This window comes from Schistocerca cancellata, chromosome 1 (genome assembly GCF_023864275.1).
Source record: "Schistocerca cancellata isolate TAMUIC-IGC-003103 chromosome 1, iqSchCanc2.1, whole genome shotgun sequence".
Taxonomy (NCBI): Eukaryota; Metazoa; Arthropoda; class Insecta; order Orthoptera; family Acrididae; genus Schistocerca; species Schistocerca cancellata.
The window spans coordinates 771630520-772182920 of record NC_064626.1 but is presented as its reverse complement, the minus strand read 5'-3'; the positions used below and the strand labels follow the sequence as shown (position 1 = coordinate 772182920).

Sequence of the window (552401 nt, the reverse complement as noted above, 5' to 3'; positions counted from 1 at the left end):
TCCGGCCAGTTAACAATGTGTATAGGCTGGTATTGCCTGTGGACACCGTCTCCTGCCTCGTCAAAACCAACTACCATTGTTTTATCTAGTGACATACATGTCAAAGTTTTGCTTTCGCAGTTAATCACTGCACGGTACTTTAATAGCCAATCTAACCCAATAATTACTTCCGTAGTTAAGTCTGGCACGACGACAAACTCTTGTTCAAATTGTGCCCCACAAATCTCGAAGTGGACAAAAATCTGTTTTGTGACCGGTTTACTGGCCTTCCCAGTAGCACCGATAATTTTCACTCCTGTTACTGGCATAACTACGATGCCAGGTCTGTCTTTCAGTAACTGAAATATTTTTGCAGATACAGCACTCAATTCTGCACCGGTGTCAATCAATACGTTTAGTTGTAGGCCGTGCATATTAACAGACACTACTATCTGTCTACACTTGTCCTCGACAGTTTCTTTATTTTCCCACAGTAAATCCTCGTCTATATCCAGGTCATTCCAGAAAAAACCATCCGGCTTTGATCCTAAATCCGGCTTATCTGGCGGCTTTTTCAGCCTCTGTTCACATACAGTTTTAATTTCAACACGTTTGTCCTGAGGCTTAGTCTGTAGCTTCGCCTCCAATACCGAAACCTTTTCCTGTAACTCGTCAACTGGTGGGTGTTGCTTTGCTATCAATTCACTAATTGTCACCTTCGTTGATTCCACTTTGGTCAGATTGATCTCATCTGCCAATCTACCTGGAGGAATGTGCCCAGTAGTATCTGCAATTACTTCCTCTAGATCTGCACAACCCGCACTGCTATCGTCTGACCGTATAATGTCAGCTCTAACCTCATACACGCTGTAATCTATGTGTTTTTCTACCAATCGTGTCCGGCTATCACTAAAATTTTCGTAATCTTTCTCCTTAATACTCTCGCAATGTTTAAACTGGAGGTTTGCGTCAGATGGGTCGGCTACTTCTACCACTACGACTTCCGGTAAGGTCTGCCGGTTAGGGCCAGAACTTTCCGTTACTACTTCAACATCTAACTCCTGCGGGACGAAACACGACGAATCTTGCTCGTGCTCCCCATTAACATCAACTGTTTCTGGTAAAGTCTGCCGGTTAGGGCCAGAACTTTCTATCATTTCATAAACACTATCTTCCTGCGGGACGAGACGCGGAAAATCCTGCACGCGCTCCCCAAACACTTCTCCCGTACAGGCCCCTATAATCTCTTAGTTCGTCGTATAAGCGACCGAACAGCCTTAACCAGACCTCATCCCTCTCTGCATCCCCTCGCTCGATGACGGACGTTTTATCCGACATCTGATCTTCTCTCAACACTTGCGAATCATTCTTAAACTCAATCTCCAGTTCCGCTGTGGGTATTACAGCTGTCACTTTATAATCGATTTCCGGAACACTACTTAAATTGTTCTCACTGACAGTGAATGTATTTTTTACTGCCGTGTATACAGCTGATCTACTACTTGTGGGCGCACTCCTTTCTCTTAACACTGTCACACTCTCCCGCCGTTGATTATTCCATACGGAATTTTCATAACGACGACACCTGGGTTTTCTCTTGTTATTGGGCCTCCAAAATTTCTCCACGCCCGGTCGGCCCCTCACCGGCCTCGCTAAACGTTTCCCTGTCTCGTCCCAGCAGATACGGTCCCCGGATGCTGCTGAGGCGGCTGATCACACCCTCTGGCGTTATTACTATTCTGCGAAGCCCGTATCACGCTAGTATGATACTGGTTTCCGTCATTCCTGTTATTATTTGCATTGTACCGATTGTCTTTACGGCCCGAACTACTATTGTTATTGCTGCCATGGTTGCGGTATGCATTATTCCCGTGGTTATCGTTGTTGTGGTTCCCGTTGTTGTTACCACGCTCTCTTCTACTGTCGCGATTATTGCGCCAATTGTCCTCGTCCTCAATTCTTTTCAGGAAATCATTGGTTGTCCTGTAATTGCTTCCTATGTAGCATTTTGTATCATCTGGAAGCTTCTTGTAGAGTTCCCAGACTATTTCGGATTCCGTGCGGCGATCACGCAAATATTCCAACTTGCGGATCCAGCCCTCACAAAACTCCTTCATCGAGCCGCGCGAATTCGCATCGAGAGGCCACGATACGACAAATTCGCGCCAGACACTTTGCTGTTTTTGCTCTGATCAGTATTCAGCCAGAAACAAATTTTTAAACTCGTCAAAAGTCAGGTTGGTAATGTTGAGGTTTAAGCCCAAACGCTTGGCATCACCAGCCAACACATCAATAACCGCATTAATTTTTCTCTCATTAGTCCATGATCTGGGTAAAACTCTTTCTCAATTTTTAATGAAATCCGTCGCGTGTGTACCGCCTTTTTTCAAGGGGTCGAACCGCTCCTCTTTCGTCAACAATTCCGAACTATGTGCACAGATTGGCACATATCTCTGTTTTTCGTCAAGTTTCTTTTCTAATTCCGACACTCTCGTAATTACTTAGCAAGTGGTTGTCGTAAGCGTTTCTACTTCCCTTTTTTTCTCTTCGCAGGTATTAGCCTGCTTCGTCACTTTAGCATCAACCTCGGACACTAAAGCCTTTAAAGTTTCCACCTTCTGTTGATCCTCTTTTTTCACTAATTGAATTTTTTCCGTCACCTTATACTCGATGATCGGAGCAACTGCTTCTGCTACACTTTTCTCGATTCTGCTAATTTCGGAATTAAAACGAGTATTTACGCTCGCAATTTCCGCCTGAACGCTTACCATTTCCTGTTTAAGATTACCGATTTCGGTATTAATTACAACAATATCTTCTTTCATTTTATCAACTTTTGTGTTAACAACTCCAACATTGTTGTTAACAACATTAATAGCTTTGTTCTGATTGTCTAGCTTCCGTTCAATTTTTTCAGCCTGATCTTCTTGCTTGGCAATCTGAGTTTTAATTTCTGCCGATTGACTCTTGATTTCATTAATCAAAACATTCAATAAATCAGTTAAATTACCGGAAACTACCGGTTTTACTTCCGTAGCGGCTTCCTCTTTAATTGTCCTCCCCGTATTCAATGGATTCAGATTTGATTTTCACTTCCGATCCCGAAACATTTTCTAAAGTTTGGAATTCCATTTCTGCTCTTTGTTGCGTTTCGGCGGTCGCGTCTTTCATGCTAGCCGCCTGCCCCTGAACAATGGGTACCGCGGTGCGCGTTTCCCACTGTTCGACCGATTGTTCCTTATCCAAGTCTACCAAATTTTGGTAATTGTTGCCTTCACTCATTTTAATAATTTTCAATATAAATGCCAAATCTCAAATCTAATTAGGATTCCTCACACTAATATTCTCGCTGACGTATCGACTATTTCGTAACCAGTACTTTGTTACGAGATTTGCACAATGCAAAATTCGTGTCCAGAACAACCTCAAATTTGAAGATTGTCCTGTCACCAGGTCGCCACGTGTAACCTCCCCCTCACTTATCGACCTTAATGACAGTGAAAAATTAAACCGCATGTACCTAATGGAAATTTGGGAAAAGCAATCGTCACCGAAGTTAATTTGTCCGTAAAGAGGGAGGAAAGGGTTACATCTAAATGAAAGGAAAAATGCTAATAAAACTGGTGAAAAGTAATTTTGAAAAGGGGTAAAGTTAATAAAGAAAGTAAATGTGCGGCCATTACGTTAACAATTAACTAGCGGCAATTAGATATTTGAGATTTGGGGGAAATTACGGTCGCCAGTCCTAAGGACAATTACTATAGTAACTGAAAAAGAAAGGTTATTACACATATAATTAGCACTAGAAGCGTGGCAACTGAAGGTTGACATGTGTAGTGTGAAAACTGAAAGTTTGTCAGAAGTAATAAATTTCGCTACACTCTGACTTAATTTAGCAAAAGTATTAATAAAACCGGAAAATCGAAAGTTAATTTAGTGACTGAAGTTAATAGTGAGCTTTCTTTCTGAAGCACATCGAAATTCAGTAAAATATGGTTAGTCTTGGACTACCTCAACAATCATTTCAAAAGCTACTTGAATCTACGCAATTTAGAAATAAGAGATTTAACTTTGAACTTGAATTAAATGATTCTGAACAATTAACAATAGTAAAATTTAGTACGTACCAAGCTGAGCTGCAGTCACAGGTAAGCTAAAATACGGTAACAAAACTCGCACTCTTAATTTGTGCTTGTGTAATCTAAATATTGTAGCCAGCTATGAATGCCTTAACTGAAATTTGAAATTAAAGCAGTGAAATCGGATTATATTACTTTAATGCTGGCGTCTGAATTTCAACGACACTCGGGTTCATTTCGGAAAAGGAAGGAAACCTGTTTGGCAATGCAAATGGGACAGTGAGCAAAACAAAGGTCTGCCATACAGTTCTAAAACTTTACGTGCTTCCAGTCTTCCTTGTTGGTTGATTGAAGGTTTGAAGCCGTCGATCGAGGAGGTGGCGACAGTCACTCATTGTCGGCCGTCGCTGTTGCAGAAGCTGGATGTTGGCGCGCCTTCTTCTCGACACGGTCTCCAGCCGAAACGAGCTCTTGATGTGTGACAGCTAACGCCTTCCATCCGCGACACCATGTCAGAAACTAACATAGCAAGTCGAGCGCAATTACATGCTGCCAAACCCCGAAAGCGCGGCAACTCGCGGGAGCGTCACACAACACACCTACTCCACTGCACTACTCCAGCCAGACTGTCCCTGCCCGCACTCCACGCGACAGCGTTAACACTACCAAAGATCCTAAACACTCTTGTTCTCCACACGACCTATCGACGTATTCGTTCGATAGCACAGTTTTCCCTAGGCAAGACCCAGCGTAAAAATACAAATAATATTTACAAAACAACCAATTATACATCGGCATAAATGCATAAATATATATATACAAACAGTAAAACAATTACAATATATAAAGAGACAGAAATGTCATATCTAGAGGTAACAAAACAAGGAAAAAAATTATAGTACAATAGATGGAAATAGGAGGATATGCATTTCCGGCGTTACACGTGCCCCACATTGTCTGAGGATGTTCGTGTAACGTAAACAGACTCAGAAAATGTCCCAAAAAGAAACAGCGGAAATGCATATGCTCAAAACATCAACAAAGTTTAGCATTCGTCTAATTAACCATAAATCAATTTTTAGACCATAATAATTGAGTGGAGACACTCCTAATCTTATTCCACTCTGTCATCTTGCACAAAATAAAACAGGTTGACAACATATTAAAATTCATAGAAAATATAGAAAATGGTTTAGCTATTCCATAATCGTCAAAATTCGTAAACTATCAAGAAATGGAATACTATTTACAAAATTAATCAGAGTACATGGTCTTAAAAACAGGTCGATCAAAATACGCAAATTAATTATTAATTACATATTATACACATTTTTATGTAACCTTTTCATATTTAATATTCTCGTCATGAGAGTCCAATTAACGCTAAACAAGAAAATAATATTCAGCAGATCGAAAAAACTATAAATATTGACAGCAGAATTCTTTCAGCTATCCGGGAAGAAAAACAATTCCGCCTTCCGTACTCGCAAGTGCAAAGAATGCCGACAGCGGCACAAGAGCCGACAGCGGCTCCGCCTCGCCAGTATTGTTGCGCCCGCCTGTGCGGCATGCTTGATCTCACTCGCCTGTGTAATGGCATTTACAGAACGTCCGTTTCACCGAATTCTTTCGGAAAAACTCACTCCCGAGTAATCTCAATGAGTCCATTAACACTATCACAGTGGATAACTCAACACTGTCCATCATCACACATGTACAAGCCTGAAACCTAAAACATTGTCTAAGTACATCGGCAATGACTAGTAAAACACATATTCATGAATTCTTACAGCTTGTTACAAAATCATATTTCCATTCCTTAATCTACTGTGACTCAGCTGAAAACTTAAACTAGCAGCTTGTATTTTTCAGTAGATTAATAATCAGTTTCTCTTAAATCATTTAGTAAAAATTAATTACTTATTAATTACAACTTCTTTAATGTCCTCTTGGTCAGGCAAAAGCATGGCAATCTAGCAAATCGTTTAAATCTTACACTCTATATTTACATACTGTACAAATTACCCATTCTGTGCTATTAATCAATCCTAGGTTGGTACAATTTCAAGTCTACAATGTTCCGTATACCTAATACTTTTTCAGAGCTTGGATACTCTAAGCAATAGGCATATATACAAACAGTAAAACAATTACAATATATAAAGAGACAGAAATGTCATATCTAGAGGTAACAAAACAAGGAAAAAAATTTGCAGTGCAATAGATGGAAATAGGAGGTTACGCATTTCCGGCGTTACAGGCAGACTCAAGAAAGGCTGACCTATAATGTGTGGGCAGGGGCACCAAGCAGGGGATTGACCTGTACCATAGTATATTAGGAATTTCTTTAAAGGGGCGTACCTACAAAAACGAAAGGAGGAAGTGCTTTCATAGTATCAACCTGTATGTAAGGTACAGGTACTGTGCCTAAAGGAAAAGGGCTGTATCGTGACAAAAGTTACACATTTAAGTAGAGATTTTTCTGGTAAGTTTGAATTCTCGTTTCCGTTTGCATTGTTATGTTTGTGTGAAGTTATATGCATTGAAAAGAACACCTTTATTTACCCAGAGTTCCTCCAGATTGTAAAATGTTTTGAATAAATCAATACTTATAAAAAGTAGTACGTGAAGTAAGGGCAAATAACAGAATACACTTTCGTAATGCACATGGAGTTTACGATTGGAAAGAGAACAGAAAGATTCTTGTCCTTACAAAGTTTACGTTGATGAAAAGGTCCATGATTATAACGGTATTCATATGGAAAGGAAAGAGAGCTATATATGAAGTACTCGATGGCTTAAAAAAAAGTTACATAAATTGATGGAAACGTAAAGTAATATTATATGAATACAATATTGATGTACATAATGAACATGTACAAAATATCGCATGTTCGAGCTAAAGGGATGGATATGTAGTGCTTCGAGAATTTCGAGGTAAATTATAGAGAACCTCATATTTCCACCATCTCGAACACACGTTATTTTAGAGATGAGTGTGGTAAAGCAGAACTGTGTCTACTGCACCACAATTATGTGTGTGCAGGACAGACGTGTATCAGACGCATGATCAGAGCGGGCAGGTAGTCGTCGAGCCTGCCTAAGAGGTTACACGTCCAGCTCAAGGAATAAACGCGCTGTACTCCGTGCGACATTAAATATTTTTGTGTGGACATTTGAATGTTCTTGAAAGAAGAGAAGAGACAATTACTTATTCATTCATTCTCTTACTTTCATAAGGTCCGGACAGTTGTCTTGTTAACCTTGGAGAGATTTGTAGACTGTATTTATGGAACATTGAATGTGAAAGTTTCTAACGGACCAGAAGCTGTCAAGCTTACGAAAAATGTTTTAGTTGTATGAAAACTGTTATGTGTGATGAAAATACAGTGAGATTGAGTTCAAAGTATTCTCGAGTATACGGAGTTATTTTAAAAATATAAAAAATTCCTCCAAAGTAGCATCATATCTTCAGAGAAGAAGTTGAGCAGGACATTGCAGCTGGCTACCCTGAAAAGGAGATCGGCAATGCAGCTACAAGTAAATTCGATAGCCCAGGGGGAGTGTCAGTCTTGAACACCAGTACCACTCTCCCACCCTTAATCACCAGAAACCACCAGACTGAAGTACATAGTACACAATACATGTACTCTATAACAGAGTAAAAACAGTGGTGCATCACATTTGTTCCATGTGGCTTATGAAATAATTACGCCGGCAGGAGTGGCCGTGCGGTTCTAGGTGCTACAGTCCGGAAACGGGCGGCCGCTATGGTCGCAGGTTCGAATCCTGCCTTGGGCATGGATGTGTGTGATGTCCTTAGGTTAGTTAGGTTTAATTAGTTCTAAGTTCTAGGCGACTGATGAACTCAGAAGTTAAGTTGCATAGTGCTTAGAGCCACTTGAACCACTTGAAACGATTATGAATCATCACATGTGCAAGTAAATGATGAAACAGCTTAATTTCCAACTTCAGAGCTCCTGTCTGGTGAATCTGCTAGTAATAACTGTAGAATGTCTTTGATTCTTGTGTTTTTTTATGGATACCACAATTATTTTGCATTGTGGCAGCACTACCCCCGACACCACTTTCAAGAAATTTCAACATTGCAGAAATATTGGGCAAGGTAACCATATTTCTAGTTTTCTAAACAGAAGCCTTCAAGATATTCTATTTTTTCCAGATAGTATTGTAATAGCTCTATTTTCTATTTTGAAAGTATTTATCACTGCTGGTGAGCTTTCCCAGAAGCTGGATCCATATGCCAGTTGACTATGGAACCATACATAGAACACACCTTTTACAGTAATCTTTTTTCTTTAGGGTTCTTAATGTGTAGCATGTTTTGTTCAGTTTTGAATTTCTGAATTTAATGTGTTTATTTCATTTTGGATCCACATACCCAAGAGATTACTCTCTTAGAAGTCCTCAATATTTTGCTGATTGATGCTGAGATTAGGATTAAACATATTCATATTAAGTGAATGACAGAACTTTTGTTACTGTCAATTGGCAGTTGGTTGCTATAAACCAGGCTACTTAGTTGATTTACAACAATATTAATATTTACTGATTATTGCAATTATCCCAGTTTTTACCCTTGATTGTTACTGTTGTGTCGACTGTGGTCACTATTATTTTAAATGCTGCTGTATTCGTATCTAGATCATGTATGTATACAGGGTGTTACAAAAAGGTACAGCCAAACTTTCAGGAAACATTCCTCACACACAAATAAAGAAAAGATGTTATGTGGACATGTGTCCGGAAACGCTTAATTTCCATGTTAGAGCTCATTTTAGTTTTGTCAACCTGTGCTGCTAGAACATGTGCCTTTACAAGTACGACACAACATGTGGTTCATGCACGATGGAGCTCCTGCACATTTCAGTAGAAGCGTTCGTACGCTTCTCAACAACAGATTCGGTGACCGATGGATTGGTAGTGGCGGACCAATTCCATGGCCTCCACGCTCTCCTAACCTCAACCCTCTTGACTTTCATTTATGGGGGCATTTGAAAGCTCTTGTCTACGTAACCCTGGTACCAAATGTAGAGACTCTTGGCGCTCGTATTGTGGACAGCTGTGATACAATACGCCGTTCTCCAGGGCTGCATCAACGCATCAGGGATTCCATGCGACGGAGGGTGGATGCATGTATCCTCGCTAATGGAGGACATTTTGAACATTTCCTGTAACAAAGTGTTTGAAGTCATGCTGGTACGTTTTGTTGCTGTGTGTTTCCGTTCCATGATCAATGTGATTTGAAGAGAAGTAATAAAATGAACTCTAACATGGAAAGTAAGCATTTCTGGACACATGTCCACATAACATATTTTCTTTCTTTGTGTGTGAGGAATGTTTCCTGAAAGTTTGGCCGTACCTTTTTGTAACACCCTGTATAAGAAAGGTTACAGGTTCTGATACAGAAGCATGAGGGACACAGTACCTTACTGAACTTCCTTCAGACGGATTTTCCATCATTATTTTTCATGCCTTAACAGTGAATCTCCAGAAATCGCCCTATCTCTGATTACTCAAGGGAGGACTGACCCTTTCCTTAAGTATTTCTCATATATCACAGTTTTCCAGATTAATCAAAAACCTTTGTGATTCACTATGTAAAATGTCTTACTGACGGCCATTAATATTCCCATTATAGCGTTGTTTATTGTCTAATAGTTTTAAGAAATTGTTTAAGCATTAGTAAACAGCAGTCTATGTCAATGTTTGGCTTCTAACATTGTCTTGAGAGACGCTTAATAGATTATTCTTACCGAAAAAATTATTAACCTGTCATACATAATTTTTTTAATACTTTCGATAGGATGGATGTTACTGAAATGGGACAGTAGTTCTTAATTTTACCCCTCAAAGCTGTTTTGTGTGCTGGTATTACTTCAACAATTTTTGGTATGCCTGGAAAGTTCTATAATCTAGAGAGCAGTTACAAAGGTGCTTACCAGTTCAACACTAGTCTGGAGACGTCTATCGCTGTTGATTGCGTATTTCTCAGTTCAGCTGTTGTAATTTTTCAGTTGTAACACTCTAATGAATGTGGATTTATTTGTCACAAATATTGAATTTGTCTTTTACACTCAGAGTGTTGGTTTGCAATATTGTTATCCCATATCCCTAGTTACTCTAGTGAAAGGTTTACATGTTTGGTGTTTCTTTTGAATCTGTAACAGTTCTGCTGTTTTATGTCAAAATGATATTATTACACTTTGGCTCATTCTGGCCAGTTTCCTTCTTTATCAAATTTCACACTGCTTTTTGGTGATTTATCTATATATCTGTCATTACCCATTCTTTTTGCTAGCTTGAAACATTCGTCCCTCCATAAATCATGGATCTTACTGAGATGGGGCGACTTGGATGCTTTAGTAATACAGACAGCCATACCATAAGTGCAGCTACCATGTAACTGTATCTGTGGAGAGGCTAGACAAACCTGTGTTATCCAGAAGATGGACAATACCATTTTCATTAATTGCTGGGGCTACATTCTGGATGATTGACTGATCTTTCCTCGCAACATTGACTAACATGGCCTTGCTGTGCTGGTACTGTGAATGGCTAAAAGCAAGGGCAAAATGTAGGCATTACTTTTTTAACTGGAGGGCATGCAGTTGTACTGTATGGCCTATTGACGATGGAATCCTCTTGGGTAAAAAATTCTAGAGATAAAATAGACCCCTATTTGGATATCTGGGCACAGATTACTCAGAAAACCTTGGCATGGACTGTTAGAGCCCTTAATTGGCTAGACAGATTGTAAAATTTAAAAAGGGCAATGGACAGATTGACATTAGATATAGTGGAATTAGTGAAGTGTTGAGAAAGAGGCATAAGACATTTGAGTACAGGATTACCAACAAAATATCAAATAGGGCTAATGTAGGAGTAGGCCCAATAATGAATAGGAAAATATAAATATGCCTAAGCTATTATAAATAGAAAAGTAAATGTAATGTCTCATATTGCAAATGCACATTTTTTTGTCACCTTCACTTACTGATTCAGCATCTGGAAATATGTTTCATGTCCAAGCAAATGTGAAAAAACTGCTTGTAAAATTTTTCATATATATGTATGTCATACTTGTGTTGTAGATGCCATAAATTGAAGATGCAGCATACCATTGTTCAATATCTGCCGCGGTGCACTACAGCCTGTCACAGTGGAGTCGAGAGATGTTACTGTCTACCCTTGGGGCTGGCTGTTGAGAATGCAGCTGACAGCTTTCATCAACAATATCCAAAAAGTTAAAAAGATTAGTGGCACTATACATTTGTCCAAATTAATGTGTCCATTCAGTTATAACATGGTCAGGTAGACAGTACTATCTCAACCAAACTAGTACTCTGATTAAGGCTAGAAATGAAATAGTCTTGGTAACGATCATTGTTGGGAGTGAGCTATTGGCTGTGATAGGTCATAAAAGAAAGAGACTACCGATGGTACTTAAAGCTTCACATGTCCTTGCAAGATAAACTTTTGGAGGAGCAGGTTTCTACTTTCGTGGTTGACAAAGTTAGAATCCACCTTATGATTCCTTTGGTAAAGGGAGATTTTATGTAACTAGTTATGTTTAATGTATCTGAGTACTTATTTAAGGTTATAATAGTATGTTTAAGAGCTATAAGGAACAAGTGTTAATGATTTTAACTGTGAGTTGTTGATTTGTGATAACAAACTCGTATTCATATTCTTCCATGTGATATTGCTAGAGATTCTGATAACACATTTTAACTTGTTACTATTTAGTGCTCGTGTTTGGATGGAATTTTGGCCTCGGATCAAGGCAATGTCTCAAGTGCACTGTATTTAAGGTGACAGACCCAAGTACTGGGCAGTGGATACTTTGAGAATATCTGCCCCACTCTAACTAAAGAGAGCTCACACGTTTGAGGCACCATTATTAAAGGCATTTGTACAGCTAGACTGTTATTTCTGATTTACCGATGTCAAGTGACCTTCTCAGTTAGGATTTTATAGTAAGTTGCATTTCATCAAAACGTGAAGAGGACTGAATTTTTTTCAAATTGCTCCATTTCATGGGTCAATGTGGTTGTGGCACATAGGATTTTTGTTTGTTGTTATTTGTTATTACAGTCTGTTAGTGGGGACTAAGAGAAACTGCTGGCACTGATACACTTGTAATGTACTGGCTGAATCCAATATTAAAAATAAAAGAAAAACGTTAAAGCTTCAGTACTTGAAGAAAAGTATTGGCTTCCCGACTTATAATTAAAATAAATTACCCTTACTGTCTTCTACCAGTCCAAGACTAACGGTAAACGAGAAATGATAGTTCAAAAGGATTTTAAATGAAAATAAAGATTCTTAATATTCTATAGGTAATTATAATGCAAAGAGCTATTAGCTACATTACGACAATCTACCTTAAAAAAATATGTTTATACTGGTGGAAAAAAATCGCAACATCAGGAATGCGTGTTTCTACATAGAAAGATGGTATATATTCAAATTTCGTATCAGTAGCATAAGAACGGCTCTAGTAGCGCCACAGTGAGGGTAAAAATCAGGTTCGCTTTAAATACACCCTTGTAACATAGCAGATTATTAACTGCATCGAAAACATAGCTTGGCATCGAGCCAGTAGGAGAATGGATTCTGGTTCACACACTCGCACATCTGACGCCAGTTACTGGGACAGCAAGGAGTGTAGCTGCCTAACACTGCATGCAATATGTTACATACATTGTCTATGAATCTGAAGAAGTACTATTAAATATTAATTGGTCTTTTCATACTTAGTGTATCAAATTCTGTGGATAACACAAAATATCAAATCAATAACTTCCAATGTTTTTGGAGATATAAATTTTTACCTACTACATAATAAGTGTGCTGGCACTGCGAAACAAGTAGGGAGTATAATGTATTCATTTATAGTATCGATTGAAACTACAGTCAAGAGAATAGGTTCATATAATCTAATTTTCTGGACTTTTCTGCAGTTTGCCACATATTTCTTATGTAATTAACAGTAAATTGAAAAATTATTATTTCATTGTGTTTTGGAGAGACTGAGAGAGTGAATGGAGGACATATGTAAAGTGAGAATGTGATATTTTATCAAAACTATGTAAATGTAAGTGTGAGAAAGTTATTGTGTAATAGGGGAATTTGTGATGTATGCCCAAGTGAGCTTGATTCTGTAAAGGGCAGCGGCCAGCCAGAAGGGGCGTTGAGTATTAAATTTATTAGTATTCTATTTTGGGGAAAGGAATCTTATTTTGGTTTCATTAAATTTTGTCTAGTTTCGGAATTACGAGATTTCTAGTCTAAATTACATGTGCTAATCTGATTGGCTGACATTGTAAATGATGCGAGTACAGAAGTGCTCGAGATAATTTGATTTGCTGCTTAACATATTAGCTGATTGGAATTCAGCATTTCCTGCACATCAAGTAGGGCTTTGTGTCTCACGTCTATGACCCGATATAGTTGCTCAGGAGCTGTGTTCTCGTAAAGTCATATGTTAAATCGTGCCGATCGAACTTGTACAAATACGTATATTTAATAATGAATTGACAGCCATTGTCTGTGTTTCAAAGACAATAAACTACCTTACAGGAAATTTTAGACATTTTTGAAACGACTCATGCAAGAATCCCGAACGCCCAATAGTTTAACTAACTTTCAGATGCTGCCCATGGACTGGAGTTATGTGGCCTTTGCATGTTAGGTATTTAGTTGATTTTCCGTCAATGCTACTTTTATCGACTAAACCAGTATCTACCATTACAGACTGAAATGGCAGACAAGTTGAAACCTATCCAGGTAGGTGGACTGATTGTTTAAAGGAGAGAGGGAGACCGACTCACCCCGCCTCACGCTGTAACAGTCATGCTCGTTAGTTACCTTGGATTTGGTGAGATAAGTCAAAAATGTCTTTAAAGCGACAAAGACACCATTATCAGCTCTTCACTGAGTTTGAATGAGGCTGTGTAAAAGGGCCACAAGAAGCTGAATGTTACGTCTGCGATATCGCCGGAAGACTTGGTAGGAATTTGGCCACTGTACATTATTGCAGGCAGCGGTTGTCACTAGCATGTACAATCTCAAGGAGACTGGGCTCCGGACAGCCCCGTGACACTACCAAGAGGGAAGACCATCGTATATGGTTCACTGTACTGCGTCTGCAGGAAACGGCCTTGCCGCAGTGGGTACACCGGTTCCCGTGAGATCACCGGAGTTAAGCGCTGTCGGGCGTGGCCTGCACTTGGATGGGTGACCATCCAGCCGCCATGCGCTGTTGCCATTTTTCGGGGTGCACTCAGCCTCGTGATGCCAATTGAGGAGCTACTCGACCCAATAGTAGCGGCTCTGGTCAAAGAAAACCATCATAACGACCGGGAGAGTGGTGTGCTGACCACACGCCCCTCCTATCCGCATCCTCAACTGAGGATGACACGGCGGTCGGATGGTCCCGATGGGCCACTTGTGGCCTGAAGACGGAGTGCTAGTGCTGCTGATACTGCGTCTGCAATATCAATTTGAGTTGCAGTTGGCATCACAATCACATAAAGAATGGTACCACAATCACATAACTAACTGTTACAAACCTGTTACGTCAAGGACAGCTCTGAGCCAGACCCCCTGTTGTGGGCACTCCACTGACCCTGAACCACCGCCATTTGCAACTTCATTGGTGTCAAGCAAGAGGTAACTGGAGGATAGGGTAGAAGTCTTTTGTGTTTTCTGATGAAAGCTGTTTCTGCCTTAGTGTTAGAGATGGCAGAGTGTTGCTTAGAAAGTGGCCAGTTGAGGGCCTGCAATCATCCTGTCGGCTTGCTACACACATTAGACCTACGTGTGGAGTTACAATCTGGCATGTGATTTCGTATGACAGCAGGAGCATTCTCGTGGTTATTCTACTCATCCTGAATGCAATTTTTTTATGTTAGTCTGGTGATTCGACCTGTTGTGCTGCCATTCGTGAACAGTATTCGAGGTTGTCTTTCCTAACAGGATAAAACTCTCTCACATACTGCTGTAGTACTCAACATGCTTTAGAAACTGTCGACATATTGCCTTAGCCTGTTCGATAACGAGATCGGTCTCCATCATCAAACATCAACTCCAGCGTTATCCACAAACAGCATTAACCTTTCCTACATTGAGCCCCAAGATGCAACAGCTCTGAGCCAGACCCCCTGTTGTGGGCACTCCACTGACCCTGAACCACCGCCATTTGCAACTTCATTGGTGTCAAGCAAGAGGTAACTGGAGGATAGGGTAGAAGTCTTTTGTGTTTTCTGATGAAAGCTGTTTCTGCCTTAGTGTTAGAGATGGCAGAGTGTTGCTTAGAAAGTGGCCAGTTGAGGGCCTGCAATCATCCTGTCGGCTTGCTACACACATTAGACCTACGTGTGGAGTTACAATCTGGCATGTGATTTCGTATGACAGCAGGAGCATTCTCGTGGTTATTCTACTCATCCTGAATGCAATTTTTTTATGTTAGTCTGGTGATTCGACCTGTTGTGCTGCCATTCGTGAACTACATACCAAAAACTGATATCTGGCATTTGTACAACACAATGCATGCACATTTGCATGCCTGCATTCAACATTCTGGCAGCTACACTGATTATTAATGAACCTGTATTTCACATTTATGATGGCTTTTCTCATGCTTACATAAACTACACTCCTGGAAATTGAAATAAGAACACCGTGAATTCATTGTCCCAGGAAGGGGAAACTTTATTGACACATTGCTGGGGTCAGATACATCACATGATCACACTGACAGAACCACAGGCACATAGACACAGGCAACAGAGCATGCACAATGTCGGCACTAGTACAGTGTATATCCACCTTTCGCAGCAATGCAGGCTGCTATTCTCCCATGGAGACGATCGTAGAGATTCTGGATGTAGTCCTGTGGAACGGCTTGCCATGCCATTTCCACCTGGCGCCTCAGTTGGACCAGCGTTCGTGCTGGACGTGCAGACCGCGTGAGACGACGCTTCATCCAGTCCCAAACATGCTCAATGGGGGACAGATCCGGAGATCTTGCTGCCCAGGGTAGTTGACTTACACCTTCTAGAGCACGTTGGGTGGCACGGGATACATGCGGACGTGCACTGTCCTGTTGGAACAGCAAGTTCCCTTGCCGGTCTAGGAATGGTAGAACGATGGGTTCGATGACGGTTTGGATGTACCGTGCACTATTCAGTGTCCCCTCGACGATCACCAGTGGTGTACGGCCAGTGTAGGAGATCGCTCCCCACACCATGATGCCGGGTGTTGGCCCTGTGTGCCTCGGTCGTATGCAGTCCTGATTGTGGCGCTCACCTGCACGGCGCCAAACACGCATACGACCATCATTGGCACCAAGGCAGAAGCGACTCTCATCGCTGAAGACGACACGTCTCCATTCGTCCCTCCATTCACGCCTGTCGCGACACCACTGGAGGCGGGCTGCACGATGTTGGGGCGTGAGCGGAAGACGGCCTAACGGTGTGCGGGACCGTAGCCCAGCTTCATGGAGACGGTTGCGAATGGTCCTCGCCGATACCCCAGGAGCAACAGTGTCCCTAATTTGCTGGGAAGTGGCGGTGCGGTCCCCTACGGCACTGCGTAGGATCCTACGGTCTTGGCGTGCATCCGTGCGTCGCTGCGGTCCGGTCCCAGGTCGACGGGCACGTGCACCTTCCGCCGACCACTGGCGACAACATCGATGTACTGTGGAGACCTCACGCCCCCACGTGTTGAGCAATTCGGCGGTACGTCCACCCGGCCTCCCACATGCCCACTATACGCCCTCGCTCAAAGTCCGTCAACTGCACATACGGTTCACGTCCACGCTGTCGCGGCATGCTACCAGTGTTAAAGACTGCGATGGAGCTCCGTATTCCACGGCAAACTGGCTGACACTGACGGCGGCGGTGCACAAATGCTGCGCAGCTAGCGCCATTCGACGGCCAACACCGCGGTTCCTGGTGTGTCCGCTGTGCCGTGCGTGTGATCATTGCTTGTACAGCCCTCTCGCAGTGTCTGGAGCAAGTATGGTGGGTCTGACACACCGGTGTCAATGTGTTCTTTTTTCCATTTCCAGGAGTGTATGATCTTGCAATGATAATCACTTAAATATGACATCTAGACAAATGTATTCCCGAAATCTCATTACTCTACATTAATCATTTTTTGGTGTTGCGACTTTTTCCATCACTCTATATATCTATATGAGATTTACTTGATATTCAAAGATATATTCTGATGAAATTATAAATAATATGTAACACGAAGGTAATTGCATTTTGCAAGATCACTGACTTAGCTCATAGCTTAATCTTTGTGTGATGCCAATAAATTTTATTGAACGAAAGAAAGTAATTTTCCCTTGACGGAAATATTCTTTATAAAATCTTATGTAAGAAGTTTTCACTACAACTATTGATTTAACATCACTGAGAGAAAAGTATTGCTATTAATATTCCTCGTTTTAAAATTTTGAACAGATGTAGTCAGAGCACATTATTCAGTTTTAAACTCTTACACTGTGTGAGAAGTTTAAAAGCGTTTGGTTAACTTTTCACAGCAAAAGCAAACTAGACAGACCTGTGAAAGAAGTTGTATGCAGATAATTTCTTTTAACTGTATTTACCTGAAGAGATAGTTGAATGTGCATATTATCGAATGCCACCAACAAACGGCAGGTTGCAGCACCAGCAGTGAAGGGAACATTAAGTGAATTGGGGGATGCAGAAAAAAGTGCAGTCATTATCGTAATGCAGAAACGGAGTGATTTATCTAATGTCCATAAGGGCATCATCATTTTGGGAAAAGAGTGGAAGTATCTCCAAAATAACTAAGTTTGTAAACTGTTCACGTTCTGCCATGGTTAAAGTATACTGTGCATTGCAAAATAGTGCTATCCCAAATTGGCACAGACGCAGCTGTGATGCACCATGGGCTATAGATGCCAGGGATAAAAGATTGCTACAGAGGTGCATCAGGGCGAATAGATGTGCAACTGTTGAGCAGCTTCCTGCCTAGGGCTACCAACAGTGTCCCTTCAATGACTGTTCAGCAAAAGTTGCTGCTTATGGGTCTCTACAGCAGGCTCCCAGTTCATACTCCTTTGCTGTCTGCTGTTCATCAGCGATGAAGGCTGGAATTTGTATGGCAATACCGCAACTGGACGTCCACTAAGTGGCGACAGGTGGCCTTTTCAGATGAATCATTTTTTATGCACTATCAGACAGCTACCTGTTGGCAAGTACAGCGTGAAATATCAGTTCCCATTGTGTGCTGAGTTCAAATGCATTTAAGTAACCTTTCACAGTAAAAGAAACCTAGATAGGTCTGCAATAAAATTTATAGATATATGATTTCTTTCAACAGTATTTACATAAAAAGAGAGTTTATTGTGTTTATTACTGAATACTATCATCACTTTCAGAGGGTTCACTAATGTGTGTAAGCTATCGAACTGAGGAATGTCCATTAGAGTGCAATAAATCAGATGTGCTGAAACTATAATTGCTTGTAATTATTCTAATAATATTGTGCTGGAAAGCTATATGCAAGTGCTAACACAAAAGGGGCCAATTCTTCTATAGGATAAGGCTAACAGACACGTAAAGAGTCGACCATGTAGTGACATAGTGACAATCAGACTAATCGTGCTTGCATATACAGTGACACAGTGCAAAATAAATTGTCGACCCTGTACGTCAAGAATGTGTTATGTCACCATGAATTGCCCTCTCTGTTTATTGATTGGATAGCCACTGAATTGCTATTTGTTTATTTAATGGGATAATAATAATTATTAAAAGGTGGCAATTTCATTTAAGCACTGTTTTTACTCTTTCGATTGTTGCGAGTTAGCGATAGTGCAATGCTGCTCGCTTTGGAGAATACACATTTTATAAGAATCATTTGGTCCAGGAAACACTTTTGCGATCACGGTTGTGATTTAGACGTTATTCGCGTGTGGCCGAGCGGTTCTAGGCACTACAGTCTGGATCCGCGCAACCGCTACGGTCGCAGGTTCTAATCCTGCCTCGGGTATGGATGCTTGTGATGTCCTTATGTTAGTTAGGTTTAAGTAGTTCTAAGTTCTAGGGGACTGATGACCTCAGCAGTTAAGTCCCATAGTGCTCAGAACCATCTGAACGATCATCTACTGACCAGTACGAGAACTTAATTCAGACTCAACAAGATATCTTACATCGAATTATTACATGCTTAACCCTTAACAATCATATATAGTTTCGTAGTACAAACAATGCTAATATATTCCATGCACTAGAAACTTTTTGATACACTGAGCACAAAAATGAAAATAATAAAATTATAACTACATTTATAATATCATGAATACTTCTTTAAATCACGAAAATAAGGTTTGACATCGTCGAAATATTAATTTTCATCGTTGTAGCACTACATTGCCCCCTTTGGATGTACAGTCACATTTGTTTGACTGGACATCCAAGCAGGCTTATTTTCCTTATCTGTTCTGTTTAAAGTTCACTGTGTTCTTTCACTTGGAAGCATGTGCTTTGTTTACTTTTAAGTCTCAGGGATTTTGAGTTACGCACCCCCATTCGGGCAAAGGCCAATGGGAAAAACCCCGGAAAAAACCACAGCGGAGCGAGCACATCTTCCATACCCTCTTTTTTAATTTTCAACATTTGAATATTCGCTTCGTATGACATTTAATAATGGTAAAATTTCGTGATAGTGCTGCTGATGATGACAGCTGGCGACTTGGTGTACTGCAATACCGATGTCTCGCCCGATCAGGTAAGTCTGCGATGGACTGCGATGACGTGGCAGGGTGCGGCAAGGGATGATGGATGATGGCGCTGCAGTATGCTGCCCTCACCGACACGTGTGCTCAGCATCCCAGCATACAGTCACATGAAATTCAAACAGCAGTATCAGTTCCTTAAATTAACATCTAAATTACATCATATTTCACGCACTCTTTCACTCAACAAGAAGAATGTGTTTTTTTGTGAGGTGTTCGACTGTTTGTGAGTTTCTTTATCATGATGCAAGTCCATTCGTCCTTCCGACGTAACTGACTATCTGCAATTAAACGTTCATGTAATTACGTTCCAACATTGATACAGTTCTGCAACGGGTTTAATGATATAGTCAGTAGCAGTTCCCAATACTGTTACGACTCACCACTGTTGCTGATTGATCGATAAAAACACTTTCTCTTGAGTTTTAGTTTGCCTGGAATGTTACGTCCACGCATGTGGTCCCAATAACACTCTGAATACTTGGCATTACTAAACACTCGTAACACAAAATTTGAAAACGAAATGATGGTAACACAACGCACTCATTGAGCGTCCACGTTTGTGTTAAATTCCACTCTTTCGCCAATGAAATAAAGTTCGTACATGCAGAGGATAATTTTCACAGGAAGTCTTTGTTCATAGGTCATCTGTGACATGTTCACTCCACCACGTAGTCACTTGATCACAGTTATCAAGTCTGACAAGGTAAAGTCCTTGTGCTACCCATAAGAATGTCTTTACACAGTCTAGTTACATAATGATAAATAACTGAATGATTGTACATATCAAATGAAGTACATAATTGTAGTCATTTACAATATAAAAGCAAATCCTAAGTCATACATTTTCTCGAAAAGGTGCTCCTGCACTTACAAAGAATTGTGCAATGATAAACACAAGTCTGTATATGTTTGTCTGTGTAATGAGCTGTTCAGTCATGGACAACGTCTTGTTCGACCTGGTTTGTAGCTCATGCAATTCCGAGCACTAACTTGCAGTGGAAAATTTGTTAAACCTATACATAACTCGCGTAAACTTTACATGTTGTAAGTGTATCCTGTACACAGTCTGAAAGAAAAAAAAACATAACCTGCTCACCCTAGTGAGTTCAAAATAGTTAACAATCAACAAAATGAAACTTTTATTTTCTAAAGTCACTATACGCTACTGTCGTGTGAAATATGCAGTTCTGTTCACTGTTTGTAGTTTCACATGCGTAAGTTCCTGAAAGTTTACTAAATCTCAACAAGTTTGTATTATGTTTGATTAAGTGCCTTAGGGTGGAATCATCTTCAAGCAATTCTTCTTCTCCTTGCTGCAGCTCGGCGTCCTCTTTTCCATCGAACTGGAGCTGAAATTTTCTTACAACTAATTGGTATTCTGAGAGTCTCTTCCTCTTTGAGGCATTGTCAGAGAGTAATGTTTCTGGCGTTCCGAAATGAGGTATGTAATCGTTTTCCAATCGGTTTATTATCGTTCTCGTGGCTGTTGTTTTTGTAGCAAATAGCTTTACAAACTTAGTAAAGTTATCTAGCACTGCTACGAGGTATTCGACACCTCCTCTGGCAGTTGGCAGAGGTCCAGCGATGTCAGTACTTAAAAGTTGGCGTGAAGCAGTTGGAACAACTGACTGCATTAATGTCTGCTATGATAAAGCACACGGCTTTACGCGCTGGCAAATGTCACATGCTCGCGTCATCCGTAGGATCTTTCTATACATGTTATTAAAATGACAATACATTCTTAGTTTTGCCAGGCACTTCCTTGAACCGAAATTACCCCAAACTTTATGTGTATATATTATTAACTTTTGCTCACATTGCTGTGGAATACATACTAGCCAGTTTCGTGAATCCTCATGTCTTCTAAAGAATAACACATCCTGATGTAACATGTAATATTTATGCAATTTCGAAGTAGGATCCGTCCTCAGCTGATCCTTGATCTTGTGCCAAATATTATCTATATCCTGTTTTTGTGCCATATTTTTACACATGTCTAGAAAATATTTACGATTAACATTGTCCACTATTAGTAACACTTTAAATTCTGATGCTTGCTCTGTGAGTTCACTAAATTGAGGTAAACCTTGGGGTAGCCTAGACAAAGCATCTGCCACAATTTTATTACTTCCTTTGATGTAAATAATCTGGAAATCATACGCCTGCAATGCTAATGTCCATCTTGCCAAACGTGCAGGGAGAAGTTTACAAGTCAGCAGGAAACTCATAGCCTGATGATCACAGTACACCTGAACATGTCTACCATAAACATAATAATGAAATTTGCGAAACGCCCATACCACTGCCAATGCTTCAAGCTCTGTAGTGGAATATGCGCGTTCGCATTCCGATAATACACGACTTGCGAAAGATATTATTTTTATTTGCTCGTGTCTGTCTACTGTTTCTGTTTGAAATAAACACGCACCTAACCCAGTACATGAAGCATCTGAGGTTATGCAAAAATCCTTACTGAGATCTGGATGGTGCAAGATTTCAGCATTTAACAAGCAATGCTTGATCGTGTCGAAATCATGTGCACACTGGTCAGTCCACACCCACGGCGCATTCTTTTTCAGAAGCCCCAATAGATGTTCGCTGTTAAGCCATTGATTAGGCACGAACTTTCGGAAAAAGGATACAAGACCCATATATGCCTTTAATTGTCTTTTGTTGGCCGGATATGGATAATTTCTGATAGCCTCGAGTTTCGTACTATCCGGGAAGATTCCTTCTGATGATACTATATGTCGTAGAAACTTTATCTCCGTCTTTCCAAACTTGGACTTCTTAAGGTTAACCGTAACACCTGCAAGTTCAAATCTGTGTAACACCAAGTTAATTAGTTTGATATGCTCGTCCCACGTTGGTGAAACAATCAATAAATCGTGCACATAGACAGTAACTTGCTCTATCAAATCCGGGCCTAGGACAGTGTCAAGCACATTAATGAAGACTCCGGCACTGACATTCAATCCGAATGGCAATACTCTGAACTGATAGCTTCTTCCTCTATAAATAAATGCTGTATATTTCCTAGATCTTGGCGTTAAGACCACCTGCCAGTATGATGCGCGGAGGTCGAGGCTTGATAGATACTTTATCCCATGGAACTTCTGTAATAGTTCTTCTAGATTCTCAGGCCGCGTCCTGACAGGCATAATAATTTGATTAATCCGGTGAGCGTCGAGAACCAACCTTACGCTTCCATCAGATTTCATTACTGGTAAAAGTGGGTTACTATATGGTGATAACGAGGTCTCAATAATTCCCCATTCCAGCATTCGTCTAATTTCTTTTGTTACTGCTTCCCTTTTCGCGCTGGGTATTGAGTATGTTTGATGACAGTAAATTTCATGGGGAAACACTTGCATGTCATACACGTAACCTTTAATTAGTCCAGGTTTTTTCAAAAATACTTTACGATAGTTAGTAACTGTGTCTAATAATTGCTTTTGTTGCAGACTGTCAAGATCAGAGGATTGTTGTACTTTTTCTATTATTTCAGAGAGGTGGATATTCTCCTCGTCCTTCACATCTTCCATGACCGGGAATATACTGCAATTGAAACTATCTTGAAGCCGCCATAAATGTGCGAGAATCGGTTCTATCTTTAAAATTTGACAATATTTGCCATGCAATTCTTTGGTCTTTACCAAGTCTAACCTGACTCTCGTGTCACCGAAACACATGCTGCATTCACCCTTTGCGAGATCGATTATAGTTTCCGTCTCTCGCAAAATATCTAATCCGCGGAGACAGTTCACGGCTAAATTCCTTACAATAAGGAAGGTGCACTCTTTGGCTCCCATTCCAAAATTAATACAAATCCGTGTCTGTTCCCGAACTAGTTGGGCTTTCTGACTAATGGCTCCTGTAATTCGACAATTAGTGACTGGAAAAATCGGAATCTTTCTAATCTTCTTTAAGTGAAGAAAGAACGATTCATTCAGCACAGAAACAGATGCTCCAGTATCTAAAATCACCGTAGTTTGAATACCATAAATATCACAAACTATAGCTGCTTGTACAACTTCCCGTTCAAACAAATTACACTTCTTCCGAAAATCTTGACATAATTCGTCTCTTATATCGACTCCGTCATTATATCTTAACATCTGCACAGTTGAACTACGTTGCTGAGCAACGTCAACAGAAATATTCCTACACACTGCATCTTTTGCGTCGTTCGAACCGATCGCTGCTGATTCTATGCGACACACATTCTCATTGTTACTACAGCTGGTTGTCTGCACGCTTGGTTGCTCGTTATTACTAACATCATTCATGCAAGTGCCCCCTAGACACCCTGCAACTGACACACGGGAGCAGAATGTCGTCGCATCTAATTTGACTGACTGGTACTGGTTGATGGTTGCGGTTCACTTACCTCAATGATCTTCATATTTTGATCCGGTGGTTGCCATGGCTGCGCATTCATATGCTGCTGCATGTTATTTGACATATTTGTATTGTATGGGGGTTGTACATGATTGTTGTTGTGATATTGCGGTGGCCTAGGCTGCTGCCATTGCAGTTGTGCATAATTCTGTGTTGACCAGTTATGTGGTGGTTGCATGTTTTGCTGATTATTTGAAAAATTACCGTTATTGTAATTGGCATTAGCTCTAAAATCTCGTTTCCGTTTTTTTGAAAATTTTCCGTTATTGTTTTGTCCACTATTGTTCTGTGGATGATAATTGTGATTCGGTGCATTACCGTACTGTCTATTTGTGTTCATATTGTGGTTCTCCCATCCTGAATGATTCTGACTATTCCAATGATTTTGATTTCCATAGTAGGTGTTTCTATTACTATTGTTCTTGTGGTTTCGCCTGTTGTCATTACCATTACCATTATTCGACGAATTATTCCCATAATGGTGTCTGTCCTCTTCGATAACCAAATCTAAAGAGTCCAGTACAGATAGAAAATGTTCCACGTTGTCTTCAGGAATGTGAAACAATTTCTCCTTTAGATCATGCGGTAACTTCTCCTTTAATATCTTTAAAACATTACACTCAGGAATTGGTGTGGATAAATATTTCACTTTGTCCAGATACTTTTCGAAATATTTCCGCAAAGTTCCGCCTTTTCTATAAAATGGCTCAGGACTATAAACTTATTTTCTTAATCGTTCTTGTACCCCACGCGACCAATACTTGTTTAGAAAAGTTTGTTCAAATTCATCGAAGGAGCTGCATTGTTCAGCTTTCTGTGTCGCGAACAACGCTGGCTCACCTTGAATATGGGTAACGGTAAAGACAATTTTCTCCCTTTCGTTCCAACTTTTTGGCATTATTCCGCGGATGCCTTTGATAAACACAATTGGATGGGGTCCATTCTTATCATTGGTAAACTTCTGAAACTGTTAATTCTTCACTAAAGCATCCTGAGTCACCAATGATTGTGCATGGCCTTGATAAACGGATGTTACTCCACGTGTTGGAGTGAAATTATTGCCCGTCTGCCCCTACTTTCAGTTAAAGGCGTTTCATAATGACCAGGGTGTGTTTCTGTGATACTAACACACTTCAGTGAACTGTTATGAGATGTTTGCATACGTGTTTCACTAAGCACTTTCTTCACGTTTTGTAATTCAGTCTGGGGTTCATGAATCTTTGTGTTGTTTTCATGTATCAGTTGTGTTCCTGCTCGTTGTAACATCACAGGAAGTTCCTTCTGTATAACAGTACTAATTTCTTTGTCTTTGTCATTTAGCCATGTGTTGAATGTGGTCACAACGCGTTCTTCTTGTTCTTTGCATTTTTGTTCTATTACGTTTTGATTATCAACCGTAAGGTTTTCTATACGTGTACTTACGTTGCGTATTTCTGCTTCCAAAGAAGTGTGTGTTTGTTGTAATTTTTCCACATCCTGGGTTACTTGCTTTACATTCTGTGGAAAGTCGTGGTATGTTTGTTGCATACTTGAAATGTTGTTCTGTATAGCAGACAATTGGGCATCTATTTGCTGTCGCAGCTGGCGATCATGTTCTTTTAACCGGTTTTCAAGCTTTTGATCTATCTCTTTTGAGAACTGTGAAAAGCTTAACTGCGTACGCTCGTCTAATTGACTGATGTGTTCATCCAAGGTCCTAATCCGTTCATCTACTCTGCTAATACGTTTATCTAAATTATTATTAATCTCAGTTGCAAGCTGTTTAGCAGTTTCTTGTTCACGCTGTATCTGTGATTGTTCCTGTATTTTAAACATTCGTTCCATTTTCATCATTAAGAGAGAAAATGGATCCATTACTGTTTGTGTTGTCTCTACCGGTGGTAAATCGACTGTAACTGGTGTTTCTTGTGGTTCTGCTTCAGTATGCACTTGAACAACCGTCTGTATTCTGCCTGAGTGTTCTACAGCAGATGGATCACTGACTTTAATATTAGTGTCCTGTTCTATATCCTCTGTCTGATCTGAAAAAAATATTATCAATTTCTACATCACTAGTTATTCCTTCCTCCTCTGAATGTTCTACAGTTACTTCCTGCTGTGTAGCTTTTCTTACACGTCGCACTGTTTTCACCATGTTTGCAAATGTTTGGGTGCAAGTCCAATCGGGAAAACGTCTCACGCAACACATCAATTATTCCGTCACACAAAACATAAAATAATTACTACACTGCACCAGACTGGAAGCAGTACTATAAATGTTCACTTTCGTTTGATTACAATTCAGTTCCAATCTCGTTCAGTTAACCTCTACTGAAAACACTTGATGCTGTATTTTACTGATGCTTCTCGCAGTTACTTAAATATAATTGACTCTTATAGCTTCCTAAGAGGACACACTCACAAAATGTAAATTTTTTTTGTTCCTTTTTTTATTCTTTTAGTAAGATACAGCACCAAGTTGAAGAAGTTGTTGTGCCTACCTTATGTAATGCTTCGTTCTGCTGCCGCTGGGATGGAATGGTACAACAAAAATATCGTGCTTAGGGTCTTCGTAGATTTCCGCTCATTACAGCAGGAAACAAATAGAAAAAACACACATTACCACACACATTTAAGCTAGTCCTGTCAATAGGTTGCCACTGAATTGCCCTCTCTGTTTATTGATTGGATAGCCACTGAATTGCTATTTATTTATTTAATCGGACAATAATAATTATTAAAAGATGGCAATTTTATTTAAGTACTGTTTTTACTCTTTCGATTGTTGCGAGTCAGCAATAGTGCAATGCTGCTCGCTTTGGAGAATACACATTTTATAAGAATTATTTGGTCCAGGAAACACTTTTGTGATCACGGTTGCAATTTAGATGGTATTCGCGTAATTGTACTGATTAAAAGTTATTGTTTCCGAAAGACGCAGGTTCAATTAAAGCTGTGTGCACTTTTGCGCGTAAAATGAAAATTTTCATAACACGTCGCGTAACAAAAAGAAACATGCGAATCACAACCGTGATCAAACGAAGAAAATATATGATAACATAAACGTTCTTTGCTGTTATTCAGGACAGGCTCAGATTAGACCTTGCAATTTTTAGTTATAGGAAATCACAAGACGTTACATTTTAGAGATATTTGTTTTGAATAACTTGTATTTACCTTCTCCCTCTCTCCTTTTTACAGCCTTTATAGCTTCACATCGATTAAGGAACTTTTCCTTCTCTATCAACCAGTACGAGAACAAAATTCAGACTCAACAAAATGTCTTACATCGAATTATTTCTTAACAATCATATATAGTTTCGTAGTACAAACAATGCTAATTTATTACGTGCACTAGAAAGTTTTTGATACACTGAGCACAAAAATGAAAATAATAAAATTATAATTACATTTTTAATATCATGAATACTTCTTTAAATCATGAAAATAAGGTTTGACATCGCCGTAATATTAATTTTCATCGTTGTAGCACTACAACCAGACAATAACTTACTGACACATTGGTTCTAGGAAGTTTGAAAAACGTCACATTCTGAGAAGTGAACTTTGAATATTAAGGGATACATAGTTGAGAAATTTATTTAATTGTTAATTTAGTCACTCACACTGTGGTTGCACATACTGTGTATGTCTGCCAATATTACTGTCAGTCCTAGGCAGTGGTTGACTTCTTAAGCAGGGGGACCTGGGTCCTGAGTGAGCTGATTTACAAACCAATATAAAGTCAAGCTATGGTCGCAACAGTCGAGATAACAAACTGAAGGAGGCAGCTGATGAAAGACTCAAGAACATATAATACTATTTTGTGTTAGGTGCTGTTATAGAAATTTAACTGTCTGAGGCAGTATGAAATTGTGATTATTAAGTAACTGAATTTCTTATGTTGTTTGATGAAGTTGATTGTGATTACTGATAGTTGGTGTTAAGACTAATTAAAGTGCTTAATACCAAGTTATGAGATTTTATTGTAATTTAGAATACATATGACGAACTTAAAGCTTACACAGAACAGATTATCAAAAAGGGACAGGAATATGAGATGAAAGAAACAGAAAACACAGAGAAAGATAAAGAAAATGCAAAGAAGAAGAGAGAAAAATGCAAAAAATGGGCAGAAACTTAAAAGTGTATGGAAGCAGTAAAGGAAAATGCCATAGAATTGAAAAGCTAAAAATGAAATAATACAATCTTGCTAAACATTTTTGGAATACAGTGATCAATAGATTATTACATTTTAACTAAAGTTCAGTCTTGATCACAACACTTATGTCTCACTAACATAGGTGACCGGTTTTGGTTATATTTATGTAACCATCTTCAGAACCATGGCTTCCTTGGAGGATGGTAGGCGAAGCTCTCCTCAGCTGCTACGAAGTCAACTGGGCAGGAACTTAAAAGTGCATGGAACCAGTAAAGAAAAATGCCATAGAATTGAAAAGCTAAAAAATGATATAATAGAATTAAAACTAAAATGTAACAAAGTATGATGAAGTTAATACGAAGGCAATAGATGCAGAAAAATCATTATATTAACTATTGACACTTCCTGATGAACTAGGAAAAGGTAAGGTGACCAAGGAAATATCAATCAGTCTTTTACTGCAGGTGTAACAGACCAGACAAGTGAAAATAACAATCGACTAAAAAGGAGATTCAGGGTTTAAGTAACCTGTATATTATAAAATAGGTAAAACACAGAAAGGGGTATTGGAGAATGTACCTGTGTCAGAAGTAAGTTATTAGAAGGGGAATGTAGAGCTGCACGTGAGCCCGGATAATGTAACATCAACTCCATCTAACAGAAATGTTAGTAGGTCAAATGACAGTAGCCTCAAGAATTGAATAGTCCCTAGGTCATTGAACTCTAATGTAGGCCCTAAATAATGAGTACAGGTGCATGTTTGGTTATAATAGATGGGATTTAGTAGATGTTTTAAAATTAGGTGTAAGGAATAGTAGCAGTCACATCCCACAGTTTAAGTCTTGAGGGTACATGTACCAGTAATTTGTCTGAAATGATTCCAGGGAGACTCACAGCCATCCTGGTGGAGTCAAAAGAGTATCAGATTTATTGTTGGTTATTGAGACACGTTACAATGGACACTGTTAAATCTGAGCCGATTTGCCACAGTTTATGATTTTTCTGGTGCACTTAAAGTGCAGTATTGGTCAGGTTGCACAGAAATGAAAATCAGATTAGAGTTATTTGGGCCTCCAAGGCCCAATAATAATTGGGGTGTATACAGGAACTTTGTTGAAAACCATCTAAATCAGCCTTTGTATCTGCATGAACCCATATATGAAGTACATTTAATAGAAGTACTAGTCACTTGATGCCAGACAAAAGAAGGGAAATATTAGTTGGGGAAAGATTGGCCGAAAGCTCAACCATTTTTAGAATTGTTAGATCAGTTAGAATACTTGAATAAAGTAAAAGACAAACCAGAAACAAAAATGCCAAAAGTTGGTTGGTGTTAGTGACAACCAAACTGGGTTAATTAGTAGTGAAGATACATTCTGAGGGGATAACAGGAACATTCATAATGATTGTGGGAGTAATTATAACCACAGTAATCCAAAATGCAGTAACAGAGATAGAAGGAACTATTGGGGATGGAATGATTAGAATACATGTAATACACATCTGCAGAATAACAGTAATTAGTAATTTCGGTGATAAAGCAAACATTTCGAAAAGAGAAAACGATAGTAATCATGTCCAAACTATCAATGGTACTAGTCAAAAGCGCAATTCGGAAGTAATACAGTTGTAATACAGGAAGTTACCAGCAATAATCAGGGACTTCACTTGCCTAGTTGCTCACGCTATAAAAGTCAAGAATATAAAAAATGGTCAGCAACCTTTGAATGAAGAGTTATTGTTAGAAACAGAGGAACATAAGAAGAGTGTGTCAACTTTGATAAAACAGAGAGTAATTGAAATCAGGCAGTCGTTTTTATGTTAGACACAGGAAGTCAAGTTTATCTATTATCCAAAGAAATTTGGAAAAGAAACAATTGTAGATGGAATCGTGCATACATACCTGCAATCAATGGAAAACTAGTCGGTTTATCTGGTGCAAAAGGTAAAATGATGGAAGAAGATGTGTTGTTAATGTTTACAATTTTGTCATAATATTGCAACAGTCTATGGAAATAGCTGATATTAATTCATCAGTGCTATTGGGTATGAATTGGCTGCCGAACATCGAGTATTTTTAGATTTTCCAAATGAAATAATGAGAACAAATATATAAAATCGCCAGCAGTAGGTTAAATTGAACAAAAGTAATTTACCAAATGATCGCGAGAGGAATTTCAATAGTTGGAGTATTAAATTAGACAAAGGAATATAAGTAAAGAAAGAGGAAGATTTAATGAGAAAGGACAGTAGCATTGTCGATAACGACTGGGAAAGGCATGTCACAGAGAAGTGCTTAGCGCCATCTGGGCTGACACTGAAAGAAAAGAGCCAATTAGAAAAGTTATTGGTTAGGAATCATTTAGCATTCAGCGACAAACCAAGAGCTATTCAGGGATATGAATGCAAAGAGAAAATAAAAGAACATATACCATTTTTCATATCATCCTATCCCATTGCCTGGAGTATATGTAAAGGAGTTAAAGTGAAATAAATGGGATGGTCAGCTGGGATATAATGGAAAGATCAAAAAGCACGTACAATAATCCGATTTCTGCTGTCAAGAAATCTAATGGAGATATTCAATTTGTATTGAACGCTAGAACAGTGAATAAAATAACAGAAATTAAGAGAGATAGGCCACCTCCTATGCAAGAAATTTTAGTTTGTTTTCGCAAAGCAAAATGCTTAAGTTCAGTCGATTTGACCACTTGTTAGTGGCAGGTTTGAAGAATCTAGAAAATATTCCACTTTTCTGTTTAGGCAATTACAATGAAATGAACACCCTTAGATGCTTACAGCCGTTGACATATTTCTATTTAGGTCTTACTAATTTAAAGTTCCGCTATTTGTCAACATATCTGTAGCTAAATTGGTCCAAGTTCTTGATCTAGCTTTAGCAATTATTTGTTAGATAAGATTTTTGAATGTATGGACAATGTATTAATGGTTTCCAAAACATAAGAGGAACACTTTACATTGATAAAATTAGGGTTACAAAGATTAAGTAAGAAAGACGTAACTGTTAAGTGTGCTAAGGCTCACACGGAATGTAGTGAGATAAAATTATTTAGGCATCTAGTAAGTAAATAGGTTGTTCGAACTGATCCAAAGAAATCAAAGGCTGTAAGAGACTGTTCTCTACCCACAAACAAGAAACAACTTAAATCTTGCCATGGACTCAGAGTTAACTTAAATGTCTTGTTGAAACTTAAATCTCAGGGATAGCGGAGTGGTAATGCGAGGCTGAACAGGAAGTTATACGAAAGAAATCATGTAATGAACAGATAATAGGACATCCTGATCTGAATAGAGACTTTTTGTGGCAGTTGATGCTTCAGAATATGTTACTGGGAATCAGGTGTTTCTGGAATATTGTGATAATGGAGTCAAACACCATGTATTACTTGCTTTCACTAGCAGAGTGCTTACTGCTAGTGAAAGAAATTATTCTACGTAAGTTATGCTTAAAAAAGTGGATTCTGGTAGAGGTAGGGAAGTATCATTTAAATGGCTAAGGTACCTTATATTGAAACTTGTTGCCAGAAAGTGGGTTATTCTAAGAATGATAGTGGTGCTATAGATAGTGTGGGATTTGAAACAATTTTTTCAATATCAGAGGCTGGTTTATCCTATGAAAGAAACGTAATGGTGCAGTGTTTGGAAAAGGGGCAAGAAATAAATGAAGGACTACCCTCCATAATAATTGAGGAGTTAAACCAAATTATGATAGAGATAGCTTTTTACTTGTGCTCCAGGCAACCAAATAGACAGAAAGTATTTCATAGTCTGAAATATAAGAACAAGAAGAGTAGGACAAGAGGTTTAAGAAAACAACAAAGATATTTCAGTCATATTTGTGTAAAGAGAGCAAAACGATAGAAATGAGATGAATCTGAAATTGAAGGCAGGAGGCCTACAGCCTATCAAAAGAGTTAGATTGGATGATGTTTCAAAGGCTGTAGAGTACACTTATTGTAGCCACATGGTACACGAAAAATAATAGTGTTCACCCTAGTTTTGATGTTCTTTGGTGTGTTAATAGATGCTATAATAAAACTGTGATGGAATGAGTTTTGTTGTCTTGTAGTTACATAAGTGGTTTGTTTAATACAGTTTTAGTTGGTAAGAAATAATTCAATGTTATCTGGTTAAGTTAAATGAAGCATGAATTTGAACACACATTAAATTAGAATTCAGAGAGGAACTCTTATTTTGTCACACTATAGTTTATGAATTTTAATTGAAAAATAGAAAAACAAATTAAAGTGAAAAAGGTTATGTATATATAAGAGGTGTAGCATTTAATAATTCATAGTTATATCTTAAAAGGATGTTCATTCAATGCTTCCAATAAGTTGACCTGAGGAGTCGAGTTACAACAAATGAAAGTTTCTTTTTTTTTGTTGGTCAGCTTCACTAACTGATTGAGCACCTGATCTGGAAACATGAAAAGAAACGTGAAAAAATACTAGTAAAAGTTTTCATATATACATGTTATACTTGTGTCGTAGGTGCCGTAAATTCGAGATACAGAATACTAATGTTTGAGAATTTGGAGGAATAGGTTTCTATTTTTATGGTTAACCAAGTTAGGATGCACCTTAGGATTCGAGTAGTAAAGGGAGATTTTTATGTAACAAGTTACTGTTTAATGTATCTGAGTAATTATTTAAGATTATAATAGTATGTTTAAGGCCTATAAGGAACAGTTGTTAGTCATTGTAATTGTGAGTTGTTGATTTGAGGTAGCAGACTGGTATCTGTATTCTTCCATGCGATTTTGCTAGAGGTTCTGGTAGCACATTCTAACTTGTTACTATTTAGTGGTTGTGTATAGATGGAATTTTGGCCATTGTTGAGGTATGGCTCAAGTGCAATATATTTAAGGTGACAGTCTGTAGCACTGGATAGTGGAAATTTATCTTCCACTTGCAGTGAAAATTCGCCTGCAAGCCTGAGAATATCAGTCCCACTATAGTTAAGAAGAGTTCACACTTTTAAGGTGCCATATTTATGACCTACCAATGTCGAGTGACCTTTTCATATAGGATTCTTTAGCTAATCGCGTTTTGTCAACGCCTGAAAAGGACTGAAATTTTTTTAAATTGTTTAATTTCTGAGGTCAAAGTGGTTGTGGCATATAGGATTTTTGTTTGTTGTTATTTGTTATTACACTTTGTTAGTGGGGGCTAAGAGAAAGGCCAAGCAGAGTGGCCAGGCAGTTTGAGGCGCCATGTCAAGGATTGCGCCCCCCCCCCCCCCCCTGCTGTAGGTTCGAGTCCTCCCTCAGGTATGGGTGTGTGTGTGTGTGTAGTTCTTAGCGTAAGTTGGTTTAAATGGTGTGTAAGCCTAGGGACCGATGACCTCAGCGGTGTGGTCCCTTAGGAACTCACACACATTTGAACATTTTTGCCTAAGAGAAACTACTGGGACTAATACACTTGTGATGTATTGGCTGAAGCCAACATGAGATACAATAGAAAAACGTTAAAGCTTTGGTACCTACAAAAAATATTGGCTTCCCGACTTATAATTAAAATAAATTTCCCTTCATTGACTTCTGTCAATCCATGAGTAAAGATAAATGAGAAATAATAGTTCAAAAGATTTTTAAATGAAAGTAAAGATTCTTTTTATGCTGTAGGTAGTCATAATCACATTAAATATAATGTTAATTCTTAGTTACATTAAAACTATCTAGTTTAAAGTTACTTAAAATTTTGCAAGAGATATAAGTCCAATGTTAATCAGATATTCTTATACAAGAAAAAGAAAATAAAGCTTTTGTAGGTAGTAAAATATATATAATAATGGATTTCGAAAACATCGTTCATGTAAAATCCAACTAGCACTTTTCTCCCATTAAATACTGAAAGCTTTAGATCGAGGCAGTGAGGCAGATGGTGTATTTCTTGATTTCCAAAAAATATTTGACTCTGTACTACACCTATACTTATTGCCAAAAGTACAATCATATGGGATATCAAGTGAAATTTAAGAATGAATCGACGACTTTTTGGTAGGGAGGATGCAGCATGTTATTTTAGATGGAGAGTCATCTTTGGATGCAGAAGTAACTTTGGGTGTGCCCCAGGAAAGTGTGTTGGGGGCTTTGCTGTTCATGTTGCATATTAATGACCGTACAGACAATATTAATAGTAAAAATCAGGCTTTTTGCAGATGATGCAGTCGTTTATAATGAAGTACTATATGAAAGAAGCTGCATAAGTACTCAGTCAGATCTTGATAAGATTTCAAAGTGGTGCAGAGACTGGCATCTTACTTTAAATGTTCAGAAATGTAAAATTTTGCACTTCACAAAACGAAAAAAATGTGGTATCCTACGACTATAATATCGATAAGTCACTGCTGGAATCGGCCGATTCATACAAATATTTGACTGTAACGCTTTGTAGGGATGTGAAATGGAATGATCACATAGATTCAGTTGTGGGTAAAGGAGGTGGTAAACTTCCGACAATGGAGATTGTTTACAAATCACTTGTGCGAACGGTTCTAGAATACTGCTCAAGTGTGGGGCCCCATACCAGACAGGATTAACATCGGATATTGAACATATACAGAGAAGGACAGCATGAATGGTCACAGGTTTCTTTAATCTGTGGGAGAGAGTCACAGAGATATTGAAGGAACTGAACTGGAAGCCTCTGGAAGATAGACGTAAAATATCCCCAGAAAGTCTCTTAAGAATGTTTCAAGAACCAGCTTTAATGATTACTCTGAGAATATATTACAACCCCATACGTTTGCTCAAATAGGGATCATGAGAATACGATCAGAATAATCACTGCATTCAACCAACCATTCTTCCCGCACTGCATACGTGTATGGAACAGGAATAAGCCCTAATAACTGATACAATGGGTTGTTCCCTCTGCCATGCACCTCACGATGGTTTGCAGAGTACAGACATAGATGTAGATATCGCTGACTTGGCTTGTAGCTTAATCTCTGTGAGGCAGTGATTAATTATACTGCTCAAAAGAAAGTAATTTTAGCTTAATGGAAATATTGTTGATAAATTCTTATGTAAGTAATTTTCTCTATTGGTACTGATTCAGTATCATTGAGAGGCAGGTTGTTCTCTGATATTCAGTTTTTAAAATTGTGAACAGGTGTAGTTGTGCAGGTTTTTCGATGATAAACCACTACAAGTCTGTGATATGTAGGTTACACAGAGCGATAAGTAGCATTTGGTTAACTTTTCACAGCAAAAGAAATCTAGACAGACCTATGAAAGATAAGTAGCATTTCACATCAAAAGAAACCTAGACAGACCTATGAAAGAATTTGTATGCAGATATTTTCTGTTAACTGTTTTTACGTAATGAGAGAGTTGACTGTGGTTATTACTGAATACTACATAGTCCAGTCACATAAATGTGACCACCGCCTATGTTCATCAACGTGCAATAACTACTCACAGACGGCAGGTGGTAGTATTAGCAGTGGAGGGTACGTAAAGTGTGTAAGGGAATGCGGAAAACAGTGCAGTCGTCGTCATAAAGAGGAAATTGAGTGATTTATCTGACATCCAAAAGCCCATGATCATTGGGTTTTGTACCAAGGGCGGAAGCATTTGTGAAACAGTTAAGTCTGTAAACAGTTCTTGTGCCGCGATGTTGAAGTATACCATGGTTAGCGAAATGATACTGTCCAAACCCGACCCCATGGCATCTGTGGTGCAACATAGGCCCTAGATGGAAAAATGGAAATGAGCCTTTTGCGTCATTGGCCGGGAGGCCCCTTATGGGGGGCAGGTCCGGCCGCCTAGGTGCAGGTGTTATTACATTCGACGCCACATTGGGCGACCTGTGGGCCAGATGGGGATGAAATGACGATGAAGACAGCACAACACCCAGACCCTGAGCGAAGAAAGTCCCTGACCCAGCTGGGAATCTAACCTGGGACTGTAGGACGGCAATCCATCACGCTGACCACTCAGCTATTGGAGCGGACGGCCCTAGATGACGGGTGAATGAGGCTGCAGAGACATATGAGGCGAATCGACGTGCACTGTTGAACAGTATACAGCCCAGATGAATCAAGGGGCTACCAACAGCGTCTCCTCGACGACCATTAATTGAACATTGCTGCCTATGGGCGACCACAGCAGGTGCCTGTTACATGAACCCATGCTGACTGCTGTTCATCGGCGACGAAGGCTGGAATTTGCACGCCAATACCGCAGTTGGACGTCCACTGAGTCGCGACAGGTGGGCTTTCCGGATGAACCACGTTTTATCCGCCATAGGACAGACGGCTGTTGGCGAGTACGATGTGAAACACCTCAATGCAAGCACCCTACAACAATCGTCGACTGGAGGAGGGAGGTTATGGTCTGGGAATATTTTAGTGTATTCCCTCGGTGATCTAGTCACTCTGGAAGGCACCCTGGACCACCACACGTAGATTGCAAGCTGTGGAACACGCTGCACGTCCTGTTGATAGAAGCTATCATGCCGAGCAAAAACAAACTGCATGTAAGGGTGCACATTGTCGCCAAAGATAGATAGCCATTTCATGTGCTGTTTTTTACAGAGTTGTATTATCAGTATGATATATTACGTATAATGAGCGTAAAACAATGTATACATAAGTAACAAATATGCATAAAAATTTCAATGTAATTCAGTTGTTTCAGCTTTCATGGGTAGTCGATGCTCACAGTAGTTAGGTTTCAACCCCTTGATTATTTGGCAGTACACAACCTTAGTTCTGCCTCGTGATATGTGACGTACGGCAACTGTTTTCTTCTTTGCATACTTTCATACTACTTCATTCATACATATTATAAACTTTCAACTATATTTACTTGCGATGCGCATCATTCCCTGGACGAAAAAACTTAATACTAACTTAAAATTAAATCTTCGTAGATAAGCTATAGTGGAACGATGGCCACCAATACTTCCTTCATATATTCAACTATGCATTCATTCAGTTCAGTGTGCAATCGTATCATAAAACTTATTTCATGTCACATGTGCATCTCTACTTACCTTATAAATCTGAAAGATAAAGTGCATTAAAGATGTGAAGCGACCTCTTATTCAGTTTGCCACTTATACTGCACTCCCTTGTTTACCTTCAGCCAGATTTTTTTTCATCTATCAAATATGATTAATGCGTGCACTTTCAATACTTAAATTTGTAAATATTGAGAATATATAGATATAATGTATATGGTAGCATAGCTTAAGTAAATATCTCGTAGTTTAGCGTCCCTTTACTGTGTATATAATTCTTTAGCTTATCTTTGTGTGTGTGTGTATTGTGTAGATAATCATAGTTGTAGTACAGACTCTCTCTTAATTTTCTCTGTCTCTGTTTATTCGATAGGCTTTACAAATGCTAGTGCAGGCTGTAGCTCATCAAGTTTGTTTGTTTTGGGCGCTCCAACACTTCTATCTGTGCATGTCTGGCGCGCAAGCGCCTGTGTGGTTTGTTGACTAGCTGCCCCCCCCCCCCCCCCCAGTGCACATGCGCTGTGTCGCTCTGATACCACTTGTGTCACGGCGAGTTGTGTATTGCATTGCACACAACCGTTCGTTTCACAACTTCATTTATTTGTTTACAACTAGGCTATGCACAAGGCAGAGCACTGTATTTAGAGTATCGTCGTCTCTAGACACATAAAAATAAAATTCCACTTCTTACAACCACTCATCTTATCGTTTACACATTTGCTCTATAAGGAAAAATACAAACAAAATTTTCCTTAGCAATTAACAACATAAATTCTGGAATGCGACTTTCCAACAGCCTAAATCTAATATTATTATACATATACACAACTTAGAGGGTATACAGCCCTTCTTTCACTATGTAAATTTTTTCAAGTCTTTGTGTGGGTAAAGGTACTTGTCATTACCCATGTTCATGTGTAGTAATCTGTATGCTCCCAGGTAGGGGATTTTAGTAATTATGTATGGTCCAGTGTATAGTAGTTGCCACTTATGGCTCAGTTTTCCAATTTTTCTGGATTTAGGATGTATTCTAAATAATACCTTTTGTCCTATATAAAATTGTACTGTACGTTTCAACTTTCTGTTCAGTGATAATTCCTGTATCAGTATCTTGGGCAAAGGTTTCTCCCACTCGTCTACTTGTTTACAATTGAATATCAGCTCATCTGGTGTAAATCCAGTTGATGTATGGGGAAGCCTGTTAACAACTTGCAAGAAGTAAGTGACATATTCAATCCACATAGTATGTTTACGAGGTATATAGGTCCTTACAAACCTGATGAATCCCTTATACACCCTTTCTATGGGGGATGCTTTGGGATGAAATTTGGATACTAAAATGTGTTTCATTTGGTTAAAATCTACAGTCTCTTTCCATTTACATCCAACAAAATATGAGGCATTATCTATTAATATGACTTCTGGTTTTCCTACTCTTGTAAAATAATCCTCTTTGATTTGTCTTATAATTGAACTGGCTGTAGCGTTCTGTACAGTGTACAATTTTATGTATTTGGTGAAAATATCATACAGACCTACCATACACTTGACGTCACCCTTACCTCTGGAATAGGGTCCAGCAACATCCAAACATACCTTCTCTAGAGGTTTTTTAGCCACCGTGGGATGTAGTTCAATTTGTTTGGAGACGTTAGAATGTTTTGTTTTCTGGCAGACAATGCACTTTCTTACCACCTGTAGTACTCTTCATCTAAGGTTGGGGAAATAAGAATGTTTACCTATTTTTTCAGTGCCATAATGGCGCCAAGTATTGTGTGTATACAAGATGAAATCATCCACGCATTCCTCTGGCAAACACACGTGCCCTTGTTCTTGTTTGGGATGGTTCCTATGGAACAAAACACCTTTGTGAGTGATGAAACACATTTTTCACTTTTCAGCAGCGTTTTGCATAAGTTTCGCTCTTATCTTACTCCAGCATGCGTCTTCCTGCTGTAATTGCTCCATGTGTTTACACATGTGGACACAGTATGGGCAGAGTGTTTTGTCTTTCACCGACATAGCACTTATTTCACCTTCCTGCTCTAAAATATCGATAAATTTCTCTAAGCTTTGTGGTAATCGAGAAAGAACATCAGCCGTTATGTTCTGGTTTCTTTTATGTACACTATTTCAAAATAGAATTCTTGAAGGTGTATACACCACCTGGCTATCCGTTGGTGTAGCAATTTACAAGTTAACATAAACGGTAGGGACTGATGATCACAGTATACTTTTGTGTGTTTAACCCAAAGGAAATATTCAAACTTTTTAAAATATGTACTCCAACTCCGTAACTGAATATGAACTTTCAGCTTCAGATAAGGTGCAGCTGGCGAAGCTAATTACTTTAGGGATGAGTTTTCCCTCTTCTTCTACCATTTGAAAAAGGCGTGCACCCAAACCTTGAGAAGATGTGTCGGTGCATAAGCAAAAGTCCTTCTTCATGTCTGGTTGAGATAAAATATTAGCATTTAATAAGGCTTGCTTGATGTTCCCGAAATCGGTTTGACATTGCTTGTCCCATAACGAAGGACCGTTTTTCTGGAGAAGATTGAGTAAAATATCACTATTCATAATTTGGTTAGGGATGAATTTCCTGAAAAATGAGACTAGGTCTAAGATTGGCTTTAATTGGCCTTCGTTTTGAGAAACAGGACGGTTTCTAATGACATATAGTTTTTTTAGTTTTCTGAAGAGATTATGTGTCCTAAATTGTCCGAAATTAGATTTCTTGAAACCTGCTGTTACTCCACATTCAGAAAAGCGGTTCAATACTTGCGCTATTAATCTTAAGTGTTCTACCCAGATGGGTGTGGCGACTAAAATGTTGTCCACGTATAATGTTACCTTATTCAAAAATTTGGATCCTAGCACTTTGTCCAGAGATAAATACACCTGCACTTACATTCAATCCAAGTGGTAATACTTGAAATTCGTAGCTCCTGCCCCCACATACAAAGCCGGTATACATCCGACTTTCTTCATGTAGCTATATTTGCCAATAAGAGGACTGGATATCGATTATAGTAAGAAATTTAGCATTGTGGAATTTCATAAGCTCTTCCTCTAAATTTGGATACTAAAATGTGTTTCATTTGGTTAAAATCTACAATCTCTTTCCATTTACATCCAACAAAATATGAGGCATTATCTATTAATATGACTTCTGGTTTTCCTACTCTTGTAAAATAATCCTCTTTGATTTGTCTTATAATTGAACTGTCTGTAGCCTTCTGTACAGTGTACAATTTTATGTATTTGGTGAAAATATCATACAGACCTACCATATACTTGACGTCATCCTTACCTCTGGAATAGGGTCCAGCAACATCCAAACATACCTTCTCTAGAGGTTTTTTAGCCACAGTGGGATGTAGTTCAATTTGTTTGGAGATGTTAGAATGTTTTGTTTTCTGGCAGACAATGCACTTTCTTACCACCTGTAGTACTCTTCATCTAAGGTTGGGGAAATAAGAATGTTTACCTATTTTTTCAGTGCCATAATGGCGCCAAGTATTGTGTGTATACAAGATGAAATCATCCACGCATTCCTCTGGCAGACACACGTGCCCTTGTTCTTGTTTGGGATGGTTCCTATGGAACAAAACACCTTTGTGAATGATGAAACACATTTTTCACTTTTCAGCAGCGTTTTGCATAAGTTTCGCTCTTATCTTACTCCAGCATGCGTCTTCCTGCTGTAATTGCTCCATGTGTTTACACATGTGGACACAGTATGGGCAGAGTGTTTTGTCTTTCACCGACATAGCACTTATTTCACCTTCCTGCTCTAAAATATCGATAAATTTCTCTAAGCTTTGTGGTAATCGAGAAAGAACATCAGCCGTTATGTTCTGGTTTCTTTTATGTACACTATTTCAAAATAGAATTCTTGAAGGTGTATACACCACCTGGCTATCCGTTGGTGTAGCAATTTACAAGTTAACATAAACGGTAGGGACTGATGATCACAGTATACTTTTGTGTGTTTAACCCAAAGGAAATATTCAAACTTTTTAAAATATGTACTCCAACTCCGTAACTGAATATGAACTTTCAGCTTCAGATAAGGTGCAGCTGGCGAAGCTAATTACTTTAGGGATGAGTTTTCCCTCTTCTTCTACCATTTGAAAAAGGCGTGCACCCAAACCTTGAGAAGATGTGTCGGTGCATAAGCAAAAGTCCTTCTTCATGTCTGGTTGAGATAAAATATTAGCATTTAATAAGGCTTGCTTGATGTTCCCGAAATCGGTTTGACATTGCTTGTCCCATAACGAAGGACCGTTTTTCTGGAGAAGATTGAGTAAAATATCACTATTCATAATTAGGTTAGGGATGAATTTCCTGAAAAATGAGACTAGGTCTAAGATTGGCTTTAATTGGCCCTCGTTTTGAGAAACAGGACGGTTTCTAATGACATATAGTTTTTTTTAGTTTTCTGAAGAGATTATGTGTCCTAAATTGTCCGAAATTAGATTTCTTGAAACCTGCTGTTACTCCACATTCAGAAAAGCGGTTCAATACTTGCACTATTAATCTTAAGTGTTCTACCCAGATGGGTGTGGCGACTAAAATGTTGTCCACGTATAATGTTACCTTATTCAAAAATTTGGGTCCTAGCACTTTGTCCAGAGCAGGGGTAAATACACCTGCACTTACATTCAATCCAAGTGGTAATACTTGAAATTCGTAGCTCCTGCCCCCACATACAAAGCCGGTATACATCCGACTTTCTTCATGTAGCTTTATTTGCCAATAAGAGGACTGGATATCGATTATAGTAAGAAATTTAGCATTGTGGAATTTCATAAGCTCTTCCTCTAAATTGTCTGGACCTGGTCATACTGGTACAATGATCTTGTTAATGTTACTTGCCTCGAGGAACAAGCACACCTTGCCATCTGGCCTACTCATGCCCAAAATTGGACTACAATAAGGGGAAAATGATGGTTGTATTATGTCCCATTGAAGCATCCTGTTAATCTCTTTTCTTACTGCTTCCCTCTTTGTCCAGGATACAGGGTATGAAGTAGAACAAAAAGTTTTGGGAGGATATATTCCCATTTTGTACAAAAAATCCTTAATGATACCTGGTCTTTTTTCAAATACATGAGTATAAGCAAGTATCAGTTCCATAAGTTCCGCTTGCTGTTCTTGTTGCAAGCACTTTGATTCACTTACCTTCGTGTTTATTGTGTCGACTGTTAGTTGTTGTATGTGTTGATAAGCATAACTATGGGATTTACCAATTGAACCTAAAAGTCGTGAGTAACTTCAGTTTTACGTCCATCATTACTTCCCCTGATTGAAATGGCATTGGCCCTTGCCTACATCCATTTGTACTGGTATGTCTTAAATGTATCCATACCGATAAACAGTCTACTGTTAATTTCTCTACTATCAAATAATTGCATTTTACAGAAAACTGTCCTAATTGGATGGGAATTAAAGGTTGTATTTTGACTCCTTTCGATTTCTGATCAGTCTCAGTTTTTACCTTGCAGTTTTGCATGGGCAGTGTGGGTATATACGGCTATTGCCCCGTGCTAATCCATACATCAAACGGGCATCTGCCAACTCCGCATTTGTAAACATTGCACCGACTGCAAAACCACGTTCGTGATGAACACTAACCTGTTGATGCTACGTACTGATGTACTTGATGCTAGTACTGTAGAGCAATGAGTCGCATGTCAACACAAGCACCGAAGTCAACATTACCTTCCTTCAATTGGGCCAACTGGCGGTGAATCGAGGAAGTACAGTACATACTGACGAAACTAAAATGAGCTCTAACATGGAAATTAAGCGTTTCCGGACACATGTCCACATAACATCTTTTCTATATTTGTGTGTGAGGAATGTTTCCTGAAAGTTTGGCCGTACCTTTTTGTAACACCCTGTATAACTTCTCTAAAAGCATGGGTTCGTTTTCTGTCAAACGTTGTTCTGGAATGGCAGTAATTTTAGCGATACTGCCTCGTAACCTTTCCTCTGCTTCCTTTAAACCTGGATCTTATTTAACTAGGAATTGAGTTTCTTTCTCTTTTAGAGCTTCTTCTACTGTATCTACATACACATTGCCCTCTGATACTATCATTTCAGTAAGGTTGCTGTCCTTATACATCATCCCGGCTTCAGCTTTTACAGTTATTTCCTTTAAATCTGCACGTATCTTATCTCTGTCTTTTGGCAAATTTTGACTCTAAACTTAACTGGTCCACTCTTAGACTTAACTTTTGTACTTCTGTAGGAAAGTTTTTGCACAAGTCTTGCAGCTCACTGACTGTGTCCGTCACATTTTTTACCGACGCATCCACTTGGGATTGCATGCCTTGAATTTGAGAATGTGCTTCACTAAGGTTTCGTAGCTCACCTGCAAGTTGTTACTGTTTATCGTCTACGGATGATGCTATTTCCGTTAAGTATTTATATTGCGGGATACGTCGTAATTACAGGGTTATTACAAATGATTGAAGCGATTTCACAGCTCTACAATAACTTTATTATTTGAGATATTTTCACAATGCTTTGCACACACATACAAAAACTCAAAAAGTTTTTTTAGGCATTCACAAATGTTCGATATGTGCTCCTTTAGTGATTCGGCAGACATCAAGCCGATAATCAACTTCCTCACACACTTGGCGCAGCATGTCCCCATCAATGAGTTCGAAAGCTTCGTTGATGCGAGCTCGCAGTTCTGGCACGTTTCTTGGTAGAGGAGGTTTAAACACTGAATCTTTCACATAACCCCACAGAAAGAAATCGCATGGGGTTAAGTCGGGAGAGCATGGAGGCCACGACATGAATTGCTGATCATGATCTCCACCACGACCGATCCATCGGTTTTCCCATCTCCCATTTAGGAAATGCCGAACATCATAATGAAAGTGCGGTGCAGCACCGTCCTGTTGAAAGATGAAGTCGGCGCTGTCGGTCTCCAGTTGTGGCATGAGCCAATTTTCCGCGGGCTACGCGTGAAACTTTCCCGCACGCGTTCAAACGTTTCTTCACTCACTGCAGGCCGACCCGTTGATTTCCCCTTACAGAGGCATCCAGAAGCTTTAAACTGTGCATACCATCGCTGAATGGAGTTAGCAGTTGGTGGATCTTTGTTGAACTTCATCCTGAAGTGTCGTTGCACTGTTATGACTGACTGATGTGAGTGCATTTCAACACGACATACGCTTTCTCGGCTCCTGTCGCCATTTTGTCTCACTGCGCTCTCGAGCGCTCTGGCGGCAGAAACCTGAAGTGCGGCTTCAGTCGAACAAAACTTTATGAGTGTTTCTACGTATCTGTAGTGTGTCGTGACCATATGTCAATGAATGGAGCTACAGTGAATTTATGAAATCGCCTCAATCATTTGTAATAGCCCTGTATTTCTTGTTTTAGTTGTGTACGTAGCTCTTGTCAACTTCCCGCATAGTTCTTCAGATAACTCAGTGCGTATAGTTTTGCTCATCTCACTGAACTGTTGACTATTACTATTCTTGAATTCGATAAATGCCTGATCTTGCTGTGTTGTCCTATATTTTCCTGATGTTTTGTGAGCAGCTGTGTCATACCCTTAAGTTGTGTTACATTTTCCTGAAATTTCTGTTGTTTTGTCAACTGTTGTGTTATTCATTGCATGAGTTGTGTCAAAGTGTGTGTCTCACTAGTATTTACATTGTTTTTAAGAACTGTTCCCTGTGCTTGCGTTCGCGATGCCGTGAGCAAGTAATCAAAGGAATATTCCCTGTCCCGCCCATCAGTTTCACTATTTGAAAAAATGTTTGCTGGTGAGAGCTGAGAAATTGCTTCATCGATCGTCATAAAAGTGACATCATGATTAGTTATATTACTATCATTTATTGATAGTGGTATGCCAACCTCGTTGTTTTGGTTGCCGTTGACCAGTTCACGAGTTGGCGCGTTACCTTCCAACTGTTGTCAAGCTCGGATTTCCATCTTGGCATATTGCACTTTGTAATAAATTTTCAAGAATGGCCATTCCCTTTTACTCCATTGTGAATATTTTTTAACATAATTATGGATAAAATTTTTCAAAAATTAATTTTTGTCTGTATCGGTACTTTTCAATCAAAGTAGGTTTACTGCGTATTCACTAATGAACCTGGTTATTATCTGACAGTCTTATGGAATTTAAATGACTTATCTTGCACTTTAATGATGACTTTGAACAAATTTTCGTTTTTTCTGTAGAAATGCACTTTCCGTAAAGGATATTAATTGGAAGGCAGATTGTCTACTACCAGAGAGACGGCGCTAAGTGCGGCCATATAAGCATAACAGCGTAGCAGCTTCCTACCATTACCGCTGAAATCAGCATTCCCGGCTCTGCTCGTTTGTTGGCAAAATTTAATTTTAATTTGCTTCTTCAATTGTTTTATCATTCCCATGCATCCTCGTGGACATGTAACAAATACAATGAAAGTTTCATTAGTTCCTTGTAAGAATAATATGAATCATTTATCTAAAAAATTTTTACCTCAACAATTGAAAGGTCTGTTCATGTTTCGCTCGGCGCCGTCCTTTAAACGGTCGCCAATGAGTGGGGACGTGGAAACGGATTAATAATTGTTTGGATGATTGTAAAAATTGATTGGGAAGAACAATTGAGAAAATTTTGAAGGTAATTAATGGATCTGTGCACAATCTTGGGTGGACTTTAACTGATATCAATGTCAACATACCTCGAATATCATTACATTCAAGGCCAATAAACATAATTTGATTACGTACTGCTGCTTCCAAAAGTGTGCGGTACCAAATAATCACTGCAACCACTGAAATTGTTGATCTGTCTACGAGTTCTTAAACACACGAAACACAATATTTTTAGTATAAGTAAACCAAGTTCAATAGGTGCCTATCAAGTCTGATTCATTACCTTCACATTAATTCCATTGTGTTTAGTCTTGAATGTGACAATGCCAATGCAGGAACAGTCCTCCATCTACGGCGTTAATTATTCTAGTCTACACCGAACCTCTTGATGCAGGATATCGGGGGCGAGTGAAATGATGAACAGATAGGAGCTGAACTTATGACCGTGCGAATAAATATTCCTTCTCTAATAACTTTTTATAATACTTGTAATGAACGTTTGAAATACACAATGCTGGTGCGACAGATCCAAGCATACGTCCGTACGCTACCACTTCACGAAACAAAAGGGTGAAGATACGTGAATTAACAAATTACAGAGCATATTTCTTATTTTGTTTCATACAGATGTTTAACGGTGTATGAAAACATTATGCTTGCCACAAAATAACTCGTTAATGTACTTTTTAGCTGCATCTTTGGTTTATAGCTCATTTGATTTACATACAGCTTGTATACCGGGTGTTCAAAAAGTCTCTCCGCAGTGCCGTATGATTGTTAGCCGCGCGTGCCGTATGATTATTCGCCAGCCTGGGTTTTTCAACGAAACAATAAACGCACAACGATACTGCAGTGATATTCTGTACCCATTCATAGGAGAACTTGTGTTAAGTGAAATACTGAACGGTTATTTTCTACGAGATGGCTTAGTTCAAATGGCTCTGAGCACTATTGGACTTAACTTCTAAGGTCATCAGTCCCTTAGAAATTAGAACTACTTAAACCTAAGGACATCACACACATCTATGCCCGAGGCAGGATTCGAACCTGCGACCGTAGCGGTCGCCTTCGACGAGATGGTGCAACCGCGCATAGAACTGACGTTTTTGGTGATCGTATAATTTCACAGGGACTTTGGCCTCCACGATCGCCTGACCTAACACCACCTGACTTTTTCTTCTGGGGTGCAGTGAAAGCAACCGTCTATAAAAACCGTCCAAGATCCATCGATGAATTGAAAACTGCAATATCCACTTTCACTGCTTCTGTTACAGAAGAAGTGTTACAGCTTAGTCGAATTGAATCGTGTATTCAACAACGGGGGTCACACTTTCAACATTTAATGTGAAAATTTGCAAGTGAAAATGAATATTCAATAAATTAATAACTTGTATTTCACTGAGTTTCATTTCGGTATTCACTGCGGCATACGACACGCGTGGTTAACAATCATACGGCACTGCGGAGAGACTTTTCGAACACCCCGTATAATGAAAAAAAGAAAAGAATGAAAAATAATATGATTCAATACACTGAAAGAAGGTTGTATATATTGTAGAGACCTGGAGATACCGGGAGGTATCACATTGATTATAGAGGGTGAACATTAATAAAACCGCCAAACTGCAAGGACGGAGCCCTGACTTGAAATGGGAGGACAAAATGTCCTACGAACATGTCTCCAGAAATGGACGGAATGTGTGCACCGACAACACATCGTCCCAGAACACAGAACAGAGCTGCATCCCATCCATATCACAACAGATACTCAAAGTTGCCTCCATGGGATTGCAGGGAATAGGGACAGTAGCGGTTGTCATGCAGGATACACAAATCGCACTCTGGCTTGCACCATGTTGGTGGGCCACTTGCATGGAGTTTGTACTAGGGTTCCTGTGGAAATTCGTCCTCCAAATCTGGTGTACGCATAATCCGCCGCCTACCTGCACGTCCGTCCGTCTGAAAGGACACATGAACGCCCAAACGTCCAAAAAGAACTTGAAATGTTGTGTGACATGGTTGGTGTCTGTGAGAGTACTCATTTTGGTGTAGCTGTGCTGCCTATCGACCGTTTCCATCTGCTTGGTCGTACACAAACACCATCTCGGCATTTTCCCCACATGAACGCCGGACCATTCTGCTGCTTACAAAAAAAATCAGATGGCTCTGAACACTATGGGATTTAACATCTGAGGTCATCAGTCCCCTAGAACTACTTAAACCTAACTAACATAAGGACATCACACACATCCATGCCCGAGGCAGGATTCGAACCTGCGACCGTAGCGGTCACGCAGTTCCAGACTGAAGAGCCTAGAACCGCTCGGCCACTCCGGCCGGCTGCTGCTTACAGCGCGCTGTGTCAGTCACACAGGCAGCAACACACAAGGAACACACGCACGTGATGCGAGGAACTGTCACTCGTGAGCTGCAGCTACTGTGGCAACGATGCATTTCCGGACACACATTCATAGGACGACTTTTCCTCCATTTCCAGTCGGGAATCCGTCCCTGCAGATTGTCGGTTTTATTAATGTTAACACTGACAATAGTAAAACACAAATTTCGAAAGGAGGTTTGTGACTGTAAGACATTTCTAGGGGTGTACGTAGACTCTGATTGTTATTGGACTTGTTATGAACTGCAGACAAATTGTAGAAACTGGAAAAATGTAGGAAAATAAGACTAAGATAAATTGAAGTAATCAGGTACGGAGATTTCAGAGAGGGCATAAGGCAGCAATGGTCTGAAACAAGGGAAAGGAATGCAATAGAAGATTAATGGGTAGCAACTTAGGTCTGGCCTGTGACGTGCAACTACGAGTAGTAGGGCAGCAAGGACACCACCCGCCATTGGGTTGCTGCCAAATTTATTTAATACAGGGAATCCAAGGTGGCGGCCATAGGTATGGCAATGTCACAGCGACTTCATGGCAGAAGGTACAAATTTTGGCGGGAAAATAGGTCAATTGGGCTACCTCAAATATCCTAATGCCCCTCCCCTTCACTCTCCCCTCCTCTCATCTGAAAATTGGTGGGGAAAGGTGCTGAGCTGCTGGAAAGGACGAATGTAAGTCTTTATTTTGCATGCATTGCTTCCCTCCCCTTGTCTCCCCCAATCTGGAAATTGATGGGAAAAGCACTCCGTCGGTGCTGGGCTGCTGGATAGGGCAGACATAAGTCTTTATTTTGTATGTAGCTCCATCCAGCGTCCACCATGAGCTCCGGAGCCCAACTGACCTAGTTCATAACACCACCAGCAGAGGGCGCTATCGGCCCTCCCTCTTTCCCTCCTGTGACGTAATACAAGATGGCGGTCTGGGGGAAAAATGGCGGGAAAAGGACTCTGTGTCTAGCTGTTGCACTGGAAGGATGGATGTAATTCTTTACTGTATTCAACGGATGAGATGTCCGTGCAGGAGAATGTATTAGGTGTAACTATGCAGCTGAGGACTGTGAGAAGACGAAGACAAATACGCTTCATGAAATAATGGAGATGCAGCAGGATACAGCTTAGTTATGCTTCGCAGCTCATATTGATAAATGTGTGTTCTGTAACTTTAAGTCATTCGATAGAAGTCCAGTCAGTCTTCCAAAGTGCAAGACGCAAGTCGTTCACTCCAGTGATCACACTGCCTGCCCCAAGAGGCCACGACCTGGCTTATGGTACGGCCACGCAGTAGCCGCAGGAGATGCCACGTACTTCCCGCCGCGCTGGGAATACCCGTGGTCTTCCTCCTCCTACCCATCCCTGGCGCACAGATACTCTTTGTCATTGAGCACGAACTGCTTCGGGAGTTATTACATCTGGCGTTAGAAAATATTGTCACATACATAACTTGAAGATGTCAAAGGAACTAAATGTACCACTGCACAAAGAGAGAGAGAGAGAGAGAGAGAGAGAGAGAGAGAGAGAGACAGCTTCGAGGACGACGCGGAAATGTTTAGACAATTACACGTTTTATTCCCAGGAATACCACAACAGACTCTAATAGAAACCATCCCACAGATACTTCGTGCGCGTTTGTGCGAAATACCCTTGTCTTTGAGCACAAGCTGCTTCAGGAGTTAGTAAATTCAATTGGATATGTCACTAAATGCACGTTCAAAAAGATCGCTGCACATTAGTTCGCTTCAGTTTTGCGATGTATACCGCCACACATGAACATGGACTCTAAAAAATGATCGCAGCACACTTGCAAAACCTCTCAGCCTTCCCCCACTATTCTGGAACATTTGCGTGCATAAACAATTAGGTAACGTGTTTAACGTCCCAATACATTTGCAGATGTTGCTTTAAACAACTTGTTTCAAATACTCTCGCACACAAAACACTGGTGTACGTCGAACAGAAATACATTATAGCAAAATAGACTTGAAACAAATACATTGCTAAATTAATGAGCGCAAATACACCGTGTCGAAACTCTGAAGACGATCCTACATGACGTAAGAAACTGTTAAATACACTATTACAGTAGTTAGCTACACGAGGCACAGTTGTAACTGGGGAACTCACAAAGTGGCGGCGCCCCGTCAGCGGCCGCTGCTCCCCACAGACTGTAATGCAGATCGGAAGCGGGGATTTTCCGGCTGTATCCACGACAGCGCGAAAACCGTAGCCGTCCAGACCAGCACAATCTGCGAGCTCAGACCAGCATTCATCAGCAGATGGGGTAGAATGCCACACTCCTATTGGTTACTGAAAACACTGTTCAGGACTTCCTATCAACCACTCTTCCTGATTGGTTCCCGCCAAGTCGGTGAGTCTATGTAAACCCTCCCCTTCCACTCCCGGTCTCACTCAGCCATCATCAGTTCATCTGTATAGTTGTGTGTCTGTGTGTACGTCTCTCTGTCTCTAATCAATCAATCATGAAGCGCAGCAGCAGAGCCACCACCACCACCACCAGCGTCAGCGGCAGTAGCAAGCGTTGTGGAATGGCTTAAGAAGAAGAAGAGGGAGAAGATGAACTACCACACGTAAGTGAGTAACTTACATATATGGTTATGGTATTTAAACCGGGAAAAAATTTAGTGTGCTAAAAAGTTCCCGCCGGTAATTCAGTTTCTTTTCCTTGTTTAACAGCGCAGCTCCAGGACTTTATCCTGGATTACGAGGGTAAATGGGAGGCGGAGGGGGACGAGGGTGGGCTGCAGCAAGTTCCTTCTCATGTGGAAAGCCAGCGTGTAGGACTGCCACGTGAGGATAAAATAAATGTATTAGTAGTGTTAGTAGCGTGATTAGCTTTTTCGTGCATCGATCCTTCATTTCTTGTTCTTGTTGTACACTGAAGAGCTAAAGAAATTGGTACACGCACCTAATATCGTGCACAGCCCGCGCGAGCACGCAGAAGTGCTGCAACACGACAGGGCATGATCTCGACTAGTGTCTGAAATAGTGCTGGAGGGAACGGACACCATGAATCCTGCAGGGCTGTCCACAAATCCGTAAGAGTACTCTCTTCCGAACAGCACTTTGCAAGGCATTCCAGATATTCTCAATAATGTTCATGTCTGCGGAGTTTGGTGGCCAGCGGAAGTGTATAAACTCAGAAGACTGTTCCTGGAGCCACTCTGTAGCACTTCTGGACGTGTGGGGTGTCGCACTGTCCTGTTGGAATTGTCCAAGTCCGTCGGGATGCACAATGGACATGAATGGATGCAGGTGATCAGACAGGATGCTTACGAATGTGTCACCTGTCAGAGTCGTATCTAGACGTATTAGAGGTCTCATATCACTCCAACTGCACATGCCCCACACCATTACAGAGCCTCCGCCAACCTGAACAGTTCCTCGCTAAGATGAAAGGTCCATGGATTCAGGAGGTTGTCTCCATACCCATACACGTCCGTCTGCTCGATACAATTTGAAACGAGACTCGTCCGACCAGGCAACATGTTTCCAGTCATCAACAGCCCAATGACGGTGTTGACGGACACAAGCGAGAGATAAAGCTTTGTGTCGTGCAGTCATCAAGGTTCCATGAGTGGGCCTTCGGCTCAGAAAGCCCGTATCGATTATGTTTCGTTGAATGGTTCGCACGCTGACACTTGTTGACGGCCCAGTATTGAAATCTGCAGCAATTTGTGGAAGGGTTGCACTTCTGTAACGTTGAACGATTCTCTTCAGTCGTCATTGGTCCCGTTCTTGCAAGATATTTTTCCGGCGGCAGGGATGTCGGAGATTTGATGTTTTTCCGGATTCCTAACATTCACGCTAAACTCGTGAAGAGGTCGTGCGGGAAACTCCCCACTTCATCACTATCTCGGAGATGCTGTGTTCCATCACTCGTGCTCCGACTATAACAGCACGTTCAAACTAAGTTAAATCTTGACAACCGTCCATTGTAACAGCAGTAACCGATCTAACAACTGCGCCAGACACTTGTTGTCTTACATAGGCGTTGCCGACAGCAGCACCGTATTCTGCCACTTAACATATTTCTGTATTTGAATACGCATGGCTATATCCGTTTCTTTGTCGCTTCAGTGTATATAGCTCACATTCTGGAAACCCAGAAGGATTTGGAGACGCTGCTGGTGGCTGGACAAATACATCAGCCACATGCCTCCGGCAGCAGCGGATACACGGCGCCACTAACCGTGTAAGTTTTTAGAAAAAGAGGGAGATATCTATGCAGTAGTAGTAGGAACAGTAGTATATATATATATTTTCGTCTTGTTACGGCGACAGTTCTAGAAGTGCTAGAGGGCGTAGGTAGGCAGCTGGAGGCAATTTGGCATTTGCAACAGTCTCCAGCGCGTAATGAGACGGCAGAGCAGCCCAGTAAGTGTAAGTTTTTTTGTATGTGTCTGTAGTAGTACAGGATTTTTTCTCTAAAAAGTATGTGTATCTATATATATGTCTTATTGTTGTTGTAGGTGAGATGGATCTGCAGCATATCGATTGTGACGAGGATGAAATTCCTGGTTGGGTCAGGGAAATGGCCGTAGACGAAGGCAGTGTGCCCTGGCCCTTTTTGAGGAGCATGACTTCTCTGAATGGGTGGTAAAAATACCGAACAACGTTGATGAGTTGCTCACGCCGTGGACCCAGCTTATAACCAGGTGATCGTCTATATTCTTTCTTTCCTTGTTGCTTTCCTTACAGCAAACGTCGTACTTAATCTTTTTCCTTTCTTCTTCTTCTACAGCGGATGCGTCTCCGCAGCCGCAGCACAGCGTGGGACGCATGCCGGTGGTGTCCAAACCTTCTTCCTCACCAAAGCGGTGTCCGGTAAGGCACTCATCGCCTATAGGAGGAGGAGGAGATTAGTGTTTAACGTCCCGTCGACAACGAGGTCATTAGAGACGGAGCGCAAGCTCGGGTGAGGGAAGGAAATCGGCCGTGCCCTTTCAAAGGAACCATCCCGGCATTTGCCTGTAGTCATCGCCTATAAGGGTGCCACTATACGTGACGGGAGAGAGCGCTGTGGCGTTCGCTGTGTTATTCAGTGGTTTGGTATTTAACTAATTTGTAAATGAAAATGATAATCTTATTTTATTACATTGAGTAATTACTAAATAATTTTTCTTCCGGTTAAAGATTTGGTCAAGTTGCTGAAGAACTCCAAGTTAACGTCGTGTTAAAGTGTTGTCTGTAAGTTGTGTAAGTGTCACTAAATCACAGTTCATACAACAGATTCTATACAACTATTGATTATGATGGAAATAGTTATCTTCAGCAAAATTATCATTAAAACCACCGAATATCAGCCGCGCACAACACTGACGTATGTTACCTGAAACAATATTTTTCGCAACTCGTGCGTAATTAATTTCGGCTCCATACATCAGCTAGAAAAGTTTGTTATAAGGATCGTGCTATGAGCACTGCTTTCAAAGAACCAATCTCATTCGAATCATTTTCATTAAAATGAGTTCGGGATCACCGGTGCACATTGATTTTTACACATTTGTACTACGTTCGGCATTTTTGTCTGCAGAGTTGCGTAATTTGAATTTGCCGTTGAGATAATTGTTAAGATGGCGGCAGACAATTGATAGAGAGTTTCTATTGTTAGAGCAAATAAGATAAGTATTTGAAATGCTTATTAAACTTTACTTTCGTATTGTGCACTATTTAGACTTCACCAAGCAAAAATTTGATTTTTTTCTAAGGGAAACGCAGACAAAAACGCGATACAAATCGCTATCATCAATGGCTGCGCTCCTTGAGCGGAAAGAAAAAATTAACACAGATAATGCTTACTGAGAGAGGAATTAAAGTTACAAATAATTATTCACTCATATTTATAATAATAATGAACTCTATTCTCAAGTAATAATTAACAAATAATTACAATTTCTTAACAGACTTCAGTTTGATATGCGTCTTGCGTCCTGAACCTACAAAAGCTAACCAACAAAAGGTAAAAACAAAGGAAGACAAACGCAAATCATAAAGGGAATTTACAATTATCATTGTCTTTGTATAATACACATCGATATGTCCAATTACATCATAGAATATTATATAAATAATTAATATTTATAATCGATTTCACTATTTTTTCATATGTCGAATAGATAATGTTTATAACTGTTAGAGGCATAATTTCCTCTCGTCGCACTGTAGCTAAAATTGATCTCGTGGATGTTACAGCGCCATCGCCGCTGCCGCTGTCCCAGCACCGCCGCTCTGGCGTCCGTGGGCCGAGCAACGAGCTACCGCCCTTCAGAATACCGGGTCGGGCTTGCAGCAGCAACAACGGCAGCAACAGCTCATTCTTGTCCTCGTCAGAATCGCCGCTCGAGAAAGGTATGCCTGCCACGGCGGGTACTACTCACCACCTCACCGACACCGTCATTGACGGGATGGACATCACCCTGTAGTAGTAGTAGTAGTAGTAGTAGTAGTAGTACTAACAGAGATGGTCCTGTGGCTAGCGGCAGTTCCCTCTCCCGTTCTTTTAGTAAAGGACACCATGTCAGTGACACCATACTGCAGTTAGAATACTCGGTGATTGCAGACGCCTTTAAGTAACGAATCTCGTTCACGAGGATCGAGAACCCGGCAGGAGGATACCACGATCCTGTTGGTTTTCTAAGGGCTTGCCTCCTTGTCGAGGAAAAGGAGTTCCTCTAGGTAGTCAATGATCCGCGTTATCCCGCCATCAAATGCAGTGCAGAACTCTGCGTCGAACTATCGCGACCCCCCCTCCCCTCCCGCCCAAAGCCCAAAGTTGATTCTGGCACTGAAACGACACATCTGGGGGCAAAATGGAGTGATAAGTGATAACGCGGAGCACGTCAATCGTCGAGTGGTTGCGTAAATCCACCTTGAGTGCTATACTGGCCCGGTTTTCCGAGATGGAAGAGACAGGGTCAGCTAAAGCACTCAGCCGAATACTACAGCTGGACATTCATATACCTGTCTATGATCCGGTAAGTGGTGTGTCTAGCTATATCAAGCTCCCTAAGGATGTAACTAATAAGCAGGCATGCATTAATGTTCAAAATAGAAAGGAACAGTCTTGTTTTGCACGGTCAATCCTAGCTTGCGAGAGAAATTACAATTACAGAAATCATCCTGAGCCTCCCGATACTTACCATATAGGTGACAGTATTAGTTGGTGTTATAACTTTGATGGTATCGAGTTCCTCGTGAAGATCAAGGACATACCTAAATTTGAGACGTAGAATACTGGAATATCAGTTAATGTTTATGGCCTGGAGCAGAAAAGCTGTTCAGATGAGCAGGATAAGCATATTGTCATCGGCCTCTCCATTTCTCAGAATCTGCCGGTGAGCGAAAGACGCGTATAACCATACTATCCTTCTCCGAAGGTGATAATTATCATTACATTTGGATCAGTGACATCTCCCGTCTCCTATTCTCTCATCTGAACAACGTCAGGTGTAAAAAGCATGTTTTCTTAATGTGCCTCAAATGTTTTCCTCAGACAAGCTATTAGCAGCGCATCTAGTAGATTGTGCTTCCAAGCACCCGGTATGTGTTATTATGCCTACCGATGAAAACAAATTCGTTAAGTTTCAAAATGCTCACCACCAGGTGCCGTGCCCGTTTGCAGTGTATGCTGACTCTGAATGCCTCCTCGCTCCTGTGACCCGCTGTGAAGGTGACCCCGCGGCCTCACATACCACCTTTACAGAAAAACGTGTACCACATACGGCAGCATACCAAATTGTATCGTCCTGTACTTCGAGTCTTAACCGTTACAAATCTTATGTCATGTCGGGGATAATTCTGCGGTTTGGCTGCTCACTGAGCTCGAAAAACTTTCATGGGAGGTTGATAAGCTTTACAGCGCCAACGTTCGCATGACCAAATCGAAGGAGAATGAAGATTTGTACAATAACGCAGTTTACTGTCGTATTTGTGGGCTGCTTTTACATAGAAAATCGGAAACTCCTCCTAGGGACCACTGTCATCTTACGGAGAAGTTCCGTGGCGCAGCTCACAGTACGTGCAATTTGACATACCAGCTACCAAGGTACATACCTGTTTTCTTCCGTAATTTAAGCGGGTATGACGCTTACTTCTAGTTGAGCACTTGGCTGATTTCAGTTGGGAGAAGAATCAGGTCAGTGTCCTATCGGAGAGTGTCGAGAAATACATTTTAACTCGAAGCGAATAACGCGAAGAATTACTCTCCGCTTTTTTGACACGCCGTAAGTAGCCTGTTTGTATGTTGGCAGCGCTATAGACTGTTTTAATATCGCTGACAGCGCTCTGAGCCTTCGGCAAGAGATTCCGTGTTTGGACGGACTAGTAGTTAGCGAGAGGATAGGAAAGAGTATGGACATGATATTTTCAGTGGAGACTCTGTGTTGGCAGGACATGCATTGTAAAGTGGGTGGAAGCATGTGTTTATAAGAAAATTGGTTGATAATATCTGGGCAGTGGAATTATTGACAACTATATAATTTTTGGAACTGGATGTCACATGAATAAGGTAAAATTTCTAAATACATTGTTTACTCTTCAACAAAATCTTTCTTTCGCAAACCATATGCCTCCTAGTAGTTAGAATCTTTGTATTTAGCTGGTTGTAGTTGCTACTTGCTGTAATTGCTGTAGTTCGTGTTATGAAGATTTTCTGTGAGGTAAGTGACTTATGAAAAAGAATGGGGTTTGCACTGTTGGGATTCGTGATTGAAATGAGTTTAGGCAATTAACAGAGTTGGAGGTAGTTTCATATTTATTTAATTTCATATTTTTTGGATTTGTATTATTGTTAGGATTTCATGCAATTCAGTGTCATTCTTTTGTATTAATTATTGGAAGTCATGTTGCCAATGTATAGCAGTCAGATTGCGTTGGGCTTGTATATTGTGGATGATAAAAGAATAGGTTAATACATTGTTTGCTCTTCAACAAAATCTTTCTTTCGCTAACCATATGCCTCCTAGTAGTTAGAATCTTTGTATTTAGCTGGTTGTAGTTGCTACTTGCTGTAGTTGCTGTAGTCAATGTATAGCAATCAGATTGCGTTGGGCTTGTATATTGTGGGTAATAAAAGAATAGTTTAAGTTTGAGTTTTCATTGTCAGGGAAAATTCTGTAGGTCAGTATTTAATAAAAAAAATAATTAAAGAGGTAATTTCAACACTATGTTTTATGCAGACGCCACTCCATAAACTTTTTGAAACTCTACGTTAGGGAGGGGGGGGGGGGGGGGAGGGTATATGCGTATCACTCAAACTGGATTTCCTGGCTACGAAAAGTTTCAAATTGTGACTAGCAAGGGGCTTTCACATAAGTGTATGTAGATAGTATTGCAAAACTCAATGAAACAGGCTACCTGACATAACTGCATTCTTCAGCAACCTCAGAGGCGACGCCATAACAGATGCAATGCAGAGTATGAGCATACCGTGAATGTCTCATGGGAATTCAACATCTCCACTTTAGGACAGTATGCATGGTTATTCATGGACACAGACGTGCATTTGCTTGCGGACGTTTTCGAGAAATTCCCGAATCTGTGCATGACCACGTATTCTCTGGATCCTGTATTTTATTACACCGCACATGAGATGTCTTCAGAACGCAATGCTCAAGTTAACAAAGTGCAGCATCGAATTATTGACCGATGCTGACATGCTTCTTTTCTTTGAGCGAGGTATCCGTGGGGGACTTGGCCAAAATTTGCCGGTGAGCGAAAGATGCATGTAACAATGCTACCTTTCTCTGAAGGTGGTAATTATCATTAAATTTGCATCAATGACATCTCCCATCTCCTATTCTTTCATCTGAACAATGACAGGTGTAAGAAGCACCCACAACGGGTGGGTGACAGGTTCAGCGGATCCCTTGATTCGAGTTACATAATGGACCTGGATGTAAATAACTTAACACGAGCACATCATGCAGCAATAACTGCCGATTGGTGAGTTTCGATGGGTGCCGAAGATGAATGCAAGGAATTAGGTGGACAAATCATGTGGGTATGGCAGCTGATTCTGATGTAGGGTATGTGGTGGAGGCAGAGCTCATGTGCCCTATTAGTTTGCATGATGCACACGCCGATTTGCTGCTGTGTCTGGAGCAACTAGTTCTGCGAGGTGGCTCCACTCCAAAACTGATGATAACGCTGCGGAATAAGCGGAGATACATTATTCATTATCGTAATCTCCAGCAGTGTCTCAGCTTGTGTGTGGAGCTGTTTAGAGCCACCTGAGCTATCTCCTTCAAGTAGTCCCCCGCGTTGAAGGAGTATATTGATTTGAGTATGAGACAGAGAGGCTCCGCAACATGTGACTTTGAGAAAGATTTTTACAATTTAACTAATAATTCAATTTTCGGTAAAACAATGGAGAATTTGAGGGAACGACGTAAAATTTTGATTAGAACCGAGTGGGATGGGCGTTATGGCATAAGAAAAAGCAATGCTAGAGCAAATTTTAAGCGGGCCACCATATTCAATAATAACTTTGTTGCTGTGGGAATGGCAAAGACTGCAGTAGAGTTTATGAAACCTATTTATGTGGGGATGTGCATACTAGATCTATCCAAATTCCACATATACCGCTTTCTTTATGAGTTTGCGAAAACTCATTTTGCAGATCCTAACTTACTTTATATTGGATTAAGAAGTGTGATCCATATGAAGTAATGAGGTACCACAGTAATCAATTCGACACGTCCTCATGCAAGGCAGATAATCGTTACAGTATTGTCCCATAGAACAGAAAGGAAATGGATTGCCAATTGTGGAGTTTGTAGGCCTGCGATCAAAAATGAACGTGTATCGCACATTGTAAGATGCCACCCAGGGGCGGGCTAAGGATGTGCGTTGTATGGCATCGAGAATTCTCTCTATCGAAGACTATTTGCAGTTCCTATACAGTTGTGTAAGCGGTGCTACACTGCAGCCGCCCCGCATATGGTATGGCAGACTAATATTCAATTGAGAGGACATGAGGTGAACACTGTGCTGCAGTCTAAAATCGGTCTGTCAGCTAATAACAATAAATGGATCATTTGTGATGACGGGATTGAAACTCGCCTGTATTCACACTGGTCACTTGTAGTGAGAGAAGGGGTTGGGGACTCTGAGTAGGAGGGAGAGAATGAGTGAGGGGGGGGGGGAGAGTGAGAGAGAGAGTGTGTGAGAGAGAGAGAGAGTCTGCAGAGTAGTAGTATGACCCTTTTATCATAGTGTAAGTCATTTGTGTGTGTGTGTGTGTGTGTGTGTGTGTGTGTGTGTACATGTGCTGTAAGTATTTATGTGTACTACATACAGGTGTGTATTAACACACATAGACCATGAGTAATATATATATATATATATATATATATATATATATATATATATATATATATATATGTGTGTGTGTGTGTGTGTGTGTGTGTGTGTGTGTGTAAGAAAAAAGTTAAAAAAGCATAAACAAAACATATATTTATTAAAAAAACCACAAATAAAAAATATTTGCATATTTACTTATCTGTACATAACTTGCGTGTGCCCTGTGCGTCTTGTAAATAGAATAGTTTTTAAGTTTTCACCTGCCAGTAGCCATAAATTACATTATTATGAAGTGTATATAGATATATAGCTCGTAGTCCATCAGAATTATTATTATTGAGGTAACCTTTGCTGTTGGGGCTGTGGAAATTACACTCTAAAGTGTGCATAGCCCATCAAAATTGTAGAAGCTATGTTACTGGTACTGTGGAATTTAGTTGCAGTGAAAGTGTCTCTGTATTAGTCTTTAGCATAGATTTATACATCTGGAAAAATTGTAAACATTCTCATCCAGCGCTACAGGAAATAAAAAAAATTAAGAATTTTTCTGAACCAGTACTACTGCTGCAGTATGCCATTTAAAAGTATCTCTGCATTGGAATATTGGAGTTAAGTGTTACCTCAAGAACTATAGGCTACTATAATTTCAAGAACTGAACTGTAATCTCAAGAACTGAATTTTATCTGTTTGAATTGAATAAACGAAAAAATTCGTTACCATACGTCTTTGTTGTTAGTTATTATACAGGGTGGTCCATTGATCGTGACCGGGCCAAATATCTCACGAAATAAGCGTCAAACGAAAAAACCACAAAGAACGCAACTTGTCTAGCTTGAGGGGGGAAACCAGATGGCGCTATGGTTGGCCTGCTAGATGGCGCTGCCATAGGTCAAACGGATATCAACTGCGTTTTTTTAAAGTAGGAAGCCCCCATTTTATTACACAGTCGTGTAGTACGTACAGAAATACGAATGTTTTAGTTGGACCACTTTGTTTGCTTTGTGATAGATATTCTCCTCTTGAGTTCCTTGAATGTATCATAATGAGTTCCTGTTTAGCATTTATAATAATCTACCTCATGTACTCAAAGTAACCCATAGGAATTTTTACAGGTATGCATGCAGTAAATCGCTTGTACTGTGCAAATGCTGTATCCGCTGGATCGTCTATGAACCATCCCGCATTTTCTAAATAATTCAGATCTGTGGTTGATGCAGAGACGTATGTTTTAAGATTGGTGTTATGCCGACATTGCGTGTACAGTCGATCTCAGATCCACTGAGTTCATAGCATATCTCTTGAAATAGGGATGCTAAAGCGAGACGTGAAAGCTTGGATCCCGCTATAGCACTGCCGTCGGTTTTTTCGAATAATCCCTCCAAGTATACGAAACTCTTGCGTGGGAGCGTCAGCATGTTTTGGTGTTGGATGACAGTCCTAATTTCAACGTTCTTTTTAAATGTTGTTGAAACATAAGTTTATGTGAGAAGTATTCCTGACATATAATTCTCTCATCATCCTCTACTGGACTGGTTATATTGAGTGAGGCCGTCATTGCGAGGTTTCAAGCCAACTGATTTAAGAAACTCTTAGTTCGTACATGTTATCACTTTGCGGTTCGGCAGCGAAGTGACGTGTGGATTGTGTGCACTTGATTTATACCGTACGCCCATCCTGCCTAAAATGTAATCGTACAATGCGTTCCTCACCATAATAGTCAACAACTTCATTATTATGGTTCACAATACCCAACTACAAATAGTCAAATGTCTAACCTGTCACCGGAAGGTATATTGCACTGGTGGGAGTCTCAACAACATTATACTCTGCAATTGAGGGGAAAAATACGTCTGTAAATAGTATGAATCAGACAGTCATTCGTTGCAGTGTTACACACAACTCGGATTGTGCTGACAGGCAATACGCCACAGTCTGGTCTGACTTGTAAAAATTATTAGGATCGTTCTTCGAATTTTTTTTGTTGTGAAATCCAGTAGGTTTCCTATTGGACCCTTCTAGTTAACGTCAATCGTTGCATTCAAAGTCCTTATTTCAGATTTAAGTGTATTGATGTTTGCATGTAGCTCAATACATTTTCCAGATTGTTTTAAGAATTCGTTTAGATCGTCGATATCGTATGCACAAGGTTTCCACCATTAATCTTCAGATGCAATCTGATATTAGCCTCGGTGATATTTAGGATGCTGTTGTACGTCTCCAGTCCAGTTAATGCAGTACCAGTGCTCAAATCAATTGGTGGGAAGTCATTTGCACGTAATACAGATAGTTGTTCTTTTAAAGTCACAGTGTATGACATTCCATCTGAACCTCAACTGATGAAAGAATGCTAGAGCTCTTCCTTACATATTGCTCCCCTTCTTTTTTGTAAACATCGAGAGAAACATGAAGCATAAATGTCCACAGAGGTGTGTATTAAAGTCCTGAAAGCGCCGAAAATTGTAGAACACACGTCTTCTGCGAGTGACATCGTTGTAATTCTTCTGACGGTCACAGGTCACCAAATGAGTCGAAACAGTAGACGGAATTTGCATTTTTCATAACATGTGACACCTAGTGGGTGCCGGGACCTCCAGCAACATTTAAATTCACAATACCACGCTCAACAATTTTCCATGTAGTCTTCGGTAATGTATCATGCATAAACACACAGCGGAATCTTGGAATATTGAATTTTTTTCTAACAGACTTAAGAAGACCAGTATTTGTGAGTGGCTATCTGGTACTGCTAATGGTTTTTTTAATTAATAGACCATCCCCTTTCCTGAACGGTTTCAAGTATAGTCCTTTGCCGGTGGCTGTGGCCTCCATAATGCAGTTCTGTCTTCTTGCTTCTTCTAATTGCGCTTAGGAGTTTAGCGCGTTCTTGATTGTTCGAGCAATAGTTGCAACACCACCAACGAGGAACCCTACCGCCGAGAGAGTGAAGAGGGCTGGGATGAGGGGAGGAACGGAAGAAAAACCACCAGACGTCTTGGGCACTGATAGAACTTGAGATGCTTTAACCGCATCTCTTCTTCTTCTCGCACCCTTCTGCTTCAGAGTCTTTTTAGCAGCATACATCACTGTCAGGATACAGCTCTTGAAACAGCTCTGCTTCCCACCCTTCTTCTTCTTGGTTAGTGCACAACGTGCAGCATTCATAGCTCGCTTGAAATTCATCACTCCTAAACCCAACTTAATTTTTCCTCGTACGGTTTTATCAACTGCTAATGCTCAGCCCTATCAGCTAAAATCCTATCTGCAATGTGACGACTTGGTAGACCTTTATTTGCGGTGTATGCAATGTCATGTTCCATACACGCTTCCTGGAGCAGATTAAATCCCTTATCACCTCGTGCCAAGAGTTCCTGAAGCTTTGTTCCTGGTCCACAGTAGTTATATCCTGGAATGTGTAATTCCGCTGGCAGTTTGGCTATACCACCACCTCCTCTAATGCATCTCCTAGCATGCATGTTATGCTACTGTGGTGTTTGTGAACTGCGCACCCCATTATATAGCAAATGGTTTGCATCAATCCAACTGTTTTGTGCTGCAGGAAAGCCAAGCCATTTAATTAGAGTTCTATTTCCCCAAGGTCTTATGGCTCTCTCCACGAGAAACACATCTGGTTCAGAGATCTGCATTTCCTCGATGTAGAAGCAACCTGCAGTTTCTTCACCTTTACTATCCTTCACGACATAAGTTCTAGGATTCGTTCTTTGCACTTTGAAACTGTAAATATCTCTGTTGACCAGTTCGGTAGGTATGATTTCTCAAATGCTGTCTTGTTCTTTGAGATATGTACCAAATCAACTACATTAAATTTCTGTTTCTTGGATTTTAATGTGGTAGTACACTCTATCCATGGGTCGATTATCACGAACATCGATTGGTCTCATTTTTATTATGCTATGTTTGGTTCGAATATACTGAGTAATTATTTCTGCATTTGTATGAGCCACGGAGATTAAAATGCATCCACATTTGACCTTTTATTGTTCTGTTCAAATGCTCCACGATACTTGCCTTCAGGTGGGTGGATGTCGAGTAGTGATGTACTCCATACCGCTGCAGCACTGTCTTGAGATTCCTATTGTAAAACTCTCCACCGTGATCGGTTTGGAGGTTGTCTGGGCATCGATTCGTCCCTGTCTGTAGCAAAACCCTCAAACACATCCGTGACATTTCTACTCGTTTTTGTTTTGGAGTATGTACTAATAACCATTAAAATATACTTGAATCCATTATTCTCTTGTGAATATTTTCTCATATCTACAGGATCAGTCTGCCATAAGTCATCCAAACATCCTAACTCGTAACATGCCTACGACAGTATGTTTTGTGTGTGGGTTTGTGCAGTTCTCGAAATACTGTCTCCATACTTATTTGATGATCATAATTATTCGATGATACCTCTCTCTCTAAGCTCAGAGATTATTGCAATGGCCTCATTCGAATGAGCTGCATTACATGCAGCATCTGATGCCATGATCAGCCGTAGTTGATCTATTAGCTCGTTGGGGTCTTCATAATATAGATGCTGCGGGATTCGATCGTTCACTGCATTATGCTCAACGTCAACACCATCGCCACTGCTGCTGTTGTTCTTGTTGTTTTCACCATCAAGTGTTGGTTTTATAATGGATTTATATTTCTTGTTGCTCAGACTTTTTGGGATATTACGTACATCAGTCAAATCCAATATTTCATGGTACATTACCCTATCATAACTGAATAATTTATGATATTTTTCGTGGGTCTTAGGAAAATAAGATTCATTAAGCCAGGTGTTCTCTCAAACCGCCTATCACCAATCTGCATTGCGTCATCAGTTACATTTATAGGCCGCGTACCCAACATGTATGGTCTTCCCCTGGTTATGCCGAATGTCCTGGCTATCTGGCCAGGGGAGTGACGGATAATAAATTCGCGAATGGCGGCTCCATCGTTGTCGTGCAGTTTTGTTCTTGTTGAGAGCTTCCTGAGAGATTTACTAACTGGCTTATAGGTCTCTCTTAGTATTTGCTGTCGATTCATATGCCCTAATCTTAGTAGCTCTAATTTCTCTTGAACGGCTTTCCACGCCTGAATGACTTTCTGCTTTGTTGACAACTTGGTATATACCAAACAGACGCCTATGCAACGTGAGGCTTTATATATCCACTCTTCTTCCTCTTATTGTGTGCCTGCAGCCCCTTCTCAACAGCAAGGGCCTCTACATCTATTTTCCCCTCAACAGCCTCGACCATTTCAATTAAGTTTGTTACTTTTTTACCGATTTCATTAACTACCTCATTTAATGCATTGCTCATTCTCGGAAGAGTCTGGTAATACGTCTCTAACTCCCTGCACATGCCTCCAACTTGATGCATGACAGCCTGAATTTTCGCATCCATGTACAAGCGAATGTTCTGTCTATGTACACCCATTCTCTCGGCTTCAGAGCTAGATATACTCTCAGATTTGTCTATGGTGTAGCGTATTCTCACCTCTCTTACCGGGATATATATGTAAAAACCCTTGGAAGTTTCACCTGTACCTACTATCATTCAATTTTCTTGTTTTGTCAATAACGAGAAACCCATACTGTGAATGATTCCAACAATCGTCACATACATTTAAAAAATTATTGAACGACATGTCAGTTCCGACATGTGCCTGGTAAATGTGTTTTAAATTCAGATTATCTTGTTTGAAGGCTATAATGAGGTTTGCAATATACCTAACTAACTGTTTCGGGATTCTGGAATATGTTTGGCTCAGATAAAATTCATCAGCACCCTTACGACGACCGAAACAGAAATATTTTCGAATTTGGTCTTGCTTTTCCACAGCAACGTCGTCAAATATGAAGGGGAGGGATATCAGGTGGAGGGATATCAGCACTTTCACTGAATGTTGTGAATGTAACACCATCTACACCGCGCAATATCTCCTGCAATAACTGATACTTGGGAGTCTCCTCACAATTAGATAGACCTACAATAATTGCTCGTATATTATCAGGAAGGAGAATTCCATTCTTCTTCTTCTTCAGGTCTTCTTTTGGATCTTCACAGGACCAGTTACTAACAACAAAGTCCTTGTGTTTCACCCACCCCGCAATGATACTAACTACGCCAGGTACTGACAAGTAGTTGGCATATATAGAAAGATACACTTGAAGGGACAGTAATAGTATGTGTAGCCACTACAGCTCCATCACTTATCTGACTGAATTATATTGGCCACACAGAGAAATCAGCTATATATTTTACCCATGAAGAGTAACTTCATCATTTATTTTGTCAGTGACTGGTGAGGAGATGTTTGAGGCAATTGTCTGCTGCTGCATGATTATAGGTGCAGCACTGAAAATAATGAAATTAATAAGTATAATACTTGTACTGTAATGAGAGAGGTATGAAATAAAACATGAACACAGTTTGAGATTGTATATATACACATTATCTATTTAAATATCATACATTGGGTGCAGTATTTAAAAAATCACCAGACTCTTTCTTTATCTTCTTCTTCACACCTGTACAGTATTTCCCAAACAAAGCTTTCTGATATACCATAAAGTCCATGTGTATATCGTTCAAACTAATTACTACCTCTCAATACTCGGGTTTTTCACATGCACATTTAACCTGTTTCTCTTTTGGTTCTATGTTCATGTGCAAACAATGGTACTGCTCCAAATCATCAACATGTACACTATATACATGTAGAAAGTTTACAGCATCATTGTATGCAGAGTCTACGCTCGGCAACCAACAACTCAGTCTCTGCAATGCAAGGCATAGCGCAGTATCCACATCACATAAGTCCATAACCTTGGTATGCCATAGTAAAAACGCTTGTCACCCGATTTCACACATAGTGCAGAGTCATCATACACTTGTAATAGATAGTGTCACACCAGTAAAGTGAATGTGTGGAGGGTACAAGTTGGATAATACTCTGCAGTAATCTGCTGATTGATGTAGCGTTCTATACTGCATATTTTAATCCCACTCGAACTCAGAAATAGGCACTTTAACACATTTCGATGTATTTGAAATTTCTATTCTCACATTCAAGTGCCAGTTATGTTGTGCTTCTATACCCACATTTACAAGCTTTGTTCCACTAGAAGTTAAATTGTATGTAGAACTGCAAAGTATGGGTACACTTGATACCTTCTTATCCACAGCATCTGCAATCTGTGCCTGCACTAGCCCAGGGATGTTCTACTCGGATGCATTGTATGTCAGTGACCAGTACTGTCCCCATTTTGCTGTTGTTTAGCACCACCAACAGTGTTCGATGCATTGGAAGCAGACCACATGTCCCCGTCACACAAATTGATAAGTGGGACATACATTAACAGCTCCATGTCCTGCTCCAGTAAGTGGGCAATGTACACTACAGGATCCCACGTAGTCGCTACAGATTCACACATGCTGGAGGTCATTGCTGCTGCAGGTCCAGAGGAGCAGGTTGTAACCTCCCAACAGTTTATTTCCATAACCTCGCAATAATAACGAGACTAACCTCCCAATAAAAAAAATGTGACTCATACATAACCTTTTAATAATTAACTGACTGTGAATCTAAACTGGTAAATTTGGACGTCAGCAGTGCTGTGTCATGGCCCTGAAAGATCATTCTGAATAAACTGAAAATTCTTTCCTCAATGAAGTCGCCAGATAAGACGTATATATCTCCTCCTATAAGAGATTTTTCTGGCACAGCCCAGTGCAATGCTGGCTGCTAGAGGATGATCGTGAGGATGGAGAGGACATACAGATATCGCAGTAATTGCTGGTAATTAGGTGAGAAGGTGATGGATATACTAAGTCTTATGCTAGTCATCATTCAGAACTACACTAGTATATCATCCAATTTGAATAATTATTGTCGCTCATTGGCCAGTTACAAAGCATTTATGTAGTAATATAGAATATTATTCAGAAGTCATCTCATTACAGTAATTATTGGCATCATAAGTCATCTCATTACAGTTATTAGCACTCATTGGCTAGTTACAAACCATTTGTGTAGTGTTATAAAACATTACTCATAAGTCATCTCATTACATTAATTGTTGGCACTCATTGGCTAGTTACAAAGCATTTGTGTAGTATTATAAATCATTACTCATAAGACATCTCATTACAGTAATTATTGGCATCATAAGTCATCTCACTATAGTAATTATTGGCACTTGTTGGCCAGTTACAAAGCATTTATTATTCATTATTCAGAAGTCATCATTCAAAACAGGAGATATTGTGTGTAGCATCAAGCTGATAGTGATTATATATGATATCATGCAAGTGATGTAAGACATATTTAAAGTTTAAGACATTGGAACTAGTATTCAAGGTGTTTAGTCCAATATTACATAGACATAATGGAATGAATACATCAGAAACATTCACATTATATTTAGGACTTGAAATATACTTTAAATTGGTAACATTGTTTAGTTGTATACTGTGTAACGTTGTTGCTTAATTTGCTATGAAAGCGGAGCTGATAGAAAATAAAAGTGGGTTAAAAGCTGTGAGCTGTCTGGGGAGGTTAACCTTGCATTACTGCACAACTGTTTCACCAGGTATCCAGTCTAGCTTACCAAATTCCCAACCAGACCAACATTAATTATAATCTTTTAATAGTCAGACGACAACCGGTGATATATATATATATATATATATATATATATATATATATATATATAAAAGAGAATTTAAATAAAAAGAAATAAATCAGTTTATATTTGGAAATTTATTTTAACATTGATCATTGAAATTTCAGCATATTAAACGTGAGTCATAACTAAGCTGGTGCCTTATTTAGGACTGTGAAAATGTGAGTTTGTAATCTTACGGTGAGAGGCACCCACATGCCTTGCTCATACTGTGGCATCAAGCAGTCAGGCTCGACTCTGAGTTTAACCTTATCCTTGTCCACCAGTACAAATACCTGCTGCTGAGCTAGTAAGTCCATCAACTTTGATCAATACACGCAGTAAATAGTTTAGCAATAAGTGCTTGAATCCACCAGTAGCTCTCGTATCATACTCTACTGCTCATTTCTCTGTTGTTACACATTTAGACGACAAGAACTTGCATTTCGACTAGCCTTCGTTACACTTTAATGTGAAATATCACCACTGCGATAATGCAATTAAGTGGCTTCAGTCAACACACCAACAAGATCATTACTGTCCACGACATCAAAATGCATCAGTTAATTCTGATATTTGTTGTGCAATGCAAACTCTCGTCCCCTGTGACAACCTTATTGACCAATGCAACAAGAGCCGCTACATTAGTATTACGCCACTGGCTAATAATTAAAGCATCATTGTACCAAATATTCTAATAGACATGCTACGTGAACTTGATAACCCAGAACAAACAAAAAAAACACTAACTATTACAAACACAAATGTTAATGAAATACAATTACACTTGCTGTCCCTTCAGGAATGAAACATAAAAAAAACAATTTACACAATTACAAGTACAAATACATTATTCCCTATCTTGCGAGTCACACGGAATCATTTCATTCTGTGATTTTCTTGGGGCCAAAAAAATTGCTGACAGGTTCCCTAGAAACACTGTCTCGGTGTCAAAGCTCTCCCATGGTTACCCGGACGAAAGTCTTTAAGTCACTCAAATCGGCATTTTGAACATGCACTGAACAGTAAACTGTATCTCACATTAAACACAAATGTCATAGTCACTCTCAGCGTACCATCCACACGAATCTGGTCGTCCAGAAATGGCCCTACAACTACTATTACCCACGGTTCTGTCCTTTCAGTTCATGGTGTAATTAAAAGTCGTAAGTTCCAACAAATAGCACTTATTCCCGCACCAATTAAAGAAATGTCTCCTACTACTAAAGCAAGTGTCAATGTCCCACTCTAGTTTCTTGCGTTCATACAATAATTAGTCACCAAACGACAACTGTCCTCTTTAAGTATACCAAGCGTCCCACATGCAATTCACAAAGCACACTTGACAAGTCACTGCCAAAAGTTTATGGATCCCACCGTTCAGTGGTCAAGACAAAACAAAACAATCGTCCTGTCTGCTAAAGACAAAATCAACTCCACCACTCACAACGTGGTAACACCAGTCCTTCACCTTCCACCTTATGGAGACATACGAGCAGTCATCTTGTTTCACAGCTCCACAGTCCAGTACTTGTTAAAAGTTGCTGTTAAAAAATGCCCGCCGGACTCTGCCGCGCGTCGTTCATTCTGCCGTGGCGCCGCCGCGCGAGCCGTTGAGCAGAAGAAACCACCCGCTGTTGCCTCTGCGGGATACTTTCCCCAGTCATAAGGGTGGTGCAACTTACGAATGGCAACCAGTGATAGGTGCGTGTCGCCCCAGGCCGTTGACCTGTTGTAGCGGGCGCGTGGAGTGTACCCCGAGCAACAGTGGAGTGGGGAGCGCAGCGGCTTTGTCACCTCTCCCATGGCGACGCGACGTCAGCTTGGCCTCCCACTAGCGGTATGGGCGCGTTCTGTATAGCAGCTCAGTGCTACTAACCCAGTCAGTCAGATCCTTCCGTGCATCTCGCAACATTACAGACAAAAGGATATTCTTACAGTATTTAAATACTCATTGATTACATGTATGATCTATTAGATACATTGGTAATAAGAATCTTTGTTCTAAAAAACATAAAGTCATACACCCTAGTTTTCTACACATACAACATTAACATTTATCCCTTTTCCATATACAGCTCACACTTGTGCTATTGATTGTACCTGTCGTCCCTCATACAAAACATGAAAGTGTAAAAAAAAAAAAAAAGGAATAAGAAACCATCTATACACCTTATAATTACAATATCAAATAGTAGACTACTCTAACATCCTATCACAGTGAAAATATTAGAAACTGTTTATTCTAAACCTACAATATGCAGTGAACCTTTGAGCTTGTGACAGACTGAAATTAATACCCCTTGAAAGTGTTCTAACAAAAAAATAAGAAATAATCTACACAGCTCACAATTACCCACCGCATGTTATTAAATAGTAAACTACTTTAACATCCTAACACAATAAACATTTTAGAAACTGATGACTCTAAATCTACAACATACAATGCACCTTTGTGCTTGTGACAGACTGAAATTAGTATCTCTTTATATATTTTACCTTACATGTATGATCTATTAGATACATTGGTAATAAAAGAATCTTTGTTCTAAAAAACATAAAATCATACACCCTAGTTTTCTACACATACAACATCAACATTTATCCCTTTTCTATATACAGCCCACACTTGTGCTATTGATTGTACCTGTCGTCCCTCATACAAAACATGAAAGTGTAAAAAAAAAAAACAAAAAACAAAAGGAATAAGAAACCATCTATACAGCTCATAATTACAATATCAAATAGTAGACTACTCTAACATCCTATCACAGTGAAAATATTAGAAACTGTTTATTCTAAAACTACAATATACAGTGAACCTTTGTGCATGTGACAGACTGAAATTAATACCCCTTGAAAGTGTTCTAACAAAAAAATAAGAAATAATCTACACAGCTCACAATTACCCACCACATGTTATTAAATAGTAAACTACTTTAACATCCTAACACCATAAACATTTTAGAAACTGATGACTCTAAATCTAGAACATACAATGCACCTTTGTGCTTGTGACAGACTGAAATTAGTATCTCTTTATATATTTTACATTTTATTATATCTAACAACATTTCTAGGACACGTGTGTGCCATCCACATGTCAGATCCTGACCTGCCATCGAGGTTCATCCCAATCAAACAATAAAACACAATAATGTTTTAGTTATGGATCGATAGAGTCCCCTTTACAGGAGTGTGCGCATTGATCACACTACTCTACGACTCTCACTCACCAGACATCACATTTTCCTTCTCATTCAACCCATTAATACACTAACAGAATAGGTCTAGAAGTCAGCTAACCTTAACACCACCACACTCACGACAACATACTATACCTTTGCTCCCTTATACTCAACCACATAACACATGAAGCTGTTTCGGAGATAGATTTCCAGCCTCCGAATTCGTCCTTTCACTCTGGCACCTCTCTCCATCGGCTTACCTCTGCATTCACTTTACCGATTATTCATCCTGCTAAATATCAACTTGGAATTGCGACATTTCATCTAAGAACAAAAAATACACAAATTATTCATCCTGCAAAATAACTGTACACATTCTTGGTACCGTTTTGATTAGTTATACTGGTACCAGGCTTCAAGAACAACAACAACAAAAATTATTTTTTATATAGCAAATGTTATGGTAAGAATTAGATTTACACTTATATTACATCTTACGTCAGTATTCCACAACGTTCACCATCTGGATCTCATACTCCCTTTATGTCCTTTCACGTTGTGCAGTTGTCCTCATCTCTTCATTCGTATTTCGGCTCTCCGTCCGTCGATTACTCCATCATTTCCTGGTCTTCCTTCGCCATTCGCATCAATCTCGATTGCAGCATACACAGGCCTCTCTGTAACATACCTCTAAGACATCTCCACATTATTAGTTTTACTCACCTTTATTTACCACTGTTTCATCACGTCGAATCTCTCTTTATTAATCACACTGCTTCACGTCGCTTCTCTCCTTAAATATCACCTTTATCCAGTACTATTTATCATGTCGCTTCTCTATCTACCATCTTTATCCACTCATTAATCATCACGTCGTTTCTGCTTGATCCTTATTCATATGACAAAAAAAAAAAAAAAATACGTACATACACCACTCTGTCGACTCCTGTTCATGACTCATTCGACCAGTCTATATCGTCATACTTCCTGACATCCCACCTGAAAATTCTTATGTTCGATTTGACCCTGCACAACGTTACACACCACAAATAAATACACTGACTATCTACCATAAATTGCCTACTTTCGATCTATCCTTAACTTTTCCATAACTTGATGTTAGAAATGTGATGAAGCCCACACGGTTGTTTTCCCTTGATTGTCTCAATCAGTACAGCATTTTCATGGACAATCCGCCTCACTCTGAATGGTCCACTATACACAGTAAAGAATTTGCTAGTTAGGAATCTAAGCTCACATGAAAATTAAATGTGTGCAGAGAATACAAGCTGGGAGAAATGGGCAGCCAAAGTGTTCGAAACTTTGGTGCTAGTGGCCTCTTTCCCTAACACCAGATTCCGAACAACCATACGCAGCTTCTCATTATAACTGTCACTATGACAATGACATACTACCGATCAGATGGCAGCTAATCTAAAAACTTCGATCACAATGTTGACTTTTTACATTACGTGTTAAGTACCTGCAATAGTCAAACTGCACTAATTAAACTGGACTCATTGGCATTATTACATAACATTTTTTTAGCAACTGGTTTGTTTTGAGGAAACAGTCCTTTTACTTTAGTGTTCGAAATAAAAATTTGCAAATTTTGCTCTGAGAGACCAGCCTAACAGATTCCATTACTGGTGTTTTATTCTCTTATCAGAAGTATGGTATTTGCACTCCTACATATCAGTAGAGTATGTCTGCTACATAGACAATTTTCAGTGCCAGCGGCATGTGTTTTAAGGCAAGATGCTAAGGGCTGATATGTTGGATTAGTTTCTCCTATCCATCAATCTATTACGACAAGAAAGAAATGCCAGGATTCCATGCTCTCCTGTCATTCTGATAGTTTCTGCCATTCCTATCCTCGACACTGTCTGACCTATGAGTCGTGTCTCCGTTCACGATGTTGCTCTCATTACCCAGTTTCTGTAACATGTGCTGATATGACGCCGAATCGTCTAAGCCTCTGCCTGCTATCACTCTATCTCTGCGCAATCTCACTGGCGACTTCGTTATACAGATCCTAATGAGCTCCCCAGTTTCGTATGGCACATCCAAATACCTATTTCGTCTCAGCATTTCCTGATAGCACGCCTCTGGATCCCTTATACCATCTTCGTTACAATTTGGCATCATCAATATGCTTTGCGTAACCTGGTCCTGCTTACTTTTCGTCCAGAATTCATTTAAATAGCTACTACAGTCTTTAATAACTTCCTGCATTTTCGCTCTAGCCTCGTCCCTCAAATGGTTACACACAAACTTCATTTTGAGGAGCAGTCCCCACGATGAAGGTAATGAATCGTGAAATTGAGACAGCCTTGGACTATACCCAGTTGGGTTTGCCACCTGTTTTATCCGACACAACCGTTCTTCTAACTCTCTGAGTTCGTCTTCCTCTTTCTGCCTATTTTCGTTTTTTGAATTTTTCTCACTCTCCCTCTGCAATCTACCTGGTGGTGTGTCACCTTCGCTACTGCACGCTAATTGCAACTGTGCTAGTTCTTCCCTATGTTTCCTACTTATTTCTAATTGCGCCTCTTTAAGCTGTAATAGTGATTGTATCTCCCCCTGGTTGGCATAAACCTCTCGCTGCATACTGTCAGAGCCTGTCTCGCCTCTTATACTGATCTTTTCTACATCTGCACTAATCGTATTCATTCTGACCACTACCTCTTTGATTCGCTCATCCGGCAACACGTTCCTATGTTCTGTAGTATCACTCTCTATTGCAAATATTCATACCTCCAAATTATTGGCTTTTTCTTTCACGGTGTCACATACTTGCTTCAACGCACCCAGATTCTTCTCCCCCTCATCTAACCGATTATTAACTACGGGCAGACGCTCATCGATAACTGTATGTAGCTTCCACATTGCCTCTTTATTTACCTTATCCAATGCCTCCATACTTTCCTTACTATCTTTATCCATCGCATCCAATATTTCCTTAATCTCCCTATCTCTCTCCTTATTACCTCTATTCATCGCTTCCAATCTTTCCTTATTATCTTTATCCATCGCCGCCAATCTTTCCTTATTATCTTTATCCATCCTCTGTAAAAACTGCAGTAGCACATTGTCATTTGCTACTTTCGACGCGCTCACCTCGTTCGCCTGAGAAGCAATAGCTTCGCTAAGGGTAGCTACACTTTCACTGCGTACCTGACCTAGTCCCGGCTCGCCCGCGTCGTCGGGAAAAGCCCCCGGTTGCGGACGAAGCCCGCCGCATAAAGGAATACCTAGCTGTGGTCCACTGAACAATTCAGCCCCTTCCGAGTGTTTGCCGTTCTCGCTCATTAGCCCATGGTCGACACCTACTTCCTGCTGCACTGCTATGTTCACCCCAGAATCACTATTCTCCATGGTGACTACACTTTTCGACTGCGACCTAGTTACTACGGACATTACACAAAAAAAATTATGCAGCAATCTTCCAGCCTTGGACGATATAGCAATTAATTACATAAAAAGAATAAAAGATCCTCACCAATCCAGTAAGAAATTGCAAACAAAAAAAATTTTACTTCTTAGCGCTATCACAATATATTCCATCAAAAAAAAAATCTTAACAGCAAACCCTAACAGCAAAACATCCTGGCGAAATACCCTGGCAAAATATACCATGGCAAAATTATCCTGGCAAAAAATATATCCTAGCAGGGTCGAAATTATGAGAGGCACCCACATGCCTTGCTCATACTGGGCATCAAGCAGTCAGGCCTGCAAGATGAGTGGTCTGCCAAGCGAGTGGATTTATTCTTATTTATCGAGTAACATGAACTCTCGTACTCACAACTAAGTTAAAAATTATCCTCCCATTTGAATAATACGCAACGGAAACGCACATCTGACTACCAGTAATTTACAATACTCTGACTGTTCACTACGCACTGGCAATACCACATTTTCTTTTCTTTTTTTTTGTTTAACCGCTTTTATCAACACGCGCCCATCGCACTGAATATGAATGACGCACACATTATAAATTCTGGATATCATGACAACATACAATTCGAAGGAAAAGGCCACCAATCTTTTTCTTTTCACTATCTTATTTATTCCGATAAATTCTATAACCTAAACACACAAATTCTATAACCTACAACAATAACACATGAGAAATTCCGCCCAGTGGGCATGGCTTTACATTGGAGATTCTCTACCTTATGGTCTCGTAATTATTTAACGCTACAGTGCACCTTCTGGATAGGATGGTGGATCTTTTATTATACCTCACACTTCGACTCTCACAATCATCATCACGAAACTTTCCTCCAGACCGAGCGGTACCGAAGGAACAAGCATAACCCACTAATCTTTTGAAACTACCTTGCTACACTCCTATGCAAACCACACATAACCAAATTACATGACACACACCACACTACAATATGAAATACTACACAGGGAATAGTCACAACATTATCACTTTCAGCTTTCCCACTTCAATTAATATTTATCCCAGTTTCACACGACACTGCCCCACTTCGTAATTCTACTTTCCTACTATGAACTCCGTAGATATATGCACGTCTTCCTGCGCAATGCAAGCCAAGTGGCGTTGCTGGATAGACGGCCGACTCACCTTGCTTCTCTCTTAGAGTTTGAATCTTGCGTCACACGGAATCATATCATGCAAAGTAATATTAAGAACATATTCATCACACACGCGAGTCCTCACCTGATACCATGGACGAGTACTTCTCTTTATCCTTTGTCTCATACACAGATTGAGACTCACACAGTACTCACCACGTGGAAGTACTCATCTCTAATTTCAAGTCCTGCACACGTCATTTCTTAAATATTTCAACTTATGGTACACACGCTATTTCTTAAATATTTCAACTTATTGTACACACGCTAGTAATTCACCTTAACTTAAGCACACGGAAGTATTTCAACTTAATGCTACACGTGGTTTCATTGTGACCATTGGTCACTTCCGAAGATTACTACCATCCCATTAATATTACCTGCCTGACATTTAATTCTCCCCACAAAAGTTCCTGAAATAGAGAAATTATTATTTCAAACTACTCTTAAATATTCCACATGCATTCCATGTCTCCACTCTTTTGTCTTTACGGAGCACAACTAAGACAGGTCTTAACAACACAAGATCCAGCAGCAGAGTGCTGAAACATGGCCGTTCTCTAGGTCATCTCGCACCTCTGTCGAGATGGGGGAAGGACCATGCTACCGTATTGGTCAGCCACATTTCAGGTGCTCAAAGCTCCGATAAGTTTCATCGCTTTGGTTCCACCAAAGGTGGCCAAAGGATCGTCTCAAAGATGATCATATATTGACATTCACTATCTGCGGTTAGCAGACGACCATACATTCATTCATTTCACAGATCTCACCAAACTGAACGTAGGGATTTACGTATTTTGTGGGAGTGCACATGTGATCAATTAAATAAATAAAATGTCATTCTTTCCTACACTGGTATCCGGCTTCGCTGTATTAATTGAAATTGAGTTATTTTACAAAAAAATGTGTTGTTCTGAGAAAAATAATGCAGTATGTTGTACCTATTTTCAATGTCGGGCGGTACTGTACCCTTTCAACGGAACACATCAAATATGGAGCCAAGATTGGGAGACTGCATACAACACTGCATTCATAAAATAACACACGAAGAACGTTGAAACATATGCAAGAGGAAATTAACCACAACCAACCTATTCAATTTTCACCCAAAGAAGTTACGTTTGTAGCACAATCCTGTCCGTCATGTAATTACCACACACTGGTATACTAAATTCATACTAACTCTCTGTAAAATCTTCACGAAAAGAATAGCTGAGGGCTACTTTGATGAATACACCACATGCTTCACGTGGTCAACTTGGTTTAGCAAAGAGTGTAACTCCACAATAATTTTGATAATTAAAATAAATTAGATCGAAAAGCAATTTACAAAAGTAAAACCTCGAACTGGTTACTATCGTCTTACTATTAACCTGATGGGTCTAACCATTGTATGAGCACGTGGTACTGGTCTCACAAAGTACACCCCACGTGGGTTGAACATTAAGAAAAGTTGCTATATTGAAAAATCTTGTCAAGACGAGATGTTATAATCTCACGCACATTTGCATTTAAGATTGATGATCTTAGTTAGAGTTACTGATCAACACGTGGTTCCACTTTACTCACAAAGTAGTGACAAAGCAACTTCCAGAATATATTCTGAACTTCACACTCGACTTACACTGCACTGCAATTTAAGATAACATTAGATATTTTAGAGCTAAACCTGAAATAAAGGTGATTAAATTTTCAGTTAGGCTGAATTTAAGAAATCCATTGTCCTACGGACTTAGAAGACACGTGCTTAGGTGGAGATCTTACCACTTCAGACGCTCGCCGCGGACAGACTGGCATGGTTCCTTCCTGAGGGTGGCTCACAAATACAAACGGAAGTGGCCAGAGGGGCACCTTCCTATACCAATATGACAAGGGACAGACAGGACCATACTAAGGATAGAAACCTCTTTGCTTTTAGAAAGCTTAGCTACCTGTTCCGATGTTGGTTCTACTGTTCTCTAGCAGACAGGCTTGTCTGCTACCCTCAAGCATGCAACTAGAAATACATTTGATCATTCATCCTCTCACACAGAAGGGAATGGGGATGACAGTATCTTATCGTATACAGTATATAAAAGAAAGCGGATGTAGGTTCCGTATGAGACTGTGTGACATGAATTACACTCCTGGAAATGGAAAAAAGAACACATTGACACCGGTGTGTCAGACCCACCATACTTGCTCCGGACACTGCGAGAGGGCTGTACAAGCAATGATCACACGCACGGCACAGTGGACACACCAGGAACCGCGGTGTTGGCCGTCGAATGGCGCTAGCTGCGCAGCATTTGTGCACCGCCGCCGTCAGTGTCAGCCAGTTTGCCGTGGCATACGGAGCTCCATCGCAGTCTTTAACACTGGTAGCATGCCGCGACAGCGTGGACGTGAACCGTATGTGCAGTTGACGGACTTTGAGCGAGGGCGTATAGTGGGCATGCGGGAGGCCGGGTGGACGTACCGCCGAATTGCTCAACACGTGGGGCGTGAGGTCTCCACAGTACATCGATGTTGTCGCCAGTGGTCGGCGAAAGGTGCACGTGCCCGTCGACCTGGGACGGGACCGCAGCGACGCACGGATGCACGCCAAGACCGTAGGATCCTACGCAGTGCCGTAGGGGACCGCACCGCCCCTTCCCAGCAAATTAGGGACACTGTTGCTCCTGGGGTATCGGCGAGGACCATTCGCAACCGTCTCCATGAAGCTGGGCTACGGTCCCGCACACCGTTAGGCCGTCTTCCGCTCACGCCCCAACATCGTGCAGCCCGCCTCCAGTGGTGTCGCGACAGGCGTGAATGGAGGGACGAATGGAGACGTGTCGTCTTCAGCGATGAGAGTCGCTTCTGCCTTGGTGCCAATGATGGTCGTATGCGTGTTTGGCGCCGTGCAGGTGAGCGCCACAATCAGGACTGCATACGACCGAGGCACACAGGGCCAACACCCGGCATCATGGTGTGGGGAGCGATCTCCTACACTGGCCGTACACCACTAGTGATCGTCGAGGGGACACTGAATAGTGCATGGTACATCCAAACCGTCATCGAACCCATCGTTCTACCATTCCTAGACCGGCAAGGGAACTTGCTGTTCCAACAGGACAATGCACGTCCGCATGTATCCCGTGCCACCCAACGTGCTCTAGAAGGTGTAAGTCAACTACCCTGGCCAGCAAGATCTCCGGATCTGTCCCCCATTGAGCATGTTTGGGACTGGATGAAGCGTCGTCTCACGCGGTCTGCACGTCCAGCACGAACGCTGGTCCAACTGAGGCGCCAGGTGGAAATGGCATGGCAAGCCATTCCACAGGACTACATCCAGCATCTCTACGATCGTCTCCATGGGAGAATAGCAGCCTGCATTGCTGCGAAAGGTGGATATACACTGTACTAGTGCCGACATTGTCCATGCTCTGTTGCCTGTGTCTATGTGCCTGTGGTTCTTTCAGTGTGATCATGTGATGTATCTGACCCCAGGAATGTGTCAATAAAGTTTCCCCTTCCTGGGACAATGAATTCACGGTGTTCTTATTTCAATTTCCAGGAGTGTACATGTAAACTGTGTTTTAAAGTGTAGTAGTGTGACATCATTCTTGTTTATGTGTAAAAGTAACACGTTCCACTACTCAGTCTCCTCCCAGATAGTCAGAAACGCCACAGTAAATTTAGAAGAGGAATTTATGCCGTAAATGACAACAGATTTAAGAAATGAACATGAAAGGAATCCAACAGAGACCTTTCGACTGGTAATAGTTGGGACTGGTAATAAATTTTTTTTGTGCTGGCAGTGCATTGCGTTGGGATCGATAGTCAATTGCTGGGGCATGAAAACATTTGCTTTTGACTTATTGCTGCAAATAACGTTTAATAACCTCTTTCGTCATGAGTCAGCTGTAGCAAGGTTATGAAACAAGTAGAGTATATGTGATCACATTCATGAATGCAAGTACTAGAACAGGTTTAATAACTAAGTGCTTGTAGCGTATTAATATCACGAAAAGCTTCACCTGGAAAAAATACAAAGTGGATTATTGAGCTGGAAGAACAAATGTATATTATGCTGAATAGTAGTAAACTTCGAATTAACAGGTAATGAAACGTGTACTTAATATATATGTACTCTAGCTGTCTTTCCCAAAACATTCAATCATTATACTATGTGACATATGACATACTGTCAAAAAGAACTGCACCAAATACTTAAATAACTACATAGCATCTCTTAACTACTGGAAAATATATAAACTTCATCATTATCGTCATCTGTAAAGAAAAACTTCATTATTCATATTACTATATTCTTCATATAACTATTCATCATCATTTATTATCATCTACAAAAAATAGACACTTCATTATTCATATTACCATTTTCTTCATACAAATATCCATTACCATTCATTATTTCATATATTATGGAGTTTCTTACTTCTAGCATATTTCATCACTAAAATTAACATGTGTAGTTTTTGTATGGCAGCCTGCCACAATCGTCTCGTATTCTGAAAGACAAATAATTTGTCAAGACTGCTATCATACATTGTTTATAGTATGTTAATTCTGATCCATTTGCTCTTCATGACAAGGTATTGCATTTTCTTTTGTTCATTCCAATTGTGAAATTTCCATTTCATAGTAAACCACTGTGGTTGTTTAATTTATTTCTTTCACATGGTATTGCTTTCTGAAAATGATGAATATGGATTAATATCCTGCATTTAAATCATATACTCATTAAATTAAAACTTGTTTCTAGTGATATAGCTAAGCATACAGCATAGCATGACAGAAAACGTATTAGGTCAAAACCATTGATAATTTTCAAGTGCAATAATGTTCACACAATATCACAATGTATTAGCAAAAAATGTAGAATAGTCAAGATAATGAGATTTCATAAGACAAAAATGTCCAAATCAACTGGTGTTTGTTACATCTTAAAGATTTCATAGGGCATACAGAGAAAATCCTACTTTCGATAGGAAAACTGTCTTATGTACATAAAAATGAAAAATGTGCACGGTCTGATATATAACGACAAGAAAAGCGACCTGCTAACCTTACCTTGCTGGGCTCTTGCCAAGAAAAAATATGATCATCATCAGTAAGTAGTCACATAGATATAAATGCATAAGTGGTCACATGGTATGTAAGTTTACCTGGAAAAACGTGCATGGTCTGACATATAACGACAAGAAAACAGACCTGCTAACCTTACCTTGCCAGGCACTTGCCAAGAAAAAGTATGATCATCATCAGTAAGTGTTCATATAAATATCTGCAAATGTCATTACTGTGTGACAAGTCATAAAGTATGTTTATTCAATAATGGGTTTAATATTGGAAATATGGTGATTGCCCTAGGTTTTTCTGGTTCTCAAAGTTTCGACGTGTACTACATTGGGGTGAGGAATGCTGCGAATTCTATATGGACCAGCATGTAGAAGCTCAAATTTACTGCATCTACTCTTTCCTCTGTTGGATAAATAGTGTGTGCGTACTAATATCTTATGCCCTATGTGGAAGTCACGGCGTGTACAAACCTGTTTTTGCTGTCTTCTCCGGCGCTCTGCGGCACGTTTGATGTTGTTGAGCGCAATGTCAATTATTTCATGGTGGCGTAGTCGACGAGATGTAGGAAAATATACAAATTCTTTAATTTTGTTGGGTAGTTCTCATTTTTCGATATAACAATCGGAGATAGCATAATAGATTCATTTGGTATGGAGTTATCTACATCCTAGAATGAGAGTATGTATGTGTCCCAATCAATATGTCTTTTTTGGCAGTATATTCTTCATAGTTTACCAATTTCTTTCATCAATCGTTCAGAAGGGTTCGAAGAAGCGTGATACCTGAATATATAGATAGGCGAAATGTTTCTACCTCGTAACATACGTGTCCATATCGCAGATCGAAATTGTGGTCCATGGTCGGAAATAATTACTTTCAGTACATGCCCTACATGAAATAGAAAATGTTTTACAAATGCTTTCGAAATAGATTTAGCAGTAGCTTTGCGTAACGGTGTGAAGGTAACAAATTTCGAAGTGAGTTCAACAGCGACAAAGATGTAGCAAAAACCTCTATTAGTTCTGGGAATCGGTCCAAAAGTGTCTACAGCGGCCATATGTCTCAATTTAATGGGTACAAAGGGATGTAACGGAGGAATATGTGAAGTCGTGTCTGATTTAGCTTTCTGGCAGATTTTACATGATGCTAAAACTCGTCGAATACGTTTCTCCATGTTGTCAAAATAACAGTTCTGTCTCAGTATAAGAAAATTTTTTCTGGCTCCATAATGTGCGTAACTTAAATGAGTATACCAAATTAATTTGTTAACAAGCTCGTCAGGAATACAAAAACAACCAGTTGCTGCTGTCAGGGTGAGAGTGGCGAAATAGAATGTTGTTGCGTACATTATAATGGTTTCTAATGGTAACGTTATTCCTATCTTGCCAAAGGTGTTTAATTTCTTTCCATACATTGTCTTTGCTCTGCTCTTTTGCTGTGTCTCGTAATGAAATTTACAAATGCAACTCATTGAATATACCTGAGGCTAAAAATTTGCTTGGCAGAAGTTGGTTGCGATGTCTAGCTGATTATTGCTGAGAGAACGGGATAGTGCGTCTGCTACAATATTTTGTGTACCGGGAGTGTGAACAATTGTAAAATTAAATTCCTGTAAATAAAGCTTCCATCTGCTTAACCTGTCATGCGTAAATTTAGCGGAAAGTAAAAACTGTATCGCTCTATGATCTGTATAAACGGTAGTATGTCTTCTATAAAGAAAATGCCTAAATCTGGTAAATTCTCATACAACACATAATGTTTCAAGCTCTGTAACAGAATAATTGCGTTCTTAGAATTGTCGGTGGCAATGGAAGAATTTCTGGTAGGATCTGGGTGTGATAAATGTGGTGCGTTCAACAAGGCATGTTTCAAATTAACTAACTGAGACTGTGCTTGGCTATCCCAGGACCAAATAGCGTTTTTACCCGTCAATTGGCATAATCTAGGGGTGTCTAAAGCAGAGTAATGAATAAATTTAAAGAAAAAGTTAATTAATCCCAGAAAGCTGCGTAGTTGTTTCTTCGTCGTCGGAACAGTAATGTCACGTAAATCTTGAAGTTTTTCCGGTCTTCTGCTGAAATTACATATCCAAGAAATTTTATGGAAGTTTTGGCAAAGTGCGATTTGCTAAGATTAAGTGTGAGTCCTTGTGCACGACAAGTTTCCAACAGTTGTTCAAGAATCAAATTGTGTTCAGACCAGTCAGCTTCTGCGATAAGGATGTCTTATACATACGTTGTGATTCTGTCTTTAAGATCTGTCGGAAGTATAATATTCAAACCGCGAATAAATGCTGCTGAAGAAATTATTAAACCGAATGGTAATTTGCAAAATTGATAACAATCACCAAAACAGAGATATGCTGTGTACTTTCTGCAGTTCGCATGGAGCTGAATTTGCCAAAATCCCGATTTTAAATCTAATGTGGAATAAATAGCAGTAGCATGAAATTTCTGAAGTTCTTCTAGTGTCTGTGGACGATCTGTTTCATTGATAATAATCTTGACATGACGCGAATCAAGTACGAGGCGAAATGATCCATCCTTTTTCTTAACAATATGGACCTGGCTTATGCACGGAATAACTTACGGTTCAATAATTCCTTGGTCAAGCATAGCTTGCGATTCTTTCTTGACTTGTTCTCTGTGGATATAAGGAATCGGATAATGTTTGGCTTTAAATGTGTCATGCTGTTTAACTTGAAATTCATACATAAAACTGGACATACTACCAGGGATATTGTCAAAAACTGGAGCTTGCTGTAAAATAATTTTGCGTAGTTGAGTACGTTCGTCATCTGCATTTGCGTTGCTCTGTTTTACTTTATCAGAAATCATTTGCAAAACGTCATAGTCGGCTTCGTCTGGTGTATCGTAGTAGTGTACATACGTATCTGTGAACAATGTCGAATGACAGTCTATGTTACGTGATGTAGAAATGACCTCTGTCCGATTAATTGCTTGTTCTTCTGCAGATAAAGCGTGCTGAAATTCTAAAAATGTACCTTTTCATCCTTTGGCATTAAACAGGAATTCTGAAAGTCAATAATTGTGTCATGTTGTACCAAAAAAAATCTTACCTAGAATAACGTCTGTTGACAATAAGGGAACAATCCAAACATTTGAGTGGAACATATGACCTGCAATACAAAATGATAAGTGTGTCTGTAATTTAACAATTACTCCTCACCAGATACTGCTTCTTTTACTTTAGTTTTGCCTAATGGTAAAGTAGGATAGGCGTACTCTTTGTTACATTTGTTGAAAGTTTCTTCCTGTATAACTGACATAGGTGATCCAGAATCGGTTACTGCTGAAAATGTGGATCATCCAATCTTTATTTCAGTAACAGGGTAGAAAATGTTTTTTGTATAACTGGTTTTTCATGCAAAAGTGTGTCTCAGATATCGTCAAAAGTAATAACATTATCGTGAACAAGATTTTGTGTGTCAAAGGTGTTGCTTACGTTGCTGGAAGATGCAACCTGTACTGTATCTAGTCAAATTCTTTCTGAAGTGCTGTTATTTGCAGGAGGATGCTGTGGCATTTCGACTGTTTCTACTGTTATGTTACTTCGTCCTGACGTATTAGGTCCGGGATGATATCGATTGTCTGGTTCATTCAAGATAAACTGTTGTGGGTGACTCTGCTGCTGATAAGACCGACTGTTATTAAATGCACGCTGAAAACTGTGCTCATTACTTTCATGTCTGTCATGATAGCCATTACTATAGGGCGCGTTGCTATAGGAATTGAAATGATGTGTCTTCTTTACGTAGTGATTTCCTTGTTGCTGTGCGTTTTGACAGAGCCGACGCTATACGTGTAGGCGGCGAAGCATTAAAGCTTGGTTCACTTTGCACATTATATTGTTGGTTAGGTATGCTAACTAGAGATGGGGGATCCGCTCTTGAACTAATTCATAGAGTTCAATCTTTCAAAGGAGTGAACAATCAGTGATTCAGAAAAAAAGAACGGTAGCTCCAAACGTTTCCCACGGCAGAGAGAGAGAGAGAGAGAGAGAGAGAGAGAGAGAGAGAGAGACGGAGCATATCAGCAGCGCCTCTGCTGGTCACAGCACAGTGCACGTCACACAACACAGCCAGCGCCGGCCTCTGCCCTGCTTCTACCTTGGCTGCCTGCATTGTGCAGTGCCCCATTGGATTTAGTGTTTCACATATGCTGTGGCGTCTCTGTGCGTCGTCTGCCGCGCAGTGTCTGGCGCAGCGTAACTTCGCATCGCACTCTGTCGGCGATCGTTTCAGTCGCACGTCCTGCCCTCTGGGCAGTTGATGCGAGCAACAGGACAGAGAGCCACCTAGCGGATAACATAGGAACTACTCGCAAGGGAACGAACTATTTGTCTCGGAGCGGGTGAGTTCACCGCTACCCCCTCCCTCGGAACTCGCCCGCTCAACGCTCGCCCCACCGTCTCGACTCTAGCCAGAGCGTCCAGCAAAGCGACTCAGGTGTCACTCTGGTCTCTGCGGTCTCAGCTCACGCAGTAATACAGCTCGCGGCTCGACCTGCTCAACTCAGCGCCTCTGCATCGGAGTTCGTCCCCACTGGATATTGTTCTTCGTAGTAATGCCGCTATGTATATTACATTATTATGTTATGTATACATCAGTTGTTTTTATTTTATTTTTAATTGTTTAAACTGATTAGATTAGGTTCCTGATGACTCCTCTTACTATAGGATTTTTATTATAGACACTCGAATTTACGCTTTAATTACGAGCGAACCGATAAACGTATCGCAAAATGTGATACACCAATATTTTCCTTGTTTTATTCTGCGTAAGGCTATATGCAGCACTTTCGTTTTACAGTCAAATTTATATTTTTTTTTCTTATTCTGGTACGGATTTTGCGATTTTAGGCGTCTTCGAAAGGAAACGTTCACTTTAAAAATATATGGCTTGCGATGTATTTGTATGAGGTTAATGAAATTTTAATACGTTATAGCCAAATATATTGTTAATGTAAATCTCAAGTTACAACATTTTCCGATCACCCAAAAAACCACGATAGTGCAAAATAAATCAATAATCAAAAACTTTGTCATATCGTGGAAATTTCAATAAACAACACAAAATTCTTACTCATTATCTGTGTTACTTCAAAATAGGATCAAATAAGATCAAAATACAGGTATAGTACTGGAATAAACCAAGTTTAAAGGGCAATGTGCCTTCCATTTATTTTATATTGTAAATGAGTGGTGAGTCATGAAAAAGAGCTAATTCATTTCAGGGAGTGAACAGTTCTGATCCAATCTCTGAAAAGAACAGTTTTGCCCATCTCTAATGCTAACCGGCTGGTTTTGTTGCTGTAGTGGGGAAAAGCCTCTATTGCTGCCAAAATGTGTTTGCTGTTGCTGATAATTTTGATGATACTGATAATTAAAATTTTGTCTGGTATTAAAGTTGTGGTAGTTGTCATTTCTGGAGCGTCTAATGAAAACTGTCACTTTCAGGTAAAACTTGTCATATCAGGTTTTCTTTACCCATTCATAACCCTAGATAGATCGATAGTTGAAGAGTTGATTTGATAGATATAAAGGATAGTAAAACTAAAGAAGAAATAGCACTACTATGGCTCGGGGCTCTGTGCACACTACGGCACATATTCATCGAAGTGTAATGAATACCCTGAGGTCTCTTACGCGCCGCAAAAAAAAAAAAAAAATTATTTTCTGCTTTACAGGCCATGCCTGTGGAAATGCAAAAGTAAATTGTTGTATCCAATTCAAGGGATGAATCTGTGTTCTATCATTTTAAATACCTTAAATTTCCTAATGGATAGAAAGTGTTTGTAAACAAAATTATCGCCTCTGAATGTCTGAGCAGGTTCAGGATTGTATGACAATCTGTCTGTGTCTTTTCGGAATCTAAGTCACGTACTCTCTGTAAATTACTTAAGTTATACTGGCTGTGTGAGTGTGACAAATGTTCAGAATGTGGCATATGCGTGTTAGAAGCTGAAACATTTTTCATGTCTGTCACTTCTTGCTGTAAAGATGACAATTTTCTACGCAATATATTGTTGGACGAATGTATCTCACTGATTGTCTGCTGTAAATTTTGGAATTCGGGTGTTTGATTGAACGAAATTGGTGACGTATCGTCTGATTTGGTGTCATTGTTATTTTAGATAACGTCAATACGACTTGCCAATTCATCATATTTTTCAGTCAGTGCTTTTACCTGATCGTCATTTTTAGTGTCACAAGCATTAATTTGCTTTCGCATTTTACCGTACGTATGGTTTTGTTCAATTTCTTAACGCCTGCTTTAATGGCATCAGGATCCTGTAGTAATTCCAATTGTTCAAGTCTGCTGGTCACTGTCTGAAAGTCTATTGTGTATTTATTTTCCCAAGTCTGAATATTAGTGTCTGTTTTTCTTTTTAGATCGTGTATTTCTCCATGCAGTTCAGTGTTCAACTGTTTGATAGTACTAATTTCGTCTGATACTGTCGCAATGTTGGTGTCTACGTATGTTTTTGCTTTCGTAAAGCAACTTAGGCTTGTCTTCCTGTCTCTGTGCAGTAATTGTTTCCATGACTTGTTTCTTTACTTTGTTCTGTTCCTGTATGAATTTACGGTAGCGCGTTTCACTGTTTTGTAGGTGGTGATTAAAACTTTCGTCAATCTCGCTGTTTTGTTACTCAAATTTCTTGTCGACTTTCGCGTCCAGTGAAAGTACTGCTGACATTAATTTAAACTCGTCGCATAACTGTGTTGCGTTTTCAGAACATTGTTTAGCGACTGCACTAATTTGATCTCTAAGTAATTTCGTTGTGGCTGCAGGTGTATTACGTAATTCTTCTGCAACATATCTAATTTCTTCACTACTGTTCCTAGCACAAGCCTTAATTTCCTCATGTAATTGTTCTTTAGTATCATGACATTGCACGGCAACGGCTGTAATCTGTTCACTAAGTTGTTTGTTCTGTTCACTAAGTTGTTTGTTCGATTCATTAAGTTGTCTATGATTGTTGTCTTGTTTTTCACTAAGGTGTAGCAATAATGCCAAAATTAGCGACTCTATTCTCTGTGCTGTGTCATGGTGTATCTGCATTTGTCACATTTCCTGTAACCCTTTGGTCATCGTCTGATTCATGAAATGGTTTGCCAATTAGATGAGCACTGTTGGTCACTACATCGGAATCAAATAAATCTGAAATATTTTGAGTACATTGTTCATCTTTGTTAGAAACATTTATCTGTTCACTATGTAAATTTTGCAACTCAGGTGTGTCAAACTGGGCAGCATTCATTGTATTGGAACGAGCCGCGTCATCAATTTTCGTTAAATTTACTGTGTACATAATTGAATTTGTTTGCTCATCATTTGGATTAAAATCAATACTGGTGGTCGATACACACTAATTATCTGTAATTGGAGGATTATAATTATGATACTGAGTGTCGCTAGTATTATCAGTCAAATTATTCAAGTCGGCTTTCTCACTCATCACTCATCGTGATGTACTGTTAGCAGTTTTTCGCGGCATTTTCACAAGTCAAAGGTTGGCACAAATGAAAGACAACGCAAAAATGGAAAAAATACAATAACAACAAAGAGCAATAAATTGCCGATGATCTGTGAAAGAATGAGTGACAAATTAGTAAATGCGTTGCGCCAGATACAAACTACATTTAATATTGGTAAATAAGAGCAGATATATAACTGACTACTTTTGAAAAATTCACCAAAAAAAAAAAAAATACTATCCTGGCCGGCTGTCGCCAAGTGTAACCTCCCAATAATTTATTTCCGTAACCTCGCAATAATAACGTGACTAACCTCCCAATAAAAAAATGTGACTCATACATAACCTTTCAATAAGTAACTGACTGTGAATCTAAACTGGTAAATTTGGACGTCAGCAGTGCTGTGTTATGGCCCTGAAAGATCATTCTGAATAAATTGAAAATTCTTACCTGAATGAAGACGCTGGATAACGCGTATATATCTGCTCCTATAAAAGACTTTTCTGGCACAGACCAGTGCAATGCTGGCCGCTAGATTAGTCATATATAAAAAGAAACAACTGATTTTTCTTTACGATAATCGGGATGACCATGGATTGCAGAAATTAGTAAATACACTCCTGGAAATGGAAAAAAGAACACATTGACACCAGTGTGTCAGACCCACCATACTTGCTCCGGACACTGCGAGAGGGCTGTACAAGCAATGATCACACGCACGGCACAGCGGACACACCAGGAACCGCGGTGTTGGCCGTCGAATGGCGCTAGCTGCGCAGCATTTGTGCACCGCCGCCGTCAGTGTCAGCCAGTTTGCCGTGGCATACGGAGCTCCATCGCAGTCTTAACACTGGTAGCATGCCGCGACAGCGTGGACGTGAACCGTATGTGCAGTTGACGGACTTTGAGCGAGGGCGTACAGTGGGCATGCGGGAGGCCGGGTGGACGTACCGCCGAATTGCTCAACACGTGGGGCGTGAGGTCTCCACAGTACATCGATTTGTCGCCAGTGGTCGGCGGAAGGTGCACGTGCCCGTCGACCTGGGACCGGACCGCAGCGACGCACGGATGCACGCCAAGACCGTAGGATCCTACGCAGTGCCGTAGGGGACCGCACCGCCCCTTCCCAGCAAATTAGGGACACTGTTGCTCCTGGGGTATCGGCGAGGACCATTCGCAACCGTCTCCATGAAGCTGGGCTACGGTCCCGCACACCGTTAGGCCGTCTTCCGCTCACGCCCCAACATCGTGCAGCCCGCCTCCAGTGGTGTCGCGACAGGCGTGAATGGAGGGACGAATGGAGACGTGTCGTCTTCAGCGATGAGAGTCGCTTCTGCCTTGGTGCCAATGATGGTCGTATGCGTGTTTGGCGCCGTGCAGGGGAGCGCCACAATCAGGACTGCATACGACCGAGGCACACAGGGCCAACACCCGGCATCATGGTGTGGGGAGCGATCTCCTACACTGGCCGTACACCACTGGTGATCGTCGAGGGGACACTGAATAGTGCACGGTACATCCAAACCGTCATCGAACCCATCGTTCTACCATTCCTAGACCGGCAAGGGAACTTGCTGTTCCAACAGGACAATGCACGTCCGCATGTATCCCGTGCCACCCAACGTGCTCTAGAAGGTGTAAGTCAACTACCCTGGCCAGCAAGATCTCCGGATCTGTCTCTCATTGAGCATGTTTGGGACTGGATGAAGCGTCGTCTCACGCGGTCTGCACGTCCAGCACGAACGCTGGTCCAACTGAGGCGCCAGGTGGAAATGGCATGGCAAGCCGTTCCACAGGACTACATCCAGCATCTCTACGATCGTCTCCATGGGAGAATAGCAGCCTGCATTGCTGCGAAAGGTGGATATACACTGTACTAGTGCCGACATTGTGCATGCTCTGTTGCCTGTGTCTATGTGCCTGTGGTTCTTTCAGTGTGATCATGTGATGTATCTGACCCCAGGAATGTGTCAATAAAGTTTCCCCTTCCTGGGACAATGAATTCACGGTGTTCTTATTTCAATTTCCAGGAGTGTAGTTTAAATTCAGATGAAAGATTGTCAAAAAGTTAATTTTATAAAAAAGATTATTATTAAAAGATTTAAAAAAACTTTTACATGGGACTTGATATAACAATAGTACCAATTTAGTTGTAACAATTAGATATGTAGGCGACTGTTTTAACCTTATACTACTTCACTCAGGCACGATCGGCCTAGCTGCCCGACTGCGAGCTACCACCACTACTGCCGACACTGCTCCTACTGCAGCCAACACTGCTCTCTGGTCTGCGATTCTATTATAGCTTACATATCGCAGGCAGCACATGAGCAATCCATCGAAATTGCATCTGCTTGAGTGCGCTAGAAATAAATTCCTTAGTCATGGACCTCCTACAAGGTCTCGACAATATGGCGGCTGCGGTTGCTGCAGGTCTTGATGCAGCAGAGGTCGACATGTTGGCGTTCGCATCTGTAGGCTTGGGCATGTCGAAGGCTACCACTGAACAAGGAGGAGGAAGCTTTACATACGGACCAGGATACAAAAAAAATCAATAACAATAATAACAATGCTAACTGCAGACAGAGATGTGATATGGGACATTTAGTTTTCTGTTTCTTCCTGTTCTGCAGGACTGTGCTGCATCACGACTGCTGTTGACACTTCATGGTCCTTCTTCTTCTTCTCCTTCTGCTCCTGATGTTGATGGCTGACTGAGTGAGATTGAGGCACCAGAGATGCTGAGCCTGCCATATATCCCTCTCATGACATCACCAGATACTGCCATCCTGTTCACCGAAGCCTATCACTTGACTGGATTCAGTGTTGCTATTGGTTCCTGCCGTTTTTTTCTGGACTGCCATCTTGGACTACATCATGTTAGGGAAGTGGTGAAGGGCCGACATTGCATTCTGGTGGTGATGTTGTGGACTAGGCCAGTTGGTTTCTAAACCTCAAGGTGAAGACCTATGGATCATTGTGGAACTGGGTGAAGTTGATGTTGGGTGTTGGGGAATTTAAAAAAATGCACGCAGTTCCAGCAGAAGCATCTATCTGCCTAAGTACTGAAATGCATGGTAATGCCATCCCAGTGAATGCCATTATTTGTCGAAAAGTATTTGCCACACACTCGTCCATCATATTTTCTTTCCACTCATTGTGTAGGACGCTATTGATACAGACCTCAGCTGTGTGACTGCATGTAGTGCACTTATTTAATTCACCTCTTCTCATCACCAGCATTTCCTCAATTGTACAGATGGTTACTAACGCTGGAGTGGGTGAACATCTTGCCTCTTGTGGAGTGTGGGAAGGGAGGGGGTTAGGTTAGTGGACATAGCCCAATTGACCTATTTTCTCTCCAAAATTTGAACTTCACACCATGATGTCACTGTGACATTGCCATCTATGGCGCCATCTTGGATCCGCCATCTTCAATAAATTTGGCAATAATGCAATATGGGGTAGCGCCCTCTTTACCCTGCTATTACTACTGCTCCAGGCTTATGAAACAAACGAAGCTTAGGCATGAAATAGGAATTTCAGAAATTTTTATGTGGCATGTAACATGAAGTCAGTTTGATCTTATAGCTAGCAAATACACTATATTGACTTTGAAAGTATTTGCAAACAAACTGAAATTGAACATATTTCCAAAAGGAGTGTGTTTTATTGTACAAATTTTGTTACACTCTTGTTCTCGACTGGTGACAAGAGCTGATTCCAAAATTGTGCTGTACAGAGTTGCTTATTTTTACTTATCACTTACACTTTACGTGCTTAGGATCTTTTTATTGTTTTAATTGTGAGAGTAACAGAAAAGACAGCTTTTCAGATACAGAAAGAAACAGTACTATGCCACAGAGACAGTGCATAAATTCAAGTTGTTCAAAAGTAATAACTTATCTATTTGGCATCAGACTTCACTCTGTATTATGCAGTTTGGCTTTACTTTGCTTTGAGTCAATTTTTTTACATGTATTTGTCCTCTGTACCAACACCTTATAACTGTTTGATGAACAATATACCCTTTCACTGGTTCTTCCATCTCTGAAAGTCAAATGTTGTAAAAGATTCAGTTAAACCTAGTGCACACATTTGAGGCAATATTGTACCTGTTACAGTCCTCAGTTCATCAATAAACGTTGATGGGACCTGTTGATATGATGTGTTTGATATAAACGAAGCACAAGAAAAATCTCCTCTCTTGCTGTCATGTGTTTCATCGAAGTAAATATAGTTGCTGCAATATTTCTTCAGCTAAAAGTTGGCGACAGAAAGGGCGTCTGGCCACTCTCTAACATTAACAATGCAAAATAAAATAATAACCATGCCAACCCCTTGTACGTACAGGATAAAGGCAAAAGGAAAAGACTAGTGTCATTCTCAGATGCACATGTTTTTTTTTCATTGTACATTAAATTACAATCCTGTTTAAGTTGTTGGCCACATAAGTTACACAAGAATTTGTGAAACATGTACACCCTTAGCTGTAGAACTTTGCTGTGAGACAGCAAGTCTTTGGCGTGAAGTAATCTTAACTGGACACTAGCGTCACCCTGAGGCAGTGACGAGAAGCACAGTCGATACTGGCTGGGCAGTGAGCTTCATCAAGCAGTGTGAGATGGATGGAAGGGCCTTCTAGAAAGGGATTGTCCGTTGGTTGTAGGATGGACCTGAGCATGCCAGCTGAGTGGAACTCGTTCGAGTTCTGCTAAATATTACTACATCTAATGCAGTTTGCCTTAGTCTCTGGCGTAAGGTACATGTAACTTATATGCACATATTTTATCCTGTGATGCCTATTACAATTTTGTGTTGACAAGGGCCTCTATCTGTGGGCATTTTACTACTGAATATTCAGTCTGATGTACAATATGTGTATCTAAAGCCATGGTTTGCAATAATTCTTGTTTTATCAATTTTGTTTACGACAAGAACCGCTCGGCGTCACCTAATCTATTGTGCCATCGTATATATATATATATATATATATATATATATATATATATATATATATATATCAAAATTTTAAACATGGCTGAGAAACAACAAATGTGATAATTGGAAACGAAACCTTGCCTTGATTAGGAATTGAATTCACTTAAAAAGAATGGGTAAATCAGTTGGGATCACTGGTATACAGAGTGTGAAAGACACCTCTCCAGCTGCTGGGTTTGTGAGGACAGTAGTTTCAATGACAGTAATTCGCATACCTTTAACTTTTGAATGGGTAGAGTGGTGCTGTTCTCTCTCGGCTCGATGGTGATGGGTGTCCCAGCCGAGATGACGTCGGACGGCGTCCGTCGATCACTGTAAGGCCAATCTGTAACTATTAGGGAAAAAAAACAAAGTACTCGCGTGGTTTGGTCATTTTCAGATACTGTATCTCGAAAGTGATATCACTGTCTCGATGGAGCTGCACGCCGGAGTGTGTGCGCCGCCCTTGGCTGCAATGAAAGAAATTGTGTTCGTTGTCTGTCGATCTTCTTCACTCATAAATGTAGCGACTGCACCACTCGATAAGGCGATGCCTCCATTGACCTGAAATAACCAAAAGTCCCTTGCGCGTTCGCGACAGACCCTTCAGTTTACGCGAACTTGCTGACTACAGTCTTATGCCTGGTTTGAGAATGGTTATTCAAACATTAAAAAATAGTCTCTTGAATCATCATTCCATTACCCAAGCCGAGGCCACATTATGAATTTTGCGAGGATATTAATTTTTTAATTATTATTCCGTCGTCAAGGCGTTGCTACGTCGCATATTCAACAACTACACGACGCAATTCCAGAGATAACATACCCGTGAGGAATGTGGTCATTATGGGTTCTATATTTGGGGTGTTACAGAAGAATTCTAGGGAAAGGAAATTTAATGAGAGTGTACCAGCTAAGAGTACTGGGAAATGAGGAAGATGTGGTCTGGGAGAAGGATCTGCAAGGGTGGAGAGTATGTACAGGGAGAATGCTAATCATTTTTTATTGTATTAGTGTATATATATATATATATATATATATAGAGTTTCTTTTCCTCTATTTTAACGAAAAATTAAATAGACATCGAACATAGCTATGACACGAGAGAGTATGAAGAGAGTGTGACAATGGGAAAATTAAAGTAGACAGTATTAAATAACTTTGCCAACAATGATAATAGATTTGTTCAAACAGAAGCCATCTTTGGTGTTATGAATAACGAATGTACACAAATTGAATCTATATTAGATATGGTGGAATCCATAACAGGTCAGGAAAACACCTCAATAATTTCTTTCACTTGCCAGCTGGATAAATTAGAAATAAAAACCATGGGATTAGGTTTTAAACAGATACACAACTTAGATGTCCATTTAAATTCTAATGAAGGAATATTACATAGCAATCTTGAAAGTTTAGACTCTGTCATGTCAGTAAAGGATTTTCCAGTGAATAAAAATCAAATATTAAGAACAAAATTGATAGAAACAGAAAGAACTTCAGAACAGATTGTCATTAAGAATTCAAAAGCATTTACATTATTTACAAAAGTAATGAAACCACAATTGAAGAAAGTAGAAGCTAATGTGGAATACTCTGACAGTGGAGCAACTAATGATAATAGAGATTTATTGGCTAATATGTTAATATCTTCTGTTACTTCTAAAAATTTACAATCATCTGTAACCACTGATTCATCAGCAATGTTTGATACTATTAATAACTTACTACCTGCTGTCACTACTGATAGCTTAATACCGTACATTACTGCTACACAAGTTGTGGTAGAAACCTCACTGCATAATGATGAAGATAAGAGTCTTTTTATGGCATTCACATAGTAATACATACTTACACTTTGAATACATCAGACATGAGATAAGCATACACTTAAAGGATTTATATTTTAGTCCAAAAATCGTGTGTCATGTACATGAAGAAATGTTATTACTTTAAGATTATCTTTAGTAATGTAAGTGATAACCTACAGCATATGTCATAAGTTGAAAACAGTTATTTCTGATATTACTCTATGTAAAATATATACACCTGAAGCTTTTTGAGATTTTCTGGCTGTGAGCCACATTGGTTCCCAGCCTAGGCGTGGGGTGGGGGGGGGGGAGGAAAATGACATATATTCTTGTCGTGTTCACATAGTAATACAAACTTACACTTTGAATATGTCAGATATGAGATAAGCATACACTTAAAGGATTTATATTTTAGTCCAAAGTCGTGTGTCATGTACATGAAGAAATGTTATTACTTTAGGATTATCTTTAGTAATGTAAGGAAAATAGTGATAACCTACAGCATATGTCATAAGTTGAAAACAGTTATTTCTGATATTACTCTATGTAAAATATATACACCTGAAGCTTTTTGAGATTTTCTGGCTGTGAGCCACATTGGTTCCCTGCCTAGACATGGGGTGGGGGGGGGGGGAGGAAAAATGACATATATTCTTGTTGTGTTCGAATGCTGTTTGGAGCTAGTAACATTATATTCAATGAAGAAAGCTACAAGCTGGTGATATCTAAACTAAGACACCACTATTTTGACAATATAGGGGAGCCCAGAAAATTTCTGTTTGGTAATGGAGAAAAAATTACTTCCAGAAAATTCAAGGAATTCCTAGCATGAGAAAATGTTACTCATATTTTAATATCCCAGTACCATCTGCAAGCTAATCCCGCAGGTATAACTATAACTGAACTAGGCAGATTATGCAGAATGTACTGCAATAGTAGACATTCAAGATGGATTGAGAGGTTCAAGGATTTTGAAGTAATTTTAAAAGAGTTCCCACATTTAGTTAATAAGATGTCACCTATCAGAGTAATAGACAATAAATTAGAAAGAGAAGCCAAAGGAGAACATGTTGAAACAGGAAGTAAAAACTAGTATTAAGGAATTATTAACTAAGGAAGAAGACAAAAAAAGGAGACAGCAAATAGGAACACCAGTACATTTCAATGTAGGAGACATAGTGTTGTTAAGAAGTCATAAACAAAGTTTAAAAAGTGATAAAGTAACAAAGGAGTTCTATCCTTTATATGAGAGACCATTTGTTGTCAAAAGTATGCCTGATCATAAGGTGGCAGTGCTCACCAATGAAAGTTTGCAGAAGGAACAAGGTATGGACACTATACAGGATATGAATTTGTAAATTAAAGTTCAGTTTGATCAACAAACTTCAAATTTTACAGTACCGGAAATATAAACTGAAACTTTTGAAGACATACTGGATATTTTGAGGGATAACATATAGGTCTTTTTGTTGCTGTAAGAGGTAGGAACGATGCATATATGACAGTTTTGGAGATTATGAAACAAGTGCTGTGTAGTGCTTCGAGAATTTCTGCGTAAATTCTAGAACCACTCGTCCTTCTACCATCTCGAACACACGATATTTTAAAAAATAAGTGTGAGAGAACATACATACTGTGCAACACAAGTTTGTGTGTGCAGGCTGGAAAGGAGTCACAAGCACAAGGTAGACGCGATGGTTGATCAGCATCGACAAGTGTTTGCCACTCGTGCCTCGCAAGTCGTATTGGAAGAACAAGGAGTGTATATGCAAGTCATATTGGAAGAACAAGGAGTGTTTATGCAAGTCATATTGGAAGAACCAGGAGTGTTTATGTTTCTTATGGTGTTTTATATCGTTGATTTATTGTAATGAGAAAAAAGAAGAACAGTTGATACACTGTTAATTAAAATTCATGTTTTGGACTTGATAGAAGTAGGACATGTGCATAACTGTTGGTGCTTATTAAGCCAACTATATTGTGAATGTATTCTAATCGGATCTGACCTGAGATGAATAGGTTGACTTGCACGAGTTTGAATATTTATATGTGGGAAATATTGAATTTGTTCTCTGTGGAAGTTGAAATATACTATGACTGAGTTAAAAGTATTCTTCGAGTACTAAATTATTTAAAAAATAGGGAGAGGGTCTTATAAATTCCCATGACTAACACTATTCTTCGGTAAAGAAGGTTTTGGAGATCGATGGAGCTGGGAATCCAGAGAAGAAGATCGACTGTGCAGATCAAGTAAGCCAACCAATGTGAGAGACGTGTGAATTCTGCTAGCAATCCAACGTCATACCATTTCTTATCATCCACATCATTAGAACTAATATACATTTATGCATAGTGGGGGAGTATTGCACTTAATTTTGTAATGCAGTTGTATGTTGTTGGTAGGAGAATGTTGTTTATGTCCCCTGGCTAAGGGTCAGCAGTAGTAGTGATATTGCATGACGTATGTCGGTGATGAGGTTCAAGTTTAACCTTAACATGCTATTTTTCCTCTTAATAGAATCTAGCTCCGATGAAAGTGTTTCATAGTTTGTATACAGAAGTCACAGCTCTAAGAGAGAGATTGTTCGCATTCTGGAGATCGCTGCATCCATTAGTACTTGCGCCAGGTATTAGAAAGTATCCTTTATGGTAAGAAGTTTTTTTCATGGATAATAAATCGGACAGCTGGTGCTATTGGGACAGTTATTATTGTTGTCAATGATAAGATGCAAAGAAGCATAAATCCTTTCCAGGTTTCTCTCCTATGCAAGCCACGTCCTGAAGCAACAATGTCCTACTCTAACATGATGTTGTGAATTCAGGTACCGATAGCGAACTAAAATTGGTGTACAACTTTAAGTTTTGAAGTCCACTACGACAAGTTTTCTAGGAGAACATTTGCTTGAATATCTACATCTGGAAGGGTGGCTATAGTAAGTATAGTTATATGTAAGTTTTCTAGTGTCATATGTACATAGATGACTTCCAGTCTATTTAGTGAATATCGAATGTATTAATGTAGTGTTACTATTCTCTCTGTGTAAAAGGAAAAGGACAAAAGTAGCAGCAAAATTACTCAAGCTCATTAATGAAGATGATGCCTGCGGAATGTTAGTGCATAATGCAATCACAATCTCTTGAACCTTTTTGCAGACAAATTTTCAACGATACTAAGTAGTTGTCACGTTATTGGAAGACACTGGATGTTCGAGTCAATAATTCCTCCTTACACTGCCCTCCTTAGAGGTTAATTGTAATAACTGCCCTGTGCCTTTTGACGAAGATTTCATTAACGTTATCATACAATAAATTTAACTTATCAGTGAGACATTACATGGATTCTCTTATGACGAACATGAAGTTGCACTTTAATTATAATTATCAAAAATAAAAGAGTACAATTTTACGCTAAGGTCACACTGACAGGGGATTCTTTGATCTTCTTTAAACAGATTGTGGATCTAGCAAATTAAATGTTACATGTATAAAAGAAATGTATCATAAATGCAATAATTTATATAGTTTTATAAATATAGAAATTAGTTACATTCACTCGTTCACAGGGGCAGCAGATGAAAGGATGCAGAAATTTAGAGACTTATACTTGAAATACATGTGAATGTGTCATGCTAAAATTTCTACTCCTCGATGACATCTATGAATGAGAGAATGCTTATATTTATAGCGTTATTTTGCTATTCTTTCTTGCCGTATGATATTACTCTGCGATCTCATGTTTCAATTATGTGATGTTGATATTTGTCTCTGTTTGGTTTTGTGCACATTCTATTTGAGGTATTTGTTGGGCTATAGGTGGTGTTGGGGCGCAGAAGCTGATGTACTGACATGAGTGCAAAGAGACCTCATCGCCAAGGAATACGCCAGACAAACGATTGCTTGAACCCTAACGAACAATGCTGAAGAAGTGGATGTCGAGCTTGGATGTATATTTTAAGCAGTTTTTTGTCTAAAGTCTCCAGATGGACTCTCTTATGATAGCATCACAACAGTCATCGTATGTTGTGTGACTGAGTGCGAAAATAAAGTATTTTGTTAACGAGAACTCTAGTTTACCGATTTAAGTAGAATGTGTAAATAAATGTTTTGTTTGGTGTATTATGGTTCTAAAACTCTACACGAGTCACAGTTTGATGCTGTATCACTAACACAAAGCAGTGCAGCAATCCTGATGGCATCACAAGACATTAATACGAAATTCTTTGCAGATGAGCGTATTTTGGGCATCTAAATTAGATGTAATTAGTGTGCCATTTGGTTGTGAGAACGCAGTACCCTGAAGCATATTTTATACTGACTAAGCAGAACAGATTATGCTGTTATGTAAATGAGCCAGTTACTGCTTGCACGAAAGAATATTAAAAAAATTGTTTGGTCAACCTGACTTTAATGTACACACATAATTAATTGCGTTTTTAAAATTTATAACTTATTCTCTAAGAATGTTAACTCAAATTGCGTTTTCGAAATTTAATTTCAGAGATATTTTTAAACAGTAAATTGTTCAAAGTGTCTCTCTGCACTCCTTGCATACAAACCCTGCTCCACGCCACCCAGTGATACTCTCCAATTTTCTGGATATGAATATAAACCGGTTTTTCCTTAAATGATTGTTACAATGAGAGCTTTTTCCGTGCTCTGAACATGAAGCATCAAGCCACTGAACAACACTTTTTTTGTGTTTGGCTCTTCCCATGAGAGATTCGGTCTGTGGTGGCACATGATGCACATCAGGAGATAGATATAAGACAAGGCCTAGCAGATATCTTTGGACAGTTCAGGAGATATTGAATTTAATTGACGAAATGAGCGAAAAACAACAACAACAACAAAAAAAGAATTCAGCAAATGAGGCAGTCGAAATGGAACATAGATATCTAAGATTGAGAATGAATGAAAATGTAAAATGGCTAAGCAGGAATGGTTAGATGACAAATGCAAGGCTTTAGGAGTATGCACAGCTAGGGATAAGGTAGACGGAGCCATTAGGGAAATTATAGGGATATTTGGAGCAAAGAAAAGTAGATGTGTGAATATCAAGAGCACAGGTGGGATATCGTAGCAAACTAAGAACGAAAAGCTGAAAGGTGGAAGGAATATATAGAATATCTATATCAGGGAAATAAACTTAAGGACAATATTATAGAAAGAGAAGTTGAAGCAGGTGTAGATAAGACGGGTGGTACGATATTGCAAAAAGAATTTGACTTAAGATGGACAGACGTAAGTGGAAACAAGGCCACTGGCATAGATGACGTTCTGTCTGTATTATTGAGATGCTTGGAAAAACCAACCGTGACAAATTATTCCACTTGGTCTGCAAGATATATGAGGCAGCCGAAATATCACCAGACTTCAGCTAGAATGTAATAATTTCAGGTTACAAGAGGGCAGGTGTGAATAGTACCGAGCCGTCAGCCATCCAGAACGTAAATGCTGACTTACCTGCTTTATCAGAATGGGCACATAACATTGGTTTGAAACTTAACCCATCTAAATCATGAGCAGTCTTACTCGCTCATAAAAGACTAAGTTCAGGAAATCTCTTCCACCCTCAATCCTAAAGAGCACAGAAATCACACTTTATTCTTGTGTAAAGAATTTGGGGATAATTCTGGTCATAGGTTTGAAACTTAACCCATCTAAATTACGAGCAGTCTTACTCGCTCATGAAAGACTCAGTTCAGGAAATCTCTTCCGCCCTCAATCCTAAACAGCACAGAAATCACGCTTTATTCTTGTGCAAAGAATTTGGGGATAACTCTGGACCATCACCTAGACTGGACTGAAAATACAACTGCAGTCTGTAAGAAGGTGTTAGCATCACTTCATTCTTTACAGAAATATAAAAAAAGTAATTGCTCTCTAGCTTAAAAAGAAACTCGTAGAGTCACTAATATGCCCAAACCTTGATTACGGTGATACTGTTCTTCAAGGAGTTTCGTATGATGAGCTTTACGGTGATACTGTTCTTCAAGGAGTTTCGTATGATGAGCTTACATTGGCAGAAACCGGCAATTAATGCTTATGTGCAATGCCTTTGTGATTATGCTATTTCGACTATATCACTCCAGCTTATAAAACATTATCATAGCTATGTGCTGATGAGCTTAGAGATTAACATACCCTGTGTTTCCTGCATTGTCCTCTCGATTATTGAACTACTTCCCCTTTATCTTCAGTCCTTACGCTACTATCTGAACAGCACAGCAGAAATACTCGTTCTCAACAAAGTAAAGTTCTCTCTGTACCAATACATAACACTGCCATGTTCTCTAAATCATTTTCTGTACCAGGAATCCGAGTTTGAAGCAATCCTTCACAAAATATTAGAAAAATTTAAATCCTTTCAAACCTCAAAAGTCAGGTAACAAACCACTTTCTATCACAATAGCTATCTCGTCTTGCAGCTCACTCTCATCAACCTTTCCTCCCTGACCACTTTCCCTCCCCTTGCCTATAGAGATCTCTTTTGAAATTCTGTTCTTTCCTAGCAGCCATTGTCACTTTCATTTCAATCCTTACCTCTTTCATTATCCCTCCAACGTCTTCTAATACCAAACAAAGCTTCAAAAGTGCTAGACTGATCACTATCATTCTTAATGTCTCGATTATTTTATTATTAATTTTAATATTATTATTATTATTGCAAATTATTACTTCTTGTTAATAATACATATTATTATTGAGTTTGTTATGTAATGACTGATTGATGTCAGTCTTAATTCCTCCATTATTTTATCATCATTATTAGTGTTACTATTATTACTATTTCTTGGATCCTGGTCAGATGTAAGAGGGAGCCAAAAGGCCCTAATCTTTTTAGGCTAAATAAAAATTGGGTTCTGGAGGAATGTAGGGAGACACAAGGCAATACTGACGTGAAAACTTACCCTGAAAAATGGACTGATGAAAGTTAAACCAGTGTTTATAGCATTTATAAATGGAGAGAAAGCTTTTTAAATGTTGACTGGACTACACTCTCGGAAATTGTGAAGGTAGTACGGATACAGAGAGCGAAAGATTATTTAAACGTGTGCCGAAACCAGACTTCAGCTTTAAGAGTCGAAGGACATGAAAAAAACCGATGCTGTTCAATCTGTACGTTGAACAAGTAGCAAAGGAAACCAGAGAGAAATTTTGAAAGCGAATTAAAGTTCAAGGAGAAGAAATAAATTCTGTGTGTGCAGTTCGGTACCGTATCATAGATTTTTCGTAAAAACGTCGGGATAAAATAGTGACAAGTATTTCGTATAAATATGTTACATAATTATCAATCTCTTTAATACAGCGGTTACACGGAGTAGTATAACGGATACAGAATAGATAAATCCCAAGTTTGGACTGTCACAAAGTGCTGCACGCTCGACGGGCCAGCTACGTTATGGCTTTGTCTCCTTTTTTCCCTTTCCTTTTCGACACTCACATTCGCCCGGCACTGGGTTTTTGGTTATTTCTGATTCGTTCGATGCAGACTTTCCCCTGACTTGCGTTTTCCATCAGTCCGAGCAAATTCACGAGTCATATGAAATGTCTTCTTTCATTATTTTATAATTTTCAGTTTGATACCAATTTTCACTCGTATTCCGGCGAATATGCATTTTCTCACTTCGTGTCCAAGAAGTGCTCTGCAAGCTCTTCACAAAGACACGTGAATCAAACTCTGAGCTAAATCCGTTTGCACGGTATACCAATTTATGACTTCGCACAAAGCTAATTCGTAATAATTGCGCGCATGCACCTGGTTTGGTATGCTATGCAACAGGCACACAAAGACACGACCTATCCGTCGCAGGCGCAACCATAGTTTACGCATTATTAGTCTCGTATTTATTAACGGTTCAGTTCTGACGGTATTCTGTCACAAAGGAAGTTCGATCGACGAGTGAATAGACGTTTTTACGTTAAAAACTTAGAGGTCTGCATATGACATTGTGATTCTGTCAAAGACACCAAAGCAAGGTTATTTAAAAGGGAGGTTTGGCCCGAAGCTAAATCGACTGTGATTGGCTGGCGCAGTGACGTTACTGTAGGAGCAAAGCGAGGCAGCGGCTAGAGCAGCAAGCGACTCTTACTAAGGACAAGCAACTACTTTTAACACCAATAAGTTCTCAGGAAATTATTTAAACAGTTGATTTACCTGTTTAGATGTTTGCAGTCGAAGAAGAATGCCACTGTTTTGATTTCCGCTTCTGTGCTGCTGCTGCTTTCTGCATTTTATGCTTCGGATTGAGGAGCCGCATACGAATGAAAAGTCGTGTTCTGACATACAGTTTTATAACGTGTGACGAAAATTCCGGATATTTAGTTTGGACAGCAGTGCATATTGTTTTCACTATATTTTTTTCCTTGGAAATACTATCCAATCCATTAAATTCATTAAAAATTAGTTCAAACTGAGACACCTTATGTAGCCACTCATCTGTTGGAACTGTAAGCCCACCGCGAGATAGAAATTCAATCCAACCATAATTTTCATTTTTTGGAGGACTTAAAATATCAGCAGACGGCGTTCCCAGTGTCTTGTCACAGTTCTTTGCACGATATGCAATGTAGCCAGCCAGGTCACGGAATCCTTCTGCAGAGCAGTCACATCCCTCTTTGACAGCAGATTCTTCTGGTGCAGGTTGAACAGGAAGTTAATATCTCGTAGCTCTTTTTCACCATCTATCATTTGCAATGCTTCGCTCATGTCAGGCAAAATTCCTGTGAACAGATGTGACGTCAAAAATCCGTCACACGCATCTGCCTCTACTGATGTGTCACTTGACAGAGGAATGTCATGAGCATCGTGTCCCAGCAGTAACAGCCGTAATCGATATTTTACTTCTGTTGGAGAAGGGTTCAAATGGAAATGACCAATTCCTCTGATCTGTGAGAAAAAAATTTCCAATGCATCCTGGTTCAATCTTGCAGTTAAAATATATGTTGTTTGTAGTGGCTGAGGATCTGAAAACAGTCCAAATAAGTTGTCATAATGCCTTTCTGGAATGGGAGCAAGTGATTTGCTTTGCCTACGCGCATTTTTTCAGCACACGTATACAGTTCTCTCAATATTCTTTCTTGAACATCCTTATGTATCCCATAACCACATGATAACACATTCCTATTGTGCTTCCGAGCATTCAGAATGTCAAATGCGTCGTTTGCTAACTGAAAAAAATTTGCTGCTTCCTCTTCTTCAGGCATTAGATACTTTATGGCTTTAGCTGTGGTACTCGAAAAAAGTTGCATTGCCAAATAAACCCTTTGACGCTCTCTCCCCTTGACACTGAGATGAAGCTGTGATAGTTTAGGACACAACTTCATTTCACTCCTATCTAATGCGAGCAGTCTTTCTACAATAGATTTATTAACAATTTTCCCACTTGGAAGCTTCAGTCCGTCATCCAGAAAGTGGTTCCTCATTAATTTAAACAAATGCGGAACATCAGAAAACACCCAGATTCGTTTATTTTCATACTGCGGATTGGAAAAGAAGGAATTTGTTCCTGTCACATTAAAATCTTTCCACACATATCGATTTTTTGTTCCAAGGTCGCACACTACCGCAACAACATCGTAACCAACATCTTGTGCAGAGCAGATAATACTGTTTAACCGATCAGCTGTTATTTGTGTGTCAAAATCATTGTAAATGGGTTGCTTCCATCCAGAAAACAAACCACGTACCATAAAAAATAGCACGTTACTGTGTGGCCCTACAACACGATCTTCAACAGGATCATAAATAATATTGCTGTCTACATTCATTTCGTCGAATGATAGCACACACACACGTTCAGTTTTTGTCAATACAGATGAGTGGGCTTTCATTAGTTGCAAAACGTCTGTCAGCACACCAGGAAAGCATCTGAAAGAGCGTGACGTCCATCTCTTAAGTGTTGACAGTCCTGGAAGTAGGAAACCGACCTGACTTCTTAAAAACAAATAACACTTCCTAGACACAGCACGAAGTGTAACCGCTTTACAAATATCCTCCCTTTGCCATTTTGCTCGTTTCTTTCCAGTCAACAAGCAGTTTATCTGTGTTTTTGAAAACAATTTGCCTAAATATTTGAGTCACTTTCTCCTGCACTTGCTTCTTCTGACACTTTTGTTGATATTTTATTTTCTCACCACAAGCATTCACTTTGAGTTTCAAACGCTTCTCACTACACCTGAGATTTTCACACATAGCTGTCAGTCTGCGGTTCCTGTTTTCTAATTCTTCTATACGTTTACAGAGTTCGCTGGTCTGTTTACTATCAGTGTCATAGTCATCTGTCGCTGTTGACTGGTCTATTTTTCTTTTTTTCGGAGACACACTAACCAGGTGCTCAATTGCATTTTTCATTGTCTTTCTTGCCTGCAACCTGTCTGCCCTATTCGGAGAAACTGTGTCATCAGGGCCTGAATTTCCACTAACACTGGGAACACTTCCTGGTATATTCACACTCGGTACTGCGTCTGGTTTAAGTGTTTTCTTCGGCGGTAGATTGAGAAGTTCAGCTCGCAAGTCACGTAGATAATCATCAGATGTGAAATGCAACGAACAAACAGTTGACGTCACAACATTGAAACGATCTTTTCGGTGGCACTTCATAATCCAGGCCTTCTGCACTTTAACGTCTTTTGGGAACGAATGATAAATTATATCTGTGCCTTTTGTCTTTCGGCTGTACGACAGACACCCTGTTACAGCACACCCAGGCATTTTAACGCAACACTTTTACAAACCACCGCAACAACACCACAAACTAAAGGAAAACAACAACACCGGTAAAACAGCTCTTTTCGCGCCTCGACACAACGTGTTCCTATACTGACGTCATGCGCAGAACGACGAAATATTCGCCGATCTGCGCAGGCCATTTGCCCCCCCCCCCCCCCCTGCACCAAAGGATTTTGAACAGTTGAACGGAGTGCATAGCGTCTTTAAAAGAGATTATAGGATAAACATCCACAAATGTAAAACAAGGGCAAAGGAATCTAATCGAATGAAATCAGGTGATGCTGAGGGAATTTTAGGAAACCAAAAGTAGTAGACGAGTTTTACTAGTTGGGCAGTAAAATAACTTCTTATGGCCGAAGTAGAGAAAATATAAAATTCAGACTGGCAATAGCAACAAAACCATTCCGGAAATAAATGTATCTGTTAACATCTAACATCAGTTTAAGTGAACGAAGTCTTTTATGAAGGTGTTTGTTTGGAGTGTAGCCTTGTACAGAGATAAAACGTGGATGATAAGCAGTTCAGACAAGAAGAGAGCAGAAGCTTTTGAAATTTGGTGATACGGAAGGATGCTGAATATTAGATATGTAGATCGAGTAACAGATGAGAAGTTACTGAATCAAACTGGGGAGAAAAGAAATTTATGGCACAATTCGACTAAAATTAGGGATCATTTGACAGTACACACCTTCGGAGACCAAGAAATTGTCAGTCTGGTAAACTCTGTAAAGGGAGACCAATGTTTGAATGCGGTAAATAGGTTAAAATGAATCTAGGTTGTGGTGGTTACGCAGAGATAAAGAGGCTTGCTCAGGGTAGACTATTGGAGAGCTGCATCAAACCAGTCTTCAAACTAAATACCACAACAATAGCAACAATGATTATAACAACTACTGCAACAACAACTTTCCTCTAGTATGAGTGACCATTAACTAATGTCATTAACCATAGGAGTTACACTATGACTTTGCAGTCTCAATACATCTGCAGAAATCTTGTCAATAGTGGTTTTGCTGGCTCCTATATCTCTTGCTGCAAATTATGTAGGAGGGCTAGATTATATGAAATGGCATGGGACTGGAGCATAGCTGTGGAAAGTACATGCTGTTAAAATATTACATTAAAATCTCCTTTTATTTAAATCTATTCTGCTTGAAAGTCAAGAAGTTTAACTATACCTCAAGTTCTTTCATGAATAAATCAAAATTACCACGTGGCACCTTGTGCACCGTGGTTGCTATCATTAACTGTACATCAGACTGCTTCGGCGGCACAGGCTTCAAAATGCCATTCACTGCAAAATATATGGAGAGCCTTCAATTAAAATAACTTTGTGATTGACCGATGTCAGTGGTGTACGCAACACGCCACACGCTCATGTTATCGATGGTTGCACATCCACTAAAAGAAAAATATTTACCAACTGTCGTCCTCAGTAGTGAGGAGGGCAATGGTGATGGGCGCAGCTACGGCGATACATAAAGTACTACAATCACACAGTTTAAGGTGAAGAACAGCAGTAATATCAATGTTTCGTCACACATATGTCGAAAAGTAAAAAATTATTTCGCTGAAAACTAGAAAATGTGCTAAATATGAGACTGGGATCTGCCAGCACAATTTTGTTCCAGGATACCTTGGGTATGATTATAAGAAAGTGAAGATGTAACTACAATTCTCAGGCCAGATTCAGCCTAATATTTAGGGTATTTCTTACTTTTGCTCGAATAACTTTTCTGGAAATATTGCTTTACGACTTTACTCATGTTCTCGTGAGGTATTGAATGCAATTAAAAACTGTCGTGGATCCGTGGTTCTACCGAAAAGAACTTTATTGTTTCTTTGGCTCTGAAATAAAAAAGTTTCGGGTGTCAATCAAATAGTAAAATAACACTTTTTATTATGCAGAAAATTCCTTTCAGTAGCTGATAATCATCATCATACTACTCTGGGATAAAATGTATTTTCCTTTGATATCTATAAGAACGAATCACAAATTTGAATTCCGTATTCTTTTACCCAAGACAAATCTCCATTTCATTTTTACACTTAGATCTAGTACTAAAACTAAGCAATAATTAGTCATATAAACTCTCAGTTTTTTTCTCTAAGAGACCCAAAAGTCTCTGGCTAATGCGGAGTGGAGAATCTTCCGACGGTGAAAGGGAAGACAGTACATTCTAGACTAATGTACGTGTCGTATGTATGTAAAGTTGCTCTTCTGATTAAAGTTATATTACGTAAATGGCACCGTTTATGTCTGCAAGTATTTTCTACTGTACCGTGGCCTACTCTTCCTGCAATGATGATCCTGTGTCTGGCGCGAAACGCGTAATAAATTCGTTACTTCGCTTAATCTGGAGTGGTGTATTATGCCGCAAAAACATGGCCGTTACACAATGTATCTCCAATCACGCTGCATCTGAATTATAGCGCCAATAGGATTGTAGTGCAGAGAGTGCAGTGCCATAATTGTGCAAATACAACAGTGAATCGACATTTCGCACCTCGTACCCACAGAAAAAATCGGGCTAACTACGTCCCTACGATGGCGACCACCAACGAATATGCTCTTGGACTTTGAGGGCAATGCTACCAAAGACATCGTTTTTACCCAACAAAGCTTGGAACATGACTGTAATGCCATCTTAACGTCTACAACGCCTCCCGTGTCATGAATTGGATATAAGCTATTGCTTACCGCATTGTCGCAACCAGTTGTGAACCATGAACAATCAGCAGCCATGTTGTCTCCTGTGTCGAGCAATACTCTGCTTACCTTTTCAACTTCAGCCCTGAGGTTCAGCTCTTACCTCGAACTACCAGATCTCGACCCCACACACCCGGCTTTGTGGTTCGCGACACTGGACTGTATTTTCGAAGCAACAGCAATTTTAGATGACGATTCAAAATACGTTAACTTACTCTGCCATCTTGCGAGACAGTCTGAACTCGTGAGCAACCTTATCCTGCCGTCGCACAGCACGACGAAGACTGGTCTCTTGCAGAGACTTTCTCACGCTTCGGAACAATAGCTGCAAGAGGTTATTTACTAACAGCATCTCCATGACAACACGCCCTCACAACTTTGGCGTCGTCTCCGCACGCCTATTGATCGCACTCTCATGCCATATTCAACCTTAAGGACACTATGGATCGTCAAGTTACCGATCGAGAGGCAACTGGCAATGATCATACACGAATCCGAAATTCTAGAAAAACGATCGCGCTGGCAGCCCACATGACCACAGCGATATGCCACCAGCGTCTATTAAACAGGTAGATGGATACTGTCCCGTGCGGCGATACACCGACATCTCAAGCACCATCCGTTCTCAGCTGAGCCACTTTGACACAGCACAAGAGTGGCGTCGCACCTCCCTAGCAGCCGACAGCGCACCATCACACAACACGCTCACCCCCTCTGCATCAGAGAGCAACGACGCACCTTCTGCTACAGCTGGCCCATCTGCTAGTTCCATAGTCAATCCAGACAAGTCGTTCGCAAATCTCATGCTCCGTGCGAGTTCCCAAACGACATCAGCGGACCGAAATAGTAACTTAAGCCAACGCCAATAAGCTAAGTCAGCTACCTCATAATCACATGGCGCAAACTCATGTAGCCTCCACGACGACCTGACAGGTCGCCTCTTCATGCCTGATGTCGCTATTCGAACGTACTTTTTAGTTGATGTGGCCTCTGACCACACAAGACATCAACCTTCGAACCAACATCATCACTCTTGCTTCACTCACCGAACAACTCACAGACACCAATCTAAGCATTATTACGTGCACCGTTCACCTGTGGAAGGATCTTCAGTGCACCTGGACTTTCTACATAACAGATGTTAGCAAATCAAGCATTGCCGTGTGCTTTCTACAATTCTCCCAGCCGTTGTCCAAGATTAGTGTGATGCACTGTGCTACTGGGAATCGCATTGAGGTACTTTTTCCTCCACCGAGCCTACTGGGCCCCATGTGCCTAAATACCTCAACACTAACAACTCCTCTTCCAAAACATTATGCGAGTGCACTCAGTCGTTACATGATATTCTCAGTACCCACTCATATTTTCCAGCATCCACAATGAACATTGGTGTCATCTGTAACAAGTTCTAGTTGTACTGTGACAACCTGGTGTTGTAATTAACAAAACAAAGTTGCAACTTGACAAAAGGTGAGGACGTTTTTAGGCCAAAAGCTCAATGCGTCAGGTATCAAACCAAATTTGGAATGCATGTACATGGTGACAAACCACCAACTTCCAGAAGCTTTTCATGATCTGTGTTGATTCCTTGGAAACTTTAACTTCTATTGCTGACACTTTTCCCATGCAGCCACATGGCAGTCCCCTTTCACGAATGCCTTGCCTGGCAAAGGTAAGCACAGGAAAAAGAAAGTAGAGTAGACTGCGGAAATGACTGAAACATTGCATCAGATGAACAGCTGTTTAGCACAAGTTGTCACTTTGACACACCCTCACCCCGAAGCACAAGTTACCTTCATGACTGATGTGAGGAACACTGCAGTAGGGGGCAGTGATTCAGCAGATGGTAGACAAGGTGTCCTAACCACTTCGGTTCTACTTCAAGAAACTATCTTCTTCACAATTTAAAGATCAGCTTTTGATCGAGAGCTCCTTTGCGGTATACGTGGCACTCAAATATGTCTGCAAGGACACTGAGAGCCCCCAAGTGACCATGTACACAGATCACAAACCACTAATGGATACAATCAACAACCCTTTTCAGGACGTCAGTCCGCGCCTATTCAGAAAAATGGTTCAAATGGCTCTAAGCACTATGGTACTTAACATCTGAGGTCTTCAGTCCCATAGACACAGAACTACTTAAACCTAACTAACCTAAGGACATCATACACATCCATGCCTGAGGCAGGATTCGAACCTGCGACCGTAGCAGCTGCGCGGTTCCGAACTGTAGCGCCTAGAACCGCTCGGCCTATTCTGACATCTAGATCTTACTGCACGATACGTCACCAGTGTACGTTACATCCAGGGCACAGACAATATCGTTGCAAATTTCCTTTCAAGAATCAATATTATTTCTCTCCAGTACAAATACAGGCATGCGGCGAATGAGCAAAGGAATGAGCCGAGTTTTGCAGACCTCCTTAACAACTGAGATAAAAACCTTTGCATTAAACGGTGGTCTCTCCCTGTATCTTAAGCAACACTGGTCTGCGACGTTTCTTGGAACAGGCTATGACTGTTCGTGCCTCTTACGATGCGCCAAGAAATATTCAGGTAGTTATATAACCTGAGTCACCCCGGCGTCAGGGCAACAGTTCGCTGGACAGATTCGTCTGGGCCAGAGTCAAGTGGGACTATCATCGCTGGGAGGAAAGCCATCTTGAATGCCAGTGCCGGCCGGGGTGGCCGAGCGGTTCTAGGCGCTACAGTCTGGAACCGCGGGACCGCGGTGGACGTACTGAAAGGGATGACACCGTGTTCTAGACTAATGTTCAAGTCGGACATATGTATAGTTGCTCTCATGAATGATGTTATGTTACATAAATCACGCCATTTCGTTTGCAAGTAGTTCCATGGCCGACTCTGCCTACACATTCATTCGTGTAGAAATAAAATAACGGTCGGGGCACACATTTTCAACATGTCCCCAATGAAGTACATCAACGCCTGTTTGCAGCTAGGGTGTCCATTCAATTATCATTTCATTAATAATGTAAAATTTAGTTTAAGTTACGGCGATGCAATCAGTCGGACACGTAATTGAAAGTGTGGATTATCTTTGGGCCTATGTGATGGATGATCTATCAGCGTCTTTGCTTGTTTTTAACAACTTTGTTTGAGTTATCTCTCTGATTTTCTCCTGAGATTTTTGTTGCTTGATTTTTGCATCGATTGCATTATTAAAGTGTATAGTACTTGCACCGCCTTTATTCAGTTGTGGATCATGGTACCCACTAGTGGTTATCCCGACCATGGCAGACTATAACCATATTAAGAGCAAGATCGCTTCACCTACTAATAAGGGCAATACATCTCCAAGACAACTATCAGGTGTTTCAAAAGATTTTCAGGCTGTTTCACAACCAGTGTTAGCTCCTGTGCAGTACCAGGCACTTCGCGTTTTATGCAGCTCTCGGACAATTCGCCAACAAAATGCGTGCACCTCAAGCATCATGTGGTAAATTCATCAAACCATCGAACATGCCGCAACAGCCTGATCTTTCTGGCTCCCTGCACTTTTTTCAAAGCCAGTGACATCTCAGATGATAACGGGCGATTTGTCCTCAATACTGAAGCAATGGGCTTGCAGACTATGTTGTTATTACGGGATGTTGCGCATAACACGTCTCCTGGCGGTAAATACTCACACATCAAGAACAGTGCACTTCGCCGAGAGCGCAAACCTATGGCGTCCGCTTTGAACAAGTGCTGCAAGGTGAAACTATTGGTGACAAGGCCCCTTCCGTTTACTGGAATCACATGTGATCACTGGTTTCCGCCACTGAAGCTTCCGACAATGCACTCAAACAGTTTTGTATGAGCCAGTTACACTTAGCTATGAAAAGTGCAGGGAACTGCAGTACTTCCACACCTTTCACTTCGTAATTACTGATCGCAGATCAACTTTATCATGTTCTGTCACTCAATGATGAACGTGGGGCCCCACAGACTGGGTTTGTGTACGGACGCTATTCTTCTGTTGCACCACATTTCGAAAGCTTCTTCCCTAAACTGTTTATCGTCCATGTTCCACTTCCATACACAGCTAAACTCCATACAAATACTTTCAGGAAAGACTTCCTGACACTTAAATCTATATTCGATGTTAACAAATTTCTCTTCTTCAAAAACACTTTCCTTACCATAGACAGTCTACATCTTATATCCTCTCTACTTCGGACATCATCAGCTGATACCCTCAGCATCACCTGATTTAATTCGACTACATTCCATTATCTTCGTTTTGCTTATATTGATGTTCATCTTATGTCCTTGTTTCAAGACACTGTCCATTCCGTTCAGCTGCTCTTCCAGCTCCTTTGCTGTCTCTGACAGAATTACAATGTCGTCGGCAGACCTCAATGTTTTTATTTCTTCCAAATGGATTTTAATTCCTACTCCAAATTTTTCTTTTTTTTTTCCTTTACTGCTTGCTCAATATACAGATTTCACGCCCCTCGACTCTTATAACTGCCATCTGATCTCTGTACAAATTGTAACTATAATTCGTAAAATCATGGCTCACATCAGCAAACAATTTGAGAATCCCTACGCTCGGTCACGGAGATGCAGTTGTGAATTTAATATTATCATATAATTCTATGTCAGCGACATCAGAGATTTTCTCCACTGTTACGACATAACTGTGTCCATATGGAAGGTTACTCTTCACATGAACAGTGAAGTTGTACTTGGTCGTACTGTAACTCTACAAGACACTTCCTGGTGGCAAAAATCACATGCCTACATGAAAGGGCTTCAATGTGATCAGCAGTAGGCGTAGAAACACCGCTGTTAAAGAAGCTCCTTATCTTGGTGTCCAATGATAGTGATCTAATTTCAAAAGTCACGGTGGTAGAAGAACGCAAAATACACACCCCACATTGAAGACAGTGCCGTCGCACTTGGTACGGCTCAAGACGTGGACTCTGCAAAAGGCCAGCCTGCAGCACAGTTTCAATTGCAACATAACATTACACATCATACTCCCATTACAACATGGCTGTCAATTGCTTACAAGGTCCGTTGGTTGGTTCCTGATAAGTATGCTGCTGCAAAGAAAGTGTTTGAAGAACTGCTGGCTGTGGGGTTTATCAGACATTCTGACAGTCCTTGGACGTCTCTCCTACATCTGGTTCAAAAGAAAGACATTTCATGGCGTCCGCGCCGTAAATGTGTGCACGACATCGTATTGCTGTCCTATCCCCCACTTACATGATTTTACGGCCACTTTAAGAGTCTCCCAAATGCGGTACTTGGTGTTATTGACATACAAGTGGCTAATCATCAGTTTCCAGTAGGACCAGAGACCAAAGACAGCAGTAATCACGCCTTTTGGCCTCTTTGACTGCGTAGAGATGCCATTCAGTCTTAAGAACGCCACACAAATATGACCATGTTTTGTCGATGTTTCCACAGCCCGAATTTCTGCTTTGCGTACTTCTACGACGTGTTAATTTTTTTCCGGATCTGCTACTGAGCGCGTAATTCGCCCATGGACTATTTTTGAAAGACTACTGATTACCGATTGAAGATAAAGAGTGACAAATATACACCTTCGAAACAGGCAGTGGACTTTTTGCTGAAATCGAATGATTCCAGAAGGTATTAAGCCCTTACAATCTAAGGTGGACTTGCTTCAGTCGGTCCCTCTTTTTGAAACATATCAGTGACTGCGCGCTTCTTGGGCATGGCTAATTTCTACAGGTGCCAGCTGTCACGTGCAGCGGCAGTCCATGCACCAGTCACAGCAGATCTCTCCGGCATCACTTCACGGGGACAACACTCTGTTGTACGAATACTCGGAATGTTGTCAGCTTTTCACAAAGTCAAATCCTCCTTACGAGAACCAGTACTTCTTGCTCAGCCTTTGCCTTCAGCGCCACTGGCTGTGGCCGTTGACGCTAGCCAGGCTACTGTAAGGGCGGAGCTGCAACAGAAAGTAAAAGGTTCAGTGCTGCCACTCTATATTTTTTCCTGTGAGTTTTCTGACGCACAGACTAAATGGAGTGCCTTCGACTGCGACTGTGAACTGTTAGTGGTCTATGGAGCAATTACATGTTTCCGGCCACACGTTGAGGCATGCCACTTTGCTGTCTTTGCAGATCATAAATCTGTTACTTATGTGTTGGGGCATTGTCGTGGGGTAAAAACACCTCTTTGGACAGCTTCCCGCACGCTTGACAGCCACCCCTAACGCTGGGTAGTACAGGAGCTGGACGAAAATATGGAAACACCACGAGAAATGCACGTCTGAACATAAATGCGGATGTAACCATGGCTGCCGGTTGCTCGACCAGTACCTGTACAATGTCCTCAATACGTGGTCGTGGACGGAACAGTGTTCTGTGTAGTTGTGGATGCGTTATGTCGAAGCTAAGTGAATTCGAATATGGGCACATTGTTGGTTCTCGTATGGTGGCTGCTTTCACAACCAAGGTAGCCGAAGTGCTTCGTGTTTCAAGAGAAGATTTATACCACATACATCACCGCTGAGTCACAACGGGGACGACAGTGTATGTTGAGTGATCGTGATAGACGGTTTTTGAAGAGAATTGTGACAAAAAAATAAGAGTACGAAAGTTGCAAAAGTCATTGCAGAAGTGAATGTCGCACTCGTGAATCATGTCAGTATCAAAACAAAACGGAGAGATTTCCATAGGGCGGGAATTTCAGGGCTAGCTGGAATACCAGAACCACTCATTAGTGATGCAAGTACCTATAACAGGAACACGTGGTGTCGAATCCGTAAAAGTGGGCAATATAACAATGAAAGAAAATCGTTTGGTCGGATGAGGCTTGTTCCACACTGTTTTCAACTTCCGGCCGAGTTTACGTCGTAAATGTGGAACATGGCGGTGCTCCGCTGATGATTTGGGCAGTCTTATCGTGGTATTTCATGGGCCCTGTGGTTACTCTGCAAGGGTGCATTACTGCCATGGATCATGTGACCATTTTGTCTGATCAGGCCCATTCCATGGTACAATGTTTCTTCCTATGGTACAATGTTTCTTCCTAGACGACAGACCCCTGTTCACACAGATTGTCTAGGACTGGCTTTGTGAGCACGAGGATGAATTCTCGCATCTCTCCTGGTCTCAATATTATTAAGCTTTCGTGATCTACTTTGGAGAGAAGGGTGCGTGATCGCTAGCCACCTCCTTCAACGTTACCTGAACTTGCCACTGTTTTGCAGGAAGAATGGTATGAGATTCCCTTCAAAACCATCCAAGACATGTATTAATCCATCCCCAGACGATTGGAAGCTGTTTTGAAAGCCACCGTGTTTCCGACAGCGTATTAGGCTTGGTAATGTGTTGTGTTTTTGCATTCTCCAAATTTTTCTAGAACCCCTGTGCGGTCCTGTGGCAGTTTGCGCGTTATAGAGGTAAGGTGTCAGCTTCACACTATGGCAGCCCCAAAATACAAATGGTTCAAATGGCTCTGAGCACTATGGGACTTAATATGTGAGTTCATCGGTCCCCTAGAACTTAGAACTACTTAAACCTAACTGACTTAAGGACATCACACACATCCATGCCCGAGGCACGATTCGAACCTGCGACTGTAGCAGTCGTGCGGTTTCGAACTGAAGCGCCTAGAACCGCTCGGCCACCGCGGCACCCAAAATACACTCACTACTACCTTGTGCAAGAACTGATTCGTCTTTGCCTTTATCGGCGGTGGCGAATCCACATGTTTGCTCATTGCTTTGCTCATTTGTATCATCGTATTGGTAATGACCCAGGACTCGTCCATAGTGTTAGGTAGCTAAAGAATTCATCTGCATTGCCCTAATACAGCTGCAAAATTTCCGCTGCTGCATCGTTTCAAATGTGGTTCAAATGGCTCTGAGCACTATGGGACAACTTCTGAGGTCATCAGTCCCCTACAACTTAGAACTACTTAAACCTAACTAACCTAAGGACATCACACACATCCATGCCCGAGGCAGAATTCGAACCTGCGACCGTAGCGGTCGCGCGGTTCCAGACTGAAGCGCCTAGAACCGCTCGGCCACCCCGGCCGGCAAACATCCGTACTTCTGCGTGGTTAAGACACTACTAGAGACAAAACTGTGATAATAAAACGTGGTCACCACCAGCCTTAGCATTTCCTAAGTATTAAGAATGAGTGAACTGGACATCAGTTAAATAACTAATTCAGTGGGAAATATTTATTTCATTTAAAGTAATTGGGACCATTGATAAACGTAATTGATATGACAGTGGCTCGAAATATTACTCATTCCTCTTTAGCCGAACATACTGGTCTCATGAATTTATATAGCTACAGCCCTTCTCAGGGAACATTTAAGACGAGCATAAAATCACAATTTTTAAACATGGGAAGGGCACTCAAACAATTGAAAAAGAGCGAACAGGACACAGAAGGTTAAGCTTCATGAATTACGTTTGTTCATTGAAAGAACACGAAAATGGGGGGGGGGGGGGTGAGAGGGGATGTGTGTAGGGATATTCAGTTAACATTCTAACCTGGCCCCTGAACACTAAAGCCTTAAGATAAAACAATAAGGTAAAACTTGAATGAGGGAGCCAGACGATAAACTGCGGGAAACATTTACTCATACACTCAAACGACAGAACAGATCAAGGCACAGTTTATCGCCACTAAATGCATGCACGAACCCGTAAAGAGGTCTAACCCCTTTAGAATAGTTTACAAAAGTAATATCAAAGCATAATGAATCTTACCCGACAACCGAGAGACGACGTCTTCAGATGGCAAGGAACCATACCTATTTAAACGAACTGAAACGTTTCCAGGAAAACAGAAACACGAAGAATACCGGGAAGTTAACTAAAACCACGACGAGATTAAATGATCGCGAGCTGCACGTGAGCGAAATAACTTTGTAAAAATGGATACTGAGAACGGCTTCACAGTGAGCGAAATAACTTTGTAAAAATGGATACTGAGAACGGCTTCACAGTATACGTGGCTCTGCACGGAACAAGGTAGCTCTCACGTATTCGCATAAAACACTCAAATCTGAAAGTTCGAATAATCTACCGACACAATTTACATTTTAATCGAATCAAGAAACACGATTACAAACTACGAGCAGCACACATGGCTCGTCGCCTAACGTACATGAAGTTCAAACACGAATATGGACCAGACATAGAAATCATACAGAAATATACGGAGACTCAGAAAAATAAAAGCACATAGGCATGTAGATCCAATCACATCACAATCACACGATATTCTAAGTTACTGACTCACATTAAACATCCCAAATTCCGAAACAAGCATATTCCACTCCAAAATCTAAAACCGAGCTGAAAAGTAAATACAGCGCTTCAACTATCTTGGAGGAACTTAGATATTTTCAACGATTCCTTTAGTAACTACAAACGCGCTTAACACCATCTAGCTCAGCAAAAAGCTTACTTAATCCTATGACCATACTTACCGGCGACCAGACGAACAGTGCCGTTCTGAAGATAGCTCCCAGCTATCCCGTATTAAAGACAGAACTGACCAGAGAGGCCGTTTCTGCCACCAACTTAATAACAAGCAACCTAATTGCATAAGGGGTAGACCTCTGTTTTCAGGTAGGAGTGGCTCGAGGTTGGTCATCCTGTATACACAGCAGAGGGTAAGCAACTTCTCTTCTGATCAGAGAGAAGACACTCCACGCAATTATTTCCAATTAACAGACCCCTAACTATTTTTAAAAATACTCATTCGCTCACATTCAGACGCACATACAGTAAAATAAAGGGAGGAAATGATAGGCGCATGTTCGGATTCAGGTTTGAACATAAAATATGGAGCATAATCAGTTGAATTGCTGATACAAACAGACACAGGTTGCTTGTGTTTATGTCTTGCTGGCATAAAATTTGTCTGATATCAACTGCTCAGTGCTCCGAGGATAGTTCAAGAACTAATCAACAAACATGCCTTGTGCAAAAAGTAGGTGATACGAGGTCACAGGAGTCAACAGCCTTATGGAACGGTTGTACTGAGACGTTTCACTATTTTTAACGCGTTCACCCCGTTTTCCACATTAAAATGTTTACTGTGAGATAATCTCTCGCACTGTATTTGCCGCACAGTACCATACTGTCATGGCACTTGTTCCATTTTGCCCTAGTTTACTTCGAATGGCAAGTGTACACCTTGAAAACCATCTTCAGACCTAACCCTCCATTAGAAAGGTCAACTTTTGCTACTCGTATTTCACCAATCGGTAACTAATAATCTTCAGTGTCAATTTTGTACTGCATAATTCTGAAACACGTTCCTTAATCCTCCAGTTTAGAATATTCGTGTAGGCACCTGTTCAAAGAGTTAGGTATTTTAACTGCACCATCAGAGTACATATATTCGCTAGTGAAATTCGTTACAAGTAATCCATCTCATTTTGCGAAGAACAGTGATGTTCATACGTACAACACTAGAGGAAAAAATGACTTTTCTATCCGCTATTGAAGCTGTCAGTTGCTCAAAATGGAGTACATTATTCAGCAACAAAAATCTTTGATCATTTGCCCAACAACAAAGTGTCTGGCAGGTAGCAGATCAAGTTTTAAATCTAGCTTAAAATCATTTCTTTTGGACAACTCCTTCTACTCCATGGACGAGTTGTTGTTTCAGAAATGGCAAAAAAATGTACCTCTAAATTTAGTTGCATGTGTAGAACAAAAAATTTCAGAAATATTAATATTAGCACTATTCACGTGTGTTTATATATCTTGTAATCTGACTTGTTCCACATCATATCGATAAAGTAATCGAAAAAATGATCTACGGAACATGACATAAGTAAAACTAAACTAAACTACGAGAGCTATTCGGAAAGTAAGGTCCAACCGTTCTCCAAATGGAAACCACGATGAAAATCCGATGAAGCTTTGTATAGACGTGTCAGTCGCGTCACGTCTCTCTTTATCAGTTCTGCGCGCATAGTGAGCATGTAAAAGTGCCTAGCATGAGTGCCTGCGGGAGATTTCGCCTGATTACATGCAGCCCACACAATGTAACTGTCATGCATTTCCTTCTTCATGACAATAATCTCGACCGCACACTGAAGGGGCGTAAGGACATTCCTGAAGCGTTTCCGATGGGATGTGTTCGATCACCATACAGCCAGGATTTTCATCTCGCTCACATCAACCACTGGCTATGAAAACATTTTGTCACAGACAACAAGCTGCAGATCAGCCTAGAGGTCAGAAGTGCCTTCTGTGATGAAAGTATCGGAAAGTTGGTACAATACTACGGCAGATGTCTAGCTGGAAGGTGTAGCTAACAGTTGCAAATAAAACATTTTTGATTTTCACTGTGGTTTCCATTTCGGGACCGATCGGACTTTACTTTCTGAATAGATCTCATAGTTTGTTGCTGGGTCATGTATAGTCTTAATACGCCTCTTACTAGTAATGCAATTCTTTCATGTAACCAAGAATCAATCTATGCTACTTTTTGTCTCTGACTTCTAAATGAGAAACAAAATCTCAGTGAAGTCTTTCTCGCTGGCTGTTCCATGGCGCTGCTAGCAAGTCTACTTACAGTCTCTTCGCTAAACGCCTCCTGCTCATCTCGAGTTTTTTACACCTGCCGAACCAAGCCCCGCGGCGCACATGTCCATCTCCTACGAAACTGAGACACTCTATATGGAGAAAGCGAAATGACTGAGCAAGACTTATTGAGAGGAGATGATCAAGAAGGGAAAGTGAGAGGCAGTCACTGTGTCATATAAGAACAATTTTATTGGATACAGATCGCTAAACCAGAGCCTTATTACCAACTTATGACGAACATATGAAGGGAAATGGCGATATCGTGATGTTTCACCAGTCAAGAAAAAAATAAAAGCCTGCAGAGTATTCGTAGTGCTATTGCGCATATGTCCTTGGCTCGTTCAGTTCTCCCAGGTGCTGCATTGTTATTTTTATGTATTTTATTTACTGTACTGCTGTCTACATGTTTTCACAACAAGCCCTGCAACTATTTTTTTGTCGTAGTGATGAGGGATGGGAGGAAGGTGTGGGATTACTGTTTTAGTTACACAAATAAAATCGTGGAATATTCTATGAAATGAGATCAGGAGCCAACAAAACTGATTACTGAATTTCAGTTTCTGAGTATCTGAAGATTAACATTAATTATGTTCCGGAGAATTCAGGGTAAATGATTTTGTACTAAACATAATATGAAAGCCGGAAATAACGATTGCAAAAATAATCCAAGTCAAAAACTAGGCATCCTCTGCAAGGTTCGCAGGAGAGTTTCTGTAAAGTTTGAAAGATGAGGTATTGGCAGAAGTAAAGCTGTGAGGACGGGGCGTGAGTCGTGCTTGGGTAGCTCAATTGGTAGAGCACTTGCCCGCGAAAGGCAAAGGTCCCGAGTTCGAGTCTCGGTCCGGCACACAGTTTTAATCTGCCAGGAAGTTTCATTAGGCATCCCCTGCTAGTAATCAGGCTGGTTGATTGGTGCCATGGTACCAAACAGCGAGATCATCGATCCCATCGGGCCGGCCGGAGTGGCTGAGTGGTTCTAGGCGCTACAGTCTGGAACCGCGCGACCGCTACGGTCGCAGGTTCGAATCCTGCCTCAGGCATGGATGTGTGTGATGTCCTTAGGTTAGTTAGGTTTAAGTAGTTCTAAGTTCTAGGGAACTGATGACCTCAGAAGTTAAGTCCCATAGTGCTCAGAGTCATTTTATCCCGTCGGATTAGGAAACAAAGTCGGTCGTGCCCTTGCATAGAAACCATCCCGGCACTTGCTGGAAGCGATTTCGGAAAATCACAGAAAAACCTAGATTAGAATGACCGGTTATGGGTTTGAAACAGCATCCTCCCGAATGCGAGTCCAGTGTGCTAACCACTGCGCCACCTCGCTCAGTAGCAACCAATGCCACGGATTCCGCTTCAAGTACCCCATCAGCCTGCTTGTGATAAGGTCCGACTAGTTCAACGAAATATTGCAGACGGGAAACATCAGTGAATCTTGAACGCAGGCATGGACAGCCTTTGGTGATCTGCGGTCCTGATTCACGTGACCCGATAACAGCGTTTCTGGTGCAGCGTCCGTGACATTAACGCTTGTGGGGAAATGCACCAGAACGAGTGGCACCCCTTTCCTGACAAAAAATGGCTCTAAGCACTATGGGACCAGTCTGCCCCGCTCTCCCCACGTGCTTCGCGCACAGATCGAAAGCGTGTTTCTCCGTCTTCAAATGCAATGGCGGCGAAATGGCATGCGCGGAGTAATCAAAACTTAAGCTGGTCTGCGTCATGAGCTGCAAACTCGAGATAAACCGAACAAGGGCGGAAATATCCGAAAATGCGTCCCGGGAGGAGCACACAAAGCGAGCGCCTCTCCCCTTCTCCCCCCGAATTTCTTCCGTGGGCCGCATTGAAATCAGTAACGGATTCGGATGCTGTCCGCGGGCCGCCGATTGCCCACCAGTCGTCTAACCAACCAGTGGGAAAACAAACCTAATATAGAAGGACACAGCGAAAGGGAGAATCCCAATTACAGACCTATAACTTGTCTGTTTACTAAAAACGGGATGGTCCAATCCGACATGTCGAAACCATACTAAATTTTTTCACGCAGTTAGAATACACAGAAAGAAATGCACTGTCAAAATTTTAGCTGCTAAGGTGCACTGCAAGTTTTTTATGTTAACGTTACTCATTTTTGCCGCACGAAGAACCGCTTATAACAGCGGTTTGTACAGCCCTTCCTACCCAGAAATCGAATCGGTGAATAAGTAGACGTAGCAGTGACAAGAGGACCTACTGTCCGTTTTCTCTTCGGGGCTTGGTAGCGTCGCGTAACGCGAAGTCCAAAATGCGCACACTTGAATTTTAAGCACTTAAAACATACCGGAAATGTCTCACGTCATACATTTTTTGAATAAATTTCAATTCAGATCGATAGCTAAACTGTTATTTTACAGAAGGTTTCCTGCAATCCGGACTTCAATTTGTTCACATTACATATTTTATAACATTTCATGTAGCACAGTTCTTCTGATAATTTTTGAATAATATCTACAGTATTTTCCAACAATGAAACAATTTATTCGTTGTAGTCGCCACAAATATGCGAAGTGTCTACTGGATGACGAAAATAAACATTTTGCTAAAGCCAGGCTCACCCGATAAGAGAAATATTAATGTATTCGGGAAATTCATAGTAATTTCTAACTTGGACAGAACTGAAGTGGAATAAGAAATGGTCGTGGCCTTTGTGCTGCATGTCGTGCTGCGTACCAGGCATGCTTGATCAAATTCGTAAAATATGGTGATGCAAACTGAAGATGCAGAAATGACTGAAGATTAACAGTACTGTTTCGTTGCCACACCTGAAATCGCAAAAAAGCTATCGGAACTACAGTCAGTAGCGAGCCAGTGGATGTGTTGGACCTTCCATCGAGCTATAGACCTCCTTGAAGATGTCCTCCGCAGACGGGGACGAAACGTTGGGAATTGACACAGAATTCATCAACCGACCACGGCATAACAGCCGGGATAATTATAATGGGCATGACATTTCCGGCCGTGAGAGTCTACATTTTAGTATCAGTCTTTCGTTGTCATCGTATCTCCATGTCCAGGCCAATAGCCCAAGAAAAGCATGCAGATGGTAAGAAGTCATTTCGGAAGTAAAACTGAAAATTATTCTCTCTCATGTTTCCAGGTACTGCTACGTTGATTACAAGAATTTTGCAAGTAAATAGACTTTTTTTCAGTTTTTGGTCCCAGTTTGCCTTGATATTCCGGAAGACAGAAGTAAAATTTCTGAAACAGTAATCCACTGACACGTATCGCTGGCATTGTTGTATACGAATAGCATTTATCGACTGCACAAGCGACTCTGTGGTTTTTTCGCTCAAAATGATGAAGTGTGGTTTGCACGAAACCTGACTGACTGGGTTAATACGCACCTTTAAGCTTCGCCTTCACGTCAGCTACGATTTTCTCTTTAATATTATCTATTGACATCTCCACCGTACTTTCACTTGAGGTACACTTCGTAATTTTGCGACTTCCTTTCCCGTGTAATTTCCTGAATCTGTTTAACCAGGTCGAAGAAGCCCGGAAACCAGTAATGTCCTCCTCATTCGCAATTCAGAGGGCCCAGCCTCGTAGTTCTCGCTTGGTAACGGTACACTGATTCTCACGAGTAGTTCTAAATCATTCGTATAGTTTTTCCTTCACACTTATGAGAATTTCATTTTGGTGCATGTTTCGTTTATCGTGTGAATCTTTCTTCCATTTACACAATTCACGTTCAGATCTTACGAAACGTAACCAGCTTTCCACAGTGCTTAAGTATACGTTCAACCAAAAAGTTTACAGCTTTTTATTTGTCACTGAAAGCTATTACTGTACATGTTTTCTTTTGGCTTGAAAGGTACTCTGTTTTGTTTTGGACTTTTATAGGCACAACAATCGTCGGTCGAACTTTAATTCACGCAAATGTTCGAGTTCCTTTCCTGTTTCTTCTAATGTTACCAGCACTTCTAACAAAATGGTGACATCATTGGAATGTGTGTCCAAGAAGTTAACCAATAAATAACACATAAGTGGGTCTGCAGGAGAACCAGGTGATTTCCACTGCGTACCACGTTCTTTATATTTTATCTTTGGGTGATTGAAAACATTAACTACATTCCACATTACTGTGAAACTCGGGAACCTGCACAAAGACAGATGCTATTAGTAAGCATAAGCCAAGAAATCACAAAAAAATATTTTATTTCAGTTTTATCTTGATTGTTAATACTTAGTGATAAATCAATGGGAAATGCTAATTGCTATGGCTACTGAAGTATTGCGAATTTGAGCGAAAAGTAACTCGGTCGCAGGTTCGAATCCTGCCTCGGGCATGGATGTGTGTGATGTCCTTAGGTTAGTCAGGTTTAAGTAGTTCTAAGTTCTAGGGGACTGATGAAGTCAGATGTTAAGTCCCATAGTGCTCAGAGCCATTTGAACCATTTTTGAAAAGTAACTGCGAACAACTATATCAGAGAAACTATCGGCGGAAACTGAAATTCGCTTTACTAGTTACGATCGCGTTGGCCATCTTATCTGTTTACCGATGTGCCGTCGACCAAGGTTTTGTGCCCGCCTTCTTGGGCGTGCACTGACTGCTATAGCTACTTCTTCAGCCGCCTGGAGAGATATGAACATTAAAAAAAAATACTTGCCGTTTATCTTAGGAGCTAAAAATCTGACAGTGAGTTTCGTTCGGTATGATCTTCCTTCATTTAAAAAAATTCAGGGCAGATTTCGACTTGTCTGATTGGACTGTTCCCTTGTAAGTTCCAATTACTAACAGACGTTGCAACATGATTCAGGATCGAAGAAAATAAAATCCTGTCAGTGAGGCGAAAAGGGAATAGACAGAGAGAGACAGATACTCGAAGGACCAGCTCCTGATTGACAAAATGATAGCGTGTGAAGTCCGAAAACCAATCTGCGTACTACGAGTATCGACTACAGAATATAATCTTCAACACTAACATAACCGTAGAATTTGGCCTGGAATAAATGCGCCACTATGGCACCGAAGAAAGTAAGGATTTAGAAAAGGAAGTAAACTGCCACCCTTAACAGTTGAGGAGGTAAGGGATGTTAATTACCACTGACGCTGAGTGAGAAAAATATACAGTATTTCAAGTTCTGACTATAGTTGGAAAGTGGTAATAGTGAATCCTTACTCATACCATCGGAGCAACTTAATAATTTGGGCTTCCACTAGTACGAAGACGGGCGAAAATAAAAAAAATTCAGTCACAGTTACTGAAGGTTTACATAATAATTTAGTTGCTCCATACGACGAGATACTCAACTTTGATGTCCTCGTGGGTTGTTGCTTCAGAAAGCCCTCGATGCAGCTTCCGAAAGACGAAAATGCAGACAGACGGACCTCATGGCTCATGCGCCACTTTCTTTTATATAAAAAACAATCGAATACATCATTGAATTGAGATTTACAAAACAACTATTAAAAGTGAAACTTCCTCGCAGATTAAAACTGTGTGCCCGACCGAGACTCGAACTCGGGACCTTTGCCTTTCGCGGGCAAGTGCTCTACCATCTGAGCTACCGAAGCTCGACTCACGCTCAGATGGTAGAGCACTTGCCCGCGAAAGGCAAAGGTACCGAGTTCGAGTCTCGGTCGGGCACACAGTTTTAATCTGCCAGGAAGTTTCATATCAGCGTACACTCCGCTGCAGAGTGAAAATCTCATTCTGGAAACATCCCCCAGGCGGTGGCTAAGCTATGTCTCCGCAGTATCCTTTCTTTCAGGAGTGCTAGTTCTGCATGATTCGCAGGAGAGCTTCTGTAAAGTTTGGAAGGTAGGAGACGAGATACTGGCAGAAGTAAAGCTGTGAGGACCTGCCGTGAGTCGTGCTTCGGTAGCTCAGATGGTAGAGCACTTGCCCGCGAAAGGTAAAGGTCCCGAGTTCGAGTCTCGGTCCGGCACACAGTTTTAATCTGCCAGGAAGTTTCATATCAGCGCACACTCCGCTGCAGAGAGAAAATCTCATTCTGGAAACAATTAAAAGTCATGTAACTTTGTTACATGTATCAAAAAATAGGCCAATGTGTTATGATATATAATTACGAAAAGTTTACAAAAGTAGGTCAATGAGTTCTGATATATAATTACGAAAAGTTTACATAGTTCCAAGAGTAATTCCAAAGAATACGTAGTACAGTAACATGAATTATATTTTAACTAACTACAACCCAATTATTTTGAATAAAATATTACTACTTTGGTTTGCTCTCAAGTAATGCTATCATTTTAGATGATCATAATGAATAAACATCGTAGCTTTTCAGAAATAGGGGAGAGGTAAATGTTCAAGAATATGTGGTGCAACATGATTGCACAGTTCATATCACGAAATTCCAAAGTTGGGTTATTAAGAAATGGCTTATTTTCGTCAGTTGCTAATATAAACCGGGTAGTACGTTAATGTGAAATTTAATCTGAGATCATAAACTCATTTGTACTATTTTTTTAAAGGACAGTTTACTGCTGGTACGATGTTGACATGAGGAAGGAATTTCAGACGGGTATAGGAGGGAACTCCCATTTCAGAAGGCATAGAAGGCCAAATGAATAAGCTACTAAGTGCCACCAGCCTGAAACCTATAAGTATCCTGAAAATACAACTTGACTGTCTCATGCATAGGTTCGAGAAAATGCGGTCAGCGAGGACTACGCTTAGAGGGTCAGAAAAATTTTGAAAAGCAATCTGATTGATGGCTGTACTGTCACGTGCATCGCTGAATCTGTGAACTGGACACAGAGGAAGCTGGACAATTTGGACAGGAAAAGTAGAAAATTCATGACGATTCATCATGTGATTCAACCTCGCAGTGATGGTGGACAGGTTCTGTTTAACAAGAAAATCAACTGGCAGAGAACTTATGCAAGTTAGGTAGACGGTGAAGAAGAAAAATGCCCTTGCAGACTATGTGTAAGAAAGTGTGGAAGTCAACGTCTGGAAGCTGCTTAAATTGCAACAAACGAACAATCAGTGCCGGAAAATGTCTATACATTTTCGGATGAACATATGATACAGTAAAGCGCTCCATGGACAATTTTTGGGCTGTAGCGGAAGAAAAGGAGTCAAATAAGATCTGGCTGTGGCTGACCAATGGAACCACTAAGAAGGAAGCAGAAGATTTGATTTTGGAAGACAGTAGGCTGCTACTAGAACAAATGCTAACAAAGCCGGGATAGAGCAATCAGCAGGAGGCTCGAAAACTAAGCTTTGCAAGAAAGCCGATGAAACAATAAACAATATTTTGGACGATTGTAAAAAGATTGAACAGACGGACTATATACAAAGGTACAACGTTGTGGCAAGACACTGCAAAAAATATGCTAAGCTTACTTTACTTTTTGGTGTCCGGAAAATTTCTTTTATCTTTTCATCACAATATCGCGCCAGTTCCAGTGCTTCTTTCTTGTCAAGCCATAGGTCGTCAGAGACACATCTTGTGGGGCGATTGGGCCATTGTAGACGTTCCCTGTCCTAGACCTCACCACCGCCGCATTTGTTGCTGCTGCCTCTTTGAGGCGCCATTTAATTAGATTTGTTTTGACTGGCGCTACACTCGTTTTGGTACAATTCAATATTCTCCACATCTTCTTGCTAGATGTATAGCCACTGGCAACTCTTGTGAGGTAGGATAGTCCTTCTGTGGCTCATACATCTCAGTACTAACAAATGTCTTGCGGAGTTAAAGTTTGAAAGATCCGCCAGAAGCGCCGTGTTGGGAATGGCGCTCATCAAAAGTCTGTTTAAATCTTTGTGTTTGCTCACGTGCAATTCTTCGGGATTCAGGATCTGTGAATCCGGTCGCTTTATATGGCTTCCCGAGAGGTGTAGGTTTCATGTATCATTTGTTAGCCTTTGCAGTAACAGTCGTATGTTGCAGATCTGTAATTTTTCTCTGTGGGCATTAATTTTAATGTATCATACGCCCCTGGTATCAATTTTAACATTATCTGACGAAGTCCTACTTGGGTGAAACGTTTAATAAATAAATTACAAATCTGCAACATATGGTTCAAATGGCTCTGAGCACTATGGGACTTAACATCTGAGGTCATCAGTCCCCTAGAACTTAGAACTACTTAAACCTAACTAACCTAAGGACGTCACACACATCCACGCCCGAGGCAAGATTCGAACCTGCGACCGTAGCGGTCGTGCGGTTCCAGACTGAAGCGCCTAGAACCGCTCGGCCACTCCGGCCGGCCTGCAACATATGACTGTTAAAAAATCATCTTATAATACGGCTGCTGTATCAATTCGCCACTAAGGGATGGAATAGTTTTTATGATTGTGCAGTTGTTCTTTGTACATTTGGTCTGGCTTTCCATTTACTATTCGCTGTTTTTTCAAGATGTTGTTCCTCGTGGCAGCCTTTTGGCAGGCCATCTCGCAATGATATTTCTGTGTCAGTGATCTGTCCAGCACGATACCCACGAATGTGGGTTTGTATGTATGTTCCAGGCTGCTGCCATTCCAGGTGACGTTCAGCTTCCTGTTTGCCTGTTTTGAGCGGAGGTGGAAATCGCTGACTTGTGTCTTCAGGAGTTTTGTTTTGAGGGAATTCTCTTGGTAATATTCAGACGTGTTGTTCAACGAGGTTTTCAGTATCCTTTCTACTTCCTCAAAGCTCTTCTCTTGTGCGGTAGTATACATATCGTCAGCACACAAGAAATAGGTAACATGTTCTATGGTTGGTTAATCATTTGTGTATAAATTAACTAAAAGGGGGACCAGGCCTAGGTCCTGGGCGAGACCATTATTTGCTCGACGCCATCGACTTTCCTACTCTCCAGTGTTACATTAAACTGTTCTGCAATAGAGATGCAGTAACTTACGTGAGCTGTTGGTCCTTAACTTAAACATATTGTAGAGCATTTTCATGAGCATTTTACGGTTGACTGTGTCGTATGCAGATGTTAAGCCTGCCAGAGCTACACCTGTTGTTTGTTTGTTTTCAAACTCTTGATGTTTATGTTTGACTAACAAGTAGACGGCTTTTGTTCCATTGATTTTTGTTTCTTTCTAACTATTTTTCTGTAAGCGACAGTATCTGACTCTTGCACTGCTTTCCGGGTTCGAATCCGGCCTGTTGGGTAATGAGGTTTAGGTCTGCGTGTACCGGCAGACGCCGATCCGTGTGGACGCGCCAGAAGCGGTTGCAGCAGCATCATTTGCTTGATACACAGTAATTTAGTTTAGCTTCTGTTTTTTCTTTTTCACGTGCTTCTGCAAAGGAGTCAACTGTACCTGTGTATTTTACTGTGTAGACTAGTGGTTAGCAAATTACTGTCAGTTTTGTTTTTGCGTGCATATTCTTGTGTAAGGTGGCTTCCTAGTATAATTTTCCCGCCGTCAGACCACCACGTCACGCCACTAAGTTTAAACCTCGTGCTGGTACATAGTATATAGTTTAGACCAGCGTATTCTAGTTTGCGCACTTATCTCGTGTAGTAGCTTTGGGGTAAACAGAGTTTCTAGTAACAAGTAATTGTAGATATCTCCACTTCTGTAGAGCGATTTATTTCTGTTCAAAAGTTTACCGACTGATGGCGTAGTGAGAAATCTGCAGAGCAGTTTTTAGTATTTCTTTATTCTCCTCGTTATATTTTGCGTACATTACAAACTCAGTAACGCCATTTTAACATTTTATATATATTTTTACACACTACTACATGGCTAGGAACTGTGCTTGTTGTGAGCAGATACAAGGAGTGACTGCTGACCGTAAACAGCTGGAAGCAGCGTTGGCTACCGTCGTCATGCTTCTAGCTAATGGGCCGGCCGGAGTGGCCGTGCGGTTCTAGGCGCTACAATCTGGAACCGAGCGACCGCTACGGTCGCAGGTTCGAATCCTGCCTCGGGCATGGATGTGTGTGATGTCCTTAGGTTACTTAGGTTTAATTAGTTCTAAGATCTAGGCGACTGATGACCTCAGAAGTTAAGTCGCATAGTGCTCAGAGCCTTTTTTTTCTAGCTAATGCTCATGTCGTGGCATTGGGGAACTGGGGACGAGACCTGTGACGCCTTTAGAGTCCGCTGGCGATCCCGATGTCGCTGCATTTTCCGATTCGCAACATCTGACCGGTCCGCCCACACTCGAGAGTGGGTGGCAGACAGTGGTGGGTTCGCGTGTCACTGGACGGAAGGCGAAAGAGGGAGCCGGTCGCGCGGCCTTAGCAACAGGTACAAGGTGCTACCCAGTGTTGACGATAATTCTGAGCCAAGATGAGATGCCTTTCCTGTAGGGCCAGAGGCCGATTTTCCTGACCAGTCGAGACAAGTGCAGAGGGTGGGAGCTCTAACGTTATGCGGGTGATGGAGCTCCTCGGGGAAATAGCAGGCAAGGCGGGAAAGAATGCCTGCGTGCGCTCGGTATGTTTACTGGGGGGTCTTGTCCGCGATGTGGAAGACGCCCTGCCGGCGGCTGTCGAGCGCACTGGGTGCAACCGACTGCATGTAGTGGCACATGTCGGCACCAGCGACGGCTTCCGCTGGGGTTCTGAGGGCATCCTCGACTCCTTTCAACGGATAGCTGAAGTGGTGAAAGCAACTAGCATCGGAGGCGGGGTGGAAAAAAAAAAGGCTCTGAGCACTATGGGACTTAACATCTGAGGTCATCAGTCCCCTAGGACTTAGAACTACTTACACCTACCTAACCTAAGGACATCACACGCATCCATGCACGAGGCAGGATTCGAAACTGCGAGCGTAGCGGTCGCCGCGTGGTGCAGCTAGTTGTCTATTTGCAGCATCATTTCCAGGGCTGATCGCGGTCCTCTGGTTTCGAGTATAGTGGAATATCTAAACCAGAGGCTCAGGCGACTCTGCGACGGTATCGCATGCGAATTGCTCGACCTCCACTATCAGGTACAGAATTGCAGGGTTCCCCTTAATAGGTCAGGAGTGCACTACACACATGAAGCGGCTACTAGGGTAGCGGAGTACGTGTGACGTACACATAGGGCTCTTTTAGGTTAGAGACACCCTCCTTGGAATCAAAGACGGTTTGTCTGATAAATTAGCCACAATGTCCTCAAAGAACGTCCGTCGTCGCAGATCGGAGATAGTAAATGTTAATTGTGTGAAATCTTATCGGACTTAACTGCGAAGGTCATCAGTCCCTAAGCTTACAAACTACTTAACCTAAATTATCCTAAGGACAAACTCACACATCCATGACTGAGGGAGGACTCGAACCTCCGTCGGGACCAAGCCGCACAGTCCATGACTGCAGCGCCTTAGACTGTGCGGCTAATCCCGCGCGGCAGTAAATGTTAATACGATTTTAGTAAACTGCAGGAGCATTCAAGGAAAGGTCCCAGCATTAGTATCGTTTACTGAGGGTTATAAAGCACAGATAGCACAAAGATTGAAAAATTTTCATTCCCTCAGTTTCAAGACACATAGAATCAAAATACTAAATTAAGTACGCGAATGAAAGAAAAATTAATTCTTCCTCTGTTCGCAGCTTTCCTCGAAGAGTGATAAGTGGTTGAGTTCTACAAAAGATCACTAGTATTCTCCTGTTGATTCTAATTTTTGGAAACTGCTCAAAAATGATGTTCTAATCTGGAATCACACCACTATTTGGGCATTAGGAATAGTCAGTGTTAAGGTGAAAACTGAGGTTGAAGAACTCTATTTTTTGTACGATAGTGCAGTGCCTCTATTATTCTGATTGCTAGGGGGGATAAATCTCAGAACGCTACATGATAACGACATCTTTTACTTCATAGGACGATGGGGTAATCTGGCAAATGCGCAGACAGTAATGGAATATATCCATCCCCTCTAGTGTGGGCTATAAAAGATGGGGTTCTAACTTGTATTTGCTAACAAATTTTGAAGTGTTGTATTTAACAGAACTGTAGGACAATTATAATAAAAGATGGTACAGCAGAAAGCAAATATACACCACCTGACAAAAAAAGTGAAGCGCCTAGGGTATGTGGTCCAGAGTCAATGTAATTCTGTACACATACGCACTATTGGTGGGTTCGTAAACTATTAGAGTTATATTTCTCTGCGGCAGGTAAAACTGCCACCAGAATGCGTTAGTGTTGTTACAAGGTCTGGTAGAATATATAAGGGGCGTGAATAGTTTCAGATGCTGAGTGATTACTGCGAAGGACCCGGAGAGAGTGTTAAAAGCAACTGGCATAGTTCGAAAGGGGCCTCATTGTGGATCTCCATTTGGCCTGCTAGACGAATCAAATAGTACCTAGATTATTGGGACATTCGGATGCGAGAATGGGCCGATACTAAACTGCATTGGACTGTGAGGTCAGGAGTACTCGTTGTCAAGGTACTGGTAGATCTGTTTGAGTATGACAAGAGTGGATCACCGTAATTCACACTGTAAGCCCTTCGCAACTGTGCCTGCCATCTGAAATGTTCAAATGTTCAAATGTGTGTGAAATCTTATGGGACTTAACTGCTAAGGTCATCAGTCCCTATGCTCACACACTGCTTAACCTAAATTATCCTAAGGACAAACACACACACCCATGCCCGAGGGGGGACTCGAACCTCCGCCGGGATCAGCCGCACAGTCCATGACTGCAGCGCCCCAAACCGCTCGGCTAATCCCGCGCCTGCCATCTGACAACAAGTAGTGGGCACTCTGCAACATTATGAGTAATCCCAGGCAAGCAACAACCAGACTAGGGCATTACGGTCCCGTGTATAGGTTGCCGCTAGTATAACAAAACAAACGGTTGCGTCTGGGAACTCTTCCAATGTTTTGGAGAGTCACAGCGTTGTCACTCCTGGGACCACGATATGGGGAGCTCTTGGGTGTGACTTCAGGCCACGGCTGGTAGTGATTGGGGGAACTCTGACTGAACAATGGTATGTCACGAACATTTTGCGTCCTCGTGTGTTACCTCGCATGCGGAGGTACAGTGGTCTTATTTTTCAACAGAGCAATTATTGTCCACGAATGGCACATATCTCCATGAATTGGCTACTTAGTGTTTAGATACTCCTATGGCCGGCAAGATCCTAGATCTGTCCCCAATATAATAAATATTGGAACAGCTCTATTGTCAACTTGATACCAGTACCAGAACCCAGGACGTCAAGGACCAGTTACAACAGTTGTGGGCCACTTTGTGCCAGCAGAGGATGCAACGTCTTTGTGACACCCTTCTAACCGACAGATTTCATGCATCCTAGCCAGGTATCATAGTAAAGATAAGTGCAGTCATACTGCCAAGGTGTTTGTCATTTTGACTCAATATTTCCATCACTGAAATAATATCATATACCTTCTCAACAACCGGCCATTGTGGCCTAGCGGTCGCAGGTTCGAATCCTGCCTCGGGCATGGAAATGTGTGATGTCCTTAGTTAGGTTTAAGTAGATCTAAGTGCTATGGGACTGATGACCTCAGATGTTGTGTCCTGTAGCGCTCATTGCCATTTGAACCATTTGAACCTTCTCAACATGCATCAAACAAACACACGTATAACAACCTCTGAATCCATCTGAGGCTGAGTGTGAAGCCCTGGAAAATCATCGTGGACGCTGAACAAAAATGTGAGTGGCGCTAACAATTGTTTTCAATTTGCCTTATTCCCTTACATCATAAAAATTACATGAACAGTTCCTTTTTGACTTATGACTAATGACTGTAACTGTGACTAGTTTCATGCCGCCCCTCCAACTTCCTGTTCATCTGAGAACAGAACTTATACCCATGTACCCAGCGTTCTCAGCTATTTGTTGGATACATCCCAATATCTGTATTCTCCCGCGTTTTTTATCATTTACCGCTATAGATCCCTCTAGCAGCATGTAAATTATTCCATGATGACTTAACACAAGTCCTATCATCCTTTCCCTTCTTCTTCCGTTCTTTCTTCATTTCTTGTCTTCTTAGTCCACCTAACTGTCAACATTATTTTGTAGCACCATATCTCAAACACTTCGATTATCTTTCTTTCCTGTTTTCTCACAATCCGTAACTCACTTCCATATAATTCTGTGCTCCAAATTTACCTTCTCAGAAATTTATTCCTCAAACTGAGGCCGATGTTTAATATTAGTAGGCCTCTTTTGGCTAGGAACGCCCTCTGTTCTAGTCTGATTTTTTATTACCTCCCTGGCTCCCACCCCTTCATGATCTCCATTTATGATGGTAAGTTTATCGCTAAACTCGTTTCTGCTGTTTTTCATTGTTTTGGTATTTCTACGCTTTACTCTCAATCGGCATTCTGTGATCATTAGATAATTCCAATCAACGGTGGTGTAATTCTTCCTCACGATCACTGAGGATAGCAATGTCATCACCGAAAATTGTTATTGATTTCACTCTGAATTTTTACCCCACTCTTAAACCTTCCTTTTATTTCCGTCATTACTTCTTCGAACAACAGGGGCGAAACACTCTATCCCTGTCTTATACCTTTTGTAATCAAAATGTTACGTTCTTGATCACCCATTCACATTGTTACATATTGGATCTTGTACATATTGTATATTACCCACATTTCCCTTAGGCTTACACCTTTAGTTCTGAGAATTTGGAACGTCTTGCTCCATACACTGTCAAACGGTTTTCCTAGGTCGACAAATCCTTTGAAAATGCCGTGATTTTTCTTACTATTTGCTTCCATTATCAATTACAACGTCAGAACTGCCTTTGCTGTTCCTTTATCTGTTCGTAAACCACACTGATCGTCATACTAATTTCCTTCTCCATTCTTCTGTGTATTATTATTGTCAGCTACTTGAATGCGTGGCCTCTTAACATTATTGTGCGATAGTTCGTACGCTTATTTACCCTCGAAGTCTTAGGATAGCATGCGTGATATTGTAATGAAAATTTGATGGTACGACTGTAGTCTCGAAGATTCTATATAATGAACTTGTATATGCGTTTGACTGCCGCGTTTTTCGATGAGGCCAGCAATTCGGAGGAAATGATGTCTATTCCTTCTGTCTGTGTGGTCAAAACAAGATAACATTTATACGGTAAAGTGAAAATATCAGCTGGAGTTAATTTTCGTAGTTACGCCTTCCTGATTGGCTACCCGCCTTCCGACGTGGCAACCAGGTTGCTGCGCGATAGGCGCTCGCACTCCACATCGATGAACCACGGTGTTCGAAACAGCTAAGCGCGTCTGATTCACTATGGTATAAACCAAAAAGTGTTCTACCAACTCACACCAAGCCAACGCGATATAACTAGTGCCAAGTGCAACACATACCAAGGTTTCTTTCAGCACTTTGAAAAATGGTATGTATAAATGTGTTAGATTATTACACGCCAGTTTACGACGTGCGTTGGCCTCGTACTTTGTCCAGTGTCTGCATTGATATTGTATTCTATTCACTGCCCATGGATTGAAAGAGTGTCATATTTGATAATTTTTAAATACTCAATAATTTTAGACGGTTTCGCAGGATCCTTTAAAAAATAGAGGAAAGATGTGTGAAGAAAACTGTCAGTTTTAAGACATTTCAATTAGAATTATTATCTTGTACCGATTAACGCTTAAAGTTATGTTTGTCGAGCAAATCGCTTCATCCATCGACAAATGAAGGAAAGTCAGCTTTGAGAGAGGGGAATCATAACAAATGACTTGTAGCTATGAGAAGATTGAATACAGAAGTCGAGAAAAATGTATACACAGAAGCAATTGTTCAACAAACAAAGAACGCAATGTCACAGCGTTTAGGATGCACAAATAACGTCATCCAGTGTAAGAAGAATGACGTATGTTTGCTAGATTTACATGTATAGCTTGTTCTGGACAGAGCTTGTGAAGACCAGACTGAACATTTGTGCAGCTTTAATTCACGTTAGCCGGCCGCTGGTGGCCGAGCGGTTCTAGGTGCTTCAGTCTGGAACCGCGCGACATCAACGGTCGCAGGTTCGAATCCTGCCTCGGGCATGGATGTGTGTGATGTCCTTAGGTTAGTTAGGTTTACGTAGTTCTAAGTTCTAGGGGACTGATGACCTGAGATGTTAAGTCCCATAGTGCTCAGAGCCATTTGAACCATTTAATTCACGTTACTACTTCATTATAGACAACTATATCAGCTGCAAACGGTTTTAGACTGCTATTAATATTGTCTGTCAGTTTGCTAATTTACAAAACAAGCTATAAAGGTCCCGACGTACTTTCCTGGGAACGGCCTTAAGATAGTTTTACACCTATCTATGACTCACTATCGAAGATAACGTGCTGCGTTCTCTGTAGCAAAAAATCCACAGTCCATTCACATATTCTGTTTGTTCCGTCCGTTAATAAGCGTTGGTATGGTTCTTCAATGGCAATTATTGCAAGCATGTGTATAGTTTGGTATCCTGTGTGTTGCAACTTTCCACAACACATTCACAAAATACTACAAACTAAAACATATCATTTCCTGACATAGCCTGCGTGCTAATCTTGTTTCCTTTCGGGGGATACGGGTCCAGGGGCAGGGGAGGGGTTTTTGTTCGGATTGAATATTTTGAACGAGTCTTTCCGTAATCCTCCTAAATGGGCGACTAATTCCGTATGACGGCCGGTGTTTGAGAACGCCATTTATAGAGAAACTTATGAAAGTCCTGGCATGGAGAAACGACTTACAGAAGCGTTAAAGGTCAACTGACGTGCCTACACTTCTGCCACTGACTCTAACTGACTGAAAGTGGTAAATGTCAAATAATGCCTTGGGGCGGGTTGTAGCTTGCGAAATCGGGGAGTCGGCATTCAACTCCCGTGGGTTTGAGGTGGTAAGTCTTGGGCTTTCTGGGGTGGAGTTTGTGGTTATTATTTCGGAGGTCGTGATCATTGAGGTCACTTTTCTAGTACGGAAAGCCTACAAAGCAGCCGAAAGTGCTTTTCTTTCGTGCGTGGACATGGAACTCTGCTTAGGAGCTTTCCTGTTTATCTCGGCGAGTCTTGTGGTCTTGTGTAATAGTGAGCGTGGACTTGTCCTGTAGAAAGAGACCTCGGATAAGAGCGTGGTGCCATTAGCCAGCTGGAGGTGGTACCGGAAAGAAGTTACGGACATGGCTAGGTTTAATTGAAACCAATAAATTTTATGTGTTTCCGTGGATTAGTGGGCGTGATGTTTTTGTGTAACTTTTCCCGTATTGACTTTGAACGTATAACAGAAAAATATGTAAAAAGCATGTAAACTTAATAAGTAATCTAATAATATTAAGATATTTGTATAATGTATAGGCTCTATGGCCCAAATTTCATTCTGTTTGTATTTAAAAGATAAACGCTGACCTTGATCAGATTCCACTTCACCTTTTTCTCACTGGCCTTCTCTGTCTAAATTAGTAGCATAAAGTACTCTCGTATTTCTTTGTATTAATTAGACTAATAATACTTATTGAAAATTACAATTACTATTTCTCATTAGTGTTATCATTATTCCTTGTCCTAACTTTAATTTTTAAATGTATTTGCAACCTCTTTGTAAGGTGAGCCTGGAGATAAGTTGGACTTTACTGATACGGTGATGCTATCGATTGGCCCCCATTGCTGCAGCCCTGAAGGCAAATCACGTGGTCAATAAAAGAACTTGCATTTACTCTAAATTCTTGTAACGAAGCCCGATACATTTTAAAGGAGTACTGTAATTGAAAGCAAGTGCTGACATTGAATTACTTATAATTATTCCCACGGCCATGCATCACCTTGTTAGCAACGAGCCAACAGTTCCTGATTAAGGCGACTTCCGCCTCAGCTCCCTTCATTAAGATAATTCCTCTTTCTCTTCTTGCTAGTAATCGAATACAGTCAACCTTTGATATTCAGTTCAGGACAAACGCTGTATTCCTGTTTTGTTGTTGCAGAAATAAGCGGTGGAAGTTGCTAGGAGTCATCTGGAGGCTGTGGATGAGTTGTTAGCGGTGTATTTTCCAGCCCAGTTGTTGGATCTCAGGAACCTCCTAAATGTAGTTGGGTTGCTACGGGGCTGTTAAGTACTGACTTTGAAGTAGTGAGATGTTTAACATTCTCGCAGTGGTCAAATAGAGGTTGGTGGTCCTTCTTTTGGTGGTCTTATTTGTGTAGCAGTGCAGAGAATTAATCCGCGTCCGTGGAGCAGTACGTCGTGTAATTTGCGTCGCGCGACGCAGATCGCCGAAAGTGGGCGTATTCTGGCAGTGGGTGCGAATGTGATTTCGAGCCGCGCCATGGAAGCTGCGAGAACGGACGTAAAAAACGTTTCAGTATGTCCAACTGCATATCTTGCAATTTAGGACCACAAAATGGAAAGAGGGCGCTGAGGGCCTCTAGGACGAGGAAGAATCGTCTACTAACGTGGTGGAAACTAAAGTGGGTGATGCTTAGGAAGAGGGGAGATCCAGTGTTACAGTCGAGGTTGACGGGAGTTTTAAAGACTTGCGATCAGGTAAGGCAGCTTACCTGACTTTCAACCGCTGCGGCTGCCATGCAGATAGGGGGTTCCAAGCGGCGCCATGTTCCAGACCCTCCCCCCCCCCCCCCCTCTCCTCGATCCCACACACACCTTTCGCTTCTTCTTGTGCCGTGATAGTTATTTCCTGACGCCTTAACAGAAATTATTTCAATCCGTCTCTTCTTAGAGATAAGGTTTTCACATGTTCCTTCCCTCTACAACTGCATCTACACTCCGTAAGCCACATTATGGCGTATGGTGGAAGGTACTTCTTATACCACAGTCACATCTACCCTTAAACTGTGGCGAACGATGTGCGGAGAGAACGGCTGTTGCCTGAGCCTTACTGTGGGCTCGAACCTCTCTTATTTTACCTTCATGGTCTTTTCAAGAGATGTATGTATTGGGGTGCCACATTTTGGTTGACTCTTCTAGGAATTTTAACAGTAAACTAAACCCTGATGCACACTGCACAACCAGAGGTGTGAATCTGGGCAGAAGCCGAGTTGCTGTTTCCATTACATACACAACATTCCAACAAACCATCCAGTTGTCTTCTTCAAGTGCTGCGAGAAGACCGGATCGCGTGTCGAAATGTTGTGCATGTAATGGAAACAACAACTAGGCTGTCAATGCTGAAGTACATCATTAATTAGGCACCCGGAGAAAATTTGAGAGAAGCATCTGTCACTGAGCTTGTTGAGCATCTGCGTGACAGCTTTCACACTTACTAAAACAATCCCTGCTAACACACGTGGAACATGCCACATCCGCTTGTTTAAAAAGAAAAAGGAAATATGTTTTGTGTTGTAGCCAGGTAAACTAGGCAGATTACTGCTGCGAATAAAATAGCGTGTACATATCAATATCGACGCCAAGCCGATGGCCAAAGGTACTGTAGAGAGCGTGAGCTGAAACCATTTCCAGTGAACAAAGAACGAATCGTCTTAAGTAACACCACACGCAAAGTTCCACAAGGAAAGGGTTGTCGAAAACGCAAAGTACCTCCGATTCGCCATTCTCTGACTTCCAATAACAATATACAACTGCCTATCCAGACACTGGGACAGGTATTTATTTTCCTTAGATCAAAAGTCATCCCCATTAGACTGTTTCGGCGCTGCCACAACCGGAGCTACCTCCTGCACGGGTATTATCGCCGCCAACTCTCTGCGTTGGTTTCCGTATCGTTGGTGTAGGAGACATTAGACAAACACTAATCAAGTAGCGACTGCAGCGACAAAACCAACTTGGCCAGCCCAGTGCCAGGGGCACGCTCACTGGGTTTAGCTCGGTGAGCAGGCCACAATAGTAGGTTTACACATAAACTGGCACAACTGTAATCGCTGCAGAGTAGTTTAGCTTAGAAATAGAATAGATTAATAGAATAGATTAACCTTGCTCATCTATATGCCAGTTTTAGGAAATTTTAATGTAAGAATGCTGCTGAATTATGTTGTTTCATATATAGACCCACTAATTATTTAAGGTGGTGGGTTTTGTTTGTATCTTTATATCGTATTGTATTGTGTTAATAAAGAATTTAAAAAAACTTTAACGTGCAATGAATGCGAAGCATAAGCTCGAAGCAGGATGGAGAACAAATTTGTCTGTCCATTTTGCAAAGGAACATTTTCCCGCCTTAAACGGTGCAGAGAAACTGCAGAAAACGTAAATCTAGAATCTAGACAGCAGGACAGTGATAAGCTTCGATCTCTTTCTGAATGCGAATCCGGAGTATTAACCACTAGGTCTCAGGCTTCATGTTGGACTCGTGGTTGCCGCATTAGCGTCAAATTTTGCAGTCGCCCCCCCAGAATCTCTAGTTGGGAATGGTGGTAAACATTTTGATATGTCGTATAACAAGTGCCTGGTGTGTGTGTGTGTGTGTGTGTGTGTGTGTGTGTGGAGAGAGAGAGGGGGGGCGGGTGGGAGAGAGAGAAAGGGGGGAGTTTGAGGGAGCGGCGAAAAATTTTTAAACGAGTTTGTTTCCGTATGGTTTTTATGCTCCTGTCATTGTAATAGAGAGTACAGTGCATGTTCCGTGATCAAACAAATGATGAAGTTTTCGTTGGTGGTTTAAGTCCGTAGATGACTAGCACTTGCTACACTTATTCCTCCCGAGTGGTGCATATGAAAACTAGCAGAATTTCGTTTACGCTCTTACTCCTGGTTCCGTAACATTGTGGTTAAGTTTGTATGTAATTTCAGCGGTCGAGAGAATAGAGGAATGAGGGAAATCGGCCATAGCCTTACAGCAAAAGGGAATTCTTGAAGCTGTTATTTCATTTTCAATTAATGGAACTGACACGAAAAATTTTCAAGAAGACAAAAAAATAACTACAAGTTATTGATGGTGGCAGATTTCTTGCAGACTACCAGTGAAAAACTGGGCAGTTTCTAGATTGTTACCAGAGTGGGATTTACTGAAAATTACAATTTGGTAGGAGACTGGGGCTAGAGTCAGTTGTGTGTACAACCTTAAACTTTAGAGCGCGACGTGGGACACGCTTTGTAAAATTTTACGTAGGACTAACAAGTGTTGCTGCTATACGCAAACGCTCTGTGAAGGTCGGGCCAGTTACAAAACGGTCCCCAATATGCCTTCCTCCGGCGACCAGGACGGAAATGAGGAGTGTTTTTTCGAAACTCGATAAATGCAACAGACAGTTTTTCATAAAATAAATTTTTTTTCATCTAGATAGATATGTTTGACCACCTGAATTTTACTTGACTGCTAGATCTCACTGACATTAATAAAAAGCTGTAATGAAATATAGTAAAATTTGATTTTTATAACGGGATATTAAGGTGCGATTTTTCCAGATTTTTTCGAAAGTCTCATAAATACTTATAATTAATGTTGGTATCAGTTACGTTGCCTTCTTTAACTGCGTGTATTTTTTTCCACAACTAACATTTTTGTGTGCTGCAGTGTTTATTATATGCCTGCATTGCTGTAAAATGTGTATGTTTGTGCCGGCCGCGGTGGTCTAGCGGTTGTAGGCGCTCAGTCCGGAGCCGCGTGACTGCTACGGTCGCAGGTTCGAATCCTGCCTCGGGCATGGATGTGTGTGGTGTCCTTAGGTTAGTTAGGTTTAAGTAGTTCTAAGTTCTAGGGGACTGATGACCATAGATGTTAAGTCCCATAGTGCTCAGAGCCATTTGAACCATTTTTTTGTGTATGTTTGCATTTATTGTTACATATAACAATTTTTTAATTTATAGTTTTTGGCTTTACTGATAGCACAAAAAATAATAAAAAAATACAGTGGCATAATACAATAATAGCAGTCATAACTATTTTAACATAATTATTTAGCTTATATCATTATTATCAATGCTACATGAAGTATGAAATGAGTAACACAATAAGTACGAGTATTGCATTTTACAATCACATTGTAATTGTCGAGTTTTCCCTCTTACATCTATAAATTATTCGTCAAAAACATCTTTGTAAAACTCCTTTGCATCCTCCGAAATTTCGAAATACTTTAGCAAGACATTGTTACAGACACTGTATCTATGAAGAATGTTCTTGTACACACTCTCCGTCTCACCTGCTATCTCTCCAGTTTCTAGTGCAGCAACCAGAACTCGTTCCAGCAGGTGTTCCTCTGCATCTACAGCAGTCTCGTAGATTGAACTGTGCGTAAGGCCTCACAAGAAGTAGTCCATACGCGCTAAAACCGGCGGTAGAGGCGGCCACGCGGTTTGACCACCTCGACCTATCCATCCTTCACCATATCGTCTGTTGAGATGGCTCCGAGTGAGGTGGTGCACCGTCATACTGAAACCACATTCCCTGTCGGCTATTCAAGAACGGGTGCAATATGCTTTGTAGGAAATCAAGTATGCAGGACCAGTTAGCTTTAGTGTTAGGAGATATGGCCCAATCACATGACCGTCCAGAATACTTGTCCATACGTTAATACCAAACCGGTGCTGAAATAGCTGAACGCCGAGCGGTCTAAGGCGCTGCAGTCACGGACTGTGCGGCTGGTCCCGGAGGAGGTTCGAGTCCTCCGTCGGGCATGGGTGTATGTGTTTGTCCTTAGGATAATTTAGTTTAAGTAGTGTGTAAGCTGATGACCTTAGCAGTTAAGACCCATAAGATTTCACACACATTTGAACATTTGAACAAATACCTGAACATGTGTAGCACGAGGGTGTGCATCTGCCCAGACGTGGCTGTTTCGTGGAATACCGATCATAGTCTGTAGTGAACTTACTTTCATCTGCGAACAGAACTCGACTTGGAAATAGGGGTGTGTCGAAACAGCGGAGTCTATACCACTGTAGTAGGCAATGCTGTATGGAAAATTGGCCGGATCCGTAGAGTGTATCCTTTGTTAAGCCGTACCGATGTAATTGTTGCGCACACAGAACGTCCTACACGACATTGTGATCAACACCCATTGCTCGAGTACTCGTTGGCTGGTTCTTTTCAACGCAATGCATCTTCTTCAGATTCTAGCGTGGGGCGTTGCCGTGCAGCACCATAGTCCTGTCGCCTCACTGTGAAGGTACATGTCTTTCAGATCCGCTGCTTAACTTGGGCAAAATGTTTGTGGGATGGCGTGCTACGCTGTGGAAAAAGTTCGTGGTACAGTCGACTAGCAGCTCTTCCGCTACTTCGCCACACGTAAGGAGCACGTCTCTGTATTCCGAAAACGTGTTCCGAACCTTGTTTATTGTATCGGAGGCGCAGATGCATTGAATAGGCCTCGCAACAAGGCAGACGTTAAGCGACATCAGGTCAGCGTCTGACGTAGTACGTGTCATCCTGTCTACCCTGTTGCATGCCAGGACAAGAAACTCTGAGACTTTTCTCTTTCCCTCAGCAGACGTGGACGCGTTACTCATCTAAACTGAAACTGTCGTAGAGCGGAAATTGTACGTTTACGGACACGGACTGCTTTTCAATATATTGTATACTCACTCCCCTCTACAAATACTAGAAATTTGTAACGGGAGTGTTCGAACAACCTGGATACCTAAGATGCAAGTGTATTTCGTTTAAAATCATACACATGTCCCTTACCAACTGATAATAAGAATGATTATCAGACTCGTCCACAGGAAGACGTCATTCTTCGTTATTCGAGAAAATTTTATGTAACTGTCGCTACAGTAGTCAACGGTTATGGCGGATCAAGTGACTGCAGGTCTGTTTACATTCATTACTCCTACAAAAGGTTCTTAGTATACCGCTTCCTTTCTCTTCTGCGGAATGTAAATAACGGATAATAATAATATTATTACGAGGACGAGTCAAATGAAAACCTTAAATATTTTTTTAAATATTATTTATTGTGCAGAAGTGGTACAAAGCTCTATCACTTTTCAACATAATCTCCCCCACGCTCAATGCAAGTCCTCCAGCGCTTACAAAGTGCATAAATTCCTTTAGAAAAAAATTCATTTGGTAGTCTGCCCAACCACTCATACACCGTGAGGCGTACCTCTTCATCAGAATGGAACTTCTTTCCTCCCATTGCGTCTTTCAGTGGTCCAAACATATGGAAATCACTTTGTGATGAGAAATGGCGCCATTCCTTGCTCACTCTCTTAGTTTCCGGTTGGTGGAAGTGAACCTAGGTTTTGTCCCCAGTAACGATTCTTGCAAGGAAGCCATCACCTTCTCGTTCAAAGCGCCGAAGAAGTTCTTCACAAGCATCAACACGTCGTTCTCTCATTTCAAGAGTCAGCTGCCGTGGCACCCAACTTGCAGACACTTTGTGAAACTGGAGAACATCATGCACAATGTGGTGTGCTGACCCAAGACTAATCTGTAAACATGCTGCAATGTCATTCAGTGTAACTCGGGGGTTTTCATTCAGTGTCACTCGGTGGTTTTCATTCACTATGGCTTCAACTGCTGCAATGTTCTGTGGAGTCACAACTTGTCGTGCCTGACCTGGACGAGGAGCATCTTCCACTGAAGGCACACCATTTGCGAACTTCCTACTCCATTCGTAGATTTGCTGCTGTGACAAACATGCATCACCGTACTGAACCTTCATTCGTCGATGAATTTCAATAGTTTTTACACTTTCACTACGCAAAAACCGAATAACAGAACGCTGTTCTTCCCTGGTGCAAGTCGCAAATGGGGTGGCCATCTTTATACTGATACTGCGACGGTGTGTGTGCATCTGCACTATGCTGCCACCTACAGGCCATTCTGCACGCTGTTTGTAGCACGCTTACCATCTTACAGGATAACGGCGCGAAAGTTCGATTTGTTATTTCAAATTTAAGGTTTTCATTTGACTCACCCTCGTACTATCCATTTTCTACCGAGCGCATAGCGCTGCGACTCGTGCATGATTCGTTGTTATATGAGTCGCTGCGTAAGTTTTACATTATTTTAAATTGTTTCCTGTCTCTTGCTAATACGACAGTCTCAGTTTATCATTTACCTTTCACTTTACAATAAGAAAAGGGAAACGGGACCGCAACCACAAGGTGATGGCACAATTGTCATCTATCAAAATGACACTAAGTCTGAATGAGTCTCCGAAAAGGCGTACGAGGGAAATGAGTAGTGTCACAATAAGTTGTCCGGTGAGTGTACCATGTTAAAAGTTTTGCGATGGTGCCAAGAGAATAGAGACTGGAACAACGTTGTGTAGGATCGCGTGCCCTTCTCGGATCAGAGCAGATGCATTCTGCGCCCTGATTCTGAACATATACTCAGTTGGCGCGAGGTGAGAACACGTAACGCACACAGGAAGTTTGTCGAACATGATATTTTTGTGGTAGGTGTTATGGTGTGGGGAGGTATGATGTTGCATGGGTGTACTGATCTACAAATCTTTGGACATAGTACACTCAGCAGTCAACGCTATTGTGACACTATACTGCTCCACCATGTGCGTTTCTTCAGAGCTGTGTTCGACCTTGACTTCATTGTTTATGGATGACAATGGTGCGACCGTCTAGAACAGCGCAGGTGGAGGAGGTCTTGGAACGAGAGGATGTTTGGTCTGTTTCCCGAGCTTAAATACCATCGAGAACATGTGAGATCCTTTGGGTAGACGTGTTTCTGCACGTCCTCTTGCACCAACGAGCATTCAGCAATTGTCAACCGCGCTGATGGGGTAATGGAGCGCCCCACCACAGGAAATCGTTTCCCAATGTAGTGGTGAGCAGGGGAGCGCGTTGCACAGCAACCATCGCCGAACACGGTCATCAGACACCCTATTAAGAACCAACTCCCACCTTTTCTAATTTTCAGGGGACATCCACAAATCACTACGATTTCATTGCAATTATTGTCTTTAAATAAAAGTGTCACTTCTGTTTGTCTCATTCCGTATTTCTTTCAGATACCTTCTGTACTGTACCAGCTTTCTCTATGTATCGGCAGAGTTTACTTGATACAACATGCAAAAGCTACTCTCGTCCTTAAGTTTTACACGCCAGTGTGTGTATTACTAAACGGCTGTTCTGGTGCTTGGTTCGTGGTCCATGTTTCTAGTTGCTCGCTGCCAGTCTAACGTCGTACAGCGGCACCAAAAGTTTGATTTCCAATATTTCATATAACTACTTACCAAATTTAAAAATTTAAAATTCTGTTATAATTTGAATACTTTAAGAGATATAAACTTACATTAAGGGTTTAACACAGTACGAAAACTTTTACTTTCAGGAACAGCGTGTAAGTCATGAGGAAGCGCAGATCACGACACACAAGTTACCCACACTTCATACATCCAGTATTTGAGAATTAGAGCACTTAGACACTTCCAACAAACCTTAAATGTCATTTTAAAACTTTATAAAAAAACGTTTCCCGCCTACACCTCCCACGAAATGACGAAAGGAAAAAAGTTTATCGCTTACTACATTTTCTGTTCATGAAGTAAAACTACCACACCTGTATGACGTTTTAATTTATTACTGCTTTACTAATGATTTTGTTCGCAACAAGTTTTGCAGACATTATCCACATACACCACTGAATGTACCTGCAAAATTATATCATTGTACGACACATAGTTCAGGAGAAACAACGTCATAAATATTGAGATGCGTGAGAAAAGCTTTTGCGAATTATCCACACTATATTCATCCAGCGTTTCATAATGAGAGCACTTAGCGACTTTCAACAAAATTTAAACAAAATCTCAAAGCTTTAATAAACGTCACCTCGCTTACACGATTAATGTCAAATATTCAACACATTAAATCATTTGTAAAGTAAGGTTGCAGGTCTTTATACAATGGAGATCGATTGTTGAAGGAATCTGTCATTTACTGCCACATTGTATGTGGGGCGTGTAAAAAGTAGTGGCAACACTGTTGAAATTCATACCAAACTTTACTGAGAGACGTTCACTGTGTTATTTGCTGTCAAAACAAGCATAATCGCCCCCCCCCCCCCCAAACACACACACACACACACACACACACACACACACACACACACACACACACACATGGAAAGCGTCGTACTCCATCAGGACGTCCGTCTCTGACGATGTCTCGTAAGGACCGTCCTATGGCACTGATGAGGCCTTCTCGTGTGCTATAGCGCGTGCCACGAAGGAGGGCCTCCATTTCGGACTCACACGGGGTGAATGCAGTGGATGCTCCATGTATGCGCGAGCTCCTGCGCGGGGTTCACTGTGGGGCATCCATTGTTACGAAGTCCATCGGCGATCCACATCCAGCACGAAGGCTAGGAGCTCAGTTATCATGTTGTCCGTGAAGTTCGTCCCGAACGGGGCTGATCTTGAGCCACATCATCCATACCACGCTGAAACACTTTACCCACCGTATAATCTGGCAATGGTGCATCACCATATGCCTCAGGCAGCCCCTGAAAAGGTTGTGCGCACCAACCAAGTGCCACTCCATTCTTGATCCACGTACGTTGTCCGTGTTTCCTGATCATACTGTTAGGACCCGTGAACTGCCCTCCCGCAATTTCAGAGCGTACACATTGTAATTGACTTAACACAGCCGTCGCCACTCAGTGCTATCCTTCAACTGATCTTCTGCTATCAGCTGCAGATAGCGCCCATGCCATTTCAAGCACGTCCTTCATGTTGCGGCAGTGTTGCCATACTTTTCATCCAACCCTCGTATTACATAGCTTCCCAACGTGATACGGAAAAGTAATGTAGCAGAATTAGATGTCAACAGTAGAACTGTCCAGCATTTCATGTAATCAAAATTCACCAGCGACCTGCGAAATACCTTAGGCACTCTGTGTCCCATTCCTTCTTCAGGGCAACCTACATGAATTATTAAAAACATCTTTCATGCAAAATTCTACTTGTGCTCTTCACAGATTATGTCCCTAGACTAATGGATAGAATCAACTATGAGTGTTCTAGACTTCTATAACTCCCAAAAGAGCTTTTGATTCGGTATCGCATCGATGAGTATTTCAGATTCGTGTGGAATATCCATTTGTGACTGAAGTAGGCGGTTTTTGACTGTCACAGCGCATCGCATTATTGTAAAAGCAAGGTAATCAAGAGACACAGAAATTTTATGTGCCGCAAGGAAGTGAAATGAAGCTACTATCGTTTACATTATCTGTCAACGGATAGTGGGAAGTGTTTAGCTCCAGTTTCAGACTTTTCGTAGCTTTGGAATTGTTTGGGAAGTGGGTTATCTGATAATGTTGCAGTCATATTCAGCCAGATTTTGATAAAATCCCACCCTGTTAGAGAGACCGAGGTCTAGCTCTCAAAGTAGAAATGTGTAAATATATGCGCTTTGACAAATGTAGAAATCAAACAGTTTTTGACTTCGCAACTAGTGCATCACAGACGGAGCAGGAAATGCCATGCAGATACCTGGCTGCAACGTGGGTGTAGATTATGTAAAATGGTATAAAAAACCATATCCTGGTTTCATCAGGATATGCTGCAAGGAAGTAGGGAATATTAGAAAACCACAAATGCTCTGCTCAAGAGATTTTAAGAAATATTTGTAAGGCCTATAATGAGACACTGTAAAAATGAGTAGAATATACTTTGGGTTAGAATAAAAGGGAAATCGAGAGTGTACAAAGAAGAACAACGCAAGAGGCCACATGTTAGATGTTTCGAGAGAGTATGAAAGAAGTAATGATAACTCTGAAATGACAGGCGCTGTTGCACTTAGAATTTTCGAAGATTCAGTTTGCAAGGGCGGAATTTTTATGTGCTTTCCATAAGAAGCGTGATTAAGAATTAGACCAATAACAACTGTTAACAGTTGTGTCTAAACAATCAATCCTCTCAAATTCTATTCGCGAGTGGTATGATGCGATAAAAAGTGTCCTTTGTCGCATAGATTATAGTAATTTTCAGAAGATATGTGCATACATAAAATTAAAATTTATGAATCTTTGTTTCATTTGTGACCTGAAATTATGAAACTACTGTACACGTTGATTATTTTTTACCACATGACTGTCATATGAGTTCCTAATGTTGTCGTTGTTGTTGTGGTCTTCAGTCTGAAGAAGGGTTCATTCAGCTCTTCATGGTGGCTATCCTGTGCATGTCTTTTCATCTATGCATAACTGCCACAACTTACATCCACATACACCTGTTTACTGTAATGAAGACTTAGCCTTTGCCTGCAGTTTTTAACTTCTCGTCTCTCTCCATTACTAGATCGGCTGTTCGTACATTTATCAAGATGTATTTTATCCTACATCTTTTCTTACAGTGAAATAGTTCCGTAAATTTCTTTTCGTCCTGATTCGCTTCTGTACATTTTCATTAATTATCATATCTAATCTTCTACATCCCTTGGTAGCACTACATCTTAGAAACTTCAATTCTCATCTATCTCTATTGTCTATCGACGACGTTTCACATACATATAAGAATACTCACCAGAAAAATCCTTTGAAAAAAGATTTCCTAACAGTTCACCTTATATTCGATGTTAACGGATTTTTCTTTTTAGAAGAGTTTTTCTCGCATTTTCTGCATTTTGTATCCTCCGTATTAGGCCGTCATTTACGTTGCTGCTCAAACAGCAAAACTCGCCTACTACTTCTAACGTCTTCTTTCCTAATCTAATTCCCTCAGCATCGCCTGATTTGTTTCGATTACACCCCATCATTCTTGTTCTGCTTTTGTTGGCGTTCATTTTATAACCTCTTTTCGAGGCGCTATCCATTTCGTTTGACTGATCTTCCAAATCCTTTACCGTTTTTCACAGAGTTGCTACGTCATCTGCAAACTGTGAACTTCAGTTCATTTTCCAAGTGTCTGCTTGGTTTCCTTTACTGCTTCCTCTATGCAGAGATTGAATAACAAGGGAGGAAGGCCTCTCTTTCTCCCTTCTCAATCACTGCCTACCTGTCATGTTCTTTGATTCTGATAACGCATTCTGATTTCTGTGTAAGTTGTAGACAACGTTTTACTCCCTATATTTTATGCCTCCTACCTTTCGAATTTCAAAGAGTGTATTCCAGTCAACATTGTAGAAGTTTTGCCTAAATCTACGTTTGTTATAAATATAGGTTTGTCTTTCTTGTATTTATCTTCTCAGATAAGTCGTAGCGTCAGTATTGCTTCCCGTGTTCTAAATTAATTTTACCCCATATCGGCTCCTAAAAGTCTTTCCAGTCTTCTGCCGACAGTTTTAGTATTTTACAACCTTGACTTATTAAACAGGCCGTTCGATAACACTCACTCAGCGCCTGCCTTCCTTGAATTCTGATAATAAAGAACATATGATCCTGAAGAAAATATTTCCACTTTCTACTACCATTAGTTTATTTCGAACAGGTTTTCGTTTAATTGGCCCATCATAACAAAACAATTGACAAGCGTCCACAGGTGTGTCAGAAACCAGGCTTTAGAAACAAAGTTACTTTCAAGAGGCACAGAATCTTCGATGAGAAATGCCAAATCGAGCGGTCATCATTCATGTTGTGCAGCTAGGGTGTCAAATTACGGTATTAAATTATGGTTTGCATTATGGATGGATCCAACAGAATACATAACGGGAACAAACAATATTAAAGTACACAAGTCGTATGAATATAATATTACAGGTTGTGAGGAAAACAAAGTAAGTTATATGACAATTCTATTCCGATACAAGTTTGTGGATATAAATGTGATCACTGCAATTCATATCTGGAAATATGTGGAAAGATGACTAGATCACGTGAAGCTTTAGAGTAGGGTTATTTACAACTGTAACTCATTATCCAGAACCAGATGGGTGTTCTGAGCTAAACAGGTCTACTTGTTTGCGTCATATGCTTATATAGTTGGAATCGCAAACGATGGCGGTCGAATTTAGACTTGTTCTGCGCATCGACGTCACGCATACTCCAACAGCCAATGAGCGTTTAGGAGTGTCCTGAGCGCTCTGCTCTCAATGCCGTAGCTTATACGAGCACTGAACATGATCGTAGCGAGTTGTTTAGTGAATTTATATTGCATTTGTTGCGAGCTGTCATTGCTGATGGTGTTGGTAAGTAATAAATTCTGCGAGAGACATAATCTGCAGGATATACGCTTCCTTGAAGCATGTGCATGCGCGAACCACAACCGTCGCTTGCAATCGTCAACAATGCCATTCCCGTCCGTGCCTCGACATGCACGAACCGCCATCGTTCGTGCATCGGACTATAATAGGCAAGTTTTTCCCTTTGTTTGGTACGTGTATAGTCGAGTCGGCTTAAGATGATCCCTGACAACGGGCGGTGCTGTTCTTAGCTTTCAACTACGGAGCGTTAACGGCTGCAGGCGAAAACATCAGCCGCTTATAGAGCTCCAATAGCACTACGGCTTCCCATAGAGACGTTTAAAAAGTCGTATTGCGTTAGTAGTTGAGGTAAGAACGCGAAGCAGCCGCGTCCAGCCCTCTTCATCTTAAACGAAATGGGAGACCGATCGCTTCTTAGATCGCACATGTGTGGGCAAATCAAAGCGACCGGTCGCTGATCGCTTGTCGCATGGAAATCCCAGGCAACCTAATGGATCGCAAGCAACTGTGCACGCAATATGACTGCCTGGCTGGGTTGCAGCTGTGTGTGGGAATATGGCTGCGACTCGTTTCTCTGTTTATTAAGCATTGTTGTGCAATTTTGTTTCGTTTCGTTTTGCCCCCGTTGACTAAGAAATTTACGTTAGAATTTATAGTTATCCAGGGACCAGGAACAACTCAGAGAAGAGATGTGGAAGCTGGAGTTGCCATTTATATTTACAAGTAATACAAAATAAATCCTCTGTTTTTGCAGTGATTAGCATTTTGAAGCTTGTGCTATAGAAGTAGAATTGATGGGAAGTTCATCGTAATAGTCGTGATACAACGGACTCTCTCTTACGATTCTGAGTTATTTGTGCAATTACTACACGTATCATTAAAGTTTTTAACATCCCAACAGAATGACCTCATACCTGCAGTAATGTTAAGAGTACATTTTAATTTTTGAATGTTCAGTGCAAATCTATTATACAGTTATACTCAAGTCCTTTGTCATTTCAATTAATCTTATCTCCTCTAAACAATTAACAACAAGAGTTGCGATAATCATTGGAGCTGCTATTGACATCTGTATAGACACGCCGAGTAAATTGTGCAAATACTTGCAGTTAAATTTTAAGAGTAATGAATAAAAAGGAACTGAGGATGAAACCTGAAACCAATTGTATAGGCACAATGGAAAGATGTAAACAACCGATTAGGTATCCGTAAAAAATATAATATATTCTGTAAAGTAACGAACAGTTCCGAACAAAAACGTTTGAGAAAAAGTTCAGTGAATTATAATTCTTATTTACTTTACATTACTGTTTTGTAAGTATTCGAGGGGATACACAAATCAGCTGCAACTACTGCTAAATAAAACAGTTCATTTTCCATAGTAAAACTCCTCGACACAGACGTTCATTATACTAATTGAAATAACTGGGCAAACTGTTCGTGTGTGGTATGTCGAGGCGAGTGATCGATAGCAGGTGATATCGCATGCAACGGATTGCTGCAATCCATCTCTCGTTTGTGGGGCCCTCTATATCGACTCGATTATGTTACAGTACTTCTGTGTGGACTTTGTATCTGTGTCGTTCCTTCAGCACACGTCCAGTAAAAGTGGAGTCAGACTCTAGCTATGGTCATACACAGTCGGTCTAGCTGCTATTGCCATGCCTGTTTGACCAATACACAATTTATTACAGTCAATGCAAGTCATTTTGTACACACCGGTATTACTAAACAGGGGAAAGTAGAGTAAAACCGGGTGTACTGGTCAAACCGGATAGCTTCAGGTTTCCATGATTACTGCTGCCATCGGTCTAATAACACTCAGAACTACAAGCAGTCGTCATTGGGAGTTGTAAATAACTGTCATTAGCGGCCGCCTCTAGCTTTTCCTTCTAGTTCTTTGATGTTGGCGCTTCTTGGAGCAGTGTCTTGAAAAGAAACATTACCTCGTTGAGAAACAGTTAATTAACTATTACTATTAAGCATGTTTTTAGTGTACATCAATCTTTGTATTCTGCACATAATGTGGATGCTAAATTCTCAACGACATGTTTTGTTCAGTTTTAACGAATCAGATATAACGGATGAGGCAAAACTGGGTTGTAAAAAGCTTGTAATGCCTCCTCAAATTTAGGCTGACTTGGTAGAAAGTCGTCAGCAACCCATCGACACAAATCAGGCGATGCCGAAGGAATTAGATTAAAATTGAGACACTAAAAGCAGTAGAAGAGTTTTGCTATTTCAGCGGCAACGTAAATGTTGACGATGCAACAAAGTCGACATAAAATACAGAAAATGCAAGAAAAGTTCTTCTAAAAAGAAAGATACGTTAATACACGAAATCTTTCTGCAGAGAATTTTTCTGGGGAGTGTTCTTATGCGGAAGTGATACGTGGACCATAGACGACACAGACAAGATGAACTGACGTTTTTAAAATGTAGCGCTACCGAAAGTTGCTGAAGATTAGATAGGATAATTAACGAATGTGTTCTGAAGCGAACCGCCAAGGAAAGAGATTTATGGAACAACTTCACTGTAAGAAATGGTAAAGGATAATACCCTTCTTGATACATCGAGGTAGAGCTAATTTGATAATGGGAAGAGATGTTGATTTAAAAATTGGAGGCAGAGACCAGTTGTTGATTACAGTAAACAGGTTCACCAAAAGGAGAAAGGGCAAAGCAGTAATACTGATCTCGTCATAATCTCCTCGCCATACAAAAATGATCTGGAACATGAAGAAAAAACCAGGAAAGGTAAAGAAGACAACAGAAACTCAAAACGAAAAGTTTTTTTGAGGGACAAACAAAAGGGTCAAACTGTAGCGAAGGCGAAGTAGCAGAAAACGACTCTTGGAAAGACTAGACCAGTTCAACAAAATTAAAAAAAAATTCTTTGACTTTATAGTGTGAAGAAGACCCAGACGAAGCATGCATATTTTGTAATGGACTATATTCAGACTCGTTATTTAAGGAGGGATGGACCCAGTGTCTACTTAAAGAATAATGTTCCAGTGCTGAGGAAGAAGATAACTACTTCACCTGTGATTTCTTTTCTTAATTACGTTTGTTTTCTGGTTTTATTAGGGCGAGTTATTGAGAAGTTTTCGATGGTGTGAGCCACAGTCATATGGTATTTTTTGAAAGAATACACCGCCATTTGGTTGTATATTATTGTATTTTTATTGTGTACAATCTAGATTTCGGTTTTTATGCCACTATCGAGTGCAATGCTTTTAGATCTGTAACATCTCATATCTGATAAAGTCAGCCCAAAGCAGGTAAACATAAGATTTGTACTTACGTGCTGTGGGCTGTCTTTCCCAGATATGAGGTGTTAGTGGTCTAAGAAAATTGTAGTTGCTAATGGCGTAAAAGCCGAAATTTAGATTTACAGAAGAAAAATATAGTAAAATACAATCAAATGGTGGTGTTTTCCTCCAAAAAATGTTATTGGGACCTTTGCCTATATTAGTGACATGTTTTGAATTATTTATTCTTTAAAAAAAGATGTTTGGTACTCAAGAAAGATTTTTTGTATTCCTTGGTAGTATATTTTAGGATTTCTATATGTTATCATATTCTTTTTGTAGCAGAATAAACCTTTTTTCTTGGTTTCAAGTTTTTTGATTCATGTAAGTGGATACCCTGTTTTACCCAATGGGTGGGGCAAAACTAGTTTTTTGTACAGTACCTAACTAGGTTTATTATACTTTATGCTGCAACGATTTGTTCTGAGTAGAAACCGGTTTAGTATCACGTTATTGAATGTACAGGGTGACTCAACAAGGATTTTTCAACTTTAAAAATTCATATACATTTGTTGAAAGAAGATATAGAACTGGATTTAATGTTATTTTGTAGGGAAACACATCAAGTTTTTTTACCTTAAACTAAAGATGTTTATATGGCTTCCGTTGGTTAGTCTGCACACATCGGAAGCCAATTTATTCCTAACTTGCTGTAGCATTGCAGGTGTAATATGCTCAATGGCGGCGTAAATTCTTGCTCTGTTTCAGGTAGAGAAGCAGGCACAGGAGGTACAAACACGATATCCTTCATGAATCCCCCCCCCCCCCAAAAAAAAAATCGAGTGGGAAACGTGGGGGGCCATGGAATTGGCGCATCACGGCCAATCCATTGACCTGGAAAGCGGTCACAGAAAATCCCGGACATCAGCCAGGTAGTGGGGTGGTGCACCATCTTGCAGAAAGTAAACATTTCGTTCTTGGTCATCCTCAACGATCTGTGAAATCAAAAATTGTAATATATCCAGGTAGACTATACCGTTGATGGTTCTCTCACGGAAAAAAGGGGCCATACAAACATGTTGCAATGTTTGATGTGTATTTTTACTGCCCCAAATCCTACAGTTACGTGTGCTAACCTTGCCACTTAAGTGAAAAGTCTACTCTTCAGAAAAGATGATTTTGTCCAAGAAATGTTCATCCTCATGTAATCGATTTAACATATCCGCACAGAAGTTCTTGTGAGCAATTTTATCAGTGTCTTTTATTGCTTTCTGTACGGTTTCAATTGCAAACGGTTTCTCAGCACACGCCAAACACTCATATGTGGGATTTGCAGTTCGCGAGATGCACGCCGGGTCGATTTCGTAGGGCTGTTGACAAAACGTAGTCTCATTCGCTCAACAACGTCGTCAGGTGTGCTTGGACGACGTGATGATTTCTCATGTCTTATCAAGCACCTTGTTTCTAAAAAACATTTACGCCACTCATAAATTGTAGGCCTACTGGGAGGATTTTTAGCGTACTTGGTAAGGAAATTATGCTGAACTGTTGTCGGCGACTTCGGCTAGCACGCTTGGAATCCAGTGAAGGCAGCCATCTTTAACGCAACTGCCGCTAGCGCTCCTTACGGTGCGATTCAGCATAGCGAACTACGCGAGACAAAACTTGTATTTCCCTACAAATTGACACTACAATCACCTCTGTAGGCACTATGAATTAATTTATACGAATATTCAAAATTGTATAGTCCTTCTTGAAACACCCTGTATAACGATCTGAATAATCTTAATTTGAAAACTTGATGATAGCTGAAACTAATCTATATGAATTAAAAGTTAAGAGGTTTTACCCTACTCTCCCCTAAATCTGTTTTATCCTCGCTGTTGAATGAGATACAAATTGTGATACCGTTTACATAAAATGGTGTTTTAAAGTTACAGGGTTTGAGAGTTTTGGCTAATTTTTTGAATGATTTTCCTAAGTATGGGATGGAACACTAGTTCATTTTAGATATTATTGTTGCTAAAGAGGGCGTAAATGTGGGGCACGACTTTTGTTCTTTGTTTCTCGTATAGATTATTGTCAACTATGTCAGGACTGTAACTATTGCCAGATGTAACAAATTTAATTGTGCTTTGTTCCTTTTAAAAACTCTGTTTTGGCATTGGTATGGAATTGGTGCACCATAGAATGGAAGGCAGCGTGCCTATGTGTTAATGGATGTTGTAAACAAGAAGTTTTTACAGTGTCTGTTATAGCAGATTTTCTATAGATGTTGTATTTGCGAAATGTCTATGTTAAGATACAAAAAGTTCACCAATCACCACGGTGAATTGTATGTATATATAAAATTATTCTACTAAGAAATGATGAAGAATCCATAAACGTGATGTGGTACTTATTATAATCCCACGAAACGCAGTGCCGGTATATTTCCTCACCATTTTCAGAGCAACTATTCGGTCACCGTAGGGGGCGACCTACAACGAGTCGAGTTCTCATTCCTTAAGGCACGCAGTGAAATTAGTAGCCCAGTTCCTGCCTTTTATGTTTCGCGCGTGTCGCACCGGCCATGTAGCGGAACACTTCCTCCGTACGGGCCGCGGTCTGGATTCCTAGCGTTCGTCTCGTCAACAGATAGAGAGGGAGGCGCCGCCTTTACTATCATCAATGTCTCCGTAGCGACGTGCCGGTACAGTTGATAACGTCAGGACATCTACACCTTGTTTGATCTGTGATCTGATTCGTCAAGAAAGGGCACTATGACATACTGTAATTGGTTTCGTTCTTAACGGTGCCATTACTTGCTTGTAATACGGGTCCACAGAGCTACAGATTTTTCACATGTCATTATCTTGGTTTCAGCTGTTAGAATTCTATTTTACGATATCACTTGCGGCATTAAGCGATTTTCAAGTATAAGATTTTGACATTTAGGTTTACGTTAGTTAGAGGTAGCAACGTAATATTACGTTCTGTTCTAAGAGCTGAAAATAAAACGACGACGTTTAAAAAATTTTTAAAGGTACGTTTACCCCTGACACTTTCCTCCGAAAATCTCGAGTGTCGGATAGAAAACTGATTACTTGACGTACTGCCAGAAATCACTAAAATTTATATCAACGATATGTATATAACAGTTCTCGAAATGCCAAAATTTCTGATAAATCTATGGCTCGCTAAAAAAAACCGGCCTGGGTGTCTGTTCTAAAGACGTCAGAATAGGAGAAAAAATGTCCTGTATGAATTCGAGAGAGATTTTAAAACGATTTCTTTTGTAAAGAATAAAACCAGCTAATATCGAGAAGCTTACTTTAAAACTGGTCCACTTATACGAGGGAGTCCAGGCAAGTAATGTCTCCGAATTTTTCATGTGAAAATTCTTAAATCTTTCTAAATAAAACAAACTTTATTAACATTCTACATCTTTATTCTTCATGCCTACGTATTTATTTCTCAACATAGTCATCCGGGTGACGAACACATTCCTCCCAACGAGAGATCAGCTTGTTGGTACAGTCATTGTCGAATGTCTGACTTTGTTGGCGGAAAACTATCTGAAGATGAACCTGGAAAGATTCGAAAACCGCTTCATGGAATAATAAATAACTTTTCAAAAAAAGTGACTGGTTGCATTTTTATATACTTACACCTTCTTGTAAATGTTTACCTAAAACCGGTTTTCAAGACAGTTGATAAATGTATTGACAATAGTGCGAACAAGTGGAAAGCACATGATTAGTCCTTCTTTCCGCGCAAAAACTTTATTGTTGGTGGTGAAGTACGAACGTAAATAATCCAGTAAGGTCGGCTATTACACCCTGCGATAATATTTTGTGTGTCAGGAGATTATCTCAGAAGTTTCATCCATAGAGATGTTGGTGTTAAGAGTGTTAATATTGAAAGAAACAAATCTAGCTCCGCGTGTAATAGTAATGGATCTCACTGAGTCAGGTATCTCTTAACAACTTTTGACCGAGTAACTGGTATGACATATGTAATGCGTTTTCAGCAGGGTATTCAATTTTTTGGAAATCAAACAGCCTGCATTGCTAATGGCATTAACGATCAGCCTTAGTGGCACATTATCTTTAAAGTGGACCCTCAATCTTCGTGTCAACGGATTCATTATTTTTAGAGAACTTATTAAGCAATAATTGTTATTTTCAATAGTCTTCCTAATTTCAATTTGAAATCAGTGGTTAAAACAGACTTCATTTCAAAGATATTTTCATGGGAAAAGTTGAGTATCCTTGAAATATATTCCGTTTTGTGAGCAACGACCTACGTGTTCACCTTGTCTGCTTTGGTTATTAGGGAATTACTGAACGCTAATTTACGACTGATACTATTCATGGCTACAAATTCCTTTAATATTAATAGGATCGGAGACTGTAACGATCCTGGGTTCTTTCTATCTTTTCTGAATTGAATCAATCTATTCCGCTCTCTTTGCATTTATCTGTCCGATATCTCTATTGGTCGGTGTTGTGTGATTCTCGGATTTTGTTGGACAGCTTGGTTTATTAACACACTTTTCGGCTCTTACTATTCCTTTATCGATTTTATAGTTCCGTAAGTATACAAGAACTCAAAAAATGTTAGTCATACATTCCGTAAAGTAACATGAATCCATCGTAACAATTCAATACATAAAGAATAACTTTATCGTCAGCTTTCAGAATGACAGTAAACATTTATACCGATATCAAAACTTAAATGTAGATCTTTGATATATCTGTAATTTTGGACTTCTGATTGCGCCATTCGGGTATGGTTCAAATGGCTCTGAGCACTATGGGACTCAACTGCTGAGGTCATTAGTCCCCTAGAACTTAGAACTAGTTAAACCTAACTAACCTAAGGACATCACAAACATCCATGCCCGAGGCAGGATTCGAACCTGCGACCGTAGCGGTCTTGCGGTTCCAGACTGCAGCGCCTTTAACCGCACGGCCACTTCGGCCGGCGCCATTCGGGTATGCTATTCTAGAAAAAGTCAGACAAGTTTGAAACTTTTATACACAGTTAAATAAAAGTTATATACGGTTTGATGTTACTAACGGAAATTCAGAAAAAAGAAGTGCAATATTTGTGAACGCTTGTAATTGTGAACTGGTGTCTGTGAATATTTTGCTTCAGGATGAAATAAATCAAGAAGATGAGAGTGACAAATACTATTCTACTATGATTTCAAAATCCGAATCCATATGACACAAACTTATGTTACCATGTTTCAGCCCCTGGAGAACTGCTGCCATCAAGAACAAGATCTTGCGTAAAATCATTCTCTCACTCGACTTTACTAATGTAAAATCACTGATAATTCACTGCAATTGTATCCTAACATTCTTGTTTATGATCGTTAATCATTCTGGTGTGTGAGGAGTGATTACAAGATGATCTCACTAACGACTGACACAAATGAAGCTAGTAAAAGTCAGGAAGCTAAGAATGTAGTCAAAGATATTTGCCACTTCGTTAATAGCGACCAACGCGCAACTTTCGTGACACGTCGTAACTTAGAGTACGGTGATCTCCTCAGATTCTAAGGTCAATATACAATCTGTGTTTTGTTTGTTTGTTTGTTTTAGAAAGGAAGTAAGTCTACACTTAAACGTTGTTTTTCGATTTTTCTAATTCTAACAGGCTGTGACACTTTATAAAATGCAGAACTGAATTTGAAGTAGATCTGTCCAACAACGACTCCTTCGTCTTTCTTAGCGTACTCTCAATCCTTGTCCTGTGCTCAGAAGTAGCTTTTTAAAAATTCAAGATCACAACGGCTTTAGGAAATGTAAAGGTTCTAGAGACGCAGTCCTCGCGTTGCGTTTTATAGGGTGAACAAAACTCGAAGAAAATACGAGTACAAATGCTTCCATAGGATACGACAACCAAGAAATAGGTTTATACTGTAGGGAAAGACGGGCAATGAGCAATATTAACAAAAAACAAGAGGGAAAGATTAGATTGGAAGACGTAGAGATGAATGCTTGAATTAAAAAGGGTGCAAGGCAGGGTTACAGTCTTGTACGTCTACATATACACGATTGCTATATAATTCACAATTAAGTACCTAGAAGAGGGTTCATCAAGCCGCCTACAACCTATATACCTATCGCTCCACTCTAGAACAGCGCGCGGGAATAACGAACACTTAAATCTTTCCGTGTGAGCTTTGATTTCTCTTGTTTTATTATGGTGATCATTTCTCCCTAAGTAGGGAGGGGGGGGGGGGGGCGCCAAGAAAATATTTTCGCATACGGAAGAAAAAGCTGATTATTGGAATTTCGTGACGAGATCCTGCCTCAGCGAAATGTGTTTTTGTTTTAATGATTGCCACCTCAAAAAGTATATCATGTCCGTGGACTCACTTCCCTATTTCGCGACAGTATAAAGCGAGGTACCCTTCTGTGAGCTTTTTCGATGTCTTCCGTTAATCCGATCTGATTCGGATAGTACATCACACAGCATTACTCCAGAAGACAAGTGTAGGATAAACAATCTGTTTAGTAGCCTTGTTGCACTTTGTAACTGTTCTACCAATAAATCGCAGTTTTGGTTCGCTTTCCTCAGAACATTATCTATGTGATAATTCAAATTTAAGTTATTCGTAACTGTAATCCCTAAACACTTAGCTGAATTCACAGCCTTTAGGTTTGTGCTATAGGTAACATATGAGTGCTATGATAGTTCTACTTAATCTTTCCACAGGTCAGTGAAGTGTTGGCAAAGAGTTTCAAAACTTTTTCACTAGCCCAGAACTGCAGGAAGTTGATGCTGGTCGGCCCAGTTTCCTTCACCTTCATCACGCGTCGCCTGGACCATGCGAACGACGGCACTGGTGGTCTTTCTCGATTTCACTCGAAAGAGGAGAAGAAAAGTTTAAGGGCTAACACCAATGAAGAATTTTCAAAAAATCACTTTTATTGGCTTAAAAGATGCGTTGAACCTGTATAAATATGAGACAGAAAGTCTAATCACTGAAAATAAATTTGTTTTGTGGAATTCCGAGCTCCTCCTCAAGCGCCTCGGATGAACTGAAGCGGCCCACCTGCGCCAACTCGATACGCCCTTAGGTGCCTGGGTTTAGTAAGAAGCATTTCAAAACAATAGTACGTTAGATTGGCGTTAGCAACCGTCGGTATGTGTACGAATAAGACAATATTTCGCTTCGAATCTTGATTTTTTTTGTGCAGTATCCGCTTTTGATAGTTTATTTGTGATCTTGTAGTATGAGATTTTGCCTTTCAATTAAGAATGAGTGGTAAGAAAGTGTACTCGGCCAGAAAAGGTACGGAAACATCATATCCAACACGGGGTCGAAGCAACATGTTATCAAAACGTCCAAAGATTAGATATGAGGCTGAGAGTAGTTCGGAAGGAGTCAATGCTTCTGCTAAGACATTGGAAGACAGTGACCAGAATTTTGATGTGAATTACGGATTAAGTTGTAGGATTAGAATATTTTTGGCGTTTCCTCTATTATATCTTAACATGTGAAATGCAAAACGTGTAATGCAGATATCACGCTGCAAGAACGAAGTCCTCGAGGCTTAGGCTTCACAATAATTATTGCTTGTCAAAACTGCACAGAAGTTGTTATACCAAGTAGTAAGTTTATACGGAACCCATGCGAAATCAACCGTCGGATCGTCCTTGCAATAGGCCTGCTTGGAGTACGGCTAGACGGAATTTTAAAGCTTTTGTGTCCACGGAATTGCCTCGACCGATATTTCAATCGTTCTATGATAAACTAGTGGATGGATTTCGATCGCAACGGCAACTGACGACAGGGTGGTGTTCAGATAGCAAAATATTGGTAAGAGCTTCCTAAAAGTAGAATTTGTTCATTTGTTTGTGTCTGTAACACATTTCAAAACTTCAAACTTATTTTTCTAGGAATATGATTTTTCAGAACGGCATGCAGCGTAGCTCCATCAATTTTTAATCTTTTTGTTTGAAAATTTAACCACAACTTTGAAATAACATTTCAAAGTAAATGACGTAGGGTATTTTCGATTAGTGAATTTAAATAATATTCATTACCAAACGACTATCCCTCTTTGATGAAAATTGGACGACTTTATTTACATACTCGGCAGTTACACAAAAATCAGTCTTTCTAAAATCCCATATGTGGTTCACTAACTATGTAAGTAGGCTGTTTATGTTTTCTTATTGGCAACGTTACGTAGCGCTCTGTATGAAAATCACTGGCTGTGCTGTGTGCAGTCTGTGGCTAGTTTGCATTGTTGTCTGCCATTGTAGTGTTGGGCAGCGGCAGCTGGATGTGAACAGCGCGTAGCGTTGCGCAGTTGGAGGTGAGCCGCCAGCAGTGGTGGATGTGGGGAGAGAGATGGCGGAGTTTGGAAATTTGTAAGACTGGATGTCATGAACATGTATATTATGGTTTTTCAACACTATTAAGGTAAAACATTGTTTGTTCTCTATTAAAATCTTTCATTTGCTAACTATGCCTATCAGTAGTTAGTGACTTCCGTAGTTTGAATCTGTTATTTAGCTGGCAGTAGTGGCGCTCGCTGTATTGCAGTAGTTCGAGTAACGGAGATTTTTGGTGAGGTAAGTGATTTGTGAAAGGTATAGATTAATGTTAGTCAGGGCCATTCCTTTGTAGGGATTTTTGAAAGTCAGATTGCGTTGCGCTAAAAATATTGCGTGTCAGTTTAAGCACAGTCATGTATAAAATTGTTCAAAGGGGACGTTTCATATGTCGACCCTTAGCCGAGGATACCTTACTGGAATATTCTGATTTTTTCCTTATAGTTTGTGTAATTAGTGTAGCTTTTGTTTATTGCTAGCGCGTAATTGTAGAGAAAATCTCCTTTGTAGTTGCAGTCTTTCATTGTTGCACAGTAAAAGAGTTGTGGCATGCATGTAGATTTGCACCAAGTATTTCGCAGCTGCAATTAACTAGATATTATTTTCAGTGCTATGTTAATGTGTTCTCTTAATTTTGCTCTTCAAATTGTGCTTTTCTGTGTTATCGTGTGAAATATTGTCACAATAATGGCGTGTGAAAAACGTAACACTAGGCTCCAAAGTAAACTGAGAAATAATAGTGACGACGAGTGTAGCTTATCAGCACCATTGTGTAGTGAATTAACAGACATTCCAAGTAGTAATTTGGTAATTGTGCATAGGGAAATGGAGCGGGCGGCAAATAATGGTGTAGACAGTGAAACAGGTTGTGAACAGGGAAGCATTATCGACCGATCGGTCGGCAACAGCTCGCCTCAGGAATCCGAAATGACAGGACACAATTTTACAAATACTGTAGATTCAGGTTTTGCGTCCTCACCGTTTTCTCAAATAGTCAAGACACATTTTCAGCTTGTCAAAATGTGAATGTTGCCGGTGCAAATGCACTGCCGAAAAGCGTAGAGGAACAGATTCCAGACACTAATGCATTGTTATTACAGCTAATGCAACAAATGGAACAAAATCAGAGACAAACACAGCAAAAGCTTCAAAAGTTAGACACAATGGAACAAAATCAGAGACAAACACAGCAACAGTTAGACACAATGGAACAAAATCTTCGGAAGTTAGACACCACACTTGAACAAACACGTGAAGATTTAACTACTGAGTTACATAACATTGAATCGAAATGTCAAAAAGTCTGTAATGACGTAAAAACACAAATTTGTGAGCATTTTCAACCTATTTTTTCGCGGCATGAAAATGCATTACAGAATCACGAAGCAGCCATAAAAGAACTGCAAACCATTGTTCATGAAAATCATGGGACCTTGTGGGCTAAAATTGACTCAGTTGCATCTACCGATTCGGTTGCGCAACTTGCAAAAACTCAAGAAAACTTAAAGGACACAGTAGATACGATTTCAACACAAATGGACACTCTGAAACTTGGTTCAGAAAAACACACTGAGGAAATAAGTACACCATCGGAGACAGTAGGCGAACTTTCGGATCAGTTCACTAACTTATCTGCAAAGGTAGATGATGATCTGAATGACAAAAGACCTGTAGCCATCACTGACACAGAAGAGTGCGAACAAATTAGGAAATTCAAACAAAATCAGAATCAAATTAATACGCAACACCGAAGAGAAATTCGGGAAGTACAAGATCAGCTGACACAGGTAATACAAGAATTACATATTTCAGAGGCCACTCGTGCTCCAATATGGGAAGAGGGGCATAGAAATACGGAACAGCCACTAAATAATAACTCAGGGCATTTCGGAAATTATGAAAGAAATTGGCAAGGTACACCGAATTTTGAGATGGAACCGCCGACACGACGTAACAATGACCGATATGCTACTCGCCGACACGATGATTTTGACTATAAGCTGTTCATTACTACATGTAAATTCAAAACGTTTAAGAATTCTGCCAACGACATTCATCCACAAGGGTGGCTCCATCAATTCTCTCATTGTTTTCCTCCCAACTGGTCATTGGAGCACAGGTTAGAATTTATGTGTGGCTACTTGGAGAATGAACCAGCTGTAAGAATGCGATCGGTCATTCACGATTGTCACAGTGAAGGAGAATTTTACCATGCGTTCCTCTCAGCATATTGGTCTCAAGCTACACAAGACCGAGTAAAACATAGCATCATAATGATGAAACATTTTGAACAATCTGAATTTTCCAGTCTTGTGAAATATTTTGAAGACATGTTGCACAAGAATCAGTACCTGTCAAACCCATACAGCCCCTCAGAACTCTTAGGCATTTGCTTAATCAAATTACCTGAACATTTACGACATATTATTTTGGCAGGACGTTGCAAAGACGACATTGAAGCTTTTCAGGGACTGTTACAAGAACTGGAAATTGACACTGACAATCACGGAACACGAAAACAGGAGCACAACAATTATAGATCACATCCGTCACAATTCCGCGATGACAGAAATAATATACGACAAGGCTATTCTTTCAATGTAAATTGTGACCGAAACAGACACCACCCGTATGACAACCGTTGGCAGAGTAGTAATAATTACAGGGAAAGATCAACTCTCCGCGGTAATGACTATCACAGAGACAATCAGAGAAACAGACAATATGGGAACTAAAATAATTATTATCAAGGGAGACAGAATAACTTTAGACGCAACAGTCCAGCGCGCAGTTACGACTCAGGAAGAAATTTTCCACCACATGACCGACAAGAAAGAAATTATGAAATCTACCGACATGACGACAGACGAGGTAATCATAACGACAGACCTGAATTTCATCAGAACTGGCGGGATTCAAACAGAGCAGGGCACTTTCAACAACGTGAATTTGTAGAAGTTAGGTCTCCTAATCCCAATAACGATGCACGCCAACAAAGAGATAGCAGACAATGACTCACACCGCAGGCTGCCGCGTGCGCCGGCTGGCTCAGAGAAAAATCACATAGACGCTAACCTTGAGAAAAATTCCAGTATTCTTTACCAACGTATACCACATGATAATTGCGTTAAAGTTGAAACTCTGCATACTAGGAAGAGTAACGAATTACACCACATTTCACATGTAAAACCGTTTATTGAAAGATAATCTGCTTTTTAATTTAGTTTTTGCTATAAAATTTTTCACTTTACATTACCAGTATGCTTTGTCAGACTTAGTATCTGTTAACATGCAACAGTGTTTGAAGTTCAATATCCACTCAAGAACCAAGAGAACTTATTTAAACAGAAATTACGAATGCATTGTTATTGTGAACAGACGACACAGTGTTATTGTGTATGTACATTCTTGCTTGTTAGTTGCACGATTACGTAACGACTATAAGGCTCACATACTTAGAACATATACTGGTACTGCTAATGAGATTCTAGCCGGCCGCGGTGGTCTCGCGGTTCTAGGCGCTCAGTCCGGAACCGCGTGACTGCTAAGTTCGCAGGTTCGAATCCTGCCTCGGGCATGGATGTGTGTGACGTCCTTAGGTTAGTTAGGTTTAATTAGTTCTAAGTTCTAGGGGACTGATGACCACGGATGTTAAGTCCCATAGCGCTCAGAGCCAATGAGATTCTAATGCAATATTTTGGTTTACTTAAAAATACATTCTGAATTAAAGTACTTTCTGAGAGATACCAGATGACACAGTGGTTAGTTTATGTGACAGCTACATGATTATATCACTACGTTACTAATGAGTGACAATTTACAATGTTGCTTTTGCGGTGTTCCTGTTTTATGTCGGCACAGTTTTTCTGAATTCTTCTGGAAAGGAAAACATGTTTTAGTAGTAACTTTTGTGGTATAGCTACAATGAGACAGCCTTTTCCGTAGCACAACAATACGTTACAGTACAGTAATTTCTTCATCACAACAATAAGAGTAATAACTAAGATATCTATACGCAAAGAATTTCACTTTTGTTTATCATGAGGTAAGTACATTGACTTCTGCAGAACTTAGCTTTTGGAGGACGATAACTACGACACTTCCACAGAGATTATCTTACAACAAGATGCACATTTAGCGCTACAGGACACGCATTTCAGTGATTAATTTTGTACTTAAAACATATATTTTTAAAGATTTTTGAATTACAAAGAAAGTTTTCCGTGATACATTTCATTCCATTGCTGTAATCTGTAACACCTGAGGGTATAATTACAATAATCCTCAGGGGGGTCCACGCTTACTTTGTGTATCATGTGTTTGGCAAGCACAAGGAGCCCTAGCTAATATGGTATTTGCTTATACAACTTTACACATCGGTACCATATTTCTCTAACACATAAATTACACAGCTATCTGATCATTTAACTGAGAGATAAACATTTTTTTTTTACTACATCAGTGACACATGCTTACGTCATTACACAGTTGGGTAACTTCACACTTATGAAATTGTATTTTGTCTGTACTTTGTGAACTGTTCATATTTTTTCAGAACCATTATGATACTATGAGAGCTTTGAATGATGTATTTGGGATGGGATCATGATTTTTAAAGTACGTTTGAGGTAGATGACACTCTTGAAATGAGCAGAGAATTTTTTTTAGGTTTTGACATTAATGCAGAAAGCTACGACGTTTTTGAGATTTGACTGAGGTGTTATGATGTTATTTTTACGACGATGATGTGTATTATGCTGTTGAGGTATGTTTATGATCAATAAGCTGATGTTATATGAGGAATCTGATTATGCTATGTAGTTATTATGATGAAATATTGAAGACGTGTTGATGAATATGAATATGTATATGTGTAATAAGGTAAGGAATAATGAGTAGTGGTTAGGGACTCTGGTTTGTGAATAAGGTTGTTGGAAACCAAGAATCGTACTTTAAGAGTTATGAAATGTATGTAAATGCGTGAATGTATCACAATGCACACGAAAATTTTTTGGACACTGTTATATCAATAGGATTTTGTTTCTACAGATTTGTAACGCAAATTCTTGACCTGTGAAATATTTTTATATGAGACTGTCACTGTAGCAGAAACTGCTGTCGTAAATATTTCGGTAAGAAAGGTAAGTGACCATGACGTAATGCGTTGTGAGTGGCCAGGTGTGTCAACCGCCTTGAGAAAAAGCCATTAGGGTGTGCATTTCAGAGGCACAGGTAGAAAAAAAAAAGGGAGGCCATTATCTTCGCTATTGACATTCCTTTGTAGAAAGCATCGTAAATACGACACCCTCAAACTTGAAAACATGATAGCACTGTGGAGCTCTTAATTTATGATATTTACTGCAATGCCTAATGAAATGACAAGAAATATTTAGTTGAGAGAAATGCCATATGGCTTGCTTTATGTATTTATTTACTCATTTTGTTTAATATCAAGTTTCTAGCTGCCCTGCAGCATTGGTTAAAATAAAATTTTATAGATGTACTAATATAAATATTTTATGCCTACAGACCCAGTAAAGAATAACTTTGATGTACTTAAAAAAAAAGAAAACGAAGGAGCACAAAAACATTTCACAGGAATTGCATACAGAATTTTCTTTTCAAGTACTTGGTAATTTCTTTTGTAGAATAAATTATGGTGCACCACTTTAATTACATTTCCCTTATCTGCACTGTTGTTTTTACTGTAATATTTTTTCTGCTTGAGCTTTGTCATGTTTAGGTATAAGTTACTACTGTTTGCCAGGCATAATGTTACTGAATTTGACTTTGTATTACGCTGTTAAGCCAGTTTACTACTGATTTATTTTTCTTGTTTGCTGCACAGTGCCTTATATTAGTTGTAATGTTACAATTGCTTTGCCAATTTGAATTTTTTGTCATTGATGTTTGTGTTAATTGTTTTGTGCTGCTGCATTGCCTCGTCCCTTAGTTTAGCACCTGAGCTCAGTAGATTTAAGTTAGCTTAAGAAGGGGTAGACTATATAAGAGAAAGAGTTGCGATGAATTTGAAGAAATGCACTGAGAGGATATACGAGAAAAATACAGAAAGCATGTTTGGATAGGATTTTTTTGGTGGAAGCAAAGGTTGAAATAAGACGAACGATCTATGGAATGAAGTTTTGGGTTGGACTGCAGTACCAAATGTTACACTGAAAACGAACCCTGTCCTTTCCTTTTGTGTCATCCCTCTATATGTTTGTGTACCCTTGTGTATTTGTGTTTTTTCTGTCTTTATGTGTTTAGCTGATGTGAGCTATGTTGTAGAATTTTTCTGATAATATGTTATTTTCTTTGTAAAGATGTTTAGACATTATTTATTCTGTTTTGTTTTAATGCTCATGTGTAAAGTTGATGTTTCAATAATTATTCTGATCTTTTATGTATTTACTTTATCATAATTCCTGTAACACTGATGTATATGTTAGTTCGATTCTTTTGTAAAGCCTGTACCACAAATGTTATCTGTATTGTTATGTTCTTTAATGATGTATTTTGTACCTTGTAATTGTATTCTTATGTTATAAAATTGTAATTGACACCAGTTCATCATATTATTAACTTGTAAGTTCCATTTCGCTGCACACGTTTCTGTTGGTCATAGTATATGGACAATATGTGAGAAGTTGGGACTGTTAGTGTTTGCACGTGTGTTAATAATTCAGCAAGGGACTGGATGACAGCATTGCTGGTTCTAAGGACAATTCAAAAAAGTTTGTGAGTGCACAAGTGGTGGTTATGAACTTGCTATATTATCCGCAAGACTCTTCAATGGTGATTGTGCACCTGCACAGTCACAACAGATGGCTGCTGGCCATCTCTACAAGGACTACAGTGGGTCTGCATCTCTGATGGCCCACCAATATCATTATTTCTACAAGGACTGCAGTGGGTCTGCATCTCTGGTGGCCCACCAATACCATAATCTCTACCAGGACTACAGTGGGTCTACTCTGTGATGACCTACCTACCAATATTCTTCAAAACTTCCACTGACTCTGCTGTGGGTTTGCTCTGTTGTGGCCCATTACCTGTCTGCATGTCAAGAGTCAGCACTGTCTTTCCGTTGAAGGACAACACAACTTCTTCAAGACTGCATGGAAATCCACTACTTCTGTGTGCAATTTCTTTTACTAATGAGACTTTGTGAAAAAAAACTGTAATTACTATTATGATGAATGATCAGGACTATCTTTATGCACTGTGAGAAAATTTTAGCTTTTGACCAACATTGTATCAATAAGTGTGTGCATTTCATTTCTTTGTTATTGTAATTACGATTATGAAAAATTTTAACAAATATGTATTGCCCACTGCCCAAAACAATTTGTAAAATTTTTTGTGGGGAGCATGGGGGCTATGTAAGTAGGCTGTTTATGTTTTCTTATTGGCAACGTTACGTAGCGCTCTGTATGAAAATCACTGGCTGTGCTGTGTGCAGTCTGTGGCTAGTTTGCATTGTTGTCTGCCATTGTAGTGTTGGGCAGCGGCAGCTGGATGTGAACAGCGCGTAGCGTTGCGCAGTTGGAGGTGAGCCGCCAGCAGTGGTGGATGTGGGGAGAGAGATGGCGGAGTTTGGAAATTTGTAAGACTGGATGTCATGAACATGTATATTATGGTTTTTCAACACTATTAAGGTAAAACATTGTTTGTTCTCTATTAAAATCTTTCATTTGCTAACTATGCCTATCAGTAGTTAGTGACTTCCGTAGTTTGAATCTGTTATTTAGCTGGCAGTAGTGGCGCTCGCTGTATTGCAGTAGTTCGAGTAATGGAGATTTTTGGTGAGGTAAGTGATTTGTGAAAGGTATAGATTAATGTTAGTCAGGGCCATTCTTTTGTAGGGATTTTTGAAAGTCAGATTGCGTTGCGCTAAAAATATTGCGTGTCAGTTTAAACACAGTCATGTATAAAATGTTCAAAGGGGACGTTTCAACTATACTCATGAAGGTTACATAGATCTTTTTCTTTTGCAGACTCAGGTTTGCTCCATTCATAGTGTGTGGCGCAGGACGCGTCATATTCAATATGCCTCGGGAGAACGTCTGCAGTATCGCCATTCTGTAATATTTTTCTACAATTTTTTTGTAATATACTTAAATACATGTTCAGTTACTACCCGCCTAAAAATTGCCAAGAAAACGCTTTTTTTGGGCCGTTACAGTCATGTTACCCCTTAATGCACTCATAAATACGTATCTCCTTTTATGCTTCAAAGTTCTATTCATTGTTCCACGGATACTTTCAGATCTATTCAAAATAATCTGTACATCTTCTTGGTATTCAAACAATATTTTACATCCAAGATACTTAAAATATTTTAGCCGTCCAATTGTTTTATCGCTAACAATTATCCTAGTACTCACAGAATATTTTCCACCAAATGCCATTGACTTATTGAATTTTGTAAAATTTTTATTTATTACATTATTCTTTTTTGTAAATCATCTTCTCTTAAAAAAAGCAGTATAAGATTGTCGGCATATAGTAGTGATTTTAGCTATTCCGAACTGTTTAGCTATACTCCATTGTTTATCCTAGAATTCCATTAGCGTACAAATACTGAACAGACTTGTATAAACCCTTTAGTTAATTGCTACGGTTCTCCATCTAATACTATTGACGTTTCATTACACACACTTTTCATACCTGATGTTAGTGTAAGCTATGAAGGATAATCCCTGTGCTCTATTATTCTCCATAACTTTTCTTTCAACACGTTATCTGAAGCCTTATAACAATCTGTAAAACCAGTGTGTGTCTCTTTGTTAAATTGTATCTGCTTTCCAGGCAGAAACTGCGTCTTTCGTTGATCGTTTGATCGTGCCCTTCTAATTCCGATCTGTTCTTCCATTACAAAAAATTCTGCTTTTGTTTTCACTTTTGTGTTTAAAATTCTTGCATAAATGTTACATAAGATTATTGCTAGTTTTCACATATATTTTTTTCTTCTTTCTTATTACATATCGGTATTACTTTTGGTTTCTTACAGTTTATTGGTACGTCTTTTTGCTTCCAGCACGTATTAGACAAATGTAACAATTTAAGGTGTAGTGATAATTCTCGATATTTAATCTACTCTGAATTAATTCCATCTAAACTTGTTGCTTTTACGATATTTTGTAAAAGAGCTACTGAGAGCTCTTTTGTTATTATGACATCTAGGTCTTTCACTTCTTCTCGCTCTTTCCTTCTCGTTCATGTCAGCATCATATTCAATTCATTCTTCTTTCTTAATATTATTAAAACGAATTGTACCCTTTTCTGTTTTACTTAATGTTTTCAAAGCTTCATATGCTGTAGCTGGTGGACGTGAATATCATGTTCTACATTACCAGTTTATCTGCCACAGACTTGCTGGTGGATCTCTTCAATGTCACTCTTGTGTAATTCCTTTTCTGTTCATAGATTTGTTTATTTTTCAGAGTGGCCTTTGCAAGACATTTTTTAAACTCTGTTTCTTTTTCTTGTGTTGCTTTTTCAGTAGTTAACCATTCTTCTTCAATGGTATCCCAAGAAGTTAATTGTTCTAATTCTGTTCTTAACTTGTTCTGAATAGACCCTTAATAGCTTTGTCCTGGCGTAACCACACTCATCAAAAAAAAATTTTGCATCATCTAGGTTCCGAGAGTTCCGGAACCTGTACAGAAAATTGGAATAGAGATCAACATAAACATCATTTCCGCCCATTTTATTTGCACATGAAAACCACATATTGCATGCTGTACCACCATACAGCGAGACCTTCAGAGTTGATGGTCCAGATTGCTGTACACACCGGTACCTCTAATACCCAGTAGCGCGTCCTCTTGCATTGACGCATGCCTGTATACGTCGTGGCATACTATCCACAAGTTCATCAAAGCACTGTTGGTCCAGATTATCCCATTCCTCAACGGCGATTCGGCGTAGATCCCTCAGAGTGGGCCGGCCGGAGTGGCCGTGCGGTTCTATCGCTACAGTCTGGAGCCGAGCGACCGCTCCGGTCGCAGATTCGAATCCTGCCTCGGGCATGGATGTGTGTGATGTTCTTAGGTTAGTTAGGTTTAATTAGTTCTAAGTTCTAGGCGACTGACGACCTCAGAAGTTAAGTCGCATAGTGCTCAGAGCTATTTGAACCTCAGAGTGGTTGGTGGGTCACGTCGTCCATAAACAGCCCTTTTAAGTCTATCCCAGGCATGTTAGATAGCGTTCATGTCTGGAGGAATGCTGGCCACTCTAGTCGAGCGCTGTCGTTATCCTGAAGGAAGTCATTCACAGGATGTGCACTATGGGGTCGCGAATTGTCGTCCAAAGAGACGAATGCCTCGCATATATGCTGCCGATATGGTCGTACTATCGGTCGGAGGATGGCATTCAAGTATCGTACAGCCGTTACGGCGCCTTCCATGACCACCAGCAGCGTGCGTCGGCCCCACATAACGCCAACCCAAAACAGCAGTGATCCTCCACCTTGCTGCACTCGCTGTCTAAGGCGTTCAACCAGACCAGGTTATCTCCAATCACGGCTCTGACGATTGTCTGGTTGAAGGCATATGCGTCAGTCATCGGTGAACAGGACGTGATGTCAATCCTGAGCGGTCCATTCGGCATGTCGTTGGGCCCTTCTGCATGGTGTCGTGGTTGCAAAGATGGACCCCGCCATGGACGTCGGGAGTGAAGTTGCGAATCATGTAGCCTATTGCGCACAGTTTGAGTCGTAACACGACATCCTGTGGCTGCACTAAAAGCATTATTCAACATGTTGGCGTTACTGTCATGCTTCCTCCGATCCATAATCCGTAGGTAGCGGCCATCCACTGCAGTAGTAGCCCTTGGGCCGCCTGAGCGACGCATGTCATCAACAGTTCCTGTCTCTCTGTATCTCCTCCATATCCGAATAACATCGTGTTGGTTCACTCTGAGACGCTGGACACTTCCCTTGTTGAGAGCCCGTCCTGGCACAAAGTAACAATGCGGAGGCGATCGAACCGCGGTATTGACCGTCTAGGCATGGTTGAACTACGGACAGCACCAGTTGTGTACATCGTTCCTGGTGGGATGACTGGAACTGATCGGCTTTCGGCCGGCCTCCGTCTAATTGGCCCTTTTCAGTCATCTTTGTTAAATCTTTGGCCGGGTTTAGTGACATCCCTGAACCGCCAAAGGGACTGCGTCTGAGATGCAGTATCCACAGTCATCGTCTATCTTCAAGAGTTCTGGGAACCGAGATGATGAAAAACTTTTTTTGTATATTTTGTAACATCTTCTTGGTTCTGTGTAGTAAAACATTTATTCTGCTTCTACTTAGTGACAGTATCAATTTGACATTTCACAAGATAGTGATCAGTCTTTTATTGACATTGTATTCGGCTGTTGGATAATCTATAACCTGTATGCCACCCCAGTCCAAGTACAGCTGTGTATTTACTATTTTCTAAAAAGAGTAATAATTGTTTTTAAATCGTCATAAGTGGAAAAATCTCTAAACCATTGGCAACTCTGATTATAAGTTGTTTCTTCATGCATTCCAACAACATTGGGTGTCGAATTGTTTCTTGCGAAACAGAACAACTGGATGTTTTTGTTGTACTGGTCTGCAATTTTTTGAAGGGTGTCGTAAAAGGTAACTGATTCCCCAAACCTACTTTTCTCCCGTACATAAACGTTATCAGAGCTAGGATTTCTCCTTCTGTTTTTATTGTTGCTGTATAATTCTTTGCTCGTAATTCTTGATGCATAATTTTCATTTTCTGTTTATGTACGAGGGGCGTTCGACACAGTTTTTTCTTTGTCAGCCAGTTCGCCGAATTTAGTTTGAAATAAAGGCGGAATTTGTTGTGGGACATCGCGGAATATTTCTGCTTTAGCGCCTATAAGTTCATGAAGTTCTGATAGGCGCCGGCGCTATATGTAGGCTTGAAAATGGCGTCTGTGACGAAGGTGCGTTCCAAGCAGAAAGCTGTCATTGAGTTTCTTTTATCGGAAAACCAGAACATCGCAGATGTTCATAGGCTCTTGAATAATGTCTGCGGAGATCCGGCAGCGAATAAAAGCATGGTGAGTCGTTGGGTGAGGCATCTGCCATCATCGGAACAAAGTCGAGCAAACCTGTTCAATCTCTCGGGTGCCGGCGGCCCGCACACGGTTGCGACTGCTGTAACGTTGAAACGTGGTGATCGACGGATCACAATTAAATATCTCGCTGCTCCACTGGATGTCTCCGTTGCTGGTACTGACACACTCGTCCACCTGTTGGGGTACTCAAATGTCTGTGACCACTGGGTTCCTCGCCACCTAGCAGGGACTTCTATCTGTTTGGCCCAATGGAGGATGCAGTATTTGGGTAATAGAGAGGTTATTGATGTAGCATATCGTTGGCTCCGACGGTGACGTGTACGGTGGTACGATGCAGGCATATAGGCCCTCCCAGAAAGGTTGACTGAGACCGTCGCATTGAATGAATATTATGTTGAAAAATAGGGTTTTGTAGTCAAAAGAGTGGGGAATAGTATCGTGTATTGGAATCCTGAGCAAAACCAATCTGCTTTCGAAAAAAAAAAAAATTCGCGTTACTTATTGAACGTCCCTCGTACATTGCTACACATTTACTTGCTGTTTCTTTCTGTTATACTCCACTATACATTATACTTTATTAATAATGACATTTCATCATTAGAAACTTTTCTACAAGAGTGTGTATACAATGTAAATGGCATATGACTATATTCATAACTAGGTCTACTTTGAGTCTTGGGATCTATTCCACAATGCCACGTCTTGTAGGCGATAACTTCTCGATCGGCAAAAGATTCAAGTCCAGGAAGAGATGCGTTTTCACAACGAACGATGGCGAGGGTAAACTAACCACTACCAGAATTTCCAGAAGAGACGTCCAAAGTAAAGTTAACGCTGCACCCACGGAAAAATATAGGTCCATTTAAAATAACTGCTTGGGCTGTTCCATTTCCTCCAAGTTTATTCTCGAGGCTAATAATATGTTTGTAGACAGGCATGTGGTGGCGGCGTTGACGATACACACATCGACGAGCCAAGTCGAGCGGGTTGCAACACCGACTCGCTAAACTTGCGCCCGCATATCTACTTCCTTTCAGCTTATTACATTCTGAGACAGCTGCAAAACCTGTCTGTTGTTGTGAGAATATCATTGCTATTGCCTATTCATTGTAAACAATTCCTGTTACATTCCGAGTAGTTCATCTTACTTTTCCAGATATCCATTTTCTCTTGGGCATTTCTCTAGCTACATCTACATCTACATCTACATCCATACTCCGCAAGCCACCTGATGGTGTGTGGCGGAGGGTACCTTGAGTACCTCTATCGGTTCTCCCTTCTATTCCAGTCTCGTATTGTTCGCGGAAAGAAGGATTGTCGGTATGCCTCTGTGTGGGCTCTAATCTCTGATTTTATCCTCATGGTCTCTTCGCGAGATATACGTAGGAGGGAGCAATATACTGCTTGACTCTGCGGTGAAGGTATGTTCTTGAAACTTTGACAAAAGCCCGTACCGAGCTACTGAGCGTCTCTCCTGCAGAGTCTTCCACTGGAGTTTATCTATCATCTCCGTAACGCTTTCGCGATGACTAAATGATCCTGTAACGAAGCGCGCTGCTCTCCGTTGGATCTTCTCTATATCTTCTATCAACCCTATCTGGTACGGATCCCACACTGCTGAGCAGTATTCAAGCAGTGGGCGAACAAGCGTACTGTAACCTACTTCCTTTGTTTTCGGATTGCATTTCCTGCTGGAGTCGTCATTGAAAATCCGACCTGTTTTCCGAGGCAAATTTAGAAATCGGGAGTATTCTGAAATGTCCCCGGATGTGTCACGAACCAGGAGCGGGTAAGATTGGTGATGGGGCTGATGTCTTCGAGCTTACCAGTCAAAGATCTGTCTCTCATTTGACAAGTACAAAAATTAAGGAAACTGCGACTGGGTGCGTGGTCGTTACGACAGTTGGGGATATTCGGCACCCAGTGTTGTTCCCCGGTGCCGGATATGTGACCCGTGGCGAGCGATCGCCGGCGGCGGGCCCCTCCACCCCGTGACGTCACGTCCCGTTAGGCGGGCGGCGGACAGGTGAGCCGCGCGCGGGCGGCCGGCCGTCGCCAGTCGTCGTGGTGCGTCCCGGCGAGCAGCAGCAGCAGCAGTGGTAGCAGCCGCCAGCGGTCCTCCGGTCCTCCAACGATGCTCCGGTGGCGCGTCATGGTCGCAGCGGCGGCCCTCGCCCTCGCCCACTCCGACAGCGCGCAAGGTGGGTGCCCGTCTCCGCGTCCCCACTGGCCACCCGCTTTGTTGCTGCTCTTCGCCGTCTTCCGTTGACTCTGGCGTCGTCGTTTCTGCAAGGACCGTACGGAATAGAGGATGATTTGTTTGCGTCAGAAAAACCCTAAGTGTGGTCGCTGGCTTTCTTGAAAGTTGTTCACGTTGACAATGTGACAGAACCGACTGGTGCTCAGGCTCTTACGTGCATAGTAAAAAAAAAGATGCATCGTTATAACATGAACGTTTTGTTATCTTCCCACTTAATAGTACTTTCGTTACTGGGACTAAATGTATAAATGTCACTTCTGATAAGAACGATACTGACGTGTTGATTAAGGGGGGTAGGACGTCAAACGGGCCGACTTGTAGCAGGAGAGGCATCACAGGACATTTTAATTTCCAGTGTCTATACTTTTACAAATAAATTCATAAAACTTTGTCAGCATCACCAGGAAGGATTCAGGATTCACACTCATTGCAATGGAAGTTAGAAAACATAACAAAATAATTTTTACATGTGAAATTTCATCTTTTTTCACTTACTAATGGCTGCATTTGTTGCTATAGGCACACTTTTCTTCATAAGTTAGAGAGATTCTTCGATGAATTTTGCACATCATACATACCATACTCACAGATGTATGAAACTCTAGAATTTATTTAATTTATGAAAAAACGAATGAACTGTTATATTTTAAACTTAATGTTTAGGAAAAACACAAATTTTATAGTTACTTACCTCAATTTTTACCACAGTTTTTAATAGATTTCGAAAATTCTAGAGTTTCATACACCTTTAAGAATGGTTTGTATGCTGTGCTCAATTCATGGAAGAATCTCTCTTACTTATGAAGAAAAGTGTACCTATAGCAACAAATACTGCCATTAGTAAGTGAAAAAATGATGAAATTTCAAATGAAAAAAAAAATTATTTCTTTATGTTTTCGAACTTCCACTGCTATGAGTGTGAATTCTGAATCCTTCCTGGTCATCTGACAAAGTTTTATGAATTTTTTTATAAAAGTATAGACAGTGGAAATTAAAATGTCCTCTGGTGCCTCTCCTGCTCCAAGTCGGTCCGTTTGACGTCCTACCCCCCTTAAGGACGTTACTTTCGAGGGAATGACAGCTGCTTCGAACTTCGAGAATATGTTATTATGAAAACAGCGTATTTGTGCCATCAGCTGTACAACTGTATGTTTATTCTCTATCGGTTTCGATTACCAGTCATTTTCATAGGAGGAAAACTGTGTACATGAATGGATCAAAAATACATTTGCGTCGAATATGACCCAATCAAATGTAGAACGTACATAACTCTCGTAGTAGTCTGCCTCAACACAGTCCACATAAACGCGTTTGCCTCAGTACAATTGCCGGCCGGGGTGGCCGAGCGGTTCTAGGCGCTAGTCTGGAACCGCGCGACCGCTACGGTCGCAGGTTCGAATCCTGCCTCGGGCATGGATGTATCTGATTTCCTTAGGTTAGTTAGGTTTAAGTAGTTCTAAGTTATAGGGGACTGATGACCTCAGAAGTTAAGTCCCATAGTGCTCAGAGCCATTTGAACCATTTGAACCTCAGTACAATTACAGTAATGCACGCATGGTGATCATCAAAGACAAACCACACCACAAAGTGTGCATCACTGCAATTGCGACAAACCACAGCACATTAGATGGTCTGTGTTAAGACAGACTATTTAGGCAGTTATGTATGATTGGTTGGGTCATATTTGACGAAATTGTATTTCTGATCCATTGATGTTCACTGTTTTCCTCCTGTAAAGGTGATTGTAACAGTGGAAACCGATACAGAATAAATACATAATTGTACAGTTGATGGCAAAAATATACTGTTTTCACAATATCTATTTGTATATAATCACCTATGAAAAGTTCTGTTAATATTTTATTAGTTGTACGAATATATTTACACTTCACAAATGTTTATATATTCCTCACATGGTCAGTCCGGGGGCGATCTGCAGAGTATGGCAACTGAAGAAAATTTCACAAGCCAAGATCGCTAAAAATGCATTTTACTGGATGACTGGTTTCGACAGAGCTATGCTGTCAGCATCGGCTCTTACGCTTTTGAATTTTTACAACATATTATCCGAGTATGAGACTATTCTCAAATTTTCTACTACAGACGTAGTGATCGCTATTGGACTTCCACCTGGAGACAGTTTTACACAGCACATAAGTTTTGGACTGCATTAAGCAAGTATTTGTATAAGTAGGCCTTTGCGTGCTTGTGTCAGACTGCAAACGATGACCTTAAACGTGCTCTATCTCTGTTATCCTCTATCTCGCAGCACCTCGCTATGTTTACTAGGTCAGCCATCGAAATAATGTGGCAACAGAATTTGTACTGCCAAAATGTTAAGAATCTGGAAATATTGCATATCACCACAGAAAAATCCCAAGATTTATGTTATTGAAAACATATACTACGGGACATTCTTCAGTTGTCCAAATTTACAACAAGCTACAAGCCTTTTTGTACTTGTGGGTTTCTGACGGGTGACCAGTGTACAAAGTTTGGAAAATTTGATCTGTAGAACACTTATTTTCTCATCCACAGCGTATGCAAAGGCATCTTGAAGTGATGACCAACGATTCTGTACTTGCTAACGATTTGAGAAGGCATCTTCCTGGCAGATTAAAACTGTGTACCGGACTGAGACTCGAACTTGGGACCCTTGCCTTTCGCGTGCAAGTGCTCTACTGGCGGAATTAGAGCTGTGAGGAGGGGTTGTCAGTCCTGCTTGGGTAGCTCAGCCGGTAGAGCATTTATCCGCAAAAGGCAAAGGTCCCGAGTTCAAGTCTCGGTACGGCGCACAGTTTTAATCTGCCAGGAAGTTTCATATCAGCGCACACTCCGCTGCAGAGTGAAAATTTTATACTGGAATAAGGAGGCAGACGAAATGTGGTACAGATCTCCAGGCTAAATTTATTTATTTAACCTGATCAACTTGGCGCCGTCGGGCTATCTCCTGCAGTCCACCAATGCATTTTAGAAAAGATGTAGCCTTTCGATTATTGTAGACGATGTGCAGTGTACTTCAGGAAGTTTTACTGTCCGTAAGACGTTTGTTGCAGTTTTTCCACCAGGCCTAGACAACGGCTGCTGTTGGCGTCAACCAGCACGCCTTATTTTCTTATAGAAAGCTGTATTTTGCGAAGCAGTGCACAACAGCCCTGAGGACATTGCCGTACTCTGCCTTGTATCGGAGTGAATGGCCTGCAAAACGTGGTTTACGTAATGATCATTCAAAAACAATTCAAGTTTTGTGTCAGGATCCGACCTTGGTATTCCGTTCGTTGCGTCACTGTACCACTACAGTCTGCTGATCAATGCAGCTGACCACTAAGCAGCCGTCCTGTGTTCGAGCCCGAAGCGAACTGAAACTAGCTTATATCTTCAAGCAGTGATATGAATAGACAAATGACGTGAAGTCGAAATACTTAACGCTGCTGTAGGTGGCACACGAGTCATAACATCACAACTATCCGCGTACTATTGAGCCGAGATAAGGTTTATCTTTTTCCAGAATATTAAATAACTGTGATGAGCCTATAAATCCATGGACAACGGCACCCACGAATCGTTTGGATTCAAGCTAGCTAAAGGCTACGTCGGACGTCCTTTATCTCAATTTAATTTAGCTGCCAGCGGAATGGTAGAGGTTATAAAACAGTTTAGATATTATGTAAAACAATTTATACTGGATTCTCATGCATGTAGGTATCAATAAGCGCCGACAGGAACATGCGCTTAATACTGCAGTAAGTTTCAAAGCTGATGAAAACATTCTGCTCCTCAATAGACCGAAGACATCGTATCGGATTGTTAAACTAACTGAAACTGTGGTGGCCTATGGCGCGAGGTTTGAATTATTAACAACGAAATACTTCCATAACTCAGTCTCATTTGTAAAGCGAGAATATTGTCACACGCACGTATTATGCATGATGATAAGAAACAGGTCTTTGCAATGAGTAATGCCAAAAACAGTTTCAGTTCACATTTATCGGTTTTGTAGGATTTTTAGAAAGTGAATGTGAAGAAGTGTATGTGTCGAGATATCAAGTTTCCTGTTGCTCTCACTGTCACCGTAAAATTCAGGAGTTTTATCCGGTATTCAGTTTATGTATGGTCTGTTTATTGAATAATATATCTTCGAGATTCTCTTAACATTGGTGCATTGTTTACGTTGTTTGCATCTAATATTGCATTCTCTCCACATGATGAGCCGGTGTGTGATAACTTTGAACAGTTGCGACTAAGTTAACGTTGTTCCAAAATAGTTGTTTAACTTATAATTCAACAACATCCTAATACTGTATTCGAATAGTATTTTTCTTCTGCAGCAATTTTGCCGAATACTCAAAATATTATCGGATATTTGTATCATTTCTAAGCGATTCTACACGTTTCTCTAGTATGACTGATAGGTCTACAAAAAAATACGTTATTATTAATGTAATGACGAATGACTTATGTCATGGTCGAGCTGAGATGAATACTATGCAAAAAAAAGTAAAAAAATAGTTGGTGCGTGATGAATTACTGTAAGTGGGATGCTTACTTGTCGAAATAAATGGCGTGTCTCTTTAAGGGTTGCTGCTACGTAGATGTTGACGTCTTCTGCACGTTGACTCGGCTTATTTGGAAGAGGTACTGTCACGTCAGGTAATGGTTCATCTATATTCAGTACACGTGGAAGTCAAAGATATGGCACAGTTCCGCTCTTAGGGGTGGCATCCTTTTCACTGCACACCACATTACTTCCTTGCATACAGAGAGTGTTGCTTATTTAAGCTAGTTTTCACACCACCGCTCACTTTGCCACCTGTACCTCCTTCCAGCATCAATCCGCTCAGCGGCGATACGAAATGATTACGACAAATCGACTGCAATTATTGACTTTCAGAGACCCCTTCGAGTGTTCTGTGAAAAGAATCGTAATATAGGTATTATGCATTTTATTTTTCCTACTTTCACACACAATACGAACCCACATCTCGCTATCGTCAAAATAACATAGAAGATTTAGCTGTAAATCTCCGCAGTTGTCTGATGAGGAACTATTAGCTAAATAATATAACAACTTTTCTCTCTTGCTGAATAAACGGAGTAAATAATCGAAGTTATGGTCGCCGGCTTAATTTCAGTTAAGCGGTTTGTCGACATGGTCAAAGTATCAGTCTGGGACAAAATAGCGTGCAGCACAGTAAACAGTAAACCAATCTGAGGCGTTCCACTGCATGGTTAGCCGAGCACACCAAAGAGTAACGGAAGCAGTTGGCTGCCCCCTCCCCCTCTCCTTACCTTGCAGAATGCGACACGGCTCAGCAAAAGAGGGCCGTGCCGCGCGCGGCGTTCCGTCACGAACTGGGGTGCTGACTCCCACAACCTCCAATATCCAACCTGGCTCCCACACCAGTTCACTTCAGTAACAAGTTTCATTCACGACTGATACTTGAGAGAAGGAAAAAATTTCTCGTTCTACGACAGACAGGGATTTCATATGAAAGAAATATTGTTTTTATTGATTTGTTGTGTATTATGCAGGTGTCATCTAGATCCACGGAAGAGCTTTCTTTTATAAGAGCAGTCATAAAGCATTTATTAGGAGGTTTATTAACAACGGAAATTCATCCAAAGGTGGTGAAGGTTTCTATAAGGACTCTGCCTCTTCATATGGAAATTTTTTGTGTGTTTATTGAATAATATACTCCTGGAAATGGAAAAAAGAACACATTGACACCGGTGTGTCAGACCCACCATACTTGCTCCGGACACTGCGAGAGGGCTGTACAAGCAATGATCACACGCACGGCACAGCGGACACACCAAGAACCGCGGTGTTGGCCGTCGAATGGCGCTAGCTGCGCAGCATTTGTGCACCGCCGCCGTCAGTGTCAGCCAGTTTGCCGTGGCATACGGAGCTCCATTGCAGTCTTTAACACTGGTAGCATGCCGCGACAGCGTGGACGTGAACCGTATGTGCAGTTGACGGACTTTGAGCGAGGGCGTATAGTGGGCATGCGGGAGGCCGGGTGGACGTACCGCCGAATTGCTCAACACGTGGGGCGTGAGGTCTCCACAGTACATCGATGTTGTCGCCAGTGGTCGGCGGAAGGTGCACGTGCCCGTCGACCTGGGACCGGACCGCAGCGACGCACGGATGCACGCCAAGACCATAGGATCCTACGCAGTGCCGTAGGGGACCGCACCGCCACTTCCCAGCAAATTAGGGACACTGTTGCTCCTGGGGTATCGGCGAGGACCATTCGCAACCGTCTCCATGAAGCTGGGCTACGGTCCCGCACACCGTTAGGCCGTCTTCCGCTCACGCCCCAACATCGTGCAGCCCGCCTCCAGTGGTGTCGCGACAGGCGTGAATGGAGGGACGAATGGAGACGTGTCGTCTTCAGCGATGAGAGTCGCTTCTGCCTTGGTGCCAATGATGGTCGTATGCGTGTTTGGCGCCGTGCAGGTGAGCGCCACAATCAGGACTGCATACGACCGAGGCACACAGGGCCAACACCCGGCATCATGGTGTGGGGAGCGATCTCCTACACTGGCTGTACACCACTAGTGATCGTCGAGGGGACACTGAATAGTGCACGGTACATCCAAACCGTCATCGAACCCATCGTTCTACCATTCCTAGACCGGCAAGGGAACTTGCTGTTCCAACAGGACAATGCACGTCCGCATGTATCCCGTGCCACCCAACGTGCTCTAGAAGGTGTAAGTCAACTACCCTGGCCAGCAAGATCTCCGGATATGTCCCCCATTGAGCATGTTTGGGACTGGATGAAACATCGTCTCACGCGGTCTGCACGTCCAGCACGAACGCTGGTCCAACTGAGGCGCCAGGTGGAAATGGCATGGCAAGCCGTTCCACAGGACTACATCCAGCATCTCTACGATCGTCTCCATGGGAGAATAGCAGCCTGCATTGCTGCGAAAGGTGGATATACACTGTACTAGTGCCGACATTGTGCATGCTCTGTTGCCTGTGTCTATGTGCCTGTGGTTCTGTCAGTGTGATCATGTGATGTATCTGACCCCAGGAATGTGTCAATAAAGTTTCCCCTTCCTGGGACAATGAATTCACGGTGTTCTTATTTCAATTTCCAGGAGTGTATATCTTCGAGATTCTCTTAACATTGGTGCATTGTTTACGTTGTTTGCATCTAATATTGCATTCTCTCCACATGATGTGCCGGTGTGTGACAACTTTGAACAGTTGCGACTTCGGTTGTACCTATACAACATCTTAGAATGTCAAACTATAATTACATTTTAACAGTACAACAGTACAACGACTTAGAATAATACTGAAATAAATACATCGACTCCTGAAGTTAACAAACGGATACCAAACGGTGCGAAAGAACACCTTTACACACACACACACACACACACACACACACACACACACGAGACAAACCCAAACTTAACAGTTACAACTTAATTCCAACTTTTAGAACAACTGCAGCATTTACACGTGACAGGGAGTGGTTGATGCATGCGGGCTGGCTTCGTAAGCAGCCAGTCGTATTCCTTTCTGTATCGAGGGCAGCGGAAGAAGATGTGATTACTGTCCTGGGGCTCCCCACAGTTTCGATATGGAGACGGTGCAAGGTGAAGCCCGGGAAGATATTGTCTATGGCAGTTGTGCTTGAATTTCAACCTAGCAATGAGCCTCACAAACTGTCTCGCGGTCCTTATGCCAATGCCACCTAAATTGTAGTTCAGAGCCCTCTTTGCAGTATACCATTGTACCTTCGATAGCAGCGGATGGATTCGCCTGTATCAGGTACCTTGTGTAGGTCTTCAGTCTCCCATGCCTCGTCCCCGTCACTTTTGGTCAAGTGTCTAACCACAGAAATGACATCTTCCGCAGGAAAGCACTGCTCCTGTATGCCAGTCGTCGGCGCGTCCTTAGCCAGTTGATCGGTTTTTTCGTTCCCCACAGTCTCAGCATGGTACTTGGTCCCCACAAACGAAGCATCCTCACCAGTTCGGTGCAACTCCGATACAGCGGCAGCTATTCGCATTGTAAGGTAACATTCCCTTTGTCCTGACCAATTAAAGTAACTGTTTTTACCACGGAGAGCGAGTTGGTCGGTATGGTAAGTGGTCAGCCGCTGCGTCGCGCTCTGTGGTGGCCTAGGAACTCAGCCGTGTAAATCGGCACCTCTTTCGACAGACAAAATATTTCACTCTTGTGCTTTTTAATACCAACGTAGCTACAGGCGATAGAGTTCTCGTATTTGGACCCGTCGGTATAGACATACGTGGCACTTAGCAATTGCTCCAGAATGCGATTGAGTTCTTCTATTTGGACCCGTCGGTATAGACATACGTGGCACTTGGCAATTGCTCCAGAAGGCTGTCTGGATTGCTATTATTGACTATTGCGTTCTCAGAGTAGACTACTGTGTACGTCTAGTGTCTGATAGATAAGTTCGTATCCCTGCTCGAAGTAGTGCAGCAGTCGCGTTTTTTGAATGAGGTGATGGTACTTGCTTAGCGATGAAAATGCCTCCACAACTGGTAACGTTGTTTATGAAACTTCCTGGCAGATTAAAACTGTGTGCCCGACCGAGACTCGAACTCGGGACCTTTGCCTATCGCGGGCAAGTGCTCTACCATCTGAGCTACCGAAGCACGACTCACGCCCGGTACTCACAGCTTTACTTCCGCCAGTACCTCGTCTCCTACCCTCCAAACTTTACAGAAGCTCTCCTGCGAACCTTGCAGAACTAGCACTCCTGAAAGAAAGGATATTGCGGAGACATGGCTTAGCCACAGCCTGGGGCATGTTTCCAGAATGAGATTTTCACTCTGCAGCGGAGTGTGCACTGATATGAAACTTCCTGGCAGATTCGAGTTTCGGTCGGGCACACAGTTTTAATCTGCCAGGAAGTTTCATATCAGCGCACACTCCGCTGCAGAGTGAAAATCTCATTCTGGAAACGTTGTTTATGTTTGCAGCAGCGGTCGGTGTAGCATCGCACTGTTCGGTCGCAGATTTTGTTTGTCAGCACATCACCAAAGCTTTGTAGGTGTTTCACAGTAAATTTCCTGCTGAGATATTGTCTTCGTGGCGATATGCCTGCTTCTATTGTTTCGACTAACAGTGTTTTAGTCGGGGTGGACCCAAGAGCTCATAGGCATAATCGCGGCTGCCTGGAGGCCGTGCCATGGGAACGGTGAATCGTCTTTCGGTAATCGAAATGGTTCACTTTTGTTATTTTTAGTATCAGTATAGGCACCTGTATTTAGATCCGTCGATATACGAGTGACTAAACTGAGACGTGATCATAGTCAAAGAACGAAGATGTACAGTTGACAATGAGGTAACTGGAGACCGAGAACCAGCTCGAATTGGAGAAGGAAGTGAATCAGCCATTTCTTTCTTAAATGAACCATCCCACCCTTTGCTTTCAGTGATTTAGGTAAACCTAAAGCTGTGTGGACGGACAAGGATTTTAACTGCAGTTCTCTCGAGTGCGATTTCAGTATGTTACCATGCACTACCTCGCTGAGAACGACCGTACGTTTCTTTAAGAAAATCAAGTGACAAATTTCCCCGATGATAACATCGGGAAGCTGCATAATATGATACTGGATGACCAGAGATTTTACGAGGTGATTCAAAAACCTGTCGCCGTAGGCAAATCAGCGAAAAGCGTACGATGATCCTTACATAAAAAATTACAACGCGAAAGCTTTGTGGCAGACAAGTTTCGTTCAATACTGACAAAAATCAAATGATAAATTGAATTTTTCAGCAAGGTCTGGACTCTTTAAAAGAATGAGACTGATTTTGTGAGCCGGTTTGTTGTGTTCTACCTCTTCACAACAGAAGTAAACAGGAACAGTAGGGGTGGAAACCTAGGACCCGCGCTATAAAATGTCTATTACATCTCCTAGGAAGGTTACGGAAAGGACTTTCCATGTTAGAAAAGTGATTATTTTAACTGATGACTTACAAGGAGCAAAGAGTAAATCGCAACGTTCATTGACCTACTGGATGAAAAAACACCATAAACATGCTGTGTTTCGTCAGTGTGAAAGTGGGGAGGAGAGATGGGGAGGTATTTAGTACAAATTGTTTTGACATCCATCTCTATTCGCTAGGAAAGCTTTTGGCTTCCACCTACTCCCATATCTAAGGAAGTTACGGCTAGAAAATGCTTTCGCAGATCTCCTAGAATCGCATTTTAGAATTTTATTAACCACCGAGAAAACGTTAGAGGCGGAGAATGTGTCTAGAAATAAAGAGGATTTGACATAAAAAACGCAGAATTTGGAAGTCCGACGAATTTTCCCCTTACGCTCATAATGTTATGTACTGATATATTTAGATAGCAATCCACTTCAAACTACTAGTATTTCATTTATATCGTTTTGTCACCCAAAAATTGGGTATCCTGAATCATTTGTTATAAGTAAGGCACGTTTTATGTTAAGTCTGAGGCCGATTCCACCTTCTTCTTCTGCTATGTCTTCCTCGTGAGAACGTAAGAACCATTCTCTCGGTTGTGATTCGACAGCTAGTTGCTCTCTTCCATACCTCGTCCTACCGATGTCTTCAAGTGCATCTACACGCCGCAAATCGCTATAAATTGAGTGAGGGATTTTTTGTTTTATATTTTGTATCACATAAAAAGGATTCTTCTTATTCTATTCATTAACAAAACTTTGGAAGAAAAATGGTGTTTATACCTCTGTGAGTACTGGTATTGCTCCTTACGGTCTACGCAGGACGATAAGTAATTGACTGATGAATATTGGCCTGTAAATACGGTTCTTCGTCTTTTGTAATTAGATTTTCTCGAGACATTACGCATTTTTTCAAAAACTTTGAGATATTCAAACATTGTGGTTACAATCGCCAGACCGGCAAACAGTCCTGGGATAGTTTGCACTGCCGTCGTTCGTGCACGTAGTGACTCAGTGCCCCTTATTTGTGGAGCCTGATAAAGGTCTCATACAACTGAGAACTTTAGTGTAAGCTATAGAAGTGTTGTATAAGCAACTTCTTTCGCACGCAAACTGCAGTTTTCCAGTATCCAGCCAATAAATCTAAACCCAACATTGGATTTACCTGCACCTGTATGTCTAATCGTCACACTTCCTATCACCACATCTTACTCCCAAGTATTTGTGTGAGTTGACTGACTCCAGTTGGGAGTCATTACTCGTACAGTGAAAGGCTACTGTTTTTGTATATTCCGTAAACACTGATCTTGTATTTATCTGCAGTGAGATCCAATTTCTGGTCTATATCTTACTGGATATGTGTAGCAAAAATTTACACTGAAACTGATACTATTCCATAGATAACTATGCTTAGCACGAACGCATGCCCTATTACATTTCATAAGTGCACATACAGGGTATTCCAAAAGGAATGGTCGATATTCAGGAACACGACAGGAACCATCATTCGACACAAAAAATTCTAGTAAATATAGACTCTAAAACACGTATCTTCAGAGCTACGAGCACGTGTTCATCTTCGGTACTGTGAAATACATGTCTTCTACTGAACAATTGATCATAGCTCTTTAGGTATGCATTTTAGAATCCATGTTTACTAGACACTTTTGCCTCGAATGATCGTTCCTGTCACATGGTTGAATATTGGCCATTCCTCCTGGGACACCCTGTACACAAAATTACGAACACTTTCGTGGATGAGTTTCCATCTAGGCAACAGTGATGCCGCGTGCTTCAAGGAATTTTCAACGTCGTCGCCATCATGCCTAGCTGTCCGATAAGAGTTTGCCTTCTTTGGGAAACACAATTAGGGCAAAGATCGAAAGTTTGTCGAAAGTCTGGGAACACCGAAGAATTGCTTGCTTCTAGTCATGAAATACTGTGTGTGGAGATATGAACTGGGTTTCATGTGATCGGTTTTCTCGCAATCCACGCTGATTCCACATGGAAACTGACTTTGTTCAGAGCACGTCGTCACGTTTGTGTACAGAATAGATTCTAGAGCTCAGTTAAACATGAAGCTAAGTGGTATAGGCCGGACGTTCTGCGGAATAGTTCTGCTTACTTTTTTGCGTCAATGTGTGAATGTGGTCTTTTCCAATAGTTCCTCAAGGCGCCTGTGGTAGACCATGTGGAGCAGATTCTTTTGCCAATTCTGTACGGATTTTGACTGTATCCGTCGTGCCATGGAACTAAGTTAGTATTAGTGAATGCTTCTGCTCTTCAAGTGGTAAGCCGCGTCTTCGCGCGCTCGTAGTGTTGACTTCAGCTTAGCCTGTGGATTGTTGGAGATCTCTCTGCCATTTGCCTGCCTAATAAGCAAGCTCTGCTTCAGTTTTTCTTCTTTATTGCTCCATCAACGTGGTGTGAGCGACAACAGTCGTATTGTAACTCTTCAGGCTACACTAGCTAAAAATACTGTATAATAACGTATCGCAATAGCGAAAACGGTTATAACTTCGACATTAAATTACAACAAAATACTTTAATTTTAAATCCGTGATGATGATGGTGGTGGCTTTGTTAAGATATCGTTGCGGTGCTTACGTGGGTAGTGCCGCTTTATGTTGCACGTTGCAACTGACACCGATCAGGAGATTGAAGGGACGAGAAGAGTGTTAGGAAAAGTTTGCTTTTTTAGTCTTTCTGTAGCACTTTTGTGATTCAAGGCGCACAGGTACATACGAGAGCTAACAATCTGCCCGTTTGTAATTTGATTAGCGCTGTCTGTGTTATCAGTAGAGCGACGTGTTCGCGTGCCTTTAAGGTAAGAGTGTATTGTGGGCAAACTAAATAACACTAGTGTTAATAACCGTCGTGGAGACTGGGATTTTTACCTATCATTGATGTCAGACTTGGACATTGACTGTGGCAACTGCCGTGGGACATCTTATCGCTGAAATAAACTAGGGGTCAACCGAAACAATGTTGACCAGTACAATTCAGCATAGCCTGCTGTGTATAGAGCTCTAGAACACATAATTGGCAACGAATTTTAATGTTGACGGCCTGTCGACGACGGGGCCATGAAAGCCTAAGTGCGAGCTGGAATGGGATAAGAACGGCGGAAGGATTCAGTCGCGCCCTTCGCAAACGCATTCACCTCATCGAATTAGGTAATCATCAATCTGGATGGCCGGGGAGGGAATCGTTGGTGGGGGTGGGGGTGGGGGTGGGGGTGGGGAGATACGGACTACGCTCCTCCCGAATGTGTGACAAGGTTTTTGGTAAAAGTGCCTCTTAGTTCGGGCATTCGTAAGACAGTGTCTGCACCGACGATCTTATATCCTATCTATGGAAAAAGTATGACTGGTTGCGAGTATCGTATCGTAATATCATATGTATAGTCTTTAAGTCACGTCCTACGAACAATCGAATTAGCATGTGTAGCAGTACGTGCTTCACGTTGTTAAAAACAAGACCACTGAGTGTATAAAACTGAGATGGCTGTCAACAAATATTCATGGACGCCTGTCAGCAACTGCCTGACACATTTGCAGCGTGTGCAACAGCTCTGTGCATTTGAAACAGCGATTATTGTAGGGGAATTTTAGGGTGTAAGTGCTACTGAATAGTCTGGTGGCACACCAGACACCCGAACCGACAGCTGCAATCTATGAGAAACTACCTTGTCGCCGCAGCGTCTTCACGAAGGAGGTCGCACGGGGCAGGGCAGCCCATTTCTCTCGCCTCGTTTCTTTGCGGCGCGGCGGCGCCGGCGGAAGCCGCAACGAATTCCTAACGAACCTAACAGCAGGCTTTGCAATACCAATAACTGCTAAGAGAGCGACCCACACCAAAGCTAAACTGTGCCGTGTTTTGTGGCGTCCCCTTCGCCCGTTTCATTGCGGAGCAGGGAAGTATAATGCCTCAGATCTGCGGCGTATTATTTCAGGCAGGGGACGAGCGTTTTGCCCAAACGCCGGGCCGAGTTTCGCCGCTGTCTGATCAGACTGGGATTCAGAGCCTGACGGAAGCGTCGACGTCGGCGTCATCCCCTCTGCATCAATCTCTCCGCTCCGCCAGACGTGGTGACCGCTAGCTCTCTTCTCCAGCTGCTTATTCGCTCGTATCGTCCCTCCAGCTCAAGAGCGAAAGAACTTCGTATTAGCTCCCAACAGGACAGATGCGAAATCAGTAGAATAGATTAACAGATAAAGCAATAATCCCATTTTCAAAGAAAGCAGTTGCTGACAAGTGTTAAAATTATCGAATTACAAGGTTAATAAGTCATGGTTGCAAAATACCAACACGAATTCATTACATAAGAATGGAGAAAACAGATAGAAGCCTACCTCGGCGAAGATCAGTTTGGATTCCGGAGAAATGTAGCAACACGCGAGGCAATACTGACCCTTCCACTTTTCCTAGAAGACAAGTTCAGGAAAGTCGAAGCTACGTTTATAGCATTTGTAGACATAGAGAAAGTTTTTGACAATGTTGACTGGAATACTCTCTTTGAAATTCTGAAGGTAGCAGGGGTAAAATACAGGGAGCGAAAGACTATTTACAATTTGTACAGAAACCAGACGGCTGTTATAAGAGTCGACGGGCACGGAAGGGAAGCAGTGGGTGAGAAGGGAACGGGACAGAGTTGTAGACTATCTCCAATGTTATTCAGTCTGTACATTGAGCATTTGAACGGACTGGACACTGTTTTAAAAGGACGATGTAACATGAACATCAACAAAGGAAAACAAGGATAATGGAATGTATTCGAATTAAATCATGTGAAGCTGAGGGAATTAGATTAGGAAACGAGACGCTTAAAGTAGCAGATGAGTTTTGCTATTTGGGCAGCAAATAACTCATGATGGCTGGAGTAGAGAGAATATAAAATTTAGACTGCCAAAGGCAAGAAAAGCATTTCTGAGGAAGAGAAATTTTTTGAGGTCGAATATAGATTTACATGTCAGGAGGTCTTTTCTGAAAGTATTTGTTTGGAGTGTAACCATGTATGGAACCGAAACATGGGCGACAAAAAGTTTAGACAAAATGAGAATGGAAGCTTTAGAAATGTGATGTTACAGAAGAATATTGAAGATTAGATGCGTAGATCACGTAACTAATGAGGAGGTACTGAATAGAACTGAGTAGACGAGAAATCTGTGGCACAACCTGACCAAAACAAGGGATGAGTTGATAGGACACATTATGAGACATCAAGAGATAACCAAGGAGGGGTGTGGAGAGTAAAAATCGTAGGGGCAGACCGAGAGATGAATGCAGTAAGAAGATTCAGAAACATGTTATTCAGAGATGAAGACGCTCGCACACTAGAGAGCAGCATGGAGAGCTGCATAAAACTATTCTTCAGACTAAAGACCACAACAACAACAGATTAACAGATTGAAAACTAATACAAAGTTTAACTAAGCTAAACAGGAATGTAAATAATGTACAGAAAAAACTTATGTGGTATATAGAATAATCTAACATCATTTACGAAGAGAGGAAGTAAACTATAAGATGCAGATGGAAAACGTCTTGGCCATCCTACAACTCAAGTAGTTCGGAAAGCATCTCTCGATTCAGGTACAGACAATTTGTGTGCTCTGATCGTGTTAGTGTGATATTTGTGGATTGCAGTTAATCTGTCAGTAAGTGACTGCACACGCGAAATCCCTCTCCAATAGTGACAAAAGTGGCCACAAGCGTAGTTCTGACGGACAGATGTGAATGGACAGTACGAAATGCTAGCCCTCTATGAGACACTGTCGAGTAGTTTGGGCTTTACGTACGATGCAGGTGCACAAGCTCATGAAGAAGAGCTATATACCAAACATGACGACTGCCTTTCTTCCTCCCTATATGATTCGGAACAGCTACGCCACGGTCGAGAGTCAGTGCACTAGCGCCCGTTAACGGCCTCGGCTACGGGGGCGCGTTTGTTGATCAGACGCCAACCTTGAATTGTCTCGGGCAGCAGTCGCCGAGACAAAACAGCTACATGTTTAGCACTTGGATTCAACCTTCACGGAGCTCGTTTAGTACTATCGCATAATAGAGGAGATAGTGTCACGGATATGATATGCGACTTGGGCTGGCAATCATTAAAACAACGGGGTTTTTAGTTGGGGTGAGAACTTCAGCGAAACTTCAACCACCAACATTCTCATCAGAATGCGAAAAGTGTTGTTGACTCCGACTTACATATGGAGAAATGACCACGGAAGAATTTAGGTGTTTCTTCTTCTCCATGTGCTACTGGAGAGTGGAAAGATCGAGAAACAGTCGGAAAGTGGCTCTATGAATACTCTGCCAAGCATCTAAGTGTGAACTGCAGGCAGATATAGATGCAGTTGATGGGGTAAAGGATGATGAAATTCGTCCTCTTGTTGTGACACAGACGCTTAAAAATATACCAAGGAGACGGGTGTTTCCATAATTGAACTTGAATATGTGTCTGCGCAAAAAAGAAAGGAAAAAGTGCATTCCCAGGCAAAATGCTTCTCCATGTAATATAAAGCCGGAAACAAAACAGTATCTACAAAATAAATTCAACAATGTCTCATTGGAGCACGCACTCTATTGTAACAAAAATACTTCGTTATTTGCAATTGTCCTGATCGCATTTAGTGGACTTAAAACAGTTTACCGGTTTCGACTCTTATGAGTTATCGTCAAAACCAATATCGTGTTACGGAAGTAACATGTCGATTAAACACTTGAAAATTGTTGTACGTCTGAGAAATAGGGTCAAGACAACTATGAACAAAAAAAATATACCGACAGACGTCGAAGAGTTGTTGAGAGTTTCCTGAGCAACAAATTGAGGACAGTAACACGTGTCCGGAAACGTCATCTAGTGACGCCATAGAGTGTCCAAGTTATAGGTGTCAAATGGCCTCCACTGCAGTCGTGTGTTTGTACCCTGACGCTGTGCTTAACGGTGTCTACAGTACTGCTGCAGGCACGGACACGACCGACGCCATATATATATATACACTCCTGGAAATGGAAAAAAGAACACATTGACACCAGTGTGTCAGATCCACCATACTTGCTCCGGACACTGCGAGAGGGCTGTACAAGCAATGATCACACGCACGGCACAGCGGACACACCAGGAACCGCGGTGTTGGCCGTCGAATGGCGCTAGCTGCGCAGCATTTGTGCACCGCCGCCGTCAGTGTCAGCCAGTTTGCCGTGGCATACGGAGCTCCATCGCAGTCTTTAACACTGGTAGCATGCCGCGACAGCGTGGACGTGAACCGTATGTGCAGTTGACGGACTTTGAGCGAGGGCGTATAGTGGGCATGCGGGAGGCCGGGTGGACGTACCGCCGAATCGCTCAACACGTGGGGCGTGAGGTCTCCACAGTACATCGATGTTGTCGCCAGTGGTCGGCGGAAGGTGCACGTGCCCGTCGACCTGGGACCGGACCGCAGCGACGCACGGATGCACGCCAAGACCGTAGGATACTACGCAGTGCCGTAGGGGACCGCACCGCCACTTCCCAGCAAATTAGGGACACTGTTGCTCCTGGGGTATCGGCGAGGACCATTCGCAACCGTCTCCATGAAGCTGGGCTACGGTCCCGCACACCGTTAGGCCGTCTTCCGCTCACGCCCCAACATCGTGCAGCCCGCCTCCAGCGGTGTCGCGACAGGCGTGAATGGAGGGACGAATGGAGACGTGTCGTCTTCAGCGATGAGAGTCGCTTCTGCCTTGGTGCCAATGATGGTCGTATGCGTGTTTGGCGCCGTGCAGGTGAGCGCCACAATCAGGACTGCATACGACCGAGGCACACAGGGCCAACACCCGGCATCATGGTGTGGGGAGCGATCTCCTACACTGGCCGTACACCACTGGTGATCGTCGAGGGGACACTGAATAGTGCACGGTACATCCAAACCGTCATCGAACCCATCGTTCTACCATTCCTAGACCGGCAAGGGAACTTTCTGTTCCAACAGGACAATGCACGTCCGCATGTATCCCGTGCCACCCAATGTGCTCTAGAAGGTGTAAGTCAACTACCCTGGCCAGCAAGATCTCCGGATCTGTCCCCCATTGAGCATGTTTGGGACTGGATGAAGCGTCGTCTCACGCGGTATGCACGTCCAGCACGAACGCTGGTCCAACTGAGGCGCCAGGCGGAAATGGCATGGCAAGCCGTTCCACAGGACTACATCCAGCATCTCTACGATCGTCTCCATGGGAGAATAGCAGCCTGCATTGCTGCGAAAGGTGGATATACACTGTCCTAGTGCCGACATTGTGCATGCTCTGTTGCCTGTGTCTATGTGCCTGTGGTTCTGTCAGTGTGATCATGTGATGTATCTGACCCCAGGAATGTGTCAATAAAGTTTCCCCTTCCTGGGACAATGAATTCACGGTGTTCTTATTTAAATTTCCAGGAATATATATATATATATATATATATATATATATATATATATATATATGTGTGTGTGTGTGTGTGTGTGTGTGTTTGTGTGTGTGTGTATATATATATATATATATTCTATGTTTAGACGAATAATCTAGCTGTCTAATGGACTCGATAAGGCTTGTTTATTATGCTGAAAAGAAAAAGGAATTATTAATCGAGATGGATACATGGAAATATTTCTATCGACCACGCTGGGAAAACGTCACAAACCAAATATTGATCGACACGTTTATGCAGCACATTGTCGTTGCGACGGAGTTGGTTTTTTGCAATAGGAAGGGGGAGGGGGTTTCATGGGGAAGTATTCGACGCGCACGCACCTATCCCATTCGTGCAGTCCAAGACGATTCTCGTCGCGGTGTGATTAGCTGAGCTGATAGAAATTAAATGACTTTCGAACGAAATTTATTGCTTGCTGACGTTTTCGAACGCTAACTAACCGACATCACTTCGTTAATTTACAGCGTCTGCAACTACGAAACCAGAAGTGACTCACAAATTTAACGATCGCCGAAGTGTAACTGAGTTTGAAGTCGTCGTTTTTATTGACATCGTAGACGCATTATACTCTGTGTTATCCGCTAACTACATTGGGTAGATACCAGAAGGCATTCAGAGGCGCAGGAGCTACTCCCCTCAGCCACTTAGCCGAGAGTCGTCTCGGAGTCCGCCGTCAGCACACGCAGAGACTGGCCAGTAGTAGCAGGGTCACGGACGCTCCCGCGCCCCTGTCAGTCAGACTGCTCGCGGCCTACAAAGACGGCTCATCGCAATACGCACGTCGCGATCGGAATTCGGCGGCGGCACTTTCGTGCGGCGGAATGCAGGGTCCCGCCCGCATGTAGGTCGCGGGACAATGAGGCGGTCCGCGCCGCGCCTACCCGCGCTCCACTTGTGGCTCTCTGGCTCTGCACTCTGCACACCTGTTGCGTGCTTCGCCTGCCCCCGCACTGCTCCAGTGACCACCTGCTGCAGTTCACAGCGTACACTTATCGCGCACGCTTCGTGCGCATCTCAATCCGGAGAAAACTGAGCCTAATCACGTGACACGATGCAGCCGCCTCAGTGTGCAGTTTAGGTAAAGGCCCTGTTTATTTGACTTTACAAATCTACATCTACATCTACATGACTACTCCGCAATTCACATTTAAGTGCTTGGCAGAGGGTTCGTCGAACCACAATCATACTATCTCTCTACCATTCCACTCCCGAACAGCGCGCGGGAAAAACGAACACCTAAACCTTTCTGTTCGAGCTCTGATTTCTCTTGTTTTATTTTGATGATCATTCCTACCTATGTAGGTTGGGCTCAACAAAATATTTTCGCATTCGGAAGAGAAAGTTGGTGACTGAAATTTCGTAAATAGATCTCGCCGCGACGAAAAACGTCTTTGCTGTAATGACTTCCATCCCAATTCGCGTATCGTATCTGCCACACTCTCTCCCCTACTACGTGATAATACAAAACGAGCTGCCCTTTTTTGCACCTTTCGATGTCCTCCGTCAACCCCACCTGGTAAGGATCCCACACCGCGCAGCAATATTCTAACAGAGGACGAACGAGTGTAGTGTAAGCTGTCTCTTTAGTGGACTTGTTGCATCTTCTAAGTGTCCTGCCAATGAAACGCAACCTTTGGCTCGCCTTCCCCACAATATTATCTGTGTGGTCTTTCCAACTGAAGTTGTTCGTAATTTTAACACCCAGGTACTTAACTGAATTGACAGCCTTGAGAATTGTACTATTTATCGAGTAATCGAATTCCAACGGATTTCTTTTGGAACTCATGTGGATCACTTCACACTTTTCGTTATTTAGCGTCAATTGCCACCTGCCACACCATACAGCAATCTTTTCTAAATCGCTTTGCAACTGATACTGGTCTTCGGATGACCTTACTAGACGGTAAATTACAGCATCATCTGCGAACAACCTAAGATAACTGCTCAGATTGTCACCCAGGTCATTTATATAGATCAGGAACAGCAGAGGTCCCAGGACGCTTCCCTGGGGAACACCTGATATCACTTCAGCTTTACTCGATGATTTGCCGTCTATTACTACGAACTGCGACCTTCCTGACAGGAAATCACGAATCCAGTCGCACAACTGTCATGGGATAGCGTGGGGCCTCCTCTGACCCTGCAGACTGCAGTGAGACTCCGTGGAAGTGAATCTACAAGTCCCTGGTACTCCTCTGGAAGCGGCTGACACAAATCGTTTGCAGAGCGGCAGCCAATTCTGGTCTGTTCGTCGGTGCAGGATCCGTGGCACGGAGCCTGCGTTCCATGACATCCCCGATATGCTCGATGGGGTTCAAATCGGTGCTCCGGGGTTGGCATCCCAGACCTCCACTACATGTTCCTGGAACCATTCCTGGGCGACGTGGGAGCGAAGTGGCGGCGCGTTATCATCTTGAAACACAGCAGAACCGTCAGGTACTGGAAGACCAAAAAAAGGTCCCCGAGTAGCTCAGCAGACTGCAGGCCATTCAGGGTCCCTCCCAGTACAAGTAGGGGACCCATTCCGTACCAGAAAAATGAACGTCAGACCATAACAGAGACACCACGGTCTTGGACCACACCTTCTTGGCAGGTGGCATCCATCGATTCATGTGGTCTGCGCCACACACGATGGCTCCCATCGACGTGGTGCAGGTAAATCGTGATTCGTCCGACCACATCATGTTACGCCATTGTTCCAGTGTCGATTCCTGGTGACTGGCGACAAATGCAAGCCGTTGTGTCAGATGACGCTGAGTAACTAGAGGTACCCGTGTGCGGGACCGGCTCCCGTACCCCATGGATCCCATGATACTACGGATTCTCCACTAGGAGACGTGTGTAGCACATCCTGTGCTGAATTGAGTCGTGATTTGTTGCACTGTTGCCCTTCTGTCAGAACTGACGATCCGTCTCAGGTGTCGCCGGTTACGAACATCGAAGGAGGCTGGACGGCTGGTAGTTCGTCTGTTGTGGACTGTGATACCCTCATTCACCCATTCACGATACACCCTCGACACTGTTGAACGTGTGAAGTCGAACTGACGCATCACTGCCGAACTCCAAAGTCCTATCCGTCAGGCACCGAGTACCATACCCTGTTTGAACGGCGTCAGCTCAGGAGCGTGGAGCGCATACAATACACCTGCGCCATCTGTGCTCCACTGTCAGTGTATTTTTTGTATGATTTGTTGAAAGCGCGATCTAAACATTTGGATGCATGTGTGTGTGTGTGTGTGTGTGTGTGTGTGTGTGTGTGTGTGTGTGTGTGTTTGTTCCACGTCTCCTGCTAAACCACTGGAACGATTTCAACTATACGTGGTACACATATCCCTCACTACCAGCCATCAATCGCTGTGTGGTTAAGAACCACCTATCTATCATAGTTCAGCAGATATGACGTCATAAACAAAGAGATAGGTAAAAAAACTGCTGTATTGTTTATGACGTTTAAATTTATCACTTCTTTGCTACTAAGTCTGTGAACAACACATTTTGCAGACAGTATCCACATATGGCGCTGAATGTACCTACAAAATTATATTACTGTATGACACATAGATCAGGGGATATGACGTCATAAACACTGAGATACGTGAATAGCTGCCCCATCATGTATGACGTTTAGATTTACTACTTCTTTGCTACTGACTCTATTACCATTATATTTCGCAGACACTATCCACATATGCCAATCAATGTACCTACACAAATATATCATTGTACGACATGTAGTTCAAAATATATGACGTCATAAACACTGAGGTGAGTGAAGAAAATACTGCATCACGCATGAAGTTTTAACACCTTTGTTCTTTACTACTAAGGCACGCCAATAGTCGACACAACTTAAGGCCAGGTTCTCATTCAAATAAAAAAAAAAGGCAAAGTTTGGAAATTTGTTTTGAGACAGTGAAAAGACATACAAAGGATCTGTTTGGGGCTTATGAGTGATCATACTTTGAACTTCATTTTAAATTTTCAATACAAAAAAAAGGGACTCGTATTTATGACCTGATCAAGGGCCTGCAGGTCTGAAGTACGCAGACTGCGTGCAGTGTAGCCCCTCAGGAGTTATTTGAAATCAAAAATGGATAACATCAATTGATACTACATTAAATTTATGGGAGCTTATACCTAACCACAACGAAATAACCTTAAATTTAACGATATGGTGCTAACTCGAACTTTAAGTTCGATTTTTCGGGGTTTTGTTCACTCTTCATAGGTTTACAAAAATTAGATTATATCAACAAATTTCATATATTATAGGTATAAGCTCCGAAGAAAAGTGTTTAGTTTTCGGGGGTCAAAGATAGAAGTTGTCTGGCTCCGCTGACCAGATATTCGAGGGTAGAGGGCGGCCACAGCCACGGCCTCGTCCCCGCACCTGCTGCCCACCGCTGCCTGCATTTTAAAGTCTAATCCAGTTTTTATTTTATGCTATACGTAGTTTTGACAAATCGTTTCTCGAGAAAAACCTGTTCTAAGTTTAGGAAAAATTGGTATATGTATTATTATTTCACTTTGCATAAAAACCACATGCTATTATATATTTTTGATGTCGCTGAACATACACCTAAAGTTAGATTTTCAAAATTCAAAATGGCTGATCAAATATGGCGGACCAAAATTATGTTTTGACCAGTTTTGACCAAAATTTGACAAAAAAGTGATTTCGTTACGTTTAGTGTGCAATATCAGGACCGTATATTAACCCTTCCTCTAACTCGAACTGTTCCTGGAGAGCAATTCCCTTTTCTTTCTGGCTTGAAATGCCGATCTGGCTGAGCTGCGTATGCTGCGTTCGGCAGCCTGCACATGTTGTTCGTCCGAATTTTCGGCGAATATGTTTGCATGCATGCTGCATTACAAATCATTTTGTGACAGTGCGTCACGGCACGACATTCTTTATCTGAGCCGGGCGTCTGCGGCTTGAGAACGTCCCATGGCGGCTGTGAACTGTTCGAATAACGGGCTGTAGTAACTTTTGTAACGCTTCGATTAAAATCCTTTTCGTTCCAACATTCTAGACACATATACTTGTCAAAAAATGCAATAAAAAATTCGATTTTTCGACCATTTTGAATAAGAACCTGGCCTTAAGGAAATCCCTGACGACAGCGCTTTTGACAGATTTCAACTGCGACGCGCAAACGGCTCTAGGTGAAAACAATAGCCGTCTAGGTGACATATGAAGAGGCGTTGCCATAGAAACGTTTACAAACTCGCGCTGTAGACAAGCGAAGCAATTGACATTGGCAAAATGAATATCCGGGCAATACCGGGTTTGTAAGCTAATATTAAATAAAATATAAACAGTAGAGGATGTAATTTATAACCAGACATTTAAAATTTTAATACAATCAATTGCGTCGTTCGTTGCCATCAAGAAATCGTTGAAAGTTACACGATATACCCTGCTGGAACTTTCTTTAGCAATGTGGCGAACGGTTTGCCTAGGGGCTCTTCAGTCGCATATTGGAGATGAAACCTTACTCCAGCAATAGAGAGACTCCCCACTTCTGCATACTCTGTTAACCACTGTCCATATTCTGCGCGACACAGGCAACATCGATGAGATTTCTGAGAGCAGTGAAGAGTTCCACAAGAGCAAACACATTTCGAAATTCGGAACTTAGGGAAGAACTGAACATATTCAAAATTCTCATTAAAATACAAGAAGATAGAAAAATCTTCAACAAAAATCTCGAAAGAATTAGTGAAGAAAGGTTGTTCCTTCTGGCAAGAAGATTTAACCCATTTCGGAAAAAAAACAGAAAGAAAGTAAAGCCGTGTCCTCCTTACATAATATTACAACACTATACTTCAAAGTCGTGTTCGAGAGATCACGTCCGCATTCTTTTCCCATCCAGGTTGGTTTCAGCTAGATGTCGAGTATAGGCCGAACTCTAGGGGCCTTCCTTCAAAAAAATGTTTCAAATGGCTCTGAGCACTATGGGACTTAACTTCTAAGATCATCAGTCCCCTAGAACTTAGAACTACTTAAACCTAACTAACCTAAGGACGTCACACACATCCATGCCCGAGGTAGGATTCGAACCTGCGATCGTAGCGGTCGCGCGGTTCCAGACTGTAGCGCCTAGAACCGCTCGGCCACAGCGGCCGGCGGGACTTCCTTATTTGATTGTCTAAATTGTACTTCCGCTGAATCGTTACTACTATATTTTGAGATATACTTATGTACGAAACAATTACAGTGAAAAATTATTTCTTATTTACGCTTGAGGAAAGCTCTTCTATTATTCTTCTCGAAATACCAAGCTAACGGCATTTTTATTGCAAGGACTTTTAATTTACTGTGCTGCTGTGCTTTACAGCACTTCCTATGCATTTGCCAAGCCTGACGTTTCCTTCAGTTAAGTAATTACGTGCATGAAATTTCTGTTTTGTGCGTTAAATTCACTGTGCCTTTTATACCGTGTTTTAAAAGCAATTTTACGAAGTATGACTACGCAAAAGGAAACAGATGCAAGGCATGAAAGGCGATAACAAGCCCGCGTGTTTGGAGTGTGTGTGTGTGTGTGTGTGTGTGTGTGTGTGTGTGTGTGTGTGTGTGTGGACGTTGGACAATAAAACCGTGGTGTACCTGCAATTTTTTTCTGTAAGTTGGCTGTATTGAATAGTAAACATTTTAAAGTACCTGTGTTTCCTCCTACGAGCTGGCAGTTCTCTCTCTTGCAGTTTACGCCCTATCGACATGAAGGATGTCTGCACTATTCTATTTGACCAAGGACGGATGAATGAACGGATGACGGCCTTATTGACCGGCATTCTCTTGAGGGAAAGCAAAATGAGTTGAAGCCTGGTGTGACTTGGACCCGCATACCTGTTGATTATGCATGGTGATTCAGCTGCCCCTGATGCTCTCATTTATGAAACTCGCAATGTTATAGCTGGCCTTCATAAACCACGCGAGATTCTCTGTCGCTACACGCAAACTATTAATTGTACAGAAAAAATTATTCGGATCTTTTGTAGGAAATTTAACGCAGTTACATTTTATCCTGAGATACTTTATCGCTGGAGGTCACAGTTTTCGAGTTATTCAAGGAAAACGCAAAAAAGTGACCTTCAAACCCATCTCCACATCACACTCATCCCTCACAAGTCAGGATATCTAGTATGTTATTCGTAGTATTCCCTCCTACCACTGCAGAAAAGTTTTCGAATACGCGAACTGTTGCCGATAGTCGACCATTTTTTGGGCTATTACGCCACTAGTATAATGGACTACTTCGTTAACATTATTAATTTAAATGTGCCCGTGACGATAATGAAAGAAAAACAACTTTTGTAAACGTTACGCTATAACTAATTACGTTGACAATTCAATCCAAACTTAACCCTTACAAGCACGGTAGGTTCATAGTCAGAAGGCCTGAAGAATATAACAATGTAATTGTTCATTTTGGTCTCAAAATTCCACAAAATTGTCAGGTAAAATTTACACAAACGTCAATTTTACAGTTTTTAAGACTCGACTAAGCTGGCTGCCTAATAAGGTCAGTTAATGAAGATCAAAAGAGGTCGAATGTGAGAAATAATTCGTACAGTCGCAAATATTTGTACTGTGTTAGAAGGGAGTGCCATGAACAACGTGTTAGAAATCCTGATTGGTGGGGGCTGAGTGTGGGTGTGGGGGTATGTTTGGTCACTTTTGAACACTTTTCTTGAATAACTCCAAAACAATAGCCTTTATTGAAAACGTATCCGAGTAAAAGATTTAACTACATTAAATTTCATACCAAAAGTTCCCGTTAATTTTTTATGTTGTACTAATAGTTTGCGTGTAACGGGCGAGAGAATATGAAAATCTCGCGCGTGGTTTGTGAAGACATTGCGGGCTGCATAAAACGACAGCTATAGGGGCAGCTGAATCACTGAGTATCCACTGTCTTCAAACGATAAGTAACTCGAGCCAAAACGAATATCAAGTAGAGAACAGAGCCGAAACAGAGGATTTTTTTTTAATCCACTTGTTGATGGAATCGAGACGTGAGTGAGTGAGAGCTCGGCAACATCTCTCCATACTAAGACGTTAACAGCAAAAAATAATATTTCCGTGTTCTGAAAATGCCGTGAAACTAAAAAAAGAAATGCCATGTTGTTACCGTAGTGTTTCAGCCTCTAAATTTATTTTCGGAAAACCGAACTACTCGAAGCGTGTGAGAATGAAACATTTTAGTATTCTGCAGGTGGATCCCTTAAGGAAACAAAATGAGTTGCATAAAAAGATGATTGCATTACTGAGTTGCTGAAGTGATACCTTATCAAATGAATAACGGTATGATAAAAATGCTCTGATGGTATGACATACAACGACAGTCCTGTCAATTTCACCGCCACACACCTTCCTTGATGGTATGACATACTACGACCGTCCTGTCAATATCACCGCCACACGCCTTCCTTGGATGAATCATATTGCACTCTACAAATGTGTTAACGTAAATTTCTCTTGTGTGCGGTTTCCGCTAGAGCTGGCCAAACAGCTCTACGCAGAAACAGTGGTGTCGGGCGCACTTCCGACCACCTGTGGAAAACATGACTGTCAGGCCGATTTAGCGCTCTATTTATCTTTCTGTTTCGCTAGTGGACATATCGAGAGTCCGCAGCTCGTGGTCGTGCGGTAGAGTTCTCGCTTCCCACGCCCGGGTTCCCGGCTTCGATTCCCGGCGGGGTCAGGTATTTTCTCTGCCTCGTGATGACTGTGTGTTGTGTGATGTCTTTAGGTTAGTTAGGTTTAAGTAGTTCTAAGTTATAGGGGACTGATGACCATAGATGTTAAGTCCCATAGTGCTCAGAGGCATTTGAACATATCGACAAAGCGCTGTGAGGGAAATGTGTGCGAAATATTGTTGTGGAATCTGACGAAAGATTCAACAGTGATCACACAACTCCGATTTCTTTCAATGTACAACCATAAAAATGATTGTACATTGCTCAGCACACCGCTCTCCCGGCTGTTGACAGCTTTTTGTGAGCAGAGCCACTACTTCGCAATCAAGTAGCTCCTCCATTGGACTGACAAGGGCTGAGTGCACCCCGCTTGCCAACAGCGCTCGGTTACCCGTGCAAGTGCTAGCCAATCCCGACAGCGCTTAAATTCGGTGATCTGACGGGAACCGGTGTTACCATCGAGGCAAGGCCGTTGGCTTATGAGATACAGGGTAATCAATAAATGTGTAAATGAAAGTGGCTGGAGAAAGTTTGTGGCTGCCACGTCCCAAACGACAGCTAGACGTCTGACAGGTAGCTCAGTTAACGAGTCTGACGTATCCACACTGTCTTAACGACTGCGAGCGTAAAATCATTTTAATTGAACGTGATGAGTACTATGAATGATGTCACCTTAATACTTACGTTTATCTAGAGAAAAGTTCTTGTCCATCTGCTTAATTTCTTCGCATGACATGCGGAGCTGACAAGAGGTACATTTATTCAGTTCTGATTTTTTGCAAGGAAACAGACTTATGTTCTAACGCCGACTTAAATTCACCTGGCCAATGGAATTAATGACCTGCAGCTTATATATAACACTTCTTTGTAAACGAACATTCACAAAGCGGCAACATCTTAGTTGTCAAAGGAAATATTCTTTGTGTGAAGGTTACTGATATCTGTGTGTCCATTCTCATAAAAGAACCTTCCCTTAGAAACCTTATTTAAGCCGAATATTGACAAGTTCGTCTGGCTCTGTAATAAAGACGAATTGGGAAGAATCGGGCAAGGAATGTCATAAATAAATCCTTCATCTCTTTTTTTAAAGAAGAAAGATGTTACTGTGATCTGGCTGTTGCGAACTGTCTATGATAAATCGTAAATTTCTTAGCAAGTGTGAGGTTCTTTGTAGTTTCCTTTTCTCCATCAAGAAAGAATAATAGAACGTAAGATTTCATAAATTAACAGCACTAGCTTCTTTGGGGAAGAATGTGGATTGGTATCGGTTGACTTTCTTGAAGAAACCATCATCATTCTGGAACCATCACATAATTTGCCTTAAGTGATTTATGGTTGCACACACAAGCTAGTTCTGGATTTTCGAACAGAAATTTGAACTCTCCTCCTAAATGCGACTCCAGTACCCAGACTACAGCGCCAAGGCATTCGCTTTTATCTCCCGATTCAAAGCTGAATCATATTAATATATATTCGTACTAAACCAGTACACGTAAAATAAATAAAAATTATGTTCTCGTGACACGACATTTGTTGGCCTCACCAACTCACGAATTTCCATATTTAATCCTAACCCAGATCTCGGTTACACTACAGAAGTGTATGTCACCGCAACGAAGATTTCGTATCTTCATTTTTTGATTTCGCTAACTCGCAACCATATTCTCTCCTTTCAGTCCAACATACACGCTTCGCTACAGTTCAGTCTCTCACAACTTTCGCCCCAAAAACCAATATAGAAGCAGAATAAATACTGTGAACGTTTCCAGAACGAAATTTTCGCTCTGCAGCGGAGTGTGCGCTGATATGAAACTTCCTGGCAGATCAAAACTATGTACTGGACCGAGACTCGAACTCGGGATATGCCTTTCGCGAGCAAGACTTGCCCCCGACAGGCAAAGGTCGCTTGTTCGAGTCTCGGTCCAGTACACAGTTTTGATCTGCCAGGAAGTTTCACTGTAAACGTTGTTTTATTATTGCATGACGTTGGCCGGAGATTTTCAGTGGCACCAAAGGGATCATCGGGCGTAGCGTCCCCGTGCGAGGACCATTTGCTACCTCACGTTCTCGTTGAACGCTGAGGAGAGGTTTGGGATCAAAGCGCGCACAGTGGAGTACAGTCTGGCTGTGAGCAACTGCAACATGCCACTCCCCTTCCCATTCTGGTCGATATCATGATGGTGACATTTTCTTGCTCCACCATGCCGCAGTGCCGTACGTTGCTCACTTTAGGGTGCGGCATTGGGTGGTGCATGTAGCGCTTGTTTGTTACGGAGCCACTTGTCCGGAATGCAACATGTTGCGCCGAGCGCTTGCCTACGGCTTTGGCTAACAAAGGTCCAGCCGTGGAGCGGCGAGTCTGGGAATGGGGATGGGCGGTGTGTATTGATCGCGGCCGGAAGGCGGCGGCGACTCACAGGTGACTGCGGGGCCTCGTGCCCGCCCTGCCGTGTGCGCTCTCTCTAAACGGCGCGCGGAACCACTCTGCACACGTGCCAAGCAACGTTTCGTGGCTCCAGCGGCGCAAAAGACAATATGGAAGTGAAATTATCTAAAGTACCGAAATTTCTTGGGCAATGGAACCCCATTCTTCACGGAGTGCTTCACTCAGCAGAGGTATCGATGTCGGCCGGTGAGGCCTGGCACGAAGTCAGCGTTCCAAAGCGTCCCAAAGGTGTTTTATAGGATTCAGGTCAGGACACTGCGCAGGCCAGTCCATTACCGGGATGTTATTGTCGTGTAACCACTCCACCACAGGCCGTACATTATGAACAGGTGCTCGATCGTGTTGAAAGATGCAATCGCCATCCCCGAATTGCTCTCCAACAGTGGGAAGCAAGAAGGTGCTTAAAACATCAATGTAGGCCTGTGCTGTGATAGTGCCACGCAAAACAAGAAGGGGTACAAGCCCCCTCCATGAAAAACACGACCACATCATAACACCACCGCCTCCGAATTTTACGGTTGGCACTACACACGGTGGCAGATGACATTCACCGGTCGATCGCCATACCCACACTCTGCCGTCTGATCGCCACATTGTGTCCCGTGATTCGTCACTCTGCACAACATTTTTCCACTGTTCAATCGTCCAATGTTTACGCTCCTTACACCAAGCGAGGCGTTGTTTGGCATTTACGGTGTGATGTGTGGCTTATGCCGCTCTACCATGAAATCCAAGTTTTCTCACTTCCCGCCTGTCACAGTACTTGCAGTGGATCCTGATGCAGTTTGGAATTCCTGTGTGATGGTCTGGATAGATGTCTGCCTGTTACACATTACGTCCCTCTTCAACTGTCGGCTGCCTCTGTTAGTCAACAGACGAGGTCGGCCTGTACGCGTTTGTGCTGTACGTGTCCCTTCACGTTTCCACTTCACTATCACACCGGACATAGTGGACCTAGGGATGTTTAGGAGTTTGGAAATCTTGCGTACAGACGTATGACACAAGTGACACCCAATCACCTGACCACGTTCGAAGTCCGTGAGTTCCCATTCTCCTCTGTCTAGATGTCTAATGACTACTGAGGTCGCTGACTTGGAGTACCTGGCAGCATGTGGCAGCTCAATGCACCTAATATGAAAAACGTATGTTTTTGGGGGTGTCCGTATACTTTTGATCACATAGTGTATCAGTCAAATCTGATACGGATGCGACATGTTTTTATGAACAATCTCTTTGGTACACAAACTATGCAACCAAATGAATCGAGGCAATCGCTTGGCTTGTCTTAGCAAAATCAAGACGTGAGCGATCATTGAGTTGTTAGCAAAGGATGCTGAGTGAAGCACTCCGTGAAGAATGGGGTTCCATTGCCCAAGAAACCTTCCAGCATCTGACTGAACGTATACCTGCGAGAGTGGAAGTTGTCATCAAGGCTAAAGGTGGGGGCCAACGCCATACTGAATTCCAGCATTACCTAATGGAGGGCGCTACGGACTTGTCAGTCATTTTCAGCCAGGTGTCGGGATACTTTTGATCACATAGTGTATATGCACAGAAGGACAGGGAAACACGAATTATCACAGGCTTAACAGTCTTTATACCAAGTGAATAACTTGTCAGTATGGGACTGGATACTTGTACTTTTTGTTTAACCCCCCATCAGGTAGAAAAGCATGATCTTCGAAAACTGTAATATCATCAGCAAAGTAAATAATGTGTAAATTGGGAAACACTATTATTATCACATTTCTTTATTTGTCACTGGCTCACACGGTCAGACCTCCAACAAATCAAAAATAAAAGGAGAGGCTAATGGGACCTACAGTGGGGTACTCCATAGTCAGAGAAGTTTCAATAATAAAATGAACAAATATCCACAGTGAAATATAAAAGGTACTGCGCGAACTCTCCAGACCAGAACAGTCCGAAAAAGGCACACCGAATGATTTTTTATGTGGTTGCCGGAGGAAGCTAGCCTCTAACTAGTAGTACGTACAGTTCTCAGTGCTGTGCTTATGTGAAGCAGCGGATACTGTGATGAGTGACACTGAATTATGAATGTAATTACTTTACATGCTTCTACACAGACCGACATAGTTTCAGTTTTCAAACTTGCTTGACGAGTTTGAGGTGAAATGCTGCCAGCTGTCATGCGGGTAGCTCCTGATCCTACAGCGTTCAGGTTTGTGCCAGCGCTCAGGGGGCAGATATTTCTATATTGTGCCAGGTATCTCCAAACCAGTGTGAGAATGCGTGAAGAAAAATTTTAACAGTATGATATAGTGGTGTAAGCATTTTCTAAACTTGATCAAAAGTTATGTGGGCAATGCATTTCTAACGTGAAGGAAAATAGCGTGTGCTGGAGATCCGGGTGTAGATGAAAACATCTTTGAATTTGAGATTTTCGGCAAACACATTACGACTACTCAAGGTATCTGTGATTTGCTTACAGCAATTAGGGAACTGCTAGAACAGAATTGCCATTACTGTCAAAAATCAGCTTCACAATAACAGTTTACCGAAACACAGGAAAGGTAAAGAAACATTATTTGGTCCTTGAGATTTGTTGCCAGATCTATAAGTACAACATAAAAACTATACAAGTTAAGTCAATGCAGACTTATCTGGAGGAATCACAACAAAAATTTAAAATTGCACAGTGAAACTGATTCTAATGGTGTATCGGAAATAAACCGCTTTTAGCTGCATATTAATTATTAGAGGAATACGATCGGCTTCGTGATTTCAGATCACGCTATGGTGTTGGAGGGTTGCTGTCTGGAGCTTTCTGGTCGAAAGGAGTTTTATTAATCGTGGGTTTTCATTGTTGCTAGCTGTTGCTTTAACCTTTCCGCGTTCTCTTGCTTTGCTCTTTTCATTATGGGTGTACACGCTTTTAACATGTCATTTTTCAGCTTATCAGTTTGAACTATCACGTCCTGCTCGTTGCGGGTAACTGTACTTCATTTTGAGAAAACTGAGTCCGTCTCCTTCCTCTATCAGGGATTAAATGTTTTACTGACGTGTGAGTGTCTCATATTGGTTGTCATACAGCATAGACTATTAGGATAGGTGTCTTTTTTTACCATAACGTCGATCATATGTTTCCAATCTTGTAGATGGACACCTGGAAATCTGATTTAAAATCACCAATCTGGTCGTCTTCTTGTAAATGTTCATATACAGCTGAAAGCGGTTTATTTCCGAAACATGGATTACTCGAGCTGCGCTTATCTTCAACAGAAAACTATTTGCATCTAATTGATGTAGAGGGCAACTTGTTAATTTGGGCGGGTCTAAGATTTCATAAACTTATTTTGTTCAAGGCTTAGAACAAACGGTAACAGAATACAAGAGTGGATATACGATGAGAAATACAATATAAGGTACGGTGTGGAAAGTAAACACTTGATCTGATGTGGCAATGTCGTCAGCACACAAAGCAGACACAAGAAATAAAATAGTGCTTAAGAAATAGTAAATGTGTTTCTTTATTAAATTAAGATATGTTAACCAATGAAAAATAATTTTCTAGATTGACATACTGCAGGATAAGGACGCAACAGTAACTTCAAACCCTGCTTGTCCGTATCTCGATGATGATGATTGTGGGATTGTGGGGCGTTCAACATCGAGGACATCAGCACCCGTACAAGTTCCTAATCTTTCCAGTTCCAATCTCGCTACTTCCCGAGTGATGATGAGATGATGAGGACAACACAAACGCCCAGTCCACAGCCAGAGAAAATCTCCGCATCTCGAATCCGGAAGCATTCCCTTTCGCGGGTAAAGGCTCCACCGGCTGAGCTATCCAGTCAAAAACCGCGACGTCTTTTCGCAGCTCTGCTTCCGGCAACACTTCTCTGCTGCTTTCCCAACTTCAGAGTTCTCCTGCATACCTTGCGGGACTGGCATTCCTGGGAGAAAGGCTCTTGCGGGTATTGCGGGGTATGCAGTGAAGAAATGCAGGAGAATCTCTGTGAAGCTTGGAAAGCAGGGCAGAGTCGCTGGCTGAAGTAGAACTGTAGGGGTGAATCGGGGGTAGCTCCTGACAGGTCAATCGGTAGAGCATTTGCCCGCGAAAGTCAATAGTTCCTTGTTCGAGTCCTGGTCCAGTACGCATTCCAATCTCTCGGCAAGTTTCAAAGCAGTGCAACCGCCGCTGCAGAGTAACATTTCATTCTGAGAACAGTAATTTCCTTTCGACAGACGTAGGAAGAGCGCAGCCAGTTTACGTCAGAGCGTAACGGGAGGGAGCAGAGCCACCCACGCGTTGAAGGTCCGGCTACAGCGGGCGGCGCTTTTCCGGCCCGCTCTGGCGCGCAGGGTTATAGGAAAGCACTTTCGACGCTGACGCACGGGGCTCTGCTTTCTCCTCGCCCCTGGTCCGGCTGCCCCACATTGGGCCGCTCATGAATATTCTCAAGGCTAAGCGACGCCCGCATGCGATCACGAGCTGCAGCCACTCCTGCCTACATAATCACGATTACTGTTCCTATTGTAAAATACACCTCAGCCTCTGAGAATAATAATGTGGGAGGAAGCTGTTCTTAATTTATTAGTAGCAACTACTACCGGGACATTTGAACATAGAAATGGGTGTGTGTTTTATCGCAACGTAAACGGTTTCAAGCATGGAATGCTTGTCATCTGACGGTTATGCCTCCACAAATCGTTCGCAATACGATGTTCTGAGAAATACAAGAAGCACAATCTACGAGGGTGAGTCAAATGAAAACTTTAAATTTGTAATAACAAATTGAAATGTTGCGCCGTTATCCTGTAAGTTGGTAAGCGTGCTGCAAACAGCGTGCAGAATGGCCTGTAGGTGGCAGCATTGTGCAGATGCACACATACTGTCACAGTATCAGTATAAAGATGGCCGCCTCACTTGCGACTTGCAACAGTGAAGAACAGCGTTATATTTTTCGGTTTTTCCGTAGTGAAGGTGTGAAATCTATTGAAATTAATCGACGACTGAACGTTCAGTACGGTGATGCATGTTTGTCACAGCAGCAAGTCTACGAATGGAGTAGGAAGTTCGCAAATGGTGTGACTTCAGTGGGAGATGCTCCTCGTCCAGGTCAGGCACAAAAGAGTTGTGACTCCACAGAACATTGCAGCAGTTGAAGCCATAGTGAAGGAAAACCGCCGAGTGGCACTGGATGACATCGCAGCATGTTTACAGATTGGGTCAGAATACCACATTGTGCATGATGTGCACCACTTATACAAAGTGTCTGCAAGATGGGTGCCACGGCAGCTGACTCCTGAAATGAGAGAACGACGTGTTGATGCTTGTGAAGAACTTCCTCGGTGCTTTGAACGAGAAGGTGATGGTTTCCTTGCAAGAATCGTTACTGAGGACGAAACCTTGGTTCACTTCCACCAACCGAAAATGTAAAGAGCGAGCAAGGAATGGCGCCATTCTTCATCACCAAAACCAAAGAAGTTTCGAACAGAACCATCAGCAGGGAAGGTTATGCTGACTCTCTTTTGGGACGAAAAAGGCGTCATTTTGGAGCATTACATGCCTAGAGGGATCACGGTCACCAGTGCATCATACACAGATCTCCTAAAAATCATCTGCGGCCTGCAATCAAATCAAAGCGACGTGGATTGCCGTCAGCAGGTGTCCTTTTGCAACGTGACAATGCAAGGACGCACACTGCCCGTACAACAGCTGCAACATTCACAGACCTACATTTTGAATGTCTTCCATCCACCATACTCACCAGACCTTGTCCCAAGTGATTTCCATGTTTGGACCTCTCAGAGACGCAATGGGAGGAAAGACGTTCCGTTCTGATGAAGAGGTAAGCCACGCGATGCATGAGTGGTTGCGCAGACTACCAAAAGATTTTTTTTTCTAAAATAATTTATGCACGTTGTAAGCGCTGGAGGATTTGCATTGAACGTAAGGGAGATTCAAACAATGTTCAAATGTGTGTGAAATCTTATGGGACTTAACTGCTAAGTTCATCAGTCCCTAAGCTTACACACTACTTAACCGAAATTATCCTAAGGACAAACACACACACACACCCATGCCCAAGGGAGGACTCGAACCTCCACCGGGACCAGCCGCACAGTCCGTGACTGCAGCGCCTCAGACCGCTCGGCTAATCCCGCGCGGCGTGGGGGAGATTATGTTGAAATGTGATACAGCTTTGTACCACTTCTGCACAATAAATAATATTTAAAAAAATATTTAATGTTTTCATTTGACTCACCCTCGTATACCTTATCAGTTTGATGGAGTGGTTCCGAGGAACATTTGTGATATGTTCGTATAGCGCATCGCACAGTAAGCTAGCTTGCAGGACAGGTAGGTGTCGAATCGACATGGTGGATTAAAGACTGACGGCATGGACTACCTGCCTCCTGAGTGTGGTTTTTAGGCGCTTTTCTACTGCGATACACAAACAGTTAAATTATGGTAACACACAGAACAAAGCTTACACGCTTCACAGACACGTGACGCACACGATTTCTCTCCCTTAGGTTGTCTGCTGTGCGATAGGAAGAAAGTCTCGCCTCAAACTTAAAATAAATTTGCCGAACCAGGAAAGCAACTGATCTCATACAGTGAAATAAACGGTAGGAGAGAGAAGGTTTTCAGAATCTGTACCTAAGATTACTTTAACCTCAGTTGCTTGATTATCGCTTACTCTACGTACTACGCTCACCTTTGCTCTGTAACACCAATAAATTCTTTTACTGCACTAAAACAAGCACTCAAATTATTTTTCTGTAGCAAAAGGAAGCATTTCTGTACGTTATAAATAACAAATTACTGCTGAGTTGCTATAAATCGCATCAAAACAATATCCTGTGCATATTGCTGTGCGTTCCCTTAAAAGCAACCCCGTTTCTTCGTCAGGTACAACATGCCATTCTGGTATTTTCTACACAACTCGACGGATGGCAGTGCTATGTTCTCAGAGTTAACAGTATTCTGATGCGGCTTCAAGCATCAGCTTGTATCTTTTTTTCGGTTTTATTTCACTCCAAAATAATGAAGCGCATGTCTCTACAACGGAAAGAGAGAGTTGAAGAGGCTTGCACACGATAGACTAGCACGGAGAACTGCATCAAACTAGTCTTCGGACTGAAGATTAGCCATCCGATGTGGCCGAGCGGTTCTAGGCGCTTCAGTCCGGACCCACGCTGCTGCTACGGTCGCAGGTTCGAATCCTGCCTCGGACATGGATGTGTGTGATGTCCTTAGCTTAGTTCTAAGCGCTTCAGTTTGGAACTGCGTGTCCGCTACGGTCGCAGGTTCGAATCCTGCCTCTTGCATGGATGTGTGTGATGTCCTTAGGTTAGTTAGGTTTAAGTAGTTCTAAGTTATAGGGGACTGATGACCTCAGAAGTTAAGTCCCATAGTGCTCAGAGCCATTTGAACCATTTGAACCTTAGCTTAGTTAGTTTTAAATAGTTCTAAGTCTAGGGGACTGCTGACCTTAGATGTTAAGTCCCATAGTGCTCAGAACCATTTGAACTGAAGATTACAACAAACAAAACAAGCACACACATGATTCAACGGCTGTTCAGTGATCGAATAAAATCTAAGAATATGACGCCACCCCTCCATACCTCACAGTATCCTTATGATCTCGAACCACTCTAATTTTACAGCGTGATCTTATCACATGTTATATTTAGGAAGAAACTAAGTAGTATCGTCCGCCAATTCTTTAGTGATGTAGAAAATCCTAATATTGGTACCTTCCTTTATTTGTCATTGACACATATGGACAGACCTCCAAGCAGTGTAATGTAAAAGGAGTCGCTAATAGGGTTGACAGTGGGATGTATAATAGGAAAGTCCGGTTTCGTAACTGAGCGGTCAGTGTATGTAACTGCTTGCGATTCCCAGTAGTGCCAAAGATTTTTCCTTGGTGGGAGGACTGGAACGGGGTGCACTCGGCCTTTTAATGCCAATTGTGGATCTGCTTGAATCAGAAGTAGCGACTCCAGGGTCTCGGGAGCTCACTACGGCCCGGAGAGCGGTGTGCTGACCCTACGCTCGTCCGTACCGCATCCGAGAGACGCCGTTGGCGGAGGATGCCACGGCGGCCGGCCGCTACCGGAAATAAGCAATGGTGTAAGAGGAAACTATCAGCACTCAAAACATCCGCAGTGCAGTAATCAAGGTATTGTATTGTATGGTATCGGGGACCTAGAAACAACGGAGAGGCTCCGTCCCCGCCGCAGCCGCAGTGGTCCACAACCCCACGACGACTACCGCAGTCAACTTCACCCCTCCGCACCCCGACACCGTACCCAGGGTTATTGTGTGGTTCGGCTCCCGGTGGACACCCCAGGGAACGTCTCACACCAGACGAATATAACCCCTATGTTTGCGTGGTAGAGTAATGGTGGTGTACGCATACGTGGAGAACTTTGCGCAGCAATCGCCGACATAGTGTAACTGAGGTGGAATAAGGGGAACCAGCCCGTATTCGCCGAGGCAGATGGAAAACCACCTAAAAACCATCCACAGACTGGCCGGTTCACCGGACCTCGACACAAATCCTCCGGGCGGACTCGTGCCGGGGACCAGGCGCTCCTACCCGCCCGGAAAGCCGTACGTTAGACCGCACTGCCAACCGGCCGGGCCAGTAATCAAGGTAGTACGAAATCACTCCAGTCCGAAACGTTACCTGTGTTTTTACGTAGTTGCCTGAGGTAGCAAGGTGTTGATTGGTAACATCTGCAATTCTCCGCGCTCTGCGTAGCTGAACTAGCAGAAAACTACGGTTAGAAACGTTGAATCAGAAGTGTAATTACTGTCCAGCCTTCTGCAACACAGTTACACAGTTTTCAACGATCTTCGACGCCTGAGACGTGAAACGCTGGGAGGCAGTCACGTGGGCAAGAATGTATAATAAAGCATAGTCTGCTGCGTACATTTAAAGCGTCTGGATTTCAACTAACATAACTATCGCGGTGGCTTTAGCGTAAAACTACGGAAAGCGTATCCGGACGGTTGCACATGCAAATGCCAGAACCGTTTAGACCAGCGTTCGGCGGCGTCCTCAGCGGACAAAATTTACTGAGCAGTAGGGAGCCCAGGTTAACGTCACGCAGTGCGGAGATGCGCGTTGCGCCGACGGCCGACCTTGGTGGCTGCTGGTAGCTTCCGTGAGGGAATGCGATGCGTGACGTAGCGGCGGCGGCAGCGGCAGCGGCTGCGTCGGCGCCGGCCGAGCGTGTCGCCTGCAGGGTGCCCGGGCCGTCTGGGCGGCCTCTCCGTTAGCCTGGCGCCGCGCGTGCATAAAAAGCCGCTCGCGTTCCCGCGGGCGCCGCGCCGTTACCTGTGCAACCCGCTCCGCAGCCAGCTCTAAAATCACCCCGCTAGTGCCTGTCTGACTGATCCAAGTTAAGCCTTATAAACAAACATTTTTCTTTACTGCAGGTTTGTTTCTATCAGGAACAGCGAGCTCCACGACAGTATTAATGAGATGTCAGACAGGAGGAAGGGCAGCATCGGTCTTAAATTTTTAATCTGTCTATTGTAGATCAAATGGCTCTCAGCACTACGGGACTTAACATCTGAGGTCATCAATTTCCTAGAACTGAGAACTACTTAAACCTAACTAACCTAAGGACACCACACACAACCATGCCCGAGGCAGGATTCGAACCTGCGACCGTAGCGGTCGCGCGGTTCCAGACTGTAGCGCCTAGAACAGCTTGGCCACTCCGGCCGGCTTTGGAGAGAAGAGTAGGGCGTAAAAATTGTAGAGGGAGACAAAGGTTTGAATACAGTAACCAGCTTCAAATGGGTGTAGGTTGCAGCAGTTATTCGGAGATGAAGATATTCAGACGATAGACTAGCGTGGAGAAATAAGTCAAACCAGTCTCCGAGCTGGAGACCGCAGCAAACAAGGTTGATAACATTTGAGAACCTATTGCGCTTCATTGGTACTCGACAGATGTTACTCCCGTTGCTGTTAATCAGTCATCATGCAGAATAACGTATTGAGTTCTGTCAAAAATTAGTATTCGAGAAAGCACTTGGTAATAAGTCTACGCCGGACCTTGTGGCCGTGTGGTTCTAGGCGCTTCCGTCTGGAAGCGCGCGACCGCGACGGTCGCACGTTCGAATCCTGCCTCGGGCATGAATGTGTGTGATGTCCTTAGGTTAGTTAGGTGTAAGTCTAGGGGACTGATGACCTCAGATGTTAAGTCCCCTACTGCTCTGAACCATTTGAATAAGTCTACCATGTGGTATGGTGTTAAATGCCGTCTGCAAATCTAGGATGACAGGATATATAGTTACACCTGCTTCCACTGTTTGCAAGTGTTTTGTATGAATAAACCAAGTTGTTTCTCACGTGAATGCTTTTTTCCTGAATTAGTGCTGATTTTTTTTAGGAAAATTTATCTCCACCAGTAACGTCATAGTGTTCGAGCTTAGAATGTGCTTCATGATGCTACAACTAAAGAACTTCAGCGATATTGGCGTTTTCGTGTACCTGTTTTATTTACTCTTTGTCAACAGTAGAAACCTGCGTTATTTTTCTAGACATAAGGAACTATTTGCTTCGCAATATTTTTTCTGTAAATAAGATCTATTAAAGGTCCTAATTCCGCAGCGTATTCTATGTAAAATGTGATTGGATTTTTGTCAAGGATTAGTGCACTGTTCGCATTGAGTAGTCTTCACTGTTTTTTTCAGTAAGATGCAACGAATATTTGCGACTAACTGAAACTGTACGGCCGATCAAAAGACAATTTTAACTTGACAATTTTTAACCAGACTGTCTGTCTTGACTTCACTAGAACATGGTAACCTGAAGATGTTAAAGAAACGAAACCGTTGCTAACACAATAAATGTAAAAAAACGAAGCTGAGGTGGTTTTTCATTAACCATTAGCATTAATATCAGGTGTGGGCTTAACATGATCAAGATTATTACCTGACTTTGTGTCAATCTTCTAGGATAAATTTGAAACTGTCGCGCAGTGTCTCTTGGAGCGAGGGCGTGACGCACTGTCGATGATGCTCTGTCCGTCGGATGGATACGTTAAGCAAGGCGTACACTTAAGTGGTATTCGAGACTAACTGGCTGTCTACGACACCAGGTTTCGCCCTTTCACTTTTCACTCACATTGTCATCAACATAATCACACGCACTGGAGGGACGCAACACAGAAACCTCACGAAGCAAGGAAGAAAGCAAGGAAGGAAGGTTAGAGTTTAACGTCCCGTCAACATCGTGGTCATTAGAGCGGAGGGAAGTATAGGGAAGGAAATCGACCGTTCCCTTTGAGAGGAACCATTCCTGCATTTGCCTTAAGCGATTTAGGTAAATCAGGGAAAACCTAAACGTTAATGACTGGAAGGTGATCTGAACCTTTTTCCTCCAGAATGCACGCCCAGCGTGTTAACGATTGCCCCATCTTGCTTGGCAAAACTACCGAAGGAAACGTGCGACTGTGCACGAGGATCCTTTCACGTGGTCGTTTAACACAGTACCTGTCGGGGGTAGACACGGTTTTTAGTGTAAATGATGGGGATGCCCCGATGGTGACAGGGATCAGCACGGCGTGTGGGGCGCTGCGGGAAGCGCTCAGCTGGCGAGCGCGTGTTGTTGTTTACCTCGGCCTTGACCGCCAGCGGGTGGCAGCTGGCCGTGGCACTGGCCACGCTGCAAGTCCCGCCTCGGCTCACGCAAATCACAGCACCGTCCCGCAGGGTCGCCAATAGCGCGAAGGAACTATATTGCATTTTTATCTAATGAGACGTCATTTCGAAAAGCACGCGGTGCACAATACGTTTTGTCATCTTGCGAATCCGCTGAAATGTTGACTAACAACTTGCAATTCTAACACAGCATTGTTGAAAAATATGCAGTTACACCTACTGCCTGTAGACTTACGAACGATCCGTAACACCTGTTTCTTTTCGCTGATGACGCGTGGGAAAAAAGTAACTGTCTATGATGTCACAGAGTGATGTACTTCTCGCAAGTAAGAGACTGTTTGTTTACTCTTAGGACAATGTATCTTTGACTTGTTATATTGTATGTTCTGTGACTATGTAATAAAGTGTTGTTGGACTGCTAATCGCTGCTCTATTGTGATTCACGACATAAGAGTTTGGTGCCGAAACCCGGGAATAGGCTTTGCCCGAGACAATTTCCACGATTGCCGTTGTGAAACACGAATTCTGGACGCACGTCACGCGGCAATACTACGACGGGGTTTACTGCAGCGATTTGTTACACTACGCAACAAGCTCTTCGACGACAACCGCCATCATACACAGCTAAGTTCAACTGAATTATCACGCAACATGTTTTGTAGTGCCATTTGTAAAGGCAACTGATTACATTATTGCCGCTGTGTACTGCTATTGTAGCTGTTCGATTAGCGCTTTAACGAATTATCAGATCCTACGCTACGCCTACATATTGTTTATGACTAGTGCTGCCATCTAGCGACCATCAATTGAACTACTTCGTCTAGCGATCCAAAGATAACGCCTTACTAGGACCAGCTGATCGCTAGCCGACACTGCTTTAAACTTTGGAGTAATCGGACGGAATGGACGTGCCAGACCACAAACCAGAAGCGCAATTACACTCTCTAAAGAGAAAACGTATGAGAGAAAGAGCAAACATTACGCGACTCGTGGCGGAAGTTGCAAGGTTGCCCGACACATCAGAAATCGCGGATTATAAATATTACAATGACAGATTGGGAAGCGTTCTGGACCGCCTCGTTAAATTAGATGAGGATATTCACGAGTTGTTAGACGATGGCGAATACGAAGAAGATGTTCCTAAATGCGAAGATTATATAGACACCGCGAAACTCACAAGTGGCGGCGGTCGAGGTGGCTTTCGAGGAGGGAGGCCAAGTGATCGTGACAGATTCAATGACTTTGGAGGTGGCGGTGGCGGTGGCGGAGGCAGAGACTGGAACAGGGGTCCACCTGGTGGCAGAAGTGGACCACCACCACCCCCTCCAAGCGGAAGTTTCGGTGGTATACCACGGCAAGAGGAGAGAAGAGGACCACCACCTGTGGAAGAGATACGACCCAATCCAGAAGACGCTGCTCGTCGACCAAAGTTAATGCTGAAGCCAAGAACTGTAAAAGATCCGCCCAATCAATTAGCAGAGACTAGTCAGGCATCAAAAATATTTGGTGGTGCAAAACCACGAGAAGAAAAAATTCTTAAGTAATAAAAGTTAATGTAAATTAAGTCAAATGCATCTCTAAATGTAAATGGCTGAGCTGTATGCAGCAGTTTTGAATAAATTGAATGCTCCTTGCATCCAGCAAAAAGGACATTTTTTCCTCTGAAATACAAGGCGAGCCTCATTGATAATGAAAAAGTGAAGTACAAGGGCCTCTTTCAGAGATGCAAAGCATAAAAACAAAAAAAGATGCCAGTTTGCAACCCTGGACAATAGTGAAGAAATTTGTGAAAGATGTTAAATCATCAGTTAACCTGTTCATTGAGTACTATACATTGTTGCAGTTTATATTGCATTGCAGAAGAAAGTGCATGATCAGCTTTCACAGCAGTGAACTTACAGGATAGTTGTTAACATTGGGTGACATTTTAATTACTCGTGTTCTTCATGTTATTGTACCGCAACCGTTTGGTATGTTTTTGTAAGTGAAAATAATGTTTCTGGTAACAGCGAGAAGTACATACTCTGTGACATATATATTTCTTTATTTTCGACCCTTTGCCGTAATCTTATCGTCACGATGCTTGCGCGAAAGTTTTGCATCACCGCGGCTCTCAGAACTCCTGAAGACAGACGTTGACTGTGGATATTGTATCACCGACACAGTCCCTTTGACTGTTCTGACATGTCACTAAATTCGCCCAAAGATGTAAACAACCACATATGAGCTGCGCCCATTAGACGGAGAGGTTCCAACAGCTGATCAGTTCCAGTCATTCCACCAGGAAGGAGGTACACGGCTCGTGTTATCCGTAGTTCAACCCTGCCTAGACGGTCAATACCGCGGTTCGAACTTTGTGTCAGGAAGGGCTCTCAACAAGGGAAGTGTCCAGGCGTCTTAGGGTGAACCAACGCGGTGTTGTTCGGACATGGAGGACATACAGACATAGGAACTGTCGATGACTTGCCTCTCTCAGGCCGCCCAAGGGCTACTACTTCAGTGGATGACGGCTACCTACGGATTATGGATCGGAGAAACCCTGACAGCAACGCCACCATGTTCAATAATGCTTTTGCCGGCCGCGGTGGTCTCGCGGTTAAGGCGCTCAGTCCGGAACCGCGCGACTGCTACGGTCGCAGGTTCGAATCCTGCCTCGGGCATGGATGTGTGTGATGTCCTTAGGTTGGTTAGGTTTAAGTAGTTCTAAGTTCTAGGGGACTGATGACCACAGTAGTTAAGTCCCATAGTGCTCAGAGCCATTTGAACCAATAATGCTTTTCGTGCAGCCACAGGACGTAGTGTTACGGCTCAGACTGTGCGCAATAGGCTGCTGATGCGCAACTTCACTCCCGAAGTCCATGGCGAGGTCCATCTTTGCAATCACGACACCATGCAGCGCGGTACGGATTGGCCCAACAACATGCTGAATGGACCACTCAGGACTGACATCAGTTCTCTTCACCGATGAGTGTCGGATACGCCTTCAACCAGACAATCGTCGGAGACTTGTTTGGAGGCAAGCTGAACGCCTTAGAAACACCGTCCAGTGAGTGCACCATGGTGGAGGTTCCCTGATGTTTTGGGGTGGCGTTGTGTGGGACCGACGTACGCCGCTGGTGGTCATGGAAGGCGCCGTAATGGCTGTACGATACGTGAATGCCATCCTACTGATATTGCAACCATATCGGCAGCTTACTGACGAAGCATTCGTCTTCTTGGACGACAATTCGCGCCCCCATCGTGCACATCCTGTGAATGACTTCCTTCAGGATAACGCCATCGCTCGACTAGAGTGGGCGACATGTTCTCCAGACATAAACCCTGACCTGGGATAGATTGAAAAGGGCTGTTTATAGACGACGTGACCCACCAACCACTCTGAGGGATCTACACCGAATCGCCGTTAAGGAGTGGGACAATCTGGACCAACAGTGCCTTGATGAACTTGTGGATAGTATGCACGACGAATACAGGCATACAACAATGCAAGAGGACGTGCTACTGGGTATTAGAGGTACCGGTGTATACAGGAATGTGGACCACCACCTCTGAAGGTCTCGCTGTATGGTGGTACAACATGCAATATGTGGTTTTCATGTGCAATACAATGGGCGGAAATGATGTTTATGTTGATCTCTATTCAAATTTTCTGTACAGGTTCCGGAACTCTCGAAACCGAGGTGATGCAAAACTTTTTTTGATGTGTGTATGTACAAACAAGCAAAAAGTCATATGAACCGAAATGCTGCTTGAACGACGTCTGTCGAGCGAACATACCGATTTTACACATATCGAGTCAATATTTTGGCAATATTTGACAATGTACCAGAGAAAAATTATCCACTTACTATCCGGTAACCTGGAAGATCCTCACCAAAGTAATACTGACCGTCTCGCAAGTAGCAGACTTAGGTTGATAGTAGAATATTGGGAAAAAGCAGTCACTTCAAAAATGAGACTGCTTACAAAACAGTCGTACAACCCAACGTATAATATTGTTAAAGCATCTAGCACCCAAACTGAATGGCACTAAAAAGGGATACTGGATATACAGTCAACAGAAATTTCGAAAGAAAGGCAGCATTAATGGTCTTAAGTTTCAGTCACGGGCGAGTGTTACGCAAATGCTGACGAACTTAAGTTGTCAGACAGAAATAAATGACAGATGTGATAGAAAAGCCTAGTTATAAAGTTTCAAGAAACAGTGCTAACTGAGGACCACAGGAATGTTCTACAATTAGAATAGAGACTATGGGCACAAGTTCAGACAAGAAAGCACACAGACGCATTTTGCCAGTTATTATTTCCGCGCTCCATATGCAAATGAAACAGGAATGAATCTTAATAATGGGTACAACGTTTCACAACACCTTCGAAATTCCACATCTACACCCACTTCACTATAAAGTGCCTGACACATGGTTCATCGAACCACCATCAAGCAGCATCTCTACCATTCCACTCTCGAACAGCTCGCAGGAAAAACGAACGCTTCAGTCTTTCTGTGTAAGCTATGATTTCTCTTATTTTGTTACGATGATCATTTCTTCCTGCATAAGAATGCATGAAAAAAACATTTTCTCATTCGGAAGAGAAAGAAGATTGAAATTTCCTGAAAACATCTTGCTGCAACGAAACACGTCGTTGTTTTAAGAACTGCCACGCCACTTTGCTTATCATATTCGTGGCACACTCTCCCCTATTTCGCGATAACACAAAACGTCCTGGACTTCTTTGTACTTTTCGATGTTCTCCGTGAATCCTATCTGATATGGAGCGCATACCGCGCAGCAATACTTCAAAACAGGACGGACAAGCGTAGTGTAGGCTGTGTCTTCAGTAGAACAGTTCGTAGTGTTCTGCCAATAGAACGCAATCTTTGGTTTGTTTTCCCCATGATATTTTCTATGTGATCGTTCCAATTTAAGCTGAACGGAACTATAATTTCTAGGTATTTAGTAGGCCGCTGTGGCCGAGCGTTTCTAGGCGCTTCAGTCCCGAACCGCGCTGCTGCTACGTCGCAGGTCCGAATCCTGCCTCGGGCATGGATGTGTGTGATGTCCTTGGGTTAGTTAGGTTTAAGTAGATCTAAGTCTAGGGGACTGATGACCTCAGACGTTAAGTCCTATAGTGCTCAGAGCCATTTCAGCCATTTAGGTATTTAGTTGTAATGACAGAGTTTAAATTTGTGTGATTTATTGTGCAACCGCAATTTAACGGATTTCTTTTCTTACTCGTGTGGATGACTTCTCATTTTTCCTTATTTATAGACGATTGCCACTTTTCGCACCATACAGATACAGTGTCTAAATCATTCTGTATTTGGTTTTAGTCTTCTGATGACTTTACTAGACGGTAAATGACATTAGCATCTACAAACAGTCTAAGAGGGCTGATCAGATTGTCTCCTAAATCGTTTATATAGATTAGGAACAGTAGAGGGTCTTTAACGATTCCTTGGAAAAAGCCAATATCACTTCCGCTTCGCTCGATAACTCGATAATCTGATTAGACGCAGCTTGTGAGGAACGGTGTCAAAACCTTTCTTTAAATCTAGAAATGAGGAATTAAGTTTCCTGTCGACAGTACTCATTAGTTCACGTGAATAAACAGCCAGCTGTTTTTCGCAACAACGACATTTTCAGAGTCTGTTCTGACGATGTGACAATAGATTAAGAAATTTGGAAACTGATATACGAGTATATAGAAGCAGAAGGGTGTTCCTTGGTGGTGGTGGTGGGGTGGGGGCCTGACTTCATAATCCGATGACACCGCCCTCCCCCGCCTCCCATTCCTCGTCGGATCCAGACCTGCGGGGATTAGGAGACCAGCGGTGGTGTTGTGTGTTGGGGGACACGCCCAAGACGTTGCGGACGCGGGAGAGGCTATCGACTGACCCGCGGAACGGCGGCGGCGGCTTTCGGTGGTCGATGTGCCCCGGGCGGCGGCGCGCGAAAGTCGCCCGTCTGCCGGCGAGGCTGAGTCTCCGGCTCCTGCTGAGCGAGGCTGCGGCTGCGGCTGCGGCGGCCCCCGGCGAGAAAGCGTGCCCACCACACACCGGCCACCCGCCACCTGACCCACAAGCCTCAGCGCGCTAATAGCCTATCAAGGCGCGCTCTTTCTCCACCGGTCGCCGGTACGATGCACGCAGGTGAGCGGCCTGCACCTAACCTAGAGTTCGCGCAAGTCGGGCCGGAGGCGCCGCAGCGCAAGGCAGCGCGCGTTGGAATGATTCGCGGGTCTCCGTACAACAGCGCAGGTGAAGGCGGGAGACATGCTGATACCGTGTTACTACCGCGCCTGACCTCGATAACGGCCTTAGTTGGGCGAGGGAGAGAATCCACAAATTTCGTCAGGTATGCCGTATCAAACTGAGGCCACCTGTCGATGGACGCCACAGTAAAAAAAACTGCGCTGGTGCTTGGCACGTCTCAACCGTTGGTGGACGAGTGCGTCAGCACTACCAACAGAGACATCCAATTGAGGAGTGAGGTGTCTGATTCCGATCACCTCGAATGAGAGTGTCAACACGTTCCAAAGTTGCAGGACTCACAGATGTGCGCGGCCGGTCGGAGGACGGGAGATGAATTTGCGCGAGCTTTTTGCGAGGATGGCGGACGCTTTGCCCGACACCTAGCTTTTGTTCACTGCCTCATACATTCCGCAAGCACCTATGAGCAAAAAAAAAAAAAAAAAAAAAAAAAAAAAAAAAAAAAAAAAAAAAAAAAGACTACAGGAGCAGAAGCAGGAACAATCCACGATGTCCCATAACGAATTCCGAATTTTTCAGCCGAAACTGGCCGAAAAAAAAATGTTGCTTTCCACGAGTATTACACCATTCCATGTAGACAAGTTGGATAGTACGCTTTGATACAGCAACAAATCGTACAACTTCATTGATGACGTGGTCAAGAGCACTTGCTCCTTTCTGTCAGTCACGTCTTAACGTGACCCACCTTACCCACTGGCAAAGATAGCCTCTTCACTACCGCGACAGATGAGAGGCTGACGGTCACGTGACCGTCTAGTACGAGTTCTGTCCCATCTACAGTGCCCCATGGCTACTAGTGTCCTCTTTTAAGGGAGTGGCCCCATGTCGAAGTTATTCCATTACTGCCGAACATATTAATGCACTACATTCGCTTAGGTGTAAAAGATCGCTGCACTACACTCATTAAGATACTCTTTCCGCAAAGTAGATGTCGTAGGTAAGCTGTCCAAAGACAATACGAGCGATGGATTCAACAAAGGTGCAGCAGTACGGGGCGCGGTCCTGGGGCCAGCGGCGTTGTGCTGCTGTCGGCTCCCGCCGCCTACTTCCTACCGGTGCGGCCCTGGGAACCTGTAAGTCGGCCTGCCGTTTCCCAGCATTCGGCAGCGCGGCGGATTCGGCTACTGGGAACGATCTGCCTGGCGGCGCTAGAAAGCGGCACAGATGTGGCCCGCGCTCCTGTGGAAAAACGCCGCCCGCTAGCACGGTGGCGTTCACCAGCAGCGCTGCAGGAAACACGAAGGGGCTGCAGGTCGAAAACCGCCTTAGGCAGCTGTTCCATACGCTGCTCGTTCGTGCAAAATACATTCCAGAAACCACATATTGGCGACGCCGTGGGTTGCCGTTTACAAGTCAGTGTAGGCTGTCAGCAAGTGTCGAAGGTTCAAAGAAAAAAATGGCTCTGAGCACTATGGGACTCAACTGCTGTGGTCATAAGTCCCCTAGAACTTAGAACTACTTAAACCTAACTAACCTAAGGACAGCACACAACACCCAGCCATCACGAGGCAGAGAAAATCCCTGACCCCGCCGGGAATCGAACCCGGGAACCCGGGCGTGGGAAGCGAGAACGCTACCTCACGACCACGAGATGCGGGCAAGGTTCAAAGAAACTCATTAAATACAATAAGTGCGATACCCACGTTTTATCGCCTTGATCGCCGGCTGCGGTGGCCGAGCGGTTCTAGGCGCTTCAGTCTGAAACCGCGCGACTGCTACGGTCGCAGGTTCGAATCCTACCTCGGGCATGTATGTTTGTGATGTCTTTAGGTTAGTTAGTTCTAAGTTCTATGGGACTGATGATCTCCGATGTTAAGTCCCATAGTGCTCAGAGCCATTTCGCCGGCCGTTGTGGCCGTGCGGTTCTAAGCGCGTCAGTTTGGAACCGCGTGTCCGCTACGGTCGCAGGTTCGAATCCTGCCTCGGGCATGGATGTGTGTGATGTCCTTAGGTTAGTTAGGTTTAAGTAGTTCTAAGTTCTAGGAGTCTGATGACCTCAGTAGTTAAGTCCCATAGTGCTCAGAGCCATTTGAACCATTTTTTTCAGAGCCATTTGAAGCATTTGAGCCATCGCCTCGATCTTCAGTGGCCAAAACAATTTGGAAATGAAGTCCTATACTCCTTGACAGAGAGTAGGGGAACGATGTGGGAGACCCGCACCGCCGTACTAGACAAGGCCCTCGTGGGGGTGGTTTGCCGTTGCCTTCCTCCGACCGTAATGGGGATGAATGATAATGATGATGAAGACGACACAACAACACCCAGTTAGTTCTAAGTTCTAGGGGACTGATGATCTGCGATGTTAAGTCCCATAGTGCTCAGAGCCATTTGAAGCATTTGAGCCATCGCCTTGATCTTCAGTGGCCAAAACAATTTGGAAATGAAGTCCCATACTCCTTGACAGAGAGTAGGGGAACGATGTGGGAGACCCGCACCGCCGTAATAGACAAGGTCCTCGTGAGGGTGGTTTGCCGTTGCCTTCCTCCGACCGTAATGGGGATGAATGATAATGATGATGAAGACGACACAACAACACCCAGTCATCTCGGGGCAGGTGAAAATCCTTGACCCCGCAGGGAAACGAACCCGGGACCCTGTGCTTGGGGAGCGAGAAAGCTACCGCGAGACCACGAGCTGCGGACGCCAAAGCAATAAGGGAATAAAAATAGGTGCATGTTTTGTACAGATAAGCTTCAATATCTTTTGAGATTGCACAACGGAAGCTATGCTTTCAGACACAATATATCCTTATCTATGTTACATCAGATATGAAAGAGTAGTTTTTGTACCAATGGAATAGCTCAGAAGTAGGAGAAGCTACCACGGTTAGGTTTCCAAGAAATTGTATGTAGTAGTAGTAGCAGTAGTAGTAGCAGTTTTATTCGTCCGTTGGTCACTTTTACAAGGTTATTGTACAAGTCGTGATATTACAGTTTTAGAAAAGAACATAAACAGTATGTACAGGGCGTTTGCATATAGGTCCATTTCGACTAGGAAGCGACTGGTAGTCAGCCGGTACCTAATAGTAGGAGCCATTTCGGCATTTACCTAAAATAATTTGGGGAAATTACGGAAAACCTAAATCACAATGGCCGGATGGAGGCTCAACCTCCATGCTCCAGAACACAAGGCCAGTTTATCTCTGATGTTGTTTATATATTCTGGCAAAGAATTTATTTAATAATGTAAGGATGCCAGTGCTACACCATTCACTTCACAATACCGTTCACTGCACATACTATGTACACATTATTTAATAGTGTAAATCTACGCAAACTATCAACTGATATCAGGGTCATGACGAGGATTTAGTCACTGGCTAACACCTATTTGTACCAATCTTACACAGATTCAGAAAGATTACCGATTGCTGTAGATTACTCCACACTCGCTAAACCGTACAATATTAGAAATGACTAATCAGGATTTCTCGTCATCGCATTAGCGAGTCATATACCTCTGTATATAACACTCCTACTTGATCTTGGCGGCTGCGCGCCAGTGGAAAGTCTGGTGAAACTAAAATTCTCTAAGAGCAACTTAGTCGTACTACTGAACTTCCAAAACGGATAACTCTAACAGAACAGTATCAGTTCCCTCTGGGCTCCTATACCCAACAGGACTGCCCGACGACCACTGGACAACGCGAGCTGCAGCTGTGTACTGAAAACGTTTAACCATTCAGGCATTACAGCAAATAAATGACTCGCTAGCTTAGCCGAGAGCGCAATTACGCTACTACCTGGACTCGGATCGAATCCGCTCGGCGGATTAACGACGAGGGCCGGTGTGTGGCCAGCCTGGATGTGATTTTTAGGCGGTTTTCCACGTCCCCCTAGATGAATACCGGACCGGTCCCCACGTCCCGCCTCAGTTACACGCCTCGCAGACATCTGAAACACGTTCGCACTATTTCATGGTTTACACTGGACGCAGACAGCTGGGGAACACTAATTCCGTCCCGGGGGGTATGGGGTGGAGGCAGGAAGGGCATCCGGCCACCCGTTACAATTAACCATGCCAAATCTGACTTAACCACGCCGACTCTTTGCAACATGCGGGACAAAGGCACTAGCAAAAGAAGAAGAAGACACTACAGTAAATAACATCGTGTATAGAATGCAAATATCTCCATTAGTCATCTCCTGTTATCGCTATTCCAACTTAAAGATGTGGGAGCAAACCAGCCATTATGGGAATTTCTCTAGCCTTTAGCCAGCCAAGTAGGCGGAGGACACACTACGCGTTAATCAGAGGAAACCAAATCCATTAGCTCCGAGCGGACAGAGCCGAATTAAGCCAACTGCATCACTAAAAGCCAATAGGACGTGCCGTCGTGGCACGCCCTCGTGTCGGCCCGGACCCAAATGGAATACAATTCCTGTTCCTAGTTAACATACAAATCGAAAAATTATTCATCGTAAGTTATACGGCATAAATTCACTTTTAAAACGTATGCAGATACGTTTAGATTGATCTGTATCAGAAAATATGGAGAGAAAGGTGAAATGCGTTAGGAAATGATTCGTTTAAAAGTAAGAAATAAACCAGATTACAGAAACATTTGATGTGCCTTTAACGGTGCTCGAAATCTTGTACAGCAAATGCAAGTTTTGTGCTTAACTTTTGCTATACGTGATATCGGGCATCATTAAAACAGATGTTTCTATAATCTATTTCATTTCTTACTTTTAGAAAAATCATTCCACAAAAAACTTACACTTTTACAATTTTTTTATTTCCTTCTTTTACGCAAATGATTTCAAAAAACATTTGTCCATCTTCTTTCGAGAACTTTTTTTGCAGTTACATACCACACGAATGTACGAGGGGCGTTCAGTAAGTAATGGAACACATTTTTGTTCTGAAATCAGGTTGGTTTTATTCAGAATTTCAGCACACTATATTATTCCTCACTCTTTGGGCTACAAAACCCTATTTGTCAACATAATCTCCCTTCAATGTGACAGCGTTACGCCACCTTGCTGGGAGGACCTGTATGCCCTCTGGTACCAGTCTACTTGTCGACGCCGGAGCCAACGTCTTGCTGCATCAATAACCTCCCCATCATCCAAGTACGGCTTCCGGCGGAGTGCACCCTTTACTGGGCCAAACCGATGGAAGTCCGAAGACGCGAGATCCGGGCTGGAAAAACACTCCATGGAAGTTCTATGACCTCCTCTCGGTTGCGCAGAATTGTGTCAGGTCTTGGTTGTCATGCAGAGAGAGAAGATCGTTTGCAGTCTTGTGGCGACGAACACGCTGAGTCCAACATTGCAGGAAACACAGCTGTGCGTGCCGGTCGACACGGGGCAGATCGGACGGGTCTGAGCGACTTTGTTGCGATGATGACGGACGCCCCGCCCAACGGCTCATCGTGCTTTTGTTCACCGCCAGGCCTCTGTAAACATTCTGAAAGCGTCTATAAATGTCTGCGATGCTCTGATTTTCCGTCAAAAGACACGGAATGACAGCTCTCTGCTTAGAAAGCACCTCAGCTACGTACACCATTATGAAGACTACACGTAACGCCGCCACGTACTGGTACCTTATGAAACTATAGGGACTGAAGCGGGAATAGACCATAATGTCGCACAACGAATTCTGCACGTAACGTTTTACTAGCAAAATAGCTAGGTCTAGAAGAGATGAAGTTTTTGAACCTTCGTTTACATAGCTGGCAGCAGCTTTTCTTGAAATATTTCACTTTCTTCTCAAATCGTTAATTTAATTTTTCTTTATTACTTTGATTACTTTGAAGCAATTAAATCTTTTTTGCAAAACTAGGTCTCACGCTGGTCAATTTGTATCCCTTTTGTCCATTTCCCATTCCCCATTTGGCTATGAAAATTCGGACAAAAATACATTGAGTAAATTGTTGGGAGTTTTATTTTCTCTCCGATCAAAGATTTGACTAACAACGTTTTAGGCACCGAAGAACATTTTGAACCAGTTGTACCTCACAGCAGGCAAGTTTATGAAGCAACTAACATTTCAGAACCACTAGGATCTGCTAATAACTAACTGCTCATTAAGTAACGGCTGCGATGATCTGATGATCTTCAGATGTCATAAAGTATTTACAACAGGCTACATCGCAAAGTTCTCACTTTCGCGTCAAATCAGATAAAAGCCGTCATGTGTCAGTGCCGTCGATGGTAAAATACATTACACTGACTACAGTAAAATTCACAGACACATTTAGTGTTCGTACACCGGCATAATCTGATTCCATATTTTCATGTGGAATGTACTTTACATACTTTTACTATTTCTCATACATTTCCTGTTGATGGCACTGACGCAGGATGGATTTTATCTTATTTGATGCCGCAGTAAGGACGTTGCCATGTAAGCTGTTTTAAATAATTCTATAACAACTGAAGATGATGAGGTGATTGAAAAGGATAGTTAATAAAGAAGCATTTTATCAGTAGTTCTTGGCGATTCTGAAATATGACTTTTTTGAAGTACTTGTAAAATTTAACTGCTTACTAGCAACAACCCATATTCTTTTTAAAGTAAATAAAAATAAATGTATATAAATACTTTGTTTCATGAAGCTTATTTATTTTAAAAAATTTTACTCACATTTTTAGCATAACGAAAATATGTAATGCGGGTTTTTATGATTGTAAATCATTAGCAATAGCAAGGAAAGCGTTTCTGAGGAAGAGAAATTTGTTAACATCGAGTATAGATTTAAGTGTCAAGAAGTTGTTTCTGGAAGTATTTGTATGGAGTGCAGCCATGTATGGAAGTGAAACGTGGACGATAAATAGTTTAGACAAGAAGAGAATAGAAGCTTTCGAAATGTGGTGCTACAGAAGAATGCTGAAGATTAGATGGGTAGATCACATAACTAATGAGGAGGTATTGAATAGGATTGGGGAGAAGAGGAGTTTGTGGCACAACTTGAATAGAAGAAAGGATCGGTTGGTAGGACATTTTCTGAGGTATCATGGGATCACCAATTTAGTATTGGAGGGTAGCGTGGAGGGTAAAAATCGTAGAGAGAGACCAAGAGATGAATACACTAAGCAGATTCAGAAGGATGTAGGTTGCAGTAGGTAATGGGAGATGAAGAATCCTGCACAGGATAGAGTAGCATGGAGAGCTGCATCAAACCAGTCTCTGGACTCAAGACCACAACAACAACAACGGTTAACACTAAGAATTTGAGCTCATGATTGGTATGTCAGCAAATCAATAGAGATAGCAAATGGTGTAACCGGCTGCAGTCGTGCATAAAGCATCTTCACACTAATTATGTCTAATTTTGTGACTCCTTGAGCCAACGCGCAGAGCCATTGTAAGTATAAGAGACACATGTCGTCAGCAGTTGACGATTCTTTTTTGTTACTTACGACAGAAGATCGCTCTCGTACTAATTATGACGTAGGTGCATCCATTCTTGCCTTGCTGAATGGTAGGACAACAGCCGATGTGTGTGTAAAAACTATCAAGAACACCTTCAGCTGTAAGTTCACCTACAACTTAAACAAGAAACTGAAGACGTGAATGTGAATGTCACATGGTATCACTAGCTGGGGTTAGCCGTCTCTCGCGTGTTCTTCCGCTTACACTGGCTGCTTTTCTGGCGGATATGTGAGAGTTGTGTCGTATGTGTCTTTGTAGTATACAGGGTGGCCCACGAAATGTGTTACCAATTGTTTCTTTCACAATTTACGACGCACATTAGATATCCCGCTGGGATCTCTACAGCAGTACCAGCAGAGCTTGGAAAAACAAGTTAGTTATGAAATGACGTGTAATTCACGATACTGCCGCTAGGAGACTAGTAAGCAGCAATGGCTGACAATGGAAGATTGACGACACAGCAACGATCGGCAATTGTGTTACTTTTTCATGAAACGAAAAGCCTTGTTGTGACTCAGAGGCGTTTTCGACAACAGTTTAACACACGATGGGTCCCTTGCAAGAAGACCATCCACAGGTTGTACGATAAATTTGTACAGGAAGGAACAGTATTGGAAGCGAAGCGACCTCGGCCTAAGCCTGTTTATTAGCCGGAGAATATTGAAGCGGTACGAGTTGCTGTACAGAGAAGTCCCAGGAAATCGTGTAGAAAGGCAGCAGTGCAACTGGGAATATCCATACGCTCCGTTCAATGCATTCTTAAAAGTGACATCCATATGCACCCATACAAGATGACCTGTGCACAGAAGCTCACTGAAGAACACAAGCAGCAGAGACTACTGTTTGCTTAGTGGGTAGAGGATAGGGAAGAAACTCAACAACGTTTAGTTTTCAGACGAGGCGCATTTTCATTTAGACGGTGTGGTTAACAAACAAAATGTACGCTTTTGGGGCACTGAAAACCCACGAGTGCTTCATGAACGACATTATGCTCCGAGGATAACATCGTGGAGAGCACGGACTTATTGGACCCTTTTTCTTTGAAGAAACTGTGAACAGCGAGCGTTATTTGAGCATGCTTCGCAATAGCTTCATTCCACAGCTTCTTGCTACTGCCTTGCCCTTCAACACGCGGTGGTTCATGCAAGATGGAACAAGGCCACATACTGCAAACACTGTGTTGGAGTTTCGATGACGGACAAAATTGGCCCCCCAATAGTCCAGACCTCAATCCATGTGACTTTTTTCTTTGGGGGTACCTAAAGGAAAAAATTTTCCCGAACCGTCCACGTGACTTAATGGAGCTCAGAAGACTTATTCTTCAAGCTTGCAGTGAAATTACGGAAGACATGTGCCGTAGGGTAATCACTAACTTCAGTGTTCGTTTGAAGGAAGTTAGGAAACGAAATAGTGGACATATTGAGCATGTGCTGAGTTAGAACAAATCTCCATGGACGGCTCTTCATTGTAGTATATGTTCCATTGAGATTGTATTGACAATTAAGTTTATATTCAAAAACAAAATGGTAACACATTTCGTGCGCCACCCTGTATGTGGGTGACGGGTGCGTGTATAGCGTAGTGCTATATTTGTGTCGTATGACGATGATCAGAGCAGGGAGAGTGTGGGAGCCGGTTCCGGCACAAAGCCTAATCCTCTGGAATAGCACGAAGGGGACCGCCGGGCTTGAAGTCCGCATGCGACAGACGAATCACCAACAACGATGTTACATGCTCACAACCCAGTAGTCACTGCGAAGGGGTTTGTAATTTATTCCGGGGCACTGCCGCAAACACCAGTTTGACGCCGCCACCTCTCCTCCCCTTGCTTACCAAATCCTGGTAGTGTAGATCTCGTCGAGCACCAGCCAGGATTCGAACCGTCTCACGTCTTAGTCAGGGGCCACAGCACTGGCGTGCATCTCGGCTACGTAGGCGAGTTGAACGTAAGATAAGGTGATAGCAAGTGGTGCAGCCGGAAGTGAGGCGATAGCGGTGAGCGGAATAAGGACGCGCAGCCGCGGGCCGGATGCACAGCACAGAGGCAGGCAGCCGGGCAGGCGGCGAGCGGTTTCCGCTTTCCCCGCGGCCAGCCGACCGTCGCGCCGCCGCTCCCGTCTCTACTCGGCAGCTTCGTCAGGCCGGCCACCGGCTGGCCAGGAACCCCGCGATACCCGCCGGGGAACGAAGAAAACCATTACCGCCAGCAATTGGTCGGGCAAACGGACACTGCACAGACGATCTGCTCCTTCCCGTTCCGTGTTTCTTCTAGACTCACAACCACCGCTGTAACACGCGATACCATTACGAACCGATTTTGAGTGCCCTGTCTACAAGTACATGAAAGGCCAGAACTGATTTCGCTAGCCCGTTCAAATCTGGGGTATCGGAACGTCAGTTTATTCTGCACGAGTACAATCAGCTGTTCCGACTTAGTCGGTAAGGTGAAGTGAACCAGTACCTACGTAAGAAAGAGCAGAAAAGGAGGAGGAGCAAGAGGAGGTGGTGGTGGGGAGGGACGAGGGTGGGGAGGGTATTACCTACATTATTAAACGGCTAACTTGGTACACTGTGCGCAGTCCCAGTCCCAGATTGCTGTCTTACGATTGTCATTGGCAACAAATATTTGATTTTCAGTATTACATACAATTATTGACCGATTTTAAAGTTTAAAATGCTGTCATAATCTAGTAATTAAGAGGTACATTCTTACGTTACAGGTTTAACACAGTAAGACAAATACTACAGCTGGAAACTATGTGTATGTTTTGTGGGAGCGTAGCTCAAGGCGCGCAAATTGCCCGACTACTTCATTTATAAATAGCGAATTGCCTTCTCTTGCCGCACTGTATTTTATTTCTCCGAGATGCCTTTCGCCTTTTTTCACTTTAAGGCATCATCAATGGGGTCTATAATGATAGTCACGATATACTTTTTGACATGTATTATTCGTAGATTCTAAAACAGGTCACTTCTCTCTTTTTATGTAAATAAGTGAGTACTTACATATCTTCGCGTTTTTAGTTGGTGTCTGAGTTTCCTCTCTTCTGATCACCTGCCGGGGTCGCACTACCGCTCTATTTACGAAACATAAGCATGTTTTTATGTTTCGAACTTCTCTCTCCCCACTTTTCATTTCGCTTGCCCTTACTGTTGGGATGCACTGTCAGTCTTCTGTAACTAATATATACATTTGATCGGAAACTGTGACTTCAAGACGTAACTACTTTGAGGATGAGATACACAGTGAGGATGAGATATGCAGTGAACTCAAGAGAGGAAACGCAGATACTAACTAAAAACATGAAGATCTGCAAGTAATGACTTATTTACATAAAAATCGAAAAGTGAACTGTTTTGTAATCTACATAATACATATAAAAAGTGTATCGTAACTGTATCATTATACAGTGAAGAAGGGCGAAACGTGTCTGGGAGCAATAAAATACAGTGCAGCAAAAGAACACGTATTTTCTTTAGAAAACAAATAGTTCAGTGCTTGCTGGGTAAGACGGCCACACAAACGAAGTCGTTATGCACACTATATTGACCTAGTAATTGAGAATGACAGCACTTAGCGACTGCCAACAACATTTACATATAATTTAAACCTTTACGAAACTTTTGCACAGTGATGCCTCCCCACAAAATAATGAAAGGGAAAAAGTGTATTGCTTACTACATTTTATTGTTGATCTACTAAAACTTCAGCATAAGGCAAGAAGTTTTAAATTATTACTCCTTTCCTACTAACAAAGTTTGAAAGCAGTGCCCACAGATGTCACTGAAAGCTGGCCCTGTCTGCGAAATTAATCGATTGTACGACACATAGTTCAGGAGATATGACGTCAAAAAAATTGAGATGCGCAAGAAACTAGCATTTGTTTGAATTGAAGCAGAAATTACTCATGCTATATTTATCCAGTGTTTCATAATAAGAGCACTTAGCTATTCCCAACAAACTTTAAACTTAACTTCAAACGTTTTCTAAAATTTTTTCTCGTTTACATGCTTAACGTCAAATGTTTAGCACATTAACTCATTTGTAGGGTAATAATCTTTGAAGTTGTCTTATACATTACAGGCCGATTATTTGGAGAATCAGGGGTGAGGGTTTACCGGCTATTTGACAGAAGATGTTTAAAAATCTTATCCACGCCAATTAATGCATGCAAAACAGTTTTACTATACCTACATAAATCGTGCGTGTTGTGGAATAAATGCGATGCAATAACTGGTTGAACAGTTTTGAACTCCAAGGTGTTGTAGACTGGGAATTTCTAGAAAACTTCCTAAACAGTAAAGACACATTCTTAACCCTGCGCGTTGAAATAGCGAACACGCCCACCTCCGTAGCCGAGTGGTCCGCATGTCTGAGTGCAGGGCTGCAGGCTGTTCACGCGACAGCATCGGGGCTCACACCACAAAATGAAAAATAAAAAATAGTATTTGTATTAACACTGAGGTGCAGGCCTTCTTATATCGTAAGACAAGTGCTGGAATTATTTTGTGCGAGCTTACTGGGATGAATTTTTAAGAGGCCAGCTGATACAAATGATACAAATATTCACCTCTCAAAATCCGTGCTTCTTCGAGTAAAATTCGCTCTGGCGCCCGGTCAAACGCGTGCCACTTCATTTGGAAAAACCAGTAAGACTTTTGAAAGAATGTTCAGCGGAATTCTGGCAGTGTGAAATAAGTGATTCCGCGGAAAAGCGGTTTCCTTCTTACGTCATTTCATAAAAGCCACGACTCATCTAAAGTCAATGATTGTTTCTCTAAAAATCGAAGTCACTCTATGTATCCGTCGCTTATGATCCTAAGCAACAGTGAAGAAAGTCCAGTTTCATAACAGAGACTGATCAAAATCAGACTTCAAATATCCATGTTAGAAGACACACTCTATATTTTTGCTCCGCTCAGTATTGAAAGTGGTTTTAGTTCATTAAATCATAACTTTTTTGCCAAATTTTTCACATCTACATGATAATCTGGAAGGGCCTGGGTTCAGTTCTCGGTAGTGCCATGAATTTTTCCTGCCCAGGGTACTGGAACAGCGTGCACTCAGCCTCGCGAGACCAATTAGAGAATAAGTTAGCTTTAGAACGTGACATGGCGTAAGGAGCCGTTTGGAAGTCGTGAAAGAAACTATAGAACGGAGCTCTGAGTATGAATTATCATAAAGTGTGGAATTCACATACTGTGTACTAACAGTCTTTCAGAAACGAGGCATCTATTCAACTTACGTCACCGTAGTGAAGAATTTGTATGCCAGAGCTGTAGATTCCGTTAGACTTCATCAAGAATGTGAGACAGTCATAACTAAATGAAATGTCAGATCCTTAAACATGGAATGCGAAGAAGGAACTCACGTTAAAAGAACATTTCCGAATCTCCTCCTGAAACTAAGACTGAAAATTATTTTAAACTGAGACTAAAGTGAAGTGCAGCTAACGTATCCGGCGGGGTCAGGGATTTTCTCTGCCTCGTGATGACTGGGTGTTTTGTGATGTCCTTAGGTTAGTTAGGTTTAAGTAGTTCTAAGTTCTAGGGGACTGATGACCTTAGATCTTAAGTCCCATAGTGCTCAGAGCCATTTGAACCATTTGAACTAACGTATGGCAAAGAAATACTGTAATTAAAATGTAGCTGTAGAACTAGTTGATAACCTTTTTTATTTAGAAGAAAGCGGTTGAATGGGCAGCATAAGAAATAAACAGGAGAAAAAAATGACCTGGAGTTCAAAATGGTTCAAATGGCTCTGAACACTATGGGACTCAACATCTTAGGTCATAAGTCCCCTAGAACTTAGAACTACTTAAACCTAACTAACCTAAGGACATCACACACACCCATGCCCGAGGCAGGATTCGAACCTGCGACCGTAGCAGTCCCGCGGTTCCGGACTGCAGCGCCAGAACCGCTAGAACACCGCGGCCGGCACCTGGAGTTCTTTTCGTAAATTAAAGTGCGTTTTTGGTGTGAAGCTTCCGATACCTCTAAAATGAAATATTTACAGTGTTAGATACAAGTTTTAATTTATGGTAGTGAATCATGGTCTTTTACAGCGGAAATCATAAAAAAGGCAGTGTTGCTCAGCGACCATTGGCACAGAAACTCGTAGTTCTCTACATAAATGTAACTTATAGTGCGTAAAAAGGCAGAAAGACCCATTACGATTGCAGAATAACTACATCTATTAAATGTCTAAGAGTTGAGTAAAGTAAAGTAAAGGTCACGTAAAACTAATAGCAGTTAAGGCAGATGCCAGACTGAGATTCATTGGAAGAATCCTCAGTAAGTGTAGTCCACCCATAAAGGAGGTAGCTCACGAAGTCCTCATTCGACCAGTGTCAGTCTAGGATCCGAACCAGATAAAGACGACACAGAGAAGATCCAAAGAAGGTCACAGTTACAAGTTAATATAGTAAGCGCGGAAACGTAACAGACTTGCTAAGCCAATCCCATTGGTGGACGCCAGAAGAGAGGCGTTCTGCATCACGATGTGCTTTGCTGTTAAAATTCCAAAAGTGTACGTAGGGAGAACAGGCAGTCAATATATTGCTTCCTCCTGTGTAGGTCTCGTACACGTCGTTAGAGACGGAAAACAAGCTCGGTTAGGACTGGGATGGGGAAGGAAATTGCTTGTGTCCATTTCACAGGAACCTCCCCGGAATTCGTTAGTAGAGGTAGGGAAAGCATGGAAACCTAAATCTGGATGGTTGGACAGAGTTTGAACCCAGCTTCTCCCGATAGCGAGTCCAGTGCCTTAAGCAGTGTATCAACTCACGTCTGAACTATGGGTAAAGTATCAGATAGGAAGTTCATTGTATGATGAGGACGTGTGCTGTGTGATACTGTATTTATGTAGTTGGAAATGAGTCTGTAATGAATGATGAGTCTGTAATGTAATATAGTAGAGGCTGAATTTACACCTCTACCCATCTTTAACAGAAGCATAGGCCCAACTGGGGTGCGCGTCCACATCAGTAATGATTCATGCGTTCATCCTCGGAGAAACTGCGAAATGATTTGGGATCTAACAGAGGACATTAACGTATAGTTTGATGATCAGAAATTGTACGCCACTGTCTCTCGTATCTTTGCTTAGTATATACTTCTAATGAACCTTTCTTGCACTATTAGGGCTCGAACTTGTTTCTTTTATATCGCTACTGTTAAGTACCAGTGTGGCTACACAGGAACTAGCGTGCGTTCTCCCTTTTGTCCGTAATAGGGCTGTTATACGATATTTCCTTATACAGAAATTAAAGTACAACTGGCTATTGTACGTGGAACGCATTTGCCTCTAATTTAACATACTACATTTAAGTGATGTGGCTCATTTTCAGAATTAGATGGTATTTGTACCATTCGACCCTTATTTCCATTACCTTTAGAATACTGAAAGTTGCGACTCCAGTTTTAGAAATTACTCAATGTCTTACCAGATCAAAAGGTTGCGAATATTATATGCAACTAGCGACTCAGTCCGCTTCACACGGGTAGCGTTAAGTATCTATAGCCAGAAACTACTGGTTAAAAATATTTGATCATTTCAAATTGTGAGTCTCACATCACTGACTGACGGTGAGATGGTTATCTTTTCATTATTGTTCATATTTATTACAATACTTAGGAGCTGAGTAACTCACTGCCCGTTGTTCGAGGAATTTGCAGTGAACTAAGAGTGTGAATTGCGATTGGCAAGGCGGCCGGAGCGGCCGAGCGGTTCTAGGCGCTACAGTCTGGAACCGCGCGAGCGCTACGGTCGCAGGTTCGAATCCTGCCTCGGGCATGGATGTGTGTGATGTCCTTAGGTTAGTTAGGTTTAAGTAGTTCTAAGTTCTAGGGGACTGATGACCTCAGAAGTTAAGTCGCATAGTGCTCAGAGCCATTTGAACCATTTTTTTGCGATTGGCAATCTGAGGGGAGCAGAAATTGGCAGTCTGAAATTGTCGTCGTATTTCTAAATGCGTATCTTCTCATCAATGAGAGACGAATGCTAGATTGAAGGGCAGAGTGGAAAAAAGTGAGGCATCCAGGATTCGATCCTACTGTACCACTTTTTCTTTTCCCTTCAGTTTGTTCATTGTTCTCTGGATCTGGCCTGATCGGACATAACATAACACCTAGTCAAATTCATTGTTGAATATTATACTCATTATTATTATTATTATTATTATTATTATTACCGAGGCTAGCCATCTCTCTGACGGGACACGCTGAGCTACCGCGCCGGGTACCACTACAGCACCATCACGTTACAGGTGACTTTGGTTCCGCTTGGTATATTCTCGAAGACTGCTGCTCTATCGAGTTAATAGCTGCTGTTTAGTAGACGGCAATGGCATCGTTTTCACTACTTTAATTCATAATTCGTAATTTTAACGAAATATTTATAAACCATATTCAAATACCTACCTCGTAAATCTTTGTATTTATGAGTCAAAACAAGATCAAAATTCCTACAACACGTCCTGAGACTAACCTGCACACACAGAGGTACGCGAGAGAACGACTTCAATTTATAAATATAGAGAATAAGGGAAGGGACGATGTAAGCTGCTACAAATCATTAAGACAACAGTCATTCGACATCTCCAGAATTCAAATTTACAAAAAATATTTCGATTAACGGTTAAGTTTATTCCTTGAGGTTAGTATATATTTCACCCTGACGGGAGAGCAGTGATCCTTCAAGCAACGGTAGCACGGCCAATTTTCGTGAAGGCCAGCCCGTTTCGCAGCACAACCCCGATTGCCACTGAGGAAGCGACACACAATTGGTGTTTTTGTCGCTCCTTGATCCGTTTTCTCGGGCGCGCGCCTTACGAAAGCGACCCCATGCGTCGGCTGTTTCGCCAGCGAGGCCGGGCGTCCGCCGTTGACACGGCAGGAACCACGCCGCTTCCTATTTTACAGCACGACAGCAACAGCGGAGAGTTGCGTGGAGAGCGCACACCCTGCGACAGACCTTCAGGCTTCAGTGGCTTCTCACACCAACTCTTCGGCACGAAGAGGCAAATGTTATACAAAACATCCACATTTGTACTTCAGCCTAAAGATGTGCTGTGTGGGTAAATCATTGATGCTGATTTCGATTTCATCATCGACGACCAATAATATTCGACACCATAATCTCGAGGTTAAATTATGAATTTATAGAAAGATTTATAAAAAAGGTCTAGTATGTGTGTGAGAAATCTTATGGGACTTGACTGCTAGGGTCATCAGTCCCTAAGCTTACACACAACTTAACCTAAATTATCCTAAGGACAAACACACACACACACCCATGCCCGATGGAGGACTCGAACCTCCGCCGGGACCAGCCGCACCGTCCATGACTGCAGCGCCCCAGACCGCTCGACTAATCCCGCGTGGCAAAGGTGTAGTAAGCGGCATACAAATACCACTAACATCATCTTCATTAATCAATAAATTATCGTCATTTTTGCGTCGTCCTTAATTGCTTCTACATTCTTAGGATGTAAACGAAATAATACGGAACCAGATGCATACAAGAAATTTAATTTCTTGACCGGTTTCGGTCGCTTGATGCCAATAACAGACTGCATACAGCCACGGCAGCAAAATACTAACACGAATTCTTTACAGACGATTGGAAAAACTGGTAGAAGCCGACCTCGGGGAAGATCAGTTTGGATTCCGTAGAAATATTGGAACACGTGAGGCAATACTGACCTTACGACTTATCTTAGAAAATAGATTAAGGAAAGGCAAACCTACGTATCTACCGTTTGTAGACTTAGAGAAAGCTGTTGACAATGTTGACTGGAATACTCTCTTTCAAATTATGAAGGTGGCAGGGGTAAAATACAGGGAGCGAAAGGCTATTTACAATTTGTACAGAAACCGGATGGCAGTCGAGGGGCATGAAAGGGAAGCAGCGGTTGGGAAGGGAGTGAGACAGGGTTGTAGCCTGTCCCCGATATTATTCAATCTGTATATTGGGCAAGCAGTAAAGGAAACAAAAGAAAAATTTGGAGTAGATATTAAAATCCATGGAGAAGAAATAAAAACTTTGAGGTTCGCCGATGACACTGTAATTCTGTCAGAGTCAGCAAAGGACCTGGATGAGCAGCTGAACGGAATGGACAGTGTCTTGAAAGGAGGATATAAGATGAACATCAACAAAAGCAAAACGAGGATAACGGAATACAGTCTAATTAAATCGGGTGATGGTGCGGGAATTAGATTAGAAAATGAGAAGCTTAAAGTAGTAAACGAGTTTTCCTATTTGGGGAGCAAAATAACTGATGATGGTCGAAGTAGAGAGGATGTAAAATGTAGACTGGCAATGGCAAGGAAAGCGTTTCTGAAGAAGAGAAATTTGTTAACATCGAGTATAGATTTAAGTGTCAGGAAGTCGTTTCTGAAAGTGTTTGTATGGGGTGTAGCCACGTATGGAAGTGAAACGTGGACTATAAATACAGGGTTATTACAAATGATTGAAGCGATTTCACAGCTCTACAATAACTGTATTATTTGAGATATTTTCACAATGCTTTGCACACACATACAAAAACTCAAAAAGTTTTTTTAGGCATTCACAAATGTTCGATATGTGCCCCTTTAGTGATTCGGCAGACATCAAGCCGATAATCAAGTTCCTCCCACACTCGGCGCAGCATGTCCCCATCAATGAGTTCGAAAGCATTGTTGATGCGAGCTCGCAGTTCTGGCACGTTTCTTGGTAGAGGAGGTTTAAACACTGAATCTTTCACATCACTATGCGTGAAATTTGCCCGCACGCGTTCAGCCGTTTCTTCGCTCACTGCAGGCCGACCCGTTGATTTCCCCTTACAGAGGCATCCAGAAGCTTTAAACTGCGCATACCATCGCCGAATGGAGTTAGCAGTTGGTGGATCGTTGTTGAACTTCGTCCTGAAGTGTTGTTGCACTGTTATGACTGACTGATGTGAGTGCATTTCAAGCACGACATACGCTTTCTCGGCTCCTGTCGCCATTCTGTCTCACTGCGCTCTCGAGCGCTCTGGCGGCAGAAACCTGAAGTGCGGCTTCAGCCGAACAAAACTTTATGAGTTTTTCTACGTATCTTTAGTGTGTCGTGACCATATGTCAATGAATGGAGCTACAGTGAATTTATGAAATCGCTCCAGTCATTTGTAATAGCCCTGTAGTTTAGACAAGAAGAGAATAGAAGCTTTCGAACTGTGGTGCTACAGAAGAATACTGAATATTAGATGGGTAGATCACATAACTAATGAGGAGGTATTGAATAGAATTGGAGAGAAGAGAAATTTGTGGCACAACTTGACTAGAAGAAGAGATCGGTTGGTAGGGCATATTCTGAGGCATCAAGGGATCACCAATTTCGTTCAAATGGTTCAAATGGCTCTGAGCACTATGGAACTCAACTTCTGAAATCATCAGTCCCCTCGAACTTAGAACTATTTAAACCTAACTAACCTAAGGACATCACACACATCCATGCCCGAGGCAGGATTCGAACCTGCGACCGTAGCGGTCGCGCGGTTCCAGACTGTAGCGCCTAGAACCACTCGGCCACCTCGGTCGGCACCAATTTAGTTTTGGAGGGCAGCGTGGAGGGTAAAAATCGTAGAGGGAAACCAAGAGATGAATACACTGAACAGATTCAGAAGGATGTAGGTTGCAGTAGGTACTGTGAGATGAAGAACCTTGCACAGGATGAGTAGCTGACTGTCGTTCGGTCAGCGGCAAGGAAACCCTTTGTGGTTTTTATTGCCTTTGAACATGCTAAAGCTTGTAGAAAGCGTATTTTCATAATACTAGAATCGACAAACTTTGATATGGCTAATAGGTTAACTTGTTCAGATGGTAGTACGTGCATTTTAATTTCTGTTATTGTATTACTCTTCACATACTCTCAAATAATCTGTACAGGATGCACGCTTGATATTTGGATGTTCAACATAATAGCCATTTGGATTACTTTACTGGCTCCAACGTTCTTCTCTACGAAAATTTCACAAGTAGCCACACTAAAGTCCGTAGACTGTCACAGACATTTCCCAGGTCTATAATGTTTGTGGCTGTTAACATGGGTGGTGTTTGATCATGCCAGTTAATGATATTATTAACCAGTGAATTCCATCTATTGATACTTCTTGTATTTGTGTGAGGTCTGTTTTTTTTCTTATCTCATCACTTATACTAATATACAGGGTGTATCATAAAGAATCGTCCGATTTGACACGTCTATATTTCTAAAACTAATAAACATATACAATGAATTTTGTTATTTGATGATCCGGAAACTGATAAAGTTTTTTTTCATACTTTTTCATCAGTGCTCAATATGGAGTCCTTGAGGTGCACGACATATGTCAATGCAGTATTCAGATTGTTCCCACACTGCATCGGGCATGTCTTGAGTTACACCTTCCACAGCCGCTGTTATGCGATGTCACAGTCCATTCATAGTTGTTGGTAACGGGGGCACATAAACAGACTCTTTTATAAATCCCCACAAAGCAGTCGCATACAGTCAGGTCCGTTGACCTTGGAGGCCAGTATGGCAAGGCTGAATCATTTGGTCCAGTACGACCGATCCATCTTTCAGTAATCCTTTGATTAAAAAATTTACGCACTTCCAGATGCCAGTGTGGTGGTGCCCCATTCTGTTGCTAAATGAAGTCGTTCGAATCAGTCTCCAGCCGTGGGAAAACAAAGTTCTCAAGCATAACGAGATATCTGCTTCCTGCAAGTGTTCTCGGCAAAGAAAAATGGACTTTTTCCCGTGAAACTGATCAAAACACACTAAATTTTGGAGCGTCACTCTCATATTGTACAACTTCACGTGGTTGTTCCGTACACCATATTCTCACATTATGACGGTTCACCTTTACATTTAAATGGAATGTCGCCTCGTCACTAAACTCTAAGAGTGGAACAGAACTGTCATCCTCCATGTTGCCAAGAACAAAATTACAGAACTCCACACGCTGTTGTTTGTCACCTTCACGAAGAGCTTGCAGTAGCTGAATTTTGTATGGTTTCACGTATAAACGTCGACGCAACACACGCGCGACGGAAACCGGTGGCATGTTGAGCTGTCGAGCTGCACGGCAAACGGATTTCTGCGGACTCTTTGTGAAACTATCGCGGTGCGTTTGACTCTCGGGGACGGCGCGGCGATTTGCCTTTACAGAAGCAACCTGTTTCTGGGAATTGTTCATGCCATCATCTAACGCTCTGTGCTGTAGGAGGATCCACACCATTCCTAGCACAAATGTCACGCAGAACAGTAGTTACTGACCCGCAAAGCGCAAAACGTAGAACACAAAACGCTTTCTGTTGTCCCGACACCATTTTTACCAGACCTGTAGTAGGCGCACACTGCAGCTACCTAGCGGGAACCACGTAAAACTTGAGAGTTTGCTCTTTCCAACAGTACGTTGTTCACTCTAATAATAGTTACGATTTTTTAAAATGGGATGATTCTTTTTGACATATCCTGTATTGTGGTCCGCAAAGTCAGTGGATTTAGCTTATTCAGTGAAGCAGAGATGTGTGTACAGCAGTGGAATTGACGTGAAGGGTGTTGTTGTTGCTGTGTATAGTAAAGGCTCTTCTCTTTCTAGTTTTTCTCCTCTCACCTGTGCTTGTTGCCTTTTAATTTATTCGTTATCGATGTCGAAGCAACTACGGCTTCGTCCTGTGTGGTGGACGTGATACGCCACGGCAAGCGCAGCCCAGCATCCCCTGGTGAGAGTGTGTGTTGTGTGCAGGGGCGGGCTGCCGGTTCCCCGGCGCACCGGCGCACTCGTCGGTCTTCTTCTCGGACGCGGCGCTGAGCGCCGGCACCGTCGCCACCTACTCGTGCGAGCGCGGCTTCGAGCTGCTCGGCCCCGCGCGGCGCGTCTGCAGCGAGGCCGGCGCCTGGCAGCCCGAGGGCATCCCCTTCTGCGGTGAGTACCTACCTGCTGCCGCTGCTGCTGCTGCTGCTGCTTCTATAACACCCTGTTTGGGGTCCGGCGCTTACTGGCATCATCACTCTCTACGACGCAAACTGCAAATTACAAAAGACGTTGACAGCAATACGTTAAGGGGGGTAGGACGTCAAACGGGCCGACTTGGAGCAGGAGAGGAACCACAGGACATTTTAATTTCCACTGACTATACTTTAACAAGTAAATTCATAAAACTTTGTCAGCATGACCAGGAAGGATTCAGGATTCACACTCGTAGCAACGGAAGTTCACAAACATAACAAAATAATTTTTTTGTTACATGTGAAATTTCATCATTTTTTCATTTACTATTGGCTGCATTTGTTGCTATAGGTACACTTTTCTTCATAAGTAAGAGAGACTGTTCGATGAATTTTTCACAGCATACAAACCATACTTGCAGGTGTCTGAAACTCTAGAATCTATTTCATTTATGAGAAAATGAATGAGCTGTTACGTTTTAAACTTTATGTTTAGGCAAAAATCAAGTTTTGTACTTAATTATCTCAATTTTTACCACAGGTTTTAATAGATTTGGAAAATTCTAGAGTTTCGTACACCTGTAGGTATGGTTTGTATGCTGCTATGAGTGTAAATCCTGAATCCTTCCTGGTCATGCTGACGAAGTTTTATGAATTTATTTGTAAAAGTATAGACAGTAGAAAATAAAATGTCCTGTGGTGCCTCTCCTGCTCCAAGTCGGCCCGTTTGACGTCCTGCCCCCTTAAGGGGGCTTTCACGGTTAGTGCGTAAATATTACTAAACATTTGTGACACACAATTCGAACGGCATAAGACATCGATAGTAACCACATTACAAGTATTTAAGAAAAAAGTTTCGATTAACCTAAAAAACCTTATTAACAGTCATTTCGTCAAGAGCTGTCCGCGAATTTAATTCATAGCTTAGAGATATTTTTGAATAAACCCTTCGTCGAGTTCTTGTCGCGTCACGATTGTCAGTCTCGAGCTTTTGACGTCATCACCAGCACATATTCCAATAAACGTTAGGAGCTGAAGTTGGTCGAATTACGTCATGGAGACGTCACGGCATCGTGGAACTTCTGTGTGCTGCCAGAGATTACGTCGATGCCAGTGATGGCTGAAGAACTTTGGCTGTTGTTGTGGTCTTCAGTCCTGAGACTGGTTTGATGCACCTCTCAGTAAAGCTGCATGTCCTCGGGGAAAAATTACGGCTTTAGTTTCCCCTTGCTTTCAGCCGTTCGCAGTACCAGCACAGCAAGACCGTTTTGGTTAGTGTTACAAGGCCAGATCAGTCAATCATCCAGAATGTTGCCCCTGCAACTACTGAAAAGGCTGCTGCCCCTCTTCCGGAACTACGCGTTTGTCTGGCCTCTCAACAGATACCCCTCCGTTGTGGTTGCACCTACGGTACGGCTATCTGTATCGCTGAGGCACGCAAGCCTCCCCACCAACGGCAAGGTCCATGGTTCATGGGGGGTGGTACTGATTTCGTTAGGTGGTGGACGACACACATCAAGAGAAGGTTTCCATGCGCCACAAAGATTGTAGCCAGTGTACCCGTTAAAGTTATTGTTACACATTCTGATTTCAATGGCTTCTGTAATGACAGAATCGCAGTAGATAGGTGCATGGAGTAATATTTCCGTTTCCTCAAAAATAATCCTGTGTTTGTTCACGAGGCTGTGTTCGCCAACAACTCTGTCGAAATCGCGATATTTAATACGGCGCTGGTCTTCTGTGCAGCGTCCTGAGATCGTTTGTGTTGACTGACCACTGTAAGTGCTATCATAGTCGCAAGATTTTTGTAAATTATGCCTGAGGAAATGGAAATATTACCGCCAGAAAAAGATGCAACAGCCTCAAGGACTGTGATCAGTGTCACCACTTACAATATGTGCATACTGAGAGGTTGTAATGTTACTGATTCAAATGTCACGGTCATCGGCGATCAGGTGCTGCTCAACAGGCCTGTCTATACGCCCTCTGTTTCCTCTCTGCGCCGGCCGCGGTGGCCGAGCGGTTCTAGGCCCTTCAGTACGGAACCGCGTGACTGCTACGGTCGCAGGTTCGAATCCTGCCTCGGGCATGGATGTGTGTGATGTCCTTAGGTTAGTTAGGTTCAAGTAGTTCTAAGTTCTAGGGGACTGATGACCTCAGATGTTAAGTCCCGTAGTGCTCAGAGCAATTTGAACCTTTTTTCCCACTCTGCAAGCAGTAACTGCGCTTAGTTTAGAGGTGAATAGTGTTTGTCAAAATTCATTCTAGGGAACTACGATGCCCCACCGACGATTACATACTTCAGCCATTTGAACGGGGTCGCATTATGCCGCTGCAACAAGCCGGGTGGATGTATCGGCGGATTTCTGCACATACTGGGCACAATGATTCAGTGGTGTGTCGCTGTCATCAGTGACCTGTGGATCGGTCCCACGCCAGTAGACGGGGTTCTGGAAGTCCACGCAGTACAGACGCACGTCGAGGTCGACGCTCTGTGGTAGCAACGGTGGCCGACTGAACATCATCCAGGGACGAAATCCAGACACATGTCGCACCTCCTGTGTCATCACGCAGCATTGGGAATTGTCTGCACGTAACAGCTTTTAGAACCTCTGTGCCTCTCGCCAGGCTGCCAATGACGTCACGACATCGCCAAGCACGGCTACCCTGGTGTCGTGAGAGAGTTGACCGGAGAGAGGAATGGCGCTCGGTTGTCTCCAGTGATAAAAGTAAATCATGTCTGTATGCGAGTTATGGACGTACATGTGTATGACGCACATCTAGTGAGCTGCCTATTCCGGAGTACACTCGAACACGATACACAGGTCTCACCCCAGCGAGGTTTCAAGGTGTGGGGCCATCAATTACATCTCACGGTAACAGGTAGTGTTTCTTAATGGTAGAGTAATCAGTGCCCGCTACAATGCACAGGCTGTTATCATCCCGATACTGCCATTTCTTCCACAGGAAGGTGATGTGCTTTTTTCTGCTGGACAATGCACGTCTACGTACGGCTGCTGAGGCGCAACGTGTCCCTTGGTGATATACAACGACTGCCTGGGCAGCAGGATCTTTCAGCAGCAGAACACGTATGGGACATGGTGAAGCGGGAACTTTCTATTTCTGCAGGGCCTGCGAGACCTATTGTTGAATTGCAAGAAAAGGCCCAAGATGCTTGGGAGAGTCTGTCGAAGGATGCTATTCGTAACTAACAACGTCTGCATGCGAGATTACACGCCTGCGTTACCGCCGAAACTGAGGGGGCAATTGTACTGTGTACTGATGCGACTATTTGGACACCCTTTATTGAGATCTGTGTGTTTCATTTGGTCTGAATTTGTCATCATATGCTCCTTCAAAGATGAATTACTCGTCACCTCTCTTGTCAATAAAATGGCCTTGTCCCTGAGGGTGTTGCATTTTTTCAGGCAGTGTACCTACTGCGATTCTGTCATCAAAAAAGCCTTCGAAATCCGTAAGTGTAGCAACAACTTTAATCGAGACAGTGACTACACCTTTAGTGGTGCATAGAAACTGGCACTCGCCGCTGAAAAGCAACAGAGAAATCAGTTGACTCATCCACCGTCTAACGAAATCAGCATCGCTCACAGTGCCCTCCATTCAAAGACATAGACGTTATCTGTGGTAACATATAGAAGTCCAATGACTCAGTGACATCTCCATGACATAATCCGACTAACTGAAGCAGCTAACGGCCTGCTAAAATATCTCCTTATCGGCGACGACGTAGGAGGTATTGGAGAAATCGGGACAGACAAATATGTATGAAGTCTGTGAAGCATTTATTCATCAAGAGCGTAGCCGCGAAAAACTCCGTTCTCAAAGCAATATTTTTGTTAGTAATACACCGTCTTCTGTCCCAGTATGTTATTTTCCTGTTTTAGTCCAATGCGTTTCGGAGCTACAATTCCATTTTCAAGGAACACGTTGACGTGTTCTGGAGCTACAGCTGCTGCAGTTTATCAGAAAAATGAATAAGGAGATTTCACTTGTCTCTCACACATATGTGAATAATCTCCCTCCTCTCCATCACTTCCACGCTCTTCCTGAGCTCTATTTCGCTCTCACCCACTATGTCCCACCTCATGCTATACCTGCTCCTGCCCCCTCTCCTCCAATACCACATTCGTCGTCACTTCTCCACAGCAGACTATTTCATACCACTTCATCATGTTTTTCGTGAACTAAATATAACATGACAATATTGCGTCAAAAGAATCGTGCAATATACTCATAACAAGGAAGCCAAATCATGTGCAGTAGATGTAAGAATAATTTTGATTGCCACTGCTTTGAATTATTTTCTTGTATTTTATTCCGTGTGATATATAAACGACAGTAATATGACTCTTGCTTGTGTAGCACACTCTAGAATCACAAATTAAAATCTGTCATTTTGATGATGTATTACACCCATTAACACGCTACATAATTTGAAGTGTAAGTGTCAATGTGGAAGTTTTCATCGATACAAAAAAATGTACTTTTCGTGGCCAAATAAAGGAATCTGTTAATAATACTTTGTTTATTGCGTTTATCTCATCTGAGGTAGATGTTAATTTACCCTACTTGCTCTTCGGCTATGGAGCAGTAGAGAAATAGTCTGAAAGTGCTTGGGTGAACCCTCTGCCAAATACTGAAGCGTAAATTGAGGAGTAATCACGTAGATGTAAACATAGTGTAATAGAACTATATCGTTCATTTATTACTAGGTCATAAACTGAAGCAGATGTAACCCCAAATAACGTAAATGTAATCCTTGAAATTCGAGTTGTAGCTACAAAACGCATTGAAAAAAAAAAAAAACGAAACCAAAATGCTATGATTGTGAACGATATTTTACTCACAAGAATATTCCTAAGCTAACTTTAAGGGATAAAAAAACCATATCCAAATTTTAACAATATAAATTTCAAATTCGGGTTTTTAAATCAGTTTAGTAAATAAACGTCATTACCTATCGTGCTCGTGGTTTGAAAACTTGTGATATCACATCTCTCTCTTCGCGGGAGCACGCGTAAACGAAAATTTAACTCAGTACCCAGTCTATCTGTATATAGGACCTTCACGTAAGCAACAGCACCGCACCCCCCCCCCCCCCCCAAATCTTGAAGGTATTCTCTGCAGATGGAGACGAAAGGTTGGGTTTCTTCAAGAAATCCTTTCCACCGCGTCTAAACAGCCTGGAATATTTTAATACGTGTGACAACCATAAATACGTCTCTAGCGTCGTTGTCGCCTTAAAACGTTTTCAGCAGAACTCCAGACGAATAGGAACGTCGCCACCGATCAGGATAGGCGTGCACGCGGCGTGATTACGCGAGCCTGCCGCAGAACTGTGTCACCGGACGGCTGGGCTGTGTGAACGCGGCGCTCTGCGGTGCTACGGTAATTCACACCCACGGCCCGACCTTGCGGAAGCGAGATCGGTTACCTCCGAAATCGGCGGACGAAAGTGTGTCAATAAAGTAGGCCGCCGAGTCTACAGTTCTCCTAGTACCGCGGTATTCTGGTAATTCACGTTTTGGATGGAGAAAATTGTGTGACTGTATTTGGTGAAAAAAACTGAGTTTTGATGACGTTAGATAGGTGTTCGGGATGTCCTAAAAGCTTTGACTTTATCTTTAGTTAGATGGAAGCGAGGTGGTGGTTGTAAGTTAACGATTTAAGAGAATATTTCAAGTCATCCTCAAAATTTAAAATCGCCTTAAAATCCGAATGAAAGATTTCGAACGAGAAAGCTTCCATTTTTAGACATATGCAGACACAGAATACTTCATCAAAAAAAAAAAAATCAGAATCCCTCTCTTCTTCTTTTCCTTTTGGTCATTGAGCACAGTGTCAATTGAGAGCACTTTTTTTTCTACTGGTCTTTATTCTCTCATTCTCATATTTTGCAATCTTCTTCGTTCTTCTGTCCATGATGTTTTCATACTGGGTGTAATTCTGTCTTAGAAAGATACAGCGACTTTTTTATTTTACTTGAAAGTCACCGTTTTAGAATGCCTGTTTTCTGTATTCCCATTTCTTCCAGATCCTGTAGTGCTTCTTCGATGCAGCATATTCTGACTCTCTTTTCCATAATAAGCTTCATAAGCTGATGTGTCATTCTGCGCTAGTACACTCAAAGGATGTATCTGAAGAATACAGCTCATTTCCTTACGATGTTGCTGAGCCTCTGCATCTGGATTTACAGTTCCTCGTTCGCTCATCTTCTACATTGACTATCTACTGTTCTTCGAGGTTCCAATGTCCTCCAAGTTGTCGCCTACTAAGTAATCCTCGTCTTACAAGCTGAGCATAAGGCTACAATGTGGATCACCGTCCGGCAATGTTTTAATTTTCATCGATCGAAGGATTCTTTAAATCGGCTCATAATTTAAACAAATAAAAAAACACGCAGAATGATCTTCGTTTACCTCCCTTGGCTGTATTCTTTTCGGACAATATCCCCTTCGTAGCCATACAGCGCAGTTTCCTTGCTCAGCAGTAAGTATTGTTACTGGACTCGGGTTGACTTCCCGCGTGTCAACTTAGGGAATCAACGCATGGACTTATATCCGATGAGGTCTGACCCTTGTGACTGTGTGTGTCTGAAGATTGAAGTTTGCTCTTTCGCAGCTTGTAGATTTTAATGTCGTGAGATTTTAAGATGTTTAAAACTGTAAAAGTAAATGAGCCGAAAAATTATCTTAAAAAGTCGTATGCTATCCGTCAGGCATCCACATGGCAATAAGAATAACGCATTTTTATACCACATAGCTACTGTGGCTATGTCAAAGGTTTTACGGTATTTAGCGTTCTGTCATACTTCTTTGATTTTTCGCAGTATACAATATTCTACTACTCACAACGTCGTGAGGGCGTGTTCTCCTTAAAATATTGGTCACAACTACGTTTGCGGAAGTTCTTATGAATTGAATCTGTTCGTCTCCATGATAGAAAGTCTAATTCCCATGGCTGCTGATATACAATGAATATTGTTCACACACTTACAGCTTGAAACACGACTGTGGATTCGCAAGCTTTTCCTTATTTCTGTTCATGAGCATAATTATCTGTGTCAGGCTGCATTAGATTTACAACCTGTAAAACAACCTTGGAGTTGCTCACACTTCCTGCAGAGATGTACCTTGGCATTTCGGATGTGTCACGATGCTTCATGGTTACACTGCTGGTTTCTAATGGCGAAGACGAGCCTACTGCATTACCTTGACGCGACCCTACTACTCATCCACCGAGAGTTTAATTAAACACCATTCAGCTCTCCTTATGAGTTTCTACAAATGTCAGTCTGAATACGCTTCTCTTTCTCTTTTAAATCCGGTAAGAGTTTCACTATAGTAGTTTCTCACGTAAGAAAGGAAATACCGTCTCGCTGCGATGTAAGTTCCTGTGTGTGTGTGTGTGTGTGTGTGTGTGTGTGGTGTGTAGTACTGTTAGTTTAACCCGATTGAAAAAGAAAATACAAAAAATAGCTCGTGGCAGCAATCAAAGTATTTGTTTACTTTAAATAATCATTATCTTCATACCGACAATTGCCTTCCTTAGAGAAATTACCACGTTTCATCCTATGTTTGATCTCATGGGTGTGTGTCCGTTCTTCGTAAAGTCTTCTGTAACTATGGAATGACTTTTGACGAGGTATTCGGTAGTCGGCTAAATGTTTTACTATGAAACAGAGTGCCACGTGTCTGTTCGGAGGGGAAGTATTCTTAACATATATATTTGATACAGATGGATGTACTCTTACAAATGTGGTCGTGTAGCAACTGATGCAATAATAGTTTCCTCACTTCAGTGAAGAAAAAAAAGCCATCCTTCCTTTCATAGGCGTTAAGCGCTCTGGCTTACGAAACCATTATGTACAGAGGCTAACGAACGAGTTACGAAAGTCACTTACCTGGTCCCTTCCTCTTCACCCGCATATCAACTTAAGGATGTTTCGAAACGTGGTGACTGGCAAATGCTGATGTAAAAAGTGATGTGGTACCCTTCTCTTGGCGTGATGAATACCCGCTCTTAGAAAGTAAAATGCTGTAATACGGGGCGGCTGCTGTAAGGTTAGTGTGCCAGCGGCAGCATAGTATTAGGCTTCCTAAGTACTGTCTTCGCTCTGCAGAAGCTGTAGTACTAATTTGACACACGTTCTTCAGTCTCCATTACCAGTATTGATGCTAAGATTCTGTCGGTATACTTTCTTCATTTATAATTTTTTAAATATTCGTAGTATCTCAGAAATTATTTTACTGTGACAGTTGCCGTATTTTATTTCGGCTAGAGATCCACAGAAATTTGTCTTGTAGATGATTTTAGAACACTTCACAGCACTAATATTTCGTGCTTTTTCGTTTAAAACGATTTTTCCGGTCAAAGGACTAATCTAGATCACGGACTACTTCTGTAGAATCGTGTTAATACAAAATGACCGCCAAAGCATGCATAGTCTCATTGCGGTATTACCTTCTGGCTAAGGATGCATACAGATAGTAGTGATGCTACAATGCAACGTGTTTGTTAATACGAAATGCAAAATCTACAAAGCAATGTGGGGATTAGGCCAGAATAAACAGTGTCAAACGAAGAAATACCGCAGAAACGTGCAAGCAGATGGCATTTCGTGATGTGAGCGGAAATCCGATATAAAATACCACCACTGATGATATTTCGTTCCAATAAAACGAAACCCGTTTAGTGACAAAATACGTACTTTCTTGTAGTTGCAAAGACGGACTTAAAAAACCGTCAATAATTATAAAGCAACTACGGACGACATTGTCACACAAATGAAGACTGCCGCGCGGGATTAGCCGAGCGGTCTGAAGCGCTGCAGCCATGGACTGTGCGGCTGGTCCCGGCGGAGGTTCGAGTCCTCCCTCGGGCATAGGTGTGTGTGTTTGTCCTTAGGATAATTTCGGTTAAGTAGTGTGTAAGCTTAGGGACTGATGACCTTAGCAGTTAAGTCCCATAAGATTTCACCCTCACAAATGAAGACTGTGTCTCATTACAAAATCGTCAAATTGTCAGAGAAGAAAGTGAAATCAATTATTGGCGTTGTATTAAATGATGCGGGATGCAGTATTCGCTGAAATGCAGAGATTTTAATTAATAATAGAAGCATTCATTTCCATACTTTTTCAGTGAAATTTGGTGCTTAACTTTAACCAGGCCTGCAGCTCGTAGTCTATTGGTTATAGTGGTCCCGAGTTCGACTGCGGACCGAGTAGGAGACTTTCTTCACTCGGAGACTGGGTTTTTGTTTTGTCCTCTTAATTTCACCTCATCAGAAAGACGCGCAAGTCGCCGAAGTGGTATCAAACAGAAAGACTAGCTCCAGGCGGCCGATCAACCCCAGATGGGATCACCCGGTGAATAATGCCATAGGAACATTTCATTTCGCTTTAACCAGCAGTTTGTGGCGTGGAGTAATGCAAATCACAGATGGGGGAAATACATATCCACGAAGCACAGGACGAATAGTCAATCCCCATTACTTTCCAGTCATTGATTGGCGACTCCATGTTGTCTTGTGCACTACGACCAGGTAACAGGTATACTTGAAAAAAGAGACAGCATTGGTCGTATATTTTTCTATTGCAAAATCGATTTTCTGTCACTGAGTGACCATCTTCAGTGCTATATTGTATAACAAATTGGGATGCACTGTTGTCACTAAGCTTACGGCAATCACATAGACTGAGCAAAACGTCAGTCTATGTGATTGCCGTAAGCTTAGTGACAACAGTGCATCCCAATTTGTTATACAATATAGCACTGAAGATGGTCACTCAGTGACAGAAAATCGATTTTGCAATAGAAAAATATACGACCAATGCTGTCTCTTTTTTCAACTTTCCAGACAGCTACTCAGTTTAAACAATGACGGACCGCTGTAGAGTCACTTCCCAATGAAAAAAGCTGACAATTTGTTTCCGATTTTTTTCTTTAAAACCAACTTCGCAATACTGAGAATACTTTTCTAATTAGCGATACTTCGTTTTTCTGTTACTTTTGGACTACCCGGCAAGTTCACTTGCTTAACAGTTGAGGTCCATGTTGGGGCGTGTCAGTTACGAAGCTGCCAACAACATTTCTGTGTAGCGCGCTACAAGAACTGTTTAAGCTCGTACATACCGCGCTGCGCGTCAGTAAGCACGCAACTAGTCTCTGCGGTTAGAGTGCGCAACTAGGGCCGCGGAAATAACTGCAGCGAGGAGGCAGTTAGAGCGGCCGGAAAAACTGGGCGCTCAGACTGGGCGACGTGCCAGTGGGCTGTGGGCAGTGGGCGCGCTAGCGGGAGGTAACGGGTTCGTGCCCCGCGGTGGCCGGTGTCATCCAGATGGCACCCGCTCTGCGCCAGCGCCGCGCACTGGCCGAGGCCGACTGGCTCTCTAGCGGTGACACACTTTCGGCATTCCAGACATGCTACGCAGGACCAAAGAGACCCTTAGGAACGTGTTAACCCCCAGTCACTTCAGAGAGACATAGATGATGTGTTGAAAAGATCTCGACCTGCCGGCCTGTGTGGCCGAGCGGTTCTAGGCGCTTCAGTTTGGAACCGCGTGACCGCTACGGTCGCAGGTTCGAATCCTGCCTCTGGCATGGATGTGTGTGCTGTCCTTAGGTTAGTTAGGTTTAAGTAGTTCTAAGTTCTAGGGAACTGATGACCTTAGATGTTAAGTCCTATACTGCTCAGAACCATTTTGATCTCGACCTGGTACATTAATAAAAAAAATTTTCATGGGTTTCGTCACGTGTTGAGCAACGCCGCATACACTTGATCTGTGGAACAGTTTTGTTTAGCTTCACAATATTATAGGTTTTGGAAGGATTTATTACCAACAGGAATTCATCCAAAGTTTATAAGACAAATACTCCTTGATTGTCCACAGCTAAGAAATGGGTTTGGGTGAAACCCCTTGTGACCGTACTTTTCTTGGAGATCATTCACGTGACTTGGGTTGGTTGGTTGATTTTGGGGGAGGGCACGAAATAGCGAGGTCATCGGTCCCATCGAGTTAGGGCGAGGAAGGAAGCCGGCCGTCCCCTTTCAAAGGAACCATACCGGCATTTGCCTGAAGCGATTTAGGGAAATCACAGGAAACGTGAATGAGGATTACCGGACGAGGGTTTGAACTGTCGTCCTCCCGAATATGAGCATCGGCTGTCAAAGTTCTTCCTTTTCTTTTGTAATATAATTGCCTTATGCATGGTATGATGTTAGTACCATTTCATATAGGACGAACCGGAACTCGTCGAGCAAACTTTAATATGTGGTAGTATGGACCAGAGCAAGAAATAAGTGTAGTAAACATGGTCTCTAAAATGTGTACCGGAAGAGCTGTGACCACTTGTTCGTCTTCATTACCACGAGACTCATCTCTTCTACTGAAAACTCTTTGTTTTTCATATTTTGGGGTGAAGTAGTACGGTGTAAAATAACAAAAAACTGTCTGGTAAATTTGGGCTCTGGATTGCATGCATTAAGAGCTATAAGCACCTGTTCATCTTCGTTACAGTGAAACACATCTCTTCTACTGAACAAGCGTTCGTATGTCTTAAGAGACGAATTTTAGAGTCAATGTTAACTGGATTTTTTTTCTTGTTTTGGTCCATACTACCTTCTGCCAAGAAAATGGAAAGCAAAGAGCTTGGAGTAGAAGAGATGAGTTTCACAGTATCGAAGATGAACACGTGCTCTTAGCTCTTAAAATATGCGCGTTAGAAACCATATTTGCGTGACAGTTTTTCCTTGTTTTGGTCAGTATTACCACTCTGTTCTTAATTTGTTATGTTTTGCAGTATATCCGTTGATAATGGCCGTACGCCGGAAATTGCTGTAGTGCAAATAGATAACCTTTTTCAAAAACTTTCTTTCTTCTTTCACCAAATTTCCACAGCCTACAGTCCAGACATTCTGACGATAAAAATATGTAGTTGATTGCCTCTTACGCTCTAAAACGATTGCGACGATGACAACGCTCTCTGTCAGTGGGACGCGTAATATACAGCAGACACAAATGCTGTTGAGGGACTGGAAACGGTTATTGGTACAACATAAAAACTTTGTGTGTGATTAAAGGGCTTTGTACTGACGCATGGTCTATCGCCTGAAGTTGACATTAAGAAGCCGTCTAGTTTAGAGACGGAACAGAACCAATTCCAACGTGATTATGTGCACCTTCCAGTACTCCGTAATAGCCGCTTTAACAGCGGCGTCAAAGAAAATCCTCCTCGAATGTTTTAATCTCATATGGCAGACAGGAGTGTTCCCCACCTCGTGGAGGGAGGCAATCCTCATCCCTCTCCTCAAACCAGGAAAGGACCGCACATGTCCCGGTAGTTATCGTAGTATCGCCTTGACAAGCTGTGTCGGAAAGACCCTGGAACGGATGGTTAACCGGCGTCTGGTCTGGCTGTTAGAGACCAGACAGCTCCTTAGCCGCTTTCAGTGTGGATTCCGAAAATTTCGGTCCACGGTCGACAACCTGACCCTCCTAGAGGCGGCTAATCAGCAGGCTTTTCTCCATCAGCATCACTGTATCGGTATCTTCTTTGATATCAGTAAGGCATATGATACTACTTGGAGACACTGTATTCTTGCACAAATGCATCAATGGGGCTTTCGTGGCCGCCTCCCGATTTTCATTCGGTCTTTCCTGTCTCAGCGGTGTTTTCGGACCCGCGTTGGTAACACACTGTCTGATCGCTTTGAGCAAGAGAACGGTGTCCACCAGGGCAGTGTTTTAAGCGTTACCCTCTTTGCAGCCATCAACAGTATAACGTCTACAGTGAGGAGTCCAGTACAGTGCTCCTTATTTGTGGACGACTTTGCTGTTTTCTGTTCCTCCTCCAGTGTTGCAACCGTGAGCCGTCAGTTGCAGCTAACAGTGCGGCAGTTAGAGGAGTGGACTGCAAAGACGGGTTTTCGGTTTTCTGCCGATAAGTGTGTTTGTGTTCATTTTAATCGATCTCGTCGTCTTTTTACTTTGCCTGCCTTGCATATGGGGGATACTGTACTACATTTTAGAGACACAGTGCGGTTTCTGGGTCTAATTTTTGACTCCAGGTTGTCATGGCTGCCACACCTACGTGACTTGAAAGCCAGAACGCTGAAGGTACTGAACATTCTCAAGTGCCTCAGCCACAGGTCTTGGGGCGCGGACAGGGCGCGTCTCCTTCAGTTTTATGGAGCTTCTGTGCGTTCACGGCTGGACTATGGCTGCACAGTATATGGATCAGCGAAGCCATCTTATTTGCGGATCCTTGATGCTGTTCACCATGCTGAGATCCGACTGGCCACGGGTGCTTATCGGACCAGTCCCGTACCCAGCCTCTGTGCTGAGTCTGGCGAACCGCCACTTACTCCGGCGGCAGCTCCTGCTGGTGCGCCAGGCTTGTAAGTTTCTTGCAGCTCCCAGCTCGCCTGCTCACCGTCTTGTAGCCCATCCACCTCTGGACCCCCTTTTTTCCCGCCATCCCCGGGCTACGTTGCCGATTTGGATCCGTGTGCAACGTGTACTAGAGTCCCTCGGTGTGGAGTCTGTACAACCCCAAATCCAAGGATTTAACCGCCTGCCACCCTGGTTACTGAAGAGGCCCGGAGTGATTTTAGATTTATTGCAGTAAAAGAGAGATTGCACTCCTGCCACCGTTTTTAATGCAGCATTTTCTACCATTTTATCTGAGCACCACGACTATGTAGCTGTTTTTACGGATGGGTCGAAACAAGGGGATTCTGTTGGTTGCTCAGTTGTTTTTCCATATCGTGTCCTCAAGGTCCGACTGCCTCAGACTTTTACTGTCTTTGATGCAGAATTGTTTGCGATCTTGCGGGCACTGGAGCACATGAGACACTCTTCCTCTCCTAAATTTCTTGTCTGTTCCGATTCACTCAGTGCCCTTCACTCATTGCAACGTTTGTATCCGGCAGACAAAATTGTCCAGACCATCCAGGATGCCCTCCTCCGACTACAGCGACTGGGGAAGGTTGTAGCTTTCTGCTGGGTTCCGGGGCATGTCGGCAATGCTGGGAATGAAAGGGCAGATCTCGCAGCCAAGGAGGCGTGTCTCGCCCCACAAATATCTCAGTGTGCTATCCCCTTGCACGCACTCACCTCACTGTTGAGCTCACGGGTCATGCGTCGGTGGGAGGATGAGTGGCTGGAAGTGACTGACAATAAGCTCCGTATAGTCAAGCCCACAACGCGTGTGTGGTGTACTTCCTTTCAACCCCATCGACGGGACGAGGTACTCCTCACTCGGCTTCGAATAGGCCACAGCCCTATGACGCATGGCTTCCTGCTCCGGCGAGAGGACCCTCCAATGTGTGGTGCTTGCGGCGTCCAGGTCACTGTGCGCCACGTTTTATTGGATTGCGTTTTATTTTCTGACCAGCGGGTCGCGGCTGACTTGCCAGCGGACCTGCCATCTCTTTTACGCAACACTCGGACGAATGTGGTTAAAGTTTTAAAGTTCTGTGCCCTGTCAAATGTTTTTACAAAGATTTTCGGGAGAGGATTTTAATTTGCTCACTGTGTGGCAAGCTCGCCCATATTTTATGTAAGTGGCCAGCCAATAACAATTTCCTGTGACATTCTTGTTGCTACGTTTCCCCTTTCCTTAGGTTTTACTTTCTTATGTAGCATTTTCCTTCTTTTCCTGCTTTCTTTGAGTGTGTGTTTTAGTTTTCTTAGGTCTGTCCACATTCGTTCCTTTTAATGTGTGTCAGGGCGCTGATGACCTCGATGTTGAGCGCCCATAAGCCCCAACACACCACCACTATTTAACGTCATTGTTGTAATTACAGCCACATTGTTGTAATTACAGCGACATGTTAAAGAAAGATTTGCAGCTTCATAGAGAACTTAGGTTTATGTTAAAAAACTATAAAGTGTGTACTGATATAAGTTATGAACCCTTGCCAATTTCACTCCTTAAAGGAATGAGATTATAACCGAATGTGCCAGAAGTGTAGCTGCGACGTCTCAACGACAAGTTTTCATGAAATGCATGGCTGTTTGTAACCATGACACAAATTTGCGTTTCGCTAGACCATGTATATGCTTTTTGTGTGCTTTCGAATGAAATGTACCCTGATACAATACAATCGCGAAAACTGCAGTTAACGTAGTGAGCAGTATGTACACGTAAATGAGCTCCTGCCAACTCGTAGAGATCTTCCGGCGTTTTTCGCCGTCCCAGAGGCGAGAGGAGAAAGCGAGCCGTGTAATTACTGCAAGTAATTGCGCGACCAGCGCGACGAATCTCTTTCCGGCGGCTCGGGCTGCACACGGCGGAAGCCGGCGCTTCGCCCCCAGCTGGCGCCAGCTCAGCGGTAGTACAGTACGCCCTAGATTATCCGTGTGACTCATGACCAGACAGTGTCCCAAGTGCGCCCAAATCGCAAAAAGCGATCGTTACCATTCGAAAGACAGCAATTTTGACTCCCAACATATGAATCTGAGAGTACCCAGTAATTAATATCGTTGTCAGTTTTGGAGACATTCTCCTAAAAACCAATTTCTTTACTTATAATTTAGTAACAGTCGCTGTGTTTGTGTGCCTGTGTAGCTTGGATTGAAACCTGTCATCTCATTTTCGGGTCAGGGTGGGTAGCATTCATTTTCATCAAATATTCCTTGGTAATATCGAATCTTGTCTGTAAAAGCTGGTGCTGATAACAGATGTAGCCTCCCTGACTTGCATTATTTCTATTCTTTCCGTGAGTAAGTTGTAATAAATAGCGGACTTTTGCCTGCAAAAATATAGCTGCAAAACAATGGTTGATTAGTAAATATACGACATAAGAGACACAAAAGTGTGTGATAAACAGTTTACTTAATGTTACTGAATACCATGCACCGTAGACTGTATATAAATGCACAAGGCTTTTACTGCTTTCTGGCGTTTCCTGCCTGGGTAGGCTTTCAGAAAATAAAGAAATATGAAATCAACCTCAGCTCCGCTGTCTGTCTTGTGGCTCTTGTTTACGAATAGAGCAAACTTGATTTCACATTATCTGTACTTACGAGATTCTTATTGATTTCTGGAAAGGACTTGTCCAGTTTCAGATACGAGGAAATAGTATAGCAGTTTACGATGGTACTGGTCCTACTTCAGCTGGCAGCACATCGCGAGGACGACACCAGCTGTGGCTGAAGTTTCTCACACAGTCGTGCACAGGAAGGGAACGTTGTCATAAAATTGTTACAAAGTGCAGAGACTGCGGCGGATCAGCAGATAGAGGCCAAGCAAGTATACGAATACGTATGTAATGTATAAAGACAAACGAAAAGCTTCAGGAGCATCTGATTACAATATTCGTAATCAACCACTTAAATCAATAAGAACAGCCGAGTATGTTCAAATGTATGTGAAATCTTATGGGACTTAACTGCTAAGGTCATCAGTCCCTAAGCTTACACACTACTTAACCTAAATTATCCTAAGGACAAACACACACACCCATGCCCGAGGGAGGAGTCGAACCTCCGCCGGGACCAGCCGCACAGTCCATGACTGCAGCGCCTGAGACTGCTCGGCTAATCCCGCACGACTAACAGCTGAGTATCTATGAGTATCAGTCCGCACTGATTTTAGACGAAGGGTCTCAATATATCCGCGGAGACAACGTTTACCAAACTGATATTTAACGAAATGAATCTAACGAAGTATGATGTGTCTACGAAGCAGATCGTGTAAAAAGTCGTCGATCGACCCGCTCTTGGGTGTTGTTCTTAAATGTGAGACCCTTAAAAAGTTAGATTAACGGAAGAGGTAAACGATTCGTTGTGGTTTTGTTGCTGAGAGAGTCAAACAAATGTTCTACCAGCTCTAGTGGAAGACGAAGAAAGACACTGCGCTTCACAGAGATTATTGCTCTTAAAAATTCGATACCCCGTTTCCCATTATGGGTCAAGACACATATTAGTTCATCCAGCATGTATCTCGAGTAATCAGGAGAGTGATAAAATTAGAGACATTTGTTCGTATATGGAGGTCTTCTTATAGGGGAGTCCGCAGCTCGTGGTCTCGCGGTAGCGTTCTCGCTTCCCGAGCATGGGATCCCGGATTCGATTCCCGGCGGGGTCAGGGATTTTCACCTGCCTCGAGATGACTGGGTGTTGTTGTGTCGTCTTCATCACCATCATTCATCCCCATTACGGTCGGAGGAAGGCAATGGCAAACCACCTCCACTAGGACCTTGCCTAATACGGCGGTGGGGGTTTCCCGCATCGTTCCCCTACGCTCTATCAAAGAGTATGGACTTCATTCTCATCATCATCTTATAGGGGTTGAACAAAAATGCGGAAACATCGCGACAAGTGCGTGCTTGAACATAAATGCAAATGCTAGCCTAGCCTGCAAGTTGCGCTGTTGTGTTTGGCCACCAGCAGCACCTGTTCGAGGTACTGAACACGTTTCAAGTGTCCGTCGTGGTCAGAACAGGTTCTGTGTAGTTGTGAATACATTATGTCGAAATTAAGTGAAATCGAACATGGACAAAATGGTGGTGCTCGTATGGTGGGTGGTTCTGTAATCAAGGGAACCCCAAGTGTTTGTGTCAAGAAGCACCGTATCAAAGATTTATAAGCCGGCCGGTGTGGCCGTGCGGTTCCAGGCGCTTCAGTCTGGAACCGCGTGACCGCTACGGTCGCAGGTTCGAATCCTGCCTGGGGCATGGATGTGTGTGCTGTCCTTAGGTTGGTTAGGTTTAAGTAGTTCTAAGTTCTAGGGGATTGATGGTCTCAGATGTTAAGCCCCATAGTGGTCAGAGCCATTTGAACCATTTGAAGATTTATACGACGTACAGGGAAAGCGGAAAAGCATCATCTGCTAAACCATAACGCGTACAAAAATGTGTGTTGAGTGATCGTGACAGCCGCGCGGGATTAGACGAGCAGTCTGGGGCGCTGCAGTCATGGATTGTGTGGCTGGTCCCGGCGGAGGTTCGAGCCCTCCCTCGGGCATGGCTGTGTGTGTGTTTGTCCTTAGGATAATTTAAGTAGTGTGTAAGCTTAGGGACTGATGACTTTAGCAGTTAAGTCTCATAAGATTTCACACACATTTGACTTTGATCGTGACAGAAGGTCATTGAACAGGATTGTGACGAAAAATGAGAGGACGACAGCTGCAAAAGACGCTGCAGAACTGAATGTCACAACTCGAGGACACTGTCAATACCAAAACAACTCTAAGGGAACTTCATAAGCAAGGAATTGCTGAGTGGGTTGGTATTCCAAAACCACTCGGCAGTGATGCAACGCACGTAACAGGAGACCTTGGTGCCGAAGCCATGAAACCTGACTATGGGGCAATGGAGGAGAGTCCAATTTGGTCTGGTGAGTCTAGCTTCACACCGCTTTCAACTTCTGCCCGAGTTTGCGTCCCGTGAGTGAACATAGCGCGGGCTGGTTGATGATCTGGGGAGGCATACCGTGGTATTGCACGGGCCCCGTGGCTTCTCTGAAAGGTCGCATTTCTGCCAGGGGTAATGTGACCATCTTGGCTGGTCAGGCCCATCGCATGGTACAAGGCTTGTTTCCCAAATGTGATGCTGTGTTTCAAGACGACTGAGCCCCTGTTCACGCAGCTCGCGTCGTCAAGGACTGGTTTTGTGAGCACGAGGATGAAGTGTCGCTTCTCCCCTGACCACCGTAGTCACCAGATCTCAACATTATTTAGCCTTTGTGTCTACTTTGGAGGGACCGAGCGAGGTGGCGTAGTTGTTAGCACACTGGACTCGGATTCGGGAGGACGACGGTTCAATCCCGTCTCCGGCCATCCTGATTTAGGTTTTCCGTGATTTCCCTAAATCGTTTCAGGCAAATGCCGGGATGGTTCCTTTGCAAGGGCACGGCCGATTTTCTTCCCAATCCTTCCCTAACCCGAGCTTGCGCTCCGTCTCTAATGACCTCGTTGTCGACGGGACGTTAAACACTAACCACCACCACCACCACCACCACCACCATCTACTTTGGAGAGAAGAGTCGCCGGCTGGAGTGGCCGAGCGGTTCTAGGCTCTTCAGTCTGGAACCGCACGACCGCAACGGTCGCGGGTTCGAATCCTGCCTCGGTCATGGATGTGTGTGATGTCCTTAGGTTAGTTAGGTTTAAGTAGTTCTAAGTTCTAGGGGACTGATGACCTCAGCTGTTAAGTCCCATAGTGCTCAGAGCCATTTGAACGATTTGAGAGAAATGTGCGTGATCGTTGCCCTCCTCCATCGTCGTTACCTGAACTTGCCACTTTTTGCAAGAATAATAGTATAACGTTATCTTGAAAACCATGTAGTAGCCATTCCGAGACTACTGGAAGCTGTTTTGAATACCAACGGGTATTAGGCATGGTAATATGTTGAGTTTTTGGTGTTTCCATATTTTTGTGAAACTCCTGTACAGTATTTGTTCCCGCTGGCCATGCGTGAGTGCATGAGGATGGGGAATACGAGGGGAGGGAGGGGGTGTGGAGGTTAATAACTTCTGGTACACCTTGTATACTCTGCAGCACGCTATACAATGACTTACAGAGTGTAATTGCAAATTTAGAGAATAAAGAAACTACGAGATGATTTTCGCCGCGATTGCACCACGCTGAGTGAGTAATGATTGTCTCAGCGCCCTATTTTCTTCACTGGCGAGAGAGAACAATGCGGCAGTCAAGGGGCGTCTGTGTTGTACCGTGACATTTAAGGTCGGAACGCCTGTTTACGTCTCTTCTGACCTTTCAGCTACCTGTCCAAGTTATGTGCACACGACAGCATGCCTCGCAAAAGGCGACTTGCCGGAAGGGCGGCCGTGACAGTAAAACGCTAACCGCTCGCCCTTAGCTCTGCAGGCAGGCTCTGGTGGCTGCTCCGTCGACGAACGCCCGACTGCGTACGCACGGGCCGTAGCCGTCCAAATAGCAGTTGAACACAATAGACACCAGTTCGCCTTCTGGTGCATTGTCCTTTGCGGAGAATAAGTATTACTTATTTTTTCTGCCGGCCGCTGTGGCCGAGCGGTTCTAGGCGCTTCAGTCCGGAATCGCGCTGCTGCTACGGCCGCAGGTTCGAATCCTGCCTCGGGCATGGATGTGTGTGTGATGTCCTTCGGTTAGTTAGGTTTAATTAGTTCTACGTCTAGGGGACTGATGACCTCAGATGTTAAGTCTCATAGTACTTAGAGCCATTTGAACCATATGAACTTATTTTCTCTGGAACGCAAGAAATGGCAGAACGTTTGTAACACCCGTCCGGTAAATAAAATAAATTTTGCCGCTAAGATTATTTTATGACAGTGCCGCATTCGTATTATTAAAATTGTCGACGTTGAGTCGTGGAAAGTTTTGGATCGATGATGAATTTCCAGGATATAACAAACCATTTTAAGAATTTACTAAAATACATTATTATGAAGTTGAAGAAAGCTGAATTCTAGTTTTTGACTTGATTAGGATGTTGCTACTCTCTGCGTGCTCTGCTCTGAAATAGGCACTTACCTTCTCTCTGTGACTTCTTACAGACAAGACACTGGATTTACAGGCCCTCAGTTCACAGGCCGTGGTATACTCCCTGTCCCATTCACGTCCGATTCACAACTTCTGATTCGTCTCTGATGACCTCGTTATCGACGAGGCGTTAAATTCTGATCTTCCTTCTTCTTATCCGACCCACTTCTTACACTGCCTTCGATTATGCCTGTACCTCATATCAGTGTCCTATTTCATCTTAACATTTCGACCATCAATACATTCATTAGAGGAATACGCAGTCGCGAAGATCGAAATGGCATCTTTTGTCGTTGCAACGCCAAATTTTATGTAGCCTGTTGTTTCAGGTAATTTCCTCTTTCGAACATGCAGAACTGGGTATTTACTGTTTCTTCTTTTTTTGTAATATTTAACATCGTTTGAAGAGCGAAATTATCGTATGTGAGTTAGACGACATGAGGAAGAATGTGCTACACCCTTATTGAAGGAGCATTAAGAAATGTAGAGAACCCATGAATAAATTAAAAAGGTACGATGGAGCCAATAGTTGAACTGCTCCGAATATGTGTCTACTCTTTTTAGTCCTCTAATATTTCTTTAGTGTAAGTCATGGAGCTGGGCAAAATCTTAGAACAATCACATTATTCAGGCTTTATAGGCATATCATATTCAGGTACTCATAAAGGCGTTCGTAGATTTTAACGACCGCTGGCTAGCAAATGAACTGCTGACGAGGAGCTCCTCTGTTGAGTAAGACTTACGAGGAAAGTGAAACTGGCTGGATTGCTGTGGAATCGGCGGCGGCGCGTAGCAGGAAGTGCCTACACAGAGGAGCACTTTAGGCCGCGACCTGTCCACAGGAGTGACCTCCCGCTGCCGTGTCGCACACGGTTTCCGCATTAGGTGCTCCTCACTTTCTGAACTTTCCCAGAACAAAGCTGTTTTATCTCCGACCCATAAAATCTCTGTGCCGTAAGGCGTCGTCACAAACGTGTAGAGTGTTTCGTAAACCGAAAAACTGAAACTTTTTTGGTATTTCAACCGTCTTTGTTTCCGCCGCATTCAGAAAATTTTGTCATTACGACAGTCCCATTTACTGACGTTTGTAAATTCAGGATGAAACATCGTCATACCGCAATCAATAGAAATTTCTTTGTTGTACTTATGGTTTCCGATAAACTTTCATTCCTATGATACTGGCAATCACCATAAACATTTTTACAGATGACCGTCTGCAATTACTCTATGACTGAGGACCAGACAGAGGACGTTGTGAGTGAAGAGGTTCAGCAACCTAGCACATAGTACAACGTCCGTCTTCAGTATGTAACACGTGACTATTCTTAATGCATACATCCAAGCGGGCTAGTGTATTGTGTATGTAAGGGAGGATGGGAGAGGTGGGGGGAGGGGTGAAAGAGAGATCAGGTTTCCAATTCCCGTCCAGCCCTCTCGATTTAGGTACTCTAAGGTTTCCTTAAATTGTTTGAGATGAATGCTGGAACGGTTCAACAAGTCCACGGGCGATTCCTAGAGCCGTCTCTTTCTAATCCGAATTACGCCTCCATTTATGATACCCTCCCTTACCGTCCTTCTTTCCTTAAAGCAGCGGTAAAACAAACTATCATCGTAATACTGTTTACTACTTTACAATATTTATGCGCGACTTCGCAGAATCAACAGTCTATAGTCTTTCATATATACCGGATCCACAGCCGCTACAAATATCTTGAGCGACGTCATTTTAATGAGTAGGCTATTTGTTTTGAAATATCCACTTTATTTCATGATTTTAGAAGTGAAATCCGTACTTAAAAAGGAAAACGACCGTTACGCGGTTTTTGTCACTGTACCAGAATACGACACGTTAATACATTTGTGTAGCTATTTAAAATGAAGATAACTTTATGATGATGCTGACCACGGCATGTGTATTTTCATTTTGAATAGTTACACTAACGTATTTTTAATGTTTTGTATGCTGGCACAGTGACCAAAACCGCATAAAGGTCGCATTTTCTCCTTTTTACGTGTAGATTTCACATCTGAGATAGTTGTGCCGGTAACTAGTAGGGTTATGCGAAACCTCTATTAAGGACGCCATCTAAAGTTGCTTCTCCAAACAGATGTGTGGAATATATCATGCAGTACATAACAAAGCTTTTTTTACTGTAATATAGTTCTATAAAGTTCCAGGGGACGAAATTAACTAATTGGTAAATCTCGAAAAAGTGATTATTTCAGAAAAAGACTTCCTTCAAGAACTTTGCAGTGAAATTATTAGTTCGGTTTTTCAGATTTTTCTGTAGGAAATAGTAACATATTTAAGAAAGAAATTCAAGAGTGCTGATACAATAACCAAAAGTGATGGTCAGTTTACCTACTATCAGTAGTAACTTTTAAACAAAAACAAAAAAAACGCAAAATAATTTTACGACGATAATGGGACGATGTTGTAGTTCTATTTGTCTCAGATAATGGCTCCTAGACACTATCAGTATGTGCAAAAATAGGAGCATATTGGACACTGGAAGTGTGAAGTAGCATAAAAGAATCTTATACATGGAATTTAATATCATTGCGACCTTTTTTTTTGGTGTATATCGTTGAAATGTATAATAAACACAGTGACCAAATCTTGTATACACTTTCTGCATTTTGTGGAATGTTTCTTTCCAAATTAAAACAGCAGCACATAAAAACTAAGACGTTATTTCGTTCATTCTATAACTGTAAGATGAATTAGCGGTATTATCTGCTTACGGAATCGAGCATCCGAAAGAAGAAAACCGCTATCTGTTTTATTTCCGTGGCGGGAACTGTTCTTTACCAGACCGCAAGCATTGTTGTAAAGCAAAAATTCCCTTTCGTTCAATTCAGTTAGGCAAAATCGACATGTGATATCATATGAAGTTGCGTCTTCCTTGACCTATCTTTGGGCACTTCGATACTGGAGACTCTATTTGGCCTATAGCTATTTTTTGTATTATGAACCTACTTTATTAGAATAAATGCTTGTGAGTGAAGAGCAGCATGTAATGCCGCTGCTATTCCATCCACGCCCGTTTGCGTGGTATTGAAGGACCAATAAAGGAACAATCAAGTTGCGATTAACAAACATGCTACGACGGTGTCAACGATACGCAACCTAGAGAGCAGAGAGTCTGTGTTCAATAGAACGACAGGTAGCACACTTCTCGTTCCCCAGTGCGGTTTCTCGCCAGCAGCCTGCCTTCCTCCTCCCCCCCTTCCCATCCTCCCCCCCCCCCCCCCGCTAAATTTGCCTCCCAGTCTCCCAGTCAGCGGCCAACGAAGATGAATGTGCAGGGTGTCGAATTTGAGCTGACGCCAGTGTCTCGCCCGGAATGCTGACACGCCCTCTGGAAGTTTTATACACGTGCCAGGCGTTCGACGAGCTTCCATGATGTGCACGCAGCCTACCATTGCCGCAGCTGCTCTCAGACTACACGATCTCCCTCCGACTGATGCGATGGCCAGCATCGTCACCAGGTTTATCTACATCGAGGACGTTTTGCCTCCTTAAGTCTTCTTTTCTGGCGTTTCGTTTGACCTGCCAGCTTTTCTGGCTAGAGGAAATATCTCACGATTGTCATAAGAACACTGTGCGGGCCCAATGTGGCAGAGCGGCTGACACTTCTAGGCCGCCAGACGAACCCACTCCCTAATCGGAAGCATGGCGGTTCACGCTGATCGTCCAGATTTATTCTTCTGGGTGGGCAACACAGCCTCAGTGTATCTGAAGAAAAACATTGTTCAACCAACTGTATTTTACATCATTGTATTGTGGACTACCGATTTCGGGCACGGCCCATTGTCAAGTGCATCTATAACAACGGATGTGGATACATCGTTCACCCCTCATCCAAAAATCAAGCGTCCTGCATATTTGTTCATACCATGGTCGTCAACCTGCATAATCTGGAAATGCTTCGTTATAAATCGCATGTACATGGACTTGTTCGTAGAACTGAACCAAGGGAGGTGGCGCAGTTGTTAGCACACTGGACTCGCATTCGGGAGGACGATGACTCAAACCCGTGTCCGGCCATCGTGAGTTAGATTTTCCGTGATTTCCCTGGATCGCTTCAGGCAAATCCCGGGGTAGTTCCTTTGAAAGGATACGGCCGATTTCCATCCCCAATCCGAGCTTGACAGAATTTCCCGCACACAGTCATGCACATGTATCATGCGCCACGGTAGCCGAGAGCGTTAACGCGCTGCTTCCCAGACTCGGGTAGGCGCGCCGGCACCGGATCGAATCCCCCCGGCGGATTAACGACGAGGGCCGGTGTGCCGGCCAGCCTGGATGTGGTTTTTAGGCGATTTTCCACATCCCCCTACGTGAATACCGGGTTGGTCCCCACGTCCTGCCTCAGTTACACGTCTCGCAGACATCTGAACACGTTCACACTATTCCATGGCTTACACTAGACGCAGACACCTGGGGTACACTACTTCCATCCCAGAGGGTACGGGGTGGCGGCAGGAAGGGCATCCAGCCACCCCTTAACATTAACCTTGCCAAATCCATACCTAACCACGCTGATCCTGCGACCCGCGGGATAATGGCGCAAGCGAAAGCGAAGTCATGCACATGTATCGGTTCTTTTAAGTAATTTGAAATCCGAGAGCTGGTCGGAAAGTAAGGTCCGATGGGTCGTCAAATGGAAACTACTTTTAAAATCCGATAAAACTTTGCACAGGTGTGTAGGGCAATCTCTCTAGTATGCCCGTCGATCGCGTCACGTCGCTCTTTCCAGTTTTGAGCGCACAGTGAGCACCTAAAGGTGCCTAGAAAATTGTGTCCTCTGCCACGTATGAGTGCCTGTGAGAAATTCCGCCTGATTGCATGCACTCCAAACAACGTAAGTCGTGCACTTCCATCTACATGATAATTCTCGGCCGCACACTGCAGAGGCAAAGAGGGCGCATGGTTAGCGTTTTCGATGGGAAGTGTTTGATCGCCCACCATACAGCACGGGCTTGCCCCCCTCCGATGTTCATCTCTGCTCACATGAACCGCTGGCTACGAAGACAACGTTTTAGCACAGACAACAAGCCTCAGATCAGCGTAGAGAATTGGCAGATGTTACAGGAAAGTTGGTACAATGCTACGAGAATTGACTCAGTCGGAGCGTAGACTATGTAGAGTAGTAGGTGAAAGTTAACTATCGCAAATAAAACATTTTTGATTTTCAGAGTGGTTCAAATAAAACATTTTTTAATTTTCGAAGTGGTTTCCATTTCGTGACAGATCGGACCTTACTTTCTGAACTGTCCACGTACAGCCTGGTCGAAAAACTTCCTTCTTCTCATTCAGATTTTGGTTTTCCGCGGTTTAACAGATTTTTATGTTTGAGTCCATAGTCTCTACGAATTTCTTGAAAGAAGTAATTTTACTGTCTGATTCCATTTTGTTGTTGAGATAAACTATTTCATTTAATTTGTTATAAGCTGATTGCCCTCTCTCCCCAGTTATAAGAAGTGACGTGGTGGCGAAAACAATAACAAACCTTATGAACAGCCTCAATGAATAAACAAATGTATATATTAGAGTATTAAGAGTACTGGTCTCAGTTTCTTATATCACGTGAAAAACATCTGTGAAACCTTTACAGCACGTTATAAAAGACAAATGTCGTTCTTTCCGCACTGCTGTCTGAAATATGTTGTGCATTTAACATAATGTTTTTACCTGATGTACATAACTGATACTCGTATTTTCCACATTTTTAATATTTTTTATTATTTCTTGTTCGTTCGAAGGTGCTCGTAACTGGTGTTATTATTTCCACCAGATCATATGATAATATCCAAAAAGACGAAATTAGCTAATAGCAAATGGAACAGTTTACTTCAAATAAAAGATATCACCTAGGAAAATTATTCTATCAAGAAGTTCTGTAGTTTCCCCAAAAACGCTGAAGTCAGTACCAGGGTGGCTCTTTCCAAAATTGTTTTGCGTTCCGAACAACCTCGCCGTCGCTGCGAGTTAAATCCTGACGTTCCTTCCTTTTGCGTTCGGGGTTTCCTCCTCTAGATTGGTGCGCAACACTTTGGCAAGATTTGGGCGAAGGTGCGTCCTCTGTAACCGTGGGCATCTCCCTGCTGACCGGCACTGTGTACCCCTGCCCACCCCGGCTCCCCTGCCCCACGTATCCCTTTGTTACCCATCCGGTTTCCTTGCCAAGCACTGCAGGCGGTTGCGCCTCTCCGCTCTCTCCAGTTATTCAACAACGGAGGCACCGCTACTGGAGCTGAATAATACAGGCACGTTTCGTAATGCCGGGAGGCTGGGAGTGCGGTCTGCTCCATGACGCTGCTGTCACTAAGCTCATATTTCAAGATGGATACTTGCTATCATCCAACTCGATTTATAGTGTTAAAAGTTTAATCTGTTATTCTTTCCGTACTTATTGGTCATAATTCATAAAAAGTTTGCAAATGATGATTAGTTCACAGCCGCTATAATTTGCTCCAGATCCGCTTCTTGTATTGGATTAATTTTAATTCAGCAATCGTTCCACCGTGAAGTATAAAGGCCAAATGCCCGATCAGTGTGGAACCTTATTAAGTAAAATGGAAAGTGCTCATATTTGTCATGAAAGAAATCGCCTTTCAATACTGCACTCCAGACAAATAATTTTGTGTAAAATTTTAACGTTCTTAGAAAAAAAATTACGAAGGGCAACAACGTTCTTGGCTAATGTTCTCAAAGGAATATTTATTTTCTGTTAGCTCTGTGCAACACTACTACGAGGGGACCTCAAGACGCAGGTGAAACATTATTATGGCAGGTCAAGTAACTTTTCGTTTCGTGCTTTACTACACTTCAAAGTGACATTGCTTTTCAAGTCACTAAGTCTCTGCAAACAATGACTGGAATGTTCTGCTAATCACTCAATTACACGACGGTAGAAATCCACTCCTTGGTCACGGAGCCATTCGAGAACAGCTAGAGGAACGTCCTCACAGTTAGAAAATCTCTTTCCACACGTATATCCTTTCAGCTTGCCGAAAAGATGGAAATCGCATTGGTGCGAGCTTTGGACTTTGCACCGAGCACCACCACGTATGTGCTGCCTCGGTCAAATTATTGACACCATTTCACTATGGCTGGATGCGACATCGTATTTGGTCCGTATTCCGCCACAATTTCATCGTGAATATGTGTGCAATTTAGACGTTTTGCTCACAAAAGTCGCACTGTCCCTCGTACCCATACCGCGCTAGAACTGTCTCAGCCAGTATTCCAGAACATGTACCTACTCTCTCCTGACATTGCACCGCTCGTGTTGTGCAGTATCTCACTTACCTTCTGCAGTTCCTACGTATGATGATCTACATCTACATCTACATTTATACTCCGCAAGCCACCCAACGGTGTGTGGCGGAGGGCACTTTACGTGCCACTGTCATTATCTCCCTTTCCTGTTCCAGTCGCGTATGGTTCGCGGGAAGAACGACTGTCTGAAAGCCTCTGTGCGCGCTCTAATCTCTCTAATTTTACATTCGTGATCTCCTCGGGAGGTATAAGTAGGGGGAAGCAATATATTCGATACCTCATCCAGAAACGCACCCTCTCGAAACCTGGCGAGCAAGCTACACCGCGATGCAGAGCGCCTCTCTTGCAGAGTCTGCCACTTGAGTTTGTTAAACATCTCCGTAACGCTATCACGGTTACCAAATAACCCTGTGACGAAACGCGCCGCTCTTCTTTGGATCTTCTCTATCTCCTCCGTCAACCCGATCTGGTACGGATCCCACACTGATGAGCAATACTCAAGTATAGGTCGAACGAGTGTTTTGTAAGCCACCTCCTTTGTTGATGGACTACATTTTCTAAGGACTCTCCCAATGAATCTCAACCTGGTACCCGCCTTACCAACAATTAATTTTATATGATCATTCCACTTCAAATCGTTCCGCACGCATACTCCCAGATATTTTACAGAAGTAACTGCTACCAGTGTTTGTTCCGCTATCATATAATCATACAATAAAGGATCCTTCTTTCTATGTATTCGCAATACATTACATTTGTCTATGTTAAGGGTCAGTTGCCACTCTCTGCACCAAGTGCCTATCCGCTGCAGATCTTCCTGCATTTCGCTACAATTTTCTAATGCTGCAACTTCTCTGTATACTACAGCATCATCCGCGAAAAGCCGCATGGAACTTCCGACACTATCTACTAGGTCATTTATATATATTGTGAAAAGCAATGGTCCCATAACACTCCCCTGTGGCACGCCAGAGGTTACTTTAACGTCTGTAGATGTCTCTCCATTGAGAACAACATGCTGTGTTCTGTTTGCTAAAAACTCTTCAATCCAGCCACACAGCTGGTCTGATATTCCGTAGGCTCTTACTTTGTTTATCAGACGACAGTGCGGAACTGTATCGAACGCCTTCCGGAAGTCAAGGAAAATGGCATCTACCTGGGAGCCTGTATCTAATATTTTCTGGGTTTCATGAACAAATAATGCGAGTTGGGTTTCACACGATCGCTGTTTCCGGAATCCATGTTGATTCCTACATAGTAGATTCTGAGTTTCCAAAAACGACATGATACTCGAGCAAAAGACATGTTCTAAAATTCTACAACAGATCGACGTCAGAGAGATAGGTCTATAGTTTTGCGCATCTGCTCGACGACCCTTCTTGAAGACTGGGACTACCTGTGCTCTTTTCCAATCATTTGGAACCTTCTGTTCCTCTAGAGACTTGCGGTACACGGCTGTTAGAAGGGGGGCAAGTTCTTTCGCGTACTCTGTGTAGAATCTAATTGGTATCCCGTCAGGTCCAGTGGACTTTCCTCTGTTGAGTGATTCCAGTTGCTTTTCTATTCCTAGATGTAACTAGATATGTCATTTCCCAGTCTGAAGTGCGAGTATCAGAGGACCTATGGCGCGATTTGATTAGTGCTAGCCGGCCGCGGTGGCCGAGCGGTTCTAGGCACTTCAGTCCGGAATCGCGCGACTGCTACGGTCGCAGGTTCGAATACTGCCCCGGGCATGGATGTGTGTGATGTCCTTAGGTTAGTTAGGTTTAAGTAGTTCTAAGTTCTAGTGGACTGATGGCCTCAATGCTCAGAGCCATTTGAACCATTTTTGACTAGTGCTAATAAACTGCATTTGTTTTCGTGTAAACTTGGAGCGTGTTCCAGCTACTGAAATTGTGAACTGTTGGCGGGGTTTACCTTTGTAGATATTTCTGCCGTAACACCAAGAAACCAGCTGGAGGCAACGCCACCGTACCTCCTAGGACGACGCGAAAGAATGCTTCAGTATTTAATAGTGACTGATGCGATGAATCGAACTTTTTTTTATCGAGTTAGGAATGTGCGAGTAACCATTATTAAGTCCGATATTTTAAGTAAGTCATTTCATTCAATTTCGTGTCCGATCAGCATTTCAGAACGCAGCAACTCCGATAGCCGTGTTATTTGTCTTGGTCAGGTCCTGGAGGAGGAGATTAACTTCCTGTCGACAACTAGATCATTAGAGGCAAAGCGGAAACTCGAAGTACGGAGAGATGGGGAAGGAAACGACCCGTGGCCTTTTCAAAGGAAACATCCCAGCATTCGCCTGACGCGATTTGGGGAAATCACGGAAAAGGTTTTTCTTCTATCTAGTGACGCGCTTAGACTCCAGTGTTTCCTCCTGTGGTGAGTCCCAGCGATGAAACTCTTTCGAGATTTCTATCAACAGAGTACAGCTTAATCATCATGTAATGGATGACAGGGATCACTGATCTGCTTCACCCTCTCCGCATCGGCGGCAACACCCCTTCTGACAGTGGGTCGGTTAGAGCTGGCCTCATCCATCCTAATAAGGTTCAGACAATCTGACTGCAATGTCAACCTGCTTGGTGTGAGCAGATGCACTCCACACAGGTGAGACGTACACTACAGTTGACACATGCAGAGCAATAGCAGAAGTCTCCCAAGGCGTGAACACTAGCTCCCCAGGTGCGACTGTTTGGTTCCTCAAACAATTGTTCCTTGCACTGGCCCTCAACATGGTTTTATGGTAACGTTTCTTGACGAACAGCGTACGGTCGAGAGTAACACCCATATATACAGCTGTTGGACCATGTCTCTCACGAAACGAATATGTCGAGTACAGTGCTAATTTTGAAGTTGTTTGCCTTTCCAAATGGCTCTGAGCACTATGGGACTTAACATCTGTGGTCATCAGTCCCCTAGAACTTAGAACTACTTAAACCTAACTAACCTAAGAACATCACACACATCCATGCCCGAGGCAGGATTCGAACCTGCGACGGTAGCGGTCACGCAGTTCCAGACTGAAGCGCCTAGAACCGCACGGCCTCTTCTTACCACTTTAAACTGAGAGATTGTAATCTCCTCTCCAGCTGCCTATTATTGAGCAGACTGCCGGCAGAAGTGATTTAGTGAGTGTCTTTCGTGCTTGAGTTGCTGTACCAGGGGCTGAGAAGTATTTAACGGGACGACGCGACAACCACGAACACGAAACGAGCCGAAAGCCACGGCAGAGAAAGCAGCTGCTTCGGATAAAACTGAGCGAAAGTCGGAAGAAGCTCCCGCCCTGAGGTATCGGCTGCGCAGCCCCTGAATAATGGAAGCGGGTTGCGCAACGTTGGCAGGAAGGACGCGCGGTAAACGGCGTTACCTCTGGAAAGGCGTAGCAGATCGGAGGCAGGGAAAGCGACGCGACGCGACGCGCCCAGCGCCGGCCGGGCCCGGAAGCGCTCTGCCGGGGTCACGCAGCCGGCCAGCTGGTCTTCTTACGCAGTCGCCTCGGAACGCGCTTTCAGAATCCTGGTGGAGCTTAAGTGCGCAGCTCGAGCAACCGGAAAGTATACAACTACCCTGCACTCAGTTTGAGAGCGTTCGTCAACATATTCTGAGGTGACAAAAGTCATGGGATACTTTTTAATATCGTGTCAACCCTCTTTTTGAACCCGCGTAATGCAGCAGCTAGACATGGCATGGAAACAAGAAGTCGTTGGAAGTCCCCTGCAGAAATATTGAGTCATGCTCCCCCTATAGCCGTTCGTAATTGCTAAAGTGTTTCTGGTGCGGGGTGTTGGGCACGAAATGACCTCCCGATTACGTCCCACAGATGTTCGATTCACGTCGGTTGATCTGGGAGGCCAAATCACACGCGAATTGTCCAGAATGTTCTGACATCGCACACATCTATAACAGTTCCATCGTTGTTTGGATAGAAGTCTACGAATGACTGCAAAAGGTATCCATGTAGCCGAACATAACCTAACCATTTCCAGTCAATGATCGATTCAGATGAACCAGAGAACCCAATCTCCTCCATCTAGGAGCCACCACCAGCGTGCACAGTGCCTTGTTGACAACTTTGGTCTATGGCTTCATGGGGTCTGCGCCACACTCGAACCCTACCATCAATTCTTACTAAAATTGGGATTCATTTGACCAGGTCACGGTTTTTCAGTCGTCTAGGGTCCAATCGATATGGCCACAAGCCCAGTAGAGACGCTGGAAGCGATGTCGGCCTGTTAGCAAAGGCGCACGCGACGATTGTGTACTGCCATAGCCCATTAACGTCACATTTCATTGGACTGTCCTAACGAATACATTCGTCGTACGTTCCACATAGATTTCTGCGGGTATTTCAAGCAGTATTGCTTATCTGTAAGTACTAGCAATTGTACGCAAACGCCGCTGCTCTCGGTCGTTAAGTGAAGCCGGCCGGAGTGGCCGTGCGGTTCTGGGCGCTATAGTCTGGAGCCGAGCGACCGCTACGGTCGCAGGTTCGAATCTTGCCTCGGGCATGGATGTGTGTGATGTCCTTAGGTTAGTTAGGTTTAATTAGTTCTAAGTTCTAGGCGACTGATGACCTCAGAAGTTAAGTCGCATAGTGCTCAGAGCCATTTGAATCATTTTCGTTAAGTGAAGGAAGTCGGCCACTGCGTTGTCTGTGGTGAGACGTAATGCCTGAAATTTGGTATTCTCAGCACTCGGAATACTGAATTTCCTAACGATTTCCGAAATGGAACTCCCATGTGTCTACATTCAACTACTATTCTGCGTTCAAAATCTGTTAATTCCCATCGTGCGGCCATAATCACGTCGGAAATCTTTTCACTTGAATCACCTGAGTGCAAAGGACAGCTCCGTAAATATTCTGCTCTTTTATACCTTGCGCATTTGTATGTGTGGATATCGCTGTTTATGACTTTTAGCAACGTAGTGTAAGGGGAACACGTGAATGATATTGGGGAAAAAGGGGCGTAGCTGCCAATGGCGCAGGAATGTTCTTGAAAATATACTTGACACACAAAACTTTTCATCGCCGTCCCACTTTTTCATACGACAGTTCTTACCTTCGTCACGGTTTACTGTGTATCAGTTTACACAAGACTTGGGCTCCGGCAATTAGTTTTATAGAGATCTCACCGACCACCTCACTCGGCAAAGCTTGAAAACGCCGAGTGACTGTGTATCACGGAATAACAGTGCGGGCTCTGAAAACGAAATGAGTATGAAAGGGCGTAGGGTGAGCCGGGAGTAGAATTCGCTTATACCTGTATACAGCGCCACGAAACCAACAGTACTTGGCAATCTCCTTGGAGGCCACGCAGCGACTACGCACACAAACACAATTTGCAGCACCTGAAAACAACGAACGGATTTGCAGTCGAAATATTCGACATAAAACTGGATCAGTAATCACAACATTAATCAATTAGGCCCAGAAAACATGAAAGAAACCCCAAATCTGGATGTTCGGGTGGAGATTTTAATTTTTTTCTACTGGAGTACGAGTTCTGTACCTTCATTAAATCGTCATTTCGCTCGTTGGTGGTGTTTAGATTTAGCTCCTATAACAAAAAAACGGTTCAAATGGCTCTGAGCACTATGGGACTCAACATCTTAGGTCATAAGTCCCCTAGAACTTAGAACTACTTAAACCTAACTAACCTAAGGACATCACACACACCCATGCCCGAGGCAGGATTCGAACCTGCGACCGTAGCAGTCCCGCGGTTCCGGACTGCAGCGCCAGAACCGCTAGACCACCGCGGCCGGCAGCTCCTATAACAACAGACTTTTGTAATGTTATAACTCCATACACTTGTTTAAAATTCCCTTGCAGAAATTCAATAATTATCCCAAACAATATTAGTAGACTTGTCCTTTTAATATTTATACCTGTACTAGCATATGACAGCTGAAAGAGACCTCAGAGCAGTGAATACAAATCGTAAGGAGTGTGCTTGCGAGTACTATTAAGCAAATTTTCCACACTACTGCTTTATGTGGACACAATCAATCCATTCTTGAAACAAAACTGTCTATTTGTGACTTGCTAAGATTCTAAGATGACTTTCTTTTAAAAGAAAAAGGCAGAAACGAGCATCCTAAACTGAACGGTTTTTTTACATCTGAAAACCGTAAATTCCGTGGGACATATCGTTTCTGCTTGCTGCGAGAGCTACGCCTTTAATTCCGTTTATTCGGCGAACAACCGCAACAAAAGATTGTTTGCTGCTCAAGGCTTCAGGAGAAACCTGAAGACCTCTGAGCAAGAGAAATCTGCAATGCTTTACAGGTATTTCTCCTCGAAAACTTACATCCACTTCTGCCTCATTTGCAGCACCTGCGATCTCGAATGCACTACATTTATCAAAACACCTTCACTCACTTAACACTTCGCAGTTAAGGACATTCTTGACTACATATTGTAATGTTGAATAAAAATCTGGCTAAGCCAGGCGCCAAGATGAAATTCTGCCTTTGATGTGTTGACATGTCTAAGATATTCCATTTCCTTTCCTAGTTACAGTTTCTGCACATTACGTTACAGTAACTTGTCGACGTATGTGGAGATGAATTGGGACCGTGAAGCTATGACAGGTTTTGTGTCCAGATATTCTGTGAACAAAACTTTTAAAACATAAACCAAGGCGAGAGACTGCGTATCACGGAATAACAGTGCGGGCTCTAAACCCAAATGAGCATCAAAGAACGTAGCATGAGCCGGGAATCGAAATCGCTTAAATACAGCGTCACGAAACCAACAATACTTGGCAGTCTGCTTGAAGCCCAAGCAGCGACTACGCGTACAAAAACAATTCGCAGTACCGTTTGAGGTTAAAATATTCTACATAAAACTGAATCAATAACAGTGCTGTATACCCGAAAGCACACCATTAATCAATCAGGCCGAGAAAACATTGAAGATATCCTTGTAAACGTGATGAGGCGAAGCCAAATTAATCGAGTATAAAAAAAGAACTTCAGTAATAAATTCGTCTCATATTGCTTCCTTCCATCGTCGTTGCAGCAAAAAGAAATATTGAGACTGCAGAAACGTGGCTGGGAAAGATGCTACTACGGTTTGTGACATTTCACTCTTATTCGGAAATAGAAAATTGTTCTTCAAATTCATGTCATGCAATTTCATTTATGTTTTCCATGGCAGTTCAGGTGAAGCCGAGTATCGTTCTTTCATCCTTTTGCATCTGATCTAGTGCTCTTTTTTTAAGAACCTGGATGTTACGAGATGTCATATGAACGAGGAAGGCACTTTTGTTTGATTTCATCGGCATCTGGTGTACGTACCACTAACCGAGCACCATGGTGCATTAGTAACACATCAGACAATAAAAAAAAACTTATGCATACAAAACTGCCCTGTAGCTGATAATCATGTGTGTAGGTTCTGCCTGAGTCACACAAATATACTGAGTAAAATAATTCACGTCGTCCGCAGATATAAATCAGATCTGCAGTTCCGCTGTGCGCAATGGTGTGACTTTTTCCCCGTATGGGAGTTCATTCGAAAGAATAAAACAGCAGCAAATCGCATTATCTACAGAGCTCCGCGCCTGGCTTGCAAAAAGCTTTGACGACTCTAACGAAATGACACGACGAAAGACATAGGACCGTGGCCAACGGCCGTGGCCACGAATGCACCGTGCAGACGTCTTCTCGTTGGACGCCCTCTTCCGGATTAGATAGCTGCAGGAGCGCCCGCTCGCTAGGACGATGTCCAGTGTGCAGTCTGAACAGCAGTGCCTATTGGATGCCTTCGCCCCCGAGCGAACACCGATGTCTGTCTCGCCCTTATATTGTTTTTCTCAATGTCGTCACTCCATCTTTTTACACTGTAAGGAACCACAACTAGTTTAACATGCAGAATAAAATTTCATCACATACATGAATCTTCATGTGTATAGAGTTTCAGAAATCGGAATACTTTTCCTACACTTGATATTATGTGAAAGGATCAGTATTTTGTGGTGTGGGTTATACTTGTAACTTTCTCAGCCAATTAGATACGAAAACGATCCATTGATGCTAATGGTAACAGCTTTAACCACTTTATTTCTCAATTTACTGCAGCAGTCTCGGTTTCTTTCAGTTAACTGATATTCCTTTATCAACGACATTCGAGAGCTCTTAAAATTGGATTTTTCCATATAGCCTAAATTAACGCTCAGACAAAGTTTCGCGGAGGTCCGAGTCCTCCCTCGGGCATGGTTGTGTGTGTTTGTCCTTAGGATAATTTAGGTTAAGTAGTGTGTAAGCTTAGGGACTGATGACCTTAGCAGTGAAGTCCCATAAGATTTCACACACATTTGAACACTTTTTTAACAAAGTTTCGCTATAATAATTGGTGATATCTGCTTAAATGGCTACAGAGAATTCGAGTAACGGGACTAAAACTGCGCTGAGGAGTCGTATCTACAACTAGCAGCAGATTTCCCAGATGCTTTTTCTAAAAGATTGTCAGAGCATTAACGGAAAAATTAACTTCTGTTTTAAAGAGATCTTGAATGTCGTTAAAATGTTCATCGCTCTGTCATAAAAAAATCCAGATGCTTCTGTATCTCAGCACATACTAAAGTTAAATACACAGAAAACTAGGAGATTTAGTAACGATCAGTTGAAGACTTCTGTAGACAAGCTGGTGCAACTGATTCCTTTGATAAAGATCCTCAAACTACTTTTCACCAGGAAAGTTAGAAGCAGTTCGCAGTAAAGCCAATAGTTTGCGCAGCATGAATGTAGGTGTACCACCCTGTCGATTTTCGAGATTAGATTAGTACTTGTTCCATAGATCATGTATACGACACTTCGTAATGATGTGGAACGTGTCAGGTTAATAAAAGGTGTCTATAAATGACGTTACATTACACAAAATATTACATGACACTTAATTTTTTTTTGTTAACGCTGCTCGATTTCTGTTCTGCTCTGCATACTAGTCTTCTCCGGTCGATAGAAGCCACGCATTAGCAATAAAACTCAACTAAAGCGCAGCATCAGTTTTTCTGCGATAAAGGCACTATTCACAGTTTTTCTCAATCCATCCAAAGCTCTATTCCAGCAGTCGATCTGTTCTAAAAATGTATTCTTTTTTTAATATACAATGAAAAAAGTAAAGCCTTTCTAATCTAGATGTTGCACTGTGCGACTCTTTCACATTTCTCGTGTTCACTACATATCAAGGAACCGAAATTATTGTTTTAAACATTTGACACATATTTCGGAAAAATTAATTTTGCCAGTGATTTAGGTTTAATTCGACAAGAGGAGTTTCTTTTGTGTGGAACATCAAAATTCGACGATAGTGGTATTAATGCAAAATCAACACACTGAAGGAAATACACTACTGGCCATTAAAATTGCTACACCACGAAGATGAGATACAGACGCGAAATTTAAGCGGCAGGAAGAAGATGCTGTGATATGCAAATGATTAGCTTTTCAGAGCATTCACACAAGGTTGGCGCCGGTGGCGACACCTACAATGTGCTGACATGAGGAAAGTTTCCAACCGATTTCTCATACACAAACAACAGTTGACCGACGTCGTCTGGTGAAACGTTGTTGTGATGCCTCGTGTAAGGAGGAGAAATGCGTACCATCACGTTTCCGACTTTGATAAAGGTCGGATTGTAGCCTATCGCCATTGCGGTTTATCGTATCGCGACACTGCTGCTCGCGTTGGTCGAGATCCAACGACTGTTAGCAGAATATGGAATCGCTGGGTTCAGGATGGTAATACGGAACGCCGTGCGGGATGCCAACGGCCTCGTATCACTAGCAGTCGATATGACAGGCATCTTATCCGCATGGCTGTAACGGATCGTGCAGCCACGTCCCGATCCCTGAGTCAACAGATGTGGACGTTTGCAAGACAACAACTATCTGCACGAACAGTTCGACGACATTTGCAGCAGCATGGACTATCAGCTCGGAGACCATGGCTGTGGTTACCCTTGACGCTGCATGACAGACAGGAGCGCCTGCAATGGTGTACTCAACGACGAACCTGGGTGCACGAATAGCAAAACGTCATTTTTTCAGATGAATCCAGGTTCTGTTTACAGCATCATGATGGTCACACCCGTGTTTGGCGACATCGCGGTTAACGCACATTGGAAGCGTGTATTCGTCATCGCCATACTGGCGTATTACCAGCCGTGATGGTATGGGGTGCCATTGGTTACACGTGTCGGTCACCTCTTGTTCGCATTGACGGCACTTTGAACAGTGGCCGTCCACTGCTTATAAAAGCGGAAGCCTCACCGGTCCACGACAGTCAGTTTTACCCCTGACGAAGATGACGGAGGTAGTCATCGAAAGCTTGGGATTTTATCCAAATTTGACGCGGCAAGTAAACCGAGAACTTTTTATGCGATACTTATTTTGGTTAGTAAAACCACTTCTCAGTTAGATGCTGCTGCTTATAAACGAGAGGTCCCATTTAATGTATTACCAGGTATGTTAAGGAGGCTAAATCAATGCCCCTACTATCCTCGCAGCAAAGGATAAGCCCCAGACGTTCCGTTTATCAAACAAGCTTCCCACTCGTAGCAACGTTGTGACCTCCGAGCCAAACACGCAGGCAGAGAACAATAATGGCTTTTTGCGCCATATTGCCCTCAAAGCACTTTCACATTTTGCCTGCAGGAATTTCTATCATGCCCTTGCTTAATACGCTATCCTGGCATCGTCCGTGGTCTTTAATTAAAATAAAAGAGCAGCTAACAGATACTGACGAACATGCAACATGAACAGGCAATACGAACTTAAAGTTTTAATTTCGCGTCACGTTGGATGATCATATTTTTCAAGTTGTAATATAACACGCAGAGATAAGCAGAAGTACTCTATATCTCTTCCTTAGACTATAACCTGTCAGACGCTACTGGCAAAAAATATCCGTGGGCATCTATGCGGAGCGATTTAAGGTGGAAAGGCTACAGAAATCTAATTGTGAAGACGGCGGAGCCGAGATTCCATCGGAAGAATCCTATAGAAGGGTAAGTCATCTATGAAAGATAACTATAACGACTTACGAAGCAGGTTTATTACTAACAAATACTATTTCTCGTGCCACCGATGCCTAGGTTTCTAATAATAACAATAAAATATGTAAAATGCTCTGATGTAGACATAATACGAGGGGCATTCAATAACTAATGCAACACTTTTTTTCTCGGCTGGTTTCGGTTGAAAAACGTGGAATTTGTTGTGAGATTTGTGGAATATTCTTGTTTCAGTCCCTGTAGTTTCATGAATTTCCGATAGGTGGCGGCGCTATACGTAGCATTCAAAATGGCGTCTGTAACGGAGGTGCGTTACAGAGAGCTGTCATTGCTTATTTTTGGTGCAAAACCAGAGCATCGCAGATATTCACAGGCGCTTGTGGAACGTCTACGGAGATCTGGCAGTGATCACAAGCACGGTGAGTCGTTGGGCAAGGCGTTCATCATCATTGCAACAAGGTTGCGCAAACCTGTTCGGTTTCCCGTGTGCCGGTCGGCCACATACAGCTGTAACACCTGCAGTGTTTGCACTTGCGGACATTCACATTCAAGGTGATCGACGGATCACAATAAAACACCCCACTGCGCAAATGGACGTCTCTGTTGGCAGCGTTGATACACTAGTTCAGCTGGCTTCCTCACCGCCAGAAGACCATAAAGACTAACGAAGGACCATCTGTGCGGTATTAATTGCGCGTTACGATGCTGATCGTGACAATTATTTGGCGAACGCCGTCACAAGCGAGGAAATGTGGTTCAATCACTTCGAATCTGAAACAAAATGGCAGTCCATCGAAAGGCTCCTCTGAAGAAACAGTTCAATGCCACACCCTCAGCTGGTGAAGTCATGGCGACGGTCTATTTGGGACTCTGAACAGGTTATTCAAATGACTCTGAGCACTATGGGGCTCAACTTCTGAGGTCATCAGTCCCCTAGAATTTAGAACTCCTTAAACCTAGCTAACCTAAGGACACCACACACATCCATACCCGAGGCAGGATTCGAACCTGCGACCGTAGCAGTCTCGAGGTTCCAGACTGTAGCGCCTATAACCGCACGGCCACTCCGGCTGGCCGAAGAGGTTATTCCGTTTGATATAGTCCCTCAGGGTGCAGCGATCAACTCTGAAGTGTATTGTGCTATCCTCGTGAAAATGAAGAAACGACTTCAGCGTGTTCGTCGCCACAAAAATGCAAACGAACTGTGTACATATGAGAGCTGCTCACATGACTTCATTGGACTGTTCTTCCTCATCCAGCCTACAGCCCGGACCCAGCACCTTCCAACTTCCATTTGACCCAATGAAGGATGCAGTCCGCGGGTAGCAGTACGTGGCTGGCAGGCAGGTTATTGATGCAGCAAGTCGCTGACTCCGACGTCGACCAGTAGTAGAGTGGTACTATGCAGGCGCACCGGACCTGTCATTGAGGTGGCGTAAGGTTCTCGCAATGAATGATGATGATTAAAACTAGGGTTTTGTAGCCAAAAGAGTGGGGAATAATAAGGTGTATGGAATCCTGAATAAAACCAACCTGCTTTCAGGAAAAAAATTTTGGATTTACTTACCGAACGCCTCAGGTAATTTGTTTACATCAGTGGTTGTTATTGTTGTGGTCTTCAGTCCTGAGACTAATTTGATGCAGCTCTCCATGCTACTCTATCCTGTGCAAGCTTCTTCATCCCCCAGTACCTACTGCAACCTACATCCTTCTGAATTTGCTTAGTGTATTGCTCTCTTGGTCTCCCAATACGATTTTTACCGTCCACGCTGCCCTCCAATACTAAATTGCTGATCCTTGATGCGTCAGAACATGTCCTACCAACCGATCCCTTCTTCTTGTCAAGTTGTACCACAAACTCCTTTTCTCCCCAATTCTATTCAATACCTCCTCATTAGTTACGTGACCTATCCATCTAATCTTCAGCATTCTTCTGTAGCACCACATTTCGAAAGCTTCTATTCTTTTCCTGTCCAAACTATTTATCATCCATTTTTCACTTGCATACATGGCTACACTTCATACAAATACTGTTAGAAACGACTTCCTGGCACTTTAATCAATACTCGATGTTAACAAATTTCTCTTCTTGAGAAACGCTTTCCTTGCCATTGCCAGTCTACATTTTATATCCTCTCTACTTCGACCATCATCAGTTGTTTTGCTCCCCAAATAGCAAAACTCATTTACTACTTCAAGTGTCTCATTTGCTAATCTAATTCCCTCAGCATCACCCGACTTAATTCGACTACATTCCATTATCCTCGTTTTGCTTTTGTTGATGTTCATCTTATACCCTCGTTTCAAGACACTGTCCATTCCGTTCAACTGCTCTTCCAAGTCCTTTGCTGTCTCTGAGAGAATTACAATGTCATCGGCGAACCTCAAAGTTTTTATTTCTTCTCCATGGATTTTAACTCCTATTCCAAATTTTTCTTTTGTTTCCTTTACTGCTTGCTCAATAAACAGATTGAATAACATCGGGGAGAGGCTACAACCCTGTCTCACTTCCTTCCCAACCCCTGCTTCCCTTTCATGCCCGTCGACTCTTATAACTGCCATCTGGTTTCTGTACAAATTGTAAATAGCCTTTCGCCCTCTGTATTTTACCCCTGCCCCATTCAGAATTTGAAAAAGCGTTTTCCAGTCAACATTGTCAAAAACTTTCTCTAAGTCTACAAATGCTTGAAACGTAGGTTTTCTTTTTCTTAATCTAGCTTCTAAGATAAGTCGTAGGGTCGGTATTGCCTCACTTGTTGCAATATTTCTACGGAATCTAAACTGATCTTCTCCGAGATCGGCTTCTACCAGTTTTTCCATTCGTCTGTAAAAAATTCGCGTTAGTATTTTGCAGCCCTGACTTATTATACTGATAATTCGGTAATTTTCGTATCTGTCAATACCTGCATTCTTTGTGATTGTCAGCTGGGGTGGCCGAGCGTTTCTAGGCGCTTCGTTCTGGAACCGCGCGACCGCTACGGTCGCAGGTTCGAATCCTGCCTCGGACATGGATGTGTATGATGTCGTTAGGTTAGTTAGGTTTAAGCAGTTCTAAGTTCCGGGGGACTGATGACCTCAGATGTTAAGTCTGATAGTGCTCAGAGCTATTTGAACCATTTGAGCCATTCTTTGGGATTGGAATTATTATATTCTTCTTGAAGAGTTTGACGGAGCACTGAAAGACCTAGGTCGAAACAACGCCCCAGGAGTAGACAACATTCCATTAGAACTACTGACAGCCTTGAGAGAGCCAGTCCTGACAAAACTCTACATCAGTGGTTAATGCAGTTCATTTGCTCTTTGGAGGGAGGGCCTTGAGCCGTGGCAGCCCCCCCCCCCCCCCCCACCCGGATACGTGCCTGCGAGAGAGGGGAGTGGGCGATGAGAGGGGGATCCAGGGAACTATTACGCGTCTTCACAAGGATTTCATTGTCGAAGAGCGAGGGCAATAACTTCAGACATTGTAAGAAATAAGAAATCATGGAAAGAAAATTCCGAGATCGCACGATCAAAGACGTATCAAGAACAATATTGCTTTCTGCTTCCTACACGTACACCTCACTTAATGAGCATTATTATAAAATTGGAGGTTAAACGAAAGCATCTTACCCCATTTCTTCACGTGGATAATCGAAAGTGGAATAAAAAGAAAGGGAGAATATTAACTTGGGGAATATCTGCACCGATTCAAGTGCAGCAAAAAGGTGGTACATCCGTACTTTGGGAAACAGGGAGGAAACAGAGGCGGTAGACGCGCATGTGCGACCCCAGCACAGCCAGCGGCGCACCGGTGTGGTGGTCATTAGCCGCGGCAGCAGTTTGGTATGCGTATGCCGGCGGCCGCAGCGGAAGTGGGCTCCTTGTGCAGCGGACAGGCGGGCTGGCGCTTCCGGTGGTCGCCGCCAAGGGAGCTGGCACTGCTGCCGCCTGCAAATTGCCGCTGATAGCCCCCGGTTTCTGCCGCGATCGTCGGTCCGCTTATGGAGTTAAACTGATAAAACGGTAACGTGCTGCGCCCGAGTAGCATTCGCTTCACGCTAGGTGAGGAGAGCCCAACGTCATAGTCACGTAGGCACGCGTCATCGTGACTTTCACGAGTTGTCCTATCGACTGTTGAGTGCGTTCTTCATACATCGACTGTTGTGTGCGTCTTGAATCTGCACTGTTCATTGTTCTTAGTTGATTTACAACATGAAGGCAAAATTAAATGGAACTAGATGGTTTAATATTTCCAGCAACATTCGGAATTACTTCGAACTTCAGTTTCTCAGTTTAACGTTTCTGCCCACAAGAATTATGTACAATTCATTGGCTTTTATAAAAATACGAAATACTTTAATTTCTCCCTTTTTCACGTTTTATACACACGCTTTATGCACAATTAATCGGACTAAAAATGCCTAGACACTTTCCTTATGGTTATGATTCCTTCATTCAGATATTCGTTATGTTCATGAAACACACAATAACATCCCACATTCTTTGGAATCCAGCTTAATAATTAATTATTACACGTTTCTATGCATGTGATTTAGACACGATTCATCGGATTTAAAAAAAAAGGGTAGCATTCATCTCAGGCTAGAAAAATAACTAGACACTTTCGTCATGGTTATGAGACCTTCATTCAGATATTTGTTATGTTTATGAAACACACAATAATATCCTACAGTCTTTGGATTGCAGCTTAATAATTAATTATTTCACGTTTCTATCCACACGATCTATGCACGATTCATCGGATTAATTAAAAAAATGACTAAAAGCTATTTTTTTACTTTCGTCATGTTTCCTTCGTTCAGACATTCATTATTTTCCTGAAACACACAATCAAATTCCAAATTGTTGGAATTACAGCTTAATAATTAATTCAACTGGGATGAGCATAACAGATAACTCCTGTCACTTCGTTTGTACACATGTATTTACATTTAGCTTTGGCGCTATCGGTACAACCGCAAAGATCGCTATACGTACTCGTGTAGTCGATTTAGGTTATTTACGTCACGATGACGTAGTGTTACGTCACTACGACGTAGCGTGGTCCTCACCTAGCGTGAGATGAATGCTACCCTCCCTGCAGAGAGGTGCAATTTTGAAGTTGCGCTGCGGTGGTGTGCGGGGCTGCCCGTTACGCAGACGCGTCGCCGGCTCGCAGGTGGAAAGCGACACCTGGCGCGGCGCGCCTGCTCGCGCCCGCCCAGATCCGGGAGGGTGCGCCGGCCACCAGCCCCTACGACCGTTACGGCCACCCCGACCACCCCTCCGATATGTATCCGTGTGAGAGGGGCGGCTCCTTTCTCTGGCACAATTCCGAAGACCCCGGATCCGGGACAGGGTTCTTTACAGGACCTCCGCCTTAAGCCGTCGTCACACGGGATGAGGCGACTAACGTTGATGTGCACATGTACGGGATATCCGTCACGAGAAACAGCGCCGCTGACACTCTGAACGATCTGGTTAACGTAATTTTGCACTCTAGTTGCTTTCCAGTGGCAGTAGTCAGCTTTATTTGGCTCGCAAACAATATGGTTCTTTCGCGAAAATGGACACACGTAAGGTTCCTACGGTAGCTCTATCAAAACGGACATTTCCTACCTTCAGTCATGTTGTTCTGTTTGTGGTATACATAAATAAAAACTTCTCTTTGGGTATGTAATAAGACAAAAAATAAAGATACTAGGTGGTTATAATTAAAATGCAACAACTACTCACAGAAGTGCATTGCGGGCTGTAACTATCGTATGGCAGCAAAACTTGCTAGATATTCTAATCCGTTAATGCGGAACCGATTTATGCTGGAAAGAACTAGTCCCAACTTTGGCCACCAGGTGTAAATCAAGAACTGCGAATGCGAAAAAAACGTATGTGGGCATAAAAGGTCAAACAAGTGAGAAATGCATAATGTCGATTTCATTATTAACTACCGCTTACACAGTTTGTTCAGTGTGAGCGATGGAGACTGCATCCGTAGAACGACGCGATCAACAGATGCTCGCAGCAGTTCAGCTAGAATCTAAGGAATGCATAGCTGTATGCGTATACTAGCCTTCAGATCAATCGCTGGTAAACGAGTTCTTTTAGATATTATCAGAGCCAAAAGTCAGATCAAGTGATCTTGCAGGCCATGCATCTGGATTCCTCTGGAGACAAGCTGAAGGTAGCATTAAGCAGATCTTTCACTGGGCGAACGAAATTAGGTGTGGCCCCATCTTGCATGAAAACAGTTGTTTTCACACAGTGGCGCCCTCCCAAAGCAGCAATCACGTGAGGTCTCGATAAGGCGCAGACGTCAAGGTACGCCAGACAGGCCCTCTGAGTGTATTCTCTTCAAAGAAGAACACACCGAAAGTAAAGGTGCGTATGAATCCACAGCACACAGTCACATACGGCGAGTCAGTGACTCTCTGTGCACAACACGCGGTTTAACAGTACCCCAAATTCGACAGTTCTGCGTATACACTGCACAAAATAGTGTAATATGCGTCTAGTCACTCCACAGAACATTGCCCAGTCACGTGCCATGAACTCCGACCCGTGCCAGAAAATGATTTAAATGGCTCTGAGCACTATGGAACTTAACATCTGAGGTCATCAGTCCCCTAGAACTGAGAACTACTTAAACCTAACTAACCTAAGGACATCACACACATCCACACCCGAGGCAGGATTCGAACCTGCGACCGTAGCAGTCGCGCGGATCCAGACTGAAGCGCATAGAACCGCTCGGCCACACTGGCCGACTCCGTGCCAGAAACCGAAGAGCAAATTCAGAGCGTTGCTGCGATTATAACTACTACCGGGATAGGACGCTTTCCTCTTCCAGATGCCACACCAAGCTCATCCGTGCTTTCGAATTTCATTACTATCTTGTGTAAACCATTTAATGACATCGCGCCTCTCTTCAGACCTTTCAGTCGGCGATACTCTCTCAATGCAGCACTATAACTGCTGCCGTTCACATAAAATAATTTCAGCAACAGCGCAGGGACTCTCTTCTCGATAGCCACACTGTTCACTCATGATATGGTTTGTAGAATGACAGTGTGGTCGTCATACCATCATGCAAACAGTGTATAGCGCCAGATTTGCACCTGGTGGCGGAAATTGGGAATATTTTATTTCCAGTGTAAATCGCTTTCGCATTAACGCATTAGCATATCTACCATGTTTCGGTGCCACACGATAATTACAGCCCACACTGGATCCCCGTGAGTGGCTGCAGTTTAATTATAACCAGCTGGGTCAGTGAGGACATTAGCTCACAAAAAGTTCACCAAATCGAAGAAACTCACTCCTGACAGACAGCACACTTACATTTACATGGCCGGCCGCGGTGGTCTAGCGGTTCTGGCGCTGCAGTCCGGAACCGCGGGACTGCTACGGTCGCAGGTTCGAATCCTGCCTCGGGCATGGGTGTGTGTGATGTCCTTAGGTTAGTTAGGTTTAAGTAGTTCTAAGTTCTAGGGGACTTATGACCTAAGATGTTGAGTCCCATAGTGCTCAGAGCCATTTTTTTTTTTTTTTTTACATTTACACAACATCAAATATTACGAAAATTATGTCTATTAATTTCATGAGAAAGGACCGACCACTACCTTTTAGAAAAAAAACATTGGTTCTGTAACCTGGCGTGTCTAATAACTACCCTACACTAGAAATTCCAGGATGCAATATCAACAACATTGTGAAAAGGATACATTGCTACTCACTGTAAAAACGACGTGTTGAGTAGGAGATAGGCGCAACGAAAAGACTGTTAGGCATTGAGCTTTTGCCCAAAGTCGTTTTCAGAAATGAAAAGAAAACAAAAAAATGGCTCTGAGCACTATGGGACTTAACATCTAAGGTCATCAGTCCCCTAGAACTTAGAACTACTTAAACCTAACTAACCTAAGGACATCACACACATCCATGCCCGAGGCAGGATTCGAATCTGCGACCGTAGAGGTCGCGCGGAAAAGAAAACACTCACGTTCACACAAGTATACACTTTAACGCACACATGTCCGCTATCTCAGGTCGCTGCGGCTGTGGCCCTTTTCGTTGTGCCTGTCTGCAACTCAATATGTCATCTTTACAGTGAGTAGCAATCTATCCTTTTCACAATATTGGTGAGTTACCCTACACTCATGCTCTGCAATCAGCGATCTGTTTGTTATTTCCTATACAGGCTTTAATCGACGAACTGTTATTGATTGAGATTTAATTGTAAAAAAAACCTAAAAAGAATGACACGTTTCTCATGACTCTTCAATGTGCCGTTGCCGTAAAACGGCTTACTTTGACTACACGCGAATTATAACGCGAAAATAACTAAGTACGAAAATCCCCCCCCCCCCCCCCCCCCCCCCCCCCCCCGTAGACGTGGACTGCTTTGACCTACTATCGTGCCAGTCCACACGGCGACTAACAACGGACTGAAGCATCTGGCGTAGTTCCAACCGCTAATTGCGGTGTGCTCATGTAGTCAGCGATTTCGTGTCCGTGAGTGCAATTTGGAATGCTCCGTTACTAGTACCAGTAGTCTCCGCGTTTTCTAGCCTAGCTCAGTCGTAACTGTCACCCTTTGCAAAAATATGTGTCTGACAGGAGAAGATACTCGACCTTGGGACTTTCCATGACCTACCTCACTGATTAAACGTGAAGATCTTTAACTTACGTATCACTAGTACCCTCAAACATGTCTACTCGGAAATCTGGACTTCAACGAAAAAACATGACGTCAAAGTGCAGGTGAAAAAGGTACGCATACGATATTTTATATGGGGGGCCGGGGGGAGGCGACGTTGGAGTGTTCATTACATTTTGGAAGACAAGTGGCGACTTGTAAGTAGCCGTAAAAAGTTCTGCATCCGACCCTGTTTTAAACCTGCGCAATACCGACTTTTAAATCATTATCTTGGAAGCAAATACTTGACTGTACTTTCCTGAGTGTTAGGGGGCGTCGCCCTCCCCGTCCCCCCACCCCCACCCCAACCCCACCCCTTGGCTACGCTAAATGTATGCTGTAGAGACATCAGCCGTATTAAAAATATAAGTAAAACGAAGATTTAAAATAGCAATAGGCAGGATATGACATAGTAAGGACATATACTAGACAGAGCAATGCAACAACTAAATGGACCCAAATTCCGCTCCTAGGCTACAATATCACTTCAGCACTTTACATGTTACAGTTTACTGCACACTCACTCCTTTTAAAGCAGGAGTCCCACGTGTCGTTCTCCTATTTGGATGCTGTGTTGCACTCGTCTCTACACTGATTTACGGATGCTTTCAGACACCCTCGGATCATCTCGTAAATTTTGACGAAGCTGTACAACTCGATGCGGCACTTCTGCCATAGATTCAATGAGAGTTCTGAAAGTTCCAATTCTTTTAGGTTGCCCCAGACAGAAAAATGCACGCTATTCTGGTTAGCGGGCTCTGCTCGACCTATGCATCGTAGGCCATATTGGCGAGTGAGACGTAGTCTTACATCAGCAGCAATATGTGACGGTGCCCGTTTGCGTCTACCGCGTCGTGCGTTAAATATGAACCTAATACAGTAGGGAATTAGATATTCCACAGCTCGTGTTCTAGTGGTTACCGTCGTTGACGCTAGATCACGAGATTCCGAGCTCGATTGTCAGCCGGGTCGGAGATTTGCTTCGCTCTGGTGTGGGGGGGGGGGGGGGGAGGGGGGGGAAGGGGGTGTTTGTATTGTGTTAATTATTTCATATTCATCACATAGACGCGCAGGTCACGGGAGAGGCGTTAAATTGAAAGACTTGATCCAGGTGACCGAACAGCCCCACACGGGAGGTTTCCGGGCCAGTAATGCTACACAATCATTCCATTTCACTGTCATTGAAACGTTTACATTTAAATTACGTTTGCACTAACTAGGACAATATCTCATGCTGAACTCAGTGGTAGCTCGTAACAATACACTCGTAAATACACTACTGGCCATTAAAATTGCTACACCGAGAAGAAATGCAGATGATAAACGGGTATTCATTGGACAAATATATTATACTAGAACTGACATGTGATTACATTTTCACGCAATTTGGGTGCATAGATACTGAGAAATCAGTACCCAGAACAACCACCTCTGGCCATAATAGCGGCATCGATACGCCTGGGCGTTGAGTCAAACAGAGCTTGGATGGCGTGTACACGTACAGCTGCCCATGCAGCTTCAACACGATACCACAGTTCATCAAGAGTAGTGACTAGCGTATTGTGACGAGCCAGTTGCTCGGGCCACCATTGACCAGACGTTTTCAATTGGTGAGAGATCTGGAGAATGTGCTGGCCAGGGCAGCAGTCGAACATTTTCTGTATCCAGAAAGGCCCGTACAGTACCTGCAACATGCGGTCGTGCATTATCCTGCCTGAAATGTAGGGTTTCGCAGGGATCGAATGAAGGGTAGAGCCACGGGTCGTAACACATCTGAAATGTAACGTCCACTATTCAAAGTGCCGTCAATGCAAACAAGAGGTGACCGACACGTGTAACCAATGGCAACCTATACAATCACGCCGGGGTGATACGCCAGTATGGCGATGACGAATACACACTTCCAATGTGCGTTCACAGTGATATCGCCAAACACGGATGCGACCATCATGATGCTGTAAACAGAACCTGGATTCATCCGAAAAAAATGACGTTTTGCTATTCGTGCACCCAGGTTCGTCGTTGAGTACACCATCGTAGGCGCTCCTGTCTGTGATGCAGCATCAAGGGTAACCGCAGCCATGGTCTCCGAGCTGATAGTCCATGCTGCTGCAAACGTCGTCGAACTGTTCGTGCAGATGGTTGTTATCTCGCAAACGTTTCCCATCCGTGGACGCAGGGATTGAGACGTGGCTGCACGATAAGTTACAGCCATGTGGATAAGATGCCTGTCATCTCGACTGCTAGTGATACGAGACCGTTGGGATCCCGCACGGCGTTCCGTATTACCCTCCTGAGCCCACCGATTCCATATTGTGCTAACAGTCGTTGGATCTCGACCAACGCGAGCAGCAGTGTCGCGATACGATAAACCGCAATGGCGATAGGCTACAATCCGACCTTTATCAAAGTCGGAAACGTGATGGTACGCATTTCTCCTCCTTACACGAGGCATCACAACAACGTTTCACCAGGCAACGCCGGTCAACTGCTGTTTGTGTATGAGAAATCGGTTGGAAACTTTCCTCATGTCAGCACGCTGTAGGTGTCGCCACGGCGCCAACCTTGTGTGAATGCTCTGAAAAGCTAATAATTTGCTTATCACAGCATCTTCTTCCTGTCGGTTAAATTTTCGCGTATGTTGCACGTCATATTCGTTGTGTAGAAATTTTAATGGACAGTAGTGTATCATCGCAGCGACACATTTGGCGGCACATGTTTGTCGGGAACCTGCTGCATCCTGTATACAACCGCATTGTCTGCAAAGAGCCACATGGATCTTCCCATGTTATCCACTAGATCCTTTGCGTATTCTGTGAACAGTAACGTCCCATTGCAACATTCCCCGTTGGTTGTGCTCGAAGCTACATTTCCGTCTGATGATATGTCTCCATTAAGAATAACATACTGCTTTCTGTTTATTAGTACATCTCTAGTCCCGTCACCCAGCTGTTGTGATATCCCGTACGGTAGTATTTTGTTCATCAGACGGCTGTGTAGCTCCCTGCCGCAGAGAGACGGACATGTAACCGCCGCAGGATACCCAGTCGTTAGCTGAGCAACCGCGGTGGAGGTGAGGACGCGCACACACGGCGAGCTGGAGCGCCGCCACTGCCCGTGTGGCCGCGCCACGAGGCGCCGGCAAAAAACGCCACCTGGCCAGCACGTGCTGCCTCCTACTTCCCACGTGCCAGCTGCCTCGAGCGCCCTATCGCAGGGCGTACGAGATCAAACCTGTTTGTCAAATATGCTCCTTTCAGTGTTATTTGTCAAACAAGTCTGCACACCTACCAACAAAATTTGTCACTTTAACCTCACTTTTGAAGCAGGCACCGTTCGTGTTGTTAAGTATGGTAACAATGCAGATAAAGTGTTTCTCGCGTTCAACTGACCAAGCGTACAAAGAAGAAAAAAGAATGGGTGAAATTGAGAGAGAAATATACCCTTCAAAGTCTACTAGAATAAATACAACTAGAACTTACTGTGAATGGACAACCACTCTTTTAATAGCGCAGTTACTTCGCCTTTGCATAAAAAATATGACACAAAAATGCGAAATTTATTCTTTTCTGCTTCGTCCTCTAACGACACAAACACTGTCCTCCATCTTTTCAAGTATGTCGTCAATCAAAATATTTCTCAAACACGTCAAACACTACATTTGTCAAATGGGTCAAACAGCGCCATACATGGTCAAATACTTCACAAACCCAGTGAAGTTTTACAAATTGTTTCATCGCGTATGATTGATTATACGGGCAAATGAAAACGAGACAGTTGGGAAAAAGTAAGAAAACTGTTTATTACTTCAAAAGTAATTAGCGTAACTGTTAATGCATTTATACCAATGTGAAACAAAGCGATCAGTATCTTCATGGAAAAATGTCTGCGGTTGCCTGATGAACTGTGATTGTACCCAGACGAGTAGCTCCGCCTCCGAAGCAAATCGACGACTCCAAAAATATGGAAATCGGATGGGAAGAGAGCAGGACTGTATGGAGGATGTGTAAGGGCTTTCCCGCGAAACTTCTGCAGCGTAGTCGAAACAACCTTGGCAACATGTGGGCGGGAATTATCCTGCAACAGAATGTTGCTGTACGTTAACATTGCTGGGAGTTTGGATTTGATGGCGCGCTTCAATTTTTGCAAAGTGTTCTCTTACCACTGTACGTTAATTGTCGCGCCGTGTTCCAAACGTCAATGAGCAGCGTATCCTTGCAGTCAAAAAGATCATTGGTTTTCCCGATGCTGGCGTGCTTGTTGTTTTGTCACCGTCGATTTCCTTCGGACGAAGAGGTGCACGCTTGGGTACAATCATGGTTCCGCAGGGAACCGCAAACATTTTTTTCATGAAGGCGTCGATCGCCTTGTCTCATAGTGGGGCAAATATATTAACAGTTATGACGAGTACTTTAGAAAGACTAAACAATTTACTTACTTTTTTTCGTCTCTCTCGTTTTCATTTGACTGCCCCTTATGGAAGACGTCTGCTTCAGAAAGAAGCAGCTAATCGACAGAGAATGAGCAATATAATTATGATTGAAGGGCTGTTTCTTCGCGAATGTTGCTTAATTTCACATTACATTCGGAGCTGTTACCAAACATGCAACGGAAATGACTTCACCGCCACACACCGTAAAATCTCTTAAGACGTTAACGGAAATTCATCTGCATAGAAAGACTTTAGCACCAACGAAAGTGAAACGCCCGACTTGCTGCATAAAGTGGCTCGTTGTTTCTCTTTCGTAGCCAAAAATTACCGAAAATCTGTGAAGAATCAAAACGCTTTCATACCGCTAAATCACAAGTCTCTCAGAATCTGTTATATACAATTTGTTTCAAAGATTAGAATAATCTATTTGTAATTCTTTGCATTTTGTGAGAAGATACCTCAAATATGGATGTTCCACATATTATTATTTAACGAGTTACTGTAATTTCTTGACTTCATAACGTAATAAACATAATAATATCCATAAACGAAATCGTTTATTGCGTAACTGATGCAGTTGACGAATGAACGATGAAGCAATAGCGGAAGTTTTCAATATTGTTGCCATGAAATGTCGCCGACGAGCGGCGTCGAGAAAATAAAAAACCAATGAATCAACGATATTCTGTTACATCATAAAGCACATGCAACATTCCAGTAACTGGTGGGTAAGTATATGCGCTACAAAATGCGAAATGTTTTCGACTCCTTTTATATGATTGGCCTTGAGTTACAGTTTTCCACGAAAGAAACTATCGGACCGGAATAAAACTGAAAGTCTGTTTTAGCTCAGTGCCGTACATCGATAAACAGAGCAGAAGTGATTAGTCAAATACAGCACCTTGTGGCTTTTGCCTAGAAGCAACGCCTTTGCATGGTTGTGATGAATAACATTAACTTATGTGAGATACGTGGATGTTTCTCGAGAATGCAGCCCTCGAAGTAATGAAGAAGATTTGCATAGTAAACTGTTACAATCTGATATTTTTATGGTATTTTCTACTCGGGCCATCTAAGCCACACTGACAAAGAAGTTAGAATTTCAAGTACATGGAATAGTTTTCGTTGCGCTGTTCGGATTTGTTCGACGAGAAAACGTGGATACTGTTCCAAACGAACTGCAATATACACCCACTGGTGTTATTAACACTGTTGTTGTTATGCCATGGAACAATAAATGGTGTCAGTGGAACCTTATGGTTGCGTCTCTGAGGTACAACACGATCGCTTATGTTGCAGATACAGACGAATTTCATCATCTTGCTCTGATGATAGTTATTGTAGCCGAAACCGGTTACCACCAGGAACATAAATTGTGATTTGGTCTGTTTATTTTAATATCAAAAGTTCCAGCACTATGCCAAAAATTATGATTTCGACTTTACCGACTGTAGAACGAAACAGGTATAATACCCTTCCGTCAATATGTTAACAGAAGTGTATAGTAGTGTTGCCACTACCTTGGGTGAAGCGCTGGACACATATCGCACCCCGACAAGAACAGTGACGCAACTCAAAAATTCAGCACTTGAGAATAATCAGATTAAAGAATTCTATAAAACTTATTTTGAAATAGTGTAAGCTTCCTTTAAATTTTCCAGTAAATTCCTTTGCATACTACAGAGCAGTGACATGAACCATGTAGTTCTCTTCTCGTCGAATGTGAGGTATTATCAGGCAACTATTAATTAGTTTTCTGAGTTGTGTCACTTTCCTTGCTTTTCTAAAAACCCATGTAATACTTTTGCCACTTTTCCTCCACAAATAATAATTTTCTTTTACTTACTGTAATATAATACGACATTCGAACATCGATCAGGCGAATTTCGTACTTAAGTTAAAAGAAAAAAATGAAAAGCGAGTTGGAATTGATTTATTAGAAAAATACAAAATGCAAAAATGCAGAATTATAATTTACGAAAATACTAAGGAACATCAGTTAGGTACAATTTAAGGAACACAATGTACAAGACACAGAATCATAAAAGGGCTTATGTAATGTAGGAATACTAATTGCCGAGAAAAGGGATTCAATGTGAACCCTTTTTTAATATCGGAGAGTTTCATTTTTTTCTTGTACTCGGCAACGCACGAAATTTCGTAATGTTTTCAACAGCTGCAATCGTCAAAACAGAGTCTGTTCCTTCAGACATCCGTGCACGGATGAGTGAAGGACATTGTAAAGTAAGATACAAACCTTGTATAAACACAGACATTTTAATAATCAATTATATTAAAAATTACATTCATCTTGCCTTATACATGAAAAGTGTCACAGTAGTGCCGCTTTTCTTGAATGGCCCACGCACACCTGCCAGAAGTAGCAACGATGAAGCGGCACTGTTCTTGCCGTGACGAATCATGAAGTGGCCTACAACAAACTGACACAACTGCCCTGAAGTGGAGAAATTGCGAGATTTATACGCGACGTTTTCCGTGCACATTGGGTCGCGTCACACGTATTTTTCAGTGACACAAACTAATAATTGACTTGTGCCGCTTTTCTTGCAGGGCAGCGATATGTTGCTCCAAACATTACAAGATGTCGAAAGATTTTCAACACACGAACGATGTTTCCTCTTTCGACGTAGTTAGCTTCCAGCTCCTGAGACTTTCTCACACGACCAGAACATTAGAAATGGGCAGATAGAGTTACAAAAGTAGAAACATTTGAGGAGGAGAGTCTGTGAACACGCATTTAGAAGCAAAAAGTTCTTGAAAAATGTGGTAAACGTAGGAGTGTTTTACTTGTGTATGCTCTGTACTTTGAAGAATACCTTCCAATAAGAGGCTTTGCCACTGCAGAGCAGTTTCGCGAGATGGTGAGGAGAAACCAAAGCAGGAGCACGCCCAGAGGTGGCAAAGAGTCGGCCAAGGGCGGCGCTCGTTGCACGGCCGGGCATTGTGTTGTGCCGTGTTGTGGGTTCGGCGCGGCGGTCACGGCCGCTGGCGGGTTTCCTGGTCGCCGCGTCCCACTTGCCCGCGGCGCGCGCCCACGGAGCCGGCAGAGCGGCAAGCCTGCTCCACTGCGCCTTCCCCGCCACACACGGTTGCACAATCTTTCTGCATCTGCATCACTCCACTTTTCTTCTAGCAGCTTCTGCTCCGTGCCTGGTGCTGTCCAGTTCTAATATTTTTCAGACTGTGCTCGCAATACGAAATAACTTGGTATCCCACTGTGCTGAGTCATGAAAGTTTCCCCCAGGGCCGCGCGGGATTAGCCGAGCGGTATGCCGGCACGGTAGCTCAGCGTGTTCGGTCAGAGGGTTAGCTGTCCTCTGTAATAAAAAAAAACTGAGTGAATGGATCAATAACGAGCTTCAACGGGCGTCTGGGGACCTCCGCCACGAACAATTGCAACGAACTATAACGAACGAAATGAGATTAAAAAAAAAAAAAAAAGCGGTCTAAGGCACTGCAGTCATAGACTGTGCGGCTGCTCCCGGCGAAGGTTCGAGTCCTCCCTCGGGCATGGGTGTGTGTGTTTGTCCTTAGGATGGTTTAGGTTAAGTAGTGTGTACGTTTAGGGACTGATGACCATAGCAGTTAAGTCCCATAAGATTTCACACACATTTGAACATTTTTATCCCCAATGAATGGGCGAGCGGCTCTAGGCGCTACATTCTGGAACCGCGCGACCGCTACAGTCGCAGGTTCGAATCCTGCCTCGAGCATGGATGTGTGTGATGTCCTTAAGTTAGTTAGGTTTAAGTAGTTCTAAGTTCTAGGGGACTGATGACCTCAGAAGTTAAGTCTCATAGTGCTCAGAGCAATTTGAACCATTTTTTCCCCCCAAGGAAGCGTAAAAGAACCATTCATTATCTTTCTGTACAAGTCGCTTCATGTACCGACGACGTCCCAACTAAGACATGTGAACGAGAATTTCGTCGGTGACAGTATGTTGCAACATGATTCATACTTGTGGCATTTTTAATCTAGCGGCAACATGAAGCAGCTACGTTTTCTTACTTTTAAATTTTTAGGTGGGACGACGGACTTCTCTCACGACAGTTCAAGAGATTTTACGCAGAAGACTGTTGTTATTGTTGTTTTCACCCCGAAGTCTGGTTTGATGGCCGGCCGGAGTGGCCGAGCGGTTCTAGGCGCTACAGTCGGGAACCGCGCGATCGCTACGGTCGCAGGTTCGAATCCTGCCTCGGGCATGGATGTGTATCATGTCCTTAGGTTAGTTAGGTTTAAGTAGTTCTAAGTTCTAGGGGACTGATGGCCTCAGAAGTTAAGCCCCATAGTGCTCACAGCCATTTCTGGTTTGATGCTCTGCTTCTTGGTAGTCTATCCTGTGCAAGGCTATTTCTCTCAGGTTAACTACTGCAACTTTCATCCACCATTTCAAAATGCATACCACAGTCAAGCCTTGATCTCGTGCGACAATTTCTAGGATCACCAGCCCATCTCCTACCTCCATCCCAAAGAAAGACACGCTTCTCTCAACAACCAAATTGACTTCCTTGATGTCCTAGACTGTATTTATCGACCGATATCTTCTTTTAGTCAAGTTACGCCATAGTCCCATAATGCTCTTTTCTCCTCATTTCTCCTTAAAGCTCTAACATCTGATCTTGAGAATTCTTTTTTGTACCATATTTCACAAGGTTCTATTTTCTTCTCGAATATACCGCATTTTGTCTATGCTTCTCTCCTATATAAGGGTACACTCTAGACAAATCATTGCAGAGAAGTCCGCCCCCGGTAGCTGAGTAGATGCGGGCACGGTAGCTCAGCGTGTTCGGTCGGAGGGTTAGCTGCCCTCTGTAATAAAAAAAAAAAAAAAAAAAACTGAGTTAATCGATCAACAACGAACTTAAACGACGTCCGCCCCGAGCAGATACAACAAACAAAAGCGAACAAAATGAAATTAAAAAAAAAAAAAGTGGTCAGCGCGACAGACTGTCAATCCTAAGGGCCCGGGTTCGATTCCCGGCTGGGTCGGAGAGTTTCTCCGCTCAGGGACTGGGTGTTGTGTTGTCCTAATCACCATCATTTCATCCCCAACGACGCGCAAGTCGCCGAAGTGGCGTCAAATCGAAAGGCTTGCACCAGGCGAACGGTCTACCCGACGGGAGGCCCTAGCCATACGACATTTTTTTTTTTATTACAGAGAAAAATTCCTAAAACTTAAGTTTATCTTAGATGTTAAAAAATATTTCTGTCTCTCAGAAACAACTTTCTTGGAATTACCTGTTTTAAATCTCCTCTACTTCGGCCATCTTCAATTATCTTGCTACTCAAGAAGCGAACTTCGTCTGCTAATTTTCCTTTTCCATTTTCTAGTTTAATCCCCACAGCATCACTTGTCGTAACTGCACTGAGCTGACATAAGTCATGGAATAGCGAAATGCACAGATACAGACGGCGGTAGTATCGTGTACACAAGCTACAAAAGGGCAGTACATTGTCGGAGTTGTCATCTGTAATCTGGTGACGTGATTATGGCCGCACGACGCGAATTAATAGACTTTGAACGCGGAATAGTAGTTGGAGCTAGGCGCATCGGACATTCCATTTCAGAAATCGTTAGGGACTTCAGTATTCCGAGATCCACAGTATCGAGAGTGTGCATCTCACCACAGACAACGCAGACTTGGCAGTGCTAACAGACAAGCAACACTGCGTGAAACAAACTCAGAAGTCAATGTGGGACGAACGTATCCGTTAGGATTGTGCGGCGAAATATGGCGTTGAAGGGCAGACGACCGACACGAGTGCCTTTGCTAACAGCATGACATCGCCTGCAACGCCTCTCCTGGGCTCGTGATAGTATCGGTTGGACCCTAAACCACTGGAAAACGTGGCCTGGTCAGATGAGTTCCTAAGAGCTGATGGTAGTGTTCGAAAGTGGCGCAGACCCCACGAAGCCATAGACCCAACTTGTCAGCAAGGCACTGTGCAAGCTGATGGTGGCTCCATAATGGTGTGGGCTGTGTTTACGTAGAATGGAGTGGGTCCTCTGGTTCAACTGCACTGACCACTGACTGGAAACGGTTGCGTTCGGCTACATGGAGACCATTTACAGTCTTATTGATTGGCGACTCCATGTTGTCTTGTGCACTACGACCAGATAACAGGTATACTTGAAAAAAGGGACAGCATTGGTCGTATATTTTTTACTATCGCGAAATCGATTTTCTGTCACTGAGTGACCATCTTCAGTGCTATATTGTATAACTTAAATTAGGATGCACTGTTGTCACTAAGCTTACGGCAATCACATAGACTGAGGTCCATCGATTTTGCGATAGTAAAAAATATACGACCAATGCTGTCTCTTTTTTCAAGTATACCCATTTACAGTCTTCCGCAGACTGAGCGATGTCATGTCACCGGGCCACAATTTTCGCGAGGGGTTTGAAGAACATTCTAGACAATTAGAGTGAATGATTTGCCACCCAGATCCCACGACATGAATCACATCGTACATTTATGGGACTTCATGCAGTGGTTATTTCGTGCACAACATTCTGCACCGAGAAAACTTTCGGAATTATGGACGGCTATCGAGGCAGCATGGCTCTGTATTTCTGCAGGGGACTTACAACGACTTCTTGAGTCCATGCCACATCGAGTTTCTGCACTACGCAGGGCAAAAGGAGGTCCGACAGTGTATTAGGAGGTATTTCTTGACTGTTATCATCTCAGCGTATATTTCGCTCCATTAAACTCGTTTTACTTTTGATGCTGTTCATTTCATAGCCGGATAGTTCCTGAACTGTGGCTATAAAAAAAGACTACAGTAACAAAGCTCATGATAATATTTACAGTAAAATGTGATTATTACTTAAGCCTGATAGTTCTGACTGCATGGGTGACGCAGGGTCACCCCCGCTTCCAGGTAAAGAAACGATGATGAGACGCATGTTAATCGTGACTAGCGATCTTGATCTTCCTATTTAGCATATTTTCCTCGTCTTTTAGCGAAAAAATGGCCTTTGAATCAGTGTATGTACCGAGCGAGGTGGCGCATTGGTCAGCACACAGTAATTCCTTGAGGACTGCCCTCCAGACTTAAGTTATCTGTGTTCCTTCCCGAATGCGAGTCGTATTTAAACCGCTGCGACTCGTCAGTAGGTGCTGGCCGGGAGTAGGAGACAGAAGGAAAAAATACTACTACTGGGATGATTTCTTAGGTAGGCAATGGATATCTTCCGCTATCCATGCTTAACATACGGGATGACCTAACAATCCGTTAACATTTGAATACTCAGTACTTCACAGAAAGCCGGCCGCGGTGACCGAGCGGTTCTAGGCGCTTTAGTCCGGAACCACGCGGCTGCTATGGCCGCAGGTTCGAATCCTGCCTCGGGAATGGATGTGTGTGATGTCCTTAGGTTAGTTAGGTTTAAGTAGTTGTAAGTCTAGGGGACTGATGACCTCAGATGTTAAGTCCCATAGTGCTTAGAGCCATTCGAACCATTTTGAACTTCACAGAATAATGTTGATATACACGTAAAAACTGACACACATGCTTGAACTGACGTGGGATTTTATTGAAACCAAAAAAGTGCACAAAATGACCAACAGATGGCACTTCTTATGATACGTAATCAATAATTAGCATAACGATTGATTTTTGGTAATGACTATGTTCTTTATAATACATGCTCAACGTGTGTGGAACAGCACTGTACAGCAGTGTGATGAGAATTTGCCGTCGGGTGTTTTCTTTTAGCATCCCAAACGAGAACGGACGATCGGCGTAGACTTGCGGCTTCCGACAACCAATAAACGCCCGGATTGAGGCCTGAGAACCTGGGAGGCCAAGCATGACGGAGATGGGGGTTGAGTACGCGATCCTCACCAAACGATGTGCGCTAGAGATCTTTCACACGAGTAGCAATATGGGGTGGAGCGCCGTCGTGCATAAAACTTGTACCTTCCAGCAAGTATTTATCAGGCAGGCTAGGGATGATCTGACTCCCTCTCTCAGTACAGTTAATTTTATACAAAATTCTCATGCGGCGTTACTGATGTGTTTGCTGTTCAGCGTCATCTGTTGGTCAGTTTTTGCACTCGTTTTCTATTAAATAAAACCCTATATCATTCCAGGCATTTATGCCAGTTTTTATCACTCTACCTACATTATTACGTAAATTAATGCTTTTTCAAAAGCTAACGGACTCTTGGGTCACACTGTATTTGATCCTTCCTTTGCTGTTGTCGCATTGTATACGAGATTTCAATCGTTCATTCTATCACAAGAGAAAACACCGAACGCTACACCTCATTTCTTTATGGAACCATTTATCATTATGAAGTACGTCGTACTGATGGCTGAAAAAAATCTGAAAAGCGCAAAACAAGCGAATAAATTGTCATGTGCTCCCATGCTGCAAGAAGTCTTTCAATTTGACATTTTGTCGCTGTTTATTTAGATTTTATGTGGCCTTGCAGAGATGAAGCCAGAACGGTTGCGTCAGCAGCACGCTAATCTAAACAGGTGGAAATTCAGATCCCTATCGTTAGTAGTACCGTGCCTCTAGATAACGTCAGGAACTCTCATCGAACGTGTGAAGATGTGAACCAAACGTGCGTCATTTTCTATAGTCGAAGCATGCTGCGTGCAGCATCTTATGCGCCGCTTCCAACGCATGCGAGAGTAAACTCGGCGATGACAGAGCGCCGCCGCGCTCTTCTGCCAGGCGGTTCGCCCGGCTATTCAGCGCTCGCCGGCCACTTCACGCCGGTTCTGGGCCGCGCCTTCGCGCCCGCTCGGCCACGCAGAACATCACAATGCTCGAGCCCTTTCCCTGCTTTGCATTCGGTGTGCACTTCAGCGCCAGCCCAGCAGTGTTCACTCGAAAGCGCTGCGCCGCTTTCTGCGCACACTCTCACTCCGCCCACTATTCGTTCGCAATACGTGTTATTGTGTATGCACACTGCAGAAACATCTCGGCCGCTCTGTGCGTGACCGATGCTCGTAACGCAGATTCGTGCACGAACAAAGTAAAACACCACACACCCAATGGAATCTCCATTTCTTGAAGTAATCCTTAGTGACGCAGCTGCGCTATTGAACGCGCCATCGTCTGCGTTACCAAATAAATTGGTAGATGTTTATTCACACGCTTTGTCGTTCTCCCGAATTGAATAGCCTGTACAGGGTGGAAAAATGGCTTTCCAGAAACTTGCACTAAGTGCAAACTTTCTTTTTTTTCAGAAGGACGTTGATGTTCCAATATCTATTGTGGGGTAATTGCTGCGACTACAGAACAATCAATTCTTCTTGGAGGTATTCATGTTGCACGAACTGAAACCAGACAATTTCATGCGCAGTAGTCTCGCCCTTTGTTCCCAGTCACCATGAGGATAATCCACGGCTTTTGTGGAAGCTAAAAACTTCGGAAACAAGGACATTACGGAGGCAGTAGGTTTAAAAAAAAAGACCGTTTTCACAGCATTGTTGTTCTTTCAACCTTATTTGCAAATCGGTGAATATCTTCTGCCATGCATGCGAAGCCCTTCCCAGTATGCTTATGTCTTGTTTCATATGTCAACAGAGACGCGATGTTCTTTACTTCTTTAGTGGACGGAAATTGTCGTTAACATTACATTTGCTACTTGCTGATTCGGGTAGCGAATAAATACCTTTAAGACTGCCACAAAATCCAAAGCACTTATGAATTTAAGTTTGTGTCGCGGTTTTATACCTATATAATCAGAGTATAGTATTGGTTCTGATACAGTAGTAAAACAAGTGCACCCATCCGAAGATGAGAAAATGGCGCAAAACTAGTCATTCCAGTGAAATAAGGCTTATTGAAAGTATTTGTGGCAGATTATGTTCTCCCTCAAAAACCCTTAGTAGGATAACACCTAACGGTCTGCGGTAGAAACTCGAAACATTTTTCATAAGCGTCCCGTGTGTCAACGCTGCAGTTCATTTTAAACAAATCTGCGTAGTGGTGCAGCTCTGCCTCCGTGGCCTACGTAGCATAAAGGTATAACTTAGTCCCAGGTTAATATACTCATCCTCACGTAGAAAATGCGTTGTGCCATCTAGATTTGGCTTACAGCGTAAAGACCATGAGATATTGCTACTAACCATTAGACGGAGTACTACTATGTTAATTTTACATCGTTATTAGTAACTGTAAAATACAATTTTAAATTCAGATTTCAAAATTTTTCTTCGAATTTAGAAAATAATACCTATAATTATTAATACTTATAATTATTAATGTTCCTTTTTCTCGTGACCTATTAAACCAATCACTACCAAACTGCGTAATGTCTATACCCATATAAATAATTATACAAAAGCAATTTGGAATAACTTCGACGAAAAAGATTTTATAAAGTTGTACATATTTTTTTGGTAGGAAACGGTATCCCAAATATAGATAACAGATAAACATACATGCTGAAAACATTTTACAAGAAAAGATAAAATTAATAGCAAAGGTCAAACCACTAATACATAAAAACTCATAAATTCATAAATTAAAACAAAATTGTGACCATGTAACTTAGCTGGTGTCTTTTGAAATAAAGCTGTCCATAGTACAAAACTAGTAAACAGAACAAAAAGGCCGTAGCCAACAAAAAATCTCGTCTCCAAGAACATTAACGATCTACATATGGCACTATAGCAGCCACATACAAGATATACCAATCAAATAATTTAACAGTGACAGCACCTGTCGATGTTTTATGGACGTCAAAAGCAGCTAGACGGACTCATCTCTGACTGGTTCCAATGTACTGATTCGTTATCACACGGCTGGAAGTCTGCAAACGAGGCGACAACACGTATTCTTAAGTAGAGTTCAAAACAATAATGACATGAATGAGGGAGATAACAAGAAAAAGGCGTCGCGCAATTATGACGTACGATACATATCCCTTGGTCTCGTGTCGGCGCTGTTTTGCACGTAGACCACTTATTGGGTGAGGAAGTGAGAGCAAAGTCATTAAGTTCGGGAAGTGGACAGACATGATGTCACTCACAAGCTTCTTGCAGTGAACGATCTTACCAGGAAATAACAAATTCTTCTGTCGCTCCTGAGAAAGGAGCCTGCCTGCAACAACAGTTGTCGGCAACATGGGAGGAGACGAGTGGTAGGAGATTTTCCGAAGCCAACCGTCAAAAACAGACCAATGATTTTCGTTATCGAACAAGAGCTCACTTCTACATGGGCAGTTTAATGGAATAAATGTGTCGTACGACTGTCTCCGAACAAGGCGATCCTATGATTATCAAAATTAATCGTACCCTCAACGCGAAATAATATCTGATATTTCCATGAAGATTCGTGAAACTGCCATACACAACTGCTGACGTTCCATCATCTGCGCCGCGGTCGACGCTGGACTCCATGCGCCACCCAGGTCATTGTCACCACAGAAATTCACGTTGCTATTCCTAGTCAGTCACAATATTGCTGTTCAACTTTGCAAGTAAAAACGAACCGACGCTCTTTCATCCACAGTACTTACTCGAATGCTATTTCCATAAATGTGAGCGGGTTATTCTTTCGGACGAATCGTCGAGAAATGCTGATCTGGCGACCATCTTTTATACATTTATTTCAACTAACCGTGCAGTGCGTTATGATTAATTGCAGGCGGAGACTGATGTGTGAGGGGGAAGGGGTTACTATCGTACGTCCTGTATTTTGAGAAGATTAGACCGAAGAGAGGCACTGGCCACTGGGAATATTTTTCGCAGCATGTTGCGTGCAGCACGAACAGCGTTGACCAGTACTAAAGGAAGACCATTCTTAGTACATGGGTACTGGATAGAAAGGCGCGTGTGTTATCGTGGAGAGCGCGAGTCATCGACTTTCGCGAAGCGCCCGCGGCTATCCGCCGTCCTTGGTAGCCTTGCCTTGCCGGCCTGGAGAAAGCAGCCCGACCGGCAACTGTCCGAGGCGCGGGTCGTTGACCCGTGGCGCCGCACATGCGCTGTCCCCGTTGCGGCGGGGTAGTCCCAGTCACGCCGGAATACCCTACTACCGTTCCATCGCCGGTTTTCATTATCTTGTAGTAAATGCAAGACATAACGTGCAGACCATTATGCGTCCGTAACAGAACAGCGCAGTCACGCTACTTTGATCAGTGTAATAGCCCTGGAAAGAAAGAACAGCTTTTCTGGAACGCCCATGTGTGTTGCAAGGAAGGAACGAGAATTAGAATTTTACGTGGCTGTTAATGTCGAGGTCACTGGAGACGGAACACATGCTCAGAATGGAGGTGGAAATCGGTCGTGTTCTCGTACAAAGGGACTATCACGCCATTTGTTTTATGCTATTTAGGGAAACCGAGGATAATGTACCCCTGGATGACGGACGAGGATTTAAAGCTCACTCATCCTAAATGTGAGTTTCCTAACAAAGTGCTCTAGAATGAGATTTTCACTCTGCAGCGGAGTCTGCGCTGATATGAAACTTCCTGGCAGATTAAAACTGTGTGCCGCACCGAGACTCGAACTCGAGTCCTTTGCGTTTCGCGGGCAAGTGCTCTACCAACTGAACTACCCAAGCACGACTCATGCCCCGTCCTCACAGCTTTACTTCTGCCAGTACCTCGTCTCCTACCTTCCAAACTTTACAGAAGCTCTCCTGCGAACCTTGTAGAACTAGCACTCCTTAAAGAAAGAAAGGATATTGCTCAGCCACAGCGTGGGGGATGTTTCCAGGTACTGGCAGAAGTAAGAGCACGGGGCGTGAGTCGTACTTGGGTAGCTCAGTTGGTAGAGCAATTGCCCGCGAAAGGCAAAGGTCCCGAGTTCGAGTCTCGGTCCGCCACACAGTTTTACTCTGCCAGGAAGTTTCAAACTGCTCTACCTCGCTCGATGCGTGTGAGCCGGCCGCTGTGGAAGAGCGGTTCTAGGCGCTTCAGTTCGGAACCGCGCTGCTGCTACGGTCGCAGGTTCGAATCCTGCTTCGGGCTTGGATGTGTGTGATGTCCTTAGGTTAGTTAGGTTAAAGTAGTTCTAAGTCTAGGGGACTGATGACGTCAGATGTTAAGTCGCATAGTGCTTAGAGCCCTTGTTTTCGATGTGTGTGAAAATGGAAATGAGCGGCATTGTGGGCCGGGAGTCTACCATTCGGGGAAATTCGGCCGCCGAGGGCAAGTATTTATTGCATTCGACGCCACACTGGGCGACTTGCACGTCGGACATGGGGATGAAATGATAATGACAACACAACACCCAGTCCCTGAGCGGAGTAAATCTCCTGCCCCAGCCGGGTCTCGAACCCGGTCCCCTCGGCGTGGCATTCGGTCGCTCTGACCACTCAGCTAACGGGTGCGGACTCGATGTGTGTAAAGGATCTTGAATTAAAGCCAAGAGGTGTTGTTATGGCGAAATCGCTTTAAGCGTGTCAGTTTCATCAAGCATTTAAGTAAACGTTTTGTGATATGTTATATAACAGAAGTAACTCTACGAGACTACTCCCTGACGATTTACTTCTGTACAGTGAGGACACATCATTTCAAAATTTTGCAATGCCCAGGAAAGACGTAAAGGTTGTAGCGAAACGGGTCCATGTCGGCAGGAAGGAAGTTTGGGTTTAACATCCAGTCGACACCGAAGTCGTTAGAGACGGGGCACAAGGTCGGATTGTGTCAAGAATGGGGAAGCAAATCGGCTGTGCCCTTTCAAAGGAACTATCCCGACATTTACCTGGAGTGAATTAGGGAAATCAGGGAAAACCTAAATCCGGACGGCCGAATACGGATTTGAACCGTCGTCCTCCCGAACACGAATCCAGTGTGCTAACCACTACGCCACCTCGCTCGGTGGGTCCATGTCGGATGTGAAGTGTATGTAACTCGGCTGTATGTGCGAGATCAGCAGCATAGCCCCGCATGTTGCTACCAGCCAGTATTCACCTAGAGTATATGTCCACAACGTATATGGGATACTGAAAGAAGGAACAACCGCTCCTAACTCAATAACTAGACAAGATAGGGAGAAAAGGACGGTGAGGAATTAGGCAGCATTCGTCTACGTGTTGGCGTTCAGATGTCAAATCAAATGATTTTCTTGCATCACTTTTGCTATACATACAAGCTGCACAATTGTTTATTGTGCTCTTATAAGAAAACTGAAGTAGCTGTAGCACTAGCATAAGCTTGGTATTAGCCTCATGCACTGTATTAATGGCACCGACTAAGTAGAAAGCCTAAGCGCGTACACACACTTACGGAATTACGATTGTAGCCGCAGTCTCTTATGCTCACGATGCCGCGCAGAGGTGGTCGCCGGGCCAGGATACATGCCAGTCACGCTTCGGGGAGAACGAAAATAGGAGAAAGTGAAGGTCAGAGAAATAGCGTGATGCCCCGATTTCGCAATTTTGTAGGACAGAAGAGACGACCGTCAAGTACGAAGTCACTTGTATGGTTCAAAAATGGTTCAAATGGCTCTGAGCACTATGGGACTTAACATCTGTGGTCATCAGTCCCCTGGAACTTACAACTACTTAAACCTAACTACCCTAAGGACATCACACACATCCATGCCCGAGGCAGGATTCGACCCTGCGACCGTAGCAGTCGCGCGGTTCCGGACTGAGCGCCTAGAACCGCTAGACCACCGCGGCCGGCCCACTTCTATGGAAATGCCAGGCAGTACACTCTTGTAATACGGGTGTAAAATCACAGGATGAAATTTGAAGAATGCCGCAGACAGTCTTAGAAACAATTTTCAGAGAAGTAATCGATAGCTACGAGGTTTAACTTGCGTTGACAAACAGCGCAATAATCATTACACGAAGAACGGAGAGAAGTATGGTCGCTATAGCATCCGTCACTGCGTAAGAGTAGGGTTTCCATTGTAAATAAATATCGCGGATGGGAATGAAATCGTCTTTTCAATGATAGTAACTCTTCTTCAAAATAGTAAATAAAGAATAAAAATCTCGCAGATGAGATTTTTATTTTCCGCGAGTGGTGTGACGTTGAGGGACAGAGGTTGGATATAAGCAAACAGGGGCATGTGGCAGAAGTTGTACAAAATGTACAAAGACACCATTGATCAGACTCTTCTTAGGCTGACAGAAAGTAGGTTGCCACAAAAGTGCTCCAATCTACCTCAAGGTAGAAGGCAGTTAACTAAACAGTTTGTATAGACACAGAAAGAGAAATCACCCAACATTGCTAATAGGTGTTAATTTCCTGGATATTGAAAATAGTGTCCACAATACACATTCGAGGATTTACTGTTTTTTTTAATATCGAATAATTTTAATCCTGAAAATAAAGTAGAACGTGACTCAATTGTGTTCAAAAATATTGAAAAAGCTATCTATCTATCGTGGTTTTCATGCAAGAAACTGTGGAAGAACTGAGGAGCAACTGGCTACTTAGAGGTAATCTCATTAACGTAAGGGTATGGTCCATGGCAAATCTTCTATAATGGTTTGTATCGCCGAGAGATGAAGTTCAACGCCCAGTGGGTTACGGTCGTGGGGTTGCATGATTGCACGAGGATGGAGCAGGAAATCGTCCGTACCTTCGTTCGTGTCAAGTAATAATAAGGTAACCACGGAGACTACAAGCCATTATGATGTGCATATGCAACCTGAAACCACGACGAATGAAAATTTGAACCAAGGTCGGAATGCGAACCCGGGTCTTCTTCTGACTACGCAGATGCGCTAACCACTACGCCACCCTGGCACAGTGGCCTTGTACAACTGCACGGACTACCCTAGCATGCCTCCCTTCTCAATTAAAATTCCCATTCACGCGTCATCGCGTGGAACAACATTGCAGAGGCTCTCTAACTGTATTGGAATACTGCCTCAACATCGAACGAATTGGGGATCCTGCCATAAACCCAGGCATAGGTGCTTTGATCAAACGAAACTATATGCTTCCAGAGGCCTTTTCAAGTCTCAAACACCTATGATATACTGTATATATGCACGCTTGGAAAGTTCTCTGGAACCATATAGTTTCATTTGAACAAACTACTATGGTCAGCGAGCTAGTCCCTCATTTTAAACCAGTCCCTGCCCGCAAACACTGCGTCTGCCGTTTCGATACTGAGATGTGCCTGCTTATTGAAGTTAATAAAATGTGTAACTGAGGGCACCGTACGGCCTACAGCGATGCTACGCAGTAATGAACAATTTCTAACGCTGTATTTTGAAACTAGGCTAACCGCTAGCAGAATAATTTTATAAACGCCAATGATTAAGAGCAAATATTAAAATAAACTGTCGGTAAAAGTTTTTTCCAGCCCAACAACTTTTTGAAAAATTTTATCTGTAATACGCGAATTCATCCTTCAACTAGCTAGGATACCCAGCTCGCTCAGAGAGCCGATATGAGATTTTATTGTAGTTGGAATAAAAGGATAAACTTTAAAGTACAAGAGATAAAATTTTTTTATTGAAAACATATTTTAACTACTTACAGTACTTCTTAAAATATAAGAGGTAAGAAGTTTTTATCGAAAACACATTCTAGCTATTTACAATACTTGCTTATAACAACGTTTATCATTTTGGTATCCGAGGTATATATGTACAAATCTTTCGAATTTCCTACTCGAGAGCAAGCTACTTATAACTGACCGTGAGAAAAGCAGGAGTCTTTGAGGTTGATGCCGCAATGTTTTAAAGTTTGTTCTTGTGCTTTGTTAACTGTAAGACTGTAGGCTAATTTGATTGGAAATTGCAGTCTTTTTAATTGGAATGGCAGTTCAGTAGAGATCAGAGGTATCCTGGGGAAAAACAGTGTGTGTCCTTTGTACAGGGTGTTTCAAACATGACCGGTATATTTGAAACGGCAATAAAAACTAAACGAGCAGCGATAGAAATACACCGTTTGTTGCAATATGCTTGGGACAACAGTACATTTTCAGGCGGACAAACTTTCGAAATTACAGTAGTTACAATTTTCAACAACAGATGGCGCTGCAAGTGATGTGAAAGAGATAGAAGACAACGCAGTCTGTGGGTGCACCACTCTGTACGTCGTCTTTCTGCTGTAAGCGTGTGCTGTTCACAACGTGCAAGTGTGCTGTGGACAACATGGTTTATTCCTTAGAACAGAGGATTTTTCTGGTGTTGGAATTCCACCGCCTAGAACACAGTGTTGTTGCAACAAGACGAAGTTTTCAACGGAGGTTGAATGTAACCAAAGGACCGAAAAGCAATACAATAAAGTATCTGTTTGAAAAATTTCAACGGACTGGGAACGTGACGGATGAACGTGCTGGAAAGGTAAGGCGACCGCGTACGGCAACCACAGAGGGCAACGCGCAGCTAGTGCAGCAGGTGATCCAACAGCGGCCTCGGGTTTCCGTTCGCCGTGTTGCAGCTGCGGTCCAAATGACGCCAACGTCCACGTATCGTCTCATGCGCCAGAGTTTACACCTCTATCCATACAAAATTCAAACGCGGCAACCCCTCAGCGCCGCTACCATTGCTGCACGAGAGACATTCGCTAACGATATAGTGCACAGGATTGATGACGGCGATATGCATGTGGGCAGCATTTGGTTTACTGACGAAGCTTATTTTTACCTGGACGGCTTCGTCAATAACCAGAACTGGCGCATATGGGGAACCGAAAAGCCCCATGTTGCAGTCCCATCGTCCCTGCATCCTCAAAAAGTACTGGTCTGGGCCGCCATTTCTTCCAAAGGAATCATTGGCCCATTTTTCAGATCCGAAACGATTACTGCATCACGCTATCTGGACATTCTTCGTGAATTTGTGGCGGTACAAACTACCTTAGACGACACTGCGAACACCTCGTGGTTTATGCAAGATGGTGCCCGGCCACATCGCACGGCCGACGTCTTTAATTTCCTGAATGAATATTTCGATGATCGTGTGATTGCTTTGGGCTATCCGAAACATACAGGAGGCGGCGTGGATTGGCCTCCCTATTCGCCAGACATGAACCCCTGTGACTTCTTTCTGTGGGGACACTTGAAAGACCAGGTGTACCGCCAGAATCCAGAAACAATTGAACAGCTGAAGCAGTACATCTCATCTGCATGTGAAGCCATTCCGCCAGACACGTTGTCAAAGGTTTCGGGTAATTTCATTCAGAGACTACGCCATATTATTGCTACGCATGGTGGATATGTGGAAAATATCGTACTATAGAGTTTCCCAGACCGCAGCGCCATCTGTTGTTGACAATTGTAACTACTGTAATTTCGAAAGTTTGTCTGCCTGAAAATGTACTGTTGTCCCAAGCATATTGCAACAAACGGTGTATTTCTATCGCTGCTCGTTTAGTTTGTATTGCCGTTTCAAATATACCGGTCATTTTTGAAACACCCTGTACTTTCCAGTCGTAAGTTCGGCTTCGATGTTATTCAGTAGTTTTAGTGAGTAGTGTGATCGGAGATCAAATTTTAAGTCGAACGCAGTGTAATGGCAAAAAGTTTAGAAATTCTGATGGAAAGTTCACACTTTCTTTAACGTTCAAAAAAAATTGGTTCAAATGGTTCTGAGCACTATGCGACTTAACTTCTGAGGTCATCAGTCGCCTAGAACTTAGAACTAATTAAACCTAACTAACCTAAGGACATCACACACATCCATGCCCGAGGCAGGATTCGAACATGCGACCGTATCGGTCGCTTGGCTCCAGACTGCAGCGCCCAGAACCGCACGGCCACTCCGGCCGGCTTTAACGTTCACCATCGTGTGGATCGATTTGTATACTGTCTCTTCACCAGGAATTTTCTTTTGCATATTAAAGTTGATATCGTCGACAATATTATTTTTAGTTGCCAAAACTGCCTTTTCAGATAGCCAGTTCAGATTGATATAGTTGTGAATAATGTTGCAGAAATAGCTGTTGAGTTTAATGAGGCCGTTCGTCTGGTCAGTAGAATATGGGCCTTCGTCTGTTTGTAACGGTTGTTTCATGGCTGGCTTGAGTTCGCTGTCTTTTATTATAAGATTATGTCGCAATTATTGAGTCTTCAGTCCCTCCATTTCGTTGTTCTTCCCTTTCTCTGCTTCTCTCGGTGCTCATTCTCGTTCATAGGGAAATTAAATGTGCTTCGCGCTCTTCGACTGTTTCATTTATTCGCTGTTCTTTTTGTTTTCGCTGTTTTGCTTCAGAACTGGCAAGATCATCTCTTTTACGTTAGACGTTGTCTAAAATATAAAACACATCAACTTTTTTAACAAATACGCTAAGTACACTTTACACACTTTATTTTCGATTTATATTCAGTCACTTTGACTACCCACACTTCACGGTTTGTTTTAATTCCCTAACTGCGCTACTGTTTCCGTTCCTCTTTTCGTCACTGATAAGAAACTGTCGTTCGAACCCACGACGGGTCTTGGTGTATATACCGCCACCAATTGATAAACCCACCAAAAGGCTCCGAATGGTCCACAATGTTCCAAAACAATCTACAACATTCGAGAGTGTTCCGGAATGTTCCAGAATGATCTGGGGTGCTCCGGGATGCTCTCGAACATTCTGGGACTTCCCGAACATTCTGGAATCTTCCTGAATGTTGCAGACTATTCCCGAGTATTTCAGAACATCCCGGATCGTTGTGGAATACTCCGGAACAGTCTGGAATGTTGTGGAATGTTCTCCAATACTCTCGAATGTTCTGGAATATTCTGGAATACTCTCCCCTCCAATTACTAGTTTATAAATGTAATTTTATCCGTACAAGATCTTGTCGAATTCTGAGGCTGTTACCCTATTAACGATTTTTGGGAAAAAACAGAATCAACCACAAACACTTTTAAAAAGTCTTGTTTTACTGGACTGTCTAGTTTCGCGCCATTTTCCTATCTTCAGATGTGCGCACTGTTTTTACTACAGTGTCAGAATCATTAGTACACTTTGGTAATAAAGGTATAAAATCGCGACACAAAACGTAAAACTACTTGTGACTGGTTGCATTCGCCCTTCATTATCTTTACTAGTTTATAATTTACTTACTAATTCATACGTGCTTTGGATTTTGTGGCAGCCGTAGTGGTGTTTATTTGTTACCTGGCAGAAAGTGGCAAATGTAACGTCAAAGACCATTTCCGTCCACTGAACAAATAAAAAACACCACATCTCTCTGCTGACACATGAAAGAAGATTGAACATAAATAAGGTTGGAAGAACAGCAAGGTGTCAAATCGGTCTTTTTTAAAATCTACTGTCTCCGTAATGTCCTGGTTTCCGAAGTTTTTAGCTTCCTCGAAAGCCGTGGTGATTGCGAACAAAGGGCAAGACTACTGCGCATAAAACTGTCTGGTCTCAGCTTGGGCAACATCGATACCTCCAAGAGTAATTGATTATTCTGTAGTTGCGGAAATTGCCCCGCACTGCTGTATTGGAACATCAACGTCCTTCGTAAAAAAATTGCACATAGTGAAAGTTTTTTGGAAAGCCATTCTTCCATCCCTGTGTTGGTTACTCAACACCAGAAGAATGACAGAGCGTGTGAATAAACATCTACCAATTTATTTAGTAACGCAGACGATGGCGCTGTCAGTAGCGCATTTACGTTACTAAGGATTACATCAAGGAATGGAGATTCCATTAAGTGTGTGGTGTTAGAGCAGTTTTCTGAAGATATTTTACTTTGTTCGTGCTTAAGAAAGCGTGGTGCAACAAGATACTGAGTGATATCTGAATCTCTGTATGCCTGGAGTGAGTAAATACCTGTCCGGGACAGCTTACGCTTATCGTATGGACAGGTGCTTAGCGTGTGATGGGCTTCCCAGCCTCTAAAAGCAGTGCTCAGCTGATACAAGCTATCATGCTTACCCTCTGTCACTTTTCTCGTTAGCTCCTTACACAATCCTCCTATCTTCACGCACTGGCGCCGTTTTGTATTTACAGCTGTTTCATTCGACTTTCCATGCTTTAGCACTTTTGCTTCTACAGCCACGAAGATATTCGCTATTACTTATGCTATTGTATCTACATATACTCTCTGCGAATCAGTGTAGCACATGAAAGACGTCAGTTTTTATTGTTCGATACATTAAGGATTGTTCCCGTGACTTTCAGGATGGAGCGCGGGAAGAACAAATTCTTGTACGCCTCTTTGTGCCTAATTTTATGTGCACGATCTCTACGGTATAATTACGGGACCGATATGTATTCCTAGTGCTCGTCCTGAAAACTGGTTCTTATAATTTATTGTTTTATTATACAGGATGTCCTAGAAATGTTGCGACATACTTAGGGGGGGCTGTAGAGTGTGTCTTGAGAAACAACTTGAGGATAGGAAGCCGTATCCGGAAATGTCATCCAACGACGGACGCTGCAGAGCTTCAAAGTTATAGGGGCCGGCGAGTGCCGTTAGGCCATCCTTTCGGCAGCAGACGTGGCTTCGTACGCTGACGGACCGTAGGCGGAACGTGTCGCAATGTTGTTTGTTGTTCAGTGATCGCGACTGTTGGCACGACCCCAAGTGGAGAAGATGGGGCTAGCTTCGGCGTAGACAGGCCTTGTCTCCTATGAATGCAATGCTCTATTGTCTTGGTGGATGACGTTTTGGACACGGATTTCAATTTGCAGTTTATTTTTCTCCTGTAGACAGAAAAACTTTGGAGGTTTTAGGGGTTCCAGGAGAAAAATAAACTTCGGATGGAAACCCATGTCCAAAACCATCATCCATGGTACAAAAGAATATTGCATTCATAGAAGACAAGGCCTGCTTTCGCAGAAGCTAGCTCCACCTTCTCCGCTGACGATCGTGACAATCAGTCGCTATCACTGAGTAGCTGACAACATTGCGACACGTTCCGCCTGCGGTCCGTCGGTGAACAAAGTCGCTATGCTGCAGAAGGGGTGGCCTAATGGTAGGCGCCGGCGCCTGTAACTTTGAGGCTCTGTAGCGTCCGACGCTTGATGACGTTTCCGCATACGGGTTCCTATTCTCTATTCGTTCCTCAAGACACCTTCTGCGATCCCTCCGTGACGGTCGCAGGTTCGAACCGTGCCTCGGGCATGGATGTGTGTGCTGTGCTTAGGTTAGTTAGGTTTAAGTAATTCTAAGTTCTAGGGGACTGATGACCTCAGAAGTTAAGTTCCATAGGGCTCAGAGCCATTTGAACCTTTTTTTTTTTTTTCAATCCCTCGAAGTCTGTCGCAACATTTCTGGAAACCTCTTCATGTATGGTACATTGTTAATATGAAATATGTTTTTTACATCTTCTTATTGGCAATGTAATATATTTTACTACTTGGCAACGCTAATGTTTTGGATTTTTTTTCTAAATGGCACCGTAGCTTTTATATCTCCATGAAAGCCGTTTTAAATGATACCAGATGATGATCTGAGGACTGGTACTAGCCGTAATAAAGAAGTATTTATTATCATCTTTGGCAATGAACTATTGCTTTTTTAATTTTATTTTAAATTTTCGTTATTCTCTGTCGCCAATCAAACACTCTTCCGACGATTCCTGTTAGTCCGACCTAATGTAGGTACCATACACAGGAGTACTATTCAAATGTGTAATCTCTTGTAGATAAACTGAAGTTTCCGAATATCCTATTAATTAATGATTTTCTTTATCTAAAACTGACCAACGGAGCCTTTCCGTACGTCTACATTTTGTTTTGCATTTCTCTACATTAGGAGGCATTTGTCAATCTTTGCATCGGGCTGATATTTTTCTAGATTTGACTTTGTTATTGCAATTTTCACTGGATACAATTTTCTCAGATAATTACAACAGCGGCACAAAACTTAAAACTAAGATTCCAACAATACTATCCGATACGTCATTAATGTATATAGCATTAACAACAAAGAGTCTATTCGCTGTCTTAGAGCACTCCATATATTATTCCGTAGTCTGTAGATGACTCTCCAACTACGATAACGCGCCACGTCCTTCCTGACTGGAAACTTCCGATACACTCGAAAATCTGATTAGATATCCCTTAAGAACAGAATGAGCTCCTCCGAGCCAACTGGTATTCCGAAAACATCGACCATACATAACCCATTTTGAGCTTTTCTCACACGACATCTTGAACGCCATGGATCAAGGCAATCAGGTGGCTGTACCATTCCTCGACTTCCTGAAAGCCTTTACGTCAGTACCAAATCAACGTTTACTGACGAAACAATGACTATCTGCGGTATCAAACAAAATTTATGACTTGGCCGGGTATTTGTTTGTAAAAGGAGGTGGCATTTTACCTTGGATAGGAAGTAATCGACAGAAGTAAAAGTAACTTCAGGCGTCCGACAGGTAAGTGTGGTGAAACGCTCATACTTGTCGCAGATGTGCAGTTAGAATGAAGTACTATCTGAAACAAAGCTACACAAATATTCAATCGGATCTTGATAAGACTTCAAACTGGCGCAGTGCTTGGCAACAACCCTTAATCGTACAGAAACATAAAATAGGGCACATCACATAATGTCGAATGACTACAATATCAAGAGGCACAGGTAGAATAAGTCAACTCAAACAAATACCTAGGTGTAACAGTTTGTAGGTGTATAAAAAGGAGTAATCACATAGGCTCAGTAGTAGGTAAAGCAGCTAGACTTCGGTTCATTGGCAGGATACTGGAAAAATGCAATCAGTCTACAAAGAAGCTTGCTTACAAATCACTCGTGCGTCTCACCTTAGACTATTGCTCAAGTACCAAATAGTACAGAAGGGCAGCAAGAATGCTCACAGTTTTATTTGACTGACGAAGGAGCGTGATATAAATGTTGACAAACTTTATTTAGAAGACCCTTGATGACAGACCTCAAATACTTAAGAAAAGTCTAATTGCAAAGTTGCATGCATCAGTATCAAGTGAAGAACCTAGAGACGTTCTTCATCCCCCTATCCCATAAGAAACGGTAAGACAAGATTATGCTGATAACAGTGCGCACAGAGACATTTTAGTAGTCATCACTTCCCCACTCCACACGTGACTGAACCAGGAAGAAACCCCAGCTTGAGATACAATGCTTGATGCTCTAGTGTCGTGCATGTGGCAGTGGTTTGCAGGATATGTATGTAAATAGAGATGTTATACACATAGATCTAGATATAGGAATGTATCTTAGAAGGCGCCGATGTGATACTGAATAAAAAGCTTTTCCAAAGTCCAGGAACGCAAAATGTACCTTCTGCAGCCAAGGCACTAAGGGTACCCAGAGCAAAGAACTTCAGCAGACAGATTCAATGTCACTTACTTATTGAATGCTCTTCAGTTTTATTTGAATCCGGCTACAATTAGATAGGTGACCTATGCATGTCATACGTGAAATGTGTTTCCGCGTTGTGCTAGTCAGTCGCAACATTCAGGCGGCTGTGGAATGCGGCAGCGCGGATGAGCCGCTAGCAGGTCCCAACGGGGTCACGCCTGCTGGTGGGACACAAGTCTCTCGCAACTAGGCCCCCAAAGGTCGAGTCCACGTAGCATCACTGAGCGGCAGCGGCGAGTCCTGCACATTGGACTCGCATTCGGGAGGACGACGGTTCAATCCCGCGTCCGGCCATCCTGATTTAGGTTTTCCGTGATTTCCCTAAATCGCTCCAGGCAAATGCCGGGATGGTTCCTTTGAAAGGGCACGGCCGACTTCCTTCCCCGTCCTTCCCTAATCCGATGAGACCAATGACCTCGCTGTTTGGTCTCCTTCCCCAAACAACCCCAACCCAACCCTGTCGTCCTGATAAATGGAACTACTGTGACAAGTCGCATTTTACAGTGTCGAATAGCGAATTTTAGGCTGTAAGGAATCATCTGTCTTGCAGATTGAGGTAGAAGTTCAAATGGTTCAAATGGCTCTGAGCACTATGGGACTTAACATCTGAGGTCATCAGCCCCCTAGAACTTAGAACTACTTAAACCTAACTAACTTAAGGACAAAACACACATCCATGCCAGAGGCAGAATTCGAGCAACTGGCTCGTCACAATACGCCAGTCACTACTCTTGATGAACTGTGGTATCGTGTTGAAGCTGCATGGGCAGCTGCACCGGTACACGCCATGCAAGCTCTGTTTGACTCAATACCCAGGCATATGAAAGCCGTTATTACGGCCAGAGGTGGTTGTTCTGGGTACTGATTTCTCAGGATCTATGCAAATTGCGTGAAAATGTAATCACATTTCAGTTCTAGTATAATATAGTTGTCCAATAATGCCCGTTTATCATCTGCATTACTTCTTGGTGTAGCAGTTTTAATGGTCAGTAGTGTATTTATGTAGTGACACGGCCTGTTATAAAACAAAGGAGAAAGCCCGCATCTCGTGGTCGTGCGGTAGCGTTCTCGCTTCCCACGCCCGGGTTCCCGGGTTCGATTCCCGGCGGGGTCAGGGATTTTCTCTGCCTCGTGATGGCTGGGTGTTGGGTGCTGTCCTTAGGTTAGTTAGGTTTAAGTAGTTCTAAGTTCTAGGGGACTGATGACCTTAGATGTTAAGTCCCATAGTGCTCAGAGCCATTTGAACCATTTGAACAAAGGAGAAGAACGAAAGAAGGCGGAACATAAATACTCATACGCATATCCTCGTAACTGTGGACGGACACACCAGACGTTCGTATCGACTTGTGTTGTATGCTGGCCTCGTGGTTTACTGCTCTGCCTGAACGAGACGGCGCACACTCCTGCAACACGCATTTGTGATGCGCTCGGTCCCACGCTGCAGTGAAAGCAGCGCCACAGTTTGTCTATTTGCGCCTCTCCGCTCCGTGTAATTTTCTCACTACTTAGTAGGCCCGAGGACTGCTCATTATCTTTAACTCTTCGCGCCTAGAGTTTCACTCTGTTTTTGCAGTGTGTGAGGTCCTTTAATTTTAATCTCAGGCCACTGCAACTGCAGTAGAAAGGGAGGTTCGAACGAAAAGAGCACTGCTCTTCCAAGAACGTGCCGCCATGCTCTGAAAGAGCAAGAATATGTTGTTCATTCTGTGCTCCACAGTATCGAAAAATTGTATGAAACACATTCTTACACCACCAAAAAGCTGCAATTATCATATTTTACTACTAGTTTCGAAATGACTGTAGACTATAACAGCTTACATACTGATAAACCAAGTGTCCACGTACCTAATGCGGTCAAGTAAACATTTAAAATTGTGGAAGCTAGTGAGTTTGTAATCTCTGAAACTATGTATCCTATTTTTATGCACAGTGAAGATATCCATGGACTGGAGAATGAAACACGTTCCAGGTAGGATGTATTTTTTTTATTATCAGTGTGACTGGCCAATTTCAACCTTTGGTCATTTTCAAGCACATATCTTAAGCTTCCAGCTTCATTTTACAGTACAATATGTCGCTGGTACATTATAAAGTAATATGAAGCTGGAACCTTAAGATACATGCTTAAGAATGACCGAAGGTTGAAACTGGCCAATAAAAAAATATTAATGTAGGCTACCTGTATCTCGCTTTCATTCTCAAAACACGTTCAGGCTGTGGACTATCCCCTCCCCCCACAAAAACAAAATTTAAAAATGTCCATGGACGACTAATATTTCGTATTTTATGTCTTTGCAGAATGAAAACCTTAGAGTGAGGTGACAGAAGTCATCGGTTACCCCCTAATATCGTGTCGGACCTCCTTTTGCCCGGCCCCCAGCCTAGTGCAGCAACTGGACGTGGCAAGATCTCAATAACTCGAAAGTCCCCTCCAGAAATACTGAGCCATGCTACCTCTGCAGTCGTCCATAATTGCGAAAGTCGTACCGTGTAGAATTTTGTGTACAAACTGACCTCTCGATTACGTCCCACGAATGTTCTTTGGGATTTATGTCGAGCGATCCGGGTGGCCAAATCATTGTCTCGAACTGTCCAGAATGTTCTCCAAACCAATCGCGAACAATTGTTGCCCGGTGACAAGGCGCATCGTTGTTTGGGAACAGGAAGTCTATGAATTGTTGTAAATGGTCTCCAAGTAGCCGAACATAATAATTTCCGGTCAATGATCGGTTCATTTGGACCAGAGGATCCAGTCCACTCCACGTAAACACAGCCCACCACTAGCTTGCCCAGTGCCTTGTTGACAACTTTAGCCGGCCGCGGTGGTCTCGCGGTTCTAGGCACTCAATCCGGAACCGCGCGACTGCTACGGTCGCAGGTTCGAATCCTGCCTCGGGCATGGATGTGTGTGATGTCCTTAGGTTAGTTAGGTTTAAGTAGCTCTAAGTTCTAGGGGACTGACGACCACAGATTTTAAGTCCCATAGTGCTCAGTGCCATTTGAACCATTTTTTTTTGACAGCTTTAGTCCATGGCTTCTTAGGGTCTGCGCCATTCTTAGAACTCTTAGAACTGAAATCGGGACTCATCCGAACAGCCCAAGGTTTTCCAGCAGTCTAGGGTCCAAACGATGTGATCACGAGCCCAGAAGAGATGCTGCAGTGAATGTCGCGCTGCCGGCACTCGCGCCGGTGGTCTGCTGCCATAGCTCTTTACCGTCAAATTTCGCCGCACTGTCCTAACGGGTACGTTCGTCGCACATTTGACATTGATTTCTGCGGTTATTGCACGCATTGGTGCTTGTGTGTTAGCACTGACAACTCTACGCAAACGCCGCTGCTCTCAGTCGTTACGTGAAGGCGGTCGGCCGCTGCGTTGTCCATGACGAGAGCTAATACTTGAATTTGGTATTCTCACCATACTCTTGACACCGTAGATCTCGGAAAATTGAATTCCCTAACTTTTTCCGAAATGGAATGTCCCATGCGTCTAGCTCTAACTACCATTCCGTATTCAAAGTCTGTTAATTCTCGACGTGCGTCCATAATGACGTCGGAAACCTTTCACAAGTGTTTGAAACGGATGCAAATGAAACATGGCGACGCAAAATGCAGACAAGACCAGAAAAGATCTTTTCATATATGGTGCTAAAAAGTATGCTGAAGATTGGATAACTTATGAAGAGATACTTAATTGAATCGGGGAGACAAGAAAATTATGGGGCAACTTGGCCGGGTACCCGGGTTCAATTCCCGGCGGGGTCAGGGATTTTCTCTGCCTCGTGATGACTGGGTGCTGTGTGATGTCCTTAGGTTAGTTAGGTTTAAGTAGTTCTAAATTCTAGGGGACTGATGACCATAGATGTTAAGTCCAATAGTGCTCACAGCCATTTGAACCATTTGGGCAACTTGACTCAAAAGAAGAGATAGCTTAACATCGCACTGGTGTGCAAAACTTAAGGACAGAAGTAACTTTCGCATGATGCGTCACTGCCAAGAAACACAGCGGTATGAAACTTGGACCATACACAGAAAGAACTGCTAACGTATAGTACAGAAGCTACTGAAGGAAATAAGCAATGAGATGAACAAATATGACACTTTTACTCAAATACAATCATTACACTGAAGTGTCCGCCCAGATAGCTGAATGGTCAGCCTGACGGACTGCCGTCCTAAGGGGCCCGGGTTCGATTCCCGGCTGGGTCGGGGATTTTCTCCGCTCAGGGACTGGATGTTGTGTTGTCTTCATCATCATTTCATCCCCATCCGGCGCGCAGGTCGCCGAATGTGGCGTCGAATGTAATAAGGCCTGTACCAAGGCGGCCGTACCTGCCCCGTAAGGGGCCTCCCGGCCAATGACAGCAAACGCTCATTTCCATTTTTCCATTACACTGAAGTCACCGCGAATTGTGATGGTCCCATGGCAATTACAGAAGGCGGGACGGTGTTCTTAATATGGTTTGAGGTAACCACGGATGCCAAAGCATGCTCTGTAGCTTGCACGCATGCTGGCCACAAGGTTGGTAAGGAGTTGTTGTGGTTGAGCGTTCCATTCCTCCATCAGCGGAGTTGGCAAGTGCTGGACGGTCGTTGCTGCAGGTGGACGTCCTGCAATACGTCTCCCCAACGCATCCCACACGTGCTCGATGTGATTTAAGTCCAGGTCCATTCGCCGAATGTCCTCTCGTTCCAAGAGCTGCTCCACCTGCGCACTTCGACGCAGGCGAGTTCTTACATAAAAAAAAAAAGTCAGGACTGAATGCATCCTTGAAAAGATGCAGATGGGGAAGAAGTATAGCGTTACAATAACGTTGAAGGGGGAGTGTAACGTGTTCAAAGATTTGGAAGTGAGTACACGCATGCAACATTATGCCTCTAAATACCATAACACGTTTACCACCAAAACGATCGCATTCGACAATGTTCCTGGGTGCATTACGTGTTTTCACCTCTCCCTATATGGGATACATCTGACATTGTCGAAAATGGTGGTTTTGGTGGTCCAGGCTTTATGATTTGGGAAGGCATAAAGTTGCATGGTCATGCCGAACTCCAAATCGTTGAACACTGTATGGTACACTCACCCGTCAACGTTATTGTGATACTGTACTCCTTCACCGTGTACATTTTTTCAGCATGCCTTCGGCTCTGACTAATGTTTGTGGATAACAATATGGGATCTCGCCGAATAGCCCAGGTGGAGGAGCTCTTGGAATATTCAGGAAATCGTGTGACCTGCCTGTTGCCCCGTCTTAGATCCCTTCGACCACGTGTGGTATGGGATGAGCAGCACGTTTACATGCGCCAACGATAACCCAGCATTTGTCAGCCGCGCTGGGGTAGAAGTTGAACGCCTACCTCATGAACCCCGTGGTGGTCACACATCCTATTAAGTATCGTGTCCCACCTCTTGTAATCTCCAGGGAACCATCATAAACCGCAGTGACTTCACTGTAATTATTGGTTTTCAATAAGACATTTCTGCTCGTCTCATTGCATATTTCTTTCAGTTACCTTCTGTTCTATGATATAGCAATTCTTTCTATGTATTCTCCAAGTTTCATCGAAGTATGAAACTTAGTAGTGACACATCCTTAAGTTTTTCACACCACTGTACTTAGGGTAGACTAGTGTGGAAAGCCATTTTCACACTCTTTTTTATGGACTTCGCACAGAAGACCACAGCACCTGTTGCTCGTGTTCGATACATTAAACCTGAGAATTAGGAGATTTGTGAAATGCGTTAGTGCCCCAATCGCATCAGCAACAAAACATGTCGATAAAAGCATTAGTGCAAAAGACTGAGGTATTTCTTAAAATTTTCGGTTTTCTTTTTCTTGCAACATCTATCCCTGACACCAAATAAAGTGCTTTTAAGTTCTTGCCACACACGTTTGTATCTTCTTTCTACTTCTGGAGCATCCTGAGCGTCAGGCTTTTCACCCTATTTTCACATCCCTGTCCACCTCCGTAACTCAGTGTTCAGCGTGTTTGGCTGATGTCCAGAGGACTCTGTTTCGGTTCCAGAGACCACCAGGGACTTTTCGTTGGTTTGAGAACTGTAAGGGGCTGCATTCAGCCTCGTGAGGCCAGCTGAGGAATTACTCGATTGAAAAGTTGTGGCTCCAAGGATTATCTACAACTACATGGATACTTTGCAAATCATATTTAAGTGCCTGGCAGAGGGTTCATCGAACCACCTTCACAATTCTCTATTATTCCAATCTCGTATAGCGCGGAAAGAATGAACACCTATATCTTACCGAACGAGCTCTGATTTCCCTTATTTTATCGTGGTGATCGTTCCTCCCTATGTAGGTCGGTGTCAACAAAATATTTTCGTATTTGGAGGAGAAAGTTGGTGACTGGAATTTCGTGAGAAGATTCCGTCGCAACGAAAAACGCCATTCTTTTAATTATTTCCAGCCCAAGTCCTGTATCATTTCTGTGACACTCTCTCCTATATTTCGCGATAATGCAGGACGTGCTGCCTTTCTTTGAACTTTCTCGATGTACTCCGTCAGTCCTACCTGGTAAGGATCCCACACCGCGCAGCAGTATTCTAAAATGGGGCGGAAAAGCGTAGTGTAGGAAGTCTCCTTAGTAGGTCTGTTACATTTTCTAAGTATCCTACCAATAAAACGCAGTCTTTGGTTAGCCTTCCCCCAACATTTTCTGTGTGTTCCTACCAATTTAAGTTGTTCGTAATTGTAATACCTAGGTATTTAGTTGAATTTACGGCTTTTGGATTAGACTGATTTATCGTGTAACCGAAGTTTAACGAGTTCATTTTTGCACTCATGTGGACGACCTCACACTTTTCGTTATTTAGGGTCAACTGCCACTTTTCGCACCATTCAGATATTTTTTCTAAATCGTTTTGCAGTAAACTTGTCAATGACTGCCAGAACGGTGCACTGATCCCATGCCCTCTATAGCGTGTGCAAATGACGCCATTGGCAGAGGCTGACACGGTGGTCGATAGGTCCCGATTGCCTCATATAAACGGAACTCGGAGGTTGGCTTCCTTTTGCTTTCTTCACACCTATGCCAGGCTGGATCTGCTGGTGATTAGTCTATTCATCCCAGTAGGCCGTTCTTACAGTTGTCGTTCGCACACACCCCTGGGTGTGACCGTGATGTTAGGCGGGCTCGCGTTTCCCGCGTGGCAGCTGCAGTTTGCCGCGGAGTGAGCTCACGCAGGATACGGACTGCTGTCGGCGTCCATCTGCAGTGCTGCCCGCGTCCGGAGGAAAGTTATCCGCTCGGGCATTCCGGGCGAGGCGGCAGGAAAGCGGCTCTTCCCGTTAGGCAGCCGCCCCGCGACTCGGCGGTACCGTTCTGTTCTGCCCGCGCAGATGTTCGCCAGCCTCGCAGCCGCACCGCGGGAAACACTTTTTCCGGGCCGCCGGCTCATAGTGGAGGCGCGCGCCTGCTGTGTTGTGGTTGTTTCGGCTCAGACTGCTCGGGTGTGCAGTGAAATATATCCTGGCGGGAATTATTTTCGATACTGTAACATACTCGGCAGCTGATGGGATTTACGTGATTGACGCACAAATCAGCAATTTCTTTTCTAGGAATCTTTTGAACTCATAATAAGTTAAATTTCACCTTGACTTCGCATCTTGAATTAATTTCTTCGTTTCCCTTTGAACTTAGCTTACGTGACTTGTCGAAATTCTTTCTTTTCTTTTCTTTCCTTTCTTTCTTTTATGGTTCAGGATTTCTCTAACTTTCGATGTACAATAGTTACAGCAACGGCTGTGTGAGTCAGAATAGTTGTTATAACTAACGCTCAAGTATGGACGAAGCAGTTTTTCTGATAGTTTCCAAATGATTTTTTTAGCAGCTACAAGAACGCTAGTTCCTAAAGAGTTTTCTTTCTTCATTGTCCCAGTAATTCGAAACACCCGTCAGTACTCTACACAGATACCAGAAGCCTTTGCACAGAATTCACTTCTGATCAGTCCAGCCTTTGTCCAGTGCCCTCAGCATGCAAGACTTGCGAAATGCTGCGATTCTCCTTCAGCTGAGTTCCTAGTGGGCTCCCTTCAGCTACTATGGATAGAAAAGGGGATTCTCGGATTTCTGGTCCTTTAGTCACTCAGGAGATGAATAGCTTATTGAAAAATACATTTTTATCAAGTTATCAACTTCTTCCTTGACCTTGGTACATACTTAACATTATTGCAATATATTGCAAAAGTGTTGTTCACTATAGGCTATGGTTACTTCATACATATCCCGTCAGTCCAAAAAGTTTGAGACTGGATTAATAAAAAAAGACGATAGTTTTCATGATTCAGGTATTCTTCGTAGTCTCGTCTCACTTGAGAACAGCGCACAGAAAGTGAAACTGTCTGAAAGGTTCTACTCGTACGTCACATTGCGGTGAATATCGTTTACGTCGTCGAAGCATTGACCTCTCTTGTAAATTTTAGTTCTTTGCCGACTTCTGGTATGTTCGTATTGATAACGCAACGTCTCGTCACCTGTGACCATTTCTTTCCAAAAAATAATTGTCCGCGTTTTGCATTTTCAAGCAGGTAGGTGTTCACGTGTCGTTGTTTTTGTTCAGAAGTCAAGGTGTGCAGGACCAACATTTCACACACTTCTCTCTTCTTGAAACCATTCTGGAGAATGTCCTGAACACTTGCTTTAGAGATGTTGCTCCAGCACTTTTGTGACACAACAACGTCGACGCATAACGGCAGCATATCTACTACTTAACACTGCCTGCACTGAACTAACTGGTCGAATGCACATCTGTTGTTTACGGTTGTTAGTTCAAGTTGCTACCATAGTTACCACGCCGCGCGGGGTAGCCGTGTTGTCTAAGGCGTCTTATCACGGTTCACGCCGCTCCCCCTATCGGAGGTTCGAATCCTCCCTAGGGCATGGGTGTGTGTGTCGTCCTTAGCGTAAGTTAGTTTATATTAGATTAAGTAGTGCGTAAGCCTAGGGACCGATGTGTGTGTGAAATGTTATGTTATGGGACTTTACTGCTAAGGTCATCAGTCCTTAAGCGTACACACTACTTAACCTAAATTATCCTAAGGACAAACACACACATCCATGCCCCGGGAATGACTCGAACCTCCGCCGGGACCAGCCGCACTGTACGGACCGATGACCTCAGTAATTTGGTCCCATAGTCCTTACCACAAATTTCCGTAGTTACCGCGCAAGAGATGCTTATACCCCAGAAATAAAATCAGACTCGGAACTTTTTGGACGGACGATGTATAATATTCACTAATTAGCAGTGCAAGTTTACTCTTTTCCCCAACACCATTGGATACTTCCTATACCGTAACTCTGGTATTTTTTACTATGCTGTGAAATGATCGAATACTTGGTATCAATACCGATATCACTAACATCGGAAACGTCCGTAGGCACGGTGACCAGCCTCTACATCTACATTTATATACACCTCAAACTACCGTACGGTGCATGGCGGAGGGTACCTAGTACCACTGCTAGTCATTTCCTCTCCTGTTCGAATCTCAAATACAGCGAGGGTAAAACGACTGTCGGAAAGCCTCCGTAGGTGCCCTAATTTTCCGCATCTTATCTTCGTGTTCTTTAGGCGAAATACACATTCGCGGCAGTACAATCATTCTGCAGTCGGCCTCAAATACCGGTTCTCTAAATTTGCGCAATAGTGTCTTGCGGCAGGAGCATCGTCTTCCCTCCAAGCATTCCCATTTCAGTACACGAAGCATTTCCGTAATACTTGCGTGCAGACTGAACCCACCGGTACAAATCTATCAGCCCGCCTCTGAATTGCTTCTAAGTCTGCCTTCAATCCGACCTGGAGGGGATCCCAAACACTCGAAGAGTACTCCCAAACACTCGAAGAGTACTCAGGAATGGGCCGCACCAGCGTTCTATACGCCGCCTCCTTCGTGGATGAGCTACACTTTCGCAAACTTCTCCCAATAAAAGGATGTCGAACAGACGCCTTCCCTACTACCACCCTGAAGTGCTCATTCCATTTCATATCGCTCTGCAGATATTTAATCGAAGTGTCTGTGTCAGGCTTCACTCTAGTAACGCTGTATTCGGACCGTTACATGACTGTTTTTCCTATTCATTCACATTAACTTACATTTTTGTACATTTAGAGCAAGCTGCCATTAGTCACACCAACTAAAAATTTTCTAAGTCATCTCTCTGAACTTCTTCACGGGCTACACCGGTCTGCTAATATCTTAGAGACGTTTCCCTTTTCTTTCGTCATTTACTGTCAGGCCTACTTGATAATAAATCCAAACAGTGGCACTGTAGTTTAGAATACGCCGCATTACTATCTTGTATGCGGTTATCGTGACAGATGAACTGCGCATTACTGGGATCGATCATAGAAATGACCGTCAAGGGGATCGAGGATGACGCAACCGCAATGGTCGATCACATCGGCACTGGTAGTTTTGTCATAGGACTGACGAAGAAAACCACGTCCTGTACTTTCCCAGATTTATTAATCATTCAATGAATGATTTACTTGAGATGTACTGAGGTATAGTCGTCCGTCTTTGTGTGATGTACACCACATGAACCTCTCGCCAAGTAAACAGCTCAAAAAATCACCTACATATCTAGGGATATGTGTGTTCTTAGTTTCAGGGGAGCAGGCAATGTCAAAATAAGCATTACGAAACTAAAAAAGAAACATTTCTTTGAACAAAAAGGATTCAAGAACCAAAATAAAAGCTCTGTGTCTGAAAGTGCAGATCTGTGAAATCAAGATATATTGCCCGATGAGATTCAGTGCCGTGTGTTGTAACATTATTGAATACTCCATGGCATGTTTTCCACAAGGTGATGGAGATGTCGCTGGTCAACCCAACCCAGCCTTCAACTGCAGCCATCTTATAGTTATCCAGTATGTAAAGCGGATTCCTGCGACTACGCACGCTCAAGCTTCAATTGGTCTCAAGCATGCTCAGTCAGGTGTATATAAACAGACATTGGAGCCATTCCATTCGGCTGAATCTTGTCCATTGGACAACCGTGTTCACAAGGAGGGTGCGACTTGAATGACGAATCCATCGCCGAAATGTTGACTGTACAGCTGGACAACAGATTGAGGATCCCGTCCCTCAAAATACCCTCTATAACTGTGGTATTCACGAAATACCTTTGGTGTCAAACATTATAATGTGGCAGGAACAAAAACCCCTACCACCGAACGTAGTCGCTGCTATGGGGTGTCTTGCCTGCACGTAGCAACTGCACAGCCTCGTCACAGTGTCAAACAGGGTCAGGCAACAACTATGGGAAAATGACGGGAACACATGTTAGCAACAATTTATAATAATTTGTTAACAGCAACTTGATGTTACTTAACTTTAGTACGAAGATAATACATGGCAGTAGTCCAATGCTCATTTGAACTAACATGTCTTTAAGTGTGGTCTAGTCGCGAAGAAAGCGAACGATAACAACGATCACTTGTAGAACGTCCAGTTTTGTTGTTCTTGGTGACGACTGTAGATACGGTCATGTTGTTATCTTGAGATACTGTCGAAACTATGTCTATACTAACTTGAGTGGAGCCGCGTGTCGGCTTATATCCGGATTTGCCCACATCGGAAATATTTATGTGACGCAAGGCGGAAGCGTAAAATAGGTTCTGCCTTGTGTGCCGTCTTTTGGAGGCTAGCCTTAACTCAGTTGCGCCCGAATACTAGGTGTCTCGGTGCTCTTCTATGTACGGCTGCGTTCCGTGGCTCCTGGAGAACTCAGCAGTAGGGGTAAGAGGTGTCCGACATCCGCATAAAGACACTGGCACAAACATGACTCGCTGATGGATCCGCAGGACTGGGTGCCTGGGATGTGCATCGGCACCTGCCGACTCCACATTCTTCCACGACGATCGTCACGGTTCAGACAAATCCAAACAAATCAAGGTCCGTAGGCTGTTGGTTAAAAGTCTCCTGGAAGCCATGTTGATAGTGAGGAGACGGTTGTATACCGTCCGCGTAGACACAGTCTTCCTAGTTGCCTCTAAAAAGGCAGTGCGCGATTTTGCGGCATTCTCCTCGAGCTACCTGTGAGCCATAATTTGTAGGTAGCGGTCATGAGATGGTGTTTTTAACTGCAGACGACCAATATATGGTATATCTCAGCGTTTCGCTCTCACGACAGCGGGTGAATGTTCAAATGACGTCGCTGTGATAGACACTATTTCCGAGGGCAACATCCCATGCTGAAACCCTCTTGCCGAAAAACGACAATGCGTGCACACTACAAGCCAGACCCTTGGAGGAGTGATAACAAGATTAAAATGCACTGAGAGAACACGGGCGTAGCTCCATCACACAGGTGGCCTGAAGCACCGATTTCTCTGGTAAAATAGTATTGAGAAACAGTTTCCTGATCAAAGAATTACGCAAACTATGCAAGATAAAAGGTGCTGCAGTTTTTCTGTGCACTTTTTATGAAAACTGCTTCTCTTTCTTTATTGTGATTTCTCATACCCCTCGCCCTATTTGGATGGAGGGTAGGTTGTCAGCAGAACAACACCCCATTCTTGAATATAACGAATACTATTAAAAGATTAAAAGTTCACAGATGGTTTTAAAAGCTATAGGAATAATTTTGTTTGACATTTACATAAAAAATTAAGACTGTTGTCTTTTTTAACAAAAAATCAAAGAACAAAAGATAAAAAACAAAAATATATACATTTTAAGACACATTGGCAGGAAGGTGACATTCTTCTACGAAACAGCACTGCACTCTCACTTAAAAGCTGAAGGAGCTGCATAGGAAGAAAAGTATTTAGCGAGGAGAAAGTGCGTTCCATAGGGTTTAGTGGTGTAGGTAGAAAAAGATAGGAGACGGTTAGGCAGGAAACTATGGAGATGGCAGTAGGAGTTGAGATAGATAATGGGAAGACAGAAAGTGAGGAGGAGTTTCATGTTTGGGTAGTACAGCGGTATCAAGAGGAAAGATCTGGGAAGAAATGGAGAGGAACAAGTACAGGGAATCCCTTATTTGGAGTGGGATGGATAGAGAAGAGCCATAATTGTTAGGAAGGGTAAATATCAGGGCAGATCTAACTGTCTGGGAGCGGTAGTCGATTGAAGAAGCGCTGCGATAAGATATGAAGTGTGCGTAGGGAAGGGATGATGTATGTCTTTGTGTTGACGCGACATAGTACTGGCATTTGTGATCAGAAGGGTGACAAAAAGGTTGTGAAATCTGGTTTGCAGATGGTGAAGAGTCTGCAGATGTGTTCGATGTGGATGAGAAGTGATGAGAATTTGATTAAATGGTAGAGGATGCACATGGGGGAAGGTAAACAGGTGCGGAAAGCGAGTTGGAGTGTACGACATTCAAGGATTTGGAGGGACTTGTAGAACTTTGGTGGGGCAACAAGACCAAAAGAGAGGATAAACAGAATGAAGGTTTTGTAGTTGTGGAGGAAAGTGGAGCTGAGTAATCTCCAAGGTCGGCCAATTAGTTGCTTATGAATAGGCCTACAGTAATTTGCTCTTCAGACAAGCAGACTAAAAAAATTATGATGAGAATGAGAAACAAAATTTGGGACTTTTTCTATTTTAAATTAAAAATCAGAGACAGACAGTTAAACAAACAGAAATGTATACATTTTAGAAACACTGAAGCAGTGCACTTAACTAAGAAAATGAAGGACCTGCACTGGGGAGAAGTATTGTTAGAGAGGAGAATATGTTTCGTAGGGTTGAGGGGTGTGGGTAAAAAGGTAGAGGTCTGTTAGTAGAGAAACTATGAAGATGATAGGCAGGGGCTGAGATAGATAGTGGGAAACAGAGTCGGTGGGAAAGACGGGTGAGGAGTAGCGTGTTATGTGGGTAGGGTAGTGATTACAAGAGGAAAGGGATGAGGATGGATAGAGAGGGAAAAGGAGAGAGAAGCCCTAATGTGGAGTGAGATAAATGGGGAAGAGTTAAAGCTGGTAGGAGGATAAGTATCAGGGCAGATCTCATTGTCTGGGAGTGGAAATTGGTTGAAGTTGCATTGGGATAGGATATGGAGTTCACGTAAGTGTAGGGATGGAGGGATGTGTTTGTGAAGGTACAGCAGCATACTAGTGTTGATGATAAGAAGGGAGACAATGGGGTTATTGGAATCTAGTTTACAAATAGTCTAGGCGATGTGGGTGGTGAGGCGTGGGAATTTCATGAGAGGTACGGGATCTATGTGGGGGTAGGTAAACGGATGTGGAAAATGAAGTGGAATGCATGGCATTCGAGGATTTGATGGGACTTATAAAACTTCGGTGGGGCAGAGATCCATGCAACATTTGCATAGCAGAGAATAGGTTGGATCAAAGCTTTGTAGATGTGCAGAATAGTGGAGGGGTATAGTCCCAAAGTTCAGCCTGTTAGTAGTTTTATGCTATTGAGGCTATCCGTTGGATAGTTAGTTGCCAGTTGAGGGTTAGCTGAAGATATTTTAGTGCGTTAGTCAACTATATAGGATGGTTGAGCACTCTAGGTAAAGACCACATGACCCACCATAACTTCGAAAATACATGAAATGTATTCTCAGTTGCGAATGTGGACAACCATCAGCTGTGCAGTGGAATGACGACAATGAAAATTTGTGCCGCACCGGGACTCAAACCCGGATTTCCTGCTTATCGCTAGCGGTCGCTATTCGACCCAAACTGCCATATCTCGTGAACCATTTGCCTACAACCTGTACTCGCAGGTCCATTATGTATATTCCCGTATAATTTGAAAGTCGCTTGCCCGGTGTCTGCGGGTAAATACGATATTGCAGTGCATGTCGGAATGAACATTGCATAGTAATTCGGAATATCACAAACACTGTAGTATCGTATATAACTTCGAGAAGTTCGTCTTGAGGAGACATAACTTTAAAATTAGTGGCGACATTAATAACCGGTACAAGGTATGATAGAAACTCCCGTGTAACCATCATCTCTGTAGATGCAGCGTCTGCGCGTTGGCTGCTAAAGCGGGAGGTTGTGTCACAGCCTCGCAGTGTCAACAGACGCCTGGAGAGATTGCAGGTAGAGCATGACTCGACGGCCGCGAGATGGCAGCACCGGCCGCTGCCGACCAAGTGTCTGCGTGAGAAGTAGGCCGCGCCGCGCGCGACAAGTGGGACGTAGACGCCGACGCCGCGTGGGCACGCGTCGTGCGACGCGCCAGCGGCGGAATAAACAAGGCGGCCGCCCAGCACGTCGTAGGCAAAGCAAGCGGGAGGCGTCGCCGAATGCTGGTGTACCAGTTTGTATACGTTTTTATGAGGTCAAGGACGAAATTCGTCTGCCTTGTAATGAAAAAGAGTGTTTTCTGTGCTGAAGCTTACTTTTCGATGTATTTTCTTTTTAGTTCAACACACTATATCAAACGTCATCCGATTTAGATTCCATCAGACAAGTGCGAAGCGCAGTGGGCTCAAATCTGCACCTATGTCCTCATAAAAATTCGCAAGCCACTCGTGAACGATGCATAGTGGAGTAAAACCTAGCCACCGCACTTCGAGCCTTCCTTCAGTTCGAGTTGTATCAGGAATGACTAGTACGTTAAAAGAAATCAAAAGAAAACGGCGGATATAATAGAAAATACGCAGGGAAAGTGCGTGATCAGCTGCCGAGATGCGGCCTCATACTTTGTTTACAATCGTGTCCGCTTTAGCAGCAATTGTTGTTTCAGCCATCACGTGTCTGCTCAAGCTCAGTGCGGTGTGTATATATAGTCTTATTTTCATTGTTGTTGCTATTTTTCACCAATGTAAGAACCGCTTCTTCAAAAGAGATGAGTATATTTGCTCTTTTGGAGACAGAAGTTTTAGCACTGAAAAGATTGGACAGTGATGAGACTAGAAACGGCAGCGGCAAAGTTGGGCGCAGTCGACGTAACGGTAAGTGGTGACGAAACCGACGAAACAGAACCACACTAGAACGGTGGTATCCTACCAAAATATATTTTTCTTCTTCTAAAAAAAATAAAATAAATCATGGTTCGTAAAGCCATGAAACAATCAGATTACGAAAAGACTAGTGGAGCACTTTTTTGTGGTTTACTCAAGCAGTCTAATGGAGTTGCATAAGTTGTCCGATGATTCGAGACAACGCACTTTCATTTCGAAAAGATTTAGAATAAGGAGATGAAAGTACTTTTTCTAGTTCTCGCTGGCTGGGTAGGTGGAGTGCACCACCTTGAAATCTCATAGTGATGGAATAGCGGCATTAGAATTAGCATCCGGCTACATGGAATAACAGAATGTGGCAACACCAGCTGAAGTTAGGCTTCTACGAAGATTGAGTAGCTGCAGTCCTAAGAACAGACCTTCTTCACAAAAAAAAACTATTAATTCTTTTTTTTTGGAGAACAGAATGCTTACAGCAGTAACGACTGTACAGCATTTTATGTAACATATATGTGTTTACATTTCAATGTTTGTGTTTTTGCTAAAACATTATTTATAAAACAAAAGTAATGTGTTAACTGATGAAACAACTTTGTTTACTGTGATAGCACAGTGAACATGAAGTTTTTAATACGTTCACGCTGGCGTATACCACCAGTGGCTCACGGTAGACCCTCCCATCGGAAAGCGTGTACCACCTGTGGCTCACGCTCGATCCTACCAATTATGCTACCAGCAATACACTACCTTATGGTGTATTACCTATCAGCCAGGCGCAAAGAACAGCTGTGAATACAGCTTTTTGTGACCCTTCAATGAGAGCGTTAGTAATAGACGATGCCATACAGAATCTCATAAGAAGTGAGAATAAGTGGAAGTCATGGGCGCCAGTTTTGTTGAATAGGGTGGACGTTCGAGTAATTCCAACTTCAGTTCCCTCCATTTTTGCCACTGCCAAACCACGATTTCTTAATTATAACCAGCTGGGTCAGTGAGGACATTAGCTCACAAAAAGTTCACCAAATCGAAGAAACTCACTCCTGACAGACAGCACACTTACATTTACATGGCCGGCCGCGGTGGTCTAGCGGTTCTGGCGCTGCAGTCCGGAACCGCGGGACTGCTACGTTCGCAGGTTCGAATCCTGCCTCGGGCATGGATGCGTGTGATGTCCTTAGGTTAGTTAGGTTTAAGTAGTTCTAAGTTCTAGGGGACTGATGACCTCAGATGTTAAGTCCCATAGTGCTCAGAGCCATTCGAACCATTTTGAACAAAACTTGGTCTTGATTACTTCATGGTATAAAATGTATCACATACTTTCGTCACGTACATATATTGCGTGGGCTATTTTATACAACTTTAATTTCCAAATTTTCGATTTCACATCACGCTGTTTCCCGACGTTTCCATCTGTTGTTGTAATTTTTGGTTCATCACCAAGAAAATTACATACACTTTTAAATTCAAATTCCCATCTCTTAATGGTTGAAAATGAAATTTTAATTGCTTTTAAACCCTTAGTCACTTTGCACAAATTTCCATTGATATTAACCGGCCGCGGTGGTCTAGCGGTTCTAGGCGCTCAGTTCGGAACCGCGCGACTGCTACGGACGCAGGTTCGAATCCTGCCTCGGGCATGGATGTGTGTGATGTCCTTAGGTTAGTTAGGTTTAATTAGTTCTAAGTTCTAGGGGACTGATGACCACAGATGTTAAGTCCCATAGTGCTCAGAGCCATTTGAACCATTTTGAACCATTGATATTAAATCATCCGAAACAAGAAATTTTTGACGTCTCTGGAATCCAGTTTATTTATTTGACATAGACGTAGATAAAACGACTTCTTAAATAACAGTATAACTGTATTCCGCGGGTAAAGTGTTTGACGTATTTTCTTTCGCAATTTGTACCAGCATATAAGAAAATTTCTTTCTTGCCAATCCCAGCAATGCACCTAACGGTGAAATTCTATTGTCTGTGAGGGACAACTTTTTTTCTCTAATAAATTTGTATTGGTACACTATACAGGGGTATGGGTTGGAAACATAGTAAATTGGGCCAACGGGGGCCACGGAGCATATGCAGAGCACGAGTCACTGGTTTGTTTAGTTTTTCGGGAATCGCTTAACAGAAACGATGAAAACTATAAACCGCAGTAAAACTTGGAGAGCAGCGCGTATCCGAATTAGGGCTTTTCAAGAAACTATTTTCAGAGATCAGTGTGCGGATTTATTCGGCTCCACTACCTAACACTCCTCTGAGGATCGTGCCCATAAAATAAGACTAACAACAGGTAGCGTAGCATTCTTCCTACTGCCCACATATGAATGAAACAGAAAGGAAATTTCCTGTGCTGCACCACAAAATCAGCCCTCTGCCATGCATTTTGCAATACATGTAGATATAGGCTATGACCATGTACAAAATGGTTAGGAGTATTTTTCTTGGCCTGTTTGCATTAGCGAATCATAATCTTATCGCACTGCTGGTGATCATGTACGTGATGCCACGAACTTGTCGTAACGGCATTCTTATACAGTGACTTTGAAATAATTTCGCCGAGACGAACAGCGGTCCTTTTGGAATAGTGCATTCATTTGGCGCCGCACCGAAGAGCGCGCTGGGAGAAACATGTGTTGGGTAGAAAGGAGGTTTTCGACGATTAGATTGGGGCAGAGAGGGGAGAAGAAAATGAGATAGCGTGCCTGAGTTGACGACCTTCCTCGTCTGATACGTAACCTTCGTGCCACTTTTCATTGCTATTCTGGCAGCGCGCCAATGACCTAACGGTATTGGTAAACAGAATGGCAAACTTTTTAGTTGTTTGTGGCTCTCCCGATGTAGGGGCAGTCTATGTGTGAGAGTATAAAACGCTGGGTCGGATGGTCTCCGTAAAACCGTTGCGATTTTCTGACAAAGCATCTGCTCGCAATGTTCAGGTCAAGTGTTGTCAGAAGGGCCCAGCAGGGCGTTAGTTGTCGCAGTCGCACTTCACGGGCTTCCCCCAACAGACATCATCGTCTTTATGACTACGAGCAGATACTTCGTTGAAATTTTATACAGCTTTGGCGATACCATTTTTTACTGTTTCGGTGTACAAAATTAACTAACGCAGTTTCTGAAAACAGCCACAAGTCGCTCTTTGTATTTTTATTTACCGGTTTCGCTCTTCAAATGAACAAAAGCATCATCAGAATATACACTGTAAAAGATACAAATTCAGATAATACGGAAAATTACATTGGCCTTACGTAAAGTACATATTCTGTTTCCAGTAAGATGATTTACATTTAATGTTGGTTGACGGCATTAAAGACTGCCTTTAAAATTGGCTGACAGCTCTACAGATTAAACTGGCTGTACTACAGTACTTAAACTTACGTTTAAAGTACTTTTAGAGTACAGTAATAAATGATGACATTGCCAGCGCAAAAGATGAAACAGTACAACCAGTACTTGTGACGTCCACGGTGTAGTGTACACAAAAATAGTTTTCCGTATTATCTCAATTTGTACCTTGTACAGTGTATATTTTGATGATGCTCTTGTTCATTTGAAGAGCGAAACCGTTAAATAAGAAATACAAAGTATGACTTGTCGCTGTTTTCAAAAACTCGGCTTCAACAGTCGCTTCCCCTGCAGGCAATGCCTTATCTTGCTAAATAACAAACGCGTTTGACTGAAAACTCCATTCTCAGAGACTAAATTCTCATTTTTTTAAATCAATATCCGAGTTCAGTTTTGCACCAGACTTCCTCGAAACACGACAGCCGGCTTTTTATTTATTCATTTTTTTAATTTCTATTAACATAACATAACGATTTTGAGAACAAAGATAATTTTTCTTGATACCAATTAAAATTACGTTTGTCGTCAATTTTTCCTGGCGTATTAGATTCGTAGAAAAGAAAAACAGATATTATATTTCGAGAAACCGGAAGCAGACGCAGTTATCTAATTGGTGTTTGAGAATAGTCGTCTTAAATTCGTATTTACCATAATGTTTGCTCTGGGTTTCATCCGAAGCGCTAGCCTATTATCTACTATTGACAATGTGTTGTTTGGACAACTGGAAAGTGAAAAGCTGAAGCATATACGCTGGTTAAAAACCCCTAAATTTAATCCTTTAGAAGCAAGTTTCTACAACGACACACCTCGGATACGGAAGACAGTTTGTACTTATTACGCACACTGTAATTAATGTCAGAACTACGGTTCGACCATATAGACTACAATGTTGCTCAACAATGTATTTTTGTCACTCTTTCCGTTGTCAGCCGTAAAATACCCCGAATGGTGTGTGGTTTCCTCAACAATGCCACGACGGATCCTTATCCAACAGAACTGAGGCTTTGCCTTCAGTAATACGTAGATCAACGGTAGCTGGACTGTAAGCTTTAATTTTACATGGGCAGACTTTACAGCAGCTGCAAAATTTCAACACGGTTCTTCCGTGAGAGGTGGGGGGGGGGGGGGGCATGGTGACGTAGTCTAAAATACTCCAACATGTCGGTAGCCGCTGGATGTTTTGATCGTCACGATGAACTGTTCAATAGTAGGCCAGTAGAACGTCTCCGTAACGGAAGGCCACGTCGCCGAAACTTTGATGTATTTTGGTCATGACGCAGTCAAAGACGCACAAGAGTATTTAAGAGATGCATTAATTTCCCACCTTGGCCATACTTATTGACGCCTGTCCATTTATTTGCTCTCGACGGACCGATTTCGGTTGCCCACTAGAAAATGGGTTACAGCTAGGTTTGAGTAAGTGAATGCACCTTCCGTCAAAAAATAGGTCAAGGTAGAAAATTAATGTGTCTTTTAAAATTTTTTTGTCTGTGGATCCAAAACACCAACTATACATCTCTGACTGCCAAAGCCTATGTACGTACGGGAGTAAGATTCTTCGTAACACTACACGACACCGTGTCGCCATCCATTGTATATGTTCTGGCTCTTCCAGGTAAGCTAACGTCCAATGGGACGTTTCTCGGGGAAGTGGTGGTAATGGTAGCAGTTTTATTTATCCGTATAACTCTTTTACAAGGTTGCTGGACATGTCTTGGTGTTACAGTTTAAGAACAACAAAAATAAAGTAATTCACATATACAGACATTTACGGACTGGCAGGCTTAGAATGACAAGGATGGGACAGGTAGTTCCCCGTGACCTTGAAATAGGAACCGACCCGGCATTTACGTGAAATAAAGTAGCGAAACCCCGGAAAACTGAATCAAATTGGCTGGATGAAGAGTGGATTTTTCACCCTCTCGATGCAAGACCACTCTGTTGCAAGTGGTGCTACCACATTCGGTTTACCCCTAGTGTACAATACTGTTTTGTAAATATGTCATTTAGTAATGATAAAAGGCTAATGCTACACTTTCATTCATTTCTCACTCGCAGTCACTGCACACACAAACACACTATTCACACATTGTTTCATAATGAATAATTACATCATCAGAATAATAGAGCAATTCATTTCATGTAATAGAAAGAGGATCCCAAGTGACTTCAGTCAAAGCACACCGCGGAGTGAGTTACAATGAAGAAGTGTAGGTACTGGCGAAGGGAACAAAATTAACAGGGACTCGTTCAACAGTTAGGTTAAAGTAGACCTCGCAAAATTTGATGAATACATTCAGTTCCGTATCAAACGCCTACTTTTGAAGAACGGGATTTTCGCTCTGCAGCAGAGTGTGCGCTGATATGAAACTTCTTGGCAGATTAAAACTGTGTGCCGGACCGAGACTCGAACTCGGAACTTTTGCCTTTCGCCATACTGGCAGAATTGAAGCTGTGAGGACGGGTCGTGAATAGAGCTTGGGTAGCTCAGATGGTAGAGGACTTGCCCGCTAAACATAAAGGTCCCGAGTTCGAGTCTCGGTCCGGCAACAGTCTTAATCTGCCAGGAAGTTTCACTACCGCTTGAAGATTGGAACATAATGACGGTTCAAAACCAGTTGCTACGCTTTACTTCAAGACAAGATCAGATTGAAATCTCGTCTCCGCAAACCAAATACAACAGAGAAAGCATGTTGGCCTTAATGCGGATGTGGCAATGGTAATTTTTTATGTAAGTTGTATTGCCCTGGACTACCCGAAGGTCCCTACTTTGAGTTTGGAAGTGAAGCAGTTGGCGATGTCAACCACGTCCTCTTTGCTTGTCTCTGTCAAGAACTTAAGTAGTTGAGCAAATTAAAAGCCTCGTTAAGGAAAATGATCCTCTCCCTTTGTCCTCCAGTGCTCTTTTGGGGTAGCGAATCGACACTTTTTTCATTAAATTTGGGGCAACGATTAAGACAGCGCATCCTCTTTCGGGAGGAGGGGCATTAAAGTATTCGTTCGGTCTCCCTGGCATTATTAAACCGATTAGTGAAACAATTTTTGTGAAAATACATGCACACAGAAGATGGCAGTTTGGTTAAGGGACCGAATGTAAAGAAGCTGATTGAACCAGTGCAGCGTTCGGCAGTGCCGCCAGCAGGCTTGCGGTATGCATCGTCTGAGCCGCTGGCGCGTTACCCCGCGTTTTCGAAAGTGCCAGCAGCTTCAAGTAACACAACCTCCGTCACCTACTGGCATTTAGAGTCCAGTGTGTCCAGATGGAGCGCGTCCCTTTCACCCTTAAAGCCAAGGAGAAGCTCCTCGTAAAAGATGTGGCCATCACCGCTTGGCCCCAAAGAATCACTCAGGGCGAGCCGTTTTCTCGCGCCTTTACATCCAGAAATTACTTTCGCTCTGAGCCTTTGCCTTAACACAAATTACGTAGGTGCTTTGCAAAATCGAAGAGGACAGTGTCACCAAAACAGTTTTCCAGAATGCAAAGGGAATCAACTGTTCGACTATCTCGAAAATGGAAGGCGAATTTTAAAAAAAGAGGGTATTCGCATAGAGAGAAGAAATTACACCTGAAGCAGTAGAGACATGCTTTTGGGGAGGAGCAGCAGAAGTTAGCCGACCAGCAACTGAACTTACCAGAGACGTGTTAAGGGACGTGCAGTAAATGAGAGAACTATGGTACAAAATCAGAGGTAAGTTCCGAGTATTAGGGCTTACCGTTGCGTTTACCACGAGGCCGTCAGAGACGGAGCACGAGCTAGGATTGGTCAAGAAAATCTGCTGTTCCCTTTCACAGGAGCTATCCCAGCATTCACCATAAGTTATTTACGGAAAGCACAAAAAACCGGTCAGGGGTTTGAATCGCCATCCTCCCGAAAACCAGCCCATTGTTTTACCACTGAGCCACATCGTTCCACGCAAAATTAGAGAAAAATACCGCCTTCTCAGAAAACCTCAAAGACAACATTCTGAAGAAAATGTTGAACAGACGGTTGTGGATATCCCACTTTGAGGACATGTGCAATGAGGTAAGATACTATTTTCAGACAAAACACTCTATTTCTGCAGTCTTCGTGCTCCTGGAAGCTCCTAGAATGGGACTGAAAATTATCCTATAGGCCGAGTGACTGTCGACATGGTGGCACGTCGTCCAATCAAAGAACGACTTCAAGCGTTGTTACACGAAGTGCTTTACAATCTGTGTCTCAGATACCCGCTTCACAGACACTGCAAATGCCAGAAGCAGGCCCGGTAGATTTCGAAAATTAATCTATCAGTGGCACACTTTTGGCTTTCTTGTCAATGGACGAAGTGTATGTTGTGTCAGTAAAACTGAGAGAACATACGGGACATTCCTCGCGAAAATAGTGAACGTGGTGGAACCAGTAACCCCCGTTTTCTTAAAGAATCGAACTCTAATTTGCAAAACAGCTTCATATGTTCAAATTACTTTACAAATGAGCTGACATTTATATATTTGACTTTAAGCAAGTAAGCGAGAAAAATTTAGAAAAAGTTTGAAATTATGTTTTAAGTTTGTTAGAAGTCGCTAAGTGCTCTCATTATGAAACCCTGGATGATTGTAGTCTGGATAATTTGCGCTCCATTTTAAGAAAATGCTAGTTTTTCACGCATCTCAGTCTTTATGACGTCATATCTCCAGAACTTAATATGATACAACGATACAATTCCGGCATAGGTACATTCAGTGGTACGTGAGGATACCGTCTACAAAATGTTTTGCGACTAGAACTAGTAGTAAAAAAGTAATAAATTAAAACGCCATGCCTGATGCAAGAACAGCAAAAATTTAGTAAGAGATAAATACTTTTCCTTTCATCATTTTGTGCGGGGTGTAAACAAGAGAAAGTTTCATAAACGTTTGAAACTGTGAGTAAAGTTTGCTGGAAGTCTCTTAAGTGCGGTTATTCTCGAACACTGGGCGCATATATTTGGGATAATTTGCGCGTAGTGATCTACGCTGCCTCAGGAACATACACGGTTCCTGTATTACTTTTCCTACTGTGTTAAACCTTTAATAAAAGATTATATCTCTTAATGAGTAGATTACAAGAGCGTTTTAAATTTTTAAATTCGGTCAGTTATTATTTGAAATATTAAAAATCAAATTTTGTTGACCTTGCCCCGGGAAACCGTTAGATAGGCAACCTGCAACTGAGAATTTGAACCATGAGTTATGGAATCCAATTAGTCGGTTACTAATATAGATGTTGGCAGAATGGCTGGAGGGGGAGGGGGGGGGGAAGCTGGATTCACTTCGCAGTCTGCAAAGAAAAATGTATATCGGAGAAGGTTGTACTCGGAAGAAGACAGAATTACCTGATGGGTTTGTCAGCCTCTTTTCTGCTTCTCCGCTCCCCCCCCCCCCCCCTTTCCCCGTCATCACTCAGATTTCTGTCCTACACACACGTTCAATCGAGCACAAACACACACACACACACACACACACACACACACACATACACACACACACCTGTTAAGACGTATTTCTTTTAATAATACGTATTCAGATTTTCGTGAGGCTGATGTGGCTTGTCATATGTGAGAAGAAAGTATGAAATCTGGTGTCTATTTTTTTGTCAAACGCTCCTATTAAATTTTGGCTTTTGTGGTTTACCTACGAACTTTACGATTTCAGCTGCATATCGCGTATCCTGGTTGCCTATTGGCTAAATCTCACAGCATTAATATTTTAGTGCGTACAAGGTAAACTTTCGTAATGAAGCGGACGATAGTCTAATCTCCATTGAGCAGTTCTACAAAATGCCTGCCTGTGTTAATTACTATGGAATATATGTTAATTTCTCGTTGGCATTGGAGAATGCTTGGTCTCTATTATGCTGCAATGGTCCGGCGATTACTTCCAGCAAAACAGTTCCCGATACTGCGGGAGTATGTAATGTCATTCCAGACTACAACCACTGGAACAATTTCATTATTGTTGCTACATATGATCACCAGCGGCTGTTAACCTTGGACGTGAGGCTGTCAGTTTACGTCCATCGGTCTAGCACATGTTGGCTCACGTTACATATTTTTTGTTTATGCTTGCCATATTACGTATTTTTGTGGATCCTCGCTTTACAGGTGAGAGGTTGACAAGGTAAGCGCAACGTCTGCTGTATTGCAGATGGCGCCTCCTTTCCTAGCCTTTATTTGCTATTTTCCTTCTCCAACAACATCGACACCACGCTCGCTCCCTTTCGCCAACATGATTAATATTTTCCTATTGCGCGACCAAGTGAGATAGAGCAGTCGAATCGTATGGAGCGGGGTTCAATTCCCCGTCTGCCCTCCCTCTTTCACACCTTCCGCGTTTTTTTTCAGGGGAGTGCTCCCTTAAACAGGCCACATCGGCTTCTTTTCTTATACTTCTATAAAGTTGTAAAGTTCCTCCCTTAAACGGTGGACGTTTGACATTGAGCGAACGGACCACAACAAACCGCTTCCATTAACCCTTCGCCGCAAGAGTGATCAGGGAGGTCCTTTCACTGCTACAACACTCGTCAGCCACGAAGCTTATAAACGGATTGCAAATGGTTCAAATGGCTCTGAGAACTATGGGACCTAACATCTGAGGTCATCAGTGCCCTAGAACTTAGAACTACTTAAACCTAACTAACCTAAGGACATCACACACATCCATGCCCGAGGCAGGATTCGAACCTGCGACCGTAGCGGTCGCGCGGTTCCAGACTGAAGCGCCTAGAACCGCTCGGCCACACTGGCCGGCTAAACGGATTGCAGTTATACTGACAACGTCTGCAGGGGCGTTCGACAACGAAGTGGTGGAACGCAGTTCTTCACATCATTGCTCGTATGAATAAAGCTGGTTGCCTCGTGTCCGAGAGTGCGTTCGGAATCTAGGAGAGAGGCGCATCGTAGCCTTTCCAGAGAATGTCGCTGCAGACTGCCTTCGGTGCGTGTAGTGCGACGTGCGCCTGCAGATTATATTCCGTAAGGTAGTTAGTTTATTCGTGCACTGCTGTTTTTCTTTTCCGGTCCGATAACGCCGACATTTACAATGGCCAATTTAGTCCACGACTGTACACCGCCCAGCAGCGCATTCAAGCCGCCATGGAAGCTGTCTTAACAGCGACGTCAACCTTTCGATCAGAGCGCCAAAGATACGCAAGAAGAACACTGCTATGTTACCAATATAAATTTCATCTCATATGATGCCAGAAAGACGTACTTTGCTCTGTATATTTTTCACAGATCACTTTCAATGGACAGGCGTTAATCGATATTCTAGTGGTAGCCCCGTAAGTCAGATGATTATGTGCTAATACAGCACTACAAAAGTTCAGAGGTCGATCACTTGTTGGAAATACGTGCTACTTTTATTTCTGAAACCTAAAGTAGTCCCTCCACACTGGCAATGCTTTGTGCGTCTAAAAACTTCCCTACTACTGTTGATTAGTTCAAGAGCAAACCACCTCCAGTACGTTCCTTGTGGAGTACTGAGTTAATCGACACGACTTATAAGAAGCTTTTACCTTCGAACAGATCATTTACGAACTATGGACTGTTGCCTGAATGCTGACAGATGCCGAAGACGTCTGAAGGAAAGTAGAGCAATATACGTGCTGAGCGTATAATTTAATTGTCCAACGCAACCAGTATCACACAAAACATAAAATCTATGCTGCCTGTAAGGCCTTGGAGCGTATGGTATATAACTCCAGAAGGAAATGCTTTGATTATGGAACTTTTTTCAGTGAGTGAACGATTATTTTCCGATGGTGAAATCTAGAGCGAAGTACAGTATCTTGGACTCTAGAAAGTTAACACACTGGCCGACAACATTTTCTCGAATGGACGGAGGTTATTGCCGAAAAAAGCCTTAAGAGCACTGATTTCCTTCATCACAAATTCCTAGCGTGAAGGCAAGAGTGAGGAACCTAATGTACTTCGAACATGGCTTACAATCTGCACTGGACACTAAATCGACTATGTAAATAAAGATAGTACGAAATCACCAATCGTCTCGTAGAGTCATTATTGTGTGGTCAGAAGAAAACTCTACAAAACGAATGCGCTTTATTTATTTGAATTTTAACAAAACATTATACTTCGCGCATAACAATTTGAATCAGAATCCTAAGAAGGCCCAAGTCTGCAGTTTCCATTTCCGCAATGAAGAGGCAGGGACAAAGCTTAACATCAGGCGGGGAGAGGTGCTCCTGGAACATGAACATGTTCATGGTTCATGTGGCTCTGAGCTCTATGGGACTTAACTTCTAAGGTCATCAGTCCCCTAGAACTTAGAACTACTTAAACCTACCTAACCTAAGGACATCACACACATCCATGCCCGAGGCAGGATTCGAACCTGCGACCTTAGCGGTCGCGCGGTTCCGGACTGAAGCGCCTAGAACCGCTCGGCCACCTCGGCCGGCTGGAACATGAACCTCATCCCAAGTATCTGGAAGTCGGATTGAAACGTGCTCTTTCTTTCAAATAACACTCTAATGAATTAAAAGGGAACGTTAGCTCAAGAGGCTGCCTATTGACAAAACTAAGGGGTACATGAGGGGGAGACCACCCTTCGGACTTAGAGATCACTGTTGTGGCAATTTTGTTTTGCAGTGGCAGAGCATGCATCGCCGGTGTGGGACGCGTCAGCTGACTCAAAGCAAGTAGATGTTGCCTCAGTGAGGCACAAAGAACTGTGTTTGAGACATACGCCTTTGACCACTATTTACCCCCTCGTCGGTATAGAACCAGCCCAGATTAGAAGTCGCTGCAGAAAGAGACAGGAAAGCGCAAACAGAATACCCAAGAATACCATACGGTATTCACGCCACGCCTGAGATCGCGAACGATTTTGCTCAAGAGAACTATCCGTTTTACAGTTGTACATGAGACCGGGAGCCTCGATCTATGGCAGGAGACGCAGGTCAATCCTATTTACGGACTGGAAGAACACCTACCTGGGGTGGAGGGGGGGACCACACGCTCATATACTTGGACAACACTCAGTCCTCTAAAATTAGGAGTCTCCAATTGCAAAAACACAAAAAATGAGTGTATGTAGAGAATGACTCGTGCGATAGGGAAATCCAAGCAAATCATCGTCTACACCTCTGCACACTCTTGGACGAAGAAGTGAATTTGCAAGCCATAATTTTGCCGAAGGATAACGCTGTAAATGCTGCTTAATACCGCAGAGAGAAGATCTGCTGCACAATAACCACTGGAATTAAAGCATTTTTCATCACTTTACAGTTGAGGTGTAAACATTGTTTCCCTAAGGTTTCTTCCCTTTTTTTTTTTTTTTATAACCATAGTGGCTACTCTTAGCAAACAGAGACAGCGAAATAAATGGAAAACTTAATAATAAAGTCCATCTACTGTCCTTTGTAGCGGTTCTATCATGCCAGTGTACATTTAGTAACATATGTTGTCAGAGCTTTAGATGTTATGTAAGGGCATTCTGGCGTGTTTATCTGGCAATGAAGATCCTAAATGTACACTAGTATAGTAAAACCGCTGTAATATCCAGTGGATAGATTTTCTTTATTAAGTTTTATATAAAGTTTAGTTGATAAACTTTGTTGAGGGTGGTGACTAAGATGTGATATCATTCAAGAGTAACGGTCTCAGAAAAGTTGGGAACCACTAGTCTAGGGAACTGACGTCATCACAGTCTCACATAGCTGCGTGTCCCTGACAGTCACAATGCTGCCCGCCTTCTTAACGCACGGGCAGAAAACAACGCCGAAGCGCAGCAGTGGTTGGTTACGCTCTGTTTACGTCCGTCTGCCGAAGAACAAGCTGCGGCCGCGTCAGTTATCTGAAGCTTCCAGAGCATCGCAAAGGCTCCGCCGAGCACGACGTTACGCTCTGAAGACTATCGGAATGGCTGGCTGCCATTTTCCGAATGCTAATACTGCAAAGATTGGAGAAAATTATTTCGAGTTGAGACATGATGTTGTCGTTCCAACATGTGCGCCGGCACGGTCTATAACGTTACTTGCTGACCTAATCTCTGAATAGTTGTCCCCCGCAATACCTCTAGCCCACATTTGAAACGACATCGTCAACTCACGCTACTGCGGTGGCACTCGTCCCAGCGATACTGGTTCGAATTCCAGTTTTAGATACAAGTTTCGCCAGCAGGATTTGACCAGCAAGCGGAGGAGAGGCGGTTGAGCAAAGTTGCTTATCGTCATGCCATGCACCAGTCTACTGCGATAAATCTTGAACCTCTACTCAGTGTCTCGTGGCCTAAGAGTACGTGACAGTGCTGATATCAAAGAGTCTCAGATCAAAGGTTTCATTATTTATTTTGGAGATGTGCAGGCAATATAACTTGACGTGTTCCACTCTCTTTCTACCTTTCATTTCTATAATCAGCTACAACGACAGGAACAAAATATTAAACTTCACTGACCCTCGTCTCAGTCATATACAAGACAATATTACACTTCATTCGCTTACTAGGACGAAGTGATAGGGAAAGTTCCACATCACCAATTGATCTTCGTCACTTATGGTTAGTATGGATTACCAAGGTCCAGCTATCAACAATAAACAGCAGACTGAAAAAAAAATCTTTGGGATGATGAGAGCACTTTGAACACAGTAGAGGTCATCACATTTCACACTATAGTAATTTTATTTGCCTAACACAAAATGCGGCAGCATAGTTATCAAAAACATGTCCGAAACTTTTCCTAATCATAAATGGAACAGGTGACAAGTACTTGTATTGATTACAATAGCTCGTGTGTCGCATTCCATTGTGGAGAGCCGTTTACTTCTAAGCGATTCAAAACTTAATTTGTATTACATGATTTCCATCTTTCAGTCTGTGTTAAGCGGAAATGACTGTGTGGGGTACTGAAGTGCACAAAAACGCTTTATTTAAAGGTTTGTTTCGACATGGATTTACTACACGTTTTAAGTGAATAATAACGAAGTGTATACTAAATATGGAAAACAGAAGAGGTTTTTACTTATCTCTGCAGGGCGGAGAAACTGCTGACTTCATTGGTAATTGTTCTTCGTGTCAAATATATGGCACACATCACCTCGATGCGTGCTGAAAACGAAATTTCAATCATATACACACATTTTTAATTTCAATTTCTTTCATGAAACATGTTGTTTGCGTCTTTTTGATAATTTCCTTAGACTGTGTCCTAGAATATCAGCTCAAGTAATTATTGTTCTGAATATTTTTGGTGTAAAACGTCCATCATAACAAATACGACAGTGGGAGAAATTATACAGTCAGTGGAAGGCACACATATACATTCTCGTGTAATTATTACACTGGGATTAATTCCCATTCCGCAGTCCTATCTGCGACAGGACAGAAAATGAGGAAAGTCACACTTTTCATAAAGTACCGTCCGCCACACACCGCAAGGTGGCTTGCGGAGTATTGATGTGTTGACGAAGTAAAGCTGTTAGAACGGGCGTCGAGTCGTACCTCGATAACATCTACATCTGCATCTACACCCATACTCCGCAAGCCACCTGACGGTGTGTGGTGGAGGGTACCATGAGTACCTCTATCGGTTCTCCCTTCTATTCCAGTCTCGTATTGTTCGTGGAAAGAAGGATTGTCGGTATGCTTCTGTGTGGGTTCTAATCTCTCGGTCGGTAGATCATTAGCCCACGAAAGGCAACGGTTTCAGATTCGAGGCCCCGTTCGGTACATAGGTTTGATCTGCCAGAAATGTTAAAAGCAACACACGCTCCGCTGCGGAATGACAGTTCATTCTGGACTACGTCTCTTCGTTGGTTGTGTATTATGCACGCCTACACTTAAGACCAGAATTAAGGCACTATCGAATAATATGGACGCACATGTTTATTGGCTTTGAGAAAGCGGACGACTCTCCAGATGTGAAAGAGCTCCAGGAAGCACCTCTTGCGAAGAACACGCAATCCACAGATATTTACTGCTCAGTGACTACCGTTGTGGGAAGTCGCAAGGCACAGAAAAAGGTAGTTGCGTCAGGTGTCGAGTCCCGCCAGTAGCGAAGAAACAGTGTGATGGCAGGCAGCTAAGTGGCACGCGTAACTGTACCCGCTAAACAGGGGCGCAGCAATGCGCGCGCGCGCGCCGGCACCCAGGGCGCGTGCCCGAGGTGCTCGCTGCTTGTCACGCGCGCGCCCGGCGCCTACCCGCCGTGTCGCCGGCCTAACCCACAGACACAAAAGCCGGCAAGGTCGCGTGCTCCTGACCCACACCTGTTGCTCCCGCCACCTGTCCTGTACTTACGAGTTTATAGGCTCGTCCGCTCAGCGCCGACCCCACTCATAGGCTTCCCAAGAGACGGGCAGTGAGCGTCGTCCTTCAGCTACCTGCTAGGACGGCGTTCGTCTGCTCGTCGCATTCCCCCTTGCGTGCTTCGGACACACGAAGACAAGGCTCTATGAATAATAGTGCGGGGCAATAAGTTGGGAATGTGAGTCTCACGGAAGGCAAGCCAGAGATAAGTCCCTGCAGTCGCACCATCCTCTGTGTCCTCGGTGGCTCAGATGGATGCCGGCACGGCTGCTCAGCGTGTTCGGTCAGAGACTTGGTTGGCCTCTGTAATAAAAAAAAATTATTGGAAGGATCAACAAACGAACTTTAACGGATGTCATGTGACGTCCGCAACGACCAAACCCAACGATCAACAACAACAAAAAAAGATGGATAGAGCGTCTGCCATGTAAGCAGGAGATCCCGGCTTCGAGTGCCGGTTGGGGCACACATTTTCAAATGTCCCCGTTGACTTTTATCAACGCCCGTATGCAGCTAGGGGTATTCATTTCATTGTAAATTCACTATGTATTTAGGTGAAAACTGCACTTGTTTGTTTGTGAATGGAATGTTGTACAGTTTTCCCCCAGTGAGTGGATTACATCACGGAAGAACGAGTCTACTAGACCTATGAAATGCACATACATGGTTGCCATAGCATCTTCATTGCATTCGAAACGTTTCCCCGCCACGAATTTATTTACATATGGCAGTAGGTGGAAGACAGAGTGTGCCGAATCTCGCGAAGGGCGCTACGGATCAAATTGATGGAAAGGGCAATGATGAATTTTCTGACAGCAGAAATGGCTTACACATTACTCGGTAGGGGAATCAAGATATCAGAAATCAGTTCAACATATTTAATCTGCATGAAGAAATAGTGGAATACAGAAACAAATGGAAAAAGTGCAGAACAAGAATCCAAGAAAACATAGCACCAAAGTCTCTGCTGAAGTACAAGCGAAAAAAGGAATAAAGAAGATGGGCGAAGTATAATACTTGAGGGCAGAACAAAGAAGGGTTGGTTCCATTCTTGATATTGATGATGATGATGAACCTTGTGGATAGACCTAATTGAGGACAATACACTGAGTGATTATGATTACAGTGCAGCTACTCACAGAGATCCAGTGTGGGCCATAATCATCATAAGGAACCGAAACTTGATAGATGTTCTAATGCGTTAATGCGGAACCGATACATGCTCAAAAAAAATTAGTTACAATTTTTGGCCATCAGGTGCAAATTTGGCGCTGTACAGCAACTTGTTGATGTCTCCGGTGGTCCTGTTGAACAAATTGTGAAAGCAGCTCTTAGTAATAAAAACAACATTATCTTTTTATCACTTGACTGATCTTTTCTGACCACGTCCCATTCCTAATCCATTAAATATGGAAACATTTCTTTACGCCTTTCTTGGCCAAATTGGTGCTAATGTTTTTCGAGCATAAATAGGTTCTGCGTTAACGCATTAGAATACCTACCAAGTTCTGCTGCCATACGATAATCACAGCGCACTCTGGACCTCTGTGAGTAGCTACACTTTAATTACAATTAACTGGTAATAATATACAGCATTATTCAGCAGTACCTCCGGGATTTCTGGAGGAGACTGCGCGAAAACTACAAGACATAATGACTCATGTCAGTCTCCAAGTCTTTAACTCACATTACAGGCGCTCAACATGAGCACCTTTTGCACGCGTCAAGCGTGCAGTTCATTGAAGCCATTGACACTAATTCTCCGTAAAGGCGCGACCAGCAGCCCGCTTTGGAAGTCTGTTCGTTGGGTTGCCTATCTGCAGGCACGAAGTAATTCGGTGCGACAATATGGAGGGGGTGACTTGTCTACATGTTCTGACACGCCTGCCCCTAGTATGCTTTCTGCAGCTAATTCAAGCCGCGTATTACGAACCGAAACTTGGAGAGATTCTCTATCCATTAATACGGGTCATTTGTCTGTATGTCTTGTAGTTTTCGAAAAGTCGTCTGCTAAGCCACAGAGTTACTTATGAATAACCCTACAATTCACAATCCAAGCCTTTTCTCACACATACCGGGTGCAAGACGTGTAAGTCCAGATATTTGTGTATGTTATACCTTAACACCTACACACATCAGTGTGTTGGTTGTTTTTTCTCTGCGTCAAACAGTCTCATAATCACATAATTTACTATCTAATTTTTTCTGCACAGTGCACCACTAAGTGGACTACATCTGCAGTATAGACTACCCGTTTTGCGTCCATGCGTCCACACTTCAACATCTGATGTGCTGTGTAGGCGAAAAATAAGCGTTAATGGCTACTTGGAAGTACTAATCAAGCTAAAAACAAACTACTCGTAATAGCTATAATTATTCATCTGAAAATGAGCTAAATATCTGCTCAGCCCACATGATTCGAGTCACTTTCGCTGATCATCGTTTAACATTTTGGAAGGTAGTCAGTAAGAACAGCCCATTTTTATCCAGCAAAAACTGGCCATAGCTTTGTCGGCATGAAAAAAGCTACTTCTATATTTTCGTACACGCCGACCAGCGACCACTCACTGTTCTTATTACAGAGCGTAAAATCTGTTCAGTTCTTTTTTAAACGGTTCATACTTTGCCAAGTAAATCGTTTTCGTATTTGCTTTGATCGGTGTTCAGAGAAGTGGAAGCAGCCTTAGGCAAAGCATTCTCGCAGTTAATTCTTTGCATAAAATGTGCAGCGTTCAGTCTTCATCATTTCCCAAGATGTCAGTCATTTCACATGCCTTTCACTGCAGCTTGTCCAGCATTATAACGTGAATTTTTTCGGTGTTTCCAGTTTTGAGACATCCCTCATATGGATAAGTTCCAAAAGATGTCCTTACAAATGTTGACGAACTTTGCACGAAAATCCACTTACAATAACCGATCTAAAACAAGTACTTCATGTGCATTCGATGCAAACCTCTACTGTTAGGCATTCATAACGTTCAGGTACAAGTATGTCTCAAGAACCAGTCAGGAATATTTCCAGCAGTACTTGAAATCTGAGATTTTGTTCTGCTCAGGGCTTAAGTGAAATAGAAATGGAAAAATATAGAAATAAATCTTTCGTAATTTACTTATTTGCAATGTTTGTGTAGGACCTCGAACAATAGGTATGAAGAATATCACATGTTGTAAGAGTGGTCCTCAGGTAACTGCACAGCAATACTTAACGGCTCGAATCCCAAACAGGGATTTTTCAGCTCGTTCAGCGGTTTTTTGTTTTTCTGTTTAGGATAACACTAATAAAGGGTCATAACACGTTACTTTAATCTGTAGCAGGAAATTCAGTATAAAATGCGATCAACGGGAAATCAAAATGATGGTACAGCAGAATCCTGTTAAAATATTCGAAGCATTTGTTTGTTTGAATGCGACACTGTCAGAGCCTGAGCTTCGTGACAATTTTTTATCTTCTCCTGGCTAGTGTTCTGGAGAGAAGGCTGCGGTAATTTCTTCTTTCCGTGACTGAATGACTGGGGGAGACAGTGAAAACTTATTTCAACTGTCATGGTACGATGAAGTAACTAGTCATTTCTGTGCTTCATCTGAATATCCTAAGCACTCTCCCAAGCTTGTGATACGCAGTGCTGACTGAACTGCCCACATCTGCTTTGTAACTACAAAGGCGAAGCAGCTATTTGCTGCATCGCTACCCACGCTCTTGTAGTCAGCAGAATCGTTGCATGGCCATCTACGTCAAACGCGCGTGAAGCAGAAACACGTGAACCCGCTAGGTGGGACAATACGTCATGAAACTCAGCAGACCGTATTCCAGACTTAACAGCCAACTGGTGCGAGTGAAGAAACAGCTGCCCTAACTCCGCCATATTTGCTGAGCAGTCGCTTTGCTCTTAACGAATAAACCTATAAGACGGTTTGTGACGTTCCTACTATAGTTTGAATCGCAAGGCTACGCGAAACCAAGAAGTGATATAGAGGCTAATCTACTTCATCCTCCGTTACCATCGTTATAACAGGTTGAAATACATTAAATGTAGAGTAACTAACTTTGCGTTGTCGTTTCACCAAATGGCTCTGAGCACTATGGGACTTAACATCTGAGGTCATCAGTCCCCTAGAACTTAGAACTACTTAAAACTAACTAACCTAAGGACGTCACACACATCCATGCCCGAGGCAGCATTCGAACCTGCGACCGTGAGCGGTCGCGCGGTTCCAGACTGAAGCGCCTAGAACCACTCGGTCATAAGGCCGGCTATCGCTTCACTGTTTCAATTTTTGACTGTCATGGTTGACGACGCATTCGATTTGTGACTCAGATGATGAATGACCATTGTGCTACCAAATTCATCCCTGCAGTTCATCGAAGATGATGAGAACGGTAGACTATCACCTACGGTGTTTTCCCATGCTCACGTTAGTTGTAGTTGTCAGCATCTCTGGTAGCCGCTTACGTTACACCACAACACATTCCACATAAAGTCCTACGGCGAAATCTCTGTCTTGTGCGTCGGGCTTCGAGTACGGTACATCAGTGAATGTCGGGTTTCTTTGCCCGATGCTATCAGAGAGTGGTATTGCAAGACAGAGAACTAGATATCAAAAAATTTGAACTATGTATAAATATTTTGTCTAAACATATATACAGTCGAGACACGGTGGCTCACAAGCAAGTCATCGAACTAGAGATTAAAAAATTGAACTATGAATAAATATTTCGTCTAAACATATATACAGTCGAGACACGCTCGCTCACAAGCAAGTAAGTCCACAACCGACAACGTGCCTCTAACAAATCCACGAAATCTGGATATGGAAACAGCTATTCTGTTGGAATATTGCAAATTGTCGAAGAAACGGGCAGGTCGGTGTTGTCAAAAGTGCGGCTAAGTTGTCATGCACGCCATTCTCGTTTTTCATTTTGATCAAAGTTCTTTGGTGCTATTTCTTGAAGATACTGAAGAGGAGTCAGCAGCAGCAATACAACAGTGGGAATTACACTTATTCAGATAAAAGTACTTCATATATAGAGAGACGTTAGGAAACACAAATCACTGCTAGACATCGTATTAGACGCTTCGTGGCCAGCAACGCTTATGGCTGCCGGACGCGTTCAGCGACGTTGTGTACGCCAAGAGAAACTCAGGTGTCACAACTATGATCTTGTTTTCCCGATCCCTACGGAAGCGATAAATATGGGGTTCTAGTGTATTCCAAAATTCCTCAGTAATTTGTCCGTACGCAGAACCTTATCAACGCGTCATTGCAAACAATTTATCACGATCAGTTGTCGCTTGCCAGTCGGGGCACTACCCATGAAATGGAGAACAGCAAAACTTCCTTTCGCCAGCATTTCTCTGGAAGAATGAACAGGTGAATAGCGATGAAGCTCTGGGGTGTTAAGTTTCTCTAGATCAGGTACACTAGAGGAAGCAATGTATATCCTTCAAGATTATGGAATTAGAAGCTTTCGGTAAGAGGAGTAAATGGTAACCAACCAGGAACTGCAGCCAACGTACAGGCGCCCAAAAACACACAACAGAGACTTTTGGTGTCATTGATGCTTTCGGTAAATCACCTGACTAAATTTAACAATGTTTTGTAATTCCAACAGTACAGAAATACCTGTAGGTCTCCCTGTAGCAATATACAATTCTTTAGATATGAATATAACACGCCCACGGTGACATATTGTTAGACCATGCTTGTTCTTTGCATTTAAATTAATGAGCCCTCCCGCAACAATAAGTTTTTTATATACAGGGTGTCCCAGCTATCTTGTCCACCCAAAACATCTCTGGAATAATAACAGCTATTGGAAAACGACTTTCACCGGTATCAATGTAGGGCTGGGGCCCATGAATGTATATATTTCGAAACATTCTAAAACGAAAGCATATGTGTTTTTTAACACAAAATTATGTTTTTTTAAATGGACCTCCTATATTTTTTCTTCAGCAATCCATAGCATGACAAAGCACATACACAATGGCGTTGATTGCATCGCAATATTCCCATTACATCCCGAGATATTAAGACGCGAAGTTGACGCTTGAAACACCCGACATGCGCTGCTAGCGCACGTCCTGAGGCTCAGGCGTGAACCCCATGCTGCCCGTAATCGCGATGTGATTGACATGCGTAATCACACTTCCATACTTATCAAGAGGTCCGAAACGAATAATACGGTCTGCTGCCATCCTGCATTAACGTCGTACATTCCAGCAGGTATTTATCCCATAGGCTAGGGGTGATGCGGTTCTCTAACATATATGTGTACCGCAACGTTAGTCACAAAGTTAACTTCGCCTATCGTTAATCCGTTACTAAAAAGGTAATGCCGTTCAACGTTAAAACTTTACTTTACTGTAGATCTAGTGCAAGTGACAGTTAATCATTCACTCGTAATAGTAAAATTCATGTTGATGGTTTTAGTGAAACGAGCAAGTGGACTAAAAGTTTTACCGTTGTTTAGGTAAAAATGTTTTGATTTGGGAAGTTCAGATAGGACATAGAAGATGAATGTAAACATGTTTAACCAATTAGTTCTACTATCACATAATTATCAGTGTTATGTCTAATGCGTTAAATGACAAATTGTTGCAAACAAATGTTTCTTAACATCACTGGGTAAAATGGCCCTTTGTAGAAACTTCCACTGTGATACCAGCACTACATACTAAACATAGCGTTCACATCTCATGCTCAAAGTGATGCCCATTGGCTTGCATACATAGAGTCACTCTGCGGATGAAGGATGCCCTACTTCGTGCTACTGTTTCCTCTTTGATGGCTGTACAAGCATCAATAATGCGTTGCTTCATGTCCTCTGGTGTTGTTGGTTCATGTTGGTAAACAGCATCCTTCACTGCTCCCCAAAGAAAATAATCCAGCGCTGTAAGGTCCGGAGATCGGGCAGGCCACCTAACTGGGCCACCTCGTCCAATCCACCTACCACGGAATTTACGGTTCAGAAGTCGTCGTGCTCGTAAGGCGTTATGTGCAGGGCATCCGTCATGCTGATACCACATGACCATTCTCCGGTTCAGAGGTACGGTGTCCAAGAGAACAGGTTCATATTGTGTACGTAGATACGTAAAACGCGCAAGAGGGAAACCATTATGTGCTTATGAGAGTTGATGGCAGCAGACCGTATTATTCGTTTCGGACCTCTTGATAAGTATGGAGGTGTGATTACACATGTCAATCACATCGCGATTACGGGCAGCATGGGGTTCACGCCTGAGCCTCAGGACGTGCGATAGCAGCGCATGTCGGGTGTTTCAAGCGTCAACTTCGCGTCTCAATATCTCGGGATGTAATGGGAATATTGCGATGCAATCAACGCCATTGTGTATGTGCTTTGTCATGCTATGGATTGCTGAAGAAAAAATATAGGAGGTCCATTTAAAAAAAATAAGTTTGTGTTAAAAAACACATATGCTTTCGTTTTAGAATGTTTCCAAATATGAACATTCATGGGCCCCAGCCCTACATTGATACCGGTGAGAGTCGTTTTCCAATAGCTGTTATTATTCCAGAGATATTTTGGGTGGACAAGATAGCTGGGACCCTGTATGTGAATACAGTTTCCATGTATTCCAGTGAAATTCCTCAAGGAAAATAACCTTGTGTATATGACCGTTATAATCTCCGAAACCAGAGACACTACAGTACGGCATGCAAAGCTATCGTTTCCTTCAAATGAGTTTCACAAAGTGGTCGTGCACATGTTGGTATCTCCAAATAATACAGCCTTTAAGAAAAAAAAAGAATGAAAAAAACCTCCACATTCAAACGTGGCTGTGAGCCAGCAACCGCACAAGAATATGATTTGTATTTGCCAACCGGTTGCAACAAGATTTTGCTTTAACCTGGTTTCGACAATGACTATGAGTGTCTTCATCATTAAGTCTAAAACAATTACCTAAGCAGCTTACAAATCCATTAACATAGAGAAAAACCAAGAACAGATGGTTATTATGCCGAACACGTTTATGAGGGGACTATACTCACATGTAGTAACTGATGAAGAGAATTACGAAAACCAGATGGCAGTTATAAGAGTCCAGGGGCATGTAAGGGAAGCAATGGTTGGGAAGGGAGTGAGACAGTATTGTAGCCTCTCCCCGATGTTATTCAATCTGTATATTGAGCAAGCAATAAAGGAAACAAAAGAAAAATTCGGAGTAGGTATTAAAATCCATGGAGAAGAAATAAAAACTTTGAGGTTCGCCGATGACATTGTAATTCTGTCAGAAACAGCAAAGGACCTGGAAGGGCAGCTGATCGGAATGGACAGTGTCTTGAAAGGAAGATATAAGATTAACACCAACAAAAGCAAAACGAGGATAATGGAATGTAGTCGAATTAAATCGTGTGATGATGCGGGAATTAGATTAGGAAATGAGATGCTTAAAGTAGTAAATGAGTTTTGCTATTTGGGGAGCAAAATAACTGATGATGGTCGAAGTAGAGAGCATATAAAATGTACACTGGCAATGGCAAGGAAAGCGTTTCTGAAGAAGAGAAATTTGTTAACAGTGAGTATAGATTTAAGTGTCAGGAAGTCGTTTCTGAAAGTATTTGTATGGAGTGTAGCCATGTATGGAAGTGAAACGTGGACGATAAATAGTTTAGACAAGAAGAGAATAGAAGCTTTCGAAATGTGATGCTACAGAAGAATACTGAAGATTATTATGGATAGATAACATAACTCATGAGGAGGTATTGGATAGAATTGGAGAGAAGAGAAATTTGTGGCACAACTTGACTAGAAGAAGGGATCGGTTGGTAGGGTATATTCTGAGGCATCAAGGGATCACCAATTTAGTATTGGAGGGCAGCGTGGAGGGTAAAAATCGTGAGGGAGACCAAGAGATGAATATACAAAACAGATTCAGAAGGGTGTAGGTTGCAGTAGGTACTGGGAGATGAAGAAGCTTGCACACGATAGAGTAGCATGGAGAGCTGCATCAAACCAGTCTCTGGACTGAAGATCACAACAACAACAACAAGATCATATTTAAACCATTCTAAAAAATATTACAGGCATTGGAACTGACATAAATTTGATAATTGTCAGTTAAGTTATAGCTACGTTTTATTTGGTTTAAACATGATCTTCTCATGAAGTTATTTTATACGAGAGCGTTTTGGTTGTAAATCTGTACATCTGTTGCCGTATGTGAGTATAGTTTTCTCATAAATCTGTTCGGTATAATAACCACCTATTCTTAGTTTTCCCCTGTGTTAATGAATTTGTAATCTTTTTAGGTAATTGTTTGGGACATTTTGATGAAGACACCCATAGTCAGTGTCGAAACCAGGTTAAAGTGAAATCTTGTTGCAACCGGATGGCTGTATTATACAAATCAAATACAGCTGTGGCTTACGGACCCTGGACGACTGAAAGGATGCGTTATATCAATCGATGACGTCCTTTGCCCAGTCGGAATACAGTAAATCGTGCCTCGTCAGCCAATTGCCGTTCCGCGCAAACGTTTCTGTGAGTGTCAACCCCTTCATTTAAAGTGTCAGACTGCGGTGACAGGAGGACACTAGAGGCGAAGTTGCTAACTTTGTTTCACCACGTATGGGAAGTAATCGGTTTCGTCTTTAATGGAGGAGTCGTCTAGCATTTCGCTGGGGCCTAGATCAGACAATCCCTAAAATCGTAATTCATCATGGTTAAAACGACATTTAAATTGACCTCTACCCTATTTGCGATGTTCGAAGTATTATTGCTGTTTTTGTAATTTGTTCCGACGTTTGACGAAATACACTACTGGCCATTAAAATTGCTAAACCACGAAGATGACGTGCTACAGACGCGAAATTTTACGGACAGGAAGAAGATGCTGTGATATGCAAATGATTAGCTTTTCAGAGCATTCACACAAGGTTGGCGCCGGTGGCGACACCTACAACGTGCTGATATGAGCATAGTTTCCAACCGATTTCTCATACAAAAACAGCAGTTGACCGGCGTTGCCTGGTTAAAACGTGGTTGTGATGCCTCGTGTAAGGAGGAGAAATGCGTACCATCACGTTTCCGACTTTGATAAAGGTCTGATTGTAGCCTATCGCGATTGCGATTTATCGGATCGCGACATTCGAGATCCAATGACTGTTAGCAGAATATGGAATCGGTGGTTTCAAGGAGGATAATACGGAACGCCTTGCTGGATCCAAACGGCCTCGTATCACTAGCAGTCGAGATGACAGGCATCTTATCCGCATGGCTGTAACTTATCGTGCAGCCTCGTCTCGATCCCTGAGTCAACAGATGGGGACGTTTGCAAGACAACAACCATCTGCTCGAACAGTTCGATGACGTTTGGAACAGCATGGACTATCAGCTCGGAGACCATGGCTGCGGTTACCCTTGACGCTGCATCACAGACAGGAGCACCTGCGATGGTGTACCCAACGACGAACCTGGGTGCACGAATGGCAAAACGTCATTTTTTCGGATGAATCCAGGTTCTGTTTACAGCATCGTGATGGTCGCATCCGTGTTTGGCGACATCGCGGTGAACGCACATTGGAAGCGCGCATTCGCCATCGCCATACTGGTGTATGGCTTCAAATGGCTCTGAGTACTATGGGACTCAACTGCCGTGGTCATAAGTCCCCTAGAACTTAGAACTACTTAAACCTAACTAACCTAAGGACATCACACACATCCATGCCCGAGGCAGGATTCGAACCTGCGACCGTAGCGGTCGTGCGGTTCCAGACTGTAGCGCCTTTAACCGCTCGGCCACTCCGGCCGGCCCATACTGGTGTATCACCTGGCGTGATGGTATGGGGTGCCATTGGTTGCACGTCTCGGTCACCTCTTGTTCGCATTGACGGCACTTTGAACAGTGGACGTTACATTTCAGATGTGTTACGACCCTTGGCTCTACCCTTCATTCGATCCCTGCGAAACCCTACATTTCAGCAGGATAATGCACGACCTAATGTTGCAAGTCCTGTACGGGCCTTTCTGGATACAGAAAATGTTCGATTGCTGCCCTGGCCAACACATTCTCCAGATCTCTCACCAATTGAAAACGTCTGGTCAATGGTGTCCGAGCAACTGGCTCGTCACAATACGCCAGTCACTACTCTTGATGAATTGTGGTACCGTGTTGAAGCTGCATGGGCAGCTTTACCTGTACACGCCATCCAAGCTCTGTTTGATTCAATGCCCAGGCGTATGAAGGCCGTTATTACGGCCAGAGGTGGTTGTTCTGGGTACTGATTTCTCAGGATCTATGCACCCAAATTGTATGAAAATATAATCATATTTCAATTCTAGTATAATATATTTGTCCAATGAATACCCGTTTATCATCTGCAGTTCATCTTGGTGTAGCAATTTTAATGGCCAGTAATGTATTATACCAACCTCTGGCAAGTGAATTGTGTGAAATGATGAGTTGTGGGAAGAGGTCTCTACCGTGTAGCTGGTTCGTCATCACAATGCCGCGGTGGTGTGAAACCGGATGGTGCGGCTTTCCGAATACTCGACACGCGCCGGATGCTTTCTCTGCCTGTCAGCAGAAACGAGGGCGGCGCGACGTATTCGGGTCTCGTGCGGCACCGAGCCACGCACAGTCTGAAGGGAACTGGCTGTGCTTCCCCAGGCGGTCGCAGGGGAGGGAAATACAGCCACGGGCAAAACTCGAGGACGATAATAATTACGCATGACGTGTAACTGCCAAGTAACATAGGTCGATGGAACTTGTACCATGCACAGAAAGAACTGCTTCGGTATAGAACAGAAGGTGACTGAAAGAAATACGCAATGAGACGAACAGAAATGACTCTTTTATTCAACGACAGTAGTTATGATGAAGCCACTGCGATTTCTGATGGCCCCCTGGACATAACAGAAGGCGGGACGTGATTCTTAATAGGGTGTTTGATCACCACGGACAACAGCGCGTGCTCTGCAACTTGCTCCCATGCTGGCCACAAGGCTGGAAGGAGTTCTGGTGGTGGGGTGTTCCATTTCTCCACGAACGCGGCTGACAAATGCTGAACGGTCCTTGGTACGTGTGGACGTGCTGTATACGTCTCCCCAACAGGCCCCACAAGTACTCGATGTAAGTCGGGGAAACGGGCGAGCGACTCCCATCGCCGAATATTATCTCCTTCCAAGAGCTGCTCCACCCGCGTAGTTCGATGTGCTCGCAGATTGTCATCCATAAAACCGGAATCGCTGCCAAAACCACCCTTGAAAAGATGCGCATGGGGAAGGAGTACAGTGTAGTAACGTTGACCGTGCATACCGTACTCACAGATTTGGAGGTAGGTACGCCCTTGCAACATTATGCCTCCCGTATCGTAACACCTGAACCACAAAAACGACTATGTTCGACAATTTTCCCGGGTATTTTAGGTATTTCTATTACTCACCATATGACGGTACGCCCAGAAACACTACTCAAACTGAATCTGTTCTCATCCATGTAGAGGACGCGACCCTCCGCCTCGCTGGTCCAGTCTCTTTGCTCTTGGCGCCATCGCTAATGCTGCCGCCGATGTGCGGATGTCAGTGGAACAGAACGTGTTTTCCGTCGCGCTGAGAGACCACACCTATGCAGGCGCTGTGGCGCTGCCGAGCGTGAGATGGTGTGCTTTGCAGTCGTATTGAATGTGGATGCAATTACACTCGCTGTTTGACGGGGATCCATTCTTGCCTGTTGCACAATGTAACGGCCATATGCTGCTGTAGCTGACCGCGGTTGTCCTCCTCATTCTCCCACAGCAGTACCTGTGGTTCGGAACCCTCCCCACGGACGTGAAACTGTGTTATGAGCAACACCGAACTCCTGGGATACACTCGCCACACGTCGTCCTCCTTCCAGTTTCCCGTTGTTTCTTCCCTATCTGAAGCCATCCAAAGGTTGTCTCGGGGCCATGCTGCAATGAAGAACACCACCAAAGAGCATCGTAAGTGATTGACACACACTCTTTCCCTTTCCTTCAACTGCTTCGTGCGGCAGTTACACTGATCTCAAGCCATGTAAACTCCAACTTTCTGAGCACGACTAGGAGACCTCTGGCAACATGCTCCCGCACTTTCATTCATTTCCACCTAGTAGTTAATATGTTTTGTTACTTATCCTATCTCGTTATTAAATTCTGCAGAGCGGTGTGCATATAAACAGAAAACATCAGAGCAATCGGAGTTTCGGAGGACAGCCGCGCCAATTATGACTTATGACGCAACATTTCGAGGGCTACCTCCGTCCTCAGAGTCAGGAATTAAAATAGTTAGTGTATGTCCCCTTAAACATGCCGCATCCCTACCGTCATTGCCAAATGACATCAATGTGTACTTAATGGGTCTAGCGGCATATTAACGTCACTTGTCAGTGGCAACAGGGCTACGGCGTGTATCAAAAGGCATGCACACCATTGGCAGAAGTCAGTTTTCCTCCTAACGGTAAAGATGATGCAGTCAGAGAACCTAGACGCTTCTGTCGGAGGTGGTCACCGTGAAACCTTCCGTGGACATATATACTAGAATTTTCCAGATGATACGTTTACAAATGCTAGCACGCAGAGTATTGTAAAATTTGACGCCTTGCACAGCCTTCCGTGATAAAGAGCATTAGAGACAGGCAGCTTTCAGTAAGCAGCGAAGAGGAAAAAATTACTTTCCTGGTCTTGCTGTATAAATTATCGTCGCATTCAACTATGGTAATCCAGGTACCACAGAAAACTGAATTGCTGGACGCGGGATAGACTCTCGGTCCTCCCGAACACGGATACAACGCTGTGAGAGCCTGTGCTCGAGGGGAGCTATACGAGAAGGTCGTAAAGCAACGTTTGGGAGCGTGAAAATCATGAAATCGTAAACATACTGAAAACACTGGAAAGAGAAGGTAATAGTTAACACAGTGCGGACGGATCCTGAGTTATTCGTGTTTCGCTATCCATCGTTACGGGCGGATCTCGAGACATCTCTTGTTTCCTACACGCTGTTTGTAGATGCCATCTGCTCTGATATATTTCAACTGCTTCGTCTCTTTAGGTGTTTTCACCGGTACATAATGTATCAAATTTTAGTGCTTTATTCTCTTTCTATTTATTAGCATTTTACTAGGTTTTTTTTTTTTAATTTCAAACACTTGCTATTTTCGTCTTAAAGTTCCTTCTATTTTTAGAGATAGTCCTATTCAGAAAACGGAAAGAAATGAACAAATGTGAAATACTTTCGGAGGTTTCTGAAGAAGATTATTCAGATGTTCCTAGTGAGTATGAAGATCCAGATAACTGTGCGAACGAATGTTTTTATGCTTCTGGAGATGATTCCAGTGGCACTGACAACCTTAGACCTGTAAAGAAGCGAATATGGCAGTGTTCTTACTTGATTCCGACAGTAACGATGAAGATGATTCTGTTCTTGTGGATGATTCGCTTTGTCATAACGATAACTCTCTCTGGCGCCGTCTCAAATGCGCTGACGTGTATTCCTTATTAAAGTCGTTCGAGACGGAGCATTTGCTCATTTGTACAAGAATGAGGGAAAGGAGGCGCCGGCGACCTGTTTGGAAGAAATCACTCTGGTAGTTGCCTGAAGTAATTCAGAGAAATCACGGAGAAACTAAACTGGTGTAGTCAAACTGGCTTCTAAAGTTTACTCTTCTCGGAAACTTGTCGGATTCCTGCGCTAGCCCGTTCGGTCTGATAACTGTGGTTGGGGAAATTTGATGAAATGAAAACGACGCAATGATATTTTTCAGTCGGAAATACGAGAGCAAACTGCAAGGATAGAGTCAGGTCTCTAGTCAGTCGTTCCTGGGTCGTTCATAACGGCATGAGTCTTACACGTACAAGAAATACTGACGGCAGTAGCTGATTTGCGGTCGTAGCGCTACTAAAAAGTGCTTGATGGCGACATGGGAGACGAAGAATCTACACTCCTGGAAATTGAAATAAGAACACCGTGAATTCATTGTCCCAGGAAGGGGAAACTTTATTGACACATTCCTGGGGTCAGATACATCACATGATCACACTGACAGAACCACAGGCACATAGACACCGGCAACAGAGCATGCACAATGTCGGCACTAGTACAGTGTATATCCACCTTTCGCAGCAATGCAGGCTGCTATTCTCCCATGGAGACGATCGTAGAGATGCTGGATGTAGTCCTGTGGAACGGCTTGCCATGCCATTTCCACCTGGCGCCTCAGTTGGACCAGCGTTCGTGCTGGACGTGCAGACCGCGTGAGACGACGCTTCATCCAGTCCCAAACATGCTCAATGGGTGACAGATCCGGAGATCTTGCTGGCCAGGGTAGTTGACTTACACCTTCTAGAGCACGTTGGGTGGCATGGGATACATGCGGACGTGCATTGTCCTGTTGGAACAGCAAGTTCCCTTGCCGGTCTAGGAATGGTAGAACGATGGGTTCGATGACGGTTTGGATGTACCGTGCACTATTGTGTCCCCTCGACGATCACCAGTGGTGTACGGCCAGTGTAGGAGATCGCTCCCCACACCATGATGCCGGGTGTTGGCCCTGTGTGCCTCGGTCGTATGCAGTCCTGATTGTGGCACTCACCTGCACGGCGCCAAACACGCATACGACCATCATTGGCACCAAGGCAGAAGCGACTCTCATCGCTGAAGACGACACGTCTCCATTCGTCCCTCCATTCACGCCTGTCGCGACACCACTGGAGGCGGGCTGCACGATGTTGGGGCGTGAGCGGAAGACGGCCTAACGGTGTGCGGGACCGTAGCCCAGCTTCATGGAGACGGTTGCGAATGGTCCTCGCCGATACCTCAGGAGCAACAGTGTCCCTAATTTGCTGGGAAGTGGCGGTGCGGTCCCCTACGGCACTGCGTAGGATCCTACGGTCTTGGCGTGCATCCGTGCGTCGCTGCGGTCCGGTCCCAGGTCGACGGGCACGTGCACCTTCCGCCGACCACTGGCGACAACATCGATGTACTGTGGAGACCTCACGCCCCACGTGTTGAGCAATTCGGCGGTACGTCCACCCGACCTCCCGCATGCCCACTATACGCCCTCGCTCAAAGTCCGTCAACTGCACATACGGTTCACGTCCACGCTGTCGCGGCATGCTACCAGTGTTAAAGACTGCGATGGAGCTCCGTATGCCACGGCAAACTGGCTGACACTGACGGCGGCGGTGCACAAATGCTGCGCAGCTAGCGCCATTCGACGGCCAACACCGCGGTTCCTGGTGTGTCCGCTGTGCCGTGCGTGTGATCATTGCTTGTACAGCCCTCTCGCAGTGTCCGGAGCAAGTATGGTGGGTCTGACACACCGGTGTCAATGTGTTCTTTTTTCCATTTCCAGGAGTGTATATTACTAAACGACTAACCCTGTCCGTGGTTTGTAGTGCAAGGCTGCATCTCTTTCGGCTTCCAGGGGCAACGCAAATCTGTTGTTCAGTATTTGAAATCATTATTTACGTAATTTAACACCTTTAGAGGCTAACACAATTTACTCATTACGAGGTATAATCGTACGTTAGGGGTTTCACAGAATTACAGTTAAAAACTGTGTGATGTCTAGAGACAGTGTTAATTCAGGGAGCTCAAATTATCCAGACTGTATTATTCTGTATTCGAGAATATAGCTCTTAGCAGCTTCCAACAAGGTTTACACATAATTTAAAACCTTTATAAAACTTTTTCTCGCTAACACCCCCCACGGAATGATGAAAGCAGAAAGGTTTATCGGTAACTACATTTTTGCTGTTCATGCAGTAAAACTTGAGCGCTAGGCAGACGTTTTAGTTTGTTACTTCTTTACTACTGACTCTATCCGCAACTCATTTTGCAGACAGTATCCACTTATACCATTGAATGTACCTGCAAAATTATATCATCGCATGACACATAATTCAGTAGATACGACGTCATGAACACTGAGATGCCAGAAAACTAATTTTTACTTAAAATGAAGCGCAATGTTTGACGATGGGAGCAATTGGTGTGTTTTCCCAACGGACTCCCAACGAACTTTAAACATAATTTCAAACTTTATCTAAACTTTCCCTCGTAAAGCGCACATATCCATACTTCAGTGATCATTTAAATTGTAGCTACCTTGGACACTGAGATCAGTACATGTAGATATTAATGTGAAATTTCAGTTAATTCTTATGTTTTGACAAATTCCAATTTTGTACTTGTAAAGTAAAACACCTGATGTAACCGCATGAGTTGTGTTATCTTTGTTGATCTAACATCATACGGATAACATTTTAAGCTAGGCTTCAAACATCTAACATTACGTCGTAATGGGGCAGTATTCTTCGGTTCCGTGGACTTTCCGACCATAGCGTTTCCGAACCTTGCACCTTGGTATTCCCGACCAGAGGTTCCTCTACTGTTGCGGCTCCCTTTGACAGTCCCAAAAGCCACGGCTAAAATATTTGTGGTTGGAAACGCTACGTTGACATCGCGAGTCGCAAAGTCGACGACACTTATTTTTTAACACAGAAAGACTAAAGGAATTTGAAATTGCGTTCAGAAGGAGGGGAGGGGTAAGCGGGTGGGGAGTGGAAACCTGCTTAATCTCTTTTCGGCTTTCTAGGAATAGAGGAAATAAACTTCGGGTACGAGCCTACGATTATTGGAATATTTTGTGAATAAAACAGTTTAGATCGCTTCATATCTGTATCTTTATTTGTAAGTCGTTTTGGCAGGAACGTTAATCTTCGTAAAATTTTTTGAACCATGTTGATACTTGACGCCTGATTAGGTATGGGTTTTATTGATACTGACACTGAAGCTTATTTTATAAGTTCAAATCTCGGGTGAGTGAACTTGCTAAAATTTATTAATTTTTTAAATTTTCATCTTTTTTAGCTCGATATTGCTGGGTATTTTTATGTTCCTCTAATCTTAGTTACAGATCTGATGACGGGATTAGGCGAAACTACGTTATAAATAAAGAAATGTGTCAAGCGATGTAGACAGTTTAGATGCGTCACATTAGTGCCTGTAGCCATGATCTACCTAAGTGAGGTTTACTATAAAAGTGTCGAACTTGGAGAGGTGTAACTGAAGCCAGTAAAATTGGAAACCTTGCATGTGGTGTTTCTGTCTGACTTCTCAACTATATACCAATTGAGGAACTACTTGGTCGAGGACTAGCAGCACCGATCACGATAACTGACAACGGCCGGGAGAGCGATGTGCTGACCACGTGCCCCTCTATACCCGCATCCGGAGACACATAATGGTTGAGAACGACACGGCAGCCGGTCGGTACCATTGGGCTTTCAAGGCCACTTCGGACTGTGTTTGTTTGTTTGTTTGTTTCTCACATATCCTGTTTGGACTTCATGGAGGTCTGTGGAGTAAGTTGTTAGGAGGCAGAGGTCGTGACTTATTAACTTACCGGTTTACGTTTTCCAGTCCTGTGGTCGGGTCTCGGAATCTTTCTTGATGCAGTCAGATAGTTACAGTGCATTTATCATTAGCTTTGCACCAGTGACAAGTTAAAGTCTGCCTGACGGCTAAAAGTGATGTTGGCGACCCTGATTTAGACTGGTGTCAATAATATAGCAGTGCAAAAATTTTGGTATGGGCCTGACAATAAATAATCTTCGGCGCAATACGTCGCGCAGTTTGTCTCACCCGCTGCACGTGCTAAGAGTACGTGGATTCTGGGCGCGAGTGAGGTTTTGCACGCTGCCACATATCTCCTGGCCGAGACGAAAGGATGTTTCGCTAGGTGTGAATGACAATGTCATTCTGTTATACAAACAACAGCTAACGCCGAGCGAGCTTTGTGGAGGCTGGTAATACAGCCTAGAGGTTACGGTCGATTCCCCCTCAAATGCAGTCGCGAGCAGCTGGTCACATATGGGTGAAGAAAGAAGAGACGCATTTCTCCGTAATTTGCACCGCAGGCGCGGCGGCCCCTTGAGGTGGCACGCTCGAAGGATGCGGAGCAACTCATTGTGTAGCGGAGTCACGGCCGCCCTGGCACTCAAGACGCACACGTTGTCTCCTCTCTCGCCTCGGTGAAACACCCTCCAGCGGACGTCGGCCCCGCCGGCACGCACTCGTCTCGTTTAACTGTCTTGTGAGCGAAGCGTCACAATCTCCGAAATGTCCATTACGAGGCGAGTAGTGGTCACCGACGTGGTTTCATTCACCCGCAACTCTGTCAAGTGCAGTCGTTGTGATAGAGATTGTGGTAGTGGAGTACTTACGCACAGGACTGAGACTCTGCTTATGGCGTATTGCCATCGATATGTAAAATTTTATCGATACCTCGATAATACCGGAATATAAGTAACGATATTGACTGTAGCACAAGATATTAATTGCTTATGTATAAGGAGCGATTAAAAAGTTCCCTTTTGAGTGTGCTGCTGCAGCTTATGTGCAACATAGGGAGACTCCGTTGCGGGTATATAAGTACCGACACGTAGGCAAGTGATTAGTGTAGTATTCGTGTAATTTGTGCGTGCGGTAAATGTGGAAACGTGAACTATGCCGAGGTTATTACCAAATGCATCCAAACAGGACGAACATGCTGGTATTATTTTCTAGGCTGGCGGAGGACAAACACCGGTAGCCATCAATCGGAGGATAAAGAATGCGTATGGGGCAGCACGTCTGTCGAAAACCACCGTTTTGGAATGGTGCGCGCAAGGGATGCTGCTGCTTCATGATGGCGCACGTCCCGGTGTTGCAAATGTCGTAATGCGGAAATGACAACAGCTCAAGTGGCAGACACTCGAGCACCAGCCCTATAGTCCTCATCTCTCCTCAAGCGATTATCACGCCTCGATCCTTTAAAAAAAAAAAAGAAAAAGTCTCGAAGGATCGACGATTCATGTCGGACAAGGATGTACAGCAGGCATTTGCGGACTTCACGCAGCAGGGCACAATGTTTTACCAAACGGGTATCTTCAGACTAGTGCGTCGCATCGGTGGGATGATTGCCTCAATGCTCACGGTGATTTTGACTCATTGACTTGCCGATTCTGCACTGCACGGCCTTCGAACGGAAATTTTTTGATCGCCCCTTATATTACCTACGATTTTCTTTCATACAAAGAGATACATTTAGAATAATAGGCGGAAATTTTGCTATCTTTTCGGGCACCAATTTGAGCATAAAATCTAATGTATCAGTACAGGAAGAATATTATAACAGCAAATAAAATATGGGCGTTGCTGCGACAACCCGAACCTGCCATTATTACAGTGCATCATTACATGCTTTTTCCTCAGAGAAGAGTAAATTCGGCGCACACTCAAGGCTGTGCGGTCATTTAAATACGGCCCCCCTGGGGAGGAACAGCCAGGTGTCCCATTACACTACGGAAGGGTTATGGTCCAGGCCCCAAAGCCAACCGCTAGTCAGAAGAGAGCACAGTATTCAGAGATACCCGCCAACTGAGAGGCATCAGATAACGCAAGTCAGTTCTGTGCCGCCTTCTCTTCGTCATTCAAGTGTCTACCAGAGGATTCCTCTGTGAAATAGTCCAATATTTGTTCTCCAAGTACCTTTTGTTCAGACTCTCGTTTTTCCTTGTCCAAATTCCTACCCCATCAACTTCCGCCAACTTTGAAATATTGCTGCAAGGAGACCTTTTTCACTTAGCCACTAGCTGAGCGAGCCTCACGTTTCTGCCATCCGGCGTCCAGATTGCTCGCTGAACGCGACGAAAGCTTCTAATTCCGTAGTCTTGAAGGATATACATTGCGTCCTCTAGTGTACCTGATCTAGAGATACTTAACATCCCAGAGCTTCATCGCTATTCACCTGTTCATTCTTCCAGAGAAATGCTGGCGAAAGGAATTGTTGTTGTTCTCAGATTCATGGTTAGTGCCCCAACTGGCAAGCGACAACTGAGCGTCACAAAGTGGAAGGACGCGTTGATAAGGTTCTGCGTACGGACAAATTACTGAGGAATTTAGGAATACACTAGTAGCCCCTGCTTATCGCTTCCGTAGGTATCGGAAAAATAAGATTATAATTGTGAGACCTGAGTTTCTATTGGCGTACACAACGTCCAAATAACATAGGGACTGTAGCCGAAGGACGACTTCAACAGCCGCCGATATTTCGACAGGTGCACATTCTATCGTTTTCAGGGTAAAACGGCAACAAGTAAGCACTCTGCAAGTGAATTTAAAACCTCGGTTTGCCTTTTTTTTTTTTTTTTTTTTTTTACTCGCTTGTTCAATCTCAACTGCTTTCATAATAACGTTATCCCAGTAGCTAGAAGTGCATGCCAGAATCTCCGTGTTATATTCCATAGGATGACTGGTGCCAAGACAACGTTCTGCAATAGCCGATTTGCTCGGCTGTTACGTAAGCGTGTGTGACGCTTGTGCCAGTACATTGGTCCCCCACGGTTCTGAGAGTCTGACCAATGTTTTCAGTCAATGATCGGTTCAGTTGGACCAGAGGACCCGATCCATTCCATGTAAACACAGCCCACTCCATTATGGAGCCATCACTAGCTCGTTGACATTTTGGATCAATGGCTTCGTGGGGTCTGCGCCACACTCAGACCCTACCATTAGCTCTTCCCAACTGAAATCGGGACTCTCTGACCAGGCCACGGTTTTCCAGTCGTTTAGTATCCAACCGGTATGGTCACAACCCCAGGACAGGCGCTGTAGACGATGTTGTGCTGTTCGCAAAGGCACTCGCTTCGATCGTCTGCTGCCATAGTCCATTAACGCCACATTTCCCCGCACCGTCCTAACGGATACGCTTGTCGTACGTCCGACATTTATTTCTGTAGTTACTTCACGGAGTGTTGCTTGTCTGTCAGCACTGACAACTCTGCAGAAACGCCGTTGCCCTCGGTCGTTAAGTGAAGGCCGTCGGCCACTGCGTTGTCTGTGGTGAGACGCAATGCCCGAAATCTGGTATTGTCGGTGTTTGGCATTCCGCACTCAGAGTCAGTTAATTCCTGTGGTGTGGCCATAATCACTTTGGAGACATTTTCACATGAACCACCTGAGTGCAAATGACAGCTCCACCAGTGCGCTGCTCTTTTATATCTTGTGTACGCGATACTCCAGCCATCCGTAGGCTATGTGTGCATATCGCTATCCCGTGACGTTTGTCATCTCATTGTATGTAGGTCCTATATTAACTCATTAGGCTTTGTTGAGCAAACAAAGGAGAAGTGCGGAATGACGAAACAAATACAGGAGCAACCGAGGAAACAACTCGAACTGTCGAGTGTTAGATAGCCGATAACTTCGAATTATAGTGTGTTTACGAGCGGTCAGAGATTTTATGGTTGGTTGGTTGGTTTGGGGAAGGAGACCAGACAGCGTGGTCATCGGTCTCATCGGATTAGGGAAGGATTGAGAAGGAAGTCGGCCGTGCCCTTTCAGAGGAACCATCCCGGCATTTGCCTGCAGTGATTTAGGGAAATCACGGAAAACCTAAATCAGGATGGCCGGACGCGGGATTGAACCGTCGTCCTCCCGAATGCGAGTCCAGTGTCTAACCACTGCGCCACCCCGCTCGGTGGTAGAGATTTTATGTTTTACCGGGTTCCTAATATTCACGGTATATTCATGAAATGCTCGCACGGGAAAATCCCCACTTCGTCCCAACCTCGGAGATGTTGTGTCCCATCGCTCATGCGCCGACTATAACACCGCGTTGAAACTCACTTAAATCTTGATACTCTGCCACTGTAGCAGCAGTAATCGATCTAACAACTGTGCCAGACACCTGTTGTCCTATATAGGCGTTGCCGACCGCAGCGCCGTATTCTTCCTGTTTACATATCTCTGTATTTGAATACCCGTGCCTGTACCAGTTTCTTTGGACCTTCAGCGTACATCCAATACGTAAGTTTGGCCTACAGCCAAGAGCGTAACAACACGAGTGTAGGTGTGATACGGCTGCTGACCAATCATCGCGTTTGTATTTGTTTATAGCATGTTTATTGTTACGATGTACGAAGTATAGTTGTGTAGGCGGCACCTGTATTAATCAAGCGCACATAACCCAAGTCACACATGTTCGGGAGCAGTTTTTTTTTATGGGACTTAACTTCTGAGGTCATCAGTCCCCTAGAACTTAGAACTACTTAAACCTAACTAACCTAAGGACATCACACACATCCATGCCCAAGGCAGGATTCGAACCTGCGACCGTAGCGGTCAAGCGGTTCCAGACTGAAGCGCCTAGAAGCGCTCGGTCACCCCGGCCGGCGGTAGCAGTTATTTCTTCATGATGATACTTGACCGAAGCGACAGTCATGAAAGACTATCCGTTCAGTTTATTGAGTGTACCAAAACACATATGATTTCTTAAAATCATCGAAGAATTTTTTACAGTGGTCGGACAACTGCTTAGTTCGATCGAGAAATTCGATTTATCGAGGTTGAAATTAGCAAGAGTTGACTGTATCTCTCTTTGAGCGTTTTTTTGAGCAACGCGTATTTTCCATCCAACCGTCCCTCACTGTTAAAATGGGCCTCGTAGCATGACGGACTAATCGATCCAGTTGAGGAAAGACAGCGAGCGCGCAGAAGAGGCCGGCAGCGTGGGTCAACGGCCGCCGAGAAGCCTTCGCGCCACGCCAACCTGTCGTGCGTGGTGTGCGGGGCTGGGGGCCGCTTTCGCCGGTGCGACACGACGCACGCCGCCGGATGCGGTGACCCTGGTTGCCCGCGGCCGATCCGAGGGGAAAGTGGCGCTCCGCGGAAGGAAGGCGTGGCGGGGCGAGAGGAAGCTAGCTGCGACTCACCCGCCCAGCCGCGACTACCGCCCACCTACATCCGCAGCGCACGAGGGACAGTTCCGTGCGGCCCGTGCATTTCCCTCTTACCCCATTCAAGAACAGAGAGCGGTGAAAAAAATCCAAATAATTTCCTTCCTGTGAAGTACTTTCACGACAGTTATTTGGAAGATTCGCGCCATACCGATGTCACGGCGAGATAGACCCCCACCCCTGCCCCACGACGGCGTGGACACACAACGGGTGGATAAACCGAAAATACGATTTGACAATATCCGGGAAGCGTACGTGAGTTCACCTACCCTTCGTGTTGGTATCTTTTGCCTGCCAGAAGAAGCCCTCCGCTGGCAACTGAACACATGCTTTTGTCACAATGTCATTTCGTCCAAGCAGCATCATGAAGAAATGACTGCTACCGAACAGGCATCACTTGATCACTTGGGTTAAGTATCAACAGTGCGCTTGATTAATACAGCTGCCCCCTACACAGCTATAGTTCGTTCGTCGTAATAATAAACCTGCTGTAAACAAATACAAACGCGATGTTTGGTCGGCAGCCATAGCACACGTACACTGGTGTTTTTACGCTCTTGGCTGTAGGCCCAACTTATGTATTAGATATATTATTACTTTCATTGTAAACGAAACTTTTATTCTAATGTATTAACAGACATAAACGTTGAAAAAGAAACTTCCTGGCAGATTAAAACTGTGTGCCGGACCGAGACTCGAACTCGGGACCTTTGCAGTTCGCGGGCAAGTGCTGGCAGAAGTAAAGCTGTGAGGACCGGGCGTGACTCGTACTTGGGTAGCTCAGTTGGTAGAGCACTTGCCCGCGAAAGGCAAAGGTCCCGAGTTCGAGTCCCGGTCTGGCACACAGTTTTAATCTGCCAGGAAGTTTCATATTAGCGCACACTCCGCTGTACAGTGAAAACTTCATTCTAGCCATAAACGTTTTTCTATCATACTGTGGCTATACATTATTTATTTAAAAAATCGGGTACACTCGCATTCTCTGTAAACGCCAGTTGTGCTCTGATTGTCGCGCTGTTAAATACGTAGAATGAAAATGACAGTCGCTGTTACCTGTTTCGTAGCAGAACACGCGTGCAGGACACCGTTAAATTGGCGAGAAACAAATCTCTCTTAATGTTCTTCACAAGATTACAGAGAAAATCGGCTTTGAACTTTTTAGAGAAATTGTATTTACTTAATATAAAGCATTAATCGGTAGCGATGGGGACAAGTCCTAGAGAATTCTGTGGTTCGCTGGTTCGAACCTCGCTGAGGCTTTTCTTTTTCTCCATTAAGTCCGAATAAAATGGTTCAAATGGCTCTGAGCACTATGGGACTTAACAGCTGAGGTCATCAGTCTCCTGGAACTTAGAACTACTTAAACCTAACTAACCTAAGGACATCAAACACATCCAGGCCCGAGGCGGGATTCAAACCTGCGACCGTAGCAGTCGCGCGGTTCCGGACTGAAGCGCCTAGAACCGCTCGACCACCGGGGCCGGCTAAGTTCGAATAGCTAAATCATTTAAATATGAATTTCGCCAAATATAATACACTATGCTTGTTAACACAGGCTTACTCATCGACTTTACGAAAAATGCACGTTTCTAATTACTTATTGCACGCAAAATTCCGGGTTTCATTGTAAATATAAGTTCCTAACTATCGATATTTTATAAAAGATTGTTAATAAAGATTGTATAAGTTAACAAAACATTACACATTTAAATTTTTTGGGAGAAGAGTGAAAAATCAAATACTACTCTTTATTTGTACTACGTCCATTGTTTTGTACCACAGATGTGGTCTCAACAAGAGCCAGAGAGATAAGCGTTGCAGAAACATGAAAAACAATCATTTGTCACTGCATCGAGCACATTATACAAATGCTGTAGTTTTACAGTTGCCACCGTACCACTGCAATCTGAACCCAATAGAATTGTCCTGAAGCCAAGTTAAGGGATTTGTCGCGAGGAATAACAAGACATTTCAGATACCAGACGTACTGGAACGAATCTTCGTCACAGGTCACTGTCGAATGCGGTCAAAATGCAGAACAGCTCTCCAGAGGAAAAAAAAATGTTGTATTTGGCTGGCTTCGTGGATTCTGTAGCTGATCGCCTAGTTACGGTACTGGTCGGATTCGGACATGGGATGCGACTGACTACAAGTAATACCTTCAGTGGCTTCAATTATTTAACTACATGATGAAATTCCTGCTACACACTTTTATGTCACACATAGCTCAGGCACAAGAATTACCCTTTGCTTAAATTGGGAATTTTCATCACACTTGTTTTTAATTATAATACTACGTTAGCTAAGAAGGAGAATAAATTACGTTTTCCGTCCGGACAACTAAGAAGCGTATTGCTGGAGTTTTGTAGTATATTATTTCATTCTGTTTAAAAATTAAATGACATTTGAAACTATATTGTTTCTCTGTTCGCCACTTTTCACGTTTTAACTGCACCTGTTCACATCACTGAAGGTTGGTTGGACCAACTGGCTGGCCAGTGCTGTCCACATAAAATGCGCCATGAAGCTGTTGCCCCTATCATCGCTGAGCAGAAGCGCGCGCAACGCACAGCATAAAACGTATCCTTATTATCGTACTTGACTCTATTCTAGCCAACTTGGTTTCCGCTCCACGTGAAACTAAATCCAATGAGATTCCAGAAAATGCGAAAGAATACACAGTGTAGTATTTACATCAAAAACGAAGTCTTTCGCGACGGCACTTATATCTAAAAATTCTCAGTTTTATTGCCGCGTCAATTCGGGATACAATATCGAGCTTTCGACGATAGCCTCCGTTGTCATCGTCATCGTCAGTTGCTTCTGACGATGACGATGGAGGTTATCGTCGAAAGCTCGAGATTTTATCCCGATCTGACGCGGCGAGAAAACCGAGAATGTTTTACGTATTTACATCAAGTTTATTCTTACGATGAACGCAGTATACTGTCTGATAATTATCCTGAATTATGAGATTGCGTACAGTCACTTCCAAATAGAGCTATCACATGGAATTCTTGGTGGTACTGGAAATGGACGTTGCGGAAATACCCGTAAGAGAAATATGTCTATGGGGCATGTCATAGTTACGTTCATAGACGCAAATGCGGAGTCACATGTCATTTTCTGACAGGAGAGAGCACCCGGCGGAACCACTCCAACTCCTGGGATACATACATAGTTATGTTCCCTAATATGCTTCAAATCTTAACAGATCTATTACGCTAAAGATATTTTTTCGCCAGTCAATTCGTTCAACTCATTTCCTAGTTACAGGCTAATTGGACTTTCTTCTGCTGACAGTTGGTTTCGCAACGGGATGCGCTCGTCTCTCGGCGTATGATAACTTCCTACTGTGTGCTGCTTGACGGCCAATACAAAAAGTTGTAAATTTGTTTTTGGTCAACCCATTGCAGACCGGATTTATCCTGCGACGAAAGATTGCAGTGCTGTACGAAGAAAGAAGGATTAGTGATTAAAGCCCCGTTAGTATCGAGATTGCTAGAGACGAACCAATAACTCAGTAGGAGAAGCTGGAGAAAGGAACAGATGGTGAACTTTATCTAAACAAGTCATCACAGTCTCGGGCATGGATGTGTGTGATGTCCTTAGGTTAGTTAAGTTTAATTAGTTCTAAGTTCTAGGTGACTGATGACCTAAGAAGTCAAGTCGCATAGTGCTCAGAGCCAAGTCATCACAGTGCAGTCCCGAATTACTAGGTCACGGAGTAAAACGCTGTCTATCAAAAGTCGACCATGCAACCGGCGAGTCAGTTTTAAGTTTACGGACTAGTCTCTAATATATTCAAGTGGTAGCTGCTGGGCCATGATTTCGATGGTTCGAGTTGCAGATTCGGCTCCAAGTCACATAATGCCTTCCAGAAAAGAAATCGCTTCATAGACTGGATAGTAACTTCAAAATCTATGACGCAAAAGTAAAGAAAATCTTTTTACATCCATAAGTCAGTTCTACATCTAAGTCAGTTCAATAAACTAACACACAACTTACAGCTGAGTACTAGTAGTTATTTATATGAGAATGCAGACTTTCTCGGTGAATCTCGATGATAAAATCTTCTCGGGTTAACAGCAGAGTCAATGCTTTGTTCTCCAGCAGCGTTTCAGCAAGTTTCTTACTTGCCATCTTCAGGCGAAATGCGTTGTTCTCCAGCAACGCTTCAGCAAGTTTCTTACTTGCAATCTTCAGGTTTCGCTTACTGAAACGTTACTGGAGAACAACGCTTGTCGCCTGAAGATGGCAAGTAAGAAACTTGCTGAAACCCTGCTGGAGAAAAATGCGTTGACTCAGCTGTCGACCCAAGAAGATTTTATCATCATAGTAGCTGGCTGTTCAGAAGGAAGGAAGATTAGGATTTAACGTCCTTAGAAACGTAGCACCAGTTCCGATAGCAGAAGAATGGGGAAGGAAACTGGACGTGTCCTTTAAAAAGAAACCTTTCCAATTTGGAGAACGACGTAAACTCCAAATCCAGATGGCTGGACAGAGATTTGAACTGCCGTCTTCCTGAATGCGAGTCCAGCGACGAACAACTGCGTCACCCCGCTCGGTGGATTTCATTAGACAGCGATCTCAAGATAGGATAAAATGACCACTGCGTCACCCCGATCGGTTCTTCAGACTGCGATCTCAGTACGAGAAAAACATTGGTTCATCATAACTTGCACAATAGGGCAGACTCGATCGCCGTCTTCCAAATACGAGGAAAGAAGTATGCCGTTAAGACACCGGTAATATAATCAGCGATGGGAATACTAGCACTTTCACTAGTTCCTCGTAACCACTACGAATCATAAAGGTATGTGAAATGCAAATGGCGACGGAATATGCACCCCACACGGAGATCATGCGACGAGCCTTTCCTGTTTCATTGGGGCTGACGCACGCGGTGAAAGTAAAGTATGAGTCACAATTTGGCCGTCGCTGGAAGCAGAAAGCACCGCTAGACGTTTCTGGCGCATCCTGTCCTTTCCTTTCTCGGAAGTCAGGATGTCCATGCGAAAGAAAGCAGCTACTTGCGAACAAAGATGTAACGAGGTCTTCCTTACACGTTCCGAATGATAGCAGCAACTATACTGTTCCAGTTTTTTGTAGTCCAGTAATTCAACACAGTAGCGTACCGTATTTCTCTGGGAAATCGACGTCTAGGACAAGAAAGAAAACATTGTTATTACACGACTAAAAGCTCTTGAGGCCTTATAAAAAGCTGGTTTTATGGTACAATTAAATCGTATTTTGCGTGAAAATCTATTAAAAGTAATGCTCTGTGCATACACGTGACAAAATTCAATTTGTTCGGTTTGAATATTTTGACATGGCATATCGTCAAATCAGATTCAGATTCTTTATTAGTCATTCAGCATTATTACATGCAATAGACTTCGTCAGTTCACTTAACCTATTAATTTTACAAAATAAATTTTTACATACTTAAGCTGATATAGGGCATTTCTAAAAATTCTTCTAATGAATAGAATGGATTAGTTAACACGAAGTTATGAACATTGTCTTTAAATAATTTGTCAGGCTTGATTGACCCATTTTTAGACAATTTGTTATATACACTCCTGGAAATGGAAAAAAGAACACATTGACACCGGTGTGTCAGACCCACCATACTTGCTCCGGACACTGCGAGAGGGCTGTACAAGCAATGATCACACGCACGGCACAGCGGACACACCAGGAACCGCGGTGTTGGCCGTCGAATGGCGCTAGTTGCGCAGCATTTGTGCACCGCCGCCGTCAGTGTCAGCCAGTTTGCCGTGGCATACGGAGCTCCATCGCAGTCTTTAACACTGGTAGCATGCCGCGACAGCGTGGACGTGAACCGTATGTGCAGTGGACGGACTTTGAGCGAGGGCGTATAGTGGGCATGCGGGAGGCCGGGTGGACGTACCGCCGAATTGCTCAACACGTGGGGCGTGAGGTCTCCACAGTACATCGATGTTGTCGCCAGTGGTCGGCGGAAGGTGCACGTGCCCGTCGACCTGGGACCGGACCGCAGCGACGCACGGATGCACGCCAAGACCGTAGGATCCTACGCAGTGCCGTAGGGGACCGCACCGCCACTTCCCAGCAAATTAGGGACACTGTTGCTCCTGGGGTATCGGCGAGGACCATTCGCAACCGTCTCCATGAAGCTGGGCTACGGTCCCGCACACCGTTAGGCCGTCTTCCGCTCACGCCCCAACATCGTGCAGCCCGCCTCCAGTGGTGTCGCGACAGGCGTGAATGGAGGGACGAATGGAGACGTGTCGTCTTCAGCGATGAGAGTCGCTTCTGCCTTGGTGCCAATGATGGTCGTATGCGTGTTTGGCGCCGTGCAGGTGAGCGCCACAATCAGGACTGCATACGACCGAGGCACCCAGGGCCAACACCCGGCATCATGGTGTGGGGAGCGATCTCCTACACTGGCCGTACACCACTGGTGATCGTCGAGGGGACACTGAATAGTGCACGGTACATCCAAACCGTCATCGAACCCATCGTTCTACCATTCCTAGACCGGCAAGGGAACTTGCTGTTCCAACAGGACAATGCACGTCCGCATGTATCCCGTGCCACCCAACGTGCTCTAGAAGGTGTAAGTCAACTACCCTGGCCAGCAAGATCTCCGGATCTGTCCCCCATTGAGCATGTTTGGGACTGGATGAAGCGTCGTCTCACGCGGTCTGCACGTCCAGCACGAACGCTGGTCCAACTGAGGCGCCAGGTGGAAATGGCATGGCAAGCCGTTCCACAGGGCTACATCCAGCATCTCTACGATCGTCTCCATGGGAGAATAGCAGCCTGCATTGCTGCGAAAGGTGGATATACACTGTACTAGTGCCGACGTTGTGCATGCTCTGTTGCCTGTGTCTATGTGCCTGTGGTTCTGTCAGTGTGCTCATGTGATGTATCTGATCCCAGGAATGTGTCAATAAAGTTTCCCCTTCCTGGGACAATGAATTCACGGTGTTCTTATTTCAATTTCCAGGAGTGTATTTTAATTGCCATATACTTATGACTATTGTTAGTTTTAGCTAATCTATTTTGTGGCAACAGCAGAGAAGTACACGTTCTTGTATAGTAGCCATGCCTTTCATTTGTTACACTTAAATTAGGTAGTTCAGCAAGTATGTAGTTAACACTGCCAAGAACATATAAATTAATTACTGTTAAAATTCTATATTTAATGAACAATGGTTTACAATGTGTTCTATTATCTACCTTAGCCAATACTCTGATTGCTTTCTTCTGGATCACGATAATTTCATTTATTTTTCTGCTGTTTCCCCAGAGTATTAACCCATACCTTAAAACAGATTGAAAAAAGGCAAAGTACGCTGTCCTTACGTACTCAAATGTCACACAACACATCAGTCTCTTCAACAAATACATAACTCTTGACAACCTAACCACTATGTGATCAACATGAGAGTTCCATGTTAGACTGTTGTCAAGTGCAATTGTTTTTCTATTTTTGTAGTCTTTGATAGACTGAACCACGTATTCTGGGTCTTTTCCTCATTTAATAGTAATAATACAGGTACATACTGTAGCGCCAAAAAAACTGATATAGGCATGCGTATTCAAATACAGAGAGATGTAAACAGGCAGAATACGGCGCTGCGGTCGGCAACGCCTACATAAGACAAGTGTTCGGCGCAGTTGTTAGATCGGTTACTGCTGCCACAATGGCAGGTTATCAAGATTTAAGTGAGTTTCAACGTGGTGTTATAGCAGGCACATGAGCAATGGGACACAGCATCTCCGAGGTAGCAATGAAATGGGGATTTTTCCAGTATGACCATTTTACGAGAGTACCATGAATATTAGGAATCCAGTAAAACATCAGATCTCTGATATCGCTGTGGCCAGAAAAAGATCCTGCAAGAACGGGACCAACGATGACTGAGAAGAATCATTCACCGTGACAGAAGTGCAACACTTCCACAAATTCCTGCAGATTTCAATGTTGGGCCATCAACAAGTGTCAGCATTCTAACCTTCAACAAAACATCTTCGATATGGGCTTTTGGAGCTGCAGGCCCGCTCGTATACCCTTGATGACTGCGTGACACAAAGCTTTACGCCTCGTTTGGGCCCATCAACACCGACATTGGCCTGTTGATGAATGCAAACATGGACGAGTATGGGCATGGAAACAATCTCATGCATCCATGAACACTGCATGTCAGCAAGGGACTGTTCAAACTGCTGGAGGCTCTCTGATGGTGTTGGGCATGTGTAGTTGGAGTTATCTGGGACCCCTGATACGTCTAGATATGACTCTAACAGGTGACACGTACGTAAGCATCCTGTCTGATAACCTGTATCCATTCATGCCCATTGTGCATTCTGATAGACTTGGGCAATTCCAGCACATAAGGCGACAACCCACACAGTCCAGAATTGCAACAGTTTCGCTCCAGGAACACTATTCTGAGTCTAAACACTTTTTCTGGCCACCAAACTCCCTAGAAATGAACATTATTGAGCATAACTGGGATGCCTTGTAACATGCTGTTCTGGACAGCTCTGTAGGATTCATGGTGCCAGTTTTGTCCAGCACTTCTGTGTGCATGGGGGGGGGGGGAGGGGGGTACATGAAATTACCAGGCGTACCAGTTTCTTTGGTTCTTCAGTGTATAAACAAATACAAAATATGTTTACACATTTGAAAGAGTTCTTCTGGGAATATTGACAGTGCTTAGTTGAAGGACTTATGATCTTCTGTGTCTTATTATGGAGTCACTTAACAGCAAAAGCCCAGCGTATTTGTTGGCATATGATATTTTGGTCATTATGTATCATAAGTTGACTGGTTAAGGGCTGAGATCTTATACCACTTGTCCAAGATGTTACCTATGTTTATAATGTAGGCCAAAGCAATGAATTAAAATGTGTACCAGCATCAGGATTTGAACACGGGCCTCCTTCTTATAAGGAAGATACGTTAGCCATTATGCCACACTGGAGTCCCAGATTTTTATCTCAGTGCTGGTACAGATTTTAATTCATTGCTTTGGCCTACACAATTATTGTCGATAAAAATGGGCCTCAATATGTCTCAGAAACAACTGTATATGATTAACTGTGTTTGCTGTAATCATAGCAACTACTGAAGAAGTCAGTATAAAATTACATTACATATCCCAGTAGTTTGTCACTAGATCATGGCAGGCGACATACATGAAGAGTTACTGTACACAGATCTTAATTGTTTTAATACCTTCCGTTTAATGTTTTTCATCATACTTTAGTAAAACCCATTTTCCTTACACCAAGCAACATACTAAATGAAAATATTTGTGTGGAGTTCAGAAGCTAAAATGAAGCATGCTTTTGCAGTAAGGGGTGTATGTAACAGACCTCTGATATCAATTATTACAGATTGCAACTGAATAAATGATGACGGTTTAGATAGTGTGACACGTGTGTACTAGAATAATAGAAATTATTTCAGCAATATTGTTTTCCCCATAGTTTAGAGTTTATCTTTTCATGATATCAGATGTCTTAAAGATTAAATACTATGACAGGCAGATAAAGATATGAGAAGGTTTGGTCATGACATTTCAAAGTAAATCATGATGCTAGTTTTACATCAATCCATATGTTTGCCTGAGGTTGATATAAGTGGGATAACAAGCACTGCTACTTCTTACATAAAAACTGGTCAAATACAATGTGATGTTTAGAAGGCGAGACACTTATTTGGAGCCCACAACAGTAAGCTTCTCAAAAAAAAAAAAAAAAGGTTCAAATGGCTCTGAGCACTGTGGGACTTAACTTCTGAGGTCATCAGTCCCTTAGAACTTAGAACTACTTAAACCTAACTAACCTAAGACATCACAAACATCCATGCCCGAGGCAGGATTCGAACCTGCGACCGTAGCGGTCGTGCAGTTCCAGACTGTAGCGCCTAGAACCGCTTGGCCACCCCGGCTGGCTTAAGCTTCTCAACCACAGTGCTATGTCACTTAGTGGCAAGTCTTGAGTTGTCCTTCCCAGCACTATGGTCAGACTTATTGGTGGTGTCAATAGTTGATTACTGGTAGCAGTATCAGGAGGATGGCAGAACTGAAGACATGGCTATTACATGTAGTTCAGTAGCAGCATATTTTCATAAGCTATTATGTAACAAGAATGTGTAATGACAGTAAAGATCCAACACTTTTTCCATAAATAATCATTCTCTGCATCAATTTCTCATTATTACCTGTTCGTGTGGCCCAATAGATCACTTCTTGTGATATTTGTGATATCAGATTCCCACCTACAGGACGATATTCGTCAATGACTGGGTACTGCCTTAGTGGGGCAATGGTCTGAAATATTCTCTCAATACCAGCCATCACTGGAACATGCTCCACCTCCTGATGCTTTCAAAGATAAAGTTAGTTGGTGACGCCTTAGCATCACTAACTATCTTCTCTGTTTGGTTGACCAAAATTGACACACACAGCTCTGTGCTGCATAATTTCAAGCTCCATGAAATCTGAGGACACAGAATAGTAAGAATCTGTATACAAAAGGAAATCCCCTGACTGACTTAAATTTGGAGAGAGTGTTGATCTCATACTATAGGCACTGTTTATGAAGGTATTTTTGAACTTCCACACTGAAGGCAATGAAATAGGGGGTCAAAGGTTTTTGGAAATATGTTGCTATTAAGGCAATTTTAAAGCTAGAACTACAAAAATTGATATTTGGTTTCTTTGTCAGAAATTAAAAAAATGCATGTTTGAGAATTTTTTGAAATTCAACCCCTAAAGGGGTTAAATAGAGGGTAATTTTTTAAAACTAAACCATTAAACAACTACATCAGCATTTTTAAAGCTCCATCTACAAAAGCTGGTATTTGATTTCTGTTACAAATAATAATAATAATAATAATAATAATAATAATAGTGTTTCAGCGTTCTTGGAAATTCAGAGTTCTTGGAAATTCAACTCCTAAGGTTGAATTTTATGAAAATGTTAAGTTATGAATCACTTTTGATCAGAATTTCATTTACAAAAGATTATCCTTCTATTGCCTCAATTAGCATCAAAAGTTCAGAAGCTGTTGCAGTTTATGAACTAAACCAAAGAAACCTATTTAACAGTCATCACGACAACTTGGATTCTTCAGATTTTCGCAGGAAAAGATATTGACTTTTAATATATCAATTTTTGTTAGGCCTAGTATATTGTAATAAAACTATTTTTGTTGTAATTAACATGAAAAGTAACCATTACTGATGACAAAATACATACCACATTTAAATGTGATTCCATGTACTCGAATATCTGTTTGAGCTGCGAGTATTCAGTACCTGTTGCAAGGCTGATGCTGATGACTATAAAAACTCTTATCTGATTTAGCTCTTTCTTTTTTTAAATTTCCTGTAGGAAATTAAATTAAACACATTGGAAGTCTTTAATTATGCAAAGAATGGCAGCCATGTAAAGGGTCACTAAATCATTTATAGTGAGTAGACTTATACAAGTGCAATGGGTATAACACTGTTTAAATTTGATTAAAGAGAAACAAAAAATATGTGCAGACCATACATTCTATGTGATCAAAGAAGCAGGTGCTAAGCTAATATAGAATAAAATTTGTTACTGATATTGTAGTCACCTAATGGAGATTGCGTGTTTGTGTGTACAGTTCTGAACGTAGCAGCGGGTAAGGCACCCATGCAGAGCACCACTGAGAGCAGTACCAGTGGTGGTGGTGTGCCACAAAAGGCAGTGGATGGCAGCACAAGTGCTTTCTTCACTGCTGACACGTGCACACTGACCAAACCTGAACGAGCTCCCTGGTGGTATGTCAACCTTCTGGAGCCCTACATGGTCCAGCTGGTTCGCCTCGATTTTGGCAGGGCTTGTTGTGGTGAGTCACTACATGCAGTAGTACTCTTGTCTGCTTGAAATAAAAAGCTTAGATATATTGTTTTTAAGTACTGCTTAACTTGCAGAATGTTTGCTGCAAATCATATATTTCCATTAGATACTACTGTGTCAGCTTTCTTCACATAGTGACTCAAGTGTAGGGGCTAACATCTCCTATTATTCAGTTTTCATGACAAAAATTTTTGCTTAAAGTATTGCACTACTAGCTATTTAGAGAATGGTGTTCAGGCCTCACTTCAGTTTCTGTCAGCACAATTTTTTTACGAGCATAATTGTTACGAAATTTCTAACATCAAGCCATCTGCCTAGGTTCATAATTTAATTTCACTAATAAAAGGAACACCTACAGTAGCAACATGTCACTGCTGGTTTTAAAATGTCTTTTTTGAATTATGCTCGCTGAACTGAATGTTCTCTGAATCACCAGACACGCAACCAATCACCAAAATGCCACACACGAAGATAAAATATGTCTACATCAACTGTTTCCTATTCATTAAAGGGATATATTAAGTACAGGACTACAATAATAGACCACATACGCCCTTGTGTCACATGAAGTAAACTGCTAACATATAATTACCTACAAATAATGACTTACCACTTTAATGCCAATATGATATTTACAGTGAACAAACAGAATTGATTTACTTTCATCTATACAATAGGCCTGACAGCTTTTCTTACATGCTGTTTTTATAAGGGACAAATCTTTTACATTAAATATGCTGACAAGTCTATCTTTCATTGCATGTTAACATCTGTTGTTGATACTGAATTAATACTCTGGAACTATATGGCCATTATAAAGTAAGCAAAGCTGCCATCAGTGTCATAGCACTTTACTAGGCATAGCTACCAGTAGTGTTAAGCTCTTGCCTCTCTCCAGTCTAAGACCAACTCACTCAGCCAGTTATAGGGGACCTGAAGTTTAATGGTATATCAAAGCCAAAATACTCCCTGAATTTTCACCTACACAAATTAATGCCATAGATAAATGTCAAGGCAACTGCAATAAAAAAATAAAGAGTAATCAAGAATTGTTGGGAAACAATCAGTTAAACTACATCTTCCATTTTTATTAAAAAATATGATCATGAGAGAAATAAGTAATGATATATAACAAATCTGAATGATATCCAGGAATTTTGGCACTATCTAGACTGTGTGATCATTCACAACTCCTGTTGTTTCAGCAGTCATTAGTTTTTTATCTTGTTATTATTGAATGATTATCTTGAATATGTTTCTGATTTCAGGAATGAGTTACCTACTAATTGCTGCCCACATTACACAGTAGGATTTTGTTTAGTTACACCGTGTATGAAAAACATGGGTATTTCATTTTTCATGTCTCCAAAATACAAAGCTTCTGACCAGACAGTGTGTCCACAAACTGATCATACATTAAGAAAAAATGTTTTGTTGTACTTCTTTACTACAGATAATTATAATTACAGCAATGAAAAGCAGCATGCGCTTCATAAGACTATGTAGAATTATAATAACATAACACAGTTTTGTACAGCATCATAAAAATGTCATATAAATAATTCACAGGAAAGAATCAAGCAGCTACAATTGTAGTACGAGTGGGAAACAATCGTCCAGATCTTGGAACAAACCCTATCTGCAACCGCTTCACCGGACCACTGGAAGAGGGCAAACCACTGTTCCTTCCCTGTAATCCACCAATGCCAGGTGCTTTTGTTAGTGTGCATTTGGAAGGATCAGTGCCAAGTCAACTGTCAATATGTGAGGCATTTGTATACACTGACCAGGTAAGTTGTTTTCCATTTTAACTACTTCCTATAAAACATGTTAAAATCTGGATCACATGAAAGTATTTTCTAGGAATGGAATGAGTACAGAAATAAACACTAAGTTGTGTTATAAAGTGGCAGTAGGTACCAAATGGTGAGAGATAAGATGCGAATACAGTGTAGTTTATACTAATGTAAGACATTTGCAAATATATTCATTACTGTATAGGTTGTTGACAGGACTCATGCATATAAAATTATTAGAACAACATACAGTGATGTAGAAAATGTAATTGTAGTATCATCAATCAGTTTGCCTTTAAAAAAGTAAAGGCACCTAAAAAGTAGTGCTTATCTTAAGTGTAAAAATGGATGGGGAAGTCAAGGAAAGCTTGAAAACTTTTCTGACATTTACAGACAAAGAGAAAATGTGGATAATGTCAAATAGAGTAAGATGTCTGAATTCCTGAGAAGAATGTGGAAGAAATTTAAAGTTGGACAGATAATTGAACGTGTTCACAGGATAATGATAAAAATATGAAACAATTAGTAAAGTGTAACTTTAAGAAAGGAGTACAGCAGTTAGCATTCCTCCTGCTTAGTTTGCACACTTAAGAAGCAATTGAGGAAGAGGAGAAATTTATATCAGAAATAAAAGTGCAAGGAAAAAGAATATCAGTATTAAGATTTACAGATTGTATTGCACTATTAACTTGGAAGTGTTAATACAAGGAATACTTAGGTTACTTATTGAAGAATTTAGATTATGTAAAACAGAGAAGAAAGACAATTGATGAATAGTACCAGAAATGTGATTACAACAATCAGGAAATTTGTAATGAGTAAGATAAAACTGTATTATTACTTAAGACAAATATAATATTTCACTTGCTCATGAGACTCACTAGTTGTACATTAAAGCGAAAAACATTCTGGTACCACATTCTGATCAGAGTCTTGCAATTACACTGTTCAAAAACATGTTTCCCATAATTTAACAAATCTACTTACAGAGTGATGTTGCTTACTAACAATCATTGCTATGATACAGTTCTTACAGTAATCGTACTTATGCTAGGCAAAACAGTATACTATACTTATGCAAACTGAAGTGAAGCCTCAAATAATTTTTCATAAGTAAATTGTAAAATACTAAGCATTGTTCATTTTTATATCTCACCACCTTGCTCTCTCTGTGTTTGCAATTCTGTCAAGCTACCACTTATAAAGCCTATTTCAGAGTGTGTAATCAATGGCAAATACAGTGTCTGAAATCTGAATATATTCTTCCAAAACTGTGCAATATTTATCTTTCTTTAAGAATGCTTTCTGTTGTATCAAAACTATTCTCTAATTACAAAATTTGTTACATTATAGTTAATATGCATTCATATTTGCTAAAAGTTATTTCAAAAAAAGTCTATCAGAAATTGAGTATCAGGGAAGGATCAGCTCAAAATTTGTAAACAAACTGCATTATTAATTTTTAGAACCTGGAGATAATTAACTAGGAATAGGGATGAGGGGAAAGAGAGATAAAGTTATAAGAAACAACAAACAAAATGGCAGATCGACTAGAATATCAGTCTGACAGAGACACAGTGAGTAATCAGAAGGAGGGTATATTGTAAAGCAAAGTGTAAAGCATCTAAGATGACAACACATGACTCATGACTTATTCACTGCAAGTACAGTCTGATGTCAACCATCAAACTGTTATACTATATGAAGAAACCAAATTGTTTCCAATTATTCCACAGGCACTTCCTTTCGAACGATGTCCTCAGTTCCGTGACCAGCCACCAGGTAGCACAGCTACGTACAATGGAAAGTGTTACATTTTCTACAACAGACAACCTTTAAATTTCCGTGATGCCCTTGGATTCTGTCGTAGTCGTGGTGGAACCCTAGTGGATGAGAGCAATCCAGCTCTTCAAGGATTTATAAGTTGGGAACTTTGGAGGAGGCACAGGTAATATTTGAGAAAGTCACTGTTGGTAATTATTTTGCATTATGAGCAAATCTGAACAGCATTTTGGATCCATAATTCTTTTACTACACATCTGGATACACAACAGTTCAGTAAGAGAAAATAGTTACCTTAGATTATTTCAACAAATTTTGAAAGTGTTTACACAAAGGAATCAAAATAGATGTACCAAAAATAAGTAAAAAAACTAGCATTGAAGTTCTTACCATAGAATGGCTTAAGAAAATTTACAAAATAAATATGGAATGCTGAATTTTTGCTACTGGCTGCCTAAATATATGTTGATTCCTAAGTAAATTCTCCTCCACACACAGCCTGATAGCAAACATTTTCCCTGGAATACCATGGTCAACTTCCCTAGAAAGCATGCTCTCTCTCAGCTAGGCTGTAAACTGTAAACCTTGGCCCCACGGCTTTCACCTGTTTCTGATCAATCAGTAAACCAGACTCACTCTCCTGCACAGTGTCATGTTTCACTCTTCCACTGCCCCCTACATCCATTTGCTATGTTGAAAGGTTTATTGAAGCAGCTTGAAGTTATTGTGTAGTCAGTCGACATTTCCCCAACAGCCTTATATTTATCACATTTCCTATATTGGTGTGGGATTCTGGATATCCTAAAGAGATCAAGCTGTTTCCAGTTTTTAGCCTGTACACCACTGTCACTATGTCCATTGTAATCCAAATGTGTAGTGGGAGCAGATTCAGCATGGTCTCTACCCCAGCAGTGGGCGTACTGCTAATTCTGCCTGTTATGGCTAAACAGCCTGGTCTCTACAACTTAGCAAGTTCCTTAGTAGCCACCTTCTGTTTTACTTTCTTCCGCTATACTATGGACCCATCAGTTATCACAGATCTTATATCCAGTACATACTGTAGGGTTTTAGACCCCAAATTTTCCCATAGGCTCATCTAGTGATCATAAACGTATCTTTCACCTTGGAACATATACTCCTTTTGTGAGGGGTCCATGATACTTTTGCATCCAGAGTTATCCACAAATCTCCCCCCCCCTCCCCCACCCCCTCCCACAGGTGTAGTTTCATCAAGAAGCTTCAGATTCCAGTATGTGTATGCTGGAAATGCTTCCTTATGAATGGTACAATAATAGTGTCTTAAGACTGACTCTTAGATCCTGTTTCCTGCATCAGTTTTGCACAATGTCCAGTGCACATAATGCCATTGTTTTATCAGTACTAGCAAATTTGCTAAATATTACCATGATCAGTCATCTGCGAATTCTTGGAAAAAATAGCCTCTAGTATTTAGCTGTTCAATAAGTTTATTCACCACTAGATTCCACAGCAGTGCTGACAAAAGCCCTCCTTCCAGACATCCTCTGGTGCTGTTGATCACCATTTTTTTTGTTCATTTGGTGGCTTCTACTTTTCTTCTGCTCAACATGCCCTTAATCCACCTACATATGGTGGTCTCAATACCATGCTCTTCTGCAGCTCTGACCATGGATTTGAAGGTCATACTGCTAAAAGCCCTTTCAGTGTCCAGCAAGATGCAGAGAGCAGTTTCATGAAAACGTTGCACTTCTTCCACCTCCCCAACAGACTGGTAAAGCTCTGTTTCACATGATTTGCATCACTGAGATGTATGTTGGTTTGCAAGGTGAAGAAATGCAGTTAGTTTCCTTTCCCTGACATGCACATTAAACAGTTTTTCTAATGTATCCGTAACTTTGGTGCAATCAATTCTCCCTAGCTTCAGAATGAAAACAACACTCACTGTCCTCCAAGCATTAGGAATGATTTCTGCCACTTGGCTAACCCTAAACACCCTGCATAGGACTATAATTAAACTGTCTCCTGTTTTTCTGTTGTGTTAAAAAAAAAAAAAAAGAAGAAGAAAAGAAATGTCCACTATATGACTGTTAATTAACAGCCAAATGGTGGAAATTTCTTTCAAAAAATTCTACATGACTGTGGAATTTAACCTTGACCTGGTCCAATTTCTAGTTCTTGGGTTGATCTATTGCCCAATCCAGTTGCAGGAACAGCTGCCATTGGTTCCACCCCTAACATTTGCATATTTAATGTCTCATCATCTGGTTAATAACATGCTGTCCACCTTTTGAATGAAACACAGCAGCAATTCTGCATGGCATAAATTTGACAAGTCCTTGTAAGTTGCTAGTGGTCTGTGGCACCAGATGTTCATGCACAGGCCATGAAATTCCTGTAAGTTATGGTCTTATGCTTTGTGAGTACAGAGCTGGTGGCTGATAGCATCCCAGATGTATTCCATTGAGTCCAGGTGAGGCAAATTTGATGGCCAAACAATCAATATGAATTCACTGTCATGCTCTTCAAACCACTGTAGCGAGATTCAGCACTTTACCTTCTGGGAGATGCCTTCGGATGCCATTGAGCATGAAGGAATGCTAGTGCTCCACAGTGATGTTCATGTAGATCACAGCTATTATGGTGCATTCGATACTACCACAGGTTGCATGGAAGCTCAGGTGAATGTCCCCCACAGTATAAATCTGCACACAGGGTCCTGTGTCCGTGGTTCACTGCATGTTTGACCATTTGCTGGATGGTGGTGTTTGATGACAGGACTATCTGTAAAAGCAAAAGTTATAGTTATTCATCCAACCAGGTGACACATTTCCACTGATCCATGGTTTAATCTCAATAATCCCATGCCCACTGCAACTATGTTGTCAGGTCAACAAGGAAACATGTAATGATCAACTGCTGCAGAGCTGCAAATTCAACAATGTGTGCTGAATGCTGTGACCTGAAGCAGTCAAACTGGTGTCAGCATTGTTATCAGATCTGCCACAGATTGTTGCCTATCATGAATTACAGAATGGGCAAACCTCTGTCCTTGTCATTCTGAGATGATGCTCCTATTTGTGGTATCACCATCATTCAGCCACTTTCTATAGATGCTCACAACAGTAATATGTGAGCAGTGGACTAGCTTCACTGTTTCTAAAGTGCTTATATGCAGGCAATGGGCCATAACAATCTGCCTGTGTTCAAAGTCACTCACTCAGTGGATTTCCCCATTAGCAGCCCACATCATTGTTAGAATTATTTCCCACTTCTCTCTGCTCCACTTATATAGCTTTCTTATCACATCATGCTCCTGCAATGGCACCAATCAGTATACAGTCTCATGGTGGACAGTGATCACACTGTTTTGGCTCATCAGTGTTTGTTATAGAATAAGTAGTCTACTAATCAACTGTTAATAGGCACGCACAGATGAACTGAAAGCATAAATAACATTATTATACAGTTCATATGAGACAGAGCAAATCTATTCTGCCTTTCTACCTCTACATATATACTCTGCAAACCACTGTACAGTGGTAGACAGTACTTTACACCAACATTAACAACTTTCTGTCTTACTCCACTTGTATGTGTAGTGGACAAAATATTATTTTCTGCTTCCATGCACATATACCCTACCTTTTCCCATCTCGCTCTCATGATCCTTACAAGAAAAATGTACAATGACATCAGAATTAATACAGCAAAATTAATTTTTGAATTTTTTTGTTGATTTGGTTGTATCTTCTTGGAATATTAGTTTTTAATGATTTAGATTCTGTCATCTATTACCATGCCTCTGAAAATAGATATTTTTCTCTGTAATAGTTTGGAAAGACTGTAAACAGTTATTCTTGTTATACAATTCCTGTTGATCAAAAATGATTTCCATTACATACAGAGCATCCCAGGAAATTTAGAGATATGACAGAAATGATCATTTGAAGCAAAAGAGTCTAGTAAAGATGGACTATGAAATGCATACCTTATTCATCTTCGCTAATGCGAAACACATCTCTTCTGCTGAGAAAGTGGCCATGTTTACTGGATATTTTCTTCTTCTTTTAATCCATACTACATCCTTCCAAAATATGGAAACAAAGAGCTTGCAATAGAAGAGATCTGCTTCACAGTATCAAAGATTAAGAAGTAGTGATAGCTCAAGGTATGCATTTTAGGTACAATGTTTGCTAGACTTTTTTGATTCAAGTGATTGTTCTTGTCATATTCCTGAATACTGACATTTCCTCCTGGGACATCACGTACATGCAAGCTGCTGAGTATCAATGAAATGAATTTTAGCTTGAGCTTTAATTCTGTTAACAGAGATATTGGGCCTTGGATTTCTTGCTTAGGCAGTACAGTGTGGTAATATTTAGGTGTCTAACACCTAATGTAATGTCCTCAAGAGTAGTCTCACATCTAAGTAGAAACAATTTCCTTAGTATATCACTGTTTGGATTCCAGAAACGTTACACAACTGATAATGCTATTTACGCATTTAACCACCAAATATTAAAAGTCTTAATATTAAAATATCACCAGTTGGTACTTTTTGTGGTCTTTCTGAGGCATTTGACTGTGTAGATCATACTACACTCTTTGAAAGACTTATGTTTTATGGAACTGATGGCTTTACACATAACTGGTTTGTATCATACTTAACAAACAAAATGTAAAAGTTTCAGACAATGTTGAAAAGGTAGAAAATTTTAGTGACTGGAAGAAATCACAAAGGGAGTCTGCAAGGTTCCATTTTGCGTCCACCTCTGTTCCTCACATATATGAATGACCTTCCACTTAACATTCAACAAGCAAAATTGATACTTTGCAGATGATAATAGTGTTATAATAAATCCCATTAGAGAAAAGCAAAAGAAGAGACTGTTAACAATGTTTTACAGAAAATTATTAAGTGGTTCTCCAAAAATGGACTATACCTAAATTCTGAGAAAACACGCTATATTAAATTTTGTTCAACAAACAGAGTCATACAACTGATGTAATACATGGACAGGAGTCAGTAAATCCAGTAGAATGCTCTAAATATTTAAGTGCACACACTGATGAAAACTTGAACTAGAAGAAGCATATTCTACCTCTACATATACATCTATACTCTGCAAACCACTGTGAAGTGTATTGTAGAGAGTATATTCCATTGTACCAGCTATTAGTGTTTCTTCTCCTTCCAGTCACATATTGAGTATGGGAAGAATGATTGCTTAAATGCCGCTGTGTGTACTGTAATTAATGTAATCTTTTCCTCAGTATGCTTATGTAAGCAATAAGTGAGGGGTTGTGATATATTCTTAGAATCATTATTTCAAGCTGATTCTTGAAACTTTGTAAGTAGACTTTCTCAGGGCAGTTTACATCTGTCTTCAAGATTCAGCCAGTTTAATCCAGTTTAATTTCTTCAACATTTATGGTACACTCTCCAATGTGTCAAAGAAACCTGTGATCATTTGTGCTGCACTCATCTGCATATGTTCAGTATCCCTTGTCAGTCCTAATTGGTATGAGTCCCACACACTTCAGAAGTAGTCCAGGATGTGTCACTTGAATAATTTGATGTAGACTGATTGCACTTCCCCTGTATTCCTCGAATAAACTGAAGTCTACCATCTACTTTACCCACAACTAAGCCTACGTATACTATGTTTTTTTTTTTTCATTTTGTCATTGTAATAATAGTACACTCTGTTTTTTCACTTTGTCAAGTGCACAATTTTACATTTATGAACATTAAAAGCAAGTTGCCAATGTCTAAACCACTCTGGAATCTTATCAAGATCTAAATGAATATTTATGCAGCCTCTTTCAGACAGTATTTCACTATAGATAACTGTGTCATCAGGAAAAAATCTAAGGTTACTATTAAAATATTGCCCACAAAATCATTAATATACTACATTAACAGCAAGGATCTCAAAACACTTCCTTGGGTCACACTTGAAGTTACTTTTCATCTGAGGATGACTCTCCATCTAAGATAACAAGTTGTGTCCTCCCTACCAAAAAATCCTCAGTCCAGTCACAAATTTTGCTTCACACCCCATATGATCACACTTCTGACAATAAACGTAGATGTGGTACTGAGGGAAATACTTTTTGGAAATCAAGAAATACTACATCTACCTGACTGCCTTGATCCAAAGTTTTTAGTATATCATGTGAGAAAACTGTGAGTTGGCTTTCACATGATCGATGTTTACGCAGTCCATGCTGGTTGGAATGGAGGAGGTCATTCTGTTCAAGATACCTAGTTATATTTGAGGTCAGAATATTTTCTAAGATTCTACAACAAATCATTGTCAAGGATATTGGACGGTAGTTTTGTGGATCACTTCTACTACCTTTCTTGTAAATGGATGTGACCTGTGCTTCTGCAACTACTGGGCACAGTTTTTTTGTTATTGCATCTACAAAACATTATTGTTAGAAGAGGGGCTAACTCAGCCACATATTCAGTATAAATCTGATAGGATTCCATTGGGCCCTGCAGATCTGTTCAGTTTTAACAATTTCAGCTGTTTTTCAATGCCACTGACTCATCTCGCAGTGGTATGAGGATTAAATTGAGACATTTCTCCTCCCCTACCCCTTTTTTTAAATTTTTTTAAAGGAATATCCGAAAATGGAGTTAAGCATTTCAGCCTTCCTTTGCTATGCTCAGTTTCAGTTCCTATCTCATTTGTGAGAAACTGGCCAGTAATTTTTATGCCATTAACAGCCTTTACATATGACCAAAATTTCTTTGAGTTTTGCGAAAAATCATTTGGCAATATTCTGCTTTGATAGTCACTGAAGACTCTCTCAACAGCCAAAACAATGAGTTTCTCAAAAAATTAAGTTCAGCTAGGTTTGCTCTTCGTAAGTTGCTAGGGTCCTGGAAACAGATGAATCAACCTTCTGACATATTTAGCCCTTTTTCTGGGGTAACTCATCACTTAGGAAGAAGATAATGACTGCACAAAAGTAAGCAAGAAGAATAATACCTAATGGTCATCTATGGTTGTCATGTAGGTATCTCTTCAATAAGGTGGGCGTTTTAACAGCACCACCACAATACGCTTATTTGCTAATGAAACTGGCCATAAATAATGCATCACAATTTCAGAAGTATATGACCTCCAGTAACCATTATTAAAGCCGTCAGTGGCTCAGAATGGAGTTCAATATGTACCAACAAAAAATTTGTCCATTTGCCCAATGCTGACAGATAGTAAAGCAAGTTTTAAATCTAACCTAAATCATTTCTCCTGGACAACTTCTTCTCTTCCATGAATGAAATTCTATTTAAAAAAAAAGGGGTCAACTACAGGGTGGCACATGAAATGTGTTACCATTTTGTTTTGGTGAATATAAACTTTATTGTCAATACAATCCGAAAGGAACATATACTACAATCAAGAGCCGTCCATGGAGATTTGTTCTAACTCAGCATATGCTCAATATGTCCACAATTTCATTTCCTAACTTCCTTCAAATGAACACTGAAGTTAGTGATTACCCTACGGCACATGTCGTCTGTAATTTCATTGCAAGCTTGAAGAATAAGTCTTCTGAGCTCCATTAAATCGCGTGGATGTTTCGGGAAAATTTTTTCCTTCGGGTTCTCCCAAAGAAAAAACTCACATGGATTGAGGTCTGGACTATTGGGGGCCAAGTTTGTCCTTCATTGAAGCAACCTGGAAACCTGAGTGAAATGATCCGCATGTCGAAATGCTCATGTAAAAACTCCAACACAGTGTTTGCAGTATGTGGCCTTCCTCCATCTTGCATGAACCGCTGCGTCTTGAAGGGCAAGGCAGTAGCAAGAAGCTGTGGAATGAAGCTATTGCAAAGCATGATCAAATAATGCTCGCTGTTCACAGTTTCTTCAAAGAAAAAGGGTCCAATAAGTCCATGACTGGAAATTGCTGCCCATCCTGTAGTCCTCGGAGCATAATGTTGTTGTTCATGAAGCACTTGAGGGTTTTCAGTGGCCCAAAAGTGTACATTTTTTTTTGTTAACCACACCATCTAAATGAAAATGCGCCTCGTCTGAAAACCAAATGTTGTTGAGTTTCTTCCCTATCCTCTGCCCCCTGAGCAAACAGTAGTCTCTGCTGCTTGTGTTCTTCAGTGAGCTTCTGTGCACAGGTAATCTTGTATGGGTACATATGGAGGTCACTTTTAAGAATGCGCTGAACGGAGCATCTAGATATTCCCAGTTGCACTGCTGCCTTTCTACATGATTTCTCGGGACTTCTCTGTACAGCAACTCATACCACTTCAATATTCTCCAGCTAACAAACAGGCTTAGGCCGAGGTCACTTCGCTTCCAATATTGTTCCTTCCTGTACAAATTTATCATACAACCTGTGGATGGTCTTCTTGCAAGGGACCCATTGTGTGTTAAACTGTTGTCGAAAACACTTCTGAGTCACAACAAGGCTTTTCATTTCATGAAAAAGTAACACAATTGCCGATCATTGCTGTGTGGTCAGTCTTCCATTGTCAGCCATTGCTGCTTACTAGTCTCCTAGCAGCAGTATCATTTGTTTTTCCAAGCTCTGCTGGTACTGCTGTAGAGATCCCAGCGGGATATCTAATGTGCATCGTAAATTGTGAAAGAAACAATTGGTAACACATTTCGTGTGCCACTCTGTAGTTTTTAAGTGTAGTTGAATGAGTAGGACTAAAAAATATTGTCTTGATTAATGTTAACACTGATCATATACACCTGTAAACTGAGCTGTTCTGTATCATTTTGATAAAACAATAGTTCAAATGATGCAGGGAACATGTAACTAACTAACCACATAGACAAAGGACTGTGCAAAACTGCAGTGCCTAAAAAAATTTTTCATTATTTTCATGATATGCACTTTATGGGTGTCCCTTATATGTGCAACATCATTATGCACTACCATTTTCTGTACGTGAAGAGTATACTAAATGTATATTTAATTCTAAAAATTAAATACAGGAGTGATGTCAATAGTCAGTACTGGATGGGTGCTGTGCGTGATCCGAAGGACAGAAACAACTGGAAGTGGCTTGATGGTGATGATGTGACAGTCTCATTTTGGAACTTGCCAGGAGGAAATGAAGACTGTGCACGATATGATGGCTCAAAAGGATGGCTGTGGTCTGATACTAACTGTCAAGCCAAACTTAACTATATTTGCCAACACCGTAAGTACTGTAACACACTGAGAAAATGCTACTCAAAGTATAATGCAGAATTTCACAGTTGTTAAGTGAGAACTATTATAGGTAAAGCAGAAATAAAACATTACAACTCACAGACTTAAAAACAGTTTACATTCGAAATTCACAGTAATTCCTTTGCTCATACATTTCTATTTTTTATATATGTTGCTTAAAGTATAATTACAGTGAACTGAATTATTGACCAATTCTTATTTCCAACTGCTCCATCCATTATCAGGTTAAAAATATAGAATGCATTAGGATAATCTGCATGACTTTGTCAGATTTTCTCCTAGTAGCCTTTTCTCCATTAATACATTTTCCTACTGTTGTAGTTAATTTCTTTATTTTCAGTTTTTTGTGTGTTCATTTCATCAATATTAATTTTAAATAGCCCCAATTATTCAATTATGACCAGTTTTCACATCCATATCACATGAAGCTAAATGTAATGAAACTTCTATTCTTATTGTCTCACTGGGGAAAAATATTTCTAAGAGATGTATATTCCCTCTAGAACCCAAGGCCTGTGGGCGTCCAGAGCAGCCACCAAATTCAACTATGATTGCAAAGAACTTCAATGTTGGATCAATTGTCGAATATCAATGTGATCCTGGTCATCTGCTGGTTGGGCCATCAACACGCACATGTCTTACAACAGGTTTCTACAATGAATTTCCACCAGTGTGCAAACGTAAGTCTTATAGGTCACTAAGAATAATCAATTAAAATGGTACAGCTCTGTTGTACACTCTAGATATAAAAGTGTCTATAATAAAATGAAAATAATTATTGCACCCTCAAAAGGAGCAACATTCTACTTCAAAAAATGTCTATTTTACTGGTTTTCATAATTTATTTTACTTTTATTTCATTTTATTGAGAGTTTTGTGAACCCAACAGCATTAGAGTTGTTAGAGTATGGAATGAGTCAATGTTTTTATAGTATTTACAATCATGAATTTTTCATAAAATTTACAATAATGGATACAGTGGAGCACAATATGGTGGCTTCGTGATTCATATCAACTAACCCTGAATCATAAAACATGAAAATAAATAAGGTACAAAATACAAGACACCAGAATTAATATTTACATGGACATTATGAGATGTTCATATTAGCAATATCTTAATATTTGAAAATCAACACTGGTATCCATGCAACAGCATATGCTGTCTAATATGTTATAAAACACCATGCATAGACATGGGATTTTTCTGGGGGCTCTTACCTCAGGTTCTACTGGTGACAGAAAAATGGGGTCAAGTCTTTTATATAGCACTTGGGCTAGGGACCATTTATACCCAATGGAAGGATCATCCTACAGCACTGGGTCAAAGTATAAATGTTATACACTTCCTCCTGCTTAAGCAAATGAAGCAAATCAACTGATGTAGTCTATGATGGGCCTTAAGGAGTTTATGGAGGTACCATTATACTTAGTAGGCAGTTCCTTAGAAAACCTAAAAAAAGGTCTTTTTTGTCATTTTTTTTTTGGGACTAAAACTGAGCCATGGATTCCAAGATGACTATGCTGAAGTTTTTATGATACATATCTTAGGTTAGGTTAGGTTAGGTTAGGTTAGGTTAGCCAATATTCCAGTCTCAAACAACCTTGAAAATTTTCTTCATATCTCTATCCATTACCAAGATACAGAGTTACTTTTACATGTAAAATACGCATGTAAAATCTGGTATGAGGCGAAATCTCAATAATAAAAAATTGCATCAAATTGCTCAAATTTTAACATTACGTTCTCTAGGCAATTATCTAAAAGCGCCATCTTCATATTTTAAAAAATCTTCATTAGTTCATGAACTATTCCTTAGAAACCCCCTCCCCAAAAAAGGGTTTCATTACAATTTTTGTACCAAAACTGACCCACAGATTCCAAGATGGCTTTACAGAGCAAATGACTGTCATTTTATGACATATTCCTAAGACACCAATCTCAAACATTCTTGAAAATTTCCTTTATATCTTTATCCATTTCTGAGATACAGAGATTCAAAATTATTAGCTCATGGATGGTTCCTTAGAGAAACCCAAAGAAAGTGTTTTTTTACCAATTTTTCATAACAAAACAAAGCCATGAATTCCAAGATGGATATGCACAACAAATGATTGAAATTTTTACAATGTATTCCTAAGATTCCAGTCGCGAGCAACAACCTTGACTCTTTGTCCATTTCGAAGACACAGAGGTTCAAAGTTACCTTACATGCACATGTAAAATACGCACATACAAATCTGGTGGGAAGCAAAACATAAATAATAAACAGCAGCATAAAACTGCTCAGATTTTAAAATTACACACACATCAAAAAACGTTTTGCATCACCTTGGTTCCCAGAGTTCCAGAGTCTGCCCAGAAAATTGGAATAGAGATCAATGTAAACAGCATTTTTGCCCTTTTTATTTCTCATGAAAACCACACATTGCACATTGTACCACCATACAGCGAGACCTTCCTGAGATGGTGGTCCAAATTGCTGTACACACTGGTACCTTTAATACCCAGTAGCACCTCCTCTTGCATTGATGCATGCCTGTATTCATCATGGCATACTATCCACAAGTTCATCAAGGCACTGTTGGTCCCCATTGTTCCACTCCTCAACAGTGACTCAGCATAGATCCCTCAGAGTGTTTGGTGGGACACACCGTCTATAAACAGCCCTTTTCAATCTATCCCAGGCATGTTCGATAGGATTCATGTCTGGAGAACATGCTGGCCACTCTAGTAGAGTGATGTCGTTATCCTGGAGGAAATCATTCACAAGATGTGCATGATGGAGGTGCAAATATTCATCCATGAAGATGAATGCCTCGCCAATATGCTGCCGATATGGTTGCACTATCGGTCAGAGGATGGCATTCACATATCGTACAGCCATTACAATGCTTTCTATGACTGCCAGTGGCATAACTCAGCCCCACATAATGCCACCCAAAAACAGCAGGGAACCTCCACCTTGCTGCACTCACTGGATAGTGTGTCCAAGGTGTTCAGCCTGATCAGGCAGCTTCCAAACACATTTTCAACAATTGACTGGTTGAAGACATATGTGACACTCATTGCTGAAGAGAACGTGATGCCAACCCTCAGCAGTCCATTCAGCATGTTGTTGGGGGCCCATCTGTACTGCGCTGCATGGTGTCATGGCTGCAAAGGTGGACCTCACCATGGATGACAGGAGTGAAGTTGCAATTGAAAAAAATTTTTTTGAAGGTGCTGAGGAAGGCAGATTGAGAAAGCTGGTACCCTACTCTTCAGTCAGGCTTTCAAACAGGAGTGCATTTGCTTTTTTTGTGTTCTGATAAGAGGAATTTTCCACTAGTGTCTTTTCTGACAAAAAGTAATTTATACTTTGTGCTTGTAGCAGATGAGAAATATTAGTTATACAATAAAACTACACACATAAGTGCTCATTTATGCTAAAAAATTCAATAATTTGGTGGAACGAATTTTGTAACAGGTATTCTTTCCACTTGATCTTGAATTCTGGTGTTTTAAGAGAGTGAATTTTGATGTCTCTAGATAGAGCACTGAATATTTTCATGCCTAAGCAACTTACTCCTTTTGCACAAGGGTAAAGTTTGTCTGATTACTATGTAAGACTTGTTTCCTCCTTGTGGCCAAGACATGGAATACTGATTTTCAAAAGCGAGTGGTTTTTATTAACGTACAAGGGAGAAGATATACTGAGACATCATTGTAAAAACCTATAGTTTCCCAGGAACTGCAAGAATGCCTGGATGAACACTGCTCATAATGCATATACATATATCGACGGGAAGAGAAAAAGATTACTTGTAACTCAGAAATACTTAGAAGTCAGATATAGATACAGTATTACATACCATATTTTTCTGAAAAAGAAAAAAAAATACACACAATAGAACTACATTTGTAAACTTTACAAACAACAAAGACAGAGTAAGGCATTAAAAGAAAAAATATTATTTGGTCCTGCTTAAGACAAATTAGATAATGTATTGTAATTTGACACTTTGTGCCACACAAGCAACAAAGATACATTATTGAAGACAAAATGTTAAAACAAAAAATATTATTTTGAACTTGATCCTGCTTTAAAGAAATGAGATAATTTGGCTTGTTTCACTTTTCATGCATTGAAGTGTATGCATAACAGTTTGTAAACTTATTAATGAATTCATAGTTTTTCACTACAACTTCTTGCACTGATATAATGCCTGCACACATTGATTGCACTTAACATTTCACTCAGTTTAGGTCTTTCGAGCTTCAAGTCATCATCTCCATCTCCACCAATGTACTTGAAGCTGTTTCACCTTCTTGATCATCACTGTGTTGTCACACGTCAGCAATATCTCCTCATCTTGTAGTTCCATACACTTGGTGAGATTATCATCAAAGTGTACAAAACTGTCAAAGTCTGCACCCTCCAGTACAGCTAGCTCATTACCAGACATGACTTCACATCACCACTATCATCATCAGCAGCAGTAGCAGCAGCAGCAGGCTCTTCCAGCTTTATAGCAGCAGTTATTGATTGGGAAGGATGACACAAGCTGCCAGACAGCTGAAATAAATTCTACGGCTTATAATAAGTTAATGGAGAGATTTACATTTCCTGCGTCAGTCTGCACTATCAAAGTTTGAACCAGCATTTTCTTCTACAATGTGCTTTCAAATTTGCCAGAATGCCCAAATGAATTGGCTGTAGAACATTGGTACAGTTTGGAGGGAAACATTCCACTTGAAAATTTTCCAAAACTACTTGGGGTGAACGTGCTCACATCAGTTCATAAGAAGAAGGAGGTTCTTTTTTCTTTTTCATTCTAATGTCCAGTTTATTTAACACAGTTCCATTAAAATCATTGTAATTCAAGAATTTTTATTGCATTAATATTTTGTAGGTCTCATCTTTACAGCTTTGAAACACATCAGATTTTAAGATTTTACCATCACACATGGGGAAAGTTCATCAGATCCGTTTGTATTCATGTCAAGAACTTTCCCCCATGCCCCAAGTCCCTATTTTCAGCTAATGTTTTACTTGGAGGCAGACTGTAGAATAGAGCAGTCTCAGCACAGTTGTAGATGTTTTGAGGTTGATAATCACTTAAGATACGTGGTAGAACGACATCAATCCAGTGCTGCACCATGACACCGTCCACAGCCTTAAATTTGCCAGAAATTGTTCTTCCTGTGATTCCATGGGGATCTTTAAATCCTTGTAACCATCCTCATCTACATCTACATCTATACTCCGCAAGCCATCTGACGGTGTGTGACGGAGGGTACCTTGAGTACCTCTATAGGTTCTCCCTTCTATTCCAGTCTCGTATTGTTTGTGGAAAGAAAGATTGTCGGTATGCCTCTGTGTGGGCTCTAATCTCTCCGATTTTATCCTCATGGTCTCTTTGCGAGATATAAGTAGGAGGAACAATATACTGCTTGACTCCACGGTGAAGATATGTTCTCGAAACTTCAACAAAAGCCCTTACCGAGCTACTGAGTGTGTCTCTTGCAGAGTCGTCCACTGGAGTCTATGTATTATCTCCGTAATGCTTTCGCAAGTACTAAATGATCTGTAATGAAGAGTCCTGCTCTTCATTGGATCTTCTCTATCTCTTCTATCAACCCTATCTGGTACGGATCCCACACCGGTGAGCAGTATTCAAGCAGTGGGAGAACAAGTGTACTGTAACCTACTTGAAATCAGCAGTGATGTCACACTTCTAATTAAATCGCTGCCTTTGCTTTCAACATGTCACCACTGATCAGTAGAGCTGCAGCACATTTTTGCTGCAACATGTCAAAAGGGCCTTTTCCAAATCCGCGTATCTCCCTTCTTGTTGACAGCCATGTTTAATTGATTTTGCACAAATTTTAAAAACTCATTCGAAATACTGTTTCTTTTGCAGATGACTGTACATAGTGTGGTATAGGCAACTCCTAAGTCTGAAGCAATTTCAGATTTATTTTGTGTGGATTAGTATCCACCTCTCATATGTTCTTTACTTTCTAATTCAGTGTGTAACTTTTCCTTTTTCTGTTCTTCCTGGCTGATTGAAAGTGACTGAATGACAGAACAACTGTCCAACAATAAATGTCTGCCAGAGACTTTTAATTTCTTGATTGTTACCATGAAAGAAATTCTCATGTTAAAAATGACAGTGCCAGGAGTGTCTTTTTTTCCATGCTGCACGCAGTGGTTAACTGTGGCTTTGTTCTTTGTCTCCATGGCACTGCCTGCTCACTTTTCTTGCATAATGAAGTGTTTTTTCCCAGATGTAGGGAATGGTAGGATCAATGTACACATGCAAGAACATCGCAGAGTCCATTTGCTGCATTTATTGTCCATTACATTTTATATTTATGTTGTCTTATTCTTTCTGTGTCACACTGAATTGTCCATAACGAGTATCTTTTTACATTCATACAGTGTCTCTTATAGCTAAATCAGTTGAGGACATCATTAAGTACACTGTTATCATAGGTATCCAAGTTTTTTCTCTCCTGTTTTATCTACCAGAGGAGAAGTATTATCTGCAAACAGGCTGAACTTGCTTACCATAGTGGTAGAGTGGGAAGTCATTTATAAATGTAAGAAACACAAGCACCCCAACACTAACCCATGTGGTGCTCCAATGTTGACTGTCATCATTCCATTACTGTGTCATCCTCTGTTTCCTGTCTGTTGGACAAGACTGCATCCATCTTTGTTTGTTTGTTTGTTTGTTTTTCAGAACATCATTACTCAACAATAGGGACAGAAAAAGTGTGATGGATGTAAGATTGCAAGTCCATAAAAAACATGTAAACAGCTTATTTTGTTAGGATGACTCATAAAGTGTTTGTAGAAAACATCTGAATGACTTCAGTGACTGAACAATACAACATAAAATGGTATTAAATAAGATTTAAGTAAGAAGTCATTCATCCAAAGCAAGATAATGTCTGTAAAAAGTAACAGATTTGCACACAAATAACAATTTTACATGAAAAACACTAATTTTGACTAATTATCTCAGAATATATATACTTGCACAAACATGTGAACATTTTTGGGATCCTGTGATAGGTAACATATATTGTAATGTTGTTGTTAGGAGGGAGCACCAAGCAGTGGACTCCACTTGCAGGGATTACCATACACAAATAATTCTCTTAAATGGCTATTGTTCATCCCCAAACAATGGAAAATCCATGATGGAATAATGACAATATAATGAAAAGGATGGATTGCTACTCACCACAGAATGGAGAAGTTGCGTCACAGATAGCCACAACAAAGAGACTGTCAAACATGTATGCTTTCAGCCAAAAAGGACTTCATCCAAATTGTTTTTCAGTTGTGCCTATATGTGACTCAGCGTCTTCACTATATGGAGAGTGGCAGTCTATTGTTCATCTTCTTGATTCTGTTTAACTCTTGTTTCATTTTAAGAACTGTGAGCTGTTTCACAAAATACTAATCATGATCAATTCAATGGCCATTTTATGTTGCAAGACAGCAAATGTAATGAAACTCTGAAAATCTGTTGCATCTTACATTGTTTATGGCAAACACATTTACAAAGAATTGGCACTATAGCCATTTGTTTTCAAACTATTTTTACCAACATGAATTTTAAAATAGAAAACAAGCATCATGGATCAGAATTGGAAATATAGTGTTAGCAATTACCACCTGTGTAGGACGCCACAACATATGCAATTTAATTGAATATATCAACTGTGGAAAACACTAGACACTATAAAATTGAAACTTTATCACTCAGAATACCTTTAAATTCATACAAAAATGACTCACTGTTTTAGAATAACAAACATGTGAACATTTTAGGGATCCTGTGATAGGTAACATACGTTGCAATGTTGTTGTTAAGAGGGAACACCAAGTAGTGGACTCCATTTGCAGGCATTTTTGTCACTTGTATATGTTTTGAACTAATAGTATCTTATTTACAATAATTAATTAATGTTCAAGGACCAATATTTCCCTCATTACCTTACAAGCTGGTTCTAACTGTGGTAACTGTTCTGGCAATTACTGCTGCCTTGATAAGGTAATAGAATGTAGGATTACTTTCAACCCTTGAAATATATCTTTCACAATGAATGTCTAAGATTGCAATACCAATCACGAGTAAAATAATTCTTAATACACGATGTAGCCATTTAAAAGCTCCTTGATGTGTCAAGCTGTGTATCTGAAAATAATTTTGTTATTTCATTTTATAGATGCACAGCATTGTTCACAATAATGGATATTTCTACTGAATTCCCATTCACACATCCAAAAAGCAAGAAAGGATTAAGCTGTAAAACAACAAAAGAGTGAAAGGAGTTGATCTGTTTCCTAGTAGGATAACCTCTTGCTACATTGCAGAACTAAAAGATTATATTCTTTAGAATATAGAATAGAGAACATACATTTGTTAAAATTCTATAAATGGTCTAACTCTGAACTATACTTATTCCAGCTACTTTGAAACCAGTTGCTGATATGTGTCTGTTTGCAGGTATTGAATGTGGCTTCCCAGCAGATATAGCCAACGGTCGTTATCAGCTGCTTAACAGAACTGTTACATATTTGAGTCAAGTTGAATATTCTTGTGATGATGGCCACGAAATGATTGGTCGAGCTTTGCTTACATGTGATGTTGATGAACGATGGAATGGACCTCCACCATTCTGCCAAGGTCAGTATTCACTGCATGTGTCATGACTTGAAATGCTGTAACATGAAACAGTATACATTGTTAGCCCAGATAGGAGTGAGAAAGTGTATAATTAAAGTGCCATTTCCCGAGGGAGTAGTCCTTGTAGAAAAACCGGACTAAACTGGTTAAGAAGAAGGTTTTTGTTTGAAGATGATCCATGGTCTAACATCCTGAAATAGTTCTGACAGGAGAAAAAAAAGATGCATGAAACTTTCATGCTCCGCCAAAGTTTTGGAGAAGACCTGCATGTAACATTTGTAGGATCAAGAAGATCTTTAATTTTTGATTGACTGTGCTTAAGCATAAATTTCTGGTTAAATTATGTACCCATTGGGTACTATCACATTTAGTAACAGAGGAGCAGAAAGTTGGGTAGATCAGTTGATTACATGTAATGCTTAAAAGATTCAGCAGAGGACACATTGAGGATTTCACATGAAAATTGATTATTAACTAGACATGGTTACAGCAGTACAAACTGAAAGGAAAATACTGCTCTTACACTTTTTTATGCTTTCCAGATGAGGTGCTGCCCATTAAGGTGAAATAGGTTTCTTGTTGTACTTCATGATGACCAGTCATTTTAACACAGTTCTTCTGGGTACCAAATATTCATTTGCTGATGACTGGTGGGTGACATACTGATTACCTTAGGTCTTTCTTCCTCGACTCTGAAGTGTACAGATTGAAAGAAGTCATCACATCCTGCATTACGACAAATTCAAGGGGTGATCAGAAACTAAGGTTACAATCCCATAATTCCTGGAGTTTCATCTGTTATGGAGAAATTAGTAGTGTGCTGTAATTCTGATTGAAGCACTTGGCAACTGTGTGGAGCTTCAGCCACCTGCCACCTACAGCACTAGTTGCAGTAAACACAAATGGCAACTCATTTGGAAAACTGGTCTCATGAAGAATTCTGCTCAGCTATTCAATTTCTATGGTCAAAACATGTAACAACTGCTGAAATTTACTGGCAGCTGGTAGAGGTTTATGTAGAGCTATAATGTCTTGTAAGCATGTTGTACAGTGGTGTCAAAAGTTTGTGGTTCCTAGAGAAAATGTCACCAACAAGGATCACAGTGGCTGACCCAGCCCAGCATCAACAGATTTGAACACAGCTTGTGTGAAGGAGCTGATTCAGGACAACAGGAGGATCTCATTATGGAATATGATGGTGAAATTGGGAATGTCATTCAGAAGCATTCATCACATTGTTCACAATATTCTGCAGCACCGGAAAGTTTGTTCCCTATGGGTTCCACAAAATCTGTCCAACCAACACAAGAGGCTGTAGCACCACACATCAATGTGTTTCATGACACTGCTCCAGAAGTGTAAACCAACATCTTGTGTATGTAGTTTAATAGACAGTAAATGAGCATAGGTGTTCATGCTGGCTATATTTGAAAAAAAATTGTGCCTAATTTTTTAATCAGGTCCCAGAAATAGATACAACTGAAAACAATGTCTCGGCTCTTGTTCAGCTAAGAACAGTTCACAGTGATTATTGAGTCTTAAATAATCATCCAAACTTCTTTTACAATGACCTGAATGGTACCCATGATGACAGTCTTTACTAGTCATGATGTAACAGAATGCCTTTATGCAGTACTTCTTTACAGGTGGTATGAGATAGGCATTGTAATGTGAGGACGTAATGGATGAATCACACTTCTATCAATGTTATAACCAACTGAAACATGCACTACAACCAATAGCTCAGAAACATTCCACCAGCTGTGCCAGAGTAGTTTATGGATTACCAAAGCTCCAGGGTCCACTAGAACCCCAATCATTTTCTGTACTGAAATTGTGGCTGAGTTAGCCTTTATTTCAACCATTATCTGCTGTAGATTTCCAAACAAAAGAACCATGCCCAGCAGTTGGAAGAAATTATAAATGACACCAGTCTACAAGGTAGATAGAACTAATCCCAGAACTATCACCCAATATCCTTGACACCCTTACTGTGAGCTCAAACAGAATAAAATATCTTGAGCCCCAGAGTGACCTCCACCATGCCAACCAGCATGGCTTCTGAAATTAGTGATCATGTGAAAATCAAATCACAATTTTCTCACATGACATACTGTAAGCCATGCACAAATACAGTCAAGTAGATGCAGTATTTTCCTTAGTTTCTAAAAACCATTTGATACAGTACCACACCTATGCTTATTATTAAAAATACAATCATATTGGACATAAAGTGAAATTTGTTGCTGGACTGAGGATTCCACGATAGGGAGACTGCAGCATGTTACCTTGGATAAAGAGCCAACAACACATATAGAAGTAAGTTCAGGTGTGCCCCAGAGAAGTGTGTTGGGACCCTTGCTGTTTATGTTGTATATTAATGACCTTGCACACAATATAATTAGTAACCCAGACTTTTCACAGATGATGCAATTGTCTGTAATTAAGAACTGTCTGAAAAAAGCTGCACAAATACTCAGTCAGATCTTAATAGGATTTCAAATTGGTACAAACACTTGTCAACTGATTTTAAATGTTTAGGACTGTAGAACTCAACAAAATGGGAAAAGATACTATATTATGACAACAGTATCAATGTATCACAATGGAATTGGCCAACTGTTGCAAACACCTGGGTGGAGGGATTTGAAATGGAATGATCAGACAGGCTCTCTCATGGAAAAGCAGTTAGATTCATTACAATGTCCACAGAGGCATTTAATAGACATTCTTCCCACATTCCACACATAAATGGAAGGGGAAGAAACCCCAATAACTAGTACAATGCGAAGTACCATCTGCCAAGGGTGTTGGTGTAATAGGAAACATGGTAGAAGAGAAGTAGTGTGAGAGTGGTATGAGAAATTTTACAACACAGCTTTTGTGAAGGCCTGACAGCATGTCAGTGCCTTGAGCAAATGTGCCTGTGTCTGGAGATATCCACATCACTTTACAATAGTACACATCATATCCATATCAAATTACCATATTAAGATGGTTCAGTGAATTCCAGAGGGATATCTTAAGTCTCACTTAGTCAGGTTCCTCTCAGAGTATGCTGATACAGTAGATCCAACTTTAGCAATCATATACAACCACTCACTCATAGAAAGATCCAAACCAGATTGGAAAGTTGCACAATTAACACTAATGCTGAAGAAAGGAAACAGGACTATCCGCTGAGTTACAGACCCATAACACTAATGTTGATTTGTAGTACGATTTTTGAACATATCCTATGTTTGAACATTATGAATTACCACGAAGGAAATGATCTATTGACAAACAGCCAACAAAGATTAGTTGGTTTGGGGGAGGGGACCAAACAGCAGGGTCATCTGTGCCTTCAGATTAGGGAAGGACGGGGAAGAAAATCGGATGTGCCCTTTCAAAGGAACCAGCCTGGCATTTGCCTGAAGCTGTTTAGGGAAATCATGGAAAATTGTTTTCTTCACAGCAAGACTTCTTTAATAATGAAAGTTTTTCAAGAATTACTGTTCTTTAGGAGAATATTTGATAACTTCACTAACATTTCATTTCTGGCAATAAAAACAACAGGACAAGGATATCCTGACATGTTGCTTATTGACAAGAAGTGTAAGATTATGACTTAAGAACATGTACATTTGCCATTTGTTTCCACTAAGATTTGCTGGAACTTGTCTGCTGTTTTCTCCTTTAAGTCTTTGTGAGTCCTCTAATGTGTGCTGTTATTAATGGAAGCAATATAAATAGATGAACTAAGAGGAAGAATATATGGTACCTGTATTTAGAAAGCATTACATGTATACTCTTCTAGAGCGCTATCACATATGGCTGCATTGTAAGTTATTGTGTAAGTTACTCACGATGTGTAACAAAACAAAGAAATATCATTAATGAGCTGTTATTTTGTTTTCTTTTTTTTTCCCCCACAGCTATTGAGTGTGAAGAACCACCTTCAATAGAAAATGGACACTACTCTCTCAGCAACAATGCTACCATTGTAGGGACAGTGGTAGAATATCGCTGCATGTCACAACATTTTAAACTTGTTGGACCCAAGCAGATTCAATGCATGTCCAATGGCCTATATGATCAACCACCTCCAGTATGCAAAGGTAAAGTCTGATTATATAATAAATCTTATTAAACTGATCAGGATGAGAAAAGACCACACTTTTACACATGTCAATTTATAAAAATGTCAGACAGCTACTAATATGTAACAAACATGAACAAAATCATTTAAGTTATATCCGAAATATCCCTGCCATGACTGCTGGTGAGCTTTGGGTATCACATCACACTGACAATTCCACTTTTGTGCACAATATTTCAGTGACTGGTCAATCAATGAGGTATCTATGAACACACTAAAAATCCCTATGTATTGCAAATACAACATTACACTATGTCACCTGCTGAGGCCTCTTTGTGCTCCATACACATAGTGAACACAATGAAACTCCAGTGTGTGGTACCATGGAAAGTATCTTCTACCATTCACAGTAATTTGAAGAGTAAAGGTGTAGATGGATTTACATTAATTCAATGGCTGGAGGTACCCCAGGCAGCAAATTTCGAGGTGACCACTCACACCACTTAGCAAAATAGTGCCAATTTAAGTGTTCTGCATCAAAATGGAATTGTTAACTCTACTAGCTATCCAAAAACACACAATCTAATAATGAGACTGCATTTTGGTCAGTAAGTAATAAAATAAAGTTGAGTCAGGCACCTGTCTGTCTGTACTTGAGTCTTGATGAAACTATGGGGAAAACTTGAATGAAACTTTGAAATGAGTGTGGAATTGTTGACAGACATGTTAATTAATAACTTCGAATCCCTACTCCCCATGAGTGTTAAAAATTTATAACGTATGGGTAAAGCAAAAGATTAGAAACACAGCAAAGGAAGAGTAAAACATACAGGTATTGGAGAGAAGGAAATTTGTTTCAAAATACAGGTCAAGAGAGGCACAAGGTGCAGAAGAGGGTTTTGAAGAAAAAATACACAGATGTACCAAGAATTCCACAATACTGCTAGTAACCAGCTGTTAGCAATTAATATGTCAAGGTGAGAGCTAACTGAAAAGAAATTACTAGGTGTAAATGAAAAACCAAGACAAATGTGTTTTTTGCTATTAATCATCTTCCTAGTTGATTGGTGACAATCTGAGGACTTCAGGCTACTATAATTTTGTGTTCAGCCACTGCCAGTCTTAGAGATTAAACAATGCTACGTACAGCAGCATTATTTTACCACTTGTCAAATGTTGTGTGTGATTTTACTAATCTATGTTTGGGGTATTAGTGCTAGAAAAATTAATGAAGCAGTTCCTGTTCCATTGGGGGTACTAATTTATAATTCCTTGGAGAAGAAATTGCTTCATTCACTTCTCACAAGTGCTACCTCCATCCCTCCCCACATTAGTGCTCAAGAAAACACTTACTGACCATGTAATACCTTGGAGAACTGGTGTTATTTCCTGTAGCATACTTAGTAATAACATATTACAATGATTAAGACATTCTGGCTGCTGCTCAAATGGGTTTCCTTGGTAAGCCCAAATTTTCATTTCCACCTGAGGAAGACATCTTTAGGAAGGGGAGAGTGTGTCTACCTCCCATGAAACTGTCCTACACAGATAGACACAAAATGTTGGGTTCATCAAGTAAATACAGATGACAGCAGCATAACAGGCTGGAAAATCTAAATTATTTGTTTGTTGCAACCTCCATAGGTTGCTTAGTTGAAAGATTTAATTTATTTTTATTTAAATATATTATTAAACATAGGTTTAGATGTATTAAGGGGAACTGCATTAATGACGTTTAGAATGCTTTTCTGACATGTATCACACTACAGAAGAAGTGAAGCCAACAAATGCAGTACCTCCAACAAGAGCAACAAAACCACCAGCAAGGACAAGAAATCCAGCAAATGTTGCTCCAACGGCTCGTCCAACTATTTATGGACCAACTGTTATCAGTCCTGTAAGCAGAACAACAGCAGCTGCTATATCTACTAGTGGCTATGAGGTTAACTTGGCCAACACTCCTCAGCCTGATGCTTCACGCCCACAGGACAATGAAGTTCCAGACAGTGTAAATATCAAGAGCAGCTTGCCAGATGCTGACATTGCCCATTCTGTAATTGAGGAGAAACGTGAAACAGTGGGAGCCAGACTTAACCTTGGTAAGTATGCTGTAAGTTTGTTATGGTGTATGGCCATGTTGAGATCCATCACAAAACATATATGAGAAATATATGAGCCATTTGTTAATGAAGCAAACAGGTTTTCTGAAAAAGTGTGTGTGTGTGTATACTGCTGACAAAGGTCTCAATGGCCGAAAGCTATAACTGTGTGAATCTTTTTGTTGTGCCTATCGCGACTCAGCACCTCCGCTATATGGTGAGTAGCAACTTTCCTTCTCTGGTACTGTTACATTCCATCCTGGATTTTCCATTGTTTGAAATACTCTTTATAATGATCTTCTGTTCACCAAATGGAACATTGTACAATTCAAAGCCTTATGCATGGAAGGATAAGGTGTTTCCCACCAGTAGGCATTTCCATGTCAGGAAATGAGGATGGTAGTAACTGCAAATGGACACTTTGGTGAAATGTGCCAAGAAACAGGGCCACAGGATCAATACAGATGCCACCCTCAATGGAGATGCCAGGAACTACAGTGGACAGTGGTTGGCTGCAAATGTGCCGTAGTTTAATCTGCACTTGAGAGGAATGGGGTGTGGGGTGTTCCCCAAAACTCCTGATTGTTTTGTTAAAAGCCAAGCCTTTCCTCAAAGTCTCTTGAATGCCATTAAATGTTTCATAGAGAGATCCCACTTGTCTCTTTGAAATGCCCTCTGATGCTCTTTGGTAGGTGCAGCTATCCTACAGACCATATGGCACCAGCATATGTCAGGAATAGTCTGAAGAATTTGGTATCGTTGCTTCCTCAGCATTTATAATCATGTCAATAGCACCTTGTGCACTCCTTCGGTATCCTTCCCTTGACTGCTTTCAAAAGTTGGTTTGGAGGCAAAAGCTTGACAGTTGGCTTTCCAAAGTGACCAGTGTGGTTCATGTTCCATTGGTCAGTGGGTCGAGAAGGAGAGTGATAGGAAATATGAAAGTGGTCACATAGAGGTCGCTGTGGATGAACCACTGGGTTAAGTGTGAGAAGCTCAGGATGCACACTATAATATCTATGACTGAGTATGTTTCTCAGGTCATACTGGCATGCGTTGCAGCTCTTGTATGAAGGAGGTGGGCTTCCAGTTTTGAAATTAGCTGCTCTGTTACTTGGTCCCTGCTCGAAGTGGATTGACAGTCTCACAGAAGATAGTGGGTATTGAAGTCCACCAGCAGGAGAAAAGGTGGAGGCAACTGTTCAGCTAGCTCTAACGACTCGTGATATGGTATAGATTTGTCTGGGAGTAGATAGATATTACATACGGTTATATGAACTGGCTGGCACACATGAACAGCCACAGCTTCTCCAACCCACTTTCAGTCAGCACTAAATTAGTGTCCCTTGATACCTCACAATGTATCCTAACAACTGATCCCTTCTTCTTGTCAGGTTGTGCCACAAATTTCTCTTCTCCCCAATTCTAGTGATCTACGCACCCAATCTTCAGCATTCTTCTGTAGCACATGTTTCAAAAGCTTCTATTCTCTTCTTGTCTAAACTGTTTATCATTCATGTTTCACTTCTATACATGGCTACATTCATACAAATACATTCAGAAAAAACTCACTGACACTAAAATCTATATGCAATATTACCAAATTTATCTTTTTCAGAAACACTTTTCTTGCCATTTCCAGTCTACATTTTATATCCTCTCTACTGTGACCATCATCAATTATTTTGCTGCTCACATATTACTTGAAGAGTCTCATTTCCTAATCTAATTCCCTCAGCATCATCTGATTTAATTCGACTATATTCCATTATCCTCATTTTGCTTTTGTTGATGTTCATCTTATATCCTCCTTTCAAGACACTGTCCATTCTGTTCAACTGCTCTTCCAAGTCCTTTGCTGTCTCTGACATAATGACAGTGTCATTGCCAAACATCAAACCTCAAAGTTTTTATTTCTTCTCCCTGGACTTTTATTCCTACTCCCAATTTTTCTTTTGTTTCCTTTACTGCTTGCTCAATATACAGATTGAATAGCATTGGGGGGATAGGCTACAACCTTGTTTCACTCCCTTCACAACCACTGCTTCCTTTCATGTCCCTGAACTCTTATAGCTGCCATCTGGTTTCTGTACAAACTGTAAACAGTTTTTCCACTTCCGTATTTTACCCCTGCCACCTTTAGAATTTGAAACAGAGTATTTCGATCAGCATTGTCAAAAGCCTTCTCTAAGTCTACAGAAGCTATAAATGTAGGTTTGCCTTTCCTTAACCTATCTTCTATGAGAATTCATATTATCAGTATTGCCTCGTGTGTACCTACATTTCTCCAGAATCCAAACTGATCTTTCCTGAGGTCAGCTTCTATCAGTTTTTGCATTCTTCTTTAAAGAGTTAGTGTTAGTATTTTGCAGCCGTGGCTTATTAAACTGATAGTTCAGTAATTTTCGCACCTGTCAGCACCTGTTTCTTTGGAATTGGAATTATTACATTCTCCTTGAAGTCTGATGGTATTTCACCTGTCTCATATATCTTGCACACAAGATGGAAGAGTTTTGTCATGGATGGATTTTCCAAGGCTATCAGTAGTTATGCCAAAATGTTGTCTGCTCCTGGGGCATAGTTTTGACTTAGGTCTTTCAGCACTCTGTCAAATTCTTCATGCAGCATCAAACCGCCCATCACATCTTCATCTAGATCCTCTTCCATTTCCATAATATTGCCCTCAAGTACATCTCCATTATATAGACCCTCTATGCATCCTTCCTCCTTTCTGCTTTCCCTTCTTTGCTTTGGATTGGTTTTCCATATGATCTCTTGATATTCATACAGATGATTCTCTTTTCTCCAAAGGTCTCTTTAATTTTCCTGTAGGCAGTATCTATCTTACCCCTAGTGATATATGCTTCTACATCTTTACATTTGTCCTCTAGCCATCCCTGCTTAGCCATTTTGCACTTCCTAACAATATTTTTGATGCATTTGTATTCCTTTTCGCTTCATTTATTGCATTTTTATATTTTCCCTTTCATCAATTAAATTCAATATCTCTTGTGTTACCCAAGCATTTCTACTAGCACTCTTCTTTTTACCTACATGATCCTCCGCTGCCTTCACTATTTCATCTCTCACATTACCCATTCTTCTTCTGCTGTATTCCTTTCACCTGTTCTTGTCAATCGTTCCCTAATGCTCCCTCTAAAATTCTCCACAACTTCTGGTTCTTTCAGTTTATCCAGGCCTCATCCCCTTGAATTCCTAATTTTCTGCAGTTTTTTCAATTTTAATCTACAGTTCATAACCAGTAAATTGTGGTCAGGATCCAGTTTTTCCATCTGTTTGTAGCATTAGGTCCCAATGGAAGATGACACCTCGAATCCTTTTGATTTCACTATGAGGAGAGATGGTAACTGTTATACCCCCAAGCTTTTCACAGGCTTCAAGTGCTTGTGATTAGTTAGCATCCAACATTTTGACCAAAAAAGATCCATATCTTCTCTCAACAAAAAACAGTGGCTTTGGCATGGGAAAAGGTTCTCCATCAGATCTGGTGCTTACCAAGAACTAGGCGAACTGCGAACCTCCCAGGCAGCCATGTTGGCATGGCCACCAGTATGGGTGAGTTTGATCTAATTCACTCCTGATCACCCATGCTGATGCCACTTACTCTGACAGGAGGCTCTCCTTATGGGTGCTAACCTGGCACAGCACAGACTACCTGTCATAGTATCTGTTTCCCAGACTCCTGATGGTCTGGATTATACAGGTGCCTGCTCCTCATCATACTTGAGATGGTTACAGCTCAGGCATCATCAGTGTGATCCCTATGTTGTCAGGTAGCTACAATCATGATGGTACACAATGACCTCCCCATGGAGGACCGGCTGCCGGGCTGGATTCTGGGTATAAACATAAATCCACTCTAACAGTGGGTGCAAAACATTACAGTGCATGCTGAATAGATTCTCCACCATGTAAGGTGCCCTTCCTCAAATGGCCCACACTTCTGGGAAATTTAGAAAGGAGCAGGACAAACTCTAAAAGATTAGTGGAAGTAATGAAGCCTAAAAGACTGAGGGAAAGATTGTGAAAGGAGCTAAAACTGACAGGTATTCTGATAATAGCCAAGTCCTCGATGTAAAAGCATCACTAAGTACAAAACTCCTTCTGCATCTTATGACAGGAAAGGAATAATCATGGGTCTATTCTAGCCCTGATACCATGGGGTGAGGGGGAGGGGAAGGGGGAGAGGCAAATTCTGGAAACATATTTTGTGCTCTACCTCTAAACATGGTTTTGGAACGACTCAACAGCTTCTTCAGGTGACGGAAAAGTCCATGCATTTTTTGTTTGACATAAAGCAACAAAAATAAATCATTTGGAGATAAATCACATGAATACGGACACTGGAACAAAACTTCAAGGTTTTTCACATCTGATAATCAATTGCTTGCTGTGCGACAGTTGGCATCGGTATTATGAAAGATAGATATGATCATTTTGGTTTTCTTCCCTATTTCCCTAATTACCTGTGGCAAACAAATTATTATATACCATTCAGCATTACTTGTTCTTTGATAATTTGTGGTAAGGACATGTTTCAAGCATGGGTATATAGTCTATACCAATGTCGCAACATTTCCAATGTAACCTTGGTTGGTTTCGGTTTATTTTGGAATACACCAAATAGTTGACTGCCGCTTGGTTTCCACCTCATACAACTACACGCAAATTTAGTCTCCTGCTACGACGTTTATACAGACATCACAAGTACTCAATCAAATTTTTTGAGCATTTTTTTGCGCCAATTGAGACAAGTCTGTTTTTGAGCTTCAGTCAAACTGCGTGCAATCCCTCAGGAACTGTTACTTTTGACAGCTAAAATTCATGCCAAATTGAATGTACTTCAGTCTTCAATTTTCCAGATGCCTCTATCTCACTGTAAGTCATATGTCGTTCATCTTTAATAATGCTGCGCACAACGCTGAATTTGGCTGACCTTCAGGGACTTCATTGCTGACAGTAACACAATTGCAAAAAATTCTGCAAACAAATTGCAAACAGTCTTTTCTGAATATGACTGATTATCAAAACTTTAACACACCAATTCAAAGCATTCTGAGTTGGGCCTCAACAAAAATTTTAATAGAATATTCAACAAAAACATTCACATGAAATTTCCATTTTTTTCACAACACTACTTATTTGAAAACTCACTGTAAATTAACTATTTGTCCAATTTATGATCTGCGATTTTTTTTAACAGTAACATATGACAAATTTTAAAACAATAGCAATAGGATATCTCAAGGGCTCCATATGGTGGTCATTTACAAAAACTGAAGGGCTACCCTCATTTTTTTTTCCAGTCAGCTTTTTTTTGTTTGATTTGATTGTTGAGAAGAAAAAAGGCTACAGATTTTGTCCCAGCACACATATATTGTGAAATCACACACTAGTTTTCTTTGCAATAATTACACAGATGTTATGAGGTTTCTTAAGGAATGTATTGTAGCATCACCAGGCAATATAGAATGTAAACTTCACAGACATGAATATGGAGGATTGTAAGTCTTCTGTAATAGTTCTGCAAAGTTTTAATTAACAAACAAATGCATACTTGTACTTGAATTTTTCACAGTTAAACTATAGCACTTTAGCAAATAATACTATACATAATCATTATGCACTGTATTTGAGAGGAGTAAGATTCAAATTTCCATGCCTCCATCCAGATTCAGAGCACTTCATTCAAAAGATATGAATCCTGGTTTGAGTACTATGGTCTGGCTTTTCGCATAATTCGGAAGTATCCACAACAATAATAGAAGACCATATGTAGTGAACAGTGATTTATTCATCAGTAACATAACTTATTAAACATCAAATTAGGGAAAAGGAGACACATCAAGAATTAGGAATACAATTCACTTGCATAAAATTATAAACAACAAGGTGAACAGCAGTCTAAAGTCAATATTCTTTCATGAGTATAAAGTCAGTTTTACACATTAATGCTAATTATCAATGATTTCTTGGTTAAATAATCAGACCATGCTTCTTGAACTCTTCCAGTGAGTAGAAACATTTCTGTAGCAAGGTCATACAGCTTCTTTTTCAGTAGTCTTAACTTCATGCTCATCTTTAGCCTAGTGAAGATTTTGATTCGTATACATTGGGAAGTCTGTTAGTTGAACAGAAAGCAGAAAATTATCTTTATTCTTTGTGTTATGCAAATGATCAAAATGAATTTCAATGAATAATTCTGGAATGCTGTATAAAAATAAATGCATAGGGAGGGGACTGGTAAAAGTTCCAGTTTTAAATAAAGGATAAAATGATTTTGTCACTTCAATAGTGTGACAACTTTTTTTACCTATTCCATATTTAGATGGATGGTAGTACGGATCAAAACTTGAAAACAATTACCTGTAAACACTGGCTCTAAAATGCGCATCTTAAGAACTACAAGCACTTGTTCAGCAGAAAAGATGTTTTTCTCAGTAGTGTAGGTGAACAAGCTCTAAGGTATAAATTTTACTGGATAGTTTTTCATGTTTTCATCCATACTACCACCTCTCAAAATATGGAACACTTTTTATTTTATTTTATAATGCACTGTAATACTAGAATTGTCCCGTATCTTTGACTGCATGTAAATGCATGAACATTTGTTATCTGCAATTTTGTGGCATAAACATTTAAGAAATGACAGAATCCTTCATATTATTATTATTATTATTATTATTATTATTATTATTATTAATTACAATGTAAGTCTGAAAGGCTGCAACCATCAGCAAACTTTTGAAACTAAGATTATGTTAACCATGCACAAGGCAGCACTGTTTTTGCACATACTATGTGGACCTGAATAGTTTCAGAAATAATGCACTAAGCAAACCATATTTCAAATTTTGAAGTATTAATCCTTTGATCTGTTCAGTTCTCTTTCAACACTCTTTCATACTTTCATTTTATTTCTTATATTTTTCACTGTTCAAGCCCTCACTCTGTTACATGTATTTCACTTCTGAATTTTTGTGTGATTAGAGATCTGTAATTTGAATCTTAAATATTGAGCGCCAATGTTTTTTTATTACTTTGTTGTCCTGCATAACTTTCCTGGCTGTCAACAATTTATAACTCTTTACTTGATTCCCTATTCTTCTGGTTTCTCCTCAAAGTATGAAAGTAACAGATTCAGCACATAGTCCCCTTCCTCCCCATTTGTCTATTTGCTCTGTTCTTGACTCTTCTGATTCCATCAATTAGTAAGTATGCATAGACTAATTTTTTGATCGATTTTCTGTATGACATTACAAAAAAGAACCTTTACTTATTTGGGGCAACGAAGTGTACATTAACAGAGGAGTAACTACAGTTAATTATATCAGATACCTATACTGACATGTAAAACAACTACAAACAAATGTACTTGCTTGACTTGCCAAACAAACAATGTATTTTTTAGTTTAAAATACCTCCCTCCACCCCCACCCCCCTCTTACACACACACACACACACACACACACACACACACACACACACACACACGGAGGGAGACAGACGTACGGAGAGAGAGAGAGAGAGAGAGAGAGAGAGAGAGAGAGAGAGATTGTAGATAACACAAACTTTTAATTATGTTTTTATTTTACAGGTGCCATAATAGCCCTTGGTGTATTTGGTGGTTTTGTATTTTTAGCAGCAGTTGTTACTACCATAGTCATCCTTGTAAGAAGGTATGGTATTTTCTTTTGAATTACAGCTATTTTGTGTGCTTGAAAATCTTTCGTGTTTTCCATACCACATCCTAATTCTCCAACATAAATTTTTTCAGATTTTCTTCCATTTAAAATAAGTAATAATTGCATTACTCTAGCATTATATTCAACATTTCTTTAATCAAAATTAACTCTTTGTTGCTGTTGATATGGCTGTATTTATAAATTATCTTGGTTGGGGCTTTAGTATCTTAATGTCTTAAACTATGGACACATACTGTCTTACTTATTACTTATGTCCTCTCATGAATTATCTCCACTAAACTACAATCTAAGCATACTTTTTATCAAATCACTTCACTTTTAAATTTAACTTATGAGATTCTGCCATCTTCTGTAGTACTAATACATACCATTTTTCTTTACATTCTTTATAAACAAAATGATGATAAAGCTTGGCGCAGTAAATCACATCTTGTAAACTATAAGGGAATCTGACCACATAACCTTACATTAATTACTATTACTTCTACTTTCCAATGTATTTGACTGTCAATCAGTTGTAAGTGCTTTCTTCATTACAACTTGCTTTCATAAGCTTTTATTGGTTTGTTTTTGTGTTCTGTCTTTTGCATAATGCATATTGACACAAAAGAAACTGGGCACTTGGAATGGAAAGGACAAGTAGGTCAGCTTGCTTTTAACAAGATAATGTGAAATGATACATCTCAACACTAGGTTCGAGTCAGCAACAAAAATATTTTGTTTGCTTACTACATTATTTGCTTCACTTCTGGTCTCCCACATTCTTCTCTTGCTCCCCCTCTCAAAAATTCTAGTATTTTTCTATGTTCCCTATTTTACTCCATGCCCAGACAGAAATGTTATAGTTTCTGTACACTCTTTTGTCTATTGCATTGGTTTCACCGAAAGGAGTTATTTTCCTATTATAAGGGCAATAAAGGCACCCAGTTTCTATTTTGCCTATTTTCTTTGTTTTAATCAGTTTTGTTAAAACAGTGGCAGAATTTCTGTATCCATTTATGAACATTTTGTTTTCCGCACCTCATCATCATAGCCATAAGCATGATCATGACTACAATCCAATCCATCATTTCTTTTACTTCATTCTAATTTCAATTTCATTTTGTTAAATATTAAATATAAGAATATTAATTTTTCTAGGATTTTCAAAATCCAGTGTCTCCCTGCCTGTCTTATCACCATCACCTACCAACTAACCTTAGGCCCTTATTATTGTTCTAGTGGCAAGAAAAATACTCTCCCTCCTGCACGAACTATGCCGTCTAGATGGTACACACTCCTCGCTCTGCCTTTTCCCGATCAGCAGGTGGGACGACGTGAATTCTCTCGTGGCTATCGCAACCGTGCTGGCTATTTCTCAAACCCAATATAAGTGCAGCAGCTAGCAACTTCTTGTGCCTGTTAAGTGAGGTACAGTACAAGCACTTTTTTCAGCTATTCTGCCTGTCTGCACTTACCCTTTATATTGCACATTTCATGTGCCACTTTTCATTGGTGTAGGCCTTTTTATTGTGGCCGTATATACTAAAAAAGTTCGCTTTCCCCACTTTATTTTCGGAAACCCAAATGTTCAGATTCAAAAGTTAGTGCTTAGATTGCTTGGAATCACTTATTACTCACATATCACAAGGACAGCCATTGTGAGTGCCTGTCCTGGAATGACGGAAGTTATAGTTTGGTGCACTGTGCTGGGGTGGTCAGGGGGTGGGGTGGGGTGGGGGTGGGGGGGGGGAGGGAATATATAAGGGAGAAGCAGTGGGGTTACAAGGAGGACAGTGTAGAAATATCACAAAAGAATTCACAACTAGCAGTTGTTAAAGTTTGGATAAACTTGTAGTATGCTGCTGAAAGCATAGACAGATAATACTAAGGTCTGAACCCTTTTCTGTATGTAGCACAGTAAAAGAGTGTGTCTTCTCTTTTAAAAAAATGGTTTCTTGCTTCCAGAGACATTCTCAATCCACTTTTAATGAGTGGATAATATAAAACACCAACATACCTCGCTGAGGAATAAAAAAGGTTTATTTTCTTATGATTGGGGTGGGGGTGGAGAACATTTTTTTCCAATCTTGGATGAGCTATGAGGGTGCCAAGAATTTGGCAAGCTTAATTCTTTTTTTCCAATCTTGGATGAGCTATGAGGGTGCCAAGAATTTGGCAAGCTTAATTATTTTGCTTTTATGGATGCTTCACAATTGAACGCTTGTGTTTAATTATGGGACGACACTTTCTACTCTGTTTTCCTGAATGGAATTACAGAACATGTGGATTTCATCATAAAGATATTACCATTATTTTTTATATTATACTGTGAAAGTAAGACATTCCACAAATAAAATCAGTTGAAGTCCAATTTAATGAACAAAATTCCTGAGTTATTTTAGAAATTGTAGTGGCAGTAACACACAAAACAACACTCATTGAAAACTCTTTACTTATTAGCTTTGAAACTTATTAAGGAAAAGAGATTTCAAGTTACAGGGGAAAAATTAATTGGTCTATTTTCCCCTCAGTACCGCTTCTACCAGAAACCTCATATCTCATCTGAATTACTGCTGGTTTTATTTTCATGTTACAGAAGTACACTGTCTGCAAAACTATCACTGGCCTATTGCTCTAGTACGCTGGATGTAAGGAAACTTTTCCAGGACACCTTAAAAAAGTTGTGAATGTCTGCACTTAGCTGCATGTCAACTGTGGTTTTTTTTTTCTGGTCATGCCTTTCACACACACACTTCAGTCTTCTAAAATGAAAATAAAAATCAATGTCAAAACTACATATGAAGATAAAACATGGTATTCAATATAAAACATATTCCACTGCATGGATGTAGCTGTGTTGAATCCCATTTAATCTTCCTCTTCCTCTTCTTCTTCTTCTTCTTCTTCTTCTTCTTCTTCTTCCACTTTATAGAGTAGGCTTACGGCGTGTTCCATCTTTGCTGAAGCCATCTGTTCCTCCCACTTAGCTGTGTTTGTAATTATATTTTCTGACATGACACACAACAATAAATAAATAAGTAAAGGGCAACAGAGTTTCAACATCCCACTGACAGTGAGGTCCTTACACATGGGGTACATTCTTGGGTTGGCTAGGGCTGGAAAAGAGATTTGGAAGTGCCCTTCTGAAAGGACATAGCTTGGCATTTGCCTTAACCCTTTCGTGGTTGATGGGTCATATATGTCCCACTAACTTTGAGCGCCAGTTCGAGTGTCGGGATATATGTTACCCAGCTCTGCACGGTGCTGCTGTCTAGGGACGACTGTACTGAACCTGAGAAAAAATCGGGACTGCACTGCAAAGGCAGGAGTGCTAGTTCTGCAAGGTTCGCAGAAGAGCTTCTGTAAAGTTTGGAAGGTAGGAGATGAGATACTGGCAGAAGTAACGCTGTGGGCATTGGGCGTGAGTCGTGCTTGGGTAGCTCAGTTGGTAGAGCACTTGCCCGCGAAAGGCAAAGGTCTCGAGTTCCAGTCTTGGTCCGGCACACAGTTTTAATCTGCCAGGAAGTTTCATATCAGCACACACTCCGCTGCAGAGTGAAAAATCTCATTCTGAGAACAAAAGTTGTTTGCACTGCTTGTGGTGTACCACTTTGTGCCACACCATGTTTTTCCAAGTTTCATGGAATGTATAGTTTTGTAAGTGTTGGTCATGTATCATGAAAACTGAAATGTAATGAATATTTTTTACACTGGCTCTACACAAATAAAAAGATTACATGCATGTATAATTTGTAGTTATTTTATTCTCCACAAACTCCAGTTTATGGCTAAAAAAAATAAAATTACAAAATCAGTCAGTCAGCAGAAAAGGTATCTCGCGTTGGTTCATGGGACATATGTGTCCCACTTCATGGTGTGAAAAAATGGAGAACTTAAAAAATATTTTGGTGGTGAAAATATAATAATGGGACTGAAAAGAAAACGTTATCACCTTAATATTTTAAAAATCTGTAAAAAAATGGAATTTTATCCACGAAAGGGTTAAGCAATAAATGGAAATCATAGAAAACCTACATTTTCATGACTGGATGAGGACTTGAACCACACTTCCTCCAACTATGAGAATAGTATATATGAAGACAGTAACTGCTCTGAAAAGAACAGATACCATTGATGACCATGCAGCTTCTCTAGAATAAATGATAATTAATTGAAACCCTCAGCTGCTGACAGGTGTTGTTGATATACCTTGATGGGGACAGCTGAAAATGACTGGAACCCGTGATCTCCTGCTTACATGGCAGACGCTCTATCCATCTGAACCACCGAGAACACAGATGAATAAAGAGACTGCAGGGACTTATCCCTTGCACACTTCCCGTGAGACCCACATTCCCAACTGTCCACAATCTACATATGTAATGCACCTAATAGATATTTGCCCATCCACTCATTACTCACGCACACTAAGGTGACGATACCTGTAAGAGTTCGGGCAACCTGTGCGCATTTGCACAGACAAAGGTCAATGGCTGAGTAGCCTTTAACTATATATGAAGTTAGTAGTAACTGCTCTCGAAAGAACAGATGTGGGTCTCATGGGAAGCGTGCAAGGGATAAGTCCCTGCAGTCGTGCTATTCATCTGTGTCCTCGGTGGCTCAGACGGATAGAGCGTCTGCCATGTAAGCAAGAGATCCCGGGCTTGAGTCGTGGTCAGGGCACACATTTTTAGCTGTCCCCATTGAGGTATATCAACACCTGTTGGCAGCTGAGGGTTTCAATTAATTATAATTTATGAGTATAGCACCTTAACAAATGCCACACTTCCCCCAGTATGACATACCATGAACTGTTGCAAATCTCTGCTGGTCAACAAGTCCTCTGCATAATGAGTGCTTAAAAATAACCACTTATATTTAAAGTAGACAAAAAGCTACTTTGGCCACAGTAATACAAGATATAAGTATCAACTGCTCTAACTGTTGTGTCTATAAATACTAAAACAAATTTTGGGCCCAATCAGACATTGAAATTTATTTCATCTTCAATCAGGTGGTGTGTAATTAGAACACTACCTACTCGTAAGCTTTCCAAATAACACTAGTTGTGACTTTCATGCACTTAAGATTTGTAAAATATGAATTTTTGACGTAATTTTTTTAAAAATATCTCCATTACCAATAATATATGAGATACTTATCTGTGACTATTTATTTACACAGGAGCCACAGTACTAAACATTATCGACATAGAGCCTCACCTGATTGCAACACAGTAGCATCATTTGACTCGTCAGGCTCAGAGAGTCGTGGTGGGCTCAATCGTTACTATCGCCAAGCGTGGGAAAATCTGCATCAAACAGCAGCTGGGCACGATCCACTGAGGCGCAAAGAAACATTGGACGAGCCAACTGGTTACCGGGAAGGTCTACGTGATGGCAGTGAACTAGTTGTAACTGATGTGGCTCCAAAACCTTCAGCCGTAGCTGCTGCAGCTGCTGAGAAGAGACGACATCACCACCATCACCACCACCACAGGCCACGGTACTGAGCCTATCATCCTGGCACAGGGAGCCTCTTCAGTGGAGCTCCTAGCTGCCATGCTCAATCAGTATATTTTGCAATAGAAGATTTACCATTTTCTTCTGTTACAAATGTGTGGATGCACTGATATAAGCATCTGTAAACATTTCTGCTGAACTGGAGGAGAATCATCTTCATATCAGCTACTTGCTCTTATGTCCCAGTCACATAACTGACTACAGCAGTAGCTGAAGTGACAACGTTCCAAGTAAATACATCCACTGGAGTGGTTTCCACCTTTTGATCTACATGTATTTACTGTTACGCAGTAATATTTTTCAAACAGGTAGTTTTATGTCTGAGAAAGCTTAATGCACAAATCAAGAGAAAATTAATTTATTTGGAGTGTTTGGTAAAGTCCTCTCTTCTACACAACTGCTTTATTATAATAAACTGATTTATGTATTATAAACAAAGTTAAGTCAAACTTAACAATATTGAGTCTCACGTGCTAGCTGGTGAAACTGTACAGTATTATCGAGATCACTGAATACCTTTAGATGTCTATTATATCTGTGTGAAGATGCACAAGTGAAAAAGTGAATATAAACGTAGTATATAAACAGAGGACTCCTGACTTAAAGTTTACCAGACCTAGGTAGAAAGAAATGTATTTTATTTTTGTTGATTAATCCAAATGTTATTTACTTCTGAATAGACTGTGTTACCTTGTATAGTACTGCTTTATAATTCATCTGTAAAATGTGATATGTTCACGAACACATGTCAGCTGTGTTTTGTTCTTGATCACACAAATCCTACACCAAGGCAGAAACTATGTAACAATATGAAGCCTTGAGCTTTCTCCTCTAAGTGAATATGTTTTTTGTCTTTGCCATTTCTGCATGCAAAATGAATTTGTACCCAAAACTTTATTTATGTGCCAGAGCTAACAGCATATAAAATGTAACATTACTTTTACCAACAGAAATAATTTTGACAATTACGATGAACTCTTCTTGTGTCAGTATAGTCTTCTTATGAAACTGAGTTAATTTATAGAATATACCTGGAAATGTGTGTACATTGTGCTCCTTATAATTTTGGGAACACAAGTAGCAGTACTGATAACACACCATATTTCCTTTCAGACTGCATTTAACGCACTGTGTGCAGAAAACTCACTTTTGGTAACATTAAGTTAGTACCACAAACACATTTTGTATTATTCTTAAAATACTATTATGGATCACAGTGCTATCTTAATTAGCATCTCCCCCCTTGTGAAACCACTTTCTACTGTCATTTAAGCATCACACAGACAATGCAGAATTAAGTACACTTCACAATAGGAAAGAATACGACACAGTATTATTGTTAAATGTAACTCAGATGCTATTACTGTTAGCTATGACAATGTGCCATCCAAAATCTGTGTGCATATTAACCAAAAGTAAACTCAACTGGATATCAATTTCCTATAGTACAATGATACAAAACTTTTTCTATTAATGATTCCCTTGGCCTTTCCTTGTAATGTTTACAACTAGTTCATAACTAAAAATTAAGGAATGGCCGACGAGACTCATAACTGTTTCCCATGAGTTGTTTTTATGGATGCAGCTTTATGGCTAATATGGTTTGTAGAGAAGCTGGTATGAGACTACTATTAAAAGATTGACCACTTGTGATTTATCAATGCCTGTTACAAGATCCATACTATAAATATACTGTATCAAGTGTTTATATGCTGAAATATATTACCAGGTCTTTATAAGATGATCCAGTGCAATTCATGTAGTTCATTCCATTTTGTGTAACTTTATGGTTTCAATCAATACATTACTGATGTAGCTTCAAATGAGGACTGGTTTCATAAACTGTTGAAATATGAGCACAAAATATACTAGTACATACCATTTGTTCATCTACGATCTTTTCTTATGTGCTGTGAACCAAATATTTTTAATGATCTCTGAAAATCTGGTTTCCACAAACTTTTTTACCGTAATTATTCTATGGTCAAAACTTAAGTCTTCCTTTTTAAGCACCAACAAACAAAATGAACACAAAGCATCATTTTAAAGATTTTTTTTTACTTTATTGTACAGTATTCAATTGTTTCTTGTACATTATAATCCACTGGTATGATACAGACCATAAAGCATTACTAAGTGAAAATAGTTCTTTCAAAAATACTTAATCCTGTTGGTAGTTGTATTTATCATCTTAACTGTCAAAACTTTATTATAAATTATTTGTATCTCTCATGAATTCAAATAGAATTATGTATAAAATAGTCAAATATTAAAATAAATGAGTACTTATTAGAAGCACAAGTGTATGCCAACACCCCCCCCCCCCCCCCCCCCCCCCACACACACACACACCGCACACCCACACAGGGAGGGGGGGGGGAGAGAGAGAGAGAGAGAGAGAGAGAGAGAGAGAGAGAGAGACCTGGGGAGGTGGGGGCAGGGAACAATAAAACTTAAATAATTATAGTTTTTCTTATTACTTTAATATGAATCCATATACATACGTAAATCACTGTCACAACCCGCATCTGGTAGTTTAACACCAATTTTTTTTTTTCAGTGATTCATAGTATATTATTTCATTCTTTCCATTAATGGAAACTGAGGAAATTATCTTTGGCTTAAAAGAACATGCAGATTATTTATTGACTTCAAATATCAAAATATCACAGCTGTGTCTTTGCAGACAAGTAACAGAGAGCATGCAGGCAATGGACAATGAATTTCATGCACCAAGAATCTGTGCAGTCTAATTCTCCAGAAAAAAAAGTTTGCCAAAATAATTACAAAAGCTTTTTCATCCATAGTCTAAGCATTCACTTTTACTGCAGATGCTCCACAAGAATTATGTACAACCAGAAGCCATTTACCAAATGTTCTTCGACCAGTTACTCAATCCTACTGCAGCAGCCACTTGCCTATGAGATTTCCAACCTTCTTCCTTGCTGCTATAAGCTGCGGAGGATCATTTGGGGCACTGGGGTACATATTTGCACAATGTGCAGTTCCTGCAATGACATTTTGCACATGAGAATGACAGCAAAATCTATTAAAGTAAATCTAGAGAGACTGCTTATGTGGTAGGTAGATAAACAAGCAATTTCTACACTTTGAAGTAATATGCAATATTATGTGCATACTGCACAAATAAGGCTGGCACAGTTTGAAGTTTTCAAAAATTGTTCATTCCTTCTTTTAAGAAATAAGAGGAAAAAGGAAAAGAAAGGATCTAGACGGTTGGAGACATAGCAAAAATGAGAATTAGCTCTAGTCTATGATTAACAAGTGCCCTAACTGGACTAGCATTTTCTTCACTGTCTCCTCAGTCTTTGGACATTTTTCCCCTAACCTTCTCCTCCTCAATTTCTTGACACAGAATCTCCAATAACACTCAAAATGAATATTTGACCTTCCTTAAAGATCAGACGATAATTTTAGCAGTGAAAGTCTCATCTGGTTACTCACTTTAGAAAACGCTATGAAAATTACATCTTTTTTGAAGTTTATTTAATATATTACTGGAGAAAAATTAAAAATGATCCTTGTTAAAATTAATTTGATCACCCCAAAAAACTAGAAGCAGATATAAACTTTAAATAATGACTTAAGTTTAGATATGTTTTTTCATGGCAATATCATGTGTATATAACGGAAGCAATAAGTAGGAACCTGAAAAATTTAGATGTGCAAATTCTGCCTCAAAATGTAAAAAGTGAATTTATGCAATAAATGTTGTACCACAGCAAACTGTGTCCAGCTGAAATATTGTGCCACAGATAGTTTGAAACAACTTTATTTTCTGCATACAGGTATCGAAACAGTAACCAATTTTCAGTTACTAGTGTTGCACAACACTTACCAAAGCACAATTTGGAAAGAAAATCTGTTAAGAATGTGTGCCCAAAATAAAGAGTGCACACAACATACTAGTGTGGTTGGTAATTGCACACTTGTCCCACATCAAAAAATGGGCAGTTGAATGGTCTACATAAGATACATGGCACATATGTCAACGTAGGGCTTAACATTTTACAAGGAGATGTCTGCAGTGGTGGGATTGACTTTTTAAAAACCATCTATACAATTATATTGGTTAAGATCTCAGGCATTACACACTGCGCCAATTCACCCTAGTGGGCCCTCGTTTCCGAGTAACTGATGAAAAAAAAAATCATAATTTTGTGTGGCACTCAATAGCATTAAAAATTTGTGCTACATAATGCGGCTGTGTGGTGTAATGCTCAATATAATAGCTTCACATGCAGTAAGTTTTTTTTAAAATCTTACTGAAGTTACTTTGATCATCATTTTTATTCAGGTAACTGATTTAAATGTAATTTTTATTTCCATTTTTTTGTCACATAATTTTAATCATAGTATCAACATCTTCATTTTCTCTCATTTCTCTTCCTACTGTTGTTCTTCCACTCTAAATCTTTGTTCTTGTGCTTTTAATTAACTTTATGTATTCATTTTGATTAAATTTCTTTTATCACCCTGTTTTTTATCTCTACATACTGCATTTATTATCTCTACTTCTTATTTTGCTTGAATTTCATTTTACTTATAAACCCTTCTTTTACTTAAATCTTCATCTGCATTATTCTGTCCATAATGCAACAGGTATTTAGGCTATGTTTGTACGATGATTAATGTGCAAAATTGGATATCTGGTAATGAAAAATACATTTTTTACACTATCACACAGTCAAAATAAATAGATTATTTCATCTGTTGTTTTTTAGTCGATAAATCAGAATTTTCAAATAACTGAATATTATAATGGATAAATATGATTAAATTCATATTCACAAAAATTTCGATCGGAAAAAGAATGATGTAAAGAAAAAGATAACAAATGAAAAAGTTGATAAGGTGAATAAAATGATGTCAGAAAGGAGTAGAAATAAAAAAATACATTTAAACCAAATAATAGAACAAAAATAATCATTAAAGTTATTTTGATAAAGATTTAAAAATAATCAAATTAACTGCTCCTGACTAGGTTCAAAGCCATAACCACAACCTCCTGTGTGTGAAACTATTATCCTATCCGCTACACGACACAACCAATCAATGTAATCCAACTTTTTTTTAACATTATTGAGCCTGATGCAAAATTATAATATATTTTTTCGTCAGTTACTTGCAAATGAGGGCCCACCAGGGTAATGGGTTGCAGGGTGGGATATCTGGGATCTGAACACACATCTCCATAAATTTGGTTTCAAAAATCAATCTCATTGATTGGGACCTCTCCTTGTTATAACAGAGAAATGCGTACATTTGTCTGCTAGTTAAAGTTTGTACTATGAGAAATTGTGGACACTAAAATGCGTCAGTTTTAGGTGCAAGTTGTTTTGAACTACGGGTGCATAAGATACCTGTATGAGTCGGGCCTCAACAACCGTATTTACAAAGGTGCCAATCTCAGCAAGCATCTGCCCAGTAGCCCTTATAAAATGTTTTATGCAGTCCACTTTGCTTTTCTTTGTGTGTCATTCATTATTTTCTTTTCTTATTTTGAAATGAAGGATAAGGTTAACACTGGTCCAGTTTGTTTACCATTTAGGATACTTTCAGAGTATACTGATACAAAAGCTCCATCCTTAGCAATCAAACACAACCGTTTGCTCATCGAAACACCCGCATCTAAAGAGTAGCAAGTTGCACAGGTCACGCCAACAACCAAGAAAGAAAATAGGAGTAATCCGCTGAATTACAGACCCATATCATTAATATCTATTTGCAGCAGGGTTCTGGAATACATATTGTGTTTAAACATTATGAATTACCTCAATGAAAATAGTCTACTGAGAAATAGCCAAGGTGGATTCAGAAAATGTCATTCTTGTGAAACACAATTTGCTCGTGATTCACACAAGATAATGAGTGCTATTGCAGTGTAAGTCGAATTGATTGATTATCTTAAGATTTCCAGACGGCTTTTGATACAGTTTCTCAGAAGCAACTTCGGATCAAGCTGCATGCCTACAGAGTAGCATCTCAACTGTTCAGCTGATTTCATGATTTCCTATCAGAAAAGGACACAGTTCATAGTAAATGACCTAAAGTAATCTAGTAAAATAGACACAATATCTGGTGTCCGTCAAGGGAATGGTATAGGCCCCCTCCTGTTCCTCATATATAAATACTTTGGGAGACAATCTGAGCAACCCTCTTATGCTGTCATTTACCATCTTGTAAAGTCAGCAGGTGATCATAACAAATTGCAAAATGATTTAGACAAAACATCTGTATGATGCAGAAAGTGGCAAATTGACTATAAATAATGCAAATCATCTAGTGATTAACTTAAGTACTAAATGGAATCCATTAAATTGTGGTTAACACATGATAAATCACACAAATCTAAAGGCCATCAGCTCAAACAAATACTTAGGGATTGCAATTACAAATAACAAACTAGAATGATCTCACACCCAATGTGTGTGTGTGTGTGTGTGTGTGTGTGTGTGTGGGGGGGGGGGGGGGGGGGGGGGAGATAGCAAACCAAAGACTACTATTTATTTGTAGGAAGCTTAGAAAATGCAACAGATCTGCTAAAGAGACTGCCTATATGGTTGACCGTCCTCTTCCGGAGTATTGCTGGATCGGGTGGGATCTGTATCAGATAGCATCGACTCTAAGGATATCGGAAAAGTTCAAACAATGGCAGCTCATTTTGTACTATCACGAAATAGGGGAGAGTGTGCCACAGATATGATACGCGAATTGGGGTGGCAATAATTAAAACAAAAGCATTTTCCATTGAAGCATGACCTTCTCAAGAAATTTCAATTACCAGCTCTCTCCTCCAAATGTGAAAATATTTTGTTGGCACCCACCAACATAGGGAGAAAGGGTCATTTTAATAAAATAAGAGAAATTAGAGCTCACACACAAATATTTAAGTGTTTGTTTTTCCTGTATGTTGTTCCAGAGTGGGATTGTAAAGAAATAGCTCGAAGGTGGTTCAATGAATCCTCTGCCATGCACTTAACTGTGCATTGTGGAGTAGTCATGTAGATGCAGAACCAAAAGAAGGAAACAAGCAAAGATTATTTTTGAAAAAAATGTTTACAGTTTTGAGGAAGGAAATATTACACTCCCACTCTTTTGTTTTGTTTTGTGTACACAACATACAACTGAATAAAGAAGCAATTCCAAATATATAGTAGACATCAACTGCAACTACTCATTTGAAATATCTGACTGATGTCCATATCAAGGGCAGAAAATCGTGTGCAAAGCTAGCTGGTGCTGAAATTTGAATACTGACTGCCTCATATATTTTTTCCCATTTTCAGTTATTACACAACCTTGTTCACATTGGAAAATGTTCAAACAAGCTGAAATATAAACTAGGGACTCCTTATGTTATCTGTAATAAACAGTACAACAAGAACTATGATAATAATTCTGCAGTCAGAAAAAAATTGTTCATACATGTATCATGCAGGAAAAGACAAAATTCAGAGAGGAAGCAATTTATTTGTAAAAATTACTTATGAGTTTCGTGCACAACAAAGAACAAAAGTACTTTATTATGAGAACATATAGCAGAGATGCTGAGTTGCATATAGACACAACAAATAGACTGTCACAAATAAGCTTTTTCTCCACAAGGCCTTTGTCGAAAATAGAACACACACACACACACACACACACACACACACACACACACACACACACCTGCAGTCTCTGGCAGCTGAACCCACACTGCGAGCAGCAGCAGTGCATGAAGAGAGTGGCAACTGGGTGGGAGTAAGGAGAAGGCTGGGGCGGGGAGGGGTAGGGGTAGAGGTAACAGGGTAGGGATGGGGGACAGTGAAGTGCTGCTGAGGAGTGCGCAGGAACGAGGTGAAGAAAGGGTAGGGCAAATAGGAGCAGTCGGGAGGTTAGGCGGAGGGTAGGGGTGAGGTAAGCTAGGGGGGTGGGGGTAGAGGAAAAGGAGAAAAGTAAAAAGACTGGGTGCATTGGTGGAATGAGGGCCATGTAGTGCTGGAATGGGAACAGGGAAGAGGCTCCAGTGAGGACAACGATTAACGAAGGATTAGGTCAGGAGGGTTACGGGAACGTAGTATATATTGCAAGAAGAGTTCTCATCTGTACAGTTCAGAAAAGCTGGTGTTGGTGGAAAGGATCCATATGGCACAGGCTGTGAAGCAGTTACTGAAATGAAGGATTTCATGTTGGGCAGCATGCTCAGTAATTGGGTGATCCACTTGTTTCTTGGCCTCAGTCTGCCAGTGGCCATTCATGCAGATGGACAGCTTGTTGGTTGTCATGACCACACAGACTGCAGCACAGTGGTTGCAGCATTGTTTGTCGATTACGTGACTGTTTTCACAGGTAGCCTTGCCTTTGATGAGATAGGTGATGCTTGTGAACAGACTGGAGTAGATGGTGGTGGGAGGATGTATGAAACAGAGCTTGCATCATAGATGGGAGCAGCAGCAGCAGTGCACTATGGAAGTGGCAGCTGGGCGGGGCTAAGGAGGAGGCTGGGACAGGGAGGGAGAGGGGTAGTAGGGTAAAGGTGGGGGACAGTGAAGTGCTTCTGGGGAGCGTGCAGGGACAAGGTGGAGATGGGGTAGGTAGAGGTCTTGCATTGTAGATGCAAGACCTGTCCCATACATCCTCCCACCACCACTTACTCCAGTACAGTCACAATCATCACCTATCTCTACCTGTGAAACCAGTCACGTAATCGACAAGCTAAGCTGCAACCACTGTGCTGCATTCTATGTGGGCCTGACAACCACAAGCCTGTCTGTCTGTATGAATGGCCACCGATAAACAGTGGCCAAGAAAGAAGAGGACCACCAGGGCACTGATTACACTGCCCAAACGACATCCTTCATTTCATTTCAATGACTGCTTCACAGCCTGTGTCACATGGCTCCTTCTCACCAACACCAGCTTTTCTGAACTGATCAGATGGGAACAATCCCTGCAATATATTCTATATTCCCATAATCCTCCTGGCCTCAACCTTCATTAGTCATTGTCCTCACCCATCCAGCCCCTTCCCCATTCCCAATCCAGCACTACACAGCCGTCATTCCCCTAACACACCCGATCTTGTAACTTCTCTCGTTTTCCGCTACCCCCTCCCCCCACCTCTCCCCTGCCCTCCGTCTAATCTCCCGACTGCACCTAGCTGCTCTCCACTTCATCCGTGTGTGCTCTCCAGCAGCACTTCACTGTCCCCCACACCTATCCTAGTATCCCTCCCCCTCCCTGCCCCAGCCTCCTCCTTGCCCCTACCCAATTGCCACTCCCATCATGCACTGCTGCTGCTGCTGCTGCTGCTGCTGTTGCACACAGTGTAGCTTCAGCTGCCAGAGACTGCATTCGTGTGTGTGTGTGTGTGTGTGTGTGTGTGTGTGTGTGTGTGTGTGTGTGTGTCATCTATTTTCGACAAAGGCCTTGTTGGTTGAAAGCGTATTTGTTACAGTCTCTTTGTTGTGCCTATTTGCGAATCAGCATCTCTGCTACATGGTGAGTAGCATCTTTCCTTTTCATGATATTGTTGCATTCCATCCTGGATTTTCCGTTGTTTGATTTTTAAGAACGCTACTGTATGATATTTGGCCAAATAAATAATAGCCACAGAATGTTGTGCTACAAGCATATGGAGAAAACTGGTGGTGTGATCTCCTTCTTGTACAGATCTTGGATAGGCAACTACAGGAGTTGCAGAAAATGTTGAAAGTTAAAAAAGAGTTATATAGACATATTGCTGTACAAATATAATTCTAAATATATCATTGAAATCTTAGCTGTCAACATGCTGTATTCTTTATAAACTCAGCGGCAGAAAGGAGTTTCTGTAAGATTTGTTAAAACCATCATAGACTGAGCAGGTCATGTCCTTAGCACAATAACTAGATGAAAAGCATAAATTACAATCCACTAATGGGCACGTCTACCGAAAAGTTTCAAATGTTTATAGTTGCTAACCTCTGAAGACTGGAGACAATGCAACTGCAGTATTAGCTTTAATAAGAGTGCTGGAGGGACAAGAGGGACGTGAAAACTAATGAAAAAAAAAAAAAAAAAAAAAAAAAAAAAAAAAAAAAAAAAAAAAAAAAAAAATAGGATAGCGCAAAGTGACAATGACCATTTCTTTGAATAGCCAAAACTACACCACAGCAACAAATAAGTAGCTCATGTGAGTGTTGGCTTCTGTGGTCATTGCCACACTCAATGAATTCTTCCAGGTTCCAGAATGAGATTTTCACTCTGCAGCGGAGTGTGCGCTGATATGAAACTTCCTGGCAGATTAAAACTGTGTGCTGGACCGAGACCCGAACTCGGGAACTATGCCTTTCGCGGGCAAGTGCTCTACCAACTGAGCTACCCAAGCACGACTCACACCCCGTCCTCACAGCTCTACTTCTGCCAGTACCTCGTCTCCTACCTTCCAAACTTAACAGAAGCTCTTCTGCAAACCTTACAGAACTAGCACTCCTGAAAGAAAGAAAGGTCCTGAGTTAGAGTCTCGGTTCGGCACACAGTTTTAATCTGCCAGGAAGTTTCAATTCTTCTAGGTCTCTGACAGCATTGTCAGCAGTAAAACTGCTGATATTTCAGACACTATCTCATGCGCAAATTGCAAATGCTATCAAAGGCAACACCATGAAGGAGGTCACTTGCAATGTAGCCAAATGCGTTAAAATTTTACATACTGACAAGGCATTCAAGACACAGAAGAATTTAATTACTGGCAACTAGTAGCTCTGTTTTATCATTCTTCATTTGTGATCAGAAGCCTTGTTACGAACTTCTACAAACAGACCTATATGTTGTACTTACGTAGGTCAAAAGCAATATTTGCCTTTAATACAAATTAGTACACAATTAAATAATATAAATTTTCTAAAAAGTTGGAAGTTCTGTTCGCTCTGCAGTTCACAGGAAAACAGATAACTCAGGGTTTTAGTTGTGATAATAGCAGGAATTTGCATTCAGTTCACTACTCACATCTCTTTTACCACTCAACAACCAGTGTTAGTAAAATGTGTAATTCCTCCATATAAAGTCATTAATTTTCATATCTTGTGGAAGTATTAAAAATGATAATATCAAGTAGATACAGTAAAGAACATCAGAAAACAATTTAACTCTTCCTATTTCAAAACATACAAGATACACTGTAATATGCAGATACACATCATAAGAATCCAAGTAAAAGTGACAAACCTTGTATAAAGATGGCAGGAGAATCTGATAGTAAAGTGTGTGTAATTCCCAGTGCATGCCAAGGGTCTATTGAACCATGTACATACACAACACGGGTTGCCTGCAGTGCAAAGGCTCCATACAGTGTGTTAGTACGGTAAGTGACAGCCTTTAGGAAATCAGAATTATACCTGCAACAGATGAAAGGCAAACTACAGTATTGTTTAACATAATGAGGAAAACTGGTTTGAAAGTTGATAAGATCATGAATGGCACAGAAAGCAGACTCACTATTTTGAAAACAACTTTTAGTACTCATATTAGCACCTGTTGACTGGTACTTACAGACTGCATAAAAACTTTATGTGCATGTATTAAGATGGGGTTTAATAACATAGAAAAGCTGTTTGGAACTACAACCTAAATGTGGATAGGGATCTGAAATGCCATTTTCCTGAAAGCAAGCCCAATTTCTTTGTCAGTGAGTCATCTCACTCTGTACCTCTCTCTAATTTGTCTACAATTCTTGGTAGACTGAATTCATTGTTACTGGAAATACATTTTCATCCTATCTGAGCCACCTGTGCCCATCTTAACCCACAGCCTCAAAGTATCACAATTGAAGTCCTCTACTTTCTATTCAAACTTTTGTTTACAAACTTCCTTCTATGTTTCACTTGAATCACAAAATCACATTGACAAAAATCATTATTGTGTGAAATAAGGTTCTAGTTTTCTGGTTGTTTTTTTTTACAGTTATTTCTCTTTTTTTCTTTTTTAAAAAAAAAGACAGTGAATCGATTCCCTATGGACACTGGTTAAAAGATGTATAATACAGCCATTACCTGGAACACAGTGTTAATATAATCAAAGGATTTTCACACATCTGCTCACTTCTTTCAATATCTCTCTTTGATCATATATCTGACTGCCAAAACATAAATTTTTGACAACTGCTTTCCACAGTCCACTGGTATGACATTGCACAGTATGCTTGGTTCCACATTATTTTGAATTGAAAACCAGTATGGTATTTATGTTAATTAGATGTTCAATTGTACGACTGTGAACAGCTTCCCTTATGATTCAATCTCAGAAATGGAAAGTAATGGAAGTATCTTCCTATTGCCATATATGATGAAATGTCCTGAATAAAGGTTATGTACCACTACCTATTGCTGCCAGAACAACATATGAAATTGGTTGTCACTACAATTACACTGAGGTGATACAAGTCACGGGATAGCGCTATGCACATATACAGATGGTGATAGTATCATGTAGACAAGGTATAAAAGGGTAGTGAATTGGTGGAGCTGCCATTTGTACTCAGATGATTCATATGAAAAGGTTTCCAACTTGATTGTGGCCACACGATGGGAATTGACCCTTTGTTGCCTGACGGTACTTAAAAGTACCAGTAGGTTTTGACTCTCATTATTTTCTCGTGGTGCAGTTTCGTGATCTGTGAGGCTGTCGGTACGTAACAGTAACTCTGCTCTACTGTTTCATAGATGTTATTGTGCAATACATAGACCTCTCTGGCGGTCAGAGCTTGAAATTGTTTTTCGCGCGCTGCTGTGAAAACAGAAGATTGTATGTGCTTGTTTCCATGGTGTTGCCTGAATTTGTGCGCAATTTATTGAAACTTCCGTTGAGTTTTCCATTGTACGTACTTACCTTCTTTGTTTTTTTGTAATAGTTTGAAGCATTACGTTACAAGTGAATGAGATAAAGTGGAAAATATAAGACTGACTTATTAGTACTGTCAGGTTGTGCGAACACTTTATTGTAGCAACAATGCGTTATCTCTCACTAGTTGTTCTGTCCACTTTTTCTCACAGAGAAATCCGTAAATACATTTGCCTGTGGAACAATTAGAACAAACAGGAAAGGTTTGCCAGGGAATTTACCTAAAGAAAAATGTCTAAATCAAATCACAGAGAGTCATCTTTAGACCTAACAGTATTTCAATGGAAGGAAAATAAAGTAGTGTATTTTGCGTCAAACTTCCATGGCACTGAACAGAGCGTAGTGACAAGAAAACAGAAAGATGGAACTAGTATGACTATACCATGTCCAGTTATTGTATGTGATTACAATAAAAACATGGGTGGTGTGGATCATGCAGACAGATTACGTTCAACTTATGGTCCTGACAAGCGATCAAAGAAATGGTGGCACCGTCTCTTCTGGGGAGCAATGGAAATTGCTTTTGTCAATGCTTACGTCATTTTCAGTTATCTATATGGGGCACTGCCACTGCTGGAATTCAGGTGTGGTGTGGCACTAGGGCTAATGAATGAACAGCAAGTGCCAAATCTCAAAAAGAGAAACTCTGGTAAAGATGAAATAACTCTCCCAAAGAGAAGGAAGGATAGCTTTTCTGTTCCGAAGGATGTACGTCTTGGCAACCGAGGGAACCATTTTGTAGTGTTCAGTTGTAAAAGAGGACGATGCTAAATGTGTGCGAAAAATAAAATTCAGTCGGGACCACATTCTCAATGTAGTACATGTAAAGTGTATCTGTGCTGCAATGAGAAAAAGAACTGCTTCCTACAATTTCATGAGGTATCACTAAATATGTGATTGTATATACTGTCAAAAATGTATAGCTAAGTTACTATGTATTGTGAAGTTGCTCTAGAATAAATTTACGCGAAATTTAAAAAAAAAATTCAGAAATATCATATTTCTGTTAATTAATTTTCTAATGTAAAAATATTTAATATTTACGTGGCATAAAGTGCAAGTTATAAAAATTGGAGCATTTTTCTGCGCATGTTGTGATTCTGTCCATGGAGTCTGACGGTACTTCTGAGTACCAGGAGAGAAAAAAGTTGTGAAAAATAAAATAAAATTTTACAAAAAATCTTACCATCATTTGAGGCCACAATAGCATAAATTCTGCAAAGAAAATGTTAAAAAGTAAATTTTATCTTATGTCAGGAAACAAAGGGTTAACAGACTCTGAACATGTAATGGTAGTTGGTGCTAGACACATGGGAATTCCGATTCAGAAATCATTAGGGAGCTCAATATTCTGAGCTACATGGTGTCAAGAGTGTGCAAATAATACCAAATTTGAGGCATAAACTCTCACCATGGACAACACTGTGGCCAACGACCTCCATTTAATTACTGAGAGCGGAGTTTGTGTAGAGTTGTTAGGGATAACAAACAAGCAACACTGCACAAAATAACTGAAGGACTCAATGTGGAACATATGATGCGTTAGGACAGTGTGGCGAAATATGGCGTTAATGGCCTATGGCAACAGACGACTGACACAAGTGCCTTTGCTAACTGTATGACATCTTTCCTAGACTCATGACAATATCAGTTGGACCCTAGACAACTGGAAAACTGTGGCATTGTCAGATGAGTCCCAATTTCAGTTGGTAAGAGCTGATGGTATGCTTCAAGTATGGCACAGACTCCACAATGCCATGGGCCGAAGTTGTGAACAAGGCACTGTGCCAGCTGATGGTGTCTCCATAATGATGTTGGCTTTGTTTACATGGAATGGACCTGGTCTCTGGTCCATCTGAACTGATCAATGACAGGAAATGGCCACATTCAGGTGCTTGGAAACTATTTATAGCCATTCATGGACTTCATGTTCCCAAAAAACGACATCCGGTCACCAGGCCTCAATTATTTGCGACTGGTTTGAAGAACATTCTGGATAGTTCAAGTGAATGATTTGGCCACCCAGATCACCTGACATGAATCCCAAAGAACTTTTGTGGGACACAATCGAGACGTCAGTTTGTGCACAACATCCTGCACTGGCAACACTTTTGCATGCCTCAATATTTCTGCAGGGGACTTCCAACAACTTGTTGAGTCCATGTCACATTGAGTTGTTGCACTAAACTGGGTAAAAGGGGGACCGGCATGATATTAGGAGGTATCCCACGAGTTCTGTCACCTTGGTGTATGTTGGACTATCTGACACATCTGACATATGACTTTGCACACAGGCAAAGAATGAAATTTCACACATGCCTCATTTCTATGTACACTGACTGGTAAGGACAAACATGCAGAAACTTCAAAACATGATATTCAGAACATCTCAGAGCTTTTAAAAGCAACAGCTCCCATAGCACATTTGCTGACCACCTTGTAGATAACAATCACCACCCAACCACAATAGAAACAGACTTAAGAATACGAAAACCCAGAAGGCAATAGCAGAAGGAAAACAGCTCTTAAATGAATACACTACACTCTGCAAGGGCAAACTATTTAACACATTAAAGGAACTTTACAAATAAAAACAGCACAAATAGATAAAGTCTACACACACACACACACACACACACACACACACACACACACACACAAAGATAAAATGCAAACAAAATTCAAATTTGGCACCGAACTCTCTGGTGAACAAATGAACACTGACTGGGCTGGGACACATAACAAACCACAATCACACTGTGTTCTGGTGAAGTGAAAAGTGTTTTACTACATTATTTGTGGAAAATACTTGTTATAGTTATGTTTGCATCACAACACCTCAGCATGATGTGGAGAATGGAAGTGCTTGCCACACAAAAACGTAAGTAAAAACGAATATAGTTGCAAAAACATTGCGAAAAACTAAATTACATTCTACATTAACTCTCAGCAAAAATCTTTCTCATCAACATCGTTTGGTTGCAGATGACAAGCTACCTGTAGTCATTGACACATAAGTGATCCAGAAAATTCATGCACACCAAATGTAAAGGTATTTACAAAAAGAAACAATCGATTGTTTGAACAAAAATGCACATAATTTTATAATCATTTAACAAAAATGTTCACATTGCAGAATAAATAAAAATGAACACCCACTGGTGATAGCACAGTGGTGCCGAACATGTTTGGATACTGAGAAAAACAGTGTTTTGCATAACTGGCGAACCTCACATCCAATAATTTTAACTGCAAACACGGCCAATACAAGGAGCTGCAAATCAAAATGATGGATATTGGATCATTATGGCTCCACGTTATGGGTCTAACTTAGTGTGAAAGCTGAAATGATTCAAGTGCAAAATACTATTATGACTGAGACTTATAATTTGGTATTTGTTAACTTGTTGTATTAAAGACAAAACAGGTGCTTATTTTTTATAACGATGACCGTATCCATATTCCATACAACTGACTATAGACTAATTTTCAAGTGGTAACAAAATAAGTAGTTGCTTACGTCAAAGTCAGCTGTCTCATGTCTGTTGTTTTTTTTTTCCATTTTCGAGAGTGTTTATGTTCTCTTTGGTTTCAACAATGCTTCCTGCACTCCATATACTCTTTGCTGTGCACAAGTTTAATGTCATCATTGTTTGTGTGTATATTTCCTGTGTTAGAACAGTGTGTCAGTGAGATTGACAACAGAAATATATGCTCTACAACGGAAAATACATTAGCATTACGAAGTCTATCACACAATTCTGAATGATGATGATGATGATGTTTTGGTTTGTGTGGCGCTCAACTGCGTGGTTATCAGCGCCCGTACAATTTCCCAACCTTTGCTCAGTCCAATTTCGCCACTTTCCTGGATGATGATGAAATGATGAGGACAACACAAACACCCAGTCATCTCGAAGCAGGTGAAAATCCCTGACCCCGCCGGGAATCGAACCCGGGACCCCGGGCTCGGGAAGCGAGAATGCTACCGCGAGACCATGAGCGGCGGACACACAATTCTGAATGAAACGAGGGTTTTTCCAGTGACCATTAATCCTACCACCCCCAGACTAGGTGAATGAATCTCACAGCGAAACAGATGATGGGAGTAAGCATATCTATGAGGAGTTGTAATCTTATAATGGAATTTTGAATGACTAGCTTTCGTCTAGAATGACTCTGCTCGAGATCTGATCATCTGTCTATGTAGCAGCTTGCACTTTAGCTTCCTGCACTAGAGGTCTTGGGGTTTGGCTTTTATCGGTGATTTTATTACTTCGAAATACTTTTCAAAACATTGGCCAGTCTTCCCAAGGCATGATAGGAAACTCGGGAGACAACGTGGACAATAAAAAGGCTGATGAGCATACCAGAGGAACAAAATGGCTAAGAAATATGGAAACATGGAAGAAGAATGTAAGAAAATGCAAAGGAACAGCAAGTTAGGAAAATACCAACATGAAAGATAACATTGTGTTAGCAGTATTTACCTGTTAAGTGTAATTGCCACTTTATATGCAGTGAGCACATTTCTGCAAAAAATCGGGAATTGATACATAGGTGTATTACTAGTTACCCTAATGGGATGCACAAGTGACTTGGTTATGTAATGTTGTAAAAACAGTAGTAGCCAAACGGCGTAAGAAAATACATTCTAATCAGGCTACTGGCCACAAAAGTGTGACGAGACAGTTCATATTATGTGGCAAAAGAGTTTGTAAAAAAAAAATTTCTACTTATGATCCAAATAAGCAATAAAAGAAATTATTATGAACTACAAATTTAAAAAAAGTCCCTAGAATAAATGAAAACGACAAAAGGGGATGAAAATCTCCTCCAAACAAGATCTCTGAGGAAAAACTGACATGGATCACTGACCATTTTACAAGCATTCTTAACTACAGAGCCAGTATAGGGAAAGGAAATCTTCATGTCAATACTTGTCTCCAGCCTATCAGGTACATGCAAAATGTGTGATACATTTGAAGTGGCAATAAAAGCAGAGTAAGATCTAAAAACACACTTAGTTTTAAGAAACCTGCAAGACAATCATGTCAAATTGGAAGCTAAAGTGTGAGATATTTTGAATGACTATAAAGCAAAAGTTAAAGATGATGAATCTTTAACAGCTATAATGTTTGGCATAGAGTACATTGTCCCCCATATTTGAATATGGGTGAGGTCTGTTAATTATGGCAGCTTCAGATGGTCAATTTCGTAATACATTCCTATTTAAAAGAAGGAGAAAAAAATAGTCATGAACATTTGACCTGAACACTGTGGGGCAAGAAGTTTGCAGGACATGATATCCTCACTCCATCACTACATAGAAGATTCTCAGCCAGATATCATCCAAACCCTGTGCCTTTTTAGCAACCGCTGTTTTGGACAGAAAGAAATTGGAACATGTTGATTTTTTTCTTAATTTTTCTGGTCAACAAATAGTGCCATCTCAAAAATATTGTTGTGCACAACCTTGTGAGTGGTCATACATACTTACAAAAAAAAAATGACATTAATTTTTCTTTCATAAGTCAAGAGCAAAAGAAGAGGACAGCCATCTTCATGCCTCAGGCATATGGATGGACCTCAGACCGCATGGCTGTCAGATACATAAACGTTTCATAGTTCGAGACACGCAAGTTTCTCCCAAACTGTTCACAGAGAGGGCGCAAAGACATAACAAATGCAAAAAATAAAATTCTTCAAGCACTCAAGTCTTATTTGTCACAATGATGATTATACAGAAAAGTATTAAGCAACTGACCTCAAACCTAGTGAAACAGATTTGGAGGCACTCCTGCTAAGCCTCTGAAATTACATACCTGCACAGGCCATGGCAGCAAAGCCAATACCATACACGAAGACAAAAGACATACAAAATTCTTAAATTTGTTCCACCGGTTCATCATCTGTTCTTCCTATCAGTTCCACATATACCCCGAAGAGGAAGGGGCATGAGGTCCAGGATCATGAAAACATCCTACCCTCAAGATTTGGACATGATTAAGTTTGATTACTTCCTTAGATCAGTGTTTCAATGTGATGCAACTGTAGTTTCATTATTTGTTTGTACCAAAGTGCTACAAGTGAATAAGATTTGAATGGTGTCATGCGAGTACCCTGGCAGTACCAGGGATTTGTTCGCAGATTGGCCTTTCAGTGAAATAATTGTGGGATAGGATGTGGTTGGCTCAGAGGATTAGGAAAGAGGTGGTGGATGTTGCATCAGGACGACATGGGGAAAGGTACTGTTCAATGGCTGCAAGACCATATGCATGGGAATAGGAGACGACGGTGCACAAGGACGGTTCATCAGCAGTGAGCAACAAGGAATCTGATGGTAACAGGACAGGAAATGCGGAGAGGCAGTGAAGGAAGTGAGTAGTGTGTTGAATGTAGGATGGGACGTTACTGACAATAGTTTGGAGGTGTTGGTCACCAAAGAAAGAGATTTATTTTGTGGGAGAGTTGTACCCAGCCACAACAGGATGACCAGAAGAAAGACCTGTGGGATTGAGTTTGGATAGTAGACAGAAAGACAGGAGTGTGAGGTGTTGCTTGTGTGAGAAGGGAGACAGATTCAAGTGTCAGGTTTTGGGAAGGGCTTAAGGCCTGGAAAAGCTGCTTGAGATCATGTTGAAATTCTGGGATGGGATAATGGTTATAAGGTTCATATGCAGAGATGTCAGAAAGATGGCAAAGACCCTGAGCCACATAGTCACTACATTTCATGACCACTATGGTGGAGCCTTTGTCTGCAGAAAGGATATGGTCTGCACTGTTTTTCAGGTTATGGATGGCAATGTGTTCCATATGAGTGATGTCGGACTCACTGAGGAACAACTTCGGAAAGGTACATGGGGTCAGGTTAAAAGTGAAGAATACCTGGCAGATTACCAGGGGATGCCTGGGTAGAAGGTTGAAACTATTGTAACAAGGTTCTATATGGGGGTTTAGATAAGTTGTTGTCAGTGGGTAAGTGGCAAGGAAGTGTTTTCACTGCAAAGAATGAGCAAAAGAAACAAGGGCCTTCAGAAGCCCTGTGTGGTTGTTGAAATTTGATTTGGGGCTAAAGATGAGGCCTTTAGAAAATACAGAGGCTTCTGCATGGGTCAGAGATTTGGCAGAAAGATTGACAACAGGTTTACAGGATAGGTATTCAGCAGTTGTGTGTTTCATGAAGGGTGGAAGGAGTTTTTGAGGATCAGAGAGGGGCATGTGAGAAGTTGGATCAGAGTAGTAGGCTTTTTACTGGCTACAGGTAGCCCCAACAGGAGTAGCTGAGACAGCTTTCTCTAATGGTGCTGGGATGCTGTCCCCAACTGTTTGAGTGCAGGAGTTTCTATTGCAGTGATGGAATTCAGGCAGTTGGGGCCACAGAATAAATGGAATTTACAAAAGCAATAGAGGCTGTCAAATATGGTTAGAGCTTGGATTGTATGAGTATGAAGTTTGGTGAGGATGAGGGGCTGGTGAAATTGGAAAAAGTGAAGGTTCTAGTGGTAGAATGGATCATACCTTGAGATGCCAATATTGATACTAAGCCCATTACACAAGGTACCATGTACCAGACAGGATTTTAGAATGAGGATGTGTGACCAGAGTTTGCCACAGGAAAAGGAGAGTTTTCTGGAATAGAGAAGGTAGAATGAGCAGGGAATCGTGCTTGGATGGGTGCGGAATCACAGGAGTAACACAAAATTTGTACAAAGGTGGATAATAATAAGCTGAAAATTTATGAAGTGTTACAACAGAAATAAATTGTGGGTACTTTATAGAGAGTTGTGTAGTAAGTTCAGAAAATGTTTTAAAGAAGCAGGAAGTACTGGGTGCATTAGTAAACAAATAAATTCGATCACAAATTTACACGTGCAATCGTAAGTAATCATGCACGATTATACGAGGAGATCGTAAATAAATACATGATATCTGCTTACAGCCATGTTTGGCAGTATAAATCAATATTGGAGAATACGTTTAAAAACTGCACTGGAGTTAAATGTTCAAAAAGCGGGAGTCACCACAAGTGCAGGGTGTTGTAACACAGCACTGTCTAGTGTGGTAGACTGTTACACCAGCAGGAATTCAAATTTTGCAACAGAAGCTGGTCAGTTCGTGGTTCGAAGGTAGGTACTGTGGAGGACAATGATGTATAGAAATATTAAGGAATAAAGAACGGACAATGAGTTTTAGATAAGTAGAGAGTTACACTAACAAAGGTAAAAGGATATGGTATGGAAGAGAGCCGAACTGGCAATGTGTAACAATAATGGAAATTCCTGGATGGAACAATATATAATATACGAGAAAGGCAACCGCTCATCTGTAAAAGACTTATACGTGGGGCGCAATAACACATAACAGAATACAGTATTCACATTAGCTTTTGAGCACTATGTCTTTTTCTAGAAATGATTTTATCGCCTCAATACAAGATGAAAATAATACATGTGTTTTGGCACAACAAATATTTGGCCAAAAATCGCATTCAGCCATTGAATATGCAAATAACTCAGACACCAACATGCAATAGTGACAAAAAAATCAGGGGTGGGTAAAGTACTCCAACAGTGTCAATTCATTATATGGGACAAATGTATTATGGCACATAATGTGCTTCTTCATACACACACAGATTTGAGAGGAAATGAACAACTCTTCAGTGGTGCGCTCATTTTACTGTCTGGTGATTTTCAATAAATTCAACCAGTTGTACTGCATTTCGCAGTGGCTAATGAATTTAATGCATGTCTCAAGTCCAGAATGAGATTATCACTCTGCAGCGGAGTGTGTGCTGATATGAAACTTCCTGCCAGGGTTCACAGGAGAGCTTCTGTAAAGTTTGGAAGGTAGGAGACAAGGTACTGGCAGAAGTAAAGCTGTGAGTACCGGGCGTGAGTCGTGCTTCGGTAGCTCAGATGGTAGAGCACTTGCCCGCGAAAGGCAAAGGTCCCGAGTTCGAGTCTCGGTCGGGCACACATGTCTCAAATCATCACTTTTATGACAACATACACAGAAATTGACTTTGGGGAACAATATGTGTGTACAACTACAACATCATGCATCTGATGAACATTTTGCTAAACAATTGCTCAATATTGGGAATGGGAAAATGGCAACTGAGGAATTCACAAAATTTATTATATCGTCAACAAACTTCTGTAAAGTTACAGTACCCACAGATGAACTGATTCACAAAGCCTTCCCAAATATCACACAGAATTACAAAAATAATCTGTGGCTCAGTGCACATGCTATATTAGCAACCAAAACCAACAATGTCATTGCCATAAATTGCATCATGCAAAATTAAATAGCAGGCAAAGCAACAATGTGTCAAGTCTAGCAGTACTGTAAAGAATCAAGATGAAATTGTTGGTTATCTAACTAAAGCTTTGACTTCACTTTATTTGCCAGGCACGCTGCTTGTTTCCCTGAAGCACAAAGCCACCACAACTTTGCAATGGTACCAGGTTTTCAGTGAAAAAGATGAACAATATCGTTGAAGCTACAATTTTTAAGGGAAAATTTACAGGATAAGATGTACTGTTGCCACCCATCTGAATCATTCAAACAGATAAGCCATTTGGATTCAAACATTTATTTATAGTTGCTAGCGTGATACATATTTACATTGACCATAAAAAAAGCACAGGAACAATCACTACAAGTGTGTGGATAAAACTTATGATATGCTTCTCACATGTCATGTGTATGTGGTCTGCCCATGTGTTAGAAAACTTTGTTTTATTTATGTATGCACCAGAAAGGAAAATAAAACATATTGTGCATCCAAAAGCACACCTATAAACAGAAATTAACACAAACATTTCCTTTGAGTGACACTGCAACACAATCTGGATACTCACTAGTGTTTATTATTAGGTGACAAATGCAAGGAATTTTTGCTCCTGGAGTACCATGACAAATTTGAAAGTTTATGCACCTGCTCAACTGAAATAATGCTCTGCTGGAACACCATATGACAGTTTTTAAAACATAAACAAAAATAAATCAAGACTTGAACACAGGACAATCAGTGACTGCTTAGTTTTGTGGAAGTCTTTCAATTATTTTGAAAATGATTTACATTGATTACTGTTTTTCCATGCACGTTTTGGGCTTTCTGCACATTTTCTTAGGAGATCTCTCATTAGCTTTGATCTTTAGACCAATTTCTGACAGTTGGTTCTTGATGGTGCACACCTGTCAAAACTTGTGTGGGAAGCCATCTGGTATGTTATAAATGATGTTAATATTTACCAACCAGGACAACAAGCTACTCAGCTGCACACATTTCGGCAGTTTGTGGGGTACGTATGTCAAATAAGAATTAAAATTGCTTGTCAGTGTAGTTGTGGTGCAGCTGGATGTTGTTTTCTATTATTATCAAAATTTTGGACACAGCTGATTCAATAACATGTTTTACAATAACATGTTTTATGTTGTTCTGGAGAGAGAATAAATAACCTTGTAACACTTGTTTATCATAAATCCACTAAATGAGCACAAAGAAATTAGAGAACTGAGGTTCACATCAAGCTGGTAACAAATTATGATAGATTTTTAACTTAAGACAAGAAACATCCGAGGTACATACTTAGGGCCGAAAATATCTGAGCATTGCTGAATAAAGAAATCGACTGGGAAATTATCTCCAAATAATTTTGGTTCTTTGCTTGATGTCTGGTAAAATCCAAACTCTGTGCATGTTTGATATGTCCACTGACGACCTGTTAACAAAATTTCTTTGTTAGAGAGTAACTGGGACAATGTGTATTATAGCATTAATATTTTTTGTTTCATTTTTAATACAAGAATCACTCCATGAATGACTTGCTGCAGAACACTTTTACCACAAAACTAATTTTCCAGTAACAATATCAAGAAAAGTAATTTATTTTCACCCAAGACTAATTGCTGAAAGTTTTTGTCAACATGGTACTATATTTAAGCTAATATTGAAATTTAATCAGGTCTGTTACATTTAACAGCTATGTTTGACATCTTTAAATTACATATACTTAAGTATGACAGAAAATGTTACTGTACTTCTTTACAATTTTTTGTCAATACTAAACATCATACACTATCTGCTGATAATACAAGAACTACCTGCGCATTTTGTGAGGTCCATTTAGTAGTAACTAATGTGTTCCCAACCCCAATCATTGTAGCAACATCTACCTGGCCATTGAACCATTGCCTGGAGTCCCAGTGACCCGGCCATGACAAGCACATACTCCTTGGCATGTGAGGAGAGTTTCCAGTTCAAGTGTCAACAGTGATATCTCTGTACGGTCAGGGGGCTACCATCATGCAGGTATCTGACAAGCTCCACAACAGAATGGTAACCTGTCAGGTTTTGCGTGTATTACCTTCGCCCAGAAAGGAAAGATGCAAAGATGGTCAGGCACACAAGGTGGAATATACACCATCCTGCATGGTTCACATTTCCGTAAAATCTGGAAGAGGAATAGCAGGTCAATCTCAACAAGGGGGACCATGTAGCTAAGAATGAAAAGTTTTAGAACGCCAAAAGGGAAGAAAATGAGTGTGCAAAATTATACACAAAATTCAAGCACCAATGGAAAGGCAGAGGGTAAAAAAGGACAGTACAAGGGCAGACTTGCATACACAGAAAGGGAAGTAGGGCTGCAATAGCTGTGCCCCCTCAGCAGCCAAGCATGTCTTCACAAAAGAGATGCGAGCTTCATACTTTCAACTAAAGAAACAAGGATGATGCTGCACAGTTGTCAATCAATGAAGATCAGCAGCCATAAAAAAATGCTTTTATCAAGGAAAGTTATTGAATATTGAGACCATAGAAGAAAGCCAATGAAGAAACAAAAAAGAATAATGGAGGAATAAAGATATACGCTTGAAGAAATAGAGGAGCATAGGCCAAATAAGTAATTATGCCAGTTTGTGATAGATGTGTGACATAAAAGGCGCAGAAAACTTTGTGGCTGATTACTTTTATGCATCTGTTGGTTGACAAATACCATGGATTACAAATCGCTTGCCACCACTCAGACTGCAGATCCACAATTACAGCATTTATTGGCTGATCCTTCCACAGGACTATGATTCACCCAAATCCCCATCCCAGTCACCAAGTTAACACTACTGAGCCACATCTCTCAGCACAAGGCAAGGCCCTACATTTTGCCAAAGCTCTACAAAGATGCTTTTGGCAGTGTTCACAATTTGTCACATCCAGGAACAAACAAAACCATCAAGTTACTGACTGATCGTTTTGTGTCACCACTGATTAAAGATTATGTCCATCCATGGGCACATTTATGTATTCAATGCTAGCACTGCAAAGTGGGACGAAATGTACATGATGACACCGAATAGCTTATAGGCTCTCCAGCAAGATCCGCACAAATCCGGATGAATCACATACCCTCCCTCCACAAGCAGACAGCTAAATATATCTTTTCTTTGTCATGAATAGATGGATTTGGTGGGCAGAAGCTACAACCATCACCAACATTTCCACTTAGAGAACAGCAAAGACCTCCGCCACCACCTGGATTGCACGATTTGGTTTCCTTCTCCAAGGTACTACAGATCGGGGCCAGTAAATAAAGTATGTTTTGCTCCAAGAATTGTCCAACTTGTGCAGCATCCAGCATCATTAACCAACAAGATACCATTTTGCCAGGAATGGGAAGGGTGAAAGATGCTCTGGGTCCTAAGGCAGTTTGTGTTTGTGCCAAAGCAGAAAATGGGCAGAGATACTTCCCTTGGTCCTTTTAGACCTTCACAAAATGTACATGCCAGATAAGAGCATTGTTAGCAGAAATAGTGTAAGAGGAGTCATTGCGCGTTTCAGCACACCCAAACTACTGGCTTCTGCAGTGTAACTGCCACAGTTGGGACAAAGGCTCCAAGATCACTCAGTCAAGATCTGTCATCTGGCTGCTTCAGGCCACAGTGAATGCCCTGTATTCATCCACAAAGCTTTGGATGACTGTTCTCGCATCATACTCAACACAGAGCTCATCAAATCGATGCTCCAACTGTCCGACACTGGTTCCTTCCTAGTGTCATGACTAGGACACCATACCATTGAGATCTTTCAAAATGGCAAAATTACCCCTACAAGACAATACACTGACGCTGCAAGCCCTACCATCCATTTCACCAACCAGCAGCGATACCATTACTGCATCTTGCAGCTGCACTGATGCTGTGGCCAGCAGTTCACACAAGAGCAGGCCAGTTAATAGCTTAAATCTATAAATTAGATAGATAATAAATTTTAAAAAGCTACAATAAAAAATGGGAGGGCAGCAGCACTGTGTATGAGTAATTGATCTAGCAACTAGCTGTACAGTATGTTATTTCTGGTACAAGGGTTATTTTTGAAGTCATTCTCTGTATCAAATTAACCATGTTCATTTATGAATGTATATTCGTGTTGCTAGAAATAAAAAGTAAGTCTGTATACTTTAGTTCTACGTATGTTATTTTAGGTGGTAATAAGCCTTACCCACTATATAAATATTTCACACAGAAACATTTTGTTTAAAGAAATATTAGAAATTTATGAAACACATAAACAACATGCACTTAGCATTCAACTCCACTAATAATTTGTTTGATATAAGACACACTGTATTTGAAAGCCCTTGTTTTCTTCTCTCTAACCAAACATCTTACTTTCCTGAAAGTTGTCTATTTTAATATTAAATGAACACTGAAAAAAGAAGACTTTCGAGGCACATATCTGACACCTTAATAAACACATGACGCCAAACATGCCAGGCAATTCTACAAAAAGATTGGCCAGCCTCCCACAGGGTGACAATATAACTTCACTGAACTTTACTAAGGACACAAACTGTGCTTCTCACTGTCATCCTTGCATGTCTACAATTGTTTCTGACAGTACAATGCTCAAAACAGATCCCTCTTTCAGAAAGTCAAATAAAATTGTTATGCGCTAATCATTTCCATACAAAGCACTTGGTTTCTGCGATCCGTGTGCTAGTACTTTTAACAGTTACATACCAATGCGGGGGAGGGGGGGGGGGGGGTCAGTAACTGACCCTCAATGAAGTTTTTAGGCTAAAACTCCTGTCGTTTTCAGTAGTTTATTTAATAAATAAATGACATTTATCGTAACTATAATTGCTACAATCGACAGTAAGAACAGCTTTTGGTTTACACTCATTGTTAAGTTATAGCGATTGTTGTAACTGAAGGTGCAGCTGGTCAACAATCGCCACTCACAGTCAACCGGTAAACAGTGTGATGAGTGGAAGGTAATATCTTTGTGGCATTTGACAGAATGTACAAGAAGATGAAATTGACAGATGACGAAATTAGAAATTTGCTTAACAGTTCAGACAATGAATTTAGTGGTGAACTATCCGAAAGCTCAAGCAGTGAAATTGAAGACGTAGTCATGGAAATTCCTGATCAAGTAGTTTCTGACAGCAGCGAGTTGGATGAAAGTGAGCAGGGTAAGTATTGATTTTTATTACTTTTTGCAGATATTTTGGAGTATATTAGGATGTGTGTCTCGGCAGAGTGCTTAGTTTGCTAGTGTTCGGTTCTGTTTCCATATTTTTATAGATATTCAACCAACAAGAAGACGACCCAGGCCGAAAGCACAAATTGATCAACTTGAAAAAGACAGGGTGGCCCCATCAAGTATGATATGGAAGAGAAGCCCTTACGTAAATCAGAGGAGGAGGTCTGTTGCTAACGCAATGAGAACCCCGAAAGGAACTAAGCCAGGGATAAAACCTGATACACCAGGTAAAGCTTTTCTCATGTACTTTCATGATAACATCCTGGATAACATCTTGATGTGCACCAATCAAAAGCATGGAAATCTTAGGAAATCATCTGAAGATATTTTCATAAAAATTTCGAAAGCATTTGAAAGGGAAGAAATTGTGTCAGCAACTGTAATTCTATTGAACTGTGGAGTCCATAGACAGAACCTATTGAACTGTGGAGTCCATAGACAGAACAAGGACAGTTTACATGATATATTTAGTAAAGAAAACTTTCCGATGTTTCGAGCTTCATTTTCGGAGCATAGACTTAGGCTCTTACTGCAGTGTTTGCGTTTCGATGATGCTCAAACTCGAGCAGCTAGAAAACAGACAGACAAATTTGCTCCTATCAGGGATATATGAAACATGATAGTAAATTTCCTGAGTTTTATAATCCTAGTGAGTCAGTCACAGTGGATGAAGAACTTGTGACCTTCCATGGGCGATGCCCATTCAGGCTATATATTCCAACAAAACCAGGAAAATATGGAATAAAGGTGAACCTGTTATGTGATTCAGATATGAAATACTGTTTCGCTGCGGGATCCCTACACTGGAAAGCACGCTAATGAGAAGAACCATAACAGTGGCCCTGGAATAGTTATAAGAATGATTGAAATGTCTAACTTGAAACAGTCTGGAAGAAATGTTACCATGGACAGAAAGTTCACTACCGTTCCACTCGCATCTGACCTTTTGAAAGAGAAAATAACTACAGTTGGTACTATTAGAAGTGACAAACGCGATGTTCCTACAGAACTCCGTCCTGTTTCTCTTTTTTAAAAAAAGCTACATCGGGAACAATCCGATTTGCCTTTAGTGATGATGCCACTTTAGTCAGTTACGTGCCTAAGAAAGGAAACGTTGTTACAGTATTGTCCACCCAACATCATGATATGAATGTGACAGAAGAGAAGCCAGACATCATCCTATTCTACAATTGTACAAAGTCAAGAGTAGATACATTCGATAAGTGCGTAAGAATGTACAGCTGTGGTCGAGCAATGTGTCGATGGCCAATGGCGGTGTTTTTCAACCTGATTGGCATTGCAGCATACAACTCATATGTTGTATTTCAAGATACACACAAGGAATGGACAAAGAATTACCCGGCAACGAATTCTGGAAGAAAGAAGTACCTGAAAGATCTTGCTCGTGAACTTTGTGACCTCAACATGAAAAGACGCGCTCATAATGCTGTAGGCCTACACTCAAAATACACTACAGCGTTATCAATTTTTGGGTATGATTGTAATCAAAATCCAGGTGATGTGAGCAGAGGAAACAACGTTACAGAGCCGCGACGGAAAGTAACATGTGCAGCTGTGCATAATCTGCCAAAGAAAGGACGCTGTTACTTATGCTCTAGAAGAAAAGACCGTAAGTACACGAAGGCTTGCACTTCTTGCAGGAGGTATATCTGCCCTGCACACACCAAGAAAGAAGAAGGAGTCCGTATTGTAAAGTGTTCTGAATGTGAATCTGAATAGTCCTTGTAATTGTGAAATTAATACCTACCCCCATGAACCATGGACCTTGCCGTTGGTGGGGAGGCTTGCGTGCCTCAGCGATACAGATGGCCGTACTGTAGGTGCAACCATAACGGAGGGGTATCTGTTGAGAGGCCAGTCAGACATGTGGTTCCTGAAGAGGGGCAGCAGCCTTTTCAGTAGTTGCAGGGGCAACAGTCTGGATGATTGACTGATCTGGCCTTGCAACACTAACCAAAACGGCCTTGCTGTGCTGGTACTGTGAACAGCTGAAAGCAAGGGGGAACTACAGCCGTAATTTGTCCCGAGGGCATGCAGCTTTACTGTATGGTTAAATGATGATGGTGTCCTCTTGGGTAAAATATTCCGGAGGTAAAATAGTCCCCCATTCGGATCTCCGGGCGGGGACTACTCAAGAGGACGTCGTTATCAGGAGAAAGAAAACTGGTGTTCTACGGATCGGAGCGTGGAATGTCAGATCCCTTAATCAGGCAGGAAGGTTAGAAAATTTAAAAAGGGAAATGGATAGGTTGAAGTTAGATATAGTGGGAATTAGTGAAGTTCGGTGGCAGGAGGAACAAGACTTTTGGTCAGTTGAATACAGGGTTATAAATACAAAATCAAATAGGGGTAATGCAGGAGTAGGTTTAATAATGAATAAAAAAATAGGAGTATGGGTAAGCTACTACAAACAGCATAGTGAACGCATTATTGTGGCCAAGATAGACACGAAGCCAATGCCTACTACAGTAGTACAAGTTTATATGCCAACTAGCTCCACAGATGATGAAGAAATTTATGAAATGTATGATGAGATAAAAGAAATTATTCAGATAGTGAAGGATGACGAAAATTTAATAGTCATGGGTGACTGGAATTCGAGAGTAGGAAAAGGGAGAGAAGGAAACATAGAGGGTGAATATGGATTGGGGGAGAGAAATGAAAGAGGAATCCGTCTGGTAGAATTTTGCACAGAGCATAATTTAATCATAGCTAACACTTGGTTCAAGAATCATAAAAGAAGGTTGTATACATGGAAGAATCCTGTAGATACTAGAAGGTATCAAATAGATTATATAATGGTAAGACAAGAGATTTAGGAACCAGGTTTTAAATTGTAAGACATTTCCAGGGGCAGATGTGGACTCTGACCACAATCTATTGGTTATGAACTGTAGATTAAAACCGAAGAAACTGCAAAAAGGTGGGAATTTAAGGAGATGGGACCTGGATAAACTGACTAAACCAGAGGTTGTACAGAGTTTCAGGGAGAGCATAAGGGAACAATTGACAGGAATGGGGGAAAGAAATACAGTAGAAGAAGAATGGGTAGCTTTGAGGGATGAAGTAGTGAAGGATCATGTAGGTAAAAAGACGAGGGCTAGTAGAAATCCTTGGGTAACAGAAGAAATATTGTATTTAATTGATGAAAGAAGAAAATATAAAAACGCAGTAAATGAAGCAGGCAAAAAGGAATACAAACATCTCAAAAATGAGATCGACACAAAGTGCAAAATGGCTAAGCAGGGATGGCTAGAGGACAAATGTAAGGATGTAGAGGCTTATCTCACTAGGGGTAAGATAGATACTGCCTACAGGAAAATTAAAGAGACCTTTGGAGAAAAGAGAGCCACTTGTATGAATATCAAGAGCTCAGATGGAAACCCGGTTCTAAGCAAAGAAGGGAAAGCAGAAAGGTGGAAGGAGTATATAGAGGGTCTATACAAGGGTGATGTACTTGAGGACAATATTATGGAAAGGGAAGAGGTTGTAGATGAAGATGAAATGGAAGATACGATACTGTGTGAAGAGTTTGACAGAGCACTCAAAGACCTGAGACGAAATAAGGGCCTGGGAGTAGACAACATTCCATTGGAACTACTGACGGCCTTGGGAGAGCCAGTCCTGACAAAACTGTACCATCTGGTGAGCAAGATGTATGAGACAGGTGAAATACCCTCAGACTTCAAGAAGAATATAATAATTCCAATCCCAAAGAAAGCAGGTGTTGACAGATGTGAAAATTACCGAACTATCAGTTTAATAAGTCACAGCTGCAAAATACTAACGTGAATTCTTTACAGACGAATGGAAAAACTGGTAGAAGCCGACCTCGGCGCGAAGATCAGTTTGGATTCTGCAGAAATGTTGGAACACGTGAGGCAATACTGAGCTGACGACTTATCTTAGAAAATAGATTAAGGAAAGGCAAACCTACATTTCTAGCATTTGTAGACTTAGAGAAAGCTTTTGACAATGCTGACTGGAATACTCTCTTTCAAATTCTAAAGGTGGCAGAGGTAAAATACAGGGAGTGAAAGGCTATTTACAATTTGTACAGAAACCAGATGGCAGTTATAAGAGTCGAGGGGCATGATAGGGAAGCAGCGGTTGGGAAGGGAGTGAGACAGGGTTGTAGCCTGTCCCCGATGTTATTCAATCTGTATATTGAGCAAGCAGTAAAGGAAACAAAAGAAAAGTTCGGAGTAGGTATTAAGGTCCATGGAGAAGAAATAAAAACGTTGAGGTTCGCCGATGACATTGTAATTCTGTCAGAGACAGCAAAGAACTTGAAAGAGCAGTTGAACGGAATGGATAGTGTCTTGCAAGGAGGATATAAGATGAACAACAACAAAAGCAAAACGAGGATAATGGAATGTAGTCGAATTAAGTCGGGTGATGCTGAGTCAATTAGATTAGGAAATGAGACACTTAAAGTAGTAAAGGAGTTTTGCTATTTGGGGAGAAAAATATCTGATGATGATCGAAGTAGAGAGGATATAAAATGTAGACTGGCAATGGCAAGGAAAGTGTTTCTGAAGAAGAGAAATTTGTTAACATTGAGAATATATTTAAGTGTCAGGAAGTCGTTTCTGAAAGTATTTGTATGGAGTGTAGCCCTGTATGGAAGTGAAACATGGACGACAAATAGTTTGGACAAGAAGAGAATAGAAGCTTTTGACATGTGGTGCTACAGAAGAATGCTGAAGATTAGATGGGTAGATCACATAACTAATGAAGAGGTATTGAATAGAATTGGGGAGGAGTTTGTGGCACAACTTGACAAGAAGAAAGGACTGGTTGGTAGGACATGTTCCGAGGCATCAAGGGATCACAAATTTAGCATTGGAGGGCAGTGTGGATGGTAAAAATCGTAGAGGGAGACCAAGAGATGAATACACTAAGCAGATTCAGAAGGATGTAGGTTGCAGTAAGTACTGGGAGATGAAGAAGCTTGCACAGGATAGAGTAGCATGGAGAACTGCATCAAACAAGTCTCAGGACTGAAGACAACGACGACGACAACAACAACAACAACAACAACAACAACAACAACAACAATACAAATAAATGTAAAAAAAAATCTATTTATTTTTTACTAAAAATGTGCCAGAAACCCTTTCCCAGTAATAATAATCGACATTTTAATCTTCTAATCTGCCAAAATTATGGAAATACATAAATAATGTGATTTATCCTAGTTAGAGAATGTGTGATGGTTGTGGGGTCAGTCACTGACCCCTCCCGTTGGCGTTGGCCAGTGCAACATACAGCATTGGTATGCAACTGTTAAACATGCATTTAATTACCACACTTTAATGCCCCTTTGGAAAAAGTGTGTTTCTACATCATGTTTTTACATACATCTATTTTTAATTTTCCAATCTTGTAACTTTTTGTGAAGTACTTTGCATTTACAAATGTTTATACTTCAGACCTTTGATTTCCTCCCACAAAGATCTATTTTGTGCTACAAATGTCAGTTCTTATGTATAATTTATCAACTTCACACAATTCATTATTAGTATGCCAGAAGCTCAGAAGATCATTATTATGTACTTTTTGAAATTAGGGTTCCATTATTTCATAGCTTCCACATCTTACCTTTTAAATTATGCATTCAGGAAAATAAATGTGATACACAACCATCATATAAAAATGACCACCTACCTCCTTCTGCTGTTTCATTATCCCAAGCAATGGCTTTCATTTCTTCAATCATTTTGGAATACTTGTAATCAAGGCACTCCTGGCCATACGCGTCTAACAGTAATGAATTTACAGCAGCATATCTGGAGACAGGCTGCCCTATACTATCGTTTACCATGATATTGCACACAACATCAATTGTAATATTAGTTGCTTTGGCACCTTCAAACTGACGATTGTCTTTATTGTACTGAACAACTCCAGCAAAATTGCTTGCTAATGACTCAAACAAGTTTGACAAGTCATTTTTTATTTTAGGGTTTATTGGATCACATAACCTGAAATCAGAAAAATAACCAAATAATATTTGCTGTGTAAGTAATCCATTTTGAACAAGGTTATTTGCACAAATTGATTTCAAGACTTCAAAGTTTTTGTTAACTGGATTTTTACATGAAAAAAAAAGAAAAAAGAAAAAGAAAAAGAGAGAGAAAACCTATAAAGTGTGATAAAATATTAAACCCAAAGGAATGTTGTAAGTAATCTGTTATGAAGGCATATAAAAGGATTCTTTACTTCAATTTGACCTCATAACAGCGGCTAACCACAACAAGTTCACACTGTTGTTGCTACTAGACTTTTACCCATGCAATTTCTGTCTGTTCTGATAAAATTACAACCATTTCTAACAACAGAAAGTCCAGACTGGGATATCAACAATTTTATGACTGCTGTGCTTCTGCCCCCTCTCTCCTCCAAATTCATATTCCCTAACCCCCATTGCGTGCCACTCTGTGCCAGTCTTTTCCCCTCCTCTGCTCCACTCCTTTTCTGGTCCCCATTCCCCCCTCCCTCCCCCACAGCCTCTCGACACTACGCCTGGCAGCCTTGTCTGTTTCACCTACTCCCTGTGTGCTCTGCCACACAGCGTTCTTCTCTCCCCACACCTGTACCCCGCCTTTATGGTGAGTAGCACTCTATCCTTTTCATAATATTGTTAACACTACAGCCATAACAATAACTCAACCACAGTACTGACTTCACAAAGTCTTTCATCACTATGTTTAATAGGTGATGAATTCCATTATGTTATTGAAGTGATTCTCTGTATGTACTATAACTGTTTCTTTGACTATAAGAGTCTCTGTAGGTTGAGGCAGCTATGTCCTTTATCTAAATGCAATGACCTTTATCTAGAGAGTGACTGGTGCTAGTAAATTTCCTTTGGTTGGCATAGCTGGTGTGGCATCTGTCTTTGAATGTCTGGCCTACATACAGTTCCCCAAACTGACAAGGAATTTTATATACTACTGGTTTCATTAGGAGAGTACCATCTTTTACAGAATCAAGTGATGTGTGCCCTCTTAAGGTTGCACATACATCTGACTCAATGACTCTTGGAAAACTTGCCAATATTGAATGAGGCACTATGAACATAAGGCATGAAAGCTATCCTAATAATGAACTTAGATGGATAAACATGAAATATTGTAGGGTATGGAGGAGTGCAGCTTCTTTCTTGCTGTCCAGATGGACATTTTCTGTGCATATACTGTGTACCAATTTAAATTAAGGAGATATACATAATTAGCCAGCAGTTTATACATATGAAATGTCAGATCAATCACACTATCTTTATCATATTCAACTACCCATGCCTTCTTCAGCAAATGGATAGAAACAGTTTTCTGGAAATCTGATTATACATATCTGGATATACAGATTCTACAGATAACATCCAATAACCTCCCAGTTCCTAAATCTTCCACTTATTTTAGCAGCTCCAAAAGTAACTAAAAGGTTTCAGTTCAAATAATCCATTTTTTTCATAATCTAATCACAATAATGGATCATTAAACTCTAACTTCTCCCTCTTTTCTATTAACTTGGTAGGCAACTTTTTCCCATTTGACATTTTTTCATGGGTACATGGAATTTATTTGATCCTTCATCTGCACTTACATACATTCTCAATGCTGCAGTTTAAAGCTTTTATATTTTCTCCTATAGAAATCCCTTTTTCATTTCCTACAAAAAGAAAAAAAAAAAAAAAAAAACAATAAAGCTGTTATCAAACCAAACGTTGGTTTGATTTGAACACCAAAGCCCCATACTAAGTATGGTCCTAAGTAGTATGCTGAAGCCTTCGTCTGACATTTGGACTGACTTACCCAGCCAGTCTAACATGGACACTGAATAATAGTGCAATTCAGCATTTTCATGTTAACAAACACTACTAGAGGTGACAAAAATACATTACAGATAAAAATGCTAGGACTAACTGGGACTGAATCCAGACCTTTTGATCTGTTGTCTGTCACTTTACCGGTTAGCCACAATATTCAATATTATTTTCTCCTTTCTCAAACTGTATGAAGTACGGAACAGGGCTCACTAATTCAATATTACAAAGTCCTGAGCGTAACATAAGTAATGTAAAGAGTGGAGGTAGCTTTATCTGCCATATAGTTGAATGGTCGCTCCCCCACTTTGACACTCTCTCTCTCTCTCTCTCTCTCTCTCTCTCTCTCTCTCTCTCTCTCTCTCTCTGTGTGTGTGTGTGTGTGTGTGTGTGTGTGTGTGTGTGTGTGAACTCTCAAAGGAGGTGACTGACTGAAGCCTTAGGAATGACTTAAATTTTTTTATGTGCCTATTGGGCATTTAATGCCTTAATTACATGGGAAGTGGCTACCTTTACTCCTCAGACTGCTAGAGCTTACTAACACTTGATCAACAGCTCCTTGTAGTAGGAGTCACTGTTCAAAGCCTTATGCTTTGTGTGAATACCTTGGTTTGAAGCCTCGCAATAACATAATTCTTCAGACTTTGTGTTCCGTTCTTCAATGGCATGGTGAAAAGACAGGCGATATTGTGTAGTTCACTGACACCAAATACAATAATAATTGTCACCTTCTATGGAGTATTTAGCCCGATTTAAGAGCAACACTTTTTGATAAAGTAAAGGTATTGGTGTTAAATGTATTGCTTAGGAAAGTATCATTAGGGATGAAGCACAGACTCAAATAAGACCAGGATGGGGGAAGGAAATATACCATTTCCTTTTCAAGTGAATCAGTCTGCTAGTTGCCTTATTTAATTTAGATAAACAATGGAAAACTAAATCAGAATGATTAGCTAGAAACATCTCACAGACAACACCCATGCCTTAGTCACTGGCGAATCAACTGACTAGCTACTACTTTTCTTTTCCCTCAAGGGACATTATATTAGGTGGGGATATCAATATTGGAAGATGGTTATTTTATTGTGAACTGTCAGAATTTGTCACCGAGCAATGTCTGATGGAGACAGAAGGAATAAAGATAAATATGGAAAAATGTCTTGTCAACAGTGTGAAATTCGTCACATTAGCCTTTTATTTGACCTACTGGTTCTATAACTGAAAATTATTATGGGTGAAATAGGCCCAACAGTAAATTACATTTATCATTATAAGAAATAAGAAAAATCATGTTGTGTAAAAACATTTTTAATGTCTGCAACAAACTCAAGTGTCTGTGCTTCACATGATGGCAGGTGGAAAACAGCACCATATTTTGTAAATACAGCCACAAATTGATTGTGATTTAGTGCTACCGTGAACAACAAAAATGGGATGCACTACACACATACTCATGCTCCCTTGTTTGTGTCACTAATACATAGGCATTCACTTTACAGACTACAGTCAGCATAAACCCCCTTTCCTCTCCCCCAAACATTAGAACCGCAATTGTATCTCATGAAGACAAGTTCCAAATACATCTCACGCTGCAAAAAATATGTGTGTGTGTGTGTGTGTGTGTGTGTGTGTGTGTGTGTGCGCGCGCGCTCGCGCGTGCGTGTGTGTGTATGAGAGAGAGAGATAACACAACAAATTTCAGTGTGAGAATCTGGCACTGTAGGTTACACACGTTTTCCAAATTTGTGATTCTGATTTCATCTTTCCACTGCAGAAGATTTTTCTTTTTATGTATTTCTGAAAATGATGTAAGGACTAGACTGACAATTCATTTTTTATGCTAAAATACAAGATACTGCTTCATAAATGTATCACAAATGTTTAGTGAACACTCGTATGTTGGATTACAACTGCATGTGAACACAATAAATTGTGGTTGTCTGCAACTCCACACCATCACTACCTACATCTACATTTACATCCACAAACATACATACACACATACATACATCACAAGCTGCTGTACAGTGTGTGCCACTACCACTACTAGTCACTTCTTTCCCAGTTCCACTAGCAAACAGGGCAAGAGGAAAATGACTATCTATGTGCCTCCATACGAGCCCTAATTTCTTTTATCTTATCTTCATGGCCTTTATGTGAAATGTATGTTGACAGCAGTAGAATAGTTCTGCAGCCAGCTTCAAATGCTGTTCTCGAAATTTTCTTGATAGTATTCCTCCAAAGGATTATTGCCTTCCCTCCACAGAGCCCCATTTTGAATTCCCGAAGCATCTCCATAATACTTGCAAGTTTGCAAGTTGTTCGAATCTACCGGTAACAAATCTAGCAGCCCACCTCCTAATTGCTTCAATGTCTTTTTTTAATTTGATCTCATGCAGACCCCATACACTCAAGCATTACCCAAGAACAGTTTACACTACTGCCCTGTATGCAGTCTCCTTTACAGATGAACTACACTTTCCTAAAATTCTCCCAATTAACCAAAGTCGGCCATTTGCCTCAAGTACTGCAATCATTACGCTCATTCCATTTTATACACTCTGCACTGTTAGGCAGACTAACGTGTCTGTGTCAAGCAGCACACTACTAATGCTGTTTTTCAAACATTACGATTATGTTTTATCTACTCATCTACATTAACTTAAATTTTTCTAAAAACACAGACGATGTGACTTACCAAACAAAAGCGCTGGCACGTCGATAGACACACAAACAAACACAAACATACACACAAAATTCAAGCTTTCGCAACCAACGGTTGCCTTGTCAGGAAAGAGGGAAGGAGAGGGAAACACAAAAGGATTTGGGTTTTAAGGGAGAGGGTAAGGAGTCATTCCAATCCCGGGAGGGGAAAGACTTACCTTAGGGGGGAAAAAGGACGGGTATACACTCGCACACACACACATATCCATCCACACATATACAGACACAAGTAGACATATACAGAGGCAAAGAGTTTGGGCAGAGATGTCAGTCGAGGCGGAAGTGCAGAGGCAAAGATGTTGTTGAATGACAGGTGAGGTATGAGTGGCGGCAACTTGAAATTAGCGGAGATTGAGGCCTGGTGGGTAACGGGAAGAGAGGATATATTGAAGAGCAAGTTCCCATCTCCGGAGTTCGGATAGGTTGGTGTTAGTGGGAAGTATCCAGATAACCCGGACGGTGTAACACTGTGCCAAGATGTGTTGGCCGTGCACCAAGGCATGTTTAGCCACAGGGTGATCCTCATTACCAACACACACTGTCTGCCTGTGTCCATTCATGCGAATGGACAGTTTGTTGCTGGTCATTCCCACATAGGAAGCTTCACAGTGTAGGCAGGTCAGTTGGTAAATCACGTGGGTGCTTTCACACGTGGCTCTGCCTTTGATCGTGTACACCTTCCGGGTTACAGGACTGGAGTAGGTGGTGGTGGGAGGGTGCATGGGACAGGTTTTACACCGGGGGCGGTTACAGGGGTAGGAGCCAGAGTGTAGGGAAGGTGGTTTGGGGATTTCATAGGGATGAACTAAGAGGTTACGAAGGTTAGGTGGACGGCGGAAAGACACTCTTGGTGGAGTGGGGAGGATTTCATGAAGGATGGATCTCATTTCAGGGCAGGATTTGAGGAAGTCGTATCCCTGCTGGAGAGCCACATTTAGAGTCTGATCCAGTCCCAGAAAGTATCCTGTCACAAGTGGGGCACTTTTGTGGTTCTTCTGTGGGAGGTTCTGGGTTTGAGAGGATGAGGAAGTGACTCTGGTTATTTGCTTCTGTACCAGGTTGGGAGGGTAGTTGCAGAATGCGAAAGCTGTTTTCAGGTTGTTGGTGTAACGGTTCAGGAATTCCGGACTGGAGCAGATTCGTTTGCCACGAAGACCTAGGCTGTAGGGAAGGGACCGTTTGATATGGAATAGGTGGCAGCTGTCATAATGGAGGTACTGTTGCTTGTTGGTGGGTTTGATGTGGACGGAACCTGTCCCATGCACCCTCCCACCACCACATACTCCAGTCCTGTAACCCGGAAGGTGTACACGATCAAAGGCAGAGCCACGTGTGAAAGCACCCACGTGATTTACCAACTGACTTGCCTACACTGTGAAGCTTTCTACGTGGGAATGACCAGCAACAAACTGTCCATTCGCATGAATGGACACCGGCAGACAGTGTTTGTTGGTAATGAGGATCACCCTGTGGCTAAACATGCCTTAGTGCACGGTCAGCACATCTTGGCACAGTGTTACACCGTCCGGGTTATCTGGATACTTCCCATTAACACCAACCTATCAGAACTCCAGAGATGGGAACTTGCCCTTCAGTATATCCTCTCTTCCTGGTACCCACCAGGCCTCAACCTCCGCTAATTTCAAGTTGCTGCCGCTCATACCTCACCTGTCATTCAACAACATCTTTGCCTCTGTACTTCCGCCTCGACTGACATCTCTGCCCAAACTCTTTGCCTTTACAAATGTCTGCTTGTGTCTGTATATGTACGGATGAATGTGTGTGTGTGTGTGTGTGTGTGTGTGTGTGTGTGTGTGTGTGTGTGTGTGTGTGTGCGCGCGCGCGCATACCTGACCTTTTTTCCGCCCTAAGGTAAGTGTTTCCGCTCCCGGGATTGGAATGACTCCTTACCCTCTCCCTTAAAACCCACATCCTTTCGTCTTTCCCCTCCTTCCCTCTTTCCTGATGAAGCAACCATGGGTTGTGAAAGCTTGAATTTTGTGTGTGTGCTTGTGTTTACTTGTGTGTCTATCAACATACCAATGCTTTCGTTTGGTAAGTCACATCATCTTTGTTTTTAGATATATTTTTCCCACGTGGAATGTTTCCCTCTTTATTAACGTCAGGAAAAGACATAAAATGTTCTTCTAACAACTGAAAAGAAATTGCATGTTATAGATAAGTTAGAAAATGGTGAACCTACAGCAAAACTTTCTGTGGGTTATGAGACAGGCTTACAAACAGTGAGAGATTACAGAAAAATAAAAAGCTGTAATATTTTCCAACCAAAGTTAACAGCTAGCATAAGTGGCTAAAAACTTCAACTCACAGAAAACTAGATGAAGCAATAACATGGTTACAGCAGAAAGACAATGCAAGCTTTCACTGACAGTGCTTACTTCAATTAAAATTTACAGGTTTCAAGGCTATGGTCAATATACAAAACTATTTCCTGATATTTCACCCCCCAATGTGTAAGAAATGTTCAGAGATCAAGCACTTTATATCTGAAGAGGTTCCCCAGCTGGAAATGAAACATCAGGAAATAGTTTTGTATGCTGACTACTACCTTCGAGCATGGAAGTTCAAACTGAAAAGCAGGAGAAGTTCCCGTAACATGTCCGATATTAATACAGGAAGTGGGATGGTTTGCAGAAACTCTGAAGAAAGAAGGTAAATTTGATAATTCAATAGGATGACTGACTTGATTTACACATCAGTATGAGATTCAAGAAATTGCCGTTCAACGCTAGAAATTTAATTCTTACAAAGATATTGCAATTTGTGATAAATTCTTCAGTTATACAGCACAGTTTTTTCCCTAAAAGAGTTTACAACACTGACAAAATTGGACTGTACTGTGACTCTACAAACTCCATCCTCTCTGGCTGAAGCACATGCTACTGGACGTATAGCCTGGGGAAGAAAGGCTAACAGTTTATTCTGCACACTTTCTTCAGCCAAAAACAAACTGAAGTCATTCATTATTGGCAAATTTTGAAAAAAAAAAAAGTGTTCGTTCAAAGGACTAATGAACTTACCAAAGTTCAGACACAATTAGTTTATGGAAATTCCACAATAGTGCTCAATGCAATTCATGGTAATTGCAACATCTGGGACAACTTTAATACAGTAAAACTTGCTCAAATCAGCATATGTACAATTCAGAAATCTGCCCAAACCACACAAGTATTTCAGTCTCTATGCATTCAGTGCACTTTTATATGCTGATTTTATGTATAAAGCAGACCATGCCTAATGCAGAAACGAAAAGCAAATCTTGGAACATACTTAATAATTCATTGTATAATGCAGAAAAGACCCTACACAATACTACTGTATACAGTTTATTAGTTATTGATGACTACAAGGATGTTACTTTTAATATCTCTGTTAAGCAGCACAAAACCAAAAAAAGAGGACCAGGGCAGCACGGTGCTGCTGGTGTGGACCTAAAACCATGCTACTCTGTGCAACAAGGAATAACTTACACTCATTGTAGGTACAGTACATCAAAGGAAATGGTTTGTTCATCAGCGCTCTGTTTGTCAGCTTTCTCATTTTCCTCATTATTGACACCTGCCGGCACATAGAGGAACATTGTTGCGCATCTACCAACACTGCTGCAATGTGCGCAGTGAAAGAGGTGGGTATTGTTCTGTTAAACAATGGTTTTGCCCGGCAAGGTCATTATTTTCTGCCAGTTTCAGTTGACCAGTAGCACTTTATGAGATACAATAACATGATGTCGAATAAATGGTATGTGTCATTAACAGTTAACAAAAAGATTAATGTAATTGTGGTGAGCGAGAAAGACAAATTCTCTTTGCACAAAATTATGTTGCGTTTCAAATGTGTAAAACACAAATTTATGAAACTTTAAGAAACATGGATAAGGTTCTGGATGAAAGGGAACAGACAGATGAGAAGAAAGGTGAAGGAGACTGGAAATGAAGAAATTAATGAAATAGTGTGGGAATGGTTCGTAAGTGCGTGGGCAAAAAACTTACCTTTATCTAGACCCATGTTGCAGAGTGAAAGTCGCTAAAGGGCTTGGAATTATGGACTTCAAGGCATCCACAGGATGGCTGGACAGTTTCAAAGCACACAATATCGTGTGGAATGAATAATGTGGGGGAGCTATGAATGTGCAGGAAAGTATAGACACAGAATGGAAGACAATACGTCCAACTTAATTGTGAATTATGACCCAAAAGACATGTTCAATGCTGATGAAATGGGACTGTTTTATCGCGCTTCGCCTTCAAAATCACTAACAATTCGAGATGAAAAGTTCACCGGTGGAAACGAGTCCAAGGAAAGACTCGCTGTGTGGTAACACGTTAGTTGCAATGGAGAAGCCCCTGGTGATTGGAAAGGCAGCAAAACTGCGTTGTTTCAAAAACATTTACATCGGTAAGCTTCCAGTCACATGGTGAAGCAATACAGAGGCATGGTCTTATGGATGAATGGCTGGGCTCTTTGTTTGCCAAAAAGAAAAAATTAAATCACCAAGTTCTCCTTTTCCTAGACAATGTAACCTGCCACCTGATAGTAACATCATCAAATGCAAAATTGGCTTGGTTCCCTCCACATTCAACCAGCCTCACACAACCTATGACCTGAGGGTTATTTACACATTCAAGTGTCATTATAGGCAATTACTGATGCAATCTCTTATTCTTAGTGTTGAAGAGGCCGAAAATGTGTTTGCTCTTGCATGGTCAGTTTCTGTCTTGGATGCAGTAAATTGGATTGGCTTGGTAGTAAAGGAAATAAAACCTGAAACTGTCACCAAGTGCTTCAACAAAGTGGGGATTGGGGGTCAAGAGCAAGACACTTCTGAGGCCATCAAAGTTCCAGAAAATGCAGCCACAATTGCTGAATTAATGAAAATGCAAAACATTTCATGTAGTGCAGATGATTACATTCAAAGTGATGACTTTCTGTCAACTCACTCCACTTTCACCTCAGCAACAGATTTAATAGAAATCCGCAACACAAAAGATAATGAAGAAGTAACAAAGGAAGAAGATGAGGAGCAAAATGATGTTCCTAGAAAAACTAATACGCCTGAAGAAGCCATTGCATGCATAAACGATGTTATGACAATTTGCATAACGCACAAATTCTCCCATCTTGTTGAAAGTATTGTATGGTGCAAAAAATTGCCTAGAAAAAACAATTTTAAAACAGGAAATTAACACAAGTTTCCCTCACTGATATGTGGCAAAAAATGTAAAATGTAAAGCAAATAGCAAATAAACATGGGAATAGTATGTATGGACATACAATAATAAATGAATTCAAAGTTCAAGTAAAAATATAGAAATGTCATGTTATTTATCAATTAGTAATAGTCCAGTATTCTACTGTCCAATATACAGTAAGTGAACATATACTATGCTGGAGTGAAGGTACATAAATACAGTACATACATCATTAAAAATTTTTACTGAACTTTTGTGCATGATACTCGACAAATTTTACATAGCCCAAAACTCACGTTTTGTGTAATCCGGAAACTTGTCCAATTTGGAAAATTATTTTAGTCCCAGGCAATTTCATTTTGAACAAGTTTTACTGTATTACAATAGTTCATTCATCAAAGAAAATTGCAACAACCTCTGCCGAAATTGACACTGAAGCTTATTGTAATCAAGAAAGTGGTACTACTACTTGTCCAACCATCTTGTGAAACAAATTTCTAGTTGTTAAGGCATATTTTTAGATGGTGAAAACATCTGTGGCGGTGTTATAAAGTGATACCTACAAACTGAGAGCTGCTAATGATGCAGATATACAGTTTGTTCTTTAGAGAAGGAGTGAAAGCAAGGCAACTGAGGAACCCATTTATATGCATTTCGCAGCACTGAAATGTAACTATCTGTTATAAGAGTATGCAACACAAGATTTGTTTGACTATACTGACGTTTTCACTCTATGGAAAATGATAATTGTCATCAGGAAAAACGTGAATGACAAACAGAAACAGATAAAAATTAGACAATAACTTCCTGAAAGTTAACTGAAAGCATGGGACACAAAATACAGCATATCTTAAGTGTAGTTGGATAACCAGGAACTTTGTGCAATACATATTCATACTTGTCTACAGTATGAACTGCAAATAATTTGGAGCCTTACTATTCATCAAAATCAACTAGCTCTTCTATTTGAACAGCACCAACTATATACAAAAATTTTATGAGTGACTGGAAAGCTATCACAATGCAGAAAATGGCACTACAACTTTGCATACCATTTTCAAAAGATGCTAACGTACCTGAACATTTTATTTAGTGTCTGTTGCCCCACCATATGTTGTAGCATTATAGAAATTTGTGCAGTGGCGCGCTCCACAGCTGATACACAGTCAGCACTAGAGGTAGCTAAGGCATCGCTAACAACTCTATAGTATTCTGAAACAAACATGTTGGAATTTAGGTTTTACATTAATTTTCAACATGAAACAAGGAAATCTTAATTAAAAACTCCAGATACTGCAAAATGAAAAATCACCACACTATTTTAAAATTGACAATTTTAAAGTGATAGCCAGTCTTAAAAATAACATCTGCAAAATCGCTATTGGCTTATACTCTATTACAATCATATACCATACCTCTCATCCAATACTCATCCTTTTCTAACTATTGACACTGGAAATTTCTAGTAGGAATTAAAGATATGAGTGTAATCCTAAGAAAAATAGCAACTTATGTTTCAGAAGAAGGAAAAACTGATGAGTCCAAGGCCTCATACAAACAGTTACAAGATACAATAAAAATCAGATTTTACTTATGGGAGATCACAGTGAAAGACTTGCAAATATACCAATCCAAAAAATAGCTGGCACATTTGGAGAATACATATGCAATCAAAAGAGAAAAATAGTCAGATTTTGCTACTTTTTATCATTTAAAAATTACCAATAGTTTCTTTAGGAGGAAAGAAATACACAAATTTTCCTGGTCAGCAAGAGGATATAGACTATTATAGATTATATAATAATAAAAGAGGGATTCCTGGACAGGTTTCAGATACCAGAGTTTATTGAGGAGTGAACATTGAATCAGATCACTTCCTATTGGTGTCGATATCTGACATCTATGCAAAACAGAGATAATCGAAGAAAACACTTAAGGATCAAAGAAAACTATTAAGAATCAAAAAGAAGAATAGGTTCTTCAAGTTTACCTTTTAGAAGATACCAGCACATGAGATCTCTATCAAAAATTGTTGACAAGAAACTATCAAATTCAGAAACAGTAGAAGACTTGAACGAAGAATGGAAAAACTTAAAAAAGGCCTATCAAATATAGATAACTAGGTTCTGGGAAAGAAAAGGAACTACAGGAAACATGGAGGAGTGAGGATTTGAATGACAGAGACAGAAAAAGCAATTATAGAACAACAAGAAACTTTCAAGATCTACATATATAATCCCACTAATGAAAAATATACTGAATATAAAGAGAAGAGTAATAATGAGAAATGCATAACTCGGAGAGTGCATGCAGAATGATGGGAACACTTTATTGGTAATATACAGCATGATTTACATGGCACACAAACTATTGCTTATAAAGTGATGAAACTATTCAACAGACAATAAAATGATAATATATTAAGTTAATAATATAGGAGAGAATGAATGGATAGCTCATTATAAAAGTTTGTGGTACGATGATACCTGAACTAAATGATGCCAAAGCCGTGGACAATATTGATATGAGAGGATTACGGACACTATAAAATCTACAAAAAATAGTAATGCCACTGGTTCACGTGGTATTAATAGGGACTTTGGAAGTGTGGATGGTTATTCCTGGACCAATAGTTATTAGATATTGGGGAAATAAGGGAAGTACCAAAAGGCTGGCTGAGAGTTAAAGTAATATCTATCTTTCAAAAGGACGATATAATTAAATAAAGTAACTATCACAGTATAAGCCTCCTGGATTCAGCCTATAAATTATATGCCAAAATCCTGAAAGCAAGACTTAAAAATATCATAGAAAAATTAATATCTGAAGAATAATCAGGCTTCATAAAAGTTATAGAAAAGGGACGAGAGTTCAATTGGAAAACCCATCTCTCTTTTACGGATTTTGAGAAAGCTTTCGATGATGTGAATAGATCAATTCTATGGAACGTCATGGCTGAATGAGGTTATGCATCTCACCTTATAAATGCTATTAAGTGCTAATACACAAACAATGAAATTGTTATAGATATGTGAAATATAACAACAAAACCAATGAACACAAACAAAGCAGTACAACAAGGATGCTCTATTTCTCAAAGTAATGGAAAATGTTGAACATAAATGGAGTTCTTTTAGATCATAACACTAGATTCATGTAATTTTATATGCATATGACATTACTCTGATTACAGAGAACAAATATGACCTTCTACTGGGAATCCATAAGTTGCAGCAGATAGCCTCAAATCACAATCTAACATTGTGCGTAGATAAAATGAAAGTGGCGGCATTTCAGGGCAGACAATCAGTAAGATCTAAAACAATCTTGAGTAATAAAATCTTGGAGCAAGTTAAACATTTTAAGTACCTAGGATGCGACATCACTTACAAATATAACCATGATGTGGGTCACAAATTAAATATATCAGTACCAATACATATGTACTTATGGAAGTGGGCAACAACAAGACACCAACACAGTAGAAAACAGGCTCAAGAAATGAGACTTCTATGAAGAGTGGAAGGATGCAATGTACTTATGGAAGTGGGCAACAACAAGACACCAACACAGTAGAAAAAAGGCTCAAGAAATGAGACTTTTATGAAGAGTGGAAGGATGCAATGAGATGGGTATCATAAACACGAAATTTGCTTAATACCTGAAGCGAAGAAAATGAAGAAGAAGGAGAAGAAGAAGAAGAAGAAGAAATTTCATCAACAGTATCAGAACTAAGAGATCAATCAATTTTACAGCAAAATATATTTTTATTCTCTCTCTCTCTCTCTCTCTCTCTCTCTCTCTCTCTCTCTCTCTCTCTCTCGTGTGTAAAACAAGAAAATAGTAATGGAGCAAAAATAATTACAAATTTATTTTCAGCAAGTCCATATTTAGGAAGAGATTTACTTCACTGAATTTAAGGATGATTTGCCAAAGATGATGAAACATTAAATCAACTTTTACATCCACCATAGTTGCAATTCATTTATTCTTTTTATACCAAACAAGATCAAATCACTCCTTAAGTACTACATGGAGATATTGCAAAATTTCGATTCCATTCTTATTTTACATTAAGGACTAATTTACATTTGTATTAATAACAGCATTATTTTCAATGCAATAGGGTCCGCAGCTGGGATGAATTTTTTTAATGATTTCTTGAAGCCCTCAGCTGCCATTTTCTTTATTTCCTGTATGATTGTACAATTTTGACCTTAGGCCATTTTCAAGTATTTTATGGATACTTGAAAATGGCCTAAAGCCGAAATTGTACAATCAAAGAGGAAATAGAGAAAATGGCAGCTGAGGGCTTCAAGAAATCATTCAAAAAAGAAACATCATTATTAATTAAAATATGATTGTTGTTGTTGTGGTCTTCAGTCCAGAGACTGGTTTGATGCAGCTCTCCATGCTACTCTATCCTGTGCAAGCTTTTTCATCTCCCAGTACTTACTGCAACCTACATCATTCTGAATCTGCTTAGTGTATTCATCTCTTGGTCTCCCTCTACAATTTTTACCCTCCATGCTTCCCTCCATCACTAAATTGGTGATCCCTTGATGCCACAGAACATGTCCTACTAGTCTAGTCAAGTTGCGCCACAAATTTCTGTTCTCCCCGATTCTATTCAGTACCCCTTCGTAACGTGATTAACTGTTACTTATTTTCTAGGAGAGCCACATAATTTTGTGCCAGCAAATTTCTTGTAACTCCAGTTGATATTCAACCAGAACAATACAACTTACTTGCTGATGCTATTTTACAATCAATTCCAAATAAGTTAGGAGGTGTTATTGCTTTATTTTTATCAATCAGAATTCTAATAATTATACAATTTTACAATAAATCACCTTGCAAGGTATTCAATTTTATCTTATTAACCAAATGTTATTTTCAATCATTGTTGTAGTGCTACAACTATTAACATGGGCCAGAAAGTGACCGGTTGAAGAACCTTATATTATAACAGGACACATTATAACAATCATTTATTTTATTTATTTCCTTAGTAGTGTTCATGTAACAAATGCTTAAGATAAATTAATGAGGAATAGATTGTAAATAAGTTAATTACCTTAAGAAAAGCATACATTTTGCAAACATAAAACTACAAATTTGAGTCGTCTATTAACTTTTTAATGCTTGAAAAATGTTACCCTAAATAAAACAATGGAACCCCCCCCCCCCCCCCACACACACACACACACACAACTTACAAACATATGACTGCAGTCATGTGTTTGTGAGTTACATTAGCACACACGAGAGAGAGAGAGAGAGAGAGAGAGAGAGAGAGAGAGAGAGAGAGTGTGTGAGTGTGAGTGTGTGTGTGTGTGTGTGTGTGTGTGTGTGTGTGTATTTTTGACGAAGACCATACTCGCTGAAAGCTTTATTTGTGACAGTCTTTTTGTTGTGCCTATCTATGACTCAGCATTTCCCTAAACAAATGTAATCAATAAAACCTTCAAACCAACAAAGAAAATAAAAAAGTTAACAACAAAGGTAAAAATTCCTTCAAGCTAAGTACATTAATTTATCATAACAAAACTGAGATGAACTTCCTTCAACTAAAAGAGAAGCAAAAGATACAAAAGAATACAAAATCAATACCTAAAAATTCCAAATCAAAAGTATATTTATAAAAACAATTTTAGTCTACTCTGCCAAAAAAAAATAAAGAAAAACACCTGCATCATATTCAGTATTAAATCCTGACACTAATTCTGATTCCACTTCAAATAATTCACAAGGAATACAAATAGTTTCACCTGAACGTGAAGCAAAGAAAGCTAAAGCAAAATGAAAAGAAATAACAATAAATCAACAATAAACCTGACAATTTATAAAATCAACTGTATTACAAATATGAATTAAAATAATTAAAGACAATGAAATCAAACTAATCTGACTACACATGAAAGAGTTTGAGCAACAGAATGTAAAGAACCTAACAAAGCATAATTTAAATTTGATGATCAACCAGCAGTTTTTACAGTATAAACACCTAATCTAATAGACCATTAAAAAAAGATAGATAAAAAACCATAAGATAATGAATACATATAACAAAAATAAAGGAAAAATTATCCAAAAACCTGCAGAAATTATCAAATTATAAAGAGCAGAAAAATAATAAAGTAAATAATTTGACATAATACGAACAGGTTCCTCCTTACAAATTAATTTAGTTGTATCACTAAAATGTTTAGGAATATCAACAAACCTTACCTTACCACGATCCTTTCAAATCTGAATACAACTTCAAACCTTTCATTCTAACAATGTTAAACAGCTACAGTAATTAAAACACAAATAACTAAAACAGTAAAATTTATAATAAATATAAACAAATCATAAAATATCAATACAATTCGTAGACATACATAAATGAATTCTTAATTCAATGTGTTACTTTTTAAAATTATTAATTAATTTTAATCAACAATGTAAAATTACCCTACCCACATATTCAATTCATATTAACGTGAGTACATACAACTTGGGGCAGAAACTGATCTGGGTCACACTGGTCTTAACTCAAAAGTACGTCAGAAATTAAAAGTTGAACGCACCTAATTACTGTGCTCCTGTACCAACAATTTTTCTTAATCCAATGCTTATGTCAAAATCTCCTTCACTGATAAGAGCTCTTGAAAACAATTACACTGCTATTGACATAGTAAATTACTCTTATCAATCTAAATTATTTTCTATGGTTATAATAGAGAAACATTCCATGAAGGAAAAATATACCTAAAAACAAAGATGATGTGACTTACCAAATGAAAGTGCTGGCAGGTCGACAGACACACAAACGAACTTTCATTTGGCAAGTCACATCATCTTTGTTTTAGGTATAAATTATTTTCTATTAATTATTTAATTAATATTAATTGTTAAATAGTGAAGAGAGCAGCTATTCTTTATAAGGCCCCAACAAACATTAAGTATAGAATACTCAAAAAAACTATGTAAAAATAAAATGTCAAGCCCTATACGGTTTTCTCAATATACAGGAAAATTTAGGTGTTTTATCTCAAAAGTAAATTCTAAAATTTATTATTAGACAGCTTCTCAACAATCCAATCATTCCAGACCCTAATTAAGAAACCAATAATTATGTTACCTTTGTACAGTGTAAATACAATGTCTCTAAATCTTCGTCAGTGAGCAGGCCAGACCTCAAAATATTATGAAGAGAACATATTTCTCACAAACAGGTGAAAATCAAATTTGCCTAGTTACTTACAATATATTAACAATAATCCTATTGTAAACAAAATAAATATACCAATTTCATCATTATCACAAAAATTAAGAAATCAAATTTAGCATTAAAATAAATACCTAAAGTAATTATAAAACCAAACTTAAATATGATGAATTACAATGTGATCTTAAAGGTGGCATGTTTAAAATTTACTATTATATTCAAAGTTAATTAAATTATAAGTTAGCTTTAGACATTACATCCTACAGAATAAATTCCTGCCTAAAGAAAATAAATTTTGTCCTTAAAAAATTACATACCTTAGAAAACCATTAACAATTCATTTCTACTCAATAACAATGATAACTATAATTAACTGTAAATTGATTTTATTCAAGGTAAGTAAATAAATACTAAAATTTTTATAAACACTGATACACAAGGTAGAATAAATAATATTTACTTTAATGAACTGAAATATTTCATAATCAACTTACACATAATAAAAATAAACTGCAATATAAAAGTATCAAGTATACAAAATTAATTGTTGTTGTTGTTGTTGTGGTCTTCAGTCCTGAGACTGGTTTGATGGAGCTCTCCATACTACTACATCCTGTGCAAGCCTCTTCATCTCCCAGTACCTACTGCAGCCTACATACTTCTGAATCTGCTTAGTGTATTCATCTCTTGGTCTCCCTCTACGATTTTTACCCTCCACACTGCCCTCCAGTACCAAATTGGTGATCCCTTGATGCCTCAGAACATGTCCTACCAACCGAACACTTCTTCTAGTCAAGTTGTGCCACAAACTCCTCTTCTCCCCAATTCTATTCAATACCTCATAATTAGTTTGTGATCTACCCATATAATCTTCAGCATTCTTCTGTAGCACTACATTTCGAAAGTTTCTATTCTCTTATTGTCTAAACTATTTATCGTCCATGTTTCACTACCATACAAGGCTACACTCCATACAAATACTTTCAGAAACGACTTCCTGACACTTAAATCTATACTCGCTGTTAACAAATTTCTCTTCTTCAGAAACGCTTTCCTTGCCATTGCAAGTCTACATTTTATATCCTCTCTACTTCGACCATCATCAGTTATTTTGCTCTCCAAACAGCAAAACCCCTTTACTACTTTAAGTGTCTCATTTCCAAATCTAATTCCCTCAGCATCACCCGACGTAATTCGACTACATTCCATTATCCTCATTTTGCTTTTGTTGATGTTCCTCTTATACCCTCCTTTCAAGACACTGTCCATTCTGTTCAACTGCTCTTCCAAGTCCTTTGCTGTCTCTGACAGAATTACAATGTCTTTAGCAAACCTCAAAGTTTTTATTTCTTCTCTACGGATTTTAATACCTACTCCGAACTTTTCTTTTGTTTCCTTTACTGCTTGCTCAATATACAGATTGAATAGCATCGGGGAGAGGCTTCAACCCTGTCTCACTCCCTTCCCAACCACTGCTTCCCTTTCATGTCCCTCAACTCTTATAACTGCCATCTGATTTCTGTACAAATTGTAAATAGCCTTTTGCTCCCTGTAATTTACCCCTGCCACCTGCAGAATTTGAAAGAGAGTATTCCAGTCAACATTGTCAAAAGCTTTCTCTAAGTTTACAAATGCTAGAAACATAGGCTTGCCTTTCCTTAATCTATTTTCTAAGATAAGTCGTAGGGTCACACGTTCCAACATTTCTACGGAATCCAAACTGATCTTCCCCGAGGTCGGCTTCTACCAGTTTTTTTATTCATATGTAAAGAATTCACGTTAGTACTTTGCAACTGTGACTTATTAAACTGATAGTTCCGTAATTTTCACATCTGTCAACACCTGCTTTCTTTGGGATTGGAATTATTACATTCTTCTTGAAGTCTGATGGAATTTCGCCTGTCTCATACATCTTGCTCACCGGATGGTAGAGTTTTGTCAGGACTGGCTCTCCCAAGGCTGTCAGTAGTTCTAATGGAATGTTATCTATTCCCGGGGCCTTGTTTCGACTTAGGTCTTTCAGTGCTCTGCTAAACTCTTCACGGAGTATCATATCTCAGCAGCCAGAGAAACTGTGGTTTGTGTGTGTGTGTGTGTGTGTGTGTGTGTGTGTGTGTGTGTGTGTGTGTGTGTGTGTATGTTTTACTCCAATGAAGACCTTTCTGGCTGAAAGCTTACTATTTTGACAGTTGTTTTGTTGTGCCTGACTGTGATGTGACGTCTCTGCTATACCGTGAGTAGCGACTACCCTTTTCTACTACTGTTATTATTCCATCCTGGAATTTTCCATTGTTTGACTTAAAATAGCAGTGATCTTAGTTTTTTTTTTATTTTAACCGAATCATAGAGCCATAATTTTTTTGATTTCACGTTATAAATTCATAATTTAACTCCAATATTATACATAATTGCTTTAATCAATAATATTCACTGGTATTAGTAGCACAACTGTAGCTGCTAGCACCAATTATGTTGATACTAAATCAACTGCTAATTCCAAGATTAACAAATAATTAAATCAAATCATTGTAAAAAAGAATATTTACTATAACACATCTTGCATATAACACAGAGAAAAGGTGAATGAAACTTTTGGATAATTTGATAGTTTCTTAATAGTTAAACATAATTAATTTACAATACCAGATACATATCAAAAAAGGATCTTAAAGAAACAAAAAAATTCAGAACAGAATCTCCTTATGACCATAACAGGGACAGGTCTTGCATCTAGGTCTATTACAGGGGTATGAGCCATGAGGTAAGGGATTGGGCGCAGGGGTTATGTAAGGATGGACGGATATATTTTCGTCTTCCGCTATTGTTGCTTCCTCAGATTTCATTTCATTTTTCCCCTTGTGCATCCATTTTGTCCTTTTCATATTTTTCACGCGTATTTGGGTGTATTTTTGCATAATTTTTCAGATGTAATTCTCCTTTATTACATAATTTTTTGTATTTTTTGCACCACCATGAATCCTTGCGACCTCTATCTGTGTCCATACTGTTCCTGCGTTGCTGCCTGGCTCATGAAATCCCCCTTAATGGCCTTACCATCAAATTACTCATCTCTGATTGCCACCCCTCCTTCCACAATGACCTCCACCTGTTCAGATGCCACCAATTCTTAGCCCTCACCAACATAGTCCTGTGAAACCATATCAACCAATCTCAATCCTCCTTGTAGTACCTTCTCTCCTTCTGCAAAATTCTCTTGCTATGTAATCCCAATTTCCTGGAACTCATAACACACATTGAAACTCTTGCCCTGCAGGAACTTGAGCAACATGCACACCACCACCTCAAAAAGCTCTCCATCCTGCTCACTTCCTATTCCCACCTCAGAGTACCCCTGTCCACCACCTCCAGAACAACCTCCAAACCTCCCCCACATCCCCACATAGCTGAAAAACCCTGCCTCACAGACCTATTACACTTACCCCAACCTCCAAAACTCCCTCCCACCACCCCACAGAACCCATAACCTAAACAGACCCTCACACAGTCATGAATCTTTCCTCCCTGAAGCCTTAGTCCACAGAAATATCAGCCCTTTCCAAAGGCCACGCCTTTTGCCCCACTCCCAAATTCAATCATGCAGAACTAGTTAAAGACCTTCTCTCCTTTTCCCAGTCCCTACAGTGGAAACACTTTTTCCCCACCAACCCGGCCAATCAGACTCAACCAAAGACCAATATTGAACCTTGTCTAACTCAGTTCACTCCTCCATCCAACCGTGATCTGCCCCCACTGCCTCCAAACCACCCCCTATTAGCTTTCCATAATTTCTTAACCTCGAACCTTGCTTCACCATCATTCCCCAAATCCCTCAACATGCAAACTAACCTTACATCCGCAAAAAGAACTGCAGTCCACAGTCTAAAAACTGATCCTGACCTTATAATCCTACCTGCACTCAAAGGCTCCACCACTGTTGTTTTGAACCGCAAGGATTACATGGCGGAAGGACTCCATCAGCTGTCAGGTATTTCCACCTACAAACCTTGCCACAGTGACCCCATTCCAGTAATCCAGCAGGATTTCCAGTCACTACTCAAATCTTTAAGCCCATCCCAGAGCCTCTCCCCAGAGTCCATCTCTCTCCTTACTCCCCGCACTCCCACCTTCTACATGCATCCTAAAATCCATAAACCCATCCACCCAGGATGCCCCATTGTGGCCGGTTACTGTGCCCCCACTGAGAGAATCACTGCTCTCGTAGACCAACACCTTCAACCTATTATCCAGATCCGGTCCTCCTATATAAAAGATACCAACCATTCCCTCCACTGACTCTCCACAGTTCCTGCCCCTTTACCACATGGTGCCCTACTCGATACTATTGATGCCACCTCCCTGTACACTAACATTCCTAATGCCGATGGCCTTACTGCTATCTAACACTACCTTTCCAGATGCCCTATGGATTCTAAACCAACAACCTCCTTCCTAGTCGCCATAACCAACTATATCCTCACCTACAATTACTTCTCCTTTGAAGGTATTACCTACAAACAAATCCACGGTATGGCTATGGCACCCACATGGCACTATCCAATACCAACCTATTCATGGGCCATCTAGAGGAATCCTTCCTAAAAACCCAGAATCCCAAACCCCTCACCTGGTTCAGATTCACTGAGGACATCTTTGCTATCTGGATTGAAGGTGAGGACACCCTATTCACATTCCTCCAGAACCTCAACAACTTCTCCCCCATTTGATTCACCTGGTCCTACTCAACCCAACAAGCCACCTTCCTAGATGTTGACCTCCACCTCAGAGATGGCTATGTCAGTACCTCCGTCCATATCAAACCTAATAACCACCAGCAATACCTCCACTTCGACAGCTGCCACCCATTCCATACCAAGAAGCCCCTTCCGTACATACTAGCCATCTGTGGTTGTCGCATCTGCAGTGATGAGCAGTCCCTCACAGAATATACTGAGGGTCTCACTGATGCTTTCACTGACCATAATTATCCTTCCAACCTTGTACAAAAATAAATTTCCCCTGCCTTAGCTATCCAGTTTCCCACCACTTCCCAAAGTCCCACAGTCCGGCCACAGAGAAGCATTCCACTTGTAACTCAGTACCCTCCGAGACTGGAGCAACTGAATTACATATTACATTCTCCGCCAGGGTTTCGATTACCTCTCATCGTGCCATGAAATGAGAAATGTCCTGTACACTATCCTTCCCACCCCTCCTACAGTGATATTCCGCCATCCACTGAACCTACACAATATACTTGTCCATCCTTAAACAACCCCTGCTCCCAATCCCTTAACCTCATGGCTCATACCCCTGTAATAGACCTAGATGCAAAACCTGTCCCATACATCCTCCTACCACCACCTACTCCAGTCAGGTCACTAACATCACCTATCCCATCAAAGGCAGGGCTACCTGTGAAATCAGTCATGTGATTTACAAGCTAAGCTGCAACCACTGTGCTGCGTTCTATGTAGGCATGACAATCAACAAGCTGTCTGTGCACATGAACAGCCACCGACAAACTGTGACCAAAAAACAAGTGGACCACCCTGTTGCTGAATACGCTGCTGAACGTGATCTCCCTCATCTCAATGACTGCGTCACAGCCTGTGCCATATGGATCATTCCCACCAACACCAGCTTTTATGAATTGTGCAGGTGGGAACTTTCCCTGCAATGCATCCTACGTTCCCGTAATCCTCCTGGCCTCAACCTTCGTTAGTCACTATTCTCACTGATCCAGCCCCCTTCCTGTTCCCGTTCCAGCACCACATAGCCGTAATTTCACCGCCACATCCAATCTTTTAATTCCTTTTTACTTCTCTCTGTTCCACTACTCAACCCCCCCCCCACACACACACACACACAAACTCCCCACCTTCTCTCCTGCCCTCCATCTAAACTGCAGCACTTCACTGTCTCCCCCTCCCCACCCTAGCCTCCTCGTTACCCCCACCCAGTCGCCACTACCATCATGCACTGGTGCTGCAGCTCGCAGTGTGGTTTCAGTTGTTGGAGACTGCAGACGTGTGAGGAAGTTGTGTTAGCGTTTGCGTGACTCTCTGTGTGTGTGTGTGTGTGTGTGTGTGTGTGTGTGTGTGTGTGTGTGTGTGTGTGTGTATTGCTGACAAAGGACTTAATGGCCGAAAGCTATAATTGTGTGAATCTTTTTGTTGTGCCTATCGCGACTCAGCATCTCAGCTATATGGCGAGTAGCAACTTTCCTTCTGTAATATTGTTACAGTCATTTTCCATTGTTGGATTTTATTTTTATTCCTGTTAAAACAGATTCCTTATACAGTAAAACCCTGAATTAGTTAACCACTTTTAAGGAAATTCTGCTTCTAAGAAATATTTCTGTTTGTTGCGGTGAAATTGTTATAAGAACAATGTAATCCCTCCCCACTTTTAATGACCCTGCTTTATGAAATGTTCCACTTTAAAGGAATAAACACAATACATTCTGCAAATTGAAATCTAATTTTAATGTGAATCCTAACATGTCCAAGAGCGTTTCTGATTTCTTTTAGTTTCACACATGTCATACTTCATATTGTGTGATGGCAGTAAATGGTAAGTGATTCTTCTGATCAATAAACACCTATCTAATTCCCTTGTAATGATGCGAGAGAATGTGTTTAATAAATTGAAAGTGATTTCTATACATCCAACCATGCAAACTTGGTCAAGTGAACTGACATAACAGTTAATGACACTACCAAGCATGAGTCAAAAGGTATAGCTGTTTATTGTTGTATTTACCAATTTCATTTTTGTGGAGTTATGGTCTGAAAACATAGAAAGCTTACAATTCTGCAAAATTCGATGAATATCTATGACACTGAAGACAGTCTTAACATAAAACTTTCTGATATGGTAAAGAAATATGATTTGGTGCTCTCTTAATTGTGCAGCATATTTAAAAACGAAGAAGCATTTTGGACTGCTGAAGCTAGTGGTTCTTCTGGATAAAAAAAAAAAAAGAATATTCACATGTCAACATTCAATGAAATGGAAAATAATGTTTCGAAATGGTTTCAAAGAATATGAAATGGCAGCATTCCTATAAGCATAAACATGCTAGAAAAGAAGGCTCATGAATCACCCTGCAGATTGGTGTGGAAAATTTCAACACGTTGAATGGATGGTTGATTGTTTTAAAAAACAATGTGAGGCTGTGGATGTAGAAAGAGTAAACTAGTGGAAGAACATTACATTGCCATAGTTAATACAGGGTTATGAACGAAGAGAAAATTTTAACGCAGATGAAACTGGCACTTTTTATAATTTACTTTTTGTAAAATGTATTCTTTTAAGGGAGAAAAATGCCACATAGGTAATAAAAGTAAAGAAACAATGACTGTGCTATTGTACATAAATAATAACGAGAGTGAAAAGCTGCCTCCACTAAAAACAGGAGAATTTGAAACTCCCAGGTGTTTCACAAACATCGAAACACTACCTTGTACTTACAAGTGCAACAAGAATACCTGCATGATATCAGAAATCTTTACAAGGTTTCAGGCATGCCAAGGTGTGAGCAAGCAGGGAGACAATAGTACTTTTTATCAACTGATGCCCTGTGCACCCCAAGCAAATAGCATTTCTGAGGAATATAAATGTTGTGTTCCTACCTCTGAGCTCCACAAATCATCTGCAGCCTCTGGACCTAAGCACAGTACACTCTATTAACACCATGTACAAGGTAGCAGTTGTGGAGAAGTCAATTTCATTTCTTGAGAGGAAGAAAGTGATGAGATTCAACATTGTACAGGCAGGGCCGGCTCTTGGGAGGTAGTCAACTATACTACCACAAAGGATGGCAGGTTTTTGGGGTTGGTAAAATCTCCAAAATGAAAAAATAAACAGGACAGTGAATTTTTTATAAGTGAAAAAATCTGAGAATAAATATAAATCATTCATAAAATCTAGAGTCTTACTGGAAACTGTCTATGGTATTGTGAAACAGATGACAAAAGAAGTGCTGACACTGGTCACCTTGGTCGCATCTATCAAAATACCAAAGAGTCCAACTGGTAGTGTGGGTGCTGGAGCTGGTCACCTTGGTTGTGTCTTTCAAAATAAAGACTGCAACTGGCAGTGCTGGCAATTGTATTTCAACCATGCACTTACACAACACTTGAAATGTACCTACATCAACCTGAAAACTCCTACTGAAGGAAAAGGCTTCATGATCAAGAAATAAAAATAAATGTCAGCATATGATGGTCTAACAATCCTTAAATACCTACAGGTTTTTTCACTAAGTGAAACACTTTGCAATAAATAGAGAAAGAATAAGTAAACTGTGCACTGCCTATTATATGACAGAGTCTTTTGAATCCAGAGATGATGTGGTTAAGGGGTGTTTAGATGTGGAAAGATGTATGACATCCTCCCCCCCCCCCAATCCCCATCCCCATCCCCATCCCCATCCCCATCCCCATCCCCATCCCCACCACCACCACCACCACTTCCTCTCCTTTAGATTTTATGTTAATACCATTTACACTCCTCTTCTTCTCATGGTCGTCTAGATTAATTTTTTATGCCTTGCCGTAACTTCTTTCAAGTTTCCCTCATTCCCTTTTTGTTCTCCATGCTGAATCCTTAATTAGCAGATATTAATATTCGAGACAATGCACAGAAAATTGTCAAATCTTATTTTGTAGGTGAAACAACTGAAATGCACGAACTGCTTATCCAGTTTTGCCATATTGCACACTGTTTGCATTCCAACAACTTTATTTAGAATACAACTGTTACTTTTGGCTATAATAAATGAAAATGTTTTCAAAACTGCTTGTTTTGAGCAATAAATCATGATCATGGCATGATATTTGATCACAGATGTTTTTCCTTTATGTACTACGGACACACAAAATAGGCACTGGCGATTTATACACTTTTTTCAACAGATAAAACATTTATATGTAAGACACTCACTCCCCTGTCACTTTCTACTTTGTATACCAAAAGTGACAATGATACCATCAATGACGCTGTTCTCAGCTGTGTTGGGTTGCTACAGGTCTCACACCATACACTTCCCTCTGCTCAGGGAATGAGAAAAGTGAAAAGATTTGAATTATGTACTCTGCGAGTGACATAACTTAATTTTGATCACATAATTAATTTTGGATTTATAAGCCAAAATGTATTAAAATGTAAATATTTCACTTCTAATAATTTTTTCATAATGTGGGGCCACAGTCATAATATATTTCTTTAAAGACAGTACCGCCATTAGACTGTTTTTTATTTGCAGTGTTACATTTACACAATCATGATTTTGGCTTCAAAGTGCCATTATCAAGTGTTTTAATGTTATGCAGTGCCTAAGATGGCATAATGTCGTATTTAAAATACACTGTTAGACACATTGTCTAAGGGCAATATTTCTGGTAAAAGCCTACTGCTTTGTTTTCTAAAGTCAAGATGGTATACTCAGTGATAAAACAAAGCAGTAGGCTTTTACCAGAAATAATGACCCTTAGACAATATGTCTGATAGTGTATTTTAAATACGACAGTATGCCATCTTAGGTAATGTATAACATTAAAACACTTGATAATAACACTTGGAAGCTGAAATCATGATCATGTAAATGTAACACTGCAAATAAAAATCAGTCTAATGGCGGTATTGACTTTAAAGAAATATTTCACTTCTGTTTCACTGACTGGCATCTCATACCTGGCTCTGATCTTAAAGACATATACATTTACAAGAGATGTAGAGTAAGTGTGCTATGTGAAAAAAGACACAAGAATGACACCATGAAAAAGATTGATTATGTCCAAAAATGCAAGGAGGTGGAAGATAGGGGGTGTCAGCACTTGAAAATTCTGCCTTGTCTACAGGCTATGCATTTGTTTGTTGCCAGATTGTGTTAAATTGTTTCACAAACACTTGTTATAGTACATCAGTTGATGTTGAAGACAATACTTTTGCAGAAGAAGAATGGAGCACAATCACAGATGTTCCTGAAAATACAACATTCCAGGACTTTGCTACTTCTGATGGTGACTGCCTATAAATTCCACACCCAAGATGAGTATAAGTGAGATGCATGAAGTGCTTGTGAAAGAACTCTGTGAGGTAGGAGTCGGTAGTGGCGATGATGATGATGATGATGATGATGATGATGATGATGCTGTGCAAGGAAATGACATGGGCAGGAAATATTTTTCATCTTTTAATGTAGATGACTCAATTCTAAGTAATATTAACCAACTGGAGCAACAACTGTCAATACATCATGCTTGATGGACAAGACAACAAGACAAACAACTATTCTTTATTTTTTAAAGAAAGAAAGAAAACGAAAAAGAAAAAGGAGGATTTGCTCTGTCAAACTGATAATATAGACATTAACAGATCACAAGTATCTGGACATCTATTAGTGGACAATAATATTGAGTGTGTCCACCCTTTGTCTTTATGACGGCTTGAATTTTATTGTTGACACTTTCAGTGAGGTGTCTGAATGTCTGTGGAGGAACGACAGGCCATTCTCTTTCTCAAGAGCAGAGAAGGCGATCATTTTGGACATTGGGGTCCAGAACAAAGTTGACACTAATTCATCTTTTAAGTGTTCCAAGCCAGTCCATTTTAGGAATGTTATTGTCCCCAAACCACTGCCTCACAGGTGCTTCTTTCAACAGGAAGCACTGTCATGCTGATACAAACAATCAGTCTCCGAACTTGAAATCTAGCAAGGTGACTCCTTTGCTCCCAAGAATAAATGAAACGTTTTGCTCTTTCATTCTATACCTAAAGCACTCTTAAAAGATAAACTGCATCAGAATATGTAAAATTGATATTTATGTAAAATCTCAATTACACTTAATTTTAGTTGTTTGTCTTCCTGATTACAATGAAGCAGACGGCTTTACTAGAGACATGAATACTTAAAAGTTATAGAAAATTTAAGTTACAATGTCAAAACATTTTGAGATAATAAACAGTAGAGGAGGTATTGTTACCAGTCATTCAAAAGCAGATATCCCTGATTTCCTGAACAAATATTTGGAACTATTTGAAATTAGTTAACTTACGAAATAATTGACATTAAAAGTTCAGATCCTGTTTTTCATTAATTATTGCAACATTCCAAACTTTGATAATATAATTTTATTGCTGTACTTTTTCTAAATTGGACAACACCTGCCACTAATTAATTCAGCCAGTAATTAAGGTTTTGAATAATTTATGATCATAAAATATTTGTTTCAAGATAGATGCCACACTTGTAAATAGGGGTTTTCAGATTACGGATAAATACTGTTTTCCATGTTTCATATACTTTTGTGACTCGAAACATTTTTCATAAATCAAACCCAACCCAGGCAAATTTCAAAGCATTTAGTAGTTTCAGAAATCACGCTATGTTCTTACACCTGTCTTTAAATAGCAACCTCGCCCCTCCAAAATTCGCAGTCTGCTACCATTCAGCACACGGATAAAACGACGGATCATACGAGAGTCTGCAATAGGAAAACATTTGGATAAAATCATCATGTCAGTTTGATTGAAGCTCAGCAACCAGCAAGCACGTAGATTACATCTCCATGTTGGTTCACATTAGAATCTGCAACCAGTGAGTAACTAGTCAACATCTCCATTTCAAACTGTGCACCAAGTTCATAGCCAGTAATGACATGAGTATGATCGACGCACAAATAGTTGGCCCCTACTGTTCTACATGCAACATTGTTACTTTCGTGTCACTCTCACTGTACATAATGCCATGTGAAGTTTACGAATACTGTGTGATTAATGATTGGGTGAGTTTTCTTCCGTGTGTGTTTGCAAAGGAAGAGATGTGCTTCTCTTTACTTGTTTAAATTGAACTGCAAAACTGGACATGGCCATCAACTATGGTATTATAAAGTGGGATTTAAAATTCACTTCTTGTTCAGTCAACAAAATTTGGCACTAACTTTCATAGCATTGCTTTCCAAGATATCTTCTCAGTATAGCAAAATATGAACCTTCAAGATCCGTCAAATGTGAGTGTAACATCACCCAACAGGTAAGGGTCTGATCGCACATAGTGCCCCCATCTGAGAACACCACCTTGCTTTGGTATAACGAAACTGACTCCTACACATGTGGAATAGTGGCACATAAACTTTGTACATGAATATAAACTGAACATCAAAGGTGAACAGTAGCAGTGTTAATAAACAGAGCCAAGAAACATCCCATGTACCACAAGTGAAGTAGATTATTTATGGAATGGAAACAGGAGGCACCAAGGAATTGCACGTGGAGCTCCAGTTTGAGAAATTGTTTCACATTGGCACAATGAAGGACTCACGTGTGTGAAAAACTACTCTACATTACTTTGCACTGTAAGCTTGATGTAAATGAAATTACGAAGTATTACAGTGATAATGAAGGAGTTATATACACTGAGCGCCAACTTACAGAGAGTGTAACACAAACTGACAATGAAAGACAGTGAATAGAAACTGTGATTAAAATTGCCATAGACAGTGGATAACTAACAGTGCACAGCATAAGAACAGTGGAAATAATTTAACATCAAAACTATGAATTATTGGAACACTGACTTCAAAAAAGAAGCCACCATTAAGGAGCCCAGCTGTGGGCAGCCAATCAATGCACGAGCTCAACTGACATCATGTCCCAGAATACAGCAGTCAATCAGCACAGTGCAGAGCAGAAGTAAATATTGCAGGTCAGCACAGATGCAAAAGCAATTTGCCGGTGAGACAAGTGGAGGAAACAGCTCTTAACAGTAGCAGCCAATACAAAGTTAATGTAAGGTAAAAGTGTTTGTGACAAGTGTGTTAGATATTTTGCAAGGCAAGCAAATTAAAAGTAAAAAACAGTGTTTTTGGTGATAGAACACAGGGCATGTCAATAAACGAAGATTTTCAATCCCAAATGCAGAAATTAATACAAGATTTAAACTCAAAAATAGATCAATATATAGTGGCATTAGAAATATCATCAGAGAGCGTTTCAACAGTTTACAATCAGAATCGAAAACAGTATTTGATGTGTAAGAAACAATTCACCTTCGGTGCAAAATCGTTCAATAGAAAGAAATAAAAATTTAACAGAAAATTTTGATCCGAACTTGGAATCTTCTGATACGACAGGCTGTTAAATGAAAATTTAATTGGACAATTATGTAATAAGGAAATGGAAGTTGTGGGTTTTTGTCAGGATAATTTAACTGAAGTACTGCAAATCTGTTCTGATGAAAATATTGAGGTGACTTTCAATGAAAAGCACATTGATATGGTTGATATTGAAGAGGTAGCAGTAGTTACAGAAACTGCTGATGTAAATATCCATCTGATAATGCTGACATAGATTGTGTACCAATACTAAATGAGAGGTTTGACAAAGTTGTTACTGATGTTGTCGATCCAGAGGTAGTGAATACAGATGTCGATATAAGTACTGATACATGTGATTATGAGATTAATGAACTGGTTTTTGATACAGGGCAAGTAAATACTGTTGGTATTCAAGATCAGAAAGCTTTTAAGGTAAATAGTGATGCAGTTAATGTTGAAAGAGGCTGTGTACAATTGTAAATGAGACTTCAATTAAGCTGATGAGATTATTAGGAAAAATAGTGTGTGTGAAAATGATTCTGGATGACTCCTCCTGTGCACTTTGACAAAACACCCATTTAAGTAGCAGCACTTTTAAACAAAAACTAGTCAAATGGTCTTGATGAAGTACCTGATTTCATATTAAATAAAAGCATGTGCTCACCACATAGCAAACCCCTTGGCAAAAATTTTCAACCTCTCTTTAAAAACTGGTGTATTTCCAGATATTTTTAAAATAGGAAAATTTACACCACTGCTAAAAAAAAGGTTCTTCTGAAAAAATATCATACTACCGACCCATGTCACAGTTACGTTCCTCCTCAAAAATTCTAGAAAAACTCTTCTATGACAGGCTTTTTAAGTTTCATAAATAAATATGCACCTCTTACAGTACAACAAGATGGTTTTAGAAAGTCTAAATCCACAGACAGCAATTTTCGAATTCTTAAAATCTCTTGATCAACATAAATTAGCAGCAGGTATTTTTCTAGATCTATCAAAAGCCTTCAATGTCCTGGACCATAACATTCTCCTCGAAAAATTAGAAAGACGAGGCGTAAGAGGTGTAACACATAGCTGGTTGTGTTCATACCTAAAAGAACCGAAGGCAGAAAGTATCACTTCAGTATGAATTCAACAAAATGGATAAAACAAGAAACAACTCCTTTCTTTCTGGGGAATTACCAATAAAATATGGTGCACCACAGGGCTCAATCTTAGGTCCACTACTCTTCTTGATTTATGTGGACGACTTAGTTGAATACACTCCTGGAAATGGAAAAAAGAACACATTGACGCCGGTGTGTCAGACCCACCATACTTGCTCCGGACACTGCGAGAGGGCTGTACAAGCAATGATCACACGCACGGCACAGCGGACACACCAGGAACCGCGGTGTTGGCCGTCGAATGGCGCTAGCTGCGCAGCATTTGTGCACCGCCGCCGTCAGTGTCAGCCAGTTTGCCATGGCATACGGAGCTCCATCGCAGTCTTTAACACTGGTAGCATGCCGCGACAGCGTGGACGTGAACCGTATGTGCAGTTGACGGACTTTGAGCGAGGGCGTATAGTGGGCATGCGGGAGGCCGGGTGGACGTACCGCCGAATTACTCAACACGTGGGGCGTGAGGTCTCCACAGTACATCGATGTTGTCGCCAGTGGTCGGCGGAAGGTGCACGTGCCCGTCGACCTGGGACCAGACCGCAGCGACGCACGGATGCACGCCAAGACTGTAGGATCCCACGCAGTGCCGTAGGGGACCGCACCGCCACTTCCCAGCAAATTAGGGACACTGTTGCTCCTGGGGTATCGGCGAGGACCATTCGCAACCGTCTCCATGAAGCTGGGCTACGGTCCCGCACACCGTTAGGCCGTCTTCCGCTCATGCCCCAACATCGTGCAGCCCGCCTCCAGTGGTGTCGCGACAGGCGTGAATGGAGGGACGAATGGAGACGTGTCGTCTTCAGCGATGAGAGTCGCTTCTGCCTTGGTGCCAATGATGGTCGTATGCGTGTTTGGCGCCGTGCAGGTGAGCGCCACAATCAGGACTGCATACGACCGAGGCACACAGGGCCAACACCCAGCATCATGGTGTGGGGAGCGATCTCCTACACTGGCCGTACACCACTGGTGATCGTCGAGGGGACACTGAATAGTGCACGGTACATCCAAACCGTCATCGAACCAATCATTCTACCATTCCTAGACCGGCAAGGGAACTTGCTGTTCCAACAGGACAATGCACGTCCGCATGTATCCCGTGCCACCCAACGTGCTCTAGAAGGTGTAAGTCAACTACCCTGGCCAGCAAGATCTCCGGATCTGTCCCCCATTGAGCATGTTTGGGACTGGATGAAGCGTCGTCTCACGCAGTCTGCACGTCCAGCACGAACGCTGGTCCAACTGAGGCGCCAGGTGGAAATGGCATGGCAAGCCGTTCCACAGGACTACATCCAGCATCTCTACGAATGTCTCCATGGGAGAATAGCAGCCTGCATTGCTGCGAAAGGCGGATATACACTGTACTAGTGCCGACATTGTGCATGCTCTGTTGCCTGTGTCTATGTGCCTGTGGTTCTGTCAGTGTGATCATGTGATGTATCTGACCCCAGGAATGTGTCAATAAAGTTTCCCCTTCCTGGGACAATGAATTCACGGTGTTCTTATTTCAATTTCCAGGAGTGTATATGAGTCCCACAAAAACTATCCTGTTTGCCAAAGACACCAGCATATTGCTCACTGGATCCAGTCCAGGAACTTTGAGGTCCACAGCAGAAAGTTCTACGAAAACATTTTCTGAGCGGTTCACAAAAAACAAACTCATTATAACTACTGAAAAAACTGTGTGTGTTGATTTTCATTTAATTCCTCCAACTAATCAAATGTCTATTAAAGCCCAATTAAAAAATGAGCCCCTAGAAAATGTAAGTGTAACAAAATTCTTGTGTCTTTGGGTTCAGCAGGACTTAAAGTGGGACACACATATAAATAATGCAATTTTGTCATATGATGACATGATGGAGACCATGGCTGTTGTTTGAAGACAAATGTTGATGGTGTTAGGACAGCAACCAGCCAATTTGTGGCTGGTTGCTGTCCTAACACCATCAACACATATAAATAACTTGTGTAGAAAACTATCATCTGTGTGCTATGGCCTAAGAATTTTAAAAGCTACAACAAGCAAAACAATAGTACTGCAGGCATACTATGCACAGTTCCACTCACTAATCCAATATGGGATCATTTTCTGGGGATACTCAACTCACAGTGTAAAGATTTTTAGAATGCAAAAAAGAGCTTTAAGAATAATTTGTGGCCTTAAAAAGATGGAGTCCTGTAAATCCAATTTTACTGAGCTTGGTGTTCTAAATGTTCCAAGTTTATTCATATATGATACTATATTGTTCACTAGGGACTACCTCCTGAAAACAGGCAAACTGCTACAGAACAAAAATGTACACAACTATAGTACCAGACGGGAATCAAATATACATCAAAAATATCACAGAACACCACCTATCAGAGGAGCATAATTAACATTGGTGTAATACTACACAACAAGATACCAGAGGAAATAAAAAATACTACTGATCCAATATTTAAAGCTAAACTAAAGGCATTTCTAATAAAGCACTGTTTCTATTCTGTCAGAGAATTTCTGAAAAAGTAACAAAATTAATTGTAATAGGTACCTGATTTTAATTTGCCTACTATTTTGCTAATACTATGTATTATTGTAGCTTATCTTTGACCTAGCAATTTGTGCTATATGATAAAACTGGACCAATAAAAAATCAATCAATCAATCATAGATTCATTAGAAAGAGGTTTTACTGTAGAGGAAATGGACATTTTTTGCCTGCGGCTTAGAATCGAGTGCAAAGTAAGCGGAAGTTCTGTAAAACGATAGTAGGTGTCGCCACAACTAACTTTTGCCATCGAATATATGTAGCGCTACACAGGCATGCTTTGCAGGCACAAAGATAAATACTGGTGCCAAAACCTCTGTGTCAGTGCAGAATGTAATGTACTAAAGAGGCATCTGCAAAGATTTTCAAACGGAGAAAAATTTTCGCTAAACTCTCCTTCACAACATCTTCTATCACACACAGTCTATTATTTGGTTCTTGTTGATCATTATCAAAGAAAGCAGCCGTGTAAGTAACAATAAATAGCAGTCTCTTACCATTGTTTCGCTAATGAGATGATTCCTCTTTTTTTTTTATATATATATATACATTGGAAGCGGCGGTAGCGCATACAAAAGTAAGCCATGCCGCAAGCGGCGACAAGTCGTAAACACTCATTATCAGAATGCGACAAACAATGCATGACACAGTACAATAATGCATTTTCAGCTTAGAGTGACGTAAACACCTATAACAAAGAGAATGGCACTTATCAGATCAAAGAAAAATAAGCAATCAATTCAAACCAGACGAAGCACGTGAAAAAGGAAGGGTACCCGTATAAATACGGTCGGAGCGCCTGACGCATAGCAATGGCTACCTGGTAAAGCTTAACTGCTAAGCTTACGACTCGAACCAAACTACTGTAGCTGTATCGTCATTCATTCGACCTAAATTGTGTCTCATATTACAATGGACCAACTTTGTTTCGATTTGGAGGAGTGGCCTAAAACTTTTCTCTCCCCTTGAATTTCGAGTCTCAAATTTCAGGTGCGGCTTAGATACGGGAAATTTTTTTTCCCTTGATTTCGAGTCTCATTTTTCAGGTGCGCCTTAGATTCAAGTGCGGCTTAGATTTGAGTAAATACAGTAAGCTTCTGAATAAGATGGAAACAACTACTTCAAGAAAAGGTGAAACATTAAAAAAAACACTGGTTTACACCTTCAAACTAGGTTTCTACATCTTAACGCCACAGATCCATGTACATATTCACAGCCCTGTATTTTTGTTTCAACCCTATGAAAATAATGAAGAACTCTATAGATGATGTCACAGAAAATAGCCTACTTAGAAGGCTACATCTAGAATCGGAAGCTCCTTCAGTGTAGTTTTTCTGATGGGATACAAATCTATTCATAACTTAGTGGAAAAGTAACTTTCCAAGCACCCCTTTTGGCAAAAACAGATTTTTTCCATCCCTATTCATACCAACTTTACAATAATGAAGACAACAGACATGAGTATTGATTCTAATAAAGTTTCATAGAACTAATAGAAAAATGAAGGACAGAAAAAGATGAAAATGGTACTGGGTTCATGTGGGGGAACACAAAGCAAGGGATAAACAGTTAATGAAAATGAGATAATGGGGAGGGAGGAACGATGACCAAGACATAATACATACTGTAAACAAGAAAAGAGAAGGAAGGTAGTCTGCACAAGAGTGAAAGCGAGTAAAAAGGAAAGGAAACAACCATAATGACAAAATAGGTTGTCCATGTTGTGGAGGTAGGTCCCATCCACAGACCTCAGTAGCACTGGTGTTGGGAAGCAAAATCTAAATGACACACTGTGAATCAGGAAGTACATACCATATGCAACAATGAGGGTGTGCTGTAGGCATTTTTCCTGTAGTTGTTATAAATGAGTGATGGGTAATGCTTATGGTAACATAAAATGCAGCAAACTGTCCAAATAAATGTATGACCTTGGGAAATTAGAAAGATGCTCCATAGATTATTTGAACAATTCTTTTATTGAAACTATGTGGAATGATTGGGGAGGGGAAAGGGGTGGGTGTTGCTGTTTTAGGAGCAAGGGCAAAGGGTGAGAATCACTTCTTTAACAACGTAGCTGAAATATTACAAGTTGAAGGTATATTTAACAACAGACTCAAATATTTCAGTTTCAAGAAATAATTCAGTACTATATTTTTTATCAACAGATTAGGGAACAGTTTCAATGCACCTGAACAATACTATTGCCGAAATAACCTGAGTGGAAACTTTCAATTATTCCTGTGTTTATCTCTCAATCAAGAACAGTCACAGGTAAAGTTATTCTCTAAATACTTGTAAAGCCAAAGTACATAAAAGTTTCAATGTCTAATCAGACTTATTTCATTCATGTTTATTTTACAATGAATGCTTCATAATATTACAGTACAGTAAGTTTACTGATTATGAGCTTCTCTACAGAGTAAATGAGTTTGTGAAAGTTAACTCTCTTCGTTATAAAGTAGTCAGTTGCGTTTCATTCTTAAAGCTACACAACAAAAATACAAGGTGATCAATATTTTTTAGTCTTTTGACCAAACCTACAAACCTCCAAAATCTGATTTTGCAAGCAGGGGACCACTGGCAGAGACAGCTGCATGAACTAGATGAGGATATTTAGCTCTTGCCCAAGCAGCTAATGATCCTGGATATGATCCACCAAAAACAACCCATTTTGTTCCAAGTGTTAAATTATGCTTCTTGTTCATACCCTCAATAAAGTAAGCAATATCAGCAAGTGCCTGCTCACTGCTTAGATATACAAGATTTTTTACAGACAGATCCCTGAAATTGAAAAACACTGAGTCAGCACTTTTGTTATATTTGTAGTAGGAACTAGTAGGTTAACAAGATGCACAGTATATGAAAGTAACTTATAATAGACATAGAAGCTAAAAATTTTGATATTCATGTAATGCTTTCACATGGCATTTTATCAGACAAACTAAAGTTTCAAAAATTAGAACCAATTTATAAAAAAGATATTAATAACTACTGATTAGTTCCATGACTAACATATTTTTCAAAAGTTTGAAAAAATGAGACTCAATAACAGTCCATCACTTCTGTAAAAATATTTACAATCAGCTGCAACTCAGATTCCATCTGGGCCTTTACACTCATCATACCACTGATCGCTGATCCACCCATGCAATAAGATACTTAAATAAGTCAATAACCAGAATTGCTAGTAACCTGCCTAAACCCACCCAGCTAGCCATGCGATCTAAATTGCTGCTTCCTGAGGGGAAGGCATGCCAGTCCCAGGCACGAATCCGCACAATGGGATAGTGTTGAGGTCCGGTGTGCCGGCCAGCCTGTGAATGGTTTTTAAGGCGGTTTTCCAGCTACCTCGGCGAATGCGGGCTGGTTACCCTTATTCCGCCTCAACTACACTGTGTCGGTGATTGCTGCGCAAACACCGTTTCCACATATGCATTCACCATAATTATTATATCACACAAACATTTGAGGTTACACTCATCTGGAATGAGATGTTCCTGGGGTGGTCCACCGAGGGCCAAAACAATTTTCTAGTTTGAGACAAATCATTACCATGACCAATATTTCTTTACATATAAATGAATCCACTGAAACAGGAGATGTAAACTGCTGATAATGCAAGAATGTCTCTCCATACACAGGTACCCCCCCCCCCCCCCCCCCACACACACACACACACAAAACTTTTCCCTAAAAACTGATTGGTTTACTTCAAAAGATCTATTAACTCTTATTTTGCGTGTTCACAATATTTTTTATAACTGAGCCATCTCCACAGTTACATAAAAGATTTTTTTATATTTTTGACGTGCACATTTAACTTCGTTTACTTCTAAAGCATCCTCAATGGCTTGTTAGTTGCACTGTACATTAAAATCGTACTGGAGGTGTAATAATACTGAGGCCTTCAAGATTATGTGATCTTGAAATTCACCAAGAAGGCATTCTGCCAACACCTATCATAAGTGTAACTGGCTCGCCAACATATAGACTGGCAAAATATTTAACAGAATTAACAGTGGCTGTTGTTGGTTGCTGTGAGCACAACATTAAGAACACCAGATGTTTGCTGACATTGTCAAACAATTATGGATAGGTGCAGACAATGTTATGGAATGCCTCTATGCAGCATTTCTGTTTATCCAGGTACCTGTTTACTGAGTTTGCTCACCAGCCACTTCCCTCCAGACCAGATTATTCTGACACACTGACCACCATTTACTTTTAGTACAGTTACAAACACCATGAAATGATGGATGGAATGGTCATGGATTCCCCTTCTCACTGGCTGTGGCCAATTTTTCCATGCAGAATGTTTAAGAAAGTGTTTTAAGCAGTGCCCCTCTTTGCCAGTCCTGCTTTTATCACTATGTTGGTGAAACTTTTTTGATTTGGCTTCATGAAAGGAAAACTGTTGCAATTAATTGATCAGCAAGGTTGGCTTGGAAACTTGGTACATCATAAACTAATCTGCACAGAATGTTACCTCAATGGGTACAATTTCCATCATTTTGACCAAACATGAGCTGTGCTGAACACACTGATACATACAGCTAAAAGTATATTGAATGTAAATCATTTAGACTCTTAAGTAAACCATCTCAGCTCTGTATTCACACACATTGACTGTAAGACACATGAAATAAAGCCAGCTCTCTTTGGAATGTTTAGTGCATATGTTTCCCATCATTTTAAAAGCTTATTAGCTCTAATTTTAGTGACTGTTGAATATACTAAAGAAGTAAAGGCAGTGAATTGACTTATGATGAAAAAAAAGAAAAAAGAAACGAAACCATCAGTACAGATTTTCTGGCAATTAGTCACTTTGCTTTATACTGCTGACTAAACCTATGGCTTGTAGGTAACCTGCAACCCACATGATGCATTCAACACAGAAAACAATTTCTTGTAGCACACAAAGCCAGAACTGTTTCGGTACTGATAAGAAGAACAACATTACCAGAGATTCTGTAAATAATTAGTTAAAAACAGTAGTTTCATTGCAATCAGCATGTTTCAGTGTTAACAATTAAACTGTAAACACAATGTCCATAACAACACAGTTTCATTGTGGCCTGCACAGGAGACTTTAATATCAAAGCCAGCCCTTTATCTTTATTTGGAGTCTATCCTGAAACAAACAGGGTTCAATTTGTAGGAACCCACTGAAGTAGGCTTTCTCCTGGGAGCAAGCAGTAGACCCAATGTAATGTGAAATTTATTCCATTATCAGAAAGTTTCACATATGTGATGTTTCCCGTTTGAAGACAAGTTATTCAGCCATTTAGAATTAGTATGAGGTGCTGAGAAAGAATTTGAGCACCTGAACATTAGTGGACGGATCCAGGGACCTGAGCACAGTGTGGCTCAGCCAGCCAGAATGTGCGATTCTAGCCAGCCTGAGTATAAAGGCTCTAACGGCTTTGGCGACAAGAGAAGTGGTGCAAAGCTGGATTGCAAACTTCACACTTCTCTTACTACAGTTGACTTACTTGAAACTTTTAGCCAATCCTCTTCACTGGATGTGTGGCTTGTCGATCTCCACGACTTCTTCTCCAAAGAAATAATTCTGGTTAGAGGAACTAACAAATTCTCTCTCTCTCTCTCTCTCTCTCTCTCTCTCTCTCTCTCTCTCTCACTAGAAATAACTCAGTAACCTCATACTCTCCGTTCAGTTCAGTTCAGGTATATTTTCATCTCCACAAGTTTCACATAAACATACAAATTCTTGTAAGTCAACTATGACGACACCCGTTAGATACAATTAAAAATAATCACAATTGCCTGGTTTTAACAACCAAATAATTTACAGATGTCCCCTGCGTCTTGCTTCGTTCAGAGCTAAGATATGAAGTAAGTTAAAAATCTACAGTCAAATGTTAGATTTTTTTTTACAACAATCATATTCACTAACACAGCAAAGAATAGCATTTAATTACTCAGTGTCCTCTCCTACAGCGTCTGGCACTTGCAGCAAACACTTTTTGGTGCCACTCATCTGACGCAGCTCCTGTCTTCCCACAACAAACTTCAATCCTGCACGCACGGACATGTGTTGCGCAGTAAATAGGCTCTCTCTCACACTTCTCTTTAAAATATAGCGTGTTCGAGGCAGCAGAAGGTGTTGTGGTTCCACAATTTACGTGTAAATTCTTGACGCACTACAAGGCAGTCAGTGGGTAGCCAGAATTTGGTAAATCTCAAAGCTGGAATTTGGACAGTGGTTGCTCACATGGCTTTTGTACAGGAGATGCACCAGATATGGGGCAGTGTGAGACAGTCCTGGAGTTGGCTTCTTACAACTCTCAGAAAATCTATAACAAATCATTGTTACATAATAAAGCAAATCTAAATACATCAGCAATCTCAGAAAAATGAAGTGCATCCAATGAAACAATAACATTTTCAATATCTTAGAAACTAAAGTAGTTAGTATTTTACAGTGACTAAATATTTTCACAAAGGACCTTCGAATTAACAACTTGTATATACTTCATGTAATCTGAACAAACAATATCTCAGATGGTATAACCATGCTATAGCAATCATCCTCAAAAGCCACTCATCTGTATCTATCTTATTTATTGATTTATTACACTTTTAGATATTTTCATTATACAAATTTCTGTCAGAAAATTATTTTCTTCACAATAACACAGCAACTGAATGCACCATGAATACCTCTTATCTTTTAATACTTGTGTAGTTACTTAATGAATATCTTACTATTTTACCAGTAACTTTATTTAAATATGATTGCAACTCGTATTAAAAACTGTGGTAATTTAAAAGTGGTGAATCACATGTGTTAGCTAACACCACCACTGAAAAGAGTGCCAAAAAACACTTCCATCAAACACACATAAATAACTGGTCAAACAATATTTAAAATAATTTTATTGTCATTTAATATGAGTGCACTCATGCAAGAATGCTGCCTCATTTACTTGTGAAGAAACTTTTACTTATATTTATTGCCAACAGTATGAGTGTGGCAGAATGTTATAACATTTTTTTTATTTAAACATTGATATAACAGTTAAGTGTGGAAAGTGGTCACGTTGAGTCAAATCATTTCTGTATTTCTTGTGGGGACGGCTTTCAGCCACTGAGAGTTAGGCAGTAGTGGAATACTGCTGGATTCAAGTGGAAAAGCACACTTTTTGAGTGGTGCTGTCAAGAGAGTGATTCTAGACACTTTTATGTTGAGTTCTGGAAGAAGGAAGACCTGCCTGTGATAACATGTGGTATATGATCATGTAGGTGACAGATTCTGGGTGGTGAATGGCTGCTACAATACTCTAACTTTTGAAGGGACTCCAACTCTCACGAGGTCTGAATGTGCTCCAGCACAGAGCTTTAACTTTCCACTTGCCTTACGGAATTGAGAATAGAGAGAGTACAAGTTTCTGCTTGTCATCTCTCATGTGTTATTGTGTAAAGTGTCATGCTGAACTCTGAATTATTTTGAACTGTTGAATATTTTTGTGTATTATGTTCCCAAAACAGACAGTTTTTCGCACACCTTGGATGACTATTTATCTTGGGGATTCTGCTACCATTCTTTTACTGTTGTCATCACAACTTTATTGTCATCATAACTTTACTGCATTTAATATTACAATTTCTGTCTGCATTATACATAGTTATCGTAAGACCACTTTCTGTTTATTTGACATACACTTTCATGAATAAACATTATTCAACATAATTCTCTGATGTGGTCTACACCAATTACAGACTTCAGAACAGAACTTCTCATTAATTATGGCTGGCCGGAGTGGCCGTGCGGTTCTGGGCGCTACAGTCTGGAACCAAGCGAACGCTACAGTCGCAGGTTCGAATCCTGCCTCGGGCATGGATGTGTGTGATGTCCTTAGGTTAGTTAGGTTTAATTCGTTCTAAGTTCTAGGCAACTGATGACCTTAGAAGTTAAGTCACATAGTGCTCAGAGCCATTAATTATGCATTTATTTTTTATTTAATATTTCTGTGTATTAACTTGCAATTCTATCCAATTAATAGACTATTTGACTTCTGTATCACAGCTACAGGTTGTCATTTGAGCAAGTTACCTGCTGGGTGTGAAAGCAGACATATGAGAGTCAACCCTACAGCATTAGTGAGTTGTATTTTTTAAACAGAGGTGTGCATAGCCCAGTTAACTAAGATACGAGCAACATCAGGAAAAATTGCAATTGGTTTGATCGAATGAAAAGTTGGTAGGAGAGTCTACTGCTTAGTAGAATACTGATGAGATAACATCACACTTAGTGTTAAGTAAACTGCACTGAAACTGCATCAACAACTGCAATTATTTTTTATCACAAAAATTAAACTCTATAGGCACATACTCTAAGTAATGGCAAATGTGTACAAATATACATATAATAAAAAGTACGACTTACTGAGTAGGATGACTTTTTCCATAATATCGATGCTCCAATTGGAAACAGAGGGCATTGTACTGTTTAGCATATGTAATCCATTGACCAGTTACCATCCACAAAGGACTTGCTTTGCCTTCACCACCAATCATAAGGAATACTGGCCCCCCTGGCTGATGAAATGATGCATTTGTGAAATATCTCTGCAAACAAAGTTTTAAAAGGACATCTGTGATTATTTCTAGTAACATAAACAGTATTTTGTATAAATGAACAAAACATCTCATACATACTTAAGATATCACAATAAAAAGCTTCTCTGAAGATAAGATGCTTCATTACGAAAATACCTACTTATACTGCCAATGAATTAAATTTACACATAAAAACTAAAGAAAAACCCAGAATGTGAGTTAAATTGATAGGTAGTTAATCAAGGAAAGATTACATTTTGATTTGATATCAGTGAGGAAAAGGAGTAGTGGAGGGGGGATATAAGAAAAGTATCCGTAACTGAAATGAATTCTAGCACTGTTGGGTGACTAAATTTGTGCAACATATCGTGAATACCTGTACTTTTTAAAAAACAGATTAAGGCACAGGAGATGTTTCTTTATCTAGTGTGGAAGTTCCAAGAATAATTATATTTTGTAGCATTTAACATAAAATCTGGTAGCCTTACAACACTAAGCTAGAGTGAAAATTTTTCTTATTACAGTTACATTTCTGATCCACATAAATATGGTAATGGAGGGCTCTTGACAGAATATAAAGAACAGAAGTAAAAGTAACAACTGATGGTATAATTGCTTTAAGTCATCAACAGGCAAAACACCCTCCTCCCCCCCCCCCCCCCACCCACCCACCCTCCCTCCCTCACTGCATAGTTACATTATCATTATCCCAGCTGCAAATAGCTCATCTAGGCTCTGTGCTGACATGTGTGTACTCTATTAGCTCTACAGAATGATTTCTCTGAAAGTTAGCAACCTTCACGGCCTTGTTTATATGCTTGTTGACAACTTTTACAGTGATTTGCTACCTTTGCTCTTCTATTACATATTACCTATATAAATAGCAGGTTTATGATGTACCTGAAGCAGTGAGGAAACTGCTAATTGAATCATTTACAGAAGTGGTACAACAACACAAAGTAAGAGTTAAAAACAATCAACTTGTTGGCTTCTCTGATGATGACAGTATGATTTGTGTACTTGCACTTGAGGGGAAAAGCTACTGACTACATTATGAAAATACAAAATCAAAAAGACTAAAGTGAAGGAAAATTTTAGCAATGTACATTGGATTTCTCCTAAATGGACTGAAGCAAAGACTATGCAAAATACATACTCATAATGCATTGTGGATGAATAACAAAAACAGAAAAAGTAACTGTTTGCAGTATTCACTAATTTCAATGAAGAAATAGCAGAAGAGCAGCTAGCTAAAAAAGAACCAGCTGGTTGTCATGGAAACAATGGAACAGAGTTGACAATCTCACAAATTTAAATACATAATTGAGTCTCAAGATTTTGTAATTTAAAAGAAAAAATTGCAATTAAAAAACTTCTAAATGAAACAAAAGGACACTACTTATCCTGAATCAGTAGGGTCTTTTTTCTCTTAATATCACTTTGTCTTTCTGATCGAGGGAGTGCAGTGATTTCATTCCCTTCAGCATTTGTTTTATTTTCTTATTAGAATTCTGATTAATTTCCAAAGCTTGAGAATCAATATTACTTCTACAGATAAAGCCAAGAAACCTTGAATTTTTCACATAGGCTTTAATATGTTAAGTGAAACATGCAGTCCTCACAAATACAACACTATATGAACATCTACAAACTGGCTCAAGGTACACAATATCAGAAACAAAAAGTTAATATCCTACAACTTAAGCACTATTAGGGAAACAAGTTTCCAGAAAATAAATGCAGGCCATACATGTAATTTTACATTATACAAATGGCAATATCCTGAAATATTGCAAAACGCAGAAAATTATTTACGAAGGGGCTTATGAAAAGGTGTTTTATCCAGCCATTCGCTTGTCACTACAGTTACTGGCACAACATCCATGAACAACATATGGCCACATTCTGGTGCTTGAAGCATCTTCCACCAGAGGTAGTACATGTGCCAGCAGTCCAAATACTGACATGCAAGTATCACGTGTATGGCAACATTACAGACAACAATGTAAGCATGCCACCTGACAAGCAGGTACTACTGGAGGTGCCAGCCTCCCCACCAGCAGTACATGCATTGATGACAGCAGCACTGTAATTGCAGGCACTATGTTATACCCACACGTGATGTGTTCACCGAGTGGATGTCCTTCCATCAGCTGTATATGTAAGATGCTGCCTACCCCTAGCAGGCACCTCGCACTAAGCTCACGGCCAGCTCACCAGCACATGCAAGCCCCAACCAGCAACTCTCTCTCTCTCTCTCTCTCTCTCTCTCTCTCTCTCTCTCTCTCTCTCTCTCTCTCTGTGTGTGTGTGTGTGTGTGTGTGTGTGTGTGTGTGTGTGTGTGTGTGTGTGTGTGTGTGCGCGCGCACTATATCAGGATTAAAACACAAGTAAAATGACAGAACAGCTAAACAAACGCACAGGGAAATGTGACTGGCTGAACACTTACAGAAACTTGGGTGAGCCAGTTACCCTGTCAACACATTAAGAACATTTCTCTAAAATTTTTGGAAACAAGTTGGACAGATCAGAAAAACCTTAAAACTCTAACCACATTTGTTTCAATATTACTTACAGTAGAGGGCAAATTTACCACTGCCTTCCAGTCTGAAAAAAAACACAGTTTAGTAAAATGTGGTGCACAGTGATCTTTATACTAAGAGCACCACACAGTGGAGCGTCCACTCGCCAAAGCAAGAAGCCACACATCAGAAGGCTGTGGCATACATGAAGACGAGTATGGAGGAACCTCATCCCTTCTTCGTGGCTGAAAGGAGATATGCCATGGTTGTGTCGTGGGCTACCAGACACAGCTTATTATCTGTCAGTTCCAGTCACCCGCCTTTCCCTCAACACATGACTCAGTACCACAACAGCAAGATGACAGCATGCAGGGTGAGGGTACACTGAAATAACTGAGGATGGCGACATGCCTCCTTGGCTGCTACATCTGCCCATTCGTTCAATACCCATGTGCACTGGTACTCAGCAGAAAGACACCACCTTCCCCAGCCATTCTAGATGGGAGAGAATTTTCTGGATATTCTCAACTACTTTATCTATTGGGTAAAAGCATTGTAGACAGTGGAGGGTGCTCACAGAGTCTGAACAGACAAGGAGTTTAGCACTCTAAGTACATCTGATCTGCTCCAGTGCCCACAAGATTGTATATAATTCCACATCAAAGGCAGCAAAATCTCGAAGCAGTCCAATCCTGAGGACACGACACAACAGAGCACCCACAAAGTCCCCCCGTTTTGATCCACCTGTATATATAGACAGCTGTAGAATTGTGGTGGCTCAATTAAAATTTCATAAAATTATTTATTAAAAACATATGCAGGAATGTAACCAATTCTGCACTACATTACATCTAAAATTGCTCTGGGCCTATGGAGTAACTAGAGTGACTGGTGGTTAAAACTCTGTACTTGGGGTTGTATTTGCTCCACATCATGTGACTCCAGCACATGCTGCACGTGGATCCCAAAGGGCCTTATTGTTCGTGAACATTTGGCGGAAAGGCATTCCAGAGGCAAGCGAGCAACAGTACAGTATGCAGGTGGAGTTGGAGCTGCAAAAGAACATACATGCCTGACCCATCATGAGGCGCTGCCATTGGATGGTGAGTGGTGGTTCCCAGCCTCAACAAAAAGAATAGGTATGGAGTTGGTCCTATACGCACCCTCAGCTAGCCTAATCCCTCCAGGGTAGATTGCACCAATGATCTTCATGTAAGAAGGACTCGCTGACCCTACAGTGTGCACCCATAGTCTATCTGAGAATGCACAAAAGTCCTATAAAACAGTAGCAGAGGCAACCTTTCTGCTCTTCAAGACCAGTGGCTAAGGCAATACATGATATTCAGAGCCTTCTGTTCTGGCTTTCATGTCTCTCAGGTGTAGTAACCATGACAATTTGGAGCCAAAAATGACGCCCAGAAACCTCAGGGACACTACAAAACTGTCCAAAAATAAGGGGCATTGCAGATGATTCCTTACTGTAGGCATGATACTGTTTATGACTATGGCAAATATGGTAACACTTAAAATACTACCCTCAGGGACACCATTCTCCTGCTAAAAATGATAACTGTGTCACAAACTCAAGACCTAAAAAATCTTTTAGACAGGAAAGACTATATGAAGATGAGGAGATGGTCACAAAGGCCCCTTTGATGGATTCTTGTGTCTCCAAGCAGTGTCTTATGTCTTTCTGATGTCAAAGAATATACAGAGACAATAATGTTTACATGGGAAAGCTTGCTGATTTGCCACTTCTAGCAGGGTCAGGTTGTTGACAGTGGACTGAAATCTCTGGAATCAACACTGAGAGCAGCTAAGGAGTTGCCTGGCCTTTAACAAACAGATGACGGTTAACCACCTGCTCCAGGGTATTTTCTACATAGCTTGTTAGGGCAACACTCCAATAACTATTGGAACATGTGCTGTCTTTTCCAGGTCTGACAAAATTACCTCTCTCCATGTTGGGGAAGTGACCTGTCTGCAGTATCAAATCATTCGAGCAGAACTTCCTTTGATGCTATTGGCAACTGTCTAAGTATGCAGTACTGGATTTTATCGTGACTGGGCAGAATCACGAGTCACAGACAGTCGCTTCCCAATGAGCTGAGTCTGAAAGGCCTAGAGAGCAGAAAGAGAGACTGATGGCTGAGGATGACCCAGTAGCAGTGGAGAAACGAGTGGGACCACCTGTGTTGAGGATGCACAGCTCTTGAGGCATCATAAGGTTCTCCAAGATTTGAGCCCCATAAAACATTAGGGGTACTGATATCACCCACTAGCAGAAATTGGTGAGGGTGTTTTTCAGTAAGGCCTGCGAGAGCCTCAGAGTCTACTGCATCCTGCAGAGGTAAGAACAGTGAGCAGATAGGATTTTCTAACCCACATGAACTGCAACGGCTACTGCTTGTAGGTAAGTATCCAAGGAGAGAGCAGTGGAGTGGTGCGTGCTGTTGGCAAACACAGCAACCCCTCCCTTAGCTCTTTCCCCAGCAGGTCATCCTTTCGGTGGAGGCCCGTAGCCCAGGGACGTCAGTGGCTTTAAGATGTGCTTCTTGTAAACACAAGCACAGGGTTGTTCCTGTGCCAGGAGTTTCAGTTCCTCCACATGAGTCCTGAACCCATTCATGCTCCACAGTATTATGGGTGCTATTTATCAAAGCATTTGCATTTTCACCATGTTTTTCCATTGGGGTGGGGAGCCCATAATGGGTCGAAATTCACCCTTGAGCAAGATGGTTGCCTCAGGCATACTTCGCATTCCATTGGCTCAAGAAGAAGCAGCTGAACTATCACGATGAATGACATCAACATGGCCTGATGGCCCACAGACTTTTCGTCTATGGTGGAAGCGTCTCATTTGTGTTTTTTAGCCTGGGAGGGCTTTGTAGGACCCGCCTCAGCAGTGGTAGAGGCAGTGCTGGTTGTTTTAGCACACACTGGCTTTGCAGGTATTGGGAGCTCTGCAATGGTGGCAACTGTGGCTTTATTTGGTGTTCTCGGGGGTCTATGGGCTCTGAAATAACTGCAGCTTTACAAGAGGACTGACAAACATTGGTACTAATGCTGACACTACCAACTTCCACTTGTGCAGAGACATTGGCTGTCGAAATAGGCCTTTTAAGGATGTAAGCAAAAGATGTAGTGAATGTGGGAGGCTGCATGGCCTTACAGATCTTTTTAGCCTCTTCATAGAGGATATGCTTCATTTTTTAATCTCCTGTATCTTCCTTTCTTCAAGGAAAACACTGCAATCCATACTCCAGGCAAGGTGATCCCCAAAGCAATTTACACACTTTGGGGGAGATGAACAACAAACTCCTTCTTGCGTGGCCTAACCACACTCGTCCCAAGCGGTTTCACCCTTACATACTAAGGTACTGTGTCTAAAGTACTTGCATTTAAAACAGCACAATGGGTTGGGGACAGAGGGCTGCAAGCTTAGGAGCAGGAAATCTGCCTTGACATGCTCCTGGAGTTTTGCGCGACTGAAAGTAAGGACAAATGAGTCTCATTTGGCCTGATTGCTATCCACCCTTTTCATTACATTTTGCACATCCACAATGCCTTCTTGGGAACACTCAGCTTTCAGTTCCTCTGTGGGAATATCTACAAGATACTGGCATGACACAGCACTTTTGCTATAGTTCAAGCTGTTGTGTAGCACCATTTCAATGACATATTGCCTGAGGCATCTAGCTTTCTGGAGGTTCGTAGCTTGCTGGGAATTAGAAGTTTCCACTAACAGTGCACCAGTGCTTGACAGACTGGAAAGTGACACAGATTTCCTCTAAGCACTTTTGGATGCAGAAAAGCTAAACTTTTTCAAAATTGACCTATTTTGTTTTAAATATTAAAAACACATTCTGAACAGCAGCATGCTTGTTTTACTATAAATTGTAGCATTCTGATTGGGTGTTGGTAACTACCAGCAGGCCACCCATTTCACTGAGAGATGGAAGAAGAAATTTCAAGGATTCCATCTCGATCCCATGAGCAGCTAGGGAAACAAGGGTCCAACCAGACAGATCTTCACTTGCCTGAGTAAGCCTTATACAACTGAGGTGTGGCAGATCCCCAGATGTTCCCTCCTAATGACACTTCCACCTCAACAGCCTTGCATCTCATTGGTGCAAAGTACACCTTGTGATGGAGTTTATTATAGAGGTTTTTACCATCCTCATGATTCAGGTGGTCAAGCCAAGATCCCCATCCCCTGTGGCACAACATTCCACTGCAGCACAGCATGGTGAACACAGAAGCATGCCCACAGGTTACACAGACAGAGGACTGGTGGCACTTACAGTCCTCAGCTGTGGTAACTTGGAGTCACCAATCACATACCCAGCAAACGAAAGCTCATCCCATGAGAGCTCTCCTAGTTCCTCGGCTCCATCCAGCTGAGTCCTTGTTCTGGACCTACACCATGCTGCGACACTGCTCCAGTTGCCACCAGGTATGATACTCCACAGTGACAACACAGAGCCTCCAGCTATCACTCTCAGAGCCTTCAATGCTAGTCATCCCCGAACCTGGTGACCCAGGACTTTTATTCTCCTGCGGATTTTAGAGAGTGGACCTGTGCCCATTAGTTACTGTCACAACATATGTCATCGCAGACTTTGACTTCATCATATTCCTCTTTGACTTCTTCATATTCCTAGCAGCTCAGGAGGATCTTTTCAGTTTTGTCTGTAAAGGCAGTGTCTACCACATCCCTTGCAGTTTTGGCATGTCATACACTTCTCAGATCATTGGGACCATGGAGAACCAGTTTATAGTACATAGCGTCACATACTTTCAACAGCTGTATAAATCTGGCATTTCACAACATTGTTTTGGTACTGGTCATTCTATGAAATATACCAATACAGAGATTTCAGTTCTACTTCCAATAATTGGGTTTAAGAAAACAGTTGACACTAAATTGGTTGTTGTACAAACTTCAATTGTGCTTGGAATCCTACTCTCTCTCTCTCTCTCTCTCTCTCTCTCTCTCTCTGGTTCAACAACACAGGGACAGAGTTAATGATACTTACTCACCCACTGCTAATTAACACTCACTACTGATAACTTCTGACATTGGTCATTTTTGGTTGTGTGATGGTACTAGCTATTTACAATGTATTGTCTCTATGTATACCATATTATTGTACATGGTCAGCATAGCCCTGCCTATCACAAGTCTAAATTTACTTTCATAGTGCTATCTCACTGCATTTGGGCTTTGAAAATGACGAGGTGTTCACCAGTTGAAATATCGGTGGTTGTCAAAGATTTCACCCAGCTGTGTTTCCGTAAGTTATTTGAACACAACATACACCCTCTGAAGATCATGTGGATTACACTCCGATGTAAATCAACATTTAATAATTGTAAGGTACAACAAACAAAACATTCTGCAAAAAGCAGAGAGTTTCAGTTTGCTGTTGACAAAACCAGGAGATATCCAGAACCAGTATTAAATTTAAATAACAACAATATGAGAAGGACAGATTACTACTCACAACATAGAGGAGGCATTAAATTGGACACAGGAGAAATGAAAATACTTCTAGTTTTCTTTTCATTGTACCTGTCCAACTAACCTCTGAGAGGTGAGCAGCAATCTGTCCTTTCCATATTACTGTTATTCCTTCCTCAACTTTCAGTTGTTTAGTATTAAGTCTGAAGTTGAGTACTGGAACAGTAGAATTAAATTACACTACCTTTTAAATAATCATCGAGACTGACAACTCCCAATATATTTAAAATTAGAAAATTAAATGTGATGTGTGATCTAAGGTTTTCCCAGCATACAGAAATCTTGAAATTTTCTCGGGCATTCAGCCGGGTAGCATCGTTCAAAAGGTGTGATACTTCGGCAAGCAGACTTCTTGCCATCTTCAGGCGTTCTTGGAGCCAGATTGATCTCTGATGGATGCTGACTTTATATAATCTCCATCCCTCTCCTGCAGCCTCCATCTGGGAGCTCCCGAGCGGTCCGCAGCCTGTGGTGGGGCAAGGGTGGCACTGGGTCTTGGCAGAAATGCGGCGCCTCGTGACAGATCATGGGCCGCAGTCCTTCTGCAGCCACGGGTGCTTGCAGAACTCTGCCATCATGGTGACAATGCTGCTTCTTCTTGTTGTGTTTTAATCATACTCATAGCTGGATCCCAGACCTGGGATCCAGCTTGGAGTATGATTAAAACACAATGACAGTCTACATGAAAATCTGCTCATGTCAGGACACCTGAAGAAGAAGAAGAAGAAGAAGAAGAAGAAGAAGCATTGTCACCACGACGGCACAGTTCTGCAAGTGGCCGTGGCCGTGGAAGGACTGTGGCCCATGATCTGTCACGGGGCATCACGCTTCCCCCACCACTCAGCGCTGCCCTTCCCCCATCACCAGCCGCAGACCACTCTCAGAAGCGCCCAGACGGAGGCCGAAGGAGAGGGGTGGAGATTATATAAAGTCAGCACCCATCAGAGATCAATCAAACTCCAAGAACGTCTGAAGATGGCAAGAAGTCGGCTTGCCGAAAAATCGCGCCTTTTGGACAACACTAACCAGCTGAATACCCGAGAAATTTTCAAAATTACATTTACATTTAAGTATGTGGTCTGTTAAGGAACCTCATGGCTACTGGTGAGGAATCAACTGTTTTGCAAACACGCTGGCAGACCATGTCATGTACGTGGGCACGTGGTATTTGCCTGCAGCAGTGTGATGGTATGAGCTTTTGTCACAGACTTATTAACTGTCATGAAGACAATGTTAATATATTCGATTCACTATGTGCAGCTCACTTGGGGACTTCTCTCTGGCACCTTCTTTTCCTCCAAGAAAACAGGGCAGTTACAGCTCTATGCAGGTCAAGCATACTTGCAGAGACACGGATACAACATCTACTTCATAGACTGCCTTCCTACACATAGATTATGTGCATACATAGTGTGTCCATACCGCTTAGACACTGCAATGTGTTTGACATTATACAACTACACTTCCAAATGGATGTACAGTTGACAAAACAAAGCTGTTTGCATGTCTTGATGAGACTGGATACCTTCGGCTGCACACAGCTTGTGCCAGTGATAAACCACCACACAACAGCAACAGTGGCAGCACCACATTAACACAGTTAACTGTGTATTTATTCCCTTTTTACTGTAACAGTTTTACTTATAGACCTTTTTAATTTCCTGCGATTGCGTATAATTACTGCACATAGGACATACATCCGACAAGCAGTCAATTACTGCCAGGACGCCTCAGCATGCCCAGGCCAGGAGAAATAGTGTCCTAGCACTCATCCAGTATGATGGTATCAGGTTTTTTTTTTTTTTTTTTTTTTTTCCGGGGGCACAACCACAATGGTCATTAGCACCCAGTCTAAGTTAGGAATGCACTGCGAGGCACAAGGTTAAAACAGCAACTAAAAGGGACAACACTATAAAAGACATATTAACAGGCATAGGATTAAAAAAAAAAACAGCATAATCAAATGTCCTTAGACAGGTTTGTCAAGTGGATAAAACGAAGAATGCAAGCAACTGCTCCTGGGTCATCCGCTAAAATGGCATCCAGAGTACATGGTAGGCCAAGATCAATGCGCAGTGTATTAAAATTCGGACAGGACGTTAAAATGTGGCGTACCGTCAGCAATTGCCGACATGGACAAAACGGCGCCGGCGTAGCAGTCAGCAGATGGCGATGGCTGAACTGGCAGTGTCCAATTCCTAACCGGGCCAAAACGACCTCCTCCCGCCGAGAAGGGTGTGAAGAGGTTGTCCAAGCCGTGCGAAGAGGTTTCAAGGCCCGAAGCTTGTTGTCCGTAAGTGTAGCCCAATCGGCATGCCACAGCGATAAAATGCGCTGACAAATGACCCTGCTACAATGAGATGAAGGGACACAAGAAGAAGCTGTCCGAGGCCGGAGGACCGCAGCCTTGGCCGCGGCATCTGCAGCTTCATTCCCAGGGATACCGACATGGCCAGGAACCCACATAAAGGTAACCGGAGAACCGTCTGCCAGCTGCTGAAGAGAGCGTTGGATCTGGTGCACGAAAGGGTGAACCAGATACGGATCACTGAGGCTCTGGATGGCGCTCAGGGAATCAGAGCAGATGACATAAGCAGAATGTCGGTGGCGGCAGATGTAAGAACAGCCTGGTAGAGGGCAAATAGCTCAGCTGTGAAGACCGGACAATGGCCATGGAGCCGGTATTTGAAACTATGTGCCCCGACAATAAAAGAACACCTGACACCATCATTGGTCTTAGAGCCATCTGTATAAATGAAGATCATATTAATGAACTTCGAACGAAGTTCGACAAAAGGGAGCAGTATACCGAATCTGGGGTAACCTCCTTCGGGAGCGAGCTGAGGTCAAGGTGTACGCGAACCTGAGCCTGGAGCCAAGGTGGCATTTGGCTCTCGCCCACTCGAAAGGTTGCAGGGAGTGAAAAATCGAGGTGCTGAAGGAGGCAACAAAAGCGAACTCCAGGGGGTAGCAGGGCAGAGACATACAACTGATATTGACGGCCGAGAGAGTGCTTGTCCTTTCCCGGCTTAGGAATCGGGACAACAATAGATTCGCGCCAGCATTTAGGAACATGACCCTCAATCCAGATGTGATTATAAGTACGAAGAAGAAAACCTTTACCCACAGGAGAAAGGTTCTTCAGCATCTGAATATGAATAGAATCAGGCTCTGGAGTGGAGGACCGTGACCGGGAAAGTGCATTTTCGAGTTCCCGCATGGTGAATGGGGCATTATAACTTTCACGATTCGAGGAGGGGAAGCTAGGTGGCCTTGCCTCCTCTGCCTGTTTTTGGGGGAGGAAGGCAGGGTGGTAATGAGCGGAGCTCGAAATCTGTGCGAAAAAGTGGCTGAAGGCATCGGAGACATCCTCAGGGGCCACAAGGACGTCATTCGTGACAGTCAAGCCAGAAACCGGTGAGTGGACCTTAGTGCCAGATAGCCAGCGCAGGCTACCCCAGGCAACAGAAGAAGGAGTAAAACTGTTGAAGGTGCTTTTGAATGCAGCCCAGCTGGCTTTCTTGCTTTCTTTAATAACACGACGACACTGCACACGTAATCGTTTATAATTGATACAATTCGCCATCGTAGGGTGGCATTTAAACGTGCATAAAGCACGTCAACGAGCACGTAAGGCATCTCTAAATGCTGCGGTCCACATGGAGAGGAAGTAGTGTGAGGGATGAAATATTCAGCAGCAGTGAGAATGACTTCCATGAGGTGTGCGACCTGACTATCGCAGCTTGCAAAGGTTTGATCCTGAAAGCTCGCCCTGGAAGAGAAGAGCCCCCAGTCTGCTTTGGAGATGTTCCAACTAGTTGAGCACGGAGAGGGTATATGATGCAGGAGATGGATAACACAAGGGAAGTGGTCGCTCGAATACGTAACAGAAAGTGCGTACTACTCAAACCGGCGTGCAAGTTGGGTAGTACATATAGAGAGGTCTAAATGGGAATAGGTGTGTGTTGTGTCCGAAAGAAAAGTAGGGGCACCAGTATTGAGGCAGACAAGATTGAGGTGGTTGAAAAGGTCTGCTAAAAGGGAGCCTCTCAGGCAGGATGCTGGAGAGCCCCAAAGGGGATGTTTGGCACTGAAGTCTCCAGTCAACAAAAATGGTGCAGGTAGCTGAGCAATAATTTGCATCATGTCTGCCCTGGTAACGGCAGACGACGATGGAGTGTAAACGGTACAAATGGAAAATGTAAAAGTGGGGAGAGTAATTCAGACGGCAACTGCCTGCAGGCCAGTGTGCAATGTGATGGGATCATAGTAAATATCATCCCGGACCAGCAGCATAACCCCTCCATGAGCCAGAATACCTGCCACAGGGGGTAGGTCAAAACGCACAGAGGCATAGTGTGCCAAGTCAATTTGATTGCATGGGCGTAGCTTCGTTTCCTGGGAAGCTACGATGAGCGGACAGTGCAAGCATAGCAGCAACTTTAAGTCCTCTCGGTTGGAGCGAATGTCACGAATATTCCAATGAAGAAGTGCCATCGTGAGAAGAAAAAGAAAAAGGAGAAGCAAGAAGGGGTCACCTCGAAGGCCGCTGAGGGCCTAGCTTCGAGCGAGCACTGCCGCCGCTATCAATAGGCGGAGAGTCATCGTCCATTTGTTCAATAGGTTCGTAGGCCATCTTGTTAAGATGGCCAGGAGGGGGAGCTTCCTCCGCCAGTGAACGGCCAGATGTTCGGCTACCAGCAGTGTGGCCAGGCAAAATGGATGACGGCCTGGGGCGGCAACCGCTGGGTGGCGCAGGAGAAGAAAAGCGCCGTGGCGGAGAAGGAGAACTTTGCTTTCTATGAGCCTTCTTGGAAGGTCGTTTAGTGGAAGTACTGGTCGATGGCTGGGAGTTCGAGGTACGTAGGAAGTCTGCACGGGACAGTTCCTTCTTGAAGGCCCGTGCATCTGACTTCTGGGTCTTAGTCTTGGCAGAAGCTAATGAAGGTGCTTGTGTCTTAGGGGTGACAGGAGGAAGAGGAGAGCACTGGCCGAACGGACGACTGTAGTGCTAAAGGTCAGATTGCATGTCTGCGTCGCCACCTCCCTGGTAGTCCAAGGAGAGGCGAGGACAGTACTGTATTTTCCCGCTGGGAGCAGCGTGGACTTCCTTCTAGCAAATAGCTTGCAAGCAGCCGAGGTGGACACCTCCTCTTTGACCTGAATTTCCTGTATACAGCGTTCATCCTTGTACATGGAACAGCCGCGGGAGGACGCTGCATGGTCACCCTGACAGTTCACGCAACGAGGAGACGGAGGTGGACAGTTGCCCTCATGGGCGACCCTGCCACAAGTGACACATTTAGCCGCATTAGAACAAGACTGGCGAGTGTGATTAAAACGCTGACACTGGTAGCAGCGCGTAGGTGTCAGGACATAGGGGCAAACAGAAATAACCTCATAGCCCACTTTGATGCACGATGGCAGCTGAACACTATCAAAGGTCAAGAAAAGTGTCTGGGTCGGTACAAGGTCATGGTTGACCTTTTTCATTACCCTATGGACTGCCGTCACGCCCTGTTCAGTGAGGAAAGACTGAATCTTCTCGTCAGTCAATCCGTTGAGTGATCTAGTATATACCACACCATGCGACGAATTCAAAATGCGGTGAGCCTCCACCCAGACAGGGAACGTGTACAGGAGTGTGGCCCGAATCAGTTTTGTGCCTGAAAGGCGCTCTCAGTTTCCAACAAGGTACCGTTATGCATCCTGGTACAAGACTTGACAGATCCGGCTATGGCATCTACGCCCTTCTGGATAACGAAAGGGTTGACAGATGAAAAATCCTTTCCGTCCTCAATCTAGAAACTATGCGGAACTTTGGGGCAGGCTGTAGTACTTTTGTCACTGGTGGCTAGTCAAGTTTCCGTTTTTGGGCAGAAGTCGAGAGAGAAGAAGAAGAGAAATCCATTGCGGAGGAATCCCCCATGATTGCCAGCGTCTCCAATGGTGCGCTCCTTCCTTGTGGGGACCCTCTCAGAGGGCACTCCTGCCTTAGGTGAATGTTTACACCTCAGGTCACACCTCCCGAGAAATGGACGGAGGGGCCAATCGGCATGGTCGGAAGGTGTCAGCTCAGGCAATCACCCCTCCCTGGGCCTGGCCTTTACCAGGGGGTACGTGTGTGCCTTACTTGTCTACCCAGGGCAGGCAATTACGAGTTACCCCGTCACCAGCTACGCATGCGAACGCGTGGGTCTGCCTTCAGGCACGCACAGGGAGGAAAGAAGAAGAGGAAAAAAAAGGACTGTCGCAAACGCCGAGGTGGAGACCAGAGGGTGAACAAGAAGGCAAGAGGAGTAGAAGGCAAGAGGAGTAGAAGGCAAGAGGAGTAGAAGGCAAGAGGAGTAGAAGGCAAGAGGAGTAGAAGGCAAGAGGAGTAGAAGGCAAGAGGAGTAGAAGGCAAGAGGAGTAGAAGGCAAGAGGAGTAGAAGGCAAGAGGAGTAGAAGGCAAGAGGAGTAGAAGGCAAGAGGAGTAGAAGGCAAGAGGAGTAGAAGGCAAGAGGAGTAGAAGGCAAGAGGAGTAGAAGGCAAGAGGAGTAGAAGGCAAGAGGAGTAGAAGGCAAGAGGAGTAGAAGGCAAGAGGAGTAGAAGGCAAGAGGAGTAGAAGGCAAGAGGAGTAGAAGGCAAGAGGAGTAGAAGGCAAGAGGAGTAGAAGGCAAGAGGAGTAGAAGGCAAGAGGAGTAGAAGGCAAGAGGAGTAGAAGGCAAGAGGAGTAGAAGGCAAGAGGAGTAGAAGGCAAGAGGAGTAGAAGGCAAGAGGAGTAGAAGGCAAGGAGTAGAAGGCAAAGTAAAAAGTAAGGAAGACAGTGAGAGGGAGGACAAAGAAAGGAACCAAACAAAGGACAGAAGAAACCAGAATAAGCGAAAAACCAAAATGACCACAAATATAAGTCGTGGAACGGTCCGTCTCCGGACGCAGGCGCAAACTACCCCCTTGAGGGGGAGGGACTCCTTTTAGTCGCCTCTTACGACAGGCAGGAATACCTCGGGCCTATTCTAACCCCCGGACCCGCAGGGGGAGACATCGGGGGGGTGTGAACCGGCAGGCAGCGCAGTGTTCAACCTTACTGTACCCAGAAGTGGATACGGTGGTGGCACAAGGCAGGTGTAATTGGCTGGCTTCGGGGGTCGTCATTAGGAACGGTGTCAACCCCTTGGCAAGACAATGTGTCACTTACAACTGTATGGAACATCCATTTTTATACAGCATCCAATTCAAGAATGAGACCACTTTCCCTGGATGCTCACAACTACTTACAGGATGCTGGTCTTACCACCTCCATGCCTCATCAGATGAGGCAGGTAATTGATGCTAATGGTGGATTGGCCTTGTACTAGCCTCAACTCTGTTGTGAAATTTCCTTTGGCTCACATTACTCCAATTTATATTACGAAATTTGATATAACTATGTTTGTTGATTGGAAATCCACATGAAATCACTGTAGTTTAAATTTTATTTACTGCATTCGTGTTACCCAACACTTATTACCTGTAAATCTGAAAAAAGCGCACAAAGAAGTCCATTTGAATCTAAATAGGAATGGTGTCCTAAAATGTGAGACAGTCAGAAAACACTGAATATCGACCAGTGTAAGAATAGGTAAACCCTAAATTAATAACATTCTTTTCCTTCCTGCCTCTCCAAAATTTTCTGCCTTCATTGTGCAAAAGAAGTGCAGTCGGGGCTTGGAAAAGCTTTTTTCCATATTAACAGTCTTTGGGAGTCCAAGGACAGCATTCCATGTCTTAAGAGAAACAACCACTGCCAAATGTGCATTCAGCGTCTTCTTTTCCATCTGAATCATTGTCTTCAGTTATGTTTGTATCAAATTACAGGAAGACTATGTTTCCTATGTGTGTCTCTCTCTCTCTCTCTCTCTCTCTCTCTCTCTCTCTCTTTCTTTTCTTTGATTCCTTGAATGTACTGCTGATTTTACTAGAGCTAGTGGCTCTTGATATAGCTTACCAATTTTGTGAGCTTGTTGGATACCATTTGGAATCATGTTTACATCTTGTATGTCAAACTCCCCATGTAGTGCAAAGTAATTGTCTCTAATTATATGCTCATTACATAGAAAGAATCCTGTGTTCCAGAGGCCATTTATAGCATTTTCCATTGTTACTGCTCTCAAGTGAGCCACTCCTAATAAACTCTTATTAAAAATTGAAGATCCTACTTATCTTGTGTTTCTATTTCTTGCGGATAATTCGATTCAAATTGTCCCGTGAATTCCATACAAGACACTGCATTTTATATGTGGCATCACGTAATAAACAGATGATGTGCATGTGGTTTTCTCTTACTTTGTCTATCACACAAAAGTAATATGATGCACATCTGGTGCTAGCACAGCGTGATCACTGCCAGATGGCTTCATAAAGTTCACAAAACTGTCAAACCATTTCCTAAAAATGTAAGTCTGAATCCAGCTGCTAGGTTGGCAGGCATATGTTACCCTAATATGAGATACAGTGTCCTAATATGCGATACTGATGCGAATTAGGATACCCGTGCTATTGCACTTTAGGAGTACACCACCTTATGCTGAAAACCTTGCCTTGGTTTGGTTTGAAGGGCAGTTCATTACAGCAACTGAAAGAGTTCTTTGCGAACATGTAAAATCAAAGATTCTCAACCATGTTCAGCACCTTAATGGTCTTACTGTCACTGCTCTACACCTCAAATGCTGTGAGAATCAAGATCTGATACTTCTCAACAGAACTGAGCACATAACTTTAGTCAGAATCTAGCCGTCCCACATTAGCAACACTCCTATAATACGCACCTTTTTTTCTACATTCAAAATCATTCTCAGTAATGATAGTACTATTTGGGTAAATTAAAAACAACATCAAATCAGAACATAAATAGTCATTTCTCAAATTAAATTCTAATTGCAATAAAGCAAGCAAAGCATAGAGCAATCCAAATTCTATAATTCCAATCCAATAATAAAATCCAATTCTATAATTTCAAAACCAGATACTACCAAATTAATGAGTTCTATTTTCCTTGAAAATTAGGGAGAAATGAACAATAATTTCCATTGGAAAAGTGTATTCTATGCTTGTTCTGTCAATCGGGTGATTGTGCAATTTCATACCTGCTTATCTTTTGGGTCATTATACATGTACAACAGGATTTTAACTGATATTGCCAGAATTTAAATGTTTTATCCAGGCCCATTGCACTTATAATTGAACTTATATTCCCAGCATTTTTGTAATTTTATTTTGAGAGCAAAATTTATGAGCTCATCGTTAAATATTTATTGTCTTTTATCCATTTTCATCTTAACAATTTTTTGTGCCACAACTGCTTCCCTGTTCTGCCTGATACTTTTGTGAATAATTTTATGCATACAGACAACACTACTACTTTGGGAACTTATTTTGGAGCTGACTGTTTTCAAAAGAGAGAGTGATCATGAATTTAGTGTTCCTCAACAAGAAGATAAAATGATTGCTATTAAGCTTACATTTGAGTGTGTAGTTTGAAAAAGAAGAAACTACATCTAAATACATACTCAGCAAGCCACAGTACAATGTGAGGCAGAGAATACCCTGTATCACTACTAATCATTTGCTTTCCTGTTCCACTCGCAGATGGAGTGAGGGAAAAACGACTATCTATATGCCTCTATGAGCCCCAATTCTCATACATTTTCACAGTCTTTAAGCAAAATGTTTGTTGGCAGTCAGCTTCTAAAGCCGGTTCTCTAAATTCTATCAACAGTATTCCTCAAAAAGATCATCATCTTCCTTCCAGGGATTCCCATTGAAGTTCCCAAAGCATCTCTGTAGCACTTGTGTGCTGTTTGAACCTACCTGTAACAAATCTAGAGGCCCACCTCTGATATGTTTCAATGTCTTCCTTTAATCCAATGTAGAACAGATCACAAACACTCATGCAGTACCCAAGAATAGGTCGCACTAGTGTCCTATAAGCAGTCTCCTTTACAGATGAACCGCACTTTCCTAAGACTCTCCCGCAAACCAAGTCAACCATTCACCTTCCCTATCACAATCCTCACATGCTCATTCCATTTCATATCACTCGGCAATGTTATGCCCAGATATTTTATCGAGTTGTCTGTGTCAAGAAGAACACTACTAATGCCATATCCAAACAGTACAGGTTTGTTTTTCCTACTCATCCTTATTAACTTAAATTTTTCTATATGCTGAACCAGCTGATATTCATCACACCAACTGGACACTGGCCGAGCCATCGTGTATCATCCTACAGTCACTCATCTAGACCACCTTCCCATGCCCCGCAGCATCATCAGTGAACACTGCATATTGCTGTCCATCCTGTCCACCAGATCATTATCTGCAATAATAACAGTCCTATCACGCTTCCTTGCGAAATTCCTGATGATACCCTTCTCTCTGATAAATACTCGCCATCAAGAACAACAAACTGGGTTCTGTTACTTAATAAGTCTTCGAGCCACTCACATATCTGGAAACCTATTCTAGATGCCCGTAACTTTGTTAACAGTCTGCAGCGAGGTACCATATCAAACGATTTTCAGAATTTTAGGATTATGGAATCTGACTGTTGCCCTTCATCCATACTTCGCAGTATATCATGTGAGAAAAGGGCAAGCCGAGTTTCACATGAGCAATGCTTTCTAAAACCATGCAGTTCGTGAAAATAAGCTGTTTGGTCTCTAGGAAATTTATTATATTCATACTCACAATATGTTCTAGGATTCTATAGCAAACTAATATTAAGGATTTTGGTGTGTAACTTTGTAGCTGTTTTTTATCCTTCTTATATACAAGACACACCTGCACTTTTTGTCAGTCACTTGTCTCTCTGCCCTGGGGGAGAGATTTGCAATAAATGCATGCTGTGAAGTACTCTGTAAAATCGAATTGGGATTCCACTTGGACAGGCAATTAATTTGTTTTCAACGCTTTCAGTCTTTTTTTTTTACAACTTCAATGGTCATTAGTGCCCAGACTACGTTAGGAATTCACCGCAAGGCACAAGTTTAAAACAGCAACTAAAAGGGAAAACATGATAAAAGAAAGACTGACAGGCATAGGATTAAAAAAACAGCATAATCAAATGTCCTTAGAGAGGTTTGTCAAGTTGATAAAATGAAAAACGCGAGCAGCTGCTCCTGGGTCATCCGCTAAAATGGCATCTAGAGTACATGGCAGCCCAAGATCAAGACGCAGTGTCTTAAAATCCGGACAGGACGTTAAAATGTGGCGGACCGTCAGCAATTACCCACAGGGGCAGAACAGCGCCGGCGCAGCCGTCAGCAAATGGCGATGGCTGAACCAGCAGTGTCCAATTCGTAACCGGGCCAAAACGACCTCCTCCCGCTGAGAAGGGCGTGAGGACGACATCCAAGCCGCGGGAAGAGGTTTCAACGCCCGAAGCTTGTTGTCCATAAGTGCAGCCCAATCGGCATGCCACAGTGATAAAATGTGCCGACAAATGACCCTGCTACAATCTGATGAAGGGACACAACAAGAAGCTGTCCGAGGCTGGAGAACCACAGCCTTGGCCACAGCATGTGCAGCTTCGTTCCCAGGTATACCGACATGGCCAGGAACCCACATAAAGCTAACCGGAGAACCGTCGTCCACCAGTTGCTGAAGAGAGCGTTGGATCCAGTGCACAAAAGGGTGAACCAGATACAGATAACTGAGGCTCTGGAGTGCGCTCAGGGAATCAGAGCAGATGACATAAGCAGAATGTCGGTGGCGGCAGATGTAAAGAACAGCCTGGTAGAGGGCAAAGAGCTCAGCTGTGAAGACCGAACAATGGCCATGGAGCCGGTATTTGAAACTTTGTGCCCTCAGTTGTTTCTCTATGCCAGGCATGCTTATTAGTATGCCATCCATACAGGACTCTGTGCAATAGTCAAATGATGGTATGTTTATATGATTCTTCTGTGTGAACAATTTCTTTAAATGCAGAATTTAAAACTTCGGATTTTGTTTTGCCATCTTCAACTACAACATCAGACTTAATGACTGATTGGATGGAAGCCTCAGACCTGCTTAATGATTTTACTTTAGACCAGAATTTTCTTGGGTTCTTGGCCAGATGTTTTGCTAAGGTGTGGTTGTGGTGGTGGTGGTGGTGGTTGTTTTTGGGCATTTTGCACATGGATTTTTTCACAGATGCACGAATTTATACCAACTTTTGCCTGTAGTCATTTTCATGTTCTCTTTTGAGACAAGAGTGCAACTGCCCTTGCTTTCTCAGCATTTTCCAAATTTCTTTGCTAAACTACAATGGGTCTTCTCAGTCCTCAATCCACTGGCCAGAGCTCAATTAACAATCTGTTTAAACTTTGCCCATAATTCCTCTATGTCTATCATATTGGAATGAAATGATTGCAATTCATTCAGTACATCATTACCAGTTTTATTTGTGCCAAAGAATTCAATAATTATTCAATCAGTTACTCTCTCTCCTATATCTGAAATATGAGCTTAATAAAAGATAAAATTTTGCTGGAAGTCTGATCTAAATCCTCAAAATCACAATACTGCCTCACTCCTATAAAACAAATGCCCTTAAAACAATTTGGATGTATTCTTTTTAAAATTCGTGATATTTGTGCTACAGTTTTCCTTAGCTCGTGTTACAACAGTTACCTTAAAGATTACAAATAATATGCACTAGTGTGATACTCATCTAAACAACAGAAGCTCCCATAGAAAGTCCGTCAGCACCTACCACAATGAGAATATTTTCACAGCAAAGCTAACACCACTTATGGACTGCTTCTAGTGGTATGGTCAAATCACTTCACATCTAGCAACCACTGTTGACATATTATAATTCCGTGTGTATAAATGTACACTGGTATGATAATACGTTGCTGCTATATTCCAACATGGACATTAATGGGGCTAAAGTGGGACAATTTCATCTCAAATCACACTGGTCAAGAGTGACTGTGTCACATCATTATTTCAAAGTTTTCTGAAAAAATATATGTTAAAGTTCCACAAGACATCTCTAACAAACTAAAATATTTTCAATTTTTGCTGATTTGTTAAAACATAATATAGCTCTCTAATCGAGGGTATTTCTGCAAATGTCATACGAAAGGAAAAAAAGTAACAAAAAACTACAAGCAATACAGATTTGAAATTCTTTTTAATAACAGCCTTGTTCACATTAACACAGACAAACTTCTGAGTTTTTTCATCTATAATTTGGAAAAACAAACTACGAAAATTTACAGTTGTTTAGAAAACTACAAAAATATGTTTTGAATGTATGGATAGTCACAGGATGTTTACTGTCTTGAGAAAAAATGAAGTGAAAAGCCTGCTAACTGTCAGCTATGGCATTAATGCTTGAAATTCTTAAACTATCAAAATATTTCTACATAAAGATGAGAGAACATAAATTTTTTTGATTCTTTTAAATTATTTTCTCTATAGCCCCTATACTGAATATTATAAACATTTTATACTATGTTAGTTGGTCATTATACTTATGGGCAGTGCAATCAGAGTGGGCAATATTTTGCAGGGCACAATTTGAGGAAATTGTTATGTTAGACATAGTTACTCTCGAGGTCAAAAAATCCTGAACACTTAAAAATTTAAATTAACTGTAGATTTTGAGTAAATGTAATGCAAAACTGGTATATCTTAGTCAAAATAATTATTTTACAGCCTTAAACGTGATTGAGAAAACAATTGTTCATTTTATTCAAGCATTTAAAAAAAAATTAAATATAGAAAAAGCTCTGTTTATACTTTTTGTTTTTCATATTATTAACAAATTTTTATTGTTTTCTATCATAATTTTACTTCTTTATGACATTTATGAATTAAAATTGCCTACACTATAATAGTTAACACTGCACTGTTGAAAAGAATGAATTTGCTTTTTTCATCAGCTCCTCATTGAAGTTTTATAGCCAAGTTGAATTTGCACATGGACAAGGACAATCCAACAAGAGCAGTACTTGGGAAATGGGAACTGCACACTGATATGTTGATGACGGCCATTTGAAAGAATTTGCTGGACCATCAGGCATCATAAAGGAGACAGTTATATCTTGCAGTTCATGAAAGACAGTAATTATTTATCCCAACCACCACTGATTGTCATATACACGAGAAATGAAGTTGCTCACAAACAAAATCTTCTAAAGTATTGCGAGATCTCTGCATTTCACACACAGTAACAGGCGCATTTTATAAAGAACTGTTCTTGCAATGTACATGCCACTCCAGGATGCAATCCAGCAGTGACTTGACTGAATTCCCAACATTGGCTTCACAGCAGACCACACTTTTCTCCTTTTCTACAGGGAATTCCTTCGATGTACTTTCATTCAGAAGTAAGAGTTCGTGTTTTGTAGTAATTTTGATATGGACTGTACAAATACAGTATCATCTCTTATAGCATCATCAGCTTCATGCTCAAGATTAAATCTTGATGGAAGATATTTTTTTCCAAGTTCATAAAGGTGAAAGCAATTTTTAAAATGAGATGCTGCACTGTCAGTCACATACACGTGTTTAGGAAATGTATGGCCTCTAGATGCTATGATGTCAATTATCATGCTGACAGCATTGCATGTATGTAAAATAAGATCATCGCTGACAACAGCATGTGAATATTGACACTCGTAATGTGTGCCAGTGGTAACTCTGAACTCCGTTCAGCAAAGCAACAGACCAGTTCTCAGCAAACTCGAAATGAAGAACTAATGAGTTAGTATTCTGATATGTGACTGATTTTACTTCTCCTATGGCCTGTCTCTGAATCCTGTGGATATGATGATGAGCTACTCCTTTCATGATCCAATGCCTAACATCTGTAACGAACTTCTCTAGCTCCACTGTCTTCTTCACCAACTTTCCTCCCTCCCAAAATGCATACATTACATGCCTATCAGTACCCTGAAGGCATCATACTTCAATGTCATCCCTTCAGCACCAAAACACAACACACACTCTTGCAACCAACATATATCTTGCAGCTCTTAACATACATACTAAAGCATCAGGTCATCTCTTTGTACTTCTTCCCTGTGACACTACTTATGGTGAAACAAATAAGTTTCAAATTAATGCAGAAAGTACATGCACATACTCCTTTCACTGGCTGGCATTTTACCCATATTGGTCATAAAGAGTAAAATTTTATGAGAGCAGTTTTTAAATTTGGGTTCTCCTTTTTCATTAGGAGATATTCTTCTTTCACTGATCTTGTCATATATCTTTTTATCTTTGTTCTGTGCATGCCAAAATATCTTTTTCATTCTTTATTTCATGAGCTTTCAAAGTTACATAATGTGATTGGTTGGTTGATTCAGGAGGAGGGGACCAAACAACGAGCTCATCGGTCCCACAGCACTAGGGAAGGATGGGGAAGGAAGACGGTCACACCCTTTCAGACTAACCATCCTGGCATTTACCTGCCGAAATTTAGGCAAATCACGGAAAACCTAAATCGGAATGGTCGGACGTGGGTTCAAACCATTGTCCCCCCAAATGCGAGTCCAGTGTGCTAACTACTACGTGGCGAAACAAGTGCTGTACCAATTGCGAGGCAGAGAGGCGAGTGAGTGTGCCAGGACTTACCCCACTTCACTGCTAGTAGCGCCATGTCACCACAGCGCATCTGTGCGTAGCACGCAAGCGTTGCACCATAATTTAAGAATGAAATTAAAAGTTAACTTTGTCAGCATGTGCTTTAGTATATTAATCTTTAAACAGTAAATCTCAGACTGATCAGATGAATATTTTCCCTAGATACATCGCTTTATACAAAAAAAAGTGGCGCTAAATAATAAAGGTAGGAACCCAAAAATTGGTTATAATGTGCAGATGTATGTCAAAATTAACTGGGACAAGTCTCAACATGATTAAAGCAATATTTTGGTCAGAATATACTTTTTTAAGAAAAATTGAAGGTGCTAAATATTAGACTTAGAAATAAGAAAATTTGTATGAAGCTTCAGTTTAGTATAAAAAAATTAATTATGTAATCCCATTGAGCTATCTCTAATAGTTTTTGAGTAATTTACTGAAAACTAAATTTGGAACAAAAACGTTCTTATTTATAGTAGATTAAATATCTGTTATATTAATGCTAGAAAGTTTTGGTTACAGCACCTGATGAAACCTATTAAATAACAGAGCTATAAGAAGTTTCAAGGCCTGGATGTAAATAATAACAAATACAAGGTCTCTCACAGTTGTAGTTCAGAGATCATATTCTACTGTCACTTCCGTTCTAAAAATTCTATATGGCAAAGTTTAAAAGCAGGCGAGCTAAAACTTTTTCTGTGATTTTAACCAACTTAATTACATTCATACAAAAATTACGAAAATTCTAAGTTGATTCACAACAGTGTTATAAAATATTGTGTGTCTGGAAAGCGGCTGTTTAGAGGCTGCTACCGTGGGCATAGAGTGGATGACAGCAGGTGTTCCCTCGGCCGTCTGCTGTGCCAGTATATAAATACAGACCGAGAGGCAAAATTGGTCTTCACTTCGCACCCAGCCACCGTACGATCTTCATCAGTCAAACACCAGAGTAAGCACTGCATTGTATGACATCAGAGACAGGCTGTTACTAAACGTATATTTTCAGTAATAATAGAAAGTGAACTTGCGAGGACTGTACACCGTCTTGGATCATTTAGATTTTGAAAAGACTTCACTTCGCACCGAGCGACCGTACGGTCCACGTCAGACAAATGCCGAAGTACGCGATGCCTTGGACAATGTCACAGCCAGAATGCGACTAAACTCATATTTTCAGTAGAAATAGGAATGGAATTCGAGAGGATTGTACACCACCCTGGATCGCTTAGATTTCGCAGGAGTAACTGTTAGTGTGCCGCCCATAATGTTAACAAATCCGTGTGGCAAGTGGTGACAATTATTTTCCACTTTTGTGGCAAGCAATTACTTTGATTATCAGAAGAGAATGCGAAAGACAATTTAATACGAACTTACTGTAGAGGTCACCTCTGAACTGCTAATAGAGCTGTTTATGAGAGAGAGATTTATTGTTAGTATGAACATAATGAATATTACAACATTGTGCATGTGAAACTTTACCAAATATATCTATCTATTAGAACTCAAAATTTTCATTTATAATCGAAGTCCTGATCCCACTGAGAAGTAGAGAATAGAAACATTTCTTTCAGTGGGCTGGATAAGATGTGGACTTGCAGACTGAGAACTATGGTCAGTATGTTCTGCATCACTTTCTGGCTGACCACAGTAATAGTTTCCAGGCTCTCGTAAAAGACAGCAAACAATATTTCCAGTATTCCAATTTCCTCCTATTACTTATGAATGATTAAGATTATTATAATTATTAACCCTCTGCCACCCCACAACTATACCAACTCGTTTGGTAAAATAATGTGAGGAGGTGGGTGTGTATTCTGTATCTGCTGCTTGGAGTAGCTACCTGGTATCAGTGTCAGTAACTGTACCTTCTCAATATAGCAGTGTTCAGGTTTTGAAAACACACATCACATTGGGTGCACGTCATAGTCTTCAGGTTTTGCACCAAGTGCATCTACATTATACATTTCACACAGTTTTGAAGATGTTGCTTGTGTAAAACTTGTTTCACGTTCTTCCACTTTTCGTTGTGCTTGCCGTTTTCTTATTGTGCTTCTTTTCTTGCCTGGGCATTTAAGGGGGGATATATTAGAGCCTACAACAGAAATTCTAACATTCAACACATCAACAACTTCATACCCAGGAATACAAACATCTTCACTGTCTTCTTCAGTTTCACATTCCGGTGACTGATCATTCAGGTGGGTATCCATAAATTTTTTTGTTGTAGCAAGTATAGCAATTCCTGCACAATGGATGAGATGGTAACACAGTTACTTGAGGATCAAGATATTTCTGCAGTACCACTAACAGACATCCAACAATTGTGAAGTGTATTTCACTTTTCTTAAATACAACCTTCTTGGGACTTTTTTCATAATCAACACATCTAACCTTTTCACTACTTTATTATTTCCGCACTGACATTGTATCTAACAAAAAGTTCAAACCAAGCACAAAACTCTACCCCAAATGATTCATGTGCAAGTTTTCACTCATCGGTTATAAACAGAAGAGAGTCTGAAACAGTGTTGCCAACATGCATAATTTATAACAGAAATTCAAGGCGTGTTTTTTACGTAAGTACCTAAATACAAGGTGTGTTTTTTACGTAAGTACCATTTTGAAATTAAAAAAAGACGTGCTAAGATATCTCAATAATTTTATTTTTACATGAAAGCCTGTACCTTAATCAACTTTTCTACATAATTTCCGTCAATATTGAGGCACTTGTCATAATGTTGTACCAGTTTTTGAATACCCTCCTCGTAGAAGTCTGCCACCTGATTTGTTAACCACTGCATCACCACTGTTTTGACTTCGTCATCGTCTTAAAGACACTGACTGCCCAGGTGTTTCTTCAAGTGCAGGAACAGATGGTAGTCACTGGGTGCAAGATCCTGGCTGTTCGGAGGATGATCTAGAGTTTCCCATCAAAAAGATGTGATGAGATCTTTGGTCTGATTCGCCACATGCGGACAGGCATTGTCTTGTCTTGCAGTAAAACGATGCCATTGCTCAACTTCCATGGACCGTTGCTTTGATTCTGGTGTGACGTAGGCCACCCATGTTTCATTGCCCATAACAATTTGGCTTCAGAAATCATCACCGTCATTGTGGTACTGCTCAAAGAAAGTCAATGCACTGTCTAAATGTTTAGTTTTGTGCACATCCATCAACATTTTCGGTACCCAACGTGTGCACAATTTTTGGTAATGAGAAACATTAGGAAAGTCATCCTGCAAGGAGGAAATTGTAAAGCGTCTGTTTTCTCTCACCTTATTGTCCACTTCCTGCACCAAACTTTCATTAATGACCGAAGGACGCCCACTCCGTTGTTCATCATGCACATTTGTGTGGCCATCTTTAAATGCTCTCACCCACTTTCTTACCATTCCATCACTTATAATGCTTTCTCTGTAAACTGCACAGATCTCAGGAACATCGATCACTTTTAGGCCTTTAGCACTAAGAAATCTTATAACACCCCGTACTTCACAGTCGGCGGGACTCACGATTAGCAGAGGCATTTTAAACACTGAGTTCACAACGTAAACAAGGAAGAATCAAACTGTAATGGTGTCAGGGCGTAGATTAAGGTACAGGCTTTCATGTAAAAATAAAATTATTGAGGTATCTTAGTACGTCTTTTTTTAATTTCAAAACGGTACTTACTTGAACAACACACCTCGTACAAAAATACTGCCCACCACGACTGCAGTAACAACTAACACATTAACCAAACAACATATTGTGCAATTTTTTAAGTTTTGCAATGGGGATTTTCGAGTAAATAATTTGTTAAAACTCATAAAAATGCAGTTTCATTTAATTTTTAATAATAAATATTTGCGTAACGCATTTAGCAGGAGCACAGAAGATACTGTTTATATTTATAGCAATTGTATCTAGTAATATAGAAAGGAAGTTAGCATTCTGTGACTTTCCAAATAAAAAAAAAATTTAAGCAGAAAAAAATTAAAATTTTTGTATCTTCTTTTTAAATTTTTAAGTTAAAAGAAAGCCATAAGTGAGTATGTATGTAATCTAAATCTGAACACATAGAGAGGGAGCACAACATCTGCCACGTCTCCAGTACTTTTGGTTTATTAGTCATGGTTTTTTTTAGTTCTCTACTGTTTTAAGATTTATTTACAAAATATATGTCCTTCAAAGGACTATACCATTTACAAAATGCAAGATAAAATGAAAATATTTCACTTCTTAGGACTAAATGTAAATATGGGGCTTGATGGGGTCACTTTAATACACCCGCTTAGTCTAAATGTTGGAAGGGTCAGATTGGTACACAAAGTTTTTCAATCTAAAAGACTACACTTTAGTTCCAGAAACAATGCTACGACAGGCTGGGATCAAGGGCTCATCAAAACTTTACAACAGAGACCCTGCAAGATGCTCTAGATCAAATCACAAGAAAGAAAATCGGTTTATGTGAAGTTTCTAAAAGGTACGTAGGCCTATGTCCAGCACCTAATTAATGCTGTATTGTAATGCAATAGCTGTATGTGGATTTCTTGTAATTTAAGGCAAAAATAGAACTAGGCAATTAAATTTTCTGCTTTCCTTTATTTATTTGCAGATAAGAATTTCCACTGAGCACTTTAATTCTTGAAATGAAAATGAGCAGGAAGCCACAGGCAATAATAAATAATGGCATGACTAGTTTCACCTTACAAGGGAAACTCCCCACTGCAACCCTCTCTTAGTGATAAAATGATCCAGTAGAGAGCCCGTCAAAAACTGAACACAGATCAAGCATGAAAACAGGAAGAAGGTGTACTGAATTGTGAAAAAAAGAGACTAAATAGAAACAGTGAATGGTCCAAGCTCAAGATGTGCAACACTGAGCGAACTGTAAGAACCACAACTTCATAGTTGCATGGTCATGATGCTGGAATGCAAAGCAGGAGATCTGTGTTTAAATCTCCCTTGCGTCCCATCTTTTTCCACAAAATTATGAACTTTCCATCACTGACGTGTCCCTTCACCTCCTGCTGACTTGGCAATGACTATAGAATATGGATCATGGGATATGAATATACTACCATTGCAAGTAAATGTGATGAATAATGAGCGCAGTCAAGATGCTGCACAGACCTCTCACAAAAATGAAAACAACAAATAAACAGGTACAACAAAGTAATTTGAGAGTCAAAACTTCCAATACAGAACTTGTACTTGGGTACAACAAATAGGAGGTACGTACATCTATAATTCCCTTGCTTACACCTTGGTGTTGCAAGTGGACATTATTCCACGACACAGTCACAAATCTGAATACAGCAAACAGACACCTCAATGACTGGACAGACCTTTTATAATTTTGCAGCAGAGGTGGGGGGGGGGGGGGGGGGCACTTTAGAGTCTTTGACCATTCACTGTTTCTGTTTTGTTTCTTTTTTCGCAGATCAGTACACCTTTTTCCTGTTTTCATGCTTGATCTGTGTTCAGTTTTTTATGGATTATCCACTGGGCCATTTTACCACTAAAACAGAGACGGGTGTGATGGGGAGTTTCCCTTGTCAGTTCCCTTGTCAGAAGAGGAATAAATGTTGGTCACGCATGTTGTGGAAGTCACACTTATGGGATTTTCTATCACTCTGGTGGTTCTTCATACTACATACTTACTTCACGTAAGGAATAAAAGAACAGAAGTTCAGTCCTAGTTCTGTCAAAAACATAGTTATATATCCTAATGCCCCACACAACATCCTAAAGAAATTTAGCAGCAGTCTGTTGTAAGCTGCAAGAGAGTTTCAAGGAACACAAGCCTGATTCATTCACAGAACATCTAGAACAAAAAGATCACAATGGGGGTATGTAAAAAGAGGAGCAAAAAAGTAAATGTTCCTTCGCTAAGCACTCTTCTGAAGCCTTTGCAGATCTTGCCACAGAAATACATGGTGACATTCTTGTTGACTACAGGGGATCACACTGACTGCAGGAGAAGACATCAAGATTTTTTATATATGGTAAAATGCGGCAAGTTCTCGAAGTGGCCCAATCCAGCCAATGAAATTTGGTGTAAACTGTCACAGATAATTTGTAAATTTGTTAAGTTTAAATAACATTCAAGAAAAGAAATTTTTGGTGCACATGGAGTGAAAATGTTCTTAGATAGTAATGTAATGCCTACTTGCCTACCTAACACTTCAACTTTTTTTTTCCTTGTTCGGTTACCAGTCTTTAAGTAAAGCAGTTTTTTTTTAGTTCCAATGGACCTATGTAAACTGTGCTCAAAGAATGACACTGTCAAAGGAAAAGTGAAGAGACAAGGTTTAATTTATTTTCTCTTAAAAAATTTTTTTTTCAAAATTTTTGTTCTTATTGTGTGATAAAAGTTGCTATCTATTTGCATGTTGTTCCTATCATTTTTTAGGTGACCTTTCATAGAGACAATGATAAAGCTGGGAATAGACAAAAAATTCTTGAAAATCTTAAAACATGTATTATTCTCACCACATCATAAATGTTTCCTCAGACTCTAAAGATGTAGCAAGACTGCAGTGACCTGCTCTAACGTTTTGTCCTCGCAAATGCACAGTGGCAGTTTTAAGCTGTATTGACATAGTTGCTCTTTGATTTACGTTCTGTGTGTCATCCCATGTTTAACAATGTACATGCAGTCATGTTTGTACAACTGTAAGCTGTTATTGGGTGTATGTAGGAATAAATATCTTGTTTTCTCCATTACCCACATATTTGGTGCCCCCGATCAACTATGACACGCCTGTGCCGGCCTTGCATTTCACGCAGTTTTGCAACATTAACACATCTAACTTCTGCACCAGCCATGCAGCTAAAATAACCAGACGAGAATGAATGAATCACCAGTCAAAACTGAACCGGCAGCCAGCAGTCCAATTAATAGGGCGACAGTAAAACCCTCACCATTCTGGCAACATAATGCTCTGTTATGGTTTGCCCAGCTAGAAAGTCAGTTCATCCTAGCACAAATATCAGCAAAAGAGACTAAACATAGCTATGTGGTTGCAGTGCTCATGGAGGATCTGCCAGCAGAAGTCCAGGATATCTAGCCACGTCATCAGATACCTACTGGTATGCATCAATTAAAAATGCATTGATCACACAATTGTCGCAGTCATAAGCAAAACGGCTAGAGAAGCTTTTGCACACTGCGGAGCTCACACTCCACCACAATGCTGATGCACACTTGCAAGTAACACTGTAAGTGGTGATGTGCTATGGAATAAATTGTTGTCCCAATTTCAGGCATACACCAAAAACATTCTCACAATGTGTGCGGGGTGATTTAAACTCACTGGCACAAACATCTGACAGAATTGTTGAAATGTATCCTACATCGAGTGTCTCAACGTTAATGCCGTGACATGAAAATGTGCCCATGGTGACGCTGGCTTCCCTGCAATTGCAAATGGCAGAATGGACTGCACAGGCTGCTGTGTTACAAACAACATGCAACTATCAATAGCCACACCACCAATGGTCTCGAGGTCGTAATGGTACCACAACAAGACATTTGGTAATGATGTGCTAAAGAGTATGCCACCTTGCAAGTGGAACATGAATCAGAGACCATAGAAGCAACAACAACTTCTATTGCAAACACGCACAGACTTTTTTTTTTTGTGGTGGTCCGTGATACAAAACTATGATGTCCAGTCAATAAAGCAGCAAAGTGTCGGTATAACCAGCAAACTGCCCACCACGCCGGAGCTGTGACGACTGCTACCTATTTGTCGCTAATTACTCCAAGATTAGAATGTACGGTTGAGTAACATTATTCCTTAACCTGAGGCTATGTCTTGTGATTGAGTGGCAATTACAGCAGCAGATGTGTCACAGCCCACTATCGGAACAGATTTTTTGTCATTCTACAACTTACTTAAGATATACTACATGAGCAATTAATGGATCTGACTACTAATCTGGATACACCGGAGATAGTCTGTTGTGTCACATACAGTCACAGGCGAAACACCATACATATGGTTACTGAAAGGATACCCTGTGATCGCTAGCAGTTGCCTACTCTCCCACTGGTCAAGCACACACCCACTCACCATATTTTGACCACACCAGAGCCACCAACTCATGCTCGGCCTAGAAGTTTGACACTTGAAAAGCTAAAGGTGGTAAAACGGAATTTTGCAGCATGCTATCACAAGGTATCTGCAGAGTTTCTAGTAGCAGTTGGGCAGCCCCAATTCACGTTGTTCCTAAAAAGAAGAATGGATTGTGCCCCTGTAGTGAGTGTCAGCAAGTCATGCAACGACCATCCCAGACTAGTACTTGTTCCCAACACACAGAAGAGTTTTCTGCAAATGATCACAGTACGACAATTTTTTCTACCACTGATCTACTCCAAGCATACTATCAGATTCCTGTAGCTGCAGAAGACACTCTCAAAACAGTGACAATGTCATTCGGCCTGTTTGAGTTCATCAAGCTGCCATTCGGACTGTGTAACACAGTTCAGACATTCCAGCACTTTATGGATGAAGTGTCAAAAGATTTAGATTTTTGCTATATGTATAAACAGGATTTGTTGGTGATGTGCTCATCAGAAGAGGAGCACTTATGGCATACGGCACAAGTATTAGATTGCCTACATACACAGCGACCAGTAATTAATGCTGCCAAGTGTGTTTTTGATGGTTTACTTTCTAGGATATTCGGTGAATGCACAGGGTATTCAAACATCACACAAAAAAGTAGAGGCCATGACCAAATACACCTAGCCTATCACAGTCAGAGAACTATGACAGATCCTAGGAATAGTAAATTTCTAGCAACAGTTCATTCGCAATCACACAATGATAACAAACTACTTAATGGCGCACCAAAGCCTAACCACAGAGTGCATCATACTAGCGAGGCAGACAGCGCATTTTAGGATGTGAAAACAGCTGTAGCAGAAGCTGTTCTGTTAGCACACATGGTCACACATGCGCCACTTGCACTAATGGTTGATGCTTCATCCAGTGCCATTGGTGCTGTACTTCAGCAATAGATTGATCAGTATTGGCAGCCCATTGCATTCTATAGTCAAAAGTGTCACCATCTCAGAAACTTTGGGCAACATCTGACCGTGAGGTGTACGCAACTTATGTGCTGTCAAAAAGTTCAGACGTGCATGAAGAGGGCAACAGTTCACTAACTATGCAAATCATACACCGCTTACCTACACCTTTAAGGTAAAGGTGGAGAAAGAATCACCTATGCAGCAGCAACACTTAGATTACACTGCCAGTTCACAACCAGCATTGTGTATGTGGAAGGGAACCTGAATGTTCTAGCTGATGCACTTTCACAGGTAGTAGCAGAGAACGTGGTAGCAGATGAACCGCATGTGTGGAAGCAGTGACAAATACCATTGGTTACGACACCCGCGCGCATGCACAACAAAGTGACAGTGAGTTGTGTGATTTACTGCACCAATCGAAAGGACTGAGGTTATAGTTCATGACACCACCTGAAGCAAATGTAGAGTTATATTGTGATGTAGCAGGGGGAAGATATGCCTACCTGTGCCACAGCAACTCATAGCGCAAGCAAGAGCACCAATGAACACTCTCGCACACCCAGCAGTAAGTGGTGGTATCAGATTAGTAAAACAGAACTTTGTGTGGCCAGGTATGCATACAGACTGCAGAACACTTTTAAAGCAACGTGTGGCATGCCAGAGGAATACAATGACGCAGTATGTCAGAGCTAAACAATGTCAAAGTTAGCGTAAGGAGGGCTATGCGTGAAGCGTTCAGTGAATTCGAAAGTAAAATTCTATGTACCGACTTGACAGAAAATCCTAGGAAGTTCTGGTCTTACGTTAAATCAGTAAGTGGATCGAAACAGCATATCCAGACACTCCGGGATGATGAAGGTATTGAAACAGAGGATGACACGCGTAAAAGCTGAAATACTAAACACCTTTTTCCAAAGCTGTTTCACAGAGGAAGACCGCACTGCAGTTCCTTCTCTAAATCCTCACACAAACGAAAAAATGGCTGACATCGAAATAAGTGTCCAAGGAATAGAAAAGCAACTGGAATCACTCAACAGAGGAAAGTCCACTGCGCCTGACGGGATACCAATTCGATTCTACACAGAGTACGCGAAAGAACTTGCCCCCCTTCTAACAGCCGTGTACCGCAAGTCTCTAGAGGAACGGAAGGTTCCAAATGATTGGAAAAGAGCACAGGTAGTCCCAGTCTTCAAGAAGGGTCGTCGAGCAGATGCGCAAAACTATAGGCCTATATCTCTGACGTCGATCTGTTGTAGAATTTTAGAACATGTTTTTTGCTCGAGTATCATGTCGGTTTTAGAAACCCAGAATCTACTATGTAGGAAAGGTTTTCAGAAATTACTGCAACCAGTCGCCTTTTATGTAGATGTATTTTATTTAACCATGACCGGTTTCGAGCTGCCTAGCAACTCATCATCAGATGGTATATACATTTAGTGCTTTTTTGTACCCATTGTGTGGGTGGTTGAGTATCTGTGGAGATAAATCTTTCTGCAGGTATATATATCTCTTTTAAGACGTATTTTTAAAACCATTGTGTCTTGTTTTTCACAATTACACAAGTTAAAACTTTCACTAGATGTATATTACTTTTATGAGGCACTGTTGGAAACATATATCTTGTTTTTCGTAAACATCGCTGAACACACTTAGCCACAGGGGACTGTGTCTGCTGCCACACAATCACAAGGAGGAAAAGGAAATGAAGGGAATGTATAGGATGGGACAGAACAGAATAGGATAGGACAGGACACTAGACGGGACGTTGTGAGACACACTTTGTCTGGATCCTCTATGGAGACCTGTCTGGCTTGGGAGGCGCTGCCGGTAGTTACACCACCGCCGGCATAGCCCTCCACTTCATTGGATCACACAAACCCCTTCGCCCACACAGACAGTGTTTCGTTAAGGCGGTGTCTCCTGAGGGGGTGCAAATGTACAGTGGCGCATAAACATTCCATGCAGTGGCAGTTTTAAGCTGTTTTGACACAGTTGCTCTTTGATTTATGTTTCTGTTAGTTATTCCATGTTTCACATGTGTATGCATTCATGTTTGTACAACTGTAAGCTGTTATCGAGTGTATGTGGGAATAAGTATCTTGTTTCCTCTGGCTACCCACAAAACCAATTTCTGATTAAAGCAAAAAAATAAAGTAAAAAATAAAAAAAAACACAAATTGGTCTTGCTACATCTTTAGAATCTGAGGAGAAGTTTATGAGGTGTTGAGAATAATACAAAAGTCTCTGCTGCGTTATTTCAATGGGATACATACTTGTACTACATTGACCCCACTTAATGGGGTGACATAAGTACATGTAATCATTGTAATGTGCATACAACCCTAAACAGCTGAATTAGATCATGAGGATTGAAGCTTTCAAAGGGAAAATAAAATTGGACAGTAAGTTACAGTGTTATGTATGGCAGCATACCTGTTTCCATGTTCTTCTATCTGTGGGATCGAAATGATCCAACTGCTGAGGGAACCATTCATCTGGTGGCAATGTTTCTGAGTAGTTGACATTAGGTTCTCCAAGAAGCCCACCTCTGAGTCTTCCTCTCTGGAAGATTCTAGAACTTGCAGCCTCATTCAGCAATGACAGTGAAAAGCAGGCCAATATGATCAATGAACACTGCATTGTGATCTTCAATCTGAAACAGATGTAATTAAAAATATAATGAAAATTTAAAATGTTTTACTGAGACTGGTCAAGCACACCACGTTTCAGGCAAATTTTTCAACAAATTATATATTTCTCATATATACATCTATGCCTATGCTTTTCAAAGCATCATGAAAATTTTATCATACATGTACCAATACACATTATTCTCCATCCTGTTTGAAATGCACACTGATAACCATCATCATCTTCATTTACTGTAGTAAAAATTCTTAACATTTTAATCCCATTTTTTCATTTTTTCAACAGGATACATCAATATTTCACAAGATAACACCCAGGTATTAACAGTACAGAGCATTTGGTATTTATTACATTATACAATAAGCTTTGAAAATATTCATTACCTGTGTAGTCACACACAACTTATGTTATAAAAAGTCCAAGGACTTTATACATTTCAAAATATAGCTAACTCTGTTCAGATAACTTTCAGAACCAAGTGAAATGACATATCATAACAAAACATGTTAAGTAGGTTACTTTTTCTTTTTTGAAAATGACAAATTTACAATGATTACTAGTTTGATATGACACATTCAGTACTTGAGTCAACACAATAGGCACCACACTTATAGTGGGACTTACCTGAAAATTTATTTTTTACTTATGATAAGCAGATAACTGCTTATAGATGGGACCTACCTTAAAATTTATCATTTACTTATGGTAAGCAGGTAACTACAGCTAAACACATCTTTTGTTTGGGGATCATGCTGGCCTCATAATGCGGGAGCTTCAGTCCCGCATCCTCCTCTGCCATTTTCCCAAGACCCTTGTTCAATTCATCCTTTACTTATATCCTTGCCTCTGCAGTCTTCCTCTTTCTCGCACTACTAAACCACTCTTCAGGGTGACTGGGCACTGTACACAACTCCTCATGCATGCAGCCACAGTGACCTCACAAGAGCCATGTCCCTGTTCCAGGTATCTGCTGCTTCTCCCTCTCAGACATCATTCATCTTTCACCAAACCTCACTCCGAATCTACTTTCTGCCCTCATCCTTTCCACAAACTACCATGCCTGTCAAGTTGTACAGCTAGCACAATCTACGTGTAGCTCTGAACGTGATGCCCATGTTAAGCTGAAAGGCAACAGTTTGCTTCAGAGTTGGGGAAGTGATACTGAATGCTTCAGTTAATCTGGCTGATTGATTGCAAAAACATAACTAGACAAAAAAAGTTGCACATAAACTTTCCCGTCTTGTCCAGATTACTGGTTGTAAACATAGACAACTGATCATACTTAACTGCTACAAGATCACATGTAATTAGTTTTGCAGTTTAGTCAACAAACATCCTGAAGGTTATTGAAATGACAATGTGGTTCCACAACTGGCTAACTTTGTAATCTATGATTGTTTTACTGGGCATTCCATGTCAAATCAAAATTAAATCAATATTAAAAAGTGTCCCCACTTGACAATCTCCAAATCTAATTAAATTTGGTGTGAAGGTTCGACATGTCCTTTGATGGTTATATACCAAATTTCAGTCTGGTATCATCAGTGGTGGAATTTTTAGAGGCTTTTAAAGAGAGGCTACTCACCTTCAAATCATGTACGAAGGAGCATATGTGCCAAGTTTGCTAGGCTATTTTTGAAAGTTCTAGCATACATTTGATCATTTGCTTTAACATCACTGACATTTTACACTGACTCACACCTTGGCAAAAATTTGGGATTTAGCCACTTTTAAATATAGATACAAGCCTCTAAAGTGGCTAAAAAATTTGTCATGCTATTCTTAGAGCCAAGGTTTGAACCGACCACTGCTACTTTTCATATGAACCAATCACAATAAAACTTCATGGGGTTATTCCTACCTATGATGTGTGTGTGTCTATATATATATATATATATATATATATATATATATATATATATTTAAAAACAAAGATGATGTGACTTACCAAATGAAAGTGCTGGCAGGTCGACAGACACACAAACAAACACAAACATACACACAAAATCCAAGCTTTCGCAACCAACGGTTGCCTCGTCAGGAAAGAGGGAAGGAGAAGGAAAGACAAAAGGATATGGGTTTTAAGGGAGAGGGTAAGGAGTCATTCCAATCCCGGGAGCGGAAAGACTTACCTTAGGGGGAAAAAAGGACAGGTATACACTCGCACACACACACATATCCATCCACACCTACACAGACACAAGCAGACATTTGTAAAGGCAAAGAGTTTGGGCAGAGAGGTCAGTCGGGACGGAAGTACAGAGGCAAAGATGATGTTGAAAGACAGGTGAGGTATGAGCGGCGGCAGATTGAAATTAGAAATTAGCGGAGATTGAGGCCTGGCGGATAGCGAGAAGAGAGGATATGCTGAAGGGCAAGTTCCCATCTCCGGAGTTCTGACAGGTTGGTGTTAGTGGGAAGTATCCAGATAACCCGGATGGTGTAACACTGTGCCAAGATGTGCTGGCCGTGTACCAAGGCATGTTTAGCCACAGGGTGATCCTCATTACCAACAAACACTGTCTGCCTGTGTCCATTCATGCGAATGGACAGTTTGTTGCTGGTCATTCCCACATAGAATGCATCACAGTGTAGGCAGGTCAGTTGGTAGATCACGTGGGTGCTTTCACACGTGGCTCTGCCTTTGATTGTGTACACCTTCCGGGTTACAGGACTGGAGTAGGTGGTGGTGGGAGGGTGCATGGGACAGGTTTTACACCGGGGGCGGTTACAAGGGTAGGAGCCAGAGGGTAGGGAAGGTGGTTTGGGGATTTCATAGGGATGAACCAAGAGGTTACGAAGGTTAGGTGGACGGCGGAAAGACACTCTGAATGTGGCTCTCCAGCAGGGATACAACTTCCTCAAATCCTGCCCTGAAATGAGATCCATCCTTCATGAAATCCTCCCCACTCCACCAAGAGTGTCTTTCCGCCGTCCACCTAACCTTCGTAACCTCTTGGTTCATCCCTATGAAATCCCCAAACCACCTTCCCTACCCTCTGGCTCCTACCCTTGTAACCGCCCCCGGTGTAAAACCTGTCCCATGCACCCTCCCACCACCACCTACTCCAGTCCTGTAACCCGGAAGGTGTACACAATCAAAGGCAGAGCCACGTGTGAAAGCACCCACATGATCTACCAACTGACCTGCCTACACTGTGATGCATTCTATGTGGGAATGACCAGCAACAAACTGTCCATTCGCATGAATGGACACAGGCAGACAGTGTTTGTTGGTAATGAGGATCACCCTGTGGCTAAACATGCCTTGGTGCACGGCCAGCACATCTTGGCACAGTGTTACACCGTCCGGGTTATCTGGATACTTCCCACTAACACCAACCTGTCAGAACTCCGGAGATGGGAACTTGCCCTTCAGCATATCCTCTCTTCTCGCTATCCGCCAGGCCTCAATCTCCGCTAATTTCTAATTTCAATCTGCCGCCGCTCATACCTCACCTGTCTTTCAACATCATCTTTGCCTCTGTACTTCCGTCCCGACTGACCTCTCTGCCCAAACTCTTTGCCTTTACAAATGTCTGCTTGTGTCTGTGTAGGTGTGGATGGATATGTGTGTGTGTGCGCGAGTGTATACCTGTCCTTTTTTCCCCCTAAGGTAAGTCTTTCCGCTCCCGGGATTGGAATGACTCCTTACCCTCTCCCTTAAAACCCATATCCTTTTGTCTTTCCTTCTCCTTCCCTCTTTCCTGACGAGGCAACCGTTGGTTGCGAAAGCTTGGATTTTGTGTGTATGTTTGTGTTTGTTTGTGTGTCTGTCGACCTGCCAGCACTTTCATTTGGTAAGTCACATCATCTTTGTTTTTAAATATATATATATATATATATATATATATATATATATATATATATATAAAAACAAAGATGATGTGACAAACTCTTTGTCTTTAAATATGTCTGCTTGTGTCTGTATATGTGTGGATGGATATGTGTGTGTGTGCGAGTGTGTACCCGTCCTTTTTTTCCCCCTAAGGTAAGTCTTTCCGCTCCCGGGACTGGAATGACTCCTTACCCTCTCCTTAAAACCCACATCCTTTCGTCTTTCCCTCTCCTTCCCTCTTTCCTGATGAGGCAACAGTTTGTTGCGAAAGCTTGAATTTTGTGTGTATGTTTGTGTTCGTTTGTGTGTCTGTCGACCTGCCAGCACTTTCATTTGGTAAGTCACATCATCTTTGTTTTTAGATATATATATATATATATATATATATATATATATATATATATAGAGAGAGAGAGAGAGAGAGAGAGAGAGAGAGAGAGAGAGAGAGATCAATGGATTTAATTTTTATAATGACAGATAATTCCTCAGGTGTTGTTGGAGACATGAATAGGGTTCTTGTAAGAATTTTTGTATCTGACTGGAGTGTATTGCTGTATGGTTGTGAGTTGTAATGTTTGGTAATCAGGTGGTGTGCAACATTAGAAAAGTAGTTGTTAAATTTATTAGCCACTACTGTGGCAATGCTTAATTGTTTAGAATGTTTAAACCCTACAATCCATAGCGGGCATATATGCAGTGTCACAGTTTCCACAGACATTATAAAGCAGCAACAATTTTTCAAGGCTCCATCCTAGCAGCAGTGATACATTGCTGGAATTCCACTTTCAACTGTTGCTTTCATTATTGGCAATTTTCACTTCGTTAGTCTTCCATGACGTGTAATCCTTGATGATGACATTGTACAGACAGTGTTGAGTTCTGGGTGTTTGGATAATCAATAATCATTGTTTTAGCTAGAGGTAAGGACTAAAACATTATGTTTTGATGGCCTAATTTGTATATTTTATATACTAACAAGACTGAATCTTCTATCCTTCAAATCTGGATATTCATAAGCTTCCGAAATTGCTTTTGTTATAGGTTAATAAACTACTGCATAAAATGATCCAAGAGATCCCTTCACCCAGCTACTTTAGTGGATGAGATGGAGTTGATTGTCATAAGTCTATTATGACAAAAGTCAACTACAATGAGTTAAGGAAATGTCAACAATGGACAAGGAGGTTCTATGGCATAGTCTGGGTTTGATTTTACTGAAGACGCCGAAATTTGTCCATACCGTAATGTCTTGTTGATGACAAAATTTCAGTTCCTGCAGAAGACTTACTGCAACACATTTGGTAAAGAAAAACACATAACCAAGGCTTTAAGACCAGTGACCATTGCAATGTCTGATAGAGTGAAGTTACTAACGTTTTTAAACCTGGTGAGAAAATCTGTACCAAATGTAGACAAGAAGTGGCCCAAAAAGAATCATCCCGTCGGGATAAGTGAGAATCACCATCCACTGAAGACATGGATGTTTGTGATGCTTGCTTCACTGCTAATACTTCATTATCATCACTTGGTGAGTCATCATTAAAGGTTCAACAGATCAGAAAAAGGGGATTCAATGGGATACATAAAGTGTAAAGTTCTGAAAGCCCAAAGTAGCATTACTAAGATAATTGTCACAGCTGCTGCTGTGAGCCAAGTAGATTTTGCTCAAATACTTGTAAATAGCCTATTTTACAAGAGTGCCAAAAATTTAAAGATATGGGTATCATAATTGAAGTAAAGCAAAATGGCCTCACTTTTTTTTTTTTTTTTTTTTTTTTTTTTTTTTTTTGAGATGATGAGTTTTCTTGTTTATGTCCAGGTGAAAAGGATTGTGTTGCTGTAAAAATAAATGGGAAAAAGATTTACAAACAGAAACATCTGCTCCTCTGAAACCTGAAAGAAATGTACATTGCTCATTGTGAAGAATATGGAAATCAATTAAGCTTCTCAAAATTTTTAGAGTTCAGGCTGAAATGGTGTACTACAGTTGATGCTTCTATGTACATATGTGATTCATCAAAATGGCAAATTAATGTTGGCTTCAGAAACATCCATCCAAGATGACTACAGAGTTTTGAGAAAAAAAACACTGTGTGCAGTTTGGAATCAAAAGATTTTATGTTGCAATGTTGTGAGGAATGTAGATGTTTTAAAGAATATGACCCTGAAGAAACTATGCAATATCACCAACAGGTCTGTACGCGCGCCCGCCCGCCCGCCCGCCCACACACACACACACACACACACACACACACACACACACACACACAGGAGACATGTCAGAACTGTTGAAGATTTCTTGGAGACACTGCTTTTGAAAATTACCAGTTTAAGAAGCCATCACTGTGTCAAAACACTAAAGTTTATACCTTAAGCAGCTACAGAGAAATCTTGCAGAAAATGAATAAATTAATTATTGATGTATCTTGCTGACAATTATTCATTTCTTGTTGAAGATGCTGTGCAATGATTTTACTGGGATAAGGCCACATTACATCCATTTGTTATCTATTCTGGTGGCAAAGAATGTCAAAATATTAGCATTTGTATGATCAGTAAGTGGCTCCATCATGATACAATTGTTGTCTATGCCTTTGAAATAAAGTTAATACCATATTAAACATGAACAAGAAGATGTCATTAACAGCTTCATGCACCCACATAGTTTTGCTCATTCCTTCCACTGGCCAGCTGCTAAAGACACCTGCTGGATCACTGAGCAACATATTTTCATGACTTTAGAAGCACAATCATCATCATCATCATCATCATCATCATCATCATCATCATCATCATCATCATGGAGACAATACAGCTTTTCTCAAACTGTCCTCGACAAACTTGTAGAACTATTTAACCCAAAATGGAACTGACTCTCGTGTTTTTGTTTTCCAAATTTGCTGTGTTGTCTATTATACTTGTTTCATGACACATGTTAAATTAATGTTTGAAACTGATTTATATACTCAAAGAAAAGTAACTGTGGGACATTATGAGCAAAATCTTTCACTTTTCAATCTTCTCGATGAGCTAAAATATTAACTTTTGAAATGTATTCTTACCCATCACTAAACTAGATCAGAAATTAAACCACGTAGCTTTGAAAGCTTAAAGCATGCTCTCTCTAGGTGTGGCAAGAAAAAGAGGATTGAACAAGACACAGTTGAGATATTGCCCCCCCCCCCCCCCCTCCCCAAACATATTCTAAAATTTGAATGTACAAAATTTTGGCAACTTTGCAGATGTATATCTTTTCTTGTAGGCATCCAATGCTAGTTAAATTTGATCCATATATAAAAATCATAGGTAGGTTTGACTGGTTCATATGAATAGTAGTAGTGTTCAGCCAAACCTTGGCTCTCAGAAGAGCAAGACAAATTTTTGAGCCACTTTAGAGGCTTGTGTATATCCTGAAATGCTGTATGCAAGCGAAACCTTGGTACTTAATAGAAAAGGCAATCTGAAGAACATTCTTGAAGGAGGAAAGAAAGATTATGAGGAAAATGCTGGGACCAGATAAAACAGAAGAGGGGTACAGACTCAAATTGTGCAGAGCAACAGAAGAACTGCCCAACCTTGCTGCAAATATCAGGAAACGAAGATTGAAATTCTATGGACACATTGATACACTCCCATCTTCAAGGCTAATGCACAAGATTTTGACATACATTGCAAAACTGAAGAACATTCCATGGACAGAAGAAGTCAAATATGACTTGGAATAGTCACAGATAGGAACATCGGACATACTAGACAGGAAACTTGACAGTCAGAAGATAAATAGATGGGTAGTGAAGCCAGTGAATAAGTCCCTAAAAGATCAGGTACCAAGTGGTCAGAAGAAAGCACATAGCGAAAGAATCAATGTAATGCATGATCCAACAGGGTCCATACACACATAACAATAATAATAAAAATGATAATAATGATATATTTAGGTGTGGCTAAATGCCAAATTTTTGACATGATGTGATTCAACATAAAAGTTGTCTTTGTGTATTAAAATGAATGACAAAATGCGTGCCAGAACTTTTAAAAAAAGTCTAGCAAACTTGGTACATTAGTATTTTTGTATGTGATGCGAAGATGAGTAGCCTCTCTTTAAAAGCCGCTAAAAGTTCAATCACTGCAGATACTGAACTGAAATTTGGCACATAAGAATCAAAGACCTTATGGAACCTTCACACCAAATTTCATTAGATTTGGAGATGGTCGAGAGGGCCCCCTGGTCCCCTTGATGTAGAATGACCATACTGTAGTTTTTGGTTGTTAGGCAATTTTCCAATGCAGTTATGGAACCATGTTTTCATTTTAACAATTCAAAGTGGCTGAGGACCTAGAAGCAAAAGACTCCAAGTAAATTTGATGAACAAGAAAATCAGTAACGAAGGAGAGAGGTTTACACATTTTTTGTTTATAGAATATTTCAATAATACAGGTAGCGCTACAGAGTTTTCACTCTCTACATTAAACGATCTGACTCAAAACTTAAAAAAAAAAGTACACCGGCAGTTGCTGACAGCAACACTTAGAAACCAAAGTTATTGACGCTGGACGGAGTTGTGATTACATGTAATCATAATTTCGTCGAAATAGATTAAATGCACCGTTGCGTCTCTGTGTTTTAAGCGATATTAATGACAGATAAGTATTCGAACTCAATTGAGCTATAAAGATGAAGTAATGAGGTGTCATTTCATCCTTTCCTATTTACAGTAATCTAAGTCAAAATTACTACTAGCTGCAAATAATTTGGAACCAGTCACTCACTACAAAAGTTCTTATTACTTAAAAGTAGGCTAATTGTTATCACGCGACGGTTTTTCTGCTTACCACTTAAGTAATGTTTTTGCCAGCACTGCATCAGCGGACACAAAATAATTCACTTTTCCTACAGCTTACTTTCATCAGATTGTAACTTCGACTATATATAACACGACGAAATATTTTCTGTTATTTGCTGTTTACACTTCCATCACCCTCAAATGTCACATGTCATACACAAACAGCGATGCAAAGGTCTTCGACGACTTGTCAAGTGTAAATATATACTTTGATAGTTTGATACCATATCGTTTCCACCACGGCAGCGAACAAAGTTCGTTGCGCAAACTGTTTTTGTGTGGTTATCACTCTTCCGTGATGTTACAGATTCCACAGTCCACATTTACAATCGACGTTGTAATGCAGAACATTTATATTTAGATTTGGAATATTTATGTATAATATCTACATGTTGATCATGTCGGAGATGGGTACCTATAGGCCTGGATCTAGGGCGGCAATTTCATCATGGGACTCCAAATTCGTATTCTTGAAAAAAGCGTCTAGCATCCAGTGCATGTTGGTAAATCGTTGGTTCATATGATTTTGAAACGCATCACTTTGTCTTTGGACATTTTTTTAAATACATTCTAAGTTGATATTTTAACGAACCATAAGCTGATTTATGAATGCGTGCATAGTGTACGTGATGTCTCTGCCAGGGAAATCACGTCGCATCTAGAAATGAAGAACTTCCCCACAGACAAAATGGAATGAGGCTATACAAGCTGAGTCGAATTAAACCGATCGAGCGCATGCCAATCGCTGTTCGTTTATGTGATTGATTACGTGTGTTAACGATATATGTTGTTATAATTAATAGGGAAATCCATAGATTCATACTAACAGAGTGGAAATTAACGACTAACAGAAATAACAGCTAGGAAAGAATACATATTATCTTCTCGGTGTATCTAAGAAAATGAAATTCTGAAAGAAAATTTTTACCAGATCGCTACACTACTAAGGTCCAGTTGTACAGTCCTTGGCTGTCAGCCACTTAATTCCATTCTCGGAATAGCGCAGGAAACGTGTTGTAGGAACACGTAATAATGCCTAACCAGAGAATAAATGTGAGATAACTAAACCAGTGATTCTAGCAGGGTTAGTGAAGTTAAGCAGAGAATAAGTTTTGACAGTGGCATGAGTAGTTAGAGAATTACTAATGACAAGCTTGGTTGTTAGAACGAGGAAGGACAAGAGACAGGGACATTACACAAATTATATGGAAGACTATGATGAATACAAATTTACATAAAAATTTCGTACTACTGCTATTTTTCGATCTCATGCTTGGGAAACTGGAGCGTATGAATGAAATGTGAAACTATTTCCTAACATATAACTTTTTGCTTGTAATAGGCCTTGTATGTGTTTAATATTGGTACTTCATTAATTATATTCTGTCATGTTATTTATGTAAATGAGATAGATAAAAATCATCATTTGTGTCAAAACAGTCTCGCTTATTTGGTGGGAGTTACAATTCCTGCAATATTAGAAGGCCTATTTCGTTTTATCTGGCAGACAGTGACAAAGTAGACATCATCAAATCGAGGAACCGCACTACTCTTGGGTACTATTCATATTTCAGTAGTAGACAAAGCCGTTTTGCAACGTTTGATAAACTTTTAATTGTTGCTGGCTTGGCGGCAGTATTTGAAGAGGGAGGCAAGCTGGTGGTGTTGCCTTGCATTGTAGTGTCCACAGGCGATGTTCTGGAGTATGTGATAGTGTAAGCCACGTCTGTAATGGTGAATATACCATCTGCTGAAAAGCGAGAGATGAGTCCCAACATGTCAAATTCTGGTGGGACAGGAATGGTGTGCATGAAACTGCATGTGATGGTGCTTGCACCCCACCACCTGTCTGTACAGGTAGCGGTAACCACGGGGTCCGTATGGTGTAATATGTCAGATATGTTGTCAAGCGGAAATTCTTGGAGATTCATATGTACTTGGAAATTGATTAATGGATATAAAAGAGGTGGTAGGGCGAGGAGTACCTGTTGTGGCAGGTCGGCTAAAGTCCACAATTGTGTAAGCCAGTCCACTGACATTTGTTTTTTGTTTTCCAGTTGTTTGTTTTCCTGGTCTGGCGTTAAGGTGGCCAGACAAATAAATCTGGCAATACATCTGTTGACGAAAGTTTTTGGTACTGTCTCTGCTGATAGATCAGAAATGGCCATGGTCTCCATTCCTCGTTCTGTCTATCACAGACAGAATGTAATGGTAACCATGTGATTCAGACAGTGGCCTATGAT

General features: G+C 41.5%; 3 protein-coding genes across 6 annotated transcripts; 1 reads left to right on the top strand and 2 right to left on the bottom strand.

The window, feature by feature from the left end:
- Positions 1-105538: 105538 nt before the first annotated feature.
- Positions 105539-106267, bottom strand: LOC126101611 (uncharacterized). Its single transcript, XM_049912321.1, has one exon. It carries the CDS (start codon positions 106265-106267, stop codon positions 105539-105541), a length of 729 nt encoding a protein of 242 aa, XP_049768278.1.
- A 70891-nt stretch (positions 106268-177158) lies between these two features.
- On the top strand, positions 177159-432657 carry LOC126187067 (uncharacterized). 3 transcript variants are annotated; one of them, XM_049928265.1, is made up of 13 exons: positions 177159-177289; positions 245953-246132; positions 389226-389450; positions 391031-391251; positions 392994-393205; positions 401999-402207; positions 402743-402919; positions 410751-410930; positions 414848-415030; positions 416781-417110; positions 424729-424810; positions 426059-426247; positions 430004-430133. In XM_049928265.1, the coding sequence occupies exons 1-12, from the start codon at positions 177223-177225 to the stop codon at positions 426207-426209; spliced, it is 2217 nt and encodes a 738-aa protein (XP_049784222.1). In that variant the 5' UTR covers positions 177159-177222; the 3' UTR covers positions 426210-426247; positions 430004-430133. The 3 variants fall into 3 exon arrangements, with proteins under 3 accessions (XP_049784222.1, XP_049784221.1, XP_049784223.1); XM_049928264.1 differs by lacking the exon at positions 426059-426247 and having other exon boundaries at positions 430004-432657; XM_049928266.1 differs by lacking the exons at positions 177159-177289; positions 245953-246132; positions 426059-426247 and adding an exon at positions 382266-382379 and having other exon boundaries at positions 430004-432657.
- A 178-nt stretch (positions 432658-432835) lies between these two features.
- Positions 432836-550365, bottom strand: LOC126187041 (putative serine protease K12H4.7). 2 transcript variants are annotated; one of them, XM_049928262.1, is made up of 9 exons: positions 550148-550365; positions 541261-541480; positions 505981-506162; positions 500119-500354; positions 474640-474775; positions 463469-463785; positions 453827-453959; positions 441553-441722; positions 432836-433349 (listed from the first exon to the last, which is right to left on the bottom strand). In XM_049928262.1, exons 2-9 carry the CDS (start codon positions 541465-541467, stop codon positions 433240-433242), a joined length of 1491 nt encoding a protein of 496 aa, XP_049784219.1. In that variant the 5' UTR covers positions 541468-541480; positions 550148-550365; the 3' UTR covers positions 432836-433239. The 2 variants fall into 2 exon arrangements, with proteins under 2 accessions (XP_049784219.1, XP_049784220.1); XM_049928263.1 differs by lacking the exon at positions 550148-550365 and adding an exon at positions 543062-543166.
- Positions 550366-552401: the final 2036 nt, after the last annotated feature.

Excerpts from the sequence above, each read along its gene's own strand:
- LOC126101611 (XM_049912321.1), bottom strand. The coding sequence starts at position 106,267 with ATGCCTGGGTGTGCTGTAACAGGGTGTCTGTCGTACAGCCGAAAGACA.
- LOC126187067 (XM_049928264.1), top strand. The coding sequence starts at position 177,223 with ATGCTCCGGTGGCGCGTCATGGTCGCAGCGGCGGCCCTCGCCCTCGCC. Across the intron at positions 246,133-389,225 it reads CGAGGGCATCCCCTTCTGCG|TTCTGAACGTAGCAGCGGGT; the intron begins GTGAGTACCTAC and ends TTGTGTGTACAG. Across the intron at positions 410,931-414,847 it reads ACCTCCACCATTCTGCCAAG|CTATTGAGTGTGAAGAACCA; the intron begins GTCAGTATTCAC and ends TTTCCCCCACAG.
- LOC126187041 (XM_049928262.1), bottom strand. The coding sequence starts at position 541,467 with ATGCAGTGTTCATTGATCATATTGGCCTGCTTTTCACTGTCATTGCTG. Across the intron at positions 463,786-474,639 it reads ACACTAAATAAAATGTTCAG|GTTATGTGATCCAATAAACC; the intron begins GTACGTTAGCAT and ends TTCTGATTTCAG. Across the intron at positions 441,723-453,826 it reads TCAGATATTTTCGGCCCTAA|GTATAATTCTGATTTCCTAA; the intron begins GTATGTACCTCG and ends CATCTGTTGCAG.